A 576,716-nucleotide genomic window follows, 5' to 3' on the forward strand; every position below is an offset into this window, starting at 1 on the left:
TACCCATACCACAAGCATTCAGTGGAAAGCCACTGTCTAAGAATTAAACCTATGTGTCTTGTTGAGCAGTCTCTTTTTGCCAGCATGTTTTCAGAAATACTAGAATGATTTTAGAAACCTGACCCAAGAGAACATTAGTGTTCGAAGTCCTGCCAGATACCCACACAAGTTTTGAACATCAGACTATATTTGCTACAGATGAAAGAGTAATTAGAAGCCTGTGGAAAATATTACTATCTGAGTTGGAGATTTCCCTGTACATTTCAGGTACTGTATTCAGCTGTATTGCAGAACAAAAGGAAACATACAATATAATGTTATGCAAGGATTAAATGGCTATTGTCTCAAATTTCAACGTCAAAAACATTGGGGCATTTTAGAATATGGATTAGGACATTGAACACAGTGGGAAGAAGTTCAAATGGGAAGAACATTATGATACATGCCTGCTTCTTTGCAGACAAATGTATGAGAAAAGAAGATAAAAAGAAACGTGCTTCCCAAGAGCTGAGGTAAGTTTCTTCTCTCCTCACCCAGTGGAGTAGCACAGAACTTGGCCTGCTGAACAGGAAAAAGGAAATAAAATTAAACTGTGTTCTCCAGCAAAACAAGGTTTGGGAACCAAACAAAAGTCCAAGGAAATGTTAATGGTTCAAGGGTTTACCACAGTTAATTGTCCAGCTAGATGATCATCTGTCCCTAATCAAATAATAGAACAGCTATGAAGAGAAAATATCACTAAACATCTAGATCCTGATTAGGAAAGCATCCTTATTTAGGAATGGAGCTGCCGCATGCACTTTACTTTACTTTACTTTAAGGAGGTCAGTGCAGCTACTCATTGTGTAAAGTTAAGCACATCTGTAAGACTTTGTGGAATCAGGGCAGTCGAGAATAAGGAAGCCATGAGCAAATAAGACTACATCTCACCAGGCAAACTTGATGGGAATTTTGCCCTTGACTTCAGTGGGAACAGGATCCCAAAGGGTCTATGTGAAAATTTTCCTTTTAGCTTTAGCAAATGAATTCCAGCTCTGGTTACATGTAAATATAGAACTTTAAAACCTAGCCCATAGAAACTTCAGGTAAAATAAGGTGCTACCTGCAAAGAAAAGTAATTTCAAGAGGCAACCAGAATTGTCCTGGTAGTATTTACTGTGCAAAAAGCAGCTGGTTGCTTCCTGTGTGGGACTGGCCACTATGAGCATGTAAAACCAGTGGTCTTCCATCAGATCATTGCACTAACTTCCTATTAACTTCTGGAGGTAGTTTTAGAGGGTGGTTGTGTTCTCTAAGACCCTGAGTGGTCTGGACCTGGTTGCCTCTCAGCCGATTCCCAGTACAGCAGATGGAATTGGGTTATGCAGAAGGTAGAGTAGAAGCTATAGTTGTTACTAAGCCATTAACTAAGAAGAGAAGAAGGGTGAGTGACAATTAGATTTAAAATGTGGCATCAGGGACTGCAAGGGGGAAAGGAAAAAGACCAGTTTACCCCAGGTCCACCTACAAGAATGCATTTTTTTTCTTTCTGACGCCATATCTTGTTCAATTGCTGTTTAAAAAAAATGTATCTCATCCACTTTTATTCCTAGAAAATATACTCATTTGATTACCTTCCTTTATATTCTGAAGGACTGGCTAAATTTTCAATTTGATCTCAAACATTTCCCAGCCAGATGACAAACACACATTTCATTTAAAACTGGAAGGGTCAAGGAAGGATGTTATTGGGGATGAATTTCAGGCCTGTATCTTTGAGAGCTCTGAACCCATATTTGTCATGTGATGTATCAGTGTCTATCTAAGAGGGATCTACTTGACAATGCTGTGTAGAGGAGATGTCATTAGACTGAGAAACCAAAACATATTGGAAGCAATTAAATTGGAAGCAATGGGGGAGGGATAGCTCAGTGGTTTGAGCATTGGCCTGCTAAACCCAGGGTTGAGAGTTCAATCCTTGAGGGGGCCACTTAGGATCTGGAGCAAAATCAGTACTTGGTCCTGCTAGTGAAGGCAGGGGGCTGGACTTGATAATCTTTCAAGGTCCCTTCCTGTTCTAGGAGACAGGATATCTCCATTTATTTCTGGTAAGTGGCTGAGCCTTAATCAGTGGGCGGGGCATTCATACAGGCCAGGGCTTTATAAAGCAGCGCACAAGCGACCAGGGAGCTTTGCTAACAGGGAGTTTCGCAAGGGAGTTTGGAAGGGGGCGAGGGTCCCTTGCCGGTTCCATTTGTTTTCTCTTTATTCCCCTTAATACCTATAAACCAACTACATTCAAAACTTCTTGCTTAAACAACCCTTTCAGCCGACAGGGGGCTGCAGACGGGAGTTTGACAGGGGGAGGCTTACGATGGTTAGGAAGACCCGCAACACCTGTGCCAGCACTGCTTCTGTCTCCTCCACCTGTGCCTGTAGCCAGACAGAGCGCCTGAGCATGGATGCTTCTACCCAGATCCTGGTGTGGTTTTGCAGAGACTGTAACTTGCAATTTCCACTTACTGATATCCAGGCTGGGGGGACCATCCAATGTGAGAGGTGCCTGCTGGTGGAATCTCTCAGGCAGCAGGTGGGAGAGCTACAGGAGGAGGTGGCTAGGTTGAGGAGCATCCGAATCCACGAGCAATTCCTCGACCGTGTCCATGTGGAGACAGCTGAGGTAGCTGTCCCAGTATGCAGGACTGCTGATACACCACTGGTGGAGGAGGAGATGGCTCAGGGTGGACACTGGCAGCTGGTTACTTCTGGCAGCAGGCAGTGCTCCACCCCTGCCCCAAACCCTCCTGCCGTGGTAATAGGTAACCGTTGAAAGGGTAGGTTATTTTCTTATTCCCATTTAGTCCTTGGCTTTACACTGAGAATGCCAAATGCTTATTTTAAAACAGAATGAGAATTTCTATGAGATTCAGTTACCTTGGCTATGATTTTATCATCAGCAATGCTATCAAGGGAGGGTATTAACAGTATTGCCAACTCTTATGATTTTTGTCACAAATCCTGCAATATTTGGTGTTTTCTTTAAAGTCCATGGCGAATAAAAAAAGAATAAAAATAAAAGTAAAAATAAAAAGAACCCAACATTTCTTCTTTTGTAAGATCTCTTTATGTTTTAGCCAATATCCTGGTGTTTTGAGGCCTGACTCATGATTTTTGAATGCTGGGCATTGGCAATAGCCATTTAGGTACCTGTATCAGTTGAAAAGGGTTGGCAAATAATATTGTACCTAGAAACTCTCTGTTTCAAGAATAAATGTCTCTCTACTGGGAGGAGGATGATGATTCTGGCAGAATTGGGAATCAGGAAATCTGGGTTCTATTCCCTGTGTGACTTGGAGTAAAGTCACTTATCTGCTCTGTCTCTCAATTCTCCCTTTTGTAGAACAGGGAAAATTACATAGACCACAAAAGGGGTGTTGTGAGGATGAGGTCATTAATATTTGTAAAAAGAAGAACAGGAGTACTTGTGGCACCTTAGAGACTAACAAATTTAATAATTTTGTTATGATAAATGATAAATTTGTTAGTCTCTAAGGTGCCACAAGTACTCCTGTTCTTCTTTTTGCAGATACAGACTAACACGGCTGCTACTCTGAAACCTGTCATTAATATTTGTGAAGCGCCTTGTGCTCTTCAGGTGTAAAATGCTAAGTGCTGTGATATAGGCTAACGTGTTTATATTGGGTATTAATGGCACCTACTAGTTGAATTTTTACTGTAATGTGATCCAACTGGGGGTATTTTACTCCTCATACATTTCCATTTTAAACCTTCATTTATTTTTATTTTCTTTACTCCCTACAGCTCCCAGTAGGTCAGCCAAATGCCCTGATGTTTGCCAGATAATCCTCCTCTTCCTGCTGAATTTCCATCTCCTTGGACAGTTTGTAATTGTCTTCTGATTCTGGCTTTGTCTGTGAAGCATGGGGGCAATCTATGTTTCATCTCAACACAGCACAATCCTAAATGGTGATCTCTTAGTCAGGGCCGGCTTTAGGCCAATTCCACCAATTCCCCCGAATTGGGCCCCGCGCCTAAGAGGGCCCCGCGCCCAGTGGCAGGGCCACCGGAGGGGAGGGGAGAAAGAAGTGGCCGAGAATCCCTTCCCTGGCTAGAGGCTCCTTTTTAATTTTTACTCACCCGGTGGCGCTCCGGGTCTTCGGCGGCACTTCGGCAGCGGGTCCTTCACTCGCTCCGGGTCTTCGGCAGCAGGTCCTTCAGTGCCGCCGAAGACCCAGAGCGAGTGAAAGACCCGAAGACTAGGAGCGCCGCCCGGTGAGAAAAAGCCCCACATGTTTTTTACGTGGTTTTTTTTTTAGTCATCCCTGCCGGGGCCCCGTCGAAACTGTTCGAATCGGGCCCCGCACTTCCTAAAAATCATGCTGGAAGGGCACTTTCCCCAGCTAAATTCACAGTTGATGGCTGTATGTGGAGATTCTCTCCCTTTGCCCAGTGGCAGAATTTTGTGCAATGGTCAGAGGAGAAATTTTCATACACACATATGCTCAGAACCCAACATCTGGCCCTATACATGGACCCGATTAATTCCACTTTGGCTACTGAAGAGGTGTACATCAGGTAATTAGTCAGCTGACCTTTCATGTTTGCGGGGGGATTAGAACTGGAATGGGATCCTACAGCTATTGTGACAGATAAATGGAAGCAGTGTTTTAAGTGGTTTCCTTTGATACGAAGGGTTTGATCGGAGTATGAGAGAGGTTATGATGAACTATTTGCAAGGAAAAAGGCTGCAGGAGCAACTCATTGTTTGTGATACAACAGCTCACTTTCTATAAGATGAATCCTGAGGCCATTTCTTTCTCTCTCCTTCCCCCGCCCCCAACACAATTCTGACTTCTTTAGAAACTTCCTTTCTGCCTCAGACTTCTCATGAATGATTCCCTGTCAAATAATTTTCTTTCCTTTTCTAAAGAAAATTTGAGGTTAATTGGAAAACTAGTCTTGGAGAGATGAGTCTGAATAAATAAACAAAAAATATTTCAAGATTCTTCTAATAGATTTATTTAAAAATGGTATATCTCAAAAAATTGGTTTGGTTAAAAAGCTACAGTTTTGCCTTATTAATTGTTCCTCAAGATCTAGTCTTTGGATGTTTCTCTGAATAACGGCATTGTGAAATTTGGAGTTAGCCATTATAAGAATGTGACCCTTTAAAAACTCTGCCATGTCCTTGTGAAGCTATTGAGCTCCGCTGGTAAATTGGGCAGACTTTGCCAGTTCTGCTAGTTGAACCATGTGTGTTGAAAGAGAAGTGTCAGGAGAAGCATCAGCAGCAGAGCTTGGTGAAAAAATGCAGTTTCAAAGCTCCACTATTCTAATAGTTCGAGTATTATCGACATATTTCTGTGATCCCGGCTTTCTGGGTCCTACAACTCCAGTTTCCCTGGTCACTTGGGATGTAGTGATCTCAAGGTCTATGTGGTAAGGGTGGGAGAGGGTTAAGTCTCCAGCTCATCATTAGTAGGTGGACTCCTAGTTTACAGATCAATACGGAGAGCTCTCTCTGGACTGGGGGCAGGACTATTGCCTGTTGAAAGGTAAATGAGGACAGAACTGGAACCTTAACTGAATACTTCTACATGCATCTGACTAAGTGGTTATTCACCCACGAAAGCTTATGCTCCAATACGTCTGTTAGTCTACAAGGTGCCACAGGACTCTGTCGCTTTTTACAGACAAACACGGCTACCCCTCTGATACTTGAATACTTACAGGCTTCCTGACATAGAAGTTTTTGTTATTTCTACAACCTTCTGATTCCTTGACTTCCAATTTTTTGTTTTTCAACCTTAACTCATAACTCCCTCACTTTCATTCATAATTACAATGGCTATAAATATTGGTGTATATTTCCTGTTTGCTACCTTAACTATATCTTAAAGCTTTTTAATTTTGTTGGGAATAGTTCTTAGAAAGCTCCTTTCATGCCATCTTTATTTTTACAAGTATTCCACCCAATCTAAAGAGCAGTAGACATTTCAGTCATTGCCCATTACTTCACATGAAGTGATAGCCTCCTTCTGTATGGTGCCCGATCCTCACCAAGCAGACTGACATCAAGTCCAACATTACTTTTATATAGCATTTGTTCATTCAGGAACATTCATGGTCAACTGTAAAAGGAAAAATTCTTGGTCAGTTCTTTGTGTCCGTTGTAGGACACTGGGAATGCATTTTTGGTTTTGGAAAGCATCTAGTCAAACAAAACAATTTCACTGTTGTTTACAGTGTTCTTGTAGCTGTGTGGGTCCCAGGATATTTAAGAGACAAGGTGAGTAGGGTAATAGCTTTTATTGGACCACCTTGTGTTGGTGGAAGAGAGAAGCTTTTGGGCTACACAGAGCTCTTCTTAGCAGGAAAGTTTGTCTCTTTCACCAACAGAAGTTGGTCCAATAAAAGATATTACCTCACCCACCGTGTCTTTCTAAAATAATTTCAGTTATTTTCCCTCATGTCTTGGAATTAATGATTTTTAGAGAAAGCATGTAAATCAGGCGACATTTGCTGTAAGTGTTTTATTCTTATCAGCAAAGAGTAAGAAAATTTGTGACCTGATAGTGATAGAACATGTCTTTCCCGGGTTAAAATATAGTTTTACCTCTGCTACCGGTTTAGAAATACTTTAGAAATACACAGAGGATTTTTAAAAATAAAAGCACAATGCCTCAGGGAGTGCCGCTAGTTTAAATAACACATGAAAACTATTTATGAGCTTTTTTTTATGAGGTGGTCAAAGCAAAGACCATCCAGCATGTAACATAAGACTGGCTAAAGAAGAAAGGTTTTCAAAACCACATTGGAGAGTTAAGCATGACTGGAATTTTATTTTAGTCTCTATTGCTTATTTAAATTAATGATGTTTTCAGATGGGGGCCTAAATGATAATGCAGATCAAGGTGAGTCCTGCCAGAAAGACAGTACACTAGTCTATTATTCAAAGAATGTTATTGAATAATGTTGAAATAATCCTAAATAGATAATGGGTTTAGTGAAAGCGAATTTTCGAATCCGGATTGGAGAACATTTTCAAATACATTTCAAATGCACCTGAACTGCGTGGGTTCATACTTCACAGGCAGAGCCAATGCTTTTGAACAGCCCCATGTTTCTTGGCTGTAGCTCCCCTAAATATTTGTGGCACAGACTGTCCAAGATGGTGCAGGGAGGTGCAGACTAAATGACATTAAACGTCATCTTGATAGGTAGCTGTGTGTACCCAGTGGGTACTTTCCCTGTGGGTGAATTGCATCAGTGTGGAAATAGTTATGTATGCTGTGGTAAACTGTACATGAGGAAGAAGCTCCGGATTGAAGTCTAAATTCAACTCTGATGTTGAGAAACACAAATCCATTAGATTTAATTATTGATATTAATCTAATGTCCAAAATGTGTTAGGTGCTGTACAGCTATATAGGAAGATACCATTCTTCTTACAATCTAAAAATACAAAAAATTGAAAAAGGCAGGAGGAAAGGGTTACAACAGTCATTGGGGAGGAGGTTGCTATGTCCACAATTACTGAAATTTCAAAAAATATATTTGGCATTTTCTTTCCCTACCCCCTTCTCTTTTCCTCTCCTACCCCTTCTTGGCCCATTGCCTTCTCCCGATCTTCTCTTCTTCTCCCCATCTGCCCTCATCTCCTGACTTTACAGTGTAGTCTGGTGGGTCCTGAGGGGGTTGAGACTGGGGTCTCTTCCTGGAATTCTTAGAGAGCCTCGGTTTTTCAAGGGCTACAAACTCAAACTGACTCCATCACAGCCTGGGCTACACTACAAAGTTAGATCAACATAAGCCACCTTGCACTGATCTAGTTATGTTTGTCTACATTTAAATTTGTCCCCTACCAGTGTAAGTGCTCCGTTACAGGGACACAGTAACAGCACCTTCCCAAGTGGCACTGAGCCATTGTCAATGTACTGAGATGGATGCAGTGCGAGTGTAGACACTGTTATTTATGTCATCCCAAACAGTCCTCCAGCAGCTGTCCCACAATGCCTGACACTGACCACTCTGGTAATAATTGGGAACTCTCCTGCCCAAGGGTCACTGAGACTGACAGGCCTCTCTCCCCTTTAAAGCCCTGCAAATTTTTTAAATGCCTTTTCCTGATTGTCCAGCTTCATGAGCACACCTAGCAGCAACTGCCCAGCTGACTATGCCGGCTGCATACCCCAGATGCACTCTGGCTTGCAGCAGCCAGGAGATATTGGATCTCCTGGGCCTGTGAGGAGAAGAGGCTGTGCAAGCACAGCTATAGACCAGCTGTAGAAAAGTCTGAGCAGCTTGCAGGGGGGATGCAGGAAAAGGGCTATGACAGGGACCAACAGCGGTGCCGTGTGAAAGTGAAGGAATTGCATCAGGCATATCAGAAGGCCAGGGAGGCCAACAGTTGATCCAGTGCCAAGCTGCAGACCTGCCACTTTTACAAAGAGCTCCACCAATTTGCATACTTGGTGGAGACCCCAACTCCACCCTGCACACCAACGTGGATACTTCTGAGCAGCCCAATCCACAGGCCCCTGGTGTGAACAGGTGGAGGAGGAAGAGGCTGGGGGACATATGATTGGGTGGGGTCCAGCTATTTCGCGAGCCCGGACCTATTTGAGACTCAATTGCATTCCAGTCAGTCCTGGCAGTTTAGCACAAGTGAGTCCGTTGCAAGGGAAGAAAGCTCAGATAAGTGTGTAATTGTATGTCCCATTAGAGTGATGTGCTAATGACATACCCCAACTTAGCAGGACACAGCTCTCGACTTTTCACTAATGTTTTCCTACTAGAAGAGGTAGGGATACAACAAGGAGAAGGAGAGTTATCATCTGTTTTTATTCCACTGTAGAGTTATACAAGGGCAGCCAAGTGGAGCAGTTTGGTTATGTACACAGGGATGTCCCTTGAATCCTCCTCAGAGATCTCAATGAAACTTTCCCAGAGGTACTCTACAATCCTCTCCCAAAGGTTTCCAGGGATGGCAGCCTTATTTCTTTCTCTGCGGTAGGACACTTTCTCACACCAGTCAGTGATTACTGCAATGGTGCCTGCTGAAGTTAACAGGCTAGCAGCATGTGGCCCCCATTGGCTTTGGGGCACCATTGGCTCTGTGCCTTTGTTACCATCAGGAGTGAGATATCTGCTAAACTCACCACCACGTGTGGGAAATGATGCCAGTATTCAGTGCTAGTGTCCCAGATTCATGGTTTCATGCAACCAAGCAATTCCCTCCTCATTTGCCTCACCCCTGGAGAGCCATACTTGCCCTGTCTAGTGCTGTGAGTGGTACCATGCCATTTATGTTAAATGTCAATTAAACATAAATGCCAAATGTTTAATTGGCATTTAAACAAGACAAGCGGAAATGCCAATAAGCTTGTCTTGTTTAAAACTTCAGGGGAACAAGGTCAAGGAGTTCTGAATTTCAACTTTCACTTTCTGTTGTGATTATACTAAGAATGGTACCTCTGTGTGTTTTATCTGCAGCATCTGTCATTGCAGCCTTGAAGCGATCCCCCTCCGTGCTCATGGAATGCCTGAGCCAGATAAGGAGGAGAAAGAGGAGGACTAGGGATGACATGTTCAATGAGATCCTGCAAGCCAGTGCTGCATCACACTGTGAGTAAAGGTCCTGGAGGGTGAACATCGCAGGCAGCCTGAAGAAGGAAAGAGCGGATGGGAGAAAGGCCCAGGAGTCCCAGTAGGAAAAGGAGAAGGAGATGCACCAGGACATAATGGAGTTTCTCCAGCAGCAAACACAGATGCTGCAGACTCTTGCAGACCTACAGGTTCAACAATCATGGGCTCACCTCCCCTTTGCAGTCCATGGAGATATGCATTACAGCACATCCCTTTGTTCCTCCCCAACATTCCATGTGGTATCAAGGTCCGCATCCCTACCTCTACCACTCCACACCAGGGGACATTAAGGACAACCATAGCTTCATATTTACCTACCTGTGAAAGCCACAGTTGCTGTATGTGTAGCAAAACTGGACATGAATTTTTTTCCCCTTGTTAAATTCTGTTCCATTAATTTATTACATTTTTAATTTATTTGCTTTTAAATTGCTCAGGATTTCTTTGCACTGTACTGTTACACAATAAAATTCTATTTTTTGGAAAATAATTAATCCTTACTATTTCTCAACACATGCTGCAGAGTGCCTAGCAGTTTGGAAAGCACCCGCTCACTTGTTATTATATAGCCTGGCACAAGTGATAGGATCGGCCACAAATTACAGCAAGCACCACAGAATTAATTGGTGTACTGACAGTGTTACAGTTATAGATTTACATCAAGCACCACACAATTCCTAATTGCAGGGCCAGATGGAGCACAATACACCGCAGAACATACTGTGACTCACTGTTAAAGTACTCTTTCAAAGCCTCTCTCAGCCATGTAGCTGTACATTGACCTCTTCTAATACCCCTTGTGTCTGGCTGTTCAGTCTCAGCAGACAGCCTCTCTACCTCCACCTTCCACCCTGGCGGCTACTTTCCTCCCTTTGCTTCACAGATATTATGTAGGAGACAGAGGCAGCTATCACCATCGGGATGTTATTTCTACTGAGATCCAATCTTGTGAGTAAACAACGCCAGCGTCCCTTCAATCTACCAAAAGTGCATTCAACTGTCATTCTGCACCTGCTGAGCTGGAAGTTGAAACTTTCCTTGGTGCTGTTGCGGTGGCTGATGTATGCCTTAATGAGCAGGAGAGCAAGGGGAAGGCTGGGTCCCCAGTGGTCACTATTGGCATTTTAATATCACTGTGGCAGGGCAGAGGTATAAACCCCTTGGATGCCCTGCCAAAGGTGTGGCTCCCCTCCCGGCTTCCCAGCAGAACGGCCAGCTGTGGGGGCCCAGACACTCAGCAAGGAGCTCAGCTGCAGGCCCTAATGAGGGCAGGCTCAGGGGAAACAGTTGAGTCAAGTGAAACCAGCTGGGCTGGTGACTGGGAGGAGATATAAGCCCAGAGAAAGGCTCAGACAGGATGCTAGCCAGGGGAGAAGACACGGGGACTGCAGCTCTGTCTCTACCGGCTGCAGGAAGTCTCAAGGGCAAGAAGACCCAGGGAAGAGTCAGTGTGGGGATTGGTGTTGGGCAAATTGGGATTACACTAAGCACTTTAAATAAAGAGACACGGGTGGAACACCTAAAAGAGGTGTTGGGACCCTTTTCTTTGACCAGCCTAAGCACAAAGTACAGGGACAAAAGAGAGGGAACCTGTGCAGACCCTGTGACAATCACCAATGGCAATCTGCTGGTTGGCTTTTAGCTTTTTGAACATTTCTTTAAAATGTGAGCTTAATGCTCCTTCCCTCACCAGCCAATATTGATGTCAGTGATCCCTGGTGATCCACCAACATTTGGAAAAGTAGCCCTTCCTGTTGATGTATTCTGTAGCAATGTGGTCTGGTGCCAAACTAGGGATATGCATGCCATCTGTTGCTCCACCGCAGTTTGGGAACCCCATTACTTTAAATCCATCCACTATGTCCTGCACATTGCCGAGAGGTGCAGTCCTAATGGCCCTGTACACTTGCCTGACAGCCCCTCACAGTGGATTTTCCAATCCCAAAGTGATTTCCCACTGACTAGTACTAACCCAGTGTTGTAAATTTTCACAGTGCGATTGTCACTCATTTCTCCACTGTCGGTGCAGCTCTCATTCTAATGTCCCTGCACTGGAGGGCTGGGGCAAGCTTGGCACACGGATCCAGAAATGTGGCCTTATGCATCTGAACATTCTGCAGCCACTGCTTGTCATTCCAAGCCTGCATTATAATGCTGTGCTCCCAGTCAGTGCTTGTTTCTCAGGCCCAGAATTAGTGTTCCACCATCTGCAGCTGCTCCATGAATGCCACCAACAACCTTAAATTGGTTCTCACTATGTCCTACAACAATCTGTCTTCCAAGAAATCGTCATGTTCCCCATTGATTCGGTTGTTCTTATGGCTCTGCAAACATCAGAGCTTGCAATGCTTATGACAATAGTGCAGCGCTGTGCAGGATCCATGTTTCTGTCAGAGATGGCAGACTGTGAGGCAAGCCACTCAGATTCATGGGTTTTTAAATAATGCATGAAAAGTATGGGATATAGATAGGATGGAGACAGTTGCACACTGAGAAGTTGACTCTTGTCTCAGTCACCCCTGCATGACTCATTTCTGCCTCACCATGCATTGTCAAAACTTCCATGCGCTGGACAATGGTAGGTTGTGCACTGATTGGGGCAGGTTTACTAGTGGAACCTGTGGTGCACCTCACTATGATCAACACAACCACTCCTGGTGAGCACATGTAGCACCAACACAAGCACTATACCAACCGCTGTGGCCTTATGCTGATGTAACATGTGTTGATCAAAGTTTGTAGTGTAGACATGCATGTTTTCCCTCCAACACTCACTCACAGGCTGGTTCCAACACTTCTCCCCCCTTCCCTAACTTTTCCAGTCATATTTAGCTCTTTGCTATATTCAGTTACTATAGCCAGCCTTCTGTCTCACTCTTTCCTACTCTGTGTGGCCTCCGCATAGTTACATTTCACCCTCACCACCATTTTCTGCCACAGTGTGACATCACCAGCCAAATTTTTCAAGATTGGGTCTCTAAAGTTAGGCAGCCGAGTGCCCAGATCTCCCATGGACCTCCAAGGCTAATGTGCAGTAGAATAATCCTTATACTTTTCTGCTTTCTAAGCAACTGAGTAGCCCCATTGACATCATACTGATTGACTGTGCCTGTTGGGTGCATTTTGAATTCAATGGAACTACTCAAGTGCTTAAAGGTAAGCTGGTATGTAAATGTTTGCAGGAGCAGGGACTTAGAATATAAACTTCTTGGAGAAGGACAGTGTCCTTCTTATGCCCTTGAAGTGCTGTGCATATCTATTGTGTCATAGAGATAAAGTTGTAGAGAGAAGCTGTTGCAATTATTATGCATTTAGGCTCCGATCCAGCAAGATTGATTTCCGTGATTAAAGTGATGCATTGAAAACTGAGTTAAAGTTACAAGTTATCACTTTAAATTCTAAGGGGTTTTCTGGTCTTTCTTTGCAGGTCAGGAGGCTCTGTGAGGAAACATGCTGCCTGGTTCCTCAGGACTCAGTCTGCAAAAGCGCCAGCTTAGAGAAAGAGGGGGTGAGTTGTGCTCCTCAGGGAGCAGCCTGCTTTGTGTCTCTCTGGTTTTGGTTCTTGTGTGTTAACATTCTGGCTTTTAAGAAATAAAATAGTTTTATGTTGCAACCTTCCAGAAAGTGAAGTTATGTTTTTATCTAACTTCTCTGTGTGTATGCTGTGACCATAACCATTACAATTAGAGACATACTTAAGGACCTTGAAAAAAGAACAGGAGTACTTGTGGAACATTAGAAACTAACAAATTTATTTGAGCATAAGCTTTCGTGGGCTATAGCCCACTTCATCGGATGCATAGAATGGAACATATAGTGAGGATGTCCAGGTCAATTGGGAGGTTTGGGGAGAACCCGGGCCTGCCCTCTACTCCGGGTTCCAGCCCAGGGCCCTGTGGACTGCAGCTGTCTATAGTGCCTCCTGTAACAGCTGCATGACAGCTACAACTCCCTGGGCTACTTCCCTATGGCCTCCTCCAAACACCTTCCTTATTCTCACCACACGACCTTCCTCCTCTCAAGACACCCTCTCACGCTCAGCTCCTTGCACCTCTTGCTCCCAGCACCTCACACTCGCACCACAAACTGAAGTGAGCTCCTTTTTAAAACCCAGGTGCCCTGATTAGCCTGCCTTAATTGATTCTAGCAACTTCTTCTTAATAGGCTCCAGGTGTACTAATTAGCCTGCCTGCCTTAACTGGTTCTAGCAGGTTCCTGATTACTCTAGTGCAGCCCCTGTTCTGGTCACTCAGGGAACAGGAAACTACTCATTCAGTGACCAGTATATTTGCCCTCTACCAGACTCCTGTACCCCACTAGTCTGGGTCTGTCACAATAATATATATACACAGAGAACATGAAAAGGTGGGAGTTCCCCTACCAACTCTAAGAGGCTAATTAATTAAGATGAGCTAATGTCAGCAGGAGAAAAAAAACTTTTGCAGTGATAACCAAGATAGCCCATTGACTATAGACATAGACCGTTGACAAGGGGTATGAGGATACTTAACATGGGGAAATAGATTCAGTGTGTGTAATGGCTCAGCCATTCCCAGTCTTTATTTAAGCCTAAATTGATAGTATCTAGTTTGCACATTAATTCAAGTTCAGCAGTTTCTCGTTGGAATCTCTTTTTGAAGCTTTTCTGTTGCAAAATTGCCACCTTTAAATCTGTTACTGAGTGGCCAGAGAGGTTGAAGTTTTTCCTACTGGTTTTTGAATGTTATGATCCCTGATGTCAGATTTGTGTCCATTTTTTCTTTTGCACAGAGACTGTCCAGTTTGGCCAATGTACATGGCAGAGGGGCATTGCTGGCACATGATGGCATATATCACATTGGTAGATGTGCAGGTGAACGAGCCCCTGATGGTCTGGCTGATGCTCGAAAGCTTATGCTCAAATAAATTTGTTAGTTTCTAAGGTGCCACAAGTACTCCTGTTCTTTTTGCGGATACAGACTAATACGGCTGCTACTCTGAAATCTGTCATTAAGTACCTTGGTGTGTCAGTGTCTTAGAACCTCAACTTCTTCCCTATACATCCAGAGCAATCTGTCCATGAAACGGGCTGAAACTTCACCAATGAAAAAAGGTCCAGGTGTCTCCTTTTTTGACACTGCCCCATGGATGCAGTCAGACCAGTCCAGATCTGATCAATCATATCTACAAAGTAGATGAAAAAGTCTTTACGGTTAGATGCGCTTCAGTCTGCTCACTGCATGGAAGAGTTACACTGATCTGGATATTTGAGTGGTGGGCCTTCACTGAATGAGTTTACTTTGTTCAGACCAATGCTATGGCTGAATGGATTGTTCAGTAGTTTTTTACCTAATGATGAGTACAGTACATAGATCTTGGTAGCAATTATTATTCAACAGCATGCAAAACGTTTCTCTATGGCAATGGTAATGGAGATTTAAAGCATTTTTTAAAAATGAAACGGCTGCAGTTTCTCAGTCATTTTTCATTAGTAGTTCATTGTTCAATCTCTTGTATTGATTTTCATATTGTATAAAATATATAAAACATGCAACAAATCCAAAACCATACATAAGAGTGGTACAATATACAGAGAATAATGCAGTATGAGAGATTAAAATGCAACATACAAGATATAGGAGCCCTGTCTTGCTCACATTATAGTCAGTGGGAGCAGGAGCTGGCCAAATAGGCATAGCCCAAAACCCCTGGAAAGACTCCTATTAAACTTCAGCTGGTTTTGGATCTGGTCTATTAGGAGATTATTTAATCAGCTGAGCAGTGAAAGTGAATAATGTAAAATTCTGAGCTTCCTGCTGGTGGTAGCCATTATGCTAAAAAGTTAAGTGGTCACATGACAGTGATAGTATAATAGCAGTGGTTTACAATTCCATTTCCACCCTCTAAGTTTAAACACACAGAGAATTTTGTTCTTCAGGCCCTGATTCAGCAAAGTGCTTAAACCCAATCCTATTCAATCCTATAGCATCAGCTATCTCAAGTGCTGCTGTTCTGCCCCTAGCTTTTCCACTGCAAGGGTCAGGACCATGAACCCATCTTGCTGGTACATGCCCGCTTTGGGGTGTTGAGAACTGCCACCAGTGCATAATGCATCTTCTTCCTGCAATGAAGATACGCATGCATCTGTAATATGACTGTGGGGGAAGGGGCTCTTTATGCACCCGCCTTCCTGGTGCACCCATACAGTGTAGCCATAATTTACCTTTCAATGTGCTTAACAAGTAACTTCAGTGTCTTTTAGTGGATAGCTGAATCTTGGCACAGGTACAAGTTTGAGCCAAAGCTACTGTTTTGGGGGCAGCACATATACAGTATGGTTCAGAGAACAGCCTCAAACCCTTTGGCTAAGCTCTGTGACCTCGTTCGTTAACGTCCTTACCTAAACACACACACACATTGTTTTGGGGAAATGGATTATCTGAAATGCAATATTAGGTTTTACACTGTAATATAGAATATATACTTCAAATTGTAGCAGCAAAACACTGACCCTTCACTACATCTCCCCGTAGGACAATTTCTTATGTGGTTTTCATTTTAACTCAGATTATCAACTATTCTGGGCAGGAGTACTGTGTTCTGCAAAGTGCCAGGCACATCTCTGGCACTAGAAAAGTAATAATGATAATAATCAGCTGTCTATTAGTGTTTATTTGAATGCATCTGGTAAAACCCAAGAGGAAGTCTGCATAAGCTGATGTATTTCATTAAAAGACAGCTGATGTTTTATTTAACTTGGTAATTAAAACTTTTACAAGAATCACCTCAGGCTGGTTTTAGAACATCAGTTTCAACTGAATGCCCAAATCAACAGGTGTAGTAATAGTCCAAGAGAATATTTTTAATAGAAGCAATAAAGTTTTAAAATGATTCAAATGTGTTTCCTCAAGACAATGTCAAATGTATCTATAGTGATCACATGGACTATATAAATTACTCCATTGTCCCCAGGTGCACAAACCGTACAAGCCTCCCAAAAGATTTTGTGCATAGAATTTCTTTCAATATGTCAGCTGTTTGCATGGAGGGCTGTAAGGTAATAGTACATGGGGATGCTTATGTTGCTGATTTGATTCTGACTCAAATATTACTTAGATTTTAAGGGAAGGATGGTCTCTTGCCTACAGCAAAACATTGGGAGGCAGCAGATCAGAATTTTATTGTTATCATTGACTTAATTTATATTTATAGATGAGCTTTCTTAAATAAGAGGGATTTCCCCCTGTTTCCAGGAGAGATCCTCAGGTATAGCTAAAATGCCGGGAGTATTTAGTGTGTAAAGGTGGCTCAAAACTCTCCCTTGCACTTCCCTGATCCTGGTGCCACTCTACGTGCAGTCTGTCCTGTGCTATTAGAATGGCCTGAGGGCTGCTCTAATTTGTGCAGGCCTGCAACAGTCAAATATGCTCTCTCTCCCTTCCCCATTTCTGCTGATAACGGTATTATCTTTTTTGTCACCAGGGCTTACAATGTCAGTGTCATCTTTGATTTGTCTCTTGCTTTTCCTCCATCCCACACACACATACATGTCCTTGCTAAATCCTGTCACTGGACTCCATCCTTTCCTCTCTGCCTTGCCACATTTTACTTCTCTTCCTATTTTAGTTTGGCCAAAAGGCTGCAGTAAAGATCACCTTCTCAAGTTATTGTGGCAACCATCCATTCTTTGCATCTATTCACTGGCTTCCTCTCTCTGTGCCTGATTCACAGCCAACTGAAGTCAATAGAAGTCTTCCTACAGACTTCAATGGGATTAGATCTGGGCCCCTCTCTGAATCAAGTGTGAGGACCTCATCCTCACCTTTGCTTGCTTGCACAATATTTGCCCCTCTATTCCCCGGTCCAACTCTCTGATCACACTTCATACTCTTGCTCTTACTCCTTTCTTTCTTCCTACCCTTCGCTTTGTGCCTTGTACCAGGAACAGCTTTTATATCTCCTGTGACAAGTGACTTCCTATGTCTGTTTAATATCTTTCCCCAACACACACTTCTTAGGTGGATCATTCCATTCTTAACCGCCTCACTGACCAATCTGCTCCATTTTCAACTGATCTCTTAGCCTGTATGGCATAAGGCTGAGTAATCTCCTTAGGATAGGGGCTATGGGACAGACCCTCAGCTGGTGTAAACTGGCATAGTTCCATTGACATCAATCAGTTATGCCTATGTACACCAGCTGTGGATTTGGCCCTTCGTCTTTTATGTGCTTGTATAATGCTATGAATTATTGTATGCCTGCATTACAGTGTAGATAATAAATGCAATAATAATAGCAACAATCTACTTCTTAATCACAGTAAAGTATGAACATGAATTGCTATAAAATTACCATAATATTGTTTATACCAGAGTATATAAATGGTACCATGAGGCTGATTACAGTTAAAGAGCTACTCTCTTTCTAGCTCACTGATTACAATTAGTTCTTCACTGAGTTGCTTTCCAAAGGATTCCATTAAAAATGTTCAAGCTACAGTCAATTGACCTTACAAGCTGCATTTTCAAAGAGTGCATGTTAAACACACAGTTAAGAACTTACACATGCAAATCCGAGAATACTCAGACCTGGAGTTATATTCAGATCAATGGAATCATCTAGTGCAAATGGGATGGGAACAATTTTGTAGGGTTTTTCATGTTATTTTGCATGATTAAGACTCTAACGTCACACTTAACAGGGATGCTTTGAAAATGTAACTTAATGTGTTTTTCAGCCATTTACAATTCCTTAAACATGCAAATCTATTGACTGTGTTCACTAGCACAATTTTCACTATACATTCATTATACACATATGTTCAAGTCCTTCTCCCATCCACATGCTTGCTCATTTATTTAGGTTAGCAATATGATTACATTTAGATTTCAGGGGCTTCAGGAGAGCAATTGCTCGTAAGCTCTTAAGGACCACCAACTGTGACCTGAGTGTTCACTTTCCTTCTGCATATACACAGCTCAAGCTCAGCTTTATGACGCTGAACTTCCACGTGACCGGTCCATAGTTTCAACATAACAGTTCAGCCCTACACCTCACAAATCTCACTTTCTCTGTTTCCTTTCTCTCTAGTACTAAAACTCTTTTTTCCCTCGGTAACTGCTGTAATCTCAGTTATTCTATCTAGCTCATACCCAGCCAGTTTTGTGCTTTTCTGGTATCTGCTTTTACTTTTGTAACTCAGCAGGATATATTGCCTACTCCAAACTCCAGCTAGGTTCAACATAAACCTTCACACACACACCCTTTGTTTTAGTATTTGACACCCCAGCCCCATCGCCTTCCCTGCTGATTTTCTTAAAGCACCATGACTGCTAATTTTGCTCTCACTGTGAATCTTACTGAATAACGTTGGCATTTAACAAAAAGCCTTTTAGGAACAAAACCCCCGAAGGCTAAATGTAATCATGCTCATTTTGAGAGCTGCAGTCATTTGTCCTTGGCTCCTTTTCCCCAGAAACAACTGGCACCGGCATCTTTTTTCGTAAGGGTAGTTGGGTCTGCTCTCACTTGGCTGGTCTTGGGAGATTATTTCAGTTACAGTGTTGTCTGCCAAGTCCCGTATTCCCTTGTGACCTAGTTTGGATTTGAAATCTCCAGCTAGACCGCCTGCCTAGTGTTAATTAGTTATGGTTTCCTTTTTATATGTACAATTGTTTTAACTTCATGAGCCGGCACAAGTTTGCTTGGGCTTCCCTCCTAGTTCTACTGTACAAGCAGCACTGCCTGCCTGGACCTGTCGTCTGCACCACAAAAACAGCCAGTCTAGATCAAATATGGCAGGGGAGGAAGTGGGAAATAAGATCAAGCAATTAAAATATTTACCACCTCTATACGGTAGGTACATCCCCTTCTGGACTTAAAGAAAATCTATGTGTCTCTATGTAGCTGGACTTTTTAATCGAATATATTATGAGAGGAAAGATGTCCTTAATAAGTGCTAAAAGTTCATGTGCCCGGTTATTTTTAGTCAAGCAGTACAACTCTGGCAGTGTTGGTCTTTTACACTCAGAGTATTCACTGTTCATTTGTTAATATATCAAGCATGGCTGGTTATTCTGTTACTCTACTAGGTATTCAGGAGGAACATTAATTCGTAGTAAAATCTGTGCATCCTACCCGACGTGGTTCTATTATATTTAATAGCACGTCAGAACACCACTTCAGAATTCATTAAGGCCTCAGGTCAGCAAAGCATTTAAGCCTGTGCTAAAGTCCATGGTAACTTAGCAAACCACTTAACTTTCAGCATGTATTTACATCCCAGTGAGATACATGCTTAAGTGCTTTGCTGAATAGGGAGGGATATTGCTGCTAAACCGGGGCGTAGAAGCAGTCACAGCACCATTTTCCCTGAAATTAAAAAATATGAAGAAGAAAAATTAATCTTTGTTTTCATATGTACTAGAATCTGTATTTTATATTTATCTTGTATCTAAATTATTTATGTATATAATAGGAAATCATGAAACTAACAGGAGAAATGCCAAGCTTTGCCTCAGTCTGGTTAGATCTTCATTTTTTCTGTCTGTTTAGGTTATAACCTGTTGCGGATCTCTCTGATTATACATTATTAAGTGCCTAGCAAAGTTTTGTATATTGGATTATTAATACCAATCATGAAATGTCCTTAAACACTTCAAGAATTATTAATTTTAGCACATCAAAAACTTGATCTAATGTCAGATATTAGTACTGAAATGTGACTTTGAAATTCTAGTATGAGTAAACCTGCAAAGTTATGTGCATACTGTCCATCCATATATTTCTTGACTGTTTAAGCAATAGAGACAGTACACAGTTTTAATTTGAAAAAGCTCATAGACCTTAAGGACAGAAGGGACCATTATGATCTTCTAGTCTGACATCCTCTATAATGTGGGCCACAGAATTTCACCAATTACTTCCTGCATTAAGCCCGTAACTTTTGGTTGAGCCAGAGTATATCTTTTAAAAAAACATCCAAGCCATAATTTACAGACTTAAAGGGCATATCTTCACTGCAGAGTTAGTCCAGGTGATTAGCACGTTAGCCTCACTGCAAAGTCATAACCAAATTACTGTGCACTCATTGGTGCCGCACTCTCCCATGTGTGTCACTAGGACTTCTGGTGACATATTCCATGGTTCTTTTGTGTAGCACTAAGCTGAATCACCCTATGATTCTTTCCCAGTAAATTATGGGAGGATTAGTCTTTGCTAGTGGGTACACGAAGGGAATTGAGGGAAGGTATCTGAATTTGTCTCATTTCAGATTCTCTCCACTGGCTGTCATTATGCCTTTCTCTGCTAAATTAAAGAGCCCACTACTATCAGAAATGTGCATCTGCATGTTTGCAGCTGTAAAACACCAGTATCCAACTAGGCCAGGGATAGGCAACCTATGGCACACGTGCCAAAGGCGGCACGCGAGCTGATTTTCAGTGGCACGCACACTGCCCGGGTCCTGGCCACCGGTCCGGGGGGCTCTGCATTTTAATTTAATTTTAAATGAAGCTTCTTAAACATTTTAAAAACCTTATTTACTTTACATACAAAAATAGTTTATTTATATATTATAGCAGGGATTGGCAACCTTTGGCACGCAGCCCGTTAGTGCTTACCCTGGTGGGCCGGGCCAGTTTGTTTACCTGCCGCGTCTGCAGGTTCGGCTGCAGTTCACCGCTCGGGGCCAATGGGGGCTGCAGGAAGCAGCAGCCAGCATGTCCCTCGGCCCACGCCACTTCTCGGCCCCCCCATTGGCCTGGAGCGGCGAACTCGGCCAGTGGGAGCCGCGATTGGCCGAACCTGCGGACGCGACAGGTAAACAAACCTGCCCGGCCACCAGGGGGCTTACCCTAGCCAAAGGTTGTCACTCTCTGTATTATAGACTTATAGAAAGAGACCTAAAAACGTTAAAATGTATTACTGGCACACGAAACCTTAAATTAGAGTCAATAAATGAAGACTCAGCACAGCACTTCTGAAAGGTTGCCGACCCCTGAACTAGGCCAACAGTTCTCAAAATGTGGGTCAGGCCCCCGTTTTAATGGGGTCACCAGGGCTGGCGTTAAACTGGCTGGGGCCCAAAGCTGAAGCCTGAGCCCCGCTGCCAGGGACTGAAGCCAAAGCCCGAGCCTCACTGCCTGGGGCTCTCACTTAATCTTCACCTGTGTGTGGCAGGTTACAGGACCCCAGCTGGGTATGAGGCCCTTGAGCTTTGGCCCCCCGTGCCCGGAGTGGCGGGGCTCAGGCGGGCTCAGGCTTCAGTCCCCCCTCTTGGGGTTGTGTAGTAATTTTTGTGAAAAGGGTTGCGGTGCAATGAAGTTTAAGATCCCCTGAACTAAGTTAATCATCCTTATTCAGTTAGACACCCATTGCATCAGATTCCAGGTACGATAGGGAAAATGCGCACCCAGTGTGCTTCACCATTTTAAATGGGAGTGACTAATGTCAGTTTATAGTCATATTAATGTAAATTAATATGGATCTTGTTCCCTCACCTTATATGTTAGGGATTCTCATTCAGGTCACAGGACGCATACTGTCATCAGTTCACTGATGTGAATAGGTAATGTGCGTCGTCTGATGCCTTGTCCTGTGTTTGCATTATGCAGGATTAATTTACTGTAGCTGTACAATGACCGGAAATGGAGTACAGGTAATCAGTGTGTGTGTGTAAAATATATATCTGTCAGTATACATGTGTATATACGGAGAATGCCCAAGGATGTAATGAATTATAAAGGTTTTACTTATGAGTATGGGATGGCCATGTGACACCGTTTGCTACATAACAGGAAAACAGTGTCCTGCACAAAATTCATATTCAGTGAGACAAGGGCACCTCTAGATCACAGCTTCACTCAGTTAGACACACGCTATCTTCAAACCTCTGAAGAGCTCCACTGACTTCAATGGAACTATTGTTTGCAGTGGTGTTGTAGCCGTTTTGGTCCCAGGATATTAGCAAGACTAGGTACGTGAAGTAATATCTTCATGGGTCATCTTAAGGAAGAATTGCTGGACAAATGTACAATGAAACTAACAATATACCTGAGATACCTCAATGGTATTTTCATCCTCTGAACAGACACCCTGCATTTCCTAATAGATTTCCACCACAACTTCAACAACCACCACCCATCTAACAGATTTTCTCTAGAAGACTCCTGCACTGGCAAAAACTTCCTGGATACCAAGATCAGCTTCAAAAATGGAACCCTACAGACAACTATATACGAGAAACCCACAGATCACTATACTTACCTTCACAGATCCAGTTACCACCCCAAACAAACAAGAAATCTGTTATCTACAGCCAGGCACTCATATACCACAGAATATGCTCTGAGGAGAAAGTCCAGGATACACACCTTAACACACTTAGAACCACCTTCACCAGACAAGGAGGCTTCATCAGAGAAGTAGATCACATCATGGAATGGGCCATCCAAATACCTCAAGAGAACCTGCTTCAATACAGGAAAAAAAATCCCTCTGACCACACACCCCTAGTTGTCACATACCACGCCACACTGGAACACACATGGCATATCATTAAACAATTACAACCAATACTCAATGGGGACTATATCCTGAAATAAAACTTTCCTGAATCCCCTCTTCTGTCCTTCAAACAACTCCTCAACGTCACCAAGTTCATCATCAAAAGCAAGCTCTCACAGCCCATGACACACCAATTCAAACTGGCACCAGACCCTGCCAGAACAACAGATGCAAAACCTGCAGCCATGTCTCTGCTGCTACACTGATCAATAACCCCCACAACACACTTTTCAAGATCCAGGGGTCCTAAACATGCCTATCACCACATGTGGTGTACCTCATCCAGTGCACTAAATGCCCCAGTAACAGCTATTGAGTGGAATGAGACTAAGCTCACAAATGAACTCTCACCGAAAAATGATGAAAGACAAAAACACCACGTCCCCTGTGAGCAAATACTTTTCACAAAGTGATCACTCCAGATCTGATCTTTCAGTCCACAACACCTTCAAAAGATAAGCCTGTGAGCTTAAATTCATAACTTTGCTAGATGCTAAAAAACATGGACTGGATTTATGGCTTATTAGAACAATCTGTAACCCACTAACCCCTCTTTTTTGTCCCATGACTGTAGAGTTGTTAACTGGCCACTTCACCTTGAATGGTCTCTTACAGCATGTGTGTAAAATCCTTATGCTAAACAATCTGTTCCCTCTTGTATTTAGCTATGACACTCCGAGTACCCTGCCCAGACCTGAAGAAGAGCTCTGTGTAAGCTCAAAAGCTTTTCTTTCACCAACTGAAGTCAGGCCAATAAAAGTATTGCCTCCTCCACCTTGTCTCTTCAGCGGAACTACTCGCTTACTGAATCAGGGCTTCAATGCACATGAGTAGATCCTGTAGAATGGGACAAACCCTGGGCTCTGTTCTACAGAAGACTCTGCATGTTCCGGGGCACTGTGCTCTCTTTCCAGTGAAGTGGATTGGGTGTATCAACCATGTGGTGCCCTCATATTTAGCTTCACATTGTGTGTTAGCAGAGCAGAGAGAGGGGCATCGCTTTTCTTAGCTACAATCCGAGTGAAATAACTGATGATAAAGATTCTTCAAAGTGAAATCTAAGTATCCATTAAGTAATATTGTAGATCCAGCATTGCATGGTAAAAATGTCAGGGCCAAAGATTCCTTAGCTGGTTCATCCTTGCAGTCAGTCATATTTTCATAGGTTTCTAGATGTGCCCTCATGTGATCTAGGTGAATGTGCGTAATGCAAAGCTTTGTTGCTGGGCCAGAAGGCTCCTATGCATGTTCAGCTCCAGCCATACAATAGTTTTTATTTTCCAATTGTTTTTCCATATGCAAGATGCTAACAAATAATATTCAGATGATTTTTTAAGTATCTCCCAGACATTCAAAACCCTATTCGTTTCAAAATTGCAAGCTCTGTGTGCATTCCCATCCCTTGGAAGAACTACAATGATATGCAAATAGCATGTTATTGTTAATTCCTAGAATGACAGAGAAAAATATACAAAAAGCTTAATGAATGGAGGAAGAAAGGAAAGTGGTAACTGACATTTCTAGCTAGGGAATATGACAATCAACAGCAGGGCTACCGGCCAAATCCTCCTATAGGCCTGAAAATGCTAAAAGCTTCACTGAATGTAAACAAATGCCATGTTCGGAGGAGAGGAGTCTTAGGGGACAGATCTGTTAACCATCAGTGGGCATGTTTCATCTCACCGCTCATTTCAAGCTAGTTAAAGAGAGCTTTGTGTACCTGCTTACAGACGGGAGCTGGGAATCTGTGGCACAGGAAACCATGGCCTTCCCCCACGGCCTAAAAGTAGATAATATAGATTCTGCCTCTCTCTATAAAATATAATATACACCATATATAAACATAAAATTCTTCAAACACTTTCCCTTAGGCTAGAACTGTGCTATTTATACACAAAGAACAAGGAAAATGTAAACTTCAGGTCAAAAGTGAGGAGAGATTTATTTTTGAGTATCGTGTAAAAGGCAAACTTATCTTTTTATATGAACCTGGAATGGCTTGAAATGCTGCTCAAGACTTTTTTTTTTTTTTTTAAGTAAACAGGTTAAATCTCTGAGCTCATACTTTTAAAAATATATACATATACCAGTAATTGAAATATAAGTGGCAAAGTGCTGTTCTAGTAAAGCATTTAACCAGGTACTTAACCTTAAGCATATGCTTAGTCCCACTGAAGTCAGTGGAACTACTTATGTGCTTAAGTGCTTTGATGGATCCTGGCCTACAACCTCATAAGCCTTCTCTGAAGGATTTATGCAAAAGGACAAAATTTCACTCTGTGAGCGAAGGGACTTGTCATATATCCTTACCAATCCTGAAATCTATACAAGCTAACAGACAAGGCACATTATTTAGATGGTTCTGAGATTCTAAAGAAACAAAATAGCCCCAAAACTTTATTATTACATTGTGAAAGTTTGCACAGAGCATTGAGGAAGTTAAATATTGTTCTTATTACTTTAGACAAAGTTGCTAAGTGTTTTGTTTTGAGGTGGTTAAAAATAAGAGTGGGGTTGCAAAATCCAACCCCAGGCAACTCCCAAAAAGTGGTGGCAAATTACAGCATGTGCAACATAGACACTTAAAAACCCGTTTGCATTAAATTGTACGTAGCAGTCCCTCAAATTCAAAAAATGGACCATGCTAAGAAACTGAAAAAAAATATTTAGGGCTGATTCTGATCTCAGTTACACTACTGTGGAGTCCTGATTCTGCAGCCATGTCTGTGTGACAAATCCCTGCATGCTCATGTGGCCCCAGTGACTTCAGTGTGACTCTATGCAAAGACCTGATCACAGGAACCCAAATTCATGAGTCAGGAGTAGCTCCACTGAAGTGAATGGAATTAAGTTGCTGTAAAAGCAATTTGAGTGAGATCAGAACCAGGCCCTTAAATGGCAACCTGACAATCACTAAAGTCAGATAGTGCTATCAGAAATCTGGGATATTTGCTTTAATCAGTAATAATTTGTTTTGTAACTAGTGATAATTCATAGTTGGTAAATGTTAATTTAATTGGAGTTTGAAAAGCAAACAGACTCACAGTGTGCTAGCTTGTTAGAGGAAAAAATGTTATTGGCCAAAGTAAAGGTAGGTTTGTAAATAATGCTTGCCACAATGTCAGTCCAAATGAATTTAATTTGCTGTGGCTGTTTGACAATACCAAGAAGGTGCAGTCGGTCACAAAGTCCTTTTTGATTTTTTTTTTTCTGACCCAGTAATTTGAGTAGGGTTTCCTTCATAATAGTGCCTTTATCACACAGCAAGCACTATTGAATCCCTCACCGGTAAACCAAGGGACGCCTACAGGGATTTGTTCATCTTCTTTCTTTCTTTTCTCTCGCTCTCTCTTTTTGTATTTATGAAAATAAAATGGTCCTGCTAACTCATTTCTGTGAAACAGGCTTGTCTGTCATACCTGAGTGGGTGTGAAATTCTGCCAAATTAGAAGAGTGGTATTTTACATCCTCTTTGCTCTCACTTTCCATAGGTGTAAATAACTATACAAAGCATAAGGTAGTGAAGAATGAGGTCTAAATGCATTGGCTTTACATGCAATACCTTCATGCAAAGTAAGTGATACAAAGTCCTATGGCCTGTGTTATACAGGAGTCAGACAAGATGATCACTGTGGTCATTCCTAGTCTTAGAATCTATGAAAATTTAAAATATTGTAAAATACACACTCACACACTCCACACATGTGATAAATTGTATTTATTGTGAATCTTTGACTGCTTCACCTGTGCTCTGCCCAATTTTCCACAACTAATTCTAACATTCCAAGCCTCTGATCAACTGCAGACATACACCATTTAACAGGAAAAAATCAACGTCACTAACATTTTCTCCTCTTTCCCCCTTCAGATTTAAACTGTCCTGACGACAACAATAGGATAATTGTCCTGCACCGGTAACTGATTGAAGATCTGACATCATGTGATGCTACAGAGCTACAAAGGGGAATTTGATACCATTTCATGGAGTGTTTCCTGGCTTTCCAGTGGGACACAAGTGCTTCTACCAACAGAAGACCAGCAGAACTCTCTGCTTTGGTAGTGGGTGCAATGCCCCAGAATGACTTGCATTTCATGTGCTAAAAAAAAAAAAAGAAAGAAAGAAAAAACTTGAGCAGAAATGCATGTTCTGGGGGAAGGCAGGATTTCAAGCCAGGCAATCTCCTGACTCTGTCAATCATCCAGTATTGGTGACTGGGGAGGGAAGACACCAGGTACTAATAAGAATCAGGAGGAACACTGAATCAGATCTAGCCCCATTTATCAGTTAGCAACTGATGTTATTTGTCACCCAATCATCCCACCAGTCGGAAGGTGAGTTGTAGAGGGCTTGAGGATCCTGCAGTAATCCGTGGGGATTGGGGGTTGCCCTTGTCTGTGCTGGGATATGGGTGGAGCACTGATAAGTCCCTGCCTGAGAGATCACAAGGAACATGGAAAAGTGTATTTTGTCAGGGCTCACACAGGGAGGGTAGGTGACAAGTGTCCTTCATGCCAGCAGTAGCGACATGAAAAACCACAAGGCAGGGGCACTGGAACAATTTGTAGAGTGGAGGTGCTGAGAACCATTGAACCAAATTGTAAACCCTGTATATGATGGAAACCACTTCATGCCAGGGGCTGTGGCAGCATGCCCAGCACCCCTAGTTCCAGCACCTATGGCGCAAGGCACAGTAACTATTCCCCCAGGACTTCTGCTGAAGACCCAAGGCCAGGCTTCAAGATAGGAGATGACATACTTCCCTAGCTTTGTCTTGGAGGTAAAGGTAGTCTGCTTTAACTCAGTACTAAAACCACTGCTCTTCAAAACCAATAGCTAGAGTTTAAGGGACTGAATGTGAGATATGTTGAGGTCCTATGATTCCTAGCCATTTCATGAGAACTACAGGTGCCCAGCACTTCTCACTTCAACAATTGTCTTTTAGCTTAACAGCACTGTTTTTCAAAGGCTAGAAAAGAGATGCCTCACAGCAGAATTTGTCTAAAAACAAACAAGATCTTAGATCATAAACTCTGTGAAGAATACAGCCCTTGTAAAAAGCAATCCATTCGTGTCTCTGATTGTGAATACACCCTGGCCTTAACCAGAAGACTGTAACCATCACTGGGTGTATCCCATGTTTAAGAGCACTGCAGTGAGTTGGGTAAAATATTGGTCCAGCAAAGGTTCTTATCACTGTTTGATATATCATGTACAGTTAGCTCTGGATTCAGTTTTGTTTATGAAATGTGTCCCTGTTAAAAATTTGTAACACTTGAGAGATCATATTAAAACATAATTGTAACCAATTGTAGGAATAATTCCTTGACTATGGACCTTCTCTTTCTCCAGCTGAAGTCAATGGAGCCTTTTTATTGGCTTCTATTGATGCAGGATTGGGACCTACATTTCTATTATAATTTTTAACAGGCCTCATTAGCATGAATATTGTGCCAGGACCAGTTTCATCTGATGGCTTCATGGTTCTTGAACTGAAATGAGCATGGGCATAATTATTTGTGTGTGCAGCCCAGTGCTACCACTACAGATAATAATGATAATTAATAAATATTCTGAGGAATCACCTCACTGTGAGCGCTAATGAATTTAGAAATTAGGGGTGGAATCCTGGCCCTAGTGAAGTCAATAACAAAGCTGTTGTTGACTTCAATAAAGCCAGGATTTTACCCTGCTTAGAGACCTGAAACAAAATAGAACAAATATTGGAGAATGCACTTTACAATTGGCTTAAAAATTACATTTCAACTGATGAAATGATCCTGAAAAGAAATATTTATTGCTGAAGATCTATATTCTATAGTCCTTTAATACGTTGTAAAAGCTACAAGTGGGTCAAGAAAAGTACTGTATATGCTGGAAAAAAGTAATGAAATGTGTACAAGTAGTTGCTGGCTTTGCTCTGCATACTTTCCATGCATCTGCTGCTTTAAGTGACCTGTTATTGGAATGTATTATTAAATTATAAATATATATTTAATGAACAGAATAAGTATTCAGAGAATGTCAATCATAACTGTAAGGAAATACCCAGGAGAGAATAGTCAAAATGAAATTACTTGTCCATTGTACGGTAACGCATGTGTGTGGGATACAAAATGTATTATTGAGGTAACACTATACCATAAAACACATGGCTAGCAAAGTCACAGCTTACACTGCTACTGATCTGGCTGAAAGTACATTTAGCAGAGGGCTAGGACATTAAGTGAAGGAAGTTTAGGATCTTAAATAAGCCAATGTTCCAATTTAGCATTTTCCATTCCAAGAATGTCAATTAGAAAAATAAAATCATTGGCCAAACAATAATTACTTTTTATACATTTTTTTCATATTGAAAAATTCCTGGTGGAAAGAATTTGTATAGTTTCCATTTTAATACCTACAAACCTGACTTCTTTCTATGCGCAACATTTTGTGCTGAAGTTACCTGGGCTCTCAGAAAAAAACTTGAGAGTTATGGTGCATGGAGTATGCAAAATAAAAAAAATTCTCCTATTGAAGGTCAGTTCAGTCCTCTTTCTAAAATACTTACGCTGACTCCTGAAAGTTGTGTTAAAGGACGTAGCATTTTCTTCAGCTAGGGAAAGATCTGAAAAGGAGTCACTTGGAACCAGTTGGAGTGTTAGGACTTCTACAAAGGGAAATGGAGTAGCACTGGGATTTTAGAATATCAGGAATACACAATAAAATGGGAAGAATTTAGCAAGGGTTTATGGAAGGTTTAACAAAAATAGCAACTTTGAAGGAAAAAGAAAATATAATGAAAGCTGGCAAAAAAACAAAAAACAAACAAACAAACAAAAACATTAATTTGATGGTAAAGTTAATTTCCAAGAGACTATTGAAAACATTTTTGAAGGAGTCTGGCTAAAGATAATGTTAGTGCTGGAAACAATCAAGTAGAGATTGAGGTTTTGTTGCTGTTTAGGTTTCATTTTCTTTTCTAAATACTGCACTATTTACAAATGTAACAGATGATTTGTCAGCTGTGGTGGAGAATCTCATCAAAAAGCATAAACGATTCTTCGGATTATTTCCAATAAGCAATTCTCAATATCTTTTTGTACCTCAGCATCTTGAAGCATAGGATGTCCACTGTTGTGTCTGGTGTTTAAGAAGTGTTATGACAGTGTGTGTGGTTAGAGCATCTTTAACACTTGGAATATTCCAGGTGTGAAGTTCAGAGACATGTGTGTTGGAAGCAGCTAATGCTGGAGCTGGCTGGAGATACTGAATCAAAGAATACCAACCTTCCCCCTCCATGTGCCAAGTTGATTATTTTATCATTCTTAACCAGTTAAAGCCTGGCAGGTATGACTGGCTTATTGGATTTTGAGAAATGCAACATCTACTACTTCCAGTTGTTCTGCCTTGTCTACATCAAACTTATTTCCTAAAATTTAAAATTTCCCATGGTCACTTCCAGTGGTTCATTTCCACCAGGGTTTGCAATGGTAGTAGCTCAGTCTAGTATAGACAATGCACTGGTGTTTGTGCTAGTGTTTTAACTATTGATCCATTTAGGTACACTTATGTGACTCTCACCACTATAGTATCTGAGCAGCTCCTAAAAGTTAAACAAAGAAAACAATGCTTTCTCTCTCTTGCTGTCTCCACCTAGGAGCAGCCTTGGGTGTGTTTTTCCCTCTCTTTTCCCCCCTTTAATAAATCTGTGAGAATGAGGGCACTATTGTGGGAAAATTGTGTCAAAAAGGTGGATTTTGCGTTTAGCTCCGAATGTGGTCATTCTTAATTCTTCCAGCAGTGAGTTTCAGAGCCTTGGTCTGTTACCTGTGGTCATGAGTTACCCCCTCTTGGTCATCTTATCCAGCTCAGTCTTGCTCTGAGTAGGATTACACAACATGGTGGTTAAAATGGTGGTGGTTTGCCTGTGTTAAGGCTTCCTTTGTCCTACGGGAAAGAAGCTTAGCATAGAAGGGATGCCTCCATCTTGCCAACATAGCAGTCTCTACAGCTTGAGTTAAAGAGACCAGTACCGGCTCTAGGTTTTTTGCCGCCCCAAGCAACAAAAAAAAATCTCTGAGAGCACAACTGCCAAAGCAAAAAAAAAAAGAAACAAAAAAACCCAACCCGGAATGCCACCCCTGGAATTGTGCCACCCCAAGCACGTGCTTGGTTTACTGGTGTCTAGAGCTGGCCCTGAAAGAGACAGACTCTCAAGATGAGTTTCAATAGACCCGTGTACAGACAGGGCCTCGTAACACACACGAGAGGAGAAGCAAAGTGTGAGTAAAGGGGTTTACAATATCTCTTATGGAAAGAATTACATTTGTGGGACCGATACTCTAAGAAAGATTCAAAGAATACAGGTTTTTTCAGGTAACATAGAAGATTTCATTTATTAACAATGGAAACCTGTTGCCTGTTGCCTCCTCTTGATTGTAATTATATTCCCTAGAGCCATGCAAGTAGCTGATTACAAACTCCAATATTTTTCTCCAAACCCAGGCTTCCTGTGTCACTGGTAAGTAAGAGACCACAGTCAGTTTACCTGAATGTGTTGGGACGCAGGATAAATGAAAGCAATTAGTCATTGTCAGATCTGTATTGTCTGTGACTCACAAGGCTGCCTGCTAGTCTCTCAAGAACAGTAAATCACAAAGAAAATCTCAAAAATCTCATGTGAACTGGGCTTTTATGAGTGGACTTCAAAACAAAACAAGAGAGAGAGAGTGATTGGTCTTCTCTTTAATGCCATGATCTTTACTGCTCCCATTACAATCAAAAGCAAAACTTCTATTAACTTCAGTGGTGCAGGATCTGGCCACAAGCGTGGAAGTTGTTTTCCTTTATAATGCTGACCTTACACATCAGTCTTCTATTCTAAACATGGGATATAATTCATATACATAGCTGAAAGTATCTTAAGTCATGCTTTTTTCCATCAAATAATAACAACAACTCATCAGTTTGCTCTATTTTCTGTTCTAGCAGAAAGTTTTGAAACTAGAGATGAGCCTGAGCTCCATGGTTCAAATCCAAACTTTCCCAAACTTCAGGAGGGTTCAGTCTGACACTGCTACTTGCTATATTATTAAAGGGGGAATTACAAAGCAACTGCTGATGTAAGGCACTTATCCCCACAGCAATAAGCATACACATAAAAGAACATTTCCCATATATCAAGTTACAAGAGAGAATTGTAGTAGTATTTCTATATATTTAAATTCCTACTAACTAGGAGGTGAGAGTAAGTAATAACCATTCTATTGAGCCAGCTGTCCCTTTATAGTTATCAAGCAATAAAGTTCTCACATGAAATAGGTGCCAGTATACCTAAAGACAGCCAATCATTCTGAGGTGTTGAAGAAGGTAAGGATTTACTGCAGTACGGTACACAGCAGTGTATTAGCTAGGCTGCAAGTCACTGATGCAGTTGAAATGAAATTGATTTTCTTTTCTTATAGGCTCTGCCATTTTGCATGTTTAACTGACGTTTTATGTACCAGAAAATTATGTCTATATCTCAGCTTAAAGCAGAATAAACCTGAATATTGTAGTATCCCGGCTCATGCTATAGGGCCAGGTTCTGGCCTTAAACTACTGCCATCATGTCATTCCCTCTGTTTGGATGTTCTACCCCTTCCCCCATCCTGTGTCCATCTTGTCTATTTAGACAGTAAGCTCTCTGGTGCAGAGATGGTCTGCTACCCTGTGTTTGGACAGTGCCTAGCACAGTGGAGCCCCATTCTTGGTTGGCCAATAGGCACCACCCTAATACACATGATTGTTAATAATAATTAATAATACAAGGCCAGTGGAGAATTCCTCTAGCTGAGGAGAACTCCTGGCTGGCATCAACCTAATGAAGGCAGCTCCTGTGTGAGGCACCTGACCCCAGCATAGGGGACATGCCAAGGAAGGTAGAGTTTTGCTGGGAGTGAGGTGGGGTACAGCTACACTTTATCCTCTACTTGCATAAGGTCCTTTAGGGACTGGGCTGGTGCAGAATGAAGGAGCCATAACTGTGACTCTTCCCCTGCACCAAGTGGAGCTCAGATGCAGGGCAGAATTGTACCCATTATGTGTAGTTAAATGTCAGTTAAATGATACCTCATGAACAAAAACAACATACAATTCTTTCCTCTCAAAGGACGACAAAGTGCTTTATAATCCAAATGCAGCTGGAGTTGCTTCACCAGTTAAATATAGTTCTCTCTGAGGTAAAGGAAAGCAGCCAGGCAGGCAGGTAGCTTACTGTACAATGAACAACAATAGGGGGTGGGGGTGAGGTGAAGTCTTGTCCAAGGACAACTATTCTCATGAACAGAGCCATGGGATCTTTAAAATTAATGCACAGCAGACAGGATGTTGATTATTCAGGCCTGTTCCAAATGAAACCCACATTGTAACTTGAATGTAACTCACTTTACCTACCTCTGGAAGATGAAGGGCTAAGTAGAACCTGATGGTAATTTGAAACTCCGGTGCCAGAAAATTCAATGTACCCTAAGTGAGGAGGTTTAAAGAACATTATTATGTAACTGGCTAAAGAGATCATCTAATATGTGGGGAGGCTGAGGGATGCCACACTGGAGACTCAAGGTGTATGCAGATACAACAAAGCAATTGGGCCAAATTCTGCCGTCTGTTAACAACGATACAAATCCCTAGCAACTTCATACAAGTCAATGAAGTTATTCCAGAATCATGCCGATGTTAAGAGAGCCTGATTTGTCCAGTTACGTAAGTTAATACATTTAAGTAAATGTTGTTCTAATTTGATTGGCATACTGTGCAAGAGAAAGTGATATGCAAGCTTGCTACAAAGGTTGAGAACTGCAGACACCTTTCACACATAAAGCAGCAAATAACACATTCCTACTGGAGCAGAAGAAAGTGGTAACTAGAGATGGTCAAAAAATATTGACCAAATTTTTTTCCTGGACAAATATGGGGTTCCATTTAAATTGAAATTTTGCACAGGAACATGTGAATTTCTTATTTTTGATGGGAAAATTCCAAATGAAATGTGTTTTTAATTAACATTTTGAATCAAGGTTTTAAAATGTCATCATTTGGAAATGAAATGTGTGACTGTGAATGGATATTTTGAAATTAAAAAATGTGTTTTAATCAAAAATGTCAAAATTGTCTATTGTGGCATTTCCGAACTGAAATTTTTCAGTGCTTTTTGTTCTCTGAAAATGTTTGATATTTTGATTTTTTTCATCCCATTTTAGGACAAAAACAGATGTTGAAATATCAGAATTTAATTTGCCAAACAGCATGAATGCAAACATTCTGACTTCCACCTGCAAAGTTGTAGACCCGTATGCTAGAGCCCACTTCCACATGCTGGCAAATGCACTAACAAAATCATCATCAGACAAATGGAATGTTTTCCCCTTTGATAAGGAAGATATAGCCAAAGTTATTTTCTGCTTTCGATATAAAGTGTAATCTGTGGGAAGCCTGCATGGCCCAGCTGCAGTATAGTCACTTACCCCCTATAAGTAGTACACCACTGAATTAAAACTGCTAATCACCAATCAGAAGTTCTGTTAGACAGCTGCATCAGTACTTCCCATTTTTTCACCATTTTGCTTCTGCTGCCACCAGTGAATATAAAGGTGCCTCTACTTGCTCTGTTATTTTGGTGAATAAACTGAAATTTTAATGTTAGCATGAGAAATAGGACCTCCAGTTGCTTGCCAGCTATAATAATATTACATGCTAAATTCCAGAGTTTTGGGTTCACTGATTTCCAGTTGGGAGAACTGCCTATGTACTGTAGGAGGAGTAGAATATTGGAGTTTTATTATTCCATGATTAATAGCTAAGTACACTGCAAATTCAAGGTTTATCACTCTAAATTTAGATTTTCTTTTTGAGATCTGCTACACAGTAGGTTTGGTTTTAACAATCTACACTATGTGATGCTATTTCTTCCCAGGGTTGTTAGGCAGTAACCTTACTGATATGGCTTTTGCATTTCACTAATGGTGTATGTTTTCTAAAACCATATATGTAAAACCTCATTAGTGGCACTGAAAAAAATGTAAAAAACCTCCCTATTTAGATATATTCAAATCAAAACCATTTTTGATGTTTGCATTTTGTTTACATGGACAGATATGTTTGTTTTTAATACTCAGTAGTTTTTAGTGAATATAATTTGCTTAGGCTATGGGGAATTGGAAATATTTTCAGAGGTGATTTTTTTTTTGAAGAAGGACTTTAATACTTATTTAAATGTAGTGAATAAAATTACAAAGCAAATGCCCTGAAAGATAAATTGTATCATGTCTTTTCCTTTGTAAAATGTATGTTACATGCATTATTATACAGCCTTCATGCACCATTGTAGTTCATTATCTAATATGGGAAGCCCAATTTTCAAATTTGGGTGGTCAGTTAGGACTCTAATTCCACATTTGGACAATCAGTTTGGCACTTAGGTGCCTAGCATAGACATTGGGAGCTCATTTGCCAATTTAATTACCAAAATAAGGGATTGTGAGTTAGATTTTAGCCCTGATACTGCCCTTTTTTTGTCACTCCAGCAGTACAAAAGGACCTTAAAGCTGGATTAACCAACTACCTGAAGATTCCCCTTGCATAATCTCTGGATGGCATAAAGCCATCATAGCATCTCTACACCATCCTTTTCATAGGGGTTATGACTGGGCAAAAGGAGAGTAGCTGTGTTCTAGTGAACTGCAGCTTCCAGAACAGCCCTTGGTACTATAGGCAGTCAGATATAGTTTAGAACATCCCTGAGACTCTTCTAAATAGCACTAGGAGGTCAAACCAATCTCTGGTTGATCCCAGAACTGTGTAGCTGCAAAAATAAAGTCACCTTTGCCTGTTTTTTTCCTTCCGCCCTGCATTGCGTGCAGCTTGGCGGGACTGAATCTGTTGTCGTAATTTAGATTCCCATTATGCAACCCTATAAAATTAAAGTATGTGCACACACACGAAAACATTCCAGGCTAAATTGTGAGGTCCTTACTGAGGTTTCACTAGGCAAGACTCCTGAAACCTGGCTTTAACCAGAAGGGGAATTTCACACCCGCAACACACCTGCACTACTTTCACGTAGAACCCAATTATATTGTATAAGGGAAGTAAATTTTACTCTTACATCATAGATTAAAAACAGTATTGGGTATAATATCATATAATGAAATGAGGTTTTTGAAAGACTGGTGTCCTGAATTAACCAACATATTTTTGTTATTTTTATGTAAGTAAAAAATTGCTAAATTTCAGACCTATTTAACTAAGAGCTTATGCCTCAGAATTCTTGTGGCTATGCAACATATTTCTGATACTTGTCTTCTACATTGACAGACTCAAGACATTGACTTCTGTAGAAACAGGATTTTACCCCTTGCCATGTTTGCAAATTTCCCCCTATTCACTTCCCAGAGTTGCGAATGTTCATGTTTATCTACGGTTGCAGTCAGAGTTCTGCCTGAATAAGGACGGAATAAAAACTAGGGGGTTGAACTTGCAAATGCTTACCAACATGAATAGTCATTCTATACCCACATAAATGGCTTCATTGAAGTCAATAGGACTGCTCATGTCAGTTAAGATTTGGCTCACAGATTTATATCAGCTATGCAGAAGGCAGTCGGAACATTTCACCACTACAGTAATTTAATAGAACCTTCTACTTCTATGCACTTGTCAAGAAGAAAGGCTGAATGCAAGAGATTCATATGCCAGGATTTGTGAGGGTTTAAGACAAGTGTACAGATTTAGGCTCCAAAAACACAGAGGCACTTGGGCCTCGCCCCATGTGGAATGTGCATGGAACCGTAATTTACAAACACAGGAATGTCAACCATTTACTTGCCCACATTGCACTGTTGTATCTCTTCCAGAACAGGCAGTAAATATATCACTGTAGAGGTACAGTACAGCTAATATGAAAACAATTATCACTAGTAATTTTAGACACTTCTGTAGAGCATTTATTTTAGCTGGGCTGAATGAACTCATTTTGCCTAATTTCAAACGCATTTGAACTTCATGGCGTTGAAAGTATGATGCAAATGTGCATATTATTGGATTTTTTTTCTGCTTATGAAAGACAAAAAATGGAGCACAGAGGGGAAAATTCTAATGAAAAAATAAGTACCGTGAGTCAAATCCTCATCTAATGTAAATCAGCACAGCTTGATTGAAGCCAGTAAGTTCAGTATGGCAATTTACATCAGATGAGGAACTGGCCCAAATCAATAGTGTAACCATTACAGAGAACTTCTTTGTGCCTGCCAAGCTTATGTATTTATTTTATTTATTGTGGGTAGATGGGAAGACTGTTATTCCATCCCAGAAATAGTACAGGCTACCCTTTAGCTAGAAATCATGTTGGGTTGGTTATTTAAAATGAGTCACTCTTAGCAAAGAACAATCCAAAACATGGATTTAAATTCCTGGGGGAAAGGTTCAGAAACTCTAACTAGTTTTGGAAATAAAATATTAATTTGAAAAGTTCTCAAACCATCAGACTCCATGAGGCTGGCCCAACCTATCCACCTATATCAATATCCACCTATATCATACAAATGAAATCTATGTGAATAAATGGTTTTCATAGGATTTTACAAAGCACCAATGCAAATTTAAATGAGCTAGCTGTTGAGTAACTGTGGATATCCCTCAAAATACACACACACTCACTCACATACACACTCACTCTCTATCATCAGTGCAATGATTCACAAACGTTTGTCTGCAAATGGCCTTATTTCTAGAGAGATTATAGCCGTTATTTTACATTGCAACATCCTTCACAAATGTACCAATTTATGTACTGTACATGCTACTTTGGGGAATGTCTGAAAAACATGCTGATGTCTATGATTTGTGGGTAGTAAAAGCCCTTCAGGCCTATATAACACTGAAGCCAAAATCTGCTACCATTAGTCTGGTTCATCTTTTAGTATATGAGTGGGGGGGAAAGATTTGTCATATTACATAGAAGTATATGAATTCCTATGCATCATTCTGAAACAAATCACAGAGTAGTAAAGGTCTTTCTATGAAATTAGTAATTTTAAATGAGTTTTAAAGTAAATACCATTTCTAAGTATTGGATATATTTCTCCCCTATGCTACCTCCATATCAATTTTACACTAAGTGCAGAGTGAATGAAACTATATTAGATGATAATTTGAATCTGAACAGTTTGTCAATGCACTGAAATGTACAGTGTTCTGAGCTATAATTAAGATTCCATGGCCATAAAGGTCCCATATAAAACCAGTCTGATTGCACTGCATGGAGTGGTGGGACAAGATTCTGGGACCTCACAGAAGAAGGCCCTAGACCCTGTGTGATGAGGAGCTGTGCTATCTAGGGCTAGCTGAACCCCAGTACACAGGCAATTGTGAGGATAGAATGGGGTGGGGCTGGTGGATCTTCAGTAATGTGGATTCACCTGTCATTCTGGCCTGCAAAGTGAGTATGCAAGAGCAGTCCGGGCTATCACAGCCCCAAGGCTGCACTAGCAGCTGCAAAGTGGTCTGAGGGGTGGGGAAGAGGATTCCTTTCCAGCCCCTGTGGAGAACATCATACAGTCTAGTCACTCACATTGTGCTGTACAGCTAGAATTTGGCCTTAAATCAATTTTCTCTTACGTATTTTTCCAATTTTTATAAATAGTGATACTTAGATGGAAACTATACACACCACAGGCCAGATTTTCAAAAGTGCCACCTAAGACTGGGTCAGATTTTCAAAAGAGCTCATTTATGCCTCAAATTAAGGCCTGGATTTTTGTAAGTGCTCAGACCCCAGTACCTCCATTTGTAACACTTATGGTCAGATTTTAAAATAACTCAGTCCCTATGCTGACCCTATTTAAATGCCTAAAGGGGAACTGAGTTGTTATTTTTTAAAAGCTGCCCCCTTTGTGGTTGCTGAGCCCTTCTGAAAATTGAGGCCAGTATATATGACCAAGTGGTGAGATACCCACCAAAAATGAGTATTGGTTATTACATAATACAGACATAATGGTAACCAGTTCAGACCAGCGCAAGTGTCCTGAGAGGAAATATCTTTTAAAAGTAAATAGCAGATAGTTTACTTGCTCTTCTGGGTTGGTAGGTCATAGAATGATTGAGTAAAGACTTGGGGTGAGATTCTGTGTGTGCCTCTCAAAAGCACAGCACAGAACTCATCAGCCTGCGGGAAGAGTGCTGAGGTAGCTTTAAATCACCTTTGCATCCTGATCCTGGGCTACTCTAAGGGCCAGAGTAGACCCTGGCCAGGGTTATTATGGCAGCCTGTCTACACTAGGGTGACCAGATGTCCTGATTTTATAGGGATAGTCCCAATATTTGCGGCTTTTTCTTATATAGGCTCCTATTACCCACCACCCTCTGTCCCGATTTTTCACACTTGCTGTCTGGTTATACTAGTCTACACCCACTTATGGGGCAGCAGTGCTTCCCAGAATCTCCGCAGGTGATACATGCAGTGGCCTCACCCATGACATGTCCCTTCCACTCCCAGCCATGCCTCCTACCCCAGGGCTTGCAAAGGGGTCCTCAGTGGATAGCTTGCTGTCATCCTCCTCAGTTCCTGTGCCAGGGAATTCTCTGCTCACAGGATCCAGGGCTTTTAGGGTATGTCTACACTTCAATTAGACACCTGCGGCTGGCATGTCCAGGCAGATTCAGGCTTGCAGGGCTGTTTAATTGTGAAGTAAACGTTTGGGCTTGCTGACCGGGCTCCAACCTGAACCCAAATGTTACACTGCAATTGGACAGCCCCTCAGTCCGAGCCCCATGAGCCTGAGTCAGCTGGCATGGGCTAGCCACGGTTTTTAATTGCAGTGTAGATATACCCCCAGAGTCCCTTTATGCTGTGCTGGCTCTTTTACCTAGTGTTACGGGGGACAAAGCATGGTGAAAACTTCACCCCAGGTATGTGGATAAGGGGGATTGGAATGAAGTCACAAAATAAAGGGATGAGGGAAATGACATGATACAAACAATGTAGCTTCCCATGGCAAATTAATAGCACCTACTGTACAGTACAATATAAGAGTTTGCACCATAGTAATAAACACAGTGAGAGCAAAGACAGATACTGAAGTATTTATAGTGACAGTCAACCATTTCACTGGAATTGAACTCACTTATCCATATAGTATAGCAGGGGTGGAAGGGGAGTGTCTGATTCAAAAATACATTGGAAATAACATTTTCATCTCCTACTGCTGCAGTTGGCAAAGGTCCATTTTCCCCCCTTCCTTTCAAAATTCTTGGTAAGTAGAGCATCAGTCCTGAAATCTGAGCCATGCAGGATGCCCCTTGCACCTGTGCAGAGCCCTATTGATTTCAGTGGAACTCTGCAGAGGCATAGGATCTGCACATGCGTATCAGATTGAGGGATCGGGGCCTTTTATTGCAATGTTCACACAGTATGATTCCCCTTGGAACATCACAGCTAGTTGCTAGTAAACAATGATATATGTTATAAGCAGGCACATGACTCCATTTTTATCAGCCACCATCCAGAGTTTGACTACTCCCTCTTCTGATCCAGCATATTAGAAAAATGTTGCAAGCCAAGACCCAGAATTGTAACCGCACTTATCCTGGGACTCATGCTCAATCCCCTCTGAGATAGCTTCATTCAGCAGAGAAAATAAACCCAATAGACTTCAAACACAAATCATCATGCTTAATAGGTTATTCGTGCTTCACAGAATCTATATTTGCCTATGCAAATCATTATAGTGTGCATGCAAACTAATATATAAACTAATATGTCACACATGAAAAATAATGTTCAGATGAATCACTAAGGTATATGGTTCAATGCTTTTGTCACAACATTAAATGACTTTTTAGAAATTATTTCTTTATGCATAAATGAAAGGATTTCTGTTCAGCCATGTTCAAAAAAGATTAATTCAAGGTGGAACTGGTGCAGAAAAGGGCTGCTGGGATGATTGAGGAATGGAGAGCCTGTTTTACAAGAAGAGACTAAAAGAGCTTGGCTTCTTTAGCCTATCAAACAAAAGCTGCATGGGGATGTGGATTGCTGTCTACACTAGAAATGGGTTGAACACCAAGGAGGGAGAAGAGCTATTTAAGCTCAAAGACAATGGTGGCACAAGAACAAAGGGTTTAAACTGTCCATGAATAAATTTAGGCTGGAAATTAGGTTTGTAACCATCAGAGGAGTGTGGTTCTGAAACAGTCTCCCAAAAGCAGCATAGGGGGCAATCAACTGACGAGTTTTAGGGTGAAGCTTGAACAAATTTATGAACAGGATTATATGACGGAGTTGCTTGCAATAGCTAGGAACCTGGACTTAATGACCTGGGATGTCCCTTCCAGTCCTGAGTTCCTATGATTTAAAATACAAACTAGCACTATTTACAGACTGATAAGTATTGCATTTATTTCACCCAACATTTTAAAAAAAATCCAATACCTTTGTGTCAAGTTGTAAAGATAATCTGACATGTAAAGGGTTACTGGGTTTCTGACTGTCACATGGCTGATCAGAGTAGGGTTATAAAAGGAAAAGGAAAGCTAGTGCAAAGAAGGATATCAGTAAGGAGAAGGTTGGTTCCCCTTTGCTCCCAGCTGGAAAGGCCTGGTGGTTATTACCCACCAGATTTGAGTTGATTGGTTCTGGTTTTGATTTCTCCTTTTTAATGAAGCAAGCTCTGAGGTAAGGTATGTGACGTGACCTGGAATTGGAACTTCTATTTTTCTTTTCCCGGCTGGTGAGTCAGCAAACTGCCTTACAACCCTGTGCATACAAATCAATAAAATCAGATATGGCGTTAGGGAGTTTGAACAAAAATTTAATTGCATAGTCTTTGTCCGCACACCAATATGGTTTGCTCAGGATGGGAGTTAGTGGTTCTTAGGAAAAGCAACACATGAACCAAACCATAATTAAATTTTTGCTTTTCATGGACAATGGGTGTAATTTTAGTTGGTAGGTTGTTTTATAGTCTTTTGTATATGGAAATTCTAGGTTTTCTTCTCCTTCTTCTTCTTCTTTTTTAAATCTACACCTATGGTTTCTTGTACCACTGCCACAACTAGTCATTTTGTGCCTGAGCCTTTCTCAATGAAGCCAATGGGTGCTTTATCATTGACTTCAGCGGGAGCAGGATCAATGCACCATACGAGAGCTATTCATAGGAAGTTCTGCATCTCTTAAGCTACACAAGCACTCAAGATATCCACAACTGAATGGTGGGGAAGGGAAGTATGTATGGATTTTTGTTCCATAAACAAAGTTCAGTATAGGACAAAAAGTGGAGACTGGTTACATTGTTACAGGACTCCTGCAGGCTTCAGTTCAATAGGATGCTCAGTGGATTGCACTCAGATATCCAGCCACCAGTCAAAGCCCCAAAGTTTAGTGGGGAGTACATAAATATATGGTGACCAGATAGCAACTGTGAAAAAATGGGACAGGGAATGGAGGGTAATAGGCCCCTATATAAAAAAAAAGTCCCCAAAAACGGAACTGTCCCTTTAAAACGGGGCATTTGTTCACCCTACATAAATAGATAAACTGACCTTGCTTTGACACAAACACACACACACCCATGTCATAAAACGTGGGCACTAGAGCTGGTTTAAACATGGGATATATTTTTCTCAAAAAATGTGCCCCTACCCCCGCCCCCCTTTTTTTTAATGAAAACTGTTGCAGTTCTAAAACTTTCAACCAGCTATAATGGGCATGAGCAAGGATGATTTTGGTTTTGCAAAACTTCATCTGTTAGATTCTTGTTGCAAGGCCAAAAGCAGAGGTGATTTGTGTCCAACTCCCATTTTTCCAACTCTCCAACACTACTCCTATTCTAAGGAGCAGGAGGGTGGAGGTGATAATTTGTTCTGGTTTTGATCCATATCCAGCTAGCATCACTGATCTATGGCATCCTGCCCATGCAGAGTTGATATGCATCCTGTTTTCTGACTACCACCCCTGCCCTTTTTTTGGTAAACAGTCCGACTCTTGTGTTGCTTTTTTTAATAATGTAGACAGGCAGGCACCATGTCGCTCTTTCCTAGCTAGTTTCAAACTAAGGTCTGCCCGCCTTCCTTTCCCTTCACTAGCCCTTCTATCCGCTAGTACCTGGGCTGAACTTACACAGCAGGAAGCAGAAATTCCTTTATATCATTAGGAAGGTGTCATATCTGCAAAAGGGGATAGCTTTGCAGAGTGTGAGGATGGGAAAGCCCATGGGGGATAGGGCAGACAATAGGGATGAAATCCTGACTCCATTGAATACTATGGTAAAATTCCCATTGGGGTCAGTGTGGCCAGGATTTCACCCTTGGTATATTTAAAAACTCCAAGATGGAGGGAGAACAAGGAAGGAGAAATCAAGCGGAGGGAGAGAGAGGGATCAGGGCAGTTGGGGAAACCCAATTCCCCATACACACAAGCACTACCACCACCACCCTTCTGAACTTCATCTCTGAAGTTTGATTTAGCAAAAGGCCACAAATTGCTCCATTCAGTCACCAAATGGTGAGTGACACCAAAGATGATTTATTATTCGTCATTATTTCTATAGTGCCTAGATATTTGATCGTGCTGTTAGCCCTGAGATTTAACAAACAGGTACTGCCCGGCCTCAGGGACCAAAATCTGAGGTCCTTACTCGATCCTCACTCATGCAAAACTCCCTGTGCAGTGTTCCTGAGTGAAATCCAAGGCCCTGATCATACAATCAGATCCCTGGGGACAGATCCAATTTCAGGCTCAGGGCTTTCATAAGGCCCTCAGGATATGGGCCAAAACATAGACTACAATGTTTCAGAGTAGCAATTGTGTTAGTCTGTATCTGCAAAATGAACTAGGAGTACTTGTGGCACCTTAGAGACTAACAAATTTATTTGAGCATAAGCTTTCGTGGGCTACAGCCCACTTCATCAGATGCATCGAATGGAACATATAGTAAGAAGATATATATACATACAGAGAACATGAAAAGGTGGATGTTGCCATACCAACTCTAAAAGGCTAGTTAATTAAGATGAGCTATTATCAGCAGGAGGGAAAAAAACTTTTGTAGTGATAATCAAGATGGCCCATTTCGGACAGTTGACAAAAAGGTGTGAGGATACTTAACATGGGGAAATAGATTCAATTTGTGTAATAACCCAGCCACTCCCAGTCTCTAGTCAAGCCCAAATTAATGGTATGTAGTTTGCATATTAATTCAAGTTCAGCAGTTTCTCGTTGGAGTCTGTTTTTGAAGCTTTTCTGTAGCAAAATTGCCACCTTTAAGTCTGTTACTGAGTGACCAGAGAGGTTGAAGTGTTCTCCTACTGGTTTTTGAATGTTATGATTCCTGATGTCAGATTTGTGTCCATTTATTCTTTGGCATAGAGACTGCCCGGTTTGGCCAATGTACATGGCAGAGGGGTATTGCTGGTACATGATGGCATATATCACATTGGGAGATGTGCAGGTGAATGAGCACCTGATGGCATGGCTGATGTGATTAGGTCCTATGATAGTGTCACTTGAATAGATATATGGATAGAGTTGTCATCAGGCTTTGTTGCAAGGATAGGTTCCTGGGTTAGTGTTTTTGTTGTGTGGTGTGTGGTTGCTGGTGAGTATTTGCTTCAGGTTGGGAGGCTGTCTGTAAGCGAGGACTGGTCTGTCTCCCAAGATCTGTGAGAGTGAGGGATCATCTTTCAGGATAGGTTGTAGATCTTTGATAATGCGCTGGAGAGGTTTTAGTTGGGGGCTGAAGATGACGGCAAGTGTCATTCTGTTATTTTCTTTGTTAGGCCTGTCCTGTAGTAGGTGACTTCTGGGTACTCTTCTGGCTCTGTCAATCTGTTTTTTCACTTCAGCAGGTGGGTATTGTAGTTTTAAGAATGCATGATAGAGATCTTGTAGGTGTTTGTCTCTGTCTCTCTGTCTGAGGGATTGGAGCAAATGTGGTTGTATCTTTCAGCTTGGCTGTAGACAATGACTCCTATTCCTAATTTTCTCTATTCCTCAACTATTTGTTTCAATCTGTAACACTATAAATCCTATCTAAAAACTTCCTTTGCCTCTTTTTATTGCTAGCCTAATGATTAGATGCCTTTTCATCTTCCAGTGATATTTAGTTCTCTTTCGGGACCACTAGTTATTTGGTTGTGTTTATATAATGACCTCCAAGCCTCCTTTCCCCAGCCTGCCCTCTATCCTCTCACACTTTTCCTCACTGGCATGCCATCTATGTATGCAAGACATGTGTTGCATGCTCTGTGTGCCCATCTTGTTGTGCGTTGTCTATCTGGTGCCCTGCAGGCCAGATCTGGCCTGTGGGACGATTCCATCTGGCTCCCATGGATAGGGTTGCCCACAGTCCCATATTACAAGGGATGTCCCTTATTTCAATAGAAAATTAGCCCGTATTTTGACATATTAAAAATATTATCATTATGCGAAGCCAGTTTTATTACCTTGCCTGCCAACAGTATAAATTTAGGCAATGTAGTGTAATGCAGAATTAGGCCCATGATTTACTGAACCAATGTACCTATAGTGCACAGGTTCCCAAAATATGGAGTGCGCCCCTAGGGGGGGCACAATAAATTTATCAGGAAGGCACGAAGCTGAAAGGCTGGAGTCAGGAGGGGGCTCTGTCCAGCAGGGGAAGCAGATGGGGCTCAGTGCAGGTGGTCTAAGCTGCCAGGACCAGGCTCGCTGCCCACCTCACTCTCCCACTGCTGTAGCTGCAGCAGTCACCAACCAGCAGTTATGCTCTTCTGCTGGGGACTTCAGCAGAGACTCTGCGAGCAGGGAATGGAAGGCTACAGCCTAGGAGTGCTGAGCCCTCTGCCAGACAGAGCCCCTTCCTGACCCTGGCCCTTCAGCGCAGCTCCGGGGCACACCGCCCTGTCCACTTGCTCTGCCTGACAGAGCCAGCTCAGGGAAAGCAGAAGGGGCTGGAGTCAGCAGGAGGCCCTGTCCAGCAGGGGGCCAGTACTCACAGGTGCAGGTTTCCACTGCCCTCTTGCGCCTGGCCCTTCAGTGCTGCCCTGTTCACTTCTGGAGCTGGGTCCTGGCAACTAAGACTATCTGACTGCTGCAGGGAGTGGAAGGTTTCCTCAACTGCCACGTGGTGAGTATCCCCATCCCTGTGGTACTGGCACCCTACCCAGGCCCCCATTGGTATTCCTCCCCCATAGGGGTGCTAAGAAAACAGTCCTGTATTTTTTAAATACAATGTTGGCAATCCTCCACACAGGGTAACCTTGCTTGCACCTTATGTGCGAGGTCACACCACACTATTTTGGCCCACCTAAGGCATGCAAGTGAGTTGTTGCAAGTCTTACTACAACTGTCATGGCACACCACTGCTTTCCCTCCACTAATGGGTGACAAAGTCTATTGAGGTGGTCTGTCCGGGATGGCTGGCTTACTACATCCCCTGATCAGTCTGCACCAGTGGAATTCCTATGGAGCTCTGACCGCAATTTAATGCTGCCCTCCCTCAGAAGAATCCCCATATGGGAAGCGTTGCTTACCCTGCCATTAGGGGTGAATTCTCTCTGGGTGCAGCAGTACCATGTGGCGTTAGGATGACCAGATGAGAGGCAGAAAAAAAACCCACAAACCTGCCGGCAGAGTGAAATAAATGGCCAGTTTCTGCAAGGTACTGCACAATGCCTGCTGCAGGAGGCTGAAGGTGAAATCTTGGTCCTATTAAAGTGCAAAGGAGTTTTGCCATTAATTTCAGCAGGGCCAGGATTCTACCCTGAGTGTCCTCAGCTCACGTTGTCTTCCCTGTCACAAAGTACAAGAATGGAGAGATTTAAAGCAAGTTAAAGAGAAAACTGTTCAGCAAGGAGCTCTTATGAAAAAGTCTGGTAGTAGACTTGACATAAAACAAATCCAATACCCATCCCCCTCAGGGTCTCATGTTACAACTGTACTGACTGTTAAAAACATAGACTCATAGACTCATAGACTTTAAGGTCAGAAGGGACCATTATGATCATCTAGTCTGACCTCCCGCATGATGCAGGCCACAAAGCCGTCCCAACCCTTTCCCTTGACTCTGCTGTTGAAGTCCCCAAATCCTGTGGTTTAGAGACTTCGGGCTGGTCCCCACTTAGTCCGGACTTCGGACTAAGGTACGCAAATTCAGCTATGTTAATAACGTAGCTGAATTCGAAGTACCTTAGTCCGAACTTACCGCGGTCCAGACGCGGCCGGAAGTCTCCCCCCGTCGACGCCGCGTACTCCTCTTGGCGAGCTGGAGTACCGGCGCCGACTGTGAGCACTTCCGGGATCGATCCGGGATCGATTTATCACGTCTTAACCAGACGCGATAAATCGATCCCAGAACATCGATGGCGTGCCGCCAGACCAGCCGGTAAGTGAAGACTAGGCCTTCAAGTAGCAGAGAATCCTCCAGCTAGTGACCCCTGCCCCATGCTGCGGAGGAAGGCGAAAAACCTCCAGGGCCTCTGCCAATCTACCCTGGAGGAAAATTCCTTCCCGACCCCAAATATGGCGATCAGTAGAACCCCGAGCATGAACATATTCAACACTGATAAAAGTTTAAATATTCCAGTATTGGTGGTAAATAGAAAATATACTTTTTCTATTTAGAAATGACTGTAGCTATGCACAGTATAATTAAATAATATCTGCTTTCAATTTTAAAATTTACACATTCAATGTTCAAAATGAATTAATTATATTCCAGCTTAAATTACAAGAAAAAGTTATTTCTGGTACTGGGAAAACGTATTGTGTTAAAGAAATATTTTTCAACATATTTTTATAATTTCCATTTTACTGTCATCTTAGCAACTTAATTTAAAACATTGTAAAAAAATATTTTAAGGAATATTTGAACATAAAACAATTTTATTTTAGACCACGAATCTTTTGAAAATGATGCAGGGTAAGTTGTCTCAAATGAATGTCAGTCAGGTAAAATGCAAGCCTTTCAGATCATGACAGAGTTTTGATTCTCCTAAGTATCATTTGTTGGAGAGACGTATTGCTATAATGAAGAGAATATTATATACAGCAACAGAAAGAAAAACCTATAACAAGCATACTGTCTATGTGTGTGTGTATATATAGACATACAGCCTCTGGCAATAAAGAAGATGCATACTTCAAAACAGTGACCATTTTCTACTGTACATAAAAAATATAGACACTGTAAATATTATAGAATCATAGAAATGAAGGACTGCAAGGGACCTTGAGAGGTCATCTAGCCCAGTCCCCTGTATAGAGGCAGGACTAAGTATTATCTAGACTATCTTTGACAGGTGTTTATCTAACCTATTCTTAAAAACCTCCAATGATAGAGACTCCAAACCCTCCCTAGATAATTTGTTCCAGTGCTTAACTACCCTTACAGTTAGGAAGTTTTTCCTAATGTCTAATTTAAATCTCTCTTGCTGCAATTTAAGCCCATTACTTCTTGTCCTGTCCTCAGTGGTTAAAAAGAACAATTTATCACCCTCCTCTTTTTAACAACCTTTTATGTACTTGAAGACTGTTATCATGTTCCCCCTCAGTCTTCTCTCCTCCAGACTAAACAAACCCAATTTTTTCAGCCTTTCCTCGTAAGTCATGTTTTCTAGACCTTTAATCATTTTTGTTGCTTTCCTCTGGACTTTCTCCAATTTATCCACATTTTCCCCAAAGTGTGGTGCTCAAAACTGGACAAAATAATCAAGCTGAGGCCTTATCAGTGCTGAGCCGAGTGGAAGAATTACTTCTCATGTCTTGCTTACATAGGGTTACCACACGTCCGGATTTCCCCGGACATGTCCGGCTTTTTGGTGCTCAAATCCCCGTCCGGGGAAATAGGGAGGCATAAGTCAGGGTCTGCCCAGCCCCATCACGATCTGCCGGGTCCACAGCGCAGCCCAGTCGCCTCGGCTACATTGTAGCGAGCTGGGGGGGCGCAGACGCAGAAGGCGGCAGAGGGGCCGCTGCTGCCCCCACAGGCCGGGCGGACCGCGCGCCCCGGCTGAGCCCGCAGGACCACGGGGAGGCCGGGCCCAGCCAGCGGCTCGTGCTTCCTTTGCGGGCGGGGACCCCCCGACCACTGAGGGACCCTTCCTGCGGCCCTGTCACCCCGCGCAGCGTGGAACCCGGTGCCGCGGGAGCTGTTCCAGTGGGGACAGGCTGGGGAACGTGCTCGGCGGCAGCAGGAAGGAGGCGGCGTGTGCTGGGGCTGCAGGGACCCGCGCCGCCCCGGTCGCCGCTGAGCCTCCAAAGCCCCTGCCAGGCAGAGGCTGCCGGGGAAGCGGAGGAGCAAGGCAGGCGGGGGGGTGCAGAGGCTGCAGGGCGAGGAGGAGCAGGGCAGGTAGGGGCATAGAGGCTGCAGGGGCAGGGGGGCGCAGGGGCAGGGCAGGCGGGGGCGCAGAGGCTACAGGAGTGGTAGGGGGGCAAGTGGGGAGCAGGGGTCACAGAGGCTGCAGGGCAAGGGGGGAGTGCAGAGGCTGCAGGGCGAGTGGGGAGCAGGGAAGCACTTAGCAACCCCCAACCAAGATCAGAGCGGGAGGGAGGAGGGGGAATGCAGGGTGCTCAGAGGAGGGGGGCAGAGTTGGGGCAGGGACTTTGGGGAAGGGGTTGGAATGGGGGCGGGGAAGGGGTGGGGCTGGGGACGGGGAAGGGGCGGAGTTGGGGCAGGGCCAGGGCCCCCACGGAGTATCCTCTTTTTTCAGTGTTGAAATATGGTAATCCTAGCTCCTACAAATACATCCCAGAATTATGTTTGCTTTTTTGCAACAGTATTACATTGTTGACTCATATTTAGCTTGTGATCCACAATAACCCCCAGATTCTTTTCTGCAGTACTCCTTCCTAGGCAGTTATTTCCCAGTTTGCATTTGTCCATATTAAATTTCATCCTATTTAATTCAGACCATTTCTCCAGTTTGTCAGAATCATTCTGAATTCTAATTCTGTCCTCCTAAGCACTTGCAACCCTCCATTATTAGTTATTGAGCCCAAGATATTAACTCTGTTATGAATTGTAAAATCTAACTAAGCAAGTAAAAACTTGATTAGAGCGCAGTCCTGGTCCCATTAAAATCCATGACAAAACTTCATTGACTTTAATGGGATTAGGATTTAACACTTACAGGTAATGCTTAGCACTTAATATGTTCAAATCACTTAAAAACATTAATTAGTCCTCACAACATCCCTGTTAGGTAAACAAATATTGTTATCCCTATTTTAAAAATGGAGACAGTAATGCAGCAAAGTCTCACAGACAATTAATGGAGAAGTAGAATTAGATTGTTGGCATTTCTGGCTCCTAGTTCAATGCTCAGGCCTCTAGAAGAGACTACCATTTAGAAAGAGTGTAAGAAGAGTTTATATGAGCAGAGGTTACACATAGGCTTTCTTATATAACAGCATGCACACCCTGCTATCCTTAAGGGAGGTGTAGACAACCTCCCATGACAGAATTTGGATCCTCTTGAGATTTAATGAGACATTTTGCTATAATGAAGAGACTACTATATACAATAACAAAGAACATCTATATCAAACCTACTATGTATTACACAGTTAGGGGCCTGGGAAACCCTGAGACTACTTGATTGGGGTCATGCAAATAGTGCCACACCCCTGTTTAATGATCCGGTCTGTCAGGTAGAGAACCAGCTCAATATGGGTTAAATGAATGGAGAAGAAATACAGCAGGGGCTCATTAAATACAAAGCCCAATTACCATGGAAAGAGGAAGAAGAAAAGAGTAGCTAGGAGTAATTCTATCCTCAACAGGAGGAGAAGGATGAGGATGGTGGACTTCCAGGGCAGGTGATCTGAGAAGGCAAAGTTTTGATTGTGTTATCTGCTTACAGGAGAAAGGAGAAAACTTTGGTTTGGGTTTGTTCTGTGAGTCACTCAAACTGATGGGGCAGGGAATCCCCTCCTGTGCTCCAAAGCACAGATTGTCATAAAGTTCTCCTAGCACATTCAGAATCTCACACGTATGTATAAACCTAGTAGCATAATTCTTCTGTAGTATAGGTTCAATAGTGCAGGTATAGCAGTAAACCCTTATTAAGGACTAGTTACCTTGTCAAATAAAAAATCCAGTCTTGCTCATACCAAAAAACGTCACTCATACAAGTATTCCCATTGACTTCAGTGGGATTCATTATGTAAGGATCATTGGCAAGAATAAGGGCTGTAGGACTTAAACCAATATTCTTGAAAAACAAAGGTGCATTTTTAGTTGTGTTGTGTTGAGTTTTAAGAACCCCCAGCAAGGTAGAGAGGGGCCTAAGCCAGTTCCTCCTAACCCCCCATCTGAATACCTCTTAAGGAAAAGTGGCATCTGATCTGCACTTTAAAGTTTGGACCCCTATCAGAAAAACTGAGTTGAAAGTGTATAGGATTCTTTCATTTCTTGTAATTCCCTTCTCATAGGACAGGGGTTCTCAAACTGGGGGCTGAGATCCGTTGGGAGGGTCATAAGGTTATTACATGGAGGGTCACGAGCTGCCAGCCTCCACCTCAAACTCCACTTTGCCTTCAGCATTTATAATGGTGTTAAATATATTTAAAAGTGTTTTTAATTTATAAGGGGGGGTCGCACTAAGAGACTTGCTATGTGAAAGGGGTCACCAGTACAAAAGTTTGAGAACCACTGTCATAGGACAACAAATTATAATCTAGGTAACACTGGAAATTTTCTTACTTTATATTTAAGTATTGAGTAACAAAATATGTTTGCTAACAAAACTGTTCCAATCATATCCACCTCCAATTTATATGTTATGTTATCAGCTGACATAGAGCATAACCTTCCACATCAGTAGAAACCAGTTCCACACCAGCAATATGAGCTTGTTACATAGTTGTAAAGACTAAACTGTGGTGGCATTTATTCTTATTGGTAAGTTTTAACATTGATAGAAATACTTGTAAGCCTCTGACACTTGTCTATCATTCACTTTGTTACTGCCCGCCTCAATTTATTTCTAATTATTTCTTCTAGTGGCAGTCTGCACATAAAGACATTGCAAGTTATTAGGGTCCCAGTTCATCAGAACACTTATACATAAGATTAAGCCAATTCCTGTTCAGCAAAGCATTTAAGTCTCACTGAAGCTTCATTCTCTATTGGCCTCCTGTGCAGAACTGAACAAGGATTTTACTTGTCAGCTGTAAACATTTTAAATTAAATTTATTCCACTATTTTGCCATCACATCAACTCATGCATGTCAAAATGTTGAAAGCCCTGGATATATCTTTTAAAATATTTAAATTACTGTAAAAATGCACTGGACCTTGGAGTACAGACATGTATCCCAATGTTCCTGTAATGGAACTTGGGCCCTTAACACCAGGAGCTGCTGGGAGAAATAGTGTGCAGACATGGTGCATTATAATGAAGGGTCACCTAACTAAGTCTCTAGTGACTTTCTGCTGGAGACTATTTAAAGGCTCTTGTCTCAGTTTTGGCAAGTTGAGGAAAGACTCTCCACTGGGACCTAGTTGGAGGCTTAGCATATGTTTATACCTAGGAATCAGTCTAGAGTTAAGAATGGAAGTTTGTAGCCTGGAACAAGTGTATGGGAAATGTCCAGGCTAGTCTACAAACATGTTTAGTAGCTCAAGCTCATTGGCAGTCAATGAACTTAAGGTAAAATGTCTAGTGAAGGCAAGATGAGGGGATAGCCATTTCTGGCTATCTCCAGGGAAAGATGTCTTTTTCTCCCCTCTCCAGCTTGTGGAAGCAGGACAGGACTCTGTTACCCAGCATCTTGAGTAATTTTTGTGTAAGACTTTTACATCTTCCGTTTATTAGTCAAATTGGTTCTGAGGAAAGGGGTGGAGAACTGAACTTGAAAGTCAGGGCTTTATTTTCATTATATTGGCTGGTGAATCTGCCCAACAACTTATAACTGCTGTCATACAAGTCATAAATTCTGTAACAAAAACGCAGCTATGACTTTACTCAAGAGGTCCATCGATGCGATACAAAACCTGGATGACAAGGCTAAAACTCTTGCTGGCACAGCACATTGTACTAAGATACTTATAATTTAATTAAAATTGGCATGTAAGCTCTTAGGAGCAGGGACCATGTCTACCTATGTGTTTGTACAGCACCTATCACAGTGGAGCCCTAGTTCTAAGCACCTAGAGCTACTGTAACCAAAATAAGGCAATCTGCAACACCAGCTTAAACAATTTTACCACTAAGTGTCCCAAGGAAACAGATTAAATGGACATTTCAATATGTTACTGTAATTAACTTACTTATTCTTCACTTCAGCTCAGAACAATGGAGAAGTGTTGACAAGTGGTTCAGCCTGCCAGTAGGGATATGGTAAGTCAGTCCTTTCTTCTCTTCAAATATTGCATATTTTTCTCAAGTTTTTAATATTCCTATTTCTTTAAATTCTGTACTTTAAAAACATCCTAAACTGCAGTATGATAAAAATGACTGGCTTTTTTTTTTTTCCCTTTAAAGGGCACTGAAAAGAATTTTCCATTCACTAAAGCAAACTGTATTGGGCTGTTTACAGAGAGAGCAATGTAATGTGGGAATTTCATATACACATAATTTAATTGCAAAGGGAAGTTCTTTATCAATTATAAAGGAAAGTAAACAATTTGAGCAGACCCCACCTCCCGTCCCTGCAGGTTCAGAGAGAGAGAGACTAGTTCCAGGAAAGAAACTCATGTTCTTTCAAATGGTAGTACAAAACCCTAATCATACAGGCAGCTATTGGATATCTCTTGATTATCCAAATAATTGTGATGCTGGTCTAAGAAAAACAATGGTAAAAATATATTTAGTGTCATTGACCACAAAGTCTTGGACAGTCTTGGCTTTGGTGTACAGGGTTTTGTGAATTTTCTATGAAACATTGCCCAAAAGCAGGGAAGTTTATTCATTAACCTTATTGATACATCTGAATGACTCTTCTTGTGCCTTACAGGGATATTTCATATTAAAATAGAGGAAGGGCAAAAAAAATATAAATTTAAAACCCAAACGTTTCCATAGATTTTAGGGGATATCCTAAATTGCCATTGCCAGTAGCTGTAATATAGACACTGCTTGGGAAGGAGTTTGAATGTTTTTAGTCTGAAAAAAAAGATGCTTACCAGGGGACTTACTGGTAAGAAATACTGTATATACAGGGGCCATGCTGTAAGAAGGGAATTGACTTGTTTTCATTGTGAACCGAAGCTAGAAATGAGAGAGACGTTTAGACTGGATATTAGTAAGAGATTTTTCACTTAAAGGGTAATTAGGATATGGAATAGTCTGACAAAAGATGAATATACAAACAGCAAGGAAATTAACAGCTGAGTGCTGAGAACATTTCTGGGTGTGTCTGGTGAATGGTTGTCCTAAGAAAAGGCAAAGGGTGGATTAGATGGACCAATAGTTCTTCCCATCCTAATTTCCTAAATTTCTATGTACCCTTTAGAATGGGGATTACTTATTAATTAGTCTCAAACAGCTCCTTTTGAATCCTTGTCACATAAAGGTTGACCAACAGACACCTTAATTAAGTGTATTGTGAGACATTTGGCATTGCTAAGATCAGTGTGGGGGCTGTGTGTGTACATGTGTCTCTGTACTAAAATCCTTTGGAAATGTTCAAAATACAAAGTGATTGAACATGCACAGCAACCTGTCACTAAAACATTAGGACTTCATTGTTCCTGTATAATTTGATTTTTCAAGTCACCTCAGAAAAAGTAGTTAGTTCACATTATGGATCAATTGCCTCAAATTGTAGTTTTAAAGAATGAAGGCACTTTTGAGATTTACCCAGAACAAAAAGCATCTCGGGGCAGCATGGGCTGTGAGTCAGAAGGCCTGGATTTGTATTCCTCTCTGTCACTGACTGACTGTGTTAGCTTGAGCAAATTGCCTAGTGCCCTATTTTTTAAAAATGGCCTTTGATGTTGGGTGCTGCAGTTTTTGGGTGTGAAACTTAACTCACCTATGGCCAGATTTTCAGAAATGCTGATCACCTGCAGCTCCCATTGACTTCAGCTGATGTTGTGATGCTCAGCACCTCTGAAATCAGTCCAATAACATTGCTGTCGGTTTGTCTGGCTTTTTTTGAAAAAGCATGCATAATTACTGGTAACTTTTGGAAGTCTGGGCCGTCCCTTCTTCTTTCTGCAGCTGCCCCATCTGTAAAATGGGATAATAATGTTAGCCTACCTTTGTAAAGTGCTCTGTACTCTTCAGACTAAAAGCACAATACTGTACACAGTAACTGCTGTTATTGCCATTCACATTCCAAGACAAGTACACTAAGGAGACGAGAATAAAACTTTGTAAAGGTCTTGAAAATTTGATTCCGATCCCAGATATCTGAGCCCATAACACTGTTTAACTTGTACAATTAGTCACTGAGTAAATGTGCCAAAGAGAATCAAGTAACTTTACAAAAATAAGTGAAAATATGTATTTATGGATATGTTTCCAAGGTTGGAATCGTGTCTCTGTTTATGTCATATTTCAGCCCACAGCCAATTTGTAGAATTGAGCTGGAACCCCAGAAATATACAGTCGGGGAAAAATGCTTATGAATCTTGACTGAAGAGTCACAGTAATTACTAGTGTAATAGAATCAACGTGACTAAAGGCCTCTATGGTGCAAAGACTTCAGCATGTGAAGACTTAAACTTCAGTGGGACTGCTGACAATGAGTACAGTTAAACACGTACATAAATCTTTGGAGGATTAGGGCCAAATCAGACTGTATTATTAGATAAAGAAGTCAGTTTACTGATGTATATGTCATAATCTGACCCAGTCCCTCTCTCTGGGCTCACACTTGTCTGTCATGATTGGATCCAGCTACTGAATCCCATGTGCTTCTAAGTCCCCTGGGTGGGTAATGTCTGGTCACTGTTCCTAGCTCTGGGTCTCTCAAGCATGCTCCCAGGTGCAGAGCCCATGTCTGACACCCTTCTTAGGCAATGGGACCCTGCAGTCCAGCAGCCTAAATCCCAGAACCAGTGCCATAGCTTTCCTGAGCCCTTAGTTTAATTCCCCCAGAGTCTACATTGCTGTGAGAACCTCTGGTTTCTAGTTAAACCCTTCAGGGAAATCATGGCAATAAAGCAAGGAACACAGACTCAGTCAAGGAAATTCTTAGCCATAAACACTTTACTCTTAAAAAAGCACAAGAAAGTTCCTGTGGAAAACAAGAAAATCCTGAATGCGACCCTCTCAGTCTGATCTCACCCCGTTTGTGAGTCCTGGTTTTGAACAACATCATCAGGGTGAGTCAGAGTTTCTCCTATCTGTGATATCTCCAGCAAGTTCTGTTTACAAGGTGTGATGTAATGGCTCCTTGCGTAGAAAAGCAGCCACCTTTTAAAAACAATCTCTGTCCCATTTCTGCCCCATGCTTTGGTTGGGAGGTGGTAGTTCCCAGACCCAGATCCCCATCCTCCCACTATCAGCTTCTCTGTGGAAAGTCAAAGTCAATGGCCCTGCCGATAGAAAATCCATTGCTGCTGTAAGAAAGAGTAATTCATCATCGATGGCCCTCTCATGGCTCTTGATGGCACCTCTCTCTAGGAGGTGTCTGACACACCAATATGATCACACAGTATCCAGAATAGTAGAATTAGATTTGGCAGAATTAGACTAGTTTTCACCACCAGCTGGGAGTCTTAAACGAACATGGATGTTACATGACAAAATGAACGTTGCAAACTGAAGGTTGCAATCACCAAATGATGTTCTCCAAATAATATGGGGTTCTCCTATTTGACCTAAACATACCCCCAATCTGTCACATATACTTCACTCTATTATTTTCCACATCGTTGAATCACATGATCAAAGTGAAGAGACGATTGCAAGTTTCATGATCTGTGTAAAAACTTCTGTGGTAAAGTAAAGGTTCTGTGTAGATAAATAACATAATGTGCAGTTGAAAGAAAGAGAGAGACAATAAAAACAAATCTAATATATCCTCGCTCCCGCTGGGGGCAGAGGATCTGATTTTGATCTCTCACAGTTTTTTGCATTGATGTAACTCCATGGACATTATTGGAGATTTACACTGATGTAAAGGAGACGAGAATCAGGTTTAGCCTGGTTAGCCTTCTTGAAGACTGTGTCAAGCCACACTCTATGTAAATCAATGAAATTCTTTCTGCTCTTTCTTCCTGTGACCTGAGCCATTCTATGTTAAAGTTTAAAAAACGGATTTTTAAAGTTATTGTTCTTCTTTTAAACTGCGTTAGCATAGCAATGTTTCCTTTTAGGCAAGGGACTCTGATCATCTGTGGAAGCCGGTCACTACCATAAATGTGTAACCATTGCAGTTAAAGAAGGTTTTAAAACTGAATGTCCAAAGTGAAGCACCTAAATACTTCAGTGGCAGCTGTGGATGCCAAAGAAGAGGCCACTTTTAGTTAGTTGCCAAAATATGGATTTAGGAACTAGCATCCATACCTGAAAGTGTAAAAATTTTGACCTGTATGATCAGAATGTCAATACCTAACTAAACATTCCTGTTTTTTGTTTGTTTTACTGTAAAACTTTTGTTCTGAATTTTATTCATTCAGAATTTGATGCATTTAGTGTAATTAACATGGGGGGCAACAATCTGAAGAGAGAAACAAAGTGGATACTGAGCAAATGATTCAGGGAGAAGTGAGAAAAATTAACTATGAAAAAGACAGGAAGGTAAAAAGCATAAGGCAAAGGAAACTAGATGAAATGGGATAGGGTCTGGGAAAGAAATTCTTTCTGGCCAGAGCTATGGAAACTGGAGGCACAGTGATTATAATTTTGTTTGCAGTTTTTCTGTGATCCCTTGCCAATCTCAAATAATTTAGCAATGCTGAGGGTTAAGGAGTGATTTACCTTGTTCCTCATGTGGCAGGAAAATCACTTTGCAATATATTTTGTTGGGATATAGAGCAGTATTTGGTTAAAGCTGCAGCGTGGTGCTTACACCTGATGGCAGCACAAGGCACTTCTAAGGAACTGGCAGCAATGTTAGGAAGAGGAAAAACCATAATTAGAGGGGATGAGGAACTGACATGAAGATATTTCTGTCAAAAAACTTAACATGCAACACTTGTTCATGCAAATACAGGATATCAACAATACTACTTACATGAGCAAAGGTTTCAGGATTGGGAATGCGGGGAGGGAAATTGTAAAATAAAGGGGAAATAATTTAGTTTTGCATGAAATCCCTTCTCATACCAGCAGTGGTTTGAACAACAGACATATATCCTGAGGGGAAGCAACTGTGAAGAAGGAAATAAGAACTAGGATATGTTGTTCAACCAAAACAGACAGTTGGCTAAGATCGTTTTGGCTCCCTCCTTGCAAAGGCAGGGTAAACCAACAAGTGAGCTAAAGAGTAAAACGCGAGTTGTTTAAATAGGTGTTTAAAGCTAGGGGCTGATAGGTTGGATGTTTTGGCAGTGAAAAAGGGCTAAAGACAATCTCCATCACAAATGGAAATGATGATTCTCTTTCTGAGAATGGAGAATGCATCATCTTTCTGGGCGTAGATGAAGAGGACAGCCTCGGGCTCTCATGTGGGATGATATTGTTTCAGATAGATTATTTTAATTTTGATGATAGGGTGCAGGTGAAAGGTGGCCTGAGCAATGGAGACTCCTGAGGCAGGAAAAGATCTCTCAGGTCTTCTGGAGGTATTGGATAGGAATCTCTTTAAAAACCAATATTCAGTGAGCAATGCCCACACATCCCCTTACCCATATGTTGCAGGACTCTGTATTTCTGCAGTAGTGTGTGAGGGGGGGGGGGCTAGGGGGGAACAGCTGTCAGTTGAAGCAAAAGCAGCTGTCCCTCGTTACAAGAGACATCCCTCACTTTAGACCTCTAGCTACCTCTGTCTCAGACATTTGTTTCAGTTCCAGCATTGTAAATGATTTCCTCTAGAAATGCTGAATAATAAAACAGAGTTAGCAAACAATATTATTTATGCTAAAATAATTAGTTCCCATATGGTTTATCCTATACTATTGTTTATTCCTATGCCGTTCATCTTGTATCCATGTTGTGTATGACATTTCAGCATTGGGACATGGAGGTAGATGGATGAAAGTCCAATTGAAGAAAACTTGAAATTATTATCATTTATCCCTCATTATTAAGGTAATTTTAAAATAAAGCCAAGGCAGTTAGAGCTTTTAGATTAACAGGCGTGGATCCAAGGTGAAAACGGACTTGTGTCTGTGTTCCTATTCTCTGAGTCAGTCATCAGCTGGCCTCCAGTATTGCCCTTTGCCCTCTTTTGTTCTCACTTAGCACCAGAAGGAAGGCTCTCTGAGATCACCTGCTTTGACCCTGTCTTCACTTCTCTGACAACAGTGTTACAGATGCCAGAAATAAAATGCTTTGTATAGATACAGCAGTTTCCACAGATATATATACAGTACCTCAGTTTTCTAAAAATATCAAGGACAGGAAATACTTAGCTTAACGCCCTCCTTTCCCCCCCCCCCCCCACCAAATTCAGTGGCCCAAGTGAAAATGAGAGACTTAAAGCATTGCCTTTGTTACGGAAGCTCAAGGGAGTGTTTTAATAATACACCCCATATTTTTTTATTCAGTAAGAGATCCAGATTCCTGGATGCCCTTATGACACATCTGAAGCATTATGTACACATGCCTGAACAATTTGGTTAAGCTCGTACATCATACTGTTTCATCACTTACTTAACCTCAGTGAATTATTTCGCAGCCAGCTCTTATTTTCAGATGTACCAACCATCCATACAACATCAACACGAAGGAAACATTTGTCTCTCTTCCATCCTATTTTGTATCGCAGAAAGCAAATATTTCATTACTTTGAAAGCAGAATACCCTCACTCTTGATGCCATTATTATGAAAAATACTCCTTTGAAGGCTGTTTAACTCTTGAACTGAACCTGAGACCTCAGGCTGAATTTCTATCTCCCAAATATATGACCTAGAAAGCTGAGACAAAGCAAAGATAAAGCAGAGCCACCTGAAGCAGTATTGTTGAAAGTTCTGTATGTTTCTGTATCTGTCCAAGTTATTAACCAGTGACACTAAACTTTTGTCCACAGAGCTAGTTTGCAGTGATGAACAATGGCCTGTGAAATATTATTTATTATTTGAACAGCACTATATGTGTACATGGCAATAATAAACAGAAGACAAAGGAGCAGATTTTGGCTCATGTTGCACCTACCATGCACTGCTCCTGCAGCCCAAAGCCAATGTAACCAGCTAACCAAAGATTCTCTTAGCCTTAGCCTGCTTCCCAAGGCTCTTCCAGGGTTGTTCGAGTGTGGTTACAAAGCTGTTCCATCAGCCTTTCTGATCCCTGGCTGTTGTAACAGTCTCTTGAAAATCATTAGCAGATGGTTCAGAGTTCCACCTTATGACCAGACCATTCTCTCCAGGATTGCAGAGGTGGCTTAAAACTACTCTTACAGCCCCTCCTTCCTGAGCTTTGCCAGGTGCAAAGGGGCCACTCCTGATGGTCTCACCCACAAACCAGACCAAAGACTTTGCAGTTTAATGGAATAGACAGGTACAGTACATTGCACAAGCAGTAAGTGGCAGGTGTCCTCACTGTCACTGGTTTTGTATAACAGATGGGTTGTAAGAAGTGATTTGAAGGAGGAGTTGCAGTGCACATTAATCAGGGAGGTTTTTCCCAAGCTTAAGGGGCAGCATGGAAGAAGGCACAGTAGCAGGAGTGGGAGAAGTCAAAGGAAGTAGCAAAGAAAGACATTTGGGAGTTGCGTAAAGGTATAGGAGAAATCTGGAGCTGAGACTGGAGAATGATACAGTTGGGTAGGCTCTGCAAAAGAATATTGAAGACAATATCCTGGTGATGGGCACAGGGTAAAAACTTAACTGGAATAAAAAGACTAAAAGCTCAGGCAAAGATTCAGCAAGTGGGAGAGATGTTAAGAGTAACAAAAAAAGAAAATGAAGGACAGCTTAAAGTGAAAGAAGAAATCCTGTAGGTTTGACAGAGATTTTTTCCTTGGTTATTACTTTATAACCTTTGTTATACCACTGTATAAATAGTTATTTCTGCATTCTAAGGTACAGGACTTTGGACCAGTGAGAAATGTTTGTTTTTTCAATTATTTCAGACTTTCTGGATTTCTTCATGTTCACAGTACTTCCTTATTTCTGGTGTTTTTTGCTGATCACTTCTATGAGCAAAAGCAGTGATACGTGTCAAACCAAATTAGCTTCTGGTTCAGGATAGTATGTCCAGTGGTGAGCTAGAGCCGATTCGCACCGGTTCACGTGAACCGGTTGTTAAATTTTGAAGCAGTTTTAGAACCGGTTGTTAACCGCTTCCCTGTGAGGGGGCACTGCAGCTTTGATGGGCTCCCACCAGGAAGTGATGTAATTCCTCCTCCATCCGCCAGGGGCACGGCGCTGCGGGAGCCACGTGGGCTGCCGCCTGGCCCTGGGCATGGGCCCTGTTGTTGCTGCTGCTGCTCCCCTGGCCCTGGGGCTCCCGCTGCTGCCTGATGGGTCCCCAGCTGCTCTGCTGGGCTGGGCTGCGTCCCGCTGCTCGGGCTGCTCCAAGCCGCTCTCCCGGTGAGTACCCGCCACCCTGCCCACAGCCAGCCCCTGTCTCCAGCCAGCCCTGCACACCCTGCCCGCAGCCAGCCCCTGCTGCACCCCCTGCCCTGTCTCCAGCCAACCCCTGCCGCACTCCCCTGCCTGAAACCAGCCAGCCCCACACTCCTCTGTCTCCAGCCAACCCCTGCCGCACCCCCCTGCGGCCCTGCCCAAAGCCAGCCAGCCCCACACACCCCTGTCTCCAGCCAGCTCCGCACCCCCTGCCCTACCCGCACCAGCCCCACACCCCCTACCCTGCCTGCAGTCGGCCTCGCACCCCCCATCTCCAGCCAACTCCGCATACCCTTGCCTCCAGCCAACCCCGCACCCTCCTGTCTCCAGCCAGCTCTGCATCCCCTGCTCTGCCCGCAGCCAGCCCCACACCCCCTGCATCCAGCTAGCTCTGCCCCATGCCCCTGTCTACAGCTGGCCCCATGTCCACTGGTGCCCTGCAGTTCCCAGGACAATAACCCTACACACTTGCTTCAATGAGGGGGGCAGGGAGCAGCTGGGACTCACACATGTGCACACCCTAGGGTGATCAGACAGCAAGTGTGAAAAATCAGGATGGGGGTGGGAGGATAATAGGAGCCTGTATAAGAAAAAGACCCAAAAATTGGGACTGTCCCTATAAAATTGGGACATCTGGTCACCCTAGCACACCGCCAGGGAGTGGCGGGGAGCCACACATGTGAAACGGAGCTCATTTCTAGTTCAGGCCCATCTTTTAAAAAAGAACTTTAAGTAGGATTAACATACATCCATATTTTCCCGGACATGTCAGGCTTTTTGGTTCTTAAATCGCCATCCGGGAGGAATTTTTAAATTCCGGGAAAATACGGGCATACCTATTGGTACGAAAAATACATACTGTGGCACATCCCTTAAATCAGAATTTTTTATAGGGAACCGGTTGTTAAGATTTTGGCAGCTCATCACTGAGTATGTCTGCATCTGAAAGTGCAAAGGCAGAATCAGCAAGAATAGATACAACTTAGAGAATCTTTCACTTGACCACAGCTCAAAGAGCCGGGATAGTTAATAGAAAATTAATGCGAAAAGCTTCTTCTATATGTACATAAGACTGATCAATCTTGCATAACATCATTTTCCATCTATTGCATTCCCACCCTTGGTTTATCTTTTTTTGGCATTCAAAACTGAAGGGGCATTTTAAACATCTGCAGACAATTTTTATAGCCATTAGTGATTCATAAATGTTGATTTCAAAGACATTTCCTACAAGTCCTCTTGCTCCATGGGACCACATGAGTGAGTCTCCCCACAAAAATCCTTGATTTGTTTCCAGGGTGTATCTCAAAATTTCTGTTGTCTCGAGGATGAACTGGTTTTGTTCTAGCTCAGTCGTTGTAAGCTATTAACGCAGCCAGCGCAAACAAATTCCCTAGCCACGAAAGATCCTTCAATCATTTTTGTTTATTGCTTCTTCTGAACCTGATGTTAAATACTTCTGGACTGCATCTATACTGCTAGTCAATCAATGCAGCATTACATTTGCACATATGTAATGTTATTTAAGCATTATAAACCATTTGTTCAATATATTTAGTTCTAAGAGAGGAAAAATGAAGTGTGAAGAAGGAAAGTGATAGAGTTCTCCCTAGTAATGTTGAGAGAGAGAAACATTCCTTCTGCGTGAGTGGCAGTAAACAAAACAAAACAAAGTCTACATTAAAGTGGAGTTAAGTCTTTATATAGATATATATAAAATCAGTAACAAGGGTAAAATGCATTTTGGCAGTGTCTTAATCATGCCCCAAAACTAACTCAATTACCTGGGTTTGTATAGCTTAAGTCTAAACTTAAAAGAAATCTTAATATGTTCAGATATAGAACGGTACAGTTAAGGCGCCCAAATAGCCTTGACATTGCCTTGCAGTGAGGCCATGCAATAACTATCCATTATCCACTTATGCATTTCAGTGCTAAATGTGTAATAGAGATTGTGAAGTGCACAGGAATTATGGACACAGACTTAAATGTGACAGTTATTAGACTGGATTAGCTGAAAATGCAGGAGGATGCAACTGATGTCAAATGGAGACAGTGATAAGGGAAAACTGAGTTTAGGAATTGGGCCTCTGGGAATTGCCCAAGTGGTTTGCGTAGCAAAGAGAATGTATGAATTCATAATCAACTTGGATTTCAGTATGGCTAATAACTGTAACCTGCTAGTAAAAGCATTTTGCAAATCCAGCCTGTGGAAATTCTCTTTAAAGATGTGGCCCATGTGAAACAAATGCTTTGTTGGCAACTGATTTGTGGTGAGCAAGTTGTCCTTCCCTCAGGAGATGCAACCATCATTGCAACCACATGTACAGTAACTTCCCAATAAGGGAATGAAGTAATGGCTGAGACCTACTTTGAACAGAGAATCTGGATAGAATTTTAACTGCTACTGTTCTTATAGGCATGAAGTAGGAGCAGCTTCGTGTTCACTTGTAGACTATCCCTGATAAACAGCAAATGGTAAAGCAGGGGACAGAGTGGCAAAATGTGAACCACTAATTCCAGTAACTGCTAATATAGGATAAACATTACAAGATCAAGGGGTGATCAGGAGCTCCCAGAGTTTTATTGGAGTTGCTCCAGACGTTGCTGAACAATTAAATGAAGAGCAACCGAAAGGAATGAAAATCTTTCCAGTGAGGAATTGGAAACAATTCTCCAAACGCAACAAGATAGGTTTTCTGTGCTGGTGCAGAACCGAATTCTTAGGTTGGCATCACCCAGTGTCAGATAGGCATCTCACAGCTTAACAATTTCAAGAAGAAACTTTATAGGGCATTGAAAAAATGTATTGGGAAGATATAACTGAGCTTTCAGCTAGTCTTTGTCTCACTCGTAGTTCTGGTTAAGAAAAGAGATAGCAACACTAAATCTATCTAGATTGTAGACAATTAAGTATAGTTGATTCAAAGAATTTTTATCCTTCGTTCTGAATAGATATTACACTGGATGCTGCAGCAGATTGAATTCATATTGATTTTTCCACATCAGGTTTCACGGTGACTCTTAGCAGACAGAAGTGAATCCAAAAGATAGGGAGAAGATTGATATTACAACAGATCAGTGGCTCCTGTCATTTCAGCTCCTGGCTTCAGTAATGCCCCTGCTACCTTTGAGAGGGTACTGCATGGCATGCCTCTTTCAACCGGTCTTATTTTCCTGGTTGATAACTTGGTACATGCTAAAACTTTCCAATGTGAACTGATGTATTTACAGATGGACTGTGATAACCTTAGCATGCCAGTTTGAAACTGAATCCAAAGAAATGTGAGCTGTTTCAGAAAGAGGTAACCTACCCCAGGTGCATAATTAGCAAGGAGGGAATTTCCACTGACAAAAGGAAAATTGAAGTGGTACAGAACTGACTGACTTCCCAGATGCACACAAGCATGCAGAGTTTTGCAGGGCTTTGTTCCTAGTATAGAAGTTTCATTTCTAGGTTAGCCAATATAAGCAAAACAGTTGCATGGGTTGGGTGAAAAAGGAAAACCATTTCTTCAGTCACTGAAAATTATTTGGAATTGATAGAGTTAAAGAACCCTTCTGACCACTTCAGTCTCAGCCTTCCCATGTTTCAAACCCCCTTTTTTATTAGACCCAGCTGTTAGTACATACAGAATGGGGTCGTACTGGAACAAGAATGTGAAGGACTTGAAAGGGTGGTCACTTAATGCAGGAAAAGTCTAAACTCTGTTGAGAAAAAATTATTGCACCACCAGGAAGGACCTTTTGGCAGTAATGAAATCTACAGACCAGTCTCACCCTATCTATACAACACAGTTGTGCTCAGGATGAAGTATTCATTTTTACAATTCAAGAATCCCGAGGAGCAGTTGTCCAGGTGGTTGAAGAAACTGTGGTACGTGGTGTCCTCGTCAGACACAGACCTAGGAAAAAGCAAAGAAATGCTGATGATTTGTCCAGCTGGTCTTGTTGGAAGGACCTAATCAGATTACTGCCCTAATCAGGAGAACAAGGAATTGACTGCTAAAATGGAGGAGTGTGCCCATAGAGAGAGCCCTCAGTCAGTCCCCAAGGTGTACAGGAGAACAAATGTTCCCATTTCTGCTGCTAGGACAGTGGAGGCAGGGTTGCTAGAGTGAACCCCAGATCAGTTAGACTGCTCCAGTGGAGGATCCTGATATTAAATAATATGAGATTGGAAACTCAATTGGCAATTGCAGTCACCCTGGAATATTGTGTTTCTCAATATACCATTGTAAAGGTTTTTCCAATGGGAACACCTGGAATTTAAAGATGCAATTAGTACAATAAATTGGAAAACCAAGTGAATGATGGATACAGGTAATCGCCAGACTGTACCAGGTTCATTGAAATATAAAGCATTAAGATTATGCCATAGCTTTAAAAGAACTGGATATTTGGGGTTACAACACCCTTAGCCAAGGTAAGGGAGAACTTTGTATTGAGTAATATGTGGCTATGATAGAAAAAGGATACAGGAACTAGTATGTTTCTGTTGCAAAGAAGCTGCCTCCAGTAGACATTGATTATAGTCAGATTGTTCTAAGAGTTCCCTTTGTGTTGCAGCTGGATGAAAGAACTGTTGATATTCAGGCCCACCTGAACTAATCCATGCTTAATATTGAGTACAGTATGCTCCACATGGTCAAAAGCTGGTGGTTTGGGCTGAGGGATTCCTCTGTGAAAGTATGGGGACAAGTAGGATTCAGAAATGAACAGTATGTTGAGAGCAAGAATAATGGAGAACAAGGGAGCTGCTTACTGGCTACAGGACAATGGTATCAAGCTGAGATAACCACTGGTGGGAAGGTTGCTGTGCAGTTTTGCTGCTGTTTTTACCACCTCTGTTCAAGATGAAAAGGACCTGGGTACATTTTACAAAGAAATATATCACACTAGAAAATGCCCCAACTCTCTATCACCAATATCTCTGCCAATGTAAAACTGATATACTGCAAAGCCCCCCAATTCCACTACCTCTCAGCTGTGGGACAGCAATAAACAGTAAGGCACAATACTGCATTGGCAAGGGAGTGGAGTAGTTGACATAGTAGGTCTCTTCCATTTCCACTTTCTATGATAAATGGTGACACGTTATCTGAGGCTGCTGGTCTTCAAGTCAGTGAGAATAGGCTAGTCAAACAGTCTCTCCATTTTTGTGAGAGACTTTGTAATCATTACCTTTACACAGCCTACCTTTCAAGTCCCTGACAAGAGCTCAGGGGATAGTGTGATATTAAAACCTAGACATCTTTTCTCTTGTCTGGGTTTTCTGTCACAATGCCAGTGTCTAGGTGTGCAAAGTTCTGGCAACATAGAACACTTTGATATATTTTTCCCAGGCTTCAAACGAACAGTTAAACAATGGACTTGTGACTTCAGGGTAAGCAATGGTAGTCAAGAGTTTATGAGGTAGCTCATCATCTTTATGTTTCTGGCATTAGTTTAAATAACTTGCAGGGTGGAGGGGATGTATGAGAGAGAAATAGACTTGTTAGTGGTTTTTGAGACTGCAGGTTTGATGCCTCAGGGTGTTTTCTGGTCCACACAGGTTTGCTGCTATCACTACAGGTAAAACAGAGGACAGCCCTTCATCAAAGATTGAAAATGGTTTTTTTAAGACACAGAAAGAAACATCTAATTAAAAAAGGCCCTTGAAAGATATTTAAGTTTCTTTGATAGTGCAATCGATATATTAAGTAGAAAGATTGCATCAGAAGGATAATGGTTTGGGTATTTTTTTAGATTTACTAGGACATCAGATACTGTGTGACTCTCATATGAAGATTTTTATCAACTAGAAGATTTTATGGTGTCCCCAGTTTTGTTTTTTAATAGTGCGGTGGTTTGCATGGCTATATGTCTGCTGATGTGTGATAAATAGCCACCTTCCTTCAGAGGTGCAAAGCTTCATTATCCCAGACTTTGTGCTTTCAGACAGAGGCATCACCTCAAAAAGCATGAAGGTAATAACCCTGCTCTACTCAGCCCTGCTACAATCACACGTGAAATATTGTGCTGAGTTCTGGGCAAGTCATTGCCAGAAAAATATTGACAAACTGGAGAGAGTTCAGAGAAGAACAACAAAAATAATGACAGGGCTGGTGGGACCGATTTATGAGAAAAGATTACAAGATCTGAATATGCACCGTTTAGCTTGGCTAAGTGACAACTAACTAATACTCAAGTCTACACTTGTTCATTGTTGTCATTTTGTACTAGTGGGAAGCACCAGAAACTACAGTGATAGGGGCCATGTGAGGATCTAGATGAAAAAGGGTATAAACATCAAAAAGAAGAATTATAATGTGGGGTATTACAAGTGAATAGAACTAGGAGGAAAATCGTATGGAATTACAAATGGGAAAATGTTGGCAAAATATTGAAGGGCATTTCCTAACAGAGAACTAATAGGTTGTGGAATAGATCTCCAAGGAAAGTAATTGTAATCCAGTTGCTGGATACATTGAAAACAAGATTGAATGGGAAAATGGAGAGAACAGTCTTCTGTTCTGGTCTATTCAGATTCATTTGCAACACTCCTCAGGATAGTCGCAGAGCCCTATCAGAAATGCAGTGATCAACAGGGCTAGCATCTGTAACATGTGGGGGGTTCTTTCTTTTCCTCCTTTTACTTCAGGAGGAAAATTGTATTGGAATTTTTAATTTCTATTTTAATTAGTAATAATAAATATACATTAAATATATGTACACTGCTTTATGGTAGAGTAGACTGAATGATCAAATAGCAGTTAGAGATGTAAAAGATCTGATTTAGTGTCTCTGCTCAGCAGACTGGAAATTTGCTTTGTAAACTAACTAGTGACACGCTTTGTGAATACACAGACATTTCAGGACCAGCCATCACTGACTTTGCTTTCAGCTTTTGAGTGACATAACATAATCAAGGGGAAAAATAACAGACCAAGTCATTCAGGTGCGGCTTTGTAAACTATTCACAGCAGAGTCAAAATCACTCAGGTGTCTTAATTGTTTTGTTTTTTTTTTTAAATAGTACACAGAGCTTTTGTGAAAATGTATTGCCTCTCCATGGAATATTTTGCATCTGTGAAAATCCTCTTAAAGAAATCCAGTTTTTCTCTGTGTATGCTCTCTGGATATCAGTAAAATTTCAATGGTGCTTAACTGGGATCATTGGGACAGATCACAAAGTTGAGGTCACATGTTATAGTGTCTGTTTCTCTGGCTAAGTTACACCATGGACTTGAAAGGGCATTTTGGCTCATTTTATTAGGAGCCAGAAACAGTCATTACGGTTATAATTTGTTATTAATACGAAGTCTGGAAACTGGCTGCATTTTTTAAAATTTTCAGATTCCAAGCACACCATTTTATAAGTGGAACATGGCACCCAGAGAATTGTCTGTGACATCATACGCCTACTGTCTCTGTTTGTGGATTTAGCCCTCCACACCCCTAAACTACTGACTTATTTAACCCCCTGATTTATACAGTTGGGGAAATGTTGAATTTTGCTGTATTTGAGATGACTGTATAATAGACTTCATTACATTCACCCGTAATCTTTTTTGTTAAACTGATGAAAATGTTGACATTCATCATACTGGTGTTTCTATTTGTTGACCTGGGTATGTGTGTAGGACAGACCGTTCACCTCCCAACAGACATATGGCCAGGCTGTCAAACCACTAACAAAAAGGTCTCAATTCTGCAATTAAATCTATAGGGGCAGGCAACTGTGCCCTCACAAAGCCACATTGAAATTAACAATTCAATTGTAGCTTCGGGGCCTATATGTAAGGGCCGACTGGATTAGTTTTGACGGTGTGTGGGGAAACTTGGACATAGAGAAAAGGAGACAGTACTGCAACTGCAGCACCTAGCAGAATGTATTTATACGCAGTTCCCAGAAAACTACTGCTGCATCTAATGTGTTCCACAAGGTCAGGTAGGCGATAGAAAAGTGGTTAACCAGCTTCTCTCTCCTACCTTAAGTAGGGCCTCAGATAATGGGGCCAATGTGGTGTATGCTGGTGGATTTTCCCATGTGCACACAACTCAATAAAGAAAATGAATCACCTTTGCATAAAATCTTGTGCTCACAAAATTGCATGCAGCAGTGGCTTTTCACATCTCGATGCATTTTAAATACAAAATAAGAAGTCTCCTGAGTTTTTCTGTGAAATCTATCTGAAGAAGAACAGTAAAAATGTTTGTGGAAAAATATAGCATCTTCATGCAGATGTACCCTAATTCAGTGAAATTCCCAAGTTTTTTTGTTGAGCATTCAACTACATAAATTCAGAAACAATCAAAAAGAGTACAGCTTCCCATGTTATTGTAGTCTGAACCTCATCCCCATTATATCTGTTTAAAAAATATAGAAGAGTTCATCTGTTAGATTATCCTGTGACATTTTTTCAGCTCCCCTACCCCCACCTGCTTTTTCCTTCAAAAAGATTTCTAAGATCTTTAAAGCAACTGCCACACAGGCTTCTCTCACCATCTCCCATTATTACAGAAGGGGGAGCTTAATCAGCAACCAAAACCCCTTCTGCTGCTCTTTCCTTGAGATTAATGCATCAAAGGGTGCTCTGTTTCGGGGGTAAAGTTCACTTTCACAGATTCATTTCCCCATAAATCTCTGACTACTTCTAGTCTTCCATAAAGCACTAGGTTCCCTTGTGCTAGCTGGATTGTCATAAACACATTCAAAGACTGCAACAGCAGTATTGTAGTTAGAGGGGGAAAGACTCACTTGATTTCTGCTCCTTCAACAGCTTGTTACGCATCTGACATTATTGCTTTTTCTTTCAGCTGTTCTTATTTATTCAATATTTGTAGCGTGGTGTCACAGAGGCCCCAATCATGTCCAGGACCCTGCTTTGACGGGCTTACTATCCAAATAGAGAAGACAAAAGGGGGGGGGGAATAAAATATACAAGCAGTGAGATTAGAGAGAGATGGCTTGCATATGTCATGTTATCTTCATATTTTTGTTTGTTTGAATAGAAGCACTGGAGAAGAAAGGGAAGGAAGAGACCATATAAAGTGAGGCAGGAGCTAAGAAAAAAGAGTACAAGGAAGGATGATTGGAAAGGAGCAGGTAGGGCTGGATGAGTGATTCCGTCAGTTTGAGAAGTTGGGGCTTTGTTCCCTCCACCCTGCTGTTGCTCTGCCAGTCTTGCTACCCATGTGTCCTTTTGGGATCATCAAGTATGAGATCTATCAGTGTTGGAGCTTGAAACTTTTTACCACGGGCCTTCACTTGAATTCACTTCTGCAGTGCTCCCAACCTATTTTGTGCCTACTTTCTATGAACATTTGAGCAGTCAAGTCTTATTCTTGCAAGTGCTCACAGAAAGCAAGTTTTAAGCCTTCCCACTCAAATATGTGGTCAGTTTTATGTGGGAAGGGACAATGATTGACTGTAGCAGGGGTACAGAGTTAACCAACTCTCTCTCCAGAGTCTTGGAGCAGAGATAATTAAAATGAGCCAGGCAAGAATCTGACTGTACCCTTTGCAATACAGACCACACAGGCCCACGCAATTGCTTTATGTGAGCGTGATGAGAGAGAATACAATTTTAGCATTTTACCCAGCCAGTGACTCTTATAGTAGCCTAATGTTGCTAAGAACTATGCCCTTGGCAAGGCCAGCCTGGCTCAGAAAGGAAAAGATTTTAAATTTTCTAAAATTCTCTAATCATGCCTATCTCGTACCTCCCTTTACACTTACTACCTTCCCCAGGAGACTCAAAGCCCCAGGAGCCCTGATAAGAAGTTTACTCATTTAATCAGAAAGAATACAAATACCATGAGATTTATGCAACCAGTTGTAACTAAGCAAATAGCTAGAGTTTAGAATATTGAGTTATCAAATACTGAAAGCACATTGTTCACAGTCAGTCCATGGAGTAGCAAAATAATAACTCACCCCAAATTTTTTCAAGAAATGATCAATCAGGGAATAATGATCTGATCAGGGCCATGCCATGAACAGAAAGAGTCTAAATTTGTCAAGCAAATTATGCCCTGCAAAGTATTTTATCCCTACCAATATCAGCTTTTTCATTTGGGTTTGGGGTAGCTAAAGGTTTTCCCCCCCACCTCCTTAGTACTTTGTAAAATTAATAAAAAGTTAACAGAAATTTGGTCCCTCTGTTCTGGACATTTCTGTTATTTCTCTCCCCCTGCACTTAAATAGAAATGCCCTGAGGTCATTTTTCATTTTCTATGTATACTTTGATTTGCCATCCTGCAGATAGAAATATATCTCCTGTATTACCTCCCCATTTTAAAGCTGTGGTTTCAGTTTCTCCTTCTTTTATTGATAGACCTGTCGTTGGTTGTGATGGTCATAAAAGAAGTGATGACAGCTAGATGTCTATAATTGGACAATCTAAGGGAAGGGATCACTTGCTCTATTAGATGTTTCTCTCTCTTCCTCTTCTTTTGCCTAGTTATGCAGCAATGCGTTCTTCTGACTGAGCATATTTAGGGATTTGGGGGCCCTCTTCCATTAACGCAATGTCAAGAATATAGAATTCTGCTGAATAGTAATATTATCCTGCTAGTCTTTGCATCATTATTACATATATTTACAGTTGCTTAAATTCCCAGATATTAAATCATTTAATTCTAAACTGATCCCCTTTTGCTATCTGTATGAGTAGCAACTTTTCTAGTAGTCTCCTAACAGCAAATCACTCAGTCTCCTTCACCATAACAACATCTTACCTACCAGTTATCTTTTTATTTTCTCCAGATCATTCTCAGAATGCTTGAAAAACCTTTTATGTGCATTCTCAGAACATATGATGTCTGAAAAAAAGACGGCAGTACCGATGAATAAATCCAGCTGTTAGATGTGATTTAACTTTCATTACTGATCCGTAGATACTATCACATCACCTTCCAATTCTTAAATTCAGCAAGAACAGCAAAGACTCGGATCTGTGACATTTATGTTAGAGTCTCAATCAGTGCCTCAGGAAGTGCTGAGTTACAAAGAGCATCAGCTCTGGAGAAGGATAAAGACTGAACAAGCACAACAATAAAGGAGGATCTTATTTGATCAGAAAACAGAGATTTCCACAGTGGAATGAAAACTGGTAGCTTATAGAAGACGTTATGGTTTGAAATGGAACTTGAATGGAGTTAAGGCACTTTTCCAAGAAACTGAGACAAGTGCTTGGGGTGGATTGATTGATTACACCCTTTAGTTTAATATGTAACAGATTATTTTAATGAAGTGTTTTGAAGTCCTCCCCTTTTTTTTTCATCCTTGTTTTTTGCAATAGAGCAGAGCCCACCTCCTCCTTATTACTTGCTGATTTTTCCCCTTGCTCCCTTTGTATTTATCTTGCCATTGCCAGTAGGGTCAGAGGTCCAATTTATTCAGCACCTTCTTCTGGGGTCCAAGCACCATGGCAGACTATTGAGCTTCATCACCCAAGAGAGAAAATCACAAATAACACTGTTCATCTCACTTGGGAGGGTGATGCTTTGCTGCCTGCCACAGTGCAGTTTTAAACTTAGACGTGCAACTCTTCATTTCATAGGACCATGAATGAGAGAAGTTAAATTTTGCATGGAAAGTGAACTTCTCACCTAGCTTGGGATGGAGATAAGTATATTGGTTCAGATTTGATTTAAAAGAGAAGAATGACCCAAGCATATTTATCAAGAGGATTTCTATCTGCTTTGAGTGAAAAACAGTAGCCAGTGCACTTTCTTCCTTCCCTGTTTTATAAAGCTATAAGGATTTTTTTTAGCAGTGGGGGGTGGGAATGGGAGATTTGGGGCGGGGGCGTTCTTTGGTGCAGCCTGCGGTGACACAGCAACCCAGACATATGGTGTCATTATTCAGCCGACACAAATTTGACACTTGGTGAATTTATTATATTTTGCTTTGCTCCTGGTGCCTGAAAGGCTTTGCAACTGTCTCTTCATAGGGCCTGTCACAGATGTTGATGTATTTTCCTCCTCCACAGCCAGGTTTTACTGTGGAAACTGATACAACTTCACGATAGAATTTCTAGATGAATTATTCACGCATTGCATGCTTTCTGCACAGAGGGGCTTGGAAGAAATCCATCCTATTCAATAAATGGTCTCTTTAATCCCCTTTAACAGAGCATTTTCTCTGAGTTTAAACCATTTCTATTATCACCTTTGTGATCCTAATGTTTTGGATAACATATTTACAGTTAATAGCCTGGTTAAATTTTTCACTATATTTCACCTTAATGTGCAATTAAATCGGCCAGACACAGTGATGAAACTGATAGGTCCAAGAGACAATAAACCACATGGGCCAAATTCTCATCATCTCGACTTCTGCTTGCTTTTTTTTTTTATTTGAAATCCTGCAGACCATTCCATGTCCAGTGATTTATAGGGTAATTCCTGAAATATCTCAATATTTGTTGTTGTAGACAGGATGGGTTGCTCTTAATGCCAGTACCATCTGTGGAGATGAGTTTTTAATTGAAAAGAATTTTCAGTCTTGATGGGAGAGAGTCAGATGAACTTATCACTGCCCCCTGAGAAAAGATTAATGAAATGAAAACTTATCATACCCTTTAATAGCTGGAGAAGTAATAAGGATTCATCAAGTGACAATATAGACTCGGTGCCTGTGGGTGAATAACTTTAACATGGCATAGAATGTCTATTCAAGAATTAAGAACTACATTCACAGTTTTTAAAAACATTGACACATCAGTATATAGTATTAGAACTTTTGCTTCAATTCTCCCTCCCACTCACCTCCATCTCTCCCGCAAGTCTGGATTCCAACTCCCCGGTTCACAATTAATAGTCCCATTGAAGTCAATATGAAGTATTTTTATTTTCTTATAGTAGTTTTTAAACCACAGCTGTTGTAGATATTAATTCTCTAATCCAGTTTAGGTGATGTCATTTTAATAAACTCAAGTAAAGTGTTTTTAAATGGATAGGTATGATCTAAAACTTTAGTGATAGAGGTACTATTATATACAGTATAAAACTGGCCAACTAGAAATGTAGTTAGCAAATTAAATCCTAATTGGTCTTTCTTCTTACTCAGATTGCTTGGTTTTGTCTGTACATCAATATAGCCTGCATTGCTTAATTTCTGTCAACCAACAATATAACTAAGTTCCCAAATGTTAAGTGGGTTCCTTTCTTGGAACAGTTCCATTTCTTGATGAATTTCCATATGCTAAGATCCCATCTTTCCACCCCCACACTAGCATTAAAATCCAGAATTCACAGAGTACCTGGCGTCTACCCAAGTATTGTAAGCCCTCTGGTCTAAAGCTAATATACAAGTATTATTATTAATATGCATTCCTCCAAAGTTGTTCGCTTATAGAGTAACTTCAAATGAAATTCACATTTCATTTGAACTCAAACTCATATTTCATGTCTACATTCAAAGACATTCTGCTTCTGAAATTTTGCACCAAAACAGTTGTATATTATTGAGAAAATATTACTGTACTTAAGAAAAATGCTTTGACTTTCACAGTTGGGTCACTGCCACACTGTTAATTGGCCACTGTGCATGGAAGAGGAATATAAGCCAATTTTTTTTTAATTTGTTTTTTCTCAATAAGGCCATGTCTATACTACAAACTTTTGCAGATGCCACAGTTAGTGGCATAAAGCCACCACAGTTAGTATATCGCTTGTGTACCTGCATACTTGACTTCTTGTGTCAGGGCTGTGCATACTCCCCACGACTGCTTGTGCCGGTGTACAGTGCAGTGTACCATGGGTAGGTGTCCCAGTGCAACCTGCCACCATCCAATGCATTGTCTTTTGGGAAGTTTTGGGAATGCAGGGTGGGGCAGAAATGAGTCACATAGGGGTGATGGGAGAAAGGGGCTAATTTCCCAGCATGCAATTGTCTTCATCCTATAATGTCATCAATATCCCATAATTTTCATGCCTTTTTTAACCCACCAACCCACACAGCCCTCCTCCCTGTCTGCCATCTTTGACAGAAGCATGGAGCCTGCACAGTTCTGCACTATTGCCATAAGCATTGCAAGCACCGGATGCATGATCTTCCAATATTTGCAGAGCTGCAAGAAGAACCGAATAAGTAGGTAACATAACAGTTTATTGGAGGACAGATTGCTGCAGCATATAGTGAGAACCATTTCAAGGCTGTTGGAGAAATTCACAGCACAGCTGCAGATGGTGGAGCACCACTTCAGGGCCAGAGAAACGAGCACTGACTGGTGGGATCACATCATAATGCAGGTTTGGAATGACGAGCAGTGGCTGCAGAAATTTCAGATACACAAGGCCACATTCATGGATCTGTGTGCTGAACTTGCCCCAGCCCTCCAGTGCAAGGACACCAGAATGAGAGCTGCACTGACATTGAAGAAATGAGTGGCAATTGCACTGTGGAATCTTGCAACACCCGATTGCTGCTGGTCAGTGGGAAATCATTTTGGAGTTCAAAAATCCACTGTGGGAGCCATTGTCATGCAAGTGAACAAGGACCTTGTCTTCTGCTATGCAGGACTGTAACTCTCTGCAATCTGAAGGACACAGTGGATGGATTCACAGCAATGGGTTCCCAAATTGTGCTGGAGCAATAGATGGCATGCATGTCCCTACTTTGGTACCAGACCATGTTGCCACCATGTACATCAACAGAAAGGGGTACTTTTCTATGGTTTTGCAAGCTTTGGTGGATCACTGGGGGTGTTACAGCAACATCAGTGTTGGCTAGTCAGGGAAGGTGCCTGCCACGTGCATCTTTACAAAGACAAGCTGCAAAGAGGGACTTTCTTTCCCAACCAGTGGATTGTCATTGGTTGTTGAAACGCCAATGATAACCCTAAGGGACCCAACCTTCCCCTTGTTCTTGTGGCTCATAAAGCCAGCCACCCTGACAGCACCAAGGAAAGATTCAACTTCCGTCACAGCAGGTACAGAATGACAGTTGAATGTGCTTTTGGTAGATTGAAAGGACCCTGATGTTGTTTACTCACAGGATTGGATCTCAGTGGAAAAAACATCCCAATGGTTATAACTGCCTGCTGTGTCCTACATAATATTTGTGAAGCAAAGGAGAAACAGTTGCTGCCAGAGTGGAGAGCAGAGGTGGAGTGGCTGTCTGCTGAGTTTGAACAGCCAGACACAAAGGCTATTAGAAGAGCTCAACGTGGAGCTATATGGCTCAGGGAGGCTTTGAAAGAGCACTTTAATAGTGAACCACAGTAATGCATTGTGGTGTACTGTGCTCTACCTGGCCCTGCTGTTAGGAATTGTGTGGCGTTTGATGTACAACTATCAATATAATACTGTCAGTACACCTATTAATTCTGTGGTGCTTGCTGTACATTTGTGACATTGTGTTTGTCACTGATCTTGTCGGTTGTATACAATGAGAACCTGTAGGCAGTCTTCAGCATATGTTGTGAACTAATAAAGATGAATTATTTTCCAAATAATAGAATTTTGAGTAACAAAACCTGTGCAAAGTAATTCTGAGCAATTTAAAAGCAAATAAATTAAAAACTTAATAAATTAATGGAACAGAACTTAAGAGGAAAGAACTTCCATGTCCATTTTAGCTACACACAGCAACTGTGGTTTTCACAGGTCAGTGAGTGTGAACCTATGGTTGTCCTTAATGTCCCCTGGTGTGGAGTGGTAGGGGTAGGGTTGCGGACCCTGATATCATGTGGAATGTTGAGGAGGGATGTCGGAGATATCCATTTCAGCACCTCCCATGGACTGCAAAGGGAGGTGAGCCCAGGATTGTTGAACCCACAGGTCCCTAAGAGTCTTCAGCATCTGTGTTTGCTGTCAGAGAAGCCCCATTATGTCCTGGTGCATCTCCCTTTCCTGTTCCTGCTAGGACTCTTGGGCCTTCCTTTTGTCCGTTCTTTCTTTCTCTGTCTTCAATATTCACCCTCTTGGGCCCTGGATCTGGGCAGTGGAGTTCACAATTGTCAACAGAGTGGTTAGTGTCAGGAATTGTGGGACAACTGCTGAAGGACTGTTAGGCTCAACATAAATAACGCAGTGTCTAAGCTCATGTTGTGTCAACTCAGCACATTGACCACAGCTCAATAACACTGGGGGAGGTGATGTTACTGTGCCACTGTAACAGGGTGCTAACATTGGTGGAGACAAATATAAGTGTAGACACATCCACAACTTGGTTGATGCAAGGAAGCTTATGCCAACCTAACTTTGTAGCATAGATATAAAGCTAATTCCAGGAGCAAGACCTTGTTTGCAGAAAGGAAAAAGCCCAGGGAATATTGCAGCATACTGACAATACAGGAGAGTGAGATTTGGGAACAACCTCTGAAATCTCGCTCCCAAAGCAGGTGGGGTGAGAATGTTGTTGCGTTAAGAATGGCAGTGGTTATGTTTTCACTCTCCAAAGAGTGGGAAAGCATGTGTCATTCCTCCTAGATCAGTGGTTCTCAACCAGGGGTACTCAGAGGTCTTCCAGGAGGTACATCAACTCATTTAGATATTTGCCTAGTGTTACAACAGGATACGTAAAAAGCACTAGCGAAGTCAGTACAAACTAAAATTTCATACATACAAAATGAGAAAGTCAGCAATTTTTCAGTAATAATGTTCTGTGACACTTTCGTATTTTTATGTCTGCTTTTGTAAGCAAGTAGTTTTTAAGTGAGGTGAAACTTGGGCTATGTAAGACAAATCAGACTCCTGAAAGGGGTACAGTAGACTGGAAAGGTTGAGAATCACTGACCTAGAGTAGCAGCTGATTATGAATGGTGACTTTCTGCCTTCCCAGTCTCCAAGGGAGTTCAAAGGCTGCCACAAAAGGTGGAAAAGGGAAGTGCACAGGATGGAACTATATGGAAGAAAAGCCATCTAAAATTAAGTGGTTAAAAAAACATTTAGGGCCTTCAATTGGCCTACTTAACTCTATGATCTAATTATGCCTTGAAAGGTGAGGGAACCCAGAAGTATTTTTCAGTATCAATGAAGTGATGAAGAACCCATCCCTGCATGTATGAGGCTTATCATCTTTATCTTAGTCTATTTATAGGACACCTACCACTCTAGGCACTTCTCAGTAATGACACTTCCCATGGAAAGAAGTTAAGTATGTACCTGGATATTCAAATTCTGAATAATATTCCATTGTTCCAGAGCTATTAACTATGAATGTCAATAACTTAAAGTCAACAAATATATAGAGAGAAAGAGGGCCCAGAATATAGAAAATGCAAAAGAATATGGGCCAATTTTTTCCTGAAATCACCCAGGTATATGTCAGTTGAATTCAGAGACTGCACCTGTAAAACTGAAAGGTGAATGTGGCCCCATGGTTTGCAACAGTGTGCAATGATATGACACTTGCTAGCCCCAGTGCTGCTCTTCTAGAATGGAAAATTGTCTCTGATTGGTTACTTGGTGCCCTTTCATTTTAATTTCCCATTCCATTTCTACTGGCACATATGAGTGTGTTGTTTCTTGGGTTGCTACTAGCATGCAGGAAATTCCATCAGAAGTGCGGAGGCTGTGGCTAAATTCAGTCAAGCTCAAACTGAATCTTTGCCAAAATGTAGCATTAAAGGGGGACACAGCAATTTACTGAAACACATCTTAATGAATCTGACAGAAAGTCTTTCTATCTCAGTCTGTCCATCTTTGTTTTTCTATCAGTGCATGTATATGCAATGTCTCACAAATATGTAGGGCAATGAAATCCTTTTACAAGACTGCAATGCCACCCATTACAATTGGGAAAAGCTCCCAGTCCAAGTCCGTAACCCTTACCTTCCTTTAAGTCCTGCCCCAAAATGCACCACCTCCATCATGCACATATTCAATTATAATCTGATACTAGCAAGGCAGGGTGAGAGCTGTGATCATTACTACCAACTGACTAAGAACTGTGCACATTCTATGTTATTTACTTATTACCCCATCTCCCTCACCCACCTCAGCCCTCTTATTTGTCCTATCCTCCTGTTACATCTTGTGTTATAGTCTTTAAACTCCCTGAGGCAGGGATTGTCACATGTGCATCTAGCACAATGGGGCCAAACCTGTCTGAGGCTCTTAGGCACTACTGCTAATGGAGTGGGTCTCTGCTAAGGGTTGTCTTCATTACTAATTACTAATTCATGGCTAATTACAGACCCTCCACCTCACTTTCTTGTATGTCTTCCTGTCACTTCTGTGAGATCCCCAGTTCTCCAATCACTTCCAGTCCCCTCAGTGAATTGTCCAGAAGGTCACGTCTTGTGCTGCCATTGCAATTAGTTAATTCTAATTGTAACAAAACTAGTCAAACGCCTTCTCTTGATCATTCAAAAGCCTCTGGAGTTGGAATACAGTTCAGGCTCTTTCCCTGGCCTGGGGTCTGTAGCCACACTCTTCAGGTGCAGATACTCTGTCTAGCACCCCCTCCTGAGCGCTGAGACCCCATTGTCCAATTGCCTAACGCCTGGGACTAGTGCTGACACCTCAGATTGCCATATAGCCTTAACATACCCTCTCTCAGAATTCCCGGCTTGTGGGCATTCTGGGTCCATCAGTTAATTCTTCTAGGGCAGCGGGTTTCAATCATGGGTACATGTACCTTTGGGAGTATACAGAGGTCTTCCAGGGGGTACATAGTGCTACATAAAAAGCACTAGCAATGTCAGTACAAACTAAAATTTCATACAGCCAATGACTTGTTTATTCTGCTCTATAGACCATACACTGAAATGTAAGCACAATATTTATATTCCAAATTGGTTTATTTTGTAATTGTATGGTAAAAATGAGAAAGTAAGCAATTTTTCAGTAACAGTGTGCTGTGACACTTCTGTATTTTTGTGTCTTATTTTGTAAGCAAGTTGTTTTTAAGTGAGGTGAAACTTAGTACGCAAGACAAATCAGACTCCTGAAAGGGGTGCAGTAGTCTGGAAAGGTTGACCATTGTTCTAGGGCACATGATAGGTGTAACACATAAGACACACACACAGAGACTGCTCAGGATTCTAACTCACCATTGCACTTTACCTAATCACAGGAGAACACACAGATCGCTACAAAAATAACATTTCTCTGTTTCCTCACTATGCCAGAGCATTCTTTGGGCTGGGATCAGAGTCTTTTAGCGGTGTCCAAGTTTTTTTTCCTACAGCACCCATTGTGTAAATCAGAGTACAGTCTTGAAGGTTAACTATTCTCCATTGTCCCTAGTCTGGTGGGTACGTGCTACAAGCCCTGTCAGCCCACAGTGTAGTCTGTATTTACATTGAGACATTCCATAAAGCAGCAGTTTTCATAGTAACAACTTCATAATATCAACCTGAATTCACAAGTTGTACATAGATATCTCCAGATCAACATATTAATATGATAATTAATTACCGTCCAGATTGTAGTTTCCCATACTCTGGTTCAGGCCCAATGCTTCCTTCCTCACCTGTATCCATTGATGTGAGAAAGTCTCCCATTGACTTCAATGAGTGTTGGAGGAAGGTCTTTGAGAGCTTAAGTCAGATGCAACTGAGAAAACTGCTTCAAGCAGAAATTTGCAACAGCACTTCCTGCTGTCCAGTGTGGATATTCCAATGTGTGGTATAAGGTACGTCTTTTCTGCCACAGTTGGCACAATTAAAAGTCAATGATTATTATGCTGTAGTCTTTGAGTTTACTGCAGTATTTTCTAGTCTACAAATGGGAAACATTACAAATATTGAGGCAAATGTAACTCTGAAGAACTAAGGAGAAGGGAAAAAATACTAATTGGGTTGATTTAGGTACCTGGTCTTTAAAACTGGAGGGATTCATTCCAGCATCTCCTACATTCATTTAATTTTAGTTGTTAAAAAGTGGGGGGAAGGAGAGAAGAACTTGAAGACAGTGCCAAGCAGTTACTGAACTTTAGTAAGTTGTTGTTTTTTCACTTAACAAGCCAACCTTAACAATTATAGGTAGTTTAGAAACAGATAATGTGATACAATGGGAAGTCATTCAGATTCACCGTAGCTGATGGATACTCTGCTACTTGGCAGATATGATTTTGGCAATTTTCATATGAGGACTTAATCTGCTTTTCCCCCACAGTTTCTTTACATTTAGAAGTTCTCATTGTAGATAAACAAGATGAAGAAGATTACTTACGAGGATTACTAAGTTTTTAAATTTTTGATTAGTCTTCGAGGTTTCACTTGATTTTATGTATAATTCATATGTGCAAGAGCAGATGGACTAATTAATATCAGGTTATTAATGCTGGCTGGCTTGCTATTCAAAATAGTGGACAACATAAATTGTGCTTTTCTGATCTGATAATATTATGTTAAAGAATTTGGAAACTAGACCAATCATTTTTAGGAGAAAAGGAAGAAAGGATAATTCTTTAATGCAAGAAGGATACTCATCGACAGATTCATATAAGCAAGACAGTATCAAATCATTTTTATGAAAATAAACTAACCTAACTTTGTCAACATTCAATGTACACTTTATGTCCCAATTACCCAAAGACAGATGTGTGCTTTAATAAAATTTAGCCATATAAGGAAACAATTTGAACCTAAAATCTAGCCAGGAACTTACCTCACTCTTTTGTTATTCCAGTAGCTTTGTTTAGATTTAGGACTCAAGAATAAAATGGAAAGTGTGTAAATTGTAAAACTCTTTAAGTCTTTTACCATCTTTATTTTGGAATGGATGCTTCTGTCCTCTTCAGTCAATTACTTCTACAGCATTCTCCATTCTCCCAGTATTCTAGCCTTTGTTCTTTCTGACAACCAGGGGCAAGCTGAACTGATTGAAAAAACTTTGAATACATCAAGGGTGTCTGGAGAGTCAGAGATAACTGAGATTTTTCTACCTGTGGCTGTCTGATCAAGTTGCTTGGACTACCCACTGACCCTCATTCACACAGAAATCCTACTGAAATTAATTGGATCACTGAATGTAGATTTACACTTTATTTTTCTTAGGCCAAATCCTGCTGTTCTTACTCATGAGCTCAGCCTTTTGGTTTTTAAGCAGTGGCCAAAATTTTTAAAAGTGACTAGATATTTTGGGGTGTCCACTTTAAAATGGGCATATGTTCCAGAAAATGCTGAGCACCCACTCTCTGAAAATCAAGTCCTTTTAAGGTGTCTCAAGCTGGATACCCAAAATATGTTCTTTGCTAAATACCCTTTATTTATTGAGTGCTCAGCTCTGAACAAACAGATGCAGAGTGACTATCTCTATTTCTTACAAATCTGTTACTGATGCACAGAATACATTATGTTGGTGCAAGTTTGAGGTGGTGTTGTCAGAAGCATGTAGAGGGCATTGAAAGGCCTTGAAGAAGCCTTTAATTAGTTTTCGTTGGGGATTCACCAGTGTCTAAGATGACAGGGTCTGTTTACAAATAAAAGCTGTTCACCATTAGGCTTTCTTAAAATATGAGTACAGCATAGTGGTCTTGTTGGCTTAATTCAGCGTTGACTTTGAGCATACATATACAATGGTAACACACACTGAGTTTTCATTTTGAATGAAAAAAAAATCGTCAAGCACATTGTAAGCACATTTATTCTTGGTTACATGCTGTGAAGTATTTCATGGTGACCTGGGATGTATTTTAAGAGAAGCAGGCACTTCTGTAGCAATCGCTGACATTAATCAGTCCCACAGCCTGAGAAACATTATATTAATGACCAAGACACAAAGAAATGAGAAGGGAAGAACACTCTTTAGCTTTGTTTTATGTACTAAATACACCACTCAGCTATATTTCAGAATAGCTATTCATGCGATATATTTCTTTGTAAAAAAAAAAAACACCTTAATTCCGTTGCCCTCTGCATTCTATCTGTGGCGAGGACAGGAGATTCCTTCCTATCTCAGTCATATTCTTTAATTTTCCTGGGGGGGGGGAAGCTATTGTGAATAATGCTGCTAAACCTCAGAAATTTCATCTTTTAGGGGAAGTTACAAGGGAAGATATTATGTGCAAAGGAACCTATTGAGATGAGTATCCCTATTGTTACTAGAAATTATCACAAAATCTAAAGCCTGTATCTGAGCAACATCAAAGTTGGAAAAGTTTTGATCTGGATCCAGATTTTTCTTATATGCTCTTAACCAGTTCAGCCAGCTTTTGTATAACCAGGGGAGGGGGATTTCTTCTGGTGAAAATTGACATAGATTCATAGACTTTAAGGTCAGAGGGGACCATTGTGATCATCTAGTCTGACCTAGTGCGTATTACAGGGCACAGAACCTCACCCATTCCTGAAATAGACACCTAACTTCTGTCTGAGACATAAACGGACTCCATGTAAGCAAGGTTTTAGTAGATTTCCAAGATGTGAAACACAAAGATCACTTATGTTTTCCAGTTATATGGACTTCTCTTGGCTATTTCAGCACCCACAACAGCTAGAGACTTAGGCCTTGTCTGCATGAGAAAGTTGCACCGCTTTAGCTTAAGGTGTGATTTTAAACAGATCTAGTTAAATTAGTGCACAGGGCTGTGTGAACACTTTAATTTGGCTTCATGAAATAAGTCTGGTTTAAACAAATTAATGTTAAAACCAGTGCAACTTTCTCAAGCACACAAGCCCTTCATTTTTTAATGAAAACTTGGGGCCAAGTCTACACCTAAAAGTCTTCCTGAGATAGCTTTATTGGTTAGGTTTGGTTTTTCTGTTTTTGTTTTGTTTTTTTACTAACATAGCTATGTTGGTACCAGCTCTTGAGTAGACACAGCTGTACTGCTAGAAGCATTCTCACACCAATATAATTGGACCCACACTAGAAGGTTTTGCCAGCAGTATAGCTTTATCAGTATAAGTATACTGGCAAAACCAGGCGTGTCTATACTTGGACGTAGATTCTGCAGAAATAGAAGGCAACATGTCCCATGTACCTGCTTAGACTGAGCCCTGCCCCAAATATGCCAGTGCATAGGGGAGGTTTGGAAGTGACTTGAGTGTGGGGTTGGTGAATCTGTCACTTCTTCTATATTAGTGAACATAATGAGCCACAAAGGAGTATGAAGTTGGAAATGGTTGCTGCTCCAGCCTGGGTGCTGGAGGGCTGAACATTGAGGATTTGGGTTGCAACCCCACACAGCACCTGCTTAATGCTCCCCATGAGGAGGTTTTGTATGGGATAAATTAATTTCCCCTTTAAAAAATTGTCATTTGAAAATAGTATATAGGTTAGCTGCACCCACATTGGCACTGACTTGGTTTCCTTAGCTCTGGTCCCATTAAAACTTATTGTACATGCTGATCCAGCTGGAGGCTGCTGATTGATTGAAGGCTGTTGCTTTGTTTTAGAAGTATGTACATATGCTTATCTGTTTGAATGAAAGCTCTTCTGTCCGTCCTGACAAGAACTACAGAGTAAGCCATGAGCCATGTAGCCACTTTAATACATATTTTCTAGATCAATCTGCTCACTGGCCTTATTTTACTGGTACATCAAGTTTACTTTATAAATCAGGAGGAAGGCTCATAAGCTCTCTGCCACACACAAACTACACTAATAAAGAGTCAGCAGGGCAAGTGAAAAGGAGATTGTTTGTCTGAGCCCCATGCAAGCCCAAGTGAGACACATTTGAGGAGATGCAGGCAAAATAAGATCTTGTTCCTATTTAGTTGTAAGAAGATATAAATGTCCAATAGAGTCATGATGTAAATCAGCAACAGTTCAGGCTTTCTGTACTGGAGGTATGGAGTAAGAGTAAGTCACATTTGGCAACTGCTGATTTAGCACATCATAAAAATTCAGCTCTTTAAGATGCACTCTGCCCTTCAGTCTCTGGACTTTGAGGAGGGAAAAGCTTGTAATAGGTCAATTAGTGAATGTTTTTCATTTAAAAGCCTGTTTGGAGCATATCATCACACATTTTAAAACGTTCAAAGAAGAGTAGTATAGTTCTTTTGACTGCACCACAGAGAAGATAAGCGATCATGAATGTATGAGGTGAAGAAAGACATGACTAACTACAGAAATGCAGTATTCAAACCTGGGGAAATTATATCATCACGTTGTTTCCTTTAACAATTATTTTTATTGCTATATTAAGATACCCAAAGTCAACTCTAATAATAATGTTTGAAGGGATTTTTATATTAATATTTATTTTCCATTTGTGTGAGATCCAAGAATCAAAATTATATGCTTTGTAGAAAGGTAAGCAGGAGAATAGGGGCTTCTAACATACATCTTAATACATGTCAGCAAAAATGAGAGATGATATTCTCTAAGTAATGTTATGAAAGTAGCAGAAAGCAAATGCCCTTGTATGAAGAAGCTGCAGTATTTGGATAAATCAAGGTTTGTGACTAAATGAATAGCAGTAATGATACTCTATTAAGTAGTTATACTGCCAATTACTAATTATTGTGGTTTCATAATTATATCATTCAGCTTCCTCCCACCAAAAAAATGACCGAACTAATGTTATGAATTTGATTTATGGTAACAGTATGAGTCTCTTGATATTTGATGGTTTTTCTTAAAGGCCCACCTCCTCAACTCAGGTGATTACTTGAGAATCTCACCTTTCATTTAAAAGAAACACAAAGCTCCTAGTTCTCACAGTTGTAAAGGATGCCTTTAAAATGTGGTCCAGTGTACCTGTAAAGGCTCAGAAACAAGAAGGCAAAGCAAAACAACCCAATCCATTTTTTAAAAAATCTCATGCTTTTTAAGTCAGCCTCATGATTTTTGAAGGTCCATATCGTGACTTTTGAACACTTGCAGTGAAATCCTATTGCCTATCAGTGAATCCATTTCACCTTTGGGGTTGGCAGTCTTGTGATAAATATTTCCAAATCAAGAATACCCATTCTAAAACTGAAAATATCCGCCAATAATCTGTCCTTAATCTACTGCTGTTATCAGGGGGGAAGCTGCAATGGGATAAAGAAGTTAAATACGAGAGTATTCATCTAGATTTTCAGTCCTATCTAATGCCATATTTTCTTTGGCTTGTGTACTTTTGTGATTGAATTTCCTTTGTTTCATTTGCAATGGGTGAAATTTCCCTTTATCACTATAAAACCCAAGTAATTCTTCAGGCTTGCTTCGTGGCACTTTCCTTCCCATTCTGCCATCGGCTTTATGCAGGCAAAGTGTATGTGTGAGAAGGGTAGGGGGACTTGGGGGAGGACAGTGCATTTGTGGAAGTAAAATCAACCACACCTAAACCAGCCTGTGTGCAGGGCAGCAGCATACAGGGCCGGCTCCAGGCACCAGCCCACCAAGCATGTGCTTGGGGCGGCACCTGGAGGGGGGCGGCGCGGCACTCTGGCCCGAGAGCGGGGCCGCGACTGGGCTCTCCGCCCTCTCCCCGGCCCTCTGGCCGCTGGGGAGAGCGGAGCCCCGGCCAGGCTCTCCGCCCTCCCCTGCTGCGCACCCCGCCGGGGGTGGCGGGCATCAGGAGGCTTTTTTGCCTGGGGCGGCAAAAAAGTCAGAGCCGGCCCTGGCAGCATTGCTCAGTCACTTCCCCTGTCGCAGCCATTGCTCCATTCAGTACTAGTAGAGTAAAGTGTACTTTGCTTGGCACCATTTTAAAGCTTGATACTGTCTGAGTTCAAATTCCATGGCAGCATTTTAAAATAATGATTCCACCCCAGCTTGTTAGTTGGGTCACTAACATAAACATACTGTAGCAGTTAAGAAGAAATTCTGTAATGGTGCCTGAAAAGGAAGCGCTTTCACAAGACTTTTGGAAAGCCATTCATTTGTAAGAAAGTCAACAGAACCAGGTACGCACTCTGTGACCCGTATGCTCCTGGCAATGGGTAATGCGGTATTCCAAACCCAAGCATTCAAAATTCATGCATTAGGGCCCAAATCGTACGATTGACTTTAAAATCCAGAGATTTTTTTTAAAATAACAAACTTGGGATTTTGTTTGGTTTTGGCCTTCTGGTTTCTGAGGGCAGGTCTACATTTAAAACGCTGCAGCAGTGCAGCTGCGCCACTGTAGCGCTTCAGTGAAGATGTGACTACGCGGAGAGGAAAGCTTCTCCCATCAGCGTAGTTAATCCACCTCCCCGAGAGGGGGTGGCTATGTTGACAGGAGAAACCCTCTGTCAACATAGTGCTGTCTACACCAGAGCTTAGGTCGCTATAACTGTTGCTCAGAAGGGTGGATTTTTCACACCCCCGAGTGACGTAGTTATACCAACATAATTTTATAGTGTAGACCTGGCCTGAGCCTTTAGGGCACATTCAGTTAATGGTTTTAGGCTTTTCTCTGCAACCTTGAGGGCTAGAAAAGTACCTTTTTTTAGTGAAGGCTAAGATTCTTACTTAATCATCTGCATCCAGGAGAGAAAGGCTTTAAGAAAAACACCAAATATTGTGAAGCTTGTGATCAAAAAACTAATGAGTTCACATCACTGGTAATGATAGATTTATACTTAATTTTCTTATGTTTACAGAGGCCAAACAAGACAGACCTGCAGAAGTAGTGTAATAATATAGTTCTAATTAGGTTGGTCTAGAGAGGGGTGCTTTTGTTGTGGATTAGTTAGGGTTTTCTGTGAATTTGTCTGACGAGTTTAAAATTTGAACACCTGGCTCATAATAAATTTACTATATGTTTAGATTTGTACATACATTTTCCTCAAGGTAAAATATTTTGCTGCTTGAATGTATTTTATTGTTCCTTATACTCTTTACCTGAATGGATTACATCCATACCACTACTATTATAAGTGAAGACTACTAAACAATGCATCTTTATTCTAGCATACATAGAATCATAGAAGATTAGGGTTGGAAGAGACCTCAGGAGGTCATCTAGTCCAACCCCCTGATCAAAGCAAGACCAACACCAACTATATCATCCCAGCCAGCGCTTTGTCAAGCCGGGCCTTAAAAACCTCTAAGGATGGAGATTCTACCACCTCCCTAGGCAACCCATTCCAGTGCTTCACAACCTTACTGGTGAAATAGTGTTTCCTAATATCCAACCTAGACCTCCCCCACTGCAATTTGAGACCATTGCTCCTTGTTCTGTCATCTGCCACCACTGAGAACAGCCAAGCTCAATCCTCTTTGGAACCCCCTTTCGGGTAGTTGAAGGCTGCTATCAAATCCCCCCTCACTTTTCGCTTCTGCAGACTAAACAAGCCCAATTTTCTTAGCCTCTCCTTGTAAGTCAAGCACCCCCGATCATTTTCATTGCCCTCCACTGGACTCTCTCCAATTTGTCCACGTTCTTTCTGTAGTGGGGGGTCCAAAACTGGATGCAATGCTCCAGATGTGGCCTCACCAGTGCTGAATAGAGGGGGAAAATCACTTCCCACAATCAGCTGGCAATGCTCCTACTAATACATATTTCTTTAAACTTTCCTTAAACTTTATTTTAGATTTCAGCTTAATAATCATTATTATTCAAAGTGTGCTCAGTGCTGTACAAGACATTGAAAACAGACATAGTCCTTGTTCCAAGGCACTTACTGCATAGTGACTTAGGAATTCCTCAGGTTTACTTTGCAGAATTTCCCTTGCAGTCTTCCCTTGAGGAGGTGTGGTTTGCCTGGTCATTCACTCCTCAGAGAAGTTTCCAATGTTTTAGGACCCCATCAACAGCAGATTCATATATATCTGTAGTGTTATATAGAAGCCAAGGCCCTCCTTTAAAAAATCACCTATTCCTTTCACTGCCTCCAGCTCACCTACAAACGGTGCCATGACAAGACAAAGAATTACTAATGAGGGAGTAGAGCTGAAAAGTGTTAAACACATCTTTAGACCCTTGCTATCTCACTGAAGGTCTCAGAGTTTTGACAGTTTGCTTAGCTGCAGGGGAGGAAGGGAGAACATGTCCTTTGGGCCATTCTGTAGAATCATTAGGACAATGTTGAGCTTTGTAGTGAACAAGACAAGAGGTTTCAGTATGCAACAATTTTCTCATGGTCAAATTCCATCATGATATTTGCACAGGTAGTTTCTGTTGCTTTAAATGGAAGATCCACATCTTTCACCTAAGTGGGACCACAATGCACATATCCAAGGTGCTCTTGTAACAAGGGGAGGTCTCTCTCTCTCTCTTTCAGATGAAGGCCTTTGAGTGCAACAGTGTATAAATCTCAGAAGTTCCCTTCTATCGGTGAAAGAACGTTAGCAAGTTAAGTAAATGTTTACAAACAGATCCCATTCCAGGAACTAAATCTCTGTTCCATCCACTTAAAGAAACAGCAGCTAATTAACATTCTCTCTGGTCTCCCTGAACCTTCCTGACACAGTAAATTCCCTCAGGATTGGTGTCAGGGTGAAGCTGTGGACTGCCAGCCCCATCCTACCATAGTTTGACTTCTCCCAATCTTCAAAGCCCGAAGCCTTAAGTACCCATGGATGGTTTTCCATAGAGGTGCCATGTTGGCCTTGTTCTCCCCTATCCCCAACTACAAAGAGCAACAATAGTCAGAAAAAATGACAAAGGAAATATAGCAAAGGAGGCATTGTTCAGATGACCTTGAAGCATCTCAGCAGCTTGAAGGCAGAAGGCAACAAGATGACACATGGCAGTGAAATATCCTGGTGGTGAAGGGATGTGAAGATGGTGGTAACAAGATGGGGAAGAGAGAGATTACTTTGCAACAGAGTTTTGAATGGACTGGAGGGATGGGCCAGAAGGTTCAGGGAGACCAGAGAGAATGTTAATTAGCTGCTGTTTCTTTAAGTGGATGGAACAGAGATTTAGTTCCTGGAATGGGATCTGTTTGTAAACATTTACTTAACTTGCTAACGTTCTTTCACCGATAGAAGGGAACTTCTGAGATTTATACACTGTTGCACTCAAAGGCCTTCATCTGAAAGAGAGAGAGAGAGAGACCTCCCCTTGTTACAAGAGCACCTTGGATATGTGCATTGTGGTCCCACTTAGGTGAAAGATGTGGATCTTCCATTTAAAGCAACAGAAACTACCTGTGCAAATATCATGATGGAATTTGACCATGAGAAAATTGTTGCATACTGAAACCTCTTGTCTTGTTCACTACAAAGCTCAACATTGTCCTAATGATTCTACAGAATGGCCCAAAGGACATGTTCTCCCTTCCTCCCCTGCAGCTAAGCAAACTGTCAAAACTCTGAGACCTTCAGTGAGATAGCAAGGGTCTAAAGAACCAGCAGCAGCTGTTGCACATAGAAGAACTAAACATAGCAGCTGTCTAATTTTACTCCAGAAAATTCCCACTCAGCTGTAGTTGAGGGTAAAGAACCTGATGTGGACTCCATTCAAACACGTAATAATTTCTTTGAATGTTTGGTGCTCTTTTGATTTTGGATTTTGTTTTTAATTATTATTATATTTTGGATTTAGAAGCTGAACAACTGCCAAAGGGAGCAGAGGTAATGTTATTGACATAATTCCTTGCAACATTTGTCCTAGGCTAAACCTCAGCTCTGATTCCATGCTCTTCCTCAGTGTTTTTTGTTTGTTACTCTAGTTATTGGACATAACAGTGATTGCAGAATATGTCATAGTAAGGAACCGTAGTCATGGGCTCCAGCTGAGGATTGCACAGCACAATTTATGGGTGGAGAGGGCAACGATGGTTTCAATCCACATTTTTGCTGTCCTGATCCAGGCTTTTCCCACATGGCTTGTCCCCCTACATAAACTATAACATCCAGAAATCTGCTCTAATTTACACCAACTGCCCACAACTCTAAAGGACTGTTATGACAGCTGGGGATCCCCAGTGTGCAGGGAAGACACAAGCCATGTCCTTCACAGAGGCAATATGAACCACTACATTGGCTCTGCACCAGTGGAGGAGCCCCCTACCCAGAGGAATCTTCCAATGGTAGGACACCACCTTATCAGGTCTGCTCTGACTGGTGGAGCAGCACAACTGCAGACCCAGTACAGCGAAACATTGGAGGCTACATGTTTTGTTTGATGTCATAGACCCTCCTTAAGCCTGTGGAACTGGGATCCAAAGTGGTTTCATAATCATTAACAGAACTTTGCCCCTAATACTTTTAGAAGCCAGTTTTCTGCTTTGTTTATTACCTTTGGAGTGCACCAAGCTTATTCATTTAGCAAGTTTGTTTCTGTATCAACAATGGACTTTCTTTGTTTTCATTTTGATGCACAGGAACTTTATTCTTTTATCAGATCTTTTAAAGTAGTCCCATTATATGTATTTACCTGCACTTCTGAAGTACTTGCCCCCTCTTCTCTCCTCCCTCCCCCCATGACTTAAGTTGAAAGCAATTCAGATTCTGTACACTTCCACTGGGCATGAGATAACTGTATCTGGAGAACAGTAATTGCTGTTCTGTTTTTAAAAATGCACATACTTAATTACAAGCTGTGAGGAGGAAGCTGCACATTCCCACTGCTGCACATTCTCACCTTGCTGACTTAGACACTTCTATGAATTACTTTTAGATGACTGACTATGGCAACGAATTGCATACTAAGCTGCAGTATTCCCTGCCTCTCATTTTTGTGATTCAAACAGGGACAATATCTTCTGTAGCTCTCTGCAGAGTATCACTCCTTCCTCCCCCATCACATTGGCTTAAGGGGGGGTTCACCCATTTACATCAACAGAAAATGTGGCTCCAAATCTATCTCTCCTATTCAATAGACTCCCAGTCCCCATTTAGCCCAAGAAATATCTTGTTGATACTTTCATTATATTCACAATCTTTTTTAAGCAACTATTTAAAACTTCAGACTATGGCTTCTTTGTGCCGAAATCATACATGAATTATAGCAACAATAATCCACAGGCAATCTAATCAGTAATAAAAAGCCTTTTATACAGTAGAGTACGTCTTCCAAAAAAAATGTCTTTGAAAGAACTGCTTACGTTATTGTGAGATGTATTGCTGCTGGTGGAAACGGCCTCCATAAATTACCCAAAGGTTTGCTAATTGAAATATACTACCGGGATATGATATCTGTAAAGAATTTTGTTCAAGAAGAAAAGCTGTGTTTAATATCAAACTGGATTTGGCATGGAGAATAAGGTTTACAAATCTCTGGTGTCAGGGCCGTGTTAAAATGCCATTTGTTTAGGGAAGATTTGAAGAACGTGATTGAGTAAGCAAGAGTGGGACCAGATGTTCAGTTCAAGCCCAGGTGTGGATCAGTTGGTCTGTTTGAATTTTCCATAGCAGAGGAAGTAGCACCTGTACAAGATTACACACAGAGATTTAAACTTGCTACAAAGTCTACTGCCTTCTGTCTGATCTTCTTTTAATTGCAGAGACTTGGACGAGTCTCTCATGGAGTTGATCTCAACAGAATGCTTTGTTTTGCCTCCATGTGTGTATGTTAAAAATAATCTCTAGCTGTAGACTTTCTTTTAAACTACTCAGATTAGAAATTTCTGTTGCCAAAGTAAAGGCATCAGAGTTAACCTGAAAATCTCTCGACTTCTCTAACTAACATTTTACACTCGTCCTTATGAGATGAACCAAATGTGATTGCTTTGCCTATCAAATACCGGTTCATTTCAAACCAGCACCCAAAGAAGAGAATTTCTAATCTACCCCAAATATCATGCTGGTTCTACACTGTGTGTCGTACACATTTTTGCAATAAAAGGGTTTGTTGTGTATGTAAACCCTTCTGGCTGCCTTGTTAAAGGAAAATTCTTCTAGTAAAAATACAGAGATCTGTATATTTAATATAATAAACAGATGGCAGACTCCCATTGCAAAGCATTTTTGATTCAGTGAATGTCAAGTATGACTTTAACAGAAAGTTCCTGTCTACAAAGTAAGGTTTACTTTTTTAAAAGATGAAATGGTTACTCAAATACTTTTACAAGTAATGAGGTGATATTAATGTAACATTAAACTCAACTGCTTTGAAAATAGGTTGTTGGCATTTTAATGTAACAGTGGAGTATGTGTTAATATCTCTTATTTTAAACTCTTCCAAACAATAGAAAGGACAGGATTAGATGTATAGAGCAGGAATGGGGGTTGGAAGGCAGCTTTTTTAACATAGATTTTAAAATACAATTAAAAATTCCTAGGTATTTGTGGGTTTTTTCTTCTTTCTGATCTGTCTTTTCTGATCTTCCTTGAACATAAGTCACTGATCTGTGACCACTTCCCCTTTTCTCCCTATTCTCACAATACTGTGAACAAGTTATCTGAATCATGCATGGGAGATGAAAGCAAAAGTATCTAGTGATTGAAGCTGGCAAAAAGGAGACTCATTCACGCAGTAGAGATGGAAATTGCTCTCTGGTTCAGTTGCTATTGTAAGCATCTTAAACTCTGGCTGCAATACAAATGTAACCAAATAAAGGGACCCAGTTACAAAAGGGTTAGCAGTTGTAGTTCAGGCCTACTAGTGTTGGTACAGTGATCTGCTACACCTCAGTAGTGTTGGGTCTCTTTTAGGAAGTCTCTGGGTAGCTCTCTCTTCAACAATTCAACTTAGGGTCTTTCACATATGCAGGGTTTGACTGGGCAGTCCCACTCTTTCACTCTGACATTACAGGATCTAGCCCACTGATCTTGGCATTTTCAAAGTCTGCCTCAGAGTGAGCTATGTCCTTTTGAATTCCTGGAACATGTCAGATCCATTACTTTGGGCTTAGCAGTGCTTGTGGGGAATGGAGGGGGAAGATATATTGTGCCCTTTGAGATTTCACAGTACAGCAATGCACTGTGGTGCAGAAACCCAAGACTGGAATGTCTATTACATCATTTTTAAGTGATGACATCAGCTGGACACAATGGAGGAATTATTAGGTCCTGTTACTCCAGGGAGGACCCTGTCCAGTCACATCCTGGGGATTACTACTGATTGAGGTGAGAAGGGAGCCCTGATCAACTGCTGGTATTGACCCCAGAACTGCTAGGTCCTGAGGCAGCATTGTTGGCTGTTGTGCCACAATGTGCACTGAACTGTTGCCCAGACCAACAGCCATTGTGCTGAAGGTCTACAGATCCACAGCAGCCGTGCTCCAGGCCCCTGATTGGATGGACAGGCAGTACACTCACTGGATACCCAGACTATATAAAGGCCGCAACAGGAAGAGGAAGCTGTCTGAGAAACATACCATTGGCTGCTGGTTGTTGCCTAGATTGCCCTGCCCTGCTGCCTTGCCCGACCTCGCCTCCCCAACCCACTGACCCAGCATCATGGATTGGATCTTCTGTCTATTGATCTCTGTGAGAACTCTGACCTGCCAATTGACCTCTCAGCCACCCAGCCACCTGCGCAAACTTGACTACTGCTCTGGACTGCCACTGGGATTTACAACAGCTGAGGGTGGTGGTTGTAGGCTGCAGCTGTCCTCCCCACCTCGTCTCAACCCTTCCCAAATGTCCTGGTACTACAAGTAGGGAGTGGTGAGGAATTAGTTAGAGGTTCAGGCTAAACATTTTTAAACTAATGTAAAAATGGAACTAAACATTTTAAAACTTCTAAAACAAGCTTTGGTCTGAGGGACTAATGTTCGGGCTCATCCTGATTTTACCCAATCTGGTTTGCCCATGACTAAATGGGAGTTGAAGCTTCACTTTCTTACTTCACCTCACACTTACTGTCTACTAATGGTATGGGCTAATGAAAAATGCTTCAAAGGCCAGAAGGGCAGCCAGAAAGTCACTGAAATTCAAAAAGAATGGGTGCTTAACTCTCCTTTGAGCCTTTGAAAATCTCACCCTTTATTTGTATTATAGTAGTTAAAAGCAAAAATAGGCTGGCATCACTTCCAGTGAAGAGAACTTCAGAATCCCTATTGCTATAGTTGTATTTTTGTAGCCAACGAGCATTTTATATTTTCATTCCTTTCCTTTTTGTTTAAATATTAAGACTGTTAGTTGTGGTGCACAGCAACTGTTGTAATCAAGAACTATACTTTTAAATATTTGTATTCATTGTAGTCAAGGAGTCTGTATTTTGACCAATTAAGTCTTAATCAGGACAGAATGTTTGAATGTTAAAATATACAAATTGCATCTGACCCGCTGGCATATATTACCCTTCTTGTTATGGTACTCACTCTCCCCTCTCCCTCCCCCCCACCCTCCTGATTTAAAAGGCGCAGCCACAACCTCTCATTTCTAAGCAACACACATGCATGTCCCATTGCTGACAAAGCCCTGAATCTCTCCTAAGACTGAATTCTGTCATCTTGTACACCCTCAGCCTTTGCCAAAAATTCAAACAAAACCATTTTTTAGTTTTGAATTTTTTTTTCCTCCTGAGCCTCCCAGCAGTTCTGCCTTCATCTATAACTGGATGTGGAAGTGCCAAAATAATGTGAGAATGGCTACTCTTCTGAAATTTGGGGTTCTGATAGCTTGAACAAGTTTCATCAAGTACCTGAACCTTGGAGCACTTCTCCAAACCAATGACATTCACCCATTATAACGTTTAAGCAGGTTTTGAAGTCAATGGGAATTGTAAGAATGTATCTCTGGACAGAACATGGCTGTGTGTACGTGTGTCTATAGACAGAATTCAGCTCTGTGTGTGTGTAGAGGTTATATCATGAAAGAACCCCTCACTAATACTAGATCACGTAATCTTCTGCTGTAATTTTTCACACACACTACTTCTGCATTTACCAGTGTCAATAAAAAATCAAGACAACTGCTAATAGCATTATAGTTTTAGATAAATATCCTAGAAAGTTGCCCCATTAATCATATTTTGTGTATTTAAAGTCAATTGTAGCATGGGGAGGGCTGTACATAGTGGAGGGCTTTGATCACTTTGATCAAACACAGACCACCTCTGTCTCCTCAGTGCCACTATGCACCATATACATTTTCAATATTTTTGTCATAATAGCTACCAGTCACTGTAGTTGAGATAAAAAAGGGGTTGTAATTAAACATATGATTGGATCCAGACATTTTAATCATACCCTCTATCTATTTTTGCAAAGCAGGCCTCCTGTTTTTTCAGCAGTTCACTTGAATAGCCCAGGGATGACAATTTGCATGCTAACTGAATTCATGTACCATGCAGATTGTATAGGACATCTGTTGCTGATTGTTTTGGTCCTCTGCTTTTCAAACTAAAATATGAAAATGCAGAAGGTAAAAGGCAAATTTTCAATCCAAGGACAGAGAGCAAATTGTTCTTCTTCTTCTTTTTTTTTTTAATGGAAGGCTGTGTTGTAGCTATTGATAAATGTCATTATACTTACGTTATCCCTCTGGACATACACTAAAATACTGTGCTCTAAATTGCTGCAATTTCCTAGATGCTTTCCCCCCCCTCTCAATTTAGTTTTGGCACCGCTGGCTTTGACATAACTAGAAGAGTCCCACCTCCCCAAATATCCAGCACTGTAAATCGAGAGCTGACACTTCCGCAGAGGTAGGAGGAAGGGAAGTGAGAGAGGGTGCTCTCTCCCTTGTGTCCTACAGAATCCGCTTTCTCTGAGAAGGGAAACTGAGGAACTGGCTCAGGTTGTGAGAGAGACAGAGAGATTTCCCAATGACGGACTGGGGGGCAGATATGGGAAGGTTGAAAAATATGATGACATTGGGAGGAACTGAGAAAAATATCCTAATATGAAGCCGAATGCCACAAGGACAGTTGTAGAGAGCTCTAAAATTTAGAGCAAGAATCGTCATAGAAAAGTAAAGCTGCGCATCTGTATTGATGATGTACCCCTCTACCCCAATATAACGCTGTCCTCGGGAGCCAAAAAATCGTACCGCGTTATAGGTGAAACCACGTTATATCTAACTTGCTTTGATCAGCCAGAGTGCTCAGCCCCCCTCCTCCCCCCCGGAGCGCTGTTTTACTGCATTATATCCGAATTCATGTTATATTGGGTCGCATTATATCGGGGTAGAGGTGTATTTAGGTATCTGAATAGTATGTTTAGTAGTATTCAAGTGGAGAAGCATTTTAAAAAATTAAGGAACTTTATTCTTTTCAGAAGTGGATGGACTCTGCGTGCATTCATGTTAATAATAACCAGGGGAGATATGAAATTATCACACTTTGTCAGTTTCTAATATCGTTTCACATTTGCCAGTTATACATGCAGATGTGCTAATCCTGATTCAATATGTGAAGGGTGCAGGACGCCTGATTCATGCTTTTTGTCACCTTGGGTAGGATCAATGAAACGGTTTATCTGACTGCCTTTAATCTTGGTCTCAGTCTGTACAGAATGCAGAAGATAGCTTGAGACAAAAACTAAGAAAATATCTGGCTCTATTAATCCTTCACTAACTGCTAGTTTCTTATGGAATTAGTTTGAAGGATTTGTTATACATTCAAGATTGCAATGGGAACAGCTCAGGGTTAAATTGCTCATTATTGCCCCAGCGCCCTTAAAACCTTCCACTGCTATGGAGCTTATTCATTCTGCTGTGTATGTGAAAACCTGCTTTGCCTTTACAGTATAGACATATCCAATATTGGGGTCAATTCTCCCACGGATGCATGGATCAAGTGCTTTGTTGTTAGACAGTATCCCACAAATAATACTTAATATATAACGTAACAAGGGCTTTTTAAAAAATTGTTTACTCCTCCATCAATATTCACCACTGTCATGGAGAGATGATTGCAGCAGAATAGTGTGCTTTTGGTCCTCTTTGGGAAATGTGTGGTCAGATCCCAGAAAAAGCCTCCATGGTGGTCTTTCAGGTCAGTCCACGTATGAACAGAAGGATAGGAAAAAAAGATATGTTATAAAAACACAACTGAGACCAAGAAAATTCAGGGAACAATTCTAACCTGCACCCTTGTTGTCACAAGCTTGCAGTTCTGCTAGTGGTGCTCCATAGCTACCTCCCAATGAGAAACAGTTGACTGTTTGGACACATTGTCTAGGTTAAGCAAGAAGTCTACTGCTGCCACTTAGAAATTAATTACTTGAATCACTAAATGAATTTTGGCTAAGGGCCAGAAATTAATCTTCCATGAACATTTGTATGGACAACATTATTGGTTTTTTTTCATGAACAATAATGAAAGGTGAATTGAAAGAGTGAAAACTTTGTGCATCAAAATTCAATTTCTAATTTTCCAAAATGTTTGTGAATAATTTTTGCTGCTATTCACTCAGATCTGTTTAGGAATATCTCTGACAATGCATGTTTGGCTTTATTTGTTATCCAATGGGCATCTAGCTAGTTAAGTTCACCATGAGTACAGACAGTTCTCCAGGAGTACAGACAGTATCAGAAATTGGTCCAGGAATTCTTCATTATCTCTCTCTCTCTCTCTCTCTTCCAACCTCTGACCCCCACCCCACAATCCATTTATTGTGCAGCCAGTACTGACTGCAGTGTTTACCTTATGTTTTGTTCTTTGTATCTTAAGTCAAAGGATGTCACCATTGCCAACTTCATTGTTGCTTGTAGGTGGCATGTAAATAATTTTGACATGCATCATCAAATCTCCACCTCTTTTTCTTCCTATATTGCCTTTAGCCTTCTATATTGACTTTCCTGATAATAAGAATCATCCCACAAAGTTTCAGTTATGATCACTAGAACACGATTACCATCATCTCATAATTCTTCTAGACTCCAATTCAATTTCCAGTGAAGACAATGGGAGTCTCTCCAAAGACTCCAATGGGATCTGGATCAGGGCCTTAGTTCCTTTGCTATGGTTCTTCATATAGATAATTTAGGCTATTAATATTCTGAACCTTCATCTTTTGTGTCAGGATGCATCATCTGGTACATTATGTGGTAGATTTTTTTTCACACAAGTAGGGAAGGTAAAACAAGCTAGATTTGGCCCTGTATGTGGCAGATCATATGAGTTAGGGAAAAGCTCTCCTTTGACATTTTTACTTATCCAAGAGCCCATCTAAAAAATCCTGCCTGTTTCAAATCCAGACATTTAGTGCTCCCTCTTAAAACAAAACTACTTGCCTATCAATAAATCTGTTTTTTTTCCTTCTCTCAAAAGTCAATCACACATTCTTGAGGTGATGATAGTTTTTGGTAAATTATTCAGAAAATTAAGCTTGTAGAATGGCAGTATATGGAAAGAAAAATGTTACAAAGCTTAAAATTGTAAAAGAATCCTATTAGGAATTCTTCTAGCAAAAAGTCAGAGACTTTAATCAAACTTGAGTGGTCCCTAATTACTTTTTTTAAAGTACAAAATCCTTTATTTTTTTCTTATCTGGAGTATGAATGATTCATACAGATTAATATTGTATTTTTAGAGCATGTGGTAAAATATATTTTATATTATAGGGTGTCTGAATTATTACTCAGAATTGGAAAAATCCTTTCTGTATCCCACTCCTTCTTTTTGGATATCTTATTGTCATCATCTAAAATTTATGTGAGTATCTTATTCTCATAAGCTCCGGTATTTATTATTGAGCACCTTCTGTCAAGGCAAGAGCAAGATGATAGCATAGACAGCAACTGCTGGATCATACTTTGCATTCAGCGCACTACTCCTTGATCCTCACTGTAATCCTTCAGTTTTATAATTAATCTTCATATTGTTCCCAGTTTAAAGAAAACATACATCATTTAGTAGTTTTAATATACAAAATACAGAAAATGGTACTAAAGCAAAAGAAATATTGCAGAGACAATATCTAAGGACCCAATACTGGAAAGACTTGATTAACGTGAAGCATGTGATTATTTCTAATGAAGTCAGTGAGACTATGCATATGCTTAAAGTTAAGCATTTTCTTAAGTATTTGTAGGAAGGAAGCCTCAATCATAGAACTGGAAGGGACCTTGAGAGGTCTTCTAGTCTAGTTCCCTGCACCCAAGGCAGGACTAAGTATTATCAGACCATCCCTGACAGGTGTTTGTCTAACCTCCTCTTTAAAATCTCCACTGACAGAGATTCCATAACCTCCCTAGATAATTTGTTCCAGTGCTTAACCACCCTGACAGTTAGGAAGTTTTTCCTAATGTCCAACCTAAACCTCCCTTGCTGCAATTTAAGCCCATTGCTTCTTGTCCTACCCCCAGAGGTTAAATAAAACAATTTTTCTCCCTCCTCCTTGTAGCAACATTTTATGTACTTGAAAACTGTTATCATGTCCCCTCTCGGTCTTCTCTTCTCCAGACTAAACAAACCCAATTTTTAAAATCTTTCCTCATAGGTCATGTTTTCTAGACCTTTAATCATTTTCGTTGCTCTTCTCTGGATTTTCTCCAATTTGTCCACATCTTTCCTGAAATGTGGTGACCAGAACTAGACACAGTACCCCAGCTGAGGCCTAATCAGCGCAGAGTAGAGAAGAAGAATTAATTCTTGTATCTGGCTAAGAATGCTCCTGATAATACATCCCAGAATATTGTTTGCTTTTTTGCAACAGTGTTACACTGTTGACTTTTATTTAGCTTGTGATCCACTATGACCCCCAGATCCCTTTTCGCAGTACTCCTTCCTTAGCAGTCATTTCCATTTTGTATGTGTGCAACTGATTGTTCCTTCCTAAGCGCAGTACTTTGCATTTGTCCTTATTGAATTTCATCCTATTTTCTTCAGACCATTTCTCCAGTTTGTCCAAATCATTTTGAATTTTAATCCCATCCTCCAAAGCACTTGCAACCCCTCCCAAATTTTATAATTATGCTCTCTATGCTATTATCTAAATCAATGATGAAGATATTGAACAGAATTAAACAGAACTTTTCCCTGTGGGACCCCACTTGATATGTCCTTGCAGCTTGACTGTGAACCACTGATAACTACTCTCTGGAAACAGTTGTCCAACCAGTTATACACCTACCGTATATTACTCCATCTAGGTTGCATTTCCCTAGTTTGTTTAGAGAAGGTCATGAGAGACCTTATCAAAAGCCTTACTAAAGTCAAGATATACCATGTCTACCTCTGCCCCCCATCCACAAGGCTTGTTACCCTGTCAAAGAAATGAAGATGTCACTTTTGGAACAGCATCATGATAGAAAGGATGTATGCCTTTTTTTGCTTCTTCATGATTTATCTTAGAAATAGCAGGAATGTCACATCTGATGTTCACTGGTTTTGCTGGAGGACTCACTGGTGGTCTGAGTTGTGGACTACAAGCTCTTTCAGCCCTTGATTGAAGAAGCTGGGTGGTGACTCTTTAACAAAAGCATTCTTTCTCATGAGTGTATCTCTGATGGCTAATTTAAACTGTTATTAGCTTAAAATGCAGGTTTTTGTTTTTATCATCTGTATAAAAATACTTTCCCTTTAAATTAATCAGGTTTCACATGCATTTTATGTAAGGGCTTGTCTACAGGGTTTGATTTTTAAAGCACACTAATGTGTCATGCATGGATCAGTCTGGGAAGACCCTGTTGGTGCGTCCCTCATAGTTTCAAACAGCACTACATTAAAGCACACCATCGGGGTCTCAAAGTCTGCCCTGTGCCACAGATGGCTCATCAGGCTAATGCAGTTTAAGGCACATCAGTTTCCACAATAATTGTACACGAGGAAGTGATGTGGCTAGCATCACGTCTGACCACCTTTTACTTCCCTAACCCTGTGGATCCCCATTTTGCAGTTAGGTGAGATCAAGTGACCCTCAAACCCAGGCTTTCCAGGATTGTAATCAACTGTCTTAACCACTTGGCCGCTGCACCTAAGCAAGGGCAATACAGATAAATTAATGCACTACACATTAAAAAACTCACAACCCTGTACAATTCATTACCCCACCATGCAGAGAAGCTAAAATGGAAAAAACCTACTAGTTCTCAAGTTGTCTATAGTCTTTCAGGAAAAACAGGGTAGACAAGACTTACATTTCTAAAGTAAAAATCAAGGGGGGAAATGATTCAAGCCTTCTTTATGCATCATAAAAAGAAAACAAACCTATTTGTCTGTTTGCTGGTAACTTTAATTTCAGAGACTGCCAGCACAGTGTTGAAAAATGAGTGTTTTGACCACTGAATTACTCTTTTTAAAACTGGTAATTTACAAATTCATTATAAAATACATTTTTCAAAGATGTGGAAAGGGGGAAAAGGTTCATTAAAACAAATGCTCAATAACTAAGAAAAATATTAATTAAAATGTAGTTGTAAAATGACATCTCTTTTATTAAGGAAAATAATATATATTGCAAAGTAGAATAAGGTAGAATTAAATGTGTGAATGCCCAGTCAGCCTATTTTCTGCTGATCCTGTCCCCTTTCTTTTTTAATACTTCAGCCCTGTTATGTATAAATTAGAAGAAGGGACAGATTTAGGACTGTAATCCCTTCAATATCTCTTTCATCACTTCAGTCTCCCCTCTCACTAACTCCAAAGAAATATGCTCAGTAGTTGACCCCATAATCTGACATTAAATACAGGCCTGTCCCACAAGTTTTGCCCTGTTCCTTCCAGATAGATCCCCAAGAAGTGGGCTTCTTCCATCTCAAAGGCTGGTTCTAACAAGAAGTGACTAGTGGTCATTTGCAGTGCTTGAAATGTTCTTATTATACAAGCAGAACTACAGTGGGAGCTAGAACCTTGTTAATTTCCCATTAAGTTAGTTTGACAGGTCAAATTCTTTGATACCATAAATAACAATAAACAGTAAGTATATGAACAGAAGAACCTGATTCATGTACTTTTGTGGTAGTTAGGTAATTCAATAAGAATGGCAGAATCTAAAAGTAACTGTGCATCATACAGCCATAAACAGACTTGTTTTCTAGTGCAGATCAAAAGAATCTCTCAAGGCAGTATCCCATCCTTTAGTTCTGCTCGTATAATTACTAATCAAGTGAGTGGAATGTTGGTGTTAGACTTTCCAGTAATGCTGAATACATTTGTTTAATCACTGGTACTTCTAAGTTCAGGACAGTGTATTCTACCCAGAATAGCAAACTCAACATGGCAGGTGATCTAATTTGATCTAATTTGTCCACATTCCAGACAAATTCTAAGCCTATTACAAAGTCCACTGGAAAGACATTCACTGTATATCGGGGTATACCAGACTCCCTCTTGTTATACTGTCTCTGTCACAAAGTTACCATTCATGAGAGCCAAGCTAATTAGCTAACATTACAGACTTGTCAATAACAACCTTTTTTGTAACTTACACAAACCTCTGCTCTCAAGAATAATGATTAATTATACAATATATAATTAACACAATAATTTAAGATGTGCCAAACATAGGGGGCCTAAAGATGGGTTGCTACAAGATGTGCCGAACCACAGCTGGGTACTTGTGTACTTCCCCTTGTTATGAGTGGTTCTCCTACCATGCTGTAAAATGCAACCCCATCTCATAGCACAGGCCAGTCAGAATTTTAAGGACTCTTTGGTTTAATGACACTCTGGAAGTTCTGCTTTCTGTGGCTATTGATTACGTTAATGATGACATCTAAGGTTTGCTGGTAGGTTGGGTAAGCAGAAAATACCTGATCTAAGCATGCACCTCCAAATAAAGATACCCCAAGTTCACCCAACCAGTTTGATTCAGGTCTAATCTTAATGTCCATATTGTGTGACCCAATGATCAGCATTGACTCCCTATGGTCAGCATCTCAGGGCTCTGTCCAAGCCACTTCAACCCCATGTTCAGGGCTTATTTGTTCAGGACTTGTCCTTATGACACAGCCTGAGACCTTTAACCTCAGGTTAAATTGCATTGTGCAGACTCTTGGCCTCTTGTGTTAAACTTAAAACAACAGGGCTCATTCAGCCCTAAGTCTGCAACTCAATTGCTCTCCTGTTTCCCCAGCTAATTAGGATTTACATATCCACTCTTAGTGGATACGTTTTCTCAGCTAATTAGGATTCACATATCCACTCTTAGTGTATACAATACAATACTTTTTGGGGGTGTTTGCCATCCATGCTGGCACAGGAGGGTGAAAATTGTATCTACCTGTGCCAGGAGGCCCAGAGTATCCTAAAAGGGATTCACTCTCTAGGGAGGACATGCAGTGTTTCATTGTCAGCCCCTGTTAGAGATTTCACATGGTGAGGGTAGCTTTAAAGTCTGCTGTTGCTGTTGGAGCCTGCTAAAGGGATATGCTGGATCGAAGAAAGAAAAACATGTTTGGTGAAATCAATGGAAGTTTCTTGCCAGGATCTGACCCATGACTGTAAACCCTTTAGGTGTATTCTTCCTCCACTGTGAGGTAATGGATAGTGATCTTCCATTCCTCCAGCTGTGCAACAGGTGCATTTTAATTTGACCTCACTAATTTACCATAGTATGTTTCTCCCATTGTTTGCCATTTTTGTGAACTACTAATGGTTCTAGTGCTAGGATAACTAATGACTCTCCCCTTTTCAGCCTGGAGTTTAAGTGACTTACATGCACAGTGCTGAGTCAGTACTCCTCGCTCATGTTGAAGTTTGACTTGTTTTTTCCTCAGCTTTCCAGTCTCAGACAGAGTAATGAAATACGAAGCTCTAAGCTATAACGAAAGAAGGAAAGCAATCTTAGTCTGTCACAGATAGAGACACAAGGGGACCAGTCCTGCAAATTCTTTCTGACTCGTAGGTTGCAATTTTCGAAACTGACTAGGAGATTTAGCCTTAATTTCAGTGCGTTATGTAGCCAAATCTAGCTGAAATTGAAAAATGTAACCGTAGTTCTTACCCCAGCACAGAGTCCTATTCAAGGAAAGGGGCAGGATCCTCAGCTGGTGTGAATCAGCATAGATTTAATTACTTTAAATGCAAATAATGTATTGACTTCAATGGAGCACACATTTTCCCCCTTTGCCCCCCCCCCCAAAAAAAAAGGAGCTGGCCCAATAAATCTATGTTTGAGAAGCACTGCATTGATAAGGTTTTTCTGACAGGGTTGGCCCTCCGAATAATAGCACATCAGCAACATTGTTCGTATCATGAGCAGAACAGAAACACATTCAACGCTGAAAGATTTGTACAGTGACATACAAACAGCACACATTTAGTTCATCATCTGGTCCCCGGATCTAAAGCTAAGGACATCTGCACTTTGCTTTCTCATTTAAATCCTTTTCCACAGAAGCAATACATAACACACCCAGTGAACAAAGCAATGCCAGCTGATTAACATCTGTTGGCTTGATTAAAATCATATAGATGGCAGAATTTCAGGTTCCAATAACTCTGGCTTGCACTTGCAACAAAGAAAGACATTGTGTAACCGGCTGCTGTTGCTGTAGCAGCTCATATGCTTTAGATTCACATTTCACACCTGAAAATGAGGATCTAGGCTGCCTGGCCTGCTTGTGTAAACTCCCTTTTATGTTAAACCAATAAAAGATATTAACAGACATTCCAGCTACTGTCCTTATTGTGGAATAATGTAATAGAAATTTTAGATCTCAGGTTAGATTGTATGAGTGAGATTTAGCTGTGAATGAAAGATAGAAGCAAAGGCGGCCCTATACTGAGACAGGACACTAGATTGGGAGGGCTCTGAGTTACTACAAATAATTATTTCCCAGGTATCTGCCTAGTGGGTCTTGCCCACATGCTCAGGGTCTAACTGATCAGGAAGGAATTTCCCCAGGGTCAGATTGGTGGGGGGGGGGGGCGGGTGAGTCACCTTCCTCTGCAGCATGGGGCCCGGGTCACTTGCAGGTTTAAACTAGTGGTAAATGGTGAATTCTCTGTAACTTGAAGTCTTTAAACCAGGAATGGAGGACTTCTGTAACACAGTCAGAGGTTAGGGGTCTATTAGAGGAGTGGATGGGTGAGGTTCTGTGGCCTGCAATGTGCCAGATGTCAGACTAGATGAACACTATGGTCCCATCTGACCTTAAAGTCTATGAGTCCAAATTCTAACTCATGAGAGAGTCTGGTGGGCCTGTCATATCCACATCCACACCCATACTTCATTCTCTTTAAAATCCCCATTCATGGGAGCTCAGTATTTTGAGTTTTGTTATAACAAGGTTGATTTCAATAGTAGGACAATATGCAGATCCGCTGGAGGAATCCGAACAGTATACAGACCTTAATGAATTATGCCTCACAAAACACCCAGTGAAGCAGTGAAGATTTATCTCCATTTTTTTTCAGCTGGGGAAACTGATGAGTGACTTGCTCAAGGTTGAAAGATGTGGCAGATCTGGGAAGAGAAATGAGGCTGCTTAGTTCAGAGCCTTATTGTTTAGTCACAACACTATGAGCTACAGATCAGTGGCAGAGACTAGCACCATCTTTTAAGCTGTGAATGGGAATCCAATTCACAACAGAGAGCAAGCCCTGGAGAAATGGTATGTCTTCTAGCTTAATGCAGATGAGCTAGGATGTGGGATCTTTTACAACAGCTGTGTCTCTTTAGTAGATAGGTCTGTAAATTTTCAGAGTATCCTCAAAAGCTCAAGTTTTCCATCCAAATGAAGAAGAAATGCTAATACAAAGGTTTGTGCTCTTGATTCCTGGTGCAGTACAAAAGATGGAGATAAAGCTTTTCTTGTCCAGAATTCAAGCCACAGGACTCTTCCTGTCACTCTGATGAAGCCCCAAAGTTTAGACTTCGCTATGCATAAGCAGAAGAAAGGGCAGGTTGGATGTAGAAAAGCCCCAACATCACTAGTTAGTTAAACAAACAGTCTGACTGATATTAAACTAATTTTTTTAAAAAATTATGGTATTATGACTCTTGTGGCAAAATGCACTGTGCTTTGGAATTAGGGCTGACATTTGATCAGTGTGTGATGTGATGAGTTGTCACTGTGAAGATAAGAGGAGGGGATATACACTTCACTAGTTCTACTGCTGACTGACAAATACCTCTGCTAATATTTGCTCTGCGTGTGTCTGATCAGAGCCACATATGGCACAGTTATGTTAGCTGCTCCTGGGGGACTCTGTAGCTAGTTGACATTTGCCCAAACTTAAATTAGCCTCAAAATAAATGAAACTTTTTGGAAATTCATAGAGAACAATGTACTCAAACTTGTGCTCTGCTTTTGAAATCTTGCAAGATAACCCAGATGATCACCTCTCTTTTTCCTTTCCTCAGTTCCATTCTACTGAAATGAAACATTGGTGGGGGGAAATGAAATTAGCTGACAAAAGTCTTCATTAGACACAGGTAAACATGAAAGCTTTGGTTAAAACATTGATTTGTGAAATACATCATCATCATCATCATCAGGTTAATGATACACGCATCAGATATCGTCAGAGGTTCAGGGATTTCCTTCTCCATTAAGAGAATGAAATGATCAAATGCCCTTACAATGTCTTTTTCTTTCAACAAATGGATTTCTGCAGAAGTATGCTGTGAAATGTCCCAGATGGTGCTTTTTAATTGCATTGGTGTGCATGCTTTATAGTTATGGCACAGCTTTCCTAATTGACTTGGTTCTGAATATTTTTGTTGTTGTTGTTGTTAACTTTTAAAGGCCAGCATCTGTTTTGTACAGCAACACACTTACCACTTTGGTGGAGAGGTAGGGGACACAATCTGAATGACTCTGTATGTATGGAATGACTGTAGAGATCCATCTGGAAATTGTAAATAAAAGGATGTCTTTTGAGAGACACCAAAAGCCTGGGAACACACAAACGTGGGCCTGATTTACAGATCACAGGCCCAATGGCTTCCAGTCTGACACCCCAAAAACATCTCCCACCGTTATGCAAAAAATCTTTATTACTTTATCATTGGAACTGTACTATCAGAGTTAAGGTGTAATGCCTCACATCCACATCTCTGGATTCTGTTTAGAGAACATGAGCAACTACTGCAAGTGGTTATGTGCCTAAGGACTGTACATAGAGTGCAAGCAAGGGTTGAAGATGTGACTGTGCTGATACATTGTAGTTCATGTGGATAAAAAAACAAATATTTACCAGCCAAGGCAATATCTAGTGCTCAGTAGCAAATAGAAACCTTGGGAAAGGGACAGAGAGCTAAGACTGAGTGACTGAAAAAGAGAGTCAAAAGAATGGGATAGAGGTGAGATGCTGCCCTTCTTGCATAAGTGTACAGCTCCATCAAATCTTATCTTCACTCCAGAGTAAACCATGAATATGGCAAGATCATACAGACGGGTGGAGTCCGGTTGTCCTAGGCTGAACAGTAAGTTAATGAATAGCATATTAAAAATATGTGACTTGTAACCTCTGAGACGAATAGGGATTTCAGTTTTGAATCTAAAGCAACCGATAAATAAATACCCCTATAATTTGCCTCCTTTTCAGTCTCTGCTACCTTTCAATTCCTAATCATGCATACGGAAAATATGGGAAGTGTTCTGCTGGCTATGTGCTAAGGCATACGCATTCTAAAACTGCTTAGTAGCCAGAGGTTGAATGACTGCTCTGAGATTATTTCCATCACCATCAAGGGCTAATGAAACACCTAATTTCAATGTCAAACCAAACCAACCAAGCCCCTCCACTTTATCTATATTCAATGCAAGACAATTCTGGCTCTTTGACATGAGATGTCAGCTATGCATCTATGCATATGAGAAATATGAAGACTGACATCAGAAATAATCTGAAATTGAGGCATAGGTGTGAATGTCACCCATGTAAAGGTGACAGGTAAAAACCCTGTGAGCCAACAGCAGCCCTAAGAGGCAAGAGATAAAATGAAAATAATAAAGGCTCCTATACCTTGAGTTTAAACCCTTATTCATAGGCCAGGTATCTGATAACTTTTTCCTATGAGTACTGCAAAATGAATATTCCAAGAGAGAAGAATATTGATACCAAGATACCAATCCTATAGAAAATGATAAACCTTCTAGAAAATGAGACTGATGGTTTAAGAACAGGCAGATGCATCACATAAAATGAGAACTAATGAAAGGCCATTGAAGTTGGCCATGAAAGATCAGGAGACTGAGGTAGGATTGGGAAATGTTAGGAAGGAAGCAGAAATAGAGTGAGGATAGAGCTCGGGACTGTTGGGTTGGGGAAAAGGAGTTGGCTGAGGGAACATGAGGATGAAGGGGCAGTGTGAGAGAGAGAGGAAATCATAGGAGTACAGAGAGCAGAAGACAAGCTGAAGGGGCAGAGGTGGGAACTGTGGAACAATATGAGAGGTTAGGAAACTGAGGGAAGATGTGCAGGCCAGGTGAAAACAAAGGGTTGATGGAGGACAGGAGAACTGGGAGAGCAGCGAGCAAGACTGTGAAAGGAGTCAGAAGATGTGGAATGATATGGAGAAGGAGACAGTAGAGTGATAGGGGAGGGAGATGGAATGACAGTTTCCCTACCCCAAAGTGTTAGGAGAGGAAAGTGGAGACCCCACTTAGCAGCCAGCTGAGAGGTCTGTTCTTTTGGGTGTGCATCTGAGTTTGAATTTTCAACTTGAAATGATCACATACCAATCCGGGATAAGAGCCTTCCCTAAAGGCTCAAAATTCAGAAGGCAGGACAAAAAAAGTGATTTATTACCATCTTTTAAAAAAATCTCTTAATTTTTAAGCCAATCAGTGATTGGTTTGGGTCCAATGTGATTGTTGAACAATTAAGGTTAGCATCACCATAAACGGTACTACACTGTAAAACAGAAATAACTCCTGCTGCGAAGCATTCTTAATGGCCTAACCCAACAAGAGGTCAGCTAGAAAATGTAGACTTTTAATCATCAAATCAATCTTTAGGGACACAAGGAATATGGTGTGTCCCCTTTTGGATTCCTACATTCTGGCAAAGGCCCTTCAGTTCAGTGGAGCCTGAATGAACCCGACAAGAAGATTAATTGCAAGGTACGACTTCCAGACACATTATTATTTCATCTTTGCACATTTCAGTTGGCTTTCATTATCAACCCCACAAGAATTTCATCATCGTCATCTGTTTGCTATTTACAAATCTAACTTGGCTATCATCTCAATACCCAGAAATCCAGCTCTCCCTGTACTCCTGCTCTTTGTGCCAAGAATCTTTATGGAACATGGCAAAAGAACGGAAACCATTAGATGGGGGCAAAGGGTGCACTTGGAATATTTTGTTTTATTTCACTGCACGTTTAAACGTAATAGCAATGCCTGCTGAGTGTTGCTTGGTGTGTCATCAGTGGTGGTGTTGACTGAAAATATTTATATTTTGTTCCAGTGATAGTATCCATCGCAGCAGTGATTTTAGAGTTAGTGCCATAAGACAGGCAGTATTGCACCTCCAGCAACACAATTGCTGATGAACTGTAAAGGTCTAAAGTGTCATAAAGTGAAGGATAAGTAAATTCTGCCCTTTCAGCGAAGATAGAATTGACTAACAATCTTTCTCTGGGCAGATTTTAAAGGACAAACAGCGCATTGTTTGCTGCCTCAAGCAGTGCAGTGCTAACTAAACTAGGCACTAGTCTTCCTTCTCCTCCTGCTTTTACATCAAGCCCTTAAGAAATGATTATTTGTACTTACTGTGGGATGTGGTTTTTTGTCAATGTGTAGAAGCCACTTATTGCACAAGCAGAAGGAAAAGCAGGCAAAGCATGAGAAGGAAATGCAGGGCAATAGATTTAATCAAAATAGGTCAAATGCCCAGAGGCAGTAGGACGACGATTTCTTGTCTTTGTGCGTCACGTTCAAATGCCAATGTTCATGAGTACACAATAGGGCAATGTAGATCTACAAGGTTAATTTTGTCCATAATCTGTTATGTTGCCCATATGTTTCCGGTCTGTTTTTTTTAATGAGCTCACCCTAGAAAGAACAAACAATGTTGAGCTCTATATAGTAGATTTTAGTCTTTAATCAGAGAAACTAGTTATTACAGAGATCTGATACTGTTTGGTTATTCCTGCTAATATCTCACTGTGACAATTAAAATGTTTTCAAGTGTACAGGATCTCCTAGAATTACTTCATTTTACCTGATTTGTATAATTTCCAGATACCTAATTCTTTTTTTAACATGGTTAAAAATTGAGAAATTGCCATTATACATTTTCTCTCCATTCATCCCTTCTTTTGAAAATGTTCATTGGAAAAGGAGAACAGTTGTCACACTCTCCGTGAACTTAAATTTTAGTGAAATTAAAGAAAAATTAGTGTCCTACTCTTTAAAATGTTGATTTTGGAAGACTAGCAGTGAGAGAAGATTTCTAATACTACTTCTAGTATTACTGCTACTGAGCAGCCTTCGGGGCTGTGCTCTGCATCCTAAACTCCTGTTGCTTCCAATAGGGGCTCAGCATCTCATAGGTTGCACTCAACACCTGAGCATTGGGCTCAAAACAGAACTACTTACAATCCATATTGAATGCAGAACATTTCATTGGGTGGGTGGGTGGCATATATAGACACGTGTTGGATACAATGGAGGATGGGGGAGCTACCGCCTTTTTGACCCCTTGGTTTCACCACATCTAACATCAATAAGAGATTTTTATAGATGCATCACATGCAGAAAATGAAAGGTCCTCTGTACCAGTATTCTGCTAATATCAAAATTTGCATAGAATGCCCAGGAGTGTTTTCCCTAATTTCCTTTCCTTCCGCGTACAGAACGAGCTATACTCTATACAAACTCACACCATTTTGAAATGCATCCTGCCACAGTGGTGATATAAAATGCTCTCTGTGCTTCTCTTAGGACGGGATGAACTTGTGGAGAAATGGTGATACATGGATTTGTGTTGAAGTCTGTATGTGAGTCACAAAGCTCAGTGTGCCTAAAACAGTGAGGAAAAAATAGCTTGATTGATGGCTTTCTCCAAGAATAATGCAAAAAGAGAATTGTGTGAGCTTGCTGTTGAAAAGAGTCTGTCAGGAATAGATTAAGCTGAATAGGTTAAGTACAGGTCAGTTCCAATTCAATCTGCACTGCTCTAAACTTTTCAGAAGGCACCTCTGCTATGCCAAAAAGACAATGGGACAAGAATATCCTGTGTATATAATTTAAAATTAGGCATAGTCTTCCTCTAACCCATGGATAAACTCTATTGGCGAAAGAAAACCTCTTCTGAAAGGCTGTTGTAAAACCAAACTTATGAAATTAGACTGGAGCAGCCTCAGTGACTGACAACTCCTTGTCAATTGTCTCTGACTCACTAATTCTTGTCTCAGACCTCTACTAGCAGCAACACTGTTAAATGTGTCTCGGCATTTCTAGTAAAAATCCCAAGGCCAGTTGCTTAGTTGGTATATATCAGAATAGCTCCATTGACTTCAACAGAGCTATGCCAAATTTCACTAGCTGAGGATCAGTCCTACAAAGTACAGAGCTTGGTATCTCAGCTCATAAAGACCTTTCCTGTCTGAAAATGTGAAAAGTCTTTTTGGCTGGTTTGTTTAATTTTGAATGACTTTTTCTAGAAGAAGCACACAGCATTTAATCTTTACACGTTTGAGCAATTTTCTAAATAAAAATGGCAGGTTTTTTAATTAATTTTTGCAATTCAGTAGTCCATTTCTGTGTGATGTTTTCGCAGACCTTGTAGCACACTGAAGGTTTGTGTTTATGCTCAAGGTCCTCAGGCTGCTTTTGCAGTAAGTTGTTACGTTTTGTACAGTACTGTACAGAGTATGGGAACATACACCAGAGAGGAGAGATGGGGAGTGAGCATGATCAAATTTCTTAGAAAAAATAATACATATTGGTGCAATGTACACAACTGAAACATATGGGAACATTTTGACAATGCATAAGAGTAAGTGCACTGTGCTGAAAGAATGAGAAAGCACATTGGCCAGTTCAGCACAGAGTAATAAGCAGGTACAACTCCACTGAAATAGACAGGATTACAAAGAGCTGAATTTGGCTCATTTAATTCTTTTAGAAACTGTCACAGTCTGTACTGACCAGTTCATCAGAGACCTCAGAATCACTGTTAGCCCTGTCTACTTTGAGAGACACCTTGGATTTCAGTTGTTCACTCTGGATTCATTTTAAAGCAGTCTTTAAATTATATTTGTGCTGCACCCACCACAAAGAGGCTTTGATCCTTATCAGGAAATTTGGGCACTACTGTAATACAAATCATTAATAATAATGACTCTCGCTTGTGATGAAGGGTTTTGTGATATGTTACATTTAGGCCCCACTTCAACACAGCATTTAAGCAAGTACTTTTAAGTATGTGATCAGTTAGACTGAATTGAATGAGACAACTCTCAGATTGAAAGTTAAGCACACACTTAAAGTCTTTGTGGTATAGGGGCCTTAAATAGTCACAAACTGAAAGCTGCGTTATATAACTGAGCATACATCGTGCAAACAAAGTAGACATTTGGTGCACACAGTTAGATATTTATAACCAACCTATACTTCCTTGAGAATTTACAGAACTCTAATTTGTAAATGCAGTGTATTTACAGGTATGTAAGGTTGTAAAGTACCAACAAATATTTCTATTGCTGTGGCAAGGGCCCACTGACACTGAAAGTTGGTGGAAATATGAGTGCAAAGAAACCTGAAAATGCACTGTTCATGTTGTGTTGCCTCTATGCTCCATCTGCTTTGGCTGCAGTCCAGGCTAAAATCCCAACATTCTCTATTTGACTAAAACTCCCTGTGTGTATATATGTGACTTTGTATGTGTTAGCATTCATTATATATATTAGAGCTGATCAGGAAATGGGAATTTTTTCCACAGAAAAATCTGAAAATAAAATCATTTTGGTTTGGAATTTTCCTCAGAAAATGTCAACTTCTCAGCAAAAATCAGAAACTGAAAGTTTGCCAAAAAGGGAAATAGCTTGAATTTGGAAATGCTTCCGCAGTGCTTCATTGGGGTTGGTCAGGTGCCTTGTGCCCATTCTTCTCTGTAGGCCAGGCTCCCTAGTCTGACTGTATTTCCTATGATGCTGTATGGTCTCTCCTCTAGGTGAGGGGAAAGGGTGCATCATGGGAGGTGTATTGAAGCTTAGGGAGTCTGGCCTAGAGAGAAGAATGGGGGCATGAGGCAACTGAACTACAACTTCCATGCGGCAGCGCAACAGCATATCCAAATAAAAATATTTCCGTTTTTAGGCTTTTGTTTTTATGATGAAAAATTTAAATTTTTCACAGAAAGCAGACAAGAGTTCAGCTGGGAAAAATATGTGTATATATGTGAGCCATTATATGTGAATCCATATAAAGTTCCACAGCTGGTGTAAATCAGCACAGTTTCACAGTTCCATTGAGTTCAAGTGGAGTTAGATGGCTTATCCCAGCTATAGTTCCTGCTCCCATTACAAACACCCACCCACATGCATGCATACAGACAGACAGACACACACATATTTACTGTACAACACAGATTCCTATTGCTAAGATGTCGTCCTTGTGTGAGAACACTCTTGTGTTCTCAACAAATTTTGCATGGTAGTTTAGAAAAGGCAAACTTGGCTTTCTTTTCTTTTTTTTTTTAATGCCAACAGAAACAAAACTGTTGCTTTTTACAGATTCAGACTAACACGGCTACCCCTCTGATACAAAATTGTAGTAATTATCACCTTACCAGAGTAAAAAGCCCACCTAAACTGATTGGGTCTTGTTCTTAATTTTAACCACAGACTTCTAAAATTCAAAGTATTTCTTCTTCAGATGCTTTAAAGGGAAAAGAAAAAGAAAGAGAAAATAAAAGAGGGGGGGAAACCACTCATACAGAGAGTGCAGCCTGAGGCTGTAATCCTGCTTTCAAGAGGAGACATTAAAAAGAAACCTCAGAAAAGCCTTCAACTACCAGGTGAGAGAGAGTATAAAAGTTATTTTGTGCTGGTTTTGATGTGGAGCCATGACATGGATCTTGGAATCAGTTTTATCAGTTTTAATTTACTGGAAATTATATAGGCAAATCATACACCCTACTCCTCTCATGCTGGGCCTTGTGAATACAATTGAGAACATAGTAAATGCTGTCTCTGAGTTATTGAAGTCAATCAGCTATTGACAGTGGGAAAGCCTGATAAAAAACCTGTGGGTTTCACTGTTTGCTGCTCTCACTGAGCGCCCATAAACATATGTATCTTTGGAAAACTATCATGTGTTTTCAACTTCCTGAAGAATTCTTGTAAAATATAACTGAACCACATTACCCTTTGTCCTGTGCTTTTATTCCACTAATGGACAAATTGGGAGGAGGCTGAGAACAAATGTGCTATTAATTACCCAGATGGCTTTTTAATAGAACCTTGGATTATTGCACAGCCACTAAACATTGTCCAGAAATTTCTTAATAACGCCGGTGAGCGAGGCATTCCTTCTGAGAGAATAAAGATACCATTGACCAGGAGGCTAAGTTATGTCAGGTTAGTTTAAGAGATAGCAGACAAAGACTGTGTATTGTATAGGAGGAATGACAAGCCATATCCTAGCTGTCCAGCTCCTCCAGCAATGTCAGATTTTCTAATTCACTGCAGATTCTCATAAAACTGGGTGGTCAGCTCTAGGGAAAACCAACAGTGGGCCTATTGATACTGGGTGGGAGAGACATAATTTTGAATTAACCTGGATTGATTTAATACAGCAAAGAGTCTTGGTATCAGGATAAAATAAGGATTAATACATTAAATGTTAGGTCAGAATGTTAAGTCCCATTGTTGAAAGACCTACAGGCACTAAGTCAAAGCTTAACGCAAGCACGTATTTTAATAAATCAGATTTCTGGTCCTTTTACAATTCCACAACGGAGATTCACTACAAAAATGATTCTGGTAGAAATTAAGATAATAGTTTACAGAAAGAGAGGACACATTGTTTTAGTAACCTTTTATTGTGTTTATCGGCAAAGAGTAATTTTCAACTTACTATTTTTGTTCATTTCAGATATTTCAGTCTTTATTTCAGCTGACACTGTAATGGCTGGGAGAATAACCAGCTAAGTATTGTTCTAGTTTTCTTGGAATGGTCTTCCCAGACACAAACCTGGCTCTTTGTGTTTTCCAACTAAACAGCAACTAACTTTTGCCATGCATGTCAGCAGATTATTAGTGATAGATCACAAGCGAGGCACAAAACTCCCATTTTCAATATCTGTTGCATTATTTCAGGTAATAGGATTTCAGCTCTGGAAGACTTTTTATAGTGTTGTTTCTTGGCAGTAACAGATATTTTAAAAATCCATTTCTTATCTGTAAACAGTCTGAAAATTACCTTAATAATTGCAATGAAAAACAGGAGACTGCTAGCAAGCCAGCGTTGACATTGCCAAGTAAACTACAGTAAACACATTAGTTGAAGTAAAAATAAATTTTAAAATGGAAAAAGGTAATTTAAATTTAAAGGGGAATAACACTGAAGCAGTAGGAGATTTGACTTTTTGTGTTTTCTCACAGATTTGAAAGCTGATATCTTAAACACTGTAAAATTGAGTAGTGTGTCTTTTTAATTTTAAAAATTAAAATTAGTAGTAGTTTGGCTAGTATTTTTACTGAGAGACAATATGGGCTAGTGATCTGTAATGGGATTCAGATACAAGAATTTCTTAGGGAATTAGTGGCTGGTCATTAATTTACTGTGGGGCCTTGGGCAAGTCACTTACTCTCTTCAAGCCAAATGTATCCCTACTGTAACCCTATTGATTTTAGTGGATCTATACCTGAGGCAAATTTGCACTTCAGTGTATGTCCCCAATGTACAGTGAGATTAATACTAGAGACAGGTTTATGTCTACACACTGTTTTGAAGTGGTAAAATACTATATAAATAATACATTATCAGTTTGTCCTTCTGAAATTTTAATGCCTTCTTCACACAGTAAAATTACAACATATTTTCCTATTGAAGATGGCAGAAAATGTCTCATTTGGCCGGTCAGAAGGATAGTGGGATAGTTATAATGTTAATCTGTCCAGTACACTACCACCAGAAGAAAATTTTATCTCTGGATGGAACAGATTGCTTGTGTTTCGAGTGGTGGAATTTTCTCTCCATTAACCCTACAGTCCCCTACATATTTCCCTCACTGTGTTAGCAGTTGTCAAAGATGACTAAAGGTAAATGGTTTCCCCATCATCAAGAAAGATGGCTCCTAACCACATAACATAGATCTGAAAGTCAGGGCTGAAAAGAGAAGAAATTTCTAACCCAGTGAGCAGCAATGGCTAAGATTTGATATGAGACCATCCTGAGTACAAGTCTTAACTAATTATTATTGGTATCAATAGAGATTAACACTAGCTGAGTTTAGTTGGGTCTGGTCATAGCTAGAATCATAATGAAAAGGGCTGTGTCATATTTTCACATGTTCCTTCTTTTGTGTGTGTGTGTGTGTGTGAGAGAGAGAGAAAGAGAGAGAGAGAGATAACATTGTATCATTAACATCCTAGGGAGGATCTAAGTTTTTCTTTTTGCCTTATTCAATTATTCCACTTTTGGCACCAATAGCTATCCTTTAGAATGAACCAATTGTTTCTCCCTTTGTGCAGGTGATCATATTTAACAGTGTGCGCTGGGGTATCGCTTACTTGTAAGAAATGGATTTATTCTTTATTTAACACTTACGTAACAACCCCATTCAGAATCTCATAAACAGGTCAGGATAAAAACTCCAGGAAGGAAGTTCAGCTTGCCTTGAATAACTATGCTCTTGTTATCAGGCAAAAGCAGATATTACTTCATTTGTGAATAAGAATTTGTGATACATCCCCAGATGCATGTTGCCTTGTGCAAGCAACATACATGTGCATACAGAACACTTTGCGTTTACTATTTGCTTACATAATTGTGAAATACAGTATGATTCCACCCTCCCCTATGTATATAGAAGGTGTGAAACAGATGGATACATTTCCGTTCTTAGCAATGGATCTATAGTGCAATTGGTTTAAAAAACATGGGTACATTAAAACAAAGGATAATTTCACTGAAAATGTTTTATTTTTCTGGAACACATCAAATGCAAATGAGGACTTTAGGCATTCATTCTAGAAATTATGACAGATTAAAAAAAGAATACCTCAGTTTCAGCGGTAACATTTTTCACACACCTTGGGCCAAAAACATCCTTGGTGTTTTACATCAGGGAGGTATTTGACCCATTGTGTTGGTATTGAGAAGGCAACAGAAATACACAATTAGCCTCTCCAGAGTAACAGCACTTTCACATCTAGTGTGTTCACTCTGAAACCTACTTTAATGTCAAAATATAGTGCACTGTGTTCTGATATTGTATGATAACAGTATTTTATACTTTTACTGTCTTTTGGCTGAATATTTCAAAAGGATAAGTCTGGTAACACACCCAGGAAGTAGGTAAGTATTGCTGTGCCCATCTAAAGTAATGAAATAGTACCATATGTTAGCACTTTCTTCAGAAGAGCTACTTTAGTATCTCCATAGCACATTTCATCCAAGAATCTCAAAGTCTGCAAACTTTAATGCAAATTGAGCATTAATTAAACAAAGTTTCCTAAGGAATGTGCTAACTTGGGCCTAATATGACTTTCTTTTGGTTCAATAACTAAACTCTAGTGATCAGGGTCGGACCCATGGTTTGAAACATTCATACAGATTGGGCCTGGGGGGCCCATCTACACTAGAACTATCACAATGTTGGGGACCCTGGACAGGACCCTGGACAGAGCAAGGCTCTATCATGGTTTGTAGACATGGTTAAAACACGGTTGGGTCCCATCTGGATTTTAAAATGATGGAATAGCACTTTAATCACATTAGGGGACAATCATGTTGGAACCTGGTCCATCAATGTGGATGTTATTAGGGCCCTTGCAGTGTGCCAATTCCAACAAAGTGAGACAATTAAGACTACACAAGTCATCTGCTTTGCCTGTTTATTGTAGGGGTGATCTCACATACCATCTGTGCTGCACTCCCTAGAAACAACTGGCCAAGTTAAGAATGCATTGAAAAGCCTCCACTCTAAAATTTCTGGCTTTTACAGGTTTAACTCAGACCTTCCATGATATTTGGACATAAATATTTGTGCTTAATTGAAAAATAGCTCTGTGTGCTTCCTCTAAATAGAAATGAGTTTCAGTCAGTTCTCAGTGCACTTCTGATGCCCTATTTAGAGAAACAGACTCTTTTCAGTTCCTGATCTCTCTCAAAGGCTGTGACAGAAAGTGAGTTGAATGATGAATGTTCACTTTTAAAGTATTCAGTATATAGAGTTTCTTTCAGGCTCCTGCCTCAACTCTCTCCCTGTGAACTCAAAGCAAACTTTACGAAATCAACCAGAAAATTACTCTCTGTACAGAAATGATGAGAATTGGTAAATATGAAACAGTTACTGAAAATATATATATTTTAATCAAATCTTAGGGCTCAGCCTTAAAGTCAGACAATCATAAACCAATGCAAGCACATGCCCGCAAACACAAGCACAATCAAAGCATCGAGGAAAATACCTGTACAGTGTCAGTTATAGATATATTGTTACAAAGACAACATTGCTACTAATGTACAAAACAAAATATGATACATGAGTTCAAGACAGAAGTTTCCTTAGCTCTAAATAAGCTGGCACTGGAACAAGCTAAGCTTGCTGTCTGCCAGGAAATACCTGGCCAGGACACTCTAACATCCTTTCTTGTTTTCTTTTGGACATATTTTTGTAATTGCTTGTCCTCAGGTACAAAGATGCTTGCAGGAAGTCATTAATCTTTCATGAGACTATTCTACCATTTCTTAATTCAGAACAATAAAAGCCCGGAGAGGCATGCATACTCATGTCACTGTCTGCTTCAAGGGAAAGGAAGTTTTAATGGAAGACAAATCTGATCAAATGATAGCAAGAGATAATGAAATGGCTGTGTTAAAGAGAGTAGTGTAACAGAGCAAAACAAAGAAAAAACCCTTCGATCTAATTCTTTTTCTTTGGTACAAGACCAGATGGGATCTGCAGACATTATGAATTATTACAGCTGAAAGAGGTGTGATTGGTCCAAGATTCCTCCTCCCCCACACTCCCGCCTGACCATCCACACACCCTCCCCCCCCCCATCCTTTCATGCAGATATTGAAGAGAAAAAGGGTCTTGTTTGCTGTCTGAAGCAGGTGTGGTTAAGCTAAATGGAGAGATGATGTCCAGCTGGAAGCACACATCAGCCAGCTGCCCAGTGCAGGCTGCTTAGATAAATACCACCTGTTACTAAACAGGAGGGGGAAAAAACAATAGTCACATCGCAGGAACCTGCTGATTCTCTGGCTATTGTGCTTATGCTTTTGTAGCTAGGTTAGTCCCCAAACCCAACATGAGCCTCAAATAAATGATCACATGCAATATGCTTAATTTGATTGTGGACAATGACAAGAGGCTTTCAGAGGACCGGGGGAAATAATTCAACCTATGCTGGTAGCACACGTGCAGAATAACAAACATCACTCTGGAGAAGAGAAGGATGACCAAAAGGACACACAGAGGGCACAAACAGCTTTACAGGTGCTGTCTAAATCAAAGACCGGGCTGAAGAGAGGATGTCTAAATGAGATTAGAATAATGAGAGCTCTGAGATTCTTTGTTTTCCTCTTGCACTAAACTGAAGCAGACTTTGCCAGTTTATGCATCAGTAATGTTAACACAAAGTTGCTGTCCCTATAAATAACAGGTTGCTTATCTATATCATTCTGTACAGAATGTCTTGTGCTTTTAGTCAGAGTATTTTACAGATGTGGTAATCTCTTGAACATTATTTGATCTGAGAGTAATCATTAAACAGTAAATTATGACACATCTGTACAGCTCATGGCCTTATACAAGAAAGGGATTAGTTTGACCAAGCTAGCATGTTTCCTAAAGTGAGCCATTTATTCTTCACTCAGATAGCCCGAAGGCTAAAGATGTATTTTTTTTCTCAGACGCAGTGAAGCAGGACATGTGAGTGATCACAAATCATGACATCATACAAACATAGCCTAAACATGACTAGGGAGAAGTAACCATTCTTCGAGTTACTGTAGCCCTTTTGTTAATAATATTGTAGATAAAAAGATCCAATGATTCTACGAGGAAGGATTCATGCATTGAACTGGGACTGAAGATCCAGATTCTGTTCCAAGGTTTGACAGATTGCCTGTTTGACCTTGGGCAAATCATTTAATCTTTTTTGCCTCCATTTCCTGTCTGTAAAATGGACATAATACCCCCCAGAGATGTTTTAAAGGTAAATTCATTACTGTAAATGTAGCTGTCATATTGTGCTGATAAGTATCAGAAAAAGACTTGTACCTAAAATAAACACAGAAATACATGAAAAGTTAGACTAAGGCAAACCAGACTTCTTTTAAGTGGATCATAGTTTAGCTTAAATTGGTTACTAGAAACATTTTGAAATATAATTTTTTTTAACTTATTGTAAATTTTCAGTCAAATGGGTTTTTTAAATAAAAAATGGCTTTTTTGACATTTCTGTGAAAAATGTCCAATTTTGTTTTTAAAAAAAAACATGTTTTTATCAATTTATTTTGGTTTTCAGGGTCTGGTGTTTAACGTCCTCCCCTCAAAAATATTTCAACAAAAGCAAAATAATTTTCATTTTTGTAAATAATAATTATAATCATCATCATAATATGGAGGGAATCATTTTGCAACCAACTCTAGTTTTAATAGCTGTAGGACCTCCTCTGTCACCCTTAGGAATAGCACAAGCCCCGGGAGAGGTTTCGCACAGTGAGTGCTTAGATAAGGAATGAAGCTCTCTGCACCAGTACACAGTGTTCCCTGCAAGCAAAGGAAACATTTGTTCTTGTAGCTTGTTGTGCCTGCCCTTTAAGCAGGGAGGGAGGCAGGAGACAAAGCAAACACAAGGAATGACACAACAGAACAGTTTTGGTGGGAACCCAGGGAGGCAGAACTCAGAATGAGGGCTGGCTGGAAAACAAGAGTTCTGTTTCTTAAAAATTTCAGCAGTTTTGACATGTTTCCATGCCAATACAGAATGAATCAAGCCCTTTTGAAATTTTGCATGAAAAAAAATCCCCCAAAATCTCCAATAGCCTGGTAGTTTGGGCACTCACCTGAGAGATGGGCAGCCCAGATTTAAGTCTGTGCATTGCCTCAGTCAGGTTAGTGCTCTCGCTAGGGGCATAGTTTTCTGTGAAAAGATTTGGTTTCGACAAATCATTTTCCAACAAAAAAATATTTAGTTGAGATGTTCACGACAAGCTCTGCTCAGAAGGCGCCTCTGATGCTTATCCTGCTTACCCTTCAGCCAGTGTTTTCAGTGTTTTCTCCCCTGGTGTGAGAGAGGGACAAAGGCAAAGCTTGTGAAGGGTTCCACAGCACAAACTGTCTTCTGTGCCTGGAATATGATCCACTGTTTCAGGACAGAGAGATTTTGCCTGGCCTGCTGTGAGTGAAGGATTCACTGCTCAGACAATGAGCATTGTTTTACCTCGGGTACAGAGTTGAAGCACCGGCTCTAATCTTGCTGTTCATTAAAGATGTAAATAGCCCTCACCTGTTCTGTGGATGCTTTGTGAGCATTTGCAGGGGCTACTCCAGAACCAGGGCCACCCTGAAGGTGAACCAAAAGGGACAGTTAGCCCTAAGCCCCCTGTTTGAGTGGGGCCCCAAACCAAGTGACATTGTGACCCAACACACATTGGTGCAGCACCACTCAACAAAATTTGGCCCCATGACCGCTCTGTCCTGATTCAGGGTAGCCAGACCCAGCCTCACTGGACAAGAGCCACCATTGGAGGGTGAGTAAGGGCAGGCTCACTTGCCAACTCCCTCCCCCGCAAGCCTCCCTCAGTGGTAATTATCCAGAAGGGTGAAGGGCCCAGAGCAAAATCTGAAGACCCGAAAAAGAGCTCTGTGCAAAAGCTTGTCTCTCACCAACAGAAATTAGTTCAATAAAAGATATTACCCTCACCCGCCTGGTCTCTCTGTGGGAGGGGGCATTTTCCCCTTGTACTCTCACCCTTTTTAAATTGAAGTTCACATTGTGCACAACTGATGAGGCTTCAGGAAAAGCTCTAATGGCATTCTAGCCCACTCCATCATATTTTGAGCCCTGGACCTGGTCCTGAGGCGAAACTACCATTTATTGACTTCATTGGGAGTTTTGTCTGTGAGAGATATGCAGGATTTGATTCTAGTCTAATACTTGAATAAGTACAGTTATCAACTAAATGTGTCAATGATTTTTGCTGTTTTGTCTGTTGTGTGCATAAGTGGAATTCTTTATGGGCAAATACTGGTTAAAATCTTCATGTTAATTTTGCTAAATTGTTTTTAAAAAATTCCTAGAAGTATGAACCATAATTTTCCAGTAGTCTAGGGCAGTGACCCACTGGCGGGCCGCCAGACAGTTTGTTTACATTTGCACAGCCGCCCGCAGCTCCCATTGGCTGGGAACCGGGAACCATGAACCGCGGCCACTGGGAGCTGCGGGCCACTGTGCAAATGTAAATAAACTGTCTGATGGCCCGCCAGCAGATTACCTTGACGGGCCGTGTGTGGGTGCCCACCACTGGTCTAGAGCCTTCTTGCATGACAGTTTATCTGTGTAATTTGATCATGTATTCCAATTAGGGTGACCAGATGTCCCGATTTTATAGGGACAGTCCCAATTTTTGGGTCTTTTTCTTATATAGGCTCCTATTACCCCCCTGTCCCAATTTTTCACATTTGCTGTCTGGTCACCCTATTTGCAGTTATTTGTCCCATTCCTGTAACCCCACATACTTAACTCATGTTTGTAAAATAATCCTGGAATCCTTTTCCTGGGTGTGGAGAGATTGATGGAGTGACAGGGAGATGATAAGGGAGTTGTTTGTTTTGCAGTTAGGATGTCTTTTAGTAATGATCTTTGTGATGTCCTTTAATTGCTATCTTTGTTTTTAATGTTTAACATTCTGAGAGAGACTGATCAGCCAAAATATATAAATTAAAAATGTTTGATTTGATTATGAAATACAGTAACAAAAAATGCAGATATCCTCAGCAATAATAATCAAATAAGACTTAAGGAGTACAGACAATATGACATAAGGAGAATTTTTCTTTACAGAATGTTTTTCAAAATTTTCCATGAGGCATCAGTAGTTCAAACACATGTCTGCCTGGAACAAACAGCATAGAACTCCGAACACATGTTTGGCTCTCTTGGAAATCATTGGCACAATGCAGCTGCTATCTATCCCTCAGACAGGCCTGGCTGTGGCCAGGGTCGGATTGTTTAGGATGAATAGAAACAAAAACAAATAAAAGCAAACAAAGATTTAAAAGACATTCGGCTGTAAACTATTTAACAGAAAATAAAACAATTGAGTTTGATTTATGTTTCTTGTTATATCTGCCTATGGATTGACACACATCGTGTAAAGTGAGCTAATCCTTTTGCATGTTCAAACACAGTAGCTGATTTTACAAGATACCATATGCAACGTTATGCACTCACAGTATGTATATGACATCAGAGTTAAGCCATAACAGTTCAAGCCAGAGATGACTTAAAGGACAAGTGAAAAGCAGTTGAATGGGTTTATCCTTCCCCAGGGCCCCTCCTTCCAATTCATAGTAGTTGCTAATTACTAAAGGGGGGCAGATTAATTGAATGAACTAAACTTGGGGAAATGTGTCTGACTGCCAATTTGACCTCTACAGTGTCTTTTGAGCTTAATTCACTATTGCACCAGACACAAAGACTTATTTGAAATGTTCAGCTGTTCCACTGATTATACAGGTAGCTTATTTTAAGAATACCAGTGTTTTGGTTATCATTTCCTATCCAGTTGTGTGATAACTATATCTGAATTGTTATTTGTGATACTGTGAGTACAGGCTGACTGCTACATGATGCTGAGAGTAGTATTCATTTAATTTCTCACTCTTTAAAACACTGATGCTCATTTTATGGAACAAAAGGATCCATCTTGAATTCACATTGAAAAAGATCAAAATAGTAGCAATGTTTGATTGTATCAGAAAAATTGTCTAAAAAAATTTAGTCAATTATGTGAGGCTTACTATAAATGTTTACCTAGAAATAATAATAATAATACCTAGCTCTTATATAGGATTTTTCATGAGTAGATTTCAAAGTGCTTTATAAAGAAGATTAGTTTCATTATGTCCATTTTACAGATGGGGAAACTGAGGTACAGAGCAGGGAAGTGACTTGCTCAAGGTCACCCACCAGGCCAGTGGCAGAGTCAGGAAGAAACTCGGGTCTCCTGAGTCCCAGTCTAGTGCACTATCCACTAGACCATACTGCTCTGAAGAGAAACCAGAGCCTGTAGCATTGTGTAATAGCATTGTTGAACTGTAAGAATCTTCTTATACTTGGTGAAAAATATTATTATTTAATAGGTGATCAGTGGACAAAACTTAGTCCGCACGGGTCTGATCTGTTCTAAACTCTGAATGTACATTCACTGAACTCCTGTGGCACCATAAAGTCACACTGCCATGAGTTAAGAATGTCCTGCCATTCACTTCAGTGGCATTTGCAGATGCTCTATACCTAGCAGGATTGAACCTTTCTTGAAGTGGCATGTTCAGAAGAACTGAGACAAGCTAAGTTTTGGCACCAGTTTTGACCATTAGCTAGAAATGGTATGAAAATATTTATTTATCTATTGTACTTCTTACTGATTCTGGTATGTGCCCCCCTCCCGACATATCTCCTTTTGATAACAAGCCTACAGGCTGAAATATTCTTCACCATCAACAAGGACTGTTCTTGATCTCCCCATGCATTGCTGATATTTATTTTACATTTTTGTAAAGTGGTTAGCTGATACTGTGATAAGATCTATAAAAATTAGTAAAACATACACAGTGATCTGTTTCAGAAGCAATCTGGATTTGCTTTGTTTATTCAGGGGAAGATGCCAATGCTATCACATTAACATTGTTTCTTACAGAGATTTCGCACAAATTCAAATGGGAAAATCACCAAATCAGAAACCAAAGAACTGGAATGGGAATATGCAAATCTTGTAATTAAAATAACTATGGATAAGATTGCAAACCAAAGCATTCTAATCCCATAAAGTTGACCTGAGCTTTTTGAATTTTATTTCATTAAAGCAAAGTTGCACCTCCTGAATTTGAGCAATAGCTAATAATACACTTGTACAAAGCCACTCTATGTGGCAGCATCACCTTCCAGAAAGATTTTTTGTACATAATCTGGAAATTCCGTAGTGTTATGGCTTTATTGTGCAGGAATGCATGATTCCTACATATAAGTAATTGCTAATTGCTTTTGGCTTTGTCTTAAGCCTCTGCTTTTCGCTCATCCTTACATGCTAGATCTGTGTTATTAAGCAATATAGCTCAGCTGCTCCCATATTTGGTATAGTATCATAAAATATCAGGGTTGGAAGGGACCTCAGCAGGTCATCTAGTCCAACCCCCTGCTCAAAGCAGGACCAATCCCCAACTAAATCATCCCAGCCAGGGCTTCGTCAAGCCTGACCTTAAAAACCTCTAAGTAAGGAGATTTCACAACCTCCCTACGTAACCCATTCCAGTGCTTCATCGCCCTCCTAGTGAAAAAGTTTTTCCTAATATCCAACCTAAACCTCCCCCGCTGCAACTTGAGACCATTGCTCCTTGTTCTGTCATCTGCCACCACTGAGAACAGCCGAGCTCCATCCTCTTTGGAACCCCCCTTTCAGGTAGTTGAAAGCAGCTATCAAATCCCCCCTCATTCTTCTCTTCTGCAGACTAAACAATTCCAGTTCCCTCAGCCTCTCCTCATAAGTCCCCTAATCATTTTTGTTGCCCTCCGCTGGACTCTTTCCAATTGTTCCACATCCTTCTTGTAGTGTGGGGCCCAAAAATGGATACAGTACTCCAGATGGGGCCTCACCAGTGTTGAATAGAGGGGAATGATCACGTCCCTCGATCTGCTGGCAATGCCCCTACTTATACAGCCCAAAATGCCGTTAGCCTTCTTGGCAACCAGGGCACACTGTTGACACATATCCAGCTTCTCGTCCACTGTAATCCCTAGGTCCTTTTCTGCAGAACTGCTGCCTAGCCACTCAGTCCCTAGTCTGTAGCAGTGCATGGGATTCCTCCATCCTAAGTGCAGAACTCTGCACTTGTCCTTGTTGAACCTCATCAGATTTCTTTTGGCCCAATCCTTTAATTTGTCTAGGTCCCTCTGTATCCTATCCTTACCCTCCAGCATATCTACCACTCCTCCCTGTTTAGTGTCATCTGCAAACTTGCTGAGGGTGCAGTCCACGCCATCCTCCAGGTCATTAATGAAGATATTGAACAAAAACGGCCCCAGGACCGACCTTTGGGGCACTCTGCTTGATACCGGCTGCCAACTTGACATGGAGCCATTGATCACTACCCGTTGAGCCAGACAATCTAGACAACTTTCTATCCACCTTATAGTCTATTCATCCAGCCCATACTTCTTTAACTTGCCGGCAAGAATATTGTGGGAGACCGTACCAAAAGTTTTGCTAAAGTCAAGGAATAACATGTCCACTGCTTTCCCCTCATCCAGAGAGCCAGTTATCTCATCATAGAAGGCAATTAAGTTAGTCAGGCCTGACTTGCCCTTGGTGAATCCATGCTGACTGTTCCTGATCACTTTCCTCTCCTCTAAGTGCATCAGAATTGACGTACTTAGTGGGATGAACTGTTACAAATGTTCCTTACAAATGTAGCCTCTTTTTTGGATAGAGAATCCTTCATGCACTGACACTGGTGTTCTTCAGAATATTTTGATTTGAAATTATTTGCTATATAGTTTGGTCTAAAAATTTTTGGCCTTAGGTTTGTGAACTGTTCATTTTGATGACGCAACATTCTCCATTGATGTTGTGTGTGGGCTTTGTGCATCCTGATTGGATGACTGACACATTTTAAACAGGGGAATAGTGAATAGTTAATAATGCACTTTTGATAGAAACTTTTGGACAAATAATAATTGATGCCAGAATTCATCAATATTCCTATGAATGCCTGGCAGTTGTCTGACTATTTTGTGTATTTTTATTTAATTTATCTGGATTTATTTTTAAAATGTGTGTGTGTGTCGGGGTGGGGGGAGATTATCCACAACTCTGTGCAACCATGACACAAGTCACAGCAAGAAACAAAATTAAATTGAAGCTTACTTCTCAAATTGCCCTGGCAGCAGAATTCTGCTCCTCCCATTACATAGGTTATACCCCTTCCCCGGCAGTAGACTGTACAAATAGCTGCATCTTGAAGTGTCAATGGCCCAGACCTGTATTTCTGACTGAGGGGGAGCAGTAGCTTGTTCAGCATGGAGGGCCCCTCGTGGAGAATGCTTTTTTCCAGCACCCTCTCTTTGTCACAGAGAGCGGTTTCCAGCCTGGTAATAGCATGGCCCCAGGAGAGTGGTGGCCTCTCACGGAGGAAGCTTCTAAACCATTCCAGTATAACTCCACAAATCATAGCGAACTCCACTTATCTCCTCTGTGTGTGAAAATATAACTGAATCAGTTACTGAGATATAGTTCACTTGTTCTAATGGCATGGTAATACAAATAAATAATATAATATTCGCATTAATATTTGAAAGGTTTATTTAAAATAAATTGACATCTGGGGTAACATTATGGGACTGAGGCTCCTAAATGACTTACTTGCTTTTTAAAACGTTTGTAGACGTGAGCCAGAGCGAAACCTCTAGATAAAAAGCCTGGGCCTCTCTACTGCCCACTGAGCTCTATGAGGTTCTGGGGGAGAGAGAATTTATTTGATAGGCGTTTCTATGGTCTCCAGCACTGTAGTATCCAAGCATCTCACAAACATTACTGAAACATTCCTCACAACATCCCTGGAAGAGAAGGTAATTTTAGATGAGAAACTGAGAGGCACTGAGAGACTAAGGGCTGGACTCCTAGCTGGTATAAATCTGCATAGGTGCACCAGAGTCAATGGAGATATACCAATTTACACTAACTGAGGCCTGGTCCATAGTGATTTGACACTAAGTCTGTGTCAAAACCAAGAACATAAGAATGGCCATACTGGGTCAGACCAAAGGTCCATCTAGCCCAGTATCCTGTCTACTGACAGTGGCCAATGCCAGGTGCCCCAGAGGGAGTGAACCTAACAGGTAATGATCAAGTGATCTCTCTCCTGCCATCCATCTCCACCCTCTGACAAACAGAGGCTAGGGACACCATTCCTTACCCATCCTGGCTAATAGCCATTAATGGACTTAACCTCCATGAATTTATCCAGTTCTCTTTTAAACGCTGTTATAGAAGAGAAGGCAAATCTCAGAGTCTCACTGTAGTCAGAGTGCTAGAAAGAGAGGCGCATCCTCAAGTTGGAATCCAAAACCAGCTTTGGATCTAGATTTTGTAAGTGAGGCCCATGCCTGAGTCTCTGTATTCTAATGGCTTTCACTCAAGAGCTAAATTCCATGGATGGGCGTAAAAAGTTCTTCCTTTAATGGTATTACCGTAGCAACTGGAAGCCTTAATCAAAGAGAAAACAAACAGCAAATTGTCTCCTTTTCTTTCATGGCCCCCATACTAAAGAGGGTTGCATGATCTTTAGCAGAGATGTTGCTGGAGTACATCATGGTGTGGAAAGGTGAAATGTGTCTAGCACAAGCCAGAGTAATCCATTCCAGACATATGTGTAATGCAGGGGGAAACAGGTGCAAACAATTGAGCCAGCTGTCAGTAAGCTACAGTGATCGCTTTTGATATCTTAATCGTTAGTTGATCCATGTGCAACATTGGCAACATTACTGTCATAGCTGACTGCCTTCTGCACATCTGTAAACCTTTTCTGGGTGCTTCTTGATGTGAGTATGAGGGTCCATGAAGCCCTGACATCACGAGAAACTAAATTGGGCATGATTGCTGCCATTTCCGTTTTCCTGCTACACAACCCAGAGTTGACAAATGTCAATAACTGCTAATAGCTCACTACTGTTTGTCATATGCCACACAGGGCAGGCGTGAAGAGAGAGCTGTGTGTTCCCGTAAGCATTACTCAGTAACCAGTTAGTTTGAGAGACCACCTCTCATTGCTTTTGTAGATAAAGAAATTGCTGTCACATCATTCCATATAATCCTGGTGGCTGCTCAGTCGTATACATTTTCCCAGTGTATTTAACTGAATCCAATACACAATGAAACAAAATACCTTGGAAACCACAATCGCACAAAATAACTGAACAATAACTGTTTAGCTTGATATATGGTGATATTGGTGAACAATTTAGCTTCATCCTCTTCTCCCCACGGAAAACATTAACATAACTATCTGTAGGTATTTACTACCCACCAGTAAAAAGTGGCATGACTAATTATTCTAAAATTGGTGACTTATGTTGCTATGGCACACATCTTTCTGTGTCAAGTTATAATGGGTTATGTCCTATTGTGTGCTATTAGATAATAAGATGTGCTGTAATTGAAGTATATATCACATGTGGCAGGAATTGTATGTTTCGCCTTATTTTTGCAACTTCAAAATGGATTTTGTATCAGTAGAGTACGTTTGTGCTTGCAATAGACTTGCAAGTGCAAACTGTACATGCTTCAAGGGAGGTTTGTCCTTCTGAAAAAAATGTAGCCCTTGGTGAAGATATTTATTTTACTAATTTGTTTCTGAATGGGTCAAATGTTCAACTTGGTTTTCATCTCTGTTCATTTTATTGCTTGTTTGAGTTTCTGACTAAATTTGGCCATAAATTACATTTCCGTCAATAAGTGCATCAGTGAGAATTATGTGATTACAGAACTGACAGGCAAATGAATATTGTATATGGAGCTGTATTAGCAGTTTTATTTGCATCCATTCACATCCAAGTCATCTGAGGATTTCCTCCGGTATACCTCAGGTTTACTTTAATTTACATTGTTCTCATTTATCATCTTTCCTAAGAATCTGGATAAAACAAAGTTATCTTCCGTTACCCTCGGTACTAGCTTGTGACTTTAAGCTACAGCTGTGTTGGAGGTCGGGGATGGAAGCAGGGCCTGAGAGTCCAGAGCAATTCTAGCTGACTCACCAAGCATTCATTCAAGGGTTTGAAGGGGGGCACAATGCAATGTTTTTGCTGTCTCAAGCAGCCTGGCTACCTTCTCTCATTTTTCAGCACTGCGGGAAGTACTAGATAAGATAAAGAACAACAAGCCTGGCTGATAACTTCCCCATTTCTATTCCAGCCAGACCATGGTTCCACTATTCTCAGGCTCCTGGTTGCCTAGCTTTCCTGGGTGATCTGCAAGGGGAATACAAAGGCATCCCTGCAGGGACAGATTCTGCGATGATCCTACATCTGCTGTCAGCGAATCCTTTCAAAAGGTTGTATTTCAGAAGCAGACTACAGATTTCTACTTCCCAGATGGAAGAAAGCAAGAAAGAAAGCCCTCATATAACAAAGTTTATAGGGACTTTGTTCTGCGGGTCAGCTCAGACCCAAAAGAAAAACATACCGTTTGCAAGAATTAAGCCACTAACCACAGACTACCCAAAGAAGAAGCAGGTTGCCAGATCAAACCATATGCCTCTGCCTTGGTTTTCCCATGCCAGCAAAACCAGTTAGGAGATATGGCAAGATAGTCAGGGCTGCCTCTTTATCAAAATTGGTAAAACCCAAAGAGGATTCAGTTTGGGGTGTCATTGTTTTATTAAATTAGTTAACCTCACTTAGCCTCAGAGACCAGTAGCAAAGCTCGCAAGCTTCTTTGCTCTATGCTGATTAGGTAGGAAGTCTGATTTTGTTAATGCTTAAGATCAATGAGCATTGAATGAGAGAAAAATCTTAATTTCCATGAACTCCTCTTGTCAAAGAGCACTCAAACCAACATTCATTGTAATCCTATCAATGATGAATAAGATCCAGGTGTGTATACCCTTCTTGGTGTATATCCTAAAGAGTACTGAGGCAGAGAATAGAAAAGGCCTGAAATGCTCTCTGCCTCACAGAACTGGCTTATTTCTTTGTCTTCTCTATGCTGTACTACTTATTTTCTTCTTTGGTAGGTAGGTAGGCTGGATCCAAGACCATGTTTGTTTCTCTTTCTTCTTTTTCTTTTCTTTCCTTCTCTATTTGTGTTCTGTTTTAGAACTTACTTGCTCTGTGTTAGGGCTATGTTTAATTTAAGATTCAAAATGGAGGGTTATCCATTTTGTGACATAAGCCCTTCCCACAACATAAAGCTAGAGTGCTCTCTTTATTCCCCAGTTTATAAAATCTGATTATGGATTATCTGGTTACTTTTGATTTCAAGACTAGATAATTCTCTTTTTTTTTTTTTTCCCTTAACTGGAAATGTGCTGGGGATTTTTTTATATACAAGGATGTGTGTGGAAATTTTCGTACTATTTTTATGAAAAACACGTGACTCAATTTCCCTACTCACTTTGTGTTGTTGCCCACTGGCTGTGAAGGAGTTAATTGCTCCTCTGCAACAGGTCTATAAGGGTGTCATATAGGCATGTCTGGGTTGGTATCAATGAACTATCAAGAACTGTCTACATATAAATGAAATTGCCTCAGAGATAAAATGAAGGATCAGAAACTGGTTATTAACTTAACATAGTTAAGGGAGCCAAGGGAAGCGGAACCTGAACATAACGGGACTGCAACTGGAGACAGGGCCGGCGCTTCCAGTAGGCAACCCTAGGTGGTTGCCAGGATTTGGGGGGCGGCATTTTGCCACCCTCGATGGAAATTCGGCGGCGGGGGGGTCCTTCCACTCCGGATCTTCAGTGGCAATTCGGCGGCAGGTCCTTCACTCGCTCCGGGACCCGCCGCCCAAGTGCCTCGAAGACGCAGAGTGGAAGGACCCCAGCCGCCGAAGACCCCAGGCCCCCTGAATGCTCAGAGGAAGAGCGCTGCTGTCTAGGGCGGCAAAAACCCTGGTGCCGCTCCTGACTGGAGACAAAGGACTAGGTCTGAGGAGACTATTATACATGCTGCCTAGAGCAAAGAGACAGAGAGAGATGAAATCCAGGAGGCTTTGGAAAAGAGGGGCAGGTGATACTGCTAACATGGTTCAGTTGAGTTTTGCTTTTCCATATTAAAGTAAGGGTTCTTACATATTTGCATCCCAGTTGACTAATAAATGTTAGCTTGTTTTAAACTGACTGCAACTGCCTCACTGCAAATACCTCTTGGTTGCATTGCTCCCTAAAGGGGTAAAGTCTCTGCCAGGGGGGCTAAGCTCATTTGGACCTGCTGCAGAGCCACAGTGAGAAAATGGGGTCCTGAATTCAGAACGCCCAATCTCAGAGTATTGGAGCTATGGGGCTTGTCCTTGCAAAAAGTGGAGGCCTTAAGGGCCTAGCATATTGGAGAGGGCACTCCCAGAAAGACTGTATAAAGCTTTGAGGCATAGCACACCGTGTAAAATCATTACAGCATGTAACTAGTTAAACCTACCAGGATGTGCTCATAGTTAAGCTCATTAGTCACACAATGTTATCAATGTAACCTTAATCATCTATTCCACTCATTCCTTTTGCCTGTCCCACTGTTTGATGTTCTTACTTGCTTCATCATATATGTAGATTGTAAACTCTTTAGGGAACACATCTATCATCTTTGTCTGGTAAGTGCCTAGCACACATTTGACTTGTCAGAAACAGTAAGTTTTAACCAATTGAAGCAAAACGATGCCCATTGTGCACACACAGATTTATACACCAACCAAATTCACTTCCCTTGTAAGCCGGTAGAACTCCATTGATGTCAATGGAGTTGTGCCTGTTAAAGCTAGCAATTAATTTGGCCCATCGTGTCCAGGTGTGAACAGAGATGGATTAAATTGTACCACACTTATACAACGTACCTAGGAAACTTTTATTTTCTCTCTTCCTTTTTCAGATACAGGAAGGCATCAAAGAGCCCCATCACAGGCAAGAAGCTGAAGAATGATAAAGACACCTCTTACTTTTGTTAATCTTCTAATCTCTCTTTCTCCATTGAAAATCCTACCTACATTTTAACACTGAGTTGATGGACTTCATTTACTGATGTTACTTCCATGGCTTTAGGAAAATGTACACTGCATTTTATTCTACTTAACTAACTCTGTGATCCTGGAGAGTTTGTTTACCTGTCTTGTTGGTCTCAATATTAGTAGGAAGACAGGTAACTTCTGGTTCTGTTTGACATGGTTGGTTGTCCATACAGCCTTATCTGTTCCCTCACTTTATGCAAGGTATACATGTTTTTTATACATTGCTTTTATTTTTCCCTCTTGGAAAAATTAAAATATTCTGTTAGTCCTTCATGGCATCTGGTTCAAATTCAGTGAAGAGGGAAGGAAAGATAAGCCTGATTTATAGGGAATACCAATGGCTTTCTTTTGGCTGTGAAACTTAGCTCTGCCCATATGATGCCATTTAAAGTGCAAAATGACTAACCATGTGTGAAAAGTAATGTATCTTTATTCCCTTCATACCTGTTCTTAAAACCCAAGGCAACGTATTTTTATACAAAACTCTTTCTATTTAATTTGTGTTTGTTTCATATTTTTAATTTCAAAATATATTGTTTTATAGAGCAAGCATTATTTTGAATAGACATTTAACTGGTTATACTCTCTTGTAATAAGCACATAGCAAGTATTCTGGCACCCCATCAATATCCCTCTGTGATATCATAATTAGACAGTAGGGATATCACAGTGAAAAGGGATTTGGGAGAAGAGCTCCAAAAAGACTAGAAAGAATATGGAGGGATCTTGAAATATCTCCAGGTAACCGCAGCTCTCTGGCCCCCATTCTGTACATATTGACATTATGAGGTCTGAAACCTCTGGTCCTGACAGTTGACATTATTCATGCTGGTCCTAATACCTTTATAGCCCAAGTCCTTTTGGCTTCAGCTAGCAACTTTGTGGGTCCCCATGGCCTTTTTCCCAAGACCACTGTGGAAAGCCCTTCTCCAGCATCTCCTACAAGTCTTTTTCAGTCTCCCAATTAGTCCATGGTCTCCACATACTAAGAGCAGTCTACCTCTTTTATAGACCCCAAAGCCCCCTAATTCCTTGATCATGTTACCTCTAGACTCTGTCCCTCCTGGAAAACAATGCTTCCCAGAATGCCTGCTCTTAAAGGGTCCAAGGGCTATAACTGGCATAAGACCCCCAAGGGAAAGTGCCTTGTTCAGTATTGCCAACCAAAAAAATCATGACGGGCTTAAAAATCATGAGTTTTTAAAAAAAAACGTAATACCTTGTGGGCTCTTTTTATTTTCTTTCTGGTTTCAGAGCCTTTAGGGTGCACTTGGTCATGCTTTTAAGGTTTTCTCCATGACTTATGAGGGCTAGAAACTTACTATTTATTTGAAAGAAAGTGGAGTCTCATGTAATCTTTTGGTTCCAGCAGCTGGACCTTTGAGGAAAAAAGCACCAAATATTGCATAACTTGCAAAAGACTATGAGAGTTGGCAATCCTCCCTGACAGTGACATTTTATTCTCACATGAATCACAGCATTTGAAACCCAAACGTTTCTCTGCCATAACTGGCTCCCACCACTGATCCTAAAACAAAAACTACAACTTTAGTTGAAATTTGAGCCCAGCTACAGTCAAGGTGAGGGGAATGGTTCCAAGGTCACTTGTACCAGTGGGATTGTTATGCAGGGAGGGTCAGATATCTGTGCTATGAGAATAAGCAGACATCAAGACATAACATTTGCCATACCAGATTGAGCTATAGAGAGATCAGTCTAATTTAGATTATTGATCCTTGTATAATTAGACAGACTGATTGGTTTTCTGTGTTCCATGCTTTCACAGTACTGTGCGGCCGTATGACACACAAGCTCCGAAGTGACTTTTAACTTTGAAAGAGCAGATGACTAAAGTGGTTAGTGAGTTCCACTATGCCTGAATAGGGGAGCAGGTCACCTAAATTGCCTGAAGAAGGGAAGAGGAATTTTCAGGCTGTCCTTTGAAATCACTGAATGTTGGAGAGAGAGTGATTAGTTGGTTCCATCCCTTCCCCTGAAGATGGTATCCAACACTGGGTCAGAATTTCACCTGTGCTGAGTGTACCCTCTATGCCACCTTTCTTCTCCCCTGATCGTGATCTCACTTAAAGCAGCCTATTTGGGGAATCTTCAGCTGTTTCTTTAGGGCTTCTTTCCAGGTGCTTTGCATTGTCACAGCAACCCAAGAATCTGGCTGCAGGTCACTTTCCCTCTAAGATCTATCACCAGAAGTAAGATGTTGAGGAATAAGGGATGGTGGGAAGGATTAAGGGCCATTTTGAGATCATCTGTCTCACTGTATTGTTTGTTGAAAAACCTCACTAATTGGGCACAGAAACACTATTCTATTGGAACACTTCTCATCTCTCCCCTGGCTTGACTGTCATGGAAAAATCACTTCCTACCACAAGTATACTTAGGCCTTGATCCTTGTTTACAGCTAGGCTAGACTCTCTGTGAGACCCTAGGGTAGGAAGTCAGAAATGATCCAATTTATGGCTGCCTAAAATGGTCCCCAAGCAAGCAGCCATTGTGGCAGATGGGGATTACCAAAATGCAACACAGTCTGGCAACATGTCCTTTTTGACATGCTCCCCGTACACCAGTAGCAGCTTATGCTGATTCAATGCTACCCAGTGATTCCCTTATACCAGGTGAAACTCCAGCTGGTGACTTTGGCTAGCACTAAAACTGGACCAGTACTGCATCAAGATTCAGGTTCTGGACTAACTTTTCCCTTTGATCATCTTCCACTTCACTTTGAATTCCATGTTGAAGCAGAATAAATGAATTTGTAAACATTTTTGTAATTTTTTTCAGATCTAACTTTTCTACCATAGAGTTACATTTATTTTTTATTGAGATCTTTGCTGTATTCTTTGAGTCAAGAAAACATGTTTTTGAAGGCAAACTGTGTCCTTGTGAAAACATAGCAACTAGAGAAAAATCACACAACTGCTCCCCAGAGCATGATCAACATGGAAACTAAAAAAGTTTTTCAAAGAAGGCTGGTGCCTCTTTGACAGTTATGGGCTGCAATGTTATGTCAGCTACTATCTTGTACATAAATCATAAGACATTTGACTCTTTGCACCATTGCTTTGCAGCTGGTTTTATACCCCGTCACTGATGCTAGCACTTGAAATGCAAGATGGAGGTAAAAAGTCCCACAGTTCATTGAATAGTATGATTGTCAACCTGCTTTTTTCACCTTCATAGTTTTATGATTCCATAATCATGCATATATTTTTGCAAACTTAATCCATTTTATTTCCCAGGACTTGAGACTGGCAGGGTTGACACTGTTGTCTATGCCAAGAACATGGAAATCCTTTGTTGTGTTGGGTTTTACAGATTACCACAGTAAATCTTAAATTTTTTCATACTGTGACCCAAAGTTGTAACAGAAAAAAATATTTTGGACCCTCACCCATCTAGCCATAAAAAAAGGGAGACTGGTCGTACTCTTTCCCACCCCCCAAATTGAGTGGATTAGCATATACCTAGATGAGTTTGTCTCTGAGCTCACAGATTAAGTAGATATAGTTAGTGTTTTGATTCAAGTGCACTTTTCCTGTATTTGACCCCAGAGGGCAATAGAAGGATTACTCCACCCCCAGATTTGTCCTGTATGAAAATGGGTCTTTGGTAAATAGAATATCTGGAGAGAGGAGATGAGCTAACACTGGTTCTTCACTCTCAGTCAGCTTCTTTGTGTGATGTAGATCAGGTTAGGTGACTCATCAGCAATAAGATCATAGATGGTGAAGAGTTTATTGATCAGAGATCTTGTATTGATCAGCATGAGGCTGGGATCCTAGGAGAGGAAGGTAGGTGGGTGGTCAGTCTAATTGGTAGTGGGGGAATCAAGTGATTTACCAGATAACTAGACAGTAACATGAGTGCCCATCTGCCCAGGGGAGTAAGTAAAAACAAGTTATTGGTGAATATCTGGGATGCATTGGATGCCCAAGATATGGAAAGTGTGCTTGAAACCCATGCATGTTGTGCTGTTGTTCTGCTGTGGCAAAGCTCGACTCCTTGATATACCATTGCATGCCAGCAGAGTAGCACCTTTCCAGACTAAACACAAAGCTTATTGTTTTAATTTTTAGTTGGTTCTTTTTATTGTGGTCTTATATTGTATTATTAGTGTTTGTCTCCTTTTTTTAGGATGTATATTAGAACCATAGGGTTAGCAGGGACTGCAAGGGTCATCTAGTCTAACCCCCTGCCAAGATGCAGGATTTGTTGTGTCTAAGCCATCCAAGACAGATGGCTATCCAGCCTCCTTTTGAAAACCTCCAGTAAAGAAGCTTCCACAACCTCCAGAGGCAGTCAGTTCCATTGTCCTACTGTTCTTACAGTTAGGAAGTTTTTCCTGAGATTTAATGCTAATCTGCTATGTTGTAGTTTGAACCCATTGCCTCTTGTCCTGCCCTCTGTGGCAAAAGAGAACAACTTTTCTCCATCTTTTTTATGGCAGCCTTTCAAGTATCTGAAGACTGCTATCATACCCCCGTCTCCTCTTTTCCAAACTAAACATAGCCAGTTCCTTCAGCCTTTGTTCGGCTTGCATTCCATCCCTTTGATCAGCTTTGTCGCTTGCCTCTGGATCCTTTCCAGTTTCTCTACATCCTTTCTATACAGTGGTGACCAAAATTGTACCCAGTACTCCAGCTGAGGCCTAACCAGTGCCGAATAGAGCAGTACTGTCACCTCCCATGACTTGCATGCTATGCCTCTGTTAATGCAACCTAAAATTGCATTTGCTTTTTTTGCAACAGCATCGCATTGCTGGCTCATGTTGAGGTCGTGATCCACCACAGCTTCCAGATCCCTCTCAGCAGTGCTGATGCCAAGCCAGTTTTCCCCCATTCTGTATCTGTGCATTTGTTTTTTCTTCCCTAAGTGCAATATATTACATTTGTCTGTTGAATTTCATTTTGTTTTCTATAACTCTGTTCCCCAATTTATCAAGATCCCTCGGAATTTTAGCTTTATCCTCCAAAGTTTTGGCAATTCCCCCTATCTTTGTGTCATTTTCAATCTTGATCAGTATGGTCTCTATGCCTACATCCAGGTAATTAATAAAGATGTTAAACAACACCGGATCCAGAACAGATCCCTTTGGAACCTCACTTGAGACCTCCCTCCAATCCAACATCATTCCATTAATAGTTACTCTTTATTTGTGGTTGTTTAACCAATTATGTATCCACTTAATGGTAGTTCTGTCAAGCCCACATTTGTCCAGCTTACTTATCGGAATGTCATGTGGACTGTGTCAAAAGTCTTGCTGAAGTCCAAGTATATTATGTCCACTGCATTCCCCTATCCACCAAATCAGTTACCCTGTCAAAGAAGGAAATCAAGCTGGTTTGGCGTGATTTGTTCTTGGTAAATCCATGCTGGCTGCTAGTGATTACCCCTTAATCCTACAGGTACTCGCAAATTGAATGTTTTTTATACATTGCTCTAGTAGGGTCCCAAGCATCGAAGTCAGGCTGATTGCTCTATAGTTTCCCGAATCCTCCTTTTCCCAACTTTTAAAGATAGTCACTGTTAGTCCTCCTCCAGTGTGCTGGGACCCCTCCTGTCATCCATGAATCTGTAAAGATTATTGCCAGTAGCACCAAGATTTCTTCAGCTAATTCCTTCAGTACCCTCAGGTAAATAGCATCCAGCCCCTTGGTCAGAAGATCTCTGATGTGTTCTTTACTTATCCAGATCTCGTCCCTTCTCCTTTATTGTCTACGGTAACTTCACTAGTTGTCCGGTCACATGTTATTTTTTGTAAGACTGAAGCAAAGTAGGCATTGAGCAGCTCTGTCTTCCTATCAGCTTCTATTACCAGCTCACCTTCTCCATAGAGCAGTGGACCCACACCATCCTTGATCTTTCTTTTTTGTCTGACATTTGAAGAACCTCTTCTTGTTGTCTCTAACATTTCTTGCCAGCTGTGGCTCATTCTTTGCCTTGGCCTTCCTGATTTTGTCCCTATACGCTCACACAAGCTGACTTGTTGGATAAATTACATTTTTAGTTAATTTATCTCTAAGCATCTTGTGGCCTTTGGGCATGTGCTTATATATTCAAATTTTTATTATAGCCATTAATACTTTCACCAATAGGTTAAGAGCTGTTTTGTTCCCCAATCCTTGATCAGGGTGAAAGTAACTTAAAGGACTTACTGTTACGCTGGAGTCCTGAGCGGGGCGTGGCCTCAACCAGAAGAGGCGTGGCCTCAACTGGAAGAGGCGGGGCCTTTCAATATTCAAAGGCCCTGGGGCTCTGGCTGCGGCTGGGAGCCCCAGGGCCTTTAAATCACCCCGGAGCTACCAGCTGCAGAGGTGGCTGGGAGCCCCGGGGCTCCAGGGCGAATTAAAGGGCCTGGGGCTCCGGCCACCGTGGTGGCAGGGCTCGGGCTAGGACTGGGGTAGCGGCAGCAGGGCTTTGGAGGCAATTTAAAGAGCCCGGGGCTCCAGCCACTGCAGGGAATCCCAGGCCCTTTAAATTGCCTTCGGGGCCCTGCCGCTGCTGGGGTAGTGGCGGCAGGGCTCCATCGGGGATTTAAAGGGCCCGGGGCTCCGGCCGCTGCGGGGAGCCCCGGACCCTTTAAATCCCTGCTGGAGCTCCAGCAGTGGGGCTCAGGTGGCACTTTAAAGGGCCCGGGGCTCCCCGCGGGGGCTGGAGCTTCAGGACCTTTAAATCCCTGCCTGAGCCCAGCTGCCAGAGCTCTGGTGGGGATTTAAAGGGCCTGGAGCTCCCCGCAGTGGCTGGAGCCCCAGGCCCTTTAAATCACCCTTGGAGAAGCCGGTCCAGTCCGGCACGGCATACTGGCTCTTACCGGTATGCCATACCGGACCGGACTGGCTTACTTTCACCTCTGTCCTTGATACACATCCAGGCTTTGCAGATTTTCACTGATGGTATCTCTACTGGCCTAACAAAGCACTCCCTCCCATTCCTACCCTCACTACTCAATTTCAAAACGGTTCCAAACATGAGAAGGGACAGGTCTTTGATACATAGCATCTATTTGCCACAGTTATCTATCTTGTGGAAAGGTAAACACAAGATGATGTCCTGCTTTCTCTGGGTAGAATTATTCACAGTAGATATTATGTTTTCTGCCATGAAAGGAAAACTGTTTAAAGCAAAAGGAGAAGTCCAATTGGAAAGATTTTTATATAGTTGTGTTTAAAGTTTTTGATCTAGCATTGTGATGTCAGCTTGGGTTAAACCTTTAAGATCAAAAATGGATATAGTAGAGATAGTCCATCATGGGGAATGTGGTTTCCAGAGACCTGTAAGGTTAATCTAAATTATCTTGGAGATTAGCCCTGAGACAGTGAACGGTTCCACAAACATCACTGCTGCTGTCCTGAGCAGTGATATGATATGCCTAGCTTAGCTAGCATTTTCAGGGAGACTAATCCAGAAAACTCTAGTGAGGTGAAGACATCACTTTATAGGTAAAGCTGTCACTCTCCTGTGGTGAATTATGGGGCTGGACTGGCAATAGAATAGTAGCATGTAAGTTGCAGGTCAAGCGCCTCTAAGACTATCATTTCAAGCAAAATGTTCTGAAATTTGAATCTACCACTTTGAATCTTTAAGCTAGAATCTACCACTTTAACTTGAAGTATCTAAAGAAACTTGTTTTATTTTGGGAGACTTGGAGGCTTTTTTCCCCTTACATTTCTATCCATTATCTTTAACTGACTTGGTTTATTCATCATATTTGTTATTCAACTACTCTCTGCTTTTTTCATGAACAGATGCTCATGAAGCATTCCAGCATTCACTGTACAATACTAATCAAGTCATTCTGACTTGAAAGAGTTCAATGTGCAGTAGGTCACATGTAGGGCTACTATTTTGTCACGGAGGTCTGGGTGGTGATGGAAATCATGAATTTGAACAAAGTCTGTGAAATCTTGGAAATGACTGTAAAAACACATTTGATTAGCCCCCAAATTGAGTGACATTGCGACATGGTGCACGGAGTGGCAGTGCTTCTCAGGTTTGGCCCATCCACCCCTCTGTCTCCATCTACGGAGGGGCAGATGGGCCAAACCTGAGTGGAGCTGTGACCCTGTGCACCAGGTCACAACGCCTGGAGCAGGACAGGAACCACCACTGTAGGGTGAGTGCATGTTGGATTTACTTGCCAAAACTGCCCACCCCTGGACTTCACCTTTCAGCACCCACACTATACTCTTGTGTGTGTTGATGTAGCAAATGTTACCTTATTTGGTGACCTTTCTGTGACTTATCATTTTTCTCCTGTACCTCGGCCATGACATTTATTAAAATTTCTGTGCCAGAATCATAGCCTTAATCATATGTAATACAAGGCCTAATTCTGGAATACTTTTTTAGAACTGTTCTCATAAGCCGTGTACACTGGATGTGCATGCAAAATCCACATTTGTACAGGCAAGGAAACCTGAACATTGACTAATCATTGTGAACACAAATGCCATTTGCCCATACCGTTACTCACTTTGTGAGCCCAAATGCAGCTTTGCACATACCACTGCTACATATATAGGTTTTGTTAGCACAATATAGGTCACCGGTTTTGAATATTTACCCCTAAATGATGACATGAATATTAAGTGAGGAAAATATGCAAATGCCTAGGCCTTACTTTTTCAAGTATTTGCTTCAGCCTGGAGCCCCATTGGTTCCAACTGTGCTCCAGAAACATTGAATCTTAGGACTTGTCTATACTACTGGCCGGATCAGCGGGCAGCGATCAATCCAGTGAGGATCAATTTATCGCTCTAGTATAGATGCGATAAATCAACCGCTGGGCACTCTCCCATTGAGTATGGTACTCCACCAGAACAAGAAGCGCAAGCAGAGTCGACGGGAGAGCATCAGCTGTCGACTTACCACAGTGAAGATAAGTAGATCTAAGTACATCGACTTCAGCTATGCTATTCACGTAGCTGAAGTTGCGTATCTTTGATCGACCCCGCGCGCTAGTGTAGACAAGCCCATAGAAATATAGAGCTGGAAGGGACCTCGAGAAGTCATTAAGTCCAGCCCCTGCACTGAGGCAAGACCAAGTAAACTTAGACCATCCCTGACAGGTGTTTGTCCAGCCTGTTCTTGAAAACCTCCAATGATGGGGATTCTACAACCTCCCTTGGAATCCTATTCCAGAGTTTAACTATCCTTATAATTGGAAAGTTTTTCCTAATATCTAACCTAAATCTCCCTTGCTGCAGATTATGCCCATTACTTCTTGCCTTCCCTTGTCTCACATACAAAACTCCTGTTAATACATCCAAGCATTTTATTAGCTTTTTTTTGCAACTGAATCATATTGTTGTCTCATATTCAGTTTGTGATCCACTTTAAACCCCGAATCCTTTTCAGCAATACTACTGCCTAACCAGTTATATCCCTAGTATGTAGTTGTGCATTTGTTTTTTCCTTCCTAAGCATAGTACTCAGACCAGTTCTCCAATTCGTTGAAGTAATTTTGAATTCTAATCTTGTCTTCCAAAGTGCTTGCAACTCCTCCCAGCTTGGTATTATCAGTAAATTTTATAAGCATACTCCCCATTCCATTATCCAAGTCATTAATGAAAATATTGAATAGTACCAGACCCAGGACAGACCCCTGTGAAATCCCACTAGATACTCCCTCAGTTTGAGAGCAAACCATTGATACCTACTCTTTGAGTATGGTCTTTTAACCAGTTGTGTATCTGCTATACGGTAATTTCATCTGACTGCATTTTCCTAGTTTGCTTATGACAAAGTCATATGAGTCTGCATCAAAAACCTTACTGAAATCAAGATATATCACTTCTATTGATTCCTCCCCACCCCACCCCACCCCACCCCACCCCCAGGCCAATAACCTTGTCAAAGAAGGTTGATTTGGCATAATTTGTTCTTGACAAATCCATACTTGCTGTTCCTTATAATCCTGTTATCTTCTAGGTGTTTACAAATTGGTTGTTTAATCATTTGTTTCCATATCTTTCCAGGCACTGAAGTTAAGTTCATTGGTCTATAATTCCCTGTGTCCTCCTTGTTTTCCTTATTAAACATACATATTAAGTTTGCTCTTCTCCTGTCCTCTGGGAACTCACATGACCTCCATGAGTTCACAAAGATAATTCCTAATGATTCTGTGATTGCTTCAGTTAGTTCCTTAAGTACCCTAGGATGAATTTCATCAAGTCCTGCCAACTTGAATACATCCAATTTATCTAAATATTCTTGGGCTGAGTATCTGGTCACCAATAATCTTTTTAGTGAAGACTGATGCAAAATTGGTATTAAACACCCCAGATTTCATAGTATCAACAGTTATTAGCTCTTCTTCCCCGCTAAGTAGATAACCTACACTTTCCTGCATCTTTCTCTTGCTCCTAATGTATGTAAAGAACCTCTTCCTATTGCTTTTTATGTCTCTTTCTAGGTGTAACTTATTTTGTGCCTTAGCATTTCTGATTTTGTCCCTATATGCATATGCTATTCTCTTGTACTCCTCCTTAGCAATTTGTCCATGTGTCCACTTTTTGTAGGATTCATGTTTGATTTCAGGTAATTAAGGAGCTCCTGAGGGAGCCATATTGGCCTCCTACTATTCTTCCTGTCTTTTCTTCACATTAGGATAGTTTGCATTTGTGCCTGTAATAGTGTCTCCTTAAGAAAATGCCAGTGAACCCACTATATCTAGTCTTTAATAATGCATTTTGAGCAGTACAAAATGAAATCTTACTTCAAAAATCTTGTTCTCTCAAGCATGAGGACTGTCTCATAGACTGAAAACTGGTGGTGTGATGTATTGCATAGGGTAATAATACATATCAAATCATCAGGTAGGTGAAAAGTTCCCAGTTGGCCTGTCAAAGCTTCACTCAGGTATTATATTTGGTTTTGCTTAATAACTTTATTATTGAGTGAAAGAAGGCATAAATGGTTCATTAATTAAAAATGCAGGTATGCTAAATTATGAGAAGATGCAAATCTCATTGGGGTTAAAGAACTGGAGAGTTTCAAAATATAGGCAAATGGTAACAAATAGTGATTCTAGAATTCTTTAAGACTAGTCAACAGTCCTTGTTTGAAAAATAGAAAGAAATAAGTGTAAGAGGAGAGGGGGGAAATGTACTTATTAGCCAGGCATTTGTGTATATTAACAGTGTCTTATCATTACCCCTGGGTATGTCTACACTACGACATTAGGTCGAATTTATAGAAGTCGATTTTTAGGAAGCGATTTTATACACTCGATTGTGTGTCCCCCCACTAAGCGCATTAAGTCGGCGGAGTGCATCCACAGTACCGAGGCTAGCGTCGACTTTTGGAGCGTTGCACTGTGGGTAGCTATCCTACAGTTCCCGCAGTCTCCATCACCCATTGGAATTCTGGGTTGTGCTCCCACTGGCTGATGGGGCAAAAACATTGTCACGGGTGGTTTTGGGTGCATGTCATCAGTCGCCCCTCCCTCCGTGAGAGCAAGGGCAGACAATTGTTTTGCGTCTTTTTTCTGCGCAGATGTCATACCACGGTGAGCGTGCAGCCCGCTCAGCTCAGCTGCTGCTGTTGTGTCCTTGGTGCTGCTGGCAGCTGATGGTACAATAGGGCTGAAAACCATCGTCACGCTTCCGCTGCCACTCTGCTCTCCTGCTCTGGCAGCTGAAGGTACAATAGGGCTGCAAACCATCGTCATCAAATGACTGAACGACCGCTACCGCTGCCACTCTGGTCTCCTGCTCTGGCAGCAGACAGTGCAGTAGGGCTGCAAACCATCATCACGCTTCCGCTGCCACTCTGCTCTCCTGCAGACGCCATACCACGGCAAGCATGGAGCCCGCTCAGATCACCGTGGCAGTTCTGAGCACTGTAAACACCTCGCACATTATCCTGCAGTATATGCAGCACCAGAACCTGAAAAAGCAGGCGAGGAGGCGATGGCAGCGCAGTAACAAGAGTGAGGAGGACATGGACACAGACTTCTCTCAAAGCACGGGCCCTGGCAATTTGGACATCATGGTGATAATGGGGCAGGGTTCGTGCCGTGAAACGCCGATTCTGGGCTCAGGAAACAAGCACAGCCTGGTGGGACCGCATAGTGTTGCAGATGTGGGATGATTCCCAGTGGCTGCAAAACTTTCGCATGCGTAAGGGCACTTTCATAGAACTTTGTGACTTGCCTTCCCCTGCCCCAAAGTGCAAGAATACCAAGATGAGAGCAGCAGCCCTCACAGTTCACAAGCGAGTGGCGATAGCCCTGTGGAAGCTTGCAACGCCAGACAGCTACTGGTCAGTCGGGAATCAGTTTGGAGTGGGCAAATCTACTGTGGGGGCTGCTGTGATCCAAGTAGCCAACACAATCACTGAGCTACTTTTATCAAAGGTAGTGACTCTGGGAAATGTGCAGGTCACAGTGGATGGCTTTGCTACAATGGGATTCCCTAACTGTGGTGGGGCGATAGACGGAATGCATATCCCTATCTTGGGACCGGAGCACCAAGGCAGCCAGTACATAAACCGAAAGGGGTACTTTTCAATGGTGCTGCAAGCACTGGTGGATCACAAGGGACGTTTCACCAACATCATGTGGGATGGCCGGGAAAGGTACATGACGCTCGCATCTTCAGGAACTCTGATCCGTCTGAACGGCTGCAGCAAGGGACTTACATTCCAGACCAGAAAATAACCGTTGGGGATGTTGAAATGCCTATAGTTATCCTTGGGGACCCAGCCTACCCCTTTAATGCCGTGGCTCATGAAGCCATACATGGGCACCCTGGACAGTAGTCAGGAGCTATTCAACTATAGGCTGAGCAAGTGCAGAATGGTGGTAGAATGTGCATTTGAACATTTAAAAGCACACTGGCGCAGTTTACTGACTCAGTTAGACTTCAGCAAAACCAATATTTTCATCGTTATTACTGCTTCTGAGTGCTCCACAATATCTGTGAGAGTAAGGGGGAGAGGTTTATGGCAGGGTGGGAGATTGAGGCAAATTGCCTGGCCACTGATTACACGCAGCCCAACACCAGAGCAGTTAGAAGAGCAAGCAGGGCGCGCTACGCATCAGAGAAGTTTTGAAAACCATTTTCATGACTGGCCAGGCTACGGTGTGAAAGTTCTGTTTGTTTCTCCTTGATGAAAACCCGCCCCCTTGGTTCACTCTACTTCCCTGTAAGCCAATCAACCTTCCCCTCCCCCCTTTGATCACCGCTTGCAGAGGCAATAAAGTCATTGTTTCAAATTCATGCATTCTTTATTAATTAGTCACAGAAATAGGGGGATAACTGCCAAGGTAGCCCGGGAGGGGTGGTGGAGAAGGGAAGGACAAGGCCACACTGCACTTCAAACTTCATTGAATGCCAGTCTTCTGTTGCTTGGGAAGTCTTCTGGGATAGAGTGGTGGGGTGCCCGGAGCGCCCTCCCCTCTCCCCCGCGTTCTTGGGTATCTGGGTGAGGAGGCTATGGAACTTGGGGAGGAGGGCGGTTGGTTACACAGGGGCTGCAGCAGCAGTCCGTGCTCCTGCTGCCTTTCCTGCACTTCAACCGTACACCGTAGCATATCAGTTTGATCCTCCAGTACCCTCAGCATTGCCTCCTGCCTCCTCTCATCACGCTGCCACCACCGCTCCTCTTGCTCCCGCCACCTCTCATCTCGCGTGTCCCTCCTGTCCTCGCGTTCATTTTGTACTTTCCTGGACTCTGATTTGGTTGCCTCCACACATTCTGCTGGGCTCTTTCAGTGCGGGAGGACTGCATGAGCTCAGAGAACATTTCATCGCGAGTGCGTTTTTTTCTCCTTCTTATCTGTGCTAGCCTCTAGGACAGAGATGATAGTGGTAGTGTTGAAACATTTGCAGCTGTGGGAGGAAAAAAAGGGAGAGTTGGATTGACCATTTAAAATGGGTTGGCCATTTAAAAGGCGGGACTAAGGTTTTCGGGTTAACGTGGAACACAAACCCAACTAAACCCCCCCACACACACACACACACCCAATTCTCTGGGATAATCGCTTCACACCTCTCCCCACTGCATGGCTAACAGTGGGGATGATTTCTTTTCAGCCACAGGCACACAGCCCAGCAGGAACAGCCACCTCTGAATGTCCCCTTAATAAAATTCCCCTATTTCAACCAGGTGACCATGAATGACATCACTCTCCTGAGGATAACACCGAAAGATAAAGAACGGATGTTGCTTGACTGCATTCCAGTTAGGGTGACCAGATGTCCCGATTTTATAGGGACAGTCCTGATTTTTGGGTCTTTTTCTTATCTAGGATCCTGTTACCCCCTGTAGTAGGTCCTAGCCGGGGCTCGACCCTTCCGGGCAGGAGGGGAGCCACACCGACTCACTACTCTGGGAATAAGCAGTCAGTTAGTCCTGAAACTCCGGCTCTTTGGTGCAGAGTCGGAGCAACCACAGTTAAAGCTCAGGAGCCCAGGCCCTGGATCAGGGCGGGGCAAACACAGTTAGCTCAGACCCTTGCTTGCTGGGCTGAGCGGGCAAATAGTTCAGAGCCCAGGCCCTGGATCAGGGCGGGGCAAACACAGTTAGGCTCAGGTCCTTATGGCAGGGGCTGAGCGGGTAAATAGTTCAAAGCCCAGGCCCTGGATCAGGGCGGGGCAAACACAGTTAGGCTCAGGCCCTTGTTGCAGGGGCTGAGCGAGCAAACAGTTCAAAGCCCAGGCCCTGGATCAGGGCGGGGCAAACACAGTTAAGCTCAGGCCCTTGTTTGCAGGGGCTGAGCGAGCAAATAGTTCAGAGGCCAGGCCCTGGATCAGGGCGGGGCAAACACAGTTAAGCTCAGGCCCTTGTTGCAGGGGCTGAGCGAGCAAATAGTTCAGAGCCCAGGCCCTGGATCAGGGCGGGGCAAACACAGTTAGGCTCAGGTCCTTATGGCAGGGGCTGAGCGGGGAAATAGTTCAAAGCCCAGGCCCTGGATCAGGGCGGGGCAAACACAGTTAGGCTCAGGCCCTTGTTGCAGGGGCTGAGCGAGCAAACAGTTCAAAGCCCAGGCCCTGGATCAGGGCGGGGCAAACACAGTTAAGCTCAGGCCCTTGTTTGCAGGGGCTGAGCGAGCAAATAGTTCAGAGGCCAGGCCCTGGATCAGGGCGGGGCAAACACAGTTAAGCTCAGGCCCTTGTTGCAGGGGCTGAGCGAGCAAATAGTTCAGAGCCCAGGCCCTGGATCAGGGCGGGGCAAACACAGTTAGCTCAGGCCCTTGTTGCAGGGGCTGAGCGAGCAAATAGTTCAGAGCCCAGGCCCTGGATCAGGGCGGGGCAAACACAGTTAAGCTCAGGCCCTTGTTGCAGGGGCTGAGCAGGCAAATAGTTCAAGGCCCAGGCTTCTGTAGCCGAGCATTGGGTGAGGGGGAAGCCTGCCACCCGTACGGAGGGTGGCAGGGGGGAACGCAGGCCCACCCACTCCACTGCGTTCCAACCCGGGGCCCTAACAGCGGTTGCTGCCGCTGCTGGTCAGTGGGGTATCCAGGCCGCAACACACTGACATAGGCTCACACTCAGTTGCAGCCGGACCGGGGTCGGCTACCCCCGGGCTACTTCCGTGATCCCCCTCACAGCCTACCTCGGTCGTTGCGCCGGGATCGGGCCAGTCCACCTGCATGGGCTCCTCTCTGCCCGGGCTCGGCGGCAAGTCTGGTAGCTCTGCCGGGAAGTCCGGCCAATGGTCCTCAGGCGGCTCCTCTGGATAGCAGCAGGGGCTGAGGGGTTCGGGTCCAGTCTCACCCTCAGGGTTAGCGGGGTTCGGTTCCCAGGGGTTCTCCCAGTGGCGGGCGTGAACGGGCTCCGGCGGCTCCTCCTCGTAGCGGGCCCGGGGTAGCTCAGGCCAGCTAGGGTCTTCGACGGTCTCCTGGCCGGGAGCTCCCGGCCGCACGTCTGCTCCCTGTGGTGGCTGGCCGCCAACTGAGCTCTGGCGGCCGGCCTTTATACTTCCTGTCCCGCCCCTTGACTTCCGGGGGGCGGGGACAGGCGGTGGTGGTCCCACCCACTCTGGTGCCGGCACGTGGGCTCCCTCTTCTGCGCAGGAGGGGAGCCACACCGACTCACTACACCCCCCCATCCCGATTTTTCACACTTGCTGTCTGGTCACCCTAATTCCAGTAGCTTTACTGGCCGCGAATACATCCCAAGTCTTCAGGGCAAATTAATCATTAAACACGCTTGCTTTTAAATCATGTATTATATTTACAAAGGTACATTCACCAGAGGGGCCTTCTCCACCTTCAAGGTCCGGGAGCCCAGGTTGGGAGGGTAATGTCTCCAGGGTGATGAACAGTTCCTGGCTGTCGGGGAGAATGGTTTCTCCGCTTGCCTGCTGTGCGCTATCATCTTCCTCGTCCCCAAAATCCTCATCCCTGTTGCATGAGACTCCACATAAAGGGGTGGGGTAGTTGTAGGGGCACCCCCTGGAATTGCATGCAGCTCATGATAGAAGCAGGGGGTCTGACCTGGAGCAGCCGTTTGCCTCTTTGATTTTTTGGTAGGCTTGTCTGAGCTCCTTAAGTTTCACGTGGCACTGCTGCAGGTCCCTGTTATAGCCTCTGTCATTCATGCCCTTGGAGATTTTTTTCAAATATTTTGGCATTTTGTCTTTTGGAACGGAGTTCGGATAGCAAGAATTCATCTCCCCATACAGCAATCAGATCCAGTGCCTCCCATTCAGTCCATGCTGGAGCTCTTTTGTGATTCTGGGACTCAATGGTCACCTCTGCTGATCAGCTCGCCACACTGACCAAACAGGAAATAAAATTCAAAAGTTCGTGAGGCTTTTCCTGTCTACCTGGCCAGTGCATTGGAGTTGAGAGTGTTGTCCAGAGCGGTCACAATAAAGCACTCTGGGATAGCTCCCGGAAGCCAATACCATTGAATTGCGTCCACACTACCCCCAAATTCGACCCGGCGATGTCAATTTCAGCGCTAATCCCCTCACTGGGGAGGAGTACAGAAATCGATTTTAAGACCCCTTTAAGTCAACAAAAATGGCTTCGTCGTGTGGATGGGTGCAGGGTTAAATCGATCTAACGCTGCTAAATTCGACCTAAACTCATAATGTAGACCAGGGCCTCTGTGACAGTGTACCAGGCATCTGCTGCTCCGTGCTTGAGATCCTGCTGCCTTGGTGCACACTGCCCTGGGAAGAAGCTCTTTAATAGAAAAATGGCAGAGTTTGGACCTCCAGGCATTGCTCAGAAAGGCCTCTGAGGGTCTGCTGGCTGGTGGAACCAGTGAGATGTAGTCCTCCAGCAGCTAGAAGGGCTGGGAGCAGGCAAAGGCCAATCAGGGCTCAGCAGACCAGATAAAAAGGGCTGGCTGCTTCTATCAGATGGCAGTTCTTGGTTAAGCCAGGAGAGGCGAGGAAGAATCCTCCCTCTACCTTAGCCAAAGAAGCTTTTTGTTTAGGTCAGTGTGAGACTTTTGATTTATTCTGTGGCGTGTAGAGCAGCCATACTGAGTTAGATATTAATTGAATTACTGAAAATTAGGTGAACTCAACTGACAAGACACTCATGGGGTCAAACAGGTCTGTTACAATCTCCTAAAGCCAGTTAATGTAAAATAAGAACAATTTCACTTTATTGATGCTGCTCTTTCTGCTGGCACTGCTACACACATACACAACCCTCTAACTTTGCCATTTTCTAAGGACAAACTCCAAATTAAGACTTTACTGAGATTCTAAAAAGTTTGGAGACATTTTTTTCATTCAGAATTTCTGTTCACTACTGAAAGGGCCAAAATACCACAAAAAAAGCTGTTTGTGAGATTTCTAATCCAGTATTACAGACTCAAAAACTTTCGGTACATTGGATAAATTTCAGATAAACATCCAAACAGTTGAAAGTAGAGAAGCTCAGACTAAAAGCTTGAATCTGAAAGCTCCTACTGTTCAGAGAAGTTTGGATGCATATCTGAATTTCACAGCTAGCCACCTCTTTGTATTGGAGTGAATTTTAAAAAAATGTCCAAATCACCTTGATCTTTGAGGAGTCTGGATCTAGATCCAGATTTGAACTTTGTGTCTCAGGTCCTTCTCTAGTTAGATGGTTATCCAAACTAAACCTGAACCCCAAACCTTGTTAAAATCAAAGACCCAACCTGATACTTTTGGCCTAGCTATAATCTCATGTGAAAGCCTGATCATGACTGCTTTCACAGCTAAAATCATTCAGATAACAGTTTGGATACTTTATTTTTACTGGTGAATTCAGTGCCTATGGCAGCTGGGTGTAGATAGACCAGGATTTTCAAAAGTGACCAGCACTTTTGGATGCCCAATTTGTGATCCCTTAAAGAGGCCTGATTTTCTGAAAGTGCTGAGCATGAAAATCAGGTTCTTTTAGGGTGCCTCAATTTGAGCACCAAAATCACTGGTCACTTGAAATTTTCTTCTGTAAAGGTATAAATATTACCAGATATCAGAAAAAAACAGCCATATAGGATATTTTTATATAAGAAAATAGAAAATGATTCACATTTATGGTGAGTATCCACATAATGTGAATGTTCATAAACAATATCAATATGCTCTTAAAATTTAAAAAAATCAGACCCTCACTTGGCTAGGAGTTGGTTGGTACTAGCTAATTTTAATAGATTTTGAAAATAAATATGATGTTAAAAATAGGGCATGCCTACAGACTAAAGGCTACCATACTCCCAGGCTTAGATTAATTGAATATGGATATTGACTGTGATGAACACTCATTCAAAATGAAAATACAGGTGGATGTAGCAAATAGCACCATCAAGGTCACAGTAGGAAGCATTATACAAAATCTTACTATTAAAAACTGATATGGTTCGCTCAAACTTCTCAAACATGAAGAAAGCTAGTAACACACACTTGTAGCAATGCTTGACCTTTAGGCTGGTGTACTGCATGTATATAAAATGCTGAGTTAGAAAACTGTCAGATAAAATATAGAGATGAGATAATAGCTGAGAGATAATGTTAAATGGGCTCCTAGTATGCTAAAACTATCAGGTTTCTCTGAAATGGCATGTGACCTCACTGAAGTATCAATTTCTTTTGTGTGCGCAGTGTTTGTTTTACAGAGTTAGGTGTAGGTGTACTGCCATCTGCTGGCAGGTTCCTTGTGGAGTCAACTTCTGTTTCTATCGGCCATGGTCCCAACAACAGATATTTCTTGTGATTTAGGGATTATGCCTTCTGAGAGCACTAGAACTGCCATGAATTACAACATAAGTTTCAATACTTGGGCATTTTCTTAGATGTAGAAACTTCCAGTCCTTTCTTCTTCACTAAGCTGATAAAAAATATTAAAGGTCTCACTTCTGGATAGAAATACTATAATAAAATGCAGTTTCTAGAAGAACTCCAATAAAGAAGGCAGGAAATAGGCTCAATGTACAAAGACTTGTCGTTTCTATCAAATTCTTGCCTCAATTTTGGGGCTATGCATTTCAGAGTATTGCAGAATTAACAACTACAGAATCAATATCAGCTCACAGATTGAAAATCAAACTTACTAAAGCTCCTATCATGTCGGCAGCTTGGAATGGCCAAAGCCCTGCACCCTTACTGAAGTCCATATTTGCAAATAGTGAATGTGAACAAATTACTTCATTGCTGTTGCACAGCAGGTGGGGGAGGGGGATTGAAGGTGAAATTTGGTCCCTAGTTAGGAAATACTATTCAGGAGTCAAATGAATTGTTTTAGCAGAGCAATAAGTTCATAGGCCAGTAAATTTCTGAGAGCCCAAAAACACTCCCCTGAGCACTGCAAGTTTCAGTGCTGTAACATGCCAGTATATACAGTGCACCTCTCTCCCAGCGCTGTGCCGTGACTACACAAGCCACGTTAAAGCGCTGCTATAGCAGTGCTTTAACGTTGCCAATGAAGACATGCCCTAGGGAGTTACATTTACTGAGTGGGATCTGACAGCGAGGTGAAGAAGTGGTTTTACATGCTTCGGTCCTTGGTGACTTCCATGCACAGTGCGGATGATTCATCCTTAACTCTAATGTTGGTAGAATTACTGTTTTTATTTTATTTATGTTTTATTATTTTATTTCATGCTGTTCAAACATGCCCATGCAGTGCCTTAGGCACATGGACAATCTTTATAAAAATACACTGTCATAAATAAAATTGATTCGCCCAAATAAAGAACAAAGGCTAAAAAGAACAAAGGCTGAAATGATCTCTCTCAAAACTAACTCCTCCTAACACCCTCCTCAGCCACAAAAGAAAAACAAATGAGAAAAGAGAACCCCCTCAGCATGAACTGATGATCAATCAATTTGGGTTCTGGCAAACAAGAATGTAGGAGCTGATTGGGATGTGTATCACCTAGTGCTATATATCCAATGAAGAGGTAGCCCTGGAGCCAAATAGTCACCATACGTCAATCCCGGCCCAGTGCCTGATATTGCTCACATTAATATCAATGGTAAATCTCCCATTGTGTTAAATATGAAAAGGATTTAGGCCTAAGATGCTGGTAAAATTAGCTTGCTTCAGATGGTATGAATCTTGAAGTTGGGAAGAGACTGCATTCGGGGACTGATCAAAAACCTCTGATGACATATGTATAAAATATTTTGCAGGTCTCATCACACGTAAAAAGATAACAATGAAACAGGGAGAATTCTTGACCACAAAATACCAAGTTACAGCCTGGCAATGTTCAACCAGGATTAAAGCTCTCTGAAAATAAAACAGCATTTTGGACATGACTTTTAAAGTAGCCATAATGGAGTCTCCTCACTTTTTCTGCCAACAACTTTTCAGGTTTAACTAGTGGTGGGACAAACTGAGGACAGACAGATATCTGACTATCTAATCTGTGTGTAACCCCAGGTAGTTTGAGATCTGCATACACTTATTGCAGCCACAGAGAATTGCACCTGCAATACTGTGGCTGAATTTATTTGTGGGCACAAACTACAAGTGCAAAAAAACTGTCTGAGTTTTAAAACTCAGCCTGTCTGGGACTGAAAACAAAAATTGTTGTCTTTGGTTTGTTTATAATTAGTTCAGCAGTACAGCTGGCCTACAACCTAACAAAGTACCAAGAGGAAACCCAGTGTACGTTATGCTCTGCTAATGAGCACTGAGATCAGTTAAAAGAGTTTGGTCTCATCTATATTTTTAATGCAAAGGACTTAAACTACATTATTTGTATTTGGTAGGTGGCACTCTTCTCAGAGTCTGTATTGAACCAATGTTGCAGCACAGTGCTAAAGAGCACTGTAATATTCAGGGGGTTACTAGTATTTCCTCTGGCTCTCTGCCCTCCACAATACTTCTTCAGGGGGTTCCCTAAGTAGAGACACCTAGCAGAAAGATAATGTAGTCTTACTGGTTCTATGTAATCTCTTGAGGCTGGTGGAGGGAACAGCACAGCCAGCATTGTCCCAGTCCCACCCACTCCATACTGAGTTCCCACCATCTTCTCCCACCCCAACAGATCTTGACCCAGGAATGGTGCTGGAGGGGGAGGTAGTGCTGTAGAAATAGAGACAAGCCCTTACTTTCCCTCTTCTAGCGCAGAGTAGGGGAGATCTATGCACCGATCTCCTTGGCTGATTGGGCCATGTTCATTAAAGCTCCACTCTAGTAGGAGTGCTGACTGGGACTACTTAGTGCATAAGGTGAGCCATGTGCATCAGAGCTGGCAGGATAGGAACCTAAAAAAGGAATTTGAAACAAAGGATTATATTAAATAACACCAAGGCTCTGATTTAGTCCCCAAAAGCCAATGAGACAGTCAGTCTGTCCTTAGCTCACCGTTTGCCTAGGTATTTCAGGGCTCTCAAGCCTGACACTCAGTGAGTCTGATCTTGCACGCCTTGCTCAAGCAATGCTCCCATTGACTCCCTCTAGAGTGCTGCCTGAGCAAGAAGTATGGGATATGGTGCCAAGTGTGCTGCACCACCCAATCAGAAGTGGGTAAGTAATGATTACTGAAATTCTGAATGGTCTCTTGCTAATGGTTTTAAAGTGATCGTGAATTTCAGTCCCCATCTCTCACTACTGATGCTCCTTCCATCCCTATTCCCACCACACACATTCCCTGTTTAGTTGATTTACCATTTTCTTTTCTTTGGAGAGGGATTCTCCATGGTAAAATAGATCTCATGTTCTGGTCCTTTGAATTTTTCAAAGGGCACAAGCCCTGAGACATTGTATTATAATGATATGTCAGTTTGTCCTCATTTGGTATGGAATAGTGTTAAGAATTTGATAACCCATACAGAAATGAGTCCACAATGGCATGAGGTGATGTGTTTATGTGAAAGAATATTTGTACTGTAGTAGATACCTTATTTTTATGATCAGTCCCAATAGATTATTATCAAACTAAAGTAAACCTCTTAAATGCTAAATTTGTGTGTGTAGATGAAGTTGTGCAGAAAGACCTCAGGAGAGAATGAAGTTTATGAGATTGTAAGCAAGCTGTGTTTATATAACTGTTTGGAAATTAAACAAAGAATTGTTCACGGCTCATTCTGTACCCACTGTCATCCCTAACAAGCAGCCTAGAATGTTGTTTGGGATTCCATCATTTATAAGGCTGTAACTACACAACTTGAGATCTATCAACTAATCTGAATACTAATTTCATTTAAAAACAGATGTCACAATTTGTACATGATAAACATTCTGATCGTGAAATATACTAGGTTGGGAGTTTCTAAAACTGCTAAACAGTAATGGGCTAAAGCAGTGGTTCTCAAGCTTTCCAGACTATTGTACCCCTATCAGGAGTCTGATTTGTCTTGCGTACCCCCAAGTTTTACCTCACTTAAAAACTACTTCCTTACAAAATCATACATAAAAATACAAAGGTGTCATAGCACACTATTATTGAAAAATTGCTTAGTTTCTCATTTTTACCATATAATTACAAAATAAACCAAATTGGAATATAAATATTGTACTTACATTTCAGTGGATAGTATACAGAGCAATATAAACAAGTCATTGTCTGTATGAAATTTTAGTTTGTACTGTCTTCACTAGTGCTTTTTATGTAGCCTGTTGTAAAACTAGGCAAATATCTAGATGAGTTGATGTAACTCCTGGAAGACATCTGCATCCCCTCAGAGATACGTGTGTCCTGGTTGAGAATCACTGGTCTAGAGCAGTCTTAATTTCTGTGAAACAAGTGTGGATTAGCTCCATCCTGTTGTTTTGCAATGAGGCTGATTCACAGTGGCAAATTTCATACTTTATAGACCTTGTCTCTCACATACCTTAGGGATTGAGGCAAATGTCTTCCTGTTTCCTTCCTCAGCATTTCTTTTAGATCTGTCTTTGCAACATGGACTATGCACTAAGTAACACTGAACCCGAATCAGCATGTGCATTGTTTTGTTCAGATCCAGCCATATTGTAATTCTGACAATTGATAAGCAGTCTAATTAACACAATTAGGTTTTGATGTTTTGTGTGTACTATATTCACCCTTTTTTTTTTCTTTAGTATTGATTGGATGGATCACATATGACTAGCATGAAAAAAAGTAATACATTTATAGCCTATACTCCTGAAGAGCAATATTAAAACCTTTCCCTCTACTACTTATGTTCTATCCATCAACCTTTTACATCCTGTTAAGTTTGACCCAAGGAGACAACTTCCTGTGATTGCTTCATGCCTATAAACGGCCAGACTCACTTTATGCAACACTAAATATTGTGGAACACTGTGGGCCAAATTCTCAATTTGTGTCTGCAAAATTCATAGCCATAATTGAATTGTGGGTGTAAAATGTGGACATAAGTCAATTATAGACTCACATCTGGGTACTTGTTCCTCTAATTACATGATTGCTGGTGCAAATTGTTTCTGGAAAAGGATGACTTAGATTCAGCCTTTAGAAAATTTGGCCCGGTCTACACAAAATACCCTCTGCCCTCCTGAATTTTTTTTTTTTTTTGTCAAAATTGTGTTTTAAAATAGAGAGGGAAGGGAACTATTTGAAGGAAACTTAATTTTTTTCATATGTAGGATTTAAGGTTAAGGCTTAAGGTTGAGGTTGAGAAATTGTGCTAGTTTTGTGTCTGATCCTGCACTCCTTACTCACACAAAACACTATAAGCGGTAGTTAGATGTCTAAATGCTGTCAGCCTGTTTCTTAAATTGTGAGCTCATCAGGGCAGGGACCATCTCAAGCTTTGTGTTTGCACAGCACCTAGCACAATGGGATTGCAGTCCTGATTCGTGCTGCATCTAAGCAGTTATTAACAGTACGTTCCACTTGTAATTAATGAAATGGAGACTAGTAAGAGGTTCCTTTTAAAAATTTGGTGGTGTGTACATGTAGTTATATATTGTGCACATATTTGTTTACCTATATATTGTTATTCCAGTGATAAAAAAGCATTATTAAATCACTCCAATTTCATTGCTCTGAAATGTGGTGAAACTTTTGGTTTCAGCCCTACAAAAGTGACTTTTTAACCAGTCAGACCCTATCCTGTGCAAATCAACTGATCTAAGATTTCTTTAGAGAGGATGAAGTTTGATGTCACTGTGTCCTCCTCAAAAAGGGCCCAGCTTTGCATTACTAACTCAGACAAAACTCCCACCAACTCAAACAATGAGATTAGATATGAAATACTACTTGTCACTCATAGATACCAACATATATATATATATATATACACACACACACCTACTCCAGGTTGATTGACTCTTGTAAAGTGTGTGTGTGTGTGTGTGTGTGTGTGCATACACACGTGCACACTTACAATAGTTAACCAAACCTGGGTCTGGATCCAAAATTTGCAGCTGATCCCTCTCTCTATAATGGGCCAACCCAAAGCACCAGACATCAGGTCTTCAAAGCCTGGATCCAGATCCAAATTTTGTGGCGCAGGCCTATCCCCTACTTCTTTTCAGGAAACCTATTCATCGGTGAGCTGACATTTCCCTGGACCTTATTTCAGCTGCCAGAGATTTTTTTTTTTTTTTGGCCTTTTAGAAGTCTAATTGCAATTCATGTGAGCCCCAAGGAATGAAGAGTCTTCTCTGCTTTAAAATTAGTAGCTGTGACTGCCAAAGTGACATGCAGAAACATTCTGAGGGGCAGCAAGAAAGCTTGGTGTGAGTTTCCAAGTCCACACAACAAAGTGTGCTGACTTTTTCAACTTAACAAATACGGTTTTCCAAAATATGTCTTCCTCTTATTTCTATGGGGCTGCAACTAACAGAAATAACGCAAGCAGTCCTTAGACTTAACCACTTGATTTCCATTTCGGTGAACTTTCATCTCTCTTTCTTACTGCACTGCCTGGTTTTTGCCTGAATGTTTTGAGTATCGGCTCCTCCACTAATAAAATTTTACAAGTGATTCTGAAAATAAACAATACTATGCTTATTCCTTTTTGTAACTCATGAAATAAATATTCCATCAAAGAGACTTTTATGTTTCACAGTGGCAGTTCTCAAATGACTTGCACGGTATCATGTTCAAAACCAGTGCACAGTCCATTTTTACAGTAGATTTACTCAATCACAGTTACTAATCAGATTAGTACTGCTTTTATGTCTGACAAATTTTAAAAGTTGGGGTCATTAAAGAACTTGCATAAAGTAAGAGAGCCTGTGGTGCTGGATTGTGCTTTTCTAGATAGCCATTTCTGACTTTGAAACAGGTTAATCAAATACTTTAAAAATTTATATAAATTAAGTTATTCCTTTAGAGCCCAATTCAGCAAAGCAATTACATCCCTCTGTGTTTAGCAAAACAATTTAAGCACATGTTTAAGTATGTACTTAAATAAAGCAAGGGCTTTGTTGAATCCGGGCCTTCAGCACAAATCCTGCTGATACCTACATTGCAAAGGCATGCTCGCAGGATGCTGGAAAATTCATTGTGTGCTGCAGGAACTCCATGGGTCAGATTTGGGGAATGCCTGGTGAGGTGCCCTTTGGTACTATTATAAATACAAGTATTATGTAGGTTACTATGAGCTGGAAACTTCAACATTCATGCTTGAGGTTCTGAGTATGCCCCCTTAAGTTCATGGTGCTTTGACTGGTACATTAGCTAACCCTCTCACTTAGCATTTGGTTAATAATAATAATATATATGGAGATATACCTATCTCATAGAGCTGGAAGGGACCTCAAAAGGTCATCAAGTCCAGCCCCCTGCCTTCACTAGCTGGACCAAGTACTGATTTCTGCCCCAGATCCCTAAGTGGCCCCCTCAAGGATTGAACTTACAACCCTAGGTTTAATAGGCCAATGCTCAAACCCCTGAGCTATCCTGCCTCAAAGGGTTGAGTGTTGAAGTCTGCTGCATGGCCAAAGGGCAGAGACTATGTTCCACGCTCTCCTCCCCCTTGTGCAAGATGTAGCCATTAGCATCTGAATCCTAACATTTAATATTATTCCTTCTCAAATGAGCCAGTTGGTCCAAAACATTAATAAAAAAATTTTCAGGGTTAGAATCAGCTTCCATGTTCTCACTTACATTGACCTCAGGAGGGATGAATGTGCATATCCCAGGATGGCCTTAGAACTGTATGGGCCAAATTTTGACCTGTTTCTCCTAAGTATCTTAGTCCACTGAAGTCAATGGAATTACTCCAAATTTACACTGCTGTAAATAAGAGCAGACGTGTATATGTAAGTTTATATATTATACTACATAGAAGACTGGTTATGCTGTAAAAAAACATATCAAATCTTCAGCCTTACACACACAACACTACATTTGATTAGCGGTCAAGCTGTGGCATAAACTGAAAAAAGTCATTACAGCTCTTGAAGTAAATCTGTGAAATTATATAAAATGCCTGATTTTGATGCCAGGAACATACCTCCATATAAGTCAGCTATTCTCATAATTTAAACAAGAAAACTGCTTGAATCATTTGTACCACTAAAATTACACTGCACCAATGTCCTACGTTATGTGGTCACTATAGGGAAAACCTTTCCTCCCCAAATTGTTGGGGCCTGGAAGACCATGGACATAGCAGAATCAATTGTGTGTGACAGAGGAGGGAGACAGGGGCAAGATGAGAGAGTAGAAGATTTGGTTTGACATTGCAGAGCCACTGGTTAGTCTCTCCTGGAATTGTGGGAACAGGGGGAGGGGACGAGGTAGCAGCTGCAGGGGCTATTGCAGTGGGACTCCTGAAGCTACCTTAGGGTATGTCTACACAGCAATAACACACCTGTGGCTGGCCCATGTCAGCTGACTTGGGCTCTCAGGGTCCTAGAGCCCAAGCTCCAGCCTGAGCCCAGCGGCTACACTGCAGTTTTATAGCCCTGTAGCCTGAGCCATATGGGACCAAGTCAGCTGATGTGGGTGGGCTACAGGTGTTGTACTGCAATGTAGACATACCTATTGTGACTCCAGTTGGCTCAATGTGTGTGTGGGGAAAGGTCTGTAGTCCTGGAGTGAGAGCACAGAGAATTCTAGCCTCAAAAGCAAGTTATGCATGGTCTGTTCTTGAAATCAGTAAGTTCAAATAGACTGTCAGTGAAAGATGCCGTTGCTAATTCACCATGGACTCTGATTTTTGTACCTGGTCCTACTGTCTTCTGACCCCAAAACATACATCTAGGTAAACCTTTACACAGTGATTAAAATAACCTATACACTACCTTTAAGCAGGTGTAAGGGAAGAGGAGTCCTTAACAGCTTTAAAAAGCCATTTAAAAAAAATGCAACAAATATGTCAAGTGATTTCAATAGAAACTAATGTACCAGAATGTAAAAAAAACCCTAAAACGAAACAAAGAAAACACATCCTGCATTATATAGAGTCTCTGCAAAAAACGACCTTATGAGAAAGTTAATGTGGCACTGTTAGCAAGCCAAGAATCAGGAAATGATCCAGTTAAGTTTGCACCATAACTTGAATTGTGACCCCTTGTGTGTATTGTATTGCATAATCTTTAACTACATGAGCATGTGCCATGTCTTAAACAATAGAGTATAATAGCATACAAGTTTTCTAAAACCTTAACCCACATACATGGCATCCTGTAGAACTCTGTCCTGGTCTGTGTATACCAGGCAAACAGACTGGGAAAGCCTAACTTTTTGGAAGAGAAAAGATGGAAATGAAGAAAAAACATTTTTTTTAAAAGGCTTCATTTTCCAAGGAGGCACCTAAATAAATGGATCTGTTTGGAAATGTAGGCCTCTGTCCTTTTTTTTAAAGACTGGATATATAAGGAGGTGTGTCCTACAGTGTGTAAAGAACAATATCTGATTATTATGATTTTATGAATAATAGTTGCAGATGTTTGTCACTCCCAATCTATGTATTATTTTTAGCAATTATGGGAAATTGATTTGATTTGCGACTGTTACAATTATGTTAAATAACCAAAATGTATAAATATACCCTAATCAAAAGATCATTAATAAAGTTAGTGAGATTAAAAATGAGAGTATGAAGGCTGCTACTGAAAGAAAATTGCTACTATGAAAACACTGTTGAAAAAATAATATATACAGTATGTATAAATCCGGAAAGACCAGCCAATGAAATTAGTCCCTAGCAAGGTTTTGGCACTTATAAATAATGGTAATAATTCATTTAATATGTAGCCCAGATTAGACAAATGTTTTCTTTTACAGCAGATTAAGTCCTCCTTGATGCTACTCATTAAAAGATTAAACCAGTTACAGGAATACCCGAAAACAAACATGAGGGATTAATAAACCGTTTTTAAAGGAAAACTCATTCAGTATGAAATTCACCCCTACTTTGGATACTCAGATCAAGTTCCCCCGGACCATTAAGCCCTTTTGTAAGGCTGTGCATATGGCTGTCTGCATCAGGTATATAGTGAGTGCAGCATAATACTAGCCCCAAATAAACCAGTATGTAAGTGGGTTTGTGATGGGGTGTATAGACCCCAATGGACGAGGGAGGGGCCAGAGAGGCCCTGGTGGCAGGGCTAGTCCCACCCAGCAGGCCTATCAATCATGCATGATAGGGAGGATGCCTTTAAAAGAGAGAAAGCTGCAGTCAGTGGTGAGGGGCAGATGATGGTGACTCCTGAAGCTGTGGAGAGAATTCCTAGACAGGAAACCTTCACCCCAACGCTGAGTAGAGTCCCAGGGTAGGACAGACCATTTGAGCCTGTCTCAGAGACCCAGCCAGAGTGACTTCCCCAAACCCATTGCACTGGGGCCAGATTGTGGGCAGCACTATAGACTCACCACCCACCCCCTTTGCTGGGACTGCAAGGAGGGAGTATCCCTGAATGCATGGGGGGGTTGTGACTTTCATTTTGATCCCCCAACTGGAGAGAGACTTAAAGAGGCCCACAAAGGGCAGACCCCACCCCTGCAAATAGTAGGGAAGTGGGGACTGGCTTGTGACCACTCAGTGTAGCTAACTGAGCGTGGTCAGGCTCCCCAGGCTCCCCGAGAGAGGAACCTCCAAGGACTTTGTTACAGGGTGGTTGGGGGGTCCAGCTGGAGAATGGGGTAATGATTATATGGATTCAGTAGCCTAGAAGGTTTATGTTGGGGCAAGGAGTGGCAGTCTACAGTTCCAGTGTATGGACGGGCAGCCCTGGAGATCTGCCCATGAGTTGGGTGTAAGAGTTAGTTCCTCTAGCCCCCAAGGAGATTTCCGCACAGAACCCAGTTTGCTTCAGGCTTTGCAGGAGCGGATAAATCTAGCCTCTAAATAAATAACACAGCTCAAAGTAAGTGTTTCTTGCTCCATAAGATAAACAGGGGCTTTGAATGCAGAGGAGATAGTAAGCTTAGCCCCTATAGGAGCAGAGGGCTGCCTCTCATCACTCAGCAATGACCCCTCAAACAGATTAGCCTTTTAAGTGCTAGTTTACTGCTACTGACAATGCCTCATATGTCTAAACTCCTGGAATGCTACCAATGCCAATATGTGTGTGTTTGCCTCCTATCCTCCCCTCTCTTTTTGACTCTTCTTTTCTTTCTTTTGTCAAGGGAAAGAAGTAGCAGACACACATCACCTGTAAGGTCCATTGTGAAGAGACCTTACCTCTCTGTGCATTTGGCTCCCCAACTTCCTGCTCATGCTTCCCACCTAATTCACCAGTCAGTCCTGCCCCGACATTCCCATTGTGGCCTTCCCTCCTGATGGCCCCCTCAACTCCCTTCCTTCAGGTAGTTTTCCTCCAACTGTCCTCTCCTGTTGCTAGTGCCTTCTCTACTGAGCCTCCAATCAGTCGTCTCCCTGCTTCTCCCATGCTGTTGCCCTATAACTTTATTGACATGAAATATTACGCTGTATTCTCAAGGTACATGCAACATAATTTGAAAGACAAAGAGTAGTATTTGAAGTATAGATTTTAATTTACATATTTGCCAGAGGCTTTTAAGAAATGGCAAGCTGCAATATATCTTAAGCTATTTCTGCTGTTTCTCTCATTTTCCCTAACGTCATTGATATTTTTCTTCTTTACCATTTAAAAACAAAAATAATTCTGTTAATGTCAGAAAATGTTTCTCCCTGATCTTGTATGTTGTACAATGGAGTATGTGATGCCACTAAACTGATTTCTTCTCTCCTCAGACACACAACAAAACCTGTCCTCTTTTGGAGCTTGATCTGTGACCTTCAGGATCAGTGACCAGATCCTTGCAAGTCTTACTCACGTGAGATATCCTGTCTCATACAGGTTTTCCTACTGAAGTCGAATAGACTACTTAGGTGAGTAAGGCTTTGCAGGATCAGGCCCTAGGCCTTTAGCATCTTTTATATCTAAGTGGCGGTTACTAACGCTTGGAGCAGAGCTGCCTCTGTTCAGAATTGTCCACTACTGTGAGGTGATTTGTTTAGGGAAAAGATGCTGTTTTAGGATACATAATTTGTTTTGCTGCTTTATCTCTCCAAAAGTCAGTATGTTGGCTCGCTAGGGTTCAGTCTAGTTCTTTCAGCACTTCCCCTCATAGTTCAAATTGCATATCGGTATATGATAGTCCTGCATGGCCTGTTGCCAGGTTTGCAGATTCGGTTATTTAGGTCAGCCTTCTCTCTTTGCAGTCAGTCGCAAAACTTCTATTAACTTCACTGGGAGAGGAATCTACAAGTTAAGTCACTTTCTTTGGCCTGCTTTAGATATTCAGAGGATGAGACTCAACCTGTGGCAAGAAGACATTCAAATAATATTGAGCTATTTAAAAAATGCTGGCTTTATTGCCTCAGAGATTCTTTGTACAGACTGGCTTGATAATTCAAATTACCATGTGAATGATAAGCTGCAGATTCAGAATTTAAGCTCAATTTTTCACACCTAGGCCACAAGGATCTGTGAGCTCTACAGTAGCAGCATACTTGTCCTCTTAGGAGTGGAGGAGAGAAGTATCTCCCCTGTTGCTGTTACTGACCCCCTCTGGCCAATTAATGGTTGTTGGGCTCAGGAGGGAGCTCTGTCAGGCTCTAAATCTGAAAGCTATTAGTCTTGACTATACAGCTTCTAAAGAAAGAAAACAGAAGCTATAGGCTTCCTAATGTATACTTGTGCTAAACGAGTGATGACCAATTGCATTATTTGTTTCTTATCAGAGTTCACAGTGCACATGAACAAGTAAGTCATTTCCAGTAAGCCTTTGGCTACAATAAAATGTTTTAAATACTGAGTCATTGTTGGCAGACTTCCTTATTTACAGCAGTAAAATTCTTTGTGGTGTGTAGGTCACTGCAAACCACTAATTGACTCTCCCACCCAATGATAATTAAAAGTTGTTAAAGAGAAAGAAATGAACTTTAGAGGAAACATCCACTGGCAGGCAAATATTTATTTTATAATTTATGGATATTTAAATACAAATATGGTGGGGAAGGGGGGTAGAATTGATGTCAGAGGTGACTGATAATTGTCTGTGGAGCCTTTTGCCTTTAGGTCAGCACTTGTAATCTAGCCTAGGTAATGGGTTTTGTCCAGAAGTTCTTACTAGCTGATGGTTTGTGAGTGGCCGATGTATAATAAACTGGCATTCTAACACTGTCAGTGTTAAATGGCACCTTTTGGACAGTATGAGCCTGAGCTCCACAGTGAAGCCATTCTGGTGGGCACCCCAGCTCAGTGTGCAACTTCTTTCTCCACACATATGCCACATACAGAGAATTGGAGGTGGGAGTTTGGGGAAATAAGTCACATGCACAGAACTATGTTTAGCTGTAGAGGGATTATGGGAAACATTGGATAGAAGGGGGAATCTGTGATGTGCTCCAATCAATGCCACAATAAATGAGGAGATGACATCTTTCTTCATGGGGCTGAAATATCCCCACTGAGTTCTCAGGCAGCATGAAGCAGCTCTTACTACTACATCACATGACACTGGAGCATGCGCAGTAAATATCATGCTAGCATTTCATCCTCTGACCTGGGAGCCCCCTGCCTACAGTATTGTCTGAACCAGTTCCAATGAGCATAGAGATTGAACGGCCCTCTCACCACTAGAAGTAGTCCTTTCAGAAAAGGGCTGAGGAACATATATGGGTTGAGGAAATGTACTGCCATTATCTGTGCTCTAGCTTTTCTGTGGATAAAGAGAGGAATTCAGTTTCCATAACTGTCAGCCTAGCATCTTTCACAAGCATAAAATTCACTGGATGGGAGAAGACCGTACAAAATGTGAAGCTGAATCCCAAGTTGGGCTGGTGAACTTACATTTTCCATCCTTTTTTTACTGTCCTTCCTATAACAACCACATAGGTGGATAATAATCTCCAAAATAGAGAGAAAATTCTTCACAAACTGAGTTTGTGGGATTATTACCATGCAAGGGAAATATCATTTCATTTCCTAAGAGACTGGAAAAGCTTTTTAATAATTCCTGTCAGAATGTGCTTCTAATGGAAACGGTTTTGCAACTGGAAACATTGTCTAGTTAATGACAATCAACTGCATAGTGAAAGTTAGAATTTACTGATTAATAGTTTATGTATGAAGTAGTTTAGTTGGCAGGCAATGGACTGAAAGTGACATGGAAGGATTAACAGATTAAAAAGCAGTGCCCCCAGTTTCAGTTGTTCATGCAGCAAACACCCATCCCCGAACACTCACCACACCCACCACAGCAACAACCGTCTGTTTTCAGAACATCCACAGTGCACATTTGTTTATTTTTTGACATTTTTGTTAAAAGTCAAAGTCTGCGGGGTTTAGTGCACCAAGAATAACACTGATGGGGAAATGCCTTATCCTACACTTAAACTCCCAGCATACACATCTCAGACCATTTTAGGCATAGAATTGTTATATCACTTTTAAATGTTCAAAACTCCATACAGAGACTAAATAATTAATCCTCACAACACCTCTTTCAGGATGGTGAGTCAGTGTTTTTTTTCCCAGAAGAGGAAAAATTGAGATGGAGAAGTGGCTTACCCAGAGGGACCAGTGCCAGGATCTCAGTAATCTGTCCTTTTCATTATTTACCACTTCCTCAATTTTTGCATCACATGCACAATTTATCAGTGATGATTTTATGTTTTCCAACACGTTATTGATAAAAATATGAAATAGCATAGGGCCAAAAATGGATCCCTGAAGGACTCCACAGGTAATAAATCCACTCAGTGATGAGTCCCTGCTTACAGTTATATTTGGAGACCTATCAGTTAGCCAGTTTTTAATCCATTTATTATGTGCCATGTTGATTTACTATTATTGTAGGTTTTTTTAATCAAAATGTTGGTAGCAAGTCAAACACCTTACAGAACCCTAAGTATATTATGTCAACACTTTATCAACCAAACTTGTATTTTCATCAAAAAATGATATCAAGTTGGTTTGAGAGGATCTATTTTTCATAAATGCATATTGTTTGGCAGTAATTACATCACCCTCCTTTAATTCCTTATTAATCGAGTCCAGCTGCTCCATTATCTTTCCAGGGATCAGTGTCAGGCTGATAGACCTAGAATTACCCAGGTCATCCCATTTACCCTTTTTTAAAATTGGCACAACATTAGCTTTCTTCCAGTCTTCCCCAGGGCTCCAAGACTTATTGAAAGTCAACATTGATGGTCCAGCGAGCTACTCAACCAGCACTTTAAAAACCCCTTGATTGCAAGTCCAGACCTCTTGATTTAAAAATGTTTGTTAGTAGCTTCTGTTTATCCTCACCATATGATAAAACACCATCTGTTTCTTCCCCAAATACAGAACAGAAATATTTACTGTACACTTCTGCCTTTTCACATTATTATTGTTAATTCTACCATTTCCATCTAGCAATGGACTAATACCATTGTTGGGATTCTTTTTATTACTAATATATTTAAAAATCTCCTTCTTATTTACCTTAAATGCTGCTGGCCATAGTTTTCTCCTTGTGTCCCTTTGTTTCCCTTATCAATAATTTCCTAACCACTGATTTATATTACTGTCAACTTCCCCTTTCTTCCATTATGCATTTATTTTATTTTTATAGCTGCCTTCACTTCACCTCTAAATCAGGTTAGTTTTTTTTAACCATCCCATCCTTCTTCAATTGTGGGATTATAACTTTCTGGGCATCTAGTAAGGTTTTCTCAAACGATTCCCAACTATCATTCACACTCTTCTGATTAAATTCTTCCTCCCAGCTGATTTGGCTCATAATTGTTTTCATCATTGTGAAATTGGCCCTATTAAAGCACCAAGTATACATATATTATTGCTCTAGACTTCATTCACATTTTAAATGCGATCAAGTCATGATCACTTGTACCTAAGCTACCATTAATTTTTAGTTCTGTGACTAGTTCCTCTTTATCTATTAGGAAAAGGTCTAATAAAGAATTCCCGGGGTTGGTTGCAACACTTTTTGAGTTAGGAAATTGTCATCTGTAATGTTTAGAAATTCCAAGGATGATTTAGCAGTGGCAGCATGAAACTCCAGCATAAGTCACTCAAATTGAAGTCTCCCATAATTATGAAGGTTGTTTTTTTTCCTACACATTGTAGGTGACTGCGTAAGGAGGTGGTCTTTCTATTTCCTAGTGTGATTTGATGGTCTGTATTAGACACCAGGTAACACCCCATCTTGTGTTTTATACTGTGCTTTTTATTGTTAAAAAATATCCAAACTACCACCAAATAAAAACTCTAAGGAGAACCATTAATTTGAAACCCAGGTTTCCACTGGAAAATTATTATACGTTATTCCTTCCTAAGTGTAGTACTTTGCATTTTAATTTACTGAATTTGATCCTATTTAATTCAGACCATTTCTCCAGTTTGTCAAGATCATTTTGAAATCTAATCCTTTTGTCCAAAACGCTTTCAATCCCTCCAAGCTTGGTATCATCCTCAAACTTTATAAGTGCACTTTCTGTGCCTATGACAGGTTCTCTGTCACACCCCTTTTCCAGAGCCCACTGGCTGTCCCAATAAAGTGCAGAGAGGCTTCCAGTTATGCAGCACCCGTGGCTTTATTTACACACACACACACACACACACACACACACACACACACACACACACACACACACACACACACACACACTTCTCCCACCACCAGTGTTGAGCTACATACAAGGCTTACAGAGTTAGTTCCCTCTTTTCCTGCAGTCAGCCCACAGCTAGGAGACTGACCTTTCCCTGGCTGGGCTTTTCTTCTGACTCCCAGCCCTTATAATTGCTGGTTTGTCAGGCCCGCAGGTGGAGCCAATCCCCAGGCCAGGCATCAGGTCTGTTTCACCAGCCCCAATCTATTTCTCTTGATTGGAGCTGGCTGAGCAGAGGTAATTAGGTGCTTTTGCACCAGCACCCTGCTACAGTGCCATTATTATCCAAAACATTTATGAAGATATTTGATAGAACTGGACTCAGGACAGATCCCTGTGGGATCCCATTCGATATGCCCTTCTAGCTTTATTGTGAACCAGTGATGATTATTCTATAAGTAAGGTTTTCCAACTAGTTGTGCACCCACCTTACAGTTGGTTCATCTAGACTATATTTCTCTTGTTTGTTTATGAGAAGGTCATGTGAGGCAGTATCAAAAGCCTTACTAAAGTTGACACATATCCCATCTACTGTGCCTCCCCCCCTCCATCCACAAGGCAGTCAAAGAAGGATAGTAGGTTAGTTTGACATGATTTGTTCTTGAAAAAATCAATGTTGCCTCTTACTTATTACCTTATTTTCTTCTAGATGCTTACATTATTCTCATTAGACCCCATCAGTTCAACAGAAAGCACAGCAGAGATCACTGGAAAATCTGAAAATAGAACTTTGCTAGCTTACATATTTTAAAATGATATGCACATACTGTGATACCAGATCCTAAATGGCCCAGTTTCAGAAGCCTATAAACGTTCTGTTAAATGTGTCATTTAAGAAGTTGTTTTTAAGGGTTTTTTTCCCATGTGGGTTCAAACTATAGCATAGCAAATTTAAATTAAATCTCAGGAAAAACTTCCTAACTGTAAGAATAGTAGGACAATGGAACAGACTGCCTCAGGAGGTCATAGAAGCTCCTTCACTGGAGGTTTTCTTGGATGGTTTACACAACAAATCCTGCATCTTGGCGGGGGTTAGATTACTCTTGTGGTCCCTTCTAACCCTATGGTTCTCTGATTCTATGACAACACCCCTGCCACTCCAGCAGAGGGCTTGGTGTGGGATATGCATGCACACTGACACACCTTCCTCTGATGGAGTGATAGGACAACCCTTTGCTCAGTGCTGGGTGGTCTGGAGCCTCCTTCCTCCTTAACTGGAGCCTCCTCTGGAGACTGAGTGGCAGGTGAGGAAAGGTAGAGGCAGCAGCAGGTGGGACAAGGGATCCTTCTCCTTCTCTGGCAGATGAGGGTGGCAGAGCTGGATGGGCCAGGAGTTGAGCTAATCAATATCTCCTCTCAAAAATTTTTTTTTGTAGAAAATAACTTTTTGACCAATATTTTAATTTTCACCAAAAAAAGTTTGGTTGAAATTTTTCAATTTTAGATCAAAAGTTTTGAAACATTGAAAGATTTAATTTAGATGGGTAGAGGAAGCACTTTCATTCACTCTTTTAAACCCTCCTCCACCGCTTCTCCCTCCCACCCCCAGTGGAAAAAAGCAAAATTGGTAAGAGACAGTTGTTTGTTTCCCCCATTGAAACAAAACAACATTTTTGAAATATTTAAAAATGTTCATAAAAAAAAAAACAAAAATATGTCAGAAAATTTCAAATAAAACAATCGGCTAAATTTTCTTTTCACTTTTTTGCAGAATATATGTACCTATATTTTTTTTTTACCAGCTTTAGCCATCGGCTCCCTTCCTTGTTCTTTGATGGTGCCGAAAGCTTGCTGGCACTAATGAACTGAAGGTTGTTAGAGGTATAACAGATTGGGAGTTGCCCTGTAATAATTTAGGAATATTAGATGTTGATCTAGTTATTGGAATGTTTATTTAATAGGTGGCTGTCAGGAAAAACAAGCAGGATGGAAAAGAATGGCTTGAGATAAACTAGCTCTCAGCAAACACTTGAGAGTTGGTAAGGGACAAACTGGCTCTGGGGACTGTGGCTCAATTTCCTGACGAGTCTACAATACTGGTTTTGATCAGGAGGGTCAAAGCATGGGAACAAAATAACAATAGCAGGATTTAAAAGGAACTCTCTCTCAAGAGAGTCGTGGTAATTGTTTGGGGGAACCAGACCGAGACACAAGGACCCCACTGGGGTGTCTAAAGAAGCTAGGTCTGGCTAGATCACCATCAGGGGATAAGTATCAGAGGGGTAGCCATGTTAGTCTGGATCTGTAAAAGCAGCAAAGACTCCTGTGGCACCTTATAGACTAACAGACGTATTGGAACATGAGCTTTCATGGGTGAATACCCACTTCGTCAGATGCATCAGGGGATAGTAAGATTTTAGTTAAGATGGCCATGCTTTAGACCAGGGATTGGCAACCTTTGCCCCGTGGCCCGCCAGGGTAAGCACCTTGGCGGGCCGGGCCAATTTGTTTACCTGTCGCGTCCACAGGTTCGGCCGATCGTGACTCCCACTGGCTGTGGTTCGCTGCTCCAGGCCAATGGGGGTTGCGGGAAGTGGCACGGGCCGAGGGATGTGCTGGCCACTGCTTCCCACCGCTCCCATTGGCCTGGAGCAGTGAACCACGGCCAGTGGGAACCACGATCGGCCTTACCTGCGGACGCGCAGGTAAACAAAACGGCCCGGCCCGCCAGAGTGCTTACACTGGCGAGCCCCATGCCAAAGGTTGCCGATGCCTGCTTTAGACTGTTTGCTGTTTTTAAATCTTTTTTTCTCTAAAAGCTTTGTTCCTACTGCAAAAATAAACAATACTTCTGTTCTAAGAGGGCTGTCCTCCTATACCACTAGTGACAGACTCTTGAAGGGAAGAACTACAGGAGTCCAAACCCAATTGCACTTGCAGGATAAGAATGATTGATACACAGAGTACTGTAGCCCGGGGCCCAGTATAAGAATGGGTGAATTAGGACATATGTCACGTTATAGTATGACATGTCATATTATATTATGACATGACACTGTAATAGTTGAAACCTTTTGACTGTTATATTTTAGTATAGTATACTATATATTTGAACATAAAAGTGTGGTGACGACGCAGGAAAGGAAACAGAACGCCAGGTCTGTGGTAGCTAGAGAGCTTTACAAGCCTCTTGCAAAAAGCCTCCCAGGAAAACTTTTCCTGGGGTTTTTATTTCTCTCCTTACTTTGTTTACAACTCTTCTTAGTGGTTACATTCTTGCGCATAGAAGAGCCAGGCAGTATACATGCACATAAGATAACGAACCCATCTCTTGAGCGCGTGAACACCAGCTGCGAGGGTACAATCAAATCAGCCAAATAAGTTTCCCAAACACAAACGCTGGATTGAAGGTCACTCCTGCCTCGTAGCCATGGGAGCAGTTTGCCGCGCCTGTGGACTGGCGATTCGGGAGCTATGCATCTCTACATCTCCCCCTGTTTTATTTTATAAATGCGGTGTTTAAACAAAACACTCTCGCAGGGTAGCATACACAATGCCACTAGATTGGGTATACATTAAACAAAGCAGCAAAGTAAAACGTCAAACATCAAAACTAGGACCCCATACTATAAAAGGGTCTTCATCCACTCTAAGGGTGGCTATAACTAAATATAATCCTACCAAGGAAGAAAAACGTCTTGGCGGATGACTTAAGCATAGCATTTTAGCATATCAATTTGCTATTGCATACAAAACTATTATCAGCAAGCTTAAAACAGCACATTTCTTTCACTGTCTCACACCCCAGATGTTGCTGGGTGGTTTACAGACAGGAACAAGGCAGGTACTTAACAGACCTTGCATTTCCGGGGCAACGGCCAGGCAGAAATCAGATTGATTTAATACTTCTGCCAGGTGGACCCAGGTGTTAAACTGCAGCCGCTGCTCCATCTGGGGTTCGCCTTGGCAGCTAGGGGCCAACAGGAAACTCCCCAATACACACAAAATAAGGAGTGAATTAGCATTAAGGCAAGCTAACAATGTCACAAGGTAATTTTCTGCGGTAGGTTCTAGCTGCTGCTGCACTCGCAGCTGCTCGGCCTGCAATGAAAGGGCTTTAACCTGTCCCCAGGTTATGCGCTGCGGGGGCCCCCGCGGGGGGCGCTGGCGAGGACGCTCGGGATTCTGCAGATGTAGGTTGAACTGTGGAATGGGGTTCGATAGTCCCTGGTGCCAGGCCATCGCCGTGCCACGGGCGGACGTTACGCGCCGGGACCCACAACGGACCTGTAGGAAGAGAAACGGCAGCATGCCCTCGTCCCCACGTTATAAGGGGCACTGGGCCATGCCACTGAGGGTCTGGGGCCTTGCGATATTTAACAAAGGGGCGGGGCAAGGCCTGGTAGCTGCGAAAATGACATTCTGCTGCAGAGTAGTTGTCAGTCAAATTCAAATGATTCAGGGTAAAAAGCACTGCAGCCAGCCATTCCTGGCGGGGAGGAAGGCCTACGGGAATCCCCCCTTTCTGTTTTTGGCGGACCAGGGCTTGTTTGAGCGCACGATTGGCTCGTTCCACAATGGCCTGGCCTGTGGGGTTATACGGGATACCAAACGTGTGGACAATGTCCCACGTGGTACAGAAGGAGGCAAAGGCCGAGCTACAGTAGGCGGGGCCGTTGTCGGTCTTAAGATGGGATGGGTGACCCATGATTGCCATAGCGCGAATCATGTGATTAATAACATGACGAGAGGCTTCACCCTTCTGGGGGGTGACCCACACATAATGGGAAAAGGTATCTACACACACGTGAAGATACTGCCAGGGGGCAAAGGGAGGGAAATGTGTAACATCCATTTGCCAGAGCTGGTTGGCCGAGGTTCCACGAGGGTTAACCCCTACCTCCGGGCTATTGGAGAGAGAAGCGCAAAGGTCACACTGGCGAACAATGGCCTGCGCCTGATACAATGGGAGAGTGAACTGCTTGGCAAGGGCCTTGGCGGATTGATGAAAAAAGGCGTGGCTTTCGATTGGGGAGGAAAAAATTGAGGCCACCGATTTGACCGCCTGGTCGGCCACCGTGTTGCCTTCTGTTAATAGGCCCGGTAGTGTGGTGTGACTGCGAATGTGTGCCACAAACAGTGGGCTAGAGCGGGAGGAAAGGAGCTGTTGCAGGGTAAGAAAAAGGGCCAACAAATTGTCATCACAGGAGGGCGACACATAGGAACCTGGAAGAGACTTAAGAACATTAGTAACATAAAGACTGTCAGTAATCAAATTAAAAGGGTCATCCTGGAAGCATCGGCAGGCCAGGATGACAGCAGCCAACTCTGCGCGCTGTGGGGAGCGCTGAGGCAGGGTAAAGCGGACTTGCCAAGTGCCTTGCACCTGCCAACTGACCGCACCTCGTGTTGGGCCGCCGTCCGTAAAAAGGGTAAGTGCATCCTTAATGGGGACGGTTGACAAGGACGGCCGGAGGTGAAGGCAACGTTGTTGTAGGAATGAAAGACGGGGGTCAGGGGGAATGTGATATTTAACTTCCCCAACATAGTCAGCAAGAGACAATTGGAGGGTGGCACTGCAAGAGACAGTGCGTTCCCAGTCTTTAGCCGGGATGGGGACAATAATGGCAACGGGGTCCCAACCCAAGAGGGTACGGGACCGTTCTCGCACTTTAAAAATCAGCTCTGCGGCCTGTTGAGGGAGTGTCTGAATAGTATGCGGAGGGGAGTGGGTCAAATAAATCCATTCAATTAAACGAAGACGCGCTGCCGCCCCCTCCTGGGCGAGGACAGCTGTCGGTTGTGAGAGTGTGGGAAGCAAAATGGCAAAAAGGGGCTGTTCCCTTTCTCGGCGGTCGACCCACACCTGGGCCAGGGTCTGGTTAATGAGGGTGACCGCTTGGCGCTGTTCCTGGGAAACGGGAATGATATCTCCGGGGAGACGGCCCTGCCGAAGGCCAGAAAAAAGAGGGGACAGCATGGAGGTAGTCAGAGGGCAAAAAGGACGAATCCAATTAAGGGACCCCAATAACTGTTGAAGCTGTACAAACGTAAGAGGGTTGGGCAATACCAACTCGGGACAAACTGGACGGGCATATGACTGGAGCATGCGGTGACCAAGATACAAAAAGGGTGGCTGACGCTGGATCTTGTCCGGTGCCACAACCAGGCCACACGCCGCAAGCTGGTGGCGCAGTTCGTCCAGCCAGTCATCAGGGAGGACGGGGTGAGCCACCAGGATGTCATCCATGTAGTGGTAAATTAAGGCATCTGGGTGTGCTGCGCGGAAGGGCCGTAGGGCCTGCGCAACAAAATGCTGACACAAGGTGGGGCTATTCAACATGCCTTGAGGGAGCACATTCCACTGATAGCGTGGAGTGGGCTGGGAGTGATTCAAAACCGGAACAGTGAAGGCAAAGTGCACCCGGTCCTCAGGGTGCAAGGGGATGGTAAAAAAACAATCCTTTAAATCTATTACAAATAACCGGTAATCACAGGGAATAAGGTTGGGATTAGGGGTACCACACTGCAGGGGACCCATAGGCTGTATAATTTTGTTAATGGCGCGAAGGTCCTGCAGGAGGCGCCACTTGCCAGATTTCTTTTTAATCACAAACACGGGGGTATTAAAGGGGCTAGTGGACTCCTCCAAACGTCCTGCCTTCAGCTGGTCATTAGCCAAGTGCTGGAGGGCCTCCAGCTTTTCTAAAGGAAGCGGCCACTGCGCAACCCATACGGGTTCGTCAGTGAGCCAACGGAGGGGGAGGGCCGTATGCCTAATCATTGATATGGATGGTGGCAGTGAACTGTGTCAATAAATCACGGCCCCACAGGTTGAGGTGGACGGGGAGAATGATAGGCCGGATACGGGCGCGGCGGATGCCTTGGGGCGCCCTAACCTCCAACCATCGGGCACTTCGTTGTGAGTCCTGTGCCCCGCCCACACCCCAAACTGCCGGAGCCTGCTCTGTGGGCCAATGGGCGGGCCACTGCGCAGCGGCAATGACGGTAATGTCTGCCCCAGAGTCGATAACACCCTCGAACGGCTGATCGTTGAGGCAGTAAATGCGTTTGGGTTGGGGTGCTCCAATGTCTTTAACAACTGCTGCCACTTGTGGGTGAATAGTGCGCTGGTCGGTGGACCCGAAGCCTCCGGTTCGGGGAACGTTTCTTCCCCCTGCCGGAAGGGAGTAGGGCACAAGTATGAGTTGCGCCCAGGCATCTCCCTGAAACAGCCGTTTCGGGAGATGACTCCACAGTTGAACATGGATAATTCCACCATAGTCCGAATCCACCACCCCAGGCACCACAAACAGGCCCTGCTTGCTGGCGGACGAGCGGGGTAGGACAAGGCCCACCATGCCCTCCGGCAGCAGGCCCTGAATCTGGGACGGCATGAGGAGGACCTCCCCGGGGAGAGTGATATCCATATTTTCCTGATTAACAAGGTCAATCCCCGCACTGCCCCTTGTGGCGGCGGGGGCGTCGTGCACGGAGAGGGGCGCGGCCTTGGGTCTCGGGCTGGTCGCAGGCCCGCCTACTAGTTTCCCGGGGGGTTGTCTCGGTTAGCAGCCAAGACCCGGCTGTCACCCCCGGCCAAGCGACACTGCGCAGCCCAATGGTAGCCCTTTTTGCATTTCGGACACAGCGTGCGGGGCCTCTGGTCTGTCCGGGGCTTGGGTTTGTTTTTACACATGCCCCCCGCAGGGGCCCGACACTCCCGCCAAAAATGTCCGGGCTTCTGGCAGTTAAAGCAGTTCCCCTGAGGCTTCTGCCCCTTGTGCAGGGCAGCTGCCAGCAGGGCCATCTGATGGGTCTGAGTGCCTACGTCAGCACACGCCTGCAGCAATTCTGCCAGGGTATACCCGGGGCGCCCGACCACTGCCTGCATGGCACGGCGGCAGTCTGCATTGGCATTTTCGTAAGCCAATTTTATCATTAGTTCAGTCTGGGCTTGCGGGTTATCAATCTGCCTCTGGACTGCCTCTTGGAGGCGGTCAATAAACTGGTGGAATGGTTCGGTGGCACCCTGCCGAGTAACCGCAAAGGACTTAGAGGACTCGCCTGCAGCGGGGACCCTGCGGAACGCGCGACGGACACACTGGCCAATGATGGGAAAAGCTACCCGGGGCGTGCCCGCCGCCTGCTCGGGGATGCTCGAAAACTGCCCTGTGCCATATAACTGCTCAGCAAGATAAGCCCCCCCACCTTGCGCTGCTGCTGCAAGCGCCTCTCGCTGGTACTCGCTATCCCACACAACGTATTGCGCGGGAGACAGCACCATGCGACACATGTCTTTCCAATCTTGGGGGAGCAAGAAGTAACCGTTTGACACACCTTCCAAGATCCCCAGGGTGAAAGTGGACCGCACCCCGGTCTCACGAACTGCCTTGCGGAGCTCGCGCAGAACTGAGTAGGGGAGAGCCTCCCAGTCCACTATCTGCCCCCCATTTCCATTATCCCGCCAAGAGACGGGAAACGCCTCGAACCCACACTTGGATTCCTCATCGGTCAAGAGACCGGCCTCACGCGCTTGCCGCACCGCCGCGGCGACAGCGCCCCCCTGCCCGACCGGTAGGCAGGGGGGCGCCGCCACGGGCGGCGGCGCAGGGAGGGTCAGCTGTGGGCAGGAGGGGGGTGGCCCATCACCTGGGGGCAAAAGGGGGACCGGCTTGGGGCTGTTGGGGCCGATCCCCTCCAGTGCCTCCTTACAACGCTGCCAGAGCAGCAGGCACTGAACTGGGGCACGGGGTTTACTATACAAGGTGATCCCAATCTGTATCCAATCAAAAAGCTGCAATGACCCGCAGTCTGGATACCAGGGGCACTGGCGATCTATTTCCCTTAGGAGGTCCTCAATATGAGCGACCGGGACAGCGACACATGATCGCTGTCGTATAATCTCTTGTAACTCTCTTGCGTGCTCCTTCTGGGCACTGGAAAGTTTCCCCCCCATACTCACGAATAAGGGGCGGCAAACAGCCGCGGGCGCGCTCGGCGTATCCAGCCGGTGAGTAGAGGGGTATCACGTCGGGGTCACCAGCTGTGGTGACGACGCAGGAAAGGAAACAGAACGCCAGGTCTGTGGTAGCTAGAGAGCTTTACAAGCCTCTTGCAAAAAGCCTCCCAGGAAAACTTTTCCTGGGGTTTTTATTTCTCTCCTTACTTTGTTTACAACTCTTCTTAGTGGTTACATTCTTGCGCATAGAAGAGCCAGGCAGTATACATGCACATAAGATAACGAACCCATCTCTTGAGCGCGTGAACACCAGCTGCGAGGGTACAATCAAATCAGCCAAATAAGTTTCCCAAACACAAACGCTGGATTGAAGGTCACTCCTGCCTCGTAGCCATGGGAGCAGTTTGCCGCACCTGTGGACTGGCGATTCGGGAGCTATGCATCTCTACATAAAAGTCAAAAGGACAAAGTATGTTTACTTTTTTCCCTAAATGATGTGTAAGGCTACGTTTTAGTCACGGGTATTTTTAATAAAAGTCATGGATAGGTCACGGGCAGTAAACGAATATTCACGTCCGGTGACCTGTTCATGGTTTGTACTGTATACCCTTGACTAAAGCTTGGGTGCTTTGGGGGGAGGGGCAAGCTCACGGCACAGGATCCCCGCTGCTGCTGAGGAGCATGGGGATGGGGCAGGCAGCAGCACACGGCCCAGGATCGCGACTGCTGCTGTGGTGGGGGGGGCGGGTGTGGCACCTGGGACCCCTGCTGCTTAGGGCGGGCACAGTGGCTTGAGACTACCCCAGCAGTGGCCAGTGAGGCTGGCCCAGGGGCTGCTCAGGCGGCCCCCAGGCCAGACACACTGGGCTGCTGCAGAAGTCACGGAGGTCCTGGAAAGCCATGGAATTCATGTTCCGTGACCTACATGACAGACTCACAGCCTTAATGATGAGCCTTAAAATTCCTCAAACAACCTCTCTCTTCCTCTGTACCAATCACCCACACTCTCTTCATCCAATTCCTTACTCAAAATGTTTCTTCTGCAATTATCCACCATAGAAAGAAATCTCACTTAAGAAATAATTCTTATTAACATAATAAATAACCATAATAATAATATTCTAACCCTTCATTTTTGAGCTTGCACCTCTACAGACCAACTTGTCTGTTACATGTATGCAGTGATGTTGGGCTATTTTAGACGGTAAGCTGATTAGTGCAGGAACCATAGCTTCCTCTACACAAGCACCTAGGCCCCAGTCCCGCAAGCTGCTTCATGCAGGCATACTGCTTTGCTCATGGAGCATTGAAATCAGTTGGATTCTGCATGGGCAGATGGGTCTGCAGAGCTAGTGATGGGTGCTATAGAAATGCAAAAAAGAAAAAGTGCCAAATGCACTGCAAAGGCTCAATAACTAATGATACCTCTTTGCACCTAATGGGGACAAAGTTTCAAAAGTGGCCTCTGATTTTAGGCACCTAACTTTATACCCCTGGGAGCTGATTTTCAGAAATGCTGAGTCCTCACATCTCCAGCTGAATACAATCAGAGCCACAGGAACTCAGCACCTCTGAAAAATCAGGTACTGAGCTTCTAAAGCTCAGGGAGGAACTCGCTGAGAATCTGAAAGTAGAAGGCAGCCTGGGTGAAAGTGATCATGAAATCATAGAGTTTGCAATTCTAAGGAAGGGTAGAAGGGAGAACAGCAAAATAGAGACAATGGATTTCAGGAAGGCAGATTTTGGTAAGCTCAGAGAGCTGATAGGTAAGGTCCCATGGGAATCAAGACTGAGAGGAAAAACAATTGAGGAGAGTTGGCAGTTTTTCAAAGGGACACTATTAAGGCCCAAAAGCAAGCTATTCCGCTGGTTAGGAAAGATAGAAAATGTGGCAAAAGATCACGTTGGCTTAACCATGAGATCTTGCATGATCTAAAAAATAAAAAGGAGTCATATAAAAAATGGAAACTAGGACAGATTACAAAGGATGAATATAGGCAAACAATACAGGAATGCAGTGCAAGATTAGAAAGGCAAAGGAACAAAATGAGCTCAAACTAGCTACAGGAATAAAGGAAAACAAGAAGACTTTTTATCAATACATTAGAAGCAAGAGGAAGACCAAAGACGGGGTAGGCCCACTGCTTAGTGAAGAGGGAGAAACAGTAACAGGAAACTTGGAAATGGCAGAGATGCTTAATGACTTCTTTGTTTCGGTCTTCACCGAGAAGTCTGAAGGAATGCCTAACATAGTGAATGCTAATGGGAAGGGGGTAGGTTTAGCAGACAAAATAAAAAAAGAACAAGTTAAAAATCACTTAGAAAAGTTAGATGCCTGCAAGTCACCTGGGCCTGATGAAATGCATCCTAGAATACTCAAGGAGCTAATAGAGGAGGTATCTGAGCCTCTAGCTATTATCTTTGGAAAATCATGGGAGACGGGAGAGATTCCAGAAGACTGGAAAAGGGCAAATATAGTGCCCATCTATAAAAAGGGAAATAAAAACAACCCAGGAAACTACAGACCAATTAGTTTAACTTCTGTGCCAGGGAAGATAATGGAGCAAGTAATTAAGGAAATCATTTACAAACACTTTGAAGGTGGTAAGGTGATAGGGAACAGCCAGCATGGATTTGTAAAGAACAAATCATGTCAAACCAATCTGATAGCTTTCTTCGATAGGATAACAAGTCTTGTGGATAAGGGAGAAGCTGTGGATGTGGTATACCTAGACTTTAGTAAAGCATTTGATACGGTCTCGCATGATATTCTTATCGATAAACTAGGCAAATACAATTTAGATGGGGCTACTATAAGGTGGGTGCATAACTGGCTGGATAACCGTACTCAGAGAGTTGTTATTAATGGTTCCCAATCCTGCTGGAAAGGCATAACGAGTGGGGTTCCGCAGGGGTCTGTTTTGGGACCGGCTCTGTTCAATATCTTCATTAACGACTTAGATATTGGCATAGAAAGTACGCTTATTAAGTTTGCAGATGATACCAAACTGGGAGGGATTGCAACTGCTTTGGAGGACAGAGTCATAATTCAAAATGATCTCGACAAATTAGAGAAATTTGTTAAACAGGATGAAGTTTAACAAAGACAAATGCAAAGTGCTCCACTTAGGAAAAAAAAATCAGTTTCACACATACAGAATGGGAAGAGACTGTCTAGGAAGAAGTACAGCAGAAAGGGATCTAGGGGTTATAGTGGACCACAAGCTAAATATGAGTCAACAGTGTGATGCTGTTGCAAAAAAAGCAAACATGATTCTGGGATGTATTAACAGGTGTGTTGTGAGCAAGACACGAGAAGTCATTCTTCCGCTCTACTCTGCTCTGGTTAGGCCTCAGCTGGAGTATTGTGTCCAGTTCTGGGCACCGCATTTCAAGAAAGATGTGGAGAAATTGGAGAGGGTCCAGAGAAGAGCAACAATAATGATTAAAGGTCTTGAGAACATGACCTATGAAGGAAGGCTGAAAGAATTGGGTTTGTTTAGTTTGGAAAAGAGAAGACTGAGAGGGGACATGATAGCAGTTTTCAGGTATCTAAAAGGGTGTCATAAGGAGGAGGGAGAAAACTTGTTCACCTTAGCCTCTAAGGATAGAACAAGAAGCAATGGGCTTAAACTGCAGCAAGGGAATGTGACAGGTTGGATCACAGAAACCCCCTTGAGAACTGCCATCCGATGTGCCAAGACTACCTCTGCTCCTGTTTTCCCTGCCAGCCCAGGACTCCAGCACCCTGTCTTGCTGAGCCAGACTCTCCCATCTGCTCCAACACGGACCCAGGGTCTGAATCACTTGCCCCAAAGCTGCAAGTTTACCTGAAAACAGCTCACAGAAGTGTGCTTGTCTTTAGCACTCAGATGCTCAACTCCCAATGGGGTCTAAACCCAAATAAATCCGTTTTACCCTTATGCAGGGCAAACTCATAAATTGTTCGCCCTCTATAACACTGATAGAGAGATATGCACAACTGTTTGCTCCGTCAGGTATTAATACATACTCTGAGTAAATTACTAAATAAAAAGTGATTTTATTAAATACAGACAGTAGGATTTAAGTGGTTCCAAGTAGTAACAGACAGAACAAAGTAAGTCACCAAGCAAAATAAAATAAAATGTGCAAATCTATGTCTAATCAAACTAAATACAGATAATCTCACCCTCAGAGATGCTTCAGTAAGTTTTTCTCAGACGGACACCTTCCAGGCCTGGTCACAATTCTTTCCCCTGGTACAGCTCTTGTTCCAGCTCAGGTGATAGCTAGGGGATTCTTCATGATGGCTCCTCCCCTTTGGCTCCTCTCCCACCCCTTTATATATCTTTTGCATAAGGCGGGAACCCTTTGTCCCTCTGGGTTTCCACCCCCCCTCACCCCCCCTCACTGGCAAAGCACCAGGTTAAAGATGGATTCCAGTTCAGGTGACATGATCACATGTCACTGCAAGACTTCATTACTCACTTGCCAGCACACACATATACAGGAAGACTCACAGGTAAACACAGCCATCTGCAGATAATGGGAGTCATCAAGATTCCAAACCATCATTAATGGCCCACACTTTACATAATTACAATAGGCCCTCAGAGTTATATTTTATATTTCTAGTTTTAGATACAAGAGTGGTACATTTATACAGATCGGATGATCATACTCAGTAGATTATAAGCTTTGTAATGATACCTTACAAGAGACCTTTTGCATGAAGCATATCCCAGTTACGTTATACTCACTTTTTACCATATTTTTCTAAAGCTATCCCAGTTACATTATATTCACTTATTATCATGTTTTTATAAAACCATATAGACTGCACAACGTCACAGGGAGGTCTAGGTTGGACATTAGGAAAAAGTTCCTAACTGTCAGGGTGGTTAAACACTGGAATAAATTGCCTAGGGAGGTTGTGGAATCTCCATCTCTGGAGATATTTAAGAGTAGGTTAGATAAATGTCTATCAGGGATGGTCTAGACAGTATTTGGTCCTGCCATGCGGGCAGGGAACTGGACTCGATGACCTCTCGAGGTCCCTTCCAGTCCTAGAATCTATGAATCTATGAATACAGCTGTAAAAAGCAACAGAGGGTCCTGTGGCACCTTTGAGACTTACAGAAGTACTGGGAGCATAAGCTTTCGTGGGTAAGAACCAAGGACTTGCATCTGAAGAAGTGAGGTTCTTACCCACGAAAGCTTATGCTCCCAGTACTTCTGTTAGTCTCGAAGGTGCCACAGGACCCTCTGTTGCTTTTTACAGATTCAGACTAACACGGCTACCCCTCTGATACTTGAATAAAGCTGGGCACCCAAAATTAAAGACCGTGAAAATTCTGCCACATGTTAGTGATGGTGGCAAAGCAAAGTAGAACTATATTAGCCATTGTTCTATTGTCTACTTCTATGGGCAAAAGAAATTGGTATGGATTATTTTATGCAATGCTAAAATTTATAACCCTGCAACTCTGACTTCAGGAGTGACTTCAAGGTTCAGTACCCTGGCCCAGAAGAGATCTACAGTACATAAGTCTTTTGCATCTCATCATGGCCATTGTCGGATGCTATTTTCCAGGTTGAAAAGTATCCTTTCTTGTTTCCCTTTTGTCACTCCTCACTCCTTTTACAACCCAAACAGCGTGACTAACTCCTGTAAAAGGCTAGCAGTGTTTGCCTGAAATAGTCCACCCTGGCAGCAAATATTGATCCTGCTGGGAAAAGATGAAATGGATTATGTTGACTGAGGCATATGACTCATGCCTGCATCTGAATAACAGGAGGGAATGAGTGGCTGTTCAGAGAAAAAAGAAGAACAGGAGTACTTGTGGCACCTTATAGACTAACAAATTTATTAGAGACCCACAAAAGCTTATGCTCTAATAAATGTGTTAGTCTATAAGGTGCCACAAGTACTCCTGTTCTTCTTTTTGCGGATACAGACTAACACGGCTGCTACTCTGAAACCTGTTCAGAGAAAGAGGCTCTAGGATATGGCCTGAGAGCAGTCCTGATGAAGAAACTCTAACAGCAGCCAAGCCCAGAAGAAGGTTGGAGCTGAACATCATCTTATTGTAATTCCTTTGTTAATAAAGCTAAACCATGAGAAGTGGGTGAGTTTCGGCTTCATATAGTGTGTTAGCTGTGCTTGTAGAACAAGATGGGAACACAGCCACTCGTATTGTCCCATTCATATCCATCTCCGCCTTTCATCTTTATACCTTCTTCTACATGCATGTACCTCTACACCACGTAATCCTGCCCTGACCTAGCCCACTTTGTCTCCATCCTCTCCTCCATCAAGACCTTCATGAGTGCCCAGTTCTTTGAAGGGGCAATGGGACTTGAAGTTACTCAGCACTTGGTTCTCAAGGGTTGCTCAACTCCCTGCAGAACAAAATGCTATAACATATTTTTCCAGGAAGCCTGTAAACCCTAGCTCTCATCTGAGTGTTAGCAAGACAGACAAATTATCATAATTTAAAACTTCTGAAAAAACAAGACACATGCTAAACTTCACCATAAAATCATTTAGTTGTTTTTTTGTTTGTTTTTGTTGCATCTCAGTTTGATCCCTTATGTATTTGTTGTTTTCCTACTCACTTGTTAGGTGCCCGGCCTGCTGGTGGTACTATGTAAATAAATAAAATCAATAACAGCTGATAATACTAAAAGTGAAGGTCTTGTATTTAGATTTTCCAAAATTATAAAGTTAGAATTTCTAGGGTAGAAAATGTGACTTTTACCCCTTCTCTCTCTCTCAGCTTATTCTGCTTTACTCATCTAAAGCTTTGTCTTCTGTAGGAAAAAAGGTGTATTCTTACCACAGATTAGCTAAAATAGGGTAATTAACAAATCCTAGTGAAGACAAGGCAGTTTGTAATTTTAACTTGAATTAGCAGGTGAAGGTAAACCCTGGGCTTCCCCTCCCCCTTGTGTTTACCTCAACCTTGTGAAAACTACAAACTGGCTTGTCTTCACTAGGATTTTACCGTGTGTTAGTTACCATGTGAGCTAATATGTGGTAAGAGCAAACCTTTTTTTTTCTAGTGAAGACCCATCATTAGTGTCAATCTGCAGTCATATTCAAATATTGACTGCACTGTCCACCTGCTTTATGCTGCTGTGACAGTCCTGACAATTGAGTAGAAATCTGTAACATCTAACTAATTTGCCAGGAATAATAGAATCAAATTAATAGATAAAATGAATGAATAAATGGCTATATGCATTTGCCAGGGTTCAGTCAAACTGCATTACTCTGTGAAAAGGCCAGCTTTTCCAAATGGGTTATAAAAGACCATATGAAAGGTGAAGGGGTTGGGGGGAACATAGGAAAAGGTTATGGCTACTACCAGCTTGTGCAAGCCCCCAAACTGCGTGACCAATACTAGAGATCTTGCTTTTCCCACCGTTTTTGGGCTTGTAAGACTTTGTGCTGAAAAAGAGAGCTGCTGCTTTAAAGTCTGAATATAAAAAGGCTAGTGTCTGGATGTAGGGCTTTTAGAAAGAAATATATATGGTACCAGTAGCAAGCAAGAAAGGGCATGAAGCACTCCAAAGGGTTAAAGTTAACTTTAGTCTTACAGTGATCACCCTCTGGTACTGTGCAGTCATAAATTTCCTCTGTTTATAGAGTGTTTTTGATGGCAGGCAATTCTTTGTTGAAAGTTAAGTGCTCTTTTATATGAATAAATAAAGAAGGCTTTGGTTTGAACGAATACATTATTTTGACAAATGTTTATTGGAAACCCAATTATGGCTTCGTAAATCAGTGCTATCTGTGGTACATCAGGTGAGCTCACCAGTGCCACCAGATGTCACACTGGATACCAGTAGGGTAATTAAAACAATTTCATGGCACTCTGTCCCTCTTCCCTAGGTCTGACAGTAGTCAAAACAGGAAGAAATTGTTTATCTTTGATTTAACTTATTAAAATACTTGTTGCAAGATGTCATGGCCATACTTAACAGAAAAAAAACATTTGTTTTCAATTTGCAGTTAGATTAAAATGACAAGGTCAGGCACAATGCACAAGCCGACTGACAAATGAATTTTAAGAGCAGCCCAGCAGAGAAGGGAGGGAGGAAGGGATAGATTAGATAGAAAACACATTGTTTGAACTTTATCCCTAGGAGAATTTTTTGAGATTTTTTTGAAGTGGCCATTGCTTCTTTAAAATGTGTGTATCATTCATACGTATATTTCTTCATTTTTGGGTGCCCTCAGCTATGTTCATTCTGATTTAGCATTAGCAATAGGCTCCGAATTCACAAATTCCTTTATGACAATGGAACTCTCAAATCAAGAGAGGCAGCACATCTGAAAGGTTGGGAGCATACTTACTGCATAGACTTTAATACCTTGTCTTCTTCTTTCCTGATTACAGTTTTAAAAAGGCAGAAATTTCTCTGATGAAGCGTATTCTGGCAATCCACACTTGCCACCAGTAGGGAACACAAGATTGAAGTAAGCTTTACAGTAAATATGTACATCTTCCCAACAGTTAATACTAACGCTAGGATATGGGCTAAATTTGTACCCACTAGAACTTTATGGGGTTAAAACGGTGAATGAGACCTGATCTAATTAGTACTGTGTAAGGTGATTATAAGTGACCCCTTTCCCACCTAATTACCTGAAATGTAAGAGGTGGATATTCAGAGGCACAGGAAGAAAGAGGATGGAAAAGGTGATTGGAGAGTGGCACAGAGCAAGACAATGCCCAAAAGCTGGAAGGAAGGTGAGGAGTACAATGCCTTATTGGGAATTAGAATGATCAGCATAACTGAAAAAGAAAGGAGCAAAGAAAGAACAGGGTTTACTTTCTGCTGTTTTTTTTTCTCCTAGAACACTAACAGTAAACTCAGCCTGGGATCTAAAAGTCAAGCTGTAATTTTTCTGCTTGATACAGCTACATCATCACTAGTAATAAAGATTCTGTGGACTAAATTCAGTCCTTGGTTACATCTGTGCCTCTGTCACTCTATTCAATGTCAGGTTTAGATGAAGGCAGAACTTGGCTTTGATGATGTGCACACACCAGGATGGAATCTAGCACCCTCTCTCATAACTATGTTGCCTCTGCAAAGCAAACAAAATAGTGCCATAAAAGTAGGGGAAACTTCTCTTTGCAGACATGGCTTTCAATACACTGAGGCAATAAGGGGGCCATTTGTACATAGTTATTTTTTATGACCGTAACTTCACTTTGAGTATCATTGATTGTCCTGCTAAGTCCCAGCCTCAACAAAAAGTCCCACTCTATAGTTGCCAGTAGGTGGAAATGTTTTCTGACTGCCAGCCCTGTAAACTCAACTTGCTGCACTCTTTCTTTCCTGCATATCACCAGGAATGAAGATTCTGCAATCCAAAGTATGCCCTCAATCAGTGACATTTCTGGAAATCCAAGTCCTTTGATGGATTTACACAGATGTAACTGACTGACCTTGTAAGTGGAACTTAAAAACAATTTGGTTGATGAGACAACACAAGGAAAAGAATCCAGCTCTGTCTCTCTTAGGTGTGTTGGCTCTGCAGGGCTAACAAGAGTAATATAGAGTAAAAGCTTATTGTAATCACTGCAGTAAGCCAACGTGACACAATACACACAGGAAATAGCTCTGCTGCACTTCAAGGGATTTAGATCCACCAAAATGTCAGGCCTTCCCCCAAAGTTTAAGGGACACTTGCTGGTCAAACAGGCATTTTCCTGGTATCACCTATTTACCGTCTGAGTCTCTTTTCTCAACTTCAGTTTTCTCCCTGCCCCATTTTCCCTGCTCCCATGATGACATTATTTGGATGTGTGAGTTCTCATGGAGGAAGGAAAGAAGGGAAGGGGGGTGAGGAACTGAGGAGGGCTGAACAAGTGACTCTATAACTGAGCTAAAAGCCAGCAGCTCTCAGCTGTTTCTCCCTGTTTCATTTAATAAAAGGCTCTGGCTATTCATTTACTTTCCTTATGCAATATACATTAAGCATTTCAAATAACTATATTGAAAGGTTGTCTGATTTCACTCTAGTATCTAGCAAGCACCTCTCTAGAAAAATTCATTATTTTGTGATTTCACATCACTTCTTGGCGAGATCCCTATAGCAACAGTACATTAGAAGAACTATTCTTCCTTTCTCCAGTGGCAAAGGCAAACTTGCGTCATAAAAGGCCATGTAGTTGTATACCAGGACTCTAGCCTTCCCTATGCTGAGACTAAGGCTATGTCTACACTACTGCGGGATCGACGCTGCTGAGATCAATATACCGGGGGTCAATTTAGCGGGTCTAGTGAAGTGCTCTCCGGTCGACTCCGGTACTCCACCGGGAACAAGAGGAGTAAGGTAAATTGATGGGAGAGCACTTCCCGTCAACCCAGTGCACTGTAGTCACCGCAGTAAGTTGACCTAAGCTATGTCGACTCCAGCTACATTATTCATGTAGCTGGAGTCGTGTAACTTAGTAGTGTAGACATAGCCTAACACTTAAAGCATTAAATCTAAAAACCATTGGGAGAGAAATGTTTCAAGGGAGATATCTCTTCCTCTATGTGAGATTCCTGCCTTCAGCTATTAGCTATTTAGGCTGCAGTGCTGGTATAATCCAGGTCTGCAAGCTATTGGCATCTGAAAATCCACACAGGGTGTATGGGAGGATGAGAGCACAGCAATGAAACAGGAGGGTGTGTTACCAGAGCATCTGTAAAATATACTGATTGAGCACATCTCCCCAAAAGCTTTTTCTGGCCAGGTTCCTATTGCACTGCGGCCAAATTAAAGTTACTCTTCCCTGGTAGAACTCCCAGGGTAGGGCTGTGGGTTTGTAGCTACTCTTCCTAGTGAATACATGTACCTCTCTCACTGGGAGGGTAAATCAATCCTCTGTGATCCCTGTGTTCAGGTACAGTTAACATATCACAGTCCTTGGTTATTTCAGATGAAGCTCAGGCCTTTCCCACTGCCAAGTAAGGAGATGTGAGCCTTGTTTTGAAGAGAAGTACATTTCAGAAACAAAGATGATGTCAACAGTAACTTGATTTGGTTTTATATTTCCTACATTCTGTGTGGAAAAAATAAAACTGGGTTTGGGTGGGAGGGTAGGATTGGTTGGTTGTTTTGCCTTTACAGGGGCTATTTTTGTATTTTATTTATTTTGCAAGTGATGGAAAAACACCAATATGCAGAAGTGCTTAGTTCATTTTATAAAGTCTTTGCTTTGTAGAGTAGTACAGCAGAACCAATAATTATTCAGAGCTGATAACTACTACCATTCCCATTAGCAATTATTTTACTTGAAATGCTCATTGCAAGTATGAAAAGTAAAGACAGAGTAACTAACAGTCCCCCAGGCAGTATTTGCTTTGATTTGCACATATTTAAAAATTCACATAATTCTATAATGTTCATGGCATTATGAAATTTCTTATTCTACTGATTTCTTCTTCTCTTTCTCTTGGTAGTCCATCAACTTTATCTGAAGCACTCTCTTGTTTGAAATAAATAGTGGGATGGAAAAATTTATAATAAACAAAAAGACAAATAATACCTAACCCCAGAGTGAGAACAATTGTGATGCTCACAAATGTAAAATATAATTGCTCAGTAACTGAAGTCTTCCAGAACAAACACACACACATTATGCCTAAAGTTACAACCATATGAGTGGCATAATAACTAGAAATATACATTTTTGTTTTTTTCCCCTTGACATTAAAAAATGTAAAAATAAGAATGATCCCAACAACAGTCCTGAATAAAAATTCCATCCTCTTAGATTTGCAAAACGTAGTGTGTTGCTTCAAAGTCCAGCTGAAGCCCAAAGTCCAAAGAAATATTAGCAGAACTATACTACTTATGATATTTAATTGGGTGACCAGTGCAATACTCAGTATCCAAGAAGTCAGTGTGAACAGTTTGTACAAGAGGTAGATTAACTTAGGAGGCACCCCAGAAAATTGATTATTATCAGGCAGAGATTTTCGTAATGATATCTGATAGTCAAGAGTTGACCAGGAAATGCTGCAGAAAGATGTGATGATGGAAGCGTCTAAATAAAACACAAGGATAGATGTTAGTTCCATGGAAAAACTTCATATATTTTGTAAACATTCTTTATATCTGAGAGGAAGAATGGTCCAGTTGTTAGGGCACTTGTGAGACCCAGGTTCAATTCCTTGCTCCTCCACTAATTTCTGTGTGACCTTGGGTAAGTTACTTAGCCTTTCGATGCCTCAGTTCCCCATCTGTAAAATGGGGATAATAGCACTGCCCTACTTCACAGAGGTATTGTGAGGAGAAATATATTAAAGACTGTGAGGTGCTCAGTAATGGGAGCCATAGAAGTACCTTAGATATCTCCCTATTCAATAAGCGAAAACAAGATAGACTACTCTGAAATTATTCAGTTGGTTACATCCATTAGCTTTCACTTATCAAACACAATACAATGTTATTGTTAAATATTACTATTACATATTACAGTGAAACTTTTCCCAGAGTTTAGTAAAATAGATAACCTAATAGAGGAGGTTTTAAATTAAATGTTAAATAAAATTGTACTGGGATGTGACAAGGAATACTTTAAAGTGTTACCTAATACTAGGGATTGCCTTCTTAGTGGAGATTTAACTATATTCAACTTTCGAATGAGAGAGACTTACACTGACTGAAGGCAGCCTTGTCATGCTCCATCAGGATGTAAATCTGAAGAATGAGCTGGGGTGTGGTCTCCAGGAAAGTCTTAAATACCCTGAGCATACTAATATCAGTCACTGCATCAATGGCGCATTTATGAATGATACTGGCAGGGCCCCCAGTAAGTTGATCTCCTGAGCTGTTTTGTTTAAAAGCAGCCTGGTAGCCATCTTTCAATGCAAACCAATACCTACAAAGAGAAATATATATATATAAATTTGGTTATATGGGGTTTATTTTAAAAGCACTGTTCTAGAAAATAGTAAAAACTAATTAAGATTTCAGCCATTTTGTTCTTAGTTCAAATTATCATTATTTGTTTTTAATTATCTTTGAATGGAATCCTTTACTTCTTACTAATGCAAAAATGCACATTGAGGTTAATGTTAGTGATGGGTGCAATCTAGGAAACTAAATTGAATGGAATGAGATTGGCCTGAGTAAAGATCATAGGACTGAGTTAATTAACTTTAATTTCTTTAAACACGATATATTTCTGAATCTCCCCTTTGCTGCCTCTTGTCTCCTTCTCTTTAGGATGACACTCTGATTCATTTTGCATGCACCCAAATCCCTAGATGTACACATGCAAACTAGAGATTGTGCATACATGAAACTATGTGTGTATGCATGTATCCCTTAACATGCACGTCAGCTGATTTGCACATCTACATCAAATTTGCACATTCTTTTGTAGCTTCATTTTTTAAAATCTAGCCCTAATTCTTTAAGCTGTTTCTTTTCTAAACACCCATAGAGACTTTCAATATAGAAAATAACTCTCAGGGGACACATATTTCAGACAATGACATGATCTGGACGGTGCCATATGATAAATCATATTCTTTGTCAGATATTGAGGGCATATAAATGACCTCTCAAAACATTTCTATTTTCTCCTTAAGGCTATATAATCGTTTCCTTTGAAAGAAAACTAAATGGAATGATACATTATACTGGAGCTAGTGAATCATGACAGATTTACTTCCTGCCTTGCAAAGTACCTTTTCTGTTCAAGATATCTGTATTGCCATGTGGGAGACCTAGGTTTAATTCCCAGTACCAAGTCATTTTTTTTCAGCCCTAGAGGAGTTGGCAGGGCTGTGGAAATAGTGTGCTTAGCCTTAGCCCCTTGAGAAGGGGGAATACTAAACTCTAGTCAAAAGAGACACCATCTGGATATTTAAGGAAGCAACTGTGATCATCTGCACACAGAAATCTATTCAGTCCTCCTTGGGGAAAAAATGATAGCTGCAAGCAGATGTAGGACCAGATTCCCAGCTGGTAAATCAGTGTAGATCCTTTGACGTCAAGAGTTACACCTGTGCTAGATAAGGATCTGGTCCATTGCCTCCAAAGTGGAAGTTTAAAGTAGGGTTGGGAAAACCCTGCAGATAGTAGATATGGTGAGCCAAGTCTAAAAGAACAGGTTCTAAGGGCTAATTACCTCATTTATTTCCTGTGGAATTGTTTAGCAATAAACAAAGAGCCTTTCAGAACCAGTTAGCAACGAACATACAAGAAAGAACATCCCCTAATAAGTATCCATGTAGGCCTCACCCCTGTCATCTTTCAAGGCAAAGTAACAATCTCATCCACTGAGTGCTTGCCCAGTGATTCATAAACATAATCATAAGTGATTCATAAACATCTGGTGTGCAAATTGCTGAGGAGAGACCATTCAATTATCATTGATTCCACTTTCAAATCATTGGAACTTCCACTAGCCTTGTCCAAAGAACCTATTCTGACTCCACTATTGACAAAACAGTGGAAAAACAGCTATTCCACTAGGGAATTAACCTTTATTGTGCCTACTTTTTTGGTGTTGTGTCCCGTGGTTTAGGGTTTTCCTGAGAAGGCTGGTTCCAGCTCTGAAATATATACTAATGGTGAACAAATCTTAGAAGTTCAGATTAGGCTCAAAGTAGCATCCAAAGTTTGGACACTTGTCTGATATGTTCAAGCCTCTTTGCTTTTCAAATCAGACTGTAAAATACACCAAAAAAAACCTCTTGACTCTATTTGTGCCTGAAATACCACATAAAAAAATAGGCTGTTTTCAGAAATGCTGAAATGCCATAAACTTTCTAAAGCTCAAAAATATTCATATTTTGAGGTAAGTTTCCTAATGTAGCCAAACCACTTCACATGATTAGAATATACACCCTCATCACAATGCCTTTTGCACGCAAAAAAAGCTGCGAAAGTTATAATTTAATTTAAAATAACACAAGATTTATAATATAGACGCCACTCCCCTTCAAAAGAGAGCTGTTTCAGAGCAGAGAGCTAGCATGTGCAGCATCTAAACCTTTTGCAGGGCACCTATTCAAGTAAATAATTTCTACTATACCCTTCATTGGACACATGCAGAGATCTATTTATCTGTTTTATACTGCTGCCCATCACCATAGTACTGAAACTTTTCCATGTAAAATTAATAGTGAAATTCTGAAAGGATTCTAATGCAGGGGTAGTTTAAGCTCCTTGTAGAGTTGTTCTGGGGGCTTCCAGTTACAAGGCCCAAAATTCCAAGTGTGACCTCTCTCCCTGCATTTGGCCAACTATTCTACAGTGCTAGCTGGGGGTTCACACCAAGGACATGGGTGGGGAAAATAGTGATTGTTTACACAAATGGTGAATGCATCTGAGGACTGAGTTAAAATGGGGAAGCTACAACCACACCTGGCTGCTTCAGCAGAGAGTGAATAGGCATGGAAACTGAACTTCTCTTTTCACCAGTGTAGGTGGGTGATCCCTCCAGGTCAGGGGTGAGGCACATTGCTGGCCTGCAGTGCTGCAGCGCATGACAGATTTCAGTCATCTGAATTTTAAATATGACACTTTTCACCAGCATTAAGGGCCAAATCCTGCTCTGTGGCCATGGAGGATACAGATCCTATGACAATGCTGTGCTTTAACAGAGAAAAAGGAGAGAGGCAGGGTTTGAACATCTATGCCACCTGCCTGCTGCAGTGCTCTGCTTTGTGGGGGCTCCCTGTGTCCCAGCAATGCACTAACCATTGTCCCCAAAGAAGGCAGGTGTACACCAGCCTTGGGGCTAAGCATTGCAGCAGTCACAGCTATGGAGCAGCTACGCTACTACTTCATGGCCTAGAGGACTGATTCCATGCTCTTCTCCTTGCAGAGATCCTTACAATGCAGCCTTGACACGCAAGCTGTGCACTACTTCCATGATTTGGCTCTGACTCCATTACTTAAAAGAAAGAAACTCACAGGTGGAATTGTTTTCTTGTATTACATTTGTTGCATATTTATTTTACTGTGTTCTGAGTAATCTCCCATAAATAAAATCCTACACTGCTTGGCAAAACATCTGTAACTTTTTCAAGTTATAAAACAATTAAGAATGCAAACATCTGGTTCTTGCCTCCAAAATGTAAACATCTGTATAGTTTTCAATGTTTTCAAGAAAAACTGTTAAAGTAAATCAACCTGTTACACACACTCAACCATCAGAGCCTGAGTTTGTCCAAACACCAAGTAAAAGTGCAAATCTGATGCACTGAATATGAGCTCCAGAGCTCAGTCCTGGGGGAGCAGACATGGTACGAGGTGAACACCTCACATGTTGTTAAAGGGATTCCTCCAGAATAAGGTATGTACTGGATATTATAGAATCATAGGACTAGAAGGGATCTTGAGAGTCATCTAGTCCAGTCCCCTGCCTCATGGCAGGACTAAGTATTATCTAGACCATTCCTGACAGGTGTTTGTCTAACCTGCTCTTAAAAATCTCCAATGATGGAGATTCCACAATCTCCCCAGGCAATTTATTCCAGTGCTTAACCACACTGACAATTAGGAAGTTTTTCCTAATGTCCAACCTAAACCTCCTTTGCTGCAATTTAAGCCCATTGCTTTTTGTCCTATCCTCAGAGGTTAAGAAAAACAATTTTTTCCCTCTTCCTTTTAACAACCTTTTACGTACTTGAAAACTGTTATCATGTCCCCTCTCAGTCTTCTCTTTTCCAGACTAAACAAACCCAATTTTTTCAATCTTCCCTCATAAGTCATGTTTTCTAGAACTTCAATCATTTTTGACGCTCTTCTCTGGACTCTCTCTAGTTTGTCCACATCCTTCTTGAAATATGGAACCCAGAACTGGACACAATACTCCAGTTGAGGCCTAATCAGTGCGGAGTAGAGCGGAAGAATTACTTCTCGTGTCTTGCTTACAACACTCCTGCTAATACATCCCAGAATGATGTTTTCTTTTTTTGCAACAGCGTTACACTGTTGACTCATATTTAGCTTGTGGTCCACTATGACCCCCAGATCCCTTTCTGCAGTACTCCTTCCTAGGCACTCATTTCCCATTTTGTATGTGTGCAACTGATTGCTCCTTCCTAAATTGAGTACTTTGCATTTGTCCTTATTGAATTTCATCCAATTTACTTCAGACCATTTCTCCAGTTTGTCCAGATCATTTCGAATTTTAATGCTATCTTCCAAAGCACTTGCAACCCCTCCCAGCCTGGTATCGTCCACAAACTTTATAAGTGTACTCTCTATGTCATTATCTAAATCATTGATGAAGATATTGAACAGAACCGGATCCAGAATTGATCCCTGCAGGACCCCACTCATTATGTCCTTCCAGCATGACTGTGAACCACTGATAACTACTCTCTGGGAATGGTTTTCCAACCAGTTTTGCACCCACCTTATAGTAGCTCCATCTAGGTTGCATTTCTCTAGTTTGTTTATGAGAAAGTCATGAGAGACAGTATCAAAAACTTTACTAAACTATCAATTACCTATTCTCTCATGATAGATTTATTAGAATGTTCATAAATTATAAATATTTTAGCATCCATTCTGGCCATTCAGGCAGCTCATTTGAATATAAAACTTACACTTATATAATTCTTGAAACAACCCAACATGTCATTTAGCACCTGTAGATCTGTATATGAGCTGAGTGCCATAAATAGACCGACATGCAAAATCAGGTCTATAAAAAAAAATTGCTCATTACAAAATAGCAACTACAGCTGTCAGCGATCTCGGCAGTTTAAAAGAACAAATTTCATCAACTATATTACAAATGATACCTCACTTTACTAAAAGTGAAAGATTTTTTTTTAAAATTCACTCTTTATTCTGTTTGTTTATAATATGTACTCCCTCATTTTGGACAATGAAAACAGATTGTCAGTTTCACTTTCTTTAAAGTTAGTTCCAATCAATTTTGCTTTCAGTTTCTTATGTATTAGCTCAAGGTTGCAATATTGGGAGGCAACACTGTAGGAGAGTGATTATTTTTAAAGATATATATTTCCTTATTAATTAAAAATATATCCATTAAAAACATTTATATTGATCTTAGATTTGTAGGGGAGAAGTGTTCACACACAACCTAAGTTCTAGGACAAATTTGATTTGGTCATGTCTCGCCTATAGGGCTAAATATAATCGTGCTATTTTTAAAACAATAACTGTTAAATAATATCTTTTTATTATTCTAGAGTTTACTAAGAATTTGTTACTTGACAGACTACAGAACAGAATGTCATACTTTATTTACTCCTGAAAATATCACACGTCTGCCGTAAGTATTCAGCTGTCAGTTACTGCTTCTAGAAAGCGCATTCATTTTGATAGAAACTTGGCAGGGGGGAGGGGGAGAGGAGTGGTTCTGCCTTTGTGATATTGTCTTCACAGGCTGGAATGGAAATATGCTTCCATTCCAAAGTGTCTGGAACAGAAGGATCTTTTGGATTCCACTCTCCATCTTCTGCCTTGAGCAGAGAGCAGGATTCAAATCAGACAGAGCTAGCTGTGAGGGCGCAGAAAATCACTGTGGAATGTAATCTCTGCTGCTTTATTTCCCACTGTGATCTCTGATTGACTATCTCCTTTTATTTTAATAGCAGGTTCTAATTATTTTTCACGTTGCTAAAATCTAAGGGCCGGGTTGGTCATCCCCTACATTGGGGAAATCTGTGACAAAGGCAGGAATCTTTGCTTGTTTCCACTCAAAATATCCTCTTCATCATTTCATCAGGTGGGCCTGTTCTCCTATGAAACTGGCCTCCTAAAACCATGGCAACATGCACAGGTCAGGGATGCCTGTATTTATTGCTTTGTGACATCCCTGGAGGCATACCTGCTGCTTCCATAGATATGAGCCTTGAAGGATACAGTGTTGTCAATGACTCCATGCTAGCTGCTTCTCCTTAAACCTTAAAGGGAAGTCATCTCTTCTGTATGTTAATCTTCTGAACACTAGAAAGGGGCAGTTTAAGTTCTCAGTAGTTACAAAACTAAGTTTGTTTTATTTGTTTGTTTGAAGGAAAATACCACAAATACATATTATTACTTAATCTCTAGTGCAGGGGTGGACAAACTACGGCCTGGTAGCCACATCTGGCCCTCCAGATGTTTTAATCTGGCCCTCAAGTTCCCGCCGGGGGAATGGGGTCCGGGGCTTGCCCCACTCCAGCACTCCAGCCGGGGAGTGGGGTCGGGGCTAGCCCTACTCTGCACAGCTCCCAGAAGCAGCAGCATGTCCCCCCTCTGGCTCCTACGCGTAGGGGCAGCCAAGGGGCTTCGCACGCTGCCCTCGCAGCTCCCATTGGCTGGGTAGGGGGGACATGCCGCTGCTTCTGGGAGCTGCTTGAGGTAAGCGCCACCCCTGCCCCCCTCCTGCCCCCAACCCCCTGCCCCAGTCTTCACCCCCCCACCCATAGCCAGATGTGGCCCTCATGCCAAAGTCTGCCCACCCCTGCTCTAGCGCAATTAAACTATTGCAGCACCCATGTTAACATCCTCTCTGAAATTTGGTCTTATAAATCCTCTACTTTTTAATGTAAATTGCCTCCCTGACCACCAGTGGAAAAAGAATCATTTTTCTTGGAGAACTTCTTGCTATTTGCATAAGTTGCTTGAGGTATAGCCACCTCTGTTCTGCATTGGTATTGCCTTGTACAAAATCCATACTTGTAGCAACAGAGCCTTTTGAAGTTTTGCTCTGAAATTCTCTCATCACTTTTTGTAAAATGCCTTGACATAGTCCAGGGTGCCACAAAACACACAAACTCATTCCAATTCCTAATGGACTTAAAAATTCAGCTTCATTAAAATGATTTTCCAGATGCATCTGCCCCTGTTCAGACAAATGTTTCTTATCCCTGATTTTACATATCAAGAGACATGATGGCAGCTGCTAACATAGCCCTGTGCTGTGTCACAACCAGCTGCTGAAGTTCAATCTTTCTCAGGTATCCTGAAACTCACCTAGACTCTGATCCAGAAAACTGCTCCAGACAGGTGGACCTCTGAACCCAGGAGTAGGGCTGCTGAAATTAATAACCCCTTTCCTCCAGCATTCACTGTTAATGCTTTGTCCTATTTGTGTTTATCATTGTCCTGTTGTCTGATCTGAAACCTACCAACACCTATGGGAGCCTTTCCATTGACTTTACATGGGCTTTGGATCAGGCCGCAAGTAGGTAGATTATGTCAGCTCTTGTTAAATCACCAATAATCGTAATAATTTAGTTCCATTAAAAAACTGTTGAGAATAAACATTATGTTAAAGGAATTAAATGTTTACAATTCTTTCCATTTTAATAATCTAAGCTCTTATTAGCAATATAAACAAGGATTTTTAAATATATGGGTGACAGAATACACCCCTGTATTCATACCCCACATTCTATTGTAATAATCTTTGTACAAGGTATGCCTTTTAAGGTATCATTTGAAAACTCATAATTTGCTGGTCAGTTTTGTCCTCATAAAATGTGTGTCAACATTGTATATGAAGTTATAAGATTCCCCTGTATGATGTTATTAACACATGTTCCAAAACACACAGCCTGCCCAGGCAGAAGTCAGCAAACAGGTCTGTCCTAAACAAAGGAATGTGTGCTAAGCAGTAAACAGGATCATGAAGCAGGAAGGGAAAACAAAGGAAGCTCAAACAGATGGAAAAAATCCAGTAGGGAACATCCTTCCACATAGACTGTCTCCTGTTTCTCAGCTGGAAATGTTTTTCAAGAGTGACAATGAAACTATAAAAAGGAGGGGCAAACACACCAAAGGACCCCTCTCTCTCCCAGCCCATTGCATTCTCTGCACTTGAGAAGACAAAAGAAACAGCCATTGGACTCTGGGGAAGGGGTCCTGACCTGTAGAGATTGGTCAGTAATCTTGCTGGAAGCATGTGGTGAGAAATTTTGCTTGAATCTGATATAGTTTAAGTTAGATACTAGAATGCATTTTTTCTTTATTTTTCTTGTAACCATTTCTGATTTTTATGCCTCATTACTCATACTCAAAATCTATCTCTTTGTAGTTAATAAACTTGTTTTATTATTTGATCTAATCCAATGTATTTAAATTGAAATGTTTGGATAACTCCATTTAAGATAATAAGCTGATATATTATTCCCTTAAAGGAATAACAGTATTACTATATTTGTACTGTCCAGAAGGGGGCTGGACAGTAAAGGATATATATCTCTGTGGGGAATCTGAGACTGGGAGTATGTTGGGGTCACCCTGCAGTATAACTAAGGCTGGTGAGTGGCAGGCTGTAGTTACACAAACACATCTGGGAGTGATCTGCATGCTGGAAGATGTTTGTGAGCAGTAATGATTGGAGGCTGCAGCAGCCAGGCATTGTAAGGCACCCCAGACTGCAGGCCAGGAGAGTAACAACCCCCACCCAACACCGATCTGGAGTGCATCCTGGTATGTCACAACATGGTTTTAATATTTATTGTTGTTAACATTTATATTGAGATAGCACAGCAAGATTCAGCCCCATTGTGCTAGGCATTGTACAAACATATAATATTCCCTGCCCCAAAGAGCTTACAATCTAAAAGATAATTATCAGGTGTCTGAGACAAATGACAACCAGTGTGGAGTGTGGAAGAAAGGTAACAAATAAATATGATAAGAGGTGTGTAATACTTAACCACTTAATAGTAGTGATCACAGCTCTCCACCTGCCTAGCCATTAAGTTGTACTTAACAATGTGAATTACCACAGAGGTGAGTTTTGCATAAGGACTTGAAGGAGGACTAGCTATTTTACAGATTTTCACTGGGAGCTTTTACCAGCGCAGGAGGGGAAGCATGGGATAAAATGTGGAAGTTCTTGTTGGAAAAATGGAGAACCAGATGGTTGACATTGACAAGAGTGAAGGTAGGAGTCAACTTTGTAATAAATTAGGTAGCATGGTCAGTCAGATAGCATGAAGCAAAACTTTGGAGGATGTTGAAGGTTGGGAGAAGAGGTTTGTGTTTGATGCTGTCATGGCTACAGGGCAAATTGCACCTTAGACTCCTTTTAGTCCCTCTCAAGTGCACCCCTTAGCTGACAAGCCTGGCTTCCAGCATCTTGCTTTGGGTAGAACCATGCGGAAGCAATCACTCTCAGGCTGGATCTCTGGGCTACAGCCCCCTAGTTCCCAACCACATTAACAACACAAGCCCAAGTTGTTTTTTGGCATCTGTAAATTACCCTTCAGGAGTCTGTAACAGCAGTGACGCAAAAACTTTGTCTTTGAAACCATTATTTATTCATTCCTCAAAAGGTAAAAGTATTTAGGAAAATTGGTTATCATGCTGAAAGGCCTGGGCAGATACTTCCTTACTTAATCTCTCTATCCATAGCTCAAAGAGGTCCAGCTTATTCCCATTTCTGAGTTGGGAGAGCCAGCCTGTCCTGCTTGCAGTATACTCCCTCTGTCAATCTGGGTGTCAGATTCCATTTGTTGACAACCCATTCCACACTTCTCCTCCCTGAGGCCAGATTGTTTTAGGTTTAGGATTCTCTTTGATTCTGTGCACAGCCTTGGCAAGAATAAACCATTCTAGCCTGGATAGAGCCAGATATAGGTATTCCCCAACAAATAGCTTTTCCATTGCTTTCTCCAGGACTCTTATCTGTGTCACTCCTTTGCTTCCTGCTAGTTTCACCCTTAGCCTTCTTTGATATAACTCCTGGCAGTTAGGCAGGTTAATATCAAACATAACCTGATGAGGATATATTTATTTTTAAAAAATACACCTAATGCCCTCTTTCTCCTCAGAGAAGGGGAGCCAGAGGAGGGACTTAAAGAAGAGGTGACAGAGCAATGAACCAAGAAGATGATCTTAGCAGCAGCATTTTGAATGGATTTGAGAGGGGCAAGAGTATACAGTGAGAAGAGGAGGGGCCAAGGACAGAGTCCTGAGAGACTCCTACCAAGAGAGGGAAGCTGATAATGTCCCTTTAATACTGAAGGATAAATCTCAGTATAGCTACCCTGTTTCCCCGAAAATAAGACAGTGTCTTATATTAATTTTTGCTCCCAAAGATGCGCTAGGTCTTATTTTCAGGGGATGTCTTATTTTTCAGAAATGAAAAATGCCTTATTATCGGTGGATGCCTTATTATCGGGGAGGTCTTATTATCGGGGGGATGCCTTATATTACAACGAGAGGCAAAACTGTAAGTAGGCCTTATTTTCGGAGGATGTCTTATTTTCGGGGAAACAGGGTAGACAAATCCACCAAATATATGGGTTTGCTAAGAAGATAAAAACTTGGCCAGACAGATAACAGGGACATTTCTAGCCCAAAATTAAAATCTTGTAAAAACAAGCTTTTATAAAACCTAACACCAATTTTCAAAATGAAACAATCCTTTTAAAACAAATAAATATTCCGCAGCAGTGTTAGAAACACTAACATTGCAACAGGAAGAACATGAAAGTAAAACTGACTGTAAACAAAAGTGAAACTTATTGAAAGAATATATGAGAGGCGAAAGTAAAGAAAGAAAGTAAACAGTGATAAGTAAACCGGATCTTAAAAATTATTTCACTCTTAATAATCTAAGGTTTACAGGTAAAGAAAGTTGTTTGAGATTTTTCAATTGGCATAAATGCACCTTTTTAGAATGTCCACAGTTTATAAAAGTATTTTAAGAAACATTTAAAATTAGCATTTTCTTCTATGAAGTACATGCTAAAGCACATAATTATAGTGTCTTTGGCAAGTCTACATTTTCCCAGCAAGAAACCTGTTACTCACAACAATCATATCCGTAGATGGATTAAGATCCAGAACCTCTGAATTTCTCAACAAGAAGTTTTCACATCACTTTTAAAAGGGAAGTGATGTGTAGTCTCAATATAGATGCAAACTGAATTGAAAATTACTTTTCAAAGCCACAAACAGAGCTGAAGGAAAAATTTTAAATTTACAGAACATGCACCTGTCAGCAAACAGGGATTCTAGTCACCATGGACATGAGCCTGCAAAAGACTCACTGAAGAGCTCAGTGCTTAATACCATGAGTAATCGCTCATTCCTGTCCTCCAGACTCAACCTTCTTTCTATCCATATCACTGCACTTTCCATGTTAATGAATTTCTTTCACCTCAGCTACCCTCAGAGGCAATTCTCCCCTAAGTATCACCCTAAAAACTTCTTTTTCTTCATCAGTTACACAACTGACTTTCTCTGTCCAGCATTTTTATGTAATATGTCCTGTATAAAGAATGTGGTGCCAAATGAAATTGAATTGTAACAGTTACAGCTAAAATAATTATTGATAAGGAAATGAAATAGGTAAGACTTATATCTACATCAAAAATGGAGGGCCAAATTTACCACTAGCATAAGGGAACACAATTCCATTGACATAAATAGAGTTGTGGTTGCTGTCACAGCAGTAGATTTGATCTGGAAGTTGTATTAACATAACAATAGGGCTTCTGGTTTAATGGGTTATTAATTTCATGGGGGGGTTATTTTTAGCAATATTTGAGTTTTATGTAGATGTCAAAAAACTAGGGGGTTTTGGGGCTCTTTGTACATACTGTAATGAGTAATGTATATTATATAATGAATAATCTCTTTGTAATGTTACCTAGTGCACTTAACGTTGTACTGTTTCAAACTGCACTATGTTAAAGCACAGGAAGGAACCTTTAGTGTGTACCAACAGGGTCTACACAGACCAATTAATGCACAACATATTAGTGTGGTTTAGAAATCACACCCCCGAATTAGTCCGCATTAATGCTCTATGTAGACAAGGCCTTAGATACAAGTAAGCACTTCAGGTGTTTTTCCAGAGTTTATGGGATAAACTCTAGTTTTAATTGATTGATTGATTGAATTTGGGGTGTTTTATTGCTGTTTATCAGTTAAAACCTAAAATCAGCAGCCCTGCATAATTAGCTGACATTGAAAGTTCATAGTGAACCACATAAAAGCAATATGATTTATTTTTGTAATATTTGAAAGTTGGCATTTACCTTGTAAAAATTCCACCATGCAAGAAATGAAGTAGAAAAATCCAGTTCAGCTTCCCAGGATCAGGGCTTCCACAGTCGTCTTTAAACCATTCATAACTAAATATCTGTACTATTATTGATGACAGCAACCTAAAAACCAGTGTCAAGATACCCAAAGAATATTGTCCCTCACAGAAATAGTTACTAGTGACCCAGATATCTGCTGCAATATCAGCTACATAAATTACAATTCCAAGAACTGACATAGTAAAATTCCACTTAGTAAATTTCATTCTGAGTTAGTTTTTCATTATTGTCACTGTGTTATCACTTAATATAAGAAGGAGAAGAAGTCAGAGCATGTCTAAATACACTCTTACATCTAGTGATACAACCTTCTCAGCATGTTTTCTATAAAGCAAAGCTGTAGTGTATATTTTCAGTATGGAAAATTGAATCAAAATAAAGAGACTTCAAGTTTTATGTTCTTTGCTAGAATACTAAACTAATTCCATTGCTACATGTCCATTCCAGAAAGCGTACATGTAAACATCTTTTTAATTACGCTGGTAGATGTCATTCTTCCTAGTTGCTGGCTCCTGAAAAGAAGAATAAATGAAGAGTCACCAATAACAAGAGCAATAATTCAGAAAAGCATAAAGCCCTCCAGCAAGTCACATAATAATTTAAAAGGAAAAGAAAAGTGTATGGGAGATGCTCATGGACAATCACTGGGGAAGATAAACTTCTGACCAGTTGAAATTACTCTCCTGACAGCAGTGATTCTGAACCTTGCCCAGTACCAGTGGAACTGTCTTGTTATAAGTAGACATTTCTAAGTGTAGAGTTAAGAGATGCTAAGAAACAAGCCCATTACCATGAGCTTTTTAAACCTCAGTTAGTGTGGGTAAAGATGGTGACTCCTTCCCAACACTACTCATTAAGACAGAATATTCATGAAAGCCAGCCTTTCTGGACTCTCAAAAGGTATTAGAGGCAAGGTGCGTAAGGTAATATCTTTTACTCGACCAACTTTTCTGTTGGTGACAAATACACACTTTTGATCTTACACAGAGCTCTTTTTCAGACCGTCTTACCTCACCTACCTTGTCTCATTAATCCCCTGGGACTAACATGGCTACAACAACACTTTCAAAAAAAGTGTCTTCCACAGTCAACAGCTAATCCATGAGAATCTGGGCTTGTTTCATGATACTACCTTCTTCCTCTGCCTCTGAGTGCTCACAAACAGTGGAGAACAATCATACCTTGAATACACATCATTATACAGCTACACGCATTGTGTGATTGGAAGACTTTTCACTGTTTAATGGTTTTATCTTTCATGTTTGTCCATATTCAGTGACTACAAAAGATTACCCCTTAGAGGCTACTGAACAGGATCGAGATGAAAGATCATTCCTGTGCAGGAATCGCTAGCCAGACCCTGCCTTACTCAGGGCCGGCTCCAGGCACCAGCCCACCAAGCATGTGATTGGGGCGGTGCCTGGAGAAGGGGCGGCGTGGCGCCTGGAGAAGGGGCGGCTCGGCAGGGGGGTTCCGGCCCGAGAGCGGGGCCGCGACTGGGCTCGCCGCCCTACCCGCAGCGCTCCGGCCGCCGGGGAGAGCGGAGCCGCAGCGGGCTCGCCGCCCTCCCCCCGGCGCTCCGGCTGATCGGGGAGAGCAAAGAGCCGCGGCGGGCTCGCCGCCCTCTCCCCAGCACTCTGGCCACCGGGAAGAGCGGAGAGCCCCAGCCGGGCTCGCCGCCCTCCCCCCGGTGCTTTGGCCGGTCGGGGAGAGCAGAGAGCTGCGGCAGGCTTGCCGCCCTCCCCCCAGCACTCTGGCCGCCGGAGAGAGCGGAAAGCCCCGGCCAGGCTCTCCGCCCTGCTCCCGGCGCTCTGGCCGCCGGGGAGAGCGGAGCCGCAGCGGGCTCGCCGCCCTCCCCCCGGCGCTCCGGCTGATCGGGGAGAGCAAAGAGCCGCGGCGGGCTCGCCGCCCTCTCCCCAGCACTCTGGCCACCGGGAAGAGCGGAGAGCCCCGGCCGGGCTCGCCGCCCTCCCCCCGGTGCTTTGGCCGGTCGGGGAGAGCAGAGAGCTGCGGCGGGCTTGCCGCCCTCCCCCCAGCACTCTGGCCGCCGGAGAGAGCAGAAAGCCCCGGCCGGGCTCTCCGCCCTGCTCCCGGCGCTCTGGCCGCCGGGGAGAGCAGAGAGCCCCGGCCGGGCTCGCCGCCCCCCCCCCAGCGCTCTGGCCGCCGGGGAGAGCGGAAAGCCCCGGCCGGGTTCTCTGCCCTGCTCCCGGCACTCTGGCCGCCAAGGGCTCTCTGCCCTCCCCCCAGCGCTCTGGCCGCTGGGGAGAGCGGAGAGCCCCGCCCGGGCTCTCTGCCCTCCCCCCAGCGCTCTGGCCGTCGGGGGCTCGCCGCCAGGAAGAGCAGAAAGACACGGTCGGGCTCTCCACCCTGCTCCTGGCGCTCTGGTCGCCGGGGAGAGCGGAGAGCTCCGGCCTGGCTCTCCGCCCTCCTCCCAGCGCTCTGGCGGTCGGGGGCTCGCCGCCAGGAAGAGCAGAAAGACACGGTCGGGCTCTCCGCCCTGCTCCTGGCGCACTGGTCGCCGGGGAGAGCGGAGAGCCCCGGCCGGGCTCTCCACCCTCCTCCCGGCGCTCTGGCCGCCGGGGAGAGCGGAGAGCCCCGGCCGGGCTCTCCACCCTCCTCCCGGCGCTCTGGCCGCCGGGGAGAGCGGAGAGCCCCGGCCGGGCTCTCCACCCTCCTCCCGGCGCTCTGGCCGCCGGGGAGAGTGTAGCCACGGCGGGCTCGCCGCCCTCCCCCCGGCGCTCCGGCCGGTCGGGGATTGCAGGCCCGCGGCCGGGCTCGGCGCCCTCCCCTGCCGTGCTGGGGGGGGGGGTGCGGCGGGTGGCTTTTTTGCCTAGGGCGGCAAAAAAGCCAGAGCCGGCCCTGGCCTTACTGTAGAATATGTATCCTTATTATCGGGGAAGCAGATTACAGTTCCTACATTTAGGTTGCCTAACAATTTCCATTATAATGATTTTTGTGACTTTTTCTTTGAGAATCTCTCACGCCTCTATTGTTTTCAACATACCTTTGATATTCAGCAGAGGTAATGCCCTTGAGGGATCAGTCTTGGGATCAATCTTATTTAACATTTTCATTCATGACCTTGGCACAAAACGTGGGAGTGTGCTAATAAAATTTGCAGATGACACAAAGTTGGAAGGTATTGCCAATACAGACGAGGACCGTAATATCATACAAGATCTGGAGGACCTTGAAAATGGGAGAAATAGAAAAGGGATGAAATTTTATAGTACTAAGTGCAAAGTCATGCACTTAGGGACTTACAAGAATTTTTGCTCTAAGCTGGAGACTTCTGAGTTGGAAGCAACAGAAGAGGAGAAAGCCTTGGGTGTATTGGTTGATCACAGGATGACTCTGAGCTACCAATGTAATGTGGCTGTGCATCAGGCAAAAGATTTCCAGTAAAGATAGGGAAGTGTTATTGCCATTATGCCAGGCACTGGTGAGACCTCATCTGGAATACCATGTGCAATTCTGGTCTCCTGTGTTTAAGAAAGATCAATTCAAACTGGAACAGGTGCAGAGAAAGGCTACTAGTATGATCAGAGGAATGGAAAACCTACCTTACGAGAGGAGACTCAAAGCGCTTGACTTGTTTATCCTAACCAAACAAAGGCTGAAATTAAATATGATTGCTCTCTATAAATACATCAGAGGATAAATATCAGGGAGGGAGAGGAGTTATTTAAGTTAAGCGCCAATGTTTACACAAGAACAAACAAATATAAACTGGTCATCAACAAATGTAGGCTTGAAATTAGACAAAGGCTTCTAACCATCTGAGGAGTGAAGTTCTGGAACAATCTTCCAAGGGGAGCAGTGGAGGCAAAAAATCTAACTGGCTTCAAGACTGAACTCGATAAGTTTATGGAGGTGATGGTATGATGAAATTGCCTAGAATAGCATGTGGCCCAACCCTCCAGGATTGTCCTGGAATTAAAGACTAATCTTTAAGTAAAGATTATGCCATGTAATGAAATCTCCAGGAATACATCCAATCAAAATTGGCAACCCTACCCATTTGCGACTGCTAGTAGCAAAAATCCCCAATGGTTGGAGATGGAGCACTAGATGGAGAGGGTTCTGAGTTACTATAGAGAATTCTTTCCCAGGAGTCTTGCTGGGGGGGTCATGCTGACATGCTCAGGGTTCAACTGATTGCCATATTTCGGGTCAGGAAGGAATTTTCCCCAAGGTCAGATTGGCAGAGACCCCGGGATTGTTTTGCCTTCCTCTGCAGCACGGGGCACTTGCTGGTTTAAACTAGAGTAAATGGTGAATTCTATGTAACTTGAAGTCTTTAAATCATGATTTGAGGACTTCAATAACTCAGTCAGAGGTTATGGGTCTATTACAAGAGGAGCGGGTGGTTCTGTGACCTGTGATGTGCAGGATGTCAGCCTAGATGATCTCAATGGCCCCTTCTGGTCTTAAAGTCTATGAGTCTATGAGCTGTGGAATTGCATTTTCTTTGTCTCATAAAATTCCATTCAGTTTTTGTTGAATTATAAACTGTTAAAAGTCACCAGTTCCCTTCTATTCTCTCACGTGCATGTGTCCGGAAAATTTTGGCAGCATACCAAAATAACCAAACATATGAACATTCCAAAATGTCAGGCTCACACCACAACCAAAGCAGTATGACAGACACTTTATGGGGAACACCTGGGGGCAGCCAGCAGAGCCAGGGCAGGAAGGATTGGAAGGAAGAGAGTTGGGCTGGGCTTGCTTTGGATTTTTGGACACCTGCCCACTAAGAAGTGAACTGAGACCATTAGCTAATATGACATAGACCACAAGAAAGATCCTGACAATTCTTAATTGATATTGACCAGACCAAATTTTGAATAGTAACCTAGCTATTATGAGTCTTCTGTTCTGTCAACTTCCTATCTCAAGTCTTGGCCTAGCTGTGGTCAGTAGAGTGACGTACTCTCAGAACTCAGATACCTGGAGTCCCTTCATCTGACAAAAAAAAAAAAAAATTGTCACTAACTTCTTCCAAATATCAACAGCAATTAACATGATCTGGGGAGGTTAGGGGAGTAAACTTTGGTACACAGTAGTGCATGAGCTAAACTGAACTTTGCTCTTACTAATATTTCATAACCTAATAATTCTTTCATTTATGTAATATTTAAATTGGCAGCCTGTGAGATATATTTCTTTAAAAAAAAATAATGCTCTGAATATACTTGATATATAAGGATCACTTCACTCACCCTTAATATTTAACTGCCATTGTAATGGGTCACAGAAACTACTGTACAGTTTTTAGGACGGTGGATGAAGAATATATCACTATTTGAAAATATAAGAATGTAGCTATTGACCACTACAGGAGGCAGAATAAGACTTGATGAATAAACAGTCTGATTCAATATGGCAAGTCTTATGCTTCTATTTGGACAGGGATAATATAATTGTTGATGTTGATATGTTCCAGGTTAGCAGGATTAACATGTATAATGGGCAATATGCTATGGGATACCTGGGGGCAAGTTTTTAGATGACTTCAATCATGATCTGTGATTTTTGTGCTTGAAATATGTGTGTGTAAATTGGGTAGTTGGACTTCTAATTACTCATATGGGCCCCATCTCTGTACCCTCATTTCAGTATCTGAGCAACTCATAAACATTAATGAATTCATCTTCTCCACACTCTTCAATAGGGAAGCATTATAATCAATATTTTGTCAAGGTAGCACAGGAAGTCTGTCACAGATCCACAAACTGAATCCATATCTCCCAAACTTCACTCTACTGCCTTAATCACAAGACCATGCACAAATGCCTTTTTGCAGATGCATCTGAAATCTCAACTGGAAATCTGACCCTTAATGTATACAAGTGTTTATGTGTAATCTATGACAGTCCTTCCAATAGTTAAAGCATCTCCTAATGCCATGTGGGATACAAGTTCAATGCTGACTTGGAGAAGGGTGTTGTCTCCTATGCCCTACAGCACCTGGAATCTCCTAGTCCCTGATCCAAGACCTCTAGGCTCAAAACTTGCTTACCATACAAGATCTGTTAAGATATCATCCATAAGAAGTACAATTTAAGTACCGTGTGCTGCAAAATGTGCCCATTCTGAAACCCAATATACCTTTACACAGTCATTCCGAGATAGAGCAAAAGCTGTAAAATACTAAAAAGTAGACCTTTACCGCTTGAAATATATTTAAAAACACTATCATAAAATGCAAACTTACCTTAATACCTGCCACAGACAAGTCAAAGTTTTCACTGTAAAATCCATAGTCTGCTCCAAGCAGCTTTGAAGGTCTGAACATTTCTCATACTTTCACTGTGTGTCTCGAAAGTTTGCCATCAGCAAAAGTGAAAGGCTACGTGCCATAACGGAAACTGAAACTTAAATCACCTGTTGACCATGTGACATAGTTAATAAACTGCTAGCTATCTGGAACTGTCAATCCTTATGAATGTATACATTATTGGAATAAGAATTCTAAAACAGCCTTTATCTATGGATTTTTAATATAGTCCTAAAATAAAGGTTATTTAACTAAATCTCATTTCATGTCTTTTATTCCATGAAAGTATATCCACTTGTTGAAATAACACTGGTTTCTTAAGACTTATTGATCAAAATCAATATACATATATATGTAGATTTAGCAAAGCCTGTGAATATATTTGACTTATTAATAAATAAAGAATTGTTCAGCAGTTGTCTTTGCAATAAGATACATTGTAAAATGTATACAAAAGGTAAGGGTTTTGCTTTTTCATGCAATGAGATGAACAGATGGCAGATTAATGTGTTTTGATGCTTGGAACAGGTAAGTGTACAAAAAAATTCTCCCTGGCAAAAATGCAATAATGGGGAAGCATAAAGATTCAACAGATTGAAAAGGGAACGTCTGCTGATGGCCAGAAAATACATATATTTTTTTAAAAGTGTTTTATAGCCGCAATTGCAAAGGTATAAAAATAACAAACAAACAAAAAAGCTCAAACAAAAAAAAAACCTATCTCACTAATACTTCTAACTAGCAGCTTCTAAATTATATTGGAATGATTTATTTTGTGAAATCATCTGCATTACCCTATTCAGCAAAGTTTGTATAATAAACACAGAATTATATTTCCATGCTTAGGCAACAGAGATGCTATTATTTAGCCTCAATGAAAAGCTTTTACTCTCAGCAGTTATACATATCATGGGCAAAAGATAAAAGCTGAGAACCACATTTTTAAACGTGTTTAGGTGTCTATTTGCACCAAAAAAAAATTTTTTTTTTAAACTTGGCCGTGAGTTAATATCATTTGGTTGTAAAATATGAAGCAACCTCATTTCAAAACTCATTTTGTTTTGTTGTTTATAATGTTCACACTCTCCTGTTCAGACTATTTTTTTTTCGCAAATAAATAATTTTTGGTTAGTATGCTTGCTTTTACTAAAAATGCAAACCTGCTATTTGAATTGGAGAAGCTGAAGCAAATCACTGTCCACTCTAGAAGCTCTAATAGAATTGCAAAAACATATTAACAGTAGCCACTTCAGTCAGTGCATACTAGAAAGAGGGGTATCAAAGTTTTGTACCTAGTGGTCAGGTCCTGGAAACGAAGACCAAAGGCTTTCTTGTGGCAGAAAGAACCTGTAAATTAATTCCTCAAAGGATATTACTGCTGCCATCTACAGACCAAATAGCTTCATAGCTCCTACATGTAATTAGAAAAGACATTATTTATTTAGAAGAAATTTACACTGATACTAAAAAAGAAAAAAGACACTTGATGGTTGATTTCATAAGCAGTCAGAATCTTACCATTCAAAGCAATTAAGGAGGAAAAAATCACCAGCACAGTTTGTGGGAGATTTTTAGCAAATTTGAAGAGGTTTTCCCTCTCATACTTTCAGGATTATGCAAAAAACTGAATTTACATTAGAGAGAGTCAGCTACCAAAATACACAAGTTGCCTAGGTATCTTCAGGTCCCATCATTTTTATATGTGACATCACAGATATGCCTAACCCAAGAGCCAAATTTTACCTGATGGCTGAAAATAGGTTTAATGGAACCCCAAACAGATGCACATGTACACTGCAAAAACAGCATTTTAAGGCATCTGATTTCTGGATGAGGCCAATTCCATTCACCAACCCATGCTCAACTATAGACAGTAGGAGTAATCTAGAAGGGGGAGGTAAGGTTGTGTGTAAAGGCCACTGCTGAGTCAGAGCATACATATATAACATGCAGCCTTAGCCCCTCTGACTCCAAGCAAATCCTGTAATTGCCCCTCTGAGGCTGAAGATCCTGGAAAGTGAGAAATTAATGTGATGAGTGTGATATAAATAACGGTTCCGATAGATTAAGGAGGCTGGCTTGGCAAAATTATGGAGGCACCAGAATAGAGACAGCCAATAAGTGTTCTGTTGTCCATCTGCTGTCTGGAATTTCTGGTGTGCACCTATAAACAGCTCCAGCCAGAATTTGGTCCCAGAGAGATTTTTAATCATTGCATAAAGGATCATCAACAGAAGTAATACTTTCCAGACCAACATCATAACACTGTCAGACCCACACTTTGGAATCCCTCCCAAAAATTCTACTTGTACAGATAGCCCATAATTCTAATTGTGTCCCTCCCACTGTTTAGGATAGTTATCTTCACTGGATCTGTGAAGGTAGGCATGGTGATCCGTGGGTTTCCTGTATATAGTTGTCTGTCAGGTTCCATTGTTGAAGCTGATCATGGTATCCAGGGAGATTTCCACCACAACTTCAACAACCACCACCCATCCATCAAACTCTCTCTGGAACACTCCCACACTAGCATGAACTTCCTGGATACCACCACCAATAGAACCTAAAGACTACTATATACAAGAAACCCACGGATCACCACACCCACCTTCAGAGATCCAGTGGCTATCCTAAATGCACCAAGAAATCTATAGTCAGGCACTCAAATACCATAGAATACGCTCCAAGGAGAAAGTCCAGGATATATACCTTAACACACTAAAACCGCCTTCTCCAAAAAAAGGACACTTCACCAGAGAAGTAGCTCACATCATGGAATGGGCCACCCAAATACCCTGAGAGAACCTGCTTCAGTATGGAAATAAAAAATCCCTCTAACCGCACACCCCTAGTTGTCACCTCACTGGAACCCATATGGGGTAGCATTAAACAATTACAACCCATACTTCATGGGGACTACATCTTGAAAGAAATCTTTCCTGAACCCTCCTCTTCTAGCCTTCAAACAATCCCCCAGCCTTTCCAAACTCATTATCAGAAGCAAGGTCCCCACAGACCAGGACATACCAACTCAAAGTGGCACCAGATGCTGTCAGAATAGATGCAAAACCAGTAGACATATCTCCACTGCTAGGATGATCAACAACTCCCACAACACACCTTTTGAGATCCATGGATCCTACACATGCCTATCACAACATATGGTGTACCTCATCCAGTGCACTAAATGCTCCAATAACAACTATATGGGTGAAACCAGACAATCACTATGCTCTCACATGAACTTATACAGGAAAATGATAAAAGACAAAAACACCATATCACTGTGGGTGAACACTTTTCACAAAGTAAGTCCTCTGTATCTGACTACTCAGACCTCATTCTCAAGGGAAATCTGCACAACAAATTCAAAAGATGAGCCTGGGAGCTTAAATTCTTAACTTTGCTAGACACTAAGGCCATGTCTACACTAGCACTTATGATGGCAAAACTTTTGTCACTCGGAGGTTTGAAAAAAGCACCTACCTGAGTGACATAAGTTTTGCTGGCATAAGCACTGGTGTGCACAGTGCTATGTCAGCAGAGACACTCTCCAGCCAATATAGCTACCCCCACTCTTTGAGCTGGTTTTATGATGTTGATAGGTGAGCTCTCTCCCGTTGGCATAACGCAGCTACAAGAGTGCTCTTAAGCTCATGTAAGCTTAAGCTTGTAAGTGTAGACATGGCCTAAAATCATGGACTGAACAGAGATGTCAAGTATCAGAGGGGTAGCCATGTTAGTCTGAATCTGTAAAAAGCAACAGAGGGTCCTGTGGCACCTTTGGCCTGGTCCCCACTAAGCCCCCACTTCGGACTAAGGTACGCAAATTCAGCTACGTTATTAACGTAGCTGAATTCGAAGTACCTTGGTCCGAACTTATCGCGGGTCCAGACGCGGCAGGGAGGCTCCCCCGTCGATGCTGCGTACTCCTCTCGCCGAGCTGGAGTACCGGCGTCGACGGCGAGCACTTCCGGGATCGATCCGGGATCGATTTATCGCGTCTTAACCAGACGCGATAAATCGATCCCAGAACATCGATTGCCTGCCGCCTGACCCTCCGGTAAGTGAAGACGTACCCTTTGAGACTAACAGAAGTATTGGGAGCATAAGCTTTCGTGGGTAAGAACCTCACTTCTTCAGTTGCAAGTCTTGCATCTGAAGAAGTGAGGTTCTTACCCACGAAAGCTTATGCTCCCAATACTTCTGTTAGTCTCAAAGGTGCCACAGGACCCTCTGTTGCTTTTTGAATAGAGACGGTGGACTTATGACAACAATCTATAGTCCACTAGCAACCCCCAGCCACAGATGCTTTTTTCCCCTCCCTTCCTTCCCCCTCTCTGCCCCCCATGACTGGAAGATTGTTAATGGGCCACTTCAACTTGAATGGGTCTTTGAAATACGTGTTAACTACTTATGCTAAACTATCTGTTCCAACTTCTATTTAGCTGTGACGCCCTGAGGCTTGCAGCATTTTTCAACCTGGGGTCCTCTGGGGGGGTCGCAAGCAGATTTCAGGGGGTCCGCTAAGCAGGGCTGGCATTAGACTTGCTGAGGCCCAGGTCAGAAAGCTGAAGCCCCAACGCATGGGGCTAAAGCCCGGGGCTGAAGCTGAAGCCTGAGTAACTTAGCTTCACAGGGCCCCCTGTGGTGTGGAGCCCTGGGCAACTGCCCTGCTTGCTATCCCTTAGCACTGGCCCTGGCTTTTATATTCAGAAAAACATTTGTTATGGCACACGTGGGCCATGGAGTTTTTATAGCATGTTGGGAGGGCTCAGAAAGAAAAAGGTTGAGCACCCCTCCTCTACACTACAGAGTTAGGTGGATGTAAGCCTTATGCCGACCTAATTATATCAGTGTACACACTACAGCCTTGCTCCTGCCAATATAATTGACATAACTCCACCTCCATGAGAGGCATAGGGCTTGTCAACATAGTTAGGGCGACAGTGTAGACACTGCATTACTTATATTGGCTGTTGGCTGTCATTCTTGTCAATTTCTAGTGCGGGCAGCCAGGCCCTAGTCTAGCTGTCACCGCAGGGCGAGGGGGCTCCACTAGAGCCTGGCTGCCCCGGTGGGCTTCCCATTCCCAACCAGGCTGTGGCCACCCCACTCCCACTAGGAGCCAGGCTGCCCCCCAGGTCCCAGCTCCCCCAGCCCAGTTGCTGCCCAGGCTCACAGCTTCAAGTTGACTTGTGCCCACCTGGCTCCCAGCTGGGTCCTGCCCTGTGGCTCCCTGCTGGGAGCCCTAGCGCTGCCTGGAGGCTCCCTGCAAGAAGCCCACGGTTGCACCTAGGCTCCCAGCTCACTGCCGAGAGACTAGACCCCGCGGTAAGTAGATCTAAGCTACATGGAACGTTTCCCTTTAGTGTAGACAAGGCCTAGGAAGCTCAGCTGAGGTGAACTCTCTGCTCTCAGGGCAGCTGAGGGAAAAAGGAGACTGGGCCAAGGCCAAGCAGCCCCGCCCAACTTCCTCCGCGCAAAGGCCACCTCCCAGCCTCCGTGGGAACAGTCGCGCGCTCAGCTCCTGCGCTGGGCGGAGCGATTCTCCGTGAGGGAGGGGCCGGGGGGGGGCTACGTTCTTCTGTCGAGCGCGCGCGCGCCGCCGCCGTTAGGCTGGTGGCGCTGCGGGGAAAATGGCGTCGCTGCTGCCGCGCATTGAGCGACTCTCCTCGCGAGTGGTGCGCGTGCTGGGATGTAACCCGGGCCCCATGACCCTGCAGGGGACCAACACCTACCTGGTGGGGACCGGGCCCAGGTAACAGCCCCGCCCCTCGGCAGAGCGCAGGCTCCCGCCACAGGGCCGGCGCCGGCAGCTTCTGACTGCCCCGCACCTGCAGCGCCGCGCGCTCCCAGCCCCGCTGGAACTCCGCAGCCGCCGCCTGGAGCCCGGTCTCTGAGACAGGCCCAAGCGAGGCCCGTGCCGCTCTCCCCCGAAGTCTGGGAGTGGGGCTATGCTCTCTGTGCTGTCGTGCCTTGTAGGGGGGATTCCGGGGGTCACGGGAAGCCTAGGGAGTGGGGTTGGGAAACTAGGGACAGTGAAGGGTTTCCCCGGCTCTGGCACACAGTTTTATCCGTTTGTATGTTGGGTTTCTGGGTCCGTCAGGATTTCACCTTCCCTGTCTTCCTTCCAGAGACCTTATACTTTCCCATATTTCCCTGGGCTTATATGTCCCGAGTTCAGTGGTTTACCTGAGGGCGTGATGTAAGCATTGCATTTCCTCATGACAACAGGTACTGGCTCTTTCCCTGGGCTTGCCACAGTTTTTCTTGGCACTCGGTGTAAATTTTTACTTACCAACACTGATGTCGGGTGGTTGTGCCAGGGTCCAAAGTTTCAACATTGTTTATTTTGATTCAAAGATTCCTTTATGCCAGGGATTCTCACACTGGAAGTTGGGACCCCTCAGGGGGTGGTGAGGTTATTACATGGGGGTTTGTGAGCTGCCAGCCTCCACCCCAAACCCTGCTTTGCCTCCAGCATTTATAATGGTGTTAAATATATTTAAAAAGTGTTTTTAATTTATATGGGGGGGGGTCGCACTCAGAAGCTTGCTATGTGAAAGGAGTCACCAGTACAAAAGTTTGAGAACCACTGCTTTATGCTGTCTGTAGGTGCTCTGGCAATTAAATGTTACAACGCAATAACCCATCAGCAGTCAAAAAGCAATTTCTGTAAACTCAGGTTGGCCAAAAAAACCATGTTCTCCCAGCTTTCTAGAAACATATCCTCAATCCTCTCCAAAAATCCTACCAAATACATGGCTTCTGTAGCATGCCCAAACCTCACTGAATTTAGGCTGTTCAGGACAAAAGCAGTGCCAGGGACCTGATAAAGAACATACTGCCAGGAGCCCCCCACCTTACAATGAGGGGGGAATGCAGCTCGAGCTCTTCTGCTGATAGTACTGCAGCAGTGTGTCACAGGAAGAGGTGGTCTTCCCGAAGTATTTAGGGTTTCATCATCCAGGGAGTCTCTTAATTCTATAATGACTTTTGTAATTGAACATTTCTGCCATATTTTCTCTCTCCAAATGTAGAAGGATCCTTATTGACACGGGAGAGCCAGCTATCCCTGAATATATTGGCTGTTTAAAACAGGCACTGACTGAGTTCAACATCTCAATCCAGGAAATTTTAGTGACACACTGGCACCATGATCATACTGGAGGCATATCTGATATTTGTAGGAACATCCACAATGGTAGGCAGAAGATTATAGTTTAATTTGACAGTTACTGAAGGGGCACTACTGGTTAGCTATGGGGACAGGAGCCTCTAATTAGAGTGTTTTGGAGGACTGTTAGCTGGACTGTGCACTTGAGATCTTCATGTGAGCTGTACAGTATATTTAAACACATAATGCTGTTACAGCGCATAGTATGAGTACAGTAAATAGTATGAATGTTTGGTTTAGATGCACTCCAAAATGTTTCTTCATGTTAATATATAAATAAGTATGTACATATTTGGAAGGGGGAAAGCCTCATACTGTTAATAGTCTTTTGTCTATGAATGACGAGAGGGAAGCTAGTTTACCATTGATAATTCACCCAACAACAAGAGATTCCTCCCTGAGTTAACACAGAATAATCAATTGACAATTATTTTCACTTGAACAACAAGTAAATAACTGGATCAGGTGGCTGGTAACCACTCGAATGGAAATTTTTGGTGAACACCCAGACCCCAAATTGTGTAAGGTAGGGACACTTTGCATGTTTGTCCTTACCCAAAATAAATGAAGATATCATATTGATTCAGTGATGCTTGTTTTGGTTAAATCTCTAAGCGGAGAAAGCGGTTTCTTTTTATACTTTATGAACAGTACAGGGAATGCAGCCCTTCTGTGTTTTGTGGGAGATTGCCACAGGCTGTAACCTCACCAGAGTTACTTCCAAGGAGTCCCCAAGGGCAGCTGGAAATGGTGTTGGTGTCTTAATGAGCAAGACATAACTTCTCCAAATGAAACTAATAATGGATTATAAGAATTTCAAAGTGAAATTTCATTTGGAGAAGTCGTCTTTTGTTTATCCTCCTTAAAAAATATTACTGATGCAGAACACCAGCTGTATTCAATTTTTGAGTTTTTCATGTGTGTTTGAGTGGTCTTGTCTATGTAAATATGATTCCTTCATATACATGTTGTTATTGCAATAAACTTTTTTATTCTTTAACTTTGCATTGAAATAGACTCCTGCACAATGGTACATCTACTCACATTTTGTAATGTTATGGGGCATCCATGCTAGCAGCCTGAGAGTAATCAGTACTTAACTATGAATAGGGCGCTACCAAATTCACAGCCATGAAAAAACGCATCATGGACCATGAAATCTGGTCTCCCCCTGTGAAATCTGGTCTTTTTTGTGTCTTTACCCTATACTATATAGATTTTGCAGGGGAGACCAGCGCGTTTCTGAAATTGGGGGTCCTGACTCAAAAGGGAGTTGCATGGGGGGGTCGCAAGGTCATTTTATGGAGGGTCACGGTATTGGCACCCTTACTTATGCACTGCCTTCAGAGCTGGGTGGCTGGAGAGCGGTGGCTGTTGGCCAGGTGCCCAGCTCTGAAAGCAGCAACCTGCTAGCAGTAGCGCAGAAGTAAGGGTGACAATACCATACCATGCCATCCTTACTTCTGCACTGCTGCTGCTGGCGGCAGCTCTGCCTTCAGAGCTGGGGTCCTGGCCGGCAGCCACTGCTCTCCGACTGCCCAGCTCTGAAGGCAGCAGCACAAAAGTAAGGGTAACAGTACGACATTCCCCCCCACAATAATTTGCGACCTCCCCTCTTCCCTCCCCCCCCCCCCCAACTCCTGTGGGTCAGGACCCCTACAATTACAACACGGTGAAATTTCAGATTTAAATAGCTGAAATCAAGAAATTTATGATATTTTTTAATTCTAGGGCTGTGAAATTAACCAAAATGGACTGTGAATTTGGTAGGGCCCTAACTGTGAATGATCTAAAATGTAATCTGCTTTTTTAAATAGATTCTGAATATTGCATTAGTAAGCTTCCACGCACTCCTCATCGTGAGGAAATAATAGAAGGAGAAAAGCTAAAGTATTCATATCTGAAAGATGGAGATGTGTTAAAAACTGAGGGAGCCACTCTCAGGTAAATGTTAGTTCTGTGCTAGTAGGCTAAGTTCACTTTTAAAACTAAGAATGTTTTCCTCTCATACCTCATAATTGTGAAGTTACTATTTATAACTGCATCTTAATTTAGTTCTTATTTTTAAGACAGCCAAAACAGTTGAGGAGATTCGTGAGTATGCCACAGTGAAATTATTTTTTCAATATAATTGACTGGAGGGCAGCCTATATGTCAGATCCTGGCACTACTTACTCATGCAGGTAGTCTTTCTGCAGCTGAATAATACTGTTGAAGTCAAGAGGACCTACCTATGTGAGAGGGGATTACCTAATATTATCAGGATCCAGCCCCATGATTTCAGCACTATCTAGCCTCCCTAGAAAAGTTATGAAGGTTCCCTAGATAAAACTGTTCCTTAGGGCAACCATCTATATTCTATGGTGTTTTATACTGCTGCCCATCATCATAGTTCCTGAATGGTTTCCATGTAGAATAGATAACAACAAAGTCCATAATGTACTTCATGGAATCCTTGGTACTTGTCTCATTTCAGGGTAAAAAATAAAAATTCTGCTTGGAGTAGAGTTTTTGTTTTTTAGATTTGTATTGTCCAGAATTCTCCCATCAAAATAACGCTGCTCTACTGCTTCTGTCAGTTTTAAGGAAACATCCTGCTTCTTTTCCTTACTCAGAGGAAGTCCCTTTCAAGTCAGTGGTGAATTAAACTACTTCAGTGTTGTAGAACAGTGGTTCTCAAAGCCGGTCCGCCGCTTGTTCAGGGAAAGCCCCTGGCGGGCCGGGCCGGTTTGTTTACCTGCTGCGTCCACAGGTTCGGATGATTGCGGCTCCCACTGGCCGCAGTTCGCCACTCCAGGCCAATGGGGGCTGCAAGAAGGGTGGCCAGCACATTGCTCGGCCCACGCCGATACCACAGTGATGAGTATAGTATAAGGACCTATGGTATAGAATAGAATATTAGAGCTAATTATGTATGCTAGTTTGCATATATGTTTATGGAGCTTAAGAAAATGGACCAGGTTAGCCCAGATCACATCATCTCTAAGCTAACATTTCATATTAACCCTCTTTCCCTAATAAGGATTCTTTACAGAGGTTTTTTCTAGACTGCCATATTAATTCATGGCTTTATCAGCATTTGTTTCTGTTACATGTAAATGGTGTATATGTGATTGTTGCATATAAAATTATTCATTCCTTTCATTTAATAGAGTTTTATATACACCTGGGCACACTGATGATCATATGGCTTTACATCTAGTGGAAGAAAATGCTATATTTTCTGGTGACTGTATTCTAGGAGAAGGGACAGCAGTATTTGAAGACTTGTATGACTACATGAAATCACTGGAAATGCTGTTGCAAATGCAAGCTGACTTAATATACCCTGGTTGGTAGTTTACATTCTCTTAATTAGATCTACTAGTTTATATAAAATACTTAAAATAGCTCCTCTAAGAATGTAAGAACTCTTACGACAGTCAAATAATATAGTATTTATATAATACTTAATGTACCTTATCCAGTGTTTAGTTATTATAATTAGCTAAAGGGCATTCAGTTTATTCTATTTAAGATACTGCATGTGTGCTTGCCATGATGCTATCCATTTCTCTCATGAGCATTATTATATTTGAGTGAAACTTGTGGTTGTGAAAAGTGCAGAATTGATAGCCCAGAAAACCAGAATCTTCTGTCAAAGAACACATGCACGAGAGGCAGCATCTGTGCAAGCTGCTTCACACCATCCTGCCACTACACCTAAACATGAACTAAAAAGACCACCTATAGAGCAGGGGGGGGGAGATGGGGTCAGTTCAGTATGTATAGCCCTTGAGTCCTTGGCTTCTCTAGTCAGACTACGGCTAAGAATGCCAATTGTGGTCATGGTTTTTGAGGTAGACAGCTGTCCATTACAAACTGGATTGAGACCATAAATTCATTTTGAAAAGGCCACTAAGCTATCAATCAGATGATTATTTTAGTTACCAAACTATGCTGAATTTCAGCCAGTGACCAAGAGGTCAAACTCCATATTACATTAATTATCCTCTGATTTATTCAGTCTCCTTGACTTTTCTTTTTTAATCTTGGAAAACATTTAATTTTCATATAAAATTATGCCTCTTTTTTGTCAAGACTGAATTTAAAAACTCATTATGTGACGGTAAGATTTAAGTTCTTTATTCTCTTTCAAGATTGCATATCCTGGGTACTGCCTACCTTTTCCATCTTCTCTTTTCATTCCCTTCCCCACACCCTGCATTTTGCATAATTAAATAACTTCAAACTCTTGTTTCTGCCTTCTTAATAAGAACGGCCATACTGGGTCAGATCAATGGTCTATCTAGCCCAATATCCTGTCTTCCAACAGTGGCCAATGCCAGGTGCTTCAGAGGGAATGAATAGAAGAGGTAATCAAATGATCTATCCCCGGTCACCCATTCCCATCTGCTGGCAAACAGAGGCTAGAGACATCATCCCTGCCCATCCTGGCTAATAGCCATTGATGGACCTATCCTCCATGAACTTATCTAGTTCTTATTTTAACCCAATTAGTGTCTTGGCCTTCATAACATGAACCTTCTATGAGTAGCTTCCTTCACTTAGTCTACCATATCTCCGCTCTTTCTTCATGTTCTTTGTTAAAATGTACTATACTTCTACCCCGATATAACGCTGTCCTCGGGAGCCAAAAAATGTTACCGCGTTATAGGTGAAACCGCTGCTTTACTGTGTTCTATCCAAATTCGTGTTATATCGGATCGCGTTATATCGGGGTAGAGGTGTACTTTGAAAAGAAATACATTTTTCATCTGTCGATCTTAAAGCACATTACCAGAGAGGGAGGATCATTATTCCCATTTTACAGATGGGGGCATTGAACTGACTTGCTCAAGCTAACCAGGGGTAAAGCTGAAAATAGATTCCAGGTGCCCTGAGTCCCAGTCCAATACCTTATCTATTAGGCCACACTGTCTTCTGTGTAAAGTCTACAAACCATGTTCCTCTTCTTTGATTAGCTTTCCTCATGCCAAAAGTATGTGTTAAATTCCACCTTTTTGTCACAATTCTCTTTCTCTCTCATCCCCCTCTCTGTGTTTTATTATCTATCTAGATTACAAACTCTTAAAGGCATGAAGCTTGTCCTTCTGCTTTACTAAAGCACCTAACACGCTGCTGGCAATAGATAAATACATACCCTAATTAAGATTCTAATAAGGCAATAGGATATTGTGCATTTTCAGTGGCCGATGGCCATAGGTATCCTGGTACAGCATTTTGAATCAGAACTAATTTTGTTTCCTTTACCATGTTTAATTAAATATTTGTGCACTTCCATAAACAGTAGTTATTCCCTAATCAGAGAACAGTTTTCTATCACCACTATTTACTGTATTAAAATTGGTAAATTTATTATAGTAACTTTTTTGATTTGTATTAAATTTTATTCATGCTAAGAATCCTCTCCGTTTGACAGCCTTATTCTCTACCTTTCCTCTCTCTACACACACACACACACACACACAACACACACACACACCTCTCTACCCCAGAGGCTTCTCTTATTCCATCTGAACTCTGAATTAGATCTAGGCAGAGGCCATGATTCATTGCAACAACATGACCATTTGCCTACTATGAATATATTTATATGGCTGAGTTTTTCATTTTTTCCATATAACTTTTTATATTTAACATTTTTTTAATTGACTATACAATAGAACCTATCCACTGTTTGTATTTTACAAGTCTCCCTGGGAACTGAAAGATACTTTGGCCACCAGATGTCTCTCTCACTTTTCCATTAATACAACCTTCCTACTAAGTAATGTGAGTACTTTAAAAATTGAATGTCCATTATTAATAGACAAATCTTTCTTAATTTTAAGGAGCTAAACAGAATTAAAGTTAATATGTTCCAAGGAATATTTGAACTTAGACTCCCTAAAATGAAGAATTTAAAATAATGAAAATTAACTATTACTAAAATGTTATATACTAATACATTCACAGTTCTTGCAGTCTCTTAAATAAATGTACAAATGTATAGTATCACGTTTTGTATTTAAAAAAACAAGCTTAATTCTGTCCATATAGTCCTGGACAGCCTCAACTTGTATTCAGAAATTCTGATAGTCTCCCACTTAACAACATAGATTTTTCCAACATCGACTGCCATCAAGATCTAGCCCTCCAAATACAGAACAAAGATTCAATCATTCCAACTTCTCATTGTAACCCAGACCACTAATATGACATTTAAGCCCCTTATACCGTATGAGAACACCATCCACTATTCTGCTGTAACGTAGAAAGCCCATGTGGAGCTTCACAGTTTTATAAAGAAAAATAATAAAGAAAGTGTAATTTTCTTTCTCTGTGTATCACATGAGGAGAACAGAATTTGGGGGGAGGGATAGCTCAGTGGTTTTGAGCATTGGCCTGCTAAACCCAGGTTTGTGAGTTCAATCCTTGAGGGGACCACTTAAGGATCTGGGGCAAAATCAGTACTTGGTCCTGCTAGTGAAGGCAGAGGACTGGACTCGATGACCTTTCAAGGTCCCTTCCAGTTCTATGAGATAGGTATATCCCCATATATTCTCCTGTTAAGTAATAAAAGTTGACAAATGTCTTAGTTCCTTAACAGTATTAAATGAAGGAGGAAGAATGGCCTTGTGGTTAATCCTCTGAAATAGGATTTGTGGTCAATTCCTACCTCTGTCACAAACTTGCTGTATGACTTGACAATGTCACTTGTCTCTTTCTGCCTAAATTTCTCATCTGTAATATATGGATAATGATACTATTTCAAAGAGGTGTTACAAAAATAGATTCTTTCATGGTTGTGATGCACTCTAGTGCTATGATGATGGGAGGCATCTGGGTATCTAGGGTGATACAAACCAGTGTTTGCATAAGGTCTAAACTATTAAAATATTAAAATACTTCCATTAAAATACATGTATGGAATAGATCTAGAAATGTATTTGTAATTGTTTTGCAAGTCACTTATTAGATTTATTAATGGGGTGTTTGTGTTGAAATGGAAAAGAGCTCAAACCCAAACTATAAATCTGAGTGCTCCAAAAGTTGGGACAGTTTATATCCAGATTTGGTTCCAAGTTTTTCAATTTTGGCCCAGTATCACAGATAAGTGTATGTGTACATGGTTGCTGGAGATGAGCTGGTATACAGGATGTGTGAAGCTTCTTGAACGTTGCAAAATTTTGGTTCCATTTTCATATCCAAACATTGGCTCTCTAGCTCGGTGGAGGTGGAGTGTGTTAAATCTTTTTCAAATTGAAATGACAGGTTTGTTGATAACTATATCTTTGTGATTCAGAACTAAGGTTTGTTTTGGAATGTTTAATGTGACTTTGAAAATGAACAGTTTCTGTATTACAGCCTCTATAAGGAGTGGATGGGGGCGGGACCTTAGAGGAAGAGGTGGGGTGAGGCTTTAGGGAGAATATGCTGGGCAGAGGTGCGGAAGAGGCAGGGTAGTGGAGGTTCCAGCACTCCTGCTAGAGTGTCCATTTTTTAAATACAGGGAAACCCCGCTATAATGCGCCCCACGATAACGCGAATACAGCTATAACGCGATCATAAGGTGGCTCCTGCCACCCCAAGCGCCAAAAAAAAAAGCAGCCGGAGTGCCGCTGAAGGACAAAAAGAAAAAAGAAAAAGCGGCCAGAGTTACCGCCGAGGCACACCAAAAAAAGAAAAAGCGGCCGGAGCGCTGCCGAAGAAAAACAAAAAAAGGAAAGTGCCTTCCCCACTGTCTCTTCCCCTCTACCCCCGCTTCTTCTTTTGGCGGGAAGAGCCATTCTCCTCCCCAGCTGCTCCTTGCTCCTCCGCTGCCCATTGCATCTCTCCCCTGCTCTCTGCCCAAGAGAAGCTGACCGCCTTGAAATGGTAAAATTTTGGTAACCCCGCTATACCGCGACCCCACATTTATCGCGATTAAAATTTTTGGACCCCAATCATCACGTTATAGCGGGGTTTCACTGTATTTCCAAATTGGCAACCCTAACTAGCAGGGTGGTAAGTACAGGGATGCTGCTGCTTCCATAGGATTTATAGGCTTATCAGAGCTTTTTACCAAAGTGAGAGGATATTTGTGAGCAAATTATTAAATAAGTTAAATTATTAAAAAATTCTGTTTCTCATATTTAAAAAAAACAACTCTTGTAATTGTGTTTGAATTTAGGACATGGCCCAGTAGTACATGATGCATGTGCTAAAATTCAAGGATACATTTCTCACCGAAATGCACGTGAACAACAAATCCTAAATGTTTTGCAGGAGAACGCTGGAAAATCATTTACATCAGTGGAGCTTATAAAGATTGTATACAAGGTAATTATAGTTAAAATGTTATTAAATTGAACTGAAGAGCACAACCTTAATTTTCACTTAAATAAAGTCAACATGTTATGCGTTTGTGTGTGGGCTTTTAGGAGGCGTCATAGTTAAGCTGAGCCACATTTGGCATTTTTTCTGTTCTAGTCATGTGCGGTAAAGGACTAATGTAGCAAAATTCACACCTGTCTATAAGCATGTAAGTGCTTTACTGGATCTGGGCTTAAATTATTTTTATTAACTTCTACCTTTCATAATTATTTTTAAGCTTAGTAATCACACGTTTCTCATGAGGATCAAGAAAGTTTGTAGTTATAAAATAGTCAGATCAGGATGAACAGTGTCAGACAATAACTAAATATATTTATGTCCAGGGTTGTTCGGAGTTTCCTACAAGGTATTTTAGAACTTATAGTTGCAAGCTCCCACAGGCTTCAGGAAGGTGCAGGCTAAAAACTGTGTTAGAAACCCTGTGTTCTGACAGCTTGCCATGGGGCAACAGGAGCTGGATCCTGTGACTTAAAGATAAACAGCCTGTGCACTCAAAAGTCTATTTATTGATCATCAGACAGAGCCCTAAAGATATTAGTCTTTCTGCTTACCCTTCCTCTCTTTATGGTAATTCTCAGAGTGTAGGGCATGCAATATAGAGAACTCTTTCATGATGTTGCTTACAGGAAAAACTTAATTCACTGGGCTGGGCTGAAGGGAAAAGTGCAAGATGCTGGGAGGGCAAAAGATAGCTGTCAACCATCCTAATCTGACATGGGCTGTAAACATCCTGGACAGGTTTACAAAGGGTTTTGCGAACGTATCTCAGGTGTTTGAAGTTCCAGTCTGTGTCCTGGAGACTGGGAACTACTGCAGCCTAGGAGGGATTTTTCCGTAATGCTAGCCTCCCATACAGATCAAGGAGAGACTGCTACCTATTGTCTGTCTAAGCAGCTACTCTAGGCTGATGATAATTTTTGTGTAGAGTGGAAACCAGCTCAGAGCCAGGGAAGGGAGCCAGTAGTCCCCTCCCCCACACATTGAGGTAAGTGGCAGGGGGGGATTAATCAGAGGAGATGGGGAACTGGGGGTGGGGGATAATGACACCAACGGGTAGAAAATTGGGGAGAAGTGGGTCCCCCATGTAATTTCAGATAGGTATGGGGACAGGCCTGGTTAACAAACTCTGAATTTTAAACTCCCCCTGCCCCCCTTCAAAGACAGGAATAGGCTGTGGTGGGAGAGCCTGTTGTGGGAGGAACAGTTATGTGAGGAGAGGTGGTTTCAAGGAGAAGCTCCATTACTTCAGGTAAGCATCCAGAAGTTGTGATGCTTATCATAATCACAAACATTCTGAGGTTCTCCAGTCACTAATTTATAATAATTTTTACAATGGCACTACATTTTTAATATGGAGATAACTATTTTGCAACTCTGATATTTATTTTTAAAATAACTGACAATTTACCAAGACAACCATTTAGATCCCAGAAGATCTCTAACTGCCAGATCCATAGCATATTTGGAAAATTCCCCTCAAATTTTAAGAAATGCTGGCAACTGTGGGAAAAACCTTGAGGAATGGAAAGGGAATTTGATGTACAACTGTCATATTGCCTCTATATAAATCCATAGTATACCCACATCTTGAATACTGCATGCAGATGTGGTCACCCCATCTCAAAAAAGATATATTGGTATGGGAAAAGATTCAGGAAAAGGCAACAAAAATGAGTAGGGGTATGGAACAGCTTTCCATATAAGGAGAGATTAATAAGACTGGGACTTTTCAGTTTGGAAAAGAGACGACTAAGGGGGGGATATGATAGAGGTCTATAAAATCATGGCACGTGCAGAAAGTAAATAAGGAAGTGTCATTTACTCCTCATAACACAAGAACTAGGGGTCACCAAATGAAATTAATAGGCAGCAGATTTAAAACAAACAAAAGGAAGTATTTTTCACACTATGCACAGTCAACCTGTGGAACTCCTTGCCAGAGGATGTTGTGAAGGCCAAGACTATAACAGGATTCAAAAAAGAACTAGATAAGTTCATGGAGGATAGCTTCATCAATGGCTATTAGCCAGGATAGGTGGGGATGGTGTCCCTAGCCCCTGTTTACTAGAAGCTGGGAATGGGCGACAGGGAATGGATCACTTGATGATTACCTGTTCTGTTCATTCCCTGTGGGGCACCTGGCATTGGCCACTGTCAGAAGACAGGGTACTGGGCTAGATGGACCTTTGGTCTGATCCAGAATGGCCGTTATGTTGAGCTTCGTATTTGGCCAAATACTAAAATTAGAAATGGTTTATTTGTAATACATTGTTAAATTTGGGCTATCCTAAACATGTGCTATCCTGAATTAGGACATAATGCAAAGAATGGGAAAAAATATTATTTAAACTGGAGATTTAAGTGGTATGACTTATTTCAATTCTTTGCCACTGCTGGTGGGTAATTGAACATAGAAGAGTTCCCTTTTTTTTATTTTATTATTGAAGAAAATAAAAACAAAAACAAAAATAATATTGGCAGATATGGCATGATTATATATTCATTGTATCTCTATTTAGGAAATTCCTGAAAATTTACTTAAAGCCGCAGAAAATAACCTTACCCTTCACTTAAGGAAGTTAGAAAAAGAAGGAAAAGTGTGTAAGTTTTTTCTTTTATAAATTATTTCTTACAGTATTTTGTTAAATTATTTCCTGGCACTCACACATTGATAGTTTTTCCACACAATTTTTGTAGTATTGGTAGTCACTCAGACAATTTAAAGTAGAATTACCTTAAAAACTAAGGTGATTTAACGTTAAGGATATATAAAGTTCTGGTAAAGATCATATAATATGTTTGAGAAACTGTCTGTGACAATAAATACTATTGTAATGCATATATTCAAGAGATCAGAATTAAAGAATATACGCGTTACAATAGTATTTGTCATCACATGCAGTTTCTCAGATACGTTTTATAATGTTTTTTTAAAAGTTTAGATCAGCTGTGATTACATAACTAATGACTTTTTTAGGCATTTGTTATTGAGGGGCAAAGTTAAAAATTGTGTAAGCTTATCTTTTACATTTCCTGACTTTTATAGTAATTAACTGCAATCTTAATGTTGTATTAATTTAGGGGTTTTTGCATTTTACTTTCAAGTTATTTTAAAATAAAAATGGTCAAGAAGATGTTCTAGTTCTGTAATAAGACCCCTTAAGAAAAAGCCACGTAATGGTTATTAATGTCTTTAGAAAAGTAGGCACTTGAAAACCTTAACAGGCATTTGCCAAAGGCTAACAAGTATATGTACCAGTATATAAAAATATAAATGTGTACAAGTGAATAAGCTGTCAGGGCTTGCTGAGTTTTAAATAAAAGCATTTAGCCCAATTTTCTTCAAATTTGTGGGGGAGTTTAAGTGATAAATAAAGTTTGAAGAAATGGGTTTGGTATCATTTTAAGTTAAAACATCTGAAGATAGAATTTTTAAAAAGGAAGCACTTAAGTCTAAATCATGTCTTCAAGCACAATCATTGCTTTGATACCATAACTGTAGAGGCTGAGGAGGTAGTACTATGAACCATATTTTGTACATAAGAGCGATACAAGCAGAATGCAGAAGGGCATCATTATGATCCCTTGAGCTCACTACACCTTTTAAATGGTGTAGCATGTGTTCTCCTATCCACTGCTGGACACTAGCAAGCACACTGAGGATAGGTCCTGGCCACTTCACAAACTTGGCTGAGTAAGACCCCTGTGGGCCTTATGTGCTGTTGACCATACTAACAAGTCCCTCCCTTCCTCACCCCCAAAGCCTCATCTGAGGTAGCACAATTAACAGTCTATTTTCTGGGCCTTGTGCAGATACCCAAGGAATAGATGAATAGAGGCTTCCCTTGCCCCTCCTAGGAGGAGCCACAACTTGCCCATTAATAAGCTGTGCACATATGCACAATAAATCACCTTAAATGTACATCTGTCAATTTAATATGTTCTGTTGTGCATGCTCAGTATGTACCTTTCAAACGGTCAAAAGTTGTTAGCGCCAATTTTTTTCCCCATGTAAGAATTTTTTCACTTCTTAAAACCATAAAAATTCACCTTTTGATAAGCAACCAAGGACACTGAGCTTCAGTCAAAAAAGTCTATGCTTCAGAAAGAAATGAGCATCTGAAATTGGCAGCCTTAACAATTATGGGTTGTTCCAAATGCTGGCTAGAATAATTCTTGTGACTTTTCTTCAACGTGTTACTTTTGATGCATATAGAATTAATTTACATGTTCCACCTTCCTTGGAAGAATGAAAACGATGTTTTCAAGTCCTTTATCCATATTGAGTATTTTTGTGGGAGGTTGATGGGGGGCAGCAAAGTTGAAAATATAAGAACTGTGGTTTTTTGCTTGCTGATTTGTACACTTTGTGATGCAAATATTAAATTTGTAAGTACTAATTAGAGCTTAGGTTTGTGATACACATGACAGCACAATACCTTTGTCAATATTTCAGTTCAGCTTAAGGATTTATATTAAGAAAAATACATATTATTAGTCCTGAATGAGTACTATACAAGTCCTTGTATATTCATACCACTGATCATTGACCTTTGATTTTGTTTTGGTACAAAGCCATTTTTTAATACAGTGTGAGCTGCAGTCAAAAGAAAGTTTCTTCTAACTTTCACAAAATATTTGTCCAAAGAAATCTCTTGTTAATGTGCAGCACTGAATATGCCTAGCATATTTTATTCCATTGTTATATGAAACCTATAACAGTAATTTGGCACATGGTTCTATCTAATGGAGTCACTAACTCTCCATGTAGTTCTAGAGACTGCAGTGTGGTTCTACACCTTTTTTATAACCTCATTTCAGAATTGTACTGCCTTTATTGATTTGTATCTTTTTTTTTAAGAGTGTGTACAGTAGTGTTTTATAATTTGTGTATATATAAACTCTGCTCTCTCCCTAATTTGGATGAAAGTATTGTAAGGGCCCTTACATTAAAGTCAGTATTTGACAGTTTAAAAAAAGAGATGTCATGAATGGATCAAAACAATTTCTGCCAGGTTTTGAAAACCTTGATAGAAAATTATTGTGCTGTTAACCTAACAGTATGACTTACTTTCAATCTGGGTACAAACTTTAAAAAAACATGCTCTGTTGCCCAAAGATTCTTAATATTCAGAAGTTACAGTATGTTTTCCTTAAGTTTTATAATTATATTCATTAAAATTCATTCTTAATATGGTTTATATCCCTAGAAGTCTGGTTTTGTTATAGTTAGCCAATTTGTGAATGTTTAACAATCTCCAGTAAATTAAACACTTAACCTTAACCTTCAGTATTCAGGTGGACAGCATTGTGGCTTTAAAATAAAATCTCCTAGTGTGCATGCACAAATGGATTTTAAGATATGTGGTGTGACCACTTCATGTGTCCGAGGTTAGAATTAAGCTTCCTGAGTTACTTCATTTTGCTAATATTTTCCTTGTCCATAGCAAAAAACAGTTATATTTAGACCCAACAATGATAGCTTTCAGTGACTAACTTGGCCAGTTTTACTTTACTTTTTTTTTCCTTAACAGTAAATGAAAAATCTCCCAACTTCACGTGGAAAAGCGGTTTGTAAGTGAGGCAAGAAACAGAAACAAGATTAAGAATACTCTCAAATACCTACACACAACCTCTTTATATAAATACATGAACTTGTATATGCAGATCATTGGATGGAGAATTAGAGGAATCCAAAAGCACTCTGCTGTTATGTAAAATCAGAACAACATTTTTGTTAAGAAAAAAAAATTACATAATTCTGCTGTCTTAAATACATTTTATGTAATCTAGTGTTACAAAGTACTCAGATAACAATGATTGTCATATTCTGTCTGATGGGAATTGAAAAAACTTGTGTATTCAGTTAGTCAAATGAAGTTACTGTGAACAGCTGTATGTTGTCTTTTTTGTAAAATTGTTGACTTTCTGCCAGTGACAGAAAACAGCTAGTAAAGGTACTACTATAGTATAAAGTAATTGATGACAACTGTAGTGCAAAAACTGATTGTGAAGGTGGCAGAGTGACTTTCAGGATGACCTATTTTCACTTGTTCATACTAGTGCAAAAATGACTTTATTTGGGATTTGTGAGTGCTCAACCCTTCTGAAAATCCAGCCACTTTTATTAAGATATCTAAGTATTGATTTTTGGAGCCTAATTTTAGACGCCCAAAGTTGAAATTTTTGGCCCCTATGTGGGCTGTTGCTATTTAATCTAGAAAGATTCAATGCAAGAGCTAAGTGAGCAAAAAAGTAGTTTCAGCTTTTTGTAGGAAAAACCTTTCCTAGCAGATTCAGTGTAAGGAGCTACTATTAATTTTAACTATTCATGCCAGTTAAGACAAATGTTTAATAAAATAAAATCATAGCAAAAGTAATGCAAACAAAACTTTATATGTGCAAATGAAACAATGTCAGATTATACAATCACATGATTTTTAAAAATACTATACAGATAATTATTAGAGATGTATTGAACACTAAGCAATTGAAGTCCCAGGTGTTTGCCAGTTTTAAATATTGATTTATAAATTCTGCCCTCAGTTACCCATCAACGTCATATAAATTACAAAGGTGGAACAAGGCAAAATTTGACTAAGACTCTATATACTGTCTGTGATTTAAAAATACAGTAGAATGTTTTAATTGAAGATAATGTTGGACCTTAATTTCAGTTTTCTGTGTAGCTTAAACTTTTGAAGTAACTGAACTTGTAAATATTTGCACTACTGTCTGTATTCAAAAAGTACATAATGTCTGTATGGTTTAAATGTACCTTCTAATTCTGGCACAAATCTTGTTTTGAAATCACTTAATATGGAATACGGATTCATTTATCTTTCATGCCTACGTCCTTGGAAAATCCTTTAAAGACTTTTAAAATTGTTCAACCTTATATTTTCATATGTGGCATGTGCACATTTGTCAGGTAGATTTTTTTATGTAGGCTTTAGAAGTTGTATTGTTCCAATGTTAGTTGACAGCAAATACAGATGGATTATGGACAGGGTGGATTTGATGTAAATCACTAGTCAGGAAGACTCGATTGAATCATGGATTTCTACATACAAGTACATTGTTGTTAGTTGTTATAACTTAATACATATTCTTCACAACTCAGAGATAGATGTAGGTTTCATTTTTAGAAGGTACACACTGTATGTTTTTTAAATGATTTATTTTGAAAACTTTTCAGGTTAGTTTTACAGCTATATCAGAAAATGAATGATTGTTTGGTTATTTCATTTACCAAAGGTAATTGAAGCAGATATTTATGAAGTTATTGGGAGGTGAACTATCTCCAGTTCAACAGGTTAATCATTAATATTTGGAGGATTTTCTTGCCATGCTGTATTAGGAGGAGACCATCACCAGACAGACTTTTAAATTGTTTTATTTAACTAAAACAACAACATTATGTATTCTGGATTTTTTTCTTCAACAGCAAACCTAATATTTTAACAAAACAAGCATAGGAATTTTTGAATTTAAACATTCAAGTTTTTTTAAAATCAGATTTGTTTTTGTTAAAATTGTTTTTAACTAAAAGAGTTAAATGAAATAAAAAAAATGTAATCAACTATATCAGCCAGGTCAACATGAGAAACTTAAATATTGACTTCTGCAGCTAACTGAGTCGTTTTCACCTTCATTTTCCTGTTTGTTCTAAATCTGGAAAAGAAAAAACAAGCTTTCCTGCCTTTTCAGATCCCAAATGATTTCTCAGTTTGGAATGAATTAGTCCAAAGAAAGAAAATATTCTTTCTACACCGGCAGAAGAAGCTACTTCTGTTAAAAGTGAGATTATCACTTCAACAGTCTCTGAATCCAAGTGCTTCAGTGACTTCCTCCAGTTCACTGGTGTGACTTTCTTTAAAACATCATCAGCCTACATATGTTTCTTGAATGGTTCTTATTCCCAAACTGGATCTCTTTTAGGGCCTGCTGCCATTATAGGTTTTCCCTTCTAGTGAGAGAATAGTATGGGAGATCTCAGATCAATGAAGGCTACACTCAGAAAGGCCTCAAGACTTCTGGAATTTGCTGCTCAAACAGTTTCACATTTGTTTCTACTACCTGTCCCTCTCTTCTCACATTTATCTCCAGACTACTACTACTTGTCCAGTTCTATTCCACCCCCAATAATTCATTGAACTTTTTGAAACTTTGCACTTTTAGAGAGGAGAGGTAAGGGATTGACTGTGTACACAAATCTGCAGAGGGACAATAGAGTTGAGGTCTTATTTCTCACCTCTGTATGTTATTTATTTATAAAACATTTTTGCTGTTAACAATCATGTTATCTCTGGAGACACAAATTCACAGTTTGAGAACTGCAAAACTAAGCATCTCTGCTGGTATCCTCTAGACTGAGCACTGAGTCCCATTGGGTAGATAGAAAGATGAACCTAAATAATCTATACAGAAGCCCCTGGAACCCCATAAGATTGGGACCTTAATCCATGAACTATTGATTCTCATTTACAAAACTTTTCTTAAATATTACATGAATATATTGTCTCATACTATAGAATTAGAATTTATAATTCCTATTCCATTATGAGAGGTTTTCCCCTCAAAAAGCATTTTATAAAAAAAAATCCAATTTAATTTAAAAAAATTGGATTTTTTTTTTTAAATCATTGATTTTTATCCACCCTGATTATACAGAAAACAGCAGAAGGTCATTTTGTTGCTCTGCTCTTTTGAGTGATGTCTAACTTGTCAGCATCTCTAGGAATGGGTTGCCAAAATTGAACATAATCTACTAGGTGAAGTCTCACCAGAGCAGTATGGAGAGAAAATGCTACCTCCTTGCTCTGTGGAATGATCCTTTTTGTGTAGGCAAACTGTATTAGATTGGAGCCAAATCGTACTTGCTTGCTCAAGTCTAACTTTTGGTCCATTATCATTCTTAAGTCTTCAGCATTACTGCTTTCCAAGTTTCCATTCCTTGTATGTTTGTGCATTGAATTGAATTAAGATCTGTTAGCTAGTATTTTTCCAATTGAATTATTTCTGTCCATGTTTCTAATTTGTCAAGGTCCTTTGGAATTCTCTCTTTTGCCTTTCCAGTGTTTGGAATTCCTCACAGTTTACCCTGTGTGAATTTCTACTTACCATTTATGGTCCTGTTGTTCTGTAGCTATTTCATGAATTTGTCCCCATCTGTTCCATTGTTAGGAATAAAAATTCAATATATGGATTTCAAGGATCACTTTTTATTTTTTGAAAACTTCATTTGTTTTTTCCCAGTCTTTTGAAACTTCCCAGTTACCTGAATTTCATTTCAGAAAATAATGGTCAATAGTACATAGAGTAAGTTCATTAACTAATTCTGTTAATACTGTATGAGCCATATTTTCCAGAGTGGCTAATTTGTATATGGTCAAATGTTCCAAGTATTTCCTTATCTCTTTATCAATAACAGGGTTTTCTTTCCTATTTAGTCAGTTTTCTATATTTTCTTTGTTGATCATTATTTTTAGAGGTAGTATTAGCCATTTGTGTCAATTTCATCTCCATCATTTATTAAATAACCAACTTTCTCACTATTACTTATTTTCCTCAGACAGCTTAGATTTGTAAAATTTCACCCTTATCTGGCTAGCATTAACTCATCCTGCCTCTCTTCTCCCCTCCCCTGCTTTTATCTTGCTGGAAAATATGAAGCTACAGTCTACCGTGATCCTTTCATTAGGTATTACGGGATTGATACTTTTGCCTGAAGCCATGACTTTTGGACCTCTTCCTTTTCTCACTTACCACCACCTCTCTTCCCCCCCCCCCCCCCCCCAATATTATGAACAATATGTAATTGTTTGATTCACACCAACTATTTAATCATTCTTAACTTTCACTACATTGGGAACATTGGAGTTTGTTATCAGTAACTGATTTGCTTAGTCTTTAAGGATTTCTAGCACTCCTCTTTATTTGAATGTTGTGCAAGCTTCCTATGGGGAGTCAGAAAGAGGGAAAATCTTCTGACACCAAAATGGTATTTTGGACTTTTGCTTGTCATTCTTGTGAGTGCAGTGAATGATTAGTTTGTAGAACCTTCTGTCATACTGTCTGGAGTGGCTCACAACTCTGAGTGCCTATCTCAGGACCAACTGCCAGAAAACAGGGCAGATTTCCCAAGCTGGTGGTGTGTTCTATAATTAGAGTTCACCACACCAGTAACAAATGTAAACTCCTGGATCATTATACCAGTCTTAAATTGGAAAGTCTAAGGCCTGGTCTACACTACGGGTTTAGGTCGACTTTAGCAGCGTTAAATCGAATTAAGCCTGGACACGTCCACACAACAAAGCCCTTTCTTTCGACTTAAAGGGTCCTTTAAACCGGTTTCTTTACACCACCTCCGACGAGGGGATTAGCGATAAAATCGGCCTTTGCGGGTTGGAATTGGGGTAGTGTGGACGGAATTCGACGTTATTGGCCTCCGGGAGCTATCCCACAGTGCTTCATTGTGACCGCTCTGGACAGCACTCTCAACTCAGATGCACTGACCAGGTAGACAGGAAAAGACCCGCGAACGTTTGAATTTCATTTCCTGTTTGCTCAGCGTGGAGAGCACAGGTGACCACGCAGAGCTCATCAGCACAGGTAACCGTGATGGAGTCCCAGGATCGCAAAAGAGCTCCAGCATGGACCGAACGGGAGGTACGGGATCTGCTCGCCATATGAGGAGATGAAGCAGTGCTAGCTGAACTCCGTAGCAGTAAAAGAAATGGCAAAGTATTAGAAAAGGTCTCCAAGGCCATGAAGGACCGAGGCCATAACAGGGACACACAGCAGTGCCGGGTGAAAATTAAGGAGCTACGGCAAGCTTACCATAAAGCCAGAGAAGCAAACGGAAGGTCCGGGGCAGAGCCGCAAACTTGCCGCTTCTACGCAGAGCTGCATGCCATTCTAGGGGGTGCAGCCACCACTACCCCAACCGTGTGCTATGACTCCATCAATGGAGAAACACACAGGGAAGACGGTTCGGGGAACGAGGAAGATGAGGATGGAGGTACTGTAGGTAGTTCACAGCAGCAAGGAAGCGGAGAAACCGGTTTCCCCAACAGCCAGGATATGTTTGTGACCCTGGACCTGGAACCAGTAACCCCCAAACTCACACAGGAGACCTCTGGTGAGTGTACCTTTGTAAATATTTGTAAACACTACACATGGTTTAAAAGCAAGCGTGTTTAATGATTAATTTGCCCTGGCAATCGCGGCCAGTACATCTACTGCAAAAGTCTGTTAACGTGTATGGGGATGGAGCGGAAATCCTCCAGGGACATCTCCAGAAAGCTCTCCTTTATGTACTCCCAAAGCCTTTGCAAAAGGTTTCTGGGGAGGGCTGCCTTATCCCGTCCGCCATAGTAGGACACTTTACCACGCCAGGCCAGTAGCACATAGTCTGGAATCATTGCATAACAAAGCATGGCAGCGTATGGTCCCGGTGTTTGCTGGCATGCAGACAATATCCATTCCTTATCTCTCTTTGTTATCCTCAGGAGAGTGATATCATTCACGGTCACCTGGTTGAAATGGGGTGATTTTATTAAGGGGACATTCAGAGGTGCCTGTTCCTGCTCTTCTGAACAGAAATGTTCCCCGCTGTTAACCACGCGGTGGGGGGAGGGGTGTAGTGATCATCCCAGAGAATCGTGTGGGGGGGGTGGGGTGGTTTACTTGGGTTTGTGCCGCATGTTAACCGGGAAACCGCAGCCCCTCCTTTTACATTGAAAACCCATTTTAAATGGACAACCCAATTCATCCTTGATATGGGAAATGCGCTGCTGTTTAAAACCTTTCCCGCATGTTAAGAAGGTTAAAAAAGCCAAATCACTGTGGCCTACCATGGCTGCCTGCAAGCCGAAATATGTTGCCTGGGGCACTGCGTGAGTGATCTCTCATACCAAACCGGCAGGCAGAGGAAAAATGCGACCTTGTAATGAAAGAGTGTACCCATTGTTCTCTAAAATGTGTCTTTTTTAACCACCTCTCCCTTCTCCTCCACCAGCTGCAAATGTTTCTCCTTCGCAGAGGCTAGTGAACATTAGAAAGAGAAAACGTAGGACGTGGGACGATATGTTCACGGAGCTGCAGATGTCCTCCCACGCTGATAGAGCACAGCAGAATGCGTGGAGGCAGTCAATGTTGGACATGAGAAAAGCACAATATGAACGAGAGGAGAGGTGGCGGGCTGAATGGCGGGATGAAAAGAGCAAGTGGCGGGCTGAAGACGATAGGTGGCGTCAGCTTGCAGACAGACGGCAAGAGTCAATGCTCCATCTGCTGGAGCATCAAACTGATATGCTCGAGCGTATGGTTGAGCTGCAGGAAAGGCAGCAGGAGCAGAGACCGCCGCTACAGCCCCTGTTTAACCAACAGCCCTCCTCCCCAAGTTCCATAGCCTCCTCACCCAGACGCCCAAGAACACGGTGGGGGGGCCTCCGTCCACCCAGTCACTCCACCCCAGATGATCGCCCAAGCATCAGAAGGCTGGCCTTCAATAAGAGTTAAAGTTTTAAAATGCAGTGTGTCCTTTTCCATCCCTCCTCCCCCACCCATCCCAGGCTACCTTGGCAATTATCCCCCTACTTCTGTGAGGAACTAATAAAGAATGTATGAATGTGAAAAAACAATGACTTTATTGCCTCTGCAAGCGGTGCTCAAATTGGGGAGGGTGGGGTGGTTGGTTTACAGGGAAGTAGAGTGAATCGGGGGGGGGGGGTTTGGAGGGTTCATCAAGGAGAAACAAACAGAAGTTTCACACCGTAGCCTCGCCAGTCACAAAACTCGTTTTCAAAGCTTCTCTGATGCGCACCGCGCCCTGCTGTGCTCCTCTAACCGCCCTGGTGTCTGGCTGCGCGTAATCAGCGGCCAGGCGAGTTGCCTCAACCTCCCACCCTGCCATAAAGGTCTCCCCCTTACTCTCACAGATATTGTGGAGCGCACAGCAAGCAGCAATAACAATGGGGATATTCTTTTCGCTGAGGTCTCCGCGAGTCAGTAAGCTGCGCCAGCGCGCTTTTAAACGTCCAAATGGACATTCCACCACCATTCGGCACTTGCTCAGCCTGTAGTTGAACAGGTCCTGACTACTGTCCAGGCTGCCTGTGTATGCCTTCATGAGCCATGGCATTAAGGGGTAGGCTGGGTCCCCAAGGATCACGATAGGCATTTCAACATCCCCAACGGTTACTTTCTGGTCCGGGAAGAAAGTCCCTTCCTCCAGCTTTCGAAACAGACCAGAGTTCCTGAAGATGCGACCATCGTGTACCTTTCCCGGCCATCCCACGTTGATATTGGTGAAACGTCCCTTGTGATCCACCAGGGCTTGCAGCAGCATTGAAAAGTACCCCTTGCGGTTTACGTAGTCGGTGGCTTGGTGCTCCGGTGACAAGATAGGGATATGGGTTCCGTCTATGGCCCCGCCACAGTTTGGGAATCCCATTTCAGCAAAACCATCCACTATTGCCTGCATGTTGCCCAGAGTTACTACCCTTGATATCACCAGGTCTTTCATTGCCCTGGCAAATTGGATCACAGCAGCCCCCACCGTAGATTTGCCCACTCCAAATTGATTCCCGACTGACCGGTAGCTGTCTGGCGTTGCAAGCTTCCACAGGACTATCGCCACTCGCTTCTCAACTGTGAGGGCTGCTCTCATCTTGGTATCCTGGCGTTTCAGGGCAGGGGAAAGCAAGTCACAAAGTTCCATGAAAGTGGCCTTACGCATGCGAAAGTTTCGCAGCCACTGGGAATCGTCCCACACCTGCAGCACGATGCGGTCCCACCAGTCCGTGCTTGTTTCCCGGGCCCAGAATCGGCGTTCCACGGCATGAACCTGCCCCAGTGACACCATGATTTCCACATTGCTGGGGCCTGTGCCTTGTGAGAGGTCTATGTCCATGTCAATTTCCTCATCACTCTCTTCGCCGCGCTGCAATCGCCTCCTCGGCTGGTCCGGGTTTTGCCTTGGCATGTCCTGGCTCTGCATATACTCCAGGACAATGTGCGTGGTGTTCATAGTGCTCATAATTGCCGTGGTGATCTGAGCGGGCTCCATGATCCCAGTGCTAGCTATGGAGCGTGACTGATAGCCCTCGGCATCTTTCTGGGTGCTTGGCAGCAAATACTGGGCGCTTGGCAGTTAGTGTATTACGATGGCCTTCAGGCCTATTGCACAATCTGCTGCTCAGGGAAGACTCTGCTAATGTGCGATGAGCCAACTTGTAATAGGACGGTTACCAGTCGTAATACACCATCTACTGCCAAAAGGCAAGGGGCTGGTGCAATGCAGCCCCATGGCTGCCAGCACCCAGATCGCCGATGAAGGCTACCAGTCTACTGCACCATCTACCGCCAAAAGGCAGTTAGCAGCTGCTGCTGTGTAGCAATGCAGTCCCATGTCTGCCGGCACCCAGAGGACATATGGTGACGGTGAGCTGAGCGGGCTCCATGCTTGCCGTGGTATGTTGTCTGCACAGGTAACCCAGGTAAAAAGGCGCGAATCTATTGTCTGCCGTTGCTGTGACGGAGGGGGAGGGGCCTGACGACATGTACCCAGAACCTCCGGCGACACTGTTTTGCATCATCCGGGCATTGGGATCTCAACCCAGAATTCCAAGGGGCAGCGGAGACTGCGGGAACTGTGGGATAGCTACCCATAGTGCAATGCTCCGGAAGTCTACGCTAGCCTCGTACTGTGGACGCAGTCCGCCGACTAGAGCACTTAGAGCATTTTATGTGGGGACACACACAATCGGCTGTATACAACCGATTTCTATAAAACCGGCTTTTATAAATTCGAACTAATTTCATAGTGTAGACATACCCTAAGGGGACAGTCTGTGACTTCATGGTATCTTGCCACCTAGACAAACTGAACTTTGTGGTAAAAGGTTATTAAAACCAAAAATCACACCCATACCAAGAGACTAGCCACTTACCCCAGATCAATTGGCACTCCAGAACTTACACCAAAGACAACATTGGCAGCCAATTCTATAGGAAACTAACTATACGTTTATTAGCTAACAATAGGAATTGAGTCATTGAGAGGTTAATGCAGGTACAATATATTAACAGGTGAGTCACAGTTTGTAATTCCATATGATGTTAATGATGTAATAAACTGCCAGTTTCCCAGAAGGCTTTCAGGGTACCCAGATTGTCTCTGGGGATCTCTGTTTTGCATCTGAAACACTTCCCTGGAACAGTCCAGTCAGATCTTTGAATCCATATTTATAGTTTCTTCATATAGAAAGCAAGCTGACACTGTCTCTATCCATGTGGGCTTTTCCTTTGATGATGGTGAGTGAGGAATGTACCTAGTCTTTTGACCTCTGACCATCATGTATATAATGGCCACTTGCTTTGAAATTAGCGTTCTATGTTTAAGTCCTTCATTATTGTGTCACAAGATTTCTTTGATGGGTTGTTTAGTTGCAGGGGTATACATAAGGTAAATGTGTGTTATTACGTTATAACAGGAACATAAGTGAAAACATGCAAATAACATCCCATTAGTTTTCATGAAGTTTAACCACACAATACACTCTTATACAACTGACCATTACTTTGATCTGCACTAATACACAAGTAAATTGAGCCGAATACATTCTAGCATGACCTGGTCCACCAGCATCACACCTCCGTGTACCTACAATGAAGAAATAACATTAAATTTAAGATAAAATAGAATGCAGTGATTGTGAAAGGTGCCAGATTGATAGTCTCAGAAAGTGAAACTTCTGTTATCCACAGAATCAAGTCCAGTATGTAGAAGTGCAAGATACCTCATCAATGTGCCAATATTATTCTGAAATATGAGGATAATTTAGTCTCTCGACTCTCTGCTGAGAGTATAAAAAGAGTTGGCAATTGTGGTGGAGCATTTTTTCCACCTGACAAAGCTCAGGAACAAATCCGTACAGACACATGCCTAGAACCCCGACCAGGGGTATTCTATTTGCTACCCAAGATCCATAAACCTGGATATCCTGGACGCCCCATCATCTCAGGCATTGGCACCCTAACATCAGGCTTGTCTGGTTATGTAGACTCTGTCCTAAGACCCTACGCTACCAGCACTCCCAGCTATCTTCGAGACACCACTGACTTCCTGAGGAAACTACAATCCATCGGTGATCTTCCAGAAAACACCATCCTGGCCACTATGGACGTAGAAGCCCTCTACACCAATATTCCACACAAAGATGGACTACAAGCTATCAGGAACAGTATCCCTGATAATGTCACAGCTAACCTGGTGGCTGAACTTTGTGATTTTGTCCTCACCCACAACTATTTCACATTTGGGGACAATATATACCTTCAAGTCAGCGGCACTGCTATGGGTACCCGCATGGCCCCACAATATGCCAACATTTTTATGGCTGACTTAGAACAACGCTTCCTTAGCTCTCGTCCCCTAACGCCCCTACTCTACTTGCGCTACATTGATGACATCTTCATCATCTGGACCCATGGAAAAGAAGCCCTTGAGGAATTTCACCATGATTTCAATAATTTCCATCCCACCATCAACCTCAGCCTAGATCAATCCACACAAGCGGTCCATTTCCTGGACACTACTGTGCTAATAAGCGATGGTCACATCAATACCACCCTATACCGGAAACCTACTGACCGCTACACTTACCTACATGCCTCCAGCTTCCATCCAGGACACACCACACGATCCATTGTCTACAGCCAAGCTCTAAGATATAACCGCATTTGCTCCAATCCCTCGGATAGAGACAAGCACCTACAAGATCTCTATCAAGCATTCTTAAAACTACAATACCCACCTGCTGAAGTGAAAAAACAGATTGACAGAGCCAGACGAGTACCCAGAAGTCACCTCCTACAAGACAGGCCCAACAAAGAAAATAACAGAACACCACTAGCTGTCACCTTCAGCCCCCAACTAAAACCTCTCCAGCACATCATCAGAGATCTACAACCTATCCTGAAAGATGATCCTTTACTCTCACAGATCTTGGGAGACAGACCTGTCCTCGCTTACAGACAACCCCCCAACCTAAAGCAAATACTCACCAGCAACCACACATCACTGAACAAAACCACTAACCCAGGAACCTATCCTTGTAACAAACCCCGATGCCAACTCTGTCCACATATCTATTCAAGTGACATCATCATAGGACCTAATCACATCAGCCATACCATCAGGGGCTCGTTCACCTGCACATCTACCAATGTGATATATGCCATCATGTGCCAGCAATGCCCCTCTGCCATGTACATTGGCCAAACCGGACAGTCTCTACGCAAAAGAATTAATGGACACAAATCTGACATCAGGAATCAAAATACTCAAAAACCAGTGGGAGAACACTTTAACCTGTCTGGTCATTCAGTGACAGACCTGCGGGTGGCTATATTACAACAGAAAAACTTCAAAAACAGACTCCAAAGAGAGACTGCAGAGCTAGAATTGATATGCAAACTAGACACAATCAACTCCGGTTTGAATAAGGACTGGGAATGGCTGAGCCATTACAAACGTTGACTCTATCTCCCCTTGTAAGTACTCTCACACTTCTTATCACACTGTCTGTACTCGGCTAGCTTGATTATCACTTCAAAAGTTTTTTTTCTCTTAATTAATTGGCCTCTCAGAGTTGATAAGACAACTCCCACCTGTTTATGCTCTCTGTATGTGTGTATATATATCTCCTCATTATATGTTCCATTCTATATGCATCCGAAGAAGTGGGCTGTAGTCCACGAAAGCTTATGCTCTAATAAATTTGTTAGTCTCTAAGGTGCCACAAGTACTCCTGTTCTTCATTTTTTCAGAGAAACCTTCCTACTGGGAACTTTGAGATCACCAAAGATTACACACACATTTGGACAGCTGACAGACTACTGTCTTATTCGCTACTTTTCTGAGACAGATTAGAAAATTACTGGTGTGGTGAGCAAAATGTCAACTCTGAACTCCCCCCCCCCCCCCCCATGTATTTTAATGTTTCATTTTAAAAACTGACACTGGCTTTCGCCTTCAGAAATTACAAAGAAGTATTACCATCCTCCCCTTAGGAGATCATTATCTAATATAGTAATGACATCTCATGTAGAGCAGCAGCTCAATGAACAAAGGGTATGGAAATTGTTCTGGTCAGGCAGTAGCATGTACTGGGGAATGGGGCAGCAAGTAGGATAAATGCTTTTTATAAGACATGTTTAAGCCAAGAAGCTGACAGTTGAAAGAATGTACCATGGTGCTGGGCCATTGTTCAGTACAATCTGAGAAAACATTACTTCCTTCAGTTTATGTTCCAATGAGGCTTCCTGTCCAAGTAAGGACCTGACCTGTCCCTGTTCAGTTTGAGGGAGAAAATTAACACCCAAAAATATATGCCTGAAAGCATTTCAGTTGTTACACCATCCCCATTCACCTTATCCATTTCTGCAATCACATCCATAGAATATTTTCCTGCTTGCAAAATTTGTAATGATCACTGGTTGCTACATTCTTTATAAATTAGAGTTATAAAGGGTGGGTAACTTGCCTACAAATGTTTGACTTTTAATGCGTAAAGAAAATCTGGTATGATGAAATATAAGGGCCAAGTAGAACAGATATTAAAAATAACCGCTTGCAGAAATTCTGCAGTTTTGGAAGAAAGGAGATTGGGAGGGAAGAAGAAGGAATCCTTGTAGATTTCTGATGCCACAAATCATTGCCAGATATATCACCTGATATCCCCATTTAATACATTTCTGCTGTGACTTTTGAGCATGTCAAAGAGCTTCAAAAACAATTACTGTTCCCAACACATTTATGGGACAGGAAAGTATCCCTATTTTACTGATGGGGAAAACTAGGGTAGAAGTCTGTTGAAACCCAAACCCTGAACTCCTGACTACCAGTCCAGTGTTCTAACCACAGATTCATTCTTCCTGTCTTATTTATTGCATGATTTCTAAATTATTTTTAACTCTGTGGATATTCTCTGGTCTTATTATCTTAAGAGCAAGTAATCTCTTATCTGACATTGAAGGATGCAACTACAACTGAGCATCTCCCAAAAGAGATCACAGTAAGCTGGTGCTCCAATTTTTTACCCTACTTCTGTGTAGTCTTACTTAGTTTCCTTCTCCCCTCCTGTTATGGCTGTTTGCTTTCCTCTTTCCTGCTTTATCTTTGTATTTTTTCTGCTGCAGTTGCAGCTGTGAGAATGTTTTCAAATAAATGAATTTTACATTTCATTCAGAAATGAGAGATTTTTGGTTGTCCTCTGGTAAGAAACTACAAAGCACTAGCCCAGTTGCTAGAACCCTGCAAATCCGTGGATAACCACATCCATGGACCATGTTTGCGCATCGCAGATTGGATGCAGACACAAATTTTATATCCGCGCAGGGTTCTGCTGATTGCAAAGAAAGCTTTATAGCCTGCTGAGGTGGACAGTTTTTTTAGTTCTAGAGGAACACAGCTGCCAAGAGAAGTTGTCATTTTCAAAAGTGAGGTGTTGTTTGGGCCAATTTAATGAAGAACCTTGAAGATTAATATTTAATCCACTGATACTCATTAAAAATATTTATAAGTAAATAGTTGCTAATAGTCTTAGCAATGACATCTCTGTTTTTAATATACCACTTGCTATGTTTTTTACTGTGATTTTTAATTTGGAATTTTTAATTCTAACTTTTTATTTTTATAGCACAAGTTTATTCTGTTGGATCATGTGACTTCCAGTCTGACTGATTTCCTGGCCTGGTGTCAAAACTTTGCTTTCATTTGATCCACTACTGGGGATTGCCTTTTGTAACTGTTATTTTGCCTCTCAATCCAGCCCTTAGTGCTTTTTCACATGTCACTGCTTGTGTGTAGAACTTGATTCTCAAATATTCAATAAGGGCAGTACACTGTCTCATAGTAAATCCTTCTTAAAAGCAAAAATCTATTGTAAGTTTTGCTGAACATAAGACTAGCCATAGTGGGTCAAAACAATGGTCCATCTAGCCCAGGATCTTGTCTTCTGACAGTGGCCAGTGCCAGGTGCTTCAGAGGGAATGAACAGAACAGAACAATCCTCGCATGATCCATCCCTTGCATCGTCCACTCCCAGCATTTGGCAGTCAGAGGTTTAGGGATACCCAGAACATTGGGTTGCATCCTTGATCATCTTGGCTAATAGCCATTGATGGCTCCATCCTGAGGAACTTATCTAATTTTTTTGAACTCATAGTTTTGGTCTTCATAACATTATGAACACACATCTACAACCCCAACATAGCTTGACAACCACAAGAATTCAAAAATCATGAGTTATACACCCTCAAGTCATGACATCTTTTAAATGATATTGGGTTCTTTTTATATGCCTCTTTGTTCCTGAGCCTTTAGGGTATAGTAGGCCCAGTTCCACAAAAGCAGGAGCTTAAACACCTGAAAGAATCTTGGCCTAGCCTCATACTTTTCCTGTTGCCTGTCCCCTACATTTCATATACCTGTGGCCATATCTACACTACAAACTTAGGTTATGTGACAAAGTTCCTCCTCTATCTTGGTGGATCCTGCGCTTATTGGCGGATTTTCTTGCCTCAGAGATTCACCATGTGGGTTGAGGAACAGCCCAGAGACATTCCCCTCTGGGAGAACCCACAGTCCAGGTCAATTGGGAGGTTTGGGGGGAACCCGGGCCCACCCTCTACTCCAGGTTCTAGCCCAGGGCCCTGTGGACTGCAGCTGTCTATAGTGCCTCCTGTAACAGCTGCATGACAGCTACAACTCCCTGGGCTACTTCCCCATGGCCTCCTCAAAACACCTTCCTTAGTCTCATCACAGGACCTTCCTCCTGGTGTCTGATAACGCTTGTGCTCCTCAGTCTTCCAGCAGCACACACCCTCTCACTCTCAGCTCCTTGCACCTCTTGCTCCCAGCTCCTCACACTCCCCCCACAAACTGAAGTGAGCTCCTTTTTAAAACCCAGGTGCCCTGATTAGCCTGCCTTAATTGATTCTAGAAGCTGCTTCTTAATTGGCGCCAGGTGTCCTAATTAGCCTGCCTGCCTTAACTGGTTCTAGCAGGTTCCTGATTACTCTAGTGCAGCCCCTGCTCTGGTCACTCAGGGAACAGAAAACTACTCATCCAGTGACCAGTATATTTGCCCTCTACCAGACTCCTGTACTCCACTGGTCTGGGTCTGTCACAGTTAACTCAAGTTACATCAGCATACAGTCACCACAGTTAGTATGTCACTTGTGTGAATGCCTACTTGACTCGTTTTCTGCAGTGAGCGTACTTACCAGAAGTGCTTGTATTGATTCAGAGTGTGGTGCACCATGGATGATAAGTATCCCATTATGCAATTCGCCACTGTCCACCGCACTGTATTTTGGGAAGTTTTGGCAACGCATGCTGCGGCCCAAATGGGTCGCACAGGAATGACTTTGATCATGGGATCAACTTTCTATAAGGCAATGTTCACCATCCCCTAATTTTATATGTATTGCATATGTAAAATTATACATAATTTCCCCCCTTTTTTTCCTAACTCCCACAAACCCACGTGGCTCTCCTCAGTGCCAGCCATCTCTGACAGACGCATGGAGCCTGCACAGCTCTGCATTATTGTCATGAGCGTTGCAAGCCCAGGGTGCATGATCTTGCAGTATTTGCAGAACTGCAAGAAAAGAAGGGAGATGATGATTCCGTGCAGAACAGATTGCTGTGGGACATAGCGACAACCAATTCAAACTTCTTGGTGGCATTCATGGAGCAACTACAGATGGTGGAGTATCAGTTCTGGCCCCAAGAAACAAGTTCCACCTGATGGGATCGCATCATACTGCAGGTTTAGGATTATGAGCAGTGGGTGCTGAACTTTTGGATGTGCAAGGTCACACTCCAGGATCTGTGTGCTGAACTCGCCAAAATGAGAACTGAACTGACTGTGGAAACTTGCAACACCAGATTGCTACCAGTCAGTCAGAGGTCTCTCAACTAGGGTTGCCAACTTTCTACTCGCACAAAACCGAACACACTTGCCCCGCCCCACCCTTCCTCTGAGACCCTGCCCCCCCACTCACTCCATCCCCTCTCCCTCTGTCATTCGCTCTCCCACCCTCACTTGGGGTGTTGTGGTACGGGGGGCTGAGGGCTCCACTGGGAGTCTGGGCTCTGATGTGGGGATGAGGGATTTGGGGTGCAGGAGGGTGCTCCGGGCTGGAATCTAAGGGTTTGTTGAGCAGGAGGGGGATCAGGGCTGGGTGAGGGGGATCAGGGCTGGGTCAGAGTTTGGGGTGCAGAAGTGTGTGTGAGGGCTCTGGCTGAGGGTGCAGACTCTGGGGTGGGGCTGAGGAGGAGGGGTTTGGAGTGTAGGAGAGAGCTCTTGGCTGGGGCGGGGGTGGGGGGCGGGGGGATGAAGGCTCTGGCTGGAGGTGTGGGCCTGAGGATGAGGGATTTGGGGTGCAGGGGGGTGCTCTGGGCTGGAATCGAAGGGTTCAGTGAGCAGGAGGGGGAATCAGGGTTGGGGCACAGAGTTGTGTGTGAGGGCTCTAGGTGGGGCTGAGGATGAGGGGTTTGGCGTGTAGGAGGGTGGTCTGGGGTGGGACCGAGGGGTTTGGAGGGAAAGAGGGGGATCAGGGCTGGGGTTGTGACACAGGAGAGGGTTGGGGTGTAGGCTCTCGGTGGTGCTTACCTCAAGCAGCAGTTCCCAGAAGCAGCAATATGTCCCCCTCTGGCTCCTACAGGGAGGCGCGGCTAAGCAGCTCTGCACGCTACCTGGTCCGCAGGTGCCAGCCCCACAGCTCCCATTGGCAGTGTTTCCCGGCCAATGGGAGCTGAGGAAACGGCGCTTGGGGCACGGGCAGTGTGCAGAGCCTTCTGGCTGCCCCTACGTGTAGAATTCGGAGGGGGGACATGCTACTGCTTCCATGAGCCACACAGAGCACTGTTTATGCTGTTTGGGGGAACCCATTTCAGTGATCGCTGCAAGATTTGCAGGTCGTTTAAGCCTCGGACCATGAGAGAAAGGGACATTAGACTCCAGGCTATTCTGATGGAGTTGGCGCTGACCCCGGCTCCAGCGTGCAGCTCTGAGTCAGCACCGGGCACCGCGGTGTCGGTGCGCGGCGACCCTTCAGTGCCATTGACTAGTCGGCACCGCTCCCCCTCCATGGGGCATGCCAAGAAGGCTAGGAAGAGGCCTTCTTCGCCGCAGCACCAGAGTAAACCCAGGACAGAGGCTAGACCCATGTTGGAAAGTCCTCGATCCCCACCAGCCTCTAGGCCTCCGACTCAAGTCAAGCGGAGTCGCCTGGCCTATTCAGAGCAGGCCTCCCCAGATGTCCGGATGCCCTCCACACCGGAGGCCCTGCAGGCAGCCCAGGATGTTATGTCCATGCCGGTTCCAGGAGCACCGCCGATGTTGGCCCAATGCTCGAGAGGCAAGCCACAGCGGGGATCTCCGCAGTCACCCCCGGTTCGGTACCGGTATCGGTCGAGGGAACGTTCCTGACACCATTTGCTGCCCAGCGTCCATTCAGGGCAAAGTCCATGTGGATTGCCCTCAACGCCCACCAGGCTGTCTGGTTGGGTTCCATCTGACCAAAACTCTCAGCACCGCTCAGCCTTGAGGAGCGAACACCGACGGACCCAGGCAGATGACGCCAAAGGTCCTTGTCTGAGAGGGCTATCGCAACCAGTCACGGCACGAATGTCAACGTCGTTCCCATTCATCATCCTGCTCCAGGACCCCACCACGGCACTGCCTCCACAGCCCCAGGCATCAATCTCCAGCATCCTGCCGTAGTGGGTCCGCCCACCAGAGCCGATCGCGGAACAGCTGTTACCGACGGTACCGGTCCTCCACATCGGAATTGCAGTCCCGTGGTCAGCATCGCTCCCGGCGCCGCTGCTCCTCCCAGCCCAGGGACCGCGGCAGGTCATATGTCAGCCTGGCCTCCCTTCGTAGTCGTCCATCGATGGGCCAGGCCAACCAGGCCGAACAGCCAGCTCCGCTAGTGCCACAGCAGGTACAGTTCCACCAGGCCCCATGGCCGGCCCAATGGTACCAGTGGGCACCATGGCCCCCGACGCAGCCCCCAGTGGGGGTTCACTTGGTGGCCAGAGCCTCAGAAGGGCCATCAGCCTCCTTCTCCAGCCCTCCGAGGAAGGAGTCAGTGGGACATACATCTTTGGCATCATGCCCAGAGACCGACCAGATGATGGCCCCTCCTGTGCCAGTGGACAGACAAAGTACCACGCCGGCCTCCTCACCCTCCCCGGATGAGGCGATTACGGTCCCTCCATCCCACAGGAGGACTTTAGGGCCTACCCAGAACTCTTAAAAAGGGTGCATCAAGCCTCCACCTCCAAGCAGAAGAGATGGAGGAGCCCTCGGACTCTCTGTTTAATGTATTGTCCTCCTCAGCACCGGGCAGGGTGGCCTTGCCTCTTCACAAAAGGATGGCAAAAATTTCAAATGCCCTGTGGCAAACCCCGGCCTCATTGGTCCCCATCTCTAAGAGAGCGGAATGCAAGTATTTTGTACCCACCAAGGGGCATGAATACTTATACACCCACCCTGCTCCTAACTCACTGGTGGTCGAGTCAATCAACCACAGGGAACGGCAGGGCCAGCCAGCCCCTACACCACAAAATAAAGATTCAAGGAGGCTGGACTCATTTGGAAGAAAAAACTATTCGTCCTCGAGTTTCCAGTTATGGGTGGTGAGCCACTATGCTCTCCTAGGCCGGTATGAGTTCAATCTGTGGACTGTGCCCAAGTTTGTGGACTCCCTCCAGGGGCACGAGAGGAGGGAGTTCAAAGCACTGGTGGAGGAGGGCACAGCAGCTGCCAGGGCAACCATACAGGCAGCTTCAGATGCAGCAGACACGGCTATGCAGTCCAGGGCCTCCACGGGGTCCATGAGAAGGGTGTCATGGCTCCTGCTCTCTGGGCTGTCCAGCGAGACAGAACCTCCTGTTTGACAGCAAAGCTCTGTTTGCAGAACAAACGGATACAAAGCTGCATGGCCTGAAAGACTCCCGCATGACTCTCCAGACTCTGGGTCTCTGTGTTCCGGCTCCGGCTAAACCTAAGTTCAAGCTGCAGCAGACTCCCACTCAGGCCACCCATTCAAAATACGAGACCGCTTATAAGAAGTCACGGGACTATAAAGGCACCCACAAAGGCAGTCCCAGCCTGGGTCTTCCAAGGGCAAGCAAGCGGGGAAAAGGCAGTTTTGACAGGACACCCAGGGTGCCCTGCCAGTTCTCATCAGGGATCCACCCTCAATAAAGCTTCCCTTCTCCTATCGGTTGTGTGCTTTCCTCCCGGATTGGTCGCGGCTGACCTCGGACCGATGGGTCCTCAACACCATCCCCCGGAGCTACACCCTCCAGTTTACTTCCTCCCCGCCCCCGTTCCTCCTGGGGGACTCCTCGCACAAGGCTCTGCTTTAGCAGGAGGTGGGGCAGCTCTTGGGCCCAGAAGCGGTGGAAGCAGTACCAGGGGAGTTCAAAGGCAAGGGATACTACTCCTGCTATTTCCTTATCCCGAAGGCCAAAGGGGGGCTCAGGCCCATCTTGGACCTGCGAGGCCCGAACCAGTACATGGTGAAGCTCAAGTTCCACATGGCCTCCCTGGCCTCCATCATCCCCTCCCTGGATCCCGGGGACTGGTACGCTGCCCTCAATCTGCAGGACGCGTACTTACACATTCATATATTCAAGGGGCACAGGCACTTCCTCCTTTTCACGGTGGGGCAGGAACACTACCAATTTATGGTCCTCCCATTTGGCCTATCCACTGCCCCCAGGGTATTCACGAAATGTATGTTGGTGGTGGTGGCCTACCTCAGGTGCCAGGGGATCCAGATTTTCCCCTATCTGGATGACTGGTTCGTCAAGGGAAGCTCCCCGTCACAGGTGCAGGATCACGTGGCGCTCCTTCTGTCCACGTGCACCACTTTGGGCCTGTTGGTAAACAACACCAAGTCCATGTTAGTCCCGGTACAATGCATAGAGTTTATCGGGGCGGTCCTGGACGCCTCATTGGCCAGAGCCTCCCTCCCACCAGACAGGTTCGAGACCCTGAAGGGGCTCATCGACACGGCCACAAGGTTTCCGGTGACAACAGCCAGAGTGTGCCTCCAGCTCTTGGGTCACATGTCTGCATGCACGTATGTGGTCCATCATGCCAGACTCAGGATGAGGCTCCTCCAGCTCTGATTGGCCTCGGAGTTCTCCCAGCCAAGGGACAGAATGGACAACGTGCTCACAGTGCCCGAGCCAGTGATCACCTACCTACGGTGGTGGTCCTCCCCAAGAAACATGCTCCAAGGGGTCCTGTTCAGGGGCACGGCCCCATCGCTGGAACTGGTGTCTGATGCGTTGGACCTGGGATGGGGGGCCCATGTGAAGAACATTCAGACCCAAGGTCTGTGGTCAGCTCAGGATCTGACCCTCCTCATAAACGTCAAGGAGCTCAGGGTGGTACGGCTGGCATGCAAAGCCTTCTGCTTGCACCTGGAGGGTTGGGTGGTCTGGGTCCTCACGGACAACACGGCCTCGATGTTCTACATCAACAGGCAAGGCAGGACCCAATCCTCTGCCCTTTGCCGCGAAACACTCAGGCTGTGGAACTTTTGTATAGCCCAAGACATCTGCCTACGGGCCTTCCATCTGCCAGGAACGCGCAGGCGGATCGCTTGAGCAGGGACTTCTCCTCTCAGCACAAGTGGTCTCTCCACCCAGAGGTGGTGCACAGACTTTTCCAAGTGTGGGGAACTCCCCAGGTGTACCTGTTCATGACTCGGAAGAACCGTCGCTGTCCCCAGTTCTGCTCCGGGGGGAGGCTGGGACAGGGCACTATCTCCGATGCCTTCCTCCTGTCCTGGTCAAGCCAGTTTCTCTATGCCTTTCCCCCGTTCCCGCTGTTCGGCAAGGTCCTGGAAAAGATAAAGATGGACAAGGCCCGGGTCCTTCTGATTGCCCTGGCATGGCTCAGGCAGCATTGGTATGGGACCCTCACGGGCCTGGCGGTCACCCTGCTGTGGCCGTTGCCGTCCCGCCCTGACCTGCTCTCCCAGGATCAGGGCTGCCTCCTCCACCCCAACCTAGCGGCACGCCACCTCACAGCGTAGCTGCTCAATGGTTAGGTAGGGAGGAAAGGACATGTTCGGAAGGGGTTCAGCGCGTCCTCCTAGAAAGCAGGCGGCCCTCCATGCACCGAGTCTACTTGGCAAAGTGGTCTCAGTTTTCCAGATGGGCGGACGAGCGGGGTGTTTCCATGGTGGCCGCCCCGATCTAGCTTATTCTGAGCTACCTCCTTCACCATAGAGCCCAGGGCCTGTTGCCCTTGTCAGTCAAGGTGCACCTGGCGGCCATATTGGCCTTTCATCTGCTGGTGCAGGGCCACACGGTGCAGGGCCTCCCATGCCTTAAGGGGTTGGATCATCTCTTCCTATATGTTAGGTCCCCAGTCCCGCAATGGGACCTAAACCTGGTTTTGGTCCGTCTCACAGGGCCCCCATTTGAGCCGCTAGCCACGTGCTCCTGGTCACACTTCTCATGGAAGGTGGCCTTCCTGGTTGCGATCATGTTGGCTAGGCGGGTCTTGGAACTCAGGGCCCTGACCTCCGAGCCCCCGTATGCGGTGTTTCATAAAGATAAGGTCCAGCTCCGACCATACCCTTCATTCCTCCCAAAAGTGGTCTCCGCCTAACACATGGGTCAGGACATTTTTCTGCCGGTCCTCTGCCCCAAGCCCTATGTGTCCCGTGAGGAGCGCCACCTCCACACGCTGGATGTGAGACGAGCTCTGTCTTTTTACTTGGAGCAGACTAAGCCATTCAGAAAGTCCTTGCAACTGTTCATTGCCTCAGCCGAGTGCATGAAAGGTCGGCCGATCCCCACTCAGCAGCTGTCCAACTGGATCACCTTGTGCATCCATACCTGTTATGACCTGGCAGGAATCCCTCCGCCACCAATTGTGAAGGTGCACTCGTCTAGGGCACAGGCCTCGTTGGCTGCCTTTTGGACCCATGTCCCCATTCAGGATATTTGTAGGGCTGCCACATGGTCTTCAGTTCACATGTTCACCTCACATTATACGATTGTCTCTCAGACCAGGGAGGACGCCGGGTTCGGCAGGGCCATTCTCCATCCTAAGAGTTTGTGAACTCCTCCCCATCTCCAACAGATATAGCTTGAAATCACCTATTGTGGAATACACATGAGCAATCACTTGAAGAAGAAAAGACAATTACCTTTTCCGTAACTGGCGTTCTTCGAGATGTGTTGCTCATGTCTATTCCACATCCTACCCTCCTTCCCCTCTGTCGGAGTTGTCTGGCAAAAAGGAACTGAGGGCGGGAGCTGTACGCAGCGCTCCTTATCCTGCGCCATGGAGGTGCCACTCCAGGGGTCATTAGAGCGCTCCCCTACGGGTACTGCTAGGGGAAAAACTTCTGGCACCAGTGCACGTGGCAAGCACGCACACCTATTGTGGAATAGACATGAGCAACACATCTCGAAGAACACTAGTTACGGAAAAGGTAACTGTTTTTTCCTCACTGCTATAAAACTTCTAATTTTTTATCACCTTGCAGTAACAAAGGTGTTTGAGCTATTCTGAAGTAACACAATAAGGACAAGACACTTGAGTTTTAGCAGTGAGTGAAAAAGCTCAATAAATTGTCTCAAAAACAAGATCAGAGAGCAATGTGCGGACATGTATGCGCCATGGTATGAAAACGTCATTTCTGTGTTGAAATCTTGTTGCTCAATATGTTAACAGTGGCAAAGGGAGGAAGTCTGTATAAAGCACAATGGTAGATTTTCTGTTTATTAGCTTGTTTTCAACAAGAAATAAGTATTTCAAATACTATTTACGTTTTACACTACTTTCAATGTTTTGTGTGCATTCAATGTTTCTTTACTAATAAACAGTATGACCTACTCTGCAGTGGAAAAGGACTAATAAAGAAATACTTGGACTATCATTCAGGGTTTTGCATACAATAGCCCTGAAATTCAACTCCGTAGAATGCTTTCTATATCATTCTGAAAACACAAAATACTTGGTTCTCTCTCCTCTAGAAAGTTGTTTTTTATCAAGTGTTATGTAATAAGTATTGTGATGATGTTTCCTAGGCAGCTTGTCATAAAGCTAAAGTGTCACTTATTATTTTTTGAGCTATAAACATCATGGACATAAGGCACTTTAGTTTTACTACGAGATAACAGCTGATTCGCGGGAAGCCGGGGAGGGGGAGGAGAAGCCGGGGGAGCATTCATGGGAGGAGGCGGAGCAAGGTGAGCTGGGGCGGGAGGAAGGGCAGGGAGCTGCTGGAGCTTTTGTTAAATTTAAAAGTCCCGTGAGGGACAACTGGTTCTAAAAGGGCTTCTAAATTTAACAACCGGTTCCCGCGAACTAGTGGGAACCGGCTCCAGCTCACCTCTGGCTTATTCAGAACATTTAATAAGAGAGATACAAAGTATTACTGTAACCTTACCCTTACATATACATCAGTCGGCCCTGGGAATTGGTGAGAATTGATTTAATAGGGCCATTACCAACAACAAGAAGGGATACCAGTATATACTGATAGCCACGGATTATTTTACAAGATGGGTAGAAGCATTTCCACTTCAAAATAAGTCAGCATATGAGGTGGCAAAGAAAATGTCCAAAATTATCATTCCCTTTGGCTATCCACGGTGGATACGGACAGGTCGCGGTTCTGAATTAAATCATGAGGTCAAGACTTATTCTTGTGGTTATTTTTACTATTTCTTCAACCACACTATCAGGTCACAGAGAGTTGACTGTGACCCTGGGCTTCATTGCCCTCGTGATTTTCTTTTAATGTAAATTGTTGCTGACAAGTTTTTCTGAACAACCACACTATTTTTTCTTACCCACCAAAAAAAACTCCAACATATTATTTCAGGTAGTAATACTAAAAGATGGGATAGTAAACCACAGTAATTGCACATAAAAGCAATGTCAAATATGGGAAGGAACGTATATACAGATCTGTCCATGGGCAGCAAGTATCGCAGGCCAGGGGAGGCCTCAGCCTCCCCAAACAGCCAGGCATGGCCCTGCTCCACCCGAAGCTGCCTCCTGCTTCCTGCCGTTTCTCCCGTGGCCCCAGCCCAGGCAGGCTGCTCCTCTTCCCCAAAGCGGGCTGGGGTTAAGGATAGGGTGGGCTGGCCTGGGACTTGGGGCAGCTGGGGACAGTGCTGGGGCCCCCCAGTGCTCCAGGGCTGGGGGTGCTGTGGCTGAGTCACCTAATGCTCCGGGGCTGGGGGCACTGGGGCTGCCCGCCAGGTACTCTGGGTCTGGGGCCACGCCACCTGGCACTCCGGGGCTAGGGATGCTGAGGCTGCACTGCCCAGTGCTCTGGGGCTGGGGGCGCTGGGGCCACCCACCTGGCACTCTGGGGCTGGGGTTGCGGCTTCTGCTGCTCCGGGGCTGGGGCACTTGGGTGGGCCATCTGGGTGGCCCAGGGCTGGAGCAGGGGGACCAGCGGCTGCAGTGAAGAGCTCGATGTTCCATCGGGGAAGAGGGGTAGAAGGAGCAGGGGAGGGGTGGAACCTTGGGCAGAAGGGGCGGGGCCGGAGGTTAGCCTCTCTGAACAGGCAGCTCACGCACTGTCCAAAGGAAAGTTTATAACAATTTTTCTTTCAGTTTAATCTGGATATGTGCAAAAAAAGGTAATAGAATGTAGCTTCACCAGCCCATACCACCCATAAACCAAAGGATTGGCTGAAAACACTAACAAATCCATCAAAAGGTAATTTTAAGGATGGGAAAATTATTGTACTAAAGGCAAGTAGAATGCACCATGCCAGAAGCTACAAATTGGTTCTAAATCTTCAAAGTTAATTTATTACTTTGCAAGTCTTTTTACCATATCACATGTGAAATGAAAAATAATCATAGCAATGCACTGTGATAGCCTTCTCCTTACACCTTTTTGATTCCGTATAATCTGTCTCAGTCAAGACATTACATTTACTTTTTTTCCCACAAACTAATCAATCACCATTTATTACAGAGGATTGTGGAAGTTGTTTGATGACACTGGGAGTACTTGGGATTAATTTCTTGATGACTTTTTTGTGTGTGTGTGATCTAAACTGAACATGACAACAAAAATGTCACCCTTTCGACTACTGTATGGCTTTGAAGCAACATTTCCAGACCAAGTCTCAGAGAATTATGTGGTAAATGTATTTAAGTACCATCAGCTTTCATGTAAATATGTTATTCAGTGATTCTTTACTTCACAAATATAGCCCCATCTCCATTTCTTTACAAAGCCACCAAATTTCAAGGATCTCAGTGAACAATACTACAAAGAGTACTGATTAAATCTGAAATCTAGAAAGGATGCTGACATTGCACTGGCTCTTAGTAATACTTTTAAAGCACAAGAAAAACAACAAATACAGTATGCTTGAAGAAAGAGTTCTAAATATGGGAAAATAACATTTGAGGTTGGGCACTGTGTTGTTACTGAATGCAAGAAAGATAACAAGAAAGGGATGGCCACTGCAACATACCTATTGTGGACCATACAAAGTTACCACTGCTATGGGTAAAAGAGTTAAATTGGAAACCATCTCAGGGAAACTTAGGATCTATGTACAGTATCTCCCACTTAAAGCCATTTAAAAAGCCACCAACATTAGGTGCTGAAAACAGATCAGAGGAAAATATGGAAAATCAAACTGCTTTGGGTGACATTGAAAAAACAGTCCCCTCCGAAGAGATTGGAAAAAGGGGTAGCAATGTATCTCACAAGCCTCATGACAGCAGAGTTATAAACGTGGAGGTCACAGACACAGAAGAAGAGGAGCGTGTAGTGGAAGAAGTTGCAGGCAGCACTCCAAGTGATTTTGATGACCTGCTTATGGAGGATGGGAAAAACAAAGAATGGCTTCTGAAAGGTAATTGCTTACCGCACCTTTTTTTTTTTTTAAACAATTTGTAAACATATTTCCATTTATGAAGTATGGCAAAGGTTTTCATGTAAAAATGGCAGCATTCACAATAGTAAAACAGAGAAGAAGGAAACTGTAATGTGTGTTACCCTTTTTTTTTTTTTCCATCGTAACATGTTTACAGACCCACAAGGTTACACAGAAACTGGAGGCCAAAATGAGAAAAATCAATTTGTATAATTTTTCATTTCATGGCCTGAAGCCAAGAAGATGGCTGGGTGATGAGGTACATTTAAATAGCAGCAAACATGGATGGTGACTGGACTGATTTGTCAAATATTTTTGAAATTTTAACTCTTTTTCATATTCTGTTGTAGGTTATTGATGTGTATTTGTATTGTGTGGTCAAGAAAACAAGTGGAAAGGTAGGCCACTTATTGTGATGCTACATGGAAATATCAATTTTATCAGTAATTAAACCATCAGATGAATATGTGGTAAAACACATTTAAGTCCAAATAGCCTGAAAGTGTGAATATAAACCTTTAATTGCAGCATTTTGCTGTACTTATTGCTGCCAAACATGTAATCAGAAGTATTTTGATTTATATACCTGAGATACAATCCTTACATCTTGAAGGCCACATTAGTTCTTCAAGTGCTTGCTCATGTCGATTCCATGCTAGGTGTGCACGCGTCACATGCACCGTTGCCGGAGATTTTTTCCCTTAATGGTATCCATAGGGCCGGCCCTAGCACCCCGTAGAACCCCGTTCCTCTGTACCAGTATATAGGGCACCGCTGGCCCCACACCTACTCAGTTCCTACTTACTGCCTGTGACAGTTACTTGAATGACTTTTTGCTTCTGCAAGGCTTTCCTTCTATAGTGGTTTGGTCGTCTTCTTCACGTAGTCTGTCAGCATGAAAACTTCGTTGTCATGCTATCTCTTTTTGTGGATTCTACAGTGACTCCTAAATCCAAAGCGTGATGCACATACTCGTAAGCAGATCGGGCAGACAAAGTCATTGGTGAGGGTCTTGGTAGCTATAGTAGTGGTATAACACTTTTCCCTTTCAGCTAACAGTCTATTATTTCATCCTCTTCAAAGGCTTGGAAAGCTCTGAATATTGTGTGTCGCCATGCTGATCTATTTGACACACACTTCTCGAGATCATGCGGTTTTATTGCACTGAAGTGTATACTGTTCTTGATGCTATCCTTATAGTGCTTTCTGGGGTGGCCTTGAGTCCAGTGTCCTTGTGCCAATTCTCCATAGAAAATTTTTTCTGCGGAGTCAATGTTCAGGCATCCTAATGATGTGTCCAGCCCAGCGTAGTTGGGCTTTTATCAACATGGCCTCGGTGCTTGTGGCATTTGACTTTTGGAGAACCTCCAGGTTGGTAATTTTGTCTTGCCAGCAGATCCCTATAATGGCATGCAGCGACCATATATGGAAGGCCTCTAGCTGTTTGATATGCTATTTGTATGGTGTCCAGGTTTCACAGCTGTAGAGGAGAGATATGAACACAAAAGCATTGTAAAGTTTTTTTTGTTGTTGAAAGGGTTATGTTGTGGGATTTCAGGACTTTGTTACATAGCTTTCCTAGTGTGGTCTTCACAGTTTTGTATAGAGTTACTATTATAGTTATAGTTAGTTTAGAATTAGAGTATAGCTAGTTGTCCCATTCTTAGAGGGGCATCATCCCAGGGACTGGGCATGCCCTGGTCTCCAGGCTTCAAACTGTGCTCTACCTGCAGCAAACCTATGCCAGTGTGAGCGACCCATATTCAGCCTCTCTGAAGTGCCTTGGGGAAGCTCACATCAAAGACAAGATCATGTAAGATCTACAGGAGCTTCAAGCCAAGAACTCAAAAAAACAGACATTCACCTGAAGGCTCTACTAATGGAGGCAGCCCTGAGACTGGGTTCAGAGCCGTCCGCTCTGAATCAGCACTGAGAACTACGGCTTCGGTATGAAGTGCACCACTGGCACCTTGCTTTTCCTGGCACCGTTCACCATCCCCAGTGCAAGAAAGAGGATGTTCCCTGTCGCCAAAGAGGGTCACAAGGGGGGATGTGAGGAGATTCATGCCAGGCCGCTTGTCATCCTCAGACCTGTGGTCAGCTCCAGCAACACCTCTCTCCTGTCCCCCTCCCCGAAGGCACCAAGCCCAATTCGGGACCCACCTCTGACTCCTGGGAGCAGTCATGATCCCTCACACCTCTTGACTTCACAGGCTTTCCAAGCTGTGAAGGACTTGTTGTCCCTCTCGTTACCACCCACTCTGTACAGGGAGATTTTGGCAAACCAGTAAAGTGTCTGAAACCACTATTGCTTATTGCTAAAAGCAGCCATGTCAAAAAGCTGTAAATTGGCCATGCAGCAGGGTGAGAGGCCGGAGTGCCCCTTATACCAGTATATAGTGCAAGGGTCCAAGGGGATACCTCTAAAGGAAAAAAATCTCTGGCAACTGTGCTCATGGTGCACACACACCTAGCATGGAATGGATGCGAGCAACCCATCTTGAAGAACAAAAGTTATGAAAGGCTAGTAGCCATTTTTATTTATTGATTGATTGCTATACAGTTCAGTGGGGCCATGACTTCATCACCAGGATGTGCACTGGTTAGTCAGTTTTTAAAGTAAGAAAGAAAGAGCACATGGGATCTTAAAAAGAAAAGATTTGTAATCCATCTTACATAACTTATTTGTAACAGTAGGGATCCCTTCCATGTATGTATTTATAAACTACATTACATTCTTTGTGTGCCACAATGATTAATACATTAAAAACTTGCTTAAATGTCAACAGGTACAAGCCGTCTTGTCAGTAGTTTCCATTGGTGTTCTGTCAGGCAGAGCAAGACAAATGAAACTGAAGAAGATAAATGTTAACAAGCTTTCATGCCCAACATGGGCAAAAGCATATTTTCATAAAGGCAGATAAGCACAGTCTTAAGAAACAGCAAATACAATGCTATGTTGGGGAATGAGTGATAATAAGCATATACTGAAATTGAGAAATACAGAATAATCTACATTGAATGGTCTGCTTCATTGAAAAGTATAACTGCATTCTTAATTCTTTTTTCAATGAACAGAGAGTGGAATTATGCAAAGTTTGGGGGGAGGGATAGCTCAGTGGTTTGAGCATTGGCCTGCTAAACCCAGGGTTATGAGTTCAATCCTTGAGGGGGCCACTTAGGGATCTGGGGCAAAATCAGTACTTGGTCCTGCTAGTGAAGACAGGGGGCTGGACTCAATAACCTTTTCAAGGTCCCTTCCAGCTCTAAGAGATAGGATATCTCCATTAATTACTTAAATTATATATTATTGCTTCCTTTCAACACACCAACTCATCAGGTTATTGTGGTAAGATGTTTTTCATGGTTATACTTTGGGATTGTATGCACTGAATGTTCTACTACATAACAGGTTTAAAATACAGCTATGTAGCAGTGTTATAATTTCCTGTATTATGAGTTTTCAATACAGTTGAATACATACAAATTAAATTGGAACTTCAGTGTAAGTCTTGAAGTTTAAAAAATTCTGAGGACTGAAGTTTAAAAAATAAAATGCTAGTGTGAAGTGTTATTATGTTGGTAATGTAAAATTAAAGAATATAGTCTGTAGTGTTTTAATCAAGGAATTCACAATATGATTTTATCTTGTGTGTTAGTAAAACATAATAAATGAGAATATCTGCATGCAATGTTTTGAAAAATCATTATACAATTGTTATACATTATATTACCAATAACATATGCATATGTATTTACACTTACAGATAACATTAATGGAAACAAAAGAATTGTTAATAATTAATCCCATGTGTGATGAGACAACATATGAAAGAGCCTCCCTGAGGAACTGGAGGTGATTTTTTAGATATTTATTTTCATAGTTTACATGTAGTGTTAATGTGAAAGTATTTTCAGTAAATGTAACATAAGTGAGGATAATATCTTCCTGATATTAAGAAAGAAAAATGGAAACAGCACATACTTGTGTTCACTGTGCTTAATAATGGATATTGAGTGAACTTGTGTGATTTGAGCATGGCTAACTGCTTCACTGAACGTGGGCACAAAACACTAGCATCTAGCATAAGTGAGAAGATATTATTAGCAACACAGGCCAGAGTAAATCAATATATAGCGTAAGACTCTGATATGATAATATGAAACCAAGTGTATATATATATTAGCATTAAATCATTGCAGCCATTCAGTAAATAGGGGGTGTAGGCTGTGGGGTGGGGCCAGGGATGAGAGGTTTGGGGTGCAGCCAGGGGCTCTGGGAGGACTCAGGGCTGAGGCAGGGGCTCAAGATTGGGGCTCAGGCTTACCTCGGGCGGCTTCCGCTCAGCAGCCAGTGGGGATAAGACAGGCTCCCTGCCTGTCCTGGCTCCGCACTGCTTCCTGGAAGTGGCCAGCAGGTTCAGCTCCTAGATGGGGGAATCACAAGGTTCTGTGCACGTCTCTTGCCCGCAGGCACACCCCCCAGCTCCCATTTGCCAGGGCTCCCAGCCAATGGGAGTGCACAGCCGGTGCTCAGGGGCAGGGGCCGTGCACACGGCCCCGTGGTCACCTAGGGTAACCATACGTCCTCTTTTTCCCGGACATGTCCGGCTTTTCGGCAGTCAAACCCCCGTCCGGGGGGAATTGCCAAAAAGCGGAACATGTCCGGGAAAATGGCGGCTCTGTTTAAGAGCCCGGCTGCCTGAACGCTACCGGCTTCGGGCAGCCCCGTGCCTGGAGACCCTGCGCCGCTGGAGCCCGGGAGGGGAAGTGCCCGGCTGGGGGCGCAGGGTCTGGAGGCACGGGGCTGCCCGAAGCCGGTAGCGCTCGGGCAGCCCGGCTCTTAAATAGAGCCGCGGGGACTGGAGCCTCCAGCCGCCGGGGCTGTGTGTAACTGACACAGTGTCAGTTACACAGAGCCCCAGCCGCTGGAGGCTCTGTTTAAGAGCCGGGCTGCCCGAGCGCTACCGGCTTCGGGCAGCCCCTTGCCTCCAGACCCTGCGCCCCCAGCCGGGCACTTCCCCTCCCGGGCTCCGGCGGCGCAGGGTCTCCAGGCACGGGGCTGCCCGAAGCCGGTAGCTCTCGGGCAGCCCGGCTCTGTGTAACTGACACTGTGTCAGTTACACACAGCCCCGGCGGCTGGAGGCTCCAGTCCCCGCGTCTCTATTTAAGAGCCGGGCTGCCTGAGCGCTACCGGCTTCGGGCAGCCCCGTGCCTCCGGACCCTGCGCCGCCGGAGCCCGGGAGGGGAAGTGCCCGGCTGGGGGCGCAGGGTCTGGAGGCACGGGGCTGCCCGAAGCCGGTAGCGCTTGGGCAGCCCGGTTCTTAAACAGAGCGGGGGCGGCTGGAGCCTCCAGCCCCCGGGGCTCTGTGTAACTGACACTGGGTCAGTTACACAGCGCCAAAGAGGAGAAAAGCCTCCAGCCCCCGGGGCTCTGTGTAACTGACACAGTGTCAGTTACACAGAGCCCCAGCCGCTGGAGGCTCTGTTTAAGAACCGGGCTGCCCGAGAGCTACCGGCTTCGGGCAGCCCCCTTGCCTCCGGACCCTGCGCCCCCAGCCGGGCACTTCCCCTCCCGGGCTCCGGCGGCGCAGGGTCTGGAGGCACGGGGGCTGCCCAAAGCCGGTAGCGCTGGGGCAGCCCGGCTCTTAAACAGAGCCTAAGAGGAGCAGAGCCTCCAGCTGCGGGGGCTCTGCTCCTCTTCGGCTCTGTGTAACTTATACAGTGTAAGTTACGCAGAGCCGCCGAAGCCCCGGAGGGGAAGTGCCCGGCTGGGGGCACAGGGTCCGGAGGCATGGGGGCTGCCCAAAGCCCGAGCGCTACCGGCTTCACGGTTTGCTGGGCAGCCTCCAGACCCTGCGCCCCCGGCTGGGCGCTTCCCCTCCCGGGCACCAGCTGCGGTGGGGAAGCGCCGGCTGGGGGCGCAGGGTCTGGGGGCTGCCCGGGAAACCGTGATGCTGGTAGCACTGGGGCAGCCCTTTCCCCCTGGCTGGGAGTGGGAGGGAGGAGGGGGCGGAGTTAGGGTGGGGGAAGGGGCGGAGTTGGGGCGGGGCTAGGGGTGGGGAAAGGGGCGGGGCCATAGCCCGTGGAGGGTCCTCTTTTTTTATTTATGAGATATGGTAACCCTAGGTCACCACCACCTAGGAGCTGGACCCGGCCACTTCTGGGGCGCAGTGTGGAGCCAGGACAGGCAGGGAGCCTGCCTTAGCCCCACAGCACCGCCAAACGGACTTTTAACAGCCTGGCTGGCAGTGCTGACCAGAGCCACCAACGTGCCTGGCAACCCTAGCTCTGGGGCTGAGGGCGCTAGCCTGGGGCAGGGGCTGGCGGCCACGGTGGAGGTTGGAATTGGCAGGGCCTCAGGTGGAAGGGATGGGGTAGGGGGCTAGCCTCCCCCAGCAGTGGTTCAGGTGCTGCCCATTATTTTAATGTACATTTCAGTAAAGAAAAAAGTGTTAACTCTCTAGCTATAAATATGTTTAGATGCTTGTTTTTGAAAAAAACACTGAAATGTAAAGTAAGCTATTCTTGTTTATAAACCTTGTTACAATAATAAAGTTTTTAAATTTTTAAAAGTACCTCTCATGGCGTCCACATTTACAATGGAGATTTCAAAATGGTAGCAAATTGTAAAGGGCAACAACTGTCATCATGGTTTGCTACCTCACCGCTTGATGTCCGGTCAGAACTTGCTCCCCCGGGACCAATGAGAAAAGGGGAGGTGGCAAATTGTGACAGGACACCTTACGCGTCAGTGAACCCTACTGGTAGCAAAATCTGCCCCACCTCAGCAGTTTTTAACACTAGCCCGGCCCTGAGGCGGGGCATTGTGATTGGTCAGTTTGAACGTCAGCGGCCCGTGCAACAATGGGGAGCCAACGGCCGCCCTTACCCTTACCGAGCGCCCCGCCCACCGGACGGGAAGGAGTCAGGACAGGCGTCGCCGCCGCCCGCCAGCAGGTGGCGCTGCAGCTTCCCGCCGGCCGGCCAAGGGTTCCCTCTCTGGCCGCAGGCGGCGCGCGGAGCTAGGACGAGCCACTTCCCTCCCGTGCCGAGCGCTGGAGGAGCTGGGCGGGCCGCCTCCTCTTCCGCCCCTTCCTGGCCGCGGCGGCTCTCAGCTCCTTGCTCACCACCATGGCGATCCGCAAGAAGAGCAGCAAGAACCCGCCCGTGCTGAGCCACGAGTTCATCGTGCAGAACCACGCGGACATCGTCTCCTGCGTGGCCATGGTCTTCCTGCTGGGGCTCATGTTCGAGGTGAGCCGCCCCCGCCCTGGGAGCCCGCCGCTGCCCGCACGGCCCCGGGGGGTGCCCACCCCTAGTGCCCTGACCGGGGGAGAGGGGCCTTGCCGCGGTGGGGGTGAGCCCGGAGCGGGGGGTGCAGGGGGCGCTGCCCTGCAGGGTGGATGTGTGTGTAGCTGATACGCTGATCTGGCCCAGCCGGGCGGGGTTTGGGCTGTTCAGGCTCCTCCTGCCGCTGTGCGGGGGGGGGGGGGATGCCGAGCACACCTTCCCCCATCCCCCCCATACCTGAGGGCTCCTAACCCCGCGGGCTGCTGGGGGATCTGCCCCTGCCGGCCGACACGTTGCACAGGGAGCAGCTTGCAGGAGGGGCGTGTTGGGGAGGGGGCTGTTGGAGCTGAGCCATGCTCTGTTCCCTAGGACACCGCCCGCAAGCCCGCCGCCCTCTTGTGCCGGCCGCGGGTTGGGTTATAGGGGCAGCCCCGCTGGCGCTGCAGCCGGGATGGGGGAAGCGGCGTTTCCCCTTTGTGCGGCAGCAGCAGCGCCCTGCGGCTTTTGCTGCCCTCGGCCAGGTTACGTGGCAGTCGGAGCGGAGCGGCTGCCGGGGGGCGGGGGACGGAGCGGCTGGCTCGTAGTGTTGTGGGAGGCGGAGCGGCGGCTGGGGCCCAGCGAGGCTGCCGCGTGTAAGCAGCGGAGATGATGGGGGGGGGGGTGAAAGGCCTTGTTGGGGAGCGCGTTTCCTGCCCTTGGGGCGGCGGCCTTGCCCCCAACTAGCTCCCGGGAAAGGGGAGCAAACGGTGACGTGTCCTAGGCTGCCTCTTCCCTGGCTGACCGCGATTGCCGTGTTCTGCTGCCCCGGTACTGAGGCGTCATGAGCAGCTGCTTACTCGCTGTGTGATTCACACCCCCCGCCGCAACACGTGTGAGAAACAACAGCAGCACTCGGCGGGGAGCCGCACAAACAGTAGTGACACGCGGAGGTGCGCTTTGCATCTCCAGGCAGCCGCCGAAGGGGAAGCTGTTGGTGGGCAGATGCGCTCCATTTTCCTGTCCTTGCAGTTCAGTGGTTTAGTGTCTTGTTTGGATAGTAATTATTGGGAAGATGGATGACCTTGCCATGTAAAATCAATTTGGAATTAGTGAAGATTTATATCCCACTCCTAAGTATCCGCTAAGCTTTAAAGAGTCATCTGTCTGCATTCAGTCTCATAACTGACTTCTTATGACAACCGGCCAGAAAAGTGGTGATATGTTGCTGCCTGGGACAAAAAAAATATGTTTGAGATAACTGAAATCTAGTTATTTTCTAGCTGCTTCTGAGACAATGGTTAAAAGTCAGAGTACACTTACTGACTAAACTATCTAATCAAGTTGAAAATTAAAACTAGTCTTCTAAATTTTCTTTTAAGTGTCACTGAAGTGAAAAAGAAATGGCAAATTTGTCTCCTGGATCTCCTATTTTGCAAAATGTCTCTTTTGCCTCTCTTCAGTTGCTTATTGAGAGTGCACAAAGACTGTAATATATGTGCTCCCTTCAGAATAGCACTCACTTATTTTGAGCCAAGATAAGAGTCTGCATCCGAAGAAATGGGCTGTAGTCCATGAAGGCTTATGCTCTAATAAATTTGTTAGTCTCTAAGGTGCCACAAGTACTCCTGTTCTTCAATTTGATGTGCTAGTAGTCAGTCAGTGTTACCAGGATCCTTAAGAGCATAATCAATCCCTTATTCGTTTGGTGAGCAGCCTGAAGATTTATAAGGATTTTATATATATGACTAGTTTTTTATATCAGTTTTTTCCAACTTTAAGTAATATTCAGTATCCAAAGGCCACAGATTATCAACATAGGTTGGAGAGTAGGGGTTTAAAAAATATATATATAACTCTCCTATACTACGCTAAGGCTTGCCTCTAAAAGCCAGACATGTCTGTCTTCCCAGATGTTTTTGGTTGTGAAAACAGTCTATACATTGTTTTTATGTGGAGAGGAAAAAGGATGGATTTGAATTTTTTCTTTTTTATGTACACCTGTGATTCACAGTTTTCAAAAACAAAGTGGTAATGTCTTATTGTTTATTGTAGTAACTGATTTTGCTAATGCTGAAAAGATTTTTATATACTGGAGTGTAAGTTTTCAATTTTTTTTTAAATAGTTTTTTCTAAAGAAAGTTAGCAAATTTATTCTGCATTTGTTCTGACTTTCTTTTATATATTTTTTTTCATATAGTCCAGAATAATCAATGGCATCACTACTCTAGCCACATTCTGTTCACCTTGTTTTACTTTTTTGTGTGCTTGTATTTCTGTGTTGTCTAGTGTTCAAAGGTTTCTAAGGGTATGTCTTGATTAGCAACTTCAACTAGCTGTGACGGTGCTTTAACATGGCTGTGTAGTCGCAGCACCAGCGCTGGGAGAGAAAAAAAAAACCCACTCCCATGAGGGGAGCACTGTCTACATTGCCACTTTACAGTGCTGAAACTTGCAGCGTTCTGGGATGTTTTTTCCCACCCCTGAGCGAGAAAGTTGCAGTGCTGTAAAGTGGCAGTGTAGACAAGACCTAATTCTTTTGAGCCTGGTATGCAATTCTTTTTTTTTTTTTTTTTTTTTTTTTAAGGGATCTGTCAGCATCAGCTCTATATGTTGTCTGCCAGCCCACCCCTATCCTCCTGTTTGTGATTATTTTTATTTTTAGCTGGGATGTTAAAATTGAGTTTGAAACAAGGCTATTGTTTGGTGATTGACTAAAAAAAAGTTCAAAGATGGTCTAAAATAGGTGACTTGGCATTACAATACTTTGGTATATTAGAGTGAACCATGGTGGAAAGGGAATTGCAGCTTGTGTTATTAGTTTAATGTGGTGGAAAGGGATTAACTGGTAAATAGGCAGTTTGGAGGAGGCTTTTTGGAGAGGATTGTTAAAGTATTCCGGCAATGCTCAATCCCTGCATTGTGGGCGTTTGCTTTCCTAGATAGGCAGTTCTGTCCATTGAAAGTCAGATCAGATGACTTTGAGATAAAGTTCCTTTCTTTTATCATTGCCAAGCACCCTGCCTCCACCGCTTTTCTAGTTCAAGCCATGCTGGATATGTGTTTTTTGATTAGTAAACTTTTTGGTTTGTTTTAATTTAGATTTTATAGCACTCACTTTGTCTTGTTCTTCCAGATTACAGCAAAAGCCGCCGTCATTTTTGTTACACTTCAGTACAATGTTACCATTCCTGCTACAGGTAGGTGTCTTTTGAGAATTTAAACACTAGTACCATGGAGTAGACAGAATTTTCATAAATTGTTGGTATATTGTACGCTCCCAAATTGAGTGTTCATTGTAAGATTGACCCTGTGCAAGTCTGGATGCCGACCAAAGTAATTCTTGCTAATCCACTGTTAATCTCAAGTGACATAGTTTAAGATTAATTTTGTGATAACATTTTTAAGGCTGTTCCATTGTGTTCATCATATTAAAAATATTGCCTGATGTGGAGATGCACATGAATCCTCTTAATATCTTTTTGATTAGGATTCTGGGCCTGTATGTAATGCCCTGTGCTAGTCAGAGGGGGGCAAATAATTTAAAGTAGTCAAGAAGGAACTGTAAGAGTTGAGTTTTGGAGTTTAAATACATCAGTTATGTTTTCCATTGTACATCTCTACAGACACAAATTTAGTTTAATGGGAGGGAGTTGATTATTATAAACAAAGTCTCTAGTGAGTTAGGCAATCATGAATCATTAATTTGGTTTCAATTTGTATCCAGCACAAAATAGGAATATCCTTTTTAATTGATTTGTTGTCTTAACAATACTGCTTTGAGAAATAGACAAACATATTGTTAATTGAACTGAACAGGATCTTCATAATGAGCTTTCTAAAAATAAAACTTTGTTTTTGTCCTGTAGAAGAACAAGCTACAGAAACAATCTCCCTTTATCATTATGGTATCAAGGACTTGGCTACAGTTTTTTTCTACATGCTGGTAGCAATAATCATACATGCCATTATTCAGGAGTATGTGCTTGATGTAAGTACCAAGTATACATTTCTTCCATTAAGATAAATATGGTATAAATTATTATTGTAAGATTTAATTAGAATGCATGGCTACATTAACTTCAGTTTTAGATATTTTATGAAAACTATACTTAAACATCTAACCATCCTCCTCTTAAAACAAATGGTTCAATATATTTATCAATAACATAAATAACTTTTGTTTTAGAAAATTAACAGGAGAATGCACTTTTCCAAAACAAAACACAGCAAGTTCAATGAATCTGGACAACTTAGTGCATTCTACCTTTTCTCATGTGTCTGGGGCACGAATATTCTTGTCTCTGTAAGTATGTCTTTTATCTTTCATTTATGTTGTCAGATATCCTTGCTCATCTAATTTTTGTGCTATGAAAATTACTTACTGTAGTTTTCAGCTATGTATTTTAATATTAGATCAGAGAAGTCTTTTGCCTATTGTATTTAGATCTCTGTCACAGTTGAATGCCAGTTAGTACTTGTGATGGTAGATTTCCTTCCCCCACCCTAATTTTGGGGGTTCTGCTTTTCAAACAACAAATCAATATTTGAGTATGGGACTGAGTCAGAACTCCTTGTCTTTGTTCCAACCTTTCATTGCCGTATGACTGTAAACAAGTGACTATGCTTCTGGTTACTTACCTCTAAAATTTATTTTAAATACTGGTCAAACTCTCCGGTGTTAAGGCATAATTACTTTTTGTGAAGAGCTTTGAGATGCTCTTAAAAAGCCAAAAAAATCTCTACTAAATTCCAGTTTCCAGAAACAGAAGTCTTTTCTTGTCTCCAGTAATACGCAGGGCTTGCTGACATGACTAAACTTACTGGTATAATTATATCATTATACTGGAACTAACTCTATGTGTGAACACTCTTATTCTGGAATAAGAGTGCATTTTCCAGTTTCACTTATACTGCTTCCGTAGCATGTGTGCTGTAAATGAGAAATGTGACAGACTTTCATCACTGGCTTCTGTATTTGTCTATCTGTCCTGTGATTAAAAGGTAACCAACAGTTTTATGTATTTTCAGGAGAACTATGTATCGGATCCAACGTCTCTGTGGAAGGACTACCCACACGTGCTGATTCCGTAAGGTTTATTCCTTCTTCAGTGTTAGAAAGTAGTGATTATCCTTCAAGATTTATGGCCTGGAGTAGGTATTTTGTTTAGACTAACTAATGGGTGCAGTAATGGAGGTGGTTAAAATCTCTGCTTAGAACTTGATGCTCCACAACTTTAAAGTATCTACCAGAGATAGTATTTCTTAAGGGCAATATTGCAGAGAATGAAGTTGCTAATAAGCGTTTAGCCACTCTTGTACAGGTTTGTCGCATCTTACGTGCATTTAACATGCGCAATTTCAACTTTAAGCCGTCGGCAAAAACAAAAAAAGAGAAAAACAACGATTTCGCCCGCCATTGAACTCAATGGGATTTTGGCTATATGCGGTTTTCGCTTTACGCGCTAACTGCAGAACGGAACCCCCGCGTAAGATGAGACAGACCTGTAATATCTTTTTTGGATCATTGTTATTTTCCCAAAACCTTATTTCTGTGAATAGTGTTGAGAAGATGTTGTATTTGTTTTATTGAAAATCCATGGTTAACCAAGTGTGCAGGAAACTTTGTGAAAATTTTGAGTTTGGACTGCAGTTACAGAAGTGATGTTTTTTATTTTATTGCTGTACCGTGCAGGTTTCAAATGAAGTTTTTCTACATCTCACAGTTGGCATACTGGTTTCATGCTTTTCCAGAATTGTACTTCCAGAAAACCAAAAAAGTAAGCTGAAAACATTTTTTTTATCTTAATGGTGAAAATACTGCTGTGCTCTCACAACTGTGCCAGAAATGAAGGTTTCAGTATAATTATATAATTTATTTGCTTCTGTATCAACCAATAGTTCACTTCTTTTTGTAGACCAACATCTGAACATGCTTTCCATTCTGTATCAAAGAGCTGATTAGATATTTATTGAAGCATGTGTTAAAGTGTTTTTCTGAGTAGTTACTTTGAAATACCTATAATTGTTTCAGTATCTGCATTGTGAATGGAGCTATTGTCTTTCTCGGTGGGAGCTGTTAGTGTAAAACTACTTCCATGCAAGCCCTATTTGGTGCAAATAAGATTGATGTTCTATTACACACTTTAAAGAACTGCAAATCAAAAATTCATTTATAAGGTAAATTCTCAATTTTAACCAGTGTTTTAAATAATACTTTTAAATCAGTTTGTTATAAAAACGTTACTTCATAACTTTCAACACTCAAAGGGTGAAACAGTCAATCCAATATGACAAAATCAAAGTTGTGGTTTCCAGTTTAATTGTTGTTAAAAACAACTGAATCTTGCCGTTTATGGTCTAATCTTGCATCATTGAAGTCAGAGGGGTTTTTGCCATTGACTTTACAGGGGCAGGATCCAGCCCTGGTTCTTTGTAATTAGAAGTGATTAAGCATATTTAAGAACATAAGGCTTAGTAGATTAGATTTACCGGTGGTCCAGCTGATCCAGTATCCCGTCTCTGAGAATGGTCAGTTACCAAATGCTTCAGAGGAAGTTGCTAGACACCAAACTGTAAGTGGGGTCTACATAATATCTGTCAGATTGGTTTATATCTTGAAGAATGAGTTTATAATCCCTTCAGTTTTTCCTTGCTTCACTAAGTATGGATGTTCTCTCATTTTCCTTCAAATTTTTTTTTAATCCTGCTAATTTATTGACCTCAGTGATATTTGTGTAGTCATGTATTTTCTCTAAATACTAATACGTGCTATGTGAACAAAATTGACTGTGGTCTTCTGATTTAGTAAAGACAAATGTCAGAATTCTTTCCTTGTGCATACTGAATGTAAGTTTCAGTTTCAAATTTCTTTTGTTTAATTAGTAGTCTGAGTGAGTAAGTTTTCACTAAAATGAAAAAAAATTCATATCTGCTGCTTATTGCAGGGTTGGTAGCAATTATTGTCTTATTTACCAACTCCAGGGAATCTTAAATAGATATCTTTGGGGAGGTAGGGTAAAGATTACCCACTTGGCCAGCTCAAGGAATTTTAAGAAAAAGCACATATATTTATTTAGCAAAGGGAGACTGTCCTGAGTTAGACTGTGTAAAATCAAGTATTGTATAGATCCCATTAGAGCTGATCTTGGGGTGGGAATAGGTGTGAGTTCTGTAACATAATTTGACTGCCCCAAAAGTGCGTGTGTTTCCAAAAAATTAACTAGTTTCAGAAGTCACTTTCATGGAGAAGAGTAGACAAGACATAGTGTTGTCAAAGTTTCTTAACGTTCCCAATCACATGTACTCTCTTCTTTGAAATCTTAAATCTACTATTGATTTCAATAGGTGCATTATTGAGTCCTGTTAATATCATAATCTCACCTCCTTTTGAAAATGGGCAGAGGCCAAGTGTTCTTATTTTATTAGTTATATCTAATAAAGTGAAATAACCAAAACCCTTTCCTTGTCTGTGTTCAGGACTTGATAGAGCTGGTTGGATTGTGTTACTGGGCGCCTCCATTCTTTTTTTTTAATGAGGTTTGGAAGGTAATGCCTGCCAGGTCCCATCTAGCTCAGTTTGTGAAAGAGTGCCAGGATAGATCACAAGGGCTTTGGGTCTGCAGTGCCTACAATATGCTGATTATATACACTTCTCTATCCCCTTTTCATCAGATTTGAACACTGGAACTTCCTTCCTTTCTCATTCTCTGGCAAAGAACTAATTTTTTGTGTTCTTGAGATAAGATAAGTGATAGGTTGATTATTGGTAAGGGGAGTTAGGTTATGACTGCTTCATCTATTGTGTGTGTCCATCTCTTACCAAAACAAAAGTTTTTAAAGCAGGAAACTTGCGTCCTCAACTCAGAGTACTAAAAAAGATTTTCCAGGTCACAGGCGCTGCAGTTAACAAGTAGTACCAGAGTATTCCAGGGTCCAAAAGTATGCAAGAGATTGTGAACTTCCTTGGTAAATTTAGGAGAGCAGTCACTAAAGTGTATTTATGTGCCAACTTGCAGATATGTCTAAACCCTTAAGTTTTCACTTGGCATATAAATAGACCTCAGTGAGTACTTTTCTAAATTTACGTTAATACACTTTTCAAAATTATGCTACAGTAATTAGTAAATTTAGATCACTGCATGTATACTTACTAGTACAATTAGGACTTGTCTATATAAACATGTAGTTTGCGGCAAGCTGGGGTCTGGATCTACCCCACTCTATTCTGCTGCAGACTGTCTGCATGTACCCTACTGATGTGTGTTAACAATTTGTTAATGCACTTTGACTTAGTTCTCTTTTAAATCAGAGTTGGGTCCATGTGGCCAGACAGTCCATGGCAGACTAGCGTGAGGTAGATTGACAACCCAGCTTGTTACAAACTAAATGTTCATGTAGACAGGTTCTTAAATGAAGCTGGTTAAAGGCCTGATTCTGCTACCCTTATTCATGTTGGATAATACTTTAAATTAGTAGTTCTACTGAACATAAATATGGGTTGGGATAGTCTTTTATTGCTGAGAATTCTAGTTTTTGTGATTCCTCCAGCAACAAGAGACCCTCAACTTAAAAAGCAAGGCACTTCAGTCACAGTGGTGATTGAGTCTGTCATGGCAGTTTGATGAGCTCACAAACTTGTATGCCTTGATTTCCCTCAGAGTGCATCAAACTTTGTGCCTGAGTTTTTGAAGTGTGTTTGAAGTAGATGATAGCCAAGTTATCATGATCACTTTTTTCAGTTTTCTGGCCTGACTAGCAACCCAAAATATCCAGCAGATGCCTCTGAGATCAAATGCTTGAAGTTGGAACTTAAATAGCAAAATTTGAATTTTATGTCTGAATTAAGCTTTTTAAGGATAGGGGTGATCTTTGAGGGCTAAATAACAAGCTCAAGGGTGTGGTTAATACAATCCTCAATATCATTGAGTGTCTTGGCCTGTAGACCATTTGAACATTGTGTGTGTGTATGTGGGTGTGTGTATATGTATATATATGTATACTGCTATGCTATCTAAATTCAGATCACCTAGATTTGATTTGAGCTCCACTGTCTTGATCCCCACCATTTCTAAAGCTGTGTCCATTCCCTGCATGATTTCATTAGCTGTCCCAGACTCTGTTTCCTGCGTCAGCAAAGGATACAAATCTGATGCACACAGATACTTGCTCAGCTACAGACCTGTTAATGAATCCATCAGAAAACAAAGTAATCTAGCTTTCTACATGAACTTCTAAGATGATTCCTTAAGAGAATTTGCAATTGCCTCAAGTCTTTCCTTCAGTGGGCATTAATAAGTCTTGACTAGATTAAGACTGTTTCTAGCTTGTAAATTGCAGAATATTTCATTCTAATGAATAGTAACTATTTCATTTTAGTGACTAAGCAGTTTTAAGGTGGTAAACTTGCATTTCTTCAAATTACATTTTAATGAGCAATTTTGTGTATATGAGCTTCCTTGTAGTCAAAGTGACTTATCTTCTGGTTCCCTGCGTTTCACGTGGGCAACAAAGTATATGGGGGATCAGTTCTGATGATGTTAGAATCCATTTACAAGAGGATTGTCCTTATCAGCGTCTCATTCTTTCGACAGGATAAACACTTCATCTTTCTGACAAACCTGTGGATGTCTAATTTTCCATAAACTTTGGAAAGTATTTACATCAAGGTTTCTTATATTCTTCAGGAAACTCTTATGTGCCGTGTCCTTTATGGTTATATGGCACAGTGTGTTCAGTGTTTGCTAATTCAGGCTGATGACATTTGTTTTTTAAACCCAGTAATTTATCGAGTTAGTTTGTGCTTCCAACAAAGGTTGACTTAAAAAGAAAAATTAACCAATCTGTGTGTATTGTTTTTGGGGGAGGAGGGGTTGTTGAACACTATTTTAAATTTCTAAATCTAGGATTGTCTTGCAAATTAAAATGCCTGGCCCTGGTAATAACAGCAGAGTTTGCAGTTGCAAAAGGCAGCCACTTTGAGCCAGAGGACCTGAGAGAGCAACTAGGACGTCTTTTGTCTATTATGGATCCTTGCTGTGCTTAATTGGGGTGGAATAATAGGAAGGTGTGGTTCACCTGTTGACTGTTTAGGCTCTGCCTGCAATGACAGCCTAGGAAATACATATGTGCCAGAGTTGTATTCCTCAGTAGAGTCTGAAGCCACAGGAGGTGTATTCTTGTGACCTGTGTCATGCATGATGTCTCAGCTTCCATCTGCTAGGATGAAAGAAACTACAATATCAGGAGCTCTTCCTTCCTTCACCTCAACCCCATGCTGCTTAGTTTTGGGGCCTGATTTGTGAAAGCTCCTTGCTCTCAAAAGTAGAAATCTGGATCCTTGTCATTCATTTTGCTTGCAAAATAAGGGTACTTTCTCTGCTTACTACAGGGTGTGATTGATCTCATGTGATCTTTGCCAGGAAATCCCTTATTAATTTTATCCTAAGGGTTTCTCAAGATAGGTTTGAAAAAGAGGTCTCTGCTCCACTCAGTAGCAGGATTTTCCATTGGGGTCCCATCGTCTTGTAACTAGGTTTCCGTAAGGTAGAGGCTGCCTTAGACTCCAGTGGTGCTGGAACAATTTTTATAGTCTGGGTGCTGAGAGACTTTGAACCAAACTGTAAATGGCACCCACTTCAATCCAGGGGGTGCTGGAGCACCCCTAGTTCCAGCACCTATGTTAGACTCTCTAGTAAATCTCCTGGTTTTCTACCTTGGAGCCTAAATTCTACTTCTAAATGTTGTTTGTTCAGACTAATTTGAACTTGTGCTTGCCTTTCCAAGCTGTCTTCTGTCCACACTCTGCGGCCAGGCTTAGTCTGCTGGCATTTCCTGGATTTCTGCCCGGCTTACCTTTCTTGAACATAACCCTTCCATGAGTCCAGGTCTCTCTTTTTACTGTTCAAAGATCCTCATAGGCTGGGAGATAGGTATCAGAGCCTGCATCCAACACTCCTCCCTTGCAGGCGTTTCCAACCCAAAAAAAACTTTGAGGAAAGATCCCTCAGCTGATGCCTGTAGTCCAGCTAGTGGCATCTCTAGAAGGTATGACTTGAGCCTGAAGTGGTTGTCCAGCAGATCTTTGAGGAGACAGTTTTCACAAGTTACCAGAATAGTGGCCCTTCTGCATTGACTGGGCCACCACCTGATACTGGGCCGGTGCCTTCTTGAGCAGTCTTATGGGAGGGTCTCCATTCACCCTAGCGGGCTCAGGTCTAGTCTTTCCCCTCACCCATCACTTTAATCTTGTCCATTTTGGCTTATCCAGAGTTACTCTTTCTCTTACTGGAATTTCAGCTGAGGTGGTGGTGTTTTTTGTGGCAACACCCATATGGACACCCACTCCGGACATCCCAGTGGGCCATCAAGCTCAGACAAAATGACTAAGCAGGGGAGTGTACCCTAGCTGTAATTTTTTTCCAGTTCTGGAAGGTTTCAACTGAAGAAACCTGTTGTCACCCTCCTCCAGGGAGGAAGAGAAGGAACTGAGCTGTTATCTTGTATCTGTATTAGCTATTCTATATTAGATGGATAGTCGTGGTGGTGGTGGTACATCATAAAACAAATCATCTCTTATCTTGTTAAATTGTTTTTTTAAAAGAAAATCTGCTGTATTGTGCCATTAGTGTTACTTCACCATTAGCCAACCTGTACCCTGTGATATGTTTCCTTCTGATGCAGCTTTTAATGAGGTGAATTGGCTGTTGAGTCTCCTTACATATGAAGAAAACAAAACTTAGCTTTAATTCTTATTTTCAGAAGTTATAGATCCTCACCCCCTGCAGAGCCTGAAGTGTATGTCTTCTCTATGCATGTAACTTTTCATCTTTAAATGACAGCTGCTGTTTGAAGTGAAAGAGGAGGAGTTTGGTGACACCTAATAAGGAGGCATGACATATGGTATTTCCTTGCTGGACAGTGAACAGATCTAGAATTCTAGCTTGCAGAATTTTTGCTTGCCATGTATTAAGAGCATGAATCTTAAAAATGCCCGTTTATAATAAAGGTAATTTTCTTTTTTTTTTTTTTTTTTTCATCAGACCATTTGTGGAAGGTCATGCTATAACCATGCCTCAGTGGGTCACAACTAAGGATGCCAAATTTAGGACAAACTGCAGAGCAATAGGGCAGATACACCCCCAAGACTAGTGGCTAATCCCCAATAGGATATACCAAACCAGCAACAAAAGTAAACTTCTTTTTCACCACACTGGCTAACAAGAAGTCATAAAAGCAGTTTCCTTGGGCATTCTCATTCTTCTGTCACCACCAAAAACACCAGATTCAGAGATGAGTGGTTTTTTATAACCAGTCTCATCAAATAGGTTCTTCTGATACCAAAGGACCAGCCACACACCCAGGTCAATATATAATTTAGATTTTACCCACAAATCACACTGATGCCAATCCTTTAGTATCTAAAATATAAAGGTTTATTCATAGAAAGAAAAGTGAGAGTTAAAATTGGTTAAAAGAATCAAATACATACAATAATTGCACAGTTCTTGGTTCAGGCTTCTAGCAGTGATGGAATAAACTGCTGGCTTAAGTCAAGTCTCTGGAACACATCCACAGCTTGGATGGGTCATTCAGCCCTTTGTTCAGAGCTTCAGTTGGAGGCAAAGTTCCTCCAGAGGCAGGAAGCAAGATTGAAGACAAAAAGGAGGTGTTTCCAGGGCCTTTTATAGTTTTTGCCATGTGGAGGGCATCCCATTGTTCTTACTGTGGAAAAATACAACAAGATGGAGTTTGGAGTCACATGGGCAAGTCACATGTTCATGCCTAATTTCACTCAGTCATTGCAGAAAGCTATTACCTACACTCCAGACAGCATGTTTACATGACAGTCCACTCAAGTGAGGCATCTCCCACAGTCCATTGTCAACCAAGTATTTCTTGATGAGCCCCTTAATTTGAATAGTTCCTCCAAGATGTGCTGCCTAGCTACCTTGTGGGTGGTACCCCAGGAGCCAACATTTGAAATCCAGGTATAGAGCCAATACTTATAACTTCAAATACAAAAATGACACATGCATTCAGATAACATAATCATAACCAGCAAATCATAACCTTTTCATTGACGCCTCACTTGACAAACTTTGTACAAGATTTGCTGCAAATACGTAACCGTGGTTGCAACAATGATCTATATGATCCTATTTTAATCGGATAACGTCACACATGCTTTAGCTAGATTTTTGTATCTTACTAGGTGTTATGGCATGCACACAGATTTGCACATGCTAACTTGATTTGAAATGAAAATACAGGTCTGTTTAATGTAGTTCTTGCTGGATGGATTTTTCACAATTTCCACTACTATATAATATGTGCAAGCGAAAACTGAAATACTTGACTCAATCTGTAGAGGAAGCTCATCCAAAAATGTAGAGGTTCTCTGAAATGTTGTCAGTGTTCTGTACGTTGTGTGTAGCTCTTTAAGAACATGACTTACATTGCACTCCACATCATTATGTATCACTGGAGTATATATGGTCCTATGGGTGATTCTTTAATATTTGCAAATGGTTTATTCTTAAATCGCTCTATCTACTTTCACTCTCTCTGGCCCTACTCTTATTCTTATCTCTTCCTCCTGCCTGTTCAGACTCTTCCTCTCTCTGTTTAACTTCCCTGTTGTATCATCAAAATACCAGTTAAAAGCCTAACTTGAAGTGCCAGCACATACACTGGTATCATTTCTAATAAAAAATTCACTGTGCTGCCAGCATACAGATCCGTCTAGGAGGATGGAATCCTGAAATGGAAGCATCTCGAGGATCTCGCATTTCTAAAACAGATGCATTCTTAGCATTGCATTTTATGTGAAATTTCTTGAGTTCATTAATTAATAGAACTTTTTTTTAGTGTATATAGAAAAAGTAAAACTGAGCAGAAAATAAACTTTTAAATTGTAATTGGGTTAACCATGGATGCCATAATAGGTAATTTTGGTGTGTGAAATATTATTTGTATATTTTGATGTATAAGTGAAATATATAGTACAGAGGCATAATTTTTCAAATTTGCCTTAAGAAAAATACTTGAGCTGCTTTGAAAAGCACCTCTGATTTTTATCTGACAATTGATTTTTCTCCCCCCCGACCCTCCCTTTACTCTTCTTTATTCTGGTGGATGCTTAAGGTAACAAATAGATTAGTTAGTGGTAAACTCCTGAATGAGACTAGTATGGAATTGAGAGAATCAAATCTAGTCATGGGAGACACGATAATATTATGAAAGGAAGGATTAAGGTGTCTGAGCAGCCTAAATGAAATTTCTAAAATCAATCAACATGAAAACATTGTGTCCCATAGACTAATTCATTCTTCTGTCTAATAGGAAGATATCCCTCGCCAGCTTGTCTACATTGGACTTTATCTTTTTCATATTGCTGGAGCTTATCTTTTGAAGTAAGTCAGTTTTAAGATAAATTTCATTGGATTTATCTGCTATCACTAATATTTCATAAAATGTTTGAATACTTGGTTTGCTCTTGTTTTGTTACAGCCTCACCCGTCTTGGACTTGTTCTTCTGGTGTTACATTACTTTGTTGAATTTCTCTTCCACATCTCCCGCCTCTTTTACTTTAGTGATGAAAAGTATCAAAAAGGGTAAGTGTTTATCATAACTTTAACAAAGAAAACTACTTTGTGGCTCACAAGCTTCTTGCAAAGTTTGTATTTCTGCTGCACAATAGCCACAATAAAAAATGAGTTCAGTTAGAATTTGCTTGCCCTTCAGAAGTGACTTCTGTATTTCTAATATAGAGTACTACTCCTTAATTGTATGCTATAAAACAAATAATTTCATATTACCCTATTGCCTACTCAAGCAGTTGATACAGCAGTATTCTGTTCCTTATTATATACTTTATATTGATATATGCAAGAAAATTATAATGGGATATTTGGTGTAGCAGACACAGTAAACTTGACATAATTCCAAATAAAGTCTCCAAATTCATAGCTGCTAAAAAGTATCACTTTCATTGTTTCCCTTAATATGGGGGCGGGGAGGGCACAGTCATTGATTTTACAACATGTCTTGAACTCTGTAGAAAATGGAGGTTAAAGGCCAAAAGTTGAGGTAGTTTTTCCTGTTAAGCTTTTAGCTCACAATCAAAATTAGTACTCCCAATTAGCAACTTTATCGCTTTGTTACTCTGCTTAGATAACATTTTGAAGTTGGATAATATCTAGTGTCTTCACTTATGCTGATCCTTAAAACTATGCATAAATGACAGTGCTGTTTATAATCTAACTTTATGTATCTTAAATATGGTGATAGTCCTTATCACCACTTCTTTTCTGTAATTAAAAAAAACCTCAATTACATCAACTTTCTTATTCAAAAAATTATTAGAATTTTTATTTAAGTAAATGTGTAAACATTTGAGAATTCAAAGGAGATTAGCAGTTACATCTCGTGTTGAGTATCAGTCCTAATTTTTAAAGAAATCTTGATAGTTTTCTCTAACTAAACAGAGTCCCACATAATGGAAATAAACAGTCAGATTAATGATTTTCTGATGTTATCCAAATAATGAATATGCATATTTATTGACTTGCGGCACTTTCTTTGTAGGTTTTCGTTGTGGGCTGGTCTTTTTGTTTTTGGAAGACTTTTGACTTTGATTCTCTCTGTTCTCACTGTTGGCTTTGGCCTGGCAAGAGCAGAGAATCAGGACCTGAATTTAACTACTGGAAATTTTAACGTTCTGGGTATCAGGTATGGTAAATTGAAACCTCTTTTTAAATATTACTCCTGAGGGAATTCTGTGCCAAAATATTTTTAAAATCTGCATTTTTTTATCAAAATAACACGATATAATGACACCATTTTCAATTATTTGGTGACAAGTATTTTGAAATAAATTATCAAAATAATTGAAAATGGTGTCATTATATTGTTGTTGTGTTACTGTTATTCTGACAAAATATGCAGAACTTTGCAGAATTTTAAATTTTCTGGCGTAGAATTCCCTCAAGAGTACCAGGGTTCTATGTGTGGCAGAATCTGGGTGCAGGCAGTTCTGTGGGAGGTCTGGATGCACGGGGGTTCTGGGCGCAGAAGGAATGGTACTCTGCAGGGCAGTCCAGGTGAAGATGGTTAGGTCTCAGCGACAGGGGGCTGAGTGCTGGGGGAATGGGGTTGGCTGGGGGGTCAGGGTGCAGATTGTTGGGGCTCAGTGGGGTGGGGTCCAGGTCTGGGGGGGGTCCCAATGCAGGGGGTGAGGCTTGGGGGCGGTTGGTGCAAGGGGGGTTTGGTGCAGGGGGTGAGGCTTGGCGTGGGGGGGTTCAGGGTCTCCCAATGCAGGGGGGTCTCGGGGGGGGGGGGGGGGGTTCCAGGAATAAAATACAACTTAATGCATATTATGGAATGTTCTGTATTCATATTAGACTGAGGACATTTATTAATTTACTTAAAGCCCATATCCTCAAGTCCAGAGCTTTCGTAGCAGTGGTAAGGCATTTGCCCAACTCCATAACAAAATTATTCACTGAAGAATTCTTGTACTACTATAGAGCATAGTGTTGGTTGTCTTGCAAGAGAAGTGCAATTTTAGACTTAAAGGGGCCCTCTGATATACAAAAGTTTTAAGTCTCTCAACTGTCCTAAAATCTGTAGATTGGCCTCTAGATGCATCCTACTGAAAAAAATCTTGTAAGTTCCAGTAAACCAAGCTTTAACGTATGGAGTTACCTACAGATCACCCTCCCAGACAGAAGAATGGAGCATTTCTCTTCCCTCACCCAGGAAAATGAGCTGTGGGTTTTTCTGGGAAGTCTTGAAGTTCTGAAGGCACCAATAAAAGGGGCAGGGCATTTGTTCAGGGGCCTAGAGAGTCTTCACTGCTGGTTGTGAGGTGTTTCTTTCATCTGCAGTAACATGGCATAGTTAGGAGCCGTGCTGTTGTCATACCCTATGCACCCTCTAACTTTCAGGATTTTAATTTGTGGAGGAAGGAATGTATGAAAATACTGCTAGGGTCAGGGATCATCTTATTGAATAACTTCACAGTTTTAGGGGGAGTAAAATGCCAATCCACACCTTTTCCCCCAACCATAGCCCGCTGGTAATCTGAGGCGCTTTTCTGACAAACGTGGGAAAGGAGAGAGATTGCCACAAAGCTGCTACTGCATCCATTTTTGCACATTTGACCAGTCTCCACCCTTTTTAGGTCTCTCACTCTAATTTTGCTCTTTGTTTGCTAAATCCTATTTCCATATCTGTGTTAACATCTGTCTATTAATGGTAATAAAAAATAAGGAAGTAAAGTCAGAACCAGGCTGACTTGTGCCTCATAAAAAGGCACAAGAAAAATCAGTATTTGCCTACTGGGAAGAGTTTCTAATTTGTTGCCTGTTCAAAAGAATGATTGCTTGCATGTGTCTGAGGAAATTTTATATACTTTGGTGAGCAAACAGGCAGCTTCTCTTGACAAGTACAAACCTTGAGGGTTAACTGTTTGGTAAACTTGACAAACTTGTTGACATGCCTTCATCTGATACTTGTTTACATGACTACCTCTGCGCTCTCTCAAATCTGTTTATAGAATCATTGTACTGTCCTCAATCTGTGGAACTCAAGCCTTTATGATGTGGAAGTTCATTAATTTCCAGCTTAGAAGGTGGAGAGAACATTCTTCTTCTCAGCCTCAGTCACTGAAGAAGAAATTTGTAACAACTAAAGGTAGACCATCCAAAAAAGAGAGAGGTTTGTATTGCAAGGTTTTTCTTTCTGATAGAGTTAAACCAATATGAAAAACTTATATGGCATAATTGGGTAAAGTGCTGTTGGATGTTTGCTGTGTGAAATGAGATGTTTCTGGTTTTGATACTTGAACTCATACTGATGGAAACGAATATTGGTGGTTGATATCAAGGAGGAATACCTCTGAAATTGTTCTCACTGGCTGTTTATAACCCAGATAATATAAAATAATATACCAGATAAAATTACCTGAGTATTTCAAAGGTGACTCTCAAATACCCACCTGACTTGTAAAAATTAAGGTAATGTGTTCCAGTTTGCCAGGTTAAAGGGTTATCTAAAAATCTGTGGCTGGTTTAAGACTTTGCAGGTCACCTCTGAATTGCATTCTACTTTTACCTATCTCACTCTTGGCCTGAATTACATGAGAGTAATCCTTTTTGAATGTCTCTTAAAATTGACTATGGGCTTTGTGAACATGGAGATATACGCAAAAAGAACAGGAGTACTTGTGGCACCTTAGAGACTAACAAATTTATTAGAGCATAAGCTTTCGTGGACTACAGCCCACTTCTTCGGATGCATATACATATCTCATAGAACTGGAAGGGACCCCGAAAGGTCGAGTCCAGCCTCCTGCCTTCACTAACAGGACCAAATACTGATTTTTGCCACAGATCCCTAAGTGGCCCCCTCAAGGGTTTAACAACCCTGGGTTTAGCAGGCCAATGCTCAAACCACTGAGCTATCCCTCCCCCCGGTGCTTTAGTTTGCACCAGAGGGATGTAAACGTTAATCCACACTAGCTTGTCGTGCGCTAACTGTCCTGCGGGGGCCCTGCTGGCGTGCACTAGAAGTTCACTGGTGCCTGTTAATATAGTCCTGAAGTAATACTATGTGACAGGCACAAGGGAACTTCTGGTGCATCCCAGCAGGGTCCATGCAGGACAGTTAGCATGCGACACACTAGGGTGGATTAACATTTACACCCCTCTGGTTCTCAAGCAGTATGTAGGCAATTTGCCTAAGGGAACAATTGGCCCTATTTGGAGTTCTGGTGTGATGTGTAAGACTTTGTTCTCTAATTATCTTTTTGTTTAAGTAAATAACAGGTTCTTCCAGCTGGGTTTGCAGGTTAAAGTAAATGGGACTTGTGCTTCCATGCTGCTTAGGACCCTAACTTTAGGCTCTTAGTTTTGTAAATTTTAGTCTGTATGATTTTGTTTTTGTTTGTTTTAATCTCAATTCTAATGTATTGAAAGTTTTAATAATTCTTACTGGTAATATTAATGCAGTAATTTTTTTGCCATAGTTTTATAAAATTCAAGATACTCTTCCAGTACTGGTATTTTACAAAAATCAAACAAACAAAACACCTCAGTTTATTTAAATTGTAATCTAATTAGTTTTGCAAAGATTCAACATGACTTAATGACTTTTTTAAAAATCAAGTGATTTAAATCATAATACAATTCAATAACTTAAATCACCTTGATTTAAATCATTGTAGTACCCTCCTATGTGTAATGTAGGTGAGTTGCAACACACACTTCAAGGTGAATATTAGTTGGTAAATACATATATCATGAGAACAACAAAAAGAGACACTTAACTTGAATTGTGGTATTTCACAAAATAAAGTAATTTTAGATGTTATACCTACCCTGAAGGCCACAGCCAATTTTGGAGAGTTATAGCTACCTTTCCCATTTAATTTTTTGTCTGTCTTGTTGCTATGTGAAAAACCATGGGAGAAGTGCAAATTAAAGGGAGAAGTGGCTTAAAACCCTCCCAAAAGTGTCTTTCTTTCCTTTTTGATATTATACACAACCTTATCTCCATTGTGAAAACTTAAAGCTGCTCAGGCCTGGCAGCAGTATGTATTAAGCACATGTGCTTGAGTGCACCAAACCCCACACCTGCCAACAGCATCTGGGTGTGTGAGAAATAGCTGTAGAATTAAAATGTACACATAGTGAGACTGAGACTTTGGTGATGGGGTGGGGTTGGGGCTAGATGGGTATATTGGTGTACGTCACCCTTCCACTGGGAAAAGGGCAGAAATCCGTGTGGCAGGTCTTGGTGCTACAGAGATTTGGTCCCAGCTCTTTTCTCCCTGTGCGAGAGTGTGCGACTCCAGGTCTCTCCCCCCCCCCCCTTTTTTTTTTTTTTTTTTTCTTTCTGCTTGATTTTACTTACTTCAGCTGAAGCTAGGAGCAAGCCAATAGGGACCAGTAGGGCAGAGTGATATAGCTAGTTACCTGTGATTCAGGCAAAATTGAGTGTTAAATCTGAAATTGGAGTGATACAGGGATTGTTGAATGCAAGCTCTGCAGAAGCTTGAGCTGGTTGCAGATAACTGCTGTACAGTCCACAAATTTATGGATGTGATTATTGGGACTGTACACTTGTCTGCTCCTGGGTGTTTTTGTGGTAGTGTTGGTGGTGGTTGCCTGAAGGCAAAGACCACATGAATTCCCAGTTCTGTGATGTTGCTGCTGCTCCTTCTGCTGGGGTTTCTAGGATGCAACAATGAAGCACCACTTCGATGGTGAGTGTCTTTTTAAGATTCATCATGCCAGAGTTAGTATAGGAAAGTACCAAACAGTGGTGGTGGTGTGGAAAGCAGTTTGGAAAGGAAAAGAAATTTTAAGCCCCTATCACACTTTGCCTGCATCTGCAGACAGATGTTGTCTACTATGGTTTACATTGCAGAACGTACCTAACTTAATTGCAAGGATACAGCAGGTTTAAGAAATCCATAGCCTAAGGAAACCCTATCATTGGATAGTCAAGGGTTAAAAAGGCTTAATTTCCAACGCCTGTTGTTATAGAAGCATATTACAGAGATTGTTTGGGAGCTGGATGAATCGGGGGGTGGGGGGGTCTACTTTTAAGGTTGCGTAAGTGCTTTTGTTATGAAAGGTCATTTTTGGATTACTAGAGCTTCCTCAAACTCTGTAGCCTTCCAGGATGGAATTTTCTCAAACTAAATTTTTCAAAACGTCTGTCTGAGCAAGTATTTCAGGCATTTTCAAGAACAAAGAGAAAGGGGAATGACTGCTCTTGCCATGATTTAACAAAGAAAAGAAAATTCAACATTGCAATCTCTTGAACAACTTAAGTATTCCAGTAGGGGAGATTGACAATTTGAATTTTGGCAGGGGCATAGTTCTCAGGTCACAGATCTGCCTTTGTGTACTGGTAAAAAACGCAATCTTCTGGCTAATTTATAAGGGGTTTAAAAATGTACTTAGATGCATGCATATGGCTTTTGCTTTACAGTAAACTAAGAATCCAGCAACTTTCCATTGGCACTTCACATGGAAGGAAAGTCTACAGAGAAAGAGGCAGGAGAAAAGATCACTAGTACTAACATATATTTACGAACTGCACATAATATACTGTATACATTATTACATGTGTTTGCTGTGGTAGAAGAGTTTTGTTAACATAAATTTGGAATGGATACATTACTTAAGAAAGGTGAATCCATGAGTGACTTATGTAAGTCATCCCAGATGAATGCCAGAAAAGCTTTTTGCTGCACTATACTATGTATTCTCCACACATTGCAGAAAAGCAAAAGGTTTGAGTTTCTAAAAAATTGTATTGGGATTATCTCTTTAGAACCCTTCATCTGTAAAGTTGTATATCTTGGTTACTAGGAGTTCAGTTGTACAGAATTCTAAATCAGTCTCTATTTTAAAATCTTTTCTGCAAACTATGTAAAAAAGAATATTTTTAAGCTATTGCAATTATCGCATCATGAAAGTCTCTTAAGACCGCATTTAGCAGAATAATACTTACATTAGAATAAAATATACAAAAGCTATATGTTGACTTAGAAACTACTTAAAGATAATCAAATATAAAATGTTGTTTTGCTTGGGAAATCATCAACTTTTTTTCTTGTTCCTAGAAAATGGAGTAAATGGAACAGTAACCTCAAATGGAGCAGACTCGCCTCGTAGCAGGAAGGAAAAATCATCATAAAAATGAATTTTATCAAGTTAACGAATGTCCCCAAAGAATCTGCTTTTTACTATGAAAAGCCCTTCAGCACTAGAGATCTTACTGATTACAAAAATACAATTCATGCTTTTTGATTATTGCTATTGTTTTGTGAGACTTTTTTTAAAAAAACATTTTGACTTTAAATAAAGAGTGGAAAGGTTATCTGTTTTCAAATGTTTAGGGGGCCACAACACTTTTTAAATAACCATGAACACTTTTTTTAAACACTTAGTGTGATTAATATTAATCAGAATTCTACTTACTGAGGATCAGTGATACAGTGTATTATTCCTTCCAGTTTTTATAATCTTGGTAATATCTTGTTACAGCAATGTCATATTTTTCAAGTTCTTCAAGAAGTATTGCAAAATTGAAGTAAAACAATTAATATCTGTTTTTAGATATTCTCGAACGTTCAGTATATTACTTTGAATCAGATTTGCAGCTCAGTACTGGTTTTGTAAGACCATCAAAATTAATGTGCATTATATTTGTAGGTAATAGCTGCGTTCGTTTCAAGAAATGCCCATGTCATTAAAACAAAATCTAACTGATTGGAATCATTGCAGTGTCTTATTGTCTATGTTGGCTGGAAATCTCTTGTATAAAATACTTGTAAGGAACAAAATCTTTCTGATGTAGCTTTAGCTCTTGAAAAGTGGAAAATAGAGAATGTGTTGTACAGAGGAGTGATTTGCATAGCGTTACTTTAAGGTAATAAAATAACTCATAACTGTGCTTATACATGTGCATATCGCAGAGTACTAGTGTGACATAGCCCTGCTTTGAAAACTCATTTTGTCTCTGATTTTTAGATTGCATTTTTTTTTAAATGGGTCAGATTTTTAATTTAGGATATATTTTAATGCTTTGTGGGGAGGGGATTTATTTAGACAAATCAAGTTCTGGCAAACTTTTTTGTTTGTTTGTTTCCATCTCTTATTGGGAAACAGTTCAGTGTATTGCATATATCTATATCTATAGAGAGAGAGAGATGAAAAAATATATATTTAAAAGCTACAAAGTTTTTAAAAATTGAACTATTGGTGATCTTTGCTCCCATTAGGACCATTGTAACTTAATTTGCATTTTTCCTGTTTTTCATAGTTTTAAGTGCAAAGGTTTGTCCAAATAATTAAATTTTCAGTTGAATCTGCAATTAATATTTGCATTCATATCTTTGTAGTCTGTAATAGATATAAGTCCAGCTCATTGCATTCCAGAAAAACGTACTTAATAGTTTACCTTAAATGAAATTGCTAGTTAGATAGCTTTTGTTAGACCACTTATTGATAAATAGGAGCCCTTATGAGAAATCTGTTAAGCTCAGCGAAACAAAATACCTACAATTATAAATTGAGTATATTAAACTGAGCCCAACAAAATAACAATAAAAACTGCATTCACTGTCTTTCTTTTCCCCTTTAGTTCCTTATAATTTTTTTGTTTTGTATACTGATACAAAATTTGGGCTGCACTTAATTATCCACTCTTAAATAATGTATAGCTATTTTTACATGAATTATTGTAAATTTTGTATAACATGACTCTTAATTCTTGATGCAGTTGCTTCAACAGCTCCCCCCCCTGCTTAGAATTGCAGGCAAGCATGGACCTTGTTACAGTAGTAGCCCTGTTATGGGGTTGTATACCCTGAAATTTGTATTGTTATGGAAATAGCTACGTCATGTTTTGGTTTTTAAAAATAAAAAGTTAAAAAGCTGTCTAGGGCAAAAAGATTCCATCACATCTGATCATAAAACTGTAAGATCAGAGTTCAAAAAGTGATAAATATACATGTAAAATCTCCATTCCATGGACCAGCGTGCTTTATGTCTGATGTTTAACACCAGGACATTCTTTGAGTGTTGTGCCTTGTTCAAAGATTGTACTTGAGGGGGGAAGAATGTTTAAAACCACTAATCATGTGTGATTCCAAAACTGTCATCTGAGAGTTTGCCCTCTTTTGGCCATGTTGGTACTATCTGGGGAGTCATAAAGAGAGCTCTCAACCTCCTGGTAACCTTTTTCCCCCCAGAGATCTTGAGATGAGAAGGAATGATCATGACCATCTAGTTTGATGTCCTGCATATCACAGGCAATAGAATTTCACCCAGAGGAATTTTGAGGAGTGGAATCTTCTGTCAGCAGAAGTGAAACATAGGTTCTGATTACTGATGCATGAATCCCTTTTATTTAACTAGCTACCATTCTGAACATAATTATTTAGAGCTTTCCCTTAAGTGATTTATTGGAGCCTGAGGTTTATAATATCAACTGGTTTCCAGAGAAATTATTCCTTGAACTCTGAGTGTCTTACAGAATGATTGAGATTTACACCTTAAAGTGTAAACTTTGGCTTCACCTCCAAAATCCTCTGCAGAGGTATGTACTTATGTCTGTTAGTACAGGTTACTAACATTGTTCATTCTTGATGGATGTTCATGAAAGGCTTTTAATTTTCAGAAGGTCTGCATTTCCAAATTCACCCCTCTGAGTGGTCATTTTCTTATCTGGTAATGGGAAGTCCCAGTTTTATTTATTTTTTTATTTATTTTAATGTGCTGAAAGCTAGCAGTAGTTGTCTGACTTGTAACTAGGAAAGGTCAAGTAGTATCTTGAAGAATGTATTTCTGATTTACTATAGAAGTAATTGCTTTTGTTTTCTCTCCATAGTCTTTTGAAAAGTATTCTGATCAAGATGCCAAGACTATATGATCCTGATGTCTCTATTTCCAGTCTGCTGCCACCCATTCTTAATTCATGTATTAAGATCCTTTTTGCTTTGCTCAGAGAACTCTCGGTTGCTTAAATTTCTGACTTCCAAATCATGATCTCTGTATTTGTCTCTTCAGTTGCAGTCTGGAATTTACAAAACCTGAGCAAAGTAAGTTAGTGCAGACTTAGCAACATGTCTTACAAATATGGTTGGAAATTGTAATTTTTTCCCCCTTGTTCTGCTCTATTCCTAACCCAGTGGTTCCCAAACTTGTTCCACTGCTTGTTCAGGGAAAGTCCCTGGCTGGCCAGGCCGGTTCGTTTACCTGCCGCATCCGCAGGTTTGGCCGATCGCGGCTCCCAGCGGCCACGGTTCGTTGCTCCAGGCCAATGGGAGCTGTTGGAAGCAGTGGCCAGTACGTCCCTCGGCCCGCGCCGCTTCCAGCAGCTCCCATTGGCCTGGAGCAGCAAACCGCGGCCAGTGGGAGCTGCGATCAGCCGAACCTGCAGCTGTGGCAGGTAAGCAAACAGGCCCAGCCAGTCAGGGGCTTTCCCTGCACAAGCAGTGGAACAAGTTTGGGAATCACTGTCCTAACCTAAATCAGGTGCAAGAAGTTATCCACTTTTTTTAGCCTGCTTAGTTTCTGCGGCTCTGAGCTGGAAGACCAGATTTGCTGATCCTGGAGCAGAGAAAACTCTGAGGTCCTCTGTGATTTATGAGGTTGGGCTACATTTGTGAGTCTGAGCAAATGGCTAACAGGATGGAGTATGTCTGTGAAGAATTAGGGTGGGGAAAGATCCGGATGTTTGTCCATTCTTTCATAGGTATGGAATCACAGACGTTAGAGATGGGCAAGACCTATGCAATCATCTAGTCTGGTCCTGTCCCTAATACAACTTTGTTCCTAGGCTGCAGGAGACCTTTACGCTTTGTCTGTGTTAATTGTAAGTTCCCATATATCCGATAAAGAGAAAATTGTACTCATTTCCAGCCTAAATTCTTGTTCTATCTCCTATGGATTTGGATACCTCTTAAATATATTCTTGCAAATTTTATTCCTTTGTCAGTGTTCTGTCTGAAAACCAGCTCTTCTCTGTAGCTGGACTTAAAATGTTCTCTTTATACAGAAAATAGGAATGTAAGACCAATGCTGAACGGTCATGAACTGCCCTAGGCATTTAAAGTCCATAGGGTAATTGTCCTAATGGAGTTCATCTTCAAATAATCCATCCAGGTTGTTACCCACACACTCTAGGTGACACCTACCTTTATCCTTTCCTAGGGCTCACGGCATAATCCCACACTCCAGGGCACCCACCCTTACCCTTCCAAGGGCTCACGGCATAACAGTCCGCAGGTTTGCAGGACCTTTTACCAGCGGAAGAGACTTATACAGTAATATCTTATTAACAATCACCAAGCATAATACACATGCTAAGCATGCTATGCTATGCTCACCAATCCTGATCACACAGGCTTACATTCCCTGTTGACCAGGCAAGGTCATTCTCACCTGGTTGCTTCACATCATGCTTGTGCATAGGATTCTAGCAGCTTCTGTTCTCAGGCTGTCTTGCAGGTGAATAGTCGTTTTTCTTCCAGGTCTTTCCTTCTTATTCTTTACCTTTTCCTTTTTCCTTCCCAGCTGGTTTTCTTGGATCTCAGTTTATATCGTGAAACTTGAGTCTGGCTTAGCTATACTTTAACCAATCATTTTATTATAACGGGTCGGCAACTTTTCAGAGGTGGTGTGCCGAGTCTTCATTTATTCACTCTAATTTAAGATTTCGCGTGCCAGTCATCCATTTTAACATTTTTAGAAGGTCTCGTTCTATAAGTCTAATATATAACTAAACTATTGTTATATGTAAATTAAATAAAGTGTTTAAAATGTTTAAGAAGCTTCATTTAAAATTAAATTAAAATGCAGAGCCCCCCGGCTCGGTGGCCATAACCTGGACAGTGAGAGTGCCGCTGAAAATCAGCTTGCGTGCCGCAGGTTGCCTACCCCTGTATTATAATACAAAATAATTCTTTGACCAATCCTAACACATTGTGAAATAATTCTTTACTCAATCATACCCTAGCACCTTAGTTGATTTGAATCTTACAAAACTAGTTATGCAACAGACACCAATAAAAAAAACCAGACAGAAACCATACAAATAAACGATAGAGAAGCAGGGACATAAAGGCAAAACAATAAAGAAGTAGAGATTTCACAACCACAACTGTTGATAAGCGATTCCTTGACAGAATGCTATCAAACAACGTTTTCTTTAAACATCTTAAGATCTGTTTCTTTATCTGGTGGTGGGCACTATTCGTACAGGATTGGCTTCTTAACAGACTGATATTTCGTTGTTTTGTTTAAATTTAGATGGAACGTGAGGCTGTGACTTTCTGCTTCTTGACTCATGGCTGCTGCAGAAAAAGGCCTTGAACCTTACCAAGTGTGTGGTGCAATGTTTTGTAACAAAGATATTTCACACTCCAGAAGAGCCAAAGGCTCATTCCGCAAGTTTCCTAAACACCTTCTTTGCTTATTTGTGTCTGTCTATTTTAAAAGCAACTCTAGGTGGAATTCTCTGCGATCTGCTTTATTAAATTTTCAAAGTGCTTGGTTCTTCCTGTAGACTTCCTACTGTTTGCTAGCCCCAAAGAGTAACTAGTTCCATCTGAACTGTACATGACTCAAAAACATTTTAAAATCACTAAGCCTATTTTTGGATCCCATTACCAAATGTAGTATACATCAACCCTTCTCACTTGGTATGTTCTTCAAACAGTCCCAGATTAATGAAGCAGAGGAAAGTAATTGGAGAATTGCAGTTACTAGTAAGCAACTTAATTACTTCAAAGGAAAGTTATTCTCTTATTAATGTGAAGTTTTTATTTCAGCTTATAAAACTGCACTATCCAGAACTCTAGTCGCATCATGATCAATTAACACAAATAATTAGACTTTCCACAAGCTTAAATTAAGACACTTCCACTCAGAAAATACCTGTGTAAATAGCTCTGAAAGTGCACAGACTTGAGTTCTGTTGGAGTGGGGAGGGGGATGAATCCTAGAGTTTGGAGCCATTACTGCAAGGATGGCAGTTTTTAACATTTATCTAGAAAGGCTGTTCTATTTAACATCTCAACTGAGAGAGGAGTTGACGTCTAAGTGATGACCCCAAACTAAAGCTTTTTATGGGTTAAAATCAACTAATTGGAGAAATGGCAATACGTTCTTCTCTGAGGGTTATACGTGACCTGTCATGGTTTTTGACGTTGCACATACGAAGATGGAAGTCAAAAGGAGTGGTTCCTCTTTTCATCTAACCAACGTTGGCTAGGAAACTAACCTTTCCTCTGATTTCTGCAGTGCTCTCTACTTCTATCGAGAGGACTCAGCTAATTTACCCTATGATCATTATTTTAAAGAAATAACACTTAGAAATGTGTAACTGTTGCTTCTGCTGCATTTTGGGCTTTCTGGGACTGCGAAGGGGCTCGAAATAACCCAGCCACACGTCGAACAAGAACTAAGCCTGGCTTAACTGCAAACAGGCCTGGTAGAAGCATTTTTCAACCTCTTGAAATGGTTGAAAATGTAAGCATCCAAGAGAGTTTGTTGTTGGGGAGACGGGACAGCCATCTGGTTTGTGATACTCTCAGACCCACTCATGGCTTACACAACATAAGGTGACACCTTAGAGACTAACAAATTTATTAGAGCATAAGCATAAGCTTTCGTGGACTACAGCCCACTTCTTCGGATGCATCTTAGTCTCTAAGGTGCCACAAGTACTCCTGTTCTTTTTGTGGATACAGACTAACATGGCTTCTACTCTGAAAACAGCATAAGGTGGTTGCAGTGGATTGTGGCTACTGCCCATGGGCTGTAGTAACAGCCTCAACCTGACAGTGCAGGTAGCCTATGTTCTGCCACTTGTGCTTTGTTCCCTGTACAAAGTCTAGGCTTTGGGAGGAGGAATTGGAGAAACTCTCACTTCAAACAAACACAAAACACCTGTGGGGATTCCTCAAAGGCCCATGAGTTATTCTCTTAGCAAAGGGCAGGATGTAGCTCTTCTGTGACTAATCAGGGCCCAGCTCAAATCTGAGTCAGATCACCATGTTGGCAGTGAATTGTCCCTTTGCCACTGGTCTGCCTTGCTTTCTTTTTTTAATATTGAAGAATTTTTCACCATTTCTATAATCCTTAAAGTTTGAAATAATACATTTTATTGTAACATACCCAAGTTCTTTTCCATGCTTCATATCATGGACTGTTTTGGTAGTGGTGACTGCAGCACTGCTCAGGTTTATCCCTGTCATCCTCCAAATTTCCCTCAAAGGAGAGCACATCATCTTGGGTCCACTGCGTGTGCATGCCCATGCATGTTACAGCAGTTGGAATGCTCCAAAAAACAAAACAAAAGTGATGTCTGACTATAAATATCTCACATATATTGTTTTGTTAACTGTTGAGGCCCTTGGACATGATCATCGTTGCTATTTGGGGATGTGGTTTCCCCCACCCCATTTCTGGAAGTGAAACTTCTCCAACGGTAAGTAGGTGGTTATAATACAATTGTCGTTTTCCAAGTATAACATTCTAACACAATTCACGTTCGGATGCCAAGAGCCTGTGTGCTACTAACATCCACAACTGTCAGTTCTTTTACTAGGAATGGTGGGTGAGGCGCTCCAGGTTGCAGCTGTCTTAGGGGGAAGTTCTTTTTGCATAGAACAATATAAAGAGAGCCAACTCTGATTGCGGGCTTTGAACACAGCAATACTGGTTCTGAGTCAGAGAAGAAGTTTCCTCTTGGTGTCTCTTTCTCTGAGTTCTATCAATTTTTGTTGTGGGTTTCTGCAAATATTTTCATTGCATCCAGATCAGTGATGGTAAAACTGCTCAAGGCTGGATGCCAAAAATGACATTTTTCTTAGCATACATTTGAGTGTTTTCACAGAACAAGAGCATCTGAGGCACAGTCTTAGGGTCCGGCGGCAGGCAATCGATGTTCTGGGATCGCTTTATCGCGTCTGGTTAAGATGCGATAAATCGATCCCGGATCGATCCCAGAAGTGCTCGCCGTCAACGCCGGTACTCCAGCTCGGCGAGAGGAGTACGCAGCATCGACGGGGGAGCCTCCCTGCCGCGTCTGGACCCGCGGTAAGTTCGGACTAAGGTACTTCGAATTCAGCTACGTTATTAACGTAGCTGAATTTGCGTACCTTAGTCCGAAGTGGGGGCTTAGTGAAGACCAGGCCCAAGAGTCAAGACAGGTTCAGACTCAGGAATCAGAGCTGAGGGTCAGAACTGGATTACTTGGAGACTCCGTGAGGGGGTTGGGATGTATGGGGTGGGGGATGAGTGCTCCAGCTGGGGGTGCAGCCTCTGGGATGGGGCTGGGACCAAGGGGTTCAGAGTGTGGGAGGGGGCTCCAGGCTGGGGCAGGTGGTTGGGGTGCGGGAAGGGGTGGGGGCTCTGAGGTGGAGCTGGGGATGAGGGGTTTGGGGTGCAGAAGGTGGCTCTGGGCTGGGGCTGGGACCAAGGGGTTCAGAGTGTGGGAGGAGGTTCCAAGATGGGGCAGGAGATTGGGGCACAGGAGGAGGTTCAGTCTGCAGGCTCCAGATGGCACTGACTTCAGGCAGGCCCGGCATTTCCTGGGGATGGAGGAAGTCCATGCAGCTCCAGGGAAGTGGCAGCATGTCCTTCCGGCTCCTAGGTGGAGGAGTGGCCGGGGACACAGTGTGTTACCCCCCACCCACAGACTGCCCTTTGGCCGTGGTTCTCAGCCAATGAGAGTTGCAGAGCTGGGTACGGAGCCTGCCTGCCCCACTGGTGCTGCGGCCAACCGGACTTTTAGCAGCCCAATTAGCTGTGCTAACCGCAGCTGCCAGGGTCCTTTTTTGACCGGGCGTTCTGATTGAAACGCAGATGCCAGGCAACCCTATAATTGACTAGTTAGGCTGGCAGGAGATTGAGCTGGTGCAGCTGAAGGGCCTTACTCCTGCCATGGTCATTTGGCAAAAGAGGAAGGACAGGGTGGTCATGAACCCCTGAAATCCCTAAGTTGTGAACTCCTGTTCTAAATGTATTAACAAACAGAGATTGTAACGTCTGGGCAAAGACTTTGTCTTTGCCTATAAAGCACCTAGCAGACTTCTATTATTATATTCATTACAAAACCTTTTAAATATTTAGGAATGAATCCTTCTGGATTGTGGTAATAGCTGGTAAACTTTGCGTGTGGTGGGGATACGTCACTGGACTAGGAATCAAGAATCCTGGGTTCCGTTCCTGGCTCTGCTACTGACTTACTCTGACCCTTGGTTCATGCATCTGGGCAGAGTTCCTCTGGGCCCTGTCTGCTGGCTCCCTACATACCTTCAAGAAGCAGTGGGCGCTGTCTGGGTTTTCTGGTGAGTGTCTTCTTCTGGATCTCTGATTTTGAACCTATGGCCCTCATGCTCATTCCCATTTTATCATTTGTTGCCGCCATTCTCATTTGAACCCTGAGCCCAGTAGCTCCTCCCCTTAGCCTGGGGGAGGGCCTTCAGATGTGAGCGGGCTTGCGCTTGCCCACCCCGGGGATTCAATAGGTACTGACTTACTCTGAGATCTCAGGCAAGTTGCTTCATCTCTCTGCCTCCATTTCTACCCTTCATCTATCTTGTCTATTTAGACTGTAAGTTCTTTAGAGCTGGGACTGTTTTACTAATTGTATGTACAGTGCCTAGCACAGTAAGGCTATGATACCTAATTTTGGAGTCTATAGGCACTATTGTAATACAAAAATAAACAGGTAAATCATCTGGATCTCATAGTAAAGCATACATAACGAGCTAAAGGCAAGGCTCAGCCTGAGCAATGTAAAGCATATATCGACCCAGACTGAGGCTCACAGAGGCATCAAGACTACAGGGTTTTGTTCTCATACTTTGAGATTTGGAAGACTACATTAAAGCTTCAACTTTGGTGTAGCTTGGACTTGATCACTATAAACCCTCATGCAGCTCTTCACATCTTTGAAGTATCTTGCCTGGATCCCTGGCTTCAGAACCAAAGGGTTTATGCCAGGATGTCAGTAGGAACATCAGCTGTGTCAAGAATATATGTATGATTCCAAGTATTGTCAGAGGTTGTCTCAGATTAGCTTGGGGTCCAAGCGGGTCAAATCCAAGTGCCCCATTTTCTCAGGTGAGTGAAATTTTGAAGACTGTATAGACTCACCTCCGGTTTCATTGATGCAGATGGAGTAAAACTCTGTTTGGGTTCAAAGAACAACTTTAATGTATGAAATATGTTCCATCCCATAGGCCATTTTGGTATTTCAGGATAGTTTTAGGCATTGGGTGGCAGTTCAATGGCTTGTTCTCAATGGGAACTGTAGAGCATTGCATCTGAATAAGTGAGCTGTAGCCCACGAAAGCTTATGCTGAAATAAATTGGTTAGTCTCTAAGGTGCCACAAGTACTCCTGTTCTTTTTGTAGAGCATTGAACTCTTGAAAATCTAGGCCCTGAATGTTACCTTCTAAGGTGACTAATTGACAACTGTGTGCATGGACCAAAAGGCCAACAGTGTTTATCTACAATGGATACTATTCTTGGCAATCTTCAGTAATATGTCTTCGTTTAGTGCACTTTGAGGGCATCACAACTTCCCTCTAGAAAACTTGTATTACTATTTGCCCAGTCCTAACCCTGACTTCCATAGCTTGTTTATAAATTGTCTCTATTAAAAGTTGAAATAAAATGTTAATTGTATGCATTGTCTGTTTTCCCTGATGAATTCAGTAACTAGATGTAACTTACTCTTCCACGTAGTACACAGTTGTAGCTTAAAAAGAAATTGCACATAAAATTTAATGAAAAAATAATTGTATAGTGTTAGAAAACTAGCCACTTGCCATGTGGCTGTCACCAGGAGCTGACTTACATTTTCCATAATTGGTGAGATTTCTACACAGGCAGGCACTGTAAGGGGTCAGGGTTTGGATGCCTGCGAAGAGGCAGGATCTAAACTCCTGCCAGCCTGTAGTGAATCCTACTCTATTTCTCCCTTGCTAGTTATTGCTCGCTTTCCCCTAGTCCTTTCACTGTGTCTCATCTCACCCTGCTGCCAGGTCCAAATATACATTGCTGTCCTGTGTGTGGCTGGAGCAGAGATTGACTCCCCAAAGTCCAAAATCATGTGGTGATTTTATGACATTGGAAAAACATCACGTAGGGGAAACCACAGTCATTTTCTGCATGTTGTTTAAACTCTGTCCAGTGGCAAAAAGCCTGTGCATTCATTTCTTCCCCTTTTGCCTAGCCTTAATTTATATTTTTATGCCTTTTATTAACCATAAAAATAACCACAATTAGCATCTCATTATGGTACCTATACACACATACAGTGCCAGAAACTGAAGAACATGTTAAAATATGCAAGGCTAGCGCTATTTAGTCACAAATTATGAATCTTTTGTATTTGAAATGATGGAATTTGGAGGCTTAGTTGTTAGACTCATTTTAATGAAAATCTCAGACTGCAAAACCTTAGATTATGGAACCAGTGTCAAAGCCTTTAGTAGGGCTGTCAATTAATCACAGTTAACTCAAGCAATTAACTCAAATCAATTTAACTCGATTAAAAAAAATTCGTGATTAATTGCAGTTTTAATCATAATGTTAATAGAATACCATTTTAAATTTATTATAAATATTTTGGATGTTTTTCTACTTTTTCAAATATATTGATTTCAGTTACAACACAAAATACAAAGTGTACAGTGCTCACTTTATAGTATTGGATTATTTTAAAATTTGCACTGTAAAAAGATTAACAAAAATAGTATTTTTCAATTCACCTCATACAAATACTATAGTGCAATCTCTTTACAGTGAAAGTACACTTACAAATGTAGATTTTACAAATGTAAAGCAACTTACAAATGTAGATTTTGTTTGTTACATAACTGCACTCAAAAACAAAACAAGGTAAAACTTGAGGGCCTGTTGTGACGGATTGGGTCACAGTAGGAAACTAAATGCAGGTATATCTCACCCTCAGAGATGTTACAATAAGCTTCTTTGACAGACTAGACTCCTTCCTAGTCTGGGTTCAACAATCACTCACACTCCCGTGCTTAATGTTCTTTGCTCCAGTTTCTTTCAGGCATCTCTTTGGGGTGGAGAGGCTATCTCTTGAACCAGCTGAAGACAAAATGGCAGGATTGCCAAGGCCTCTTATATTCTCTCTTGTGCCACATCACAGTCACAAGATGGGGTCTCTAGACACCTGGGCAAGTCACAAGTCTATGAATGATTTCAGCTTTTTGCAGGCTACTGTTTACATGTTAGTGTGAACATTCCCAGGAAAGCTCAGATATGGATTGGCATCTTCCAAAGTCCACTGTTAGTTAAGTACTCCCAATTACTTAAATAACCCCTTCACACTATGTTGACCAAATCTGTCTTATGTGCTTCCTACAGCAAACACTTTAAATACAAGCATAGAACCAATGCTCATAATTTCAGATATAAAAATGATACATGCATACAAATAGGATGAATCTATTCAGTAGATCATAACCTTTGCAAAGATATGTTACATGGCATATCTAGCACAAATCATATTCCAGTTATGTCATATTTACACTTATAAGCATATTTCTATAAAGCATTATGGGGTGCAACATCACACCTATAAATCCACTTGTTCAGTCAATCACTAAGACAAATAAGTTTGTTTACATTTACAGGAGATAATGCTGACCACTTCTTATTTACAATGTCACCTGAAAGTGCAAGGCATTTAAGTGCCAGATATGTTAAATATTTGTATGCCCCTTCATGCTAAGATTTTTGGAGGATCTAAACTGGGTATATCCCCAAGTAGGGGATCCTATTCCTCCTTGGGACTTAAACCTGGTCTTAGTAAAGCTAATGGGCCTGACCTTTGAACCTCTGGCTACCTGTTCATTGCTTCATCTTTCAGTGAAGGTAGCCTTTTTGGTGACAATTAGTTCTGCAAGAAGAGTGGGAGAATTGAGAGCTCCGGTATCTAACCCATCGCATACAACTGTCTTTCACAAAGACAAGGTATACTTATGCCCTCATCCAAAATTTCTCACCAAAGTGGTTTCTCAGTTCCACATCAATCTGGCACTAGACTCACCAACTTTATTCCCTAACCCTCATGCTTATAAGGATAAGGAGAGACTCTCACACGTTGAATGTTAGAGGAGACTTAGCATTTTATTTGGGTAGGACTAAACCATGTAGGTAATCTTTGCAACTGTTTATGTCAGTAGTGGACAGATGAAGGGCCTTGTAGTTTCATCTCAAAGAAGCTCACCATGGATTTCCTCTGTATACGTTTGTGCTATGACATGGCCAATGTAATTGTGACAGATTTGGGCCCTTTGGGGTGTCACCTGCTATGCTGGGATGCCACTGGGTCAGCCTGTTCTGCCAGCCTGCGTCCCCCTTTACCTGGCCTAGGCTCACACGTCTCTTCTAGCCAAACACACAGGCAGGGCCACACCCAGCTGCACAGAGAGACAGAGATCTGCTCTGGAAAGATTCAGCCTTAGGGGCTTGCTCCAACACTCTGGTGCCTATTCCTTTTAAGGGTACAAACCCAAAGATTTTATGAAATTTGGCCCTCCCTCAACTTCTTGAGATATGCACAACTTCTTGCCCGCAGTTGGAAATTACATAAACTGGGTTATATTATAAAAAAGAAACAAGTTTATTAACTACAAAAGGTGAATTTTAAGTGAATATAAGAGATAACAGACAGAACAAAGCAGATTACTGACCAAATAAAACAAAATACACAAGCTAAGCTCAATATACTTAAGAAACAGATTACAAAATGTAAATTCTCACCCTAAATGTTATTTTAGGCAGGTTGCAAAGTTTCTGTGGTTCAGAGTTCCAGTTATATTCCTTTTCAGACTGGACCCCTGTCTCAGTCTGGACTCTCCCCTTGCCTTCTCTTCAGGTGGCTTTAGCAGTCTTTTTCTTCTTGGGCAGACAAGCCATGGAGAGGAGTCCCATTTGCCTTCCTCCCCACCCTTAAATGGAATTTACATAAGGCAGGAATCCTTTGTTTCCCAAACTTGACCCCCCTCCCCTTCCACTGGAAAGTTACAAGAAGTCCCAGGTAATGTTTAGTATCAGGTGACAAGACCACCTGACTCTGTAGTATCACAGCGTCCATGAGTCAGTGGCAGTATGGAGAGTCCACAGGAAGGCTAAGCCTTTACACAGTTCATTGTCCTTGCTGATGGGCCATCAGCCCTGTCTGGCTTTTCCATTGTTGTACCTGAAGTGTTAGCAGTGAGCATCACCCAAAGTAGCATAGCTGAAATACAGCTACATAGTCAATATTCCTAACTTCAGATACAGCAATGATACAGGCACACAAATTGGATAATCACATTCAGCAAATTATAACATTTCCAATGATATCTTACAAACCCCATCTTGCATAAAGTACATCTCAGTTATGTCATATTGATATCATAAGCATATTTTCATAAAGAATATGGAGTGAACTGTCACAGTAACTCTGCCAGACAGGGTGCTGGCATATTCAAGGAGGTCTCACACGGCCTCTGCAGCCTTTCTAGCTCACGTGCCTGTTTGGGACATTTGTAGAGCTGCAACTTTGGTCTTTAGTACATACTTTTGTTTCTCATTATGCCATCTCTCAATAGGCTAGAGAGGATTTTAGATTTCAGTGTGGGGTAGTCCTTCAATCATTCAGATAGACTCTGACCCCACCTCCAGATCGAACTGCTTACGAGTCACTGGAAGTGGAATGGACGAGCAATCACTTGAAGAAGAGAAAGTGGTTATTAACCTGTTCTGTAACTGTTCTTCAAGATGTGTTGCACGGGGCCATTCCACAACCCACCCTACTTCCCTTCTCTATCAGAGTCTGGCCAGTACGAAAGAACTGAGGGGAGCTGGAGGTGGCTCTGTCCTTTATACCATCACCCAACAACATGAGGCAGCAGAAGTAACTGGTTTTCCTAAATATTGAATAGGTCCCTAAATATTGGTGCCCCTGTTAGAAAATATTGGCACATATACTATGATTTATAAAACAGTTTTATAGCCGAGTTAAGCCCTGTGTACACATTTTGAGAAAACTGTTAGCACCTTTCTAGAGAACTGTGTGGTGTTGTTTTTTTAAAAAGAGAGAGAACAAATATGGTTTCCAGACTCAGAATAGATGGGGCTATAGATCCCTCAAACCCTCTCCATAATTGGGCATGTGATGAACCTGCTTTCCCTCTTTCTCTGGGAGCTCTGCAAAGTCTACCAGCAAGCTTCAATTGCCTGTGCTGTTTTGGAGGTGGAGAAAAACTTGTTAAATCTGCCAGTGAGTTTTATCTCCAGAGCCATGAAGATGTAACAGACCTTCCTTTGTGGAATATGAGGACAGAGTAGAGCAAAAGAATTACTTCTCACTCCTGTTAATACATCCCAGGATGATGTTTGCTTTTTTTGAAACAGTGCTATACTATTGATTCATATTTAGCTTGTGATCCACTATGACTCCCAGATCCCTTTCCACAATACTCCTTCCTAGGCAGTCATTTCCCATTTTGTAGGTATGCAACTGATTGCTCCATCCTGAGTGGAGTACTTTGCATTTGTCCTTATTGAATTTCATCCTATAATATACAAAGGCATTGCAGATACATGACCTGTAAACTAAAAGCCCAAATCACTTGGCTCCTATAAAATTAAGGAGGCCAGCCACTGCCAAGGGGACACCACATGCCCGCTCCCACTCCCTCACCCCCATTCTCCTTTCCTCTTCTCTTCTCCATCCCAGAATGCCAGAATTCCGGAAAGCAACTTTATATCATTTTGCAGCCAGTATCATTTTTTGACCAGATTGTTTGTCTAAGTCAGGGGTTGCCAACCTTCGGCACGCAGCCCATGAGGGTAATGCGCTGGCGGGCCGCGAGACATTTTGCTGACGTTGACTGTCTGCAGGCATGGTCCCCCGCAGCTCCCAGTGGTCACGGTTCACTGTTCCTGGCCAGTGAGAGCTGTGGGAAGCCATGGGCCACAGGGATGTGCTGGCCGCCACTTCCCACAGCTCCCATTGGCCAAGAATGGCGAACTGTGGAAACCAGGAGCTGCGGAGGGCCGTGCCTATGGGTGGTCAATATAAACAAAATGTCTTGCGGCCTGCCAGCGGATTACCCTGATGGGCTGCGTGCCGAAGGTTGCCAACCCTGGTTTAAGTGCTGTAGGACTTGGGGTTTTCATACCCCTAACTCATTATATCCTTTGTTATATCAAAGTGTAATTCAAAATTGATGATCCAGATGCCAATCAGAATTATATTTATTATTTTATGAGAGTCCCCAGCCAATATCATGACCCCTTTGATGGGTGCTATACAAAAACAGTAAGAGACAATTTCTGTCCCCAAGACAAGACAGACAAAGGGTTTGAGAAGGGAAGTACAGTTATCTCCATTTTACAGATGGAGAACTGACACACAGAGAAATTAAATTACTTATCCAAGATCACAGAGAAAATATGTGGCTATACTAAGAACTGAACCCAGCTCTCCTGAGTCCCAGTCCAGTGTCCTAACAACAAGACAATTCTCTAATCCCTGCATATGTAAATAGGAAGCATTTCTCTATCTGTGTTGTAAATTGCATATGGAGTCAAAAGAGGCAATATTGATTCCAAATTATTAACAAATATGTTCTAAAAAGGATGAACATGAAGGCCCTCTGAAATCACAAGATTTCGTCAGGTAATTGAGTCTTGGGATCGGAATGTTGAGTTTCAGATGAGTTTGCAGGTGGTTACAAAAAATATACTTAATTTAGAAAGTAATATGTCCAGGAAGGAGCTGCTGAATTTAAATTTAGACTGTGAGCTACAGTCTATTCATTTATATGGTCCAGACTGGGTTCCCAGAGGAATAAAAACTTTTCAGTTTTTCCCACTCTGACACAGGATTGCTTTTCCATGTTGGCAGTTTTTAGCAGTGTTTGTATCCCAGTCTATAATTTGGTGTGGCTTGAGATTTCCAAGCTCTCAGTAACTATAGGGTTTTTGGTAGCAAGTCACTAAAGAGCTGGATCTTTTGATCTTGGTTTAGACCACAGAGGTTTATGGTGGTGCCTAGAAATAAAAATTTTAGCTAACACCTGAACATCTCTTTCCCAGAACAGACTTTTGATTACTTTCACCCAAAAGGAAAGTGCAATTGGGCCATTCGATAGCAGATGGACTATATTTCCAACTGTGTCTGGATTATGGTAAATAGATTCTATAAACACGTGACGGGCTCCTGCATATTGTCTGACTGATCTAAAATTAGATTGCTCTGGTGTGTATCACAAGAAAACTGATGCATATTCAAACAAATTCTTATGCAAAAATCTTTAAGCATGAGTTATGTTTATCAATAAATCATGAGTGAAATTCCTCAAGTAAATACTGTAGTTTTCTTAAGAAAATCCTATTGCTCTGAAAAAAAATCAGAGCTAAGGTTGCATGTGAGGAGAGGGAGGTGGGGACCTTTGGAAAATATAGAAATGGACAGTTACCCAATCAATATCAACTCTGCTCGTATCAGTTTTCTACTCTGTGTATATTTTATATCTTGTAGAGAAAGGACATTGATAGAAGTTTAGGTAAGGTACGGTCATCTTAAATCTACTTTGGTTGTGTGTGTGTGTGTGTGTGTGTGTGTGTGTGTGTGTGTGTGTTAGTATGATCCTTTGCCATCCTGCCTCCCAGTGTGTAAGTTACTTTAATTCTTGGGCCCTTAAGAATTCATTGCAGCAGATAACAGTAGCTATGTACCTTTGCTAAATCTGAATTCCTAAAGTCGGTAGTAATATCTATGGAGTAAGATATTACTCTGTGTGAGTAACAGTGATAGAATCAGATCCTAAATAATGCTCTCGTTCAAATAATGTACCATCAATTTAAAATAAGAACATAAGAGTTAGCTTTTTCATACCCTGCCATGTTTGCTGCATGATGGAAATGTATTGTACATTGCCGATAGTGATTAAATTGCAATCTGCCTTAAAAATGGTATCGCTTTCTCTTAGTCCTGGTTTGCCTCTTCCTTTAGAATAGCGTATGAAGGATTATTAACATAAATCTTCTTTTGTTATCACAGGTGGTCCACCACTTTAATTGCATACAGTGAGAGGTTGCCACTCATTTGCCATTCAAATTAAGTGGAAGACTTGTTCTTTTGCTTTCAAGCTATTAGCATGGGCTTGCAGGCTGTATTCAAGGACTGAATAACATTAATAATGCATCTGTAATATGCCTAGGCATAATAAGGCGCTACATAAATTGCAATCATGTTATATTTGTAAAGGTCGTTCAAGCAAGTTCTCTTCTTTTTTGTCCCAGGACCTTGGGACAAATGAAGTAGGCAGATCCTGAAGGGGCCACTGAAAGCTTGGCTTAAGACTCTGTGCATCCTGAAAAAGGATATTTAGGGGTGTTTAATGAGTTTTATGGAGAGGTCCAACAGTCTGGAAGCATTCAATAACGCTGAATTTTGATTTTTATTTTAGTACTGAATCTGTGTTAATTCAGCACTGTCAGGAAGTTAACACAACAGTATTCAACCAGTTTTTGTATAGGAAAAATTTCCATAAATTTGCTTCTAGGATTGCTTGTATATAGTCTTTGGTAGATTTAATCTGTGCTTGCCTTATATATTGTCTTAGCAGTTACTGTAGTCGAATTTCTGGTCCAGCGAAGGAATCTAGCAAACTTTTTAGATTGAGACATACTTTTGTGACCTTCTGTTGTATCTGTGCGTGAAAGGCAACTGGTGGTATCCAATATGGACATCATATTTAATACATTATTATACTCACCATTATAATTACCCTTATATTTGCTTGCTGTATAAATGTGCAGAAACTGAACTATTTAAGATTAGTTAAGCAGCTGATCTGATGCTGTAGCGATAACAGATGTAACAAATTTTCTGTTTTACAGTTTACTGGGAAGAAACAAAGATGCATGTACGGCTCAAGAGCCAAAGGCTGCAAACACTTGACATAGCCTTGTACGAGCAGAAGAAAGGAGGGGTTTCTTTATGCCTATATAACAAGCATGTCTATGCCTCTGAAAATTAAAATACTTTGACACATTCAGATGCAACTTTAGGTGAGGAATTGTTTTTGTTTTTTTAAAGGCTTTATAGCAAAATATTTGAAATAGCGCTTTTTGGCAATGGAGTTATATTTTTAACCACAAGAGGGAGTTAAAAGTTTATCTTCAGTAAGAGTGGAACTGTTTGACTAAAAGTTTGTACGATTTTTATTTCCAAGATCAGAAGTTCTTCTCACCACTTTGTCTTCCTTTACCTTCTGCTCATAGCTACTAATAGGAAAAAGACTCAGTAAAAGCACAAAACATGTTAACACAATTGATCAGGAGTCAATCTATTGTAATAAGCTACTGCAATAACCTTGGCTAATTACCGGTATATAGCAACTGTCCATTAGCTATCTGAGTGGGTTTATAACGTTAATAAATTAATCCACAAAGCACGTGTGTGGTACATATTCCCATTTCTGAAACAGGTTGCCTCTTCTTCTGTGTTGGAGAATGTTTGCAGCACAGCTGAAAATGGAACTGAAATATCCTGAATCCTAAGTGCTTTAGCCATAAGACCATACCTCCCTTTTGGATGTGCATATAAAACAGGAATGTTGGGTTTTAATCACTTATGCAGCACCATGGGAGTGCAAATCTAAAGAAAGGCCCTGCTTTTCTTTGCTGCTCCATTCTGGCTCACAAGTGCACGATTAGTATGTGTTTTTACCCTAGAATTTCCTGGTTGATTGTATTAAGGCATCTTAGGGTTGTTTCAGAGTTGCTGCTGACATTGGCCCTCTCATTAGTAGGTTCCACATGCACTGCTATTGAGCAGTAATCTTTTTATTGGGTAAAGGTCCATGTTGGGTTACTGATCACTTGCCTGACAGAGCTGCTTGTCAAGCCACCATTCAACAGTTGGGCAGCAGCCTGTTTGCTCACAAAGTTGCCAGCAGGCTATGTGACTGCACCCTTAAGGATGTGGCTCTTTGAAAACTTTTTAATGCCATTTGATGTTCCTTCCAGTACCAACTGAGCAAACTAACAAATCCTTCAGTTAGAGCACAGTGTTCTGTCAGAGCGCGCATTCCCACAGAGATTTTAAGCTGTAGAAGCCAATTTGCAGAAGGTATGTCTACACTACGGGATTAATCCGAATTTATAGAATTAGAATTTTGGAAACAGATTGTATAAAGTCGAATGTATGCGGCCACACTAAGCACATTAATTCGACGGTGTGCGTCCATGTACCGGGGCTAGCGTAGATTTCCGGAGCGTTGCACTGTGGGTAGTTATCCCAAAGCTATTCCATAGTTCCCGCAGTCTCCTCCGTCCATTGGAATTCTGGGTTGAGATCCCAGTGCCTGATGGGGCAAAAAACATTGTCGCAGGTGATTCTGGGTACAGCCTCACCCCTCCCTCCATGAAAGCAATGGCAGACAACCGTTTCGCGCCTTTTTTCCTGGGTGAACACAGCAGACACCATACCATGGCAAGCATGGAGCCGCTCAGCTCAAGACAGCAGTCATGAACATTGTAAACACCTCGCGCATTATCGTGCAGTTTATGCTGAACCAGGACCAGAAAAACGAAGCAAGGAGGAGGCGGCGACGAGAGTGATGAGGACATGGACATGGACACAGAATTCTCTCAAACCGCAGGTCCTGGTGCTTTGGAGATCATGTTGTTGATGGGGCAGGTTCTATCCATGGAATGCCGATTCTGGGCCCAGGAAACAAGCACAGACTGGTGGGACAGCATAGTGTTGCAGGTGTAGGACGATTCCCAGTGGCTGCAAAACTTTTGCATGCGTAAGGGCACTTTCATGGAACTTTGTGACTTGCTTTCCCCTGCCCTGAAGCGCCAGAATAGAGAATATGGGAGAGAAGCCCTCACAGTTGAGAAGCGAGTGGCGATAGCCCTGTGGAAGCTTGCAACGCCAGACAGCTACCGGTCAGTCGGGAATCAATTTGGAGTGGGCAAATCTACTGTTGGGGCTGCTGTCATGCAAGTAGCCAAAGCAATCGTTGAGATGCTGCTACGAAAGGTAGTGACTCTGGGAAATGTGTAGGTCATAGTGGATGGCTTTGCTGCAATGGGATTCCCTAACTGTGGTGGAGCAATATATGGAACCCATATCCCTATCTTGGCACCGGAGCACCAGGGTACCCAGTACATAAACCGCAAGGGTTACTTTTCAATGGTGCTGCCAGCACTGGTGGATCACAAGGGACGTTTCACCAACATCAACATGGGCTGGCCAGGAAGGGTTCATGACGCTCGAGTCTTCAGGAACACTACTCTGTTTAAACGGCTGCAGCAAGGGACTTACTTCCCGGACCAGAAAATAACGGTTGGGGATGTTGAAATGCCTATAGTTATCCTTGGGGACCCAGCCTACCCCTTAATGCCATGGCTCATGAAGCCATACATAGGCAGCCTGGATAGGAGTCAGGAGCTGTTCAACTACAGGCTGAGCAAATGCAGAATGGTGATAGAATGTGCATTTGACTGTTTAAAAGGTCGCTGGTACACGTTACTGACTTGCTCAGACCTCAGCCAAACCAATATCCCCATTGTTATTTCTGCTTGCTGTGTGCTCCACAATCTCTGTGAGAGTACGGGGGAGACCTTTATGGCGGGGTGGGAGGCTGAGGCAAATTGCCTGGCTGCTGATTACACACAGCCAGACATCAGGGCGATTAGAAGAGCACACCAGGAAGCGTGGTGCATCAGAGTCTTTTGCTTGGGCTGTCCACTTGGGTGGAATGGGAGGGTGCACGGAGCCTCCCCCCGCCCCGCATTCTTACACGTCTGGGTGAGGAGGCTATGGAACATGGGGAGGGGGGTTATACAGGGGCTGTAGCGCCAGTCTGTGATCCTGCTGCCGTTCCTGAAGCTCCACCAGACGCCGGAGCATGTCTGTTTGCTCACGCAGCAGCCCCAGCGTTGCATCCTGCCTCCTCTGATCTTCCTGCTGCCACCTCTCATCTCAAGCGTCTTTCCTCTCCTCACGTTGGTCCCTTCTGTCCTCACGTTCACTGGCATCTTTCCTATACTTTGAAACTGTGTCCTTCCACTCATTCAGATGAGCTCTTTCATTGTGGGTGGATTCCATGATTTCCGCGAACATCTCGTCTCACGTCCTGTTTTTCCGACACCTTATCTGAGATAGCCTTTGGGACGGAGGAGGGAGGCTTGAAAAATTTGCAGCTGTTGAAGGGAGAGAAAAAAGGACAGAATTTTTTAAAAAGATACATTTTACAGAACAATGCTTATACTCTTTCATGGTGAACAACACTATTCACATTACATAGCACATGTGATTTCTGTGCAAGGTTGTATTTTGCCTCTTAATATTGAGTGCCTGTGGCTTTGCTGCTAGAGATCACAGACGCAGGCCCGGGCAACAGAATTCGGCTTGCATGTGGCCATGGTAAGGCATTCTTTCGGCTTCTGCGCCCTCCTTTCCCACATACCAGGCAAAGCCCGTTGAGTGCTGCGGTTTTCCTGTTAACCTTCAGCAGCAGAAAACTAACTAACCCCCCCCCCATCCAATTCTCTGGGATGATCACTTTATCCCTCCCCCCACCGCGTGGCTGGTATCAGGGAAGATCCCTGCTAGCCACACGTGAAAAGCTCAGCGCCAATTCTCCCCTCCCCCCACGCTTAGCTTACTACAGGGAAGGATTTCTTTTCAGCCACTGGCAAACAGCCCAGTAGGAATGGCCACCTCTGTCCCCTTAATTAAATTCCCATATTTCAACCAGGTTACCATGAGTGATATCACTCTCCTGAGGATTACACAGCGAGATAAAGAACGGATGTTGCTTGAATGCCAGCAAACACCGGGACCATATGCTGCCAGATTACTTGCTACTAGCATGGCGTGGTCAAGTGTCCCACCATGGAGGATGGAATAAGGCTGCACTGCCCAGAAACCTTCTGCAAAGGCTTTTGGAGTACCTCCAGGAGAGCTTCATGGAGATGTCCCTGGAGGATTTCCACTCCATCCCCAGACACGTTAACAGACTTTTCCAGTAGCTGTACTGGCCGCGAATGCATCCCAAGTCCTCAGGGCAAATTAATCATTAAAAAATGCTTGCTTTTAAACCATGTTTTATATTTTAAAAGGTAAACTCACCTGAGATCCCTTCCATGGGGTCATGGTCTTGGGTACTGGCTTGGGAGGGTACTTCACTCAGGCTGAGAAAAAGATTCTGGCTGTTGGGGAGAACAGAATGCTGTGTGCTCTCCGCAAGCTGCTGCTCCTCCTCCTCCTCCCCCCATCCGCAGAATCCTCAGGTGTGACTGATGAGATTACCCCCGCCTTGGAATCAACGGTCAGAGGTGGGGTAGTGGTGGCGGCTCCCCCTAGAATTGCATGCAGCTCAGCGTAGAAGCGGCATGTCTGCGGCTCTGACCTGGAGCGACTGTTTGCCTCCTTTGTTTTCTGATAGGCTTGTCTGAGTTCCTTGACTTTCACGCAGCACTTTAGTGAGTCCCTATTGTGGCCTCTCTCCATCATGCCCTTGGAGATTTTTTCAAAAGTTTTGGCATTTCGTCTTTTCGAACGAAGTTCTGCTAGCACTGAATCCTCTCCCCATATAGTGATCAGATCCAGTACCTCCCATATGGTCCATGCTGGTGCTCTTTTTCAATTATCAGCCTGCATGGTTACCTGTGCTGATGAGCTCTCTGTGGTCACCTGTGCTTTCCTGTGCTAGGCAAACAGGAAATAAAATTCAAATGCTCGCAGGGCTTTTCCTGTCTACCTGGCCAGTGCATCCGAGTTCAGATTGCTGTCCAGAGTGGTCACAATGGTGCACTGTGGGATAGCTCCCTGAGGTCAATACCATCGAATTGCGGCCACACTAACCCTAATTCGAAATGACAATATCGATTTCGGTGCTACGCCGCTCATCGGGGAGGAGTACAGAAATCAATTTTAAGAGCCCTTTATTTAGAAATAAATGGCTCCGTTGTGTGGATGGGTGCAGGGTTAATTTGATTTAACGCTGCTAAATTGGAATTAAACTCATAATGTAGACCAGGCCAGAGAGAACATGCTAGAAGTCACTCCCATAGACAAGATAAAATAAGCACAAAAACTGAGCTTTGGTTTTTCAGTCTCTCCTCAATCTTGGGCACCTATGGATTCAACCTTTTTCTGTAGCTGTGATAGGTCCCTGTTTTCCTGCCTGTTTGCCGCCCTGTTTGTACACAGTACTTTATGTAACCCAACTTGTCATTGTTCAATGCTAGATGACTTACAAAGTCCCTAGTCAGTCAAACAGTGCTAGGTCGTCTGAGTCCCATCACATCTTCATAATGGCCTGAATGGGTTGGAATAGGAGGTCAGTTTTCTGAATTTTATGGATCATTGGGTTGAATTAAAAATGTGATCAATGTCTGGTCAATTCCAGCTCCTTAATCTGGGATGAGTGTGCCAATATTTTTGGACTCTCACAAAATGACATTTAAATCATGTTTATTTATATGGTGGTGCTGGTATGTTACAAAATGGGCTAGTCTGTGAACTTGAACCAGATTTTGAGCTGGACTACTTGCACCCGAAGAGAAAATGTACACAGTGTTGAGCTTCAGTTGGGTCGCTTGTGCGTCTCATGTTCCTGTTGATTGTGAATTGTAGAGTTGCTCTGTACCGCTGGCCATTCCATTAAACGATCAGTATATTCTGCATTGGCAAGGTATTCTGTTTTCAGACATAAATAAGGAATCACACATATTTGATTTTTAGAGAATAAGCTAACCATGGTCTCTCTCTAATGATATCTGCCAAACTGGCTTCTGGATTGTGCCTAATCCCTTATTAAAATGTCTTACAAATTTATCAGATACTGCTCTCTGTTATATCTGTGAAACCTCAGTGATTTCAGTGAAATTGTACAGATATAAATAAACAAGGGCAGAATTTGGGCATAGGCTCTTATTTCAGTCTTTAAAGCATTTTTTTTCTATTCAGTTAAAAGGACCACGATACTGCAAACTCATTCTATTACTTTTAAATCCAGTTTTAGAGCACTAGTCTCATCTCTATTTAGTTTGCTGTTTGACAGCTTTTGAGGGTAAGAGAGTTGCTTTCCTCCAACAAGGTAAACAAGAGTTATTAATTTCAGTTAAGTTACACTTGCAAGTCTCTGCAACCTTGGTCTCACTGGACAGCAAAACAAGCAGAAATAAACACAACTTTGATGAGAATGGGGACCTGGGCTCCAGAGTAGATAACTTGAATTCTCTAATTAATTGATCTTTTTCAATAGAAGTTTTGCATCTTAGTATTTTAGAGTTGGCCACTGCAAATGTTTTTATTACAGGGTTTGACCTAAGCTATCATAAGAGTCCGAGTCTGGAAATATCAAATTTTCCCTTAAACAAAGCTCTGTGTGCATGTGTGACAGTCAACTTGGCCAAAATGGTGCCAACTGATGGGTGTATCTGTCAGTCTCTCTCTTTTTTTTTTTTTTTTTTTTTTTAAGTGAAAGTAGAATTGTATGGGTTTTTTTAAACCAGAAAGGGGTTGTGTAGTTCTGTTCTGTCTTGTTATATCTAGAAGGGCCTGGCATTAATAAAACTTCTTTGTTATGAAGGCTAATTGTTGTAGTCTCAATATAATAACAGCTGTGATGATGGCTAATTATAATAGCTTAATTCTAATGGCAGTTTAGTTCCTTAGGAGATGCCTGATTTTTTTTTAAGTCTGTGTATTGGAATCCAAAGTTCAACTATAGCTTAACTACCTCCTGGGACTTGCTAGGAACACACAAAACCTTTCCTGTAGTATCTCTGGATCAAAAATTCTGGACTTCTTTGTGTCTTTGAAGCTGTTGTCAACATTGTGTGTTGCTGTATTCATTCTTGCAATGAGGGCAGTGCAGAGGAGACAGAGAGGGAAGGGAGGATATTTCCAGCATTCATAATTATCTATTATGCACAGAATGACATTGATGTGCTTGGTGCACTGCTTTACAGACTTCTAAAAAGACAAAGTTCTTGCCCTGAGGAGCTTACAATCTATATTAGCTAGACAATACAATGAATGATGGCCAGCCATAATGATTGGAAAGGTCTGGCATCAGCTATGAATGGAAAAGAATGTGGCTCTTGGGAGATGGCTGGTATTCATAGAAAGCAAATTGTATTCATTGTTTTGCTCATTTCATAGAGTTGTGACAATTTTTTAAATGTTTGTTTTGGAAACTTTTTTAAATATCGGATACCAGATCAGGAATAGATTAGTTAGTAGAGAGCTAGCAAAAGAAGAGGGAGGAATTTGAGAGAGAGTGAGGCTACTTCAGATGCAATGGAGCAGGGAGGAAGATAGAGCAGCAAACTATTCCAGGTCTATGGGTGGAGTGACACAGTTAACAGAATTGTTAGGGGAAGAAGGCAAAGAAACTGTTAAGGCGAGAGTAACAGCGAAGTGGAACAGTGCAACTACGGCCTGTAGCCTTACCTATAGTTCTGGGTTATTTTAACCACTTATCCACCCCAAGGGGAGGGTTTACACCTATTTTAATATGTGAGAGTTCAGACCCCGAAATCGTCCATTTTCTCCACGTGGGGGTCAAATACTGGAGGTTAAAAGTCTACATTTACTTGACAGGCCCGGTGCCACACTGAGCCACCTGTCAGGATGCCAAGGCTGCCGCAGAGGAGGAACAATGCTACCAGCTGCGTTTTGCTGTGAGCCAGTTCCAACTTCGGTCTCCTCTGAGGATCCTGGATTGTTGGATACCCGCAAAGATACGTCTTTTTTTTTTTTTTTTTTTTTCCTGGTACAGCTTTAGTTGATTTAGCATGGTAAAACTTTATTTACCTTTTGTTTGTTACCAGTGATTTAAATTTTATATTCAAATAAAGCTCCTTAATAACATTATATGGTTTTAACCACCTGTGGCAGCAATCATACTTTAATACATTATATGAAAAGAGCATGACTTGGTTACCAACTTCCCAATTATTTTATTTTATTTGTTTGCTTTATTAAAACCACTACATACCAGTGCACTTTGTGTATATGGTTGTGCAAGGATTGCAGGTATGTAGCCATTTTAATTTTCTTAATTTGGGAGATACTGGATTGCTCAAATTCCATTTCTCTTTTGGTCATTACCTCAAAAGGTGATCAGCCAGTTGAGGCAGCAAAAGTTATTCTAAAAGCCATTTAAAATTATGGGAATTAAAATACCCCAAATTGCCATAAGCATTTACCAGCTTTTAATTTGGTAATTTGATTGGTTCTTTATGCTATTCCCAAAACCTGTGGGTGATAAAGAAAGTGGAACTTTTGTTAAATTATATTATAAACTGTTTTGAAATACATAACTAATAAAGTGGGATGTTTTTGATGAGACCTTCCAGTGAAAAAACATCTGTTCTACCAGAGCCTTAGCAGTGGCAGTTGTTAATCTTTTGGGGGAAAGCTTTTTACTCACTTTGTAAAACTGATCCACTACCAGCCACCTTTTGTGTAAGAGAGAGTGGTTCTACAAAATCAATTTGAAGGGTTTAATCAGTTCCCTGATGTTTTTTGAAGGGAACATCAACATGGAGAGTTTTAACCTCCAAATTGGTTTTACAATACTTTTATTTTTCCTTGTGCAGGGCTTTCAAGTCAGGAACTAAGTCTTTTTGATTTCCCTTAATCAAAGAAATTGAACGGGAGTGACAGGCTGGCTCACAAATGTGTTATAGCCTGTTTACATCAAGCCCCTTAGATCCCATTTTGGAGGATAAATTAGCTTTATTGTTTGGACATATAAAGAGTCCATTTACCTTGTGAACATAAAGATGTTTGCTAGGGCAAGAGGTTAAAACACTAATATAACATACTTGAGGGTGAGTTATTTGAGCAGGTTAACGCTCAAAAGTACCAGAGTAACAAAAGTTTTGTAAGGGCACTTCATACCCAAACAGAATCCCCCTCTTCCCCCACTAAAAAAATACAGTAAATATATTAACACAAAAGTCCATTTCAGTGTGTTGTGCAGAATATACTGTGCAGAATGTGGACTTTCTGCTGAATCAACCTATAATCAACAAACCCAGGCTCCCTAGCATACCAACCACAGATTGATTCAAGGTAAATCTTTCAAAATTAAGGGTGATTCCTTAATTCCTGTCACCCCCTTGTAGGGGTGATAATTCTGATCATTACCCCCAACACCGTTTTACCTAGCTGGGACCTGATTTATTTTTATATTTGCATTAATTTGATTTGGTTTAACAATTTATAACACAGATAACTAAACAATATATATTATTACATTATAAAACATAGTGATAATATAGCTACCAATACTACATTAATATTGGTTTGCTTTTAATAAATTTATTATTTTTAACCTGGGTTATGCCAAACAACTGGCCAGATTGCTTAACAAACCCCATATCAAAATTATCACTAGTTAAACAAAAGTTGAATCAATACAAAAAGAATTTATTTTTAAATTATTGATTGAGACGAACATACCTATATTTATAACTGACACTTGCTTAAAAAAATTGAACTGCCATTAGTGTATTATAATAATACACCAATGGTGGCTATAGCCTAGTTATAATATTGAAATAGTGTGACACCATAACATTGTTTTAATAATATTATTCTTTCATACTTTGTGTGCAAAAGTTTTGTTGCAACCAAAAAAAAAAACCTCAAATGAAAAAAATAATACAATAACATGGTCACGTGATGTAAAACATATAACCGAGGGACAAATAATTCCAACATTGTTATATATAAACACATGATACAAAATACTTTAGAAAACAAAAGTTAAATACATAAACAATCCACCAAACAACAAATTAGACATTGCTGTTAAGGGCAGGTCAAGGAAATCTAAGGGTTACAACTATTAACTGTTCAAGTATTTAGTTGACACCAGCATTGATTAATAAGGCAGATAAGTACTGGAAATTTATCCATTTTCAAAAAACTACTTAGGTTAAAAAGCTTCTTTTTACTAGATTACACCTTAATTTGCGTATAAAAAGGTATCTTCCCTGAATGTTCATAACCTATTTAAAAAAAATGGTTTAACAAAAATATTAACACATGCTTTATTTGACTAGATAAAATAAAAGGGAATTATAAAAAAATGTATTAGGAATAACTTTAGACACTTTTACTAAAATGGTAAATTTTAGATCCATAATAATAATCATGACTGTTATGCTGTGGGTAGCAAAGGCTGCTACATTTTTGATTTTTATTCTTATTTTTATAAAGTAAGGCTTTAATACTTCCTTTAAAAAATTCCCGTATAAAGCATATGTTGCTGGGTTTTTTTATCACGGCCATGGATCTGTCCAGAATCGTAACTGACTTGATACTCATCTTAGGGATAATGATACACAATCATTAATTAGTTAAACTAAAAATACATTTATTAGCAATCAAGAATTTAAACCAAGTTCTGTGGCTGGCATTCCTGCCAATGCAAATGTGCAACAACAAAACTATATATATTAATATTAATATTACAGATACTTAATATTTTAACTTTATCTAAGGGTTCTACCTTTGCTCCTTTCCCTACTTTCTTCCCCCTGCCATACCTTGCAGATTAGAGGAATAGTGGGTAGGGTTTCCGTTACCCTACTTCCTCTTACTAAGTTACCTTTTACATTTACATCAGGCAAAGCCCTGGGAGCCAATGTGAATTTTATAAATTATTAATACACTTAAAGTTAGATGCCCCTACACAAAAAACAGTGTTAATTGGCTTTGTTCAAACTACATTTAACATAAAAATTTTAATACTGGTTCATTGCAGCAAATCTTAATCCTACATTAAATTTAGGTTGAGAAAATAATTGCTTTGTCTGTTCTTTTTTCCCCACAGACGCAGTCTAGAGAAGTTGCTTCCCCTTTTTTATACAGCACCACATTTGGTGCTGGCCAAAGAGCTTTCACTTGACTGGTTTCTGTCAGCTCTGATGTAAAAAAAGAAAAGGAAGTCACTCAGGCACAGACACTACAGTTTAAAGGCACAGAGAACAATTAATGCCTTAATACCCTTGACTTTAAATTATTTCCCATTTAATCATTAAAGCAAACAGATTTTTAGTGGAATCACTTTACAAGATAATTTATTTCACACACATATTTACATAAATCCTCCTATCTCCAGGAGAGGTAGGTAAGATGACCCATGAGTGATAGTTGACCTGGCAGGTTCCAAAAAATCTCCCATGGGTTACAAAATATTTGGTTACAAGATCTCGAAGACATGTGAGTAACTAAGGTTCTGTTATCTTCTGATGAATGGAGGTTCATTCGTCTGGTCCTTTGATACTTATTCATTTGACCATAACTTTGTATCACTATTTCATTTAGTACCCATAACTCTTAACACACTGCTTCAGTGGAAGGTATTCCTTCCACAATTTTCCTGTTAACTGGTTTCAATACCAAACGTTTCCTTAATTCCCCTACGGGGAATGTCTGTTGGTCTCTTCCTCTTTGACCTTTTAACAGCTCAGTACCCAATGGAGCGCCTTACTGTGCCTTTCCCCCCTTTGATAACTTACAATTGGTTATCCCCTGACAAGGAGGGCCAGTGATCAATGGACTCCATACAATACCGTCGATCCTCCATTGGTGTCACAGTCCAGAGAAGCTTTTGTGAATAATCAGGGTTAGCTCATCTGAGCCTTTCAACCTACTGATCATTTGACTTGTCTGTTAGCTCCCTCTGCCACTTAGACAGAGACCTCTGGTCTGTAAGTAGGAGCTGGGTCCCAGTATTACTGCTTATTCAATTACTACGGTACCACTTTTACAAATCACAATATTCCCCATTAACATTTGCGCATTTAAAACAAAAATAATATCCTTCTCAATTATAAACTCCAGAAATTTGAGATAAGAAGAGGAAGTAGATCAGAAGAGCAAGGAATTCAAAAGAGGATCAAACTAAAAAGGGAAGTACTGTGCTCTAACTAATCACATTGCTTATAGCAGTCTGGCTTTTTATGATCAAAAACTCAAAATGATTTTAACTCTAAATTTCCCATCCAGGTTAATTTTCACATCAGTCTCTTGCAAATGGGGTGCTTTCCCTGTGTGTTCCCTTTTGGGGGGTGGGGGTGGAGGCCAAATCTGTTCAGGCACCAAATCTGTAGCCATGGTTTACTTTAACCAATTAGTGAGGGTTTACTCCTACTTTAATCTGTGAGAGTTCAGCCCCCAAGATAAACTACAGTAGAGAGGTTATCAATAGACCCTATGGTGCACAACGGAGACCACATAGTACTCTTTCTATAATAATTACTTTTATTAGCCAACCAAACAATATACACACTACAGTCTGGTAAAGGATAGAGAGACCAATACAGAATGCAGCATATTTGCATTACTCACACCATGCCACGTGGAAAAACCCAAGCATTAGTCCTCATTCTCTCCATCATTTTCGTCATTGGCAATGGCTGTCATCTTGGCCTCTCCCCACATCACAGCACGCAGGCCGGAATACAGCTTTTATAAGCTGAGGCCCACTAGTGCTCATACATATTCATGAAGGTTTTCACTTCTTTGAACTTTCATATCCCACTTCTTTTGGGGTGCCCCGTTTTTCATAGGCTTTCTCATTAACATTTACATCACCTTATCACTATAGTATAGGGTTGCAAATTTTCTAATTTCTAAAAACCAGATCCCGCTTCCCTGCCTCTTCCTCCCAAGGCCCCACCCCTGCCCTTCCTCTTCCCTCAAGGCCCCACCCCTGCTCCACCTCTTCCCTTGAGGCCCCTCCCCCCACTCACTCCTCTCCATTTCACATGTGGAGGGACTGCAACATAGAAGATGTGACTTGCCTAATATAGATCTGAGAAGGGAACCCAGATCTATGCGTTCATCATGAGAACAAGCTGTTTTTTCGAGTAGCATCCCTCTGGGGGCTCCACTTTTGGTGTGCATTCACTCCAGAGGCCCTTGATCAGAGAATTTCATTAGCAGCGTCCATTCAGGCTGCACATGCACTGTTAGTATCCTCATACCCTGCACTGAGGCCACAGGCACCGACTTTCCAAAGTGCTGGGGGTGCTCGACCCCCATCTCTGCCCAAGGCCCTGTGCTCACTCCACCCCTTCCCCCAAGGCTCCACCCCACCCCATCTCTTTCTGCCCCCACTCAACCCCACCCCTCCTCTTCCCACCCAGTTCCACCCCTCCCGTAAGTGCGCCACATCCTCGCTCCTCCCCCCCCTCCCTCCCAGCCTCCTGCATGCTGCAAAACAGCTGATTGCAGTGGGCGGGAGGCACAGGGAGGGAGGGAGAGGCCCTGAACCACAGGGCCTGCTGGCGGGCAGGAGCCACTAGGGAGGGGTGGGGGAGCTAATAGGGAGGCTGCCAGTGGGTGCTCAGCACCCACCATTTTTTCCCCATGGGTGCTATAGCCCCATGGAGTCGGCACCTATGACTGAGGCTGGATGAACCGCCCCCTCACTTCCTTCTCAACTGCCTCAGCCTGAGATGGAGCTAGCGTGTCTGCTTCTTGCCTACCCCAGCAATTACGGCACTTCCCTTTAATTAATTAGTTAGCCAGGATTTGGTTTGTTTGCTTCTTTTTAAACTTTTTTGGTTATAGAGACTTGTTCTGTTCTCTCCAGGGAAATCCTCCTTGTGAAGAGAATGCCCAGTTCATCAGGATTGAAAAACTGCCTCTCGTGTAAAGAGGCCATCTCAGTCAATGATGGGCACTCCAAGTGCATTCGCTGCCTGGGCAAGTCACAAGTGCCACAGAAGTGCAATTTCTGTCTAGCCCTGAAATCTAGGCTTGGAAGAAGCAAGAAGTCTAACTTCAACTCCTTATGATGGAGTGTTCCCTTTGTCCCACTTTGGAAACAGGTCAGAACCCCCTTGGACATCAGTCTCCAGGAGTTTCTAGAGCCCCTTCCAACTTGGCACAACACTCTCCAGGAATGAGAAATCCTCGGAGTTCTCCTCCAAATCTTCTCAGAAGAGGAGATCTAGTTTCCTTCACAGTGATTCTCCCAGAGAAAGACCTTGATCTCTGGCAACATCTACAACCTCAGAGAGGTCTTCTTTGAGGCATGGGTAATGTAGAGGTGAAAGGCGCCTCTGCTACAGGTGAGGTAAGAAAACACCATGTTTCTAAGGGTAACCAGGGCTCTGGGAAAACCCTTGTACTATTGGCTGGGGACAGCAGCAAGCATAGAAGATCGGTACTGTCGAGCATGACTCCACTGTCAGTGGCCTTACCAAGTGTTGCGTTAGCCTGTAAGCATTCAAACTCATTGGCACCTTCTATGAAGTGCCTTAAGCCTCCAGTACTGTTGGACAAGGGTGAACACCTGGTACCGTTACATCTGTCAGTGCCACAGCACCATTTGGTACCACAGGATTTTAGAAATCAGAGAGAGTTGACCGTGACTGCTGAACCAGTCTCCATTGCTGGCAGGTACCGAGAACCTCTTGGTCTTCAGATCCTTTTACATCCCCAGTACTGTCACCTTCCTTTTCTGTGGGAGCTCCTCCATTAGAAGAAGAGGAGGAGGACGATAACCTTCCCTCTGCTTCGTCCATTTCAGTGCAGGGTTCTCCAATACACCTTACACTAACTCCCTCTCCTGAAGGGCTGGGAAGATGCTCCGGGACCGTATCACTCCTGGTGGGAGCAACGTTGGATGCCACCCACCTTGCTCCTAATGGCCATACTGAGATTCCTGGAAAGCCTATCATAGGCAGTTCTCTAGGTCCCTGACCCTATCCCATCAGGACGATAGGGACACGTAAGCTTCTCTAGCAACAAGAGGAAGCATTTAATATAATCATAGGGTTAGAAGAGACTGCAAGGGTCATCTAGTCTAACCCCCTGTTAAGATGCAGGTTTTGTTGTATCTAAATTATCCAAGAAGAGATGGTTATCCAGCCTCCTTTTGAAAATCTCCAGTGAAGGAGCTTTCATGACCTACCTAGGCAGTCTGTTCCATTGTCCTATTGTTCTTACAGTTAGGAAGTTTTTCCTGAATTTTAATCTAAACAGGAGGAACAGGAGACCAGGGTGAATGAAGAAGCTATGGCTCTAACCACAATCTTGTCCCTTTCACCAGTTGAGGCCCTGACGCTTCCTCGTCCATCAATGGCCGATGATTTTTGGCAGCCTCGTTAAATGGGTGGTGGATTCTCCCTTGAGGAGTCAGAGAACCCTAACACAAGCTTTTGGACATTCTGCACTTTGCCACACCATCTAGAGTTGCCCTCCCTGTTAATGAGGCTCTACTGGAACCCGCTAGGAGCATCTGGCAAACCCCGGCTATACTGACACCTACTTGTAAGAGGGCCAACAAAAAATATTATGTCCCCACCAAGGAATCTGACTTCCTCTTCTCTGACTCACCTGCAAATTCTCTGGTCATTGATGCAGTGAATGAGAGGGACAAACATTGTTATAAGTCCACCCCATGTGACAGAGACCAAAAGTGCCTGGGCCTCCTGGGAAGGAAGGCCTGCCAATTCATTGGCTATGCTGCAATTCTGCTTTGTGAATTACCAAGCACTGACAGCCAAGTACAACTTCCACAACTACATTAAATTTGGATCGTGTATTGAACATCTTCATCCAGATCAAAGACAACAATTCCAGGCCACTATTGCTGAGGGACAGTTGCTGGAAAGAACATCATTGCAGACAGAGATTGATGCTGCAGACACCGTGGTCTGTTTAGTTTCTATGGTAGTGGTGATCTGTAGGGATTTCTGGCTACAACTTTCTTGCTTCCCATGGCATGTGGTTGAGGATCTCCCATTTGATGGATTGAAGTAGTTTGAAGCAGAGAACACTGAAGAGTCATTACATACCCTTATAGAATCCAGGGCTACATCACACGCATTAGGTATCTATACTCCTCCAAACTAATGGAAGTTCAGCATATTGCAAATGGCTCAAAGATGCCACCCTTTATGATTCTCTAGATTCCACAGAAAACCCCAGGAAGAGGCACAGGTTCGAGAGAAATAGATCCTCTAACGCATGTGATGCAACTTTGCAACAGGCATTGTTATCAGAGTACCAGTTTTGATGGAACAGTTAAGGATTCAAATTCCCCCACAACCCCCATTGTTAGCCTTCATTGTTTTGCCCAACTTCCCTCAATAGAAACCAATTCTCCCATTTCCAGCATGCATGGGAATGTATCACCTCAGACAAATGGGTGCTGGAGGTAATATCATCGGGTTACCCTATCCACTTTATCTCCCTCCCTTCTCCTCATCCATCTTCCCCATTCCTCTTCAGGGACCCCTTTCATGAGCTCCTGCTGAAGCAGGAAATAAACACCCTTCTTTGTTTAGAAGCAATAGAACCGGTACCTGCTTAATATAGGGGAAAGACTTTCTATTCAAACTATTTCCTCAGACCGAAGAACAAAAGAGGGTGTGGCCAGAAGCTCAGGGTGGTGACCCTGGCAGCTATAATTCCTTATATTCAAGGGATTGGTTTTCAGCCCTCAACCTCCAGGGTGCATACTTCCATGTAGTGATACGCCTGTCTCACAAGAGATCCCTCCAATTTGTGGTGGACCAGGATCATTTTCAGTATCAGGTGCTATCCTTTGGCCTCTCCTCAGCTCCAAGACTTTTTCTCGAAGGTCCTATCAGTAGCGGCTTAGAGGGTCGATCCTATCAAGAGGTATTGTCCACCACAAGGACAGCACTTTCTTTTTTTTTGGACTTGGGCCTTCAGCTGAATATAGAAAAATCCACACTAACGCCTGTCCAGAACATACAATTCATAGGGTCATCCCTGGATTCTCTGACATCCAAGGCATTTCTTCCCATGACTGGGTTCTGGATATTATTGAGTCTTGTCAAAACGATTCAAGACAGCCCCCAGACCTCAGTCACAAACTGCCTTCAGCTTCAGGGTCACATGGCTCCTTGTACATTTGTGACCAGGGCCAGTTCCAGGCACCAGCGCAGCAAGCAGGTGCTTGGGGCGACCAACGGAAAGGGGCGGCACATCTGGCTCTTCGGCGGCAGGTCCCTCAGTCCCTCTTGGAGGGAAGGACCTGCTGCCGAATTGCCGCTGAAGAATGAAGCGGCGGCAGTAGAGCTGCGGCCGCTGATTGTGGCTTTTTTTTTTTTCCGCTTGCGGAGGCAAAAATGCTGGAGCCGGCCCTGTTTGTGACAGAGCAGGAGAGGATACACCTCTGCTGTTTCCAGGGGTGGCTTAGAATGGTTTACTTGCCAAACAGACACAGTCTAGACAAGCGAGTGTCAATTCCACAGTGAGTGAAGCCTTCTCTATACGGATGGAAGATTCATTGCAATGTAGGGGCGAGGGTTCCCTTTCTCCAATCAACATTGACAGTAACTGTACAGTAACCACAGATGCATCTGTTAGGTTGGGGGATGCATCTTGGCTCTCTGACAGCATGGGGGGCAGATGATTGCCCAAAGAGACGAGTCTCCATATCAACCTTCTGGAGCTCAGAGCAGTCAGAAATGCCTGTCTTCATTTTCTTCCTCTCATCAGATACAGATCCATCAAAGTCATGACAGACAATGTGGCTTGGATGTTTTATTTCAATTGGTAAGGAGGGATGAGATCCCCTTCCTTATGTGCTGAGACAATAAAGTTGGTGCATAAAGCATCACATAAGGATCTCAGCAATGCATCTGTCCAGCATACAGAAGGAGGGGGGGAGGACTAGCTCAGTGGTTTGAGCATTGGCCTGCTAAACACAGGGTTGGGAGTTCAATCCTTGAGGGGGCCATTTAAGGAACCAGGGTAAAAATCTGCCTGGGGATTGGTCCCCACATTCTAGTTGGAATCTTTCAGACTTGGGGGTTTCCAAAAGTAGACCTTTTTGCCACAACTACAAACAAAAAATGCCATCTATTTTGCTCAATGAGGAAAGGTTAGATTGTAGTTCCCTGGGGGACAGCTTCCTCCTGTCTTGGATGAACAGAATGTTTTATGCCTTCTCTCTGACACCTCTCATCCTCAAGGCAATAAAGAAGATCAAGCAGAGGAAAGCCAGAGTCATTCTGACAGCCCCGATATGGTCAAGGCAAATGTGGTTTCTTTACCTGATTCATCATGTTCTCTATCCTCCGATAGATCGCCCAACAGTTCCTCAGCTCCTCTCCCAGGATGCTAGGTGTCTGATGCATCCTAATGTGGGCATTCTTCAGCTCAAGATGGTGTGGTTCAAAGATGGTTTGTGGAACTAGAGTCATCCTGCTCTATGGAGGTACAACGCATACTATTAAACAGTAGTTCTGTCCTCCAGAACTACGTACCTTCAAAAGTGGACAAGATTTGGCCACTAGTGTGAACTCCACAATGCTGCTCCTGAATCTGCCCCACCTCCACTTGTCTTGGAGTACCTGCTACAGCTTAAAAACTGTCCCTTAATTCCATCAAAGTTCATCTGGCGGCCATAAAGCTTTTCATACTACTATCAAGAGGTTCTCTGTTTGCTCACTCCACAACTGTGAGATTCACAAAAGGTGAAGGGGAATCTCTTCCCACAGATAAAGGTTCTACTGCTATTTGGGACTTGAACTTGGTTCACAAGAACCTCACAAAACCCTATTTTGAACCAATTGCCCCTGCTCCTCATTAAAACAGCCTTTCTAGTAGTTATTACCTCAGCCTATAGAGTTAGAGAGACTGGGGCCTTAATGGCAGGACTCCCGACCCTTTCACAATGTTCCACAAGGGTAAGGTGTCCTTAAAACCACATCCCAGGTTTCTTCCTAAAGTAACTTCCAAATTTCACCTAAATCAGAGCACACACCTACCAGTTTTCTTTCCAAACCTGTGTGCTTCCATCCTGGATACTGTTCTCCATACTCTAGATGTCAGGAGGGCGTTATCCCACTATCTGGATAGAACTAAGCCATTCCATAAATCCAATAGACTGTTTGTTTTGATTGCAGACAGGTCAAAGGGTTCTGCCATTTTTACCTAGAGATTCTCTAAATGGATTTCCGAGTATATTATAACTTGCTACCAGGCTATCAACATGGCACCCCTTATCAATATTTTGGTGCTCTCGACTAGAACACAATCTACATCTATGGTTCTCCTTAAAAATGTTCCCATTTCAGAAATCTGCAGAGCCACTACATGGTCTTTGGCACATACCTTCTCTAGACACTATGCCTTGGTTGATGCCTCTAGCTTTGATGCTGCAGTCGGCAACGCAGTTCTCTCTTCTGTGATGGACTGTTTAAAAATAGATATATAATATGGATCAGAGGATAAATTGTTCAAAAGGACACTATAAACATCTCAGAACTGTGGTCCCATTTTAAAACATTTTTATTTTGAATTTCTTGGACTGAAAATATATGTTTTATATTAAATGTGAGTTATTGCACAGGTTATAGTATACATACAGTGGTTTGTTTACTGTTGCTCTTTGTAGTAGGCATGCTTCTATATTTAAGTAAGTATATGTATATGCAAATAAAATGTAATCCAAGAAATTCTCACTGCTCACCTCCCCCACAAACAGACAAACAAAAAACCCTCTGGATTCTTCAAGAGGCCAAATTCTCCACAGGTTATAATAGGGCATACATCCATTGACTTCATATGACTTAGCCAAATGCACTGCTGATATAAAGAGGCACCACTATTGCAGTCAGTGAAGTTACACTGACTTATACCAGAGGTTAATGTGACCCCAAAACGTTTAAATAGGCCTGCTGTCACTATGTGGCAAACTGTAGATCTGCCACTGCTGGCAGTGGCCTTTAAACAATTTCTCACCTGACCCAAATTATTAAATGGTACTTTAAAAAAAAATCCATCATGCAGGCACAATGTTACTTTAGAGCTCATCTTTTTTTTTAACCAGGCTTCACTGAAATAAGCAATACTGCATTTTAAAATACAAACATATTCCACCCTTTTCTCTTCCCGTCATGGATCAATCATACTGTGTGTGGAATTAGACACCTCATTCTCTTACTTGATGTTCCACTTCCAAAACTAGAAAAAAATACAACTGTACCTCATAGTCTATATACCTTTCTATTGATAATAGTATCTACATTGCTTACTTTGCTTAGTTGTTTGGACATAGTAGGCTCCATTGCTTTTTATGCTAATACTTTCATTCAATGTACTTAGCGCTCTCTGTCAGACATAGAATACTGCAGGAGCTCTATGAATCTAGACAAAAACTTTGTTAAAATGGAGTTAAGGATGAGAGCACTTATTAGTAATTTAGGGTAAAATACATTAGAGGGGTATGGTAAGTATCCCAAAACCAAGCATCATAAATCTAACAAATTCAGAGTTGTTAAATCTAAATGTTACTGCAGGAAATGCAGTGTTAAGGCATTCAAACTCTGTAGTTACACCATCCAATAATGATATAAATCATAGGATATCAGGGCTGGCAGAGACCTCAGGAGGTCATCTAGTCCAACCCCCTGCTCAAAGCAGGACTAATCCCCAGACAGATTTTTGCCCCAGATTCCTAAGTGGCCCCCTCAAGGATTGAACTTATAACCCTGGGTTTAGCAGGCCAATGCTCAAACCACTGAGCTATCCCTCCCCCAGATGTCTTAAATGAAGACATTTTAGTGTTTATGGTCCCAGATTTGAGTTGATTACGCTAATTTTTAATAACATTTTTTCCTCATGTCACTGCACAGCCAACTCATTTAGAATTGCCCTCAACATTATTGGGTCCACAGTTCAAATCTTAAAAAGGCCATATTTAGATGCCCTTTTTCAGAAAGGCTACTGCCACCCATTATTCCTAGTAGGAGAGAAGCCAAGGTGTCCTCCAATGCTGGCAGGAGGTGAAAAGAAACACTGTGAAGTAGATGAAGAGGCAGTGATCATCTTTGCATAGGAAAGACCGTGGCCTCAGTCCCATTGAGAACAAAGGGAGATGGCAGCCATTTTGAAAGAGGGCAGTTCTTCATGGCATTCTCTATAGAAGAATATTATTTGTCAACCTCAGCTGAAGAAGAAAATTTCATTTTTGAAGAATAATGAGAGGGAAATGTTTGTAAGGTGGTGGGTCCTCGGATGTAGCCTATGCACAAAATGTCTGTGGTTTTTAACTTTGGGAAGTTTGACAAGTCTGCATTATTCTGTTAAGATCACTGGAGCAAAAAAAGGCCTGATGCTGGATAGTAAATTCCTTAAAGGAGTCATTTAAAAAAAATAATTTTATCTTGGACATTAATAAACAGATTAACTTTTAAATTTTCAGAAAATAAATTTGGTGCTCAAAGAGTAAGTCCTTTAACTTGGGAGACAATACACTGGGTTTTTCATACACAAAAAAGAGGTTGAATCCCTGCTTTAAGTGCAAAACTCAGCTCAACCTTAATTATGCTACTGGTGCCTCTATAAATACCATTTAAAATAGATTGCAAAGTCTTTCAGTTTATATAAAGTGAAATGTTTCACACTTATTTCTCTCCTCTTTCTGCCATTCTGTCTTGTATTATGAGTGAGTTACAGTAATTGTTAATGGAAAAAATCATCCTGTTTAAAAAAAACCCACAGAATAAAACCTCAAAGTCTGGCTTATTTTTAAATCAGTAAAGCTTCTGTAATTTCTTGGCTGTCTAGCAGCTTCAGGGAGAAATCAAAGTACTAGCAGAGTAAGTGCAGTGTGGGAGGAGTTGAGCTGAAGAATAAATTAACTGTATTTCATTTCCCTTTAATAAAGAATTTCAGTTTTTCCATAGCTAACTGTATAATCAGTTTGCTCCCCTGCTGGCTTGCTAACTTGCTTTTGGCTTTGCTTCAATAATACAAGCCTGTAATGAGGGAAACGGGAGGGTCTAATCACACTGAGGAGAAATAAGCAACTGTGATATAACAGGTAGTTTTAGCTGTGCAGAATTTTGCTGTGTCTTTTATTGTTAAAGAGCCCAAATATGTTTCCCCCATGTCTGCTCCACTTTGCAGAATAAAAAGCAGTGTACTCTCCAAGTTTCATTAATCATTTTTCACTGATTGGGTGACACTAAATATTTAAATCCTTCTCTGTTTTCTGCAGCCTTGAGTTACCAGCATTTTCCCCCCTGAAGTTTTATCATTAAACTATGTAAGAAACTCCAGTAACAAGAATGCATTTCAAGTGTGGTTGCCTGCATGAGTAATATAACATAATTTTGTTTTTCTGCTATAAAATCGTTAGTCAGAGTATACTTTAATTGTGAAATTATCGTACCAGAAGTCTTGGAACGATTACAGAGACAATATATACTATAATAACTGCTGAGTTTGTTTTTCCTGCCTTTCCATGCCTAGAAATTATACCCTATATTATGGGTTTGTTCCCTAACTCACTTGTAATTCCACATTTTTTCAACACTTTGGATATACCAGACACAAGTTAAACATACAAGATAAAGAAAGATTATCTTTAGTCACACACTATCACCAGACAAAAGGCTCTTCTGAGCAAGCAGTCCCTACCCCTTCATTTCTATTTCGACTCCTCATTCTAAATACTCTACTTTTAGTTGCAGATAATATGCTCGGCAGCAGTGTTTAAAAAGAAAATGGTTCTTGTCAAATGAAATGTAGCATAATTGTGGTGTTTTCAAAATTGAATGGGGGGAAAATCCACTTTTACCTAATGTTTTGGAATCTTTGCTGCCAGAGTGGGAGTGGGGATGGGGAATAATTGGGTTGGCTGGGAGGAGGTTAAAGTTCAAATTTAGTGTAATTTGGTCTCATTCTGAATTGCAGCCAGGTGATCAGCAGCATTCAGTGTAACAACAGGCAGATGAGGGAGGCCGGGCCAGTGTCAAGGAAGATTTGGAAGAAAAGTAAATAGCATTAACCAACACAGTGACTTATCTAATTGCTCTAAAACTTTTCTGCTAGTTATTAAATATATATCTTTATATTATAAATAAATATATGTAGTTAGATTTTTAAAAAGGACTATAAAACTAGTACCTTTCTGCTGCTCCCCATGTGCTTTCTGAATCATATGCTTAGCTTGGTGACAAAAAACAACATTTTGACTTCAAATGAGAAGTGCAAAGTCAATATAGCTGATTGAGTTCTGCATCATTAAGGAGTTTTCAGTTGCATTCTGATTTCAGAATATTCTGGTGGTGATGCATAAAGCAGAAATGACAAGACCTAATTTAAAGCTGTAGCGGTCACTTGCAGCATCAGCAGTTAGGAAAACCATCTTGTTTTGACTTGTAAACTGGGTGAAATTTGTTATGGATGCCAAATAGATCTGCAACGCAAAGGTATTGTTTTCCTGGGTTAATTTTCTGACCACGAACAAACCCAACACCATGTTTATTAACAAACGTAGACTTATCATGGCTGAATCTTTAGCAATATTTGGAGCACTTTAAATATGACAGTGCAGCATGGATCATTTGCAGATTTAAACTAGTGTAAATGGTGGATTCTCTTTAATTTGAAATCTTTAAATCGTTATTTGAGAACATTAGTATCTCAGTCAGAGGTTAGGAGTCTATTACAGGAGCGGGTGGATGAGGTTCTGTGGCCTGCAATGTGCAGGAGGTCAGCCTAGATGATCATGATGGTCCCTTCTGACCTTAAAGTCTATGAGTTTAAAACAGGGGTCGGCAACCTCTGGCACGCGGCCTGCCAGGGTAAGCACCCTGGTGGGCCGGGCCAGTTTGTTTACCTGCTGCGTCCTCAGGTTTGGCCGATCATGGCTCCCACTGGTTGCGGTTCGCCACTCCAGGCCAATGGGGGTGGCGGGAAGCTGCAGCCAGCACATCCCTTGGCCCACACCGCTTCCCGCAGCCCCCATTGGCCTGGAGCGGCGAACTACGGCACTTTTTGGAGTGCCTACCTGGACCCAGACTAGAAGGAGGCTAGTCTGTAAAAGAAGCTTACTGGAACACCTCTGAGGGTGAGATTTCATCTGTAATCACTTTCTTACTGTATTAGGTTTAGACTTGTGTGATTTATTTTATTTTGTTTGGTAATTTACTTTGTTCTGTCTGTTATCACTTGGAAGCACTTAAATCCTACTTTTTGTATTTAATAAAATCACTTTTTACTTATTAATTAACCCAGAGTATGTATTAATACCTGGGGGGCAAACAGCTGTGCCTATCTCTCTATCAGTGTTATAGAAGGCAAACAATTTATGAGTTTACCCTGTCTAAGCTTTATACAGGGTAAAACGGATTTATTTGGGGTTTGGACCCCATTGGGAGCTGGGCATCTGAGTGTTGGAGACAGGAACACTTCCTAAGCTGTTTTCAGTTAAGCCTGCAGCTTTTAGGGGACGTGGTTCAGATCCTGGGTCTATGTTTGTAGCAGGCTAGCATGCCTGACTCAAACTAGGCAAGTTTCTGAAGTTCCAAGATACCAGGGAAAACAGGCTCAGAGGTAGTCTAGGCACATCAGTTGGCAGTTCCCAAAGGGGATTTCTGTGATTCAACCCATCGCATTCGGTTCTGTAGTTTCCACATCAGAGTGTTGCTCTTTTAAGACTTCTGAAAGCATGCTCCACACCTCATTCCTCTCAGATTTTGGAAGGCACTTCAGATTCTTAAATCTTGGGTCGAGTGCTGTAGCTATCTTTAGAAATCTCACATTGGTACCTTTGCATTGTGTCAAATTTTCAGTGGAAGTATTCTTAAAATGAACAATGTGCTGGGTCATCATCCGAGACTGCTATAACAAAAAACCCTACATTTATAAGTTGCACTTTCATGATAAATAGATTGCACTACAGTACTTGTATGAAGTGAGTTGAAAATACTATTTCTTGTATCATTTTTACAGTGCAAATATTTGTAATAAAAATAATATAAAGTGAGCACTGTACACTTTGTATTTTGTGTTGTAATTGAAATCAATATATTTGAAAATTTAGAAAACCATCCAAAAATATTTAATACATTTCAGTTGGTAGTCTATTATTTAACTGTGATTAATCGCTATTCATTTTTTAACCGCAATTAATTTTTTTGAGTTAATTGTGTGAGTTAACTGTGATTAATCGACAGCCCTAGTATTTAAACAATTGTTATAGGTATAATCTACAGAGTCAATTATGTCCAAATGCTTTCTGAGACTTCTATCTGCACTTCACTGGCTGAAAGTAACAATAGTAAAAGTATTAACACTTTGAAAATATAAAGTGCTGTACAAAAATTAATCATCACAATGGGTTTGTACTATTAATATTAATAGCCCTTATTTCAGGTGGTGAAGCAGAGAGAGATCACGTTTCCAACACCACACACCAAAGGTACAGTCAGGATTTGAATTTGGGAGTTCCTGGCTCCCAATCCCATATGCACCCAAAATAACAGTGGGTGTGGTGTTGTCTTGCTTGACAGTGGTTATGCAACTAATTCGTGTAAATTATCTTTTTATATTTCGTTCTGTAGGGTTTGGCTCTTCTTTGTAGGGGTTGTACTAAACGTACCATTGCATTACTGACTTTTCAGTTGTTTGTCCTGGGTTTCTTTACCTTTAGAAGCTTTGATCATCTTTTAATGCTCATTTTGGACAGTGTTCCTTGTGTACCCAAAATTCCCAGTGAAGTCAGCTGGCACATGCATGCAGGATCAAACCTTGTGTATTAATATTACTAATGGTAGCTACAGGCCACGATTTTAAAAAGTGGCTAGTGATTTTGGGTGCCTCAGTTTTTTGGGGTGCCTACCTGGAAACACCTTAAAGGGGGCCTGAATTTTAGAAAGTACTGAAGACCCTCGCTGTGAAAAATCAGCCTCCTTCAAGGATTCTCAAGTTAGACACACTAAAAATCACTAGTCAGTTTTTACATCTTAACCACAATTCTTACAGTAAAACATTCAACCAAACGTGTAACTTCTACAGATCATATACTGTTCTTTTGTAGCCTTAAAATAATATTTAATGCAAAATTAGCTAATTTTCTTGTTGCTGCCTGTTTGCTATTTAAGTGAAGCATTTAAGAAACTTTAATTGGTGAATAATTCATGTATTTTCTTGTCATAGAGCAATTAAAATCTCAGCTAAATTTAAAAAAAAGTAAATATTAATTTTAAAACCCTCTCCATACAATGATTTTGATCTTGCCTATCTATTTAACTTCAACTCACAATAGCTATTTCTCTTTCTTTCCTTAAAATTTCATAAATTGCTATCGTTTTATGGTTGAAAACCGAAGATATGATGTTTACATTGTTTCTGTGTATACATTTATTCATATTAACTTAGCTGTTCTTAGTAAATGGGAGTATATTGACAGTCTCTCAAAAATCAGTTTTATTTTTTGTTGATTTTGCTTTCCTAAACGACATCATGTTTGCAGAGTACAAGTATTTCCTTTCAAAAATATTTAAATATATATATTCTTTGAGACATGGATTCTTGTTTAAATCTCTAGAGAAGTAAAAATATATGTCACTAAACCCCACCCACAATGAAAAACACAGATCTGGGTTTTGTCTCATGTATACTGCAGTATTTCACTGCTGTTCTTGAAGAACTGTTCTTCATTTCTTAATAGAATTGTAAGCAAACCCATGCTACATGGAGTTTTTCATGATCAATTATTTTGTTCATTTTGAAACATATCTGTTTTCCATGTAAAGTCCCTATGTACCTTCTCCAACTAACCCCAGGAAAATAAGTTGTTTATTTTAAAAGATTTTGAAGTCTGAGTGGTCTAAGATATGAAGAGACCGATTAGGTTGCAAGGCAATACTATACTACAGCCCTGCATATCCTTCTCTTTGTCGGAAATGGGATTATGGCACAAGTATAGAGGATTTCTTATCCATATAATTTGATGGCAGGAAATATTAAAATAAACTATAAACTCAATTTGCAGCTTGTCTTCGGGAGGAAATTGGGATATGACTGGGTAAAATACATATTGCAGGCTAGTATCTAAAAAACGTGGATTTGCAGAAATAGAACTATTACATACACCTCTCTGCCATTTTCTTTCAGTAACACTGAATATAATTGCCTTACCATTTATCTTAGTAAATGTAAATGTTAAGTTTCCAAGCAAAGCTATATAAGCATGAGTTTTCTTTACCCTTTACAAAAACTGAAGAGTTTTCGTTTCTTATTGTTGAATAAATGTCTGTGTCTTAATCCACACAATCAAATTAACTGAGGAATTAAGATCCAGAGGAAATAGTCATTACATTATGGAAGATTCACTTCTACAAACAGAATTAGTAGTTTATAAACCTAAAAACATTAGGAACCTAATTTTTAGAGGTGCTGCACCTCTGCAAATCACTTTGTAAGTGAATTAATTTTTTATGAAAAGTACTAGATTAACATCCACTGAGAAATTACAAATGGGTTGTAACACTGCAAGCATCCTCTTATGGTCCCATCACTATGGAGATGAGACGTTTCTTTTCTTGTATTGTGGATATTGGTTCACTGGTGGACTAGGCCAATAAACTTGCCTCAAGTAAGGCGCTTAACAGCCATCAGAAGATGGAGGTTTTTGGTTACCACCAAATCGGGCTTGTTTCAAATAACAACTCAGAGAATAAACATGACCATTTTTAAAAAAAGAATAAAATGTTCAGGGAATTCTTCTATTTTTCTTCTCCTATTCAACTAATTGCCTTAAACTTGAATGAATATACTGAGGAACTAAATAAGGAACTAATGAGGAACTAATAGTATTCAGCCAAGCATGTTCGAAGCAATACACCCACACCCCTATTACAGTGGTTCCGAAACTATCGGTTGTGTCCTCCACGTGGGGTTGCATCATTAGTGTATGGGGCCACAATCCCACTTGAATATACAAACCCAAGTCCAAATGTGTCCAGACCTGCTCTACAAAATGGTGTCCTCCACTTACTGTGACCTCACATACACTGTATGTGACAGGTCACACTTCCTGCAGGATGCTATTTTGTAAAGCAAGTATTTCTGCTGGGGACCTGTGGAGGCGCTGCATCTGGTTCAACCTCCAGCAGCGAGTCTAGTGATGTAGATATGGGGGTCACATGAATCAATAACTCTCAAACTAGGGTCAAGCAGGCAAAAAGTTTGGGAACTGCTATGCTACTGCTTGAGCAACAAACTTCAAAGCTCAAATTATGATGCGCCTACTATTCCAGTCATGGTCCTCACTTAAGCAGACACTGCCAATAATGTGGCAGGTTTTGTGTACAAGATTTAGACCTGGTCTTGGAGCTCTGCAAACTGTGTTGTTGCAGGTGACACCCTCTAATGCTGGTCATGCATGAGAAACAAGGGTAGCCTCAGGCATTGACCCCTGTATCTGCTTCATGAGAGTTGCTGCTGTCACATGCAGTGCCTCCTCCAGCCTCCAGGTGTCTAAGAAGCTAACTTCTCATTCCTTTTCCTAACATCTCTCAGGCCTTGTCTACACTCGCATTTGCATGTAGGGTACGTTAGCTACACGATGCAGTGAAAAGCAGGCTGTGTCCACACTGTGGTGTTAGCTACCCCTGACAGTGAAAGGCTCTGGAAGGGAGGAGGCAGCAGGGAAAGATTCTGGCTAAGTCTTTCCCCACTGTCTCCCCCTGCCAGAGCCTTTTCCTGCTGTCAGAGCCTCTTCCTGCAGTGGGCAAAGGCTAGGGTTGCCAGGCGTCCGGTTTTTGACCAAAACTCCCGGTCAAAAAGGGATCCTGATAGCACTGGTCAGCACCACTGACCAGGCCATTAAAAGTCCAGTTGGCAGTGCAGCGGGTCTAAGGCAGGCTCCCTGCCTGTCCTGGATCTGCGCAGCTCCCCGGAAGCAGCTGGCATGTCCGGCCCTTAGGTGCAGAAGCGATCAGGGAAGCGCTGCATGCTGCACCCACCCCCAGTGCCGACTCCGCAGCTCCCATTGACTATGACCAATGGGAGCTGTGGGGGTGGTGCTTGTGGATGCGGGCAGCATGCAGTGCGCAGAGCTGCCTGGCTGCGCCTCCACTTCGCCACTTCCAAGAGCAGCACGGAGCCAGGGCATGCAGGGAGCCTGCCTTAGCTCCACTGCACTACCGACCAGGAGCCACCTGAGGTAAGCACCACTTGGATGGAGCCTGCACCCCAAACCCCCTGCCCCAGGTCGGAACCTCCTCCCGCATCTTAACTCCCTCCCAGAGCCTGCACTCCCTCCCGCAGCCCAATACCCTACCTCAGCCCTGAGCCCCCTCCCGCACTCCAACCCCTCATCCCCAGCCCCACCCCAGAGCCCACACCCCCAGCCAGAGCCTGCACCCCTTCCTGCACCCAAACCCCTCATCCCCAACCACACCCCCAGCTGGAGTCCTCACCCCCTCCTGCACCCAACCCTCGGCCCCAGTCCAGTGAAAGTGAGTAAGGGTGGGGGACAGCGAGCGACGGAGGGAGGGGGACTGGAGTCAGTGGGGGCAGTGCCTCAGGGAAGGGGAGTGGGGTAAGGGTGTTTGGTTTTGTGCAATTAGAAAGTTGGCAACCCTAGCAAAGGCTCTGGCAGCAGAGAGGTAGCAGGACACTACAGTGCTAAAAAATAGCATGTCAGCATAGGAGTAATGGCTTGGGTGAGTAGAGAGTGGTGTAGGGCTTATACCCTAAGGTTCTGGTGTGCCTTTACCAGGGCCAGCTCTAGAATTTTTGCCGCTCAAAGCAAAAACAATTTTGGCCGCCCCCCCGGTTCTTTAATTACCCCACCCCCGGCCCCGCCTCAACTCCGCCCCTTCCCCAAATCCCCAGCCCTGCCTCCTCCCCCCAGGCTCTCAAGCCCAGGAGGGAAGGAGGGAGGGGGAGAAGCGGCGCCGTGCCGCGGCCACTTGGAGTCTCTCCCTCCCTCCCAGGTTTGAGCGCCTGGGAGGGAGGGGGAGCAGCGGCACGCAAAACAGCTGTTTCGCGCGCCGCGGCTGCTCGGCGAGTAGCAGCGCGCGAATCAGCTGTTTCGTGCGCTGTGGCAGGAGCAGCGGAGGTGAGCTAGGACGGCCGGGGCACATTTATAGGGGCGACATTCTGGCGCCGGCCATGCCGCCCCTAAAAATGTGCCGCCCCAAGCACCAGCTTGTTTTGCTGGTGCCTAGAGCCGGCCCTGGCCTTTACTAGCCTAAGCAGTGACTCACTGGCTACACAGCTATTTATACCTGTGTTAGGAGGTGCACAGTATCTGTACTCTGTACATGTCACCATAAGGGTAGACGTAGCCTCAGTTCTACAAGATTGTGGAGAGAAGTCTGCTGTTCTACAGGAGACTAGAAGCAGCAGCAGCAGCTTCTTGACCAATCTCAGGAATTTTAGGACTGTCCTCAAAGGAGGAAATAGAGACCGAGAGATGATGTGTACGGGGAGGGCTTATGTTAGAGGACTTTCAACAGGGGTCAAGGGCTATGTGCAGCAGAGGGTAAGCTATATCTGTAAGTGGTATTAGAATGAGTGGTAGGTTTGCAGTTGTGAAGGAGGGGAATTGATGTGGGACAGAGAATTAACAGTGGGTACAGACAGAAGAGTAAGTGATAAGTAAAAGAGAGGAGAGAGAACGAGATATAATGAAAGGTAGGGGAAAGAGAATTATTAAACACTACAGAAATTGGGCAGAGAAACACCAGAATGCAGTGAAAGGAAAGGAAAATTGAGTGAAAGGAGGGGAAAAAGCAGAACAAAAGCAAGAGACAAAATTAATTCCTGCCATAAATACAGTGAAGTACAAACCTGCCTCTATTTATTAAACACATCCTTTCCCCAGGCTTTGAGAGAATTTGACCTGTGAAATCCTGGGCACTCAGATCACTAGTCTGAGCTAGCTACTCACTTTCAAAGTTGTAGCTTGTGCATAAGCATGATGTTCTCCTTTTATGTGGCATTGATAACCTACTTAAAAGACCACTTAAATACAGAAATGGGTACCTTTATAAAAGTGTGCAATAAGAGTGTTACAAAAAATATATATTTGAGTTTATATAGTCCCAAAATATATGTCACGAATTCCCCTTATGTGAACAATCACTTTGTGTGTGTGTGTGTGTACAAACATACATATCTAGCACCCATATGGAAAGTACTCTGTGTGTGTTTGTGTGTGTACCGTATACAGTACTTCAGATAAAAACTATTAAGTCTGACCTGTAGTTAAACCATGCAGTGTGGTGCCAGATTACATTAAACTGATTTTTAAAGACACATTAAATTCTCCCATCTCCCATGCTTCAATGGTGTTGCTAAAGGGCAGACTTTAGGCAGTTTGGGTTCTTGAACTGTGCATTTCCATACTTTAACATGTCTTTTAAGTTTAACCTCAACTCTGAATTTCCTGGTTTTATAACGAGTGGTTAAGGAGCAACTACAACATCCCTCTAATGTTTTCACCCTACTGATATGTACTGATACGTACTTTCAGGCCGCGTGCTAAAGGTTGCCGTTCCCTGCACTAGAGCAATGTAATGCAGCTGTAGTGTACACCCTGGCTCCCCCCTCTATTTCATTTTCTACATTCCAACTCCGTCCTGCACCCCTGCACTCCCCTCCATGCACACCCACACCAATTAGCTCTTCTCTCTTACCTCCAACATTCCTTGTATACATACCCTTAAATTTCTCTGTCATCCTTTCATTCCCCCTCCTTCTGTCTCCTTTTGTACATCGTCTTTCTGCTCACTTATGCACTTCTTCAAACTCCTCCACTCTCTATCATTTCCTTTCTCTCTATCCTTACCTAATTAATCTCACAGTTTTTATTTACTTTTTTATTTTTACTTTTTCGTTACCCATATTGTCCATTGTTAGGAATGTAATATTCATGATTATGTAATATTCATGATTACTAAAGAAATACACAGATGAAAATGGGGATAATCATGTGTGGTAGTAAGACGAGATTTGTACAAGGGTATACAGCGTTTTTTATATTGCTGAGGTGTATTTTTGTTGATTATAGTTATAGTGTTTTGATTAATTATTTGCAATATATATCAGATTGATTTATGATGACTTTACGAAGCAAAGTGTTGGCATTGCTGTTGCTCACCACTAAAATTGCAACAGGTTTTTAGTTTATAGCAAGAATGAAAATGTATTTTCTATAGCATTTTTACTTCATGTGCTTTACATTAATATCATGTACACCCTACCATTCATGCTTTTGACTAGAGATGTGCTTGAGCTACAAAATTAGATTTTGAACCCATAAATTTGGAGGCGTTTGGATCAGAAGCTTTGCTTAAGGTACATCTCCGCTCTAATGTATAAAACAACACGCAGTTAACTATGGAATACTATAAACACAAAACAAGTTTCCAAATCAAGTAGTGCATAAGTTTCATAAAAATTTGTTATAGATTAGTTGGTTTGATTAATATGATACTTGAAATAATGCAAAGATAGATCTGTTTGATTCCCATCACCCCATTTCTGAAAACATTTGCTATATCACATTTTTGGCAATCATATGAACATCATTAACTAACTATCTTAATTGTGAACTAGGGAAAAACTCCACTGGCTGGGAAAGAGGGCAGACCAAAAATGGATGCAGATATGTGTGTATATATATAATTTGCTTCTGTACAAATTACATAGTTTTGTTGCACATATGAAGACATTTAATATAAGAAGGTCTCTGATGTGCAAGGCTGGTTTTTGAAACAAGATTCTGTCTTCCGGCATGTGAATCAGTCACAGCAGAACTACAAAGAAGTGCTTTTATTTTTTGTGAGCAGCAGTTTCAAGACATGTTGCAGACACCAAGAGTTGAGGCAGGGCGAGGTTCCTTCCTGCCAAGTTTGTAGGATGAGTAATAATTAAGTTTACAAAATACTACATAGTTTAATTTTTTTTAAAGGCAACCATTATTGTAATGTAGAGGAACCTGTATTTTCTAATACAGATGTTCCCTGACTTACGCAAGCGTTCTATTCCGGAATGCCTCGCGTAACTCAAATTTTGCGTAAGTCGTGAACATATACCTGACCATTACGCAAAAAAAAAAAAAGAACAAACTTTTTAGCTTACGGAACTTTTTCCATAAGTGCAGATTTGAATAAGTCAGGTTTGCGTAACCCGGGGAGCATCTGTACTTGATTTACATCTGATTAGTTGGGTGGTGAAAATGAAATCCAGTGGAACTTTTGAGTATTTTTGTTATTTTATTTGTGTTACAGCAACACCTGGGGGACTCGTCCAACATTGGGACCTCATTGTGCTAGGTACCCTATAAAGACATAGTAAGAGATGGTCTCTTCCTTGAAGAGTTTATGTGACAGTGCTGTCATTTTCTTTGCAATAACCCCCCAATTTCTCCAGTGATGTAGCAGTTCTGCCTTTGATTACTCAGCTGCATACTTATCAGTGGGTATCTGAGTTTTACATAGTCTGTGAAGTTCTCAAGACGGGCCAGATTTGGGAAATTAAGTGCACAAGAAACAAACTATTATTAAAAGTTAAAAATAAAATAAAATAAAAATCCTTCATTCCCTGTGCACCTCATTTTAATGTAATTTCCAGAATTCTTTAACTTCTTTACTATGCGAGGACTTCTATGAAAATATGAAAAATGTCCTGAATGTGTGATTAAAAAGTTATCTTCCCTACAACATGTAGTTTTACCCTTTTATCTTTCAGCTTCGATAATTGTGTCTTCCTGCTTTGACTTTAATATTTTCATTGTAATGAATGAAAGTAATTGTGGTTGGTGCCATATATATGTAGATCTTTAGAAGCTGTGCATTACTTTATAACTGATATATATCACTGATATTTATAAAAGCAATGTATTCTGAATTGTCACTCATCTGAAATTGAAAATATTTTAAAATACCATAAAATACTCCCACTTTTTGAAGATGTTCTGTATTAATTAGGAATTCTTATGAGTATTTTTCACTCCATTGTTTGGGTTTTTCAGTTTACTTGATTTTCCTGTTTCAATTATGTAGGTTAGGAAGGCTTACTTGATTCAAAGATATTTACTATTCCCTGTTTCTGCTGTCTTTTGCATCTTGGTTATTGTTTGTTCTTTCTACTTCTTGACAAAACAGTTTTGACAAGAAAGCTTGTGGAAAGACACTCATGTCAATACTGGAAGGTAGTTCCTAATATTAATATTTTTATATTTAGACTGTCCTCCATTACCCTCTGTTATTCACTAGCATTTACCAGGGATATTAAATGTAGTAATGTTGTACACGTAACATACCAGATTACAGTTTACATTCAGTTGGTAAATTACATAAATTCACCCAATGGATGAACAGGAACAATACCATGTGACTTATGTAACTAACCAGCAAATATTCGCAACAAACTGTTCACCAGCAAACTGCAGACTAATATTTGATCACCCAAGAAAGTCACAATTCCAAATAATGGATAATTGAGAATTTGGGGATCTGTTACTGACATTTAAAAGATAAAATCCTTTGTCTGCTGAATAAATGACTAACTGTAGATTTTTTGCTCAGTTCTGTAAATAGATTATAAACTGATAAATACACCTTGTTATAAAGTAGTTTTCACTATAGAAAACCAAATTAAATTTTAAATGCTTTATATCAGGAAATAGACAACATACAGAGAAATAAATTACTGATAGCCATAAATATTAGGTTTCAGATTAGTACATAAAAATAGATACTAAATTACAATTAACAATCTGATTGAAAAGGAATTGTGATAGTGCCCCAAGAAAATCCAGCGCCAGCCCACATATCCAGACCACATCATCTTACAGGACTGTACAAGTACTCAACATCGATGCATCTATAGAGGCATCCAGAACTGGAATCTTCCTTGCTATAGATTTCAGCACTACAGTCAGCACCAACCCTATCCACTGATGCGGCATCATCAAACTCTAACACACTGAGGGCCACAGAACCACTCATGGATCCAAGTTATACGTTGTCCTTGGCATCATCAGATGGTGAGGAAGATCCATACCAACAGCATTTTTACCCACCCAGATTTTCTCTGCAATCTTCAACATCATAGAGAGTCAAGACACTCTGCACAAGAGTTGGGCCCTTAACCTGTAACCGGGTACATGCCACATTTGCTCAGAGATCCTTTGTTTTTATTGAATTGACAAATACATACATAGTTATAATTCATTCCCAATTTTGAAATAGGAAAAATACCACCCGCTCACCAGGCTCTAATCCATCAATGCCCATATAACCCTGCTGGGGACCCTTGCCTGCTCAGAGCAGCTTTAGCCAGAAGGAAGAGCACTAGAAGGTTATTTCAGCCACAATACTGGCTCCACAGACCTCCCAACAACCCCTCTTGGTTCCACTCTAACCACAGGTAGAGATGGAAGAAATCACACCAGAAGGCAACCCTCTGGCACTGGTGGCCCTGTCCTCTTTGTCCCTGATGAGATTGTAGTGCCATCAACAGCCCCACAATGGGCCAATACAAAGGTTTCCAAAACATATTAAAAAGATTAGTGAGGCCTTCCAAACTCCTGTTGAGGAGGTATAGGAGCAGACATACTCTGGACTTCTTCAGCGGGAAAAATAGCCCTCCCTGTCAGTGAGGCTATTATTGACAAATCCTGTGCCAGATACCTTTTTTGGCATACCATACCTCTTGTAAGACAAATAGGAAATAAAGAATGCCTCCTGAAGGTGTCGAATTCTTTTACATGCACCCTGTCCCATCCTGCATTGTAATTACAGTGACAAATGAAAGGGTGAAACAATTCAGGTCCACACCAAAGGAGAAAGAGCCAAACAGACTAGAATCATTTGGTCAAAAAGCCTACTCCCTGGTAAGCCTGCAGTTCCGTGTGGCCAATTTCCAGGTCTTATTGGCAAGGTATGACTTCCGCATACATGAGATTGCTCTGCTTGCTTTTGCAGATACTCTGCCAACTGAGATTAGCGAGGAATTTATATGGCCAGTCAATGAGAGCCAGTTAGTGGCCACGACAAGCCTGAAAGCAGCAGTTGCTGTGGCTAACACAACTGCCAGATCTATGGCAATGGCAGCTGTTATGCAATGGGCTCCTTGGTTTCAAGGACTGCGATTTCCCAGAGAAGTCCAAATGATGGCGGAGGATCTGCCCCTTCAAAGGAGTTGAAGTTCTAAGGGACAAGGACCTCCATACATCAAAGGACTCATGAGCTACCCTGTGTTCCCTCAGGGTGTACACATCAGCTCCAAAGATCAGATACGTCAAACAGCCATATCCCTTGCAGAAACCAGTGTCCCCCTTCTACCACCAAAGGACACCAGAACCACCCAAGAAAGATCCACAGAAGGAGACAACCCACTGCTCCATCTCTCCCAGTCTGAGACTCCCATTTTGATGGGACAGTTGAGAGATGAGTTCCACCTCCACTGATTCCAGAGGTACCAGACTTCCCCTTGGGAAGTCATTTAGCTCACTTCAGGCATACTCACCAATGACCAATGGGCCACAGATACAATAAAACATGGATACTTTGTCATCCAGGGACCCTGTTGCCAACTGGGTGCATATGAGTTTACAGCAATCCCCTGATGTCTTAATAATAGTGCACCATAAGGTGGCATGTGAGGTCTCTACAAACACCTACTGAAGCACTGGCCATCCTAATCATTGCAAGATGTAGGTGTGGATGATATTTAAGGAATTATGTATCTATACTGAAAACTATATTCTTAGGGTAGGAAAGTTAAGGCAGGTCACTTGAAGGTGATAAACAGATTCTGTTCAGGCAGGGGTCAGAGACACTCATCTCTCTCTGGCTGACCATTTTGCAGTGTGTGTCTTACAACATACATCTATTTGCATACAAAGCCACCAACTAATCAAGATTGCAAAGTGGACAAGAGATCACAAAATCTACAAGAAGGAACACAGAGCAGGGGGTGTCCTATTTATGACTAAGATCAAAGAATTAGCCTGGTAATCAGGAGAATGTAGAGAGAGAGAGAGACTCAATATCCTTCACCTAAGGAACAACCTGTTAGTATGTTTAGCTTATGAATGGAGGGTCACAACTGGTCTGGTTGTTAATCGCTGGAAGAAAGGCTTTGGGTGAACTAATCTTCATTAGACTAGGAAAGTGTCTGGTTAGTTAAGTCTAGGCTTTAGAAAGCATGTTATGATTTTATTTTATACATAACCATTTGTTTTTTCAATACTTTTCTCTACTTGCTATTACGTGATTCTCTGTTCTTTGGAAAATACCCTTATACTGATTTTACTATAAACAAATCTAAGTGCTGTGAGTTAAGTAGTGTGGTGATCCTGAAACTGATCAGCTGAGGTGTACTGTTCCTTTGGGAATACTGTATCTGTAAATAGTGTGTGTGTCCTTTGGAACAGGGGCTAAGCATTCAAGGGAATGCTGAGAGGGCTCTGGGCTTGGAGTGTGCCTATCACTAACCTGCAGAAGGACAGGGTCTGTGTAAGCTGAGAAGGGAGTGCTTGCATTGCTCATGGCTGGTAGAGTCAGCGAGCTGACCCCTGGGCAGGCATGGGCAAGGCTCCCTAATGCTAAGGGCAGGTGGTAGCAAGGGGCCTCACAACAACCAGGAAGCATCACATACTCCATGCTGGTTTTGGTGGTGCCAATAACCCCTTTCCCATCCCTTTTCAGGGACCCTTCTTACATCGATAAACCTGACTCTGGAGTCAGGAGACTAGTTTGCACCTCTTTACCTTCAGGATGCATACTTCCATATCGCCATTATTCTACTCACAGGAGGTACCTAAGGTTTACAGTGGGCCAGGAGCACTATCAGTATTGAGTACTGTCCTCTGGACTCTCCCATGGCACTGAGGATATTCGCCAAGGTGCTATCAGTTGTGGCAATTTATCTAAGAAGAGCAACAAAGAGTCCTGTAGCACCTTAAAGACTAACAGATGTATTGGAGCATAAGCTTTCGTGGGTGAATGCCCACTTCGTCAGACACATGGCATTCACCCACGAAAGCTTATGCTCCAATACAGCTGTTAGTCTTTAAGGTGCCACAGGACTCCTTGTTGCTTTTTACAGATCCAGACTAACACAGCTACCCCTCTAATATCTGAGAAGACTATCTGAGAATTTATCTGAACATCAACATAGACACTTTTCTGGACAATTGGTTTGTAAGGGGGAAATCTCCGTAACGGGCCTTTAAAGCCATCTACAACATGCTCAAGCTCTTTCAAAGGTTATGCCCGAAAGTCAACAAACATAAATTAACATTAAATTAATTGGTGCAATCCTAGACTCCTCCACCTCCTGGGCCTACGTACCTCAAGACAGATTCAAGAACCTGTCCACCCTAATTATCCAATTTGAGGGAAACCCCTGTATCAATGTAAGGTTATGCCTCACCCTTCTGGCCTCTTGCACCTTTGTGATGCTGCATAATAGACTTCACCTCTGCTACTTGCAGAGTTGGTTGAAACTGGTTTATACACCTTCCAAACATCACTTGGATGTGCCTCTCATTATGCCACCCTTGGTCCTATCTTCATTGAAATGGTGGAGAAACCCGATGAATGCCTGCAAATCTGTCCCCTTCCGGGTGCCCGTGTCCAAGACTGTTGTGATGGATTCATCCTTATTAGGATGAGGTGCCCAAATTGACCAATTAAAGATAAAAAGTCTATGGTCCTTAAGGAAGAAGAAGAGAATGCACATCACTCTCCTAGAACTTAGAACTGTACAGAAGGCCTGGGCATTCTTTCTCCACCTAATATAAGGGCAGTTTGTACAAATCAAAATCAACAATCAAGATGGAGTCAGATATTTTTCCTCTCTGTCAAGAAGCCATCAGGCTCTGGGATGGTGCATCAAACAGCAGATATCCAGGGCGGCTGTACTCTTACCTGGACTGCTGAACTCTCTTGCAGACAACCTCAGTAGACACTTTCTCCCAGATCATGAGATCAAAGACAAAATTCTACAAGACGTTTTCATGGACTGAAGTAATCCCAAGATCAACCTCTTCACCATTCAGTACAACAACAAATGTCCAAGATTCTGCTTGAGGGGTGGAATAAACCCAGGATCCATAGCAGATGTATTCCTGATACTATGATCAGAAGATCTGATATATGCTTATTCCCCAACCATTCTAATTTCTGGAGTGCTTCAAAAACTCAAATAGGACTCAGTCAAGCTAATCCTAATAGCTCGAGCGTGGCTCCAACAATTCTGGTTCACAGACCTCCTGAACCTGTCAATATTTCAACCCAAAACCTTACCTCTGCTCCCAGGCCTGCTGTCTCAGAACCAGGGACAGATTCTACATCCAAACCTGGTGTCCCTGCATCTCACAGCATGGCAGCTGGATGGACGTTGTCAACAAAGCAGGTATGCTAGACTCTAGTTAGAGAAGTTCTAATAAGCAGTGGAAAAGAATCAACATGACAAAATGGATGAGGTTTTCCCACTGGTGCCACCAAAAAATTAGTGGTACCACATCATTCCTCCATCCCTCAAATACTTGACTACTTACTAAAACATAGGAACTTGTCCCTTAGTTCAGTTAAGATGAACCTAGCTGCCATCTCAGGTCATCACCCACCAGTGAAGGACTTTTTCTCATCTGTTGGTAGTTTAGTTCCAGGAGGGCCTAATTATGGTATTCCCACCAATCAAGGAACCTGTATCTGCATGGGACTTAAACATGATATTCTTAGCTCTCATGGAGTGACCCTTCGAACCTATGGCCTCTTCTTCCCTGCTATGCCTTACTTATTTTTAGTTGCCATAGCTTCTTCCAGAAGAGTAGGGGAGATTCAAGAACTACTGGCTGGCCCACTGTACACAGACAAGGTATCCATGAGAACACACCCTAAATTTCTCCCCAAAGTAGTGACAGAATTCTACCTGAATCAACAAATATACCTACCACTACTTTTCCTGAAACCTTATGCAGCCAAATCTGTTGCATATTTTAGATGTCAGGAGAGCCCTGGGTTACTACTTAAACAAAACAAAACCCAATCACCAAGACCGTTTGTTTCTCTCCATCACAGAGAGGTCGAAAGGTTCTGCATTTTCATCCCAGAAACGATCAGACAAGATTTCTGACTATATTAGAACATGCTATGAGGTGGCCAAGGTAGAGCCACTCTCCACGATCACAGCTTATTCCCCTAGAGTACAATCTGCATCAGCAACATTGCTGTGAAATCTACCAATATCAGACATTTGGGCATCAATGTTCATGAGACCCTGCATCCTGAATGAGGCCTCCAGCTGGTGCTGCATTTGGTAAAGCAGTTCTTTATTCATTGTTTAATGAATGAAGCTGCCACCTCCTTAATACAATCACTGCTTAGGAGTCACCATCAGTGGAATGTGTATGCAGACAATCACTCAAAGGATGTACTATTGTGTAAAATAAAATTTTCTTGAGGAATGGGAAGTTACTTACCAAGTGCAAGTAAATGGAGTTCTTTGAGATGTGTTGTCCATATGAACATTCCACAATCCCTCTTTCAATCCCCTCTATCTTGGAATTCCTCTTTTGGAGGTTCTGCAGTAAGAAGGAACCAAATGGAGGCTGGTGTGCTTTGCCCTTATGTGCCCTCACTGTGGAGCACAAGGGCTGAGGGGCATATAGTATGGATACTGCTGGCCAAAAAGACACTGACCTCAGGCTCATGAGGTGCATGCACACTATCAGTGCAATGTGCATATGGACCACACATCTCAAAGAAAAGCATTTACTTGTGCATGGTAAGTAACTTCCCATGCCTCAAGAATATTTTATTTTACACAATAGTCTAAATTGTTTCCTGGATATTAGTTGTACATATAAATATATCTGAACTGTCATCTCAGTTTTATGACCTTAGATTTCATTCCTCCCCATCTTGGCTTTCTAGCCAATCATGTTGTCTAACTTTAGACTATAGAAAGAGAATATCGGGCCTTTAGGTGACATGAGTAGAATCTTTTTCATGGTTAAAAGCATAGGCGCTGACTCCATGGTGCTCTGAGGCCAGAGAGCCCATGGAAAAAAAAGTGGATGCTCAGGAGGGGTTGGGGGAGAGCAGTGAGTGGCGAGCAGGCAGGGGCTTCGGGGAGGATGCGGGAAGAGGCGGAGTGGGGGCAGGGCCTTGGGAGAAGTTTGGGTGGGAAGAGGCGGAGTGAGGGTGGGACCTTGGGGGAGGGGCAGAGGGAGGTGGGGCCTTGGGGACAGGGAGGAGTGGGGGTGGGACCTCTGGGCAGATCAAGGGTGAAGCACCCCTGGGGAAAAATAAAAGTCAGTCCCTGTGATTAAAAATAAAACTAATGCTTGGTTCTCTAATACCATAAGCCCTGATCCTAAGTCAAAAGGACTCTCATGTGTCTGAGGTAATGCACATGCTTTAGTCTTTGAAGAACTGGAACCTATGTATATGCTAGTGGTGGCTGTGTTTTCTTATTATGTGTCCTAACTTAAGGTAACAAAAAAAGTTTAAAAACCTAAAGTAATTTCAATTACACCTCTACCTCGATATAACGCTGTCCTTGGGAGCCAAAAAATCTTACCATGTTATAGGTGAAAACGCGTTATATCGAACTTGCTTTGATTTGCCGGAGTGCGCAGCACCGCCCCCCCGGAGTGCTGCTTTACCGCGTTCTATCAGAATTTGTGTTATATCGGGTCATGTCATATCAGGGTAGAGGTGTACTTAAATGAGTAAACACCCGTGCTACAAACATGCTCATTGGGGTTTCATGCCAGTTGAACTTTACAATTTTTTAAAAATAATTTGATATACTGGGTTACTACAGACCGGGCAAACAGGAGACAGAGCAGGTTTTTTGGCACAATTGTTATAGGCCATTCCCCATTCCAATATAGTGACATTAACAGTGGATTTAAGTTTATCTTTATTAAAATATGAGGTTGACGCAAATGTAATCTGCAATATAAAGTTAGAATGACACATTTCCCTCTCTAGATTCACTGGTGTATACAAAGAATCTCCACTCATCCAGTCTTCAATAAATCTAAGCTGACAGGTAATGTGATAGAGATTTCTACATAGGAATGAAAGCCCTCCTCCCACCTTGGCACACTTCAAGGGCAATACATAGTCACCTTTCATGAGAAAAGCCTCTCAATAGCCTTTCTAGGCAGCATTATTCATTTGCTTGTATGTTGTATCACCATTCTCTTTCTTTCATATGTTTTTGTCATTAGATTTTAAACCTTTCAGGGAGGGGACTGTCCCTTTTGTACTGTTCCCAGCAGAATGGTACCCCAGTCAGGATTATGGCTTTTGGATGCTACCATAATGTAAGTATTTGCCACTACTGCTACTACTACTATTATTGTTGCCCCCTTTTGACCTGAGCAGCTTGTCAAATTTTGAGGTGCTGGGAATGTTCCAGATGGGAGTAGAAATTGATGACGGAGTCTGGTATTTTCTTTGATGCAATCTTGCTTATTTACAAGGAATGTACAAAGTCCTTCTTCTCTGAACACAAGAGGATCCAAGAACAAAAGGAGAAGTTTCCTTGCTTACAGCCCCAAGCCTCTTTCAAAAACTCTCTAGCTTTTCACAGGATCTGACTGTGCTCACAGGCTACTACAGACATGGGCAAACTATGGCCCGTGGGACCGTCCTGCCTGGCCCCTGAGCTCCCAGCCGGGGAGCCTAGTCCCTGGCCCCTCCCCCGCAGCCATGCCGCTGCGGGGCCGTGCTCTGGCATGCTGCGCAGCTGGCTCTGGCCGGGTGTTGCGGCTGTAAGCTTCTGCTGCTGGTAAGGGGGCAGGGAGCTGGTGGTCCTGGGGGGCAGTCAGGAAGGAGGGGGCGGTTGGATGGGGCAGAGGTTCTGGGGGAGCGGTCAGGGGATGGGGAACAGGGAGGGTTGGGAGTGGAAGTCCTGGGGGGGCTGTCAGGGGGCGGGGATGTGGATAAGAGTCAGGAGGGCAGTCGGGGGACAGGGAGCAGGGGGGGTTGGATAAGGGGGTGGGATCCCGGGGGGCAGTTAGGGGCAGGGGTTCCGGGAGGCGGTGGTCAGGGGACGAGGAGCAGAGGGTGGTTGGATAGGGGGTGAGAGTTCTGAGGGGGCTGTCAGGGGGCGGGGGTCCCAGGAGGGGGGCGGTCAGGGGACAAGGAGCAGGGGCAGTTGGATGGGTTGGGGGTTCAGAGGGGGGCAGACAGGGGACAGGAAATGGGAGGGGGTGGATAGGGGGTGGGGGCCAGGCTGTTTAGGGAGGCACAGCCTTCCCTACCCGGCCCTCAATACAGTTGCGCAACCTTGATGTGGCCCTCGGGCCAAAAAGTTTGCCCACCCCTGGGCTACTGCTTGGCTTTCTTGCCTCTTCCTTTTGCTCTGTTCTCAGTTTCTGTTTGTGTTCTCACTCTCTCTCACACTCACTCTCACACACACACACCCCTTGTCACAATACCCACTGGAACTCCCCACTCACATAGTGCTTTTAGGCAGATTCTGTTAGGCCTTGTTTTAAGTGTTTTACATTATTATTAGATCTAAAAGTTGATTTCAATACCGTAGTTTGTGAAGTGTTGGTGATTTGCTTGTGGAACAAGCTTCATTCTTTTCCCCTGAAGAGATTCCAGAGTAAATCTGGGTAATTGCTTTTCTGCCAGCAGGGTGTTCTTATGTGGGGTTCCACATCATCAGCCCTTCTGTTGTACCTTTGGGAGGATGAGTTAAGAGGAACTGGTCAAATTGTTTTCATGTGCTAACGACCCTCAGTGCTCATTTCATCTGATCAACAGGGCTCAAAGGAGCATCCTTCTTAGTACATGGAAGCAGTCTGAATATGGATGAGAGAGTTGACTGAGGCTGAATTCAGTGAAAACTGAGCTTTTGGTAGGTTGGAGGAAGCAACTGGAAGATATGCCAAAGATTGTATAATCTCTTTTTAAATTGTTCTTTCATTAATAGGGTTTTATAACTGGGAGTTGTCAGACTCCCAGCTGCTGTTAGATGACAATATAACAGTAGTGACCAGGACAGTTTTCTTCCACATGTGTTATGAGGTTCTCACAGGAGTAGACCTTGCTACCATCATCCATGACTTTGGCTGATCTTGAAGTGACAATGGCAATATGCTCTACATGCCTTTCATCAGCTTGGAAAATGAAGCTAGTATGGAAGGCAGCAACCTGATTAAGCCATGTGCACATGACCTTAGTGCTCTGAAATCTGCATGTGTTGCTTGTATATTTTTGCATGGAGTTCAAGTTGTTGGTTTTGACATATGAGCCCTAAGTGGCTTGACCTAGCTACCTAAAATCTCTTCCTTCACCATGCCATACTGCCATAGCTGATCAGTGGAGGGTTCAAAGAGGGATTGGACATATAAGTGGATAACAAGAATATCCAGCATTATAACAATTATGGTAAACAGAGATTTGGAAGGGATAAAAATGCTTCAGAGCTTAAACCAATCCCCAACTCTTACGAATTGGGATGAGACATTCATGAGGGGAAAATTACCCCACATCTGCCTTCTGTGGAGTTCTTGCACCTTCTTCGGGGGCATCTAGTGATGGGCACTGTTGCAGACAGAATACTGGACTAGATGGACCACAGGCATGATACAGTATGGCAATTCCTATGTTCCTGTCTTCTGATTCTGTAAAACATTGACATACTACTTACTGAGTGCACTATAATTATTATACTGGAACTGTGCATTACTTCTACCATGCACCAACATTGGTAGAAAATTAAAAAAATATTCTACAATAGATGTGTAAATCACAGAATCAGTCTGGTACTAGTTGCTGAAACATGGGCATGCGCATTATGAGAGGTGCAGCAATTAATGAAAAATTCCAGATCTTAATAATCGCAGAACTTTGAGTGGTGCCCTTTATAATTAAGTGGTAATATCATTGTCCCTTTGTTTTACAAGGCAAAAATGAAATTCCCAAGTGGATGAACTGTGAAGCCAAAGGCTAATAAGTATATCATAATGGGGAAAACAGAGGGCAATGAAGACATTTAATATTGTATTACATGTCTGCAAAAAGACATACATACCAATGTTGTTATATTACGAAGGAGTTGGTCATGACTCCATAGTTAAAATTGGGTCTGAACTTCCATTCAAAGTCTTATTTTATATCCCTTAGGCTTGTGACAGGGGTAATTACTGCTTGCAAATTGGGATACTTGAAGTAGGGTATGAAAAAAAAATTTCTGAGATTTTGGGAAGTACAGGGTTAAAGATGTTCTTAAATTACTTGTTTTAGATTTTTCCCAGTGTCTCAGAGTTTTCAGTTCACATGTTCTCAGCAGTGGTAGGTTTTCAGAACTCCTAATATCAGCGCCCAGATGGCTCTTTACAAATTCAGTACTGGATGTTTATTATACATGGAACAGCATTTTCCAAGATAAAGCTATTTACTAATCTTTGTCCTTAGGGACTGGGTCGATAGGATCTGATCCAAAGCCCCTTAAAATCAATGGAAATCTTTCCTTTGACTTTAATGAGCTTTGGAGCAGACCCAGAGAGTGGAAACGGATACGGTGCTAGACAAACTACTTTCTCCTGTAAAGTGTCCTGCCAGTTTTCTACTATTCTCTGATTCTGGAAGAGTGCAGAAGTCCTCCAGGATCAACAAATGAGAGTATACAGGATGTGAGCAGAAAAGAACTTGGAAAGCGGAAGAGGAGCCTGCAGTGAGAGATTGACATAGAATCATTCCCCAGCTTCTCATGTCATCCTACTGCTCCCTGGCCCACTCCTAAGGAATAAAGACTTCCTCTTCTCCTACAGAGAATTAAGAGGTTCTTCAGCTCCCTGACAGCCACCTGCTGAGCCATAATAAGTTAGGTCTGACTGCCTCAACAAACTAGCTTTCAAATGGCTAAGGAGCCCAATAAGGTTCATGAGGGTGGAAAGAGAAGGAAGAAGAAAAGGAGAAGGAGGAGGGATAGTTCAGTGGTTTGAGCATTGGCCTGCTAAACCCAGGTTTGTGAGCTCAATCCTTGAGGGGGCCACTTAGGGAATTGGGGTAAAAATCTGTCTGGGGATTGGTCCTGTTTTGAGCAGAGGGTTGGACTAGATGATCTCCTGAGGTCCCTTCCAACCCTGATATTCTAAGTCTTGGGGAATAAAGAATCTGTGCCCTACTTCCCACTGTATGGGCCTGGGATCATAAATGTTTTTAAAAGTAAGGAAGTTTCCACACAAAATCCTGATTATACAGACTCTCTCCGGGTTACACAAACCCACACTCATGGAAAAAGTTCCATAAGTGTTGGGTTTTTTTGCGTAATTGTTGGGTTTACATCCCCGACTTACGCAAAATTTGACTTACGTAAGGCATTCCGGAACAGAACGCTTGCATAAGTAGGGGAGCATCTGTATTGGAGTTTATGGTTGAGAGCATATATCAGTAATTTAAGATTTAAAAAAAATGTAATTATAAAAAAGCACATCAGGGAATTAAGTTTAAATATAAAATGCAAACAATTTGAAGTGAATGCATCTGAAATACCTTATTACACCTGTTGTGATGTCACCCTCCTATATTTTCTTCTTTGTTCCTTTCATACTTAGGGCCTATTTCTGAAAATCCTAGGGGTTTGTAGAATCAAGCTCCTATGCTGAACAATGTTGTTTGTGGATCAATAACTTTTTCTAAAGAAACTAAGTTCCCAAACGATGTCTGTGAATATAAGTTTGGAAAAATGATCAAATCGCTGCATTTGTCCATCTCAGCATCATCTTTTTTCCATTATGGCTTTAAGAAGCCTGTAGTATGAGGAAGCAGATATTAAATCTGGGTGCGTGCACTGTTCTTGTACATCTTGAACCAGACTTATAAACATGATTCTAGTTGTAAGTGTATACTTTGACACCACACTAACCTTTGCTCTTTTTATGTAAAGTGCTAAAACTTCATTAGCCAGTAAATTTGTGTATATAGATACAGATTTATTGATAAGTGGTGCACAAGAAATCTAAATGAAGAATGTAGAATGATGGCTTTCAATGTGCAATCTGTTTAATTACAATTTTATAAAGTATATTTTTATCTGTGCCTAGTGTATGGCTCTGCAGACTGAATTTTGCACAACGTTTCACTTAGGAGTAAAACGTTCAGGTGCTTGATCTCTGAGATGAAGCTGTTTGTTATGGATGGATAAAGTTGTCTAGGAATTATTTTTTGAGGGCACCACAGCAGCAGTAAAGCTAAGGGGTTTGGGGCTTGTTAACTGTGCATCCCTGCACTTTCAAACGTTTGGATTCCTTTTAAGTGCAATTTTAACTATGGCTTTCTTTATTTTCTGATACTTTTTATTATTATATTTTTGTAAGGTTTTCCATCCTTTAAATTACTGTTATGCTCTCTTAACTTTAACTCCAGCTTAATTTTTTATCTGAAAATAAATATTATAAATACGTGTTTATTTAATACAACATTCATAGAAAGTTAACAAATATTTTGTGTTTGGAGCATGAGCGCGTTGAGGCTGGTGGTAAATTTCAGAAAGTGGTACACAAGTCATTTTATTGTGTCCACATTGGGAGTTAGTGATATATCATTAGGACTTTTGCTCCTAAATCACTTATGCATTTCTGAAAATCCCACTCTAAAGGTTTATCTACATGGAAATTTTTTCCAGGTATACTGGTATAATTTTATATAGTAATTATATCAGTAAAGTTAAATTACTCCCCCATGTGGACACTGTTATTCCAGAATTTGAGTGGTTTTTTGACTTAGGCCATGTCTACATTAGCGAGCTTACAGTGGCACAGTTGTACCAACACAGCTGTGCTGCTGTAAGATCACTCATGTAGATGCTCAATGCTGATGGGAGAGAGCTCTCCCATTGACATAATAAAATCATCTCAATGAGCGGTGGTAACTATGTTGGTGGGAGAAGCTCTCCCACCACCATAGTGCTGTGCACACTATCACTTATGACAGCAAAATTTATGTTGCTCAGGGGTGGGGTTTTTTTCATAGCCCTGAGCCACATAAGTGGTAGTGTAGACATGGCCTTAGCTTAAATTGCTTCCAAAGTGGCATAAGATAAACTAGAAAAATACACCCCTATACCAGAATAAAAGTATCCACATGGGGAGTTATACCAATCTAACTATAATGCTTTAAATTCACACCACTGAATGAGGCTGTGGGCCTGTGGAAAAAATAGTATGCAATCAATTAATTAAAAATTATATCTTAATGTATATGCATGACGGCCATGGTATTTCCTAATTTTGAGCCCTCAATTTTGCAACCTTAATGTTTTTAATGCAGTATTTTAAATATAGTTTCCTAACTTTCTAAAAAAGTAAACTGAATAAAACTTCCATCATGTGGAATCCTAATGATTCCCACATGGCTTATCAGCAGGATTAGAACTGCCTGCTCCACAGCACAGACCTCTGCCACTTGAGCTAATATAGCAGGAATTGGCAACTTTGGCATGCGGCCCCTCAGGGTAACCCCTTGGCGGGCCAGGCCAGTTTGTTTACCTACAGCGTCTGCAGGTTCGGCCGATCGCAGCTCCCGCTGGCCGCGGTTCGCTGCTCCAGGCCAATGGGGGCTGCAGAAGGGGTGGCCGGCACATCCTTCGGCCTGCGCTGTTTCCTGCAGCCCCCATTGGCCTGGAGCAGTGAACCGCAGCTAGTGGGCATTGCGATCGGCCAAACCTGCAGACGCTGCAGGTAAACAAATGGGCCTGGCCTGCTAGGGGCTTACCCTGACGGGCTGCATGCCAAAGGTTGCTGATCCCTAATATAGTAACTAGTAGCCATAGTAGACTGCCATCCTTTACATGGGTCAGCACTAGAGGAAGATAAGAAACATTTTGACAGTGGGATTCACAGCTAATTGAAAATGAGGGCCAGGGATAACGAGACACTGGAATCCTGGTTCTGAGGTGGCAAGTATCTTAGTGGTTACAGACTCTTCTCCTTTGTCTGCCTCCAAACCTAACCTTTTTGTCCCTGGCCCCGCCAATCTGTTCTCATCCTTGTTACCTCCCTCAAACTTTCACCTTCCCCCTGTTTCCTTTTCACACTTTTATTCCAGTCTTCCTCTTCACCACTTTCTTGCCAGGCAGGCTTCTCTGGGGGAAACATGGAAAGCACAGGAGTGTTTCCCTGCTGTCAGTTTTCTGTGTGTGGCCTGATTGATGGGAGGAGCAATTGTAAGAGATGTATCCTGTTCCCTTCTTGCAGCCCTGGGATGGAGTGGGCTCAGTTGCTCTGTGGGGACAGCAAACAGCAGTTCGGTCAAATACCAGAGCTGAGAAAGGATGGAGCTTACTCAGTGCTGGTGTAAGCTGTAGAGAATTTAGCTGCCAAACTCTAACAAGTCTTTATTGAGCATGTGCAAACAGAGGCTCCTAACTTGTGCAAATATTGGTAAATTTTTGCAAGGATGACAAAAAGTGACACTAGTGTCCCCCCCCACACACACACTTGGCTGCAGAATCTGGAGGTGCTAGAGCTTCTCAATAAAAGTGTTGTAAGATTTTTTAAAAACATGGACAAAACAATATAGTTTTCCTTAATCGTGTTCTGAGAAATGGTTGGACCATTTTTGCAGAAACTTAAAAATTAAGTCTTCAGCAAACACGCAGCATGAGGAGTTTCAACCAAGACAGTTAACATCTAGCAATGTCATAAGGGACTAAAATGGAGTATTATACAGGAAAGTGTTGGGCAAACTTAATGATAGGCTTTTGGTACCTGTATTACCTACAATAATATCCTTTGGGGGTCTAGCAGAAAATTACAGCACCATGGCATTGGAGTAGGGTTACCACCTTTGAAATGCAAAAAGCGGCAATCCCCCCCACAAAGACAAGTCCACCGCAACCCCAACCTCCAACCATAAGGCAACTCCAACACTTTCCCCCCTCCAAATAGCCACTGATAATATGAGAGAGAACACGTATAGATAAGAAAATGATGTTATCAATCTTACTTAAACTCTGGAAGTGGGAACACTGCAGCATCTTTAGCTGGATGTATAAACTTTTCAGATTAGAGATCACAGTGTCAGGGGCAGCTCCAGGCACCAGCGCAGCAAGCGCGTGCCGGGGGCGGCAAGCCGTGGGGGGTGGCCTGTCGGTTGCTGTGGGTGGCGGGTACGCCGAAGGTGCGGGACCGACGGATCTCCCACAGGTGTGCCGTCAAAGGCTGCCTCACTGCCGTGCTTGGGGCGGCAAAATACATAGAGCTGCCCCTGCACAGTGTATTGTGATAATAATGCAAAATTTTAGACCCATGTAAAACAACTCCAGCAAATTATTTTTCTGGCAACTGGCAAATCCATACCAGCCAAGTGGTAACCATACATTGGAGTATTATAGAGGAAAGTATTGGGCAAACTTAACGTTAACCAAACTTAATCATTTGGTACCTGTATCACCTACAGTAATGGGGGAGGGGGGAGAGAAGAGGGGGTTTAGCATAAAAATATAGCACCATGGTATTTATCTAAGAATGAGGAAAAGTAGAGTGGGTACAAATGGAATAGTTTGATGTTTCCAATCTGCATTAAAAATAAAGTTGCTTTTTTAAAAAAAGGTGGACAATTCTGTGTGCTGGGTCTAGAACTGAACTGGCTGTGTGCTCACCACTACAGTACATGCCACATTTTCACAAAGCTGCTACATTTGCTTTTCCACCTCCAGCAAAGGGTGCCTGCGTTTTGAGAAACTCGCCTTTCCATGTTGTGAGCCCCATGGAGTTTGGCTCTTTGCTCGCTGAAGACACTTTTTCCAACACACACACCCCCGCCCCGGCGCGCTTTGTTTTTGTGTGGTGGGGAGATAGGAGCGACGGCTGCTCCCTCCTTGTGGCGAACACTGGGGCCGTACAAACCGGCGCAGAGCCGCTCTCTCAAGTCTCAGCGACTGGGGAAGACGACTCCTTGGAGGAGGAGGACGGCTGGCAAAGGGCCACATACACAGCTCGGCGACTGAGGGGCTTCTTCTTGGGCTGCGTAGGTTTCAACGGGCCATTTCCCCCGCCTCACCTAGGCGCGCTGGGCAACCCCCCGTTCGCGCTGTCCCTTCCAGAGCAGGGCCACAAGCAGCCCGGGGTGTTTCATGGAAAGCATCGGCGCGGGGAGGAAGTTTCCTCCTCGTAGGGAGCCTCGGCGAGTAGCAGCGCCGCTGCCGCGCCGGGGGAAGGAGGGAGGGCTAGACTGCGCCTGGCGGCAGCGCTCCCCGCCCCTCCTCCTCTCCGGCTAGCGGGGGGGAGGCGGAGGGGGAGTTGTGGGAGGGTCTCTCTCCATTGAAATAAACAAGCAGCCAGTTATTAAAACGGGAACATGGCGGCCGCAGCCACAGCTTTATCTTGCAAAGCGAAGGTCAGCGTCCGCGGCAGCCCCGGCAGCCGGAGACATGACTGACCCCGGTAAACACTCCCGCATGCTGCCCCCTCGGCCGGGCTGTGGCTGAGCGCTGCCGCCGCTGCCTCCCAGCCGGGTTGTGTAAGCTCGGGGACCCGCCGTGGCTCGGGCAATGGTGGCGGGGGAGGCACAGAAAGGCAGCTGATGGCAGGGGGAGGGGGCGGCTGCTCCCCCTCCGCAGCGAAGGGAGAGGAGTTTGGGGGGCTGCGGGTGTCGCAGCGGGGTTAGCTCTGCTTCCAGCCAGCGGGGTGCAGTGAGGACTGGTGGTCAAGCAGGGGGGCGGGTTGCACCCTCAGTAGAAATGGGGCGATTACTCTCCCTCTGCTGAAGATGCGGGGTGCAGTGGGGGCAGCTCCCCCTTGGGGGGAGGGGGCGTGTCCCCTTTCCTGGCTGAGCGGGGGGGTGGGGGGCGGCTGCTGTTTCCCGGGCGGCCAAGGGGGTCTAGGACGGGACTGTTCGACCCCCCCAGACACGGGGGTGCCTTGGGGCAGTGCGGGGGCCAGAGGACCGACCGTTCCCTTCCGCCGGCTGGGGTCGGGGTGTATGTGAGCGGCAGGGAAACTCTCGCTGTCTCCCCCTCCGGAGGGTAACGGGGCTGGGGGCTTCCCCCCCCAGTTCCCAGCGCTCCGCGCCCGGCCACGGGCAACTTCACTTCTCTTTAACTTTCTGTGTGGGGGCGTGGGCGCGTGAAGCCGGGCAGCCCCTCCCCGCCGCCGGGCCCCTGCCCTGCGGCCGCCTACGCCCCGGGACTCCCGGCCGCCGCAATGCTGTGTGCGGCGCCGCCCGCGGGGAGGGGATCGCGGGGCCGGGGCTCGGCTGGTGCCGCTCGCGGGGCGGGGCGCTCGCCGAGGGTGGGGATGGGGGGAGGAGGCGGTGACGGCGTCAGTTGCTTCGGCTTGGCACAGCCGCGGGCAGCGGTGGCGGAGCGGGGTGTCCCGCAGCGTGCGGGCCGAGCGGTGGGGGAGGGTGACACTAGAGCCGCCTCCTCCCACCGCTTGCCGGGACCCCGGGTGCGCGCGCGGGGGGCCGGTGTCAGGTTACAAACTGCCACCCCTCTAGATTTGCTGCGTTGCTGGTACTGAGCATGCGCATACCAAGTGAGCACGCGCAGTAACAGCTTGTGAAGCCGCTGGCTCGACACTGCCCCTACTTCGAGGGGCGGAGTCTATGCGGGGGGCCCAATGGAATGCACGGGCCAGTCAGACAGCTGGAGGCAGGGGAGGGGCTGAGGGGGGAAGAGCAGGGATGTGGAGTAGGGACTGGGGTTCAGGCGGTGGTAGAGGGGAAATCGGGGGGGGGGGGGGAGTTACAGTTACCACATGTGCAGTGGCTGCAAAAAAAAAAAAAAAAAAAAAAGAGTGTTGCGGGGGTAGCATTTTCTCTTCGAGGAGGGGACGTCTAAGCTCTGGCTGTCCAGGGCTGTGCTCCTAAAGTCACATTGTGTCCAATGCTCGCACAGGGCAGCACTTCCCTATATGATATGCTGTATTGAGCTGCTAAACGAGACTTGATTCAGTGAAATATTTAACATTGACCTATCTCCACCCACTTACAAATTATAGTTGTCATAGATGTTCTTAGTGTTTAAAGGAATCATTTATTAGTTTATATGGCTGAATAAAACCTCATATAAATTCACAGGCTTGTTTTATCTGCTGTTCTGATTGCCTGAATGGGACTGTTTTTTTCCTTGCAATACACTGTAACTAGAGTTTCACTCCTTTAAGTTGTTTAAAATGTTGTTTTTCTTTTTCTTTTTCTTTCCTCATTTATGTTATTTAACATAGTGGAGATAGATGGCATTGTGTTATTTAATGTTTTTAATAACTAATCATTTAAAGTATTAATAGTTGCTAGTAGCTTCAGCAATCGTATCTCAGTGTTTCTACTATAGCACTTCCTCTTTGTATTATGACAGCTCTTAATTCTAATTTTTGGGGGGTTTTTTAGTACACAAGTTTATTCTTTGGGTCATATGACATCAGTGCTGACTGATTTCCTGTGTTGATGTCAAAACTTCTTCAGTTTCCTTTAATCTAACAATGGGGATTGCTTTTATCAACATTGTTTAGCCTATCTATCCAGCACTCTTGTCCTCTTTCATGAATCACCATTTTTGTGTAGAACTTGATTCCCAGATAGTCACTACAGGCCAGATTTTTACAGGTTGGAAGCATCTAGATGCGTTTGAAAATCTAAATTTAGTTGCCTAAATACTAGGGCTGGCAATTAATTGCAGTTAACTCACACGATTAACTCAAAAAATTAATTGTGATTAAAAAAATTAATCACAATTAATCACAGTTTTAATTGCACTGTTAACCAATAGAATACCATTTGACATTTATTAAATATTTTGGATGTTTTTCTACATTTTCATATATATTGATTTAAATTACAACACAGAATACAAAGTGTATATTATTTTGATTACAAATATTTGCACTGTAAAAATAAGACATAGTATTTTTCAATTCATCTCATGTAAGTAATGTAATGCAATTCCTTTGTCGTGAAAGTGCAACTTGCAAATGTAGATTTCCCCCCCCCTTACATAACGGCACTCAAAAAACCCCAAAACATCCCAGTGTAAATCTTCAGAGCCTACAAGTCCACTCAGTCCTACTTCTTATACAGCCAATCGCTAAGACAAACAAGTTTGTTTACATTTACAGGAGATAATGCTGCCCTCTTCTTATTTACGTCACCTGAAAGTGAGAACAGGCATTGACGTGGCACTTTTGTAGCCGGCATTGCAAGGTATTTACGTGCCAGATATGCTAAACATTTGGATGCCCCTTCATGCTTCAGCCACCATTCCAGAGGACATGCTTCCATGCGGATGACGCTCATTTAAAAAAAAAAAAAAGTGTTAATTAAATTTGTGACAGAACTCCTTTGGGGGAGAATTGTATGTCCCCTGCTTTGTTTTACCCGCATTCTGCCATATATTTCATGTTATAGCAGTCTCCGATGATGACCCAGCACATGTTGTTCATTTTAAGAACACTTTCATAGCAGATTTGACAAAACGCAAAGGTACCAATGTGAGATTTCTAAAGATAGCTACAGTACTGGATGCAAGGTTTAAGAATCCGAAGTGCCTTCCAAAATCTGAGAGGGACAAGGTGTGGAGCATGCTTTCAGAAGTCTTAAAAGAGCAACACTCCGATGTAGAAACTACAGAACCCGAACCACCAAAAAAGAAAATCAATCTTCTGCTGGTGGCATCTGACTCAGATAATGAAAATGAACATGCGTTGGTCCGCACTTCTTTGGATTGTTATCGAGCAGAACCTGTCATCAGCATGAACGCATATCCCCTGGAATGGTGGTTGAAGCATGAAGGGACATACAGGGCCAGTGCTACCATTAAGGCAAACTAGGCGGTTGCCTAGGGTGCCAAGATTTGGGGGCGCCAAAAAGCGGTGCCCCCATTTTTTTTTTTTTTTTTTTTTTTTTTACAGCGTTCCTATGCCCCCTTCCCGAGCATGCAGTCGCCGCTCCACTTCTCCCACCTCCCAGGCTTGCAGCGCCAATCAGCGGTTTGGCGCCACAAGCCTGGGAGGGAAGGAGAATTAGAGCAGGGCGGCGTGTTCGGGGAGGAGGTGGAGCAGAGGTGAGCTGGGGTGGGGAGCTGCCACACGGAGGGGGGACACTTCAGGGTGGAGGGGGGGTGCGGAGCTGCCACAGGGCTGGGGGCGCAAGGTGGAAGTTTCGCCTGGGGCATGAAACTTCCTTGCACCGGCCCTGGGGACATATGAATCTTTAGCGCATCTGGCTCGTAAATATCTACAACAGTGCCATGAGAATACCTGTTATCACTTTCAGGTGACCTTGTAAACAAAAGTGGGCAGCATTATCTCCTGCAAATATAAACAAACTTGTTTGTCTGAGCGATTGGCTGAAGAAGAAGTAGGACTGAGTTGACTTGCAGCCTCTAAAATCTTACATTGTTTTATTTTTGAATGCAGTTTTTTGTACATAATTCTACATTTGTAAGTTCAACTTTCATGATAAAGAGATTTCATTATAGTACTAGTGTTAGGTGAATTGAAAAATACTATTTTGTTTTTTTACAGTGCAAACACTTGCAATAAAAAATAAAGTGAGCACTGTACGCTTTGTATTCTGTGTTGTAATTGAAATCAATATATTTGAAAATGTAGAAAACATCCAAAAATATTGAAATAAATGGTATTTTATTATTGTTTAACAGTGAGATTAATTGCAATTAATTTATTTAAACGCTTGACAGCCCTACTAAATATCTTTTAAAAATGTGGCATTTGTTGCTTTTTGGAGAAACTAAAGTGCCTTGTCTCCACTATGTTTTTACAGGGGGATAGCTAATGCATGGTAGTTATCTGATGCAAAACCACACTTTTTCTTAACACTAAGTACACAGACTGTAGTGCAGACTCAGATGTTAAATTATCCATTATTATTCATAGCTTGACAACTTTGATACTGATTGTGTTGCTAACACTGCTCCTTTGCCATCAGATGTATTAGTGTCTGAATGTCTGCAGCCCCACATTTGTGTGGGTGTCATGGAAAATCAGTTAAAGCATTTGAAAATAAAGGAATTAAGAGGCTTTCTCCCCATCAATTTCCTTTATTACCTTTGGCCTGACAAAATTTCAATAAATGGTTTAAGGAGAAATTTTTAGATGATCTTGCTCCTTCTTTTTGTCCTGCACTGGTCAGGATATCTTTCATGAGCAGGAGATTGAAGGCCTGATAGTGTCATGGTAGATCCTGCTGTGCACACACAGAGTATTGGCCTATCTGTACATTGATCCTCACTATGAGTACAGTAATGCATACAAAGTCCCATTAGAATTAACCAATTGAGCCATGTATTTGGTGCTTTAACTGTAAAGATTCCTCTTTGATCTCGGCCTCTACCTGCTTGCTAACCACACATGTTCTAAACCTTATCTTGTACTACTCATGTTCTCCCAGGAAAATGTAACTTATAAACACAGCATTTGTTATGTTTACATCTTTTTTGCATTATGATGGTAGTATTAATCAGTCCGTTATTGCGATACCCAAAAAGGTGTGCCACAGTATGATAAGCTGCAACAAAAGTGTTTTCAGCTCACTTAGAACATTGTGATGTTGTGTCTCAGCACACTTGCATTGTGCAGGGCTGATCACCTGACCCAGAAACATCCATAAATAGGGAGTGGCAGTTACTAGACATGCTCTGTATTTGTGAAGCTGTATAGGATGTTTTCATTGTAGGAAAGCTGCTTGGCAGGTCACTCCCTGTTTACTCACCTTATCGCTGAGGTAATCCGATCTCAAGAGGGGGAAATGTTTTAAATATATCTGCTGATGACAGCCCTGTGACATCAGTGACTGATCAGTGCAAAAGAATGCACGTGCACACTGAGGGATGGTTTTGCTGACAATACTGAGAAATATTTTGAAAAGGAGGAGGATGCTGAAAGTCTTATGAACATCTGAAGAAGCTGGGCATGTGTGTTGTATATTATGGCCGCATTATAGAATGATAGAAATGTAGGGCTGGAAAGGACCTTGAGAATCCAGCCCCTTGTGCTGAGGCAGTAGGAAGTAAACCTAGAGCATCCCTGACTGGTGTTTCCAACCTGTTAAAAACCTCCAATGATGGAGATGCCACAGTCTCCCTTGGCAGCCTATTTCAGATATTAACTACCCTTATAATTAGTTTTTTCCTAATATCTAACCTAAATCTCCCTTGCTGCAGATTAAACTCATTATTTCTTGTCTGATCTTCAGTGGACATGGAGAACAATTGTTCGCAGTCTTCTTTATAAAAACCCTTACCATGTTTGAAAACTGTTAACAGGTTCCACTTCAATCTTCTTTTCTCAAGACTAAACATGCCCAGTTTTTAATCTTTCCTCATAGATTGGGGTTTTTTGTTGTTGTTTTTTTAACCTTTTATCCAGAGTGATTCACGAATAAGAGAAGAGGAGGGTTAGGCTATGCATATCTTGCTTGCTGGGCCCGATCTGGGCAGGTGTTCTCAGAGGCTGTGTACTGGATCGGGTCCCATTCAGAATCTGACTGGAGGAGGAGGAGGTGGTGGTGGACACAGTACCATCATCTTCCTTATAACTTCTAGATCAGTAGTTAGAGAACTTGCCTGAAGACTCAGGTTCAATTCCAGGATTTGAACAGGGGTTTCCCACATTCCAGGTATGTGCTGTAACCATTGGTCTGGAAGTACAAGGTGGGCTCCTCCTCAAGCTGTTTTGTGTGGAGTTAGGCACCTGTCTAGCTCATTCTCTCAAGAAACAGGTTAGGCACTTAAGCCACCTAACTCCAGGAGAGGGGTTCTCATTCGTGGATGACCAGGCAGAGCTAGGTGTCTATTTGCAGTGGGGACTTAGGCTCTGAAGGGGGTAAGGGGGTGGAGTTTAGCACCCTCTGGTCAGCATCTCCCATTGGCTGTCTTAGGCAGCTTCCTACCTAGTAAGCAGGCTTTTGAGATCCCACTCTCAGGTGCCTCTCTCTCCCCACTCATTGTATAGGGGGTTAGGCACCTAACTCAGGATTTGTGAATTGCAGTGGTGTTCATGTGACTTTCTTGGTGCCTGAAAACTAGGTGTTGTGATTCCGAGTGTTCAGTGCTTAAGTCCCTTTGTGAATCTAGCACCTAGGTCTTTTCCTCACTGCTAAAAAAGATGATTTTGTTTAACAAGGGGTAACTGAGGGAAAAGCTCAGTAAGGAGAAAGCACTCAGTTTTAGCAGTGAGGAAAAGGCCTGAGAAAATGTCTTTGGAAGACAATCCGAGGGCAATATACTCATGTTTGTGCCAAAGCAGCGAAATGAAAATTTTGTTTTGAAAACTTGATCAATATGTGTAACAGTGATGATGGGGGAGAGTCTGTATAAGGAAGAATGGTAGATTTTCTGCCTAATAACTTTTGTTAAAAAGGTATTCATAAGTATTTCAAATACCTTTTTACAATTCTTTACACTAGTTTCAGTGTTTTGTATATATTAGATGTTTAATTACTGTAGGCCATGCGGTTTCTAATCTATAATAGAAAAAGACGAATAAAGAAAAAACAATACTTTTCTTCACGGTTTTACATACAGTAGCCGTGCAGTTTAACTCTGTAAAATGCTCTTGCAAATGACAAAAATACCTTTATTTATGTCCAAATTTAAAATATACATTTTAAAATGGTAGTAAATTGTGACTGGGTTGCCCTGAAACATCAGAGTTTGCTACCTCTGGAACAGAGGATGAGGAAAGGCAGAGGCAGCAAATTGTGGCAGGGCAACAAAAAGAAGACCTAGATTTAGTAATTGCTACTGGTAACAAATTGTGACGGTAGCAGTTGGTAGCATTACATCTCATGCTGTGTTCCACTGTCCTTGCCTCTGGGCCCCTGTGTGTGTGTGTGTGGAGTTACCTCTCCCACGTTCACTCAGCCACCTTAGCCCCAATGTATGTGGAAGGGTCTGATAGGGGGTTGGTATCTAGTTCCTTCCCCCCTGCATGGAGGACCCAAGTGTGTGTGTTTAAACCCTACTCCACCCATTCCCTAGGGGACCCTGTGAGCTAATGTAGATCCCCCTCGTACCCCTGCTTTCCAGAGAATCCTGTGTGAGGTGTAATTAGAGCCTGGTCTTTATGTGCCCCACTACTCATGGGCCTGAATATTTCTCCCTAGCATAGAAATCACATGCTTCTCTTTACAGAGAAGGGTAAGTGCATTTATAAGTTCAGCTCACTCCTACCATAAGCAAGAAGCCTGCTTAAGGATATTGGAGTCTTAGAATTTTGTTTAAAAATCAACAAGATTGCTAGCCAGCACCAAGTAATAATGATAGCAGATTCTCAGCATGTTAATATATTTACCTTTATCCATAGTATGCATACAAATGCCCCTCTATATACATGCAATTCAGCTTTTAAAAAGTTCTACTTGCCAAAGGTGAATTCTTTATTCACCATTCCAAAAAAAAAGTATCCTTATCTTTTGGATTTTTTGTCTTTTCTTTCTGGTAAGGGGCAGGCAAGTAGATTTTTATTCTGGGCTAGCAAAATTTCATGACATTTTGAGGTTTGGCTCTAGCTACACAAATATGTCGAGAGCTATAGCAATACAGTATTGCCCAAGTAGAGAAACAGTCAGAGATTTTCCTCATCTGAGGGTAGTCTGCCCAAATGAAGGAACTGTTTTTACCTGAAAATTGTTTTGCTTTTGTTTTTTTGTTACTACTGTCTCTGAAGACTGTCATCATTTGTTTTATCTTTGAATTTTTATCTGCTGAACTCCTTATATAAAATCAGCTCTAGCTTCGTGGTTGTTTCCAACTTGATGGCAGAGGTGGGAAACATATTGAGAGGCAATCCCAACGGTTTTGAAGGATTGCTGGTCTGCTGCATTGGCCAACTTTTTTTTTTGAAGTGTCCATGTTTGACATCATTGATGATGTCAGAGCTGGTGCTAGGCATAAGCAGACTAAGCAATTGCTTAGGGCCCCAAGCAGCTCCAGGGGACCCCTATTCACTTTTTTTTTAGTATGTGTTGTGCGGGGGTGGGGGGAAATCTTACTGCTTAGGGGCCTCAATGGGCTAGCACCACCTCTGGATAATGTCAGATTGAGCTAGGATTGCCAATTCTGATAGGACATATTCCTGGAGGTTTCATCACATGACATAATATTTAACTGAATATTAATCTTTAATTCCTGGAGATTCCAGGACAATCCTGGAGGGTTGGCAACCCTAGGCTGAGCCTATTGTCCTCAAGGATTTTCTGTTGTCTTCTTATGTGCACACAGCTGTGTAGATTTTCATGACCAATCTGAATGGCAAGCAGTCGGTCACTTGACCAAAATTAGATTGTGCTATTGCCCGACTTGCACAGCTTTTGGCTGATGGACTACAGTGAAGGTATCGCACACGGGGAATGCATATATATATAATACAAGGTACTGACACCCTTCCCCACTCCCATTCCCGTTGAGTGGATTGTAGGGGTTAATTCCACAATATTCCTTATATTAGTGGGTGAGCAGAGAGAAGAGGAAACTTGGCCAAAGATACTGTGGCAAATTACTGTTTATGAAGAGTGCCATGGTGTCTTTAATGTTAATGCAGCCAATCTCGGTGATGTAAGGTCTCATTCACAAGCCCTTATAAAGAGAGTCAAACCACAGAAATGTTTAGAAGAGAACTTTTTTTTTTTAACAAAATAAGTATCTTCTCTCCAATCTCATAAATATTTAAATAAGTGAGTTCTTTATTAATGTGGGGTGAAACGTGGCCTAATCATCTTGTGGATTATACTATTTATTATTGTGGTTGCTTGTTCACTTCAAGTAAAAACCTTGAGGAACCCTCAACTTCCTGTTTTCTGAAGCTTTAGGTTAGACTTTGCCTTTATTTGGCAAAGAAAGGAATCTGTATAGTCCTAATGTTGCATGACTGCCTTTGCACTCTATGAAGGCCCTTTTGTAAAAAGGCAATTTGTAAATCCCTTTGGGTTCGTTAGTACACTGTGCTGCCATCTTTAGTGCCTGAAACTCAGGTATTTGAGGAAGGAGTGGTTGGTGTTTTTTTTTTTTTTTTTTTATAAGCATGATGCTGATGGATAAAAGAATGTAGTTGGAAGCCAAAGCTGTTAAACATAGAGCCATGATATATAAGGAGAAAATGGTCAAAGATCAGTTGCACACAGGAAAGTGACAGGTCGCTAGGATTTGTCCAGATCTAATGTAGCATACTAATTACCCTAATCCTATAGACTCAAAAGGGTGTTATTAAAGAATAGTGTTTATATTTTTATCACTACTTGCGATGCAGAGTGTGCTTTATAAACAGGCTGTGAAGTTCTATGGAGAAAGGTAAATTTAAACTGTCTATAGTCTATATTCACAACTTGCCCCCAACTTTAAAATAAAACGGAACAGGCTCTGCTCCATCTGCAGTGAGCACAAGTTACTCTGCAGCAATAACAAAGTCATTTAGAAAGACAGCTGCTACTACAATGCCCACTGTCTTCTGCTCTTTTCATTTGTTGATGATGTCACTGGCTTATTGACAGAAGCTGTGGTACTGCGCTAAACTGGAGCACTTGCAAGAATCCTAGATGAGAATTCCTGAGACTACAGGGGTTGCTCAAATCTGAGCCAGGAGGAAACTCTGTTCATTCATTTTTTAAAATCAGTGTTTGCTAAATTGAAATAAAAAACAAATTCTCTTTATTTTCTGAGGAAAAGATTGTGCATTGAATAATGAAAAGGGTGGTTGGATCAAACTCATGTTTGTCATGTTATTTTTAACTTAATGCTTTCACTGTCATTGGTTTCTCAAAACAATAACCTAAAAATACAATCAAGTCTCAGTGTAGTATTTGCAGAATTCTGTGCATTTCTCTCTTCACTTCGCTATTTTCAATACTCCTGATCAGACATGCCAAACCCGTGAAAAAAATGCAGAAATTGGGCTTGTTTTTGGCTTAATTGGCTTGTGAGTTGCTTGTTGGCTAGTTTTTTGGCTTGTAGCTTGTTTGGCTTGTAGCTTGTTGTATAGCTTGTTGCTTCTTTTTTCTTTTGATCGGCTCTTGGCAAGCAGGGACAAGTGGGGCAGAGAGTCAGGGGTACACAGCTGGCCCAGCATAGTCCCAGACTGCATGCCAAGGGGATCTAGTTACATAGTGTTGGGGTTCTTAGGGATTGCCTTGTTTGGGCCTTGTTTTGAAATGTGATTAGCTTGATTTTTGGCTTATTGTGAAAGTCGGGGTGCTTATTTACCGCGTGAAAGTTGGCAACTGTGCTCCTGTTGGCAGATAGTAAGTCCCTTAATGCATAGCTGGGGGATGGAGAGAGGGAGAAAACTCTTGAGCATATGGAGACATCCAGAAAAAGATGTGCATCGTCAGCTGTGATTCCATTGTGTGCTTGCAGACACGATCTGAGCATTTCTCTTCTTGGGAATTGCAGTCTTACAGAAGAATTCTTTGGCTTTTAGATGTCAAGATAATGAAGCTTAGGGTAGCAAATAGCTTGCAGATTTAACAGTGGATAATACAATTATCAGAACACTTGCTGTGCATTAAAACAGTATTTTTAGCAGATGTAAATAATATCTTAGCAAGTGGTAAAATGGAGTACAGTGTGGATAAAAGATAATTCATATTTGTTTCAACAGTAGGTGTATTTTATTAGCTGTCTACTCATTTCACTACAGTTAATGGTTTGTCAGCACTATTTCCATTGCACAAATACACCCTATATTTAATGATTCAGTAGCTTAGCTGTTTACAATCACATCAGGCAAAAATGTGACATGTAAAATGACATCCTATGTAGTTTGAGAAATTTGGTGTGCGGGATTAAAAAAAAATGCAGGTTTTTAGCTGTTGTCCGTTTCAAGGCAATCTTGGGCAGTTTTTGCAAGGTCAAAAAGAATTAATTTGAGGAAGTTAATCCTTTATGGACCAAGGGCTGGATCCCTGCAAATACTTACTATCCAATGTTACTCCCATGAGTATTCTCACTCAAGTCATTTTGTTGGTTGTTATATTATTATTATTATTTATTTATTATGAGATAGTGGAGAGCTTGAAAAATAGCTATTGAATATGCACAGATCCTAGCATGTATAATTTTTGTTCACAGCTATGACTTTTTTTTCAGTTTATTTTTTAATATACTAGATGCCATTAGAATTAGGACTTTAAAAAATCTATTTTTCAGAGTTTTATGTAAGTAATTTTGGCACAAATTCCTTTGAAAAATGCATTATTGCTTTTTTAAAGCTTAAAATAAATTAATTTAAATGTTTAAAGCCACATAACATACTAACATCATTTTTTTCCTTTAGAAATAAAATGATACAACTGCATGACCGTCTTGAATTTTCTTAAATGACTTCTATAACAAAATCTTTTATTAGTATAATCACTAGCTGATCTTACTTTTATTTTGTTCTCATTTTGGCAATTATGAGTGACAGAAAATGTTACTATTTCTTAAGTGAACTCAGACAATTTTTGTTCTGAAAAGCCTTTTTATGTGTATTTTTAGATTAAAAACATAACTTCTGCAGTGCCGAATTATATTTTTTGTATATTATTAAACTTGTTCTCTGGAACAGATAATTTATATTGTGCTAAAATAATACTCCAAAATATTAAATCTATATTTATATATAAATGAAACGGAAAGAGTTTAAAGATCATAAATCAAGGGACAAATCAGTATTAAAGATACTGATTTATTCATAAGTCCTACATAGTACAGATGACATGATCCTCTGTTAGGGAGCTTTAGAACATTGTGTGAATTTACATATCTTATGAGCAGTAATTTATTTATTTAGCGTTTGCGTATTCAATAGCGATAAGACTCAGAATGTGGGCCCGATGGTATGGAAACTATGGGATTGCACATTCTTCGGGTTACAATATCTAGATGCGTGTGGATGGACAAAGAACAGTGTGAACCCTGAAGAAAAATAATTTACACTGCACCAAACTGAAAATTTAAAGATAAGTAGCACACAGAGCCTTTTCACCTTTAAGTTGCTGGATAGAATACATCCCTATGTGTTGGGGACTGAGATTCGTTATTTTGATGATTCTTTATTGAGTGTAAAATGTTGTTGCTCTTGGTGGGATTTCGACTGGGAATATCACAGTTGGCACTCTTAGCGACTGGTTCAGTGGGGAAGTCCAGGATTGAAGAATGTTTATGGCAGGGGTAGGCAACCTATGGCACAGGTGCCGAAGGCGGCACGCGAGCTGATTTTCAGTGGCACTCACACTGCCCGGGTCCTGGCCACCAGTCTACGGGGGCTCTGCATTTTAATTTAATTTTAAATGAAGCTTCTTAAACATTTTAAAAATCTTACTTACTTTACATACAACAATAGTTTAGTTATATATTATAGACTTATAGAAAGAGACCTTCTAAAAACGTTAAAATGTATTACTGGCACGCGAAACCTTAAATCAGAGTGAATAAATGAAGACTCAGCACACCACTTCTGAAAGGTTGTAGACCCCTGGTTTATGGAGACTGAAATAATTTCTTGCTTATTAGGAATTAAGGCATATGTTATGGTCGCTCGCACATCTGAACATGCTGTATTTCTGCTGTGTGTGAATATGGGACTTAGTATTTTAGTTCTGTCAATATGGCACCTCTAGTGTGTACTACATATTAATTTTAAACACGCCCACAAAAAGCAGTTTAGTGTGTCAGTTGTTTATTGCCTACTAATGATATTGGAGGTACTTGTTTTTAAATCAAATGTTCTTAGAGAGAATCTTGGTCTGCAGATAAGTTTAATAACGTATTTTTCCACTAACTTTTTGTCATGGATGTTCTCACTAGCTAATGGATTCATCGTTATGACAACAGCACGATGAGGTAAAAGTGGGCCTGTGAAGAGAAAAGCTCTTTTAAAAAAAATGTTTCAAGAGGATGTATTCTTAGTACTCATGGAAGTGAGAGACTGACAATACTGTCTAGTTTAATGGGAGACACGTGCAAGCTTGTCTACACAACTCTCCCGTTTTTGCCCTGTAGCACCTCTGTTATTTCTGTCTTTGGGCCTCTCACCAGAAATTTCAAGACATACTGACTGAGTGCTTATGTTATACAGATATGTCCACAAATATGTGCATGTAGACCATCAAAATCATTTTGTTACACTTGATGCACAAAATTAAACTTGCGTCTTTAGAGATGAAAGGCTAGCTCACCTGTTATTTTCATATCAGAGTCTCCAGCACAAATTCTCTGACAAGGAAAAGGTTATGAGAATGCTATAGGTAAACAGACTTTTTTAAAATTTATTTCAAGACTTTTTGAAAGTGTTCTCCAGTATGAAAGTTCACTTTAACTCAATCTTTTTTCTTGTAACTATTAAAGTCAGGACTATAATATTTTAATTTTTTAGTGCCAAAATGTTAGGATTTTTTTTTTTTTGAGGGCTGACCTATTGATTCTTTAATTACTGTAAAGATACTGTAGCTCTAATTACATAGTTTTGTTTTAATTTTTTGTTGCTGTTAATGCTCATGTTGCAAGAGTCTGAAGACTAAATGTATATTACCAAAGATAGAAATACTTAATTCACTTCTCTTGCCCACTCAAGATGGGGATCTCTTCTGGGTGCATCTCTGAGAGGGATAGTCATTCACTGTCTTGTTCTCAATTAAGCAGTAGTACACAGAAGTTTGATGATAATTGTTTAACTGGTGGGTCACTGGGGGAAAATGCACCTTCAGCCCTGCCATATGTACTTGGTGTGTAATGATGTTCCATTGTGATTGCATTGTGCATGGAAGGGATATTGCCGCTTGAGTGGAAGAGTTGTTCAAAATGATAAAAATGTGTAATATTAGCTACACCTGGGATATATCAGCTATGTTTTGTTTTCTTGTTTAGCTTTAAAAAGGTTTCCCTGGGATAACGAGATGTCCTACCGAGTCCCTCTGCCCAGTCATGGTATCTTTCACCTCAAGTTCAAATACAGCCCTGGCTAATGACTGAAAGTTTACCACTGTTCTTAGACTGTAAGGTCTTCAGGGCAGATGCTGTCTATTCATGTGTTTTGTACAGTACCTAGCCTGTCTTCTTCTTCTGTGTCTGTACAGCATCTAGCACTGTGGGAGCCTGGTCCATGACAGGGGCTCTAGGTTGCTATAATATACACGTAATAATAGCACAAAGGGGCCCTGATCCTGATTGTTGCCTTTGAGAACTACCGTAATACAAACACTGAATTCAAATTTAAGAGCCGATGAGTCACCTGTTCGATATGAATTGGGTGGTTTCCATCTGGTTTTCTTGAGACGAGTTTCTGCGTCCCAAGAACCATCACCACAATTGACAGTGGCATCTTTGTTTGCAATTCAGTATCTAAGTCAAGGAATGGATGTGCAAAGATGCTAAACTTTCCTCTCCCTCTGAGAAATTGTTTCTCCTCAACAACCTATGTTGCAGTTGAGACACATTGGGAGGTGAGTTGGTGCGAATATGTTCATACAGTACCTATTCTCTGGCCAACAAGAGAATTTCAGGCTCCACGCCTAGCTGACACTTTTCATTAAAATTAACTAATTCCATATTTTTTAAATTATCTTGAATGCCCCAATTACATTTCTGTTCTGGAGCACAAGCTAAGTGACTAGTTTCTACAAAATTTAAGTTGTGACGATAACCTTCCCATTGTGAGCCTTTCCATCAAGTGTTGTTGTAGTCTTCAGACAGACAGCTCCCATACCTCTGCTATTTCTCATAACTTTGCGAAGTGGGACAGATTGAATTTAATAAATACTGGTCAGTTCCACTGCTGCTATTTGGAACCACATGGGCTGCAGTGAAGTTGTCAAGAATCAGGTTAATTTCACTTTGCTATGAAGAGCAGAAGAAGATGGTTCTGGATCTATTCAAAAAAGAGAAGATGACCCAAAAATGACTTTGGAGGAGGAGAGTAATGGAGAACATTCCCTTGTATTCCCCCCACCCACACCTTGTAGCAGCCAGGAAGCTGGGAAGAGAGTTAGAGTAGCAGATCTCATCCCCTACAAAAATCAGGAGATTGACTGGTGATCGTGTTCAAGGGAAGGTGGAGAAGACATCCTCCTCTACCTACACCATCCTTCTGGCTACAGAGAGAACCTTCAGATGAAACACTTCTATGAAAAATGGAGTTTCCCAGCTAGGTTTTAGGGACAGCATCCAGCACTCTCTTCCGCTTTCTCAGTGGTTGATGACTGGAGCTGTAGTAGGTGTCCCTGGACCTGCCTCATTAGGGACAGACTAAACTTTGCTATCTGCCTCTGGCTTGTAGCCGTCTAATAATATTTTTCAAATGTTTAAAGATTAAAGTCATTTTATCTTTGCACCAATCTTCTGAACCATCTCTTCTCCTAGTTGTATTAGTTGTCACTGTAAAACAGGGTTATAGATAATTAAATCAAACCAAACTTGTTACTCAAGCAGGAATGAAGACAAACTTAAAGTACCACATATTTGTGTTCTCTAGTACCAACATGCTTTTTAAATGCTGTAGTGAAAATATATGTATCCAAAACACCTACCAAATTAATTGCAGTGCATGTAAACGTATTGTCCAGATTGTCATCTATTCCTTGGTGATAGCTTCTAAGAATGGCCAATTACTGGGTGATATACCACTTGTGAGTGTAAAAAGTTTAAAAAGTTAAAAGTTTATTTTTAAAAGGTGAATAGGACCATCATCAAGAATGTAATTCTTCCCATGGTCTAAATACCATTTTTCTCAAAGCACTTTTTTTTTTTTTTTGGTTGGTTGCTTTTTGGGGGGGGCGCCTTACATAAGTCTTAGAATATAGGTGTGCACCTTTAATTCATACTTCTGTTTTTTTTGTCAATCAGAATGAGAAGTAAGGGTAGTATTGGTGTGGTGTAAATGCTTCTTTGGTAGTTTGTTTGGTGTGTACAAATGCCATTTGGTCCTCAAACAGAATCTGTTTATAAAGGTTATGTGGATGATAGAGTGAAGTTAATAAAAAACGGTTACCTTTCTGTAACTGTTTTTCAAGATATGTTGCTCATGTCCTTTCCATTGTAGGTGTGTGTGCTCACTACATGCACCAATGCCAGAAGGAGGTTTGGGTGCAGGAGTCTACCATGATCCTGTGAGAGTAGCTCCGGGCGGCTGGGAAGTGGACACGGGACTGCAATGGCCAGGTCTATGAGCATGCTGAACCAATGCTGACGAGGCCATGCTGGGGCAATCATAATGACCCATGCCTTGTCCCTCTTGATTTTCGAGAGGACTTTGTTGATAAGTGGAATTGGTGGGAAGGCATACATCAGGTCTCCTGACCAAAACAGGAGAAAGGCATCAGATAGTGAGCCTCTGCTGAGGCCTTGGAGGGAACAAAACTGATTACGCTTTAGTAGTGAATTTGTTGTATATAGTTGTTAGACACAGTAGAGACAGAAAAGCTCGCCAAAGCAAGGAGATGTCCCAGCACCGTCACTGGCGGTAAAGGAACTGAGGGAGGTGGAAGCTGGCAGCGCCCCTTATACTGGCACATGTGTGCCACTCCAGAGGTTCATTAGTAATCTCGGTGGACTCCAGGGAGATTACTGATGAGCCCAGGATGCTGAGTAACACATACCGCCTCCACAGCCGCCCCGGAACCTGCATGGAGCATAGCAATAGCTCAGGCTCTTCTTCCGGAAGAGAGAAGAAGAAAAGAGCTTTTGAATTTTCGCAGGGTGGCTTGGGGTCTGCGGCGGTGAGGTGCGGCTACGGGGACTCCAGCCAGCCTGGGGCTCCTCTGAGCAGGTTGTGGCTCGGGGCTCTGGCTGGCCTAGGGCTCCTCTGGCCCCAGGGCAGGGAAGGGGAGGGAGAGGCAGGGGGTCCCGGGACTCTCCCCATGGAGGGGAGAGGGGGTTTCAGGGCTCAGGCTGTGGGGGGCATGGCAGGGGGCCTCGGGGCTCCAGCCATGGGAGGGGGAAGGGGGTCTTGGGGCTCTGGCTGCGGGAGGTGGGGGTGGGGTGTGGGAGTGGAAGAGGCGGAGCCGGGGTTTAGCCTTCCCAAAGTGGGGCTCCATCTGCTGCCCATAGACATGAGCAAGTACTCCAAGAAGAATATTGCACCTCCTTTTCTCTGAAAGACTGGGCACTGCTTTGGTACAGAAATGCTTGTCCTCTGTTCTCCTGGAATCTAAAGGCTACTGCAAATGCATATTTTTTCATTGGTTGGCTAACTGTAATGCTTCCGTCACTCAGGCCAGAAATGTTTGCTTTAAAGTGGACTTTGAAGAGTGGAGAATAACTGAGTTTACTGAATGTGGATATAATTTTCATGAAGTTTAAGTTTTTAATATTGACTCAAGGCTTTTTTATAATAGTTCCTATTTTTAGAGATTTAGACACTAAGTTTGTTTAAAAAGCAAATCAGACCAACAAATAAAGGAAGCAGTAGCTGACATGGAGATTTTCTACACTGATTTGGTAAACTCTGCTTCAGGTTCTGATTTTTAAGAAAGGATTAGAGATCTGATATATGTGAGGAACAGCTAGTTGAGAATTTTGGTTATCCTGGACTTATTTTCACAGAAAATAAAGTACACAGGGTTCAAATTAATTTTAACCTATTAGTTGCTGTCACCATGGGTTTGCATGCAGTCAGCAGTAATTCCTGTAAAGGGAATAGTTTGTGTATATGGAGTAATTCAGACAGCTGCACAGGTTTATACGATGATCTCTGAACCAGATATTATACTGCAAAGTTTATAAAGTTCACTTTTTCAGTTAATGATCAGTATATTATGTTAAACATACTGTAATAATGTAATTTCAATTTCTCTATTCAAAAAGACTAACATTTCTCTTTTACTTTTGTTTATAGCACACTTGAGATGTATCTGAGTACTGAAGTTCACACACACACACATGACCTACAGAACTGATTTGACTGCCTCACTGAGTCTTGGTAAGTTATCTATGAACTATATACATTTAAATACTGTTGTTACAGTTATAGCTCCTTCAGTAGAGAATTTGATGATCAAGTAATGAATTTTTATATGAATATTTAGGGCTCAGACATAAAAACACTTGTCTTAGATAACATACAAACTAATTAATACAATGCGAGTAAGAAAAGAAAATTTCAGAGGCTCATTTTGTGAAAATATTTTTGGCTGGACTACTCATGTAAGGACTACTCACAAGAGCGTAGGATCCAGGATGAGTTCTGTGTTGGGAAAGAAAGTAAGCAAATATATGCTGAAGCTACTCAAGCAGTAGTATATTTTAAGATTAAACCAAATAAATACTTTTATCATCTACCTAATGGACTTTTTACTTTCCAAATGTGTGGTCTTTCTTATAGTAAAAGGTTATGTTGCAAAAATAGAACTCTTTCCTCCTACCAGCACTAATAAACTACTTGCATTGTGGCTGAAACAAATATAATGACAACCAAACAACTAATTGATCAGGAATGATATACCTGTCTGAATCCATTCACGAGAAGGGATAATACCTCTGACAGTGAGTAAAAAGAGACCTCCTGTAGCTTGTTTTAAATTGATGATAATTTTGTAGTTTAACAAAACTTAGCAGCAGAAGATAAATACTATATTTTATTTTAGGCTTGTTTAACGTAAGAAAGGTACTCCATACTAATTTAGAAGGTTCTGTATAAAATCTAGAGGTTTTTTTTTTTTTTTCTTTTTTTCTTTTTGTGTGAGATCCCATTCAGGATTCCCATGAAAATATATTCCCTTTAATGCATTGTAGAATGACTTACTGAAGACTAATTATAAATGTGCATTTTTGAGACTTGCACATATTTAAGTATGCAGGTAGGTAGTTACGCTAAGTAACAGGGTTCTTAATGTGTTTAGCAGTTTGGAAAACATTGAAAAATTATGGGCTAAAATATGTATATCTGTGTCGGGTATCTTTTTCTTCTTTTACAGTTATATTATGCAAATTTTGGAGAGCAAAAAGAATTTTCCTTAAAATAAATAAAGAAAAGTGGATATTTTTTTGTTCTTTATCGTCAGTAAATGAAAATACCACAAAGATTAAAATATACAAAGACTAAATGGATTGGATGCTACCTCTTTTTTGCTTTTCTTAACTATTTATTTAGTCTTTTATCAGAATAATTCTTAATTCAGACTCATTCAATGAAAGTTTATAATCTGATATTCAATTAAATCGTATAAACATATATTAACCTGTCTTTCTTCATTTAAACAATTGTACCACAAATTGCAGAACGTAAACTGTGTGTTTCTAGGAAGCTCATTATTAATTTGATATGCATAATTGTAATATGCAGGTCACAGTCTCTCTGTCGACAGGAAAATTCTGTAATACATCTATTTTCCTAAACATTTTGAGTAGTGCTTTCCCTCATTTCAAAAATCAAAACAATTAGTAAGTGAAAATCTTAAAGTATGTGTGGTATTTTGCAGTTCATAAAAAGCTTTATGGTAGCATAATTTATATACCTGGTATTGCAACCATTTATGAGCACCTTCTTTCCAGGGGGATATACAAATTCTGGAGAAGATGTATAATAAATTGGAATAAAATAAAGTCTACTAATTGTTCAAAGGTATAAAGAATCTTTGCTGTGTTTTAATTAGAAGTTTGAAGAGGAGTATATGAGGATCTTATTGCAGCATATATGTATAGAGATTTAGGTTTAAAAAAAAAATCAAACGAGACAGTAGAAGAACACATGACCATTCTTTGACATTAAAAATAAGTGAGAAGTTTTGTTTTTATCCAAATATGATCAGAATTCTCTGTTCTTGGTAGTAGAAAAATCTAGTTTACTAGTATTCAAGAAAAAATAAACAATTACTTGTACACCAGTGGTATATCAAGGTTGAATTAGATGGTTAGCTATAGTGATTTTCACACAAACAGGGTTAATATGATTGCCTAATCTGGGGTCTGGAAAGAAATTTTCTGCAGGGCATATTGGCAGTGACCACAGGGCCTTTCACCTTTGTTTGAAACTCTGAGAAGTGATCTTCTGTTAAGATTAGACGGGTGCATCCCATTGATCAGTTTCCAGCCATTGGTAGTGGGCATTGACCTTTTTGTTTTTTTTGTGATGTGCAAATGATTGTGATATCATAAATTTAACACTTTGACGTCTCTGTAAAATCAAAGAAGATCAGTTATTGAAGTGTTAAACTTATTGTTTTAAAAAAACCCTGTGAATAGCAAAAATATAAATTAAGTTAATGGGAAGCAGATTGTTTAAAAAATAAATTATAGTTTTAAATAATATACAAGTCTGTCTCCGGTTCTGAGCATACAGTCTCCACATATGTAAAACTCACATTAAATTCAATGGATTTGTTGCATGGGAGCAGGTGCTGTGCAACTGAGCTGCTTATTGTGTGGTAGAAATGTGGATATGAAATATTATATGTGAATCGGACTGTTCTAAAAGATAAACACCTATGTTTGAGATCCTCTTTCCTTACGTAGCTACATTAAGATAGTTACTTTTAACTTTTTAGTTTAAAATGAATTAAATGAAAAGTATTTTGGAAATAAGAGGATAAATGGAAACTAACTTAACCAGTATTTAACAAGTGAATTAAATTATAGCTGAATAATGGGCCTTGAATAAGTTTTTTTTTAATTTTATTCCTTATTTTGGTCACAACCTTTTTATATTAACAAAGGCACAGTATATACACATTTGCAGAAGAAAGAGCCATCCTCAGAGGAAAATCTGTGTGTGTGTGTGTGTGTGTGTGCGCGCGCGTGTGCACACACGCACATAGATACAGACACACACACACACACAGACACACACACACGTAGATTGATTGCACTGTGTCATCAGTGTTAGAGCCTGGGAATGCTACAGGGTCAAGAACAGGACAACTGAGCACTTGTATCATCAAGGAAGATGACATACATTTACTCAGGCAAATATTCCTCAGTGCCTGCACTTGGCCTCCAAATTGAGGCTGGTGAAAGATCTGCCCAAGTCAGATCTTGACAGTAAATAGTATTAATTAAATATAGGGCTTGACAATGACACTGATAACTTGGATCAAGGCCAGTAGATTTTGTCTTGGTTTTCTGAAAATTGAATTGCACTGATCTGTTTATCTGGCAGCTTTACAGTACAGTAAATTAAAGATCCACAGACACATGTCTGTTTGTTAATGTGGTTGAATTTCTATTTTTATAATGATGCCACAATGCCCGGGCATTAAAGTAGCAGATACTCAAACAGAAAACTAACTTTACTGGCTAAAGTACCAAGTGAAGGTCAAGTTTATTAAGCTAATGTCTGGCAAAGTGCCATTGCAACCTCATTTTTTATATGAAAAGATTTATTGTGAAAAGTTATACAACTTATTTTTAAATAAAGTTTGGCTTTATTCTGTATCCAGTTTCAAAATGAACTATCATCACTAAAGTCTTATCGGCTTTGGGCTTACCCACACTTGCAGAGCTGCAGTGGTTAGTGAATATGCTACCTATGCTGACGGTAGAGTTTCTCCCATCATTGTAGGTACTCTACCTCCCTGAGAGGCAGTAGCTACATTGACGGGAGAAGCTCCTTGTGTCAACATAGCACTGTCTACACCAGGAATTCAGTTGATATAACTGCATCACTCAGGGCGGTGGATTTTCCATATCCCTAAGTGATGTAGTTAGACTAATATAAATTTGTAGTGTAGACCAGGGCTTTAAAAAGAAGTTAATTTTTCCTTAATCATTTAAACATTTTTCTAGGATCCCATGTACTTGACCAAAATAATTTCTCTTGGGGATTTTAAGGAAGCTGATCATACGCGCGAGTGTATTTTCCAAAGTTTGAGTAGTGTGTCTATAGCCATCTGTGGCTGGCATGTTGCTCAAATACCAGATTTTAGTGTACATATTTAGAAGTTCCCCTTTACACATTTTTTAGCTCATCCTCTTCCCATCCTTCCTCTCCCCTGAAACGCTTTATCAAAATAGCATGGAGTTCCATGAATCATATCTGCAGGAAGGGAGGGAAACACTTCTATTATGTAAATTAAATTCCTTTTTAATCTTTCATAAAAAAAAAATAGATACTTAGCTCTTAAAAATATAATGGTTCCATTGGAAACCTGCAAATTGACTCTGACTTTTTTGTGAAGTTATTTCTCTCCTTTCAAATAATTTAAATGTTTGGCTACAGCAGTATTGTACAATAGTGTAAGAGGTGATTGAGTTGTAGCTTCCATTTCTGTCTACAGATATGTTGAAATTTGTTTCAAATATGGTTCTGGCTAGTAGATAATATGAAGTAACTTTCTCTGCTGTTGTGGACTTGGACAAACTGTGTTAAAACCATTTTACAAAATCATGCTGTAGCCGTCCCACCATAAACAAAGGTGAGACATACTAATATTCATACACACAAAGTATAGCTATTACATGTATATTATAAATCTGCATTAAAAAGCCTGCAATATCGTGGGCGGGGTTGGGGTGGGGGGAGAAGAATTCACCCTGAAGTCACTTTTTGGACAGCACTATACTAGTTTTATTACTGTGGGCCATATTCTGCCCCTCTTACATTGTTTGGTACTTTTACTGCAGTAAGGTACTACATCTAGCCTTTTATGTTGTTTAGAAGCTACAGTGATGACCAGTCTAGGAGTATGTAAAATAGTTTAGGAGGGTCATTAGCCAGCAAATCAGTTCATCCTTGACCGCCAATGGTGAGGATAACTATTCTAGCACCTTGCCAACAAGAACAGGCTAAAATGTGGTTCTCTTCCTAATGATATTTTGGTGCTCCAGTAGACGCACCTTAATTTTAAACCTGGAGAAGGAGTGATGATCCAATGGCTAAAGCATTGGGCTTGGATTTAGGAGATCTGGGTTCAGTTCCTTGATCTGCCACAGGTTTTTTGTGTGACCTGGGCAAATCTCTCACCCTTAAAAGGGGGATGACTCCCTTTCTCACATCTTTCTTTATCTGTTGAAATGGTAAGTGCTGTGGGGCAGGGACCATATTAGGGAAGTGCCTGGTAAAAACTCTGTAGTTAGGTTGCATTCGAAATGGGCTTGAAATGCATAAATACCTGTTTTTCTCTAGAAGAAAGTGGCCAATGGGTGTGAAATTTCACACAGGGTTAATTAATTTTCTATTTATTTATATTTTTGTTTGGTTCCTCTTCATAAAGATTTTTAATGGGAAGTCTTTGAATTTGGGGTCTAGCTGAATTTTTTCAGTCTTATTTTTCATTGTTGATTAGTATCACTTAAAACATAAGACTAGCCAATAGTCCATCAGACCAGTGGTCCATCTAGCCCAGTATCCTGTGTCTGACAGTGGTTGGTAACATGTTTCAAAGGGAATGAACAGAATAGGGCAATTATTGAGTGATCCATCCCTTGTTTAATCCCAGCATATGGCAGTCAGAGATTTAGGGATACCCAGAGCATGGGGTTGTGCCCTTGACTATCTTGGTTAATGGCCATTGATGGACTTATCCTCCATGAACTTATCTAATTCTTTTTTGAACCCAGTTACACTTTTGGCCTTCACAACAACCCCTAAAAACGAGTTCCACAAGTTAACTGTGCGTTATGTGAAGAAGTATTTCCTTATGTTTTGTTTTAAACCTCTTTTGTGTGTTAATTTCATTGGAGGGACCCTGGTTCTTGTGTTATGTGAAGAAGTAAGTAACAATTCCCAATTCACTTTCTTCAAACCATTCATGATTTTATTGACCTCCATCATATTCTCTCCTTCCCCCCTACCCCCCGGTTGTCTATTTTCTAGGATAAACAGACCAAGTCTTTTTAATTTCTCCTCATATGGAAGCTGTTCCATACCCCCCAATAATGTTTGTTGCCCTTCTCTGTACTTTTCGCAATTCTAACTTATCTTTTCTGAGATGGGGGCAATCAGAACTGCCTTCGGTATTCATGATGTGGGTGTACTATGGATTTATAGTGGCATTATGACATTTACTGTCTTATCTATCTTCCTACTGATTCTAACGTTCTGTCATTCTGTTAGCTTTTCTGACTGCTGCTGCACATTGAGCAGATGTTTTCAGAGTACTAGCCACAATGACTACAAGATCTTTTTTGAGTGGTAACAGCTAATTTAGACCCTTATCATTTTGTTTTGAGACTGTTTTCCAGTGTGCATTATTTTGCATTTATCAACATCCAGTTTTCATCTGTAAATTTGTTGCCCCATCACCCAGTTTTATGAAATCCCTATGCAACTCTTTGCAGTCAACTTTGGACTTAATGATCTTGAGTAATTTAGTATCATCTGCAAACTTTGCTACCTCACTGTTTATACCTCTACACATATCATTTTATGAATATGTTGAACAGTCTCAGTACAGATCCTAGATTCTATTTACCTCTCTCCACTGTGAAAATTGATCATTTATTCCTACCCTTTGTTTCCTGTCTTTTTAACCAGTCAGTGATCTATGAGGGGACCTTCTCTCTTATCCCATGTCTGCTTACTTTGCTTAAGAGCCTTTATTGAGGGACCTTCACACTGGATAACCCTTATCCACATGTTTATTGACCCCTTCAAAGAATTCTAATAGATTGGTGAAACATGATTTCCCTTTACACAAAAGCAGTGTTACCTCTTCCCAGAAAATTGGGCTCATCTACGTGTCTGATAATTTTGTGCTTTACTATTGTTTCAACCAATTTGCCTGATACTGAAATTCGGTTTACAGGTCTGTAATTCCCAAGATTGCCTCTGGAGCCCGTTTTAAAAAATTGGTATTACATTACCTAGTCTCCAGTCATCTGGTACAGAGGTTGATTTAAGCAACAGGTCACGTACCACAATTAATAGTTCTGCAATTTCATATTTGAGTTCTTTCAGAATTCTTGGATGAATACAATCTGGTCCTGGTGATTTTATTACTCTAATTCATCAATGTGTTCCAAAACCACCTCTGACATTTCCATCAGGACAGTTCGTCAGATTTGTCACCTTAAAAGAATGCTTTAGGTTTAGGAATCTCCCTCACATCCTCTGCAGTGAAGATTGATGCAGAGAATTCATTTAGCTTCTCCACAGCGGCCTTGTCTTCCTTAAGTGCTCCTTTAGCATCTTGACCAGTCTGATTGTTTGGCAGGCTTCTTGCTTTTGAGATACTAAAAACAAATTTTGCTGTTTGGTTTTTGTGTCTTTTGCTAGTTGTTTTTCAAATTCTCTTTTGGCCTGCCTAATTACACTTTTACACTCTGCTTGCCAGAATTTATACTTTCTATTTTCCTCAGTAGGATTTGACTTCCAGTTTTTAAATGATACCTTTTTTCCTCTAACAGCCTCTTTTACTCTTGTAGTTTAGCTATGGTGGCATTTTTTGGTCCTCTTGCTGTTTTGTTTTTGTTTTTTATTTGAAGTATACATTTAGTTTAAGCATATATTATAGTGTTTTTAAATAGTTTCCATGCAGGATGCAGGCATTTCACTCTTGTGACTATTCCTTTTAGTTTCTGTTTAACTAGCTTCCTCATTTTTGTGTAGTTCCCTTTTTTTTTGTTAAATATTACTGTAGTTCGTTTCTTGGTATTTCCCCTCCTACAGTGATGGTACATTTAATTACATTATGATTGGTATTACTGAGCGGTTCAGCTATATTCACCTTGGACCAGATCCTGTGCACTACTTAGGACTAAAGCAAGAATTTCCTCTCCCCTTATAGGTTCCAGGAGCTGCTCCAAGAAGTAGTCATTAATGGTATCTAGAAATTTTATCTCTGCATCCCATCCTGACATGTACCCAGTCAATATGGAGATTGAAAACCCAATAATAATGGGGGATTTTTATTTTTGTAGCCTTTCTAATCTATCTGAGCATTTCACAGTCTCTGTCACCATCCTGGTCAGGTGCTCAGTAGTATATTCCTGCAGCTATACTCTAACTGTTCAAGCATGGAATTTGTATCCATATCAGTGGCAGTTTGATTAGTCAAAGAGTTTTACTATATTTGACAAAATGCACTTGGAAGTTCTGGAATGGGGGGAAATATACAATGCGGTCTTGCTCAGCTCAAGGAAAATGGGATATCTGTAAATTACTATAGGTACTGTATATGTATAGGCGTGGCAGAATTTGATCTTTTTTTAAATAAAGGATGGATAATGTTTATTTTAAACTTTTTTTCAATATTTATCAATTTAAATTTTCAGATATGCAAAATTATGGGTTATTGTTTTTCAGTTTTTGTTGACTTAAATTCCCACAACTGTGGGAACTTGTGTGTGTGTTGGGGGCGGGGGTCAGACAATTATTTAATGACAGTAGACATTGAAATTCAAAAAGTTAACCCTTTATAGCTGTCAATGTCAAAATATACCAAGTAAATATCTTTAAATCAAACTCTAAACACTTCTCAAGTCACATTTTACTCAAGTAGCATTTGCTATATGTAAATTTCAGTTATCATCAATGGAAATATTTTTTCATTTGTTGGTGTATGTATTCTGATATTTACCAACAAAAATCTAATCCTTCCGAGCCTACATATATAATCTCTTAATAAAATCCCATGTAGGGAATGTTATTTTCAAATGAGATTGTTACTTGATTAGTGAGCAAGTATTTTCATAAACGGGGCTTGTTTTTTTAAGAGATACTTTCAGCTTAAAAAAACACACTGAGGGTTTTTATTTTTAATTTACTATTTGTTACAAGTAACACCTTAATTTTTAATTCTACTGATTTTGTTGTGGTTTTTGTTTACTTTGTGTATTAGCTTTCACTTTGTGTATGGTCAATTTCACTACTTCCTTTGTATATGTATAGTAAGCTAGCTTACTCTTGTTTGTGTGTATCCTTCAGGCTTCAACAAAGGAAACTTTTTTTGTTTAAAAGAAAATGATTATTAAACCACATAAATTGACTGGAGGACTCAGACAGGTGTTGTTATACTTGCAACTAATTTTACTTCATTTTTTTAGAAAAATAGATTTCAAGTTAATGGTATACCTTAAACTCATAAATTATTGTATGATATTAAGATTATGAACACACATAAGTTCTGCATTTTGACAACGTAAAGAAGGAAACCAAGCATTCTGCATATTTATATACATCGTGCTTAACCTGTATAAACATTTTAAAGTTAATCTGAAAATGTAAAAAATTAAGTATCCCACATGAACAAAGTAAGAGGAGCATTCAGCCATTAGTATCTTGAGCTTGCAATTTTAAACGTAACTTTTCCCCCCCAATGAACTCACTCTGCCTTTTACTCTGTTTATGTTGGACATTCAGTGCATAATACTCAGTGAGGTTTTTTGGGGAGGGGTGGGAAGAGAGGGACAGTTCTGTTGCAGATCACATTTAAAAGATCCATAACATACTTAGCCATGTTTTAGCAGGCTACGTATATCTTTGTTACAAATTAAATTGCATTTTTGAACATCTATGGTTTCTGATGTCATAAAGTATAAATTAATACAATGAAAATCTTAGTGGAATAAATCATTTAAACTGCACTTAGCGTCTCTTTAGGATTCTTGAGTGGAGACAAGCTGTGTGCTGTGCATTGCAGATATTAAGAAATATCATAAGCTTTTTTTAACATAAGTTTTGAAATGAGTTGTGGGCTGAGCTCCAGCACTGCTAGGAGCATAGCCCATCGTGCAGTAGTTCCATTATCATTTTATCACACATCAGATGCATTTATTTCAGTTTTTAATAACTTTGGTTAATGTTGTTAATTCACCATATAACTATTGTAACTTACTGCCGTTTCAAAAATAATTTACAAAAATAAGGCCCAGACAATTCAGTTTTTTAATTTAAATGTATATTTGATGGGTTGGGCTTGGTTTGTTTTTTGTAACTGGTGACAGCTGTGAAAGTTAGAGGCCTGACCTCAAAGGTTTTTTTTGTTCTCTTTTGTTTTTTTTGAGGTGAAAGTAGGTGAAATAGAGTACAATCACCGGCTGCCTGGAGAGTTTAAAAAAATCTTACTTTTACTTTTCCATGCTTTCTAAGAGAGGGGAAAATAATTTTAATAACATTATTGAACAAAGATTTTTTTAAAACAAAATGTACAGCATTCTTTACAATATTCTCATCAAATGCTAATTTTAAAATTTATTTCAATTCATTCACAAGAAACCCTCTGTTTGCTCTGGGGAAAGGTGGATACTGAAGTAAGATTAGTTGGTTGTAGCAGAAGTAAGCAGGCTCATGAGCTTGTATTTGAAGTATTTCCGGGGCTGAAGAATTGGGCTGCTTTTAACTTCAAACTAGATATCTTGCTATTGCTGGGGCTACAATTCATTATTTACTGAAAATAATGGTGCCAGAGTAGAAATAGTGGAGCAGCATTTAAATAAAAATTAACATTCTGGCCAGTAAATACCACAGCAGTGTATACCCCATCCCACTCTACATGCCTTCACCTCTCTGCAGAAGCCTTGCCAAATATATGCCCTGAAAGTGAAGAGATTCGGGATATTTTGGATCAAGAGTAGAAACGAGGTCCAGAGACGAGAGGCCTTTGTGGAGAATGCCTAACCTGCTGCCACCTTCTCTCTTAGAGGGGAAATTAAAGCTCAGGTGCTGCCCTCAACTCCGGTAACGTGGCATGGGGAGAGAGGTGATTTCTCAGGTAGTCAGGTTCTAGGCTTTTTAGGATCCAAGCCAAAGCCTTGAATGCCACCTATACGCTAACTATATAAGTAGGGCCCTACCAAATTCACGGTCCGTTTTGGTCAATTTCATGGTCGTAGGATTTTTAAAACAGTAAAGTTCACCGTTTCAGATATTTAAATCTGAAATTTCACGGTGTTGAAACCGTGGGAGTACTAACCTTAAAGGGGATCGTCGGGGGTTACAAGGCTATTGTACGGAGGTTGCAGTACTGCCATCCTTACTTCTGCGCTGCTGCTGGCAGTGGTGCTGCCTTCAGAACTGGGTAGCGGGAGGGCAGTGGCTGCTGGCTGGGAACCCAGCTCTGAAGGCAGTGTTGCCACTACCAGCAGCACAGAAGTGAAGGGTGGCATGGTATGGAGGGTTGTCACTTTTAGGGGGAGGGAGGGCTGGCCTTATAGGTGGGTGACTACGCAGGGTGCTGTGGTCAGGGGGCGCTGTGGCCTCTTCCCCTCTTCCCCCCCCCCCAGCCAGCCCTTTAACCCCTGGGTGCTGGGACTTGAGCCAGGGAGGGGCAGGGCTGAGGGCACCCCAGCAAAGGGCTCCTACCATGCACTGGGCTCCATGCTCCCACCTCTGGGAACCTCCCCTGGATGCAGCAAGCTGGTGATGGCGCAGAAGTAAGGCAATGCTATATCATGCCACCCTCACTTCTGCGCTGCTGCTGGCAATGGCAGTACCTTCAGGGCTGAGCTCCTGGCCAGCAGCCACCATGCTGCTCTGAAGGCAGCGCTGCCGCCAGAAGCAGCACAGAAGTAAGTGTAGCAATCCTATGACCTCCTCCCCCTGTCTACAATAGCCAGATTTCACAAGGGGACCAGATTTTACCATCTGTTACGTTTCCACCCCCCGCTCCCCCCAGCCATGAATTTGGTAGGGCTCTCTCTATAAGTACCTGCTACACAGGGGTGTTATTAGGGTGACCAGATGAGGGGAAGAAAATATCGGGACACATGGGGTGTGCAAAAAAAAAAAAAAAAAAAAAAGGAAAAAGCAGAGTCCTGCCCAGTCTGAGAGAAAGGAAAAAAAAGAAGCCAAGTCCTGCCGGCTTACAGACACCGAAATATCGGGACGGTCCCGATTTTATCAGGACGTCTGGTCACCCTAGGTGTTATGAGGCTTACTTCGTTACAGTTGTACCTTGGAAATCCTCAGATCAAAGCTACTCCAGGAGTGTGAAGAAGAATGATTTCATTATTATTGGTAGATGAATTGTGTCTTGATAATTGATCTGTCCTGAAAGGTGGGTCATTCTCAGTGTTGGCCAACACCTGGAGCTGTTCTGAATAAAGACTTGATAGTTGTGCCAAATTATGCAACTATAAACCACCAGTCTTTCTTTGTCTTGGCTCACTGCGAGGTTTCAAGTCAGAAAAAATGAGCACTTAAATACTCTAATCTACCCAGGCTGTTCACATACACACACGTTGGTTTTGCTAGCTGCTGTTTCTAAAGCAGTAGATGTAGTTTAGTAACATAGTCAGTACTCTGGGTAAAGTTTCTTGACCTGTATTTATACAGACACATTTAAATGAATGAGTAGACAAATAGCTAACTTATAGAATATCAAGTTTCCTCTTCAGAAACAATTTAGCAATTTCAAGCTCTGATATAGTGTGCATAGGAAAAATAAGGAATATACTTAAGTACAAATGGAAAGCTCTACAATACAGTTCAGTATGGTTTTTATAGGCAGTGGTTAGACCTAATGAGAGGAATGGCTCAGTCTAACACTGACCAGATAGTATTGTGGGCATGTTTTAATAGAAGTTGTCTTATAGGTCTGCCTCCTCCTCTTCATGCTCTCATAATGTCCATGTGACAACTACAGCAACTGCTTACATGGGAAAATAGTAATAGGAAAGTGTTTGATATATTTTTAATTTTCTTTTTGCAAATAAGGATAGTCAGCATCATGTGACCAATAGCTTTCCCCAGAACACCAGCAGATGATCTATGGATCACAGTTTGGGAACCCTTAGTTATAGTCATTTTTCATGTCTTTTTTTTCCAAGATCTTACAGTTGTTAGTAGCCTGTAGAAACTGTCCCCATTAATTTGGCCTATGATTCCTCCAAAATATATATAATTTTATTTGTTGGCATTTCTTGTGGTGCTTATCACTGAAGTACATGAATGTCTGACAAATATTAATTAACTTCACTACAACCCTATGAGGTAGGGAAATATCCTTGATTTTAAATGACTTGCTCAAGGTTACACAGGAAAGTCTGTGGCAGAGATGGGAACAGAACCCAGATTGTCTGACTTCTAGACCTGTCCTTTAACCAGAAGGTGATGGCTAGTGGCAAATGGAGTAGAGATAAACATCTAATATAATAATACATGTACAAAAATTATTTTATTTAATTTAAATCAGTTGAGCTTCATTTCTAGAGACATATTGTAATTTAAGGGTAGAATCTGGTTGCCAATTAATTGCTTCTGTAAGTGGACTCAAATCCATTGAATTTACTACTTTCAGTGAAGTTGTGTTTGTGCCAGGCAGGAATTTAGAAACATTACAAATGAACAGGACAGATTACTCTGTGGCAACAGCTAAAATAAACGCTTCATAAGGTATTCAAGAAAAATAGACCTGGATTTTCTTCCACTGCCCAGCCTGCTTCCATGATCTTTGCTTTCTGGTCAGGTCCCACTAAAATAATCTAGTAAATGCCTAAGCTCTAGAAAGTAAGGCTGTCACATTGATGTTTAACTGACTTTGAAACAGTGCAGCTGTAAAGGGGAAATGAATTCTGTTCTCTGTCAAAGCCCGTAAAAGAGTGCTTATTTTAGCAGCTACTGAAGATGGAAGTGTTTTATTCCATGACTACATTGGTTGTCAAAACTGGAAATATTTTCCTGTATTAATATTTGGAACTTTCCAAAAATCATCATTTTATGTTTATTTTTTTTTCAAAGCAGTATTCAGTTTCTGATCTAATCTTTCTGCTCTTTTGGGCTCTATAGAAATCTTGGAAATCCATTAAGTAATTTTTTTTTCTAACAACGACATGTGTATCTAGCTAATGCCTGTCAAGCTACAGCGTGGGGCTGGGGGTCAGCATTGCCAACCTGCCAGGAGATGGAGGACTAAGCCTCACATGCAACCACCCTCATCTTTAATGTGACTTTCATCAGACAAAGACTTCTGTACCCAACATGCAGTTCTCTACCTTGATGTAAAAAGACTGGCCAACCTGTGGACAATAACTCATGCTGACGTGTATTGTATTCTGTCTAATTAATTTTAATGGGCATTTATCACAGAACCATTATAAAAATGTAGCCTTTCAGCATGAGTGGTAGCTTGCTGAAATATCTCTGCCACTTCAGCTGTTTTCTTCCAAGTACCAGCACTGATGTATTTTTTCAGACATATCTGGGACTGAAACTTGGTAAAGTATAATGGGGTAAAATTAGAGACAAAGGTCATACCAAATTAGCCCCAGTCACAGTACAAGCATTGTCTAATGCAGGGTTTCTCAACCCATGGGTTGGGATCCAAAATTGGTGTGAAAGTTATAGATGCAGGCATTATATAATGACACTGTTTTTTACCCACGAAAGCTTATGCCCAAATAAATCTGTTAGTCTTTAAGGTGCCACTGGAATCCTTGTTGTTTTTGTGTACTTAAGCGAAGTAGTCACTTAGTCAGGTTGTATTTTTGTTAGTATATGACATATTCATTATTTCTTGGCAATGCTCTTTGACTTCCAAGACTAAGGCAGTAGGAAAATAAATGCGTGGGTACATCAAAGGTTCCAGTCTGAGGCCTATGCCTCACCCCCCATTTTTATCACAAAGGTTATGCGACGCTGTGTTTGATCTGTTTCAGCCTCAAATAATGGATATGACCAAACCACTTGTCAGTATTTGGTATTATGGAGAAAACATTTGAAATGGGGGAGATATTTCACTGAACTACTGGACATGTGGGAAGCTTCTTTCTTATAATTTTTCTGATTTAAAAAAAAAAAAAGCTCACTGAAAGGAATGGGATGGAGATGTATACCCTTCAGTTGGAGTGAGTGTAGACATAAGACCATCAGAAAAAGATCAGATAATAGTTTAACTTCAATTCAGATGAGTGAAAACAGAGGTGTATCAAGCCTCTCTTTTTAAAAAGTTACTTTATACTTACATGATACCAAATAAAAAAGCCCTGTGAACACTAAATATGGTATGATAGACAAGTACCATTTACTTGAGCCTTTATTGGCCAGTTTTATACTCCAAAAGGGATTTTTTGGTAGCTGTGATACTGCAGACTGATGGACTTCACGGCAGTGCAAAGAGGGGCTGGCCTTCAGGAAAACTTAAAAATGAAATGCTTCATTGTTTTCAGTGCTCAATGCCCTCTTAGCCTGGGACTATCCATCATATTTAGAAGTCCAATTTAACCTAGTTTTGTTTTTTAATTCCTAAAAAATCCAGGATTCAGATGGTTGAAGGCTATTCAATGTATTTTGAAAAATGAAACTTACAGCTTAATTTTTATTATTATTTTTTTAATAACTAGTTCTTCTAATAATCCCACTGTGCTGGTGCAAAACTTTTTTATAAGACTTCCTGAGGGAACTCACAATAAAGTTATCAAAACTGGCATGGAATCATCAAAAGTCCTCCATATCCCTCAGATCTCTGCTAGCCACCATTCTTTCCTTGGCTCTCCTCTCTCTCCTTCTTCTGCTCCCTCCACTACCACATAATCAGCATGAATTAGGCCCAGAATCACAATAATTTAGCTGTTTTGACTACCCAGAGCTGAGATCAGAGGGTTCTTTTGTAAAGAAACAAAAACGGACAGAAAACAACTTATCCTGTACCAAAAACTCTTCTTTCACTCTCTTCAACATTAAAAATAAAACAGTACAGTGTTCCTGCTACATGAATAAACCTAAGCACAAATTAGCTTCCTGACTACAGCAAAGGAAAATATAGTTGTACTTTTTAAGGAACACATTTTAAAGTAATGAGTTTTCGTTGCAGTATGATTATATATTTAACAGGAAACCAGGTTGCAGTCTTTATGACTAACTCTTATTACTACTGCTCCTTTGGTTTCCAGGAGTTCATTACTATAATGCTGTGTAGAATCTTGGCGTATGTAGCATGATCTGACTCTGAGTTATTGAGTTGAAACTTATTAAACGCAAAAGCTTACATTAATGTAATGTTAGAACTTGCATTTTTTTCTTCAGACTTCCCTGGTTCTTTGTGAGGGCGAGAATGCCAAATCTGAGGTTTCTAAATTTTCTCGCTTTTGCCACACGATACACGAGTACAAACTCGGGTTGGGATATGTGTTTTACAGTAGGAAAATAATTGTTTTACATTTTCATAACTTAAAATAGTCTTAATTGATTTCAGTCAAATGTTTGAAAATAATTCATCTTTGGGCTAAGACCAAGCATGGAATTTTTTAGGAGGATTTTTTTTCCCCCCACTAGAAAATTCCTCCTAAAGACAGGAATAGAATGGAAGGCACTTTTTAACCTTAACTGTATTGTTTACTAGGCAGATGAACTTCTACATATAAAGAAAAATATATGAAGACCTATCATATTACAGTTGTTCAGAACTCCATGTAACTTGTTTTGAAAGGTTTATGCAGAGAAGTAATAACGTGGTACTTGATTCTGCAAAGAGCTCTACAATTGGGTGCAGAAGTCCCACCGCGGCTCTTGGTGTTGGGCATTATTTTTTACACAAATCACCAACTTTAGTTTAGTAACCATGCCCTTTTTTTTTTTTTTTTCCTGATTACTGGATGCAGTTTATGATTTATTTTAAAATGCTAGCGCTGTTGCTGTCAGCATGCCCATTACCATCACATACTAACATAGTTTGACAGCTGACAAAGCAAACATGCAAAGACTGACATCTGGGCCAGACACCTTTAATTATTGTATGTTTTGATAACTTAACTTTTTTCCATAAACATGTGCATTATATTGACACCTTTCATGTTGCTGGAAATAAAGGCCTGTCCACTTTTCTTTATACCCTCCTATATTTAGTAGATAAAAGCTAACCCACAAAATTTACTTGGAATTTAAATTGCTAGGCAGAAACTAAAATCTTGCCTAAAAGGTGACTGCAAGGGAGTTCAGTAAAATCCCATGCACTTGAAAGGTGTTGAATGTGCCCAGTAGTGAGGATAAGGGGCATTCTGAGCACACAAACAGCTTATTTTCCTTCATGCAGAAGGACAAGGCTGTCATTTAGCCCTGTTATGGGTCCTCAGCTGCTTCTCCATATAATGCCTCACTAAGGAGCAAATAGAATCGTGAACTCTGTACTTTGCAGATAAGGAAAAATTGCATTTTCTGTTAAAATGCATTTGTCATTTTAAACTTTGCACAGAGTCTTTTAGTGATTCTGGAGTTGTTTTTTTTTTATTTTATTTTATTTTGTAGTTAGGTAGTAGAAGAAATATGCTATGTCTGACAGTGCAAACAAAAAATATGAGCCCTGGTTCACTCTTCTGCCTCAGCCCTTGTGTCGTTCTGGTGGCCTAAAGCATGTGGAACCAGCCCCCTGGGAATACCCAAGCAGAATGGGGTTCTCTTCAGCTATCATAGTGCTGCTGAAATGGTTCTATGCCAGTCACCTCCAGCCTTTGCTGTAGTGGGCATATCAGGAGCAGCAAAGGTGCCTTAAATCAGCTTTGCCTCCCCCTTTCCCCCACTCCATTGCAGTGCCTAAACAGGGACAGTGGAACTGGGAGCCATGAACTTTGCCCTGACAAGTTTACCATCTCATTATAGTTGCGACTCAGTGATGGAGGCAAGGGTATGTTTGTATGTGTAACAAAATGGTTGGCAGGAAAACCGGGAGATGAAGTAGTAAGATTATGTGGATATTCAGCAAAGGCTTGTGCACAACTTGATGGAGCAAAAATTTGTGGGTATTTTTTTAAGTAATAAATATCATTGTTGGCTCATTTATGTATTTCCTTTTACTTAACACCCTCCCTCTCCCTACCCCCACACACATGCATTTTTGCTCCAGCATGCTGTGTACAAGACTGTGCTGCATATCCATGTAGTCTTATTTAGGGTTACCATACGTCCTCTTTTTCCTGGACATGTCCGGCTTTTCGGCAGTCAAACCCCCGTCCGGGGGAACTGCCAAAAAGCCGAACATGTCCGGGAAAATGGCGGCTCTGCTCCTCCCCGACTCTTCGGCTCTGTTTAAGAGCCGGGCTGCCCGAGCGCTACCGGCTTCGGGCAGCCCCCATGCCTCCAGACCCTGCGCCCCCAGCCGGGCACTTCCCCTCCTGGGCTCCGGCGGTGCAGGGGGCTGCCTGAAGCTGGTAGCGCTGGGGCAGCCCGGCTCTTAGGCTCTGTTTAAGAGGAGCAGAGCCTCCAGCTGCGGGGGCTCTGCTCCTCTTCGGCTCTGTGTAACTTATACAGTGTAAGTTACGCAGAGCTGCCGGAGCCCCGGAGGGGATGTGCCCGGCTGGGGGCGCAGGGTCCGGAGGCATAGGGGCTGCCCAAAGCCCGAGCGCTACTGGCTTCACGGTTTGCTGGGCAGCCTCCAGACCCTGCGCCCCCAGCTGGGTGCTTCCCCTCCCGGCTGGGCGCTTCCCCTCCCGGGCTCCAGCTGCGTTGGGGAAGCGCCGGCTGGGGGCGCAGGGTCTGGGGGCTGCCCGGGAAACCGTGAAGCTGGTAGCACTGGGGCAGCCCTTTTCCCCCTGGCTGGGAGTGGGAGGGAGCGGAGTTAGGGTGGGGAAGGGGCGGAGTTGGGGCGGGGCTAGGGGTGGGGAAATGGGCGGGGCCAGGGCCCGTGGAGGGTCCTCTTTTTTTATTTATGAGATATGGTAACCCTATCTTATTGCTGTAACCCCGTCCTTCCTTCCCCCCGACCTCTCCCTTCAGAGTTCTCTTTTAAAGACCTTAAATCACTCTTTGAAAAGTTAATTTTTTCAGAAATACTTTTTCCTCTTCTCATCTGTACATACTAGTTTGTAATGAACTTTGAAGCTTACTTTATTTAATGTTTAAAGTGCCAAATACAATGCTGTTATTTTCCAGCTCCCCCTTGCTCTCCCTCAGGCAATTTTATAAACATTCTGTAGGGTCTTGTTTCTGTAAACTTTCCAGAATTGGTAACAATGTATTTGTAAATTTTAAAAAGACCAAATACACTTTAGCACATAATGCATGGAAAACCTTCCCAACCCCTTATCTACCAAGTACAAAGTTCTGGGTTAATTTTAACCTAACATAGTCATGTAGATAAATTTAAGAAAATTTATTGATATGAAAAAGCAAATTAAAAAGAAACTTGAACTGAGAAAATCTATAAAAGCTTACTGCTTAAGATGCATGTTTGTTCTACTCAAATGACAACTGAGTTTGACAAAGGAGTTGTTATAACTTATTAATTAAATTGTACACATACCTAACTCATGTATTTGACTGACTAAATAATGCAGCATATTTTGTAACCTTCCTCTAAGATTTTTCTTTTAAAGTATTAAAATACAACAAAGTTTTCATGATTTGGTTTAAATCAATAAGAGCTAGGAAATTCAAAATTAAGATATTACTCTTATTTTTCCTGCACACGTGTGTTTTAAGGGTTGAGGATCAAATCCTGAACCCATGGAAATCACAGGTAAGCTCCCATTGACTTCAATGGGATCTGGATTTAGCCCTGAATTTCCTAGTTTTATTTTATTTTAGACCAAATGCTGAACATTATTTCAACATAAGTGAGCCTAAGGTAAGTGTTTATACAATACTTGGAAATTTTCTGCATTTGATAGTAGTAGGAGGTCAGGATAAAAACAACCTAAAGGGCTGATTCTGTCCCTATTTAAGTAAATGAAAATTTTGCTATAGGCTTCAGTGGGATCAAGAACAGTAGACTTTAATGCTGTACTTTATATTCAACAGAGTTCCACCATTACACAAATGTTTAGCTATCTCTCAAAACACAATAGCGAATGCTACTAAAATAGGCATTGTTCTGGCTGGGGAAAAGGTTAAGAGTAGAAAAAAGGAATCATTTACTAACATAACTGCTTTCCTATTCAACATAAATTCATTTTCCATCTACCAGTATATTTTGTTACCATGTCCATTTTCTGTCTACCTATGTTATGTCATTTGCACACTTGATTTTAAATGCTCTTTTGGAGGTATTGCTCTATTACTTTCAATTCAATAAGTACTAAGTTGCACCTCAGCAGCTCTCCTGGTCACATCTCACAACAGTCACAGCCCCATTAGCAGAACAACTGATTTTTAAAGCTCAATGCTCGTTCTCATACACTATATTAGTGATGTCAGGAGTTGATTGTAAGCCTATCAATGAATGATGGTACAAATATTTAATTACTACATGAGATGGCGATGGAGGATTTGATGGCTTTCAAATACTAATCTTATCCTTTTATATAGCTGTTGGCCATATATGTTAGCTTGTCCTATTAAATATAATATTAGATATGAGAAATTTGCCTCTAAAACAGCTGGTACAAAATACATTTGTGTCTGGACAGGAAGAGGAACTGCTTTCAGAAGCCATAGGAAACTAATCAAAATGGCCTAAACTAGTTTTTTCTCCTTTCAAAAGCAAGTAAAATTACAAATTTTTACAGGCCATGGAGTAAGTACTTTTTTTCTGCATTCATGTTGTATCAAATATGTATTGTACTTTCATTTTTAAACCAACTAAAAGCAGCATTGGAATGATGTAATGATCAGTTAGGATTTTATCAGAGTTCTGTGTTTTGAGACTAATGCAAGTAACAAGAGAATTTTGGAAATATGGCATGGGACATGGTTTTTATTCTAGTGTCAGTTTTAGGGCCTAATCTACATTTAAAATGTAGGTTGACATAGCGATGGCGCTCAGGGGTGTGAAAAAAACCACCCCTCAGAACACCATAATTATGTTGACCTAACCTCCACTGTAGACACAGGTAGGTTGACCGATGGGGTTATGCTGCCATAACTATGGCGCTGTAGTTATGCTGCTATATTCCCCGTAACATAGACATGGCCTTAATACTCAGCACTGATCTCAGTAACTCCATTTAGTGGTCATATAGTGTAATCAAAAGCAGAATAAAATCTCGGGTAACCAAACTCCCTGTCTAGTGATGATACTTCTGCTCTGAATTCATTTTTATAGAAATAAATTTACTATGTCCTCATATGCTTTGGTGAATATCCATGCAGACTTTGATTGATTAATTATTTTGCCTCCCTAAGCAGCATAGTCTGTTAAGATTTACCTCCTGTAAGGTTCATCTAAAGAATCGATGAAAATATTAAAGCTTGCAAATACTTGCAACAAAATTCTGGTTACAAATTTTCTCAGTTTTAATTTTGGTTGTAAATTTTGTTGGTTCTTTCACTTTTCTTGTGTTTATGGATTCTGAGGAGCAGATTTTGAATTGAAACTGTACAAATTGATTGCTTATTTTCATCTAAAATTGTTTTAATTGGAATTTCTTTTCAGTGTGGCATCATTCTACAGCTCTGCAAATGCTAAAAAAGACTCCATGCAAATGATTAAATTTTCCCACAAAACCATTTACTCAGAGTCAATTATTTTGACAAAATATTAAATTTGTATACCGAAATATTGAAATCTGGGATATGTCAGCTTTCTTAACAAAATATTTTGTTTGATACTTCCAATTTAGTATTTTCTGTATGTCTGATACTCTTGGTTTAGAATTCAAGGAAAATTCTCAAGTTCTTTATTATTATTATTATTATTATTTATTTATTTATTTATTATTATTATGGATTAGATTTTACTAAAGAAAAGAAAAACATGGCTTTCACACTCTGGTGTCCCTTTTAAGTTGCAAAAATGGATTTTAAAGAGTTTCTACTCTGGTGTATGGTATGGAAATTCTAGTACTTACTAATAAACTGCTTTTCAGTGGTTAGAGTAGTTAGCACTGTAAGTCAGATTCTAAATATGTATATACAGTATGGTGAACAGGTTTTAGTACCTTCCTCCCTCCCTCCCCCCCCCCATTTGCTCTGTTTTGATACATACACGAGGTAGTACACTTGTCTAGCTTTCTTTGATTATTTGAATGGCTAGAAGCATCAGGTTATTAAACTAAAAGCAGTAAGGGCTTACAGAGAATACTGGCCATACAAACGTGTGAATTCTCTATCATGCACTTTTTTTTTTTTTTTTTTTTTTTTTTTTCTCATGATATACTTAAGAGAAATCCTGGCTTTTGATCAATTCAAAACAGCCATGTGATGAATCATTAAGTTTGATCAATATTGGTCAGAGGTAAATACTGAGCTCTAGGATGACATTAACCCATCTTAATGTATATGCAAATTGATGCAGGCTGCTGTCTCCTGTAGGCAGTGCTCCAAAGAACTACATGGGGGTTGGGTGAGCATCTTCTCTTTAACCTGTGAGTTGGATTAAAGGTGCACCCTCAGTCAAACAATGATTATTACTGTAACATTGGGCTGTAATTATGGCTCTGTATCTTTGCAGTCCCATCACATCAGGTGTTGGACTAGTCAATCTTCTGTGAGTAGATGGAGTGTACAAGTCGGTTCCACTTTTCTGGCCTGCTCCACTCACTCTTCTGTATTCTCATGCTGAGAACCTTTATAAAGCGCAACTCTACGCACTGGGTTGCAGAGTCCTCCTGCATTGCCTCTCTGCAACTCGCCTCACCCATCCAGTGGGTTTGTTTGTTTTTTTCATTGTATTTTGGGACTAATCCAAGGCTATGGGCAGAATGTGTGTTCTTCATTATAATTATGCATGTGATGGTATATGTTTTCTCCCCACCGCCCAAAATACCAGCTATGATATTTTGAGCTAATTTAATTGGTATCAAGGTATGTACTTTTTACAATTGATGAAACAGATGAAATTAGTGTAACAAAATATTTTTCTTACTTTAAAAAAAAAAAAAAACATTCTTGCCAACCAATCAAGAGAGCTGTATTCAGAGCTGTATGTATCAAGTCTCTCGTAACAGAATGAGAAATTCTGAATGCCAGCTTGGTGATTTCTTCATATAGATTTCAGAACAATTTCTTAATATAGTTTTCCGTAGCATAATCTGAGATTTGTGGGTCCTGAATCAGTGTGTGCTTTATGATCTTTATATTAAACTCCTGCCTCCCAATACTGTGTGTACACCCATTTCAAATTAAGCACCCTAGTTAAGAATTTCAGGTTAGTGCCTAAAGAGAGAACTTGCTAGTGTCCTTTAACTCCTTAAATTTTGTTTCATGAAGTCAGCTCTAAGGAGGACTTCATGCATGTTTTAGAATGTGGGTTTGAGAAGGTAATACATAACCAAGTTATGGTTAGTTCATCATTTTAATATGCCTATAAACTGTGATTGTCAACATCGTCCTTGACATTGGGGTGACTACTACTGATAGTAAAGACTTAGGACCCATTCCCAATGCATCTTATCACATACATTTTTAGTATGAAAAATTATGGAAATACTTGTCTGTCATGACTTCAATCTCTTGTTTGTTTTGGCTTGCTGATTTGTACAGTCTTTTAAGATGAAATTACCCTTTTATTCTCTTATAAAAATGACTCCTTAGTAAAGTGATAGAAGCAAGTTAGAGTAAAAAGAAGTTTATTTCTAGAGAACACAGTTTCATGCTTTAATATTACTACTTTCTGCTGCCAAAGCTAATTAAGAATAGAGGAGGTTGTGGTTTATTGTGGAAAATTTTGTACTCCTAATGGGGTACTCACTCACTGCAGGTGGCGCCTCCTTCTGGATGTTCTAGGGATTAGCTGTCTCCCAGGTCCAAGACCTCCCTGAGTGGTCTCTTTCTCACTCTGCAGCCCCTCTCTCACTCCAGGAGCTGCAGCTTTCTTCCCTTGTGGAGTATAGAATCTCACTTGTCCTGCTGTCCAGGCAATGCCACTGCATCAGTGGCTGGTAGGGGAACTTGGCCAGCCCACTACTCCAGGTTCTAGCCCAGGGACCCTACAACATGTAGCCAAGATCTGTTCAGTCCTCAACTTTGCTGCTCTTTTCCTGGGCTGCTTTCTACTCACCACCTACATGCTTCCTTCTTTACCCCCCTCTCTTCTGGGTACACCCTTCCTTCAGGGTCAGAGTCCTACTCTTTCCATGGGTTTCTTCTTTCCAGGGGCGGCTCTATGTTTTTTGCCACCCCAAGCACGGCAATCAGGCGGCCTTCGGTGGTGTGCCTGTGGGCGGTCCGCAGTCACGCAGATTTGGCGGCGTTTCTGTGAGTGATCTGCCGGTCCTGCAGCTTCGGCGTACCCGCCGCCGAATTGCCGCCGAAACCATGGGACCGGTGGACCTCCGGCAGAAACACCGCCGAAGGTCGCCTGACTATTGCCCTGACAGCACCGGCAGGCCGCCCCCTGCGGCTTGCCGCCCCAGGCACGCGCTTGCTGCGCTGGTGCCTGGAGCCGCCCCTGCTTCTTTCCCTCTCTAATGTACCCAGGGTGGCTGCAGACTTCCTCGCTGTCACCATTTCTGTTGCCAGTATCCTGGCTTTATACTAGCTCAGTCCATGCCCGTTCAGATTAACTTCATCCTGAATCGGGGTTGCTTCTTCAGACTAATCCCCTCGTGTGGCCTATCACATTAACTGGACTTTTCTCAGCTTCCTTAACCATTTCAGGCTGTTGTGCCGTGAACACCCCATCACTGTGCTGTACTTGACACACAACTTACATTTTCAAAAAGCTTTACAAACACTGTTATTGCAAAACAGAGAGTTACAATAGGCAAGTGCTATCCCAGTTTTACAGAGGTCGGTTTTTGAACCAGGATTAGAATTCAGGAATTGCGGATTCTACCTCAGTTTTCAGTCTCTCTATACTATGCAGCCTCTGCAGGCTTTTTGATCTTGCACCTATTTAGCAAGTCCTGCCATTTCCGTATGTGAATTCCAGATACCACCACACATTTCATACATCTCTTTGGAAAAAGTGCTTCTTTAGCTGTCTTGCTCTTTGTTGTTGTTTTGGGAACCTTCTGAATGTTCTGAAACATTAATCTGAATTTTGCACATTTGCTTATTTTGGGGCCCCATTTCCTAAGTATTAACATATATGGCCTGGCAAACTTAAATGTTTCCATGTGGTACTGAAAATTTTGATACAAAATAGTTTATAGATCACAATGACCATGATAAATACTACAAAACTTCAGTTCTACAAATAGACCTAAACAGAATAAATGTTACTTTGCACATGATCTACTATTGGTTCCTAGATGTAAATATGTATTATTGTTATCCTATTAAAAGTATAATCAAGTAGAAGTGTGCATTTTTGTATGTTCCTTTTTGAGTGATGGTATTCATTCCTAATTTCTATTTTGATACGTATCTTGAAACAACTTCTCTGGTTTGTCATATTTATAAAATTGGTCAACTCTGAAGTAGAAATGTTGCTCCCAATCTGATCCTGAATGTCAGGAAGTAAGAAATACCCTCTGCTCTTACATTTCTTATCAGTTAGCTCTTATTTAATTCTGTACAAATCCCCTAATTTCTTGAGTTTCTGAATCATGTTTGAAACTTCAGTGGTTGGGGGAGGAGGGCAGGGCACACTGATTTTTACTTGCTTTGGGCATTGGATACCCTGAAAAAGGATGATGATTATGCTCTGCTGTTAACAAAACTTAAAATATTACATCAGTGGACAAAAATGTAACTTTTGAGCTGTTAACTGTGTTTAGACAATGTGTGAGCTGCTGGAGCAGATACACTGGTAATGTCAGAGTACACTGAACACGATTCCACACAGATTGTAACTTTGTACTTTGAAAATGTTTACTAACCTGTAGAGATTATAATTGCAAATATTTTAACCAAAGAGATTTGAAAAAGTTATTACAGGAAGAAAATATTTGTTAGGTGTGAAATAAACATTTTCTGATATTTTTGTATCTGTTAGTTAAAACAAAAATGTTTCTTTTCATAGGCAACATGTGCAGGGGGGGAGAGGATGGGATGTAGGGTCACGTGTCCCCCCCCCCCCCAGTTTCTGCTAGGGTTCACACCAGAATGTGGCCACCAGCAGCCATTCGGTACAGTGTGGGAGGGAGGGGATGGGGGCGGCTTCCAGTCATGGGGGGGGGGGGGGGGAGGGATGACCTGGCCCGTGTCTTTGCAGAGGTCATCTCTTCTCCACCTCCCACCCCCCTGTCTTTCCAGCTTGTTCCTTCCTGTTTGCACAGTGTCAAAAGGCAGCTAACACCTCCAGGCTGCTCTGGCCACCAACCTAACCCAGCTGCCTCCTGTCATCCCCCGGCTACAGTGCGGGCAGGAAGGGGTTAAGCCCTGAGGATGGATTGTGCACCAGGGTCCAGGGAACCTGACTGCAGGGTCTTCAGTGAACCAGCCAGAGAGGTGGCTCAGCAGGGGAGGGTGCCTAGGGGACGGAGCAGCCCCGCACTCCCTGGGGGCAGGACCCAGGGCGGAGGGGTGGCGGGGTGACGAGGGTGCTAAGCCCCGCTCCGTGGGCTGCTGTAGAGCTTGCAGGTTTGGAACATGAACAGGCTGGAAATGGCTTCCCCTACCCCACCACCACTCCAGAGCCAAGCTGAGGGGTGGAGAGGATTCCCCAGGCCAGTGCTGGGCAGGGCTTTGGCACATGCAGGTCTCAGCACCTCATCGCCTATACCTCATCCTTGAGCTGGGGAGTCTTGGGCTTTCCCAGGGTGCCTGCCCAGCCAGAGGCACTGGGGGAAGGAAGGAGCCTGCTGGCCAGGCTGCAGGTGAGTTGAGTGCTCTGACCAGGGGCTGGTTCTCCACACAGTGCTGGGAGCGGGACGAGTCCCACCAGTGGGACTATGGAGGAGCGGTGGGGGCAAAGGGGCAAAGCAAGGCGAGGACAGTGGGAGGGGGAGCATATTAAGGGGTGATGGGTGGGCAACAGAGGTGACACATAACTGGCCTCTGCCTTGTGCAGCCAGTGCTGGCCTGAAATGAGATGAGGGCAAGGCCCTGCTGGATGAGAGCCAGCACACCGCAGGGATTGCACTGATGGACCACATCTTGAAGAACAACAGTTACGAGAAGGTGAATAATCATTTATTTGGTTTGGCTTTTTAATAAGATCTGCAGCCAGACTGATCTCAAAAAAGTCTCATCATTTTCTGATTTGAATTCAATGGATAAGGATTATTTGAATGAGGAGAAAGAAGAAACAAAAACAAACTATTGACTTGGTTAAATTATATTAAGGCCTGGTACAGGACTACAATGAAGCACTTCCAAAATGTAAACTTAAATATTGTATACTAAACAAACTATAAAGTTGCTTAGAGTGGAGTGTAGAATGGCTTTTACTTGGCTTAGAAAGCTAATTAGTGGGAGGCTTTAGCTCTTGAAAAGTCCTAAGAGTTTACATTAGTTTTTAAGAGCTGAAAAAAAGTTACATTAATGATTAATATGAGCAAGCGAAATCATTCAGATTTTGAGAGCTACCAGGAACATAGTTCCAAGGCCACTAATTTGCCAAAATACTGTGGACATGTTTGAAGAAGCTATGTTAAATAATTATTTATGTAAGTTTGATAGTGACACCATAGAAACCTCATAGAAATTATGTATTGTGTAGAAAAAACTGGTATTGCCACAGTATAGTTGAGATTTTACACACACAAGTAAGGAAATTTAAAATTTGATTCAGATACCAGTTTTAAAAATCTGCTTTCTTGCACATATATAATATTTTGTTACTTTATAATATAATTTTATCTTAACGTGTATGTGCAATTTAGCAGAGTTCTCTTGTTAAATTAATAATTTTGAATTTTCTGACTTTGTGTATGTAAACCCTTCACCATTACTTTATATTAATGTAGTTCTACATTTAATTTCCTGTTATCACACACTGTAATAAATGAAATAATTGTATTTATCCAAGCATGGAATCACTAAAGTAATGCGAGTTTGTTTAACAAATAACTAGTATACCTACATGGACTCTCCACATCTCTTTCAGGACAGGATTTAAGCACATGTGTAAGTCCTATTGACTTTAATGGGCTTTAAGCATGTGCTTTAAATGCTTTTCTGAATAAGAATGTTTTCTGAATTGGGACCTTAAATGGTTATGGAACTCCGGTTTAGTGAGCTAGTGCAGTATGCTGTTTTCACTTACAACATCGTTTATCTTTGAATCAATCTTCATGAACTTAGCAAAGCCTGCTTTCCTAACTGATGGCTGTGGGCATGGCATGTTTGATCTTTAAAAAATTAAACAGTGCACAATTATCAGATTGCACACAGTAATTGAAAAATATCTTAATACTGTAAAATATCTTCCTGTGCACACACTTTGATAACTTATCCATGCTACAGTGTCATACCCTAAAATCAAATCCCTTTAAGGTATCTCAGGTTGGGCATCCAATCATGGACTAGCTTTTCCTGTCCAAGAGCTGAGTGATTCCTTTTCATACATTATTTTTATCATGTATCAGTGTTACAAACTATTAAGTATTACACAGAAACTATGTTAAAAGAATATTATTTAGGTTGCAAAATGAAGCACTCAGAAATGAGGAAATGTCAGACCTACAGTAGCCTATGTAACCTTAATTCTGCACGTTTGTGCATCCTGTGCACAGGGATCCTGTGTAAATAATGGTATGATATCATGTAGTTAAAAAAGACTGTGTATCATAATGCATATGCACAAGAGAGTTGAATAAAACTGCACAGACAAGTGTATAACTGGCATATCCCAACTTTTGAGTGCTTGAATTTGCAACCTAATAATGCTATTTTAGTATTTGTGGAGTGTAATTTCCTAGGTTTTTATTTAAGTGGAAAAAAAAATTACTCAATTTTATTGAATGATGAACAATAATGAAATAATTTTTTTTAAAAAGAAATTAAATAAAAAAAATCATGATGTACAACTGTAACAACCCCCCTCACCCACAATCATGAATCATCAGTAGGGTTTGAACCTTGAGCCTTCAGCATTGCAGCACAAACTGTTATCACTTGAGCAACAAGACTAACAATGTTATCTGGCAACAAGAGACTGTTAATTTCCCTTGGGGGGGATGGGTTGCAGTTCCAGTGGATGATCAGGAGGAGGCCTACGATGGCCTTGCACATTCTATATCTGCCCCAGCGTTGGGGGGAGCTCCTCCTCCTGTATAAGCCCCAGATGGGGGATTGGCTGATGGTGCCATTTGCTGAGTCTGGGAAGAGTGGTGATTTTGGGGAGCCCAGCCATGCCAGATGCACACCTGGGAGTCCTGGAAGAGGGGATAGAGAGAGTATCTGGGGGCTAGAGTCCTTTCTCCCACCATCTGCTACAGCTCAGCTACTCTGGCAGCTCCCTGGTGTTCCAGTGGAGCAGCTTCTGGGGGTGTGAGCCCTGCTTCTGAATGTTCAGTGGTGGTTTGGGCATGGTGCTAGTATTTTCCTGAGAAACCCAAGCAAGAGAAGGGAAATGGCAATTTTTAACAGTTTATATCTCTGCCAAAATCTGAATGGAATTTCATGGGACGAAGAAAAAGCACTTCTGTAGCCCATGGGAGATTCCCTGTGTGGAACACTAAAGGTCTACTGCAAATAATGGAGGCATGAGAGCTTCTCAAAGATGAGATTGCAAGAATACTTTATAATGGAAAGTGTTAGGCAACCTAAATACAGGGGTTGCTACCAGCTTCCACTCTGATATACATTGAACTGCTAATATGCAAAATTCCATTGAACTCAATAGGACTTTTTGTTCTATAATTTTCAGTCTTGCTGTTCAAGCCACATGGTATTCTTTCAGTTGTAGGAAGGCTACTGTGAATTGGTAACTTTTCAGTTTGCCCAATATTTACATTTTAATGGTGTCATTCACACTGGACAAACCTCATCTCTGTCATAACAACTGCACAGAAGTTATTAAGAATTGCACTCACCTAAGACAGAGCTGGGAATTTTGCTCCAATGTATTCAGGGATTATACTGCAGGAGATTACATACCACAAGGCCTGTAATTCCTAGGCACACTATATTTGTATCTAATCTGTGTCTAATTGGGTTGTGTTCATATTAATGAAAATGTAGTATGTACCCAGTAGTAATTGGTCTGATGCAAAAAAGCATTATGGAATATAATGGAAGATGATACTGTTTTTCAAATGCATAAAACACTGCTACCTGTCTACATTTTATTCCTGCAATTTTTTGTTGTTGTTAATTGACAGGGAGCTCACTACTGGAAGGTGCCCTTAACTTCCCTTGCAGGTGAATATTTAGTCTATAAACTGTTCAGGGCAAGAATTGTCTCTTTGTTTTTGTACAGCACCCAGCACAGTGGAGTCCTAATTCTGAGTGGAGCCTTTGAGAGCCGTATAATAAAAAATATTTACTGCCAATAATGAAAGATCACTGTGCACCTTGCAGGATCATGCCTATTATAACGAAATAGACCTCTTGGCTAAAACTGAAGAATGCAAATAAAATCTGGCTGATAATTTTACTATGAAAATTAATTTTGTTTTCAGTGTGTCTTGATTAAATCAGGGTATGTCTGGGACTCTCTTAGCTTCGCTAGTGGAATGCCTCTATGAGTAATTGTAGCTCAGTTGTAGCCTCTTTTTTATAGACTTAGTGACTTAGTGAAATGCAGTCTGCTTGGGAGAGGAGTGCAGATGAAGATTGCAGACCTCTGTGTCACTTTCCCCAAAATGTTAAATTGTTCTTTGTTTCTCAGAATAATAGTGCAGATAGTATGTCCTTGAAATAGTGTTTTTTTGTTTTTGTTTTTTTCCTTTCAGTTTGTGTGCAGACAGATTAGATACTGCATAGGAAGAAATGTCTTTCACTTAAAGTACTTCTGACTAAAGATTTTCTGAAAGCAATGTATGGCTGAAGGTGATTGTTACTTATTATGGAATCATTTGTTTGGGTTCCAATATCCCCTTCTACTGTGCAGTGTGGAGCAAAAATGCAGAAATAAGGTGGATGGAGCTATGTGGAGGGAGAATGTAGCGTGCTGGAGCCTGTAGCATCTTCTATTGTGCAACTATGTTTGTTCCATTTGCTAGACCACCACCAGATTTCAATGTCAAAAAGAGAGCCACTTTATGCAGTATATTTCCACCATCTAGTAGGTCCACATAATGCACAACGGGGAGGATAAATTATTCTTGATTGGATCAGCATCATCTATCCTATGTGCTCTATGACCTATAGAGGGTTGCAGCATTTCAGCCAGTCCACTACCTTATGGGAGGTGAGCATAGCTTGGAAGGAGTGTGGAGGGGGAGCTTTGCTCCAGGATGCTGACTGTGGATCTGTGATCGGGGTTTGGGTCAGGGTTTTTCCTGAATCCTCTAATTTACAGCGTGCAGCTACTGCAAGAATCATGCAGCTCCTCAACAGCTATACAATTTTTTTCATTCTTGTTTCCCTTCTGTGCATTTTTACATGGGAGAGGAGAACATGAGCTTCACTCACATATATTAATACAGTGCCCTTCATGCAAATTGTTCTGGCTATGTGCCCTGTGGAAAAGGGAATGTAGGAACAAGTGTAAAGTAAAAATATTTTTCAGGGTTTGGTTTAAGCACTATTACTAATTTAGCAGATCTATCTTGAAATGACAAAGTATTTTGCAAATGAGACGCATAACCAAATAATTTGCATACAGAGATCTGGCTCATATCTGCAGTGTCGATGGAAGATTGATTGTGGCTATGAGGAATGTAAGGAACTAAAAGCCATGAGATTACCAAGAGTTATAAGGCTCTGAAGAGTCTAAGCATTGAAAAGAATTTTAACGCATTATTTCTTTATTGAAAATCAACAGTTATGCAGAGTGCATTGGAAAAAAAAGATAACCTAGAAAAGTCATAACCTTAACCCAAAAACATTGGTTGATATTGCCATAGCAGCACAATATTAGCAAAATAATTTTCAAGTCTGTATGCTTAATAAAGAACCAGTGCTAGAGCGACATGGCAAGGAAAGCTTGCTCTTGATACTATCCTAGCTGCAAAATCCTATAAAACTGTGCATTATGTGATATGTGAACCAAATGAAAGCAGAAGGAAGGAGAGAATTACAGTAATCTGGCTAAACTGAACAGGGTTCATTTTATTTTGAGCGAAGTTCAGTGCAAGTTGCATATATGTAGGGCTTTGTGCTCTTAATAGATCTGTTGTCTCATCTGAAACTTATGGATAATAGCTTAGAAGCTGACTAACTTGCCATACCAGTCTTACAGTTTTTTTGTTTTGCTCAAAGTGGATGAAAGGTTAATTTAAGTATGGTTACAGTAGTACTGCATTCCTGATGATGTTGGTAGCTTAATGACCATCTTTGTTGTAGAAATCAGGAAATGTGGGTTGAGCCTCTGGGATCTGTATGGCTGATGCGTGAAAATGTTACGTCCTGAATGACAAGATACTGCTGGAACAGCTTGGTATGTAACACTGCTGATTGTATGTCTATGGTTTTGATTTTAAGCTTAACTTCTTCCTTTTTTTCCTTTTGGTAAAACAAGACAGACATTTAAAGTTTTCTGCACTTAAAAGTTTCTTTCTGTAGTAAGATTTCTCCACACTTTGGTTCGGGTGTTCCATGACTCATTCATGTACCAGTGCTGACGGATTGCAGATTTATTCCAAATGCATTCGACACACAGACTCTAAATCAGGGGTAGGCAATCTGTGGCACGCGTGTTGAAGGTGGCACGCGAGCTGATTTTCAATGGCACTCACACTGCCTGGGTCCTGGCCACCAGTCCGGGGGGCTCTGCATTTTAAATTAATTTTAAATGAAGCTTCTTAAACATTTTAAAAACCTTATTTACTTTTACATACAATAGTTTAGTTATATATTTTAGACTTATAGAAAGAGCCCTTCTAAAAATGTTAGAATGTATTACTGGCACGCAAAACCTTAAATTAGAGTGATTAAATGAAGACTCGGCACATCACTTCTGAAGGTTGCCGACCCCTCTAGATGGTTAAACAGGCGGACATTTAACTGGAATTAATTTGATTATACTGATTTAAAAACTGCTCTTGTGGTGTATACATTTATATATCTGCTTGAAATTATCAGTTTGTATAAAAAGAAATGGTTCATAAATGTTAATATAATAGAATATTTGTCATAAAGTGAACTTAATGTATGCAAAGCCTCAAATATTGTTTACTGTGGAAGCAAGAGGAGGCTATGAAACTTTCTTGCTTCATTTTTCTACATTTTTCAGTGAAGTACTGAGGGGTAGGTAGGGTGGAGTTGGCACTGGGAACTGGAGGATTTATATATTGAGGTTTATTTAATTGAAATACTGAGAGCCCTTGCATTTATTAGAAATTTAACTTTGATTACATTTAATTTTGTTCAGTGAAAGGAAAGATTATTATCTACTGAAGTTGTGTTTGTGTCTATTCTCTATTTATCTAATTATTTCGTAAATCCCTCAAGCTCGTGAAAGGTGCTGCATGGACAGCCCTGCAGGTCACTTCCTGGTGTTATTGGATCTTCAGATTTTCATTCTCTCTTCTTTCTTTTCAAGTTCTTTATACTGGCCCTGCCTTTAACCAATTTGCATTCTCTCTGTTGGACTGTAGTTAAATGCTGGGTGTAAAACTGGCCTCTGCTCTGAGATCTTTGCAGTATTTAGGCACAATGGAGATGAGATAGGAACAGAAAGTTAACTTTAACTTGGAATTCCCATTTTTTTTCCAGCTTCTCTATACGAATTAAGTTATTTTAACTTGGTTATTTTCTGCATTTCAAATCATGCTTGCTCACTTCTGCTGAAATGTAAAATACACTTCTACCCCGATATAACGTAACTCAATATAACACAAATTCAGATATAACACGGTAAAGCAGTGCTCCGTGGGGGGGGAGGGGGGCTGCGCACTCCAGCAGATCAAAGCAAGTTCAATATAACACAGTTTCACTTATAATGTGATAAGATTTTTTTGGCTCCTGAGGACATCGTTATATCTGGGTAGAGGTGTATGTTAAGCATTGTGCACCACTTGAGAAACATGTTTCACTGAATTTTAATTGGTAAAACATTACAGATCAGTCCCTTACCCACCTCCACAAAGAATCATTTAGAATTCAGTTATCTGATGCTAGGAAGAAAATAAAGGTTTTAAATAAGACTACTAGGACTAGCTGCTTGGTAGGAGCTGTACCTTAACCCAATTCTCCAAAATCTACTTCTTTGTGTATTTTTTGCTACAGAAGCTGATTTGTATGTGTATGTGCTAAATTGTGTCCTGTGGTAAGAGGAGTCTATATAGAGATGTCAAAAACACTAGGTGGTGTCTAAGGCTTTTAAGAGTGCCTGAATATCCCTGCCATTGAGGTGTACATGGAATCTACTCATTGGGTTACTTGATATATCTTTGTTGTTGCCCCCACAGGAAAACTCCCCTGCTTAGGTGGATAAACTGCTCATTAATGAAGTCTTATATTTTTGGTTTTCATGAAGGTTTACGTTCAGGACATTAAAGTGAGAGAGAATTTGCTGAGAGAGTAGTGGCAGCTCATTGTAATGTTTATCCTCTCTGTCCTTCTTGGAGATAAAGTGACTGACACGGAATGGAAACATTCTCTTGCAAAGCATTGATAACAGACCAGAGCTGCGTTTTTTGTTGTCTGCTTTTAGAATGCATGACAAAAATTAGTTCAGTCTGAAGGTTTACAGAGCGCTATTGTTGTGTGACTTGAGGAAGATGATTGTCTTCTCCAAATGTATATGACAGAATCCAGTAAGTAAGGAGTGAATTGTTAATTCAGAAAGAATGTGGAGCCTCTTAAATCTCAGAACTCTCTTTTCTCTGCGTAACTTGGGATGATTCTGTAGATGTGAGATATCTTGGACTTAAAGCACTGTCATCCATGTTGCACTTACACAAAGGAACACTTTTCTTGATTTGGTCCACAAAGCCTCATTTCAATTCCTCTTGAAGACCCACTTCTTCCACAGCATATGTTAGAAACTAGCTTAAGAAGTCCTCTACTTTATTTACCTTACAAGTGAAGTGCTCATTTGTGCAGAGGGAGGATTTTAGAGGTTGGAAGGGAGAGCTAAGGGCACTGGAATTGAAGCTGGAAAGTGGCCGTCTACTCTGGTTAGTGAAATCGTATTAGAACGTCTCTTGCAAATTGTGCTTAAATATAATTTTTTCTAGGAAGTTATCATACTTTCACCGGTTAGTGTCTGCTGTACCCAAGCAAATCTGAAGGAAGATGATTACATATAGTCTTACATGGGCCAATAATTTTCACTTGTTTCTCTTTTTTTCAGATAAGTAGCCTGCTGACCTAATTCATCTAAGGTTTATAGAATATTATGTTACTATGAAATTTTTAGAGGGTTTGGACTAATGTATATGTTGTTAGTAGATAAAGCCAGTATCTTCAAAAATGTGTCCTTGTTGACTGTTTGCAGTGGGCTTTTACTGTGTTTAGTTCTAGGTTGAAATACATGGAGATGTTTCTTTTTTTCGTTTTGTTTAACCAGTTGTGTGGATGGGGAAAAATCAAAATAATGTCAGTTGTGATAATGAATGCCTCTCTGTCATCGGGGTCTCATTGTTTTGGGGCAGGGGTGGGCAAAATTTTTGGCCCGAGGGCCACATCTGGGAATAGAAATCGTATGGTGGGCAATGAATGCTCACAAAATTGGGGATGGGGTGTGGGAGGCGGTGAGGGCTCTGTTTGGGGGTGCGGGCTTCAGGGTAGGGTCAGAAATGAGGAGTTCAAGGTGCAGGAGGGGGCTCCAGGCTGGAGTGGGGTGCAGGCTCTGAGGTGAGGCTGGGGATGAGGAGTGTGGGGTGTAGGAGGGTGCTCTAGGCTGGGACCGAGGAGTTTGGAGGGCGGGAGGGGGATCAGGGCTGGAGCAGGGGGTTGGGGCGTGGGGAGAGGCTCGGGGGTGCAGGCTCCGAGTGGCACTTACCTCAGGCGGCTCCCGGAAGCAGCAGCATGTCCCTTTGCTGGCTCGTATGCGGAGGCGCAACCAGGCGGCTCTGCATGCTGCCCCGTCCGCAGGCACTGCCTCTGCAGCTCCTGTTGGAGCGCCGGAGGGGGCTGTTGGAGTGCCTAAGAGCTGGAGCGGGGCCATGCTGCAGCTTCCAGGAGCCACGTGGTGCGGCTCTGACCCTGCGCCCCGGCTGGAGCACCGGAGCGGGGCCATGCCACGGCTTCCAGGAGTCACACTGTGTGGCCCCCGACCCTGATCCCCGGCTGGAGCACTGAAGCAGGGCAAGCCCTAGACCTCGCCCCCTAGTGGGAGCTCGCGGACCGGCTTAAAATGGCTCTCAGGCCATAATTTGCCCACCCTGCTTTGGGGTTTGTTTTTTTAATAGTTGTTACCATGGTCTTTTTGTTTATAATTTTTCATTTTTATCAAAATGAAAAACTTAATTAGTATTTTTATATGTTAAAAATATTAGGATCAGTACTTTAGATTGGTTCTAATGTGGTAGAGAGATGGGAGAAGGTGTATTTGGAGTTTAGATACCAACATATGAATGCCTACATTGTACTTTTATTTGTTAGAAGTGGCTCTCTATGTCTTGGTACTCCTTATTGTTCCTTGTTAGTGTGGTTAAACATAGCAGGGGTCTGGGCCACGGTGAACTTTCTGCACCCTGTAATCAGAGTTGTAGCACTTGCTTAAACCTCTTTGGAAGAGTATAAATCTAAGGCCTACATTTTTTAGAGAATGGTTTTAGAAAAGCCTCAAGGTCCTCAAGCTTTTTAGGTCAACAGGATTGAACAAATGTAGTAATGTGATCAACATGATGCTGCTGACCATCTCCAGAAAACTCCAGAGACTGTACACTAGATGGTGTAAAAAAGAATCTGATAAAGTAGTTTTCTACCTTCAAGTTTCTTGTTATGACGTTAACGAACTGCTTTTTCCAGTCTGCTCTAAAATAATCCATACACTGTATTATCAAACTTATCCCATTTTGAGGTTTAGGTTCAATGACAAAAACACTAACAATAAGATAACTAACAACATTCAGTACAGCTCACACCTTCTCCCCAGGCTTGGCTGGTCCTAGGCGGTCTGTGATTCCATCTACTCAGCTCACATCCTAGATCATCTTATACCCACTATAAAGGTGGGGTAATGAACCAATGTTTTGGTTAAGGTTTGTCTTGAATAAGAAAGGTGGCTGAGTTTAGATGCTATATACCCTGACCTAATCTTGGACCTTTTTTCTGGAGTAGATGCAGAGTAACGTTTTTACCTTGGATTTTTTTTTTTTTTTTCTGGTTGTGTTTAGCTTTGAACTCAACCGGCTAAATTGAATTACAAGGTGTTTCCTTGCGGCCACACTAAGAAAGAGGTCCAAGTTTAGGTCAGGATTAGTGAGCATGTGTTAACTAAGCCTGATGTAGGTTGAACCAATTTTCTACACTTAAAACTCTACAGTGGCTCAGACACTACCTACGCTAATGGGAGAGAGTCTCCCATCAGCATAGGTAATCCACCTCCCTGAGAGACCGTAGCTAGGTCAATGGAAGAATTCTTCTGACAACCTAGTGCTATCTATGTGGGGACTTAGGTCGGCTTAACTACGCCACTAAGGGCTTCTCTTCACTACCCGCCTGGATCGGCGGGTAGAAATTGATCTCTCAGGGATCGAACTATCGCGTCTCGTCGTGACGCAACAATCGTTCCCCGAATCGACGCGCGTACTCCACCAGCCCAGGTAGGAGTAAGCGCCGTCAACGGGGGAGCCGCGGCGGTCGATTTGCCACCATCCTCACAGTGGGGTAAGTTGGATCGGATACGTCGAATTCAGCTACGCTATTCGCGTAGCTAAATTTGTGTATCTTAAATCGATTTCCCCCCCCCCCCCCCAGTGTAGACCTAGCCTCAGGGGTATAGTTAAACCAACCTAATTTTTGAATGCAGACCAGACCTTAGTAAAGACAAACCCTTTTAATCTGCTGAACCCACTTGCATTATTCCAGCAGGATCAGCGCCTGTGAACATGTCAGACATTTGCCAGCCTGTTACACAAAAAGTGTGTCAACTAAATTTACTTAGTGTTAGCCCTTGTCTAGTTTTTTTAGTAGATTTAAAGGTGTGAAGTTATATTGATTTATCTAGCTCAATCTAATTATCACCTGCTTAAAAGTCTAGTTAATACAAAACAATTGTATTTTAGAGCACGCTCAGGTGATTGAGTAGAAGCTTTGGAATATATATACACTAGAAACACTGCTTTGCGGCTGTAGCACTGTAGTATAGACACTTACTACAGCAACACGTTACTTCCATTGCTGTAGTAAATCCACCTCTCAGAGAGTCGGGAACTAGGTTGACAGATTTCTTCCATCTACCTAGTGGTGTCTACACTGGGGCTTAGGTTGGCTTAAATACGTTGCACAGGGTGTAAAATTTTTTGCAGCCCTGAGTGATGTAGTTAAGCTGACCTAACTCTGCAGCATAAACCAGCCCTTGGAGGAAGCCTGGACTTTAATTTGACATTTTTAGCATTGTTCTAAAGCAGGGGTTCTCAATCTTTTTCTTATTGAAGGCCCCCTCCAACATGCTATAGAAACTCCACGGCCCACATGTGCCACAGCACCTATTTTTCTGCATATAAAATCTAGGGCTGACATTAAGGGGTAGCAAGAAGGGCAATTGCCCGGAGCCCCATGTCACCAGGGGCACCACAAAGCTAAGTTGCTCAGGCTTTGGCTTCAGTCCTGGGTGGTGGGGCGTGGGACCCCGGGCTGCAGTCCTGCGCAGTGGGGCTTTGGCTTTCTATCCTGGGCCCTAGCGAGTCTAATGACAACCATGCTTGGTGGACCTTCTGAAATGTGCCTGTGCCCCTCCCTTCCCCCTGACCCCTGGTTGAGAACCACTCTTCTAAAGTACAAGTGCTTTTTCTTCACTAGCATTTTAAGATGTTAATTAGATCAAACTAGGTAATTTGATCTAACATCACATCTCTAAAGCCGGGTTTACACCACAAACTTACATCAGTATAACTGTGTCGCTCACAGGTGAAAAAAAACCCACACCCCTGAACATTCCAGTTATACTGACCTATCCCTCAGTGTAGACAGTGCTGTGTCGACAGGAGGAGCTTCTCCTATCCACATAGAATGGGAGAAGCTCTTCCTTCGGCATAGTAGCATCTTCACTAAGGTGCAGTTGTGCCGCTGCAGGACTGTACGTGTAGAGAAGCCCTAAATTTTAGGCTAGACAAAGTCTTAGTGGTGTGTCACCAAAAGTTTTCACTTTCTCTTTTAAAACATGATTTTTCATTTCCTGATCACCTTTTGGAAGTTGGAGTTAATATAGATCTGATGAAGGGGTCTTGCAGTTACCCTGTGCATTGATTGTACTTTTCTCAAAAAGATATTTGAATTAGCTGCTCTTGAAATTCTGAGGTCCCATTTTTTACAATTATAGTGGCATTTGGTAGATGGGTTTCCCTTAAGCAGTCTCTATCAGACTAAGGTGCTCTTGGAAGAAAGTCTATAATTTGTTCTAAATTTTCAGAATGGAGAGGGGTAACTAGTGGTGTTCTCCAACGGTGAGTCCTAGAACCAATCCTATTCAACTTATTCATAAATGTTCTGGAGAAAGGGGTAAACAGTGAGGTGGCAAAGTTTGCAAAGCTGCTCAAGATAGTTAAGACCAAAGCAGACTGTGAAGAACTTCAAAAAGATCTCACAAAACTAAGTGATTGGGCAACAAAATGGCAAATGAAATTTAATGTGGATAAATGTAAAGTAATGCACATTGGAAAAAATAACCCCAAACTATACATACAATATGATGGGGGCTAATTTAGCTACAATTAATCAGGAAAGAGATCTTGGAGTCATCGTGGATAGTTCTCTGAAGACGTCCACACAGTGTGCAGCGGCAGTCAAAAAAGCAAACAGGATGTTAGGAATCATTAAAAAAGGGATAGAAAATAAGAGAGAATATCTTATTGCCCTTATATAAATCCATGGTACGCCCACATCTTGAACACTGTGTACAGATGTGGTCTCCTCATCTCAAAAAAGATATACTGGCATTAGAAAAGGTTCAGAGAAGGGCAACTAAAATGATTAGGGGTTTGGAATGGGTCCCATATGAGGAGAGATTAAAGAGGCTAGGACTTTTCAGCCTGGAAAAGAGGAGACGGGGGGGGGGGGGGGGGGATATGATAGACGTATATAAAATCATGAGCGGTGTGGAGAAAGTGAATAAGGAAAAGTTATTTACTTGTTCCCATAATATAAGAACTAGGGGCCACCAAATGGGCAGCAGGTTTAAAACAAATAAAAGGAAGTAGTTCTTCACACAGCGCACAGTCAGGATCAGTAAGGAATGGTATCCCTAGCCTCTGTTTGTCAGAGGGTGGTGATGGATGGCAGGAGAGAGATCACTTGATCATTACCTGTTAGGTTCACTCCCTCTGGGGCACCTGGCATTGGCCACTGTCAGTAGACAGTATATTGGGCTGGATGGACCTTTGGTCTGACCCAGTATGGCCATTCTTATGTTTTTATGTGAGTTTTTTACTTGAATTTTTTTGAGACATCAAAGGTACTTAACACAGTGATTCAACAGGGAAGACCAAAGGTAAGTTTGAAATTGCCAGGAGTTAAAATATAAGATCATGCTAGCAGATATTTTGGCAGGGTTGCTGTAGTTCTGTTCCTGATGTCAATTTAGAGATTAATCTTGAAATCAAAACAATTTTACAGGGCACTTCAAATGTCTTTTTTTCATTGCTATACTGCAGTGTGTGATCTTTTTTTGATGCTATCTGATTCTAAACATCACCTGTTCATCTGAAATATTTTCATCCTAAGCACATAGAGTCTGAAATACAGCAGTGTTAAACTTACACTGGATGCTTTCAATTAATATCCTGTTAAATATTTTGATAAATTATTTTAAAAAAATCTTATTTGGGATAGTATCTTAGGAACTTGAAAATAAAATACCATTTGCCAATGATTTTGTCCTTTTCTATTTTACAGATGTTGGGTTATTTTTTCTCGTATGTATTTAATGAACTAAAGAAACCGATATGGTTTCTTGTTTACATTCCTGCATTCTAACATTATTGGCACTATACACATTGTCCTATGAATAGTGTATATTAATGGCTTGGTGCAGTCCAAAGTTGTTGGAAGGCACATAACTGGTGTAACTGCACCAATTGGTATTATTGGTGTATCGTTGTTTTATACAATTCTTAATAAAGAGGTAAAATTGAAAAAGAATGGAAGAAATTTTGGGCCCCAGAGATGCCCCTAACCTAATTATGTGCTTTGAAAAGTAAATTTTGGCTTGTGTACATCATATTAACTGGGGTGGGACAAATGCTGTCTTTGGCTTTTTCCCTCCCTCCTCCCCCCAGACTGTCCCAGCCCTGGCATTCCTTTTTCCATGGGCGGCCTGAATGGAAAGCCATGCTGCCCAGTGGAAGGTGAGTGTGGCATCTCGGTCAGACAATGGGGGGGCGGCCTCTTCCAGGTTGGGAGGGGAAGGGAAGGGACTGGGAACTAAAACTGCAGGGCAAAGAGACCAGTAAGTATTAGGGGGTCTTGATCCCATGCCCCAGCTCCCAGGGGACCCCTTCCCTGTGCCCCCAACCCCGATGGCCCCTTCCCTGTGCCCCCAGCTTCCAGGAGCCCTCCCTGTGCCTCTAGGTCCCAACCCACCCAGCTCCCAAGGGGCCCCTGTCTGTGCTTGTAGAGCCTGCAGGGTCCCTACCTATGCTCCCAGGGACCCCTGCCTGTGCCCATAGCTCCGAGCCCCCCCCTGTCCACACAGCACCCAGGAGGCCTCTTCCTCAGCCCCACAGGTCCCAGCCTCCCAGTTCTCAGGGTGTCTATCACATCTTCGAGGTCCCCCTCCTGCATGCCACACTCTGACCCCAGAGTTCCCCATGCTCCCCAGTTCTCAGGGGCTCCCCCTTTTTCTTACTCCTCCCAAAGGGAGGTGTTTAGTGTAGGGGCTTGGATATTTCGGGGGCCAACCTTCCACCATCAGCACCCACCCTCGCTACCCTCAGTGCTCTGGAGGATTTTAAACTCCCTCTCCTCCCCCCATAACCCACCTTCCCTGGGACTGGGGAAGGGCATTTGAATATTGGAGATGCTCAGTATTGGGGTGGGGAGAGATCTGCCCTTCTGGAGCCCCCATGTCACTGCCCCTCTCTCCCCCTGGTATTTCCACACCAGTTTGATTCTATCTATACACCTTTGGTTCCCTCCCCCCTTTTCTGGGGCTCTCAGGTCACCAGGCGCCGCTGCCACCACAGCCCTCTGGTGCCCTCCTGTCACTGTGCCTCCCCTTGGGCTGCTGACCCTCTGGGGCTCTGGCAGAGAAGATGGATGCCGTGTTGAGTGGGAGAGTTTGGGAGGTGCAGGAGAGGTACGACTGCCCCAGACCCTGCTCACTCTGTCAGAGTGTGGAAGATCACCTACTACGTTGTCTTGGCTGTCCTGCTCAATGACCAGATGAGGGGTCTGTGTAGCACTGTCTGGGGGAGTCAAAGAGACTGCTGTGGGGTTTCCTGTGATGCCCATCACCTTGGCATCCAGATGTGAGTCACTGCAGGGCAAGACCGGCCCTAGGCGTGGATGATGTGGTTAAGAGGCAAGAAGCAGGGTGGGCTTGGAGGGCAAGGTCATGGAAGGGAGTTTGGGGAAATTAGAGATGGGGAAGAGACAGTGGTGGGTGGGGCAGTGGGGGTTGGGTGGGAAGGAGCCTGGGAAGGTAGCTGGGGCTAGGGGTGCCAAAATACAAGTTTGCCCCAGGTGCTATTTTCCCTAAGGCCAGCCCTATACAGAAGCCTGTATTTAAAGCTGCTTGAGCTTGTTCTGTGGCAGGGAATTAAAGTGGTCCCCATCTCTGCCCCTCTCTTCTCTTCATTGGAAGGGGTGTGTAGAAGGGGTGTGCTTCTTCCCCTTCTCTTTCCAGTAGAATGGAGGTGGGGGCAGTGGCGTGCGTTTTACTCAGCACAGGATGCTGATTGGCTATGTTTTTAGGCTCCTGCCTTGAACTGAGCCAGGGAGCATCAAGAACACAGACTTCTTGGCAAATGCTTGTGGACTCTGTGGGCCACAGCCTCCAATATGCAAACCCCTGGTCTAGGGTACTAATATATTGCAAATAAAATTATAAACACTACTTAGGCCTGTCTGTAATAGAAGAGTGACCAATTTAATTAAGTGCAAACCCCTAATGTAGTTGTACCTAAACTGGTTTAACCCTTGTTTATATTCATTTAGTTTTAAGTTATTGATTTATCTTAAATATCTCTCACTTATGAGAGAAGTCTACAATAATTGAAAAAGTAATGCCAGTTAGAGATTTTATCTCAGGTTCTTTTTGATTCTTGGTCTTAGCGATCACATCTGAAGTACTGGTAGCACAGGAAGAAAGCTGAAGTGTAGCTTAATGGGGAAGAGCTGTATTAGAAATTCTGTATCTTTTGAGAAGCTTTACCTATGCTGCCGAAATTGGAAACAAACTGAGGGCATATGAACTGTATGAGATGAGGATGAGAGACAACAAGGATGAGAGTCTAAGGGTACGTCTATACTTACCTCCGGGTCTGGCGGTAAGCAATCGATCTTCTGGGATCGATCCCGGAAGTGCTCGCCGTCGACGCCGGTACTCCTGCTCCGCGAGCGGATTACGCGGAGTCAACGGGGGAGCCTGCCTGCCGCGTGTGGATCCGTGGTAAGTTCGAACTAAGATACTTCGACTTCAGCTACGTTATTCACGTAGCTGAAGTTGCGTATCTTAGTTTGAAGTGGGGGGTTAGTGTGGACCAGCCCTAAACTTCCTTTAAAATGGTAGAGCACATCCTCTTGGAATGTACTGACTGTGTATTGCAAGTGTAGAACGGTGCTCGCTAATGCCTACAGCCCACAGATACAGTATTACCGGGGTCCTGCTGCTACTACTAAATTATTTCCTAACTGCGCACTAAAGGACTGTGGTGTTGGTTTTGGTTTTAGTTTGGTTTGGGTTTGAGCTGTAGGACCCATCTTGGCTTTTTTGTGTGATTTTATCCGTGACTGTCTCTCTTATGTTAAAGCACAAGGATTCTTTTTACTTTCCGTATCAATGAGCAAAATCCCTAGGAGAGGGAGAGTATTTTTGATCATGAAGAATCTGGGAACTAATAATGTAATTATTCTAGAAGAAGAAATTGAATACGGATTGGTGTAGTACATGCATGAGCTTCCTCTTCATCATCTGGTGGAGCAGTATTCAGAAAGTTCAGGGTCCAGCCAAAATCACATTATCAAGAGCAGATTATGTGATCTGGCATTTGTTCACAACCCATAATAATGGTGTGTGTCTTCATGTGCAAAAAGGCCGATTGGAAGATTCCTCGTATGAAACCCAGTATCTCGTTCCCCCCGTGATAAGCATCTGGTTCTTCTTATCAGAGTTGAATGAGTTTATTTTTAGTTCACTGACACCTTCTGATGAGGCTGTGTTTTTTATTAAGATTGCCTGTGTAATCTCTTCAGGACATTTGTATTCAAACTCATGCAAGTAGTCCATACATGAATAGGTTAGCAATAAATATGATTGCAAACAACCATTACTGGGATTGCCTTTTACATATAATTCTCTATTTCATTTTTAATTGAAATTATTTACATCAAATGTATATTTTCCCTAAACCGAATGTGGTATTTTTTACATTTGCTGTAACTTGGGTAGTATGTGTTGCCTTTTTTTCCTTATTCTAATCAGTTTTTTTCATGTTGAAATTTATTTTTGGAATTTGATATTTATCATGTTTATTGTGGCAGTGTCCAGGGCCCAATTGAGAACGGGGCCGCACTGTATAAACATACAGTAAGAGACAATCCTTGCCCTGAAGAGAGAATGCACAGGCAACCTTAAATCTGGCATTTCCTAATTTTTGAGTGCTTGATTTTGCAACTTTTTAATGTTCTGTTAACATAGTCTTTGTATCAGGGGGTAGCCGTGTTAGTCTGAATCTGTAAAAAGCAACAGAGGGTCCTGTGGCACCTTTAAGACTAACAGAAGTATAGGGAGCATAAGCTTTCGTGGGTAAGAACCTCACTTCTTCAGATGCAAGTAATGGAAATCTCTAGAGGCAGGTATAAATCAGTATGGAGATAACGAGGTTAGTTCAATCAGGGGGGGTGAGGTGCTCTGCTAGCAATTGAGGTGTGAACACCAAGGGAGGAGAAACTGCTTCTGTAGTTGGATAGCCATTCACAGTCTTTGTTTAATCCTGATCTGATGGTGTCAAATTTGCAAATGAACTGGAGCTCAGCAGTTTCTCTTTGGAGTCTGGTCCTGAAGTTTTTTTTGCTGTAAGATGGGTACCTTTACATTTGCTATTGTGTGGCCAGGGAAGTTGAAGTGTTCTCCTACAGGTTTTTGTATATTGCCATTCCTGATATCTGACTTGTGTCCATTTATTCTCTTGCGTAGTGACTGTCCAGTTTGGCCAATGTACATAGCAGAGGGGCATTGCTGGCATATTGTGTGTAATATGCAAGCTGAACAATGTGATGGCAGCTAATGTTGAGTGAATAATACAATTGTAGCGAATGTTATATTGGATCTACATCTTTTTGTGCGCTTTGGTTATTTAAATCCTTTCATTTTTTCAGTGGCAGTGTTAGTGGAGGAGTTCCTCCCCTGCACAGTTCTGGGTCCAAGCATGCTGGTAGGGATAGGAGTGGCCATGGCTGAGCTCCATTTTGCCCCTTTCCCCATTCCAACTGTTTTCAGGAGCTGCTCTGACAGCTTTTTGGACACCTGAAATATGGTAACCCTAGGTTTAACTCTTCAAGGGCACGTAATACTGACAGTCAACAGATGCTCAGAAAATTTTGCACAAGATTCTAAAACACCATTGCTCTTTACTTAGCAAAGAAATACACAATCTATACAAAATAATAAACACACGTATACACATTTCCCTGCTTCAGATCTCTCATCTCTCTGGAGAGTTCTTTGGGCTTGGGCACAGTCATCTGGGATGTCTAGGATCCTTCTCTGGCAACTCATGGTTTCTCTTCAGAATCATGGAACCTTCCTAGGACAGCTAGCTTTTTCTGCCCTGGGCTAGTCCTAGAGTTAAACTGCCCCCCTTACTATGAAAACACACCCATATTATCCTCTCTCCTGACCAAAGCTTCCTGTGTCTTGTTCTATGAGTCCCTCTCCCACCACCTGGTTTCTTTGTTCTGCTGTTTGTGATTTTCCACTTTACCAGCCCCCTGCAAAAAAAACTTGGTAGTAATGGTTTCCCACTCAAGCAACTTCTTTAGCATATCCATTGTTTGGTTAGAGTAGTCATTAAAATTAACAACCTCCATTATCCCTGGTCTTACTGCAGCCCCTGTCAGCAATTGGTGAGTTGCACATCCATATGGAAGCAATCCATGATACAGAAGTTTCATAATAACAGTTTCATGACCTCAACCAGAATTCGTAGCTTGTGCATAGACAGATTGGCCAAATCGTCACTGTCATTACCTATGCTAAATTCACTATTCATTTGTAGCTACATGGAAAAACTGGATAAACAAACAAACAAGTATAAAGACAAACTAATATATAGTTTAGGCTCCACATTTGCCTTGTGTTAATGTTGCTGATATGGGAAATTGTTCTCTGGATCTGGGTGATCTAATTCAATTTTCTCTCTTTTGTGTACACGTGGTGTGTGTGTGTGTGTGTGTGTGTGTGTGTGTAAAGGGAAATTGTCTTACTAATCTATTAGAGTTCTTTGAAACATGTGGACAAGGGGGATCCAGTGGACATAGTGTACTTAGATTTCCAGAAAGTCTTTGACAAGGTCCCTCACCAAAGGCTCTTACGTAAATTAAGTTGTCAAGGGATAAAAGGGAAGGTCGTTTCATGGATTGAGAACTGGTTAAAAGACCGGGAACAAAGGGTAGGAATTAATGGTAAATTCTCAGAATGGAGAGGGGTAACTAGTGGTGTTCCCCAAGGGTCAGTCCTCAGACCAATCCTATTCAACTTATTTATAAATTATCTGGAGAAAGGGGTAAACAGTGAGGTGGCAAAGTTTGCAGATGATACTAAACTGCTCAAGATAGTTAAGACCAAAGCAGACTGTGATGAACTTCAAAAAGATCTCACAAAACTAAGTGATTGGGCAACAAAATGGCAAATGAAATTTAATGTGGATAAATGTAAAGTAATGCACATTTGGAAAAAATAACCCCAACTATACATACAATCTGATGGGGGCTAATTTAGCTACAACAAGTCAGGAAAAAGATCTTGGAGTCATCGTGGATAGTTCTCTGAAGATGTCCGCGCAGTGTGCAGAGGCGGTCAAAAAAGCGAACAGGATGTTAGGGATCATTAGAAAGAGGATAGAGAATAAGACTGAGACTATATTATTGCTCTTCTATAAATCAATGGTACGCCCACATCCAGGGCCGGCTCTAGGATTTTTGCCGCCCAAAGCAAAAACAATTTTGGCCGCCTCTCTCCCCCCCCTGTTCTTTAATTACCCCACCCCCGGCCCCGCCTCAACTCCGCCCCTTCCCCAAATCCCCAGCCCTGCCTTCTCCTCCCCCCAGGCTCTCAAGCCTAGGAGGGAGGGGGAGAAGCGGCGCCCGCGCCGCGGCCACTCGGAGTCTCCCCCCCCCCTCCCAGGTTTGAGAGCCTGGGAGGGAGGGGGAGACTCAGAGTGCCCGCGGCGCGGGCGCCGCTTCTCCCCCTCCCTCTCTGGCTCCCAAGCCTGGGAGGGAGGGGGAGCAGCGGCGCGCGAAACGGCCGCTCGGGATCTCCCCCTCCCTCCCAGGTTTGAGAGCCTGGGAGGGAGGGCGAGTAGCGGCGCGCGAATCAGCTGTTTCGCGCGCCGTGGCAGCAGCAGTGGAGGTGAGTTAGGGCGGCCGGGGCACATTTTTAGGGGCGGCATTCTGGCGCCGGCCATGCCGCCCCTAAAAATGTGCCGCCCCAGCACCAGCTTGTTTTGCTGGTGCCTAGAGCCGGCCCTGCCCACATCTCGAATACTGCATACAGATGTGGTCTCCTCATCTAAAAAAAGATATACTGGCACTAGAAAAGGTTCAGAAAAGGGCAACTAAAATGATTAAGGGTTTGGAATGGGTCCCATATGAGGAGAGATTAAAGAGGCAGGACTCTTCAGCTTGGAAAAGAGGAGACTAAGGGGGGATATGATAGAGGTATATAAAATCATGAGTGATGTGGATGAAAGTGGATAAGGAAAAGATATTTACTTATTCCCATAATACAAGAACTAGGGGTCACCAAATGAAATTAATAGGCAGCAGGTTTAAAACAAATACAAGGAAGTTCTTCTTCACGCAGCGCACAGTCAACTTGTGGAACTCCTTACCTGAAGAGGTTGTGAAGGCTAGGACTATAACAGCGTTTAAAAGAGAACTGGATAAATTCATGGTGGTTAAGTCCATTAATGTCTGTTAGCCAGGATGGGTAAGGAATGGTGTCCCTAGCCTCTGTTTGTCAGAGGATGGAGATGGATGGCAGAAGAGAGATCACTTGATCATTGCCTGTTGGTCCACTCCCTCTGGGGCACCTGGCATTGGCCACTGTTGGCAGACAGGATACTGGGCTAGATGGACCTTTGGTCTGACCTGGTACGGGGTGTGTGTGTGTGTGTGTGTGTGTGTGTGTGTGTATACACACACAAAATATAGATACAGTGGGCACACTTAAACTTTCATCTGTTTTGAAAAATTCTACCGAGATTCTATATACTTAAAATGGGAAATATCACGGAAACTAGTAATATCTCTCAAATTGTAACAGACTTTTTAAGCATGACCACTTTATACATAAAGTGGAGTGAGTATAAATGATAATGTGATACGGTATATAAAGGTTTTATTATCCTGAGTTGGAAATAGCCATATTACTCATGCATAGTGAAAGCCACAAGTGAATTATAAGGTCATCTTAAATGAATACTAATACAATGTATTCTTTATATGCCTCTTATCTAAGAGAAGAAAACCAACTATTTGATAAATATTTTAAAATGTCTTAGGACTGGTTTTTTTTGTTTCCTTCTGTGCCTGTGCCTATAAAGCCAGGCTCTCTAGTAACAGGAGCTCTGCTGTTTAAACTTAAATATTATTTAAAAAAAAAATAAACCTCTAAAAATTACCTAGTATAACTTTTCTGTACATGCCATGACTTTAAATCCAATATCTGAGAACTTCCACAGCTTAGAGGAATTACTGATGTATCCTTTTCAAATGCTGGGAATCAACTCTTTCCAATGGTATAAGTTACCTTATAGGGTATGAGTTACTAGATAGTTAACATGTCCATAGTCCAAAACAAAATACTGCCTGTCCTGGGCCTCAGGCAGGTGTAATTTTGGGAGGACATTTGGGAGAAAAGAAGGAAACCTTTCTCTGATATGTATGTGTGCATGAGTATATGTACACGCTTCTTAAAAATTGATGGTTAGAAGCTTCCCAGAGGTTGCAGTGGTAGAGTGTCCTGGGGAAGATGGATAAATGGGTATAGTGAATGTGACCAAATAAAAGGTAATAAGTAAAGTATGATAAATTCAATTTAGCACATTAATATTACCATCACATACAGGGATCTTATAACTACATATAATGACAATATTTAAATTCTACCACTCCGTTGTCAGGAAGCTATATTTTTTAAAAGAACCACAATATTTGTTTGACAAATACAATCATTTTGTCAGAAGAATATCAGCAAACAGTTAGTTAACAAGCACTCTATTTCCAGAGCTGTGCACATTTCTGCAGATGTTGTTGTTCGTAGTCAAATATAATCATGCAGACAAAGGAAGACCATGGATTGTGCTTCAGTTGATATATGTAGCTCTGCCCTTTTCCCTTCCACCCCACGTGAAAATATTCTTTCCAAATAAACAAAGATTTATGACACATTTCCAGGAATTAAATTTTGTAACCTTTTATGAAGTGCTACAAAATATAAATAAAAGTATATTAAAAGATACACCTCTACCTCGATATAACGCTGTCCTCGGGAGCCAAAAAATCTTACCGCATTATAGGTGAAACCGCGTTATATCGAACTTGCTTTGATCCGCCGGAGTGCGCAGCCCTGCCCCTCCGGAGCACTGCTTTACCGCATTATATCAGAATGCGTGTTATATCGGGTCGCGTTATATTGGGGTAGAGGTGTATTACTCAAATCTAGTTGTCCGAGTCTGTATAAGTAAACTATGTAAGTCTCCTTTCAATAAATTAATGCTAATATCCTATTCCAGAAGTGCATCTGTAAGCATTAAATACTTGCTCTCTTCCTTGATTTTTGCTTCCTTATGATATTGTCATCAGGCCTTATCTTAACAACTATTACGTGTCTAAAGATGATTTACACAGAACTGGATTTGTTTTTCTAACGTTTAGAGTAGAAATACATAAAGGACTGAACAGTGTTTTGTTGGCATTAATGTGAACATTACTTAAATGAAAAAATACCATCTAGAAAGCATGGGCTCAAATCTCCAGTCCCTACTTGTTGATCTTGCTGCTAATTGCACTGTGTACAACAACATGTTTCTGATTGTGAATTCATTACTATTCTCCTTGCTCTTTGATCTTTTCCCATTTAGATTAGAGTGGCTTGGGCACCTGTTTGTATAATGAGTCAAAACAAAACAGCTCCTTTGCAAAGTGACAAGGTATTTGTTTCAGTTTGTAAGTGAATCTTTTAAAAGACCAGTTTTAGAAACCCTACACTGCTGCATTGCAATTAGAATATGCCCGTTTTTGATCCACAACAAGTGCTGCAAACTTTAAAGTAAAATAAACTGAGGGTGAATATCAATAGTTTAAATATTTTGAGTTTGCTTATGTTTTTCTTTTCCTATCCCAAGGAAGCTCACGTGATTGGGTGTTTAAACAGTAGCCCTCTGACAAGAACTATTATAGTCTTGGTTGTTTTTTTTCGTGACACCATACAAGTGAGATCTGCCTAATGACGTAAAATGGAAAGAATCAGCCCCCTCTTCAAGTCCCCACCCACATTCATATCACTTAGCAATCCAGTGCCTTTTGATGAGATAACCAGTGACTCTTCATGGCTGCCTAGTTTTCTTGTGGTGTTATAACAAGAATGAGCTGATTCGCCTGATTCATTTGGTGCCTCCTATTTAATATTTGAACTTTTGAATGTGAATAACATCTGTTCACTCATTTTTATCCCTTTCTTGGGGAACCCCTCTGCAAGAGCTGCCCCTTCTCTCCCTTAGTCTTTGGGTAGTTCAGGAAAAAGAGAGGACCCCCTCCCTCTAGAGCCCTGTCTCCCAGCAGGATCCTGCTTAATGAATATGGTTGATATTTGTGCCACTCAGGAAATTTTATTTTGTGCATCCCTATTCCCTAACCTTGACGTTGATGTTGCTGGTCTACCTTAGGGCAGAGGCTTTCATTAAAATGGTTACTGTGTGCTGTAGGGAGTGGGTTGAGTGAAAGCTATTATACAGAATCCTGTTGGACAACATTCACTGGTACTTGAGTAGGATTCATTCTTTTTTTAGTTACTGTGATAGTCTTGTATTTGCATACAGATTCCACCCCCCCCCCCAACACACACACACACGAACTAGCTCTGACTAATCCTTTGGCCTGCATTTCATTACAAATGTGACTGCAGAATGATGGTCTTGGTGGCAGATAAAAGAGAACTTTTTCTTTTCTTCTTCGTATGTACAAAAAATGTTAGGACAATAATTTTTGCTTAATAATAGAGAATGTGTCTCATTTTGATTTAGGATAGTCATATGCTAGGAGTACAATTAATTGGCATTCTTATGAATTCATGTCAACGTGGTATAACTGTTCTCACTCCCACTTATCCTCTCACTCCGCCCCTCCCCCCACATTACTCTTCCTATTTTTAGAGGCTACACAAAGCTGTTTTGCTTCAAATGAGAGACAAAGATTAGAACAGTTTTAACATTCTACAGCAGTTTTCTAAAGAGCAGCAGATAAGCCAACTATGTACATTCTCCTCCTAAAATGGAGTTAAATAGCTTCTAATTTGTATTCAGTGGCTTTTTAAGATTCTAGCTAGTTACCTTGCAAATACCAACAAATTATGATCTAAATTTGAACTCTGGCAAAACTATTTGAGAGGATTACAGTTTCCCTTCCCCCTACACAAAAGTTGGCCTCATGTAATGTTTCCTCTGTTCTTGTGCAAATAAAACTGGATCAGAGAGCCTCTATGTTCTGTGATTTATGGCGTACTTAGGAGAGAAGTATTAAAGCGGATTATTTATGTGGTGGTGGTAAAAATCACACCTTCACTCAGGAGCCCAACAGAACCCTGCAGTTTTTATGAACTCTTCTTTAAAATTTCTTTTAGACTTAGCTATAGACAAATAGTGGAGGGGTTGGTGATGGTTTTGATTTTTACATTAATGTAAAATACACGTGTGTGGAAGCAAACATTGGTTGCGAACATCATATTTTCATCTTAAGCAAATTATGGTAAACATTTGGCAGCAATTGTTTGCTTTTTTATAGTAAAAAAATCACTAGTTATAGTCCTTCTTAATGCAGGAATTGTTTGTGATTTAGTTTACGAACTGTTCAGTTTTACATATTTATAGAAAAAACTCCCATTATATTGTTCATCGTTAATTACAGTATGAGTTCTTACCCAGAGCATTCTGTCATTTTCTGTAATTTAAAGAAATGAAGGCTAAAACAAGCTTTCTCCCACAAGTAAAATTGTTTTTTAAAGGCTGATGGATTTTAAGTGTGTAAAATATGAAATCAAAGTAACCGTAGACATGAGAGATGTATTAGGTCATCAGGTCCATCATGCTGCCAGAACATGTTACTTTTTTGTACAATATATTTGTTCCCATTGCTTTGCTTAGGGGATTTTTAAAAATTAAACAGGACATCAGGGTATTCCACCTGATAAGTGTAAAAGTGTCAGACTTGCAGTGTTCTCTGTTATTTCTTCCTACTCTCCTTCTAAATCTGGAACTGTGACACTACTTTGATCTTTAGTCTGGTATGGATTCTAATGAAGATAGTCTTTAAAAGACATAATGAAATGTAATGCCTTATAAGAAAAATGGGTCAATTCAAGAAAAATCTTCTTTTTGTAAATAGTGCCTTTACCATGAGTGCAGGAAACCAATAACTAGGAGAATGATGTCTGAATTTCCTTATGAATACTAGTAAAAAACATTTGGTCTGGATTCATTTTAAAGATAATGACAAGAATTTGTTTTTTATTTTAAGAAATAATTAGTATGGTTCATCCTGATCAATTTTAAAGTTTGAGAGTAGATAAATAATGAATGTGAAAAATAGCCAATTTCTATTTTATAGAAAAATACAAATGACCAGATTATTCTGTGATCTATATTTTCTTTGGTTTCCTGAAGAGATCAATTTGATATTTTTCCGTAGAGCAATATATTATGTATTTAATTAAATTTAAAATAAATGTTTTAAAATGAAATAAAATGAGTGAATTTGTTGAAGATGATAGATTGTTAGACCAGGAGAAAAGCTTTTTGAAGGCACAGAGTGTAAAATTTTGTAATATGTTCTTTAAAAAATTCCAAAATAATGGCATTTTGACTTTATGCCCCTACTGAAGTAACGTGCTTTAGAATTTTAACAGTGTACCAGATAACAATACATTTGTTGAAATTATTTTTTAAGTGGAAAATGAATATCAAATCATTCCAGAGATTAATCTCGGTCATTTTCTCATCCTTCGTGAAATTTGAATCTAACCAAGCCATATCATTATTTTGCCAGTAAATTGATCCCTCCTCTGTCATAACTGACAGAGTTTTGGCCAAGCAGCAGGGCAATGCATCTTAGTTATTTAGTTCAGCGAACTTCATCCAACTATACAGCCCAGCTCTCTCCAACAGCACAGCCAGTCAACCAGATCAGACTGCTTTCCTTCCTTCCTGAGAGCTGCCTTCTTATGAAAGGTTTCAGAGTGGTAGCCGTGTTCGTCTATATCAGCAAAAACAACGAGGAGTCCTTGTGGTGCCACAAGGACTCCTTGTTGTTCTTCCTATGAAAGATTTCTCTTCTTCCACCCGCCCAAACTGACACTGCTACCTTCCCATGGAATACTCCACCCTGTCCCCTTGACAGGCCTCCACACTCTGGATTATGAATGGGGCAGTGAAATTTGTCCTTCATAGAAATCATTGCTACACACAATGTGGCTAGCAGCACTCAATTTGATTAAAATGTATTTCCATTTTGCTTATTCATCATTTATACTTGATCTCAATTTAGCATCTTCATATGTTAATAATCTGGAGAAATATGAATAGATCTTGGATTTCTAATGTGATTTGGCAGAGTCATTGGTGGTATGTGTGTGTGTGTGTGTTGAACAGTCAATTCCGTTTGTAACTCTTTTATAGAAGATTATCATTGTAGTTAACACTGGTTGGAAGACATCACAGGTTTATTTTTTGTTAAGTTGATACTGGTAACAGGTTGTAAAAAATTGCAGCATGATCTATCTACACAAGGCTGAATGGATCTGATTTTTTACAAAGCAGGTTTGACACCCGGCCAGTTTTTGTCTCTGTAGACCTAATAAGTGAAAGATTTTTCCGCTGCCTGTCACAGGAAACAAAAATGCAGCTTACTGAATTGGCTTTTCCCTGCCAGTTTAGATTTCTTTTTGTCATTTTCTCACCCTGTAAAATGAAAGCAGTACTAATTAGTAGAACACATTAAGACAATTTCATGTGCCTTTTTTTTTTTTTTTTTTAACTCTTGCATATTATTTGAAAGGCTTAAAAACATCCGCATATCTCTTTTTGACCGTGATTGTGATGAGAGAACTTTAGAAAACTGGACTGTAATTTAGCATACAGATGCTATATTACATTACATATGTACTTTAGAGAGCAGTTTAGAAAACTTTAAACTTATAGGAATTTTTGCAAAAAAAAAAAAAAAGTGCCTCTCAAAATTGTCATATTGATTTGCAAGCTCTTCTAGGCCTTTCCTTTTGTTCATATTAGTATTTCGGACAAACAGAAATAGTTGTTTTCTATTTTTTTTCCTCCTTAAAATAAACTTATCGGTTGAGCTTCCAAAGATTTACACACATTTGTTTGTCTCGAATGCTGAAGGGGAAAATGGGGGACATAGAGAGCCCCTTGTATCTGATTAGCAGATCCAGCAGTTTAAACCAGCTCTGTGATTGTCTGTAGATCAAATGACTGGTTAACAGCAACCATTAACACCTTCCACCATAACACCCCTCATCTCAGCTCTGCCTGTCCTCCCAATAGAGTTTAAAGAGTTGACACCTCAGCTTATTCCCAGTCAGAAAGAAAAAACTAATAATAATGGGGGAAGCGTTTGTCTCGAATGCTGAAGGGGAAAATGGGGGACATAGAGAGCCCCTTGTATCTGATTAGCAGATCCAGCAGTTTAAACCAGCTCTGTGATTGTCTGTAGATCAAATGACTGGTTAACAGCAACCATTAACACCTTCCACCATAACACCCCTCATCTCAGCTCTGCCTGTCCTCCCAATAGAGTTTAAAGAGTTGACACCTCAGCTTATTCCCAGTCAGAAAGAAAAAACTAATAATAATGGGGGAAGCGGAGAGAAGAGGGAATTGGGGTATCCTGGCATGGGGAAGAGGAGACTGGGGGGGCACAAAACTTGTTAGGCAGGGAAAGGGGGACCCTGCAAGAGAAGATGGGGCCACACAGAGACCCTGGCACAAGGAGTATTGGGCGAAAAGTTGCATGGGGGAAGCAAAGAGCCCCTGGCATGTGTGGGGAGAATGGCAAACAATAGTATGGAGAGTGGAACATGGGGGAGATGCACAGAGCTCTGGATATGTGGTGGAGAGGAAAATAGAGGGCACACAGAGCCATTTTCATGTTGGGGAAGGAGCGAATGGGGGTGGGTTAGGGTGACCAGACAGCAAATGTGAAAAATCGGGACAGGGGGTGGAGGGCGGGGGGGGGGGGGGGGTAATAGGAGCCTATATAAGAAAAAGACCCAAAAATCGGGACTGTCCCTATAAAATTGGGACATCTGGTCACCCTAGGGCAGGTACACAGAGACCTTAGCGTGGAGGGAAATGGGGAACAATGGAGTGGAGGGAAGGGGACATTGAGGGAGACACAGAGCCTCTGACATGGTGATGGGGAAAATGGGGGCACATAGTGTCCTGGAATGAAGAGGGAATAGGAGGGGGGACATATAAAGACTCTGGTATGAGAGAGGAGGTGGAGCGGAGGTTGCAGAGATTGGGGGATGGGAGGATGACACACATGGAGCTTAGGAGGGAGAATGGAGGGATATAGGGAGCCTCTGATATGAGCTCAGCCTAAAGAAGCAACAAAGTGTGCGACCCTCTAGTTGAACTCCTTTAACGTATAGAAATTGGAATTTCTTCACCCTCTTTGCTGCATTGGAGGTTTCATTTTACCTGGTGAGAGCTGTGGATTGGCATTGCAATGACCTGTGAATATAAAGTCCCTTGCGAGGAGCACTTAATTAAAATCTCTTTGAGCGATCTACTGAGGGATGTAGCTTGCTCCCTTTTTCTGGGGGAACAAAAGTTTCCCCATCCCTTCTTTTGGAATGGGGATTGGGGGTAACAGCCTAGAAACATTGTGCAGTCATAAAACTGCAACTATTCTAAGTGTTAAAAGCATTGCGTAGCAATGCTCCTTTCTCTAGTAGGGTTTTCCTATGGTGAAACAAATATTAAAGCTATGTACAGAAATATAGCTAACACATAACCTGGTTTTATGGTAAGTTGAGAGAAATAAACTCTTTTTTGAAATTGTTTGAGTTAATTAATCCTCTGAATTTCTAATAATATTTTGTTCTTTCATTGCATCTTTCATTTGAGCATCTCAAAGTACTTTACTTACATGGGTAAGTATTAAAACTATTTTATGGATGGGGAGAAATCTTGAGGTAGTGTGGTTCCATTTCTTGGACAACGTACACATGGAGCCAGTGACAGAGTTGATAATAAAAAGTTAGGCCAAATAAGTAAGACCCAATAGAGCAAACACTTAGGTATGTAGAGTTATTTGTGTGTATATGTTTGCAGGTTGAGGCCCATAATTGCAAGTCCCCAGTGCGAACCCTGTTTATACATTGTGTAAAGTATGAAATGATATTGAAAAACTGAGATTTTGGTGCAGGAATCTTACAAGCTGGGCACACATCATTTATGCTAATATTGAAGGCACAGCATGTCCTTAAAAGAAGCCAGAGGATGGCATGCATTTTACTTAATGCATTTGGGAGCAATAACATAGGTTTTGTTGTGTGTTTTGTTTTTTAAGTGAAACCCCTATTCCTAATCCTAACCTTGTCTGATATGTCCTCAATGTGGGAAATATAGTTTAACAAGGGAATTGATGATCTAATAAGTCTCTTCCATTTTAAGCTTCTAAAAATTATCTATTTGAAAAACAAAACATAAATATAGTAGTCTGAAAATAATGGTGAGTTACTTAACATCCTCCCCCCACCAAAACCAAAACAAAACACTGGCATGTCAAAGGAAAAAGTTGTGGGCATAAAGAAAAATGATTTGCATATACAATTGCTATCCTATGCCTTTCATTTAACAAAAGGAATAAATTAGAATGCATCAGAAATACAATGGTAACTGGCACTGGCTTGACTCTAAAATGCTGCTAAATGACTGTGTGGCAATGCAGATTTGAGAGGGGAGATGTGCCAAAAGAGTCAGCTTTACTGAGACATATGCCATAAAAGTCACAGAATACTACAGCTCTACTCACATTTTGCATAAGCATTTTCTATTCTGCTTTCTGTCCAGAATATTTCTAAATCTATACAAGATTCATATTGCTAGGTTTTGCATTTCTCTGATTTTAATAAAAGATTGGTAAAATCACACAAAGTCAGACAACTTTCTGTTCTCTACAAAGCTGAGACTCAAGTGAATTATTCCTATTAAGGAATTTAAGCTAATGAAACTGGTTTCAGTTAATAGAATATGAGCAACATATTGCCAATGCCCCTTTTGCTTATTCTGTAACCACTTGGGGGAGTCTGTCAAAGGCTTGCAGATCTTTTGATCTACGCTTTTTGAAGAATAACTATACAATGTCCCTTGAGATAGAGTAGAGACTAAAATATAGTAAACACAAAGGGGATTCTTTATTGAGGCTGTTGCACACACACAGAAACTAGTTCTCCCTGGCTCTCATTTATGGACTAAGGAACAGAACCGCTCCTACACAGTGTCACCATACAGGGCCTGCCTAAATGTTGGCTTGGATTAAGTTGTTATGGAATGAAACTATAGAGGCCAAGACGCAGAGCCTTGTGTGGTGTAAACTCTTACAGCTCCATTGAAGTCAATAGAGTTTACTATGGCAGTTTATTCCAGCTGAGGATTTGCCCCCAAATTCCTGAAGATCCTTTTCCTTAGTAAAGAAGTGACGCTTCAGTCAGCCCTGAAAACATATAAAGCCAAATTCCATACCGAGATCCTCACCATGGTTCTTAGGACAAAATTGGCCCTTAGTATGTATTGATAGTGACACTATTAATGTGTTCTTTCTGTGTAGTAGTAATGCACTATCGATCTCAGATACAAAATGGTTAATTTAATATGATGTCATCTGTGGAGGATACGGACACACTGTCATTCCAAGGGGAGATTGTAGGCACTGTTTTCAATATGGAAATGTATTCCTTCAGCTTCTCTTTTTTTTCTTTTTCTTTTTTTAATTATGGTTTAAATCAATAAAATCAAGTAAATACAAATATAAGACTGCCACTCCTTTTAATGTACTTTTCTCTGCTAACATGAAGTACTATGCTTTAAAGGGAAAACTGAACACAGAGCAGCAACCTTAACTCAGGTTTCAGAGGAGTAGCCATGTTAATCTGTATCAGCAAAAACAACGAGGAGTCTTTGTGGCACCTTAGAGACATAAACTTTTGTGGGCTAAAACTCACTTCATCAGATGTATGGAATGAAAAATACAGTAGGCAGGTATATATATTACAGCACATGAAAAGATGGGAGTTGCCTTACTAAGTGGGAGGTCAGTGCTAATTAGCCTGACCCCCACTCCATGCATCTGATGAAGTGGGTTTTAGCCCACGAAAGCTTATGCCCAACCTTAACTCAGAATTTGTTTAGTTGAATACTTGCTATTCAGGCTTTGTTTTCTGTGCTTCATATACTGTTTAGATATTTGAACTAATTGGAGTAAATTCTTAAACTAGATTTTTATTTCATCCTTCTTAAATGCATGAAATAGTCTGTTTTCAAAACAGTGTAACATATAGCAACATTTCCTTAGGACAATCACATTTCTGTTTGAATTAGAAAGTATCCATAGGAAATATGCAAAAGAAATATATCCTGTAGATATAGGTCAGGTCTACGCTATACACTTACATCAATAGAACTACATCACTCAGGGATGTGGAAAAATCCACACCTAACCCCCAGTGTAGACAGCATTATGGGGGAGGGCTTCTCCCATCGACATAGCTACAGTCTCTTGTGGATTAACTACTGCCCAAATATATTTGGTATTGCAGGAAATGATGTATTTTGTGACATTTTAAGGAGCAGCTTTCTTAAATAAATTTAATAGTATTAGTTTTTTCACATAAAAAGAGACCAAATGGTACTAAAAAGTTGACGCCAGCAGATACACAATACTTGCCTTAAAATGTAGCAAGAAGGTAACAGTTCCACAGTACATTATATTTATGAGAGAAAATATGGGCTGCTGAAGTTTCTAGGGAATCAAAGGAGTAATTTACACGTTAGTCCAATAACCCTGAGAGCAGTTTTAAAACTGAAATAAAAATTTAAAAATGCTCTTTTATAATGCATTATTGACTTTGGATGAGTTCCCTAAATTTCTGCCAGTTGGCATAAACCTTATAAAAGATGTACCTTTTTTTGTTCTTGTTTATTTTTTGAATGATTGGTTGACTTCACTGTATTATAAGCAGACCTCAATTTTTTAAATATATAATTTGCAGTCTTCAGATATACCCAGTGGTGAGCTGGAGCCGGTTTGCAAGAACCAGTTGTTAAATTTAGAAGCCAGTGTAGAACCGGTTGTAAAGGGGCTGGCGGGTGGGCAAACTCAGGTCCGTGGACCACATCCAGCCCACGGGACAGTCCTGTCCGGCCCGCCTGAGCTCCCAGCTGGGGAGGCTCCCCCGGCCCCTCCCCCACCCCCAACCCCCTCGCAGAGCCCCAGCGTGCCGCTGGCACCAGCGCTCTGGGCAGCTCTGCAGCTCCTGCTGCTTTGAGCAGCATGGTAAGATGGCTGGGAGGAGGGGTTGGATAAGGGGCAGGGAGCAGTTGGAGGGGGCGGAGGTTCTGGGGGGGGGGGTCAGGGGACGGGGAACGGGGATGGGTGGGTAGGCATGGGAGTTCCGGGGGTCTGTCGGGGTGGTGGTGGATTGTGTCGGGGCAGTCAGGGGACAGGGAGCGGTGCGAGTTGGGTAGGGGGTGGGGTCCTGGGGGCAGTTAGGGTGGGGGGGGTCTCGGGAGGGGGTGGTCAGGGGACAAGGAGCGGGGGGGTTGATGGGTTGCGGGTTCTGAGGGGGGCAGTTGGGGGCAGAATGGGGTGGGGGAGACAGGCCCATGGGGCTTGTACTCACCGCACGGTTCCCTACCGGGTCTTTGGCAGCACTTAGGCGGCGGGGTGTGTGTGTCTTCACTCGCTCCAGGTTAAGGACCTGCTGCCGAAATGCCGCCGAAAACCCGGAGCGAGTGAAGGCCCCCCCGCCGCCGAAGTGCCACTGAGGACCCGGTAGGGAACCGGTTATTAGGATTTTGGAAGCTCATCACTGGATATACCTAAAAACTCATCATAATCACATACAGGGCTAGTGTGGCACCATTCTCTTTAGGATCATGTCATTTCAAGCATTTGTGGTGGTCAGTTTTTCATGGATTTGAGTGTAAAACTTGACTCTTTACTACAACTTGACCTGCAGTGTCTTGGCCTATGAGTAATTATTTTAATTTAAAAATAAAAATCTGGGTTGGTTGATGATAAAAGAACAAGTATCCTTTTGAAGGCTTGCTGATGAAACAGTGGTGCAACAGAGTTGAATTTGGTCCAATATCCTGGTCATCACTTTAACTACAAATGATCAGAAAATTATTCAAGACTTTCCATCGATATTGGAAATGTCTATGCTACGATGCTACAGTGGCATGGCTGCAGAGCCGTAGCTGTGCCACTGTAGTGGCTGTAACATAGACACAGCCTTGGTGTCTTGCACATAAATCTGTGACATTTTGTCCCTGTACTCCACTGTTCTGTTCTTGTAAGCTAGCATTGTGTGGATGTTTACAAGAATTCTGAGCTGGAGAATTTCAGTGTCTTGCTAGCTTACAGGAATCTGGAACTAGCAAATTTACTAGTTTGTAAATTGGATTTTTGGGGAAAGGCAATCTCTTGTCTATAGTGGAAGTTTTTTCCTCCTTTCTCTATATTGCTGAACTGTCCCTCACAAGGATGCTTTGTTTCTTATTTATACATATGAAGACCAATTTTTTTGAATTTTGAGTTAACCAGGTTGACCCAAATACCATGACTTTTTTCCAAAAATATCCTCCCAAGGATATTTTAACCCCACAGAAACTTTATTTCCCCCTCCATATTAATGGCATTAGTAGAGAGGGGGAATAAAAATGGCATTAAAAATGTTTCTCTGTGTTTTTTTTTTTTTTTTTTCCAAAGAGCTAGAGATCAAACTATTGATGAGCTCTGAGGCAAATGGTCTCACTGTTGAGTTTTACCCAAGGTAGATCATGGCACCCACTAAATCTTTGGGGACCCATATTGAGAACAGTACTTAAGAAAATGTACATTTTGTACACTACACATTTACCAGTCCAGAAAATGGCTGGAGGATTCCTATTCCTGCGATTTTATATGCTTTAAACTCGACCCTTGTAAGCACTTTAAAAGCTGAACTGTTATTCAGATTGCTTTGAATTTGGTGTGCCTTATAGAGGCAGAGGGTAGCATTAGTGACCAATATTTGGGGTAATTTGACCAAGGGATTCCTGAGTTACAGCCCTCCCCACTCTCCCCAAAAATGGTTTCCTTTTGCTGTCTTGTATTGCTAAACTGAGAGGCACTAATGATTGGAGGAATCATAGATGTCTGACTGCGATGTCACCCTTCAAAGGATAAGTTAATCCCCCCCACTGAGTGGCAGGAGATTGTTGCAATTAAGGTATGTCTACACTAGAAACACTGCAGTGGCATCACTGTAGTGTAGGTACTTACTACAGCAATGGAAAGGGTTCTTCCGTCATTGCAGTAAATCCAGCTCTTTGAGAAGCGGCAGGTAAGTGCAGATGAATTCTTCTGTTAACTTCGCGGCATCTAAACTGGGGCTTAAGTCAGCTTAATTACATTGCATGGGGCATGAAATTTTTCACAGCCCTGACTGATATAGTTAAAATGACCTATCTTCGTAGAATAGACCAGCCCTTAGTCTACACTGAGGGTGGCAGTTGTATTTTGTGGGGAATCAGTGCTTCTCGGGAGGAGAGGGGTGTTAGGGTGCAGAGGAGTGGGGGAGTAGGAGGAGAGGGGTTTAGGGCTGCAGCGAGGGGAGGGGACAGATTGGAGGCTCAGGTGAGGGAGGTGTGGCACCACTAGCTCTGCCAATGTACCCCAAGCCCTGCAACCCTTAGCTCTGGCAGTATACCCCAACCTTCATGCACTTGACAGGTCTGCCAGTATTGCAATTGCAATGCAACCTTCCTGTGCTCCACAGGTCTGCCAAAGTATTCCCCTGTATACCTAGCTCTGCCCCACCACCCCAATCGCCGTGGATCCCCAATTCTGCCATGTACACCCAACCTTCCTGCACCCCCCATCATCTGTACTCTAGCTCTGCTAGTGTACTCAACACTTCATATAAACTGTTAATAAGTTGGAAGAATATTAATCAGGAAACTGGAGGGTTCATGGCTGATTGGAAAATGTGTACTATAGGGCATAGCACCATTACAAGCTCCGAATGCTTCTCAGAGATGGGGTATATCTGTTGGACAGGGATGAAAGGATCTTCCTCTCAAACATAAAAGTGAGTATTTTGGAACAGAAACCCTGTCTGTAATTTCTTTCGCCAATCCTGCCACAAACTCTACCCTTGAACAACTGTGAAACACAACCAGGACACTATTCTACTGTATCATACTCGGCCTTTGCTCCCGGTGCAGGATGTGAGTCAGGTTATAGGAGGGGGAAAGTAAGAGCAATAGAAACGCTTGTACTGTATACCTGGGTTGGAAATCTTTAGGGAGATATGTTCCCTGCTTGCGGTGAAGAGGCCTGGGTACATGATTGGGGAGGAACCTGGTTGGGGGAGTGAACACACTGAATGGGTCAGGGGCATGGCTGGAGAGGTGTGCTGAAACAGGGCTAGTGGGGCGCAGCTGGTGTGGGTGTGTAGGCAGATGTTTGTAAAAAGAGGTGAAGAGCTTGTACACTTCAGCTACCTTCAGAATAAATGTATGTGTGTTCCCAAGGCGTATTCGGACATTGCTGAAAGAGGGCAGAGTTAAGGCTGCATAGGCAGCCTTAAGTCTGAAAACCATTTACTGGTTTTCAGAAGTCTGAGTTTTGCTCAACTCAGCATTCAGCAAGAGGATGACTCACCAGCAAGCAACTTTAATTCTGCATTAACGTAGTTTTTGGCCATTAAATGTTAATCTAATTTTTTTGTATTAAAATTACTTAAGCATCATCTTAGGTTTTGTGAATGAATCAAGGGTTTTTATCTTTGGGGCCTAAAGGCAATGGGAAATGCATTTGCTATGTAGCCAGCCAACTTACATTACAGAATAGTGAGACAGAGAAAACTATGAAGCATTAATAATAGCTAAATGTGATATTAAATACACAGAGTAAGAATACACATTCCACTGCAGTCAGCTCTTAGAGGACCTAATGTACGTGGCTTTATGAAAGGTTGCAGTAGTGCTTTAGGCCATAGTACGGTATTTCTCAGTGCTGCTTTCTAAGAAAACCAGACTATATTTGTTTGAGTACTACCCTGGTGTGTGTTTTTTCTTTAAATTCCCAGGCCTTGTTTTTCAAACATGTATCTGAATTTCATGGGCGGAAGTTAAAAAGGAAACTATTTTCTCTACCGAAAGCATGACAATTGTGTTGCAATTAGACTGATGCAGTAGTACATATTACAAAACAGTCACACAAGTCTCAGGCTTTGCTTAAGAAAAGCAAGGGATTGGAACAGTAGGGGTGTTGTGGGCCCAGAGGGCAATGCATTGGCAGAGCTGTATGGGGAAGATTATGGACTAATGTGGAGAGAGGAGTGCCAAGAAAAATAAAACCATACAGTTTCTGTACATTCTATAAAACAAAAAAAGGTTGTTTTATCAATGTTCCCACTCTTTTATTTCAGTAGCAGTTTTAATGCAGTATGGAAAATGGTTTCTGTTGTGTGTTTTAAAGTAGGGGGGGAAATAATGGAAATGGAAGCTAATCTTAGGCTAATATTTTGAAAACTGTTAACCATACTGGAATTATTCATAACTCTTATTTCTACAATAGAAAAGTAAAATTCCTTTGGGTTAATTCAACATCTGTTGGATAAGTTGATTCAGTTTCATGAGTCTGTTATTAATACTGAACAGTAGATTGTGTTTTTATGAACCCAGTGAAATTTTCAGTTCATTGCCCATGTTTTCTTTTTTCTTTAAATTAGATGCTTTTTGAGTTGTACATGCTTTTCCATTAGTATAATGGCGTTGTGGTAAATATTTCTACTACATCAAGATTTTCCTTAATTTTAATGTTTCTGTCTTTTGTTCTATTTGTGTAATATTTATAAATAATATTTTTATGAAGTCACTGAGCTTTGAGTCCCCTAACTATTTGTTGATGTCTCACTAATTCCTCATAGAAAAACTTAAGAAAAAATATATATTTAGTGGTAAGTCTACTAGCATATCCCATTTTCCATATTTCTACTCCTCTGTTGCACTTCGATTGTTAGGGAAGTTTGCATGCCAACAGAACCTTTGTAGTTTAAGAGTTCGGATGCTCCTGCTGCTGATTCCCGATTTGCAGTAATTATCCTCTGTTTGTGACATCACAATTAGTTGCTGTAAAGAGAGAATTGTAATGTCACAAATAGGATTATGACTTCAGATGCCAAAAGCAGAGAAATTCATAAGCAATCATGAGACAGTCTCTAAAAGAGAAAAAAATCACAGAAAATATATGTACAGTATTTAAATGTTTCTAGAGTGCTTTCATGATGCATCAGGATTTCTTTAATATAATCTCGTGCACAGAACTTAATATTGAGTTATGGTTGCTCAAGAACATTTCCTATCAACATAATCATCTAGTGTCAAGTAAATGCACCGTTAACATTTAGACAAAACTCAGTTCCATATGCCTTAATACCAACACCAAATACACACTCAAAATCCTGAACTCAAAACCTTAAATTGCTACATATAACTAGCCATAATGTACACATCCAGTTCCTCATAATCACGTTCAAATACACAACCGGAACTGATTTTAGGAGGATTATGATATGTACTCTATAGTGATAAGTTTGTTTATATGTGCATGGAAGTATGAAATTGGAGTTAAACCTGTGCATTTGAGTGCAATTGTGAGGAATTGGATGTGTGCATTGTGGTTGGCTATATAGATGTGCAAGGGAGCTGAAATGTGTAAGGCCTCATCTACACTAAGGAGGTAGTATTGTTTCAGCTATGCTATTATAGTTAAAGCAGTACACACACATCCTTCGAGTTACATTGATATAAAGATGCTGTATACTGGTATAGTTAATCCTGTACAGAAAGGGGAATAATTATACCATATAAGGCATTTTTTCACTCATGTAATTGCATCCACACTGGGGCTTGTACTGGTGCTAGTTTTAAAAAAATCACATCCCTAACTGACATAGTGACTCACAAGCGTAGACCAAGCCCAAGAATCATGGCATGTGGGCAGTAAGGGATCTCAACTGAGGTTGAGGTAAATGTTAATGTTGCCTTAACAGATGATTTCCTTGTTTTTTAGTGGTTATGTTGATAGAGTGTTGCTCAAATGTATTTCCTATTAGTTGTGTGGTAATCTGCTTGTTTTTGTTCCCTGAAGCAGGGGATAGTGTATATGGGATATTGTGGAGGTAGGAAGGACAGCTGGTATGAAGAGGAGAATGGACATGTGAAGACTTTGGGTAGCAGAGGACTGTGGGGATCGGGGGGCATGGAAGTAAGATTGGGAGTGGGGCTGTCCTTTGCTATTGATATGATGGCCCGAAACACCCTTTTCGTGAGCTTTGTCCTCACAGATCACTGAGGTTTACAGATGACATGCGTGAAATGGAGAGAGAGGGAAGTCCTGTGGCTGAAGTTCTATGCCAAGTCTGACTGTGACTTAAAGAATTTTTGAAGATTTAAGCTGCAGCTGTGCTGGAGTTGAAGAAGGGCTTTATTGCCTCCATCACTGCATAGCATCTACATAAATCTTCAACTGCAGGATTGTTCCTGGGTGATGGATAGCCTGACTAATCTGGGTTGCCTCCACTCACATCAATTTTTTTCTTGCTATTAGAAATGTTCTTTGTGATTGTGTCCACAAAAGTAACATGACCTGGACTTAGTCATCTGCCTTGTGCTGACATAGCAGGCTCCCAAGGGGTACAAAAGGTGAGTCTTTTCTGCTTGAGTTTTGGTCTGTTTTCGGTCTGAACTAATGAGGTTCAAAAGATGCTAGGAGAGTTTTCAACTACAACCTGTGAGTTGGACCCTTGTCCCTCCTGGCTTGTTAAGGATGGTTGATAAAAGATTGTCAATTATTCTCAGTAGGGAAGCAAGGTGTGTCAGGCAGCGTCCTCCAGGAGGCACTAGCAAGGCTTTGTAAAGCCACTATCAGTCTGTTCTGGGAAAGACAATTTAAAGGGGTTGTAACAGATCAACTCTCCTGGAATATGGAGTCTGCAGATTTTGTATCTCTCTCTCCTGCTTCAGTTGTGGTTAGCAGAGGTGCTTGAAAGTGGGTGCTTGTACAAGGGCATTTTTCGTAAGGGAACCTTGACTCTTGAATTTCCTTTTCCTTCCCCAACCTGGGATTCGTAGTCTGTGTTTGTTGACTTTCTAAGGACATTGCAAGGCCAATGCTTTTTCATGGATATTCCGGGAGGAAGGGATCAGATGGCTAGTTCAGAGGGAGGTTGTAGTCTTGTAGGGCAAAACAACTGAAGGGGGTTGAAACAATGACACCCCTTTGCATTAAAGATTTTTTGTGACCTTGATTATGTGTATCTCAAGTTCGTAAGAAGGGTATGTCTACACTGGTTAAAAACCCATGGCTGGTCTGTGCTATCTGACCTGGGTTTGCAGGGCTATTTAATTGTGGTGTGTAGGCGTTCAGGCTTGGGGTACAGCCTGGGCTCTAGGACCCTGAAAGATGGGAGGCTCCCAGAGCTCCGGCTGCACCCCAAGCCTGAATATCTACACTGCAATTAAATTGCCCCATAGCCTGAGCCTGCGAGTCTGAGTCAGCTGGAATAGGCCAGCCAGAGTGTCTAATTGCAGTGTAGACGTACCCTTAGAGCTCCAGAGAGGTGTTTCACAAAACAAATCTGAAGAAATGTATAATAGTCTTTGTTTTATAGTGAAAGATATCATCAAGCTTTATCATGAGGAATTACTAGATGTGTAAGAAAGGACAAGTTTTCTCCATCACAATCCATTTACTGCTAATTGAATGATGTGATAAGTCAGTGTGTGCATCCTTTGTCAGTCTGTTAGGAAAATAACTACATTGTCAGGAAAGGCAGAGCACTGATTTTGTGTGATTGTATTCATTGAAGAAATTAGGTTTTGTGAGATTCCAGTTAATATAATGAAGGGAAGAGGGTTTTTTGTTTTGTTTTTTTAAACATAAGGAAATTTACATCTGCTTCTGACTGTTACATTTTGTGTTAGAGTATTTTCAAAAGTGTCTGACACTAAAATGGTTTTGATTCAAGTTTCCTTGTGTGTGGCACACTCGCCGTGTGTGTGTTCAGCCTAAAGAATAAGGATTCCCTATAAAACTGAACGTGCATCAACTTTGCAAATTGCTATAATTAAGAATTAGTGATATATTGTTTAAAGTAGCAAAACTGCTATTATGAAGAGTTTGTGATTAATAGAGTATACTGAATAGATAAGGACACAACTGTCAGTGCATGGATTTTGGAATGTGATATTGCTTGCCACTCTGCAATGTAATTGAAGTATGTGCCCAATAGTGTGTGGTTGACGATGCCTCCACAGATTCTACATGCCCTGTTGGACATAAATGTTTTTGAAACTACATGACACATGCAAAACCTACATGCTTCTAGACACCTAAGAAATATGTTTGAGCCCTGGAAATATAGAGATGTAACAATGAATTTCAAGTGGACACACGTTATCTAGACTTTTTAAAAGATTGTTACTAAGATAAAATAATTTGAAGAATATATATTCTCCAAAAATGTAACACCTTTAATAAATATATGGTATTTGAAATGTTAATATTTAGCTAACTAAATAGTAGTGGAACACTGATCAAAACAGGAAATACATATAGTTATATAAATTGCAAAGTTTCAGTCATCATAAATGTGGTTTAAGTGCAGTGGCAGGAGTAGAGCCCAATGTATAACCAGCATACTTCCTGTTCTAGTCAGAGTGCAAATAGCCTTGTAATTAAAAGTCTGTGGTTCATTCTCCCTAGCTGGGTTAAGTATATTGTTTTATATGTTCAGTCACTTTATAAACAGAGAGTATATGATTTGCTTAAGAGCATTTTTATAAACGAATATTCATGGTCACAACCAGGTCCACAGATCCAAGCAGCACAGTCTTCAGGCTCCACTTCAGCTTGGCAGCAGCAAAGAGACCTGTGAGCTTGACTGGCTTGGCTCCAAACTCCTCCTAGAGGAGCTTGCCAGTTGGCTTCCTGCCACTGTAAACTGCATGGGGCAGCAAAACCTGCTACAGAGCTGGTGGACAATTTCTCTCTCTTTGGGGACCTCACTTTTTACATTCCATTACAAATTGGCTTTATTCAAAATCTCTTATCACTGTTTTCTGAGGCTTGATTGTCCTGCTGTTTTGGACAGCCCTTTTGTGAGGTACCTCACCCATTCCACTTTCCTACTGCAGCGGCACTTAATGTTGTAGAAAAGGAGAGCAAGAAGAGGATAAGAAAATGCCTCTTCTGCTCTTGTCCACTTCCACGTTGTATCAAAGACATCCTATGCTGCTTTGTGTCCTTGAAGAGAGCGCTGCATCTTTAGCCAAATGCGACCTGCCTTTACCTAGGGTTACCATACGTCCGGATTTTCCCGGACATGTCCGGCTTTTTGGGACTCAAATCCCCGTCCGGGGGGAAATCCCAAAAAGCCGAACATGTCCGGGAAAATCCTAGGCCGGGGGCTGGCCCGGGGCCGGCGGTGCCGGGCAGTGCGCTGGGCCGGGGGGGACCGGCGGTGCGCCGGGCGGCCGGGGAGTGCGGGGTGCGCCGGGCGGCCGGGGGTGCTGGGCCGGCGGTGCTGGGCGGGCCAGGGGTGCTCGGCCGGGGGCCGGGGCCGGCACCCCAGGGCCCGAGCCGATCCAGGCTGGAGCTGCCGGGGGGCCAGCCTGGAGCTGCCGGGGGGCCAGCCTGGACCGCGCCTCCTCCCCCCCCCACACACCCCTTACCTGCTTCAGGCTTCCCGCGAATCAAATGTTCGCGGGAAGCAGGGGAGGGGGCGGAGACTTTGGGGAAGGGGTGGAGTTGGGGCGGGGGCTGGGGGCGGGGGCGGGGCCCCGTGGAGTGACCTCCTTTTGGAGGCACAAAATATGGTAACCCTACTTTACCTGTGCTCTCTGGCACTGCTGATATGCAGACACTGAAACAGCAACTATTCCAGGATGCTGCTATGCACCCTGCTTCTGCTGTGTGTTTGGAGGAGCTCAGGGTGAACTGCTGTCAAAAGGAAGAAAGCTATGGGGAAGCTCTCCTCTGCTGCTGAAGCAGCAGCACTCACCTGGGAGATCCATGAGCTCTCGCTCCATACAAAATTCCTTTTAAAAGGTGCCTTCTCCCTCTAAGGGGTAGCATAGCACTGTATAAGATCCAGAAAAGCCACAGGCATTAAGTAGGTATTTCCTGCACCTGATATCCTGGGAAGAAAACTTTTCTTCTCCTTTCCTCTTCAGCAGCTAGATATTGCTAGTGGAGACACCAAGATGCAGATGAGATCTGGCCTCAGGCCAATCCCACATGGCCAATCCTTTTTTATAGGTTAACCCTTAAAATTCTTGGGGAAGAGACCTGCATCAGGATTCTTCACTCCATACCACCCAGGTATGCCACCCAGGTATTCCCCCACCCTAGAAGAATTCTCAGCTGTCAGGTTAAGCCATCTTTAAGGCCTTTTTGCACCACTGGAATAGCACAAAGAGGCCACAGCAATGGCCAGTATCCTATCCTATTCTATCCTATTTTTCTAAGAAGTAACATAAATGTCAGCATTCTCATGCTAACTGTGTCATATGATGGAGGAGAAAAAACTTCATGAAGAGAACAGATTTCTGTCTCAATCTTCCAAGGAGGTGACAGCTATGATTAGGGAGAAAAGATTATGAAAACTGCTTTGACTCTGTCCTGTGAATGCACTGTTTGTCGTACTAAGTGTTTTACATTCCAAGTGAAGATTGTAAATGTTGAACTACAGCAGTGACTTATCTGGTTAATTTGACCCATTTTTACAAATGGAGCCAAACTCCTTCCCTCCCACTCTGCCCTAGTGATTTAATTGTTTTAAAGGAAGCTAGAGCTACTGCTCTGAGAGAGATGGTATATAGTTTGTGCTGCTATTTAATTATATATGTTATAACAATTAAAATATCATCTCCAAGCATTCCAACTTATCTTAGTTACTTATTATAGCTACTCGTGTATTGCCTTGTTTAGTATGGCTATTGCCATATTTCTCTATTATCTCCAGAGCCTGGTTCCTTACTTAAGCACATGTATAAGTCACAGATATAATTGACATTGTGAAATTTGTTTCCCAATATGCTCTGCATTAAAAGTGTGTCTTGTAAATCACTGGGCTAAAGGATAGGGTAGCCAGCTCTAAAATAGGATTGTGGCTGGTTACATATGTTGAAATAGGTAGTTCTTATTAATGGAAAATATATTTGCATTCACCTTATGCTAAATGCTGTATCACATCTCTTATAACTACTTATAGAAAAATACCTTCAGTGTTTGTAAGATACCAAGCTATACCAAAAGTATCCTATAATAGGTATGTGAAGTGATTCAAAATCAAACAGATGTTGTATATGCAAATATCCCAGACCCCTCAAATGGCAATTTTCAATACTTTTTAAAAGGAATTTTTTTCCACTTCTACCTTACCTTTCATCTGAGTATCTGAAAGCCAGTAAGATATGTCAACTAAGTAAGCCTCAAAAACAATCCTATGATGGTAGATGCACGTATGTGTATTTTTATAGATTAATTATTTTATATATAAAATAGTATCACCCTGTATGTGTGTAATATGGCACAAATGTTTTTTCAACATAGAATGGCGGCTTTACGCGAGTGGTGAATACATAAGTAAGCTAGGCAAGTCATCCAAGACAACTGCCCCGACAGCAGTTGTCTCCATACACAATTGTCTGTTATGTTTGTTACATATTCTACAGTAAAGTTATATTTAGAAATATTTGTCATATTTGTTTATTTTTAAAATGTTGGCTATTAAAAAGCTGCTAAGAAGTTTGGAATGATAGAAGTAGTTCCTGGTGGAAATGGATTAACAGGCAAAGCATAGTTGAGAAGGGCAACAGCAAAAAATAAATAGTGTTTATCATATTGTTCCTTAGAGTCACCTGGATATAGAAATAAAGAAATTTCTTCTGTTGTTGCTGTGAGGTGTATGTATCCCCAATTTAAAATTTGGATCACTTCACCCATCATTCAAATTCATCCACCACTGGAGAGAAATACATCAGCTATTTAAATGAGGAGCAAGGCTTCCTATATAATGTTGCAGTTCACTTTTAAACTATTAGGGGATTTATAGATTCAGATCAGAAGGGGCCATTATAATTGTCTAGTCTGACTTCCGATATAACAGAATTTTACCCAGTAATTCCTGCATCAAGCCTGTAACTTTTGGTTACCTAGCCTATCTTTTAGAAAGACATCCAGTCTTTAAATCAAGACTTCAACGGATAGGAAATCCACTGTAACCCTCAGTAATTTATCCCCTTGGTTAATTACCCTCACTTAAAAATGTGTGCCTTATTTCCAGCTTGAATCTGTCTAGTTTCATCTTCCAGCCGTTGGATCTTGTTATGCCTTGGCTACTAGATAAAAAAAAGTCACACCTACTATAACAAATCTCCCCATGTAGGTACTTACAGACTGTGATCAAAACACCTCTTTAAAATAGATTGCGATTCTTAAGATTCACCGTAAGACAAGTTTTCCAGTGTCTGAAGACTTTTTTCCAGAAGAACCGAGAAAAGCATGCTAATACATTACTGATACTTGTGAGTCTCATTCATTTTAGAAAAGAAAAACAAAGTTATTTAAAACAATTTAAATGTATATGAATATTATATCTGAATTAGGAGCTTTTCCTTGGTGTGAACAAGAAATGCCTTCCTAAGTTTGTAAGGGAGTCTCATAGTAATTTTCTGCAACAGTTTACACCTTCTTGGTTTCCATGTTACCCAAGTCCTTGGAAAGAGAGAATTATGATGTCTGTTCATAACATGATACATCATCTAGGACTGATTTTTTTTCCCCAGTGTGGACACTGTTCTCTTCACATCCATATTCTCTCCTTCAGTGACTTTTCTCCAGTCCTGGTGGCCTCAAGAATGCTCATAAGACTGAGATTGTAATACCTAATATGGTAAGGGCCTAACTTATATAATGGGGAATTTCAGCAGTTCTTCTAAAGGGCGCACCCTGGTTATAACCTGTCCGAAAAACAACCACAGCAGATTCTTGGAGGATGAGCTGGCAGACCATCTTGTACATTTTATAACTGCAAAGAACTAGAATTTATTGGAAAGGAAGAGGATTGTCAACTTCTTAAGATCACGCATTGTCCCTTGGTCTTCATGTGATTTATTAAAATGGTGGTGTTCAGACCAGACATTTTTCACATGAATCTTCAGGGAAGAAAATGGAGCTTGTCTCTAATAGAATCCTGGTGTACACAGGACATTTATGAGCTCTGCGGGTATTCAATGAGAGGGCAGGCAAGTTTAGCAGGTGGACTATTCTATATATTCCATAAGTCTGTATTTAACATAAGCCATCAGAAATGAGTTTTCCTGTTCTGTGCTTTTTCATGTTTAAAAATCAAGTGAAAGGGCAGAGAATGGGCATTAGAGATTCATAAACAGACACAACAATAGATGTAGTCTTAGTTTCCTAGTTGCAAAACCAATGTGAGCGTCTTCTCCTGTCTCTCTATTTCCCTATGTCCTTTGGAAGACTATACTGAAACTATAATAGTGACTATATTATTTCTTCCAGTTATAAAATAAAGAGTACGTATATTTGTCTCTTATTTTCAAATAGATGAGAGAAATCTGGCACTGGTTTTTGTTCACTATACAACAAGTACTGAATAGGGGGAGTCAGAAGGAAACAACAACAAAACCATCTCAAGCTTATAAATTACTGATTTTAGGCAGGTATGCTCAAATCCACCTCTCCCTTCCAGTGCACTCATACCTACTATCACAGGAGCAACACTTTTGTGGCAAATAAACACTGTAAGGACCTGGAATTTGAACAGAAGAACCAACGGATTGTTATAAAGGGTCTCTGCAACTATGCTGATATGAAGTCCTGTGTTGGCTCCTAAGTTGTCTTGCAGAGGTGTTTTTTTTTTTTCTAGTTGAAATTGAGCAGAAATACTATATCCCCTATGCCACAGTTCTCCTTGAGCTCCCCCTTGTGCATGCTCACCAGGCAGCTGTATTTGTACCCAACGCTGGATCTATGTGCTTCTGAGTCTGGGCAGGCTCTAGCCATGGTCTCAGGCACGTTTCCCGACCACAGAGTGTCTGGTACCTCTTTTAGGGAATGGGGCCTCATGGTCCAACTGCCCTAGGTCTGAGACCAGAAATGAACTTACCGCACAGTCACTCAAGCACAAGCTCCCAAGAACTCTATCTACCCTCTTGTGCACTCCAGTTTATAGTTTAACCCACAGGTACTCAATTATTTTTTGTCACTGTACAAATTTCTTGGTCAAGGTATTGTCATGGTTCAGACTCCAAAGAAACATTTTTCACACTGCAATAACAATAATAATAAGTAAATAAAAAGATTTCACAGTCCATTCAAAAGCATCTGGCGGTCCAGATTTGGCCCGCAGCCTATTAACTACCCCTTAACCCATTGAACACATGACAGGTGAAGCAAGTAACATACAGACTTTGCAGAGGAACTTCTGAATCTAAGCCAATCACACTTTATTCATCAATAACCTCATGCAGAACCCTTCCCTCCAGTGTCCTCACCACTCATGATCATTCTTAGGTTTTGGTCAGTCCTTTCAGGAGTCCCAGGCCCCCTCTCCTGGCCCCAATCCTCTGGCTCAGTGTTCTGTTCCCGATCATGGAATCCTCCTCTGCCTTCTACAATGAGTTCCTTACAGCTTGTTCAGGTCTGGAGGTCAAAAGGTTCCTTTCATTCCAACAGTATGTCTCTTTGTGTTCTGTGAACCTCCAGAATCTGTATTCTTTACAAGCCAATTCTAACATCTTGTTTCTTTGGTCCTTCTTTTCTGTTGAGCATTTTCCATTGCTTCAGTCCCTTCTCCTGCAGTCAACCTGGGAAGAACTGGTTTCCCCTAGGCTGCAGCCATCACATTGTTCAAAGGTGCTTCCATTTGAATGAACATTATTCAGGTTAATGACTCTCAATTGTTCCTAGTCTGAAACATACAAGACACCAGCCTGATTCACTGTACATTGAGGCATTCAATGATATAGTGATTTTATAAAATCAACCAGCATTCATAAGTTTTACTTAGACAGATTTCTCAAATTGTCACATCCTTGAAGTATTCTCGCCTATTAAAATTAATTTCCTAACAGAGAGGCTGGATAAAAGTCCATCTAAGCACCTTGAAATGTCAGTCTCCTTTATCTAGAGCTTTTGGAGGCAAAATTAGGGATCCCCCAGTATGTTTCCATCTGGTCATTTTACAGTTTTTCCAGAGAGGCAACTATAAGTTAAAACACACCAGAATTACACTTGCCCCCCTCCTTAGAAGTTTAATATTGTTCTTCAGTTTGGCATCAGTTACTGTAAACCTGTTTAAAGTAATATTCCTCATAGCAGTCACCTCATCTAGGAGGATGGGAGAGTTTATTTCCTTTTCCTCCCAGATTACTTTTTTTTAATCTTTCATAACTATGGGGTTATTCTGGGCCCTGTCCCAAGTTTAATTCCCAGGATCTGTTCTCCTTTTAATTTGAGCATCTGCCATTGGTCTGTGTTCCTTTCACTTTGTTTCCATGGGTGAGATTTTGGGATGCTTTAGACATTGTCAAATTCTGTTTGGATAAAATTAAGACTTGAAGAAACAATTATACTACTAATATTATTATGGGGTTCCAGTATATGGAAGAAAGCTTCCAGATCTTCCCTAGGTGTATGAATAACCTCATGTACTATGGAGGCATATATGGTCAAAGGTTTATATTGCCTCAAAATTATTAAAGGTCTTTGGACAAGAATGATGGTATCTTGGGGATGGATCAAGAAAATGCATCTAGTGTGCAGTTTTCAGAATGGATACTTGGAAGTCTTCCCACTTCTCCAGCTATGGAATATTGGTTTGGATGTATGAATTTTTGCATATGCTGCCTTTGAACATAAGTTTTCTGATGTAGACATTCCTGAAATGGGAAAACCATTTATAACAGAGTATTGATTCCACAAAGATAGATATTTTATCTTGTGCAGGCACAGAGTGAAATTTGATTTAGGAATTACTAGGTGAAATTCAACAGAGTCCTGTGGCACCTTTAAGACTAACAGATGTATTGGAGCATAAGCTTTCGTGGGTGAATGCCCACTTCGTCGGATGCATCTGACTAAGTGGGCATTCACCCACGAAAGCTTATGCTCCCATACATCTGTTAGTCTTAAAGGTGCCACAGGACTCTGTTGCTTTTTACAGATCCAGACTAACACGGCTACCCCTCTGATAGGTGAAATTCGATGGCCTGTGTTTTGCAGGAGGCCAGACAAGATGATCATAATGGTTCCTTAAAATATATTAATCTTTCTGCAAAGTGTTCATGCTGATAAATGTGTGTTGTGTTCACAGTTATTTGAGTGTTGCATGTGAACATATTTTAGCCTATGAATTGTTTTCAAATTATTTACTGCTATTAGTCATTTGACTGTTGACTGGTTGGTTGGTAATCTTAGTCGCATCATACAGTTTTTTGTTCCCTGATTGGATTTGTAAAACTTTGATAAATATGAGTGCTTGAGCAGAACTTCAAACCTTTACATGAACAGAGATTTATAATTCATAAGGCAATTGCATTTAGTGTACATTCTTGCAAACAAAATCTGCTTGTATAAATGCTTGAAAACAACAAATTAAAGAGGTCACAAATACCATTGAAGTAGGGTTACCATCCGTCCGTATTTCCCCGGACATATCTGGCTTTTGTGTCTCTAAATAGCCGTCCGGGAGGAATTGGTAACAATAGGGTTACCATATTTTGTGCCTCCAAATGGAGGACACTCCCCGGGGCCCCGACCCCGGCGCACTCCCCGGCCCCGGCTCCCCGACCCCGGCGCACTCCCCGGCCCCGGCTCCCCGACCCCGGCGCGCTCCCCGGCTCCCCGACCCGGGCTCCCGGCCCGGCGCGCTCCCCGGCCCCGGCTCCCCGACGCGCTCCCCGGCCCCGGCTCCCTGACCCCGCCGGGCTCCTGGCCCCGGCGCGCTCCCCGGCTCCCCGACCCGGGCTCCCGGCCCGGCGCGCTCCCCGGCTCCCCGACCCGGGCTCCCGGCCCGGCGCGCTCCCCGGCTCCCCGACCCCGGCGCACTCCGCGGCTCCCCGACCCCGGCTCCCGGCCCGGCGCACTCCCCGGCTCCCCGACCCGGGCTCCCCGACCCCGGCGCACTCCCCGGCTCCCCGACCCCGGCGCACTCCGCGGCTCCCCGACCCCGGCTCCCGGCCCGGCGCACTCCCCGGCTCCCCGGCCCCGGCTCCCCGACCCCGGCGCACTCCCCGGCCCCGGCTCCCCGACCCCGGCGCGCTCCCCGGCTCCCCGACCCGGGCTCCCGGCCCGGCGCGCTCCCCGGCCCCGGCTCCCTGACCCCGGCGCGCTCCCCGGCCCCGGCTCCCTGACCCCGGCGCGCTCCCCAGCTCCCCGACCCGGGCTCCCGGCCCCGGCGCGCTCCCCGGCTCCCCGACCCGGGCTCCCGGCCCGGCGCGCTCCCCGGCTCCCCGACCCCGGCGCACTCCGCGGCTCCCCGACCCCGGCTCCCGGCCCGGCGCACTCCCCGGCTCCCCGACCCGGGCTCCCCGACCCCGGCGCACTCCCCGGCTCCCCGACCCCGGCGCACTCCGCGGCTCCCCGACCCCGGCTCCCGGCCCGGCGCACTCCCCGGCTCCCCGACCCGGGCTCCCCGACCCCGGCGCACTCCCCGGCTCCCCGACCCCGGCTCCCGGCCCGGCGCACCCCCCGGCTCCCCGACCCGGGCTCCCCGACCCCGGCGCACCCCCCGGCTCCCCGACCCGGGCTCCCGGCCCGGCGCACCCCCCGGCCCGGCACCATGCCCCCGGCCCCGGACAAAGAGGCCCCGGCCGAGCCTCCCGATTTTCCCGGACATGCCCGGCTTTTGGGGATTTCCCCCCGGACGGGGATTTGAGCCCCCAAAAGCCGGACATGTCCGGGAAAATCCGGACGTATGGTAACCCTAGGTAACAAGGTTAAAATGTCCGGGGTTTTTTTCTCCCTTGCCTCCCTCCCTCCCTTCCATGCAGAGTGGGGCTGCTGATTAGGCCGCTTGAGCTGCTCCTATTGGCCTCCAGCAGCCAGAGCCCTCCCCTGCTCCCCCCTCCCTCTGTCTACAGCCCTGTGTAACACACAAACCAACCCACCGGCCAGCGTGTTTTGCAAACATGTGGAGCCAGAATGGTAAGGGGAGTCCGGGGGGTGGGGGGGGGCGGGCAGAGGCAGTCAGGGAGCGGGGGAGTGTTGGACAGGTCCCCGGCCTCCACCTGCCACCCCTCCTCCACGCATTTCCCCCACCCCCCATGGGCCCTCCTTCCCTGCTTGTACTGCCAGAGCCAGCAGCAACTGCTGTCTGCTGCCCCCTGGTCCTAGCGTCCCCCATCCACTAATGGGAAGTCAGGCTGCCCTTACCCCCTGCCCTTCCACCCTAGCCTCTCCAATGCCCCAAATCTTTCAGCCCAGCCCTCATCCCACTGCACCCTAATCCTCTGCCCCAGCCCTGAGCCCCCTCCTGCATCATGAACCCCTCATCCTCAGACCCACAGCCCTCACCCCTGCAGCCCCTCCTATCCCCAAACCCCCTCCCCACACACCCCCTCCTGCCCTCAAACTCCCTCCCAAAGCCTGCACCCCCTCCCTTTGCACCACCTCCTACCCCCAAACTCCATCCCAGAGTCCGCACTGCATACCCACTCCCTGCCCCAGCATGGAGCCTGCACCCAGCACCGAAACTCTATCCCAGAACCTGCACCCCTCCTGTACCCTAATCCCCAGCCCAGGACCTGCACCCCAGACCTCCAACCCCCCCTCCCAGAGCCTTAGACAGGTGTGTGGGGGGGTGTTCTGGGCACTACCAAAATTTCTGCAACCCTGCACCCATGTGAGTGGATAAGGGTCAGGGCAGTCAGGGGACAGGTAGGGTCCTAGGGGGGGCAGTTAGGGTTGTGGGTTCTGAGGGGGGCAGGGCTCCCCCCCCCAGTGTCCTTTTTTTGATTGTGGAAATATGGTAACCCTAATTAAAGCATGTTCACTGGTGGTATTCAAATGCATTTTTCATAAAAGTGTATCTCTGTTCTCACCCTTCTCTGGTATTGGAGGATGTGTGATTTGTATGTTTTCTTCTAGAAAACTCTGGTGGGTACTGCTACCTGTTTTTTTAGATGCAGTTTGCCATTATTAGTAGAAAACCAATTAAAAACAGATCTTACCTTTTTCTGAAGTTAGCTTCCTTTCTTCACTCATTTGTCTTGTTTTTGCTTTGTGTTGGAGCACCTATGTGTTTAATCACTACTTATTAAGATAACAAGGATTGGGTGAGTAAAGGGTGGTTTGGAGGGGATCAAGGGAGAACCAAATATTCTGATGCTTCTGTTGGTTGATCTGCCCATCAAAAGGAACTTGGTGGTAAACCCAGCTGTCTCCTTTAGCATCTAATTAGCAGAACCCTAATTTACTACAATGGCAAATTTCCTTTATTTTTATTAAAAACAAAGCTTAACCATCCAGTATTGTTTCTGCTTAAGAGATCTTTTACATAATTTAGAACTTTTATATAAATCTGCTATGCCCGGTAATGGTATAGTTTACTGTGATACCTCTCAAGTCATTAATCCCCATTGCGGGATACTGAGTGCTTCAGTGTTTTCATTGTGAACACTAGTTTAAATAATTAGAGTGAGCAAGAATCTTGTCTGTCTGTACAAAGGGAACAGTTGGGTCTACCCACTTTAAAAATACAGGTATGGTGAATGCTTCCAACCGCATTCTGCATATGGCTCAGAATTGCAAACAGCCTGAGCTGCTGCAGTAATTTAAGGAGAATGAAGTGAAGTTGCTACATTCCACAGGAGTTAACAGGGAACAACAATGCAAGTTGAGTCCATTTACTGAATATGGAAATAATAATTATTATTAAGCTAACCAACAAAAAGTGTATTCTTAATAAAATGTATGTTCTCCCCCTCCCCCCCCGGGGAAATCATATGACTGTAATACAAAAATTGCTTTGAGAGTGGATCAGAGATTACACATAGCAAAGAGTTCTGCGACTGGTGAAAAATTCTGTAAACTTTTGACCCTGCAGTCCCAAACGGAGCTGTGTAGAGCACCTAGATGTGGCAGGACTTAACATACACTCAGTTTCTGTCTTTTTACAGCAATTATGATCATATTACACCAGGCATACTGGGGAAGTCAGTTTTGTAACTGTAATGCAGTGTTTTTTTTGAAGGTTTTGAATTTGCAGTTGGGTATTTAATTGTTGTAAAACCATCAAGTAGTTTAGCAAAAATAATTCAATTTTTGTTGTTGTAGTTTGACTTAATGATTTCCTGACTCGTTTGCCAAGCTAGCTTTTGAATAGAAAGTGGTTTTGAAGTGAAAGTCTTTTGGACTGCAGAGGTTTGCTAAGCTTTAAATGCCCTGTGAAAGTTATTTATACTGTACTGTTCTGCTACTGATTGAAGGGAGGTGGTGAAAAACAAGCAAATTTTAGCAAGGGCTTTGGAAAAAAAAAAAAAAAAACACGCAACAACACTCAGCATTAACCTATTAAACATTTATTTTGGTTTAAGAAATTAAACAAATAACTTGGCTGAACAATCTTAAGTGTGTAAAACCTAAACAAAAAGCAAGTCATGATTATTATGTTGCCAGAAAGTATCTATACCATTTAGACCAGCACATTTGGTATCTTGTGGTTTTTACCTGTGAAATATTTGGCAAATTAGACTTTTGGCTTCTGTAAGACTGAAGAGTTTTGTGAACATGGGAATAAAGATTGTCCTCTCCCTCTGAAGTTTAAATGATCAGTTAACAAAAGTCCAATGAATGTCAAATTATATTTTTGCCAGGTAGCTACAGTTAGTGTCATCAAAGCCTTTTCCATGTAACTGGCTTTCAGGAACTGATTAAAGAAGGAGGGGTGTACACATGTAGGTGTGTACAGACTTCTTGTCAATCCAGGCTTTGAGGGAGGTTACTTTATTATATCGGTGGTTCATATTTTCTTGAGTTTACAGAATGACCTACTAAGAGTAGAAATTGGAAGCATATGATAAGATCAACATGATAAATTGTTTGAGGGAAGGGGGAAGTTTCAAACAAGAATAGAAAAGTTTTTAAAAAGTTCATGCTGAAGCTTGTGCTGTGCTTTGACTGAGCAGGGTTTAATTCCAGTAAACATCTCTCCTCCTGAGACAAAAATCAATGCATTTTAGCCATGTCTGTACCTGCAGCAGAGAGCTGATGATGAAAGCTTTCAGGCACTTAGATTGTTCAGTGACTACCACAGAAGCTTAATGAATTCAGTCACACAAGATTTTGAAATTTTCTCTAATTAAAATAGATTGAAATGAAAACTTTAGCTCCCAAATACTAAAGGATATAAACAGATTCTGTTAGGTAGGTAGAGGCTTGAAGAGGGTTGTGTCAGCCCAAAATTGTACATATTAATACTGCTTTGTTTGCAAATCCCTCAAAGGCTTCCTGTGCATATTCTTTAAATAGTCTAAAGAAATAAGCATGATATTAGAAGTCAAGTTGTAGTCTCAGCTCAGTCACTGGCTTGTTGTAGGATTGTATGGTTTTGGGTTAATCACTTAATTGTCTCAACATCTCTATCTGTAGAATAGGGATGATGATTACCTGCTTACCTGCCTCACAAGGAGGTAGTTGGGATTACTTTGGTAGTGCTAGTGCAATGCTTTGAAGATGTAAAAGCTATATGTAAATACTACTATTTTTTTCAGTGTGTACAATGGAGTGGAAAATTTAGTCAGGGAACAGATTTCACACTTAAAGGGATGAGTTACTTTACGTTTATTTTGTCTGTCGAATTTTTTAAATTGTGAAAATATATTTTAAAATAATTTTAGAAAGTATTCCCAAGGTTTCATTGATTCAAATGGAAATCTCAACTTCATTCTTCAGTAACATTTTTATGTTCAACACACAATTATTCTGGACATGATAGAATTATTAATATTTTGTTGCAATAATTTAAAAAGTAAAATCCACCAGTTTAATAAATCTGTTTATATGTTTCTGGAATATGTAAAATATATTAACATATGAACAAAGTTAAGGGCATAATTAAAATCAGAAAAAATGCATTTTTTACAATACCAATCTTTTCTTTAGTTTCTCTTCTTGATTCTGTTATTTCCTTAAAGACTAATCTATTCAACTGTATGCAAAAAGGCTAAAGCAGCTCTTCTAGAATTATGCAATTCTAGCATAAAGGGTTCCTGTTTGACTTGTGTAAAAAGTTCTTGTCTATACTTTTATGAGTAGGTAAAACTTAGTTGTACAATGTTGGTAAGCTTAGTTTCCTTGCAGTGCATCTCAATATATCTAATTTAGTTTTTCTATTGTATGCATTTTGAAAATATGACTGACATTTCTTGTGCTACAATTAGAAGAAAAGCATTCCATGTATTTGTCTTCTACTTCCAATTTTTGCAAGAAGAGAGATTATCTATTTGTACTTTTAACAAAATAGCCTTACATATCTAATAGGAATTACAGAAATGTTTGTACCATTTCATATTACTTTGTATTGAGCCAACATTTGCATGTTATAACTACCTACCTAATCTAATTAAGATTTTTTATAATTAGTGTTTTAAAGGACACCTTCAAGGTTTTCATACTGAACATTGAGTCTGCCTCAGATCAGTTAGTCTTACATGAAGTGTCCTAGATTCTGAATATTCAGATGGCTTTAAAAAAGAAAACAAAAATTCTAATTGCTCCTTTGCCACATAATTAATACATACTAGCTGCTATTTTGTGCCACCCACAAAAGCAGTAGTTATTGTATTTACTCTGTAGCAGAGGTTAACAGTAATAATTTGCTCTTACACATTGCTGGCCATCTGAGGATTTCAAAACAAGTGTTGAATTCAGGCCTAAGTAACTGAACGCTGTCCTTGGAACTTTAAATGCCACCAGATACAGGTGGTAAAGATACAGCTATTTTCATGTAAGACACTAAAATGAAGTTGCAATATTTGTTAAAAGAAAGTAACTCTGTTAATTTGTAATCTAGGTACTTGGACCTCATCCCTGTAGTGTTGGTGTGTATACTTTTAAACTTCAAAGAGGCTATTGTAAACAATGGAGATAGATAGATAGATAGATAGATATACATATACACACACACACACACACACGCACCAAGTAACTTCTTTAAAATATAAAATAAGAGCAGAATTTTGACATTTTCTATATCAATTCAGAATTAGATTGCTGCTAGTCTTTACCCAAGGGGAGGAGGGAGGGAGGAATGTTTTTTCTTTATCCGTTTTAGCTTAGATCACTGTTTTGACCTCATGACAGTCAATCCCAAAGCACAGCAAGAGCAACTATTAGTGTGCAGATTAGTGAAAGCTGATTGGCTAAAGCAGCAGCAGTTCCCATGTTTGGAGACGTGACCACTTAAAGCTAATAAGATTATAATAATTTACATAGTATCTCCAGCACAGGTGGTGAAAGTAGTAGCAAAAAAAAAAAAAAAATTTGGTAAGGAGCTTAAATACTGTAATGGTATGTGAAGAATACTGGTGAAATGTATTCCATATTTAGTAATAACAACAAGCCTCACACAATGAGCTGTAAGTCCCTCCGTGCATAGGCTTGTGTTAATTTTTGTCCTTGGTGCCGCTATCACTGTTTACACTTCTCAGTGATTCTCATCACTTGGGAATCAAAGATGGGCCCTACTGAGAAGCATTACCTCTTCTGTTCATTACATTAAAATATTTTTGCAGATGAACATAAATGCTTTTAACAGCTTCCTGTGAATCCTATGAAGGGAATTTTGATTTCATTTTACTGTCTGGAGAACTCTTGTTTCCACAAAAGAATGTATCACTTGCTCAGTGTTGAGAATTATTTTATATTTTGAACGCTTAAAAATTCACTTCTGAAATCATTATCAAAACTAGTATAAAAATTGCCTAGTAGCAGATGGCTTGTTTGTACAACATGTGACAAAGTTCCTCCTCTATCTTGGTGGGTCCTGCACTTATTGGCAGATTTTCTTGCCTCAGAGATTCACCATATGGGTTGAGGAACAGCCCAGAGACCTTCTCCTCTGGAAGAACCCACAGTCCAGTTCAATTGGGAGGTTTGGGGGGAACCTGGGCCCGCCCTCTACTCCAGGTTCCAGCCCAGGGCCCTGTGGACTGCAGCTGTCTATAGTGCCTCCAGTAACAGCTGCATGACAGCTACAACTCCCTGGGCTACTTCCCCATGGCCTCCTCCAAACACCTTCCTTATTCTCCCCACAGGACCTTCCTCCTGGTGTCTGATAACGCTTGTGCTCCTCAGTCCTCCAGCAGCACACCCTCTGACTCTCAGCTCCTTGCGCTCTTGCTCCCAGCTCCTCACACTCACACCACAAACTGAAGTGAGCTCCTTTTTAAAACCCAGGTGCCCTGATTAGCCTGCCTTAATTGATTCTAGCAGCTTCTTAATTGGCTCCATGTGTCCTAATTAGCCTGCCTGCCTTAACTGGTTCTAGCAGGTTCCTGATTACTCTAGTGCAGCCCCTGCTCTGGTCACTCAGGGAACAGAAAACTACCCATCCAGTGACCAGTATATTTGCCCTCTATCAGACTCCTGTACCCCACTGGTCTGGGTCTGTGACAAACACCATATACCTTCACTATCTATCTTGCAACATTTACCTAAAACTTAGTATTTAAAAGTATTTTTGAAAGAATATTTCTCTTTTATATTTGTTAAATGAAGGCTTGGAGGTTTCTTTAATTTATCACAAAAAATAGTGAATTTTGTCTTTTTTCTAATGCATAATAATGCTACGTTTTGTAATGCACTTTATTTTGACAATATAGACAATCTTTCTGATGTGATATTAGTCTTCAAGTTGCACTCTGTGCAAGGAGTCATAAAATTTATACCAGAAAATAACCTGCAAGAGTAGCTATCTTTTACAATTAATATAAAAGGTTCCTTTACTGCTATTCTTTTGTCAAACCTGCTCTGAATCTTAGTGGATGATAGCTGATCCCACAGAGAGCTGGAGAGAGACTATTCTGTAGATACTTATTCAACAGATCCTGACAGTTCTGTCCATTGAGTTAGTGGCAGTTCACTGCGCAAGGTTAATCTGAGACATCTGCCCCAAGGATCTATATCTATTCTGACCTGATCTGGCACATTCCTACAGTTAGTAAATTTTCCTCCTCTGTTGCCCAGTGAATAAATTTTAGATGTAGTATGTATAAGACGGGGTGGCCACCCTGAGCCTGAGAAGGAGCCAGAATTTATCAATGTACATTGCCAAAGAGCCACAGTAATATGTCAGCAACTCCCCATGTGCTCCCCCCAACGTCTCCCACCCACCAGCAGCCCTGCCAGTCAGTGCTTCTCCCTCCCTTCCCGCACCTCCCGATCATCTGTTTCGTGGCATGCAGGAGGCTGGGGTGGGGGGAGGGAGAGGAGCGAGGGCACGGCAGGCTCAGGGGATGGGGTGCAAAGGGGTGGAGTGGGGGCAGGGCCTGTAGCAGAGCCAAGGGTTGAGCAGTGAGCACCCTCCAGCACATTGGAAAGTTGGCACCTGTAGCTTCAGTCCCAGAGTGCCTATACAAGGAGCCGCATATTAACTTCTGAAGAGCCACATATGGCCTGGAGACACAGGTTGGCCACTCCTGGTATAAAACATCATATGTCTGTTAAGCTTTTTGGTGGGGATAGTGAAAGCTCAAAATGGAATTCCTTGGGTGAAATATGGGTATGTTTACACAGCAAAGAAAAACCCATGGCTGGCCTGTTCCAGCCAACTCGGGCTCAGGCTGTGGGGCTGTTTCACTGCTGTGTAGACTTCCAGGCTCGGGCTAGAGCCTGAGGTCTGGGACCCTCTCATCTTGCAGGGTCCTGCGGGCCTACCTCAGATTTTTCTTTGCTGTATAGACATACCCTATGACAAAATAAATCATATTTTGGTGTTTGTTGCTACATGGCACCTTCAGCATGCACACTATATGGCTTTAGTGTACTGAAGACATGCTTACAGGACTCTTCTTTCGGGGGGAGGCATTCTTTAAGAATGTTTTAAATTTCACCTAGATAATAAGCATATAATAGGGAAATTGTGCTTTGTCATGGGAATTTTTGTTCAGGTTTTAATAAAGAGCTTAATATGATCAGGAACAAATGCAATTTGCAAAATGAGAAACATTTTAAGAATAAAGAGTGAACATAATAGATTTTGAAAAAATATTGAAAGTTAGGGAGATTAAGTCTTGAATTTAAATAGTTATTGTTTCAATAACCCAAAATATGTGTGTTTACATATTATAGTGAATCAGACTTAGTAAAAGGTTAGCATGACTGCTAATGTCTTTGGGCCATTACCTGCTATCTAATATTTGAAATGGCTGTAGTGGAATTTAAAAGGACATTATTTCTTTTTGAGGTAATCTAGGCTGTTTGTTGCAGGCCCAACTCCTTATTAACACTTTGAGCCTGTAACCACTTAGATTAGGAAACCTGATGATTTTAGATGATTTTTACTATCCACTGCTTTCTTACTGCAACTTAATAATAACGCTCAGTGTAAACTAACATCAGGCAAAATCCAGTTTTTCACATTTACCCATATCCATTTTAAAAGAGATGGGTATGAGAAGATGTGGCAGAGTAAAACCACTGTGGAGAGAGGGAGCAGTGCTACATCCAAGTGGGATATTTTCCAGGAAAAGTCTGGAGGAAACAAATCATTTCTGGACTCTTAAAACACAGAAAGACAGTTGTATTGTAAAACTGGGCTTTTATTCAAATAGTTCACATGTAGTTTAAAAGGAATCTCTACTGAAATGATCCCTTTAGGTGTGGTCTGCTGCCCTCTTGAATTGGATTTAGAGATCATCTTTCTTGCTCTCACTGTTTATTTGATGTCATCAACTGGCACTCTCCACTAGAGTTACAGGCACATTGCTGACCTGATTTTTTCTTCTACCTATCCACCCACTGCTTTGGTGAGTAGCAATTGGATATTCCTCTACCACTAGACTTATTAGCTTTAGAAAGTGACTAGCACATGGACATTTCAGGAAATATCATTTTAAAAAATGAACAATATAATATAAAGTATAGTAAAATATAATATATACAATGTGTGTATATAACACATTAGAGATTGTGAGGTGTTTTGATACAATAGTCATGGGAACCATGTAAGTACCAAAGACAGATGTATAGATGCTTGGCTTATTTCCTCTTCTCTCCCCTATCCATCTTAGTTACCTTTTTTTTCTGAATGCAACCATTAGTGTCACTATTATGAAGGAGATTCTCTTTGCTGTTTTAGATCCTTTCTCATTTTCTGTCCACCTCCAGGCATCCACTCAAAAATAATAGTTCCAGTACAACAGCTTTTAATTCAACAAGTTTTGTCAGTGAGAAGAATATTTTGAGCTGGAAGTGTACTGACTCCATCTCCTTCCTTGACTCAAAACTCACATCTTTCTATTTTCAAAATCGAGGTATTGGCCCCATGCTTTACTTCACAAATGTGTGAATCTGGCTGTTATCATCACTACTTCGGTATTGTCTCCATCAGAGACAATCTCACCCATTATTCCTGACAAAATGTTTTCACACTTTTAGCTCCTTTGGTCCTGACTAAGGAGAACATAAGAGGGCCTTACTTTAAATACCAATTCTCCAAATAGTAAAAAGTGAAAGCTAAGCTCACCAGGCAAATAGGGACATATATTGGTGTATCCATATTAAAAGCATGTTCCTCTTTATTTTGATTAGATACCTTGAGTAGATGTTTGCAGAGTTTCGAGCATCTAGAGAGTCACTAAGCACATACTGTATTAAAATCACATAGTAAAAAACCACATCAAAAAATAAAAGAAACTTCCTCAAAAAAATCTCTTCTCCTACAACCACCCCTTAATCCCGGTGAACCTCAGCTTTCTTGGAGTAGTAAGATCAATGAATACCTACAGTGCACAACATGATTGCCTAAAGAATTCACTAGCTCCAGTACAAACTTACTGTAATATTCATTCATACCCTTGGTTAGCTCAGATTAGTTTCCAGTCACTTCCACTTAAACTGTTGCTTGAGAGAACAAGTGAAGTTCTCGGCTTGAATGTCACCAAATCTAGGCTCTGCTGAGCAAAGATGGGAAGTAAATTCCAAAGCCTCATTGTCTGCCAACTCTCCTTTTTAAACTAGGCCCATTGTAAGCCTGAGCATCCCAGATCGACAAATTGCCATGGTATAACACTGAAAGGAAGACAATATTTTAAATGTCCAGGGCCCTAAACTATTTACTCTGTGTCTTTATTGGTTAAAAATATCATCTTAAACTTCACCAAAAAATCACTCAGTAGCCAATACAAATGATGGGACAAAGGTGTAATGTGTTCTCTGCATGAAATGCTACTTAACAATAAGGGCCACTGAGTGTGCTGTAGTGACTGTACATGGGGTTACAACTTAAGACAATTCAGCCACTGAAGCTAGTGCAGTGTTCCTGCTTTTGATGTGGGGCTAAATATTGTAAGCACACAGCACGAGTGCTCTGAAAGCTGTGTTGGTTGTCTGCAGATGAAATAGGGCACTGATAGTGACTTTTGAAAGTCTCTTAAATGGTTTACGTCCAGTTTACCTGAGAGATCATCTCTCTCGTCCTGTGCTGTACTGCTGAAATTGTGGTCAGCACTGCTGCTCGGTCTGGAGCTTTCTTGATTTGATGCTGCTGCTGTCAGCAAGACATTTCCTTGTGAGAGCCCTTTAACTTTAGATGTGTTGCGGTTCTCAGCTGCTCACCCCCTCCGGTCCCACCTATGAGGTATTTGGGCAGAGGAAGGAATGAGGGCTAGGTGGGGTTATTTTTTTGGCCAGGAGTAATTATAGTTTGGGGGATGGACTGGACTGTGATTGAGAGGACATTTGCAGTCAAAGTAAGTGATTTTAAAATGATATTTATTATTAAATTGTGAATTTTAAGCTTTGAAAGGGGAGGATACAAGAGCTTCTAGAGAGAGAGAGAGAGAGATAGAGAGAATAAGGGTAAATCCCATTTCTTTTGCACTGAGGGAAGCCATGCATGCCTATAAATTCTACCTGTATGATACATTGTAACTAGGGCTGTCGATTAATCACAGTTAACTCACGCGATTAATTAAAAAAAATTAATCATGATTAATCGCACTGTTAAACAATAGAATACCAATTGAAATTTATTACATATTTTTGGATGCTTTTCTACATTTTCAAATATATTGATTTCAAATACAACACAGAATACAAAGTGTACAGTGCTCACTTTATATTATTATTTTTATTACAAATATTTGTACTGTAAAATTATAAACAAAGTGTTTTTCAATTCACCTCATATAAGTACCATAACACAATATCTTTATCATGAAAGTGTGACCTACAAATGTAGATTTTTTTTTTAGAGCCTACAAGTCCACTCAGTCCTACTTCTTGTTCAGCCAATCACTAAGACAGACAAGTTTGTTTATATTTACGGGATATAATGCTGCCTGCTTCTTATTTACAATGTCACCTAAAAGTGAGAACAGGCATTTCCTTGCAAGGAATTTACGTGCCAGATAAGCTAAACATTCGGATGCCCCTTCATGCTTCTGCCACTATTCCAAAGGACGTGCTTCCATGCTGATGACGCTCATTTAAAAAAATGCGTTAATTGAATTTGTGACTGCATTCCTTGGGGGAGAATAGTATGTCTCCTGCTTTGTTTTACCCGCATTCTGCCATATATTTCACGTTATAGCAGTCTTGGATGATGACCTGGCACATATTGTTCATTTTAAGAACACTTTCACTTCAGATTTGACAAAACGCAAAGAAGGTACCAAAGTGAGATTTCTAAAGATAGCTACAGCACTTGACCCAAGATTTAAGAATCTGAAGTACCTTGCAAAATCTGAGAGGGACAAGGTGTGGAGCATGCTTTCAGAACTCTTAAAAGATCAACACTCCGATGTGGAACCACCAAAAAAGAAAATCAACCTTCTGGTGGTGGCATGTGACTCAGATGAAAATGAACATGCGTCACTCCGCACTGCTTTGGATCGTTATCAAGCAGAACACGTCATCGGCATGGATGCATGTCCTCTGGAAGGGTGGTTGAAGCATGAAGGGACATATGAATCTTTAGAGCATCTGGCACATAAATACCTTGTGATGCTGGCTACAACTGTGTCATTAAAACACCTGTTGTCACGTTCAGGTAACATTTTAAACAAGAAGTGGGCAGCATTATCTCCTGCAAATGTAAACAAACTTGTTTGAGCGATTGGCTGAAGAAGAAGTAGGACTGAGTGGACTTTCAGGCTCTAAAATTTTACATTGTTTTATTTTTGAGTGCAGTTATTTTTTTGTATGTAATTCTACATTTGTAAGTTCAACTTTCATGATAAAGAGATTGTACTACATTATTTGTATTATATGAATTGAAAAATACTATTTCTTTTTTTACTGTGCAAATATTTGTAATAAAAAATAATAACATAAAGTGGGCACTGTATACTTTGTATTATGTGTGGTACAATCAGTCTATTTGAAATCAGTATATTTGAAAATGTAGAAAACATCCAAAATATTTAAATAAATGATATTCTGTTATTCTTTAACAGTGCGATTAATTGTGACTAATTTTTTTAGTCGCTTGACAGCCCTAATTGTAACCTGTACACATTTTCTATTTGCAAAGATGAAATCAGGCTGTGAATGCTTAACTTTTTTTGCATGAACAATAGAATACTACACTAATTTATATGTATAAAATCTTTCAGGATATGAGCAGTAGTTACTGTATGTTTTGAATATTTAATGTTAGGCTGTATGTGGTTTTCCAGCCTTTGGCTATAGTTACACACAAAATATTCAGCCATTCAGTTTGGGAGAAATACAGAAAAAAATGTAGTTTGGCTATATTTCTATTTTGGAGTTCAGTGGGTTGAACTTTTCCTTTTTGAATCAGAATTGATTCAATGTCATAACATGACATTAAGGAGTTGCCAGTCTAATCATAGATTTAAAGCTGAGACCCTTGATACTTTGGGTTCTTTAAAGATCCCACGGCATTTCTATCAAGAGTAAGAGGCATCTGCCACAGTGCCTCATTTTCAATATGGATAATTACCTGCCTACCTAAATTTTGCTGTCACTTTATTTGAATAAAGTATTCTTCACTTCTCAGCTTTTAAAACTGCCATTCAGCATTGCTGTCACCAGTAGAAAGGCTGCATTTCTGTGGAATAGGAAGTGATCCCTGTTTTGTGTGTAGTTTGTAATTTTACCAAGGACCATTTATGTTAGCAAGAAATGAGATGTCATTGTTTTAAACATTCAGTAATATCCTTCAGTCAGTGAATGCTATTATGTTTAGCACGTGGTTAGATTTGGATTGTTCCTGCTTCATTGCAATGCCTGTGAGAAAGAAGCATTTGGAAGAAGAGCAGCTGACTCAAACTGAACTTAGGCAAGACTGAAGACTCCAGTTTCCTAGGAAATTACTTCGCCCCCCCACCCCCAGAGATGAGGATCTAGCCGCAGTGGCCCATGCATTCATTACCTCCAGGGCAGGCTAAATTCACTGTATCCTGGACTAAAGGTGGAGACAGCACAGCGACTCCAAATTGTACCAAATACAGCATCTATTTCAGGCAAAACCAGATAATATATCAAAGTGATTTGTTTGTGTCCTCATCTCGCCATAGATTTTAAGTCCAGAAGGGATTCAATGATCATCTGACTTACTGAATTTCACAGGCCATTGAATTTCACCAAGTGATTTCTGCATCAAATCCATATCTTTTGGTTGAGCAACAGCATATCTTTTGGAAAGACATCCAGTTTTGATGTAAAGACTTCAGGTGATGGAGAATCCATCACATTCTTAGGTAAATTATTCCAGTAGTTAATTAGACTAGAATAAGACTAGAAATAAGCTGCAAATTTTAATAGTGAGTGTAATTATTCCAATAGTTAATTACACTCACTATTAAAATTTGCACCTTATTTCTAGTCTGATTTTTGTCTAGCTTCAGCTCGTAGCTATTAGATCTTGCTTGATTAAAGAACCTTCTGCTTTTTCCCATTACATATGTGTGTAAACCACAATAAAGTCACCTCTTTACTTTCTCCTTGTTAAGCTCAGTAGATTGAATTTTTAAATCTGTCACTTTAAGGCAGATTTTCCAGGCCTGAAATAATTCTTGTAAACTCTTTTCTGACCCTTTCCAATTTCTCAACATTCTTTTTTTTAAATATAGACACCAGAAATTGTCACAGTATTCCGGTAATGGTCTCACTAATGCCATATACAGAGGTAATACGTCCTCCATTCTTCTCCTCAATATTCCCCCTGCTTATACATCCTTCTCAGACTCCCAGTATATTTTCAGTGTTGATGCAAAGCCCTGGTCTTAATGTTTAAGGCTCTTCGTCAGTTGGGACCCAGCTAGAGAGCCCACTTCTCCTCCATCCAGGACCCTTTAAGACCTCTGTCAAGTACCCAGAGCAAATCACTTGAGAACCAGAAATTAGATGTTCTCAATTGATAGCTGCCTCCAATAGCGGAGTTTACAAGAGGAGATACAGCTGAACCAGAGTCTTATTTTCAGAATACACTACAAGACTCACCTTTTTTTCAAAAGCCTTCCTGAGCTAACCAAGGATAATACATTACTACAACAACGATGGTTTGGGCGGCAGGGAGGCGGTGCGGGGGGAGAGTTAAAAAAATCCAAACCCAAAAGCGCCGTAAACAAGAATTACCAAAGTTCGGAGGAACAAAGAGCAGAGTCCAGTAGGGACATGTTTAGGTGCGTATCTTATTGCTGTGTATGGCACTCAGATACTATAGTGATGAATTTTCTAGAAATACCTATTGTTTAGATACTGTGAAAACTTGCAAGTGTAATAGAATGAGCAGAAGACTGAGTGTAGTTGCTTCTTGAGCTCTTCGTTTGTTTGATTTTGGTAATGAAGTACAAATATCTCCCTGTTCAATAAAGTTAACAGTAACAACAAGGAGATTCAGAGTTGATGCTGTGTTCCTATCTTTACTTCACCCTCTTATTGACCGGTGTTATAGGGAACTTAGTACATTGTATCAAGTATTGCTGACCCAATAAGATATTAAAGTTGTCAGCATGGAAGAGCTTTCCCATTTTGATCCTGGGTTTTTAGATAATTGTTGTATTCTCCAAGTAGCAGTATCTAGATAATTTACTGCCATATCTGAAAGTAGTATGCATTGAAATACTATTCCATGTACTGAGATTTTGCATATTAAAAATAAGAATGTATTGTCTAGTATTCCTGATACGTTGTGTCGTCTGAGTATTTGTTCTTCCAATAGCAAAGTAAGAAGATACTGTTATTAAGGGTACAAGAGAAAACTCACAATGGATAGTAAGGAAAGATAGGAAATATGGTAAGAGACAAGAAAACATTTCACAAATACATTAGAACCAAGAGGGAAACCAAGGACAGGATAGGCCAGGTACTGAATGAGGAGGGAAAGACAATAACAGAAAACTCAACAATGGCTGAAGTGTTAAGTGCCTTTTTTGTTTGTTTTTCAACAAGAAGGTTAGCAGTGATTGGACAACTAATTAGTAAACACCAATGTAAATGGGATAAGATCTGAGGCTAAAATAGGGCAAAAACAAGTTAAGAATTACTTAAACAAATTAAATGTCTTCAAGTCAGCAGAGCCTGACAAAATACATCCTCGAATAGTTAAGGAACTGAAGATATCTCTGAGCTATTAATTCATGGAGGATGGGAGAGATCCCAGAGGAGTGGAAAAGGGAAAATATAGTACCTATCTGTAAAAAAGGGAAATAAAGATAACCCAAGGAATTATAGACCAGTCCCCTTAAATTCAATACCCATAAAGATAATGGTGCAAATAATCAAGCAATCAATTTGTAAGCACCTAGAAGATATTAAGGTGATAAGTAACAGTCAACATGCATTTGTCAAGAACAAATCATGGCAAGCCAACCTTAATATCTTTCTTTCAAAGGGAACAAGCCATGGGGGAAGGGGAGAAGTAGTAGATCTTGATTTTAGTATGGCTTTCGATACTGTCTCACATGACCTTCTGATAAGCAAACTAGGGAAATATAGTCTAGACCAATGATACTCAGACTGACTCTCGGGAGCTGCAAGTGGCACTTTAACGTGTCTCTTTGCGTCTCTTTGCAGCACATGATATTAAAATACCACGTCATTTAATTATTAACCAATCAAGTTGCTTTTACTGTTTTATTAACCAATTGTAGAATACTTGGTTTGTCATTTTCTTGTGAAAATAATAATATATAATATGAAACAATGCATTCACACTACTGTGGCTCTTTTGGGTAATGTTGGTTGCTAATTTGGCTCCTCAACCACTGAGCTCTGAATATCACTGGCCTAGATGAACCTCCTATAATAAGGTGGTTAGACAACTAGTTCAAAGTCAATCTGGAAGGGCATATCAAGTGTGGTCCTTCAGGGATCTCTCCTGGTTCTGGTTCTATTCGATGTCTTCATAAATGATGGAGATAATGCATAAAGAGTACACTTATAAAATTTGTGGACAATACCAAGTTGGGAGGACCTGCAAGCATTTAGAGGACAGGATTAGAATTCAAAATGATCTTGAGAAACTGGAGAACTGGTCTGAAATAAATAGGATTAAATTCAATAAGGACAAATGCAAAGTACTCCTCTTAGGAAGGAACAATCAGTTGCCCACATACAAAGTGAGAAATGACTGCCTAGGAAGGAGTACTGTGAAAAGGGATCTGGGGGTGTCAAAGTGGATCACAAGCTAAATATGAGTGAACAGTGTAACACTATTACAAAAAAAGCAAACATCATTCTGGGATATATTAGCAGGAAAGTTGTAAACAAAACACGAGAAGTAATTCTTCCGCTCTACTCCACACTGATTAGGCCTCAACTGGGGTATTGTGTCCAGTTCTGGCCACCACATTTCAGGAAACATGTGGACAAATTGGAGAAACTCCAGAGAAGAGCAACAAAAATGATTAAAAGTCTAGAAAACATGACCTTTGAGGGAGATTGACAAAATTGGGTTTGTTTAGTCTGGAGAAGAGAAGACTGAGGAGGGACATAACAGTTGTCAAGTACATAAAAGGTTGTTACAGGGAGGAGGGAGAAAAATTGATCTCCCTAACCTCTGAGGATAGGACAAGAAGCAGTGGGCTTAAATTGCAGCAAGGACAGTTTAGGTTGGACATTAGGAAAACTTCCTAACTGTCAGGGTGGTTAAGCACTGGAATAAATTGCCTAGGGAGGTTGTGGAATCTCTATCATTGGAGATTTTTAAGAGCAGGTTAGACAAACACCAGTGAGGATGGATAGATACATGATGCCCAAACTTTTCCTGTCGTACCCCTCCCCCTTACCAGTATTGAAATCTATCCGCACCCCACTTCCATTACTGCATAGCCAAGATTTCCTCAGCAGAGGACCTTGGGCTGAAGGTGGAGCTGGGGGTGGAGCTGTGGCTTGGGGGCCGAGGGGAGCTTGGGCAGGAGCTGGACTGGGGAGCGGAGCTGTGGCTGGGAATGGAGCTGGGCTGGGGAGTGGAGCTGTGGCTGGGGATAGAGCTGGGCTGAGGGTAGAGCGGGGCTGGGTGGTGCTCCCTCCCCGTCCCCCATAGGGACTGGCTTGGGCTCTGCTACATTCCCGCGCGCCCCCTCCTTCCCCCAGTGTTTCTCCATGCCCCCAGGGGAGACACACCCCATGGTTTGAGGACCACTGGTCTAGATAATACTTAGTCCTGCATCAGTGCACTGGACTAGACTAAATGACCTATCAAGGTCCCTTCCAGTCCTACATTTCTATGGTATCAAGCTCTTCAGAGCCAAATCCTAGTAAGTCTTGATTTTTTGCATGCTTTTTATACTACTTGATGTAGAGCTGTACTTTTAAATCTCGGTCTCACAAAGATTTGTGAGGGGGGAGGGATAGCTCAGTGGTTTGAGCATTGGCCTGCTAAACCTAGGGTTGTGAGTTCAATTCTTAAGGGGGCCACTTAGGGAACTGGGGTAAAAATCTGTCTGGGGATTGGTCCTGCTTTGAACAGGGGATTGGACTAGATGACCTCCTGAGGTCCCTTCTAACCCTGAGATTCTATGAAATAGTCCTTATGCAGGTGAATAAACCTGTAACAAAGTCATCTTGAGCATCTCCTCATTGTCAGAGGTCACTCTGCACCTCCATGGCTCTGTTTCTCCCCTCTTGGTTCCTCAGTACACTCAAAAACACAACCTAAAGTTAGCTAAAGCACTCCTCCTTTGGAGGGTCCAATTTATTCAGTCTCCTGGCTCTGACTTCTCTTGGCAGGTGTCACCGTAACGGGCAATAACTGTACCCATGCTGGCCCTCTCAGTAGAAAGGCTTGAATTGAATGACCATGCAGACAGAGTTGTTGTCTTACCTTCCAGGCCAGGGTTGAGGCATATTGGTGAAATAGTATGAGAAAGTTGGCACCGGCGCAATCAGCAGGTACTGGATTGTTGGGGGTGGGCCAGAAGACCGGCCCCACCTTATGAGGTGTCCTATGCGCACCAGCAGTGGCGTGCCTCCTTGTTTGGAAAGCTTCAGTAGTCAAGTCCAGGTTACTCTCTAGGTGCTGGGATTGCAACTGGTGGTAAGGTACTAATCATAAATAGTAATGGTAGGGTAGAATGACTTCCTTTGTGCTCATTACATCCCTTTCTGTGTTCAGCAAAGATAGGGGGAAGCCTTTCCCCAGTTTCAGTCTCCATCTCTCTGTGTATTGTTCCAAAAAATTATTTTTGTTTCAGTCAAGTTGTCCAAGACTACAAAGGATGGCAAGTAAAGCAAAGTTAGAAACCCTTTATTTAAAATAAGAAAAACATAGCTGTAACTGACCCACTCAGGATGTGCACGTAATAACTGTGTTTGTATTGCTATGATTGTTTTCCTCTTCTTTGCTGTTTGACACCCTCACTCATTTTATCATGTCAGAAATTATAATTTGTAAGCTCTTTGGTGTGGGAACTGTTTTTCTGTGTCTACTGTAAAGCCCCAAACTCTTTTCAGATGCTATATAATGAGAGGTGCTTCATTAAGGCATCCCTTTAATAGTAGAGATGCCAGTCTTCAATGCAGTGTGAACCTATATGGTCTCAAAACTGTGTAGGTTTGGGGGACATCTAATCATCCCAAGCAGTAGTAAGATTCCTATTAAACAACTTAAAAGGTCTTAAGGATTTCCAATGACATTGATTTCAATACTTCCTTTGGAAGTGTTATTTGCATCCTTGATCAGACCAAAGATGGCTTTTCCTGGTGTTTAATTGCAGAGATCTCCTTGTTTCAATTCAAAACAGGGTATTTTATGGTCTTGGACATCTTATTTTTTAACTAATTTCTCTTTTTTTCCCTCTTTGTTTATCATCCTGCTGTGTACTGCAATCATATAGTCCCCCTTCAACCATTTCCTTAGTCTTTTAACTGTAATTCCCTGAGCTGTCTTTTTAAAGGTTGTATGGTTTCAATTCTTTTAATCCTTTATAGGCCTCTTACCACTATGGTGGTGCTTATCTGGACTTTTTTTATTTTTAATTTACATGTAAATCTTTTCTTTATATCTTACATCTCAGTATTGCCTTTATTACCGCATTGCATTGTTTTTCTGAAATTTTCATCTATTGCCTGTAAGACTGTCTGCAGTATAGTATTATGTCTAGTCAGTTTGCCCCCATTTTATACTTGTTCCTTCCATTTTTACTTCTAAAGTGAACTATTTTGCATTTGTCCTTGTGGAAGCTCATTTTATTTCTAGTGTCCATCTTTCTAATCTTTCTCTGGCTTCTTGAATATTAGATTTGCCTTCTGCAAATTCACTATTCCTCCCATGTTCGTATCACTGGCAAATTTAATCAGTGTGCTTTGCCACCTTTTTCTCCAGATAAGGAATAAATATGGAAGAATAATGTTACGTCATTAATTTGCATAGATAAAAAGAAATACAGAGTTAAGATTGCTAAGTAGTGCCTCAGACGTCTCAGAAGAGTTGGTGATTTTACGTACCATATATACTGCAATATGTAGATACAATGGGACATGTTAAGGAGGAAATGACAAAATTAACCTAGGTATTTGGCATTTGTCTGCTTAATTGTGGATCTTACAATTATATTCTCCTCTCAGTGGGCCAGAGTGTCCCCTCCCACATTAAAATCTCCCTCATGTAGATTCTCTAAATCATTCTTTTGGAGGGGAAGGGTGTAAGTGGGATTTGCTATCCTGCAACTCCTCCAAACTTGGCACATTTCAAGGATTCAGGGGAAACCTGTGCCTGTGCACTAGTACTAGCCTTCCTGTCCAGCTCTGTGGCCACCATATGGCTGCAATGGAGCTCCACTAACGGGACTGTTCCCTTGATTTGGAGACCCACAGGAAAGGGAGATACAAGCAGAAAAGGATTTCCAACAGCTGCAGGGCTGGATTGGGACAATGTATGCCCTACCAACATATCTACCAGTCCCATTCAGTTTCTATCCCGTCTGCTTGTGCAGAACCCCATTTACAGGACCTGGGGAATAATGCTGTGGAGGTGTCTGAGACCTCTTTGCCCAATAGGAGTTGTGGGGGCAAACAATTTCAAGAGAGGGTTGGACAAATTTATGAGTGCAATTGTACGTTGGGGTTGCTTGTGATAAGGGGGCGGGGCTCAGCAGCCCGGGGCTCACTTCCACTTTGTCTTTTATGTCTGTAAAAGCTATTTCAGCTGGCCACCTGCACAGGGCAGGAAGCCCCCCCGCCCCATGTATTCTGTTTTTGTTTTGCTTTATTTCCTTCCTTTGAAGCATCAGAGATGGCCACAGCTAGAGATGGGACATTGGACGGGAAGGGCCAAGGCTCAGAAGTGGTACAGAGCATTCTCTCTCCCAGGTGCTTGGCTGTTTGGTTCTTGCTCACATGCTCAGTGTCTAGTTGATTGCCATATGTGGGATCCTGAAGGGATTTTCCCCCAGGTCAGATTGGCAGTAACCTTGGGGTTTTTTTTACTTCCCTCTGCAGCGTGTGCCAGGATTATCGTAGTATATCTCACTTAATTCTTTCCCTGCCACTGAGGGGGCTCGAGCACTGGTGTACTTGAGTCCCTCCTATTCTCTGTGGCACATAACAGTTTAGTCTCCTATGGGCGGCAATACTTTGGTCTAATTTTGGTGGTTGGGTTTAGTGTGTGGGGTGATGTTGGTGTCCTGTGATATACAGGAGGTCAGACTAAATGATCTGGTGGTCCCTTCTGGCCTTAAGCTCTGATTCTGACACGTGTCTATCTAAGGAGGAAAATTTGGAATAATATGACCCAGAGAAAGAGGGGAAAATACTCTTTGGTATTCCCCCCCAAGAATTTAGAAAGAGTAGATGTGGGTCATAAAATAGTCCAACTGTGTGCTGCAAAACTCCAGCAATATTTTACATCGTGCCTTTTCTGACCAAACTATATACGTTTACACCAGCACTGAAATGCAGCCACTTTGGGGGTAGAAGGTGACCACCAACCAATAGACTGTGTTGTACTGCACAGTAGCTTTGGGGTGGACCAGAGCAAGGTTGTAGGGCTATCATCTCTTTACAACAAGTGCCATGTTTGAAGTGATATTTAATTTCCACGCAGAAAAGATAGATTCTTGCTTTTAAAGTTTAATGGGAGCATTTTTCTCAATTTGTCTAATAATATTTTAGGAACTGTATTATATAGCTTTGAATTGGCTGTGTGTGTGTGTGTGTGTGTGTGTGTGTGTGTGTGTGTATACATATACACACCTTTGAATTGTTCAGACCACCATACCATTAATAAGTGGGAAAACTCTTGATGGGTGTGGTGCTGAACTTCTAGGATTTGAACTTGTGATTTCAGGAAGTCTGGGAATTCTGAAACTGATGCTTACATAACTACACCTGTCTCTTAGAATATATATAATATGTTTTTAAAAAGCTTAAATTGCCTATTCTGGGTGCTATGTAAATTAAGATAAAGTTGGAGGCTTTTTCCGTGAAAGGAAGGGATGGGTCTAAAAAAATGAAAGCATCAGGGATGAACTCCAATTTGTTAGTTGCTTGTAGTTTTGTGTGTTTTATAATACAGTAAATTAATCCATAAAATGTTGCTAAGAAAAAAATATTCATTGCAGTTAAATTTAAACGCAGGATGAAAATTACATAGGGAAAAAGAGAGTAAATCTAGCCTGCTAAATATCCTGCTTGGTTATTCAGTTTCATTTCATGTGAAGTGTTTGTGACCAGTGTAAAAAGCAACAGAGGGTCCTGTGGCACCTTTAAGATTCAGATTCAGACTAACTCGGCTACCCCTCTGATACTTGTGACCAGTGTGTGTTCCCTAGTGAAGAGAGAATTGTGCATCAGAATATTTTCATTAATTATTTTTAGGACAGAAAGTATACATGTGTATATTTCTCTTTAATATGATAGAATGATGTTTAATTTCTGACAAAAAGATGCAAATTATTTCAAGTGGGGGTGGTTGTTTTTTTGTTTGGGGTTTTTTGAGACATACCCTTAAAAGCAGGAGAATGGAGGAGGGGGCTTATTCAGTCTATTATCATAAAGCTCTCCTAATGTAGCTTCTGAGTCATGTGACTGCAGAAAAGGCTATTATCTCAATGAAAAGGAAACTGCCTTTTAGAGCAGCAATAGAAAGAACAGAAGCAGGAGGAATTTTCGAGTGCTCCACCATGCTGGATTGTCAAAGGGGGATCTATCTGATCAGCAGCTAGAAAAGGATTAGCGTGGCTAGTTTGTCAGCTGTCATTAGAAGCAGATGACAGAGGAGATAAGCTGCTGTGTGTGCACGTCCTCACTCAGCATGTGCTTTGGTTTACATCAAGACATAATGTTGGTTTGGGTTAATGGAGGGCTGTTATTCTAAGGCAATAAATTTACTGCTAATTGTCCTTTTTATTTTTTATTTATATATATATATTGATAAATAAAAAAAGCAAGTGTGATGGATGGGGATTTTATTTACATCCCTATCTAAAGGCACGGAAAAACTGGTGAGATCTACCTTGAACTGCAGAGGCTGTGGAAGATTACAAGGTGTGTTTCTGAAGTGCTGTGACTTCATATTTGGTAATATTCTCGAGGGGTGTGTGTGGGGGTGTGTGTGTGGTTTTTTTTTTTTATTTTATTTTAATCATGACAGTTGTGAATTAATTTTCCTCTGTAGTAAATAGGGAATTTCTAAACTGATTTCTCAGTGATTTGTTATTTGTTGACTCCTTTAATTACTACAGGTGACTTGCAGTTGTCTTGTACAGTATAGAGAAAATATTTCTTGTAAGGATTTTGCTAATGCCCAGAGAAATATACAAACCCACCTATGTATATCCCATTTTCCAGGAGAAGGTGGAGCCCAAGTACAATATATTATTTTTCCATTGCAGTCATTATTATTCATTGTTCAAAACTAACTGGTAATGCCTATGCACAGATCACAGGGGAAAAAAAAGGAGGGTGCAGATTGAGAATCTGTAATAATAATAGTCACTTTTTTTTCTCACCAAGGCCTAAAACAGGTGAAACACACTGTAACATTAATGAATTTCATGTTGCTGTTGTTATATAACTTTCTCTGTTCTCTAACCTTCCTTGTTTTCTTTGTAGTTATATGATCCAGGTTGCAGAATGACATTCAGTTAATCTTCACTGTGTATTTGTCTAGTGTTGTACATGCTGATGCCATTAACTATCTCGGCAGTATAGTGTTTTACCTTTCTCGTAACCTTGCAGGGTGCAACACTCAAGAGATTGTCTGTCTGTTTTTGTGTCTTGTACAGCACTGGGAATATTGTTGAAGTTTAACAATAAAGAATAGTAATAATCCTACCCTGCCTCCTCCCCCCCAAAAATGGTAAAATAAAATTAATGATCAGCACTCACAGGAAAACTAAGCTGAACTTCTGCAATATTTTTTTCCTTTTAAGGGCAGGATGACAAAGGTAGTCGTAACAGAGCATTACTGCAGTACCAGTTGGCAGTGTTCTAAAAGTGTGTGATCCCGGATACATATTGAAATCGTAGTGATGGTGGTAATGCTTATAAGCTTTCTAATAATTAATTATATACATACAAGAATTGATTTTGTTTATTTTATTTAGGAATTTTTAAAAACTCATGCTACTTTGAGACAGAAACAGTAGGAACATGTGTTTTTATTATTATTATTATTATTTATTATTATTTAAATAATATAGTGTGTGTTTGAAGATATTTTATTACATGCTGACAGGACATAGAAATGGAACCAAATTACCCTTATTTATTTGCTTGTTCTCTTTTGTTTAAGCCTGAATATTTTAATTGCAGCGTACCTACATTCTGCCAAGTAGGCCCGTGGCATGACTGATCTGAGGCCTGGTGAGCCTGTCATGTTCACAGAAGCAAATGTAAAAGCTGCAAGAACAATGAAACTTCCTGTATACTTGTTGTGTTGTTTGTTTCCTTATTTCATTATAGGAGCTCTAATAAGATATAGGATAGGCTCTGCTGTGCATACTGATGATTTAGCACCTACTTTCTATAAACAAATATATTTGATTGCTTGCATGTTGGAATTGGCCAGGTCTAATTTTAATTGTGTGATACGCTTTTGGGAATATTAAACGAACAGAAATAATTAGAATAAAAGAAGCTTCTTGAATAAGCAGTATATTTCTGGTGCTGGCAAAGTTCATTTTGCTTTATTTTCTTAATAGGACTTCATAGGGTTGCCAACACTGTAACTCAAAAACCCAGAAATCCGGGGGCCGCTTAGGCATGAGGAAGGAGTGGCTGGGCCAAATTTCAGTGGCATTGCAACACTGTGCAATAACTACTGTATGTGGAGTATTTGAAACTTCAGGTATTCTTACTTGGCCAGAGGAATTTTTTTTAGTCCATTGTCCACTATAGATATTATGCTTCAAAAATCAAGCTATAAGTACAGTTAAAGAGTTTTAACTTACAATGTTCACTGGATGTTTCTTTCCTCCACTCCTTATTCTATCATCTCTTCTAGATAAGCCTCTTGCTTATATTTGAGGAAGGAAAAAATTACTCCGAAAAATCTCTTATACAGGCAGCCCTCAACTTTATGACGTTCAAATTATGACAAACAGCACTTAGGTTTATAAATTGACATCCTTTTTCGACTTTACGATGCTCAATCCAACATTGTTCCTATGGGAAATTCAAGTTACAATGTTTTCGACTTAAGAAGTGATTTTTAGGGGCCAATGGTGTCGTAAGTCCGAGGACTGCCTGAAAAACAAAAATTTTGCAGTGTCTAAACAAGCTAAATGACTTGTTTGAAAATCCTGCTGGAACCCAGAGTTTCAAGCCACAATAATTAATAGCAAATGCTATAGTCATGTCTGATCATGTCAGGTTGAGGGGGTTATTTTCAGCATCCATTTATCATATAAAGAAAAGAAGGGAGAGGTGTGACAGCAGTGTTGGTAGTTGGAGCCAACTTCATTAATAAATGAAAGGTATTTGGTAAAGCTGTTATAAAAAACCACAAATTATGAAGCTTGAGCCAGACTTAAGGATCTGATATGGCTCCACAAGCTGTGCTAGTTGAGGTGATTGAAGATACTTAAAAAAGAAAATGCATAAAGTGATAGTCACTGTACCTGCCAGGAAATCCCTCAAGAGTCATCTTACTGTATAAGCTCTTCTTTAGTTTGTCCTTATTCATGGACACTTTGTGGTGTCAGGGCTAGAGAGAAGGCTTCATTGGCTTGCACTTTTCTATTATTGGGAGGTAAAGTTTTACCCTCTGAAAGTTATAAGTAAAAATGTCCTAGGGTACATCCCATTTCCAGCAATGGGCTATGTCTTCACTTAACTGTTATGAGATTGTGGTTGACCTAGTGGATAACCAGAGAACAGGTAATGTACAGAAGAATCAAAGGGGGAACAAGCATGTGGAAATGTCAGAGGGAAATTAATCTTTTAAAAAAACAAAATCAAAACTAGTTTATGTTAAGGGATTTAAATCTCATGTGTGTGCTTTATTGTACCCTTATACTCACCATTCCAGTTTCATTTCCTCTTTGTACACCCTCATACAAGAGACAAGGTATGTGACAACAGAGACTGAGCTCTTCAGTGGATTTGTCATTTCAGATAACAGTTGGTCCACAAATTGTTCTGATCAAGCAGCTGTCTAAAGCAAGACTAGTAAAAGCTTCTGTGAGAACTGTATAGTAATATATTTACCTGGGTGTTTTTTTGTTGTGTGTGTGTGTGTGTGTTTGTCCTTCTGAAACTACTCAAAGCCTTTAATCACAACTGGTCACAAATATTATGGATTTAATACTCTCTCAAGCAGTGTAATCCAGACTTCTAGTCAAGCATTTCCTTTTAAAAAGAATGTGGAGTGTTTCCCCGCTTACCATTGCTAATTTAACTCTTTTTAACAAAAAAAAAAAACAAAAAAAAACAGGTGGGGTGGGGTTTTTTGTGTGTCAATGGGAGTGGTATAGTAAAGCCTATGGAACATTGTATTTGCTCATGCTCTGTATCACTGTAAATAGGAGACTTATATCCACAGGTTTGTGTTCCTTGCTAATGGATACAAAATTTTAAAAATACATTCAGATGACAGAGTTCTTCTTCGAGTGCTTGCTCATATCCATTCCATTAGGGTGTGCGCGCGCCGCGTGCACGATCGTCGGAAGATTTTTACCCTAGCAACACCGGCGGGTCGGCTGTGGAGCCCCCTAGAGTGGCGCCTTCATGGCGCTGAATATATACCCCAGCCGACCCGGCGCCCCCTCAGTTCCTTCTTACCGCCCCTGACGGTCGTTGGAACTGTGGAGCGCGGCATAGCTGTCCTCCACTCTCCCTAGCTTACTTAGTCATTCAAAGTTATAGTTATAGTTGTAGTTCTAGTGTTTATAGTTAAATAGTTTTAAAGTTGTTATAGTTGTTATTGTAGTTCAGGGGGTTAAGGGGGTCGTCTCCCCCTTTCTCCCCCGGCCGCGGGCCCGGGCTCATGCCCAACGCTCCCGGCTTCAAGCAGTGCGCCTCCTGCGCTAAGCCTATGCCAACGAGCGACCCGCACGACTCCTGTTTGAAGTGCCTGGGAGAGTCCCACCAAACAGACAAATGCAAGATCTGTAAGGCCTTCAAACCAAGAACCAAGAAGGAGCGGGACTTTCGGCTCAGGCAACTCCTAATGGAGGCGGCACTTAGCCCGGACACTCCTTCCACGGGCCAGACTCCGACGCCTAGCACTTCGGTGCGCAGTGCCCCGGCGGCACCGGCTATGACGACCACGCGAGTGGCGTCAGACAAGCCTCCCCGGCACCGGACCTCGTCGGCACCGCAAACACAGCAAGTGCCGCGGTGCCGGTCATTATCCCCAGGGCATAAAAAAGCCCATAAGACGGGGACGTCCGTGCCGAAGACGCCGGCTCCCCCAGTGCCGGGGGTAGAGCCGCGTCCGCCGGTGGAGCAACGGAAACAGGCGCCTCCAGCACCGTCGACTCCGGCGCCGAGGCCGTCGAGTCCGGTACAAATAGCGTCTCCACCGAGGCCGGCGGTGATACAGTGTCTCCCGTCGACTCCAGAGACCTTCGCGGCGGCGAGAGACTTGATAGCTCTCACGGAGCCGGCACCGCCTCAACCACCGGCACCGACTGTACCGTTGACTCGCCCGGTACAGTCAAGAGGGAAACCTGCCTTGATGCGCCCTCCATCACAAGGGCTGGAACCTCGGCGCCGATCCAGGTCCCGAAGCAGGTCCCCACGCCGCTCGCAGTCCCGGCACCGAATATCGTCTCGGCACCGGTCGTACTCGCGGCCAAGATCTTCGTCGCGGCACCGGTCTACATCTCGGCACCGCTATGATCGTCGGCACCGATCAACGTCGAGACGTAGTTCTCGGCACCGCCACGCTCGACGCTCGACGTCGAGAGGCCGCTCCCGGCACCGGGCATACTCTAGGTCCTCGTCGAGGTCCAGATCTGACTCCCGGCACCGGTCGCGGTCCCGGCACCGATCGCCGGCACCGCACAGAGATAGATCATCTCCGGACCGGCACCGTGCGGCACCGCAGACCACGGGGATCGTTTCATCTTTCGCGGCACCGCCATGGCCGTCAAGATCGGCGTCTCGCTCCTCGGAGGACCTGTCGAGATCGGCATACCCCCCTCAGGGGCAGGCCGAGGAACGAGACTTGGGCCATTGGCAGGAGAGGGCAGAGGACCACTCTCATGGACCATCTCACTGGTCGTTTTGGACCCCGTGGGCGTATCACCAGGAGCAAGGGGCTTCATTACCATCGACCTCTCGCTCGGGTCACTCGGTCAGAAGAGCCCCAGAATCCACCATCTCTCGGCCTCCGCCTGGAGGCATGGAGGCTTCTGTGTCCACACCACCCGACACCGTGGACCCAAGTGCAGGTGACGCTCCGACCCAAGACCAGGGAGACCGGGACCCCCCCTTGGATCCACTACCACCGGAGGCGTCCTCCTCCTCCTCTCCGGATGAGGCAGTGGCGGGCACTTCATGCACGGGTCCCCCTCCGATAGATCTTCGGGCTCACCAGGATCTCCTGCGCAGGATGGCCCGTAATATGGACCTGCAGACGGAGGAGATAGTGGAGGTGCACGACCCGATCGTGAATATCCTTGGATCGGATGCCCCATCGAGGGTGGCGTTACCCTTGATCCGCACGATCCAAACGAACGCGGATACGATATGGCAGACTCCTGCCTCCATTCCACCTACAGCGAGAGGGGTGGAAAGGAAATACTTTGTCCCATCTAAGGACTATGGGTACTTGTACACACACCCCCAACCGTGTTCACTGGTGGTGGAATCAGTGAATGCATGAGAGCGCCACGGCCAGCAGGCTGCAGCGCCAAAATCAAAAGAGGCTAAGCGGCTTGATCTGTTTGGCCGTAAGGTTTACTCAGCCGGAGGGCTACAACTTAGAGCGGCGAATCAACAGGCGCTACTGAGCCGCTACAATTTCAACTCCTGGAACTCTATGGGGAAGTTTAAGGAGTTGATTCCCCAAGAGTCCAGGGAAGAGTTTGGAGCCATGGTTGAGGAGGGTAAGAAGGTGGCTCGGACCTCCTTACAGGCCTCCCTGGACATAGCGGACTCGGCCGCAAGGACCCTGGCCGCAGGTATCGCTATGCGCAGGACCTCCTGGCTCCAAGTTTCGGGTTTGCCCCCTGAATTACAGCAGACCCTACAGGATTTGCCCTTTGAAGGACAGGGGCTGTTCTCGGAGAAGACGGACTCTCGATTGCAGAGCCTCAAAGACTCCAGGACAATCATGCGCTCCTTGGGGATGCATGTTGCGGGTCCCCAGCGCAGACCATTTAGGCCGCAGCCTCAACGTTTTTACCCCCCTCCACCTCGTCAGAGACAGGACCCTGCCAGAAGGCGAGGGCGAGGTGGTAGGAGAAGATGGGCTGGCCCTCAACCCGGTCAGAACCAAGGGCCACCAAGACCACCTTCAGGTCCTAGACAGAACTTTTGAAGGTGCGGTCGAGGACAGCGCCCCAGTCATCCCCCAGGATCCAGCTCCCTCCTTTCGGGATCGCCTCTCCCACTTCCACCGTGCTTGGTCCCTTATAACTTCGGACCGTTGGGTCCTCCGCACGGTGGAGAGGGGATACGCTATCCAGTTTTCTTCTATCCCCCCCTTCCACCCCCTTTCCCCGTCCCTCTTCAGGGACCCTTCTCACGAGCAACTTCTTATACAGGAGGTTTCTACGCTCCTGGCCATGGGGGCCATAGAGGAGGTTCCGATAGACTTAAGGGGCAGGGGATTTTATTCCCGTTACTTCCTGATCCCCAAGTCCAAAGGAGGTCTGCGGCCCATCTTGGACTTGCGTGGACTCAACAAATTCGTAGTAAAGTTGAAGTTCCGCATGGTCTCTTTGGGGGCCATTATCCCTTCCCTCGATCCTGGAGACTGGTTCGCCGCCCTCGACATGAAAGACGCATACTTTCACATCTCAATTTACCCACCTCACAGACGCTTCCTGCGATTCGTGGTAAACACGGTGCACTACCAATTTACAGTCCTTCCCTTCGGCCTATCCTCGGCCCCAAGGGTGTTCACGAAATGTATGGCTGTCGTGGCAGCGTACCTTCGTCGGCAAGGGATACAGGTGTTCCCGTACCTAGACGACTGGCTGGTGCGCGGTCGCACCAAGGAGCAAGTTCACGCTCACGTCCACAGAATAGTGCACACATTCAACAAGTTGGGCATCCTACTCAACAAGGACAAATCCACTCTAGAACCTACCCAGAGAATAGAATTCATCGGCGCAGTTCTAGACTCCAGACGTGCACAAGCCATCCTGCCAGACAACCGATTTGGCACCATCACGAACCTCATTCAAGGGCTCAAGGCCTTCCCAACTACCACGGTGAGGTCGTGCCTTACCCTGCTGGGTCACATGGCTTCCTGCACGTACGTAACCAGGCATGCCAGACTTCGACTTCGCCCGCTTCAAACCTGGGTGTCATCAATATACCGTCCACATCGGGACAGCCTGAACATGGTGGTCACGGTCCCGGACTCGGTCCTGGCCTCCCTCACCTGGTGGCTAGATCACACTGTAGTCTGCGAGGGGATGCCATTTCACGCCCCACAACCCTCCCTGCACCTGGTCACAGACGCGTCATCTCTGGGGTGGGGCGCCCATCTCAACGAACACCATACCCAGGGCCTGTGGACTGCATCCCAGTTAGCCCTACACATCAATGTTCGGGAACTGATGGCGGTACGCCTGGCGTGCCAGGCATTCCTCAATCTCCTACGTGGCCGCTGTGTGTTAGTTCTCATCGACAACACCACGGCCATGTTCTACATCAACAAGCAAGGAGGAGCACGTTCGTCAATTCTATGCCAAGAGGCCATTCGCCTGTGGGACTTCTGCATCGCCCACTCAATCCATCTCACGGCATCGTTCCTCCCTGGAGTCCAGAACACTCTAGCGGACCGACTCAGCAGGTCCTTCCAAACGCACGAGTGGTCTATCCGTCCGGACATTATACATTCCATCTTCCAGAGGTGGGGGTTTCCCCAGATAGACCTGTTTGCATCTCGAGACAACAGGAAGTGCCACGTGTTCTGCTCCCTACAAGGTCGAGCTCCGGGCTCCCTCTCGGATGCCTTTCTGCTTCCCTGGAAAGACCACCTGTTTTATGCCTTCCCTCCGTTTCCTCTGGTCCACAAGGTACTGCTCAAACTGCGCAGAGACCAGGCACAGGTAATTCTGATCGCTCCTGCATGGCCAAGACAACATTGGTACACCACACTGTTGGAGCTCTCGGTTCAGACACCGATCCCGCTTCCGTTGGATCCGGATCTCATCTCTCAGGACCACGGCCGGTTGCGTCACCCCGACCTCCAATCACTCCACCTCACGGCGTGGCTGCTCCATGGTTCACCCAGGCAGAGCAGCAATGCTCGCACTCTGTCCAACAGATTCTGCTGAGCAGTAGGAAGCCCTCAACACGCACCACGTACCTGGCCAAGTGGAAGCGGTTCTCCTGTTGGTGCGAACAACGAGCCATGTCCCCGTTGCAGGCACCCATTCCTCTCATTTTGGAATATCTCCTCTCCCTAAAACAGCAGGGGTTGGCGATATCTTCAATTAGAGTTCACCTGGCCGCTATATCGGCCTTTCACCCAGGGGAACTCGCGTCCTCGGTATTCTCTAACCCGATGGTCGTTAGATTCCTCAAGGGCTTAGACCGGATGTACCCACAACAACGTCAGCCCGTTCAGACGTGGGACCTCAACCTGGTTCTCTCCAAGCTCACAGGTCCTCCATTCGAGCCACTGGCCACCTGTTCTCTTTTGTACCTATCCTGGAAGACAGCCTTCCTTGTAGCCATCACCTCAGCAAGGCGCGTTTCTGAACTCAGGGCGCTTACATCCGAGCCCCCTTATACAGTTTTCCATAAGGATAAAGTGCAGCTTCGTCCACATCCTGCCTTTCTCCCTAAGGTGGTTTCTCCTTTTCATATCAACCAGGACATCTTTCTCCCGGTCTTTCATCCCAAACCACATGCCACTCGCCAGGATCAACGTTTGCATTCCCTGGACGTACGAAGGGCCCTGGCCTTCTATATTGACCGCACAAAGCACTTTAGAAAGACGACGCAACTCTTCGTTGCAGTGGCCGACCGAATGAAAGGCTCACCGGTCTCCTCACAACGCCTATCCTCCTGGATTACGTCTTGCATCCGGACTTGCTATGACCTGGCAGGTGTCTCAGCACCGCACCTCACCGCTCACTCCACGAGGGCCCAGGCTTCCTCGACGGCTTTCCTGGCACAAGTTCCGATTCAGGACATTTGTAGATCAGCGGTTTGGTCATCAGTCCACACATTTACAGCTCACTATGCACTAGTGCAGCAGTCCAGAGACGATGCTGCTTTCGGATCAGCGGTTTTGCACACAGCAATGTCTCACTCCGACCCCACCACCTAAGTTGGGCTTGGGAGTCACCTAATGGAATGGATATGAGCAAGCACTCGAAGAAGAAAAGACGGTTACTCACCGTTGTAACTGTTGTTCTTCGAGATGTGTTGCTCATATCCATTCCAAACCCGCCCCCCGTCCCCACTGTCGGAGTAGCCGGCAAGAAGGAACTGAGGGGGCGCCGGGTCGGCTGGGGTATATATTCAGCGCCATGAAGGCGCCACTCTAGGGGGCTCCACAGCCGACCCGCCGGTGTTGCTAGGGTAAAAATCTTCCGACGATCGTGCACGCGGCGCGCGCACACCCTAATGGAATGGATATGAGCAACACATCTCGAAGAACAACAGTTACAACGGTGAGTAACCGTCTTTTTTGACATTACATCTTTCAAAAATGATAGTTGAACTTTCCTTTTGTTATTGGCGCTGCTGCTGTGGTATAGGAAATTCTATTCTTGTGAAAGAGTATGAAGACAGATTGATGTGAGAGATTTTGAAAGGCCTCCTTGAAACCATTTGTCTACTGTACACATTCACACTTAAGATCAGTTTTATAAACTAATAGACATTTAAAAATGGCCACAGATTCCAGTAGGGTCTAACATACAGCTGCATTCAGTTAATTTTTATTGTTACTTTTTTTTACCTGATACTTCATAAATGCTTAAAAGAAGTTGCCACAAGGACCTTTAATATAAGTTATGCTATTTATTTGTATTTATACAGCCTATAACAAAATGCATATGTAATGTTGTAGATGCCTCTGACAAGAATTGAATTATAATCATAATACAGATTTCTACAAAGCATTATATTTTTTCTCATACTCTTTGGAGATACACCGCTACCTCGATATAACACCACCCGATATAACACAAATTTGGATATAACAGTAAAGCAGTGCTCCGGGGGGCAGGGCTGCGCACTCCAGTGGATCAAAGCAAGTTCAATATAATGCGGTTTCACCTATAACGCGATAAGAGTTTTTGGCTCCCGAGGACAGCGTTATATCGAGGTAGAGGTGTATTAAAAATAAGTCTTACTATCTTTTTTAAAATATCCTCTCCAAATATAGTGACTATTTTCAAATGTTAACTTAGCTGAAGTTTTCCCCACCAATTCCAAAAATGGCTATTGACTGAAGAAGTTCCTGCAATATGTATTTTTAAATGATCAAATGTGCTCTAGGAAGGAACTGGTAAAATTCTTTGTTTTGGGACAGGCCAAACAGTGTGCATGTATAGGCATGTTTTTATTTATTTCACTACCAAGTCCACCATCATCCTAAAATCTCTTCCTTGGTTGAGCATTGTTGTGTGTAGAGCCCTGCAAATCCACAGGTAGCCGCTTTATATCTGCAGATATCTGCATCTGCGGATGCAGATATTTGTGGACCATTTTTGTGGATCGGATGCAGATACAAATTTTGTATCTAGAGCCCTGCAAATCTTTGGATATCCGTTTTATATCCATGGACCATTTTTTGTGGATTGCAGATCGGATGCAGATACAAATTTTGTATCCATGCAGAGCCCTAGTTGTGGGTGTACAAAATTTCGTTCCACGTTTGAATGACTTGTGGTTTTGAATGCTTGTTTATGGATCTGCAATTAACATTTAGTAGTGTTGGTTTTAATAATTACCAAGACTGCGTACTGCTCGCCAGGCCATACATGCTGTAATGGGTGAGAGTGGTTCTTACAGATTATTTCAAATGTGTGCCCAAGTTAAGATTGTGTTCTGATTTTAAAATTGACATTGATTGAAATTTGAAAAAATTAAGGGCATGGTTTTCAGTGTCTGTTTTACACAATGTTTGGGATCTCTATTTCTTTAACAGTGTAATTCTGAATAAGTCGTTATTTTCTCTCGAGATTTTGTTTCTTCTCCCATCTATATGGATGGCACTGATTGTTGGTGACTCACTTTGGCCTTGATTCAGGACAGCACTTAAGCGCATGCCTAACTGAGCATGAGCTTAAGTCTCACTGAAGTCTCTTTGAAATCTTTTGGGGCTTAAACGTGTGTTTAAAGTGAGGTGCTTAAGTGCCTTTCCTAAATAGAATAGATTTAAGCATATGTGTAAGTGCTTTCCTGAGTTGGGGCCTAAGTAAGTCACTCTCATCAGAGCCATTCATATAGCTAGAAGAAGAGACTTTAATCAAAGCAAATATTTAATTGACTTTAATGGTAATCCCATGGATTTCAGTGGGGTTTAGGCATGTCCTTAAAGTTAAACATGTGTTAAGGTGTCCCTGAATAAGGATGCTTTCATGAATTGGGCCTTTAATACTATGACGACGTGCACAATTAAATCCTGTGTGTGTTGATGAGAGAATGGACAACTCTACATACTTTGGAAGGATGTGTGTGAGACACACAGAGAGAGAGAGAGAGAGACTATTTTGTCTGATGGGTTATTAACTCTCAATGATAAAAATGGTAAAAGATGTTGTATTATTTAGATTACATGGTATCTACAGTTCCTGAACATTAGAACCTTTGCTATATACTCTGCAATCAGAATTTGAAATGAAGGGGTCTAAAGCCTGTTAATGGGACTGCCCTAGGATCCAGCTAGACATTGGGTTAGTACTATTAAATCAAGTTGATATACTTTATAAATGTAAGCAAAGGACATACTAACCACACATGCTGTTACAAAATGTAATAACCAGTATTGCTACTAGGGGGTGTTTTTTGTTTGTTTGTTTGTTTTTGTTTTTTTGGTGGCCAGGCTGGAATTTAATTTCTCCTTTTTTGCATATGATTTTTAATAATCTCTTATACGGGGGGCTTGGGCAAGGCATTCTGCACTTCTTAAACCTGGCATAGAAGCTGACTGGGGAGTGCATGAGCGGAACCTATGCAAGGTTGCTTGTGCATCCATTATGAGCTTCAGAAAGCATCTCTGCACTGGCACTTACATACAGGGGTATAGACATCTGTAATGGGGGTGGGGCTTTGGCAGGGCTGAGAAAACCTTTTGGCCCAAGGGCCACATTGGGGAATAGAAATAGTATGGTGGGCCATGAATGCTCACAAAATTGGGGTTGGGGTGTGGGAGGGGGTGAGGGCTCTGGTTGGGGGTGCGGGCTCTGGCTGAGGCTGGGGATGAGAGGTTTGGGATGCAGGAGGGTGCTCTGGGCTGGGATCGAGGGGTTTGGTGAGTGCGATGGGGATCCGTGCTGGGGCTGGAGGTTGGGGGGTGGAGAGAGTCTCAGGGGTGCAGGCTGTGAGTGGAACTTACCTCAAACGGCTCCTGAAAGCAGTGGCATGTCCCTTCTCCAGCTCCTATGCGGAGGTGCAGCCAGGCAGCTCTGCACGCTGCCCCATCCTCAGGCACCACCCCTGCAGCTCCCATTGGAGCGCAGGAGCGGACCATTGGAGTGCGTAGGAGCCAGAGTGGGGCCATGCTGCAGCTTCTGGGAGCCGCATGGTCCAGCCCCTGACCCCACTCCCCAGTGGGTGCTTGCGGGCTGGCTTAAAACGGCTTGCAGGCCAGATTCGGCCCACCGGCCATAGTTTGCCCACCTCTGGGCTATGGGATCCAAAGATGCGGAACCATGACATCCCATGCAACTGGCTCAGCAGGGCTGTGGCTACTATTCCTGCCCATCAGGCCGCTCTGCTTACTGCCCTAGGGTAACAAGTGGGTTTTATCCTCCTTAACCCTTCAGTATTCCACCTTGGGCTTTCTGTGAGTATAATGGATTTCATCTGAAGTGAATAAATCCAGAAGAGTATGTACAAATAAGTTAGTTAACTCAGTGCCAATTACCTCAAGTTAACTTGAGTTAAAAAAACAATCAGCAAATGTCAGATTTCAAAATGTGATTTTTAAGCTATTAACCTACTAATGCTATATGTAACCCTCAAAATTACTGTAAGTGAAAGAATTAAAAGGAAAATCTACTTTTCTCTGTTTTGCAATTTTACTTGATAGCATTTAATGTATGGTCAGTTCCACTGTTCACGCTATATAATCCGTCCAGTTTCTCCCCCGGTTGTTTTGTTGTTTTTTTCAAACATCAACTGAGGAGACAAAAAATGTTTTAAAAACAGGTACATGTGGTTGTAAACCTGTAAAAGCTGGCATGGGGTTCTCAGTGGCAATTGAAGTATTTTAAATATGCTTAACACACTTTTAAAATTGACTACATTTCAAGTTGAAGGTTGTCTGTTTAAACACACACTTTTTTCAATAATACAGTATTCATTTTGTCTCCTCTATCTGCTTTTGTTGTCCATAAAAACCTATTTCAAGTTTTAGTAGCTCTTAAATATTGTGCCGCAAAATGATTCTAATGATTAAAAATGTTAGCATTTGTGACACTTTAGAGAAGAAAACACCTAATTTCCTAAGACATCTGTCTAAGGATTTTTTTTTTTCTTTCCAGTGAAAATATTTGCAGGCTTAATACGGTTTCTGTAGCTGTGGCTTGATATTCACCATGTGTGCTGCAATCTAGGAGGGTTTGTTTGTTTGTACATTTGGTTTTTAAATAGGGTTATAACTGTCACAAACTGGGTGGATAAGAGTGCTTTGTAGACATACAAATCTGTTTTTTGCCCCTGGCATCGCAGCAGTTATTCCTATGGAACTGAGATTCAGTTTTTATCATTTGAATAATGAGAAACTAAAATGGTTCCCAGGATAATGTCAGATAGTAGAATTCTGATCTTGAAGTTTTGATCCAGAATCATGAGTTATATTAGGGTATAGACTCCCTTTTTAATAGTCTTTAACATCTTCTTATTGAGAATGTAATGTTTTGATCAAAAAAGGGTTTTGTATCTTTAAGACAGAGTAAGCGTAGTAACAACAGAAATCGTGTATGTTATGCAAAGAATGTAACTTTCTTCCTGTGATATGTTACTCTCTGGTGTCTTATTAAAGCCTAGTCTTGCTATTCCTGGGCATATTAGAACTGGCTGACGTAGTCTCATATGTAAGCAGCTCAGTGACTGGCTATATTAAGAGATTTAGCCTATGGGAATACAGAAAGTAGAAGCCATTTTATATTGTTGGTGTTAGATTATACAATTTATTATTATTATTATTACTAGTATTATTTTATTTTATTACTTTGCTTGCTTGGAATCATTGTTTAAAGCTGCCAGCACTATGATACTTGGTTTTGTCAGAGTTGAAGTTTTGAATAACTGAAAGGAAGTTTTTTACCTTTCAAGATTCAGGTGGAAGCTGAAGAATGTGCTCTTAAATATCCGTTTGTAACACAGAACATGAATGTTAGTCATTTTTTTTATTGTTACAGTGTGTGTTAAAGAGCTGCTGCTGCCCATTTTCAGCCTAATGTGTTTATTACACAGTCTTCCCAGTGGCATCTTGAAGTGTCTCTCAACTAAAAAATTCATGAGCATTTATTGGCTTTCAGTCTGAAAATGGAATATGTCTTCGTGTTACTGTCTAATACACCACTTTAAAGCCATTATGCAAAAGTAAATGTAAGAGAAAAGCATATTGAGGAAGAAGGAACCTTTAGCTTTAACATTTGTTTATAGTCTGTTATAGCTCTTGGATTGAACAAAAATATGAGGCAGGTGCTGGAGCCAACTTTCCCAGAGTTTCCCAGAGAGAGGGATGAATGTTCTTACACATACATAAACTCCATTACATTAGCTAATAACTAATATTCCCCTCTTTATTCCTTGTTTGCACAGTACATATATAAAGTCACATTTGGTAATGGTTACCATAAACCTTTTTTTAATATTACTGCTTTCCTTTAAAAGAAATTATATTGTCTAAGTAAAAACACTGAAGTTACTTTCAGATAGAAGTGGCTAAATATAGAATTAACAGGGAAACCTGTAATCTTTCAATATAAATGCTTAAAAATTAGATTCACAAGTTTTGCTACTTAACTATTATGTCTACTTGCAAGAGTGTCCCTATATGAAATGTGATAATTTTGAAGCGTGAAGGTTTTGAGTAGTTACAGCTGTAGCAAAAATAGTCAAGTTTTCTGGAATGCAATAGACCATTTTGTTGAATAAATCAGTTTGTATTCCTGGTATGTAATATAACACAGCTAACTTTTGTATTAGACATCTTGCTTGTTTTGGCAGAATTGTTTGGTTTCGGGTGTGTCCTAACTCCACACATTTTGTGTGGTAATAGATGGCTGTAATGAGTTGGTTGTAGAGTATGTGGTTTGCAAATAGGGGTGTGTGGATGAGGGAGGAATGCTTAGTAAATCCAGACCTTTATTTTCTATTACATTTTTTAGTAGTGTGGCAGTGGAGATTTTAGATTCGGTAAGCTGTTTGCAATAAAAATCACCTGGGTTTAATTTTGACAGGTGATATTCAGATGCTTCTCATTTTTTGTTTGTTTGTTTCCCTTGATTTCTGCTCCAGCTCACTGGTTCCCAAATCACTGTCTGTGCCTTTCTTGTTGCTGTGTTTTCATAAGAGCAGCGCAATAGAGTGCTCACGTGCAGAGGAACTCTTTGAGCTGTTCTAGGGTTAGAAGCTGTGTATATGTGTGTGTGTGTGTGTGTGTATATGTATGTATGTGTATATATAAAAACACACACACGCACAGAATATTCTCGCAGTCAGCAGTCTCAAATTGTTTTTTATAACTCTGAATGTGTTCTTCATTAAAGAATATAAACCAGGAGCCAGAAGTGCTGTGTGCTCAAAGAATTGAATAATTGTGGTGAGTTAATGATTGCAAGGCAGCATGTTCTAGTGGCTAAAGCATGGGAGCAAGGAATCAGGGACCTGATTCAAACCCTGCCTCTAATAGTGACTTCCTGTGAGATCTGGGAAAGTTAGTAGCTGGTACACTCATGATTTCCTGTTTTCAGAGGTAGAAATGTGCAGTATCATACCTCCCAATAGTTTGTTTTCATAGGACTGCCCTGCTTTGACCCCCAAACTTGCTGTTCCAGCTGAAGGGCAGCTTGCCCCAAGCCTCTGTTTGAGAGGGCCCCCAAACCTGAGTAATGTTACTGCATGGCACATAGGGTCACAGCACCACTCATGTTTGACCTCTCTGCCCCACCGTAGTAGGAGACAGAAGGGTGGACGGGCCAGACTTGAGTAGCACTGCATCCTATATTAGCTACTTGAAATGTTGGGAGGTATACAATATATGCAAATATTTAAAATATTTTTGTTTCCATATTTTTATACAGATTTGGAGAAATTAGCTGATGAAACAAAATGCTTACATTCTTTAAAAAAAAAAAAAGTTTGAGGCGCAAGAAGCAAGTTTCATATGGCTTCCAACTTTATTGTAGTTTGTGCAAAAGAACTCATAATTTACTTGAATAGAGTTGAAGCAAGAATGTAGCCTTCTGGTGGTGTGAACTCTACAGCAGAAAAGTATAAGAAAACTGATGTAGCTGTTAGAGTTTACTAATGTAATTATTCTTTGTAGTGTGGGACTCAGAACAGTTTAAATTAGGCTTTTGGAAAATTTTAACCAGAGCTTGCATTTAAATTGTAAGCTTCTTTGATCAAGAACTGGGTACACTGCTGAATACATCAATAATTGTAATAAATAAGTACTGTATTTAGCAATTAAGTCTGTATTTCATGTCAGTGTATTGGTGGAATGCATTTCTGTTACCTTCTTACCTGTCATGGTGTTCCGCCTTTTGTTTGCTTCTCTTCATATTGAAGCAGTAGTTCTTAAGGTTTTATTCCCATCTATTCTTTAACTGCATTTTAGGGTTATAATAAATCTGACAATTTAACAGGCCTTGTTTGGAAGATGACCTGCACTGATAAGAGATAAAATGCAGGTTATCTTCTTTTACTTTGACTCTGGATGATTAACTGGATTCAGTGGTGCTGAGGTTCAGTACTTGAAGCTCTAAGCTATTTGCTGTAACTTGATGGCAGATGATGAAAATGTAAGGGTGGAGGAGGCACTAAAGACTTGTGTAATTGATTTGTGCTGGTTTTTTTGCTCCCTGTGTGCCTTTTCCATGAAACCCCTTCCCTCCCTCTTCCCCGTGTTTTATTTTTAGTTGTTTGTTGTTTTTTCACTTGAAAGATGAATGTGTTTAAAACACACTTTATGCTCTCTGCACGATCAGGTTAAAACTTTTTGTGTGTGTGTGTGTGCATTCTAACTTACAGTGGTTGCTGGTAGAGGATGTGAAGGAGGATGTGCTGTCACAATGAAAGCAGAAACTATTGTTTTGTTATTGATAACAAGAAAGAATGAATTGAAACCTCTTGCCAGCTCTGTCCTTTCACAACCTCCCAACATCTGGTAGAAACTAGATTGCTCTCAATGACTCTAATTACTAGCACATACTACCCAAGAGTTTACTCATTTCATTTTCTGTTTTTGTGATTTACATTTAACAATCAGAGAAATCAGACTGAAATTAACAAGAATTTTTAATGCTCGTGCCCATGATGCTGAAACAGATTGGATGGGGAAATATATGCCCTGAATTTTAAAGATTGTTTTCTTTTATAGGATAAATATAAATTCCCATATATCAAGTTGAGATAAAATCCATTAGAAACACTGAAGGTAAAATACTTGATTACCCTTTTAGTGGGATATTGAATCCCAGATTTGGAGTACAGTAAAGCACTGCAAACTGCTCAAAGTTAAAAAGAGGGTGCCTTGGTCTTGTGTTGTAGTTTATTCTGACGAGGCACCTTAATGAATGTCTTGCAAAACAGGGTGCCTTTTCTAATTTACTACCATTGTTACTAAGCTTTTATTTCATTAATAAAAATGCCATCCCTTCCACCTCAGTAACAGCCAGCATTTCTGTTTTTAGTCCCAACTCTCTCTTAAGTTTCCCAAGTCAGTTTGCCCTTCTCCTGTTCCCAACTAAAGAGAATAAACTTGAACCTCTTCACCTTGACCTTCATAACTTGCTTGTGAAGTTCATTTTGCTAAGAACTATACAGGAGTTATAATTAAAACGAAATATAATACAAAGATCAGTGTAAATCAGAATGTGATAATGATTTTCTTAGAGTAAGTCTTGTCTGGAGATGGTTAGTTCAAACTGCGTAATTTAGAGAGAACATTATTTTTCTTAACAAATTCTACTTGTGAATGTCTTATTACATTTTAATCCATATGTTATAGTCCTCTGTTTTAGAGGAGCTCTATAGGAGGAGCCATTATATTAATTGCTTCTTAAAAAAACAAACTGAACTGTTCAATTATTTTAAAGTAACTTTTACTTACAGCTGTCCCTCTAGAAATGCCTGAGAGCTGGGGCGGGGAGTGGGATGAAGTGAGCAGTTCTTAATTGGTGCTGCTTCTGCTATCATGATAATGTGCTGTAACTGACTATGGGAGTTTTGTCTGAATAAAGACTGTAAGATTTGGTCTACAGCTTGTAAAAGTAATCTGCTCTCAGTTACTTTAGTTTGAGTTCCCATGTATCTAGGACAGATTTAGGGCTTGCAAGTTTGAATTCTGTGTTTTCTGATCTGGTATTTACTGGTACAGGCAATGGTGTTTTGAGAGAGACTAGGAAGAACATTTTAAAAACATATGTTTAAAATTTTTAGATTTCCCCCCCTCTAGGTTAGTGTCTAAAGAATTTATACTGAAAAGTAAATTTTAGTTGTAGTGTTTTTCAGTCGGGGACCTGAGCTTTCTGTCTTCTGTGAAATGCCCAACACAACTTTGGATGCTATAAAAATTAATAACAATAAATAACCAGGAAGGAGGAGGTGGTATAAAGTATAATGAATGTGGGCAAGAGATTTAATGTTTGGGGGCTGGAGGGGGGGAGGAATGCTTGTAGATTGTGGATTTCCAAAGAAGCCTTTTAAAAAACTTTATGATGATTTTTTTTTAAAAAACAACCCTTCTCCACTTACACAAATTCATTCAAAGAGCAAGCTGATAATGCTGCTATGAAACAAATTTACTGGTTTGTAAACCTATCGTGAGTAGGTGAAAGTAAAATACAAACTATTTGTTCAAAACTGATTATTATATTTAACTTGGGGGAGGAGGCAGAGGGTAGCTAGTTTCCTGGTAAATGATACCACATTTTCCTTGAATTGGTTTACAGGGAGATACAGTTGTAATTTATATGGTTCCCTCCAAAGAACTGACTGCAAAGACTCCAGTGGAATTCCTCTAGAATTACACCAGTGTTATTCTGAGAGCAGAATCTGACTTGGCAGTGTGTGCTGTCTCAAACTGAACTTTAATCCCCCAGAAATAGTTCAAGTTTTCTTAGACGTAAGCTCAATACCCTATGTGAGGTGATCCCCCTTGTACATATTCTTAGTTGCTTTTTCATATTTTCTGAGATCCCACCTGTGTCCTTAACGTTTATTACTTTTCAGAATACCCACTAAAAGTCTGAAAATCATTCTGTGATCTTATGTTTTTGTGTAAAGGAATTTCTCTGAAGATAGCATTGACCTGATTTCTACTATTGGAGTTTGTACTTATAGCATTAAGTAGGCAGGGACTCCCCTAAGCTTTCAAAAGTTTTTGGACCCTTTGAGGCATCAGTTGAGTTTCATGCACAGACCAAATAATATCTGAAATGTTCAGCTTCCATGTTTTTTTTTTTTTTTACCTTGATCAGCAAATAAGGTTTCTATTGGAATGGAGCCATCGAGGCTGGTTCAGGATCTCCATCATACACGTTTTGAACTGATACTGCCTCAAATCATTTTTAGTTAGTGTCAAAGTTCTCTTAAGGGTCTGTTAGGTACGTTTCTCTTTTCTTGGCTCACTTTTAGCAACTGAGACTTCTTTGCAGGCTTCTCTTGCAGTGATTAAATGTGCTGCGAGTACAGCAGTACTTTGTGAATATGCTTGCGATACAGATGGATTATATTAGCCACCCCAGTATTGCAGTACACTTCAGTAGAGAGATGCTCCAGTAATTATTTGGGGGGAAATTCTATGGCCTTGTTATACAAGAGGTCAGACTAGATTATCACAATGGTCCCTTCTGGCTTTGGAATCTATTAATTTGTCTTGGGAGACAGTGTGCACATTTGTACATATCTTCAGCTAGACTTATTGTGATTGACACTCTGAGTTATGCTATAATTTTATGAAAGCTGATAACCCTTTCCAGACCAACCAGCTTCTTCAAGTGCTTGTCTTGAGTATGTAAATACCAGAGATCAGCATCTTTTGGCCCTCAGCGTCTGTTGGTCCATTCCTGTGCTCTAAGTGCCCTTGGATCCACCTCTTGAAGGCATAAAAGGGCAGAGCAGCACCAACTACTTCTCAGTTCCTTCTTACCTCCAATAGCTGAAAGAGAACTTTAAACAGTGTCCTTTTACTCTGACATATTTGTATAGCTAGTTCTAAAAATTGAGTAGATAGCTTTTAGGATAGTTATATTAAAGTATATACAGTTATGTTAGTGTTTGGTTATTAGGTTTCCTACTGAGTAACATTTTTTTTGCCCTTTTTTCTTTTACCCTGTACCGGGTGTTCATGGATGAACAAACAAGTGAGGCAGCTATACCCCTTAATAATAGCCACTCAAAAAGTTTGTTGTTTAGGTGAAGGACACATCATAAGCAAATGCTCTATTTGTTGTTTGTTTTTAAAATGAATTCAAAAAGTGAGACACCTACTTGAAACATTTTCTCTTGGATAAATCTTTGAGACCTGCCCCAGATCCAGGTAAACAGGAGCCACAATCCAGCAATCTTCTTCCAAGAGTGCACTGGTGAGCACTGGCTCTGCTTCCAGTTCCTGGGCTTCTACCTCTTCAGTGTACTCTGCAGCGGTTCAACCTCCCAAGTCCTTGTCCGAGGGGGGTAAGACATCAGTGCTTTTTTAAAAATCATAAGTGCAGGTCACCATCTGAGGGACCTCTAAGAAAAAGAGGCAGAGATCACCTTATTCAACCTTGTCAAGGGATAGCACAAGGCCTGATTATGGTCCCTCTGCCAAATTCATCTGTACCAGCTAAAGAACAGCCCCTCACAGTTGTCCGCACTATTGGTGCAATGCTGCCTTCTGGGCTCTTGGCAATGACCATAGAGCTATCCATATGAATACTGGCTCCATTAATACAAATGTCATCTGCACAGTCTGTTCCGGCACCAAAGGCCACTTGTTTAATGTCAGTGGTACCAACTCTATTGGCAGCAAGAAATTTGATAGTGTCCATCCTTTCATCACCAGAGAGAATTCCAATGTCGGTATTGCGTGCATATAAGAAATGTCCCAAAAGAAATTACAAGGACTCCTGCTAGGTCTGCTCCAGCACTAGAGGGGAAATATTCCTTCCTTCTTCTCATGAGCCTCAAACCAGAGTAGAGAATGTTCTTCTAGTTATTCCCAAGTCTCCGGTATCTCTAAGAGGGAGTTTAGGGCATATGTGTATCAACTTAAGTATAGGGATATAGGAAGGGATGTTCTGCCTAGTACCCCGTTGGCCTTCTACACAGTTTGCCTGTGGACCTCACTTGTGCTTTACTGGGCTCCTTGGGGCCCTCATCACCTTAGAAGGGCATTCTCTACCCACTCCAGGATCAGACCATCCCATCTTATGGTGTGTAGAGGAGTTCAGCCTTATCAGCCACAGGTGTCCCATGCTCAGCCATCACAACTACAGGCCTCTCATGAAGAACAACATCATCCTATTGAACTCGCCGTACCTGCCATTCCTTTATCATCACCTGATGAGTCTGCAGTCTCATCTACACCATCACATCCTGATTACTACAAAATTTTTCAGGGTCTTCTTAGAAGAATGGATGAAACATTAGAGATTTCAGTGGAGGTTGTATACATAAAACCACAGAAGTTATTAGACACCTTGCACATTTTGTTACTGGAAAGACTGACAATGCCAGTTAACAAAGGCCTGTTAGAACTGGTGTGGCAGTTACAAGCCATCTTACCTCCAACATCAAGGAAAGCAGATAGGAAGAACCAAGGTCCTTCTTTGGGATTGAGTATTTTTATGATTACCCTCATACTTGGGTCACTTGTGGTCACTGCTGCCCAGAAGCACTTGAAACATAGCTGCAAGTCCATTCCAGATGAAATGAACCTAAACTTCTGGACATCTTTGGGAGGAAGAACTATTCCTTTGACAGCCCCCAGTTATGAATTACCAGCTACCAGGCACTCCTCTCCAAATATGACTTCCTTAGTTGGCATAAGGTATCAGACTTTGTTGACCGGCTGCTGCAGGAATCGAGAGGAATTATGATTTCTTATTGCTGAGGAGCAGTTAGTGGCATGAACCTCACTGCCAGCTGCCACAGATGCTCCGGACACAGCAGCAAAGTCAATGGCAACTGCTGTGACAATGGGGCAAGTATCATCATTGCAATCCCGAGGAGTTCCCCAGGAAGTGCAGAACACAACTGAAGTTCTTCTCTTTGAGGATTCTCATCTATTTAGCTGCAAAACAGACAATGCCTTGCACTCCGTGAAAGATTTTCAGGCCACGCTAAGATCACTGGGAGTATCAACCCAGAAAGAAACAGTCTAAGCATCAGACTTTTCCCAGACAGGCTCCAGCATTTTCCTATTACCATCCTTCTCAAAGACTTTCTGAGCCATCAGGAAAAAAACAATGTTTTCATTATAAAAAGACCCTCAGCTTCTTCAGTTACTGCATCAGCATGGCAAATGCGTTCCTCGAGGTAGACGATGGTTCAATCAGGAACTGTTCAGAAGCAATCATAAAGGAACTATTCTGTTTCCCCACCATGTTTGGAGACTGTTTTATTTTGAGGAAACCTGGAACAATATAACCTTGGAAATCATAGATACTGGATATTCTATCCAGTTCCAGACGCTCCCTAAACCTCATCCACTTTGCCCATCCCTCTTCAGGGGACCCCCATTATGAGAGACTGTTACAACAATAACTTTGAGTATATGTTCAATAGGCAGCAGGTTTAAAACAAACACAAGGAAGTATTTTTTCACACAACACACAGTCAACCTGTGGAACTCCTTGCCAGAGGATGTAGTGAAGGCCAAGACTATAACTGGATTAAAAAAAAACCCTAAATAAATTCCTGGAGGATAGGTCCATCAATGGCTATTAGCCAGGATGGGCAGGGGTGGCGTCCTTAGCCTCTGTTTGCCAGAAGTTGGGAATGGGTGACAGGGGATGGATCACTTGATGATTACCTGTTCTGTTCATTCTCTCTGGGGCATCTGACTTTGGCCACTGTCGGAAGACGATACTGGGCTAGATGGACCTTTGGTCTCACCCAGTGTAGCCGTTCTTACTGCTTGTTGTTCATTTTTGTATTAATATGGATTGAATCAGATCTGGGGTTCATACTCTTGTGCTGAACAGCTAGCCTTTAATTTCCTAATTGAAGGAGTCTGTATTTTTTTTTTCTTTTTTTAAGACTAGTTCATTGTGGATTATTTTAGCCTTGAAAGCAACATTCCAGTTGATTTTGGGACTTGCTCTATACGTACACTAGAGGAAGGTGATTCTTATAATCTGAGGATCTTTCTCTCCAAACTAGCTCATATGGAAAGAAGTTCTTATGATTCTTTATTAAGATTTTCTAATTAGGAATATAAGCAGACTTTGGGGGCCACTTTGTTAGTGTCTATGCTCCAGCTCCTCAGCCTGCTACTTACGCAAAGGGATGCACATCCTTTTCTTGTCATCTCGGGGATAATATGGTCATGCTGCTATTTGCTACCTGGTCTGTTTTCCACAACTCTCCCACCTCTTGTTGGGTGGAGGGAGCTTCTGGAAGTCTCCACAGTTCTCTAATTTACATTAAACCATTTCAGGCATTGCTTGTTCATTTGAATTAGAGAATTTATGGAAACTTCCCTTGAGCGTTTTGGTCTCCAAAACTATAAACTAGCCTCTTTAGAAATGAGAAAATAACCTATCTGTATTTTGACTTCTCTAAAGATCTTGATTGACTGGATTCCCTTATGCCAAAAGTTTTTCAAAACCGCCTTTTTGGTCATTCTGTTACATAATATAAAAATATACCAATTCTGGCTAAATTATGTTTGAAGTTTGATTCTCGCTTGTCAAGGAACAGAATAATTGAACAGTCCAGCAGGCATTGAGGCACTGGCAGGTTTGTGCATAGGAAACAATGGATGGTACAGGGCTGTAATGGTGTGGCTACTTGCCCCTTGTAAGCACCTCCTGCTGGCCAGGTTCTTGCCTCCACTCTCTACTTTGCAGTAGGTCTTCAGCGACTCAGCCCTCCAGCTGAGTCACACGCGGTCTGTATGTGAAACAAACAAAACAGACAGTAACCCAATCCAACAAACGGTTGGCCCTTCCTTAAGGCCCTCAGGCCCATCTCTGGGCCTGATTAATGTAACCACATCAGGTACTGCCCCTTTCTCGGGCTCCAAATGAAACTTGTTGCTTCCTCAACCTTTGGCCACTCTGCCTGTGGCTGGTGGGGGGACATGGGCCCATCCACTACTCTGGGTCTCAACCCAGGGACCTATGACTAACAGCCACATCCTGCTTCCTTCATTAACGGCTATTGCTGCATTCCCTGGGCTGCTTCCTACTCTGTCCCATCAGCTTCTTAGGTCCTTGGCATGTTCCCTGTTTAAGCAGGGTCTCTCCTCTTCTTACCAAGAGAGTCTGTTAACAGTCTTTGCCATGGGTGGTGTGTATTGTAGGCTGTGGGAGGCTACGTCTCCCCAAACCACCTGGTGTGGCCTTGCCCACAATCTGCTCAGAAGGCTCCCTCTGGCTTGCCCTTCCTCTTTGGCCCCAGCCCAGGCAGGCTGGCTATTTCTAGGGAAGCATGTTGGGGCTTGGGCTAGGGTGGCCGTGGCCAGGATTTGGGGTGGCTGGGGCTGCTTGGGGAGGGGGTGGGCTGGGGGCGCTGCCTGCCCTGTGTTCGGTGGGGGCTGGGGGCGCTCGGGGACATGCATCGCCCACCTGACGCTTGGCGGTTCGGGGAGCCACGCACCACCCACCCGGCGCTCTGGGAGGGGCGGCTCTGTGCTTCAGCAGGGGAGGGGAGGGATGGGGCTGGCCAGAGGCCAGCCTCCCCGAGCTGGCAGGTCACCCACCGCCCATGGTCCTTGCCCTGTTCTCTCAGGGTTCTTTCTCCCAGGCCTCAGTGGCTGGAGAACTTCACAGTCCTATCCCAGGGTTTCTCCCCAATCTCTTTACCTATGGAATCTCCCAGCCTTTCACTCCTTCTGGTCCCAGCCAGCGACTGCTCTGTCCAGCTGCTGTACTTTCTTCAGACACCCAGGAATACCATTTTTCCTCCTCTGGCTCCAGCCAGCAATTGAGCTTTCCAGGTCCTGCAACTCCTTTCATATGAGCCTGCTAGGCTCTGATTGGCTGCCTCCCCTGCAGTTTAGAGGACCCAGCTCTACTGGCCTTTTTGGGGGGGCATGGTATGGTAAGGACTGCAGGGCCTTCCGGAGGGCCTCAACAGACCTGGTACACCCTATCACAAGGACCAAATTTTTTAAGTGCTAGCAAAGGGAATCCTGACCTATCTTGTCCTAGAATCTGATCAAATGATGTCTCCAGTGATGTGGAATTACAAGTTGTCAATTAGCCTTTTCTATCAATATTTGACAGTAACATGATTAAAAGTTCTGCAGCTGCAAACCCGATATTTTAATTTTTGTAAGGAAAGATAATTTTAGATCTGGGTCATGACAGTCCTATAGCTGTTTAAGAAAAATAAACACAGGTGATCATTTTTATTTCTTCCTAAATTTGGAAAGTTGACCAGATTTCTTGCACCATTTTTATTGTATTTGTTAAGGAAGGGCTCCACTATCAAAAGAAGACTAAAATCCAAAAAACTAAAGTGTACTGCATATCCTACTAATACTTCTACACAAGATGTGGGCAAAAACTTATTCAGGTGGTTGGCAAAACTTGAATATTACTAATGCCAGATTTAGTATAGCATCTCAAAAGGCCCCAAAGCTTTGTTTTGTGGATGAAAATGTTACAAGGGGTTTCTTTAGTGTCTGTAACTTAGTAGTGCTTGTTGTTCTATCGTCATGCGTACAAACTGGTACATTAACTGTGGTGGGAATTTTGAATTGTTTGATATAGTGCTTTGTGGATTTCTGAGATATTTATACAGTGGCATCCTATTAAATTTGGAACCAATAGGTAACAAAGAAATTTCGGAACTGACAATTCTCGTCTCAAAAAAGGTTTTCTAGTAGGAAATTGAGCCCAGCAGTATGAGGTTGCAAAGAGAAGCATCCTTTTCTTTTCTCACAAAGTAGACTGCCACAAGAATTCTAGTCTTAAGACTGTGCAAAGCTGCTTTAGAGGAGGCTTAGTCTTTTGCTACTTCAGTCCCAAGGAATAGGGGTGAAAGTCACCCTCATGCAGAGAGCCCTTATGAAGTTTATACACCACTTAAACCTCTCTATGCCCTTTTCTGAGGCGAGCTGTCTTCCGGCACCGGGCCTCTGAACCTAGTCCGCCTCATCACAGGGGGTCCAAGGGGCTGGTACCCCCTGCGCAGCTGGAGCTCCGAGCCCTGGCACCCACGGCAGGGGTGGAACCTGAAGCCCCGTGGGGCGTGCACCCCCTGAAACTGGTTGGTGGTTCCCCAGGGAGTCATGGATGTCTAGTTGAGAACTGCTGTTCTAGAGGATGCTGGTGGTTAGTTACTATGGATGCAGATTGAATGTGGATCTAAATTTTTGTATCCGCTCATGGCTCTGCTGATTCTTCACTGGGGCTTCTAGGCATTACTGTGATACAAATATTACCAGTGTGTGTGTGTTGCTCTAATGCATTATGATTTTACAGGTTATTTACCCTCTGAAGTAGATTTAATAACTCTACATCCAAAATTAGACGTGTGTTCATTGGTTATAGCAATTGTTACTGACATACTCATTCCATGATACTGCATGCAGACTTGTGTAACTTGATATTTTAACTTTTTAATTAAAGCTTTTTAGGTCAGTTATGTTTCATTTAACTATAGACAAGAAGAAAAGATGTCCATCTACTCAAACCCTTTCCCCCTTCTTTTTTTAGTTGCTGATATGTGTTCAAGATGAGTGGGATGGGAGAAAATTCCTCTGACCCATCCAGGGCAGAGTCAAGAAAGCGCAAGGAATGCCCTGATCAGCTTGGACCCAGGTTAGTTCACTTGTGTTTTGAAGAAGTGGTTCATTAATATTTTGAAGAAGTAGATGATTACATAAAAACTAAATATTCTTCTCTTTCAAGTATTGTCTGCGTGGCTCCTACTCTAGGTGTGCATGCACCTCATGTGCACAAGGTTGAAATCTCTGAACACCAGTTTCTGTCAGGGCACACCTGCACCCTGTATGCCTCTCTAAGCTTCCCTTGTGAGTGCATAAAGGGCAAAATGGCCACAGTTGTCCGTCAGTTCCCTCTCCCATTCATAGCAGCGAGACAGAATCAGGCTATGTCTGCCAGTTGCCCCTTAGCGCAGTTTCTCGTTTTCTTTTTCGTTTCTTTTTTTGTTTGTTTTGTTTAGGAAGTTTTAACAGGCTTACAAATCCTTGCTGTGACAAAACAAGAATCATTACAACAGTGAGCTTTTGTTTAGGGAAATGTCATACAGTAATATAATCATACCATATACAAGAGTGAGCATCTTTATACTACCCACAACAAGTTGTTTCTGGTGATTTTATTAAATTGGGTTTATTAAAGTTACTGAGACCAAGCATGTCTAGCAAATATTAATATTAAAAAAATTGGACAAGTTTGCTGGTTTTTTTACAGGTGAAATATACTTTGTCTTGAATATTGAATAAAAGTTAACCAAATTTGTCTGTTTTGCTGGGTGCGTAATTTGGGCATTAATTTTTCCATAACATTCCTTATTATTCAGAACCATTCTTTTAGAGTTGGATTATTTTTATTTTTCTGGTAGCGTAGCAGGTTCCAGAAGATCATAGAATATCAGGGTTGGAAGGGACCTCAGGAGGTCATCTAGTCCAACCCCCTGCTCAAAGCAGGACCAATTCCCAACTAAATCATCCCAGCCAGGGCTTTGTCAAGCCTGACCTTAAAAACCTCTAAGGAAGGAGATTCCACCACCTCCCTAGGTAACCCATTCCAGTGCTTCACTACCCTCCTAGTGAAAAAGTTTTTCCTAATATCCAACCTAAACCTCCCCCACTGCAACTTAAGACCATTATTCCTGGTTCTGTCATCAGGTACCACGGAGAACAGTCTAGATCCATCCTCTTTGGAACCCCCTTTCAGGTAGTTGAAAGCAGCTATCAAATCCCCCCTCATTCTTCTCTTCTGCAGACTAAACAATCCCAGTTCCCTCAGCCTCTCCTCATAAGTCATGTGCTCCAGCCACCTAATCATTTTTGTTGCCCTCCGTTGGACTCTTTCCAATTTTTCCACATCCTTCTTGTAGTGTGGGACCCAAAACTGGACACAGTACTCCAGATGAGGCCTCACCAATGTCGAATAGAGGGAAATGATCACGTCCCTTGATCTGCTGGCAATGCCCCTACTTATACAGCCCAAAATGCCGTTAGCCTTCTTGGCAACAAGGGCACACTGTTGACTCATATCCAGCTTCTCGTCCACTGTAATCCCTAGGTCCTTTTCTGCAGAACTGCAGATGAAAGACTAATTCTTAATTTCTCTTTGTGTGACCATGTCTGTCTGCTAGGAAGCCCCAGGAGGATTACTAAAGGATCATTTGGTAATAAATATCCAACAATTGTTGATATTTGTTTATAGATAGCATCAATGTCTAAAGAAAATCATTACTTTGGGAAAGCATGTCCACCATTAATGCATACAGACTTCTCTTTCACCACCACATCGCCAACATTTGTCCCCATTCAATCTCTGTGGGGTTTTTTTTTTATTTGACTGGTATAAGGAAGCAGTATTTTAAAGAAATATTCTTTGATCATGCTACAGACTGAGGTTGCTGGTCCTCTTTTCCAGATCAAATCCTATTCCTCTGGTGTAATTTGTCTATCCAGTTCCTTTTCCCAGTGTATCATTTATAGATATTTTTTGCTAAGAAAGTGATCTGCAAAGATTGTTACAAATTAGTTATATTTTCCCCCCTAATTGACCATTGCTTCTACTAACGTAAGATTTTTGTACAAAACAACGTATTCCCTAACTTGAAAGTACTGGTACAAAGGGAGAATGGGCCATTCATTTCAAGTTAGTTTTGATCGCTAAATAGGTTTGAAAAGTTTCTTTACTGAATAGTCATTCCCTGGTTCTCCTAATCTTTAAAACTTTGTGGTTCATAATTTGGGTTAAGATCTGGATTATTTGCAATGGTTGTCATTGGTGCGGGAGAAAAGTTTATCTTATCTCTAGTTCTATCCCTAACCCATGGAGTAGCCTTTGCTAAAGGATGTGTATAAATTTCCAGAGAGCATGATTTTTTAGAATTAATCCATGGTAGTCTAGCAATAGTTACACCACCACAATGAAGACCCAGTGTTTGGCTGAGTTAGAGAACCCCAATCCATTACTGCTTTGAGCTGGCTGACTTGTTAGTACCATAGAATATTTGGAACAGCTAGTCCATCCTGTTTAATTGGTCTGTACAAAATAGCTGCACGCAGTTGGTCTTTTCTGGTTTCATATAAATTCTAACAACATCCTCTGTATTCCTACTAAGATGTTATCTGGGATGATTACATAAAGATTTTGAAACAAGAAAGATATCCTGGATTAAATGTTCATTTTGACTAAAGGCTATTCTTCCAAACCAAGAAAGTATATACTTCCCCTTACACACTCCAGGTTTTTTTCATTTGCTGAAGTAGTGGTTTGACATTTAAATCATAGAGTTCTTCTACACTGTTTGAGATTTGAATTCTCAGGGTTCTTGCAGAATTTGTTGACCATTTTTACCCAAATGTTTTCTAGAGGAATGACTTCTGAGGATCTGGCAAATTTTATAGCTAGCATTTCAGATTTGGCATAACGTACTTTAAATGCTTTCCCAAAGTCATGGATTTTCCTTAGACACTAATTTTAGGGAAACTTTTGGGTTAGATAAAAATAATATATCGGCATTTATAAAGCTATTTTTTTATGTGTTCCTTCAAGTTTCATTCCTGTGATAAATTCATTATTCCTTATCTTCTGTGAAAAAGGCTATGTGGCCAATGAAAAAAGTAAAGAAGACAATGGACATCTGCTCCTACTCCCTCTGTGTAATTCAAACAGGAAAGATTTAATCCCGTTAAGTTGCACCACTGCTTTTGACTGATATAAAGAACATTTATCCATTTAAGGAACTAAGGGACCAATGTTCATCTGGGACAGGACTTGAAACAAAAAGCTCTACTCTAGTCTATCAGAAGCTTTCTTTGGATCAAGTGATAACAAAAGAAATGGATCTTTTTGATCTGGCATTATGGATGATTTCAAGTACTCTCTGAATATTGTCTAACATTTGTCTATCCTGAACGAATACAGTTTGATTTGGGTTTATATTATGGTTGTCGATTAATCGCAGTTAACTCATGCGATTAACTCAAAAATAATTAATTGTGATTAAAAAAATTAATAGCACTGTTAAACAATAGAACATCAATTGAAATTTATTAAATATTTTTGATGTTTTTCTACATTTTCAAATATATTGATTTCTAGTACAACACAGAATACAAAGTACAGAGCTCACTTTATATTATTTTTGATTACAAATATTTGCACTATAAAAATGATAAAAGAAATAGTATTTTTCAATTCACCTCATACAAGTACTGTAGTGCACTCTCTTTATCGTGAAAGTATAACTTACAAATGTAGATTTTTTTTTTATTATTATTATATAACTGCACTCAGAAACAAAACAATGTAAAACTTTAGAGCCAAAAGTCCACTCAGTCCTACTTCTTATTCAAGTTTGTTTATATTTATGGGCGATATTGTTGCCTGCTTCTTATTTACAACGTCACCTGAAAGTGAGAACAGGCATTCCATGGCACTTTTGTAGCTGGCGTTGCAAGATATTTATGTGCCAGATATGCTAAACATTCGTATGCCCCTTCATGTTTCGGCCACCATTCCAGAGGACATGCTTCCATGCTGATGATGCTTGTTAAAAAAAAAAAATGCGTTAATTAAATTTGTGACACAATTCTCCTCCGAGGAGTTCAATGTCTCCTGCTCTGTTTTACCCGCATTCTGCCATATATTTCATGTTATAGTTGTCTCGGATGATGACCCAGCACATGTTCGTTTTAAGAACACTTTCACACCAGATTTGACAAAATGCAAAGAAGGTACCAATGTGAGATTTCTAAAGATAGCTACAGCACTCGCCCAAGGTTTAAAAATCTGAAGTGCCGTCCAAAATCTGAGAGGGAGGGAGTGTGGAGCATGCTTTCAGAAGTCTTAAAAGAGCAACACTTGGATGCGGAAATTACAGAACCCGAACCATCAAAAAAGAGAGTCAACCTTCTGCTGGTGGCATTTGACTCAGATGATAAAAATGAACATGCGTCTGTCCACTTTGCTTTGGATCATTATCGAGCAGAACCCGTGATCAGCATGGACCCATGTCCTCTGGAATGGTGGTTGAAGCATAAAGGGACATATGAATTTTTAGCGCACCTGGCACCTAAATATCTTGCAACGCCAGCTACAACAGTGCCATGCGAATGCCTGTTCTCACTTTCAGGTGATATTGCTGCCCGCTTCTTGTTTACATTACTCCTGCAAATTGTAACCAAACTTGTTTGTCTGAGCGTTTGGTTGAAGTAGGACTGAGTGGACTTGTAGGCTCTAAAGTTTTACATTGTTTTATTTTTGAATGCAGTTTTTTTATACATAATTCTACATTTGTAAGTTCAACTTTCATGATAAAGAGATTGCACTACAGTACTTGTAGTAACTCCTCACTTAAAGTCGTCCCAGTTAACGTTTCGTTGTTACGTTGCTGATCAATTAGAGAACATACTCGTTTAAAGTTGTGCAATGCTCCCTTATAATGTCATTTGGCAGCCGCCTGCTTTGTCCACTGCTTGCGGGAAGAGCAGCCCATTGCAGCTAGCTGGTGGGGACTTGGCACCAGGGTGGACCGGCAGCCCCCCATCAGCTCCCCGTTCCCCTAAGTTCCCTGTGCGGCAGCTGCCCAGCAGGCTATCAGTTGCCGGCTGCCTGCCCCCTATTGCCATGTGCTGCACCTGCCCTCTGTCTTGGAGCTGCTCCCCGGAGCCTCCTGCTTGCTGTGCGGAGTGGGGGGGGGGCAAAGAGAGGAACTAATGTCAGGGTGTCCCCCTCCCCCCCTGCTCCTGCTTACTCCATCTTCCATAGAGCAGGGGAGGACACGACAGGGCTCAGGACAGAGGGAGCTTCCTGGCAGCAGCTGCTATCTCAGCTCGCTGACCAACTTAAAAAGGCAGTGTGCTTAGAGTGGAGTCAGCATACTTAAAGGAGCATTGCGCATCTCACACATACACACACACACACACACACACACACGGCGTGTGTCTCTGTGTCTGTCTGCCATGCTGTCTCCCCTCCCTCCATTCATGCTGCCTTGTAGAGTGTGAGGCTACATTAACAACGAGTTAACCCTTGAGGGCTCAGCCAATTGCTAGTTCATCATTTAGCAGTAAGGCATTCCCCGGGAAATATCCCACCCTCTGACTTCACAATCATCATCGCTGTGTACCAGTAATAAATTGTTTGTTTAAAACTTATAGTGTGTGTGTGTGTGTCTGTCTATCTATCTATCTATAGTCTTTTTGTCTGGTGAAAAAAATTTCTCTGGAACCTAAACCATCCCACCCCCCATTTACATTAATTCTTAGGGGAAATTGGATTTGCTTAACATCATTTCACTTAAAATCGCATTTTTCAGGAACATAACTACAACGTTAAGTGAGGAGTTGCTGTATTAGGTGAATTGAAAAATACTATTTTCTTTTGTTTTTTACAGTGCAAATATTTGTAATAAAAAATAAATATTAAGTGAGCACTGTACACTTTGTATTCTGTGATGTAATTGAAATTAATATATTTGAAAATGTAGAAAACATCCAAAAATATTTAAATAAATGGTATTCTATTGTTTAATAGTGTGATTAATCATGATTAATTTTTTTAATCGCTTGACAGCCTTAGTATATAAAAACTGAGAGTATGGACTGCTGTTGGCTCACTAGTAGTTTTGCTAAGTTGTTTATGTCATGAACTTATAAGAGCTGCATAAGGTATGGTCTTTTTCAACTTTAGGGAGAACAACAGCAGTAGTTTCTTTTCATAGGTTTGTGGAAGTTTCTTCCCTAAAAGAATGGCATTGAAGGTACCCCACAAGTAACCCACTAATAACTTATTAAATACCTTGTAAACTTCACCTGGAAAGCCATCAGTCTGGAATTTTACCACTTTTTATACTTTCTATTGCCTCTAAGATTTCCTATTCTGTTATTCCTTTATCTGTAGCACATTTTCTATAAATTTAACCAATTAGGGTTAATTTTCCTATAAATCTCCCCAAAGCATTCTTAAATTTTTTTCCCTTAAATGTATTCCTTGCCCCAAAAAAAGCCCCAAGTAAACACACTCCCTGTTTTCCCCCTTGGTGTGCTGTGCCACAATCACTTCAATAGTGGACTCAAAGCCTTCGGGCTTCAAACCTGCCCATCTTGTGACAGTCTCACCCACTCTTGTAGATTGTTACAATCATGGTTAATTTTGACCCAGTGAAAACTGTGTACCTGACCAGTGCTCTGTCCGCCAATCCTTCTCAAGAACAAGAAAATCCAGTGACATTCTGCTGAAATTATGTATACCAGACCAGTCTATGAGAGACAGTTTTGACCTAGAATAATAGGCATCAGTCTCTTAAGATGGGACCTTCTACTTCCAAGTTTCAATCTCTCTGTGTCCCTGTCAGCCAGGATCCAACTCCCAAGACTGGTATAGTAAGACGTCTGACTGGCACCATTGACAAGTCAAAAGACATGGCTGCCAAAGACCACCTCAGCATCTGTGGCTAGTTCCAGGCACTAAAGACTGGTACTGCACTGAGGCAAGATAGATCACAGGAGTGGACCAAACGTGGTTCCTGGCAACTGTCATCTTCTCCAAAGAAAGGGAAAGTCTAAGAAGAGCTATTTGCCTTCACTCTGTTCCTGAGAACTGAGTACAAAGCCCTTTCATGCTACAGAAGCAAGCAACATTGGTTCAATGTTTGGCTCACCACCAAAAGGCCCTAGGGCTACTTTGATCCCTACTCAATCTGGTACTGATTCCGCAACACTTAAAATGTCAACTCTGCACCCAGTAGCACTTCTGGACTGTCCACACATATCTCAGAACCGGAGACAAATTCTATATCCAGACCCAAAATCTCACTGCACCTAGGAGCCTGCATGTTGGCTGCTAATGGCAGACAATGTTCACTACAGATACGAGAAATTCTGTTGCAAAGCATGAAACCCTCCACAAGTAGAATATACTGTGGGAAATAGTCATCAGTTAGGAAGCCCCCCTCTGTCTTAGGATCTCAACATCATCCTCACTGGTCCTATGAGGAGACCCTTTGAACCCCTTTCTGAATGTTCTTTTTACCTTCTTACTCTCAGAACTGCCTTTTTTGGTGGTTGTTACATCAGCCACCTGGGACAGTGAACTCCAAGCCCTCATGGCTGGATCCTCCTCCTTCTACCCCGTTTCACTGAGACAAGGTGATGTTGAGACCTCATCCTAAAGTTATTCCAAGAGTTGTTTCAGATTTCTTTTTAAACCAGTTAATTAATCTTCCAGTGTTCTTTCCAAAACCCCAGTCTTTCCTAGCGAAACGTAGATGTTTGTTTGTAGGACAAAATCCTTTAGACTTTCCCTCAGTCTTTTTTGTTGTTTGAAATAGTGCTGCTAAAGGGCAAGTCATCTTCTCTCAGAGAATTTCTAAATGGATTACCCAGTTTACTTCAATCTGCTACCACATGTCCGGCATAGCCCTGCCACCAATCATTAAGGCACATTCAACTAAAGCTCAAGCTACCTCTCATGCATGTTTCAGAAATATTTCCATATTTGAGATCTGCAAGGCAGCTACTTGGAGTAGTCCCCTCTAAGTTAAGCACTGCACCTTTGACTTGGCTGAAAGATCAGATATCAGCTTTGGGAAGGCAGCGTTACAATCATTTAGTTAGTGGCAGCTAGGAGGTCCCACCTTTCCGGTGTGGGGTACTTCCAGTCACCTACAGTGGCATCCACATGGACAAATATATGAAAAGGAGAGAACAGTTACGTACCTTGCAGTAACTGTGTTCTTCAAGATGTCTGTGAGGATCCCATGACCCACCCTTTATCTCTGCTATTTCAGAGACTCATTTGCTGAGATTCTGTATTGGTGAAGGAACTGGGGGACTGTTGTGGCCGCTGTGCCCTTTATATCCATTGGCTGAGGAGCCTGGGGGCATGCAGGGCATAGGTGCAGCCAGGGCTGATGAGAGGAGCGGAAAGGCAGAGATAATTTTATTGGGGCCCTGAGCTCAGAGAATCCCCCAAAACATTTGTGGAAGTAAAGTGAAATGGGGACAGGGGGCCCAAATTTTCCTCAATGGGCTTGGGTGCAGCTCCCACAGACGCTGCTGTTCAAAGATGCCAATCTCATGCATGCACATCTAGAGTGGGATCCACATGGACAAAAGAACCACAGTTACTGCAAGATAATCAATCTTTTTATATTTTTTCTTATAAGTAATAAATAAAGTCCACACACTTTTCACACTCGTTAGGCAATGGCCAACTAAATTCTCATTCCAGCAGGGAGTCACTACACAACTACTCCATTCAGACAAATCTAAGCTGTTAACCCTTGTTATAAATCGAATATATTTTTTGAGACCCTGCTCATGCAAAGGAGGTACAGTTCATGTTGCCATCTGAATAAAGCCTGGGTAGCTTGAGTAAATAGCTTTCTCTGGCACTCAGTATGAAGGGTAATTCTTCAATCATCTCAAACTACAGTGTAGGATTTGCCCGTTTGTCTTTTATGAAATTTTAGAGACTTCTAACATAAAATAATAATAAAAAATTACCTCAATTACTTTATTAAAACTGAAAGAATTTAAAAACCCTAACTTAGTATTCAGCATTTATGCTAGTGGTTAATCTTTGCATTTCACATGGGTTGGACAATAGAAATAGGTTGGTTGGTTTAACTTTTGTTTTTGGGCAGTTTCACTTTCTCAAGTACTAACAAAATGCTGTTTTGCTTGAATTCTTAACATGGCAGGAAAGTGCATTTGTATTTTGCTTAAACTTTTTTTGTATATATATTTTTTTTAAATTTTGAACCCCATCTCCAAAAGCTGACTGCTGGGGAACAAACAAGTGGATGGTGTCCTTTTTAAAATGTTCACTTTTGAGCTAATTAATTTGTTCTAACATAGACGATGCTACTCAAGAAACAGTAGGTCGATGAGGTTTTTTTTGTTTTATTTCTTTGATGTTGTTCAATATTCTTCAAAATCCTAATCTCTATTTTGAACTGTCAGAAGGTGAATAAACTGTTGTTAAAAATAACACATTTTAAACTCCTCTTTCAGCCCTAAAAGAAGCACTGAGAAACGTAATCGTGAGCAGGAGAATAAATACATAGAAGAACTTGCAGAGCTGATTTTTGCGAATTTTAATGATATTGACAACTTTAACTTTAAACCTGACAAATGTGCAATCTTGAAAGAAACTGTGAAGCAAATTCGTCAGATAAAAGAGCAAGGTAAGAAGCCTAGTTAATTGAATATTTTAATTGCTTTGTTTATTTTGGGGTTTTTGGCAAGCCTGGTATTCACTTCAAATTCTCTTCAATTTATCTGTGGTTATTTAAATCCCTAGTGAAGTAGGTAGTGATCTAATTTGGGTAAAAGGTGTTAAATATCATTTTCAGTGGTGTCTAAAATAGGCTTCATATAAAATTTAGCCGCTGCCTGGAGGGTGGTGAGAGTGAGTCAGCCTGATGTGTGTATTCATCTTCTAATGGAACTAAATTGAGTGGTATTTGTTTGTCATCGAGTTTAAAGTTGTAGTACAGGTGAAAGAGTTGTAATACACAAAAGATAAGCTAGTTTAGCATAAGGAATAATCCAAAAGTGTGGAGTATGAAAGTTTTCTTCATTCCAGTTCTTGATCTCCTTTGCACGCATGAATAGATGTTGTGGACTAAACTATCCCTGTCCCCTAACATCATATCCTGAACTACAATAGATTTAAAAGTACCCTAATCTCTAGTCAGAATTCCATTGTAAATGTTAGACCAGAGAACATGACAGTTTTCTTCCGGGTTTTGTCTAGGAGATCAGCTGTTTCTTTTCTTTTGTAATTTTTTCCTATTAAAGAAAAAACTTTAAGAAACAATGGCTTTAAGTGTTTTTTGTGATGCCAGTCAATCTATGTTGGACAGGCTTGAACAGCACCTTGAATGGATGGAACCAATTTGTACTCCTGAAGTATGTGCATATTGGTTTCTTTTGGGGCTAAGAGGAAATTCTCTCTTTATAATCTGTTTTTGGAGACATTCTTTTATCTATATCTTTCACATTATCAATAGTATGTGATTCACCACTTTAACTTTCTTAGGGAAAGTAATGCTCCCTATTCCATATCAAGTGTGTGTGCAGGTAGAGAACTATGCAGCTGTAAATTCTAGGATGCTTAATTGAGGGAGACTCTGCAATAGAATCACCCTTGTAATAGATAGCTAGTTTGATCCAACTGGAGATTGGATTAATGGAGACATGAAAATATGATGTTGATGTCTGTTCTAGAAACCAGATGTCTTAATTAAGAAGTAAGATATTCCAGGATATGTGTTGTATTTGATTTTCACCACAATTTGGGTGTGATCACATCTGTACTGCATAGCAGCAATTTTCTGGCAGCAGGAAACATTTTGTCCCAGTCGGTTTTAAGATATTTCTGTTGATGCCACCAGAAAAGTGTTACTGTGTAAGAGCAAAGAAACAGCCTATTAGTGTTGCTAACTGTTGTGATTCTATTATGAGCCTTGTAATATTGTGTAATTTTCTTATAATCCTGGCTCCTGAACCCATCTGAATATGTAAAAATCTCAGCTTTCATTTAAAAAAAAATCCTCATGGTTGTGGAGGAAATCTTGAAAATGTCCCCTGAGTGCACCCTAATGGCTCAGAAACCAGAGAATAAATAAAAATTAGCCCCAAATTTAAATCTCCTGGATTTAAGCCAATCTTATAATTTTGAGTGGTGTGATTTACGATTTTTTTAATGTGAGGGATTGGTAATATTACAGATGGGTATCTGGGATTGAAAAGACATTGAGAAAGCAAGTTTCCCACTATCATATGCCAAATTTAATTCCTTGTTTCTCTCCATTCCTCCCATCACAGAAGTAGCCACTCACAGTGTCACCAGAGTCTTTCACTTGCTGTTTGGTTTAAAAAGTTGAATCAGAAATACTGGAAAACTTTTGTTCAATTCATTTTTTCTCCCACATATCGCAAATCAGGCAGTGATTGGGGGAAAGGTGTCTGGATTGTGCATAGTACAGGTGAAAGGTAATGGTCTTCAGAAAAGCAAGGGAGCCTAAAGAGAAAAAAATTAAAAATTACATATTATAGAAATTAAACAAAGAATGCTAGAGGAGGAACAACTGTTACTGACAAAAAGCAGTGTGAATCAACTGTGCCTCTGTCCACTCCCTTTCTATGTAAAGTATCTGAATGGCAGATTGTGTGTCCATTGACAATGATGTGGTTATATTTGCTTTGTCAATAGCTATTTTTTAATGAAATTATAATCAAATGGATATTATTTTTAATATGGTTTGATAAACAATGCAGCTTTGCCATCAGTTGTCTTGAATATTACCCTACCTATTGGTCAGTCAGAATACAGTAATCTTAAATGTTATCTTTTAATGACAAAGAGAAAGCATTTTATTTCGTGTTTGAGTAACAATTTATCACAATGACTTCTCAGAGCTGATTGGCACCTACATTTGATAAGTGGGTTCTGTGTGGGAACATGATTTTGCTCTCAGTTCATTCCTATGGCTAATAGCTGTGGCTGGGATAGTTCCTCTCAATTTTTTTTTTCTGGTGGAGCTACCACACCCTACATCAGATGGATGTGCCACCTTTTCCACTTTTTGCTCTCTCTAGTGCTTTTCTGACTCTCTCCCGCTCTCTTTTATTTTTTTTAACAGTTTAAAATTTTGGTTTTAGTTCTTATTTTGCTCTTGCTTGGTGTCTCACTCTCCCTTTTCCCACTCAACACAAGATAACATGCTTCTTGAAGTGAGGGAGTCCAGTGGTAGCTCTATGAAGGTACTTGAATCTGCTCTTACAGCTTGTCTTGATGCTATGGGAGAAAAGGTGAGACGCTTTGGCCTGTGGGCTACTATGATAGCCTGCATCCTCTGCCATGAACATCCTTAGCTAGATTAACAGATCAGTGGATTTATCTATTTAAGGTAATTTTGCATCTAATTTCCTGATTTTCATATGCAGATATGCACTACTTAGTCAACATGGGATAACAGTAGAACAAAGCACCTACAGAAGCCCACTATGTACTTAGTTTTCCGAGCTCAAAGGCTTAATGTATAAATAATTGAGAAAACATTTCTGAGGCGGGCTAGAATATTATGAATAATAATTACTGCAACAAGTGGTAATAGTTTGCAGCCCTGGGGGAATGAAAGATATGCATTAAATCAGTTATCCTAGATGAACTTGATTTGTTCCATGTGAGTCTTCACCTGAGAACAATTAGACTGTGTCTGTTTGCCATTTGAGCCTTTACCTAAAACTCATAGTTGTTATAGAGCAGACTTTAATCCTTTCTCAGGGGTATTGCAAAACACTGAAATCTTCAATGTGCTAATTAACAAAGTCTCAGGATCTAGAAATAGTGATTAAAGGACTTACTGAACATTCCTTTAAGTCAGATGATACTACAGCACTGATTTGAAGATTTCTGGATGGAAGCAAATTTATCTTGGTTTGTACCTCAGTGGAAATGGCTTAATTTTTACTTTTTATCATTTTAAGACAGGCTGGAATGCAGCAATTGATTTACAAGGGACATTCTGTTACCAAACATAAGTTACATAAATTAAACATAAAAGTCAGTCTCACAATACAGTACAAATATATCTATGCCTAATGTCACAGAAAGCAGGGACCTAATCAGGGCAACATACTTAAGAGCTAATTATGATTTTAATTTTGCTTTAAATGCCTCATTTTTTGGCAAGTACTTCATCATGTCAGACTGGGAATTCTGAGCTTTGGTTGCATTCATTATATAAATATAATAAGTTTTAAATATCTCCAAGTCTTACTAATTGATTCTGTACTTCTAAGGCCTGGTCTACATAGAGTTCTTGTACTGATTCAGCTAGTTTGGTTACTGGTGTGATTTTACAATGATAGATTTAAAATGGTACACTTCCTAGGGTGGAAGCAGTTATGCTGGTATATAAAGGTGTTTATACCAGTATAGCTTATTCCTCTGGAACTATACCAGTATGAGCTCCTTTATACAAGTATAACTGCACTCACATTAGGGAGCTGTACTGCTTTAACTGCATCTGCTTCAAAACTGGTATAGTTAAAGCGGTGCAAAACCTGTAGATAGACAAGCCGTAGACCGAGATTAAAAAGATGCTGTTTCCTTATAGTCAGGCATTTTTTATATTGTTACACTCCTGAACCCCCATAAACATGAACTTAAGTAGAGGCCCTAAAGAGACAGTTGACAAATGTAAAAATGACACATTTATACTCAACAGATCTGTTCCTGGTGTGTATTCAGAGTTGGATTTAATTACTTTAATTAAATTTTTACTACTTTTTATTCTGCAGAGCCAATAAAGCTGAGAGACAGAATTGGATTCTGTTCCTCCTTGTGCATCATAAACAGAATTGCTTATTAAGTTCCAATTACAAGGCAGTCATTTACACCATGCGACTACACTGAAGAGCAGTGGGTCGTGCAGCTGTCTCTGAGGGCAAAATTTGATCAGTGGAATCTCTCTTACAGATGAAGAAGCACAAGAAAGAAAAAATGTAGCTTGATTTTCAGTTCCCAGGTTGAGTTTGTAGGGTGGGCAGTCAGAAAAAAGATACAATTTATCTTTTATCCTGGCACATTTGATATGTAAATTACTGAGAGACAGTAAATATGGACTGGCAAACAACATTTTTGTAGTCACATCTTAAAGAAGAACTATTTTAAACCCTTTTAAAATGCAATATTGCACAGATTCGTTTTATTATAGTTTTCATGACTATAAGTGAACATGTCTGTGTAACTTCATTGGATCAGTCAAAAGATTTTGTAGGCTGTAGTCACTGCATGTAATTCTAGCCTGGAAACTAGTGTTGATAATGGTGGAGTATTTTTAGTTCTTTGGAGGAAAAAAGGGGCGCTTCTGCAAGAAAACTTATTTTCCCTGTGAGGTCTCTGATTGATTGTATTATTTTACAATGATTGGACAGAAGACTGGGGATATCCAGCTAGGTTGAGAGATTGCATGGTGTGATTTCAGCAGGAAGATCAAGTAAAATAATCCCAAATGCAAATGTGTGTACGGTATCTCCTTGATTGTATATTTTTTATAAAGATAGGAGAACAAAATTCCCAGTCTATTGTACATGTATGATGTGAAAGGGTTATTGTAGATCAGCATATTGTGTTTAAATGTTAGCATTACTTTGGTATGTTGATAGAAATGTCAAAACACATTGTCTGTCATTTAGAACCTAAATTAGGAGAATCTAAGGGCTAGTCTACACTGGCAACGCTAAATGCGGCAGCGCTTTAACGTGGCTTGTGTGGGACCGGCACAGTGCTGGGAGAGAGCTCTCCCAGTGCTCTAAAAAACCCACCTCCATGAGGGGCGTAGTTCCCAGTGCTGGCAGCGCGGCTCCCAGCACTGGTGCACTGTCTATACTGGCGCTTTATAGCGCTGAAACTTGCTGCACTCAGGGGTGTGTTTTTTCACACCCACTGAGCAAGAAAGTTGCCATGCTGTAAATTGCCAGTGTAGACAGGCCCTAACAAAGTATTTGCTCACACAGGTACCAGAATAGGGCTTACAGCAGTAATTGCACAAGTAAACTAGGTGCACATTTGCCTATTTTAATTTGAAAATCAAGCCTTTGCTGGGGGAAGGAACTTTTGAGGACAGATACCACTGCATATGCAGAGCAACCACGACTACTACTTTACTGGATTGTACTTAAGAAAGATATTGAGTAAAATAGTACCTAAGCCTATGTCTACACAGCAAGAAGCAGCCTGCAGCAGCAAGTCTCAGAGTCTGGGTCAACAGACTTGGGCTTACACTATGGGGCTAAAAATAGCTGTGTAGATGTTGTAGCTCCAGCTGAAGCTCAAGCCCAGAAGTCTAGGGTTGGGTGTGAGCTTCAGAGTCCAAGATCCATCCTGAGTCATAAAATCTGCACAGCTATTTTAGCAGCGTAGCGTGAGCCCTGCCAGTCTGAGTCTGTGGACCCAGGCTCTGAGTCGCACTGCCATTCAGTGTGCAGACATACCCTCAGTGACTTAACAGTGTAAGTCCAATTTTTAAAAAATGACTTAGGCGCTTGAGACTTAGGAGCCTAAATTACTTAATGCTTTTGAAAATGTCACCTATTGTCTAAAGACAACATATCCTGGTAGAGGCTCAAAGGGGGAAGAGGAAGTGAACTATCAATGACGGACGGCCTCTCCCCTCTGTCACTGGTTGTATAACATAGATCAAGGCCCAAATGGGATCTTCTGATACCCAAGCCTTAACAGGCATGTAGTAAGATCTTCACTAAGAAATCCACAGACCCTTGCTCTGAGAGTCTATGCATTCCCATCAGTACAGTAAAGTAGTTTTATGCTTAATCTTAAACCCTTCCTTCCCACCACTGCAGGGTCATGAGACCCACTTCACCCACCATTGATTGTAACCCTAACTGGATGATTAATTTGTGAAGATATATCATCAGAAATGCTGCTTACCTCAACTGTAACTGGCATACCCCACTCCCAAGATTCAGTCCATGACTGAGCAGATTTCCAAGAAATGTATGCCATTAGGAAGAAACAACCAGTTTATATTGTAATGTTGTTGAGGGTCTATGTTTCACCCTTAGTAGACTACACAAAATTCCTGCACTCACAAAGGATATCCTTCCTGTCCTGGTCTGCATTCCCAGATCTTCAAGCACCTATCTAGGCCTGCTGTGGTAAAAGCTCAGAGTACATGAACATGACAGCAAGGAATACATTTTGATGCAGCTTAGTCTTGTTTTACACAAATTATGAGTTCAACATTCATATCTGTCATCAAATAGCTGCCTCCAAGATGAGAATGATGATACCAGGGAGCATGTTGCTGCTGGAGCTCACAACAGTGGGACATCCATTTGTCCTGTCTCATGTCCTGGTTTTCTGAATTCTGTCCCGTGCAAAACCAACCTGAAACTTCTGGATATTGCACTGCTGCCTGCATGTGAATCCAGTGAATAATGGCTGGGAACCAGAATCCAGACCGTTAGTTGAGATTGACAACAAGGGTCTTGCAAGCCAAGGAGAGACCAAAGAGAGGTGAAAGTGGGTACTGAATCCAGCCATGAATGGATCATCACTGGTTCCGAGTGAAAGGATGCATTGGAGGGAGCCAGGAGGAGAGGCAGGTGGGAAAGAGGCTGAGCTGGTTAGGCCAATCCTGTCTACCCATGCCTGTCTACAAGGAATAGGATGGGAAGGGTCTCAGGTCCTGACCCATATATGCAAATATCCTTCTGGGGACAGGCATGAATGGGTGTTATGTGAAGGGAGCAAATTCACTGGGTATAATGAGGCACTGTCATTGGGCTATCAAGGAAGATAGGACATCATGAAGCAAGCTCAGTTTATCTAACACTCTCCATGAGGGACTTTTGAAACAAGTTACATGATAACTTAATAAGTTATTTATGAAATGCTTCCCCCACCCCCAATCTCCCTCAACACATTTTCCATTCTTTAGCTCATTCTTTTCAGTGGACTTGAAACAGTAACACCTAGGAAAAGTAATTTTGTAGTCTATATTCTAGCCCAGTTGATATAGGCTGTCAGCCCTGCGGTATGTGTTTTCCCATAGAGGTTTTCAATGGTGGGACTTGCCTGTCCTGTTTTGATTTTCATATTCAGTAGGATGTTTGCAACAACACGCCTATACAGTGGAGGTCTGTAGTGCCTAGTGACTGTGACCACACTGTATGGCTTTGGTCTAGGTGGTCTAAGAGCTCCACAGGGTTATTGCTGATCTGGAGCCAGTTTAATGGCAGGTGACAGCATAGCCACCACCAATCTGTGACCAGGCAGTGTCCCTTCTTGTCCTCAAGTCCCGATCTTCAGAGCATGATGTGCAGTGACATTATCGCCGAGGCAGGCAATATGACCAAAAAGGGCCAGCCAGCAATGGGCCAATGATGACTTCAATCCTCTCGAGGTCAGTTCTCAATGATACATCCCTATTACTGATAAAATCAAACCATCTTATACCAGTAATCACCTCTGGCAACTCATATAAAATGTCTCCAGCCTCCTGATGTCTTGTTTAAGCAATGTCCATATTTCACATCCTTATAAGAAAATTGGAAGTACACGGATTTGATAAATCTGTACTTTTGTGTACAGTTTCACCTTTTTGCTCCAGATCCTACGCAGGTCTTTCATGGCTAAATTGGCTTTAAATGCACCTTTACATGTCAGCTTTGCCTCCCGACTTTCAGCTGTCGCCAGCTTCAGCTGCTTTATTACTAGTGAAAAATCCACTGAAGAACATTCGTGCTCAGCATGTTAAAAATGCAGTAATGAGCTGCATGGATATCAAGATGGTGATTATCAATCTAGCTGTTAATATCCACATTAGAACTGTCAGTTTTCATTTTCAAAAAAGGCTCACAAGTCAGACTCTGAATTGTGTGTGCCATCCTGTGAACAAAAAACAAAGAGAAGAAGTTGAGAAAAACAGGGTTGTAAGAGCCATTGGACCTGCACACAAAACACAAACACAAACCCCACCCTTTTTGTTAATTAAAAGACTGAATAAACACTTCTATATCCCTAATGAATTTTTTTGTGTGACTCGCACTTTGAATCAAGTGGATATTCCTATGCCTCCTTCAGCAACAGTACACAACCAGAATATGTTTCCTTTCTCCAGAATTGGAAGAACAACACACTCATAAAGCCATACTGAATCAGGACTTTGGCTGCTACTTTTTTTAAACTGCCAGGGTTTGTATTTAGGCCCCTATTCAACAAGGGTACTTAAGCTCGGGCCTAACATTAAGCATTTAAGTAGTGCCAATAAAGTCAATAGAACTGCTCATGTGCCTAAAGTTGCACATGTACATAAGTACCTTGCCAAATCAGGGCCTTAATATGCCGACAAAAAATATGCAAATGGTTCTATGGATGAATTTGATCTATAAATTTAAGTAAGTCACATCTGAGGTTTCAACACCTTTAAAACTGACAATTTTATCCATATTAATTTCTGGAGGGAGAAAATTGATTTTAAAAAAAAGACTTGTATGGCTGCTCCAATTATGCTCCTTATTTTCATGCTGATAGGGTTTTATTTAATCCTGAGTTATAAATGCCAAAGGAATTTGTTCTGTGAAGTAAAGCAGTTTATGTGTGAGTAAAATTTACAAAAGAACTATTAGTCTTGCTGTCTTCTCTACCTACGGTGGAGCATTGAAAAGGGCTTTGATCTTCTGTTGTGTATCACAAAGCTTTTTGGCTAAATATCCAGTTAGGTTGACTTTACTACTTCCTAGCCTCCGGAGAATTACTGATTCACTGAACAATTTAAGCTGCATTTAGATGATGCAAAATGTCAGTTTCTGTTCTGGCTCTGATGAAATGAAAGTTTTGTAGTCATTAGCATAGTCAGTAAGTGTGAAATTTGATAGGTCTCTACTAATGTTGCTGGAATTGCGTAATCTGGAGACTGGTGGCTTAGGCCTTGTCTACACATAAAAGTTGTACCGCTTTAACCATGTTAGTATATTTAAAGCGGTACAACCCACCCCCAGCATGGATGCATTTATTGATATAAAGGTGCTTATAATAGTATAGCTTATTCCTGTCTGAGAAGAGGTGTAAAAGCCTAGGACTGGTCTACACTTGAAAGTTTTGCTTTCACACCTTAACTGACATAGCTTCACCAGCCAAAGGTCCTAGTGTAGATGAAGTTATAATGGGGGTGAGGAGTGGGCCTTTTGCTGGCATAGCTTAATTTGCTCAGGGAATGAATATATGCTGTACCAGCAAACTCTCTAGTGTACACAAGACCCTAATATTTCAGGATGAATGTATCCTTCTTTCTGATCTGACTGGGACCTTTAACTTGTTCCCTAATCTGATGAGATATCTGAGATTTGTTCAGCTTTGGTGTTTGACAGAGAAACTAAGAACAAGATCATCTGAAGAACAGAGATCATCTAAAGAGGTTCACACTGTGTTGTAGTTACCTTTTCAATATTGTTGGTCACTTGTGCAGCATGTAAATTACTACGGTATAGATCAAGAGTAGCCACTACCAGAATGCTTCAGGAGCTTCTTATTAAGCTGAAGAGTTACAAAGCTGAGCAATGCTATACCTGAAACAATGTACTTGAAGTGGAAAACCTATCTTTTCAGTTATTTCAGCTTTATCACTATCAGATAACCACTGTGGTTTTAACAAATGAGTATACAGCTTTAGATCAGAAGTGGCCTTGCATTAAACTTGAAGAGAAGCTAAATTAACCCGTATTCTTGGAAGATGGTCTTTTTCAAGAAAGAACAGCGATTATTGGCGGGGCATAACAGGAAAACTAACTCATTTGTAACTGCATCCTGTTTTGCTTTGCTTTTTATCTTTCAGGACTAGTAGGGCATGAATGTAAAATATTTTAAAGATATAAATCTATTTTTTTTTCTAGTATTGTCTGTCTCTCTTATGGTGTTTGGGTGTAGAGGAAAGCAGTGTCAAAGAAGCTTAAACTCCAAATCCTGCTGTTCCAGTGCTGCCATACTTTTAGGGATGCTAAATGGGTTTGAGTTCATTATCATATTTAATGCTGTCTTTGGGATCTATCTAAGGCCTTGGCTACACTCGTGGATTCACAGAGCTGCCACGGCAGCGCTGTGAAGCATGAGTGTAGTCGCGCCGCCAGCGCTGCGAGAGCTCTCTCGCAGCGCTGCAAGTACTCCACCTCTCCGAGGGGAATAGCTTGCAGCGCTGCAGGCGCTGATTACACTGGCGCTTTACAGCGCTGCACTCGCTGCGCTCAGGGGGGGTGTTTTTTCACACCCCTGAGCGCAGCAAGTGCAGCGCTGTGAATTGCCAGTGTAGCCAAGGCCTAAGGCACCTATCACCTTGTTATGTAACTTCTGTGAATGATGCCATGTAAAGAACATCCATTGTTCTTTAATGTCTCCCAATGTTGAAAAGCAAATACACAAGTGCCTTGCATAGGTGAGATGGAGGTTTCTCTTCCTCCTATTTCTCTCTTCTTGTTAGCATGGCATATGTAATATTCACTTGCAGCCAAAGTTGGCTACTAGGAAATACAGTGAGTTGATGGGAGCTAGCTTTCTTCCTAGAGAAAGCATGTTGTCTTCCTGGTGTTTTCAATCAGGACACCAAGAATTCTGAAATTTTACAGCTTCTACTTGTTAATGTGTTGTGCCAAACCTAAAGCACAATCATAATGTACAGTTAGCCCTGGAAAAATATTTAATTAGTGTTTTAAATTTTGTAAACCAAATGTACAGTATAAAGAATAGAAACTTACTTTTTGCATTAGTAGCCTCTGTTACACTTGAAAAGTATGCAGAATAAAAGGCATTATCTTGTTGGTGCCAGGAATACCAGGGCAAATAGGTTAATACATTCCACATACAACTTTTGGGTAGTATCTTAAGCAAGTTTATAAATGAGTCTTGGCATTAATGTATAAGAATACAGGCTGCCATGGTGGGGCTGAGTTTATGGAATAGCAAATTAATTTCATGGTAGTGATGATGATTCAGTCAAAAAAAATCATCTGCTATAAGAAACCTATCATGTAACTTTTCTCAGCAGTACAATCTGAACAGTGGCTGTTCATTTCCCTAAAACATACCATATTGCCTTTACAAAAAATGAGGACAACATAGGTATTTATTAGGGAGGTACACTTTGCCTCACTGCTTTAGTTGCAATAAAAAAGAAATGGATATCTGATTTGTTTCAGCTTCTCTAGACGATTGATTGCTTAAGAATATTGACTTAAAGTTTATGAATAAGTTGTTACAAGCTATAAAAAATATCTCACAACACTACAGTCATATGAAAGTTTGTAGAGTAAGAGGGTGAAAATGTTAATGAAACAGTGTGTGTCAAAAATAACCACTTTCTAGAAAGTGAGCTGCTTCTGAGTACAGTAATTCAGTTTCCACTTCTGGATGTGCATCATGCCGCTATGTCAAATCATTTAACTATTTCTTCCTTGTTCGAAGGCTTTTTCACGAAACCATAGTGGAATAATTGCTTTAAAAGGTGTGTCTGATGTAAAATGCATGCATTCTGAGAAAAGTGGAAAGTGATATAAAAACTGTTGCTGAAGCTATGACTGTTCAGGATGCTACACTTGCTATGTTGAGGCCTTGTCTACGTGGGGACACTAAGGGTATTTCTACACTACGAAATTAGGTTGAATTTATAGAAGCCGGTTTTATAGAAATCTGTTGTATATTGCCGATTGAGTGTGTCCCCACATAAAATGCTCTAAGTGCATTAAGTCGGCGGACCACGTCCACAGTACCGAGGCTAGCATCTACTTCCAGAGCGCTGCACTGTGGGTAGCTATCCCAGAGTTCCCACAGTCTCCACTGCCCATTGGAATTCTGGGTTGAGATCCCAATGCCTGAATGATGCAAAACAGTGTCGCGCGGGGTTCTGGGTACATGTCGTCAGGCACCTCCCCCTCCATCAGAGCAATGGCAGGCAATCGATTTGCGCCTTTTTACCTGGGTTACCTGTGCAGACAACATACCACGCCAAGCATGGAGCCTGCTCAGCTCAGCTCACCGTCACCATATGTCCTCTGGGTGCCGGCAGATGTGGTACTGCATTGCTACACAGCAGCAGCTAATTGCCTTTTGGCAGTAGACGGTGCAGTATGACTGGTAGCCTTCATCAGCGATCTGGGTGCTGGCAGACATGGGGCTGGCAGACGTGGGGCTGCATTGCACACAGCAGCAGCCCCTTGCCTTTTGGTAAAAGATGGTATATTACGACTGATATCCGTCGTCATCGTACTGCAGTGGCTGTCAATCATGGGCACCTGGGCAGTCTCGACGATGATGGCTATCAGTCGTAGTATGCTATTTTCTGCCAAGCACCCAGTATTTTCTGCCAAGCACCCAGAAGATGCCGAGGGCTATCAGTCATGCTGCACCGTCATCTGCCAGCTTAAGATGTAAAAAATAGATTTGTTCTGTATTCATTTGCTTCCCCCTCCCTCCGTGAAATCAACGGCCTGCTAAACCCAGGGTTTTGAGTTCAATCTTTGGGGGGGAGCATTCTGTGTGACAGTTGTTTGTGTTTCTCCCTGATGCACAGCCACCTTTGTTGATTTTAATTCCCTGTACCTGTACGCCATGTCGTCACTCGCCCCTCCCTCCCTCCGTCATATACTAGTTTCGCGCCTTTTTTCAGACCAGACGCCATAGCACTGGGATCATGGAACCCGCTCAGATCACTGCGGCAATTATGAGCACTATGAACACCACGCGCATTGTCCTGGAGTATATGCAGAGCCAGAACATGCCAAAGCAAAACCAGGACCAGCCGAGGAGGCGATTGCAGCGCAGTGACGAGAGTGATGAGGAAATTGACAAGGACATAGACCTCTCACAAGGCACAGGCCCCAGCAATGCGCAAATCATGGTGTTACTGGGGCAGGTTCATGCCGTGGAACGCCGATTCTGGGCCCGGGAAACAAGCACAAACTGGTGGGACCGCATTGTGCTGCAGGTGTGGGACGATTCCCAGTGGCTGCGAAACTTTCGCATGCGTAAGGGCACTTTCATGGAACTTTGTGACTTGCTTTCCCTTGACCTGAAGCACCAGAATACCAGGATGAGAGCAGCCCTCATAGTTGAGAAGCGAGTGGCGATAGCCCTGTGGAAGCTTGCAATGCCAGACAGCTACCGGTCAGTCGGGAATCAATTTGGAGTGGGCAAATCTATTGTGGGGGCTGCTGTGATCCAAGTTGCCAGGGCAATCAAAGACCTGGTGATATCAAGGGTAGTGACTCTGGGAAACGTGCAGGCCATAGTGGATGGCTTTGCTGCAATGGGATTCCCAAACTGTGGTGGGGCGATAGACGGAACCCATATCCCTATCTTGGCACTGGAGCACCAAGCCACCGAGTACGTAAACCGCAAGGGGTACTTTTCAATGCTGCTGCAAGCCCTGGTGGATCACAAGGGACGTTTCACCAACATCAACGTGGGATGGCCGGGAAAGGTACATGATGCTCGCGTCTTCAGGCACTCTGGTCTGTTTCGAAAGCTGGAGGAAGGGACTTTCTTCCCGGACCAGAAAATAACCGTTGGGGATGTTGAAATGCCTATAGTTATCCTTGGGGACCCAGCCTACCCCTTAATGCCATGGCTCATGAAGCGGTACACAGGCAGGCTGGACAGTAGTCAGGACCTGTTTAACTACAGGCTGAGCAAGTGCCGAATGGTGGTGGAATGTGCATTTGGATGTTTAAAAGCGCGCTGGCGCAGCTTACTGACTCGCTCAGACCTCAGCGAAAAGAATATCCCCATTGTTATTGCTGCTTGCTGTGCGCTCCACAATATCTGTGAGAGTAAGGGGGAGACATTTCTGGCGGGGTGGGAGGTTGAGGCACATCGCCTGGCCGCTGATTACGCGCAGCCAGACACCAGGGCGGTTAGAGCACAGCAGGGCGCGGTGCGCATCAGAGAAGCTTTGAAAATGAGTTTTGTGACTGGCCAGGCTACGGTGTGAAACTTCTGTTTGTTTCTCCTTGATGAACCCTCCGCCCCACCCGGTTCACTCTACTTCCCTGTAAACCAACCACCCCACCCTCCCCTTCCCCTTGAAGCACCACTTGCAGAGGCAATAAAGTCATTGTTACTTCACATTCATGCATTTTTTATTAATTCATCACACAACTAGGGGGATAATTGCCAAGGTAGCCCGGGATGGGTGGGGGAGGAGGGAAGGAAAAGGACACACTGCAGTTTAAAACTTTAACTCTTATTGAAGGCCAGCCTTCTGATGCTCGGGCACTCATCTGGGGTGGAGTGGCTGGGTGGCCAGAAGCCCCCCCACCGTGTTCTTGGGCGTCTGGGTGAGGAGGCTATGGAACTTGGGGAGGAGGGCTGTTGATTACACAGGGGCTGTAGCGGCGGTCTCTGCTCCTGCTGCCTTTCCTGCAGCTCAACCATATGCTGGAGCATATCAGTTTGATGCTCCAGCAGCCGGCGCATCGACTCTTGCCTTCTGTCTGCAAGCTGATGCCACCTATCATCTTCAGCCCGCCACTTGCTCTGTTCATCCCGCGATTCAGCCCGCCACCTCTCCTCTCGTTCATATTGTGCTTTTCTGTAGTCTGACATTGACTGCCTCCACGCATTCTGCTGTGCTCTTTCAGCGTGGGAAGACATCTGGAACTCCGTGAACATGTCATCCCGAGTCCGCCATTTTCTCCTTCTAATCTTCACTAGCCTCTGTGAAGGAGAAACATTTGCAGCTGGTGGAGGAGAAGGGAGAGGTGGTTAAAAAACGACACATTTTAGAGAACAATGGGTACACTCTTTCACGTTAAATTTTGCAATTCACATTACACAGCACATGTGCTTTCATTACAAGGGCACATTTTTCCTCTTATATTGAGGGCCTGCCGGTTTGGTGTGAGAAATCACTCACACAGTGCCAGGCATCAGATTTCGGCTTGCAGGTAGCCATGGTAAGCCACAGTCTTTTGGCTTTTTTAACCTTCTTAACATGTGGGAATGGTTTCAAACAGTAGCGCCCTCATTTTCCATACCAAGCACCCATTGGGTTGGCCATTTAAAATGGGTTTGCAATGTAAAAGGAGGGGCTGCGGTTTCCAGGTTAATATGCAGCACAAACCCAACTAACCCCCCTCCCACACACACACCCAATTATCAGGGATGATCACTTCACCCCTCCCCCCCCGCCGCGTGGCTAACAGCGGGGAACATCTCTGTTCAGCAGAGCAGGAAGGGGCACCTCTGAATGTCCCCTTAATAAAATCGCCCCATTTCAACCAGGTGACCGCGAATGATATCACTCTCCTGAGGATAACAAAGAGCGATAAGGAATGGATGTTGTCTGTATGCCAGCAAACACCGGGACCATACGCTGCCATGCTTTGTTATGCAATGATTCCAGACTACATGCTACTGGCCTGGTGTGGTAAAGTGTCCTACCATGGCGGACGGGATAAGGCAGCCCTCCCCAGAAACCTCTTGCAAAGGCTTTGGGAGTACATGAAGGAGAGCTTTCTGGAGATGTCCCTGGAGGATTTCCGCTCCATCCCCATACACGTTAACAGACTTTTCCAGTAGATGTACTGGCCGCGATTGCCAGGACAAATTAATCATTAAACACGCTTGCTTTTAAACCATGTGTAATATTTACAAAGGTACACTCACCAGAGGTCCCCTGTGTGCCCTCAGGGTCTGGGAACACGCTTTGGGTGAGTTCGGGGGTTACTGGCTCCAGGTCCAGGGTGATAAACATATCCTGGCTGTTGGGGAAACCAGTTTCTCCGCTTCCTTGCTGCTGTGAGCTATCTACATTATCTTCATCTTCCTCATACCCCGAACCCTCTTCCCTGTGTGTTTCTCCAGTGACGGAGTCATAGCACACGGTTGGGTAGTGGTGGCTGCACCCCCTAGCATGGCATGCAGCTCCGCGTAGAAGCGGCATGTTTGCGGCTCTTCCCAGGACCTTCCGTTTGCCTCTCTGGCCTTGTGGTAGGCTTGCCTTAGCTCCTTAATTTTCACGCAGCACTGCTGTGTGTCCCTGTTATGGCCTCTGTCCTTCATGGCCTTGGAGACCTTTTCTAATATTTTGCCATTTCGTTTACTGCTACGAAGTTCAGCTAGCACTGATTCATCTCCCCATATGGCGAGCAGATCCCGTACCTCCCGTTCTGTCCATGCTGGAGCTCTTTTGCGATCCTGGGACTCCATCATGGTTACCTGTGCTGATGAGCTCTGCGTGGTCACCTGTGCTCTCCACACTGGGCAAACAGGAAATGAAATTCAAACATTCGCGGGTCTTTTCCTGTCTACCTGGTCAGTGCATCTGAGTTGGGAGTGCTGTCCAGAGCGGTCACAATGAAGCACTGTGGGATAGCTCCCGGAGGCCAATAACGTCAAATTCCGTCCACACTACCCCAATTCCGACTCGCTAAGGCTGATTTTATCGCTAATCCCCTCGTCGGAGGTGGAGTAAAGAAACCGGTTTAAAGGGCCCTTTAAGTCGAAAGAAAGGGCTTCTTCGTGTGAACGTGTTCAGGCTTAATTCGATTTAACGCTGCTAAAGTCGACCGAAACTCGTAGTGTAGACCAGGCCTAAGGAAATTTAAGGCAAATCAACTAAAGATGTGGATGTTGTCATTCAGGAGTTAAACAGACTCAGTTCCCTGTAACTTAGGATTTACCTACACAAAGGGCAAGTCTACACTACTGTGCTACATTGGCACAGCTGCACTGGTGCAGCTGCACTGCTGTAGCGCATCTGCTGAAGACGTGGTATGCTGACGGGAGAGCACTATCCTGTCGGCATAATTACTCCACTTCAATGAGAGGCAGAAACTATGTTGGTGGGAGAGCATTTCCTGCCGACATAACATGGTGTGGACACTGCTTTAAGTCGATGTAAGTTATGTCGCTTGGGGGGGAAGGGAGGGGTGTGGTTTTTTCACACCTTGAGCGACATAATTTACATCGACTTAAGCGGTAGCGTAGACAAGCCCAAAGACTCAGGCTATGTCTACACTAAAACCACTACAGTGACACATCAGTAGCACTTCAGGTGTGCCATTGTAGTTCTTCACTGTAGATACTCGCTACAGTGACGAGAGGGTTCTATCTACACCGAGGATTAAATCAGTTTAAGTATGCCCCTCAGGGGTGTAGATTTTTTTCACACCTCTGAGCAATGTAACTGGGTCGACCTAACTTTTTAGTGTAGCTCTGGCCTGAGTTGTTAGCAAGCTGGGGTGTGAATCTGCCCTACCTTAGCCTGCCATGCACTGTTTGTGAGGACCCTGCTGATGTGCATTAATAATTCATTAGCGTGCTTTGATCCAGTGCTCTTTGAAACAGGACTAGATCAAAGTGCACTAATGAACTCTTAATGCACCTCAGCAGGGCCCAGCGGACAATTAGTGCATGGCAGGTTAGTGCAGGGTAGATTCTTGCTGGGAAAGAAATGTTCCCGTAGACAAGCCAGAAGATTAAGTTACAGTTTTCACTTCACATCTTTAGTTGATTTGCCTTAACTTTCCTGAGCATCCTCATGTAGTCAAGCCCTGAGAGCCCAAAACACCTGAGGGTTCACAGTGCACTAAAGACATTTGAATGATCAAAAGATAATGTCTTATGAATTTGATAGCTTGTCTCTACACAAACTGGAAGCAAAATAACAATCTGATTTAAATCACACTTTCTGTTATTTTGATACAAGTCTGTGTGGACACTTATTTTTTTTTTTTAATGTAATCTTTCCAAATACAACAAATATACCAAAATACCAGATTCATCATAATACATAAAGTAAATACAGAGGGTTAGGATAGAGGGAGGGGAGGGGAAGCGACATATCTATCTTCAAGATCTACATTAATCATACACCTCTTAAAAAGTCATCCCAAATTTCTTTGTATTTTTTGGGCATTCTCTTTCTGCAGAATGCCAGTCATCCACTAGCTGCAGGATCAGCCATATCACTGAACAAAGCATCAGTATTTGGTGGGGATCAAGTTTTCCATGTTTGCAGGATTAATTTTTTAGCAACCAAAACTGCGCTCTGAAACCATGCCACATTGTTACCAGTAACCTCCAGGTATCAGGAATACATCCAAGAAGGAAACCTAAGGGGGATGGCTCCAACTAATATCAAATTGGTCCTTTGACCCACCTCATACCAGAAATTCTTGATAACAGGGGCACTTCCAAAATTTATGAGCCAATGTAGCACCAAGGAAGTCACATTTCCAACAGCGGTGAGCTGCATTTATGAGAACCATTATCATTAGTCTATGTGGGAACTAGTATGTTTGAAAAAGTGTCTTTTGGTGAATAAAATATAGTCACAGATCTATAATTGCTTTTTTAACATTAGATACAATTGTATTCCATTGGGTCAAAGATAGTTGTATATCCAAATCACTATTCCAAGCAACTCTCAAATTATCAATCTTTGGCAGTGTTTTTTGGGCCAGTCAGTCGTAAAAGGATACCGGTATCTAAGTAAATCCAGGAAGTTTCCTTCAAAATAATAAAAGTTCTGGAGGTACTGGAGCTCCCAATGCAAATACATTCATAAGTAAACAATTTAACTGGAGATATTTCCATGCTCTGGAGTAGGGCAAACCGAATTTCTGCAGAAGATTTACAAATGGTTTAAATTTATAATTGTCAATTAGCTGCAATAGTCATAATTCCTCTCTCCACCCATTCCTTCCACATCAAGGTTTTGCCACTCATTTTAAGGATAGGATTACCCCCATAGGATCGCTTCTGTGTGGAAGAATGGATGGAAGCAGAACTTTCTGTTCAGGGTTGACCAAGCTTGTCTCACAGCCATTATTGTGGGAGCTTTGGAGCCATCAAATCTGTAATTCGAACCTACAATGCCTGAAAGGGGCTATACTAATTTTCATTCAATCTGAATCCAAGGTAGGGTCTGTACAGTTATATCTAACAGCCACAAAGATGCCTGGCTTAACAAAAAGGAGGTGTGATAATTTTCCAAGTTGGGGGAAACAAAATTCTCCCAGAAATAGGGGGAGCTGTAATTCATTCAGAGTCAGTCAAAGTTTCTTACCTGTGCCTTAAAGGAATGTTCCGAAAATATTATTGAATTTCTTAAAATAAGTTTGAGGAATAGAAATAGAGAGGCCTTTCAGGACATACAGAATTCTGGAAGGACATTCATTTTCAGCATATTAATTTTACCGCACAAACTGAGGGTTAACAAACTATCTCCCCAAATTGTTAGCGGTTTGGGGAATAATTGGTTCTATGTTTATCTTTGGGATGTTCTGAATATTATTGGGAATCAGTATTCTAAACATTTAATGTGAGAGGATTGCCATTGAAAGTCCCAATTTGAGAAGAGGCCTTTGTGGGCATGTTTGTCAATGCCTAAGATTTCTGATTTACCACAATTAATTGTTGAGAGGTGTCCAAACTTATTAATAGTGGTTAGAAGGTTAGGAATTGTAACCTCAGGCTTAGATACAAATACAAGAGCATCATATGCTTAGAAAATTAATTTTGTACTGTTTGGCTCACCCTGATACCATGTACATGTTGATTTGCTTGGATGGTAATGGCTACAGGTTCTAGAGGTAAAGCAAACAGAAGAGGAGAAAGGGGGCAACACTGCCTTGTACCTCTCTGTAATGGAAATGGGGCAGAAATAATACAATTGGTAACTACCCTGGAAGTCGGGTTAGAATATAAAAGCTTAAACCAAGCAATTAATTGGTTATCGAATCTGAATTCTGCTAACACTTGAAAAAAAGTACCAGGTTATGTGGTCAAAGGCCTTTTCAGCATCTAAAGCAGCAGTTCTCAAACTGTGGGTTGTGACCCCAAATTGAGTTGTGACCCCATTTTAATGGGGTTGCCAGGGCTGGTGTTACACTGTCTGGGACCTGGGGCCGAAGCCTGAGCCCCACCACCCAGGGGCCTCAGCGCATGGATGAAGTCCTTGGGCTTTGGTTTTGGGCCACCCTGCCCAGGGTGGTGGGACTCAGGCTTTGCTTCGGGCGAGCTGGGGCTTCAGTCCCCCCTCTTGGGGCCGTGTAGTAATTTTTGTTGTCAGACGGGAGTCAGGTTGCAATGAAATCTGAGAATCTCTGATCTAAAGAAATGACGGCTAAGGGTTCTTTAAAATCTCTCGAAGCTGCAGTAATATCAATCAGTTGACGCAAATTATCTGAGCCATGTCTATTATGAAGGAAGCCTACCTGATTTATGTGTATAATGTGTGAGAGAACATTGAAGAGTCACATAGCAAGAGCTTTTGCTAAAATCTTAGCAAATTGGGTAATTTTAATCTTGTAAACCTAAATCAGCCATGTATGAGAACCTGACGAGTATTAGTGTTTTTATCTGAAGGTGGAGAAGATTTATCAGAGACCGGGTCTAGAGTTTCCTTAAAGTCTCCAGCTATAATAATAGGATGGTGGCCCATGTCATTTATACTCATAAAAATGTATGAAAAAATTTGGAATGATCCTAGGTTGGCCTATAGAGACGGGCAAAAATGATTACGGAACCCTCAGTTTCAGCCTTAAGGACAGTAAATCTGCCTTCATTGTCAGACCTTGTGCTCAGAATAGTAACATTCAACTTTTTATGTATTAATATAGCAGTGTCTTTTGCTTTAGAATAAAAGCAACTAGAAACCAAGAGGCCTACCCAATCTCTATTCAGTTTACAAGCTTCAAGTTCTGTCTCCTGGAGCATAGAAATGTCAACATTTTCTTTAAGCACTGAGTATATTTTTTTTCTTTTAATAGGGTTATTAAGACATTTTATATTCCAGGAGACACAGTTAATTATCAGAGTCATCATTGTTAAAATATTCTGGATAAAATATAAAGTTGCTTTGACAATAAATGAGAAATTGCATATTTTCTTGAGCAGCATATGATTCTTGCATATCTGATCAGGAAAAGTTATATAATCCAGGGTAGGGTGTCACTTCTTGGTACATATTATACAGCAATGGGAAGGAAATTTCCAGCATGGGAGGGTAACAAGATGGTGGGGAGAAAGAGGAATTAAATAAGTGTGTGTGGGGAGGGTGGGGGGTCCTGAAAATATAGTGAAGAGAGAAATACATATTTAGTACAATACAATCAAAGAGAATAATCTATTTAAACAGTCCAAAAATACACACTTGATGGGAGGGGTGGGGGCTGGCCAGATCAGATGAAACTTGGAGATCCTTCACAACTCCTGTGGCCCCCAACGTTTCAACTATAGTAATCACCTGTTATCAATAGAACCTTGAAACTTTAGTCCATAAGGAAGCACCATCTAATAAAGCGAGACTGTATAGATATATTACTAAACAAATGACAGATTTTACATTGATGGTCCTTTCCCATGAGTTAAGGCAACAGGAAGTAAATTGATGATAACCCTTCAACCCCAGTGAAAGGTGGGGGGGAAGGTACTAACATATCAACAAGTGCCCATCAACTTGTTTAGAGCAGCCATATCATATCAGAGAGCACCACACAAATTCCATATGGTCAGATTATTCCATAGATTGGGATGACCAAACTTACTGACCCTCCAAGCCGCATCCGACAATTTTTGGAAGTTCGAGAGCCAGGGCATGCCTGCTTGGGGTTTGGGGCTTCAGCTATGTGGAACGCACCTGCCGGGAACCTCAGCTGGCATGCCCCATAGGACTGAAGCACTGAGCTCCCCATGCCTACTCACTGGACAGAAGCCAGAGGTGATGCATGGGGGCCATGCCACATGCCCTCCCCCCCATATTTTTGCCAGGGTTTGCTGGCCCTGCTCAGTCACATGGTGCTGCAGGGCCCCCTCCCTGCATGGCAGCTGCTGGAGCTGGCAAACTGGGAACTATGGCCCTGGGGAGAGACAGCAGCAACAGCTGGGAGCTGCAGGGAGAGCTGCTGCTTTTGCTGCTGCCTCTCCCCACAGAGTTAAAGCAGCGGCCCCTCCCTGCAGCTCCCAGCTATTTGCTGCTGCCTCTCCACCTAGAGCTAACACCTGGGAGCTGCAGGGTGGGGCCACTGCAGGTAAAAGGAGGACATGCCTAGGGGGGTGACTCAGGCTGTTGAGGGGTACAAATCTTTAAATTGTGCTCCTCCCACTCTCAGCAGGCACCGGTCATCTCTGGCAGAAGTGGTTAGCCCCACCACTCCACTGCAGGGCAGAAGCCCCGAGCTCCCTCTCCCAGTTTGGTAGGCGGAGAATGGGGAGGTGGGCGGGGGCACAAGGAGCTGCACTTTTACACTTAAAGAGTTGCATGCGGCTCTCAAGCTGCAGTTTGGCCACCCCTGCCATAGATGTCTCCTCTTGCAAAGGAGTTGTTTGCAGATTTTTTAGGTATTTTTCTGCCTCCTGAGGGGAAATGAATATTATTGTCTCACCATTCTTAATATGGAGCATTGCTGAGTATTTAAGAAAATGTTTCAATTCCATCTTCCTGGTGAATCGTTTTGCTTTCTTAAAAGCTGCCCTCATTGCAACTGCATCATGGGCATAATCTTGAAAGAGCAGTATTTTAAGTGCTGGTTCTTCCTCTAACAGCTCCTTTTTCCCCTCTGCATTTCTGAGTTATAAGCTCCTTAGTGGTAAACGTCAAGAACTTCACAATCAAACCTCTAGGTCAACCCGCTGGAGCTGGCTTGGGGGCAAGGCCCAGTGTGCCTATTCTGTATCAAAACAAAGATCTACCAGCACATCCAACAACTTAATTAGCAGTTTAGGGACAAATTCAAAGGGTTTACTTGTCTCTATTCCCTCAGGGACACCTACAATGCTGATATTACATCGTTGTGAGTAGCTTTCTAGATCAATTAGCTTGGTCTTAATAGTCTTGATATCATTACAGTTCTTCATAACCTGTAATTTGTTCTCTTTGAAATCATCTTTCACTTCAAAATTTCTACATTCTAGTTCACCCATCTATCTAGATAGAGTTTGTAGTGCACTGTGAATCTCAGGGATAGTTCTCTGTAGGGTGGGAACTGTAGATTCAATTTCAACAGTAATTGCAACTACCTATTGTAATACAGCCATCAGCTGTCTTCCATCAGGGTCAAGTACCATTTTGTTTGTAGAAGTGGGGAGGCAGATCTCCTCTGGTTTTTTGGTGCATTCGAATTCAGAGAGGAAGATTCAGAGCTAGAGGGCATTTTAGGGATTTCAGTAGTCGGACACAATATTTCTCAGGCTTGGATGGAACAGTGTTTGGGGATTCCCCGTGGACTGTGTCAGAGCTCACACAGCCTGCATCCAACTGGATCGCGGCACCTGCTGGTGTCAGTGTGTCTGGACATTCTTAATCTGAAATAAGTGCCACACCCAGATTTACACTAAAATAATGAAAGCTGTGAATTACAAGCATTTTAGTGATTTTTGGGGTGGGGGGTCCAGTTTGTGTGTAGGCAAACCGAAAATCTCTAAACTGACAAATCCTATAGTTGAAAGTTTCTCAAGAAAAAGGGGGGGGGGTGCTGTAATTTATTTGCTCCATTATATGGAATTGGTAAATTTGCATGTGAATGTTCCTAGGAAGAGGCAGCCAGTTATCAGCTGAGTGTGACATATGCTTTCTTTCCTCCAATCTGCAGTCTGCTATGCATTTTTTTCTTATCCATATTATAGCAGACAGCTGAATGCAAAGCAATTTATTGGCACATCTGTTTGCTCTTCACAAGACACCCACTTCTCTAGTGTACACACACATCCAATATTCCTACCCTCCAAAATTAACCACTCAATGTATGTTACTAGAGTCTCCTCCAAATATCCCAATCTTCTGTAAAAGTTTGGTTTCATTTTCTGCAAGTAATGATATTTACCAGAGTACTTTGGTCAGAACCAACATCCAAATTTGAACAGCATTTGTCAGATGGGAGATGGGAGGAGTATATGGCTAGTAATGAAAGTTCGGTAATATATAGAAACAGGCACATATTAGAGATTTAGGGTTCCTGTATAATCAGAGATGTTTGGGATACCGCTCTGCTACATTAAATAATATTCAGGGCTACCTTTTGGTACAACAGTGTCCTGAACAAGCCACAGTTTGGCCCCTCATGCATATGGTGGTTGGCAGTCTCGCACAGGAAAAGCACAATACAACCTGCCCAGAAGCAGCAGTGCACATGGCGTTTTGTTTTTTAGACTGGAGCGGGGACCATAACAAAGAACGGGGGTTTTCTAGGGGTTGGGAAAAGATGAAGTTTCAGTCTGATTTAAGCCCTCAAACAGCAAATAGTGGTAAAAACTTGGTGGGCGTTTTAGGCAGGTACTTTTCCCTTATTTGCTATGGCCATGCTCAGTGTTCCCATCTCAAGTGTTTCCTTTCCCTGGGCTGCAGTTTTCCTCTTGTTGGAGGGTCTGTTTGGGTGGCTCCAGGCTGATTAGCCTGATATCAATCCTAGGCAAAACCAGGGAAAGACTGATAGATGCAAGCTGCAAATAACTTGAGGATGGTAGCATAATTAATGCCTGTCAGGATGGTTTTATGACAATTGTGTCTTGTTAAACAAACAATCTTTTTTCATGATAATACAAATTTGGTTGATAAAGGCAACTGTCTTGACATAAAATACTCGAACTTCTTTAGAGAACTTCTTTGACTAGACTTGTTTACACTAGAAAATTAGGTTGGTACAACTACGTCGCTCAAGGTTTGAAAAATCCACACCCCTGAACAGCATAGTTAAGCTGATCTAAGTCCCCATATAGACAGCGCTAGGTTGACAGAAGAATTCTTTTGTCAACCTAGCTAATGCCTTTCAGGTAGATAGATTGCCCTATGTCGACGGGAGAATCCCTCCCGTCGTCATAGGTAGTATCTACACTGAAGTGCTACAGTAGTGCAGCTGAGCCACTGTAGCATTAAGTGTAGACAAGCCCTTAGTATTGGTACAACACTAATTAATAAAAAAAAAAATTGCAGTATAACAAATCAATGTAGCACATTTTAAACTTGAGAAGCTGGCATTTCCATATTATATGGAAAACTGGCTAACTGATAGATCTCAAAAAGCAGTTTTAAATGGGGAATCATCATCAAATGGGGGTGTGTAATCTCGCGAGTTCCCCCGTCCGAGTGGGTGTGCCTGCATTCTCTCTCTGTTTGTGGTGGGTCCTTGGGGACTCAGCCCTCTGGCTGAGTCACAAAGTGTGCGTGTGAAATAAAAACTCCTTCCTGGGAAACAGTCTGACGGGGAGCCTATCCCAGTACCCCTCGGTTGGCTTTTCTCTCAGACCTTTCTAGGCTTTTTCAAATGGTTCCTGCTCTTCAAGCTGTCCTAGCCCTGCTGTGGGACCACGTCCCCCAGGGCTCCCTCCCTGGAGACTTGTAGCCTTTGTGGGTCTTTCTGGCCACCGCTCTTCAGCTGGGCCACTAAAGGAGTTCAGTTTCCCTTCTGGGGTGCATCACAGTCTAGACCACTTTCCCAGTGGCTGGGGGTGGGGAGGGGAGGACCCGGGCCAGTTTTCTATTCCAGGTCCCAGCCAAAGGACCCTATAGATAGCAGACGTCCGCCAAGTCCCTTTAAATATACTGTGTCACTGCTATGATTCCGTGGACCACTTCCCATTGACCCCAGCACATTCTTCACCCTTACCTCTGGGCCTCGTGCAAGTTGAGTCCCAATAGCCAGCCCGGAGCTCCTTCGTGTTCCCCCCAGTCTCTGCCAGCACTGCTCTGTCTGAGGTCCTGTAGCTCCCTCAGCCAGCTAGGCACACCTTCCACTGTCCTCCAGCTCTAGCAAGGAACTGATCTCTACGCTGCACTGCAGCTCCTTTTATATTGACTGCTCCTTGCACCCTCTCTGGGCAACTTGGGAAATTCTCTCCACTGCCCTTTTCTGGGGTGGGGTGTGGCAGGGCCATGAGGCCTCCAGCCGGGGGCCTCAGGGTGTAGTACACCCCATCAGAGGGGTTTCTATTGAGGTCCTGCAGGCATTTGTTCTTGACCTAATATTATTCAATATCTTTATTAGTAAAATGAAAGAAATCATTGCTGTTAAATTTTTCAGAAGACACACAAACTGAGGGAATGGTAAATAATTACTAGGACAGGCCAGTTAACCAGAACAAACTTAGTAAACTGCTCATTTAAACAATAAGCATTAATACAGCCAAATAAAATGTCTCACATCTAGGAACAAGGAATGTAGGTCACACTTACAGGATGGGAGACTGTGTCCTGAAAAGCAGTGATTCTGAAAAGGTTTTAGGGGTCATAGTGTCCATACTTCAAAAAGGATGTTGAATAAATGGAGAAAAATCACAATAACTATTCAGCATTTTCTAAACACATGAAAGTTAAGTTACAAACACTTGGTAACTAATACTCTGCATTTCTGTTATAATCCTGGATTTTCATTTAAATTACATTACAGAACACCAAACAGCAAAAACAAAAGTAGAATGTCATTTTAAATTGCTCAGACTTTCACACATGAAAGTCATACAGTTTTGCTAATCATTGTCCTGGACCTGGCTGGGTACTTTGGGAAGTGCTTGGTTTTGATTGTCCTGACATTTAATTGACTGTTTGGTAGTGTTTTATTTGTCCTCAAAGTCTTTTTTTTAAATGGGTAAGTAAAATAAATCCTGAACTGTAATCTAACCCCATTGTGCCACTTTGACACAGGAAAAAAGTGAGAAAGCACGTACATCTTCCTAGCTGAGGATTCCCTTACTGTCATTTATAATAAGGCTCCTTTACATCACTCTGGCAAAGTAGAGGCCTTAAAACTTTCACAGGTTTTATTCTCCTGGGGGAATTGACTGAGAATGGGAACAGTTAACTAACAATAGCAACATTAACAACATTAACATTAACAGTCAGGCTGCTACATTTCTACCTCAGAGCATGAGATCAATTAACCATCAACAGCAGCTTTAATCATGTTACTAACTACACAGACAGGGTGCTAGTGCCTCAGAGAATGAATCAATTAACTCAGGCAGGGCTGTTATATTTGTGCCTCTAGCCTGCCTCATGCATAATAAAAAGCCCTACCCTTCCATGCCAGTGAGCTGCAGTAGCAAGGGAGAGGGACAGAGTCTCTCTCTCTTTTTCTCGTTTGTTGGCATGCACGTACGCCTAGACTCCCTCCCCTGTCTCTGAGGCTGCTCCAGGCACGCTGGAACAGACCTGCTGCCTGGGCTGCTGGGGAAGAGGCATGTGTCCCCCAGCGGATTTTTTTTTTTTTCATTTTTCAGTGCGGGGGTCACAGAAAAATGCAGGCCATATGAATTCTGCACTTCTGCAGGGGTGCAGAATCCCTCCCCTCTCTCCCCCCACCACCCCCAGGAATAAGCATTTCCTGTCATTAGCTGACAGAAGTGGTATTTCTGGTGGGATGGATTTTCTTTCTGTTTTATGCTCTCTCCTTGTGTTGAGGTCTCCCCTCCCACCCCATTCTCTACTGTTTTTCTCCTTCCCCCAACCTTCTTTCTCTTATCCTCCCATATTCTTTCTACACTCCTTTCTCCGTTGTTAGTCTCTCTTGTGTAAGTGCTGCCTTAACTGTGGCACTGGGACCACCTGCACTCTTGCCTCTATTTCTTATTCTGATGTGCCTTCCTGCACTCCTTAAGAAAATCAGTTGAATGTGGTATCACATACAGAAGACTTATGGAATACTGCAATGATCAATATTAAGAATTATTATGTTAAAATTACGGCTTTAAGCTGTTTGTCACTAGTGTCTACTTCTAGAGATGTTGAATCTTAATTAAACTTTACAGTGCACTTAGTCTGGGTCATTATATTTGGTGTTAAAAATATAGTCAGTGAGCAGTGTAAAACCTAAAGTTATGCTTTCTCATTGTCTAGCAGTGCTACAGTGAAGGCCTTGCTTCTCTGAGACCTTCCTTTCATTGACTGACAAAGAATGCTATGTATACAGTTGTCACTCTGGCTTCCTCAGGTTTGTTGCTGGTGTACTACCACAGTTCTACTGCTTTCTTTTTGTTCTGTCTTAAGTTTCTATGGTGTTTATGAAAGAAATAGTTATTTTTTTCTGTGAAGCTCAGACAAGAGGGTATACTCTTTATCTCAACTCAAAGCTTTTTATTAGCTGTTTGAGCACCAGCGCTTAGTCGCCAGTCATTAAAAGTCATTTTTCATAACTCACTATTTGTGGGTGTGCTGTTCATTTTCAAGGCAGGTCAAGCTTTCCTGCAGAGGAAAAATGATAAAGGACCCAAAGGAAATAGATAAAGCAGAGCTATTTGAATTCAGCTATTTTTCTATTTGTGCTGTGCCTGAAGGATTCAGGCATTTAAGTGGGGACTGAAGCTAAAGAAGACTACTTCATCACTTTGAACTAGAAAACTGGAACCCATAGCACCTAAGTGGCAAATATGGTTTAGGCTATTGCACAGCATTTATACCCATCAGCTCCAGTAGTACGCCTTTTAAAGTCTGACAGGACAGGTGAATCTATTTGGGACATCTATGAAGATTTACTTTGTCTAGATGTCATTCTTAGCAACAAGATGAGCAAAATTTTTCTGGTGTGAGTGGAAAGGGGATAGTTTTCCATTTCAAGTAATCTATTGGCCAATACCATGTTAATAGCCAGTATGGTCTCCGTAACAGGGTGAACTGCAAAGAATGGGGTAGACAATCCCCCAAAAGCTGGTGGATATTCCAATACTTAGATACTTTAAACATTCCTTGAGGACATTGACTATGGTTAGAATACATAAAAATGCTCTTAAGCAGAGCATCGTATACCCTGTGTATTAAAATTTCTCCTTACATGAATTATATACAAAAGGATAAGAGATGCCCTTAGGAAAAGCAGGTTATTAGCTGTCATGTTTCTTTTGGACATCTTTGAAATAATAAAACACTTCAGTCTCTGAATTTCCCAAGACTGAAAAATGGATTTTGGATTTGGCCATGTACTGTTTCCAGGGTCAGGACAAGCAAGGTTTAAATTCGCCCTGTTCCAAATACTGGGCTGCCCTGGACAGGAAGGTTCACCTGTCCTCATTGCTTATACATTTTTTGCATGATTAAATATGCTTAATACCTCTATCTAGAAAAGGAATTATTGACTGTTGGAGGCATTAGGAGCTGCTATATCCCCTCACATATATTTAAACTTTTTTTCTGTTTTCTGTCAGCTGGCTTCAATTATCTACCTTCCAGTTTTGCCTGCAGTTCATTGTGTGAGATGGGGAGGGCTCTGAGTTACTATAGAGAATTCCTTCCTAGGTGTCTGGCTGGTGGGTCTTGCCCCTATGCTTAGGGTCTAATTGATCACCATATTTGTGGTCAGGAAGGAATTTTACCAAGGTCAGATTAGCAGAGACTCTAGTGGGAGGGTTGCCTTCCTCTGCAGCACAAGGCACAGTTCACTTGCAGATTTAAACTAGTGTAAATTGTGGATTCTCTGTAACTTGAAGTCTTTAAATCATGATTTGAGGACTTCAGTAACTCAGCCAGAGGTTAGGGGTCTATTACAGGAGTGGGTGGGTGAGGTTCTGTGGCTTGCAATATGCAGGGGGTCAGACTAGATGATCATGATGATGGTCCCTTCTGACCTTAAAGTCTATGAGTCTGAGTCTTCATTTGGCCTTCCCTTATGCATCTTATGCTTTTTGATGTACCATGTTAGGCCTGTTGAAAATCTTCTATTGGTAATGCAAATACAGCAGGAAACTTTCATGCTACTGTTAATGACCTTGTATATCACAGATTTGTCATCCGTGCCCTAAAATAAAGGAGCTATTCTTAAATCATGTTGATGAGGTGTTTGAAAAAGGATATCGTCTGTTTTCTCCTAACATTCACTGTCATCTGGAAGAGCAAAATGGAGAAAATGAGTGTAGATAGATTATTGACATTCCTGCAGAGTATGTTCTCTTGGCCCAAGTTTGGGAAACCTGTATGTTTAATTAAATTGGCAATTAGGTCTATGAAGTCTAGTCCAAAAGATCATTAGCCTTCACCTCTTTCTTTTCAAAAACTCTTCTGAGTTGTTATATTTCAAAGAACTAATTGGAGAGTCATTAACTTCCTGAAGGTTGCACATTGTTCCTGGGGCAATGAAGGAGCCTTGTTTTGTAATAAATGATCAGATCCTGCTATATTTCAAGTCTTTAAAAACATCATCTCAGCCAAAATCTTGGTAGAACTAGGGACTTTCACCACTGAGACATCGGGTAATGCTATTTTTAAAGATGAGTTATCAAAACAACTGAGATTATTCATTAAATAAACAAATCCCTAACACAAATTTGCAAATGCCAAAAAGTACATTTATATTTTTCTGTCCTAATTCCACACATACCAAAGAAAATAATTAGATTGTTAGGCTGAGGGATGCTGAATATTTGTATCTGATGTATCAGAGCAGAGGTCATTTAGTTTGGCGCTTCTTATTAAAGTATTTTCACACCGAGCCAAATAAATATAATGGATTTCTAAGCCACCCAAGATAGATGTATAGCATTCTATTATTATATAAAGGTAAGCAGTTTTTATGGTGAGTTTTCTGAAGTGTCATCTCAGCATTTCTTTAATACCAGAAAAGGTAAAATGTCTTCTGAATCTAGATGGTTAAATCTGCTTCTTCTAACCTGATGTACAGAATAGCTCAGTAGTAACTGAGTGTTGTGACTGGGGTTTCAGTGTAGGCCAGCTGTGGTCACTCAGTTAGGATGAACTGCAAAGAATGGGGCAGACAATCCCCAAAAAGCTGGTGGATATTCCAATACTTAGATTTACCAAGCCAGCATAAAACAGCTTCTTTATTACCTCACTGGTTACTCAGAAGTCCAAACAACACAGTTCCCGTAAAGTGATCCAGCCTCAGGCCTCCATCCAGGTACCTAAGCAGGGCCGGCTTTAGCAAGAGCGGGGCCTGATTCCTGGGGGCGGGGCTTGCTGCAAGCCCTGCCCCCAGGAATCGAGCCGCGCCACGGGGGGGGGGGTGGGAGACCCGAGCCGCACCGCGAGGGGGGACGGGGGGAGACCCGCGCCACGGGGGGGGGACGGGGGGAGACCCGCGCCACGGGGGGGGGGACGGGGAGACCCCAGCCGCGCCGCGGGGGGGGACGGGGCCAACCCCAGCCGCGCCGCGGGGCCGGGCCGGAGCCGACCCCAGCCGCGCCGCGGGGCCGGGCCGGAGCCGACTCCAGACGCGGGGGCCGGGCTGGAGCCAAGCCGGGCCAGAGCCGCTGGGGCCTTCGGGAACGGGCCGCGCCTCCCCGGAGCCCTTCTCGTGCCCCCACCACCCCAGCTTACCTTGTGCTGCCGGCCCGCCCCTGCTTCTTTTCAGACTTCCCGCGCAAATCTCTGATTCGCGGGAAGCAGGGGAGGGGGCGGAGCGTTCAGGGGAGGGGAGGAGGGGGAAGTGAGCTGGGGGCGGGGTGGACAGCTGCAGCGCAGGGCCCAATTCAGCCGAATCGGCTGAATCGGCCTAAAGCCGGCCCTGTACCTAAGTCAAATATGATGATTTCTGAAAAACATATTTCATCATATAAAAGAAAAGGTTCTACCAATCCCAAAGGATCGGACACATTACCTCCCAGGTTATTGAATATTCCAGATCGGGGTAGGCAACCTATGGCACGCATGCCAAAGGCAGCGTGTGAGCTGATTTTCAGTGGCACTCACACTGCTCAGGCCCTGGGGGGCTCTGCATTTTAATTTAATTTTAAATGAAGCTTCTTAAACATTTTAAAAACCTTATTTACTTTACATACAACAATAGTTTAGTTATATATTATAGACTTATAGAAAGAGACCTTCTAAAAACGTTAAATGTATTACTGGCACACGAAACCTTAAATTAGAGTGAATAAATGAAGACTCGGCACACCACTTCTGAAAGGGTGCTGACCCTTGTTCCAGAACTTAGCCAAATACATGCTACAGCCAATTCTTATTAACTAAACTAAAATTTATTAAAAAACAAAAGAGAGAGTATTGTTAAAAGATCAATATACATACAGACATACGTTCAGTTCATTTAGGTGCAGATTCATAGCACAGATGGTGAGCTTTGTAGTTGCAAAGAATGTGGTTTTTAATTTATTCTTTTGGTTTGTGAAACTGTAGATAAGTACCCTGTGCACCCTCATATAATATAAAAATTCATACTTAACAGTATACATGAAACTGCTCAGTCTACGCCAAAAAAAAAACAAATTAAACACCATATACTAACTCCATATTAACAAAATTACACCCTGCCATCCCTGCACACCTACCTTCCCAAATGCTTAGGAAAAACAGCTAGGCATTGCAGAATGTCCAGAAAGTCCACAAATGCAGACTGTGGCAGACCCAGGAAAAGTAAATTCCAGATCCAAGGGGCCTTCATGAGGAATGAAGCTAGCCTCATAACAAGGTAGGCTAGAGCACTTCTGCTGTTCACTGCTGAGACATAGATTGAGAAAAGGTTTCTGAGGTAACCATTTTAATCTTGGTTTTAATTCTCTGATGGTTTCACTTAAATATCAGGATGCCAAACAGGCTCTCTGTGCTTTTACTGATAGACATATTAGAGGTGACCTGAACAGGAATAGGACTTTGTTACATTTGTTACTTTAAAAAAAAAAAAAAACCTGTGGGTTTTGATCTTTGAGGTTTTGGGGCTCAGAGAATGCATCTCCTCTTCTGCTCCCCGTTATGAGGCAGAAAGTGAGTTGAAATTTTGGAGAGAACATCAATTCCTAGTTCACAGCCCCACCAACTTTTGATAGAAACTAGGTGTCCCATCACATTCCCCCCACCCCCTTTCAGTAGCATCCACCACTGTGTCCAGCAAAAGTGGATAAACCTAAAGATTAGGTCGATATTTCTGCAAATGATCAATAGTGAAATAGTAATAATAAGGTCAAGAGTTAATGCCCCTTACAGCAGTTGTTTAAGGCTGTTTATTTGTCTGTTTAGGATAATGTCATGTCATTTCACATTTGGAAGCTAGCTGTTGTTTTTGCAAAACTAACTCTTTTTTTATAATTAAAAGCTTAGATTCAGCAAACAAATTTTGTAACCGGTCTGGAGCCAGTTCCACAGTCACAGAATTATGGAAAACACAGGTGTGATGAACAAAGTTTGTGAGCACAGTTTGTAAGGAGGGGATTATATACCTGGGGAAAGAAAAGAGCCTTCATGGAGGAACAGATTCAAGCTGGACCATTTGCTGGCCCAGGTTTGGACTTCATTCTTGCCAGAGTTTATTTCATGACTTTACCCTCCACTTCCATTTATACTTCCAATTTAGCCTCGGTGGCGGGGGATTGTACTGCAGAGGATAGTGCCAGATGGTAGTTATATGGAGTTAGAAAAAGCTAATATTGGAGGTGAGTAGACCAAAAGAGAGAACCGTGGTGAGGTAGGAGAAGATACATTTATATTCATTATTTTATGTATTAATTGAACTGTTTGTTTTATTATATCCAAAAATGCCCCTGAGGCTTTTAGAGTGCAAATTATACTTTCAGGGAATGTCAGAAAACTTTAAACACTAGATACTATACTTTCATTTTCTAAGATCAGAAGTTCCCCAAAATTTGAAAGGTTGTGTCAAAGTTTAGCTATGCTTTTTGTCTTTGGGGGAAGGGAAGGCTTATATGATGGTGCTAATATTTTACAGAAGCTGCTTTCCACAGTTCCGGGGGCGGGTGTGTGGTGATTAATCAGGCCAAATATGTGTTGGAAATTCTGAAAAGAATATAATATTCAGAGTGTTAAACGTAGTGTTATCACTGTTCTTGGATGAATAAGCGAGCTTACAGCTTTCAATCTTCTGTTCGCTTAGTCCTGTGTCATAAGTTTAAGTGATTTTTATATCACCAGTGTGGTAAAAGTGAAACAAAGTCTCTTTCGTTCTCACAGGAACTGGATTCTGATATCAGTTTGAGCTGGGATTGGGTGATCAGGCTGTCCCCTTGATGCTGAAGGGAAACCATGATTTACTAACGAGAGGTTATGTGTGAGGAGGCAGCTTTAAGCTTTGCTCTTAGACTACTCATAGTGAATAAAAGTGCTGAGAAAAAGTGCATCTGTGCTTTTTTTAATGTGTACTGTAAGAGATTTCAGCAACCTGATGATCTGTAGTACATTAATGTTGAAAAGATAAACACATTTGGAGAGCACAGGAAGGGCCTTGTGTTTTGATGTTAGCAGAATACTTCCTAATGAATAAGAATGTGCTGCTGGTTTCACAGAGCCATATGGCAGCTTTTCTAATTTTAATTCAGTGCAGATGCATAATTCTTCCCTGTTTTACGTCCTAAAACCTTTCTGAGATATTACATAGCTTTTCCTATAGTACTTGATCTATAGTTTAAGTGGAAAATGAATACACTAATCTAATGGGTTCTTTACAGCATATCTTTGCACGGAGTAAAGTGTGACAGCAACCTCGATTTATAATCACTTCCCTAAATAACAGGTAGGCGTGTTCATGGAGGAGGGGCAAAAACTTTCTGCTGAGTGTTACAGTTTGTTATTGAGATTGTTGTCAAAAAATGGTAACTGTCTTTTGAAAAATTGATAGATTTTGAAGGGAACAACTTTGCTCAGTCATGCTGAAGTACTAGGAACTGGTTAACAAATATGTTTAAGTATATCAAGTACCATTTTAGTTATAGGTTCTAATTCTGTGAATTGTACAACTACAAGGAAAACTGCTATTCTCATTGTTAACCAGGCATTGGAATAATTTAAAAATTCTTCATTGCTTTGCTTTACCGTGCCTTGTATTGTATTTGCTAATCTGCGATTGGAACACACTGAATTAATAAAAATGTTTTTTCTTTCTTACTCTAAAGTCTGTAAATATGAAGCTGCTCTTTTTTATAGTCCTATTTATACTCATAACATATTGTCTCTTGCCATAGTACACACAATTAGTATTTAGTAGTGATTATAAACCTATATCATTATGAAATCTGAAATTTAAAGAGTCAAGTAGAAGTCTAGTCAATTTTTTTTAAAGTAATTAGATCTAGTGCTTGAAACTACTTTTATCTCTGTCCTCTGCCAATTTATATGCTTCTGTAATCATACTTTCCTATGTTTTACTTCTTTAGTCTCTTCCCTATTGCTTTATGAAAGACTAGCTGCCAACAGACTACCCACAAATGGCTGTCTAATACATAAACAAATGTGAAAAAATGGAGAGAAATTCGGGGTTTTAAAAGCATTTGTGCTGTAGAATTTAATTTTAATTGTAGATTCAGAAATGCTGTATAGCATTTAAGTCACCTTCCAGTAATCAGTGCTATTGATGCTGATGCTGCTACAGTTGGTTAAATTATAAGGATGTCTCCTGAATCATGGCTGTTTTCCTGTAGAGAAATGCATGTTCTGGTGTTGCTGACAAGAAAAGTCTCTACTTGCATTTTTGGTCTGTTATTTCAATAAATAAGGATACATGACTTTGGATGGACATGACATTCCAATAGCAACTCTAGAAAATTATGAAGAGAATGAAATGTATGTTCCAGCTGAGAAATTCTCTTTTAAAGAAGTGTTGCATAAAAGATCTGCTTTCTTTGGCTACAGGATTTTTGGTTTGTTTGTTTGTTTGTTTTTTGCTTGAGGCTCGCTTTGTGATGTGCTGCTGTTCATATCAGGAAATAGTATGAAATTTCACTTTCAAATGTACGCGTGATGGTGCCTGTGATGTAGAGCAACATAATCAGGATGTTCTGCAAATCTATTGTTTCTTCCCCCCCTTATTTTCAAAACACTTGTACTGCTTATCTGTCTAATGCTTCCTTACTCACTTCTCCCTTTTTTGCTCCTTCGGTTCCATTAGAAAATACGCATAATAGTGACTGCAATGAGAAAAACATAAATATATAAAATATATTGATGAAAATCTCTTCTTCTTTTTTTGGTAGTTTGACTTATCTTAACATAGTCCCTGAAGAGACTCAGGTTTTGTTCTTTGTTTTGAAAAGAAAGTCTCATTAATTTGTATTGGATTTCTGGGTTGCAAGGCAGAGGAAGGGTCAAGGAAGGATGTTCCTCAAAGCAGTTTCATTGAGGGAGAGGGAGTAAAGCATAGAAACAGACAAAAGAGAACCCTCGGATTGCACATCCAATTGTGGTACTGCAACTGCAGGGATGTATTGTTTAAAAAAGAGAGAGAGAGAGAGATCCAAATCCTTTCATGTTTTATTTATCTTTCAGGGATCTAAAGGGACCAAAAAAAAAAAGTATAGAAGAAAATATTTTGCGGGTGGAGGTAGGGGATAGAGGTAGGGAAATTTTAAAATTATGTCAAAAGCCTTTAAATGATTGCTCTTGACTTCTCTTCATTTGATTTCAGAGTTCTTACTAAATTAATGTGCTTTAATAAAGGTTTGATTGTATCTGAATCTGGGATAAGCTTCAAATAAAACTTGAAACACTCCCAGTGCTGAGCATACTGAAAAAATATTTGTTTGTTTGTTTTTACTTGTGGATATAAAAAAATAAATATCATTGGTGACCACTGGAAAAAGGCCTTGTGTCAAATAGGAATCAGTGTGTTTTGGTATCTGTAAACCTGTCCGCAATTTAAAATGGAAACTACACACGTACCTAAAATGCTACATAATTGCATGTGTATGTGTTTACTTAGCATAAAAGTATGTCTCAAAGGAGTTTTATTTTTATTTTTTAGTCTCTAGGCTAAACTTTTCATTGAGCGGGGTTGATAATTATTTCATGTGTAGTTTCTGAATTACATAAATTCGTTTCCAGTTTAATTTAGTAAATATGGGCTCAGTCTTGTTATCCCTGTTCATGTGAATAGGTCCAGATTCTGGTTTGCACTCTGATACCACTGCAGCACTTAGGATGGGTTCTGAACCTAAACAGCCGGCAGGGAATTCTCTTTATGGAGGTAAATTCTCCACTGGTGTGAATACGGTTGCCAACTTTCTGATTTCAGAAAACCAAACACCCTTGCCCCACTTCCTGCCCCATCTCCAAGGCCCTGCCCCTGCTCACTCCATCCCCCCTTCCTCCATCACACGCTCTCCCCCACCCTCATTGACTTTCTCATTTTCACCAGGCTGGGGCAGGGGGTTGGAGTGCGGGAGGGAGTGAGGGCTCTGCTGGGGGTGCAGGCTCTGGGGTGGGGCAGAGGATGAGGGGTTTGGGGTGCAGGAGGGGGCTCTGGGTGGGGGCTGAGGGGTTCAGAGTGGGGGAGGGGATGTGGGCTATGGGAGGGAGTTTGGTGTGGGAGGGGGCTCAGGGCTGGGGCAGGGGGTTGGGGTGCAGGAAGGAGTGCAGAGTATAGACTCTGTGAGGGAGTTTTGGGTGTGGGAGGGGGCTCAGGGCAGGGGATTTGGGTATGGGAGGGGGTGCAGGCCTAGGGATTGCAGGGATATGCCGGCACCAGACACGATAGCAGCATGTGCAAAATAAGGGAGCCATAACTGGCTCCCTGATTTGTCTTGCCCTCTCCCTTGTGCCAAACAGAGCTTGACTGCAGTAAAGAATCTAGTCGGTCTGCTTCAGTCATATAAGTAGTCCCACTGATTTCAAGACTATTCACAGGAGAGAGGCTTTGCAGTATTGGGCCCTATATTGCAGTTTTGCCTACGGGGCATTCAAAAATCATTAGGTGGGGCTCCCAAATATATTATAGATATAAATATGGAAAAGCTTTGAGTCCCACATAATCACATGACTCCAGGAGCTGGGATTTTAAGTAAAACACCAACTATCGGGAGACTCATGATAAAATAATGAGTTGGTAACACTGTAATTAGCAGGGCTGCTTGTGTTTTCTATCCTTTCTTACAACAAAATTCTGCTATCAATTGACAGTGTGTGTTTTATCTGAAAATAAATTATTCATTTCAAGTATTTATCTCACCTCTCTGTTAAAAACACAATCTGCTGGCATCCTTCAGTGATTGCTGATCTCCAGGTCCACTTGCTTTCTCTGTATTTGCTGATGGATTCCCCAAAATAGGCTATCGTTCAATCAAAAGTGTATAATTCTACTGCAAAACCTGAAGATCTTTAGTTCATTTCATGAGCATAAGTCATGCTGACCCTTAGCTGAAATAACTTATATGCGTGAAGCTGCTTAGATGTGTTAGCCAGTAGAGAGCTGTCTAGTATGTGATTTTTTTTACACACCTTTCAGTTAAATCGCAGATCCAATTATAAAATCGTGCAGTTGAGCACCCCTTTTGAATTTGTAATGCTCCTTGGAATGCTTGAATCCTTAAACTAAAGAGTGTATTTCATATGTCTATAGTGCACAGTGCAGGGTATGTTGTTTTTATTCAGTGACTGATACAGTATGCATAATCTTAATGTGTATTCAAAATTAATTACTGTAATAGACATTAAAAACATCCTTCACTTTCTTTTGACTCAGAATCTCATTTGGGAGCATAAGGGATAGAAGGTGTTTATATAAATGAGATACAACATACTGGTCAAGCCAGGAGCATTAAGAGCAATGTGAATTCTGTGATTGTAATAGTCTGAAGACTCTTTAGCAACTGATCAGTAGTATGTGAGAAATAAACAGTGAAAATTACTAACCTGTCCTTAAAAACAACAAGGAGTCCAGTACCACCAGACTCCTTGTTGTTTTTGTGGATACAGACTAACACGGCTACCTCCTGATACTTAACCTGTCCTTGTATATCCAATAAAGAAACAACTAGGAAGCACCAATGCATTGAACAGATCTGTGCCAGATATTTTCTATGATCTGCAACATTCATCTAGCCATAATTGTTCACAAAAGAAATTAACATCATAATGTTTTAATTAGCTTAGTGCCTCTCTCCTGCCTATCCCCAAGCTGTTGCACATCTGATATGATTTTTTAGGGTCCCTATGTCAAGAAAATTTGGAGCTAGAGCCATTTTTATATGTTGTCTAAAAGCTGGAATCCCATCTTTCAAATGGCATAGAGAATTAATCTTGAGCTCTAGGGAGTCAAGAGAATGTTGATGGCTACTGTGGAATTAAAGTGGACAGCAAGATGGTATTCTGAAAAATTTAACTGTGTGATTATAGGTCTTTTGCAATACAAAAAACAGGGACTGCTTATGATATCAGCTACAACCTGGGACTCAGCCTTCCAGACTTTGCTAGGAACTGGACCCAGCTTTCAGGATCAGTAAACTTTTTTCTGTTAACATATTTCCAGCATTAACATAATATGGTACAAACTCTGCTGTCCTGTAGCATATGGAGAACAGCTAAATTTCCCAAACACACACTTTATATTTTTTTTCAGCAAAGGGACAGATACCAGCCCACCCTTCTTCCTTGCCCTTCCCAAAAAGGCCTTGTGCCATCTTCAATCCACGCATGGGAATCTCTTATTAGTTTGTGTCAGTTGCCGTTACAGAATGAGGACATTATATTGTCCTAATTATAATACTTCTTTAAGAGACCATTTACATTATTTTTATTAATCATAACAATCATACACACAATTACATTTCAGAAGTTGTTTGCAATGCTATCATATTGTGCATGAACATATTGTAAAAACAATATGGGATTTTCAAAAGCACTCAGTATTGGCCCAACACATCTCCCACAGAAGGCAATGGGAGCTTGGATGCATTTGAAAATCCCATGCTTATAATTTACTGTAGATAATCTTTGTAGTCACAAGAACAAATTTTACATCAAGTGTGCTGTACCATCACAAAAACTGTGTAAATGTTTTTTTGTTTTTTGTTTTTTTCAAATTTAGTAAAAGGCGTAGGGACTTGCATATGTGTCTCTTGCCAAATCCTCTACCCTTCCACTGTTGTGCCATGTGACCATTGTCTGATTCTCTCTTATCTTCTGCTCCCAGGCTGTATTTCAGTAATAGATGAAGTGATTCTTGTAGGCCTGTAGCTTTTAGACATGTAAGGATTCAGCAGAATGAAAAGTACTGCATAAATTTAAGATGAAGCAGTACATATCACGGAGCCTTATGTCACTGTGTGTATAGACCCCACATAGATGAGGAAGGTGCCAGAGAGGACCTGGTGGTAGGGCTAGCCCCACCCCTCCCTGTCAATCATGTATGATAGGAGGAGGCCTTTAAAAGGAAGGAAACTGCTGTCAGCAGTGAGGAAGGATCAGGATTGTTCCAAGTAGAGGACTGCAGGAGTGACTCCTGAAGCCATGGAGGGAACCCGTAGCCTGGAAACCTTCATCCTGACCCTGAGGAGAGTACAGTGGACTCCTACAGTAAGACAGGCTGAGCCTCACTCAGAGACCCAACCTTGAAACCCACTATGTTAGTGCTGGATTGCTGGGAGCACAGCAGACACGCCACACCCCGTCCCCTTTTTCTGGAGCTACAGGGAGGGAGTATCCCCAAATGTGTTGGTGTTTGTGACTTTCATTTTGATCCCCCATCTGGAGAGACTTAAGAATTCCCATAAAGGCCAGAGCCCCCCTTGCAAATAATAAGGAAGTGGAGACTGTGTTAGAACCACCCAGTGTAGATAACTGGGTGTGTTCAGTCAGATTCACCCACCCTTGGAGCGGGGAGCCACCGAAGTTTCTGTTACACCTTATCTCTAATAGATGTACACTGATCTTGGGGAAATCCAGGATTTTGGTGACCAGTCTCTCCGTTTTGAGGAGACACAGGAACTGTACATTCAGTTTTTCTCATATGTAGCAATAGACTAAATATTACATAGTTCTCATTGAATAATAAATCCAAGCATTTTTATGAGTCTGTTGTCACTCTGGGTTACTTTTTAGATCTTCTGTTTTATTGGGCTGTCACTAAAAATGTATTTTGAATTGAGGATTATTAAGATAATGCAATGATCAGATGTTGCATTAATTTTAGGTAATATTTTTTCTGCTAATGTTCCCATTTAAACTCCCAGATAAAAATAAAAAAAGAGATACAGAATAATTAATATGGATTGGCATGATTGTGAGTGCAGATTTGCTAAATTAATTTGATTTATAAGATATTTTGAGGCCAAAATTCTGGGTTGGATGTTTAATCAGTACTGCAGCATGTAGCACAAACAAGGGTGCAAAGTGTTCAGAGGCGTATAATTGAAACATTAGCATAGGTGGTGGTATACTCCCAGAAAGTTGTTATTGTTTGCTTCTGTTTATCATTTAATTTTCAGGCAGTGCTCTTGAAATTATATTTATTTTATGTGCATATTGGTAAATATGCATAAATGACAGTGGGGGGGGAACTATAGTGTGAATAATATAATGTGAATTTAAAATGATAAACAATAATAATTGTGTGGTGTGGAAATGGGAGTGCAAAGACTCTTTCACTTATGTATGAACTCCGGATCAGTCTAATGTTGTTAGCTTCCATTTTCTTTTTAAATGTAGTGCTCAGGTAGGGGGGGAGGGATAGCTCAGGGGGGGAGGGATAGCTCACTGGTTTGAGCATTGGCCTGCTAAACCCAGGGTTGTGAGTTCAATCCTTGAGGGAGCAATTTAAGGAACTGGGGTAAAAATCTGTCTGAGGATTGGTCCTGCTTTAAGCAGGGGGCTGGACTAGATGACCTCCTGAGGTCCCTTCCAACCCTGATATTCTATGACTATGACTTCAGGAAAAGATAGTGCAGGGACAACGAGACAGGTGCTTTGCAAGGTCTTCCAGTCTGCTCTCCACCTCTTTGTAAGCAAAGAGTGCCTGTCATGCCAGACTGTGTGTGTGTTTGCTCTGTACTTTAGTCAAATATCTACTAGGGACCATGATGAAACCACTACAGTATATCTATTTCATTGCTATCCTACAGAAGGATTTGAGCCTACAATTCCAGAGTTGAAAAGTTAACCCACTAGCCCTGCTTCTCCATATCACGATGGAGGTTTCTTTAATCTCAGTCATAGTGGTTTGCTTGGTATCTGTCACAAACTACTGTGGACTTGAAAAATGATAATACCTTTTTAAGAGCTCTGTTCTGTCATTTAATGCATAGTTCTCTTTAATGCAGAAAAAGCAGCAGCGGCCAATGAAGATGAAGTACAAAAAGCGGATGTATCATCTACAGGTCAGAGTGTCATTGACAAGGATGCACTTGGACCAATGATGCTTGAGGTGAAGTTCCCAAAGTTTTCTTTACATTGGAGTTAATTCTGCTACATATAATATCAAGATGAATGTCATGGAGTGAAAAAATCAAATTGTAACTCACTCTTAAAGGCATGATCAAATGTTATCACTTCAATAAAACAGCCATCCTTACTACTTAGGATGCCATTCCATATCACAAATACAGAGCATGCTGCTGATCCTATTGAATTTAATTCAGTGACAAAACATTGATTCCCAGGGGAGCAGGATTAGAACAATAGCATCATATTATATATTTAACCACTGTAGTTGTGGATATTTCTTGAGTTCCAATATTTTTATGAAATGTCCTAATTTTGTGTGCCTTTCTGGAATATGGAGATTTAGTAAACCCATTTGTATGCTCACATTGACTTACAACAAGTATACATTTGGTGGGGAGGGAGTATTTCTCTAAAATTATGCATCATTGCTACACATTGTTTTAATTACTTTTGCCATTTCTGCATAGGTAACATGATTGTTTTCCCTCCTGATTACAAAAACACACATCCATGAGAATTCTTCAGGATAAATCTTTTGATTAGCTTAGCAAAGAATTCTGCATGACTTTAACTGTGTGACTTCCATTGATATCAGAAGAGGCTGAATGGTTGAAACCTTAACTCTTAAATGCACCGTTGATATCATTGTTATCTATAGTGCATACATGTCATCTAGGACGCTAACATATTAAACTACTGTCATGTACTCTCTGTCACTGATATTTTATCTGTTTAAGATCTGTTACAAACACTTAATACACATTCTGACAGTGATCTTTATCTGTAAGGAGGAATAAATGTTGGTTTAGACAAAACTAAACAAAAAGCCCTGAGTCTAGCTAGAGGAACCAAGGTTGACAGACATATAAATTACCCCATTATTCCCAAAATGTAGCATTGGCCAAGCTTAGCAAAGCTTGGCCAATATACCAATGATAAATATACCAATGATAAATATTTGAATTACTTTCCATGACTCATTAAATAAAAACACAGAAATTTGACACTGTTTCCTGAGCTGTATATGGAATTAGGGCACTGAAAAATTCTCAACTACTAGGCAGAGCACTAGCTAGATTAGACAGACTGAAGAAGTTGTCCCCTGAATAACTAGTACATTACACTCAATAGATGAAAACTTTAATTAATATTTATTACACTTGCTCACTGAACTGAATGTTGCTGTTTTTGCTAACAAGCAAAGTTAAACCTCAGAGCTCATACATGGCAGTGTAGTAATTCCAGTCTTCATGTAGATGTTAATTGATCATAAAGATCTGATTTAATCACACACACACAATTAATTTAAGGCTAAAAAATTATCCCTATCTCATCCTATTGTGCTTAACTATTGCAGTACACAGGGCATTTAAACTCACAGGTGATACCCTTGTGTTACCCTATTAGGATTTAATTTATTTTTCTCCTCTACCGTGAAACCATTCTGCATTGACCATAAAAAATTAAGAAATGATATTAATAAACTCAAGCCTTTGCGCAACAGATTCTTAAAAGGTCGCAAAGTTATTATGCATTCTCTGTGAAAAGACCACAGATGTATTCTGTGTATCTTTATCTTTGTAAGGAAATGCAATTAAGTATTTTCATCTCTTTAAAAGTCTCATAGGCTTGATGAGTCCACTTTTTTCTCTTTATGAAGTAAGAAAGATAATGGCAAAGGCAACTGACTGCATACTAGTTATCTGTTTTAGAAATGTAATTCTCTTTTCTATTAAACAATTTAATTGGGGGGAGGTGTCCTCATACTTGCAAGTGTTTCCTGTTGAAGAAAGTAAATAGAATTCATCATCATTTGCTAGTTCTGATGGGATTTTCACAGATTTCCTGTTTAAGGCAGGGGAGTGTGTGTGCAAAAGAGAGTGAGACAATGATCCACAGCAACCCATAGAACAAAACTTTGTTTTCTTTTCTAGTACGTCCTCTAAAAGAATTTCTGTTCTCTTATTCTCTCTGCCAACCTCTTTGCCCCTTATATGATCCCTTGTCAGAGCAAGAGTCCTGAAGGGAAGGGTGCAAGATTATATTATTGTTCCAACAATAATGCAAGGGTGCAGTATATCTGGAGAAGAGAGAAGAAATCAGCTCTACATTACAAAGTAGAAACCTTGATAAGTTTTAAATAATTTGATGCCATAAACTGGTTTGATAGCCTAGCAGTTACCCTAAAAGTAAACTGATTTTGCCTTTTGCTTCTGAACATTAGGAGATGAGAACGCTCTAGATAGGCCATAATCACTACACAGACTCATGCTACTACTTACTGATCCCTCTAGTCAGCTCAAGAAATAGCAGTGAAGAAGTTGCATGGAGTGCTCCCCCACCAAGGAGGTTGCTATAATAGGAGGCTTTAGGTTGTGGACCATATAAGCTGAGGGGAATCACTGAGATGCTGAAAACCCTGTTAGACAACTACCTGCAATTTGTGTCTTTGAAAGTCTTCCGAGAGGGACTGAGGGACCCGCTGCCGAATTGACGCCGAAGAATGAATGAAGCGGTGGCGGCAATTCAGCGACAGGTCCTTCCCTCCGAGAGGGACTGCGGGACCTGCCACCGAATTGCCACTGAAGAGCCTGGAGTCGGCCCTTGCCTTGGGCGCAAAAATTCCTTGTTACGGCTCTGCCATCGTGCGTAGATACAAATGCAAAAAGACATTGATCTGCACCAGTGATGTCAATAGGAGATTTGCTATTAGAATTGGGGCCTAAATAAATTAAAACATTTTAAAAGGTATAGTTTACAAATAAATAAGTATGCAACTGTTAAGAAACTATATAGAAAGGAGGCAAGTCTTCACAAATAGGCAAGGGTTAAAATAATTAGAAACAGAAAGAAGGTAGTGGACACAATGCAAAGAACAAACAGAAAAAATTAAGGATTAAAAATTCTGACAATTGACAGAACAAACAAGCACCTAAAATATCTAAATTCAAAAGCAGTTGGAGATGATAAATATGTGTGTGTGTATACACCTACAATCTTACTTTTATTATATATAATTTAAAAATGGAACAAACAAGACATTTGCCAGTCATTATCTTGAATGCTCTGCTTGTATGTTGTGCCTTCTTTTACCCATCTTCTTCTGGGTTTTTTTTTCTTTCTGTTTTTATATTGTATGCTCTTTGGGGCCTGGATTGTGTCTTTGTATACAGTATATCTGTGCAACATCAAGCATATTGTAGACACTACTGTAATATAAATAATAAAACAAGCGATTTCCTTTTGATATGCTATGGGGTCCATGGCTAGATTTTTTTTATATATATTTTCAAAATCTGGATCTGCTAACAGCTCAGTGCTGTGTAGTATTTGTAATACACATCTACAGCCTAGTTATGCTGTGAATGCATATTAAGGATATTGCAGGTTGTGTATTATAAAAGATTTAGTCATTTATATCACATGCCAATGTACAGTGCTGTAACAACTCCTCCTTGTGCTGTACTCAGTCTTATCAATAGTGTGGATCCACTCACTTTTATTTCTAAAAAATCATGGATTACCCTGTTGTCCTATCAGTGGTTTGTTCCTTTGACTATCGGTACAAAATTACCTTCTTGCATTTCCAAATCAAAATGGAAGTTAAACACTTTTTTTCAGAGCAGCCTTCTGAAGAGTCAATATATCAGGCAAAAGGGCAGAAGGTTCGTGTGGGCTGAGCTGGTAATTGAATGCTTGAATTTGATAGTTTGAATTTAAATCTCTGTCCCCGGTCTGTTTACATGTCATAAAATTAAACAGAGAGGAAGGTTCTGAGTTATTCCTAGGCATTTATGCACAGTCATGCTTGCATCATAAGAACAGTCATTGCTAAGCAACAAACTAATGCTTTTATCTTTGCATGAGAACGTCTTACTGAGCCTGAACTTTTGTTTTCTCATGGTTAGGGGAGAAACAAAAATATAATATTCAGCATATGTTTTAAAAGGAAGTCAGCAAATAGTTTTCAAAAAGTCCAGTAACTTGGCTGTCACAGTAGAGTTTCAAAATACAATTTTTTCTTTCTGCTTTTAAGTACTGGTTTCACAATACTGTTGATATGAAACCTACATCTTACAATCCTTTTCAGTTTGTTAGTATTATATCTTGAGTAGAATTTGATCCACTAGATGGAATTTTGTATTCTTCTCATCATTTCAGTACAAGCTAGCTGGGGGAGAGGGGAGGAGGAGAAGAGACATCTGTCCTCTAAAAGAGGTTATTGTTTCCTGTATATCTTTTGTTAATCAGATTATGGCTTTTCTCTTCATGTTTTTCTTCTAGGCCCTAGATGGGTTCTTCTTTGTAGTGAACCTGGAAGGTAACATTGTGTTTGTTTCTGAGAATGTGACACAATACCTAAGGTACAACCAAGAAGAGCTGATGAACACAAGTGTATATAGCATCCTGCATGTAGGGGACCACAATGAATTTGTCAGAAACCTGCTGCCAAAATCTTTAGGTATATTCATTTCCAACAAAAATTTGCAATTGCTCATTTATATTTGTCAGTGTTTTCATTGCTTCGCTTAATAGCACTCAGTTACTTAAGTTAAAGTCCATGTCAGATGTACTGTGTTTGTCAGTATGGCCATAGGCTATGTAACAAATGATTGTTTCTCAAAACCGGCCTCCTTTTCTCTCCGCTTTTGTTCAAAGCTGCTCAGAGTAACTGGCAGATGTATGACTGACATTGCTGCAAGTTCTTTAGAGTGAATCCTTACAAGCACAGATAACGTTATCTGTGTGAGTTCTCCCCCACCTCCCACATGTAAACTGGTTATTCTAAGAAATGATTCATAACTACAAGGAAGAGAGGACATTTTACAATAGAAGGACAGAAACTGCCTTGTGATTAGATGTTTTATTTCATTCTTATTTTTATTATCCCAAATGTTTATCCCATTTCTTTTTAAGAATGGTTTGTATTAGTTGCAGCTATTGCTATGTTCGTTTATACTTTATTTCTACTTATTTCTTATATTTTAGCGTTTTAGTACTGCTTATTTTCATGTACCTTTGTTCACAATAGTTTGAACAGAATTATGGCATTTCTGTTTGTTGTAACATTGTTATGTCAGTGAGGTCGTCATAACCTCTTTTTAAAGATTAATATTAAAGAATAGAAAATTATGAAGCATTTTTGAATGGCTAAGAAATGTAAGTCACTGCATTGTTCTTCTCAGCCTTTCCTGTACCTTTTCCATTTATTAATTATTTTTTACAAATAGCTGAGCAGGACTGTGCATGGTATTCTAAATATGGCCTCTTTAGTACCTTATGCAGTGTTAGAATAATTTGCTCTGACTTTTGTTCAGTACCTATATTTATGCCTCCTAGGATTTTGTTTCCTTTTTTACTTCTCTTAAGCACTCTGGAAAAGGTTTTAGTTTTATCCACCATTGGACCCAGGTCATCCTCCTACGGTGTTCTACATCGTAGCTGAGGATACTTATTTTAATTTGTCTCTAGCCTCCTTGCCTCATGTTTATGTACACTGCACGTTAATTCTTTATCTGCCAATGTTCCTACTCTGTCCAATACATTCTGAATGATATTGCCCTTCTCTTTTGTATTAACCAATGCTCTCCCAGGTTTGTATTGGCAAACACATTACTGCACACACTTTCTTCTAGGCCGTTGGAAGATAGAGTTAACATAATCTGTCCAGTACTGATGGCTGTGTCAGACAGTTGATCAGGGTGCTTCATCTCTTTTTTTCGGTGCAGGTATTTAGAACTTTGTATTGCCTTTCTGTTCTCTTTTTAAGCTGCTTACCTAAGGAAAGACTAGGTGGCAGAACAAACTAGGGACTGTGATCCATTTAAGTGACAAGGATGAAATTACTTTGCACCAGCTGGATAGGACTCTGATATCGAAATTGTATTGTTTATTAAATGAGTGTTTCCCCCAGTTTACAAAGCACCATAATTAATTCTCTTTTTACATGTGCACTCTGGATGATTGGTAGGAATGACTACTTCTGAGACTAATCTTATTATATGAACTTTGCTTTGCTCAGTGAATGGGGGACCTTGGTCTGGTGAAGCCCCTAGGCGCAACAGCCATACTTTTAATTGTCGGATGCTGGTAAAACCTTTAACTGATGCTGAAGAAGGCCCTGATAACCAGGAAGCACATCAGAAATATGAAACTATGCAGTGCTTTGCAGTTTCTCAACCAAAGTCCATCAAGGAAGATGGTGAAGGTAAATGGTGTATATTTTTATTTTGCTTATTTTAATGATGTCTTGACCTTCTCCTTCCAGGCCTACCCCAAAAAATCATAGATCAGTAGCGATCTGCAGTGAAATCAAGATAAAGTGGTTTCTTCATAGCAGGGAACAGAAGATATGCAAGCTTTCCCTTTTCCTTTAAACTGTGTGACTTTCCTCTTAATTTGCATTACATAGGCTGGCATGCCCACAATTTGTTCAGACACACTAATATAAATTGGGTGTAACGTCATGTGTTTCATGCACTGGACTTACACCAGTGTAATTATAAGAGGAATTTGGCCCATTGACAGCAAAATTTTGTTAGGCAATTTTTGAGTTATCAGAATGTGAAGACTATTGTGGTTCAGCATTTCCTTCAGTATTTACTCCATCAGTTAAATTTTCTCAGATGCATTTTGAGCACTCAGAGTGGCTAATTGTGAAATTTCCTCCTCAAGAAGCACAAGTACTTTAGACATGTTTGAAGGAATGTGGTTTAGAAATTGCAAAGTTATATAAATGTTCAAGAATTGTGTTCTCTATACGTGCAATATGTTATTTTCTGTTAAATATTTTCTAACCTGTCCAGCTACAGCTAAAAACATACACATGCAAATAAATGCAAAAGTTTATTGCATGTGCTATCAGTTATGAACCATAGGCTTTTCTCAAGAATAAGAAAATTTAAGAGCAGAATCTAACTGAATGCAATGTTATGGCTGATGTAGGGTAATATCCACAAAGGAATCCTCACAGAGATTTTCTTGCAGAAAACCCTCCCAGTCTGTGACTTTCAGGGAAAGCGAGGACAACATAGACCATATCAATGCTTTCCATCCCTTGCTTTCATGAGTACTAAACCTATTAGGTTTAATCCAAAAATGTAACGAAAGATATATTTCTTTTGTGTTCTTTAAAAAAAAAAAAAAAAAAATCTTTCCCTTCATTGATTTCCCTGCTTCAAAAAATACTAACGTAATATTGCTTCATTTAAGATTTGCAGTCTTGCTTGATTTGTGTGGCAAGAAGAATTCCAATGAAGGAAAGGCCAATTCCTCCCTCATCAGAGAGCTTTTCTACTCGCCAAGATCTGCAAGGTATTGTGAAAACAGAATTTTGGGAGGTTGGGGTTTTTTGGTTTGGGTTTTTTAAGAGAATCACTAACAACTATTTTATTTAACCCAGGCAAGATAACTTCACTAGACACTAGCACTATGCGAGCAGCCATGAAACCTGGCTGGGAGGATTTGGTGAGAAGATGCATTCAAAGATTCCATGCACAGCATGAGGGAGATATATCTTTTGCCAAGAGGCATCATCAGGAAGGTTAGGTTTATATTTCAGTGTTTTCTGTATTTAAATTGTGTGTTTGTTGCTTTGGGCATTGGTCACGCTCTCTTTACATTACATCCACATGGGACGATTAAGGGATGTTGAAAGCCTCCCTCTAAACCAATATCTCCAATGAACAGTAAAGAAAACTTATCTCTAGGGAGATCTTGCACCACTTTTCTGTCTCAATCTTACCATTCTTGTTACTACTCTGACAAATTAAAGGGGTGCTTTGTGATATGCTTGTAACTCATCAGCCATCTGTGCTTAAATGTTCAAATCGTTGCAGCTGTCTTAGAGAGAGAAATCGGGGCAGGGGTTACCGAAAACTTTCATTACACATTATTTCACCATACTATCAGCGTACACATTACAGTGCACTGAGACAATTCAAGGATCTAATTCTACTTCTCTACAAAAAATAGATATTCACTATCAAAATTCACTACAAGAAAACTTCACTGTGACCCGTTGAAGCACTGCAGCACTGATAGCTAGTGTAAGCTGTAGCATGTTGTACTACATTGAAGGCAGACCACCAGCTGGAAGGTGTTCTAGAACATTCAAGCAGTCAAGAACATAGGTAAAAAGGGAGGGAGAGTGCAGGATAGTGTAGGGTAGTGGAAGGTCTCCCAGGATGTTTCTTAGGGTGAGGTGATTTTATTTTTATTCAGACATCATTTACACTAGCTCTAACCATGAGCCAAATACTGATTACTTATGTTGAGTAGCTGATTGTGGAGCAAAGTACTCCCACATGTAAGGTCATCAGAATCTGGCTCCAAATTTGTTGCCTATACTTACATAACAGTCTGCATGGCCACATACACAGCAGGCATGTTGTTTCACAAACTGTGCATTTAAAAAAATATTCTAATCTACAGCACATTGGCTAGGCATACAGGAAATGTAGTCGTAGGCCCTAGGGTGGCCAGACAGCAAATGTGAAAAATTGGGGTGGGGGGGTAATAGGAGCCTATATAAGAAAAAGACCCAAAAATTGGGACTGTCCCTATAAAATCGGGACATCTGGCCACCCTATTAGGCCCAGACTCTTTAGACTTCATCAGGTCACAGCTTTGCTGAAGTTTGGGGACAGAGCAAAAGAGTGTATGCCTGGAGAACACTCAGTCCAGATACAACTTTGGGTCATTGTCAGAAAACAGGAACTATGGATATAGAATCAAAAATGAAAGTCTTTCAAGCTGATTCTCAGTGACAAATGCAAAGTGTGGCTGGTTTCGTTGAAATGTACTCTCCTTTTATTGGCCGAAGTGAGAAACAAGGCATTTCCGGAAGAGGACTACGGAAACATTCTTGTTTGCTTAAAGCATTAGTTCAAAAAATTATTTAAATAGCGATTTCACATCTATCCTGCTGGCATGAAGTGTTGGAATTTCCTGATGTGGTGTATGCCTGTGCTGCTAAGGTTGAGAGCTCTGAACTTTGTGGTGTCCAAAGGTTAAATTTAAACAATGACATACCTTGCAGTGAAATTCTGCTTTGCATTGTTTCATAGTTGTTGGTTTTTGTTTTTCTTTTACATTTTTACTCTGCCAAAGCTCTTCTGGTTGTCTAACTTGTGTTTCCTGTTTCCTCACTGCCAAAATAATACTTTCAAACCTTGCAGCACACTCTATATAAGAGCAGTGTGGGGGCAGGGAAGGAAACCAATCATACCAGAATTACAAGTGTGAAGAAACTCTTCTAGCACTGTAGAAGGGAGTAATAAAGCCACACTTGGAAAACTGTGCTTGGTGATAATCATTTCTTTATGACAGGGAAAATTAAAAAGCATACAAAAAGAAAACAATTCAGGGATTGACAGATACTATTCATAATAATAAAAATACACAGAAAGTGTGTGTGGGGGGGTGTGTGTGTGTGTGTGAGAGAGAGAGAGAGAGAGAGAGACTGTCAGGATTTAGTTCCAAAATCTCATCTAGTTGCTGTTTAGCTAATATGTTTGATGGTACCTGATACAGAAACTTTTTTTTTTTTTTTTTTTTTAAGTTCTGGGGAAATAATCAATTAGGGGTAGTCATTTAAACATTCCCTATAATATTTGCTACTGAAGCGTAACAGCTTTGAGATTGTGCATGAAAATCAGAAATTGAAACTGGTTGATCTAGTTTCACTATCTAAGGGCAAAAATGTAAGCGAACAGCATAAATGCTTAGATTTTGCTTTTTTAAAAATATTTCAGTTTTAATTAGAGATGGGTCACAACTAGAGACCTGGAGCCACAAAGCTTAATTTGATGATATTCGGATCTAGATCCAAACATAAGAGCCCCGGCATATCTCTGTGTTATAGATCAAAACAAAATCATGAATCCAAACAACCCCAACATTGGGGAAGTGTGTCTTAGGGCTTGTCTATACTTACACGCTGGTTCAGCGGCAGGCAATTGAACTTCTGGGTTCGATTTATCGCATCTTGTCTGGACGTGATAAATCGAACCCAGAAGTGCTCGCCGTTGACTCCGGTAATCCTGCTCGGCAAGAGGAGTATGCGGAGTCGACGGGGGAGACTGCCTGCCGCGTCTGGACCACGGTAAGTTCGAACTAAGGTACATTGACTTCAGTTGCGTACCTTAGTTAGAATTGGGAGGTTAGTGTAGACCAGGCCTAAGACTCATCTCTAATTTTAATAATTATTTTAATAACTTGTATAAGAACTTTCATCGTATGTTTTGGGGTTTTTTTAATATTTGCTTTTTTATGCAGATAAGTGTCCCTTTTAGAGATGCTTCTGCATTTTTTAAAGAGAACAGAGAGGATAGCTGTTACAGGCGATTTAAGCAAGGAACAAAAAAGAGGTGGACATATGATAAAGGGCTGGATAGCAACGACATTTACATAAGATGTCTTCATGAGGAGTAGGTGATATGCATGGGGAAAAAATTCTAAGAGGAGCTGTCATAACTATAAAGGGAAGGGTAACAGCTGTCCTGTGTACAGTACTATAAAGCCTCCCCCCCCCTCCGACCCCCCCAAGATTTGAAAGTATCTTGTCCCCTTATTGGTCCTTTAGGTCAGATGCCAGCCAGGTTACCTGAGCTTCTTAACCCTTTACAGGGCAAAGGATTTTGGAGTCTCTGGCCAGGAGGGATTTTATAGTACTGAACACAGGACAGCTGTTACCCTTCTCTTTATAGTTATGACAGGAGCAAAAGAAATTAGACAAATATTTAAAGAAAAGATATTGCATATCTGCTAACTCAAAGGAGGAATTGGCTTCTGGGCCTCTCCTCCACTGAAATGCAGTGTGTTCCCAAGTTCTAGTTTTGCTGCTTTTGTGGATTCTCTCTCTCTCAGGTATATTGCAGATTTGTTATTTCATCTGCCCTCTTGATGTGATTGCTCTACAGCACGTGCTCGTTCCTTTACTGTATATACTTTACATCAGGGGTAGGCAACCTATGGCACGCGTGCCAAAGGCGGCACGCGAGCTGATTTTCAGTGGCACTCACACTGCCTGGGTCTTGGCCACTGGTCCGGGGGGCTCTGCATTTTAATTTAATTTTAAATTAAGCTTCTTAAACATCTTAAAAACCTTATTTACTTTACATACAACAATAGTTTAGTTATATATTATAAACTTATAGAAATAGATTTAAAAAACGTTAACATGTATGACTGGCACGCGAAACCATAAATTAGAATGAATAAATGAAGACTCGGCACACTGCTTCTGAAAGGTTGCCGACCCCTGCTTTACATCATGCACCTCAATGTTTAAAATCCTCAAAACATCGTTTTTTCGTTAATAGCCCTTACTTCTTGTGTAAAGTGAATCACACAACTCCTGTTGCGCCATAAGGATGCACCAAACAGCCATTACTGATGGATTTAGGTTTTATGTGTATAATCTACTTTTATTATGGTTCCTCATTAATTGTGTTGTTTGCTTATTTACAGTGCTGAGGCAGGGACTAGCATTCAGTTCTGTCTATCGATTTTCCTTGTCTGATGGCACTATAGTTGCTGCCCAAACGAAGAGCAAGCTCATCCGTTCTCAGACTACTAGTGAACCTCAGCTTGTAATATCCTTGCATATGCTTCACAGGTAATATTTGTTACTTTTAATAAGCCTTTTCCCTTACTTCCCCACTCTGCGCACAGACATAGTGAGAGTACAGAGTTGTATTGTATAGATTGTTTAGACTGATCAACATTTCAGCTGGTCTACCACTGCTACCATTAAAGCAAAATAAAAGTTGTTGAGATCAGCTCTTAAAGCAGTAAGAGACTGTGTAGGCTGTGCTCAATGGCTAGGCAAATAGCATGCTGGATTTTCCCCTCTAGGACTCTTGTTAAATATCACAAAATCTATCTTGAGCTCATGCTTTTAATTTTAGTATTTTAGTTCCCTGTGCATTTTGCGTGATGGAAACCAGAAACTTGGCTTGCCTTGCTTTGCCATGACACAACTACCTGTTAAAAACGTCAGAGGTAAATTCCTGTAGTTCAGGGTGTGTCATGGGCCTGGGCATAGCTGTGTGTGAAAGACTGCAGTGTGACTACTAGAGCATGCTTTGGGCGCACAAAATATGTCACTTTGCAAGACTGGCAGTCACATCACCTGATCATGTTGGTGCTTGGAGTAATGATTTCACAACCACACACTCTGATGCAAAATACATTAATATATGGCATCCTAATTCCAAAGCATTGCCTCCAAAACCTGAGAGACAAGTCAACAGTATTGAATTCAAGAGTAAATAATCACTGAGCCTATCACTTCAAAAATAAATTATGAATTAGGTCATTAAAGTTACTTGTATATTGTGTCATATTCAATGTACAACTGTTAGTCAGTCAGGGTTTTTCATCACTGTGCTGTTTCACTGCATATCTATGTTACTACTTGTTTAGGGAGAAGAATACAGCTATAAATCTAATTCAAACTGAAACAATTTTATGGCAGTTATGGATTTGGGAATTGCACTCACCTCACTGAAAACTGCTATTTAACAACTTGAAACGTGTTTTGTTTGGATTAGTATTTCATGAGTGTCTGCCAAAGTTGTAAATTAAGGAAGAATTGTCAGGTCAAAAATTATACATTTTGGTATAGCAAGATAGGCTTTAAATATCCTTTCAGTTTTTACTATTTATGTTGTTTACTTCCACTTAGCTAATAAAAATAGCTACGGGTTGGTTTGTAGTCAGCTTCTCTTCCTGGTTCTCATGCGCTAGCACTGCAAGGTTTGAATGTTTGGCTGAAGTTCTTACACCAGGCAAATACTGCAAAGGAATGTTTAAATCCAAACAAAAATGCTTATATGTTAAACTAAAAAGTTAATGAACACACTTCCATTAATATTTGTTCTTGAAAACCCAGGTGGTTTGGGTTTTTTTGTTGGTGTATTCCCCCCCCCCCCCCGAATCTAAATTTTTTTGATCTAAACTACCTGACAGTGTCCCTTTTAAAGCTCTGAGAGCTTGAAAAAATGTCTGATTTAACAAGCTTAATTTTTACAACAGAAGAATAAAAAACCTTGCATTCTCACAGAATATAATTAGTCTACATTTTACTTAGCTGTTCTTTAAAGAACTTTTTCCAAGTTTCCTTTCTCTCTGTCTGCTGCTTTTTTCTACCCTCTTCTGTGATATGAGCTCCACCTTGCATATGAAAAATCTGTCCAGAACCGGAATGGTGGCACACTCGTCTCATTCTGAATTTTTTTCCAGTAGTTTTCTTGGCTCCCATACTTGGAGCAGCTTAGACATTTCTGGCAGCTCACTGATGTGACTTTTTAAACTTGCTTTTCACTGGGAGCCTAGCTGGCAAACACCACAGAAGCTTCAAGCCTATGGCAGGGTTTGTTCACAGAAGTTCATAATTCTGGTGACCAGCTGGCCACAGCTGTCCTATAAATATGTATTTAAATAAATACAAATATAACTATGTATTTCTAGGACATTTTTTTAAGGAAGTGAAATTAAGAAGTTGAAACCTCCCTCAGTTATGGAAGGTAACTCATTCTGTATTGAGGGAAGAGATATATTGGGTATATAGAGAGATTGTAATTGTAACCTATCTACTTTTATCTACTGTTTGTAATTTAACTGAAGTGTAATTTTTTTTTCTTTTAAACCATAGATGTATTAATAAGCTACTGAAAAACATACTGTAGTTGTTCATTGAAAACTGTGCATGTGTAGCAATGCTGGTAATTGTAGATTTTTAATTGCAGGTCTGCTCTCATATTTTTAAGAGATTTTAAAATGTAATTGCAACTTGTAAGATCTCTTTCGTTTTAGCTAATAGACTGTTGTTTTTTCCCTTCACGGTACAGAGAGCAAAATGTCTGTGGAATGAATCAGGATTTGACTGGACAAACAATGGGGAAGACATTGAACCCAATTAGCTCCAGCAGCCCTGCCCATCAGGCCATGTGCAGTGGGAACCCAGGTCAGGATATGACCATCAGTAGCAATATAAATTTTGCCATAAATGGCCCAAAGGAACAAATGGGCATGCCAGCAGGCAGGTTTAGTGGTTCAGGGGGAATGAACCATGTGTCAAGCATACAAGCATCCACTCCTCAGGGTAGTAACTATGCACTAAAAATGAATAGTCCCTCACAAAGCAGCCCTGGCATGAACCCAGGGCAGCCAAACTCTATGCTTTCCCCAAGGCATCGTGTGAGTCCTGGAGTGGCAGGAAGTCCTAGAATTCCACCCAGTCAGTTTTCCCCTGCAGGAAGCTTGCATTCACCTGTGGGAGTTTGCAGCAGCACAGGAAATAGCCATAGTTACACCAACAGTTCCCTAAATGCACTTCAAGCCCTCAGTGAGGGTCATGGAGTTTCTCTAGGGTCATCGTTGGCTTCACCTGACCTAAAAATGGGTAATTTACAAAATTCCCCCGTTAATATGAATCCTCCCCAACTGAGCAAAATGGGAAGCCTGGACTCTAAAGACTGTTTTGGACTTTATGGGGAGCAATCAGAAGGTACAACTGGACAAACAGAGAGCAGCTGCCATTCAGGAGAACAGAAAGACAGTAATGATAACAATGTGCCCCAGGTTATCAGTGGTGAGAGGCCTGATGGACAGAACAGACTGCATGATGGCAAAAGCCAGACAAAGCTCTTACAGCTGCTGACCACCAAATCTGATCAGATGGAGCCTTCACCCTTGTCAAATTCTATGGGAGATGCTAACAAGGACTCCACCGGAGGCTTATCTGGTTCTGGTTCAGCACATGGAACCTCGCTCAAGGAGAAGCATAAAATTTTGCACAGACTCTTGCAGGACAGCAGTTCTCCTGTAGACTTGGCCAAACTTACAGCAGAGGCCACAGGCAAAGAACTGAACCAGGAGTCCAATAGCACAGCTCCTGGTTCAGAGGTGACTGTTAAACAGGAACCAGTGAGTCCCAAGAAGAAAGAAAATGCACTACTTCGTTACTTGCTAGATAAAGATGATACTAAAGATATTGGTTTACCGGACATAACCCCAAAACTGGAGCGGTTGGACAGTAAAACAGACCCTTCTAGTAGCACAAAGTTAATAGCTATGAAGACAGAAAAGGAGGAGATAAACTTTGAGCCTAATGAACAGGTAAGAAGTCTCTTGGATAAATTTGATAATTCATTCTTACAAGGGTGATGTTTCTGTGTAAATCAGATGTTCTAATCTAGCATTTCTTCCCTTTTCCACCGTTTCCATAGCTCCATTGAGAGTGTCGGTAGCTTAGTAGGTAAAGCATTTTTTCCCTGAGTTCCAGTCTTGGCTCCAAATTGGTGGTATTTACCCAAATGGGTTAATAGGTTGTGATCATCACTCTTCTAGGGAGAACAGACCAGTGGTGTGAATGCGGCTGAATAGCAAGCAGACTGAATTACAGCAGTGACCATTCAAAAGTCAACATGTGCAAACATTTACCACATACTGATAGCTAAGGTGCTCTGATACCTAAAGTGCTCTGCAGGAATAATGACACTGCACTAAAAAGGTATCTCATCTATACAAAGGCCTGGTCCCCACTAAGCCCCCACTTCGGACTAAGGTACGCAAATTCAGCTACGTTAATAACGTAGCTGAATTCGAAGTACCTTAGTCCGAACTTACCGTGGGTCCAGACGCGGCAGGGAGGCTCCCCCGTCGATGCCGCGTACTCCTCTCGCCGAGCTGGAGTACCGGCGTCGACGGCGAGCACTTCCGGGATCGATTTATCGCGTCTAAACCAGACGCGATAAATCAATCCCAGAACATCGATTGCCTGCCGCCGGACCCTCCGGTAAGTGTAGATGTACCCTTAGAATAGGGGGAAGCTGTGATACCTTGAATTAATTCTTAGCACATGCTTATTTATACTTCTCACATCTAGAATGAATGCTTTCCCAAAGATATGTTTGCAGGGCTCATTCAGACATTGCCTTGTTGTTGCTTGTACTGAATGTGACCTGTAGATGAGACACAAAACAGAAGGACTTTCCTTGTTCAACCCCATTAGTTTTTAACTCAAAAAGCTCTAAAATTCAACCATCAGTTCCTTTCTTAGTTTCTCAGGGCAGTGATCATTTCTTCCTGTGTATGCACAGCACTAGCACTGATCCTGATCATGGTTTCTGAGTGCTACTCAATCCAAATAAAAATGCCCAGGAGTAAAGTAGATGGGTCTGTACAGGAGTAAAGTAGATGGGTCTGTTCAAAACAGAAGAATACACTTTATTGGCTTCTGTGCGTGGTTCACTTCCCAGAAATATCCTGTACAGTGGCAGGAGTGGCAGTCAGAATCATTCTGTTTTCACTGCTCCGTGGACATAATGACACTGCACAAAAGGTAAACCCCTTTAATATGTTTTATTTATTTATTTATTTTAAAAATGGGTTATCGCAATAACAGCTCTGGCACAGCGCAATTCCTGGGGAATTAATGACTAGCTTGGGTTAATGATCCATAGCTTCAGCCTGTGCCATCAACTCTCCCAGCTGGTCATTAATCCCTCGGCAATGCTTTGTGCCTCAATCCTTACTCTGTAAATCATGATCAGTTAAGAAATTATGTAGACCTGCATGACTCTCTCAAACTCGTGTTTTTTTTCCTTTTATATTGTGCATATTTAATTTGATTCTTAGGTGTGGATTTGTTTGCTTGTTTGCTTGCTTGTTTTTGTGGGGAATTCTAGTCTACCATTTCCCCCCACCTGATTTTGGGGGATAGACCGCATGTCCTAAGCCTAAACCACTGCACACCATCTGCTGTGTCAGCAGATTCTAACCAATAGGCAGTTCTAGAGAAAAGGTAATAATCATGGAACACAGCAGCCAAAAATGCTATTACAGCAGGGCACTATCCCACTGTTCAGAGCACATACAACTAAGCATTTTCTAAGCCGCCTTTATTTCTTTTGCTTGGATAAGTCTTGACAGCTGCTACCATCCCTGAGGAGTGACTATAATTTTTCAATCCTTCGTACCCTTCAGGAGGGAAACTGAGCCAAATTATACTAATTTCCTTAGTGATTAATCCTCGGGCCTGGATGTTAATGCAGTTCTCTATACAGCTAATATTCTGTAATGCCTTAAATATAGCTAGAATGGGAGCAATAGGATTCTAAATGAGAACTTAATACTTCATTAGGTTAGAAAAATCATGGATGTACAGAATGTTAAAACCAAATTGACAACAATAAACCACTTCAAATGTACCGAACCAAATTCTCTTCTTAGTTATCCCAGTGGAAATCTGGAGTTATTCACTGAGGTCAATGGAATTATGTCAGATTTACACTGGGATGCAAGGAAGAACTTCCAAGTTTCAACTAGCACAAGAATATACCATCTGGTAGTCGCTAGAAGAATTATTTGAGTGTTTATGCCTGATGCTCTTAAAAGAGGTAATAGGGTACTGTCATGGTTCCCGGTTGCTATCCTTTCCACTAATTAAAATTTCAGTTTCATATATTCAATGGTGAATGTATATATTTTGTGGAGAGGAAATTGCTTAGAGACTTGTGCTAGGTATCCATCCACTAAATTTAAATGTGTAAATATACTAACTTTCAGTGAAGAAGTTTAAGTTTCAGTATTGCCAATCCCAAGTGTTCAAAAATACGTCAGGGTCCAAAAACTCTTGAGACTTTTAAAAATAATAAATTTTGGAATTTTTTTCCTTTTGGTTTTTCAGCCTACAATATTCATGTTTTCAAGCTCTTCTCCACAGCCATAGGAGCTAGAAACTTCTTTTTTTTTTTTTTTTTTTTTTTTAAATAATAGTGAAAGCGGAGATTCTCAGTCACATGACTACCAGAGCTGAGGCTGTAAGAAAAACACCAAATGTTGCAAGACTCATGAAAAAATCATGAGCTGGCAATACTGAAGTTTAGTTGAGTGGCAAGTAAGGAGATGTCAAAAATACCCTAAATGGCAGCAGTTGTTTTGTAAGAACGCTGAATCCCTGAAGATTTTTTTTTTAAAGATAATTTCAAAACCTTATTTAAGACTCTGTGAAACCCTGACCAGAATAACCAAGTGAAATCCAGCATTGAGTAGGAAAGGAAGTGGTGATGAGTATAGAACAATGTAAGCATTTATCTAACTGCAAGCCAGTACCCTATATAAATAACCACTTTATCCCAATTATAAAATCACTGAAAATATTTTAGCATCAAAAACTTTTCAGCTTTGGAAAACAGTTTCTCACAGGAAGTGCTCATTACCTAAATTTAGATCAAAGCTGGAACTATTTAATACAAGACTAGGACACAGACTCTTGTTCTAAATTCTTCCATCCTCCTGTGTCGTTTCCCTCCCCCTCTTCTTCCTCCTTTATATGTATTTATATGTATATGTATATATATTCCTCCTTTGTGCTTTTGTTACCTACTGTGCAGGTTTATTTAAGATTTTCCCCACAAAGGGATGTTGTATTTTTAACTAATTATTCATTTCATTGTGCCATGTCACAGGAAGTTTTTAAGCAACCCCATAAGAGAGTGGTTTCTGGGTAAGGGGGAGTCTTTGTGTTCTGATGCAAAAAGAGCCATTACGTTTTCTCCTTTTATTTTTAGTGTAACACTTTCTGAACAGGAAATGCTTTGAAGTGCACCACCATACTAAAAATAGCATTCTTCTAGGTAGTGTGTTTAAACGTATACGTCTACTGAGCCCAGCAACTGACAGGAAACCTTTCTCAAATAGTGGAAAATATTTCCAGTGTCTATATACCATTTTTCCCTCTCAATGTGATGATGATTATCTTACCCATACACTATTAAATGGCCTGCAATTCCAATTTAAGCAATTATGGGAGGTGAGTGAGAAAAGAAGACTTGTTTTCTAAAACAAAAGGTTTTCATAAGGCATCATTTATTGTTACTGAGTAGCATTAGGTGTTTAGACAGTTCTCTTGTTTCTGTTACTAGATATTTAAGACACAGACAGGTCCAAATCTGGAGGAATGTAGACAGAAAATATCCTGGCAATGCTAGGAGCTGTAGATTATATCCATATAGGTGACCTAAGGTTTAAACTATACAAATGTCAAAATATGAACACTTTTCCATGAAAATGAAAACAGAATTTAACTAGAAATGTTGTACTTTGGGTATATGAGCAATATTTCCATAATCCGTGATTAAAAAAAAGAAACAGTTTGATTAGCTATATTATTGGAACTGAAATAATGTATTAAAGAGATTTTGCTTATATCATAAATATGACTACATTTTTCAGCATCTGTCTTGGTGTTTGTTTCATATTTACCTTATCAAGTCCCTCAAATAATCTGAGGACAATGTTTAAAATGCTACAAAGGAGTTAAGATAGTTGCTAATTACATCTATATGTGTGTGACTAAAACTGCTCATTACAAATTTTTGATGAGCCCCTGAAAAACAAGGTGATTATATAATGCCTATTTGCTATTGTAACTAAATATGCAAAGATCTTCAAATATTGTTTTAAGACTGTGTCCTTCAGTAACAATTGATTTTTTCAAGATGCACAAAGGTGCTTTGCATTTATAAAATACCTTTCATGATATATGCTCAAAGTGCTTTGAAAAGAAGAAAATGAGGCACGCAGGAGTGAAGTGGCTTATCCAACATCACACAGTAAACCACTGGCATACATATAGGAAATAGAACCCTGGTCACCTATTGTAGTCCCCTATTTTAACCAGTGGACCACATTGTCTCTCCCTACTGCACATACTAATCAGCCAAAATAACTTGTCTCTCTTTTTATATAGATATTGTACTTATGTAGTCTCCATCACTAGTATCAGGAAACCTCACAAACATTGACAAATTGATCATCACAAGGCACAGAAAGAGATCACACAGGAAGTCTGTGGCAGGGCCAGGAACTGAGCCCAAAGCTTACAGTCCCAGTCCTCTTCCTTAACCAAAACCATCCTTTCTCCTCTTGGCTGCAACTATTGAAGAACATTTTGCTTCAGTTTCAAACTTTTAAATCTTTAAAGGGGAGCCTCTCCTCTCTGAAACCTATTACTTACAGCTTTGCAAACCTATTTCCAGCCTTACTTAAGATCATTCTTCTGGTAGGATGTGAATTATAGGAGATGAGGTTAAAAAGATTAACATGCCACCACTAGAAAGACAGAAGACAGCAAACCTGACATAGGATTTAACGGTTAGGGACAAGTGGTGCCAGTGCAATACTGTTGTAATCCTGTCACAATGTGGAGATCCAGGCACAGCATCAATCTGGAATAATGCGTTACTATTTTTCCTGTGACCTGAGAAAACCCTCAATGAAACATAAATATCTTCAATGGCAGCATACATGCTTCCCTTCCTGGTTGGTCCTGCAGTTGTCATCATTATAGGCCTATGACCTAGTCTGTTCCTATGGAAAGGATTGTGTTGCCACAAATTTTACATTGTTACTTCATGGCAGGCCCAGAGGATCAAAAGATGGAGGAGATAGAATGTGAGGGACCCAGATATTTGATTAATCTAGCAGTGACTTTTGTGAGTAGGAAATGAGGTAAAAGATAAAAGAAAAAGATACAGTAAATACTGTACATGTAAAGCTTTTAGTCTTAACCCTTAGAATGCTGACAAGCCCAGAGGTGTTTTACATCTTCTGGAGCTTGTCTACATGGGACATTCAGGAAATTTAAGACAAATTAACTCATGCACATTAACTTCATAGCATTAAAGTGCATTAAACCTCTGTGTGGATGCTGTCATTCAGAAGTAAAGTGGCCATAGTTTTCTGTAGTTTGAGGAGATTTAAGATCATCTGAATGAGAGTATCAAAAGAGGTATTTCCAGTAGAGACAGGAAAATATCATTATACAGTACAAGGCAATATCATTATACAAGGCACTGGTGAGACTTCATCTGGAATACCGTGTGCAATTCTGGTCTCCCATATTTAAGAAAGATGAATTCAAACTGGAACAGGTGCAGAGAAAGGCTACTAGAATGATCTGAGAAATGGAAAACCTACCTTACGAGAGGAGACTCAAAGAGCTTGGCTTGTTTAGCCTAACCAAAGGAAGCCTGAGGGGAGATGATTGCTGTCTATAAATACATCAGAGGGATAAGAACCAGGGAGGGAGAGGAGTTAAGAGCCAGTGTGGACACTAGAATAAA

At 41.8% G+C, this 576,716-nt stretch overlaps 5 protein-coding genes and 2 long non-coding RNA genes across 12 annotated transcripts in view; 5 read left to right on the top strand and 2 right to left on the bottom strand.

Annotated features, from left to right (window-relative positions):
* The first annotated feature begins 41,784 nt into the window (after positions 1-41,784).
* On the top strand, positions 41,785-199,749 carry LOC128831184 (uncharacterized). 2 transcript variants are annotated; one of them, XR_008443773.1, is made up of 6 exons: positions 41,785-41,890; positions 53,477-53,530; positions 164,955-165,092; positions 194,619-194,709; positions 196,963-197,045; positions 199,317-199,749. It is a non-coding gene; the product is annotated as an uncharacterized LOC128831184 (long non-coding RNA). The 2 variants fall into 2 exon arrangements; XR_008443772.1 differs by having other exon boundaries at positions 41,785-41,885.
* Positions 189,959-210,273, bottom strand: XKR9 (XK related 9). Its single transcript, XM_054017417.1, has 6 exons — positions 210,044-210,273; positions 208,682-208,791; positions 206,831-207,015; positions 203,761-204,338; positions 191,434-191,657; positions 189,959-190,820 (listed from the first exon to the last, which is right to left on the bottom strand). The coding sequence occupies exons 4-6, from the start codon at positions 204,030-204,032 to the stop codon at positions 190,177-190,179; spliced, it is 1,140 nt and encodes a 379-aa protein (XP_053873392.1). The 5' UTR covers positions 204,033-204,338; positions 206,831-207,015; positions 208,682-208,791; positions 210,044-210,273; the 3' UTR covers positions 189,959-190,176.
* Positions 210,274-215,693: 5,420 nt separating this feature from the next.
* Positions 215,694-232,532, top strand: LACTB2 (lactamase beta 2). 2 transcript variants are annotated; one of them, XM_054017419.1, is made up of 8 exons: positions 215,694-215,867; positions 217,150-217,313; positions 219,104-219,230; positions 220,439-220,617; positions 225,442-225,590; positions 226,805-226,893; positions 228,164-228,245; positions 231,179-232,532. In XM_054017419.1, exons 1-7 carry the CDS (start codon positions 215,746-215,748, stop codon positions 228,216-228,218), a joined length of 885 nt encoding a protein of 294 aa, XP_053873394.1. In that variant the 5' UTR covers positions 215,694-215,745; the 3' UTR covers positions 228,219-228,245; positions 231,179-232,532. The 2 variants fall into 2 exon arrangements, with proteins under 2 accessions (XP_053873394.1, XP_053873395.1); XM_054017420.1 differs by lacking the exon at positions 226,805-226,893 and having other exon boundaries at positions 215,698-215,867.
* Positions 232,533-235,439: 2,907 nt separating this feature from the next.
* On the top strand, positions 235,440-238,282 carry LOC128831186 (uncharacterized). The gene is made up of 2 exons (XM_054017421.1): positions 235,440-236,787; positions 237,667-238,282. The coding sequence occupies exons 1-2, from the start codon at positions 236,415-236,417 to the stop codon at positions 238,167-238,169; spliced, it is 876 nt and encodes a 291-aa protein (XP_053873396.1). The 5' UTR covers positions 235,440-236,414; the 3' UTR covers positions 238,170-238,282.
* Positions 238,283-256,617: 18,335 nt separating this feature from the next.
* LOC128831372 (uncharacterized) lies at positions 256,618-264,612 on the bottom strand. 2 transcript variants are annotated; one of them, XR_008443785.1, is made up of 3 exons: positions 264,524-264,612; positions 261,954-262,052; positions 256,618-259,105 (listed from the first exon to the last, which is right to left on the bottom strand). It is a non-coding gene; the product is annotated as an uncharacterized LOC128831372 (long non-coding RNA). The 2 variants fall into 2 exon arrangements; XR_008443786.1 differs by lacking the exon at positions 264,524-264,612 and adding an exon at positions 264,205-264,308.
* Positions 264,613-264,663: 51 nt separating this feature from the next.
* TRAM1 (translocation associated membrane protein 1) lies at positions 264,664-287,184 on the top strand. The gene is made up of 11 exons (XM_054017683.1): positions 264,664-264,882; positions 268,031-268,094; positions 268,764-268,885; positions 269,084-269,200; positions 269,926-269,984; positions 270,590-270,674; positions 279,238-279,308; positions 279,406-279,510; positions 280,484-280,627; positions 282,456-282,616; positions 286,536-287,184. Exons 1-11 carry the CDS (start codon positions 264,760-264,762, stop codon positions 286,607-286,609), a joined length of 1,125 nt encoding a protein of 374 aa, XP_053873658.1. The 5' UTR covers positions 264,664-264,759; the 3' UTR covers positions 286,610-287,184.
* A 68,858-nt stretch (positions 287,185-356,042) lies between these two features.
* NCOA2 (nuclear receptor coactivator 2) overlaps positions 356,043-576,716 on the top strand; it is a 262,494-nt gene continuing 41,820 nt past the window's right edge. Inside the window, exons 1-12 of one of the 3 annotated variants that reach the window (XM_054017500.1) lie at positions 356,596-356,700; positions 375,079-375,162; positions 407,203-407,296; positions 503,502-503,606; positions 513,014-513,186; positions 555,456-555,559; positions 559,864-560,041; positions 561,602-561,787; positions 562,792-562,893; positions 562,982-563,122; positions 567,052-567,199; positions 569,436-570,705. In XM_054017500.1, the coding sequence (XP_053873475.1) occupies positions 503,521-503,606; positions 513,014-513,186; positions 555,456-555,559; positions 559,864-560,041; positions 561,602-561,787; positions 562,792-562,893; positions 562,982-563,122; positions 567,052-567,199; positions 569,436-570,705 (2,388 nt within the window). In that variant the 5' untranslated portion in view covers positions 356,596-356,700; positions 375,079-375,162; positions 407,203-407,296; positions 503,502-503,520. Of the gene's footprint in view, positions 356,285-356,595; positions 356,701-375,078; positions 375,163-407,202; positions 407,297-503,501; positions 503,607-513,013; positions 513,187-555,455; positions 555,560-559,863; positions 560,042-561,601; positions 561,788-562,791; positions 562,894-562,981; positions 563,123-567,051; positions 567,200-569,435; positions 570,706-576,716 lie in introns of those variants that run through there. The other 2 variants (XM_054017501.1, XM_054017499.1) reach the window with 2 other exon arrangements.

The sequence above is a fragment of the Malaclemys terrapin genome, chromosome 2 (assembly GCF_027887155.1).
Source record: "Malaclemys terrapin pileata isolate rMalTer1 chromosome 2, rMalTer1.hap1, whole genome shotgun sequence".
NCBI classification, from domain to species: domain Eukaryota; kingdom Metazoa; phylum Chordata; order Testudines; family Emydidae; genus Malaclemys; species Malaclemys terrapin.

Excerpts from the sequence above, each read along its gene's own strand:
- XKR9 (XM_054017417.1), bottom strand. The coding sequence starts at position 204,032 with ATGAAATTTACTAAGTGGAATTTTACTATGTCAGTTCTTGGAATTGTA. Across the intron at positions 191,658-203,760 it reads CATGGTGGAATTTTTACAAG|GTATTGGTTTGCATTGAAAG; the intron begins GTAAATGCCAAC and ends TTCTCTTTGTAG. Across the intron at positions 190,821-191,433 it reads CAAGGCTGCCTTCAGTCAGT|ACGCTTCCATCATCACATCT; the intron begins GTAAGTCTCTCT and ends TGTTTTATTTAG.
- LACTB2 (XM_054017419.1), top strand. The coding sequence starts at position 215,746 with ATGGCGTCGCTGCTGCCGCGCATTGAGCGACTCTCCTCGCGAGTGGTG. Across the intron at positions 215,868-217,149 it reads CTGGTGGGGACCGGGCCCAG|AAGGATCCTTATTGACACGG; the intron begins GTAACAGCCCCG and ends CTCCAAATGTAG. Across the intron at positions 219,231-220,438 it reads ACTGAGGGAGCCACTCTCAG|AGTTTTATATACACCTGGGC; the intron begins GTAAATGTTAGT and ends TTCATTTAATAG.
- LOC128831186 (XM_054017421.1), top strand. The coding sequence starts at position 236,415 with ATGAAGGACCGAGGCCATAACAGGGACACACAGCAGTGCCGGGTGAAA. Across the intron at positions 236,788-237,666 it reads ACTCACACAGGAGACCTCTG|CTGCAAATGTTTCTCCTTCG; the intron begins GTGAGTGTACCT and ends CTCCTCCACCAG.
- TRAM1 (XM_054017683.1), top strand. The coding sequence starts at position 264,760 with ATGGCGATCCGCAAGAAGAGCAGCAAGAACCCGCCCGTGCTGAGCCAC. Across the intron at positions 269,201-269,925 it reads GCACGAATATTCTTGTCTCT|GAGAACTATGTATCGGATCC; the intron begins GTAAGTATGTCT and ends ATGTATTTTCAG. Across the intron at positions 279,309-279,405 it reads GCTGGAGCTTATCTTTTGAA|CCTCACCCGTCTTGGACTTG; the intron begins GTAAGTCAGTTT and ends GTTTTGTTACAG.